Genomic DNA, 559,161 nt, shown 5'->3' on the forward strand with positions numbered 1-559,161 from the left:
CCCGGGTCAAGGCTGGCTGGGTGGGACGGGGTGTGCTGGGGCGGCCTCCTTCTCCCCAGGGTTGATCTGGAGCCCTGTCGATACATGTCACTGCACCCCGGGCGCAGGGCTGTGCCCGCACGGGGCTGTGTCTGATCTGGGGGCAGCAGTGGGGCTGGGCAGGAGGACGGTGAGGACGGCTGGGCAGGGCTGTGATGCCTCCGGGCCGGGCGCCGCTCACTGTCTTCGCAGAGCCCCATGGAAGAAATTGGGGACAAGCTGGTCAACAGGAGCCTCACTCGACGGCTCCCCGGCGTGGGGCACGTGCACCAGGCAGTCGGTAAGGGCTGGTGCGGGCTCAGGGGGAGTGTGGGGACGAGGGCGCTCCAGGACCGGGCTCGGGGAGGGCCGGGAGGGTCTCCTGCCCCGACGCCATCCGGGACACTGACGACCCGGGGTGCCACGACGGCTGTGCCCCTTACGTGGCCATGATCTCAACCCAAGGGGTCTGGGCTGCTCCCTTCACAGACCCACACACACAGACACACACGCCAAACACACACACACACCCAGTCCTTCAAACACACACACACACACACACCTGGTCCTTCACACACAGACACACACACCCGGTCCAGCCCCAGCCTTGGCCAGGTACAAAATCACCCTTCACATACGTGGAAGATGATCTCAACCAATTTGGATATTCTGTTGCACTTCAGGACACGGACAGGAATAGTTTTGCAGTTTGTGTGTTGTGAATTGTCCCTCCTTTATCCAAAGATCAGCCCCACCGTGAACCTGAGTGGGCCCTGCCGCTGGGGGCGAGCCAGAGGCTGTGGGCGGTCCGTGCTGACAGCCTGAGGAAGCTGGTGGAGCCGGGCCAGGCCCTCTCCTGTGGCCCCTCTCCCGGAACACCTCCCAGAGGAACGCCTCCCCAGCCCTTCCCACACCTGCTGCTCACAAAGGTGAGCAGGGCCCCCCGTCCCGCCCGGAGGCTCCCCCTCACCTGCGGGCTGTGTGTCTCGGGCCTGGCACGTCCCCTCTCTGAATCTCAGGTGTCTCCTGGGGACCCTGCGTGCCACGAGGCCAGGCCCCACACACGGGGTTGCCGTCGGGCCTGTTGGGACCGCTCCCCGACCCTGTGGCCGGCCCACGGGGAGGGTGGCCTGGGGCTGAGGCGGTTCCTCTCCACCGTGAAGGAGCTCTCTGCCCCAAGCCTCGGTGTCCTGTGTCCAGGGCAAAGCCGCATTCCTGGCTGTGAGGAGGTTTCAGATTCCATCTGGGGCTCCCATCCTGGGTGGAGCCAGAGCAGGGATCCCTGGGGGCTGGCAGAGGGGCCCCAGAGCCACTCAGACATCTGAAAGGTGCTGGCTGGGCTTCATCGACTCCACACATGGACAGGAAGCCCCTTCTAGACATTTTCCATAATTCAGGGAACAAGGCAGACAAATGTCCCTGCCCCGTGGGCCTCTTTCTAGGTGGGGGTCCGCCGCTAAGCCTAGACGACAAAGCAGAGATGGGCACATGACACTCCGTGGGACGCCCTGCCGGCCTCCTCTAGATACGGATCCCTCTGCTCTCATTGTCCAAAGGATGACGGGCCCTAGGACGAAGAAGAGCCCTTGTCTCCGAGGTGGTGAGGGAATGCGGGGGACCGGTCAGGTGCGGAGCCATGGGTCTCGTGCACATCTGCCGCAGGGCTGGGTCATGGTACAGGAGCTGTGGGCAGGTCGTCTGTGCACACCTGGCCATGACACACCTGGCTGGCCCTCTCGGTGGGGAGGCCTGCGTGCCTGGTGCACCTGTTCCCCACCTAACCCTGGAGGAGCAGCCACGTTCAAGCCTTTCCATGTCCGACCCTCAGGGACAGTTGGGAACCTGGGTCAAGAGAGGCAGGGACTGGCCCAGGACAACTGAGGGGTGCAGAGTCCAAGGAGCTGCTCTCCAGTCCTAGGCCAGTCCCAACCCTCCCATGAGGTTTGCTTTGGGGGTGAGAGCCACTCAGATCCTCGGGAAGAGCTACCCACCCCGTTCCATGTGGGGACATGACCTTGGCATCCCCAGGCACGTAGAGGCACGTGCAGCTGCACACACACCCCCCCACACACACCCACACCCACACACACACCACTCTGACTGCCCAGCTGGGGGTCAGAAGGGGAGGACACCCTGGGAGCGAGGTGGGTGACAGGGGGGAAAGAAGAAACAGGTTGCAGACAGCTGGGCCATGGGGCAGGGCATCAGGACTCCTGGCAAGGACCCAGATCCATAGCATGGGGAGGGGAGACAGGCCAGGCTGAGGGTCAGGGGTCCCCAAGGGACCCCGAAGGGTTGCCAGGGCACTGGGAGAGGACAGGGTCTGGGTTCCGGTGTCCATCACCAGCCTGGGCACTTGGAAGCAGGAAGAGATACCCACCCCCAAGTCCAGAGGGGCTACAGCACAAAGGCCTCAGCTTACTCTTCTGTCACTTGGGCTTAGAGATGCAGTGTCCCTAGGGTCCCACAGGCTTGTGGAAGAGCCTATTGGCCTTGGATCTCCATCCCCGACCCACTGTGCTCCCAGTCCTGGGAAAATGCTTTGTACTCCCTCGAGGTCCTTCTGAGCAGGGGACAGACTGGGGACTTGGGGGGCTGAGGACCTGGGTACGCAGAACGTGGCAGAGCACTGACCACTAGTCTGGGGACCAAGGCCAAGACCCTCCTTGTTGCAGCCTCCGGGTCTCCATTTGGAAGAGGTTCCAGATTCACTGCTCTGGTCCGGGTGACAAGGCCTTAGGAAGGAATGGAGCACCGGGACAGACGAGGGAAACACGGACAAGGGAGGCTTCTGACGTTTCTCACATCACCCCTGGAGTCCACAGATCCTGCTCCTGTGAGAGACACAGAGACAGAGACAGAAAGAGATAAGGAGACAGAGAATGAACACACGACAGAGGGAACCAGAAGAAGTCACAGACTTTCCTCCATCAGCTTGGAAATGACATCCCAGCATTTTGCCCCATTCTCTTCCTGAGAGCGCGGTCACACAGGCCATCCACCCCGGAGGGGAGGGGATTCCACAGGGATGTGTGAGCAAGATGTGGGAATGCCCGGGAACCACTGTGGGGACTGCCCAGCACATGGGCGCAGACGAGGCCCCGGGGCCTGAGCCTAAACCTAATGGGAGCCCCTGGAAGTGTGCGTCACCAGGGGACAAGGTCGGAATCCGTTCATTGCAACCTTCCCACAGGGGCTGGGAACAGGCAAGAAGGGGGTGGCTTTGCCCAGACCCCAGAGCAGACCCAGGCCCCTCTGAGCTGTGCTCCATGTCCCGCCCAGCCCCTGGCTCATCCTTGCATTGCCAAGTGTGCCCCAGCCTCCTGTGATAGCAAGTACGGAATGTATGTAGAGGTCCTACCCCTGATGGCGTCCCTAGGAGTAGAAGCCAGAACACCCCACTGTGCAGATGGGGAGCCTGGGGAGGCCCTGAGAGGCACAGGGTCTGTCCAGGGTCACAGCCCTGGGCACGCACAGGAGCCCAGTCTGAAGCCAGCTCTGTGTCCTCACAGCGGGGACACCGGCTGCACCCAGGCCTTGGGAAGGCTGTGGGTGGGCTGTGAGGGAGTCACTGTATGGATGGGGCATGGGGGGAGGGGGCCCTCGGGGGTGGGGGTCTTGTGTGAGGAGGAAGTTGGGTAAGGGGACCCCAGGCAGTGGTGACCTCACTTCCCTGACAACAGAGTCCAACAGAATTTGGAACCCAGGTAACCAGGCACCCACATTCCAGAGACAGCCCCCTGCCCAGCTCATTTCATTGGAGATCATCCAACCATGAACATGTGGGCTTGTTGCCTCCCTAAGTCTGGATGCTGCAGGCTGAAGAAAGCCCGCCCTGAAAACGCTGGCCCCCGCTGGGGATGTCCGATCAGGGCTCCCCACCGCCTCTGGCCGTTTGGCCAGAAGGCCCGAAAGGTGACACCAGGAGGCCCAGAGCCGGCCACCCAGCCCCACAGGGTCTAATCCACCTGTGCAGCCCCAGGTCCCCTCCCCTCCGTGCGTGTGTGTGTGTGTGTGTGTGTGTGTGTGTATGTGTGAAGAGGGGTCATGTGGGGTGGGCCAACGCCATTCAAGAGCAGGCTGATGAGGGGTCAGATAACCCATGGGCAGGTCATGTTCAAGGTCCAGGCTGGCTGGGTGGGATGGGGTGTGGGGGGCTGTGAGCTTCTGCCCAGGGTTTGTCTCGATCGCCCTGCAGGGATGGGTCATTGTCCCGCGTGCACGGCTGTACACCCACAGGTGTGTGTCTGATCTGGGAGCAGCAGGGCGACTGGGCAGGGGACAGGGAGGTTGGCCGGGCAGGACTGGGATGCCTCCGGGCCGGCTACCCGTCCCTGTCTTTGCAGACCTCCGATGAGATCGGCACGAGGCTGGCGGACACCCACTCCATGTCCGGGATCCGGAGCGTGACCCCACAGGACTCCCCTGGAGCAGGTGCTGGGGATTGCGGGGAGAGGCCTCCGACACCACCCAGACCACTGTCCCTGGTGGTCATTGACTGCATTGTGCTCCAGGAGCCAGAGCCCACGGAGGCCGAGCCTGAGGCTGAGAAGCCCGGGGCTGGGTGCCCGTGGGTGTGTGTGGAAGGGTGGGGGCTGGCCCCACAGGGAGGAGCCCCCAGAGCCTGGTGTGGGGCCTGGAGCACCGACTGGGCTCAGAGCACCCAGCGGGTGGACTGCGGTCGGGGAGACGCCCCGGGGAGGGCTCCTTCCTGGCTGCTGCTTCTCTGGGAGGCCCTGGGCTGGGTTCTGTCTCCACGGAGAGCAGGCTCGGGGTGAGCTTTTCTCCTCTCACAGCTGCTCCACCACCTGAGGAGCTAGAGCCGGCTCCAACTCCACCGGCAGCTCTGGACGGAGGGGTGGTGGCTGCGACTTCAGCAGGAGACCGGGAGCCGGCAGGTGACCCAGCACCCGCCCACGGAGAGCCTGACGGGGGCCAGGAAGGGCCTGCTGGACAACCTGCCTCCGGAGAGCCTGCCCCTGGGCCTGCCCCTGTTCCTGCCAGAGCCGCCGCCCCTGCGCCTGCCCCGAACTGTGGCCCTGCTCCTGCGCCCGACCCAGCTCCTGCCCTGGATCCTGACCCATCCCTACCCCTGCCAGTGCCCCGGTTCTTGCCCCTGACCCAGATACTGCCCCGGGTCCTGTACGTGCCAATGCGGCAGACCCTGTCCCTCCCCTTGCACCTGCCCCCTCCCTTTCCCCGGCTTGTGCTCCTGTTCCGGCCCCTGCCCCAACTCCTGCCCCTTCCCCTGCCCCTTCCCCTGCCCCTGCTAGAGCCAATGTCCCTTCTCCTGACCCACCTCCTGCCCCTGCACCTGCCCCTTCCCCAGCACCTGCCTGTGCACCTGTTCTTGCCCCTGACCCAGCTCCTGACCCTGCACCAGCCCCTTCCCTTACCTGTGCACCTGTTCTTGCCCCTGATCCGGATCCTGACCCTGACCCAGCTCCTGCCCTGGATCCTGCCCCTTCCCTTGCCCCTGCCTGTGCTCCTATTCTTGCCCCTGACCCGGGTTCTGCCCCTGCCCCTGCCTGTGGTCTTGTTCCTGTCCTTGACCCACCTCCTGCCCCTGCACCTGCCCCTTCCCCTACCTGTGTTCCTGTTCTTGCCCCGGACCCAGCTCCTGCCCTGGATCCTGCCCCTTCTCCTGCCCCTGCCTGTATTCCTGTTCTTGCCCTTGACTCAGCTTCTGCCCCTGCAACTGTCCCTTCCCCAGCCCCTCCCTGTGCTCCTATCCTTGCCTCTGACCCAGCTCCTTCCCCTTTCACTACCCGTTTCCCTGCCCCTGCGTGTGCGCCCATTCCTGCCCCTGACCCACCCCCTGCCCCTGCACCTGTCCCTTCCTCTGCCTGTGTCCCTGTTCCGGCCCCTGCCAGAGCTGATGCCCGTTCCCCTGCCTGCGTCCCTGTTCCTGCCCCTGCCCCTGCCAGAGCCGATGCCCCTTGCCCTGCCTGCGTCCCTGTTCCTGCCCCTGCCAGAGCCGATGCCCCTTCCCCTGCCTGCGTCCCTGTTCCTGCCCCTGCCAAAGCCGATGCCCCTTCCCCTGCCTGCGTCCCTGTTCCTGCCCCTGCCCCTGCCAGAGCCGATGCCCGTTCCCCTGCCTGCGTCCCTGTTCCTGCCCCTGCCCCTGCCAGAGCCGATGCCCCTTCCCCTGCCAGTGTCCCTGTTCCTGCCCCTGCCAGAGCCGATGCCCCTTCCCCTGCCTGTGTCCCTGTTCCTGCCCCTGCCAGAGCCAATGCCCCTTCCCCTGCCAGTGTCCCTGTTCCTGCCCCTGCCAGAACCAATGCCCCTTCCCCTGCCTGCGTCCCTGTTCCTGCCCCTGCCCCTGCCAGAGCCGATGCCCCTTCCCCTGCCAGTGTCCCTGTTCCGGCCCCTGCCCCTGCCAGAGCCGATGCCCCTTCCCCTGCCTGTGTCCCTGTTCCTGCCCCTGCCAGAGCCGATGCCCCTTCCCCTGCTTTCCAGGGCCGCTGCCCCTTCCCCTGGCCCTGCCTGTGCTCCTGTACTTGCCCCTGACCCAGCTCTTACCGTGGATCCTGCCCCTGGCCCTGCTCTTGCATCTGGCCCTGCTCTTGCATCTGGCCCTGCCCCTCCTCCTGCTCCTGCAGGGCTCCCAGAACCACATCCAGAGCCCACATCCTCACGGGGAGAGCTCCTTGTACCATTACCCTTAGCTCCATCACCCGACCCCGATGCCCCGCCAGATTGTTTCATCCCCTCCCCCTATGTTCTTTCTCTCTGGTTCGTATTAACTGTTCTATTCTCTTTCCATGTCCTATATGCTGTTTATTATTCATTTTAAATAAAATGAATTGTTTTCAGTTGAACAAGTCCTGAGCATCAGTACATTCCCAACGCTGGGCCACCACACCACAGAACATGGCTGTGGAATATCTGCCTCCCCAAAGGAGTCCCCGAACCAGAAGACCTCCCTGGAAACCCCTAAGCTGCTTCCTCTCTCTGTTCCTTTACCTGTTCTGGATGTTTCCTGTACGTGGAATCACACAGTATGGGCCTTTGTGTCTGCCCCCCTATTTTCAAAGGGGACTCATTCTTTTCTGTGTTGACTTGACATAGAATTTCCCTTATTTGATGTTGAAATCCCCGATGGATTACAGATGAGATGGAACCATAGAGCCCCCTTTGGTAAATATGGACACAATCTCGGGGCGGAGACCCCTGTTCCTGCTGGGACACCTCAGCCTGACCCCAGACAGGAAAGGGCTGGTTCCTCCTGTGACCCACAGAGAAACCAGGGAAATGCAGAAAGCTGGAAGACACACCCCAAAGGGCCAAAGCATTGCTGACAACGCAAGGCCACAGAAAGGTTTCCCATGCCTCTCGTCCAAACCATGCTCCAAGTCACTGGGTTCCACAGGGACAGAGACGAAATGCATGCAAGTCCAAGGGGAGGGGGACAGGCATGGGGGGAGTCAGAGATGCAGGAGCTCCCGGGGAAGGACTCTGGCAAAGGAAACCCTATGGAGGCAGCACTGGTCACCCTCAGACTGGCAGGTGTCTGGTCTGGGGACCAGCAGCCCTGGCGAGAACGTGAGGAAACGGAGGTCCCCGGGAGAGAAGGGTGACGGGCACCCCTGTCTGGGAGAACAGTGAGCAGCACCCATCCCAGGCCACAGGTGCACCCATCACCTAGCGTGGGCAGCTCACTCCCACCCTGTTGAAGGGAACACCGTGTCCATCAACCTCTATTTGCAACAGAATCCATAAAGTGGAGTTTCTGGGTCAACACGTATACCGTGTTGAAGGTACAAGCCTCAACTTCCAACATCCCAGGTCTGCTTGTCCACCTTGAGCCTTGTTTGGGAAGCAGGGGTGGGGATGCCTGGGGCTGTGACCTGTGGGAGGGGTGGGGAGGGGGAGCTCTGAGTGGAGTGACCAAGGTACCCGGGGTGACCTGCCCAGCAGGGACCCTCCCACCCCCAGCCCCTCTCCTGACCTCGTGCACGATGGCGAGGGTGTGACGGTGAAGGTGCTGGCCCTTGGCTGGCGAGTTCCATAGCTGGTGCTGGAGCTGCTCAAGCTCCAAACCGGGCTCTGATCCCAGAGCTGGCGCGAGAGCCGAAGCTGCAGCTGCCCAGTCTCGGGAACTGCGGCATGCATCGGTGTAGGACCTGGCTCGAGCTCTGGGGCAGGTGCTGGAGCTGAATCCCCCTCCAGAGATGATCTAGACCCAGTTCCGCACTTGGATAGGGCTCTTGAACCCACGAACGGCTTTCTTCCCCTGCCCACTTCATGGATGACAAAACTCGGGACGGTGACGGGACCGGCTACATGGGGGTAATGGCTACGGGGGGATTCAGACCAAGGATCCTGCATCCCCTTCACCACGCGCCCCACGCAGATCGGTCCTGAGCTGCCAGATGGGGACAAGGGCCTGACCCGCTGCTCCCGGCAGCTGCCCCCAGCTGAGCAGAGACACTTGCCGGGGACCTAAAGTCCTCGTTTGACCTCTGCTCCGGCCAGCCCCATGTGAGCAGGGACCGTGCTTCCTCACCGCTGGGTCCCCAACCCCCAGAACAGTGCCTGGGAGGTGGTAGCACTTCAAAGTTTAGTGAATCGGTGGGATTCCCCCAGCAGCACCGTGATGCGGCGGATGTTGTTACAGATGACAGGTCTGGGCCACAGACTCTTGTGTTCGCGCTTTCTTCCACGCGTGCATCATCCACACCTGTGTCTGTTCGCTGGAACACAGAGGGGACCCCCAGACACCCTCCCTGCCCTCGGAGCTCCCAGCCTAACCGGTGGGTCAGCATCTCACCCACGGTCAGCAAGTGGGCGATACAGAGCTAGAGCACCTCGAGCACGAGACCTTGCACGAGGCAGACGCTTAATGACTGAGCCACCCAGGCGCCCTGAGACTGACATTTTTACACAGGCACTAAGACTACTTCCCTGTGCCTACCCCATACCTCGCAGGTTAGTAAATCGCTCACACAGGGAAGGTGGATACTACATTTAAATAGGGGACGAGCACATACACCCAGCAGACATGAGTCAGGTCACCAGGGGGCAAGTAGAGGCCCAGCCAATGGAGGAACAAGCCAGACATGATGCAAGGGGAGAGAAGAGTGCTCCTGGCAGAGGGCACAGAGAATGTAAAGGATTGGAGTCAGGCCCAAGGCACATGTGGGACAACCACACAGCTTGGTGGCCCACAGAGGGGGGCTGCAGTGGGAGAGGTGAGGCTGGAGAGTACAGACAGGTGGGGAGCGGATCGCAGAGAGGCTCAAAGGTTATGTTCTGAAATGATCAATCTGGTTACCGGAGGAGAATGGTCTCTATACAGCAGCGGACAGGGAGACCCTAACCCTAACCCTAACCCCTAACCCTAAACCTAACCCGTACCCTAACCCGTACCCTAACCCTAACCCTAACCCATACCCTAACCCGTACCCTAACCCTAACCCATACCCTAACCCGTACCCTCACCCGTAACCTCACCCATACCCTAACCCGTACCCTAACCCGTACCCTAACCCGTACCCTCACCCGTAACCTCACCCATACCCTAACCCATACCCTAACCCGTACCCTAACCCTAACCTGTACCCTCACCCGTACCCTAACCCTAACCCGTACCCTCACCCGTACCCATACCCTCACCCGTAACCTCACCCATACCCTAACCCGTACCCTAAGAAAAGAGATGACACTCCCGCTGACCCACGCCTTCAACCCTCACCCCCGGGAACCTCGACGCAGCGCTGGCAGATCAGGCCTCCCGTGCCCCTATGTCCTAACCCTCACCCTACGTTGGCTTCTGAGGAGTCAGTCCCCAGAACCTCGCTCCAAAGCCCCAAAGATTCGGGACGCCCGAGCAATATCAAGGGACTCAGGCTGCCACCCAGAAGGAAAACGCACCATTTGGAACTCGGGAAAGCATTCAGACCAGGAGAACTCTGAATGCCCATCCGAGGAACGCACAAATTTGGCGCCCTCTGGCGGCAAAACCTGAGCCTGACACTCAACCTGACCCAAGCCCTCAAGACAATCCCCGGTAAGCAGGCCACAGTGCTGGCACGTCGGGCCTGCCATGCCCCTAGGCCCTAACCCTATCCCTCATTGGCATCTGAGGGCTCTGGTCCCAGAGGCCTGGCTCGAAAGCCACAGGGATTGGGGGCACCTGAGCAATACCAGACGATTCAGTCTCCCAGAAGGAAACCGCACCATTTGGAACTCGGGCCAAACGTTTCAGAGTAGAACTCTGCGTGCCCATCCCAGCGAAATGCCACTTTCAACGGTCCCCTGCCCACAAACCCTGAGCCTGACACTCACCCTGACCCACACCCCCAACTCAGACCCCCGAGCCCCCCGAAGCTTGCCCCAGCGTGGGCACATCAGGGCTGAAATGACCCTAGGCCGTAAGTGTATCCCTAGGTTGGCTACTGAGTTTCTGTCCCCAGAAACCTGACTCCAAAGCCCCAGGGATGGCAATAACCGAGCGACACCAGAGGACTCAGCTTGCCAAAAAGAATTCAAACACACTACTTGGAACTCTGGAAAGCATTCAGAACAGAAGTCTGAATGCCCATCCCAAGGAACGCACAAATTTGGCGCCCTCTGGCGGCCAACCCTGAGCCTGACACTCAACTTAACCCACGCCCACAAAACAAACCCCCAACAGCATGCTACAGTGCTTGCAGGGCAGGCCTGCCGTGCCCCTAGGCCCTAACCGTAACCCTACGGAGGCTTCTGGAGGGTATGTCCCCAGGGGCCTGGATCCAAAGCCCCAGGGATCTGGAACACCTGACCAGTACCAGAGGACTCAGCCTGCCACTAAACAGGAAAACGTGCCATTCGGAACTCTGGTAAGCATTCAGAGCAGGAAAACTGTGCCGGTCCATCCCAATGAGCCCCAAGTTCAACGTACCCAGGCCGCAATCCCTGATCCTGACACTGCCCCCGACCCACGACCTCAACTCAGACCCCGGGGAGCTCATCACAGCGCCAGCACATCAGGCCTGTCATGCCCCTAAGCCCTAATCCTAACCCTAGGTTGGCTTCTGAGCGGTCTGTCCCCAGAGCCTGGCGACAAATCCCCAAGGATTCGGGACACCCGAGCAATATCAAGGGACTCAGGCTGCCACCCAGAAGGAAACCGCACCACTGGGAACTCTGGAAAGCTTTCAAAGCAGGAGAATTCTGAATGCCCATCCCAGGGAACTCACAAATTTTGTGCCCTCTGATGACAAACCCTAGGCCTGACACTCAACCTGTCCCCCGCCCTCAAAACAAACCCCCGGTAAGCAGGCCACAGTGCTCGCACGTCGGGCCTGCCATGCCCCTAGGCCCTAAACCAATCGCTCGCTTGGCTTCTGAGTTTCTGTCCCCAGAGGCCTGGCTCCAAAGCCCCGGGGATGGCAATAACCGAGCGACACCAGAGGACTCAGCTTGCCAAAAAGAATTCAAACACACTACTTGGAACTCCAGAAACTGTTCAGAAGAGAACTCTGAATGCCCATCCCAGCACACGCACGAATTTGGCGCCCTCTGGCGGCCAACCCTGAGCCTGACACTCAACCTGACCCGCCCTCAAGATGGACCCCCGGTAAGCAGGCCACAGTGCTGGCAGGTTGGCCCTGTCGTGCCCCCAGGACCTAACCGTCACCCTGTGAGGGCTTCTGAGGTGTCTGTCCCCAGAGCCTGGCTCCAAAGCCCCAGGGATTTCGGACACCTGACCAGCACCAGAGGACTCAGCCTGCCACCAAAAAGGAAAACATGCCATTTGGAACTCCAGAACGCATTCAGAGCAGCAAACTGTGCCGGTCCATCCCAACGAACCCCAAGTTCAACGTGCGCAGGCCGCAATCCCTGAGCCTGACACTCCCCCGTGACCCACGGCCTCAACTCAGACCCCGGGAAGCTCATCACAGGGCTGGCACATCAGGCCTGTCATGCCCCCAAGCCCTAAGCCTAACCCTAGGTTGGCTTCTGAGCAGTCTGTCCCCAGAGCCTGGCGACAAATCCCCAAGGATTCAGGACACCCGAGCAGTATCAAGGGACTCAGGCCGCCACCCAGAAGGAAACCCCGCCATTTGGAACCCCGGAAAGCATTCATAGCAGGAGAAATCTGCATGCCCATCCAAGCAAAACTGCACTTTTAGGGGCCCCCTGGAGGCCAACCCTGAGCCTAACACTCCTCCTGACCCACGCCCTCAACTCAGAGCCCCGGGAAGCTCGCACAGCATGGGCAGATCTGGGCCAAAATGACCGGAGGCCCTAACCCTGACCCTAATTTGAGTTCTCAGGGTCTGTGCGCAGAAGTCTGGCTCCAAAGCCACTGAGATGGGGACCCCTGAGCAAGACCAGAAGACTCAGCCTGTCACCCAGAAGGAAAACACACCTTTGGGAACTCCGGAACGCATTCAGAGCACAAGGATCCTGCATGCCCAGCCCAGCGAACCCCCAGTATCATCGGCCCCTTGCCCGAAATCCATGAGCTTGACGCTCATCCTGATGAACGCCCTTAAGTCAAACCACCCGTATCTCACCACAGCGCTGGCACTTGGGGCCTGCCATGCCCCCAGGCCCTAACCGTCATCCTGTGGAGGCTGCTGAGGGGTCTGTCCCCAGAGGCCTGCCTCCAATCCCCAGTATTTAGGACACCTGACCAGTACCAGAGGACTCAGACTGCCCCTGAAACGGAAAACGCGCCATGTGGAACTCTGGAAAGGCTTCATAGCAGGAGTACACTGCATGCACATTAAAGCATACATGCACTTTCACTGGCCCCCTGGCCGCAAACGATGAGCTTCACACTCACCCTGACCCATGCCCTCAACTCAGACCCCCAGGAAGCTAGCCATAGCGCCCGTAGATTCAACCTGCCAAGGCCCTAGGCCCTAACTGCAACCTAGCTTTGAGTCTCAGGAGTCAATCCTCAGAGGCCTGTTTCCAAAGCCCCAGGAATTGAGACCACCTGAGAAGTACCAGAAGACTCAGCCTGACACCCAGAAGGAAACCTTGCCATTTGGACACCAGAAAGCATTCAGGGCAAGAGAAACTTGCATGCCCACCCCATCAATCTCCCACATTCAGCGGTCGGGCCTAAAATCCTCAGCCTGGCACTCACCCTGACCCACGCCCACAACACAGCCCCCCGGGAAGCTCGCCACAGTCCTGGTAGATCGGGCCTACCATGCACTTAAGCCCTAACCTTAACCCTATTTTGGCTTCTGAAGGGCCTGTCCCCAGAGATCTTCCTCTAAACTCCAAGGACTGGTGACAACTGAGCAATACCGGAGGACTCAGACTGCCACACAGAAGGAAACCTCACCATTGGGAACTCCGTATGCCCATCCTAGCGAACCCCCGCTTTCAGCGGCACTCTGGCCAAAATCCCTAGCATGACATTCATCCTGATCGACGCCCTCAACTCAGTCCCCTGGAAAGCCTGCCACGGTGCTTGCAGATCGGACCTGTTATGCCCCTAGTCCCGAACCCTAACCCTGGCTTGGGTTCTGATGGCTTTGTCCCCAGAGTCCTGGATACAAAGCCCCAGGCACTGGGGACACCTGAGGAATAGGAGAGGACTCAGGCCGCCACCCAGAAGGATCTCGTGCCATGTGGAACTACGGAAAGGTCTATGACCTGGAGACATCTGCATGCCTATCCCAGCGAGCCCCCACATTCAGCTGTACCTCAACAAAAATACTTGACAGGTTCCATATGCATTTGTGATAAAAACTCTAAACCATCTGGGTACAGAGGGAACACCTCAAGACAACAAAGTCCATATATGAAAAGTTCACAATTGACATCATACTCAAGGCTGAAAAGCTGAAAACATTTCCACTAAGATCAAAAACAAGGCAAAGATGCCCACTCTCATCACTTTCATTCAACACAGTATTGAAAGCCCTAGCCAAAGCAATTAGACAAAAAGAAAGAAAGAAAAAGAAAAGATAAAATCCAAATAGGAAAACTGTCAGTATTTGCAAATGACATAATACTATATATAGAAGTCCCTAAAGATTCCACCAAAAAACTGTTAGAATAAACAAATTCAGTAAAGCTGCAGAATACAAATTCAATATACAGAGACCTGTGGCATTTCTTTTTTTTCAAGATTTTATTTATTTATTTGACACAGAGAGAGAGACAGCACAAGCAGGGTACGTGGGAGAGGGAGAGGGAGAAGCACTCTCCCCACTGAGCAGGGAGCCCAGTGTGGGTCTCGATCCCAGGACCCCGGGATCATGACCTGAGCCAAAGGCAGACGCTTAACTGACTGAGCCACCCGGGCGCCCCAACTTGTTGCATTTCTGTGTACCGATGACAAACCTTCACAAACAGAAAATAAGAAGGCGATGCCATTTACAATTGCATCAAGAAAAAAAAAATCTAGGATTAAAAGTAACCAAGAATGAGAAAGAGCTGGTACACTGAACACATGGTGGAAAAGGAAGGAAAAACACGGGTGTGTTGACGGGGAATGGATGAGTCAAACAAACGGAGGACGACACAAATAAATGGAAGCATACGCCATGCTCGTTAACCGAAGAGTAATCATGTTAGCATGTCCATCGCAACCAAAGCGATCTACAGATGTGATGACATCCCTATCTGAATTCCAGTGGCATTATTCAAAGAAATAGAACACAGTCCTAAAATTCGTATGGAATCACAAAAGACACCAAATACCCAGAGCAATCGGGAGAAAGAAGAAGAGAGCAGGAGTCACCACACTCCCTCATTTCAAGCAAGATGACAAAGCTGTAGTCATCGAAACTGTATGGTACTGGCCTAGAAACAAAGCTCAGTGGAACAGAAGAGAAAGCTCAGAAAATGATAATCATAGCACTTTTGGCAAAGTTTATTCATAGAGTCGGTACATTAAAGGTATATTTAAACTTAGTTCTGATACAATTATTATTAACTCTGAATGGGAATTAATATTTATGTCCTCTTTCAACAGCTGATGCCAATAAATGCATTTCTTTAAACTTGGTTTATATAAATATATATTATTAAATAAGGATGATTTAGAATCCATGTTTTTAAGAAATATTAAAATCGCTTTAATAAACCTATCATGGAAAAGGAAACAGAGATATCAATCAACACAACTGATTGCATCACAAAAGACGACCACAGTCCCTTATCTGATGGAAGAATATAACATTTATTGAGTAGTTCTACCCAAATGTTAAACCTATTGAAAGCTATAGATCCAGCAACTCATTGACAAAAACACACGTCAGAGAAATGTCCTAACAAATAGTATGAACATGTAATCAATAAAGTCCACACTGCATATATTCCAACAAGAAAAATACTTTCCCAAAAAATAAACTGTAAAACAAAAAAATAAAGGAGGACGAGAAGGAGGAAAAGGGGAAGAGGAAGGGGAAGGAGGAAGGGGAAGAGAAGAGGAGGAGGAGGAGAAGAACAAAAAGAAATCTGAGAAACTAACCCACACATATATGGTCTTAACTTACGACACAAGAGCGGAAAATATACAATGGAGAAAGGACTGTCTCTTCAGTGAACGGTACTGGAAAACTGGACACTAAATGCAGAAGAATGGAACTAGATCACTTTCTTACAGCACACATAAAAATTTTAAATGGATGAATGACTTGAATATAAAACCTGAACCCATAAACCTCCGAGAAGAAAACACAGGTAGTAAGTGTCTCCACATTGGTTTTGGCAAAGAGTCTTTTAGATCGCACACCAAAAGCAAAGGCAACAAATGCAAAAATAAACAACTGGAACAACATCAAACAAAAATTTCTATGTGGCAAAAGAAACCATCAAAACTTAAAAGGCGACCTACCCAATGAGAAAAAACAATCTGCACATCATATGTGGGAGAAAAAACTAATATCCAAAATACACAAAACACTCCTACAAATCAAAAGACACAAACAAAAAAGACCTGGACAAAGAATGGGGAGAATATGTGAATACATACTTTCCAAAGATGGCACCCACATGGCCAACAGACACAGAAAAAGTTGTTCAACATCACTAATCGTCGTCAAGAAAACCTATGTCAAAACCGCAATCAGCTATCATCTCACAACTGTAGGGACGACAATCATCCCAGAGACAGACACCAGGTATGGTCAAGGGTGTGTAGACAAGGGGACCCTGTGCACTGTTGGTGGGAATGTAAACTGGTGCAGCCACTGTGACAAACAGTATGGAGTTTCCTGAAAAAATAAATACAACTATCACATGGCCCAGGAATGGCTCTACTGAGTGGATTTCTTTGGAGAACACAAAAACACTACCTCGAAAAGACAGATGCATGTTCACTGCAGCATTATTCACAGTAACCAGACATCAAAACAGAGACCTTGGGAGCATTATGCTAAGTAACTCAGACACAGAAAGACAAATACCAGGTGCTGTCATGGACATTCCACACGGAAACAAAAATACTGAACGCATAGATACTGAGAACAGATGGGTGGTTGCCAGGTTCGGGGATGGGGGGGCACGTGGGAAGGTGGTCAAAGGCACATGTTTGAGTGATAAAATGCGTAAGTCATGGAATGTTTTCTGCAGCATGGAGACTAAAGCTAACCCTGCAGGATGGGGTACAGGTCCCCCCGCTATTTGAAAGTACAGTGTTCCTAGGAAACCTTTCACAGCAGAAATGGTGTAAACCAAAGGAGGAATTACCATTCATTTATACAGAAAAAGTAGTGAGCGTGCTCACACTCCAAAAATGACTTCTCTTGGGCTTTTCCTAGGCCTCAGGGCACAACTTCCTAAGGGATGCCCAAAATAAATGGAGATGAAACACAGCAGATGCTCACAGACACGATTCAAAGTGCTGAGGGCTGGACGCAGAGAGCAGTTCCCAGGAAGGAGCTGGTTGGGGTGCAGGCTGCCTCTGCAGTGGCTCCCCGCAAAACAGATGCTGAACGCGAGGCTCACTTTTCGACTTCTTTCATAAGAGGGAAATCCTCTTCAGGTTTCTTCCTGTTACTGAAGCTGAGTAATGACGTAGATCTTTCAAAAAACCCAAATGTCTTACCATGAACTTTTAAAAAGTGGGGGATACTTGTACTTGAAAGTTGCTGAGGGAGGAGATGTTAAATGTTCTCCCGGACACACGCATCAGCAGATCCACCGTGAGAGGCACCTTCCTCAGCATGGGGAACACGGACTACCTCCTACCCCCAGAAACCTCCTCCTTCCCCTTCCTCAGGACAACAAACCACAGCTGGGAGTTACCCCAATTCCTCCTTTCTGCCACTCCCAATATCTAATCCATTGGCAAATCCTGTGAGCTCCATCTTCAAAATGTACTCAGAATAGGACTAACCAGTTCTTCCGAGACCACCTGTCTGGCCCACACTGGAGCCCATCTCTTGCCTGAATTCCTGGAAAAGCTTCATCATGGACCTCCCTTGCCCATCCTCAACCCTCTGTCACCTGTTCTCAGCACTGTAGCCAGGAAGGCCCAGTGAAACAGGGTCCCATGGGGTCACAGCCCTGCAGTGACTTTCTGTCTCCCTCTGTCCCCTCCCTGAGGCCATGTCCTAAGCTGTCTCCTGTGGCCACAGGGCCTTCTTGATGCTCCTGGACATACCTGGTATGCTCCTGCCCTGGGGCCTTTGCACATGCTTTCCCTTCCGTTTAGAATGCGCTTGATGTGATTTCACTCACCTTCTTTAGATCTTGACTCAAGGATCACCTTCCTAGTGAAGTCCCACCTGGCCCCTACGTGAATGGCAAGCACCACCCCCATCTCCCCTTCAGCATGCCAGCCCTGTCTCCTGCTCTATATTTCCACATATAGAACTTATCACAGTCACCAGTCCATCTCGGCAGGGCAGAAACGGAGGCCTACACGGATGCTTTCACCACGGACTACCTCCGATTTCCTGGTCCAAAGCCCCGGGGAAAAGGTGCCCCAGAGCTCTTGCACAGCCAGGATGCCCGGGACAAGGGGGTCCACCTACTGCACCCTGAACACCATCAGGAAAATGAGCCATACGAGGACTCCACCTGCCCATGAGACCTGAAACCAGACACTTTCCTCGATTACAGGTGAGCACACACACGTCCTCTCCTTGCCTGAGGTGCTCATCTGAGAAAGCTGAGCAGAGACCCATCCCAGGACCCAAATCTCCCTTTGCCCAAGGTCCTGGGAAACAAACATCTCTCCTCCCTGCACCAACCACCTGTGATTGAAGTCCGGAATCCTCCTGTGGTCAAGCAGAGTGGTGCACCTGTCCCTCTTTCCTGTGATGTCATCACAAACCAAGCTTTGCTGCACAGGACATCTGCTGTGCCTCCTCTGAGGAAGCAGGGGGCACACTGCACAAGAATCGATAATGCTGCGAGTGAGCTGCTTCCCACCAACCACCCTGCTGAGCCGAGGGCTCGAGAACCAAACAGGAAGCAACTCTCTTATCACATCTGCAGCAGGAGGGCTGGCCAGGGAGGAGAGCCCAGTCCCTATCCCTGGAGCAAGCTGGCCTGCCCATCGTGAGCGATGGTCCACCACCACGGCCTCACAACCTCCCACCTATCTGATCCGACTACCCTGCCAGGCTCAGACCTGCTCACACAGAGAGTCATAAGACCCAGCGACTTCTTTCCACTCCAGCTCAATGCTTCTCACGGAGAAGCAAACTCCAGCCTCACATATGTGCTCATCATTACCTCTGGAATTCCCTGGGTGGTGTCTACACTGGCCCACACAGCTGTCCCATCCAGGCCACTCCACAAATGCCCTAGGGTTTCAAGCCACTTCCAAGCTGCCCTTAGAAAGGCAGGAACTGGCCCGATGAGGCACACCAGCCAAGTGACTCCATGTGCTAGAAACTCGGACAACATCCTCGCTGAACACCAACGCTTCCGAGTCCGAGCTTCAAACATTCGCTCATTGGGCACTGAGCACCATGTCAACATCAACACTGCTCTTTCAATTCACTTGTCTCCCATTCCTTAAAGTCGGAAACCAAGCTCCAGTCACCGCTCTAGTTTCCCTTCAAAGAAATAAGGCAAATGAGAGAATAAAACACTATGTGTGCACAGCACACTTCTATCAAAATATAACTCCTTCGTCTTTCTCATACGGGCAGCCCTACATGACCCATACGAATGAGACATGCCACGAGTTGAGTCATTATATGTATATTTGACCTTGTGTTTTTCCTTTTGATATTTGTATCTCGAAGTCAATGTCTATATTGCTCTCTTAAAATAATAATAATAATAATGACATGGTCACATAAGGGTCTGGATCTCCATAGCCACACACCCTGGCTCTGGTCCAGATAAGGAGGAAGACACAACCTCAGCCCAGGAAGCGAGGCCCACACCCTCAGGGATCCCGACACGCCTCACGGGTGATGGGTTCCTTTGCGACATGCAGTTGTCCGAGCACAAAGGATGCAGGCACCCTCCAGGATTCCTTGTTTTCTTCATAAATTCCCCAGCTCAAGTCGCAAGCGACTCACGGGGTCAAGCTTCCAGAGCCCAAGATGGGCCACCAGATAAGCAGCCCCATTGGGAAGGCTAACAGGGGGCTCGATTTCCTTTGGGAGCACGACGAGACACTCCCCAAGCTCCTAAAGAACCTACACTCCTTCTCCATGTGTCCCTCTCACAAAGGGCACCGTACCCTGTTACAGATCTGCGGCTGTGTTTTACTTTAAAACATAATTTCTAATATCGGAATGTGGTACATGGAACAGGAAAACATGAACACTCACAAAGGATTCTTTTAATATCTTTGAAGATTGTTTTCCCATTGTTTAATTAAAATGGGAAATAAAAACACACAGATAGCCCCTTCCACTAGCAGGAATGATTCTCTTCGGTGATTGAAAAAAAAGCAGGATAAAAAAAAAAAAGTTGCTAAATAAAAAATTTTAAAAAATTTTAAAAAAAGAAAAAAGAGCAGGAAATGAAAGAGTAACAGATGTTCTGACGACCCGTCATTTCCATAATCAAAGTTTTGAAACTTCACACACAAAGAAAGAAGCTCAAACAAACGTCTCGGCCTGGCAACTCTGAGACGTCTGAACTGGACTAACAGGGACAGATGATGAGGTTGTGTGTGTTGGGTGAGCCTAGTGGCAAAGAAGAAGGTGCTCGGCCAGCTCTCCACTTGGGCCTCACCTGTCCTCAGCCAGGAACCTGCTCACGGCCCTCACCTGTCACAACTCTCACACGGGAGACCCACAGCCAGCCCTGGAGCCCGCCCTGCCCACACCCTCCTGCATAATGCACTCAGCTCTCCTCTGAGGCCCCTGTCAGCTTTACCCAGACCTGGAACTCCCCCATCTGCTGCAGAGCTCCAGGATTCCCCCTCTTCTTCCAAAATGACACTGGCCCAAAGGTAGAAGGCTACTTAATGAATGGTTCACACCTACTTTCCCCTTCTGTCGTATTTCTCTCCATTTACCTTCCTACCTGTGCAAACTGTAAGTAACATATCAATGGAATATGAACATGCTCTGAGATCGGATTCTTTCACTGCAACCTTCTGAGGACTCCTTGTATAATAAAATACCATATCCTATGACGGGGGGATTAAAACTATTATTTACAGAATAATTCAGCCCATTCACCTCAATTTTAATGGCTCTTCATTAGGCAAAACAGTTTCTGTGGAAAAAGACTTTCCACAGAGGGGCGCCTGGGTGGCTCAGTCGTTAGGCGTCTGCCTTCGGCTCAGGTGGTGATCTTGGGGTCCTGGGATCGAGCCCCGCATCAGGCTCCCTGTTCAGCGGGGAGCCTGCTTCTCCCTCTCCCACCCCCCACCCCCGCTTGTGTTCCCACTCGCTATCTCTCTCTCTGTCAAATAAATAAATAAAATGTTTAAAAAAAAAGACGTTCCATAGATATTACCTTCCACAAATTTCATAAGGAGTCAACGGAAGCTCTGTGGGATAACCTGACGCACCTAGGCTCAGGCAAGCAGTTCCAGAACTCAACCCAGTGCTCCTGACACCAGCATGCCTCCATCCAGAATTCCCAAACACTCTCCTTCTGACTCCACCACCAAAGAAACTACAGAGAAAATACAGCATGTCAAAATATCTAGATGATACATTTAGAAAAACTAGAAACTCAGGCTCAACTTTTAAACAGTAAAAGCCTGCTTTGAATAATTTTGATTTTTCCCTTGACCCTAACTGTAACTCTTCTGATGAAAACACTAATCAATTATGAAACATCACCTTTGACAAATGACAAGACATCATCCGAATCTGTATCTGACGACAAAAAGCCACCTAACTCTAGATGCTGGCCGCTCAACCATATCCTAGGCCCAATTGAATAAACGCTATTAGATTGAGGAACAAAAGATATCTTAAAAACACACAAAGAGTAAATTTCACCTTCTCTTTCTAATAAAAGTTACTTCTAGGAAACAGATGATCAGAATATATTTTGTAAGCAATAAATGAACAGAGAAAATCGGATCCCCTGCAATGTTCTACCCACAGGGAAAGTAACTCTTGAACCAAATGGAGAATGCTGAGAGCTACTTAAGTTTTACTTCGTAGCTCAACTAGAAAAAAGAGGAAAGCCCAGGAGGTTTGGGGTTAATCAGAAGTTTTACCTCCAGTCCTGACTTGAAGATGACATTGTGCCAAATGGACCTGCTGCTCTCTCTGAATGCTGACGTCCTGTGACAAGCAGCATCACTGACTCACATGCTGATGTTCAAAACTTCGGGTCTCATGGAGCCAGAGGGGAGAAGTGCTGTCAGGTGGGGATAAGTAGGACCTCCGACCTATGGCAAGCACACCTGCTTCGGTTTCTGGGAGAAGGGGAAACACATACTTGTTTTTTAAGTACTAATTATCTTCATTCTAAAGTAGACCAATGACTGACATTTTTGGAAACGCGAAATGACTCTTCCAAATCAACACCTCAACTCATCTGTTCCTCATGCAACTTGAGTAGGGTCTAGTTTACTCCAGCCTCCAGGCCCCCACCTGGAGGACCCTCCTGCACAATCCTGACAGCCCATTACCACCATACCCGGGGAACATGGGGCACAGTGCTAAGTTGGAGGACGGCTCTGGGGCTTGTTACCGCCACACCTGTGCCTGGGGGAACAGGGGACACCCTGCTGAACTCGGGGTGCTACTCAAGGTCCATTACCTGCACTCTGCCAGGGGACAGGGGGCACCCCACTGAACTTGGGGACTGTGTGCGGTCCTTACGTGCACTCTTCCAGGGGAACACGGGAAACCCTGAAATGTCCGCAACCCATCCCAAAAAAGCTCGGGTGAGCGGAGCCCTGGAGTTCACGGGGCTGGGGGATACGCCCGTTGAAGGACTTTCAACGATTAGGAAACTCATCTGAGTTCGCGGGATTAGCTCGCTCCCCGCCTCCTTCGAGGACCCAACTCCCACCCGAGGTGCACCCTACCCCCGGGACCCCACCCCGGCCCACAGCATGGTCTCACCCAGCCGGGAACTCTACAGGTGAACTCTCTGGGAGCTGGCCTTCTGCCCCACCTCTGCATCCGGGGCCGCTCCGGGTCCTCCCTCAGAGAGGTAACTCCACACCCACGCGGTGATTGGTCGGGGAGGGTGGTGCCCCGAGCCCATTGGATGCCGCGCCTGCCTCTACCGGCCAACCCGCCCTCAGGCCCGCGGCTCCCTACGACGGCAGGTGGTCCAGGAGGCCCGTCCTCACGCCAACACCTGCTTGGCGGCGCAGGCGTGGGCGGGGGCTATGGGCGGGGTCCGCCCCCCCACACACACCCGGCCCATTCCGCGGCCGCCTCTGGCTGCAGACCACCCCCAGAGCCCTGCCCCTTCCCTTCCTGCACCAACCCCTGCCTGCAGAGCTGTTCCTGGCTCCCGGCAAGATCAGCTGCGCTCGGACTTTCTGAGGCTTTGGGTTTTAGGAAATGCAATGGTTTCACGCATTTCCAAGGCAGTTTTAAACCCAAAAACTAATGCTCTAAACGTGAAGAGCTTCGCCTTCCGGTCTCACCCATGGACTGGATAGTGCTTCTTGGACCTTCAAAGCATCCTTGTAGGATGAGCCCGTTTATGCTGGAATATATATACATATGCTTGGTTCTGCAGGGAAGCTCCAGGATGAAGAACAGCCGCCCTTCTCTGCTGTTGGAGTTGTGAACGAGGAACATTTATTTTTCACTTAAAAAGAAAACATATTGTTATTCTCGACACTGAATGAACAAACCCTTTTAAACACTTTAGAGAAAAAGGAAGAGAGTTTTATTCAAACCCAAGTCAGGACAGCTGCCTGGGAGACACAATCTTCACAAAAAAGGGAGTGCTCCGGGGAAGGAACATTTGAGGCAGGTTTATATATTTGTTCTGTGTTGATTTACATACAGTTACATATCATCATGAGGAAGAACATTCAAGAAAGTGACAGACTTTCTCTTATGTTTTCAGTTTGTACAAGTTGGTATGACTAATCTTATGGAAGCCAGAGAGGTTTTGTTTTTCTTATCTTTATGTTTGCAATGGCATTTTGGGGTTATCTTTTTCTTCTCAAACCAGATGTACAATATGTGCTTGGGACAGAAATAGGACCCATACTCTGAGGCTTGGCCCAGTCATTTTGACCTTGGTAAAATGTTAAAGGATAGCTTCTCTGGGAGCCCAGGATCCAGGCCCACGGATGGTAAAAGATAAAAATTTCCATTATCATTAGAATTGCTACTAAAGGGAGGAACTTGAGACAAAAGTACCTTTAACAATAGTGCCAAAAAATCAAAATGATGCCTAGAGAAGTTCACCTATCCCACGGTCAACACAGGTAACAGAGGTGTTCACAGATGCTGGGCTCCTCCCCTTCTCCTGCCCAAATCTCTGAAGCACACAGATAATTTAAAGTCAGAATTTTAGAACTCCTAGACATCTCAGAGATGTCTGGCACCATTCCCTTGGACTATAGAATAAAAAAGAGTAGCTCATTTTCACAACACTAATGGAAACATGAAGTGCCCCTAAAGCTTGCATACACTGTCTCAGTTCTTTCCTTGCAGATTTTGACTAATGTTAAGTCATAGTCATACCATATAAACACTACGATGGTTGGGAAGTAAGTAATCATAGCTAAGGGACTATTTTAGCAATGTTTATAAGCACTGTCTCACTTTGTAGAAGAGGCTGAGCTGAGTGTTTTTAAATACTATTTCAGACCTGTCTTACAGCACACTCTGAACATACTAGAGCCTGAATCAATTAAAAAAAAGATAGTTCTTTCAGTAACTTGAAGATCTCAAGCAGATTATAATGTCTCTATTCCTAGAGATCTTGGAGTATCTTACTCAAAGGTCCTCCACTGATCATGATGGGCATAGTTTAAAAGGCCGGCTGAATTCATTCCAGTTGGCCACACAACAAGAAAATCCTGGTACTTGATATGTTTCCAGATGGAGAAGACCAGAGATAACAGGGAAAGAGTTCCGTGTATGGAATAACAAGGGATTTGGAGTCAGTTTGGAGATCCCACTTAGGTCTCTGACACTAAAATCCTCCGTGACTCGTATCGTCTCTGAGCCCCCGTCTAACCATCTAGAAAATGTGACTAAAAATACCTACATCATAGTTTAGAAGTTTAAGAGGGAGAATTCCACAAAGAGCAGTGTGATGGAGCTCAAGGGCAGGTGCTCAGAAACCATAATTACTATTTGGATCTATTTCTTTTCCAGAAAAAAGGACACATGTTGAAACCATATTTCTGATAGATGACTCGCAAGATTATTTTCAAACCTTAAGGAAGGTCAAGAAGCTGCTATTGTGTCATGTTTCACTCAGAGATCATCTTGTTGGACTGGTGAGGACAATACAATAGCACCATCGTCACTAGGAGTGGGGAGCTTCCCATTTCCATATGGCTATGTTGTCCCCCTTAGCTCAGGGCTACCAGAAAGGGCAGCTGGGGGCGACCACATGCCAAGGCTGCCAGGTGTGGCTGAGGCAGGCAGAACTCGGACTTAAGGCTCAACTCCTGTCTACCTTATTTATAGTGCTCTTCACGGATAGAATGCCATTGTCTGTGAGCTCTGATGTAGGAAAGATCGAGACTTTCCATTGTGATTCCCTCTCTGACCCTTAGGATATGTAGCAAATTTACATTTAAGTTTTAAGCATTGAGGGACTTCCTGCTTTTCTTTTCATTATGACTATGGCTCGATTCCCTGTAGTCTAAGAATATAACCTAGTTAATTTCAGGCTTTTAAAATGTGTAGACTTGATTCATGGCCCAACATATCGTCTATTTGGATAAATATTCTAGCACCACTTGAAAATAATGTATTCTGCACTTACTCTGTAATGTTCCATATATGTCAATTAGGTCACATGTCTTACCAATGTTTTGTCTGCTTTTTCTATCAGATATTGAGAAAGGTATATTAAAATCTTCAAGCAATGCTACTCTGGTCAACATTCCATTGGAGAATCTCCCAAGTGTTATAAGCCAAGAGAAACAAAAAGAATAAGAAGCGAGGAGATCATTGTGACTATTTACAGATAATATGATGGTGTACATAGAAAATCCAAAGTATTCTATAAATACACTATTAGAATTAAAAATGGAAAACTTGCAAATCTTAGAACCAAGGAAGCAATCCAGAAAGCAGCCAGGGGGAACAGATTTCTTATGTACGGAGGGAGGAACATCAGAATAACGTCAGACCTGTCCATAGGGACTTTGCAGGTGAAAAAGAGCCGGAAAGACATATTCACAGTACTAAATGAGAACATGCAGCCAAGGATACATAACCAGGGAAATGTTGCAAAAGAAAACCAAACCTGGGGGCATCACAATGCCTGATGTCAATCTATATTGCAAATCTGTGACGGGATGGTATTGGCACAAAAACACATAGATCAATGGAACAGAATAAAGACCCCAGAAATGGACCCTCAACTCTATGGTCCACCAATCTTTGACAGATCAGGAATGAATGTCCAATGGAAAAAAGACAGTCTCTCCAATAAATGGTGCTGGGAAAATTGGACAGCCACATGCAGAAGATTGAAACTCGACCATTCTCTAACATCATGGACAAAGATAAACTCAAAATGGATAAAAGACCTCAATGTGAGACAGGAGTCCATCAAAATCCTAGAGGAGAACAGAGGCAGTCACCTCTTTGACATCGGCCACAGCAACTTCTTTCAAGACATGTCTGTAAAGGCAAGGGAAACAAAGGCAAAAATGAACTTTTGGGACTTCATCAAGATAAAAAGCTTCTGCACAGCAAACGAAACAGTCAACAAAACTAAGAGGCAACCCATGGAATGGGAGAAGATATTTGCAAATGACATTACAGATGAAGGGCTGGTACCTAAGATCTAGAAAGAACTTCTCAAACTCAACACCCAAAAAATAATAATACTAATAATAATAACCCAATCAAGAAATGGGCAGAAGACATTAACAGACATTTCTCCAAAAAAGACATAAAAATGACTAACGTTTAACATCACTAGCCATCAGGGAAATTCAAATCAAAACCACAATGAGATACCACCTCACACCGGTCAGAATGGCTAAAATGAACAAGTCAGGAAATGACAGATGTTCTGAGGATGTGGAGAAAGGGGAACCCTCTTTACACTGTTGGTGGGAATGCAAGCTGGTACAGCCACTCTGGAAAACAGTATGGAGGTTCCTCAAGATGTTAAAAATAGAACTACCCTACTACCTGACAATTGCACTACCGGGTATTTACCCCAAAGACACAGATGTAGTGAAAAGAAGGGGCACCTGAACCCCAATGTTCATAGCAACAATGTCTGCAATAGCCAAACTGGGGAAGGAGCTCAGATGCCCTTCAACAGATGAATGGATAAAGATGTGGTCCATATATACAAGGGATTACTCAGCCATCAGAAAGGATAAATACCTACAATTTGCATTGACGTGGATGGAACTGGAGGGGATTAGGTTAAGTGAAATAAGTCAAGCAGAGAAAGACAGTTACCATATGGTTTCACTCATATGTGGAACATAAGGAATAGCATGGAGGACCGTAGCGGAAGAGAAGGAAAACTGAATGGGAAGAAATCAGAGAGGGAGACAAACCATGAGAGACTCTGGACTCCGGGAACCTAACTGAGGGTTACAGAAGGGAGGGGGTGGGGGAATGGGGTATCTGGGTGATAGGTATTAAGAAGGTCACATATTCTGACGAGCACTGGGTGTTATATGCAAATAATGAGTCATTTAACAATACATCAAAAAATAAAGATGTACTATATGTTGGCTAATTGAGCATAATTAAATAAGTAAATAAATAAATATGCTTTCTACATGAAAAACAAATAATGGGTACAGAATTTCAGATTTGCAAATGAAATGTTCTCAAGATATGTATCACAGCAGTATAAATATACTTAACACTACTGGACTTTATACTAAAAATGTTAAAATGGCAAAATCAATGTTATGATTTTTTACAACTTTTTTCCCTTTTTTTATTATGTTAATCACCATACATTACATCATTTTTCCCTGCCTACTATCTTCTTTTTTCTTAACATATAATGTATTATTTGCTTCAGAGGTACAGGTCTGTGATTCAACAGTCTTACACAATTCACAGTGCTCGCCATAGCACATACCCTCCCCAATGTCTATCACGCAGCCGCCCCATCCCTCCCACCCCCCACCACTCCAGCAACCCTCAGTTGGTTTCCTGAGATTAAGAATTACTCACATCAGTGAGATCATATGACAGATTTTTTACAACTTTTTAAAAGTACATTCTGTAGGATTCCATTTTTATAAAGATTTTATTAATTTATTTTAGAGAGAGAGAGTGTGGCACGGGAGTGGTAGGAGAGGCAGGAGGTGGAAAAGAGAATCGTGAGCCCATGCTGCCCTGAACACAGACCCTACATGGGGCTCCATCCCACACCATGAGATCACATCCTGAGCCAAAATCAAGAGTCAGCGGCTTAACGGACTGAGCCATCATCCATCTTTTTGGGCATTACTGTTGTTCCATCCCCTGCTCTCTCCACCACTGCTGTGCTGAACACTCCTGAAAACACATCTGTGAAAAACCGGGCCAGAGTTTCCGGGGGTGAGTCTGAGGCCAAGCACTGCCAGGTGATGGGTGCACGTGTGGCCTGGGATGGGTGCTGCTCACTGTTCTCCCAGACAGGGGTGCCCGTCACTCTTCACTCCAGGGGACCTGTGGGGGACCCCCATGTCCTCAGGCACCTGAGGGCCACCCGGCCCAGGAATTCACCTTCTCTAGCAGAGGACAGATGGGACTTTTACTCTGGCCAGGAATATGAACCCTGATCCTGGGAAAGGAGAGCTCTCCTGGACTCCTCACCCAGCCAGGCAGCTGTGGCCACGATGTATGTGATGGAGCCAGAGCGGCTGGGCCTTGGAGGGAATGAGTGCCTTAAACCAGCCTTGCGCAGGGCATGTGGGAGCAACAGCCCCTGCTTCCTGGGGAGCAGTGATGTGTGCGGAAGGAAGGAGGCTGGGGTGGAGCCTTCCAAGCCACACCACAGTCTCTCCCTTGGTCCTGAAACCAGCAGGAAGGGAGCTCCGAGAGCAGAGACGAGACTCCAGGAGGATTCCTATCCAGAGAAAGGGTGCCCTGAAGCAGCCAGCCCCACCGGCCCGCAGACCATTTGCACAGGATCACCTCCCGCGCTTCCTTAGCAAGTTGTCCGTCTTCGTGTGTGGACAGTGACTGGCTGGTGCACTTCCAGAGGCGGACTAGAAACTTTTCAGTGCTTGCTCGTGGGTCAGAGGACCACCGCCCAAAGAAGCAGAGGATGTCCCTCTTCCTCCGGAGCTGGGGAAGGCAGCCACCGTCCTGGAGCAGGACCAGGTCCAGGAGTGTGTTCTTTCTGAAGCCCCCACTTTCAGTGGGCGTTGCTGTGCCTGAGAAAGGCCCACTGAGCCCCAGAGTCAGGAGCAGTGAGGGGCTGTCTCCAGCCCTGGCCCAGGATGACGACCCGAAACCATCCTGTCTTTGGGAGGACAGGTCTCCTTCAGGAGCCAGGGAGGGGACTGGCCCCTCTCCCCTCCCCAGGTCCAGGACGCCCGGGACCTGCAAGAGCTCTTCATCTGAGGAGGAGTCATGGAGAGCGTGTGTGTCTCGTCAGCCCAGCAAGTGAAAGAACCAAACCCCAACGCTCAGGTTCTAACAGAAGCAGAATTTCAATGTACCATTTAGGGGCAGCCTCCTCCCTTCTTACGTGGCCTTAGGGGACGCCAGGGAAAGTCTTTGTTCTCCTTCCGTCAGAGACAAGAGCTGGCCCCGTGTCACGGGGTCCCCACCACATCCCCATTCCTGAGGAAGAGCCACACACAGGGGCCTGGTGTCTGGAGTGTGGTCGGCCACTGCTTCTGGGCTCCCAGCCAGGGGCCTGGGGGCTGCATGGAAGGGCTGGATTGCTTTTTGGGGGAGGGGTGCTCACTGCTGACACGGCTCACCATCCCCCACTGCACTCTGCAATCCAGGTTCTGTGCCCAGCACCCCACATGTTCCTGCCATGGGAGCAATCATTCACCATTACCCCATTGCACAGAGGAGGAGAGTGAGGCCCAGAGAGGGGAGGTACATGGCTCCAGTCCCAAGGCTGGTCAGCAGAGAAGCTGGAAGGCCAGCCCTCCTAAGCCCCTGCTAGCCCAGCCAGAGACTCCCTGAGCTGAAAGCAAGCCCTCCCCTGCCTGCCCAGCCACGCACTGGCCCCTGAGCTTCATGATGGCCTGTTCTTGGTCCTGAAGGTGTTGCTGGCCGACTAGGAGGGGGAGTCCAGCTCGGGAGACAGGCTGTAGATACAGGACAGAGTGACACATCTGAGCTAATAGGAACCACACTCTGGTCTCCCTCCCAGAGCCTGCCCGGGAGCTGAAATCTGGGTGCCCTAGGGGCCAGCACACAACAGGGTCTGCGCTGACCAGGGAGCCATGGCCCCCAGGGAGAGTCCACTCTGCCCTCTCCCCGCTCCTGCCTGGCCTCACCTCTCCTCACTGTGGGGTTGCAGGACCCAGAATCAAGCCCCATAGGGCTGGCTCTGCTCCAGCTTGTAATGATTTTGCAGCCCCCGGAACAGCTGGATTTCCTGGGACTGGAGGGAGGACTGGCTGCAGACAGGGACTGGGCTGGGGAGGATGCGGGCCTTGTGGAGGGTGAAGGATGGGGCAGGGGCCGGGTCCTGGGGCTGAAATCCCTGAATGCCCACGGGGTCCCTCATTACAGTAACGACCACCTTCACACTCAGGCATCCTGCTGATGGGCCCCTCCACCCCGGCCTCCTGCCTACCCCTCTGACTAAAGCCAGGGCTGCAGTCAGGGACAGGCTGGACCTCTGTCCCGGGTCCTGCCAGGAAGACAAGGCAGAAGGAGGAGAGGAGAAGGGGAAGGGATGGACTGATCTTCCCCCTGCCCTGAGTTGGCCTCCACGGATGCCTCCAGGTCCTCTAGCCCAGCCCTGCACTTAGCTGGACCCTGAGAGGGTATCTGCATTCCAGGCCAGCTGGGTGGGGGGTATTCAGTGACTTTTGCATCCGCACATGTCCACCCCACCTGGCCTTGCACCCTGAGGCCTGCCGCCCAGGGTGGGCGTGATTGCGGGGATCAGTGGACTTTGGGGCCACAGAGCAGTTGGCGGTGGTGAGAGAACGTGGGGGACCGGTCAGGTGCGGAGCCATGGGTCTCGTGCACATCTACCGCAGGGCTGGGTCATGCTACAGGAGCTGTGGGCAGGTCATCTGTGCACACCTGGCCATGACACACCTGGCTGGCCCTCTCGGTGGGGAGGCCTGCCTGCCTGGTGCACCTGTCCCCCACCTACCCCTGGAGGAGCAGCCACGTTCAAGCCTTTCCATGTCCGACCTTCAGGGACAGTTGGGAACCTGGGTCAAGAGAGGCAGGGACTGGCCCAGGACAAATGAGGGGTGCAGAGTCCAAGGAGCAGGGCTGCTCTCCAGTCCTAGGCCAGCCCCAACCCTCCCATGAGATTCGCTTTGGGGGTGAGAGCCCCTCAGATCCTCAGGAATAGCTACCCACCCCATCCCATGTGGGGACATGACCTCGGGCATTCCCAGACACATAGAGGCATGCGCACCTGCACACACACACACACACACACACACACACACACACACACACCACTCTGGCTGCCCAGCTGGGGGTCAGAAGGGGAGGACACCCTGGGAGCGAGGCGGGTCACAAGGGAGAAAGAATGAAGAGGTTGGAGACAGCTGGGCCATGGGGCAGGGCATCTGGACTCCTGGCAAGGACCCAGATCCATAGCATGGGGAGGGGAGACAGGCCAGGCTGAGGGTCATGGGTCCCCAAGGGGCCCATAGGGTTCCCAGGGCACTGGGAGAGCACAGGGTCTGGGTTCCGGTGTCCATCACCGGCCTGGGCACTTGGAAGCAGGAAGAGATACCCACCCCCAAGTCCAGAGGGGCTATAGCACAAAGGCCTCAGCTTACTCTTCTGTCACTTGGGCTATAGAGATGCAGGGTCCCTAGGGTCCCACAGGCTTGTGGAAGAGCCTGTTGGCCTTGGATCTCCATCCCTGACCCACTGTGCTCCCAGTCCTGGGAAAATGCTTTGTACTCCCTCGAGGTCCTTCGGAGCAGGGGACAGACTAGGGGCTTGGGAGGCTGAGGACCTGGGTATGCAGAACGTGGCAGAGTACTGGACCACTGGTCTGGGGACCAAGGTCAAGACCCTCCTTGTTGCAGCCTCAGGGTCCCCATTTGGAAGAGGTTCCAGAATCACTGCTCTGGTCGGGCTGAGGAGGCCTTAGGAAGGAACGGAGCACCAGGACAGGAGAGGGAAACAAGGACAAGGGAGGCTTCTGAGGTTTCTCACATCACCCCTGGAGTCCGCAGATCCTGCTCCTGTGAGAAACACAGAGACAGAGACAGAGAAGGAGACAGAGAATGCACACAGGACAGAGGGAACCAGAAGAAGTCACAGACTTTCCTCCATCAGCTTGGAAATGACATCCCAGCATTTTGCCCCATTATCTTCCTGAGAGGCCATCCATCCTGGAGGGGAGGGGATTCCATAGGGATCTGTGACCAGGATTCAGGGATGCTGGGAGCCACTGTGGGGACTGCTCAGCACATGGGCAAAGATGAGTCCCTGGGACCTGAGCCTAACCCTAATAGAAGCCCCTGGAAGTCTGTGTTGTGAGAGGACAAGGTCAGAATCAGTTCATTACAACCTTCCCACGGGGGCTGGGACACAGGCAGGAGGGGGGTGGCCTTGCCCGGACCCCAGAGCAGACCCAGGCCCCTCTGAGCTGTGCTCCATGTCCCGCCCAGCCCCTGGCTCATCCTTGCAATCCCAAGTGTGCACCAGCCTCCTGTGAGAGCAGGTATGGAACATGCGTAGAGGTCCTACCCCTGATGGTGTCCCTAGAAGTAGAAGCCAGAATACCCCAATGTGCAGATGCGGAGCCTGGGGAGGCCCTGAGAGGCACGGGGTCTGTCCTGGGTCACAGCCCTGGGCACGCACAGGAGCCCGGTCTGAACCCAGCTCTGCGTCCTCACAGCGCGGACATCGGCTGCACCCAGGCCTCCCGGGGGCTGTGGATGGACTGTGTGGGTGTCACTGTATGGATGGGGCATGGGGGGAGGGTGAACGTTGAGCAGCTGGGGAAGGGGGGCCCTCGGGGGCTCTTGTGTGAGGAGGAAGTTGGATAAGGGGACCCCAGACAGTGGTGACCTCACTTCCCTGACAACAGAACCCAACAGAATTTGGAACCCCGGTAACCAGGCACCCACATTCCAGAGACAGCCCCCTGCCCAGCTCATTTCTTTGGAGACCCTCCAACAAGAAGCATGTTCGGGTGCTGCTTCCCCAAATCTGGATGCTGCAGGCTGAAGAAGGAGCGCCCAGCAAACGCTGTCCCCCTCTGGGGATGTCGAATCAGGGCTCCCCACCGCCTCTGGCCTTTTGGCCGGAAGGACAGAAAGGTGACACCAGGAGGCCCAGAGCCAGCCACCCAGCCCCACACGCTCTGATCTGACCTGTGCAGCCCCAGGCCCCCCTCCGTGTGTGTGTGTCTGTGCGTGTCTGTGTGTGAGTGTGTGTGTGCATGCGTGTGTGTGTGTAAAGAGGGGTCATGCAGGGTGGGGCCACCCTGAGCAGGAGCAGGGTGATGAGGGGTCAGATTCCCAGTGGGCAGGTCATGTTCAAGGTCAAGGCTGGCTGTGTGGGATGGGGTGCGCGGGCGCTGCCCCTTCTACCCAGGGTTTATCCCGATAGCCCTGCAGGGATGGGTCACTGCATCCCGGGTGCAGGGCTGTGCACACACAGGTCTGTGTCTGATCTGGGAGCAGCAGGGGGACTGGGCAGGAGGACAGTGAGGATGGCCGGGCAGGGCTGTGATGCCTCCAGCTGGCTACCCATCCCTGTCTTTGCAGAAGGCCACGGATGACCTCCAGAGGCAGCTGGCGGACATGCCCTCCTCCCTGACAGAGGGGTTGACCCCACAGGCATCCCCAAAAACAAGTGCTCGGGATTGCTGGGCAAGACCTACAACACCACCCAGACCACTGTCCCAGGTGGTTGGTCACCGGACAGTGGTCCAGGAGCCGGAGCCCACGGAGACCGAGCCCGAGGGTGAGAAGGCTGGGGCTGGGTGTTTGTGGTGTGTGGGGATGGGTCGGTGCTGGCCCCACAGGGACGAGCCCCCAGAGGCTGGTGTGGGGCCTGGAGCAAAGACTGGGCGCAGAGCATCCAGTGGGTGGACTGCAGTCGGGGAGACACCCCAGGGAGGGCTCCTTCCTGGCTGCGGCTTCTCTGGGAGGCCCTGGGCTGGGTTCTGTCTCCGCAAAGGCCCACGGAGAGCAGGCACGGGGTGAGCTTTTCTCCTCTCACAGCTGCTCCACCACCTGAGGAGCTAGAGCCGGCTCCAACTCCATCGGCAGCTCTGAAGGGAGGGGTGGTGCCTGCAGCGACTTCAGGAGGAGACCAGGAGCCGGCAGGTGACCCGGCACCCACCCACGGACAGCCTGACGTGGACCAGGAAGAACTGGCACCTGCCCCTGACCCAGCTCCTGCTACTGTTCCTGCCCCTGACCCAGCTCCTGCCCTGGATCCTGCACCTGACCCAGCTCCTGCCCTGGATCCTGCACCTGCCACTGCTCCAACCCAGCTCCTGCCCCTCCTCCTACCCCTTCCCCTGCCCCTGCCAGAGCCACTGCCCCTTCCCCTGCCCCTGCCTGAGCTCCTGTTCCTGCTCCTTCTCCTGCTCCTGTTCCTGCCCCTGCCAGACTCGCTGCCCTTTCCCCTGCCCCTTCCTGGGCTCCTGTTCTTGTCCCTGACCCTGCTCCTGCCCATAACCCTACCCCTGCCAGACCTGCTGCCCCTTCCCCTGCCCCTGCCTGAGCTCCTGTTCCTGCTCCTTTTCCTGCTCCTGCTTCTGCCCCTTCCCCTGCAAGACCTGCTGCCCCTGCCCCTGCCTGAGCTCCTGTTCCTGCTCCTTTTCCTGCTCCTGCTTCTGCCCCTTCCCCTGCAAGACCTGCTGCCCCTGCCCCTGCAAGACCTGCTGCCCCTGCCCCTGCCCCTGCCTGAGCTCCTGTTCCTGCTCCTTTTCCTGTTCCCGCTTCTGCCCCTTCCCCTGCCAGACCCGCTACCCCTTCCCCTGCCCCTGCCTGAGCTCCTGTTCCTGCTCCTGCTTTTGCGCCTTCCCCTGCCCCTGCCTGAGCTCCTGTTCCTGCTCCTTTTCCTGCTCCTGCTTCTGCCCCTTCCCCTGCAAGACCTGCTGCCCCTGCCCCTGCCTGAGCTCCTATTCCTGTTCCTTTTCCTGCTCCTGCTCCTGCCCCTTCCCCTGCCAGACCTGCTGCCGCTGCCCCTGCCTGAGCTCCTGTTCCTGCTCCTTCTGCCGCTGCCCCTGCCCCTGCGCCTGCCGGTGCTCCTGTTCCTGCTCCTTACCCAGGTCCTGCCCTAGATCCTGCACCTGCCACGACTGCTGATCCTATCCCTCCCCTTGCCCCTGCCCCTGCCCCTGGCCCTGCTCTTACAACTGGCCCTGCCCCTGGCCCTGCTCTTACACCTGGCCCTGCCCCTGGCCCTGCCCCTATCCTAATCCCTGCCCCTACTCCTGCTCCTGCAGGGCTCCCAGAGCCACATCCAGAGCCCACAGCCCTGCGGGGAGAGCTCCTTGTACAATTACCCTTAGGTCCATCGCCGGACCCCGACGCCCCACCAGATTGTTTCATCCCCTCCCCCTGTGTTCTTTCTCTCTGGTTCATATTGTTATTTTATCTTTTCATGTTCTGTATAGTGTTTATTATTTGTTTTAAATAAAATTACTTGTTTTCAACTGAACATGTGATGAGCATAAGTACATTCCCAACGCTGTGCCACCACACCACAGAACATTGCTGCGGAATATCTCATGTCCCAAAGGAGTCCCCGAACCAGAAGCCCCCCTGCCCATTTCTCCCCCAGCCCAGACCCTGGAAACCCCTAAGCTGCTTTCTCTCCCTATTCTTTTACTTGTTCTGGATGTTTCTGTATGTGGAATCATGCAATAGGAGCCTTTGTGTCTGCCCACCTATTTTCAAAGGGGACTCGTTTTCTTCTGTTTATTTGTCATAAAATTTCCCTTATTCGTATTGAAATCCCCGATTGATTACAGATCAGATGTAATCATAGAGGCCACTTTAGGAATTATGGGCACAGGGGCGCCTGGGTGGCTCAGTCGTTAAGCATCTGCCTTCGGCTCAGGTCATGATCTCAGGGTCCTGGGATCAAGCCCCGCATCGGGCTCCCTGCTCCGTGGGAAGCCTGCTTCTCCCTCTCCCACTCCCCCTGCTTGTGTTCCCTCTCTCGCTGTGTCTCTCTCTGTCAAATAAATAAATAAAATCTTTTTTAAAAAAAAGGAATTATGGGCACAATCTCGGGGCGGAGACCCCTGTACCTGCTGGGACACCACAGCCTGACCCCAGACAGGAAACGGCTGGTTACTCCTGTGGCCCACACAGAAACCAGGGAAACGCAGAAAGCTGGAAGACACACCACAAAGCAAGGCCAGGGAAAGGTTTCACCTGACTCTGGTCCAAACCACGCTCCAAGTCACTGGGTTCCACAGGGATGGAGACCAAACACATGCCAGTCCAAGGGGGAGGATAGGCATGCAGGGAATATGTGTCAGAGATGTGGAGCTCCCGGGGAAGGATTCCAGCAAAGGAAACCCTATGGAGGCAGCGCTCATCACCCTCAGACTGGCAGGTGTCTGGTCTGGGGAGAACGTGAGGAAGTGGAAGTCCAATGCAGGTCCCCTGGAGGAAAGGGTGACGGTCACCCTTGTCTGGGAGAACAGTGAGCATCATCCATCCCAGGCTGCAGGTGCACCCATCACCTGGCATGCTCGGCCTCGGACTCACCCCCCGGAAACTCTGGCTCAGTTTTTCACAGATCTACTTTCAGGAGTGTTCATCACAGCGGTGGTGGAGAGAGCAGGGAATGGAACAACACTAATGCCCAAGGAGATGGATGGGATCCATGGTCCCAGTCCTCATGATAGAATGCCCTGTAGCGACTGTCACATTGTTGTTCAGCGTCACGGGATCTGGGAAGCCCCTCCTGAGACCCCTCCTGCCACCTTGTTCCTGGGAACATTGAGAATTGTTTGAGGAGGAGGCGGAGAGGATCCAGGATGACACCGGGTCCAAGGAGAAGGAAGGTCCACACTAGGAGGACAGTTGGACGTGCCCTGAGCCACCATCCAGGACCCAGGCTGTGATGCCCTCGGACCTCACCCCAAATAATGGCTCCTGAGGTACAGATCCAGCTTCTATGGTTTCACTCCCTCCCTCCCTACGTCATTTATTCACTCATTCATTCCCCCCTCTCTCTCCTTCCCCTCCACTCCTCCCTTCCCTCCCCCACTCCCTCCCTCCCTGCCTCTCTGCCTCCCTCCCATCCTCCCTGCCTCCCTCCCTCCCCTCTACCCCTCCCATCCTCCCTTTCCTCCTGCCTCTCTCCCCTCCTTCTCCCCATCCTGCCTCCCTCCCATCCTCCCTTCCCTTCTCCCTCTCTCCCCTCCTTCTCTCCCATCGTCCCTCCCTCTCTCTTTCCCTCACTCCCATCCTCCCTCATTCAGCACAGGATCTGGGGTCCCTGCTGGGTACTGAGCACTGGGGCTTCATCAGTGAGCACCCCCCAACCCACATGGTCACGTCCACTGTGGGAGGTGATGGGGGGCAGTCCTCACGGCCAGCTCTGGCGATGAGCACTAGGAATCTGCTCCTGGAAACAGGCCAGTCGCACAAAGAAAAGAATGGAGAGACCCGTGTTTAGCACCTCCTCTAGAAAAATCTCGTCCTGAAAAGTGATGAAAAATAAGTATATCCTAGACTTCAAGCCATGTGAGTTCTAATGGCAGGTACGCACTGATTCCTAGAACCAACAAAGAGTAAATCATCCAGTGTCAACTGGGGAGTTGTGACACAACTTTTCTGACCAAATGACAGCATTTCAGCCAACATCTCCAGGGCCTCCGAGTTTTCCCAAGGGTCTCTGTGATCCTTTGATCCTTCCATCGACCTCCTTGGGAAGCTCTGTCCTGTCCTCTTCCTTGTCTCCTGCCTCTTCTGAGACCCTTCCGTGGCTTCCCCCTCCCCCACTTGCCAGGGCCGCCCTCACCAGGATTCCCCACGCCCCTTGGCTGGGCGCCTGCATCACACACTGAGCCCCATGAGCCCAGGGCCTTCTGCAAGGCCTGTGCGCTCCCTCCGGGGTCACTTGGCATCTCCCCTTACAGCGACCTGCATCGTCCTGTGCTGAGTCTCCTCTGAGCAGTCTGTGAGGCCGGCCTGTGCCCGTGTCACAGGAACAGAAGCGAGAGTCCAGAACGTCCAGACGACCCGCTCCCAGTCCCAGCGTGTGGAGCCTGGGCCAAGGATGGTCCACGAGCAGAGGACTCGGACCCAGGGAGCCTGAGGGAGGATGTGGCACATTGAGCCCATAGGACGAGAGTGGGCAATGTGGGGGCCTGGTGCTCAGACCTGCTGGGAGACCACATCGCACTGACTCTGTCCACAGGGCTGGGGGTTTTCAGGGTATCCACCCTCCCATGCTGCAGGCTGGCAGTGACTGGCAGGGGAGGAGGCACCTGGTGCAGGAGACAGCCCTCAGGCAGAGAGGAGGGGGCAGGTGCTCCCCCAGCAGCTGGAGGAACTCGGGGTAGCCACTCTCCCAGGCTGCAGGCTGGCAGTGACTGGCAGGAGAGGAGGCACCTGGTGTGAGAGAGAGCCCTCAGGCAGAGAGGAAGGGGCAGGTGCTCCCCCAGCAGCTGAAGAAACTCAGGGTAGCCACCCTCCCAGGCTGCAGGCTGGCAGTGGCTGGCAGGAGAGGAGGCAGCTGATGCAGGAGAGAGCCCTCAGGCAGAGAGGAGGGGACAGATGCTCCCCTAGCAGCTGGAGAAACTTAGGGTAGCCACCCTCCCAGGCTGCAGGCTGGCAGTGACTGGCAGGAGAGGAGGCACCTGGTGCGAGAGAGAGCCCTCAGGCAGAGAGGAGGAGGCAGATGCTCCCCCAGCAGCTGGGGGAACTCGGGGTAGCCACCCTCCCAGGTTGCAGGCTGGCAGTGGCTGGCAGGAGAGGAGGTACCTAGTGCAGGAGAGAGCCCTCAGGCAGAGAGGAGGGGGCAGGCGCTCCCCCAGCAGCTGGAGGAACTCGGAGTAGCCACCCTCCCAGGCTGCAGGCTGGCAGTGACTGGCAGGAGAGGAGGCACCTGGTGCGAGAGAGAGCCCTCAGGCAGAGAGGAGGAGGCAGATGCTCCCCCAGCAGCTGGGGGAACTCGGGGTAGCCACCCTCCCAGGTTGCAGGCTGGCAGTGGCTGGCAGGAGAGGAGGTACCTAGTGCAGGAGAGAGCCCTCAGGCAGAGAGGAGGGGGCAGGCGCTCCCCCAGCAGCTGGAGGAACTCGGGGTATCCACCCTCCCAGGCTGCAGGCTGGCAGTGTCTGGCAGGAGAGGAGGCACCTGGTGTGAGAGAGAGCCCTCAGGCAAAGAGGAGGGGGCAGGCGCTCCCCCAACAGCTGGAGGAACTCGGAGTAGCCACCCTCCCAGGCTGCAGGCTGGCAGTGACTGGCAGGAGAGGAGGCACCTGGTGCAGGAGAGAGCCCTCAGGCAGAGAGGAGGGGGCAGGTGCTCCCCCAGCAGCAGGTGCACTGGGTCGGGCTGAGGGGGCATCATTGGACAGCAGTGCCTGCAGCTGGGGTCTCCACACAGACCCCCTCCTTAGGCTCAGCACAAGCTTGTCTGGATGGCCTTTGTCCCCCAAATACAAAGTCTGGTCCAGGGCCCCCCCACCAAGTCCTGACTCCCAATCCTTTGTACTCAGCTAAAGTGACAAGAAATGGCCAATAGTTTAGGTGGTGTTGGGTGCACAGGGAAATTTGCTTTTCTGGCCCATGCTGTAACGTTGCTGGCATTTTAAAGATCTCAGGGCTTTGAATCAAAAACAGTAGGATGCCGGGGACCCCAGATGGCTTTCTGGAAACCTGCCTCTGTGCCTTGCAGCCTTCCCATCCCACCAGCTCTGCTCAGAATCCCTCCAGGCCACAGACCCACAGTCTTGGGTCCCAGACAATGTGTCTTCAAAAAGTGATCCTGGTGGGGCAGTAGGACACACTGCAGATTCCAGCAAATCCCCCTCCCAGAAACTGGGGGTACCGCTGGATGAGCTGTCTGAAAACAGCCAGGTCAGGGTTCCAGGAAGACACCAGAGGCACAGGAGTCACTGAGGGGCATCTGAAGGTCAGGTACGGGCAGTCAGAGCTTCCAGGCCCTTCTTCCCTAAAGCTCCTCATTCCTCAGCCTTTCTTCCAGTGATTCTGTTCGGTTTCTATCTGCCCCAACTGTTATCCATTGCCTAGGCAGCAGAGACTCACATATGCCTTTAATGTTTTGGACAATGAATGTCCACTTCAGTACATAGCCACTTCACTACTGGGAGAGTTGGTAGAAAGCAAAAAGTCACAGAGGACTCCAAGGGTCTGGACTTGGTGTTTCCCTCTCCTGAGATGGGGACACCTGTGGGATGAGCAGGTGGCCAGCTGGTGGGGAGTGGGCAGGGACCTGACGTGGACAGATGGGGTAGGTGAGGCCCGAGGTCCCCGGGGTATGTGCCTGGCATCTGGACTGAATAGGTCTTCAAAGCTGCAGATTGGCTGGGATCATCTTCAGGTGGAGGAGGAAGGTGAGGGGAGCAGAAAGGGACTGAGGAGGCTTGGCTTAGACAGGAGAGGGCTGAGACACTCCTTTGGGGGGAAAGTGGGTCAGGTCCAGACTCACAGGGACAGACCTTGAGGCCATTGGGCTATGTGAAATAAGCCAGTCCCTAAAGGACCAATACGGGAGGACCCCACTTGTAAGGGACAGAGAGCACTCCGATTCATAGAGGTGGAAGGAGCTGCTGGGTGCCGGGGCTGGGGAGGGGAAATGGGGGGTTAGTGTCTCCTGGGTAGAGGTTCAGTTTGGGAGGATGACAAAGTTGTGGCAGTGGATGGAGGTGGCAGGTGCAAAAGAGTGAATATACTTATTGCCACTGAATTGTACCCTGAAACGTGCTTAATGGTATCAGTTGTATGTCTATTACACAATAGGAGAGTAGTGAGTCAGGAGGACGGGTCCATCGAAAGTCCCAGGAAGGCCCAAGAGCAGGGATCCTGTATCTTAGTTCTCACTCTCATGCTCTGCGCCTTGTTGGGTGTCTGAGCTCACAGTGGCATCAGTAAATGCTTGCTAAGACACAGTGCAGGCAGATGGTCCAGAGAGAGTGCACAAACCATCTGTGGGCACTGAGGAATCCCAACGGCACATGCATCCAGACTGAGTGAGTGCCCACATTTCACAAACACCAGCATAAATAGCCATTTAAAACGAAGGCAGACACCACTCTGGAAAACACTAGGGAGGTTCCTCAAAAAGTTGAAAAAAGAGCTACCTTATGACCGAGCAATTGCACCACTGGGTATTTACCCCAAAGATACAAATGTAGTGATCCGAAGGAGCACGTGCACCCCAATGTTTATAGCAGCAATGTCCACAATCGCCAAACTATGGAAAGAGTCTAAATATCCATCAACAGAAGAATGGATAAAGAAGATGTGGTGTGTGTATATATATATATACAGAGAATATCATGCACCTATCAAAAAAATGAAATCTTGCCATTTGCAACGACGTGGATGGAACTACAGTGTATTATGTTAAACAAAATAAGTCACTCAGAGAAAGACAATTATCCTATGATCTCAGTGATATGAAGAATTTGAGGAACAAGACAGAGGATCATAGGCGAAGGGAGGGAAAAATGAAACAAGACGAAACCAGAGAGAGAGACAAACCATAAGAGACTCTTAATCTCAGGAAACAAACTGAGGGTTGCTGGAGTAGAGGGGGTTGGGAGGTGTGGGGTGACTGGGTGATGGACATTGGGGAGGGTATGTGCTATGGTGAGCACTGTGAATTGTATAAGACCGATGAATCAAAGACCTGTACCCCTGAAACAAATAATACATTATACGTTAATTTAAAATTCACTAAAATAATAAAAATAAAACAAAAGCAGGTGACCTCAAGCTGTATTACAAAGCTGTCATCATCAAGACAGTATGGTACTGGCACAAAACAGACACATAGATCAATGGAACAGAATAGAGACCCCAGAAATGGACCCTCAACTCTATGGTCAACTAATCTTCCACAAAGCAGGAAAGGATACCCAATGGAAAAACGACAGTCTCTTTAATAAATGGTGTTGGGAAAATTAGACAGCCACATGCAGAAGAATGAAACTGGACCATTCTCTTACACCATATACAAAGGTAAACTCAAATTGGATGAAAGACCTCAATGTGACACAGGAATCCATCAAAATCCCAGAAGAGAACACAGGCAGTAACCTCTTCGACCTCAGCCACAGCAACTTCTTGCTAGACACGTCTCCAAAGGCAAGGGTAACAAAAGCAAAAATGAACCTTTGGGACTTCATCAAGATAAAAATCTTCTGCACAGCAAAGGAAACAGTCAACAAAACTAAGAGGCAAGCCATGGAATGGGAGAAGATATTTGCAAATGACATTACAGATAAAGGGCTGGCATCCAAGATCTATAAAGAACTTCTCAAACTCAACACCCAAAAAACAAATAATCCAATCAAGAAATGGGCAGAACACATGAACAGACACTTCTCCAAAGACATACAAATGGCTAACAGACACATGAAAAAATGCTCCACATCACTAGCCATCAGGGAAATATAAATTAAAGCCACATTGAGATACCACTTTACACCACTCAGAATGGCAAAAATCAACAAGGCAGGAAACAACAAATGTTGGTGAGGATGTGGAGAAAGGGGAACCCTCTTACACTGTTGGTGGGAATGCAAGCTGGTACAGCCACTCTGAAAAACAGTATGGAGTTTCTTCAAGACGTTACAAATAGAACTACCCTACCACCCAGCAATTGCACTACTGGGTATTTACCCCAAAGATACAGATGTAGTGAAAAGAAGGGGCACCTGCCCCTCAATGTTCATAGCAGCAATGTCCACAATAGCCAAACTGTGGAAGGAGCCGAGATGCCCTTCAACAGACGAATGGATAAAGAAGATGTGGTATATATGTACAATGGAATATTCCTCAGCTGTCAGAAAGGATGAATACCTACCATTTACATTGACATAGATGGAACGGGAGGGGATTATGCTAAGTGAAATAAATAAATCAGAGAAAGACAATTATCATATAGTTTCACTCATATGTGGAATGTCAGGAATAGCACAGAGGACTACAGGGGAAGGGAGGGAAAACTGAACAGGAAGAAATCAGAGAGGGAGACAAACCATGAGAGACTCTGGACTCCGGTAAGCAAACTGAGGGTTACAGAAGGGAGGAGAGTGGGGGGATGGGGTAACTGGGTGACGGGTATTAAGGAGGGTACATTGTGATGAGAACTGGGTGTTATAGGCAACTAATGAATCACTGAACACTACATCAAAATCTACTGATGTACTATATGTTGGCTAATGAATTTAAATTTAAAAAATTAAATAAAATTAATAAATAAAAAATAAATCCATGGCAGGAAATGGAAATAACCCAGAGGGCGCCATGCTCCTGGAGGCTGAGCTAGCGGTCACGGCCAAGGCCTCTGGCGGTGAGGGCACCGGGGTTCTGAGAGGTGGCTCGGTGCACCCCTGACCCTGAAGCCCCATGGCCATGGCAAGGTGCAAGGACTGGGAGGGAAGACCCAGCCAGGACCCGTTCTGGCTCCACGGCTGCTACAGGGCTGCTCCCAGCCCCACCAGGCGGTGTCTGTTTAGAACCAGGGAGAAAACCTTTTCCCTCAATTGTTCTTTTTAAAAATGGTTGCTCAGCATTGACACAGAAAAACATCTGACATAAAACTGGAGCCGTTCACAGCTGCAAATGACCCAGAAGTGAAGAAAATGTAGTGAACGCAAAGAGAGGACGTTGTATCCCCAGGCAGGCCTCCTGTGAGCAGGTGCGGCTGGGGCGCTGGACATGCCAGTGCAGGCTCCACAGTGTCCCTCGAGGGGACAGAAGTAGGAACCTGCTCTGATGGCTCCGCTGAAGTCAGCACCCCCTGCTGGAGACGGGGACAGCCCCTCATGAGTTCCGGGTGTCCTGGTGATTCTTAGGCACGGCCCAAATCTCAGCTTCTTCATGACCCGGGGCCAGCCCAGCAGCTGCACACAGGTCCTCCAGGGCCAGCCCAATAGCTGTGGGTCCTGCAGGTCCTCCAGGGACAGCACCTTGGTGGGCTTGTGGTCCAGCAGGTACCTGTTCAGGTGGCTCTTATCGTACCACATGGCCTCGATCCCATTGGCCCAGTTGACCACCATCACCTGGTGACAGGCTGAGGTTAGTCGGTGAACCTCCACCACAACCCCCCAAAAAAGGCCCCCATGTAGTAGAAGTCACCCTGGTCCTTGGGGATGTGGGCCTGGGACTGGGACCAGCGCTCATAGCTTAAGTCCTCACGGGCCATCCAGTAGAAACCGGGGTGCAGGGTGCCAAAGAGGGGGGACAGGATCACCATGCCCACGTGGTCACAGAACTTCATGTCCACATCCCCACACACCATGGCATCCACCTCATGGAGGAAGGGCTCCTCACAGAAGCGGCTCATCATCGCCATGTGCTGCATGGACACATCCTGCCAGCGTGGGGCGCCACGGACCTCAAGAACCACCACCCTTCAGTGCTCCTGGAGGGGCACACGGGACACAGCAACCAGCTGGTCGGTGAAGACATAGTAGATGACCCTGTGTCCACCATGAAGTGATTCTGCAGGAACAGCTCCAGGAAGACCCCGTATCCACAGGGGCAGGGGACAGGGCAGGAAGAGGGTCACTGCCAGAGGCTGGCAGCAGGACCCCAGAGCTGGGGGTCATGGACGTGTGCACCCTCTTCATGGGCACAGGTCCTGTGCTGCTTTAAGCAACAGCCACCCTGGCCTGTCCTGAGCAAGTCCGCCGGCAGGGCCTCCCTACCTTCTGCTCCCAGAGATAGGGGCCATCAGCACCCCATCTTACACAGGGGAGCCTGAGGCTTAGGAGGCTGGAAACCCATGCAGCCCCACTCTCAGCATGCTGGAGCCAGGAACACCCCCCTGTCCTGAGCTCCCAGGCAAACCCTGCAGGTGCCCTCCCCTGGCTGAACCCCTGCAGGTTCTGTCCCCACCTGCCATGAGTTGAGCACCTTTGGGCACAGCACCTGTTTCTATGCCCTACACACTGGGTAGAATCAGCAGGGCCACTCCACTTTACCTTGAGTGGGCTGTCGCTGGTCCCCAACAGAGCTGTCTCCACCCCCTATAGGGTCCTCCCTTGAAGGCTACTGGGCCTCTGGATGACAAGGTCCATCAGTAAACCACTGGTATTCCTAGGAGGGGTCACCCTCAAACTCCCCAGATCAGGAATCAGGTTCAGCCTGTGGACAGGGAAGGGGAAAGATGACCCCTGGAAGAAAAGGGGGCTTGCTTAGACCCCAGCCTTGAATCCAAGGGTGTAGCTTCTGGTTCCAGGTCTACATCTCCCCGGCCCCAAGAAGTTGGAAGTCTTGTCCAACTTCCTCACATGGCTGGTCCCCCTTTGAGGGGACTACCTGCCCTTCACTATGGGGACAGCAGCTCCCCCATTGTCAGCAAGGGTTGTGAGCCCCTCTGAGACTGATTTTTTTAAAGACTTTATTTGACAGAGAAAGAGACAGCTAGAGAGGGAACACAAGGAGGGAGAGTGGGAGAGGGAGAAGCAGGCTCCCCGTTGAGCAGGGAGCCGGACATGGGACTTGATCCCAGGCCCCTGGGATCACGACCTGAGCCGAAGGCAGACGCTTAATGACTGAGCCACCCAGGCGCCCTGAGACTGATTTTTTTACACAGGCACTAAGACTACTTCCCTGTGCCTGCCCCCATACCTCGCAGGTTAGTAAATCGCTCACACAGGGAAGGCAGATACTACATTTAAATAGGGGACGAGCACACACACCCAGCAGACATGAGTCAGGTCACCAGGGGGCAAGTAGAGGCCCAACCAATGGGAGAACAAGCCAGACATGATGCAAGGGGAGAGAAGAGTGCTCCTGGCAGAGGGCACAGAGAATGTAAAGGATTGGAGTCAGGCCCAAGGCACATGTGGGACAACCACACAGCTGGGTGGCCCACAGAGGGGGGCTGCGGTGGGAGAGGTGAGGCTGGAGAGGACAGACAGGTGGGGAGCAGATCGCAGAGAGGCTCAAAGGTTATGTTCTGAAACGATCAATCTGGTTACCGGAGGAGAATGGTCTCTATACAGCAGAGAACAGGGAGACCCTAATCCTAACCTCTAACCCTTAACCCTAACCCCTAACCCTAACCCTAATCAAACATCATGCTCAATTTTGAGGACTAACAGCTCTACTCTGAACTCACAAACAAGTCCATCATTCTGGCTTTCACTCATTGCCCAGTATTGTACTGAAAGTTCTACCCAAAACAATAGGGCAAGAAATAAGGCATCCATATGTGAAAGGAAACAGTAGAACTAGATCTATTTGGAGACCAGAGATGACATCATCTTATATAGAGAGCTTCTTAAAAGAATCAACAAAAAATCATTACCGCCAGTTACCTAATTCAGCAAAGTTACAGAGCAAAATATCAATACACAAAAATCTCTCTTATTTATATACACTAGCAATGAATCATCCAAAAAGGAATTCAAGAAAACAATTGCATTTTAGGGAACATCAACATTGACCAAATACTTACAGATAGATATAATCAAGGTGCAAGTCCTGTCCACCGGAAGTTACAAAACATTGCTGAAAGAAAGGGAAACTTGAATAACTCTGAGGACACCCCACGGTGATGAAAAGACATACTATTGATAAGATGGCAATAGTACACAATGCGATGTGGAAATTCAATGTGTTCCGAAGGAAATTCACAAAGGCCTTTGGGAAGAATTGCACAAGCTAATCCTAACAGTCATATGGAATTTCAAAGGACCACAAGATAGCCAGAACAATCTTGAAAAAGAAATTCAAAGGTGAAAGGTCATACTTCCAAAGTTCAAATCTTAATACAAAGCCAACAATAAGTCAAATGTTGTGCTATTGTCGTAAAGGTATGCATACACCCTGAAACAAAGAATGCATTGTATGTTAATTAACTGAGTTTAAATTAAAATTCTTTTCAATAAATAAAATAATTTTTTTAAAACAAGGTATGCATACAGATCAGTGGGATTGAACTGAGAGCCGAAATAAACCCCTTCATCTATGGTCCACTGAATTTTGACAAGGGTCGACAACACTACATTGGGAGACAACTGGTTATCCATGTGCAGAGGAATGAAACTGGACCCTTACCTCATACCACATAGAAACATTAGCTCAAAATCAGTAAAGGCTTAAATGGAAGAGGTAAAATTACGAGAAATAAATGGGGTTAAATCTTCATAACCTTGGATTTAGCAATGTTTTTAGATCTGACACCAAAGCATAAGAAAAGAAAGAAAGAATAGATAAAATCATATCCTCAAAATTAAAAATATTTTCAGGGCGTCCAGGTGGCTCAGTAAGTTAAGCATCTGACTCTTAATTTTGGTTCAGATCATGATCTCAGGGTCATGAGATCAAGCCCCATGTCAGGCTCCATGCTGAGTGTAGGGCCTGCTTGAGAGTCTCTCTCCCTCTCCCTCTGCCCACGATCGCTCGCACACTCTCTCCCTCGCTATTAAAACAAATGTTAAAAAAAATTTTAAATCTTGGTACATCAGAAGTTACTAACCTAGGGGCGCCTGGGTGGCTCAGTTGGTTAAGCGACTGCCTTCGGCTCAGGTCATGATCCTGGAGTCTTGGGATCAAGTCCCGCATCGGGCTCCCTGCTCAGCAGGGGGTCTGCTTCTCCCTCTGCCCTCTTCCTTCTCGTGCTCTCTGTCTCTCATTCTCTCTCTCTCAAATAAATAAATAAAATCTTAAAAAAAAAAAAAAGAAGAAGTTACTAACCTGAATGTGAAAAGACAGCCCCCAGAAGGAAGGAAATATCTGTACATTATGTATCTAGTAAGAGTCTGTTGTCCAGAATATATAAAGAGCTTTTACAACTCCTCAACAAAAAGACAACCCAATTTTTAAAATGGACAAAGGACTTGGATAGACCCTTCTCCAGAGAAATCATGGGGACTTGGGTGTTTAATGCATACAGAGTCCCCCTCGGGGAGAATGAAAAAGTTCTGGAGAATGATGTACAACCGTGGGAACTCAGCTAAGGCCAGAGAACTGTGTACCTAAAATGTTTTAGGTGGTAAATGTTATTTATGTTTAGTCACAGTGAAAAAAATGAATGAGGGACTGATGCATGTCACAACATGGATGGACACTGAAAACAGCCCAAGTGACAGAAGCCAGACAGAAAATACCACTCAGATTAGAGCCATCTGTACTCCTTCAATCCATCAGGGTTGTGCAAATAGCAGGTCTCAGGAGCAGCTCCAGAAAAAGAAAACTGAATCCGAATGGAGAAAGACATTTCAGACTGTGGGGCAGGTGGCGACAGCTGAAGTGGGTCTGTGGTCTGGGTTATAATGTGGAAACCGAAATGATTTCCTCATTTAGGGTTACGTGGTGCTTCTGCAGGAGAGTGTCCCTGTTTGGGGTAAAACGCACTGAATCACCCCGTGTGAAGTGGTAAATGTGGTAAGGAGACGACAGCTGGGGGGTCTGAGTGTGGAGCTCAAGTATATTTGTGCTGCTGTGACAGGTTTATCACACTTTGAAATCTCTACAGAGTCAACTACTCTTCCAAACAACCATGTCAGCACCAGGTCACAGAAGCAGAGACATCAAACTCCAGGATGGAGGCCAAGCCCTCCCAGATCCAATCCACCCACCATGGAGCAGCCACTCGCCCTTGTAGGAGGCCACATGGTAGCAAGAGACTCGTGGGAGGATTAGGTCGGTGGCCCCTGTGTCTTGGGTGCAGTAGAAGCAGTAGGGTCTGGAATTCCAATTTTCCACAGTGCTCCACCAAAAACTGGTTAGAACGGTGAAAATGCATGAAGGGAAGCCTCAGGAAAGTGGACTGGGGTCGCCAGAAGGGGAGGCTGGAGGGGGGAGCCTGCCACTCAGGGTCGGTTACAGGAACAACTGTCAGTTACAGACCCAACATTAGAAACCTCCACAGGAGAGACTCATCAGTTACAGGCCGCAGAGGGGAAGATGTAGGTTTCACCTCCTCCAAGAAACCCACCACCCCTGCAGCTCAGCAGGTGACAACCCTCCATCACCTGAACCCCTGCTTTTCTCCAGTGGACTTTCCTTCAAAACAACCCTCCCAACTTCCCCCACCTTCCCCAAGAAATAATGTTTTTCTCCTTTCTTTCTTGCACTTGTGATGTGGCCGTAGCTTGCTTGTCCCGGATTGCAAGTCTCTGCTATTCCCAAATAAACCCATTTTGCTGGTAAAATAACTGGCAGTTTTAGTTTAAGATTAACAGAACTAATAAATTCGATAAATTTGCAAGAAACAAAACCAACATACAAAAATCAATTGCATTTCTATGTGCTCATAACAAACTATCAGAAGTACAGAGAACAATGCATTTACACCTGCATCAGAAAGAACACTATACCCTGGAATCCATTTAACCAAGGAGGTGACGGACCTGTTCTCTGACACCCTGATGACAGGCATCGAGGGAGACACACGGAGACGGAAAGACACCCTGTGCTCACGGAAGAGCGGACACTGTGAAAATATCTACTCCCCCCCACCTTCTCCTGAAATACTGACCAGGTGACAGGCCTGTTCTCCGACACACACACACACACACACACACACACACACGCACACACACGTGAGACACTGATGACAGGCATCGAGGGAGACACGCGGAGACGGGAAGACACCCTGTGCTCACGGAAGAGCGGACACTGTGAAAATATCTACTCCCCCCCACCTTCTCCTGAAATACTGACCAGGTGACAGGCCTGTTCTCCGACACACACACACACACACACACACACACACACGCACACACACGTGAGACACTGATGACAGGCATCGAGGGAGACACGCGGAGACGGGGAGACACTCTGAGCTCACGGAAGAACCGGCTCTGTGAAAATGTCTACTCTGCCCAAAGCCGTCTACGGAGTCCGCGCCGTCGCTGCCCAACTTCCAGCCGGGTCTTCACAGACACCGAACCAACAGCCCTGAAGCGGGTGTGGACGCGCGGAGGACCCCGCAGGGCCGAGGCCGGGGGAGCACGAGCACCGCGGCGGGAGGCCGCCCCCCAACCACAGACTGCCGGAGGAGCCCCCGGAACCGAATCCGGGCGCGCATAAACACAGACGCGTGGGCCGCCGGGGCAGGTCCGAGGCCCAAGAGCGGAGGCCCGACAAGCCCCGCGCGCAGCACCGCACACGAAGCCACGGAAACCCCCCAGTCTGTGCACCCGCCCTTCCTCCGCGGGGTCCTGTCAGCGCGGACCCCCTCAGCAGTCCCCCTCAGACGGCTTCTCCTCACCTTCTCCTCCCACCGCGGGTCCTGAGGAGGCCGGGCTCCTGTCAGCGTGGACACCGACCCGTGTCCTCTACAAGCCTCCACAGCGGGTCCTGTGGGTATGGACGCGGACCCATGTCCTCCCGAAGCTTCCACAGCGAGTCCTGAGGAGGCCGGGCTCCTGTCCTTGTGGACGCCGCCCCACGTCCTCCATTGCGGGTCCTGTCAGCTTGGAAGCAGCCCCACATCCTCCGCAGCGGGTCCTGAGGAGGCCGGGCTCCTGTCAGCGTGGACGCGGCCCCACGGCCCCCAGAAGCCTCCACATCAGATTCAGAGGAGGCCCGGCTCCTGTCCTTGTGGACGCCGCCCCCACGTCCTCTAGAAGCCTCCGCAGCGGGTCCTGAGGAGGCCGGGCTCCTGTCAGCGCGGACGCGGCCCCACGGCCCCCAGAAGCCTCCACATCAGGTTCTGAGGTCCGGCTCCTGTCCCAGCGGCTGCGCAGGCCGGGCTCCGGGCGGGAGCTGGGGTCGGGCGCCCTCTGCAGGCGGGGGACGCAGTGCAGGACAAGGTGAGCTCAGCGTTCAGTGGAAGCACCTGCTCGCTCCCTGGGTCCAGCGAAAGCCATTAAATTCTGAAAATTCAAGCTGAATGGAGCCCAATATCCCCCAAACTTCTCCAAATATAGCTAAGGAACAATTAATTGGAAACAATATGGAAGGACAACAGTCCCTGACCCAAACAGTGCCACTGAACATGACCCTGGCCCTGACTGAACATGATTCTGACCCAAACTTGATCTCAAGCCTGGTCCTGACCCTTACCCAGGACCCTAACCCTAGCCCGCAACCTGAACAATGTTCACAATAATCAAAAGGTAGAAACCATGCAAATGTCCATCAGTGGCGAATGCATAAACAAAGTGTGGTTAAGGGTTTGGGTCTGGGTTCAGGTTTGGCTCAGAGTTCTAGGTCAGGGTTTGGGTTTAGGATCAGGGTGAGGGTGAGGGTTTTGGGTGAGGGTGAGGGTACTGGTTAGATTTAGAGTTTAGGGCTTTAGGCTTATGATTTAGGGTTTAAGACTTAGGGCTTAGGGGATAAAGTTCAAGGTCAAATTTGGGGTTTGGGTTCTTGCTGGGGTTTGGGTTCAGGGCTCATGACTCAGACTTCGGGTTCAGGGTTTGGGTTTGTGGTTCAGGGCTTGGATTCAGGGCTTGGTTCAGAGTTCTGGTGTGGGGTTCAATTTCAGGTTTGGGATTCAGGGTTCCAGTTTGGTGTTTAGGGTCACGTTAGGTTTTAGGGTTAAAGTTAGGGGTTAGCGTTAGGTTTAGGGATTACACATGTTCTTCAGTTGTCATCATGGACACAAAATTTCTATCTGAAGTTTCTAAATCTGAAATCTATTTAGTCTGGGTGTCAGGAGCTTGTTCAGAATTTAGGGTCACAGTAACTGCCTACCAACAGCATTCTGACCCTAGAGTTTCCCAGTCACCCAGATGCTATTTGTTTTTTGTTTTTTTTTTTTTCTTGGTTCAAACATGCCCTCTGCATAGAAGGGTGAGCTGGTGCCAAATTTGGGATGATTTCACAGTGGTAGAGGTGTGAAACCAAATATTGTGGAAATGTCCATAGAAAATGAAAAAGGAGACAAATAATTTGTCGACTCCTGATTCTTCCACAACAACAAAGACCAAGTTCCCGATAGAATCTGATAATGTTCCCTAGGAAGGACTATGGTACTCATTACCAGTACCAAAAGAGAGCCCCCTCCCCTGGTTTAAACTAAGAATCACAGGAGGATACTTCCTATTTTGTTGTCAGAAATAAAATTTTATTATTTGGATGTTCCAGTGTACAGTATGTGGAGGCATTGCCAACGTTTTCCACTCTCAAATCCTCATCAACACACGGATACAATGCAGACAACATGGTAATGCACTGCTCATTGGAATTCCAAGTACAAGGAGGGCTATTAGAAGTAATAAAAATATATCTATTATTAAACTCTGAAAAAGCACTCTTTTTTTTTTTTTTTTTTTTTTTTTTTTGCCTGGGCAAGGAGATGCTTCTTTATTGGTGCTGGAGCTGTTCCTGAGGAGGTTGGGCCTTGAGACCCTCAAGAGGATCCTTGCCCTCAGCTAATTCCTCCTGCGAGGGATACTCTGTCGAAAAAGCACTCTTTATGGGCACTTAATGAGGATCCCTATCCTTAAGATCTAACATCTCATCCTATGGAATCCACCCATAAAAATCATCAACAACAATAGCCTGCCAACCACTGTAACCACCCCACGATTTACCTATAGACTTGTAATACACACTCCAACCGCTAGAGGCACACTTCTCAGCAGCCGAACAGGACTTGCCCACCCCCGGGGGACCAACTGTTACAGTGATATAAAAAAAATCCCACTCCTTGGAAATCCCAGCTGTTAGGACAAAGTCACAGAAACCACACCCATAACTTAATAAAAGACAGACATCTCGTTAGCCAGATGCTGCAGATCACCACCACTCTCACGAAGTCACTCCACAGTGGACTCCAGATCTGTCTTCTTCCCAGGATTACAATGTGCGCCACATTCTTCCAATACGCCACCCTTAGAACAAAACCTTTAACTGTCCTCGTCGGTCCTGTGTGCAGGCTCACAGTGAGCCCTGCGAAAGCCAGACACCTTCTTGAGAGCACTCAACCTCTCGCGCCTATCCTAGCAGATAGAGGGTGCCGCTCTCCCCAACTTCTGTACCAACTGGAAAATACTTTGAACAAGTCTTATCATACTCCATACAAAAGGCATATTCTTCATCTGCAAAATTATTGACGGTGAAACACCACGGATTCCTCTCTCCTTCTTGAATCTAGGTAAATTGGAGATACAGGTTGGCCAGAGCTATTATCCCCAATCCCCATACCCCCCGCACACACACACCCTTACCTTGTGCATTCCAGACCAGTTTCCATCAGCTTTGCTCATTCTCAGCCATTGTGTCTGCAGAATAGTAGAGTAGAACTGAGGTGCTGGGACTGAGGTGCTAGGTACTAAGCCAGCACCTTGGACCCACTCACTACCAGAAATCAACACTCGTTTTATCAACAGATGCATCAGAGAAGATGTTGCCACCACAGCAATCAGAAAAGTCGTTACAACAGAGGACCTAACAACCTCTACCAGTCTCCACGGCCCCACTCCCTGGCTCCAGGGATTGGCTCATCCATGGGCATGTGAGCTGGTCCCAGCCAGTGAGGTGGCAGGAAACTCGGGTCTTGGCCTGCAGAGCAAAGCATGGGGTGGACCACCCAGGCCGGGGGCTTTTCCATCACGACTGCAGAAGTGGCCTAGGTGAGGCCAGTGCCAGCCCCACAGAGGGCCCAGGAAGCCAGGGGCTCGATAACATTGCTGAGGGCTGAATCGAACTTGTCCTGAAGCCCACACGTGCTAGGTCCTCCACTGACTCACAAGAACCGTAAATGTGTTCACGGTCTTGGCCTGAACAAGATGACCGTCTGCGTGGTATATACCCCGCAAGATGTACCCTCCATGCAATGGGGACATATTCAGCAAAACCATACCTACATGTACTTCAACCACAGACAAACATCTCATGGGAAGCTCGCGGCATTCAGATAAATGAGGGGGAGTTCCTAGGCCTTAATTGTTGGTCAGTCTCGCTATCATCTTGCAAGCTTAGGGGCCGGGGTCAGGCAGCATAGATCCCAGTGTACGCCCACGTTGCCATTTCAGAATAAGAGCCCTCTCCCCCACCGTCCATCAGGTTGCAAATCTGGGGTGTGGGAAACTACCACCCATGGGCCAATGTGACCTCCCCCTGTATTCTGTAAATTAAGTGTGGCTGGAACATGAGCTATGGACAGTCTGTGGCTGCTTTCAAGCCACAATGCAAGAGTGGAGTCATCGTCAGAGAGACCACGTGGATCGCAACGCCTAACAGAAAATCTTTACAGAAGACTTTACAGAAGAGTCTGTGCTGATCCCTGTTCTAAAAGGTAATATTATCATGTCACTCCTTTGACTAGAACGTAGCACCTTCTGGGTAGAATCTGATTTCTTCACCCCCACAGGCAAGGACTTCCATCGTTTTAGCCAGAACTCCATATCCATCCTCCTCTATTTATACCTTTAATGGCACATCTACATGTCTGCTGCCCAGTGTGAATTCACTGTAGTTTACATGGTACTGATGCTCAGAAACGGAGGTGTAAGTGTGAACGTGTGAGTGTGAGCGTGTGTTGACTCTGTTAGCCACGGTATGCGAGTAGAACACAATACAGTAGCGTGCTTTCTGTCTTACAGTGACGGCCACGTTATGTGGTTACCTAATGACGTCAGAAGGAATCCACCTTCACAGAACAAACTTCATCTAGGAGGACTCTCAAAACCCTTGTCCTGGGCCCTCTGCTCCACCGAGGCTGGGGGCACACGGAGGGACAGAGACTCACCCTGCCCATCAGGGTTTTGAAGGGTACCTGCTATCCCAGGACAAAAGATCCTGAAACCAATCACTCACCTGTCATCCAGCCAGGCAGCTGTGAGAGAGATCTACTCCTACAGGAAGGACAGACTGAGAGACAACACATGACAACATGGTGTGACAAGTGTCACTACAGAGGATGCTCAGGAGGACTGGGGGTGCGCAGGGTTGGCCAGAGCAGGGGCAGGGGACCGGGAATGCTCCAGGAGGAGGATCACAGCTGTGTCACTACAGGGGACGCTCAGGAGGACTCGGGGTGTGCACGGTTGGCCAGAGCAGGGGCAGGGGACCAGGAACGCTCCAGGAGGATGATCACAGCTTGTCACTACAGGGGACGCTCAGGAGGACTGGGGGTGCACAGGGTTGGCCAGAGCAGGGGCAGGGGACCGGGAATGCTCCAGGAGGATGATCACAGCTTGTCACTACAGGGGACGCTCAGGAGGACTCAGGGTGTGCACGGTTGGCCAGAGCGGGGGGCAGGGGACCGGGAATGCTCCAGGAGGAGGATCACAGCTGTGTCACTACAGAGGATGCTCAGGAGGACTAGGGGTGTGCAGGGTTGGCCGGAGCAGGGGCAGGGGACCGGGAATGCTCCGGGAGGATGATCACAGCTGTGTCCTTGTGGGCTACACGTGTCAGTGTGACCGGGTATTGGCCAGACAGGAAAATGACAGGGCGGGTGGGGGGAGAAGTAGCTGAACTGTGTTCTGCAAAGCAGAAGTTTCAGGCACAAGGAAGGGCTGCCCTGAATGCTGCCCCTCTCTGACCGGCAGGAGAGCTTTGTTACCATGTGTCTATTCACTGTAACTCTGCTCTCAATAATTTATAGACCCCATTTCCCCCATGAAGCTCCACTTAGTTTAATCAACTGAGAATAACCTTCATCTCTTGCTTAGAGGGTGCCCCAGGGAACCCATTTGTATGAGGATTCAGGGAAGAAAAATGGTCCTTACCTGCTTCAAAACTGCTGTACCCACACAAGTAGACCTTGAAAAAATGATCACTTTTTTTTCAGCTGGGAGGGACTTAATTGGAGAATTTCAGTCATGGGTTCTTGGCTGAAACATGTTGCCTTCCCCCCAGATTAGTAATTTTTTTTAACACTTTGCAAAACTACATTCCAAGTTTGACATGCTCTTGCTTTTCTTTACATTCAGGGCTTTGAAACAGAAAAATGAGAATATCCCTTTGTATTAAATTTGGATTTTGCCAACATTCCATAAAAATGGTCATTATTTTTATATATCTTTCTAGCAGCTTCTTTTTTAACTTATTTTATTTAAATTCGATTAATTAACATATAGTGCATCATTAGTTTGAGATGTAGAATTGAGTAATTCATCAGTTGCATATAACACCCAGTGCTCATTGCATCACGTGCCCTTTTTTTTTTAGAATTTTTTTTTTTTAGATTTTATTTATTTATTTGACAGAGAGAGACAGGGAGAGAGGGAACACAAGCAGGGAGTCGGACTGGGAGAGGGAGAAGCAGGCTTCCCGCGGAGCTGGGAGCCCGACGCGGGGCTCGATCCCAGGACCCTGGGATCACGACCCGAGCCGAAGGCAGACGCTTAACGACTGAGCCACCCAGTTACCCCATCACGTGCCCTCCTTAATGTCCATCGCCCAGTTACCCCATCACGTGCCCTCCTTAATGCCCATCGCCCAGGTACCCCATCACGTGCCCTCCTTAATGTCCATCGCCCAGTTGCCCCATCACGTGCCCTCCTTGATGTCCATCGCCCAGTTGCCCCATCACGTGCCCTCCTTGATGTCCATCGCCCAGTTGCCCCATCACGTGCCCTCCTTGATGCCCATCGCCCAGTTGCCCCATCACGTGCCCTCCTTGATGCCCATCGCCCAGTTGCCCCATCACGTGCCCTCCTTGATGTCCATCGCCCAGTTGCCCCATCACGTGCCCTCCTTAAAGCCCATCGCCCAGTTACCCCATCACGTGCCCTCCTTGATGCCCATCGCCCAGTTACCCCATCACGTGCCCTCCTTGATGCCCATCGCCCAGTTACCCCATCACGTGCCCTCCTTGATGCCCATCGCCCAGTTACCCCATCACGTGCCCTCCTTGATGCCCATCGCCCAGTTACCCCATCACGTGCCCTCCTTGATGCCCATCGCCCAGTTACCCCATCACGTGCCCTCCTTGATGCCCATCGCCCAGTTACCCCATCACGTGCCCTCCTTGATGCCCATCGCCCAGTTACCCCATCACGTGCCCTCCTTGATGCCCATCGCCCAGTTACCCCATCACGTGCCCTCCTTGGTGCCCATCGCCCAGTTACCCCATCACGTGCCCTCCTTGATGCCCATCGCCCAGTTACCCCATCACGTGCCCTCCTTGATGCCCATCGCCCAGTTACCCCATCACGTGCCCTCCTTGATGCCCATCGCCCAGTTACCCCATCACGTGCCCTCCTTGATGCCCATCGCCCAGTTACCCCATCACGTGCCCTCCTTGATGCCCATCGCCCAGTTACCCCATCACGTGCCCTCCTTGATGCCCATCGCCCAGTTACCCCATCACGTGCCCTCCTTAATGTCCATCGCCCAGTTACCCCATCCCCCCCCACCTCCCCTCCAGCAGCCCTCGGCTTGTTTCCTATGGTCAAGAGTCTCTTATGGTTTGGAGCAGTTTCTTGCAGACTCCAGGGTATGCCTGGCTCTAAGTAAAGGCTTCTTTCTTCCATTTGCACTTACAGGAGAAACATTTCTAAGCTTCTGCTCATGCACTGGTAACTTGCCCAAAGCAAAGATGCCCCAAATCTTCCTCCTTACGTCTGTGTTCTAGGCCCTGACCTTTCCAGGCTTCTACTGGCCAGAAACAGGGACAGTAATAGTAGGTATGCCAAAGGTGAAAAGAACAAAACATATTATGGGGTTTCTGATATATATCTTTGATACAGTCTAAAACTGAGGAAAATTGTGCTGAACTATTTTCTCCTACCCTAAGTTCCTGGTTGTTTATTGGGCCAGTAATCTTTGCTGACCTCTGACCCACGACTCTGCTCTGTTGTCCTGAGTTTTTTGCTTCCTAACCCCAGCTTGCCTTTCCTTGATTCTACGTCCTCAGATGGCTAAGTTTTCTTCTGCTCTCTGCTCAGGGATGGCATGATTTTAGAGCTCAAGGAAACTCTTCAAGGAAGGGATTCCAGTGACCGAAAGTGGCAAGCACATCTCAGGTCACTAGAGTTTGTCACATCTGCCTCACGGTAGCAGACTGGAGAAGAGAGAGAAAGAAGAGTGCGGGCTGCTGGGGCGCCCGGGATGCACCTCACTGTCCACCCAGCACCTTCAGTGTAGACGCCCCACCTGTGTCTGCCCTCGAGCATGTGGGTACAGTGGCAACTGGGGTGGTGGGATGGTGTATCGAGAGAGACCGAGATCGAGACAGGAAAAGGGGACAGAGGACAGAGAGGGAGGTTTCCTCACTGGAAATCTAAAAAAAGTGCTGCTTTGGGAATTTGGTGTATCTGAAAACGAGCCATAGCTCATTTGTATGATTCTCCACAAGTGGATAGTTTGGTCTTTTTGTGTTTAGCTCTTACACGCAAGCTGCACTAACATTGTGAGAAGCATTGGTGCACACATCCTGAAGTTTCTGCAGGACAGATTCCTGGATGTGAAATTGCTAAGAATACACGCATGCGTTCAGCGTTTGGGTGGACCCTACCTCCAGGAAGGCCGCACCTGTTGGCACACCCACCAACAACGTGAGAGTTTTCTAGTTTCTGCCACTCTCGTGGATAAAACAATTGTTTGATGTAAATTTTAATTACAGATAACATTACACATCTTTTCATGGGCTTTTCGGCCAGTTATAGTTCTTTCTCTGGAATTTATACTGAGGTACAGTATGAGGCAGAAATTAAACTTCATTATGTTGTTTTTCAAATAGCATCTAATGTGCTTGCAAGCTCTCCTCCCCTCTGCCATAGTTCTAACTTGTGTACAAAGTTGTTCGTGTATCTTTGCTGTCATGCTAACAGCCACGGCCTGGTGGGCAGAACTCTTCACGTCTGGCTGCCCGCGGGCCTCACTCCCGTTCTCTCAGAGGCTCCCTTTCCCTGAGGAGCAGCCGGGGGCCAGCTACCTCAGCACAGATGCAGGGCTGGGATGGCTGCTTGTAGGAAGGATGGTGCATCCGTCATCATTGTGACTGATACACCTGGGACCCACTTTTACCCACCTTTTTTTCTCTAACTCATTGTTTTATTTTTAATCTCGATTCCTTTCTGTTATCTTGCCTACGTTTATTTTTTTATTCCTAACTTCTTGACATGAGTGCTTCGTTCTTTTAATTTTGCCTTTTTATATCAACAAAAATGCACATAGAGTTAGGATTTTACTTGAATAAAACTTTGACCACCCCCTCTCCACACACAGTTTTTATATTTTCCACTGTCATTAGCTGCAAAATAGTGTGCAATTGCATTTTGGATTCTCTGTTTTCACCAAAGACCTAGGGTAGATCCCTTCCCTTCTCTTATTCTGATTAGAATTTCTAAACCTTTTCTTAGTTACATTTGGTTTTATGGCATACAATTTCTGCATTAAATGTCTTTATAATTCATATCACATAAAATCCACCATTTAAAAGTGAAACACAATTCAGTAGTTTTATGTTCACCGTTTCTAACAGCCACCCTCACTATCTAAATTCAGATTATTTCCACCATCCAATTTCTGCTTCCTAAAATATCAAGAAAGCCGTTCGCATTAACTCAAGTAAAAAGGGGGCATCTCCCAGAAACAAAGTGCAGGGCCAATAGCTGGACTTCCAAGGAAAACACAAGCACCAGGAGCTGCTCTAGGGCTGTGACTCCCTCGCTCCGCAGAGTGGTTTCCTGCTCAAGCAAGCTCGGCATGACCGGGAGTCCACTTGTACAGAACTCCCTACTTCCAGGGCTCACCCCACTGTGTGTGTAGCTTGGGCCAGATGTTCACTCCTGGTCCGATCACCTGTGTGGCTATAAGGGATGGTGATTTGCTTAACCCTCCAGCAGGGCTAGGAATGGATTTAAGTTCCCTCAAAAAGATTATATGGGAAGAGACGCAACATCCATCAGTCCAATCCAATGGCTTGAAATAGGATCCTTTTTGAGGAACCTCCCACGGGCCCTGGAGAAGGCCCTCTCTGTGGGTACGGAGCGTGCGTACGTGCACACAAGCGGGTGGTCGCTAACTGCTGCGAGCCTGTCTTGTCCGGACAGAGGGCGGGTGGCTGTGCTGTGCTTGGCCGGCCTGTCAGTGGAGGCTGTCCCTCTAGGAACTGGGCATTCCTGCCGGCCATCAGTCCGGGAAGAGCCGCAGACGGCGACGACTTGGGCCTGGGGCCTTTACACAGTGGGAAAGGCCGTGGCTACCCTTTCTCATCCTGAAGGGCACACTTGTCCTGGAAGGCCCTTCCTCCCAGGTGGGAGCCCCTTGACTGACGACCAGAGCTAGCCAGCCACCTGCGGCCGTTGCCGTCTGACAAGCCTGACTGTGACGTGCGGAGGAGGGAAAAGGCCCCGGTCCACACGCAGCCTGAGGGCAGAGGGAGCACAGGGCCACCATCAGCACGGCGTGGCTTTGCCACTGAGAAGGGACCCTCGGGAACAGGGGGCAGGCTGAGGGCCTGAGGAAAGCGAGCACGCCGGAGTGTCTGGAAAGGAGAGGAGCACCTTGGTGACACCTGCGGCCGTCTGTGGCTTAACCCGCCGGACGCGCGCCCCAGGACCGTCTCCCTCCACAGCCAGTCTCAGACGGGAGCTCTGTCCTGGAGGCCTCGTGTTTTTCACACAGCCTGCTGGGAGTCGAGAAAGACGCCGGCCCATTAGCACTGGATCTGCCCACCTCTGCACTCACTTCTAGCCATTTCCGTCTCGTGTAATTGCTTGTGGGATTTGGCGCAAAGATGTGTTTTTAATTACACATTATAGTCTTTACCCACAGACAATATTGACACACAAAACTGCTGGTCCGGGGACGTTTTTTGTGTTGAATTATATTACCTCATGCTACGCGCCCCAAGTTCCTGTCTTATACTCATTCTTTTCTATTTAACCTTTCGGGTTCAAATCCGTTGCTTTTCGATGTTTCTCTCCACTTCGGTACGGTAAATTTCCACACTTGCTGATGGGCACATTGGGGCATCTTGCCCAAAGGGCAGCTGAGGGTCACGCAGCGGGCACGGGGACCCCCCAGGCAGAGCTTCTGCCCAGTCGTCACGGATGCTGCGATGCTCAGCAGATCTGGGAGGACTACCTGCGAACTCACGGGTCTCCCAAGTTTTTGAAACATGAAGCAAAGTCAAGGCTGACAAACATCGGCTAACCACTCGCATGAGCAGACAGCGAGGCTCTCTCCCCTGGGGCTGTGTGGTGGGCGGCGGTCAGGCTGACCCCCTCGGCTGTGAAAGCCCCAGAGGGAAACAGAGCCCGGGAGTGAGGGGCGGGGGAACCAGGTGCAACCCTCGGGCTTTTCAAGTTTGTCGGTGAATTCTCTTTACGTCCGTTTGGAGTGGGTTCAACTTGCAGCTGAAGAGCTCCACCTGCTTGTGTGCACATACGTGCTCCGTACCCACACAGAAGGGCTTTTCCAGGGCCCGTGGAAAGTTACTAGGAACGGATCCTATTTCAAGCCAGGTTAGTGTGGAAAGTCATGAGCACAAGGCAAGCAAGCACGCCAGAGTCCCTGGAAAGGAGAGGCACCTTGGTAACACCTGTGGCCGTCTGCGGCTTGATCCGCCTGCCTCCAGGAATTGTCACGTCTTTCCTGTTCCATGCACTGTTCCTGTGAACGTCACGAGACGGATCTACCCCACATTCTCAACCTCTCAGAGCCAAACTGTTGCTTGCATTTGCGTCAGTAAGGCTTTTAGCTGTAGGAGACTCCCCAACATATTCTCTCTCTCTCACACGCACACACCTGCTCACACACGTGTGCACACACACACACAGTCCGGAGGCTGGTAGCTCTAGGGCTCATTCACTGTCCAGATGATGCGATTATGGATTCGGACTCATCCCTCTGCTCCAACGGCCTCGTGCTTCCCCTGGAGGCCAGGGAGCTGTGGGACTGCCAAGCCTCTTGCTCTCGCCACAGCCAGAGGCAACAAGCAGGGGCTGGACCCCCCCTCCTCTAAACCTCCCCACAGACTTTAGCTCAGTTCTCTGCAGAACTAGGGGGCACATGCACCAACGGGCAGGTCTTGGGACGTGAGCACCCAGCAAATAGAAACGAGGGGACGTATCAAGCGTGACCATCCTCCCGAGTCAGCGGAAGGCCCTACCTTATCTCAGCCTGCAAAAGAGGGGGATCTGTTGGCAGGGGAGAAGGGGAAGGGGCAAGAAGGGGCCATCAGGTGAGTGACCACGTGCACCACAGGTGCACAGGGCCGCGTTTCCATCGGCCTCAGTTTGAGGGCCTGGCTTTGTGACCAGGGGCTCTGTTGTACGAATTCGCATGCTCAGTGAACGGGCAGGTAGGAGCTGTGGCGGCGGCTTCCGGGCACCGGATCTGAGCTGGTCTGGCTCTGCCCCTTCCCGTGTGAGCACAGGCTGACCCGTCACGGCCTCCAGGTCTGGATCACAGGAGGGTGGGGCTGGTTGGTGCCCTTTGCTCTAATAAGGCTCGACTTCGCGTTGCCTCTGTGGCCCTCAGCTGTTTGCTCCGGTGCTGCTGCGAGCAGACGACCTTCAGCACGACCCTCAGCACCTCTGCTCCGGCTCTCCGCGTCCCACCGCACCGCAGGGCAGGGCTCAGGTGGACTCTGGACCGACTTCTGAGAGCGAAGGCCACAGGGTGAGGAAGGAGAGAGCGAAGATGGGGGCACCCCGTTCTGCTGAGCCTCGCTCCGGTCTCAGGGATGGTGAGGGCCGACACTGGGTCCCGGCCACTGCCCGACTCCTCGAAGGCAGCGTGGGGCTCTAGGAAGACGTGTCAGATGCTTCCAGCTGGAGCAAGGGGGCCTGGGAGGCCCGTGAAGTCCGGCCCCCACCGAAATGTCCAATTCACAGAAGCCAGGGCACGGCCCCAGGAACGAGGCCAAGAGGGAGCAGAGCAGTGGGTGCCAAACCAGGGACGCCAGCAGGACTGAAGGAGGAGGAAGCCAAGACCCAAGGACGGGCGGACGGCAGCCCCACACCTGGACAGAGGCAGGCCAGGAGGAGCGGCGGCCCTGTGACCGGAGCCCTGCCTCCCTGTGAGCCGCGCGGGGTAGCTGACCCGGGGGACGCCAGTGTGGGTGCAAACCTCCCAGCAGCTAGCTGTGCGGGAGCGACGCGGGGTGAATATAAACCTCGGCCGCCTGCTTCCTGCGCGGCTACAGTCCAGGCTCGGGCCAGCTGAGACACTTCTGGTTCCTGCCAAGCCCGAGTCCTCAAGATTCCAGTGATTCCATCCCTTTGGGCTTGGAGGAGAGGGGAGAGGAGGGGAGGGGAGGAAGGGGAGAGGGGAGGGGAGGAAAAAACCCCACACACAGTTGGACTTTTTTTTATATAGAATTTGTACAATATATTTCTCTTCATTTGCATATTTTACCCACAACTTAACATCCTTTTTACAGGCTGAACTCACTCAGCTTGATATAATCAAAATTCTTTCTTTCAAACAAATAAGAAAGATTCAAAATCGTAAACCCGTAAGAAAACAAATTAAAAACGATGATGAAAATAAGTCACCCCTCCCATTAGGAGCAGTGTCCATCTGTACAATATATAGGGTTTGGGTCAGAATCTCTTTATGGATCAGGCACGTGTTTTCACGACACCTTTATTCTCGCCGGTTTTAGCTCTTGCCTGGCAACTCTGCCTCGGAGAAGGATCAAAGGGAGGCTGGTCTCGGAGGTGGCGGGTCCTTGGTGGCGACCGTGTGGGATGCAGGGCGACCGGGCCGGTGGGGCGAGCAGGGGAGAGCGGCAGCTGTGTGCGAAGCAGAACCTGGGCTCGCTCTGTGCAAAGTGGGCAGAGAGACCAGAACAGCCAGGGCGAGGACAGACAGCAGCGGGCCGAGGCTGGCGTTTATTTACAATTCGGCCTCCCGAGGATGGAGAGCAAAGCTGGTGGTGACAGCCCCCAGAGGCGTGACCCTGCCCTGCCTATCTGTCCTGCCTGGGTCAGTCAGTCCGGGTCATGAGGGCTGTGGACGGCAGCAAGGTGAAGGCGTGAGTGCGCTGTGTTGTCTGTCTTCCAGGCCGCCCCCCCACCCCGTCAGAGTCGGGGCCCCGACACCTGCTCTGTGACCTCCCTCTGCACTGCGAGACCTACCTGGGTCTGGGTGGTACGCACGTGGGGCCTTCTCTGGGGGTGCAGGCAGAGTGGAAGATCAGAACGGGTTTCTACCAAGCCACAGTAGCAGCCTGCTTGCATCCCGACACCATGGGGGACCGGACCGGGCCCAGGGCCTCAGGCCTTGTTGATGTCAGGGCAACGGGCCTTGGGTCACCAAGTTCCAGGACCTGCCCCCCGTCCCCTTTGAAGGGTCCCTCACAGGACGGCTCCTCGTGCAGCTTGGGGGCTTGACTGAGAACCGAGCTCTAGGGCTGCAGGAGGCTGCCGCCCCTCGGCCTCCTGACCCAGAAGGCAAGAGTGCTTCTGCAGGAAGACCCTCCTGGGACCTGCAGTCTCGGGCCCTTCCAACCCAGACCCCTGCAGCCAGCAGTCACGTGCCGGTGCTGACCTGCTCAGCTTGGCCCTAGCTGCAAGGAACCTTCCATGGGCCCCGCATGGGGGGACGTGCTCAGGCCCAGATGCCGTCCTGAAATGGCAGCTGCCGAGGCGCTCTTCATGCCGACGAGTCCCACGGGCCAACCCAGCCTCACACTCCAAAGCATGGCTTTGGAAAGCGAATCATCATCAGCACTTCAGGGCAAGACTGCGACCATAAAAAATGGAAAACAGCATTCTTGCCAGACCAATGACAGCCGAGCAAGCATGCAGAGTCCCAGAGGTGGATGCGACGGGTAACCGTGACCACAGAGAAGAAATAAAATCATCATATATTCTTTGTTTTTTGGTGTTTTTTTTTTTTTTTTTTTTTTTTTACTTCTAAAATAAGATCTCGTCTAACACTTCAAGTCTTCAAGTACAGAAGCTTTCACGCGAACAGCGTCTCCCCCGAATGACCGTTCCATTGGGCACCCCGTGAAGCCTCGCGGGGGAGTCATGTGGTTCTGTTCTAAAAACGTCAGGTGGAAACTGAAATATGTGAAAACAACTAAATGCAGATGTGCTGGGAGTCAGAGCAGGAGCGGTGCACATGGACGGCCCACCGGCTGTGACCAAGGGCTCTTGTTCTCCCCGAGGACTTCTGTGGGACGGCCATGTGTGTGCCTGGGGGCCGGCAGGTGGCCAGGACGAGCTCTCACCGGCTTTGGTGTGGACTGCCCAGTCTCAAGAAGCAAGAGCAAAGGAAGGGCTCCCAGGCCAGGCCACTGCTGCTGCAGGTCCTGCTGAGAGGGCAGCTCTGGGCCGACTCTAAGCGCAGCCAGCTCCGCTCCACGGAGACAGAACCCTTTCCAGAGACGCTCCTTTCAGCTCTTCCTGGGCTGTGGCTTCCGCAGGGACAGACCCTCTGAACGACCTGCCCTCCTGAATAGCTCTGTAGTGCTCTGCTCTTTCTCACGTGCTGTGGTGCGTGCAGGTGCTAACTTGGGACGCGGCAAGTTCTTGGAGGCATGGCTGTTTGGCATTCCACTTGGGGTGGAAGTGGGACCTCAAGGGAAGCCGGGCACAGACACCACAGGCATTTTCCTGAATGAGTTTAGATGTCTGCTCTCAAGTCCTTGTGGACAGATGGGCCAGTTCCATGCACGCCATAGCAAGGGCTAACACTCGACATTCCAGAGGCGGGTTGCCTTGTTCGGGTAGTTGATGGCCAGGCTGATAGCAGCAATGTTCTGCAGAGCCTGTGGAGGGAGAAAGGGTCACTGCCAACGTCAAACCATTCATTTGCTCATTCATTAAGCGCAAACCGGACAAGACCCTCAGCTGAGCACTGGGGGTCATCGGGGCGAGTAGGGACAGACATGAGCCAGCTGTGGTCCCCTCACCTGGAGTACCAGCCCAGAGTGAAAGACAGATTCTCCCAAGACCCCATGAGAGCTGCAAATGTAGGGCAGAAATATTATCACTCCCCCGAGAGAGAGGCAGGTGCAATGCTGGTGGGCTCAGTGGACCCGGAGGACAGGGTCCACAGGGCGTCCAGGCAAGCTCTTTAGGGAAAGAGAAGAGCAAAGAGGAGCCGAAGGGGAGAGACAAACGGCCAGTGCTGGGCCACAGGGTGGGAGGGTGCTGGGAAGGGGTGCCCTGGAGCCAGGCCGAGGCCGCCGTATGAGCTCAGCGCAGCAAGACACGGAGCCCTGGTCCAGCACAGAGGACGGGCTGTGGGAGGGTCAGCATGAGGGCGAGGAGACGGGCCACGGGGACAGTCAAGAGGGAGCAGCCCACAGGCACACAGGACGTCCAGTTCTTGGTGCCGTATGGTCACATCTCAGATTTTTGCTGTGTCATGAAACCAGGGTGGCGGTGACAGTGCGGGCAGGGACCTGTTCGGAGGGAGGGAGTTTCTACTCTGCCTACAGGTCTCCGGAGGATGCACACAAACACCTCTCAGTTGATGGGGGATTCCCGCGTCTTCCCTGCGAGAGGACCCTGTGTTCACTGAGCAGACTCGCCAGGAATAGATGCCTACTCCCACGTGACCCAGGGCAAAGCTCCCCCGTGTCTGAGCTCAGCGTCCCCATCTGCCCACTGGAGGGTTGGACCACAAGTGCCAGGATATTCAAGGGGTCTGTGAGCCTAAGGCTCTCAATGTGTGGTCTGGGCCTGGGGTTCCTGAGACCCTTTCAGGGGCTCTGCACGGTGAAAAACACTGTTGCAGGATGCTAAGATATTATACTGTCTTCTCCTGCCTTCACGCTCCTGCGCACCCAGCGGAGTCTCCCAGAGGTGCCTGTGAGCCAGGATGACCACGGCTGCTGGGGTGGTGGCCCGAGGCCTCCCGCCAGGGTAGACACGAACGACCACCGTCCTCCTCGAGAACCACTGTATTTGGAAAATACAGCTGTGTTTCACAGAATGTGTGATTCATATTAACATGGAATGCGTTTATTATTTCTTAAAACGAACTGATAAGTGTTAGAATTTTTTGTTTCAATTTCTAAATTTAAAACCTCATTTAATTTCTAATGGCGAATATCCATATGTACAACACATCAACACGAGCTTTTGGGGATCCTCAATAATCTAGAAGTGTAAAGGGATCCTGGGACCAAACTGTCAGCAGCTCTCCTATCAGGGAAGAAAGTTACATCCAAAATTATCTGAAACCTAAGTGTACGGAAACTTCAGCCAAACTGTCGATTTAAGGCATTAGTTGGTTTGGTTTCAAAGACACAAATGCTTGCTGGTGTCTTCCGAGCCCACGGTCTAACGTGAATGACACTGATAAATGGGCTCAACGGCTCTCGGACAGCACAGGGAAGCGACTGGGGCGGGACAGAGCTCCATGTCGACCCGGGGGGCCGCGGCGATGGGGGCGGCCAGCTCTGACAGGGACACGGTACCTGCGCCACGCAGCGGAGAAGGTGGTCGTCAGTGGTTAAGGCCAGCAGGTAATCCTGCAGCAGGCCGAGCTCCTGCGGGGAGAGCAGAGACGCAGCATCACCAGACCAACGCCCACCCGCAACCACAAAAGTCTCGCTCTGCTGGGCACCTCATGGCACCACCTCCCTCAGGAGCTGTGGACGGGGCTGGACCAGGGGCAGCCCGGTGCCTGGTTCCAGGGGGGCTCTGCCCTGACTCACCCACAGGGTCAGTTTCCTCATGTAGAAAATGAGGGGGTAAGCTCAGGAATTTTGAAAGGCCTTTCATCTCTCACATTCAATGGGCCTACTGTGCTCGTGGGAGGAAAGGAGGAACAAGAACCTAACCATTTCATCTTCCAGAATTCACTACGTTAAGGACTAACCGAAGGCAGTTCTTCCCCCTTTGGCTTTAGGCCTGACAAAATAAACAGTCTTCCCGGGGGTCGGGCAGAGGTGAGGACCTGGGACATCAGGCCACGCGCACCCCCATCATCCCCCACCGGGGCAGCAGAGGAAGCCCTGGCAGGACCCTCACCTGGGCGCGGTTCTCGGTGACGAAGAAGAGCTCGGTGAGGGCGCGGTGCAGGGGGAGGAGGATGCCAGGCTGCGTCACGTCCTCAAACAGGCTGTACTCCATGTGGGTGAAGAGCTGCCACAGCGGCTTCAGCAGCGCAAGGTCACAGAGGTCACTGCGGGGGGCAGGGGTCAGACGTGAGACAGACGCCAGCTGATGGACTCCCCCCACATCTAGTAAAGTCATTGCCCTCCCCAAAAATATTCACCAGCAGCAAACAGGGAAAGGGGCAGAACCCAAACTTCAAAACAGGACTCCAAGGAAGCGGGACCCCCTGGAGCAGAGTCGTAAATCAACCGCACGTCTTTAAAACGGGTGCTACGACGAACTGCCAATGGCAGTGGAAGAATCTCGAGATGGACGTTACGTGGAAAAAGGCAACAACAGAACTGCACATACAAAATAAAGCACAACCGCACATACAGTATCGTGTGACCACGTCAAAAACAACAGTGAACAAATACACAAAAAATGTTATCCGTGGTTGTCCCTGTCAGTTCCCTAGATTTCCTTTTTTTTTTTTCCTTAATATTTTATTTATCTATTTGAGAGGCAGAGAGAAAGAGAGAGAGCGTGCATGCATGAGCAGGGGGAGCAGCAGGCAGAGGGAGAAGCAGGCTCCCCGCTGAGCAGGGAGCCCGATGCAGGACTCGATCCCAGGACCCCGGGATCACGACCCGAGCGGAAGGCAGACGCTTAACGACTGAGCCACCCAGGCGCCCCTTCACCTGCTATTATTATTTTTAAAGATTTTTATTTATTTATTTGACAGAGAGACAGCGAGAGAGGGAACACAAGCGGGGGGAATGGGAGAGGGAGAAGCAGGCTCCCCGCGGAGCAGGGAGCCCGATGCGGGACTCGATCCCAGGACCCCGGGATCACGACCTGAGCCGAAGGCAGACGCTTCACCGACGGAGCCACCTAGGCGCCCAAGTTTCCTAGCTTTTCTGCAACGCTCGTTGCTTCAACAATCAGAGAATAAGAAAAGATTTAAAAGACGGTGATGACCAATATTACAATCTTAGGCTCATAAAACATAAGAAATATGTGAATGAGGGCGCTCGGGCCAGAACCCTTTGCAATTCCGTGGGCCTCTGGGGAGAGATTCGTTGACATTTTTGACTCAGAGGGAGGAAGTACTTTTCATTCCACTTCAGCATCCTTCAGAGGAGAAAAGTTATGAAGCAAATAATATTCTGGGCCTCACTACATGACTTTATGATTTATAATCTTAAATTTTGCCTTTTCTCTTTAATGTACGACTTTAAAAAGTATTCTGTACATTTACTCTTGGAGCCAATCACTTTCTCCCAGAGCAGTGAGTCTTCCTAAAGTAAAGCAAGGGGAAAACTTGGTTTGATTTAAAGAGACAGCTCTACAGCGGAGCTTCCAGGAAAGCGCTCAGGGACTGAGGTCAATGCACCTGCGTGGCTCATGCCACGTCTGCCCCCGCTCCCTCCCCCGGGGCTGCCTTTCCCCTCTGCCCACCCAGTCTTGCCCCGGGCCTGAGGAAGGTCAGCACACTGCAGAAGCACATCCACAACGCGGCCAGGAAGGGCCCAGCCTTCTGAAGACGGTTTCAAACCCATCACTCAACCAGACGGTTCTCACCGCAACCTGCTCTCCAAAGAACAGAACTGAGCCCCTACGGGCTAAGGGACCTTTCCTCACACCAGGAGAAAGGGAAAACAGCAATCACAGTCCGCTTACCCCTCCCTCTGCTGCCTGCACGCAGACGGACTGCCTTCCCTGATTCGGAGAGCCCTTCATTGTAAAATTACAGCTCCGTATTACACCAGAAGATGCCCTGCTACTTCGGTATCCCTCCACTCTGACTGGCACCTTGTGTCTGTGTGCCTTAAAAGTGCTGGGGTGGGGGGCACCTGGGTGGCTCAGCCAGGTAAGCATCTGACTTGATTTTGGCTCAGGTCATGATCTTGGGGTTGTGAGAGCGAGCCCCCTGTCAGGCTCTGCACTGGGTGTGGAGCCTGCTTGAGACTCTCTCTCTGCACCGCCCCCCGCCCCCCACTCACATGCTCTCTCTCTCTCTCTCTCTTAAAAAAAGAAATGCTAGAGACGGACACTGAACCCCTGACAGGCAGGGGTCTGAGTGTGTGGACGATGCGTGGGGCAGAGTTGCCAACACCTGCCCTCCAAGATGAGGAACGAGGCAATATATCTTTTTTTTTTTTTAAAGATTTTATTTATTTATTTGAGACAGAGAGAATGAGAGACAGAGAGCATGAGAGGGAGGAGGGTCAGAGGGAGAAGCAGACCCCCCGCCGAGCAGGGAGCCCGATGCGGGGCTCGATCCCGGGACTCCAGGATCGTGACCTGAGCCGAAGGCAGTCGCTTAACCGACTGAGCCACCCAGGCGCCCGAGGCAATATATCTTTAATCCCCACTTCTACTCAATACTCTACGGGAGGTCCTGGCTAGTGCAAAAAGGCAAAAAGACAAAAAAAAAAAAAAAAAAAAAAAAAAGCTTCTAAGGACAGAGAGGAAGAACTAAAACCAGTTATTTGTAGATAACATGACTGTGCTCTGAATAATCTACACACGCTCTCTTAAAGTTAACAAATAGAGCATGGTCATTGCATACAAAGGAAATACACAAAAACTAATTACATATGAGCAGAAACAATAACAATTACAAATAAGAATTCTAAAACACCAATTACAATAGCATCAAACCCATTAACTTCCTAGAGATAAAGCTAATGGAATGTTGTGCAGGCCGTCTACAGAGAAACCTGTAAGGCATGACTCAGACCTGAGCAGTGGAGGACTGTAGAGAGGAGCCGATATTTAACAATTGTGGGTTACGGGGTTCAGTGTTGTCAAGAGTCAAAACCCCATCAAGTGAGAGGAGGCGTGTGCACATGTGCGTGGACAGAAACAAACACGTGGAGTAGGAACACTATGAGGTACCGGAAATTCTGGCCAGAGCAATTAGGCAGGAAACAGAAACAAAAGGCATCTACACTAGAAAAGAAGATGTAGACCCGTCTGTGTGCAGATGACATCCCAAACAGAAAACACCAAAGACGAAACTTCTTCCACAGAAGAAACATTAGAACTAATAAATTCAGTAAAGTCACAGGACACAAAATCAATACAGAAAATCAGCTGCATTTCTACGCACTAACAACGAACTATCAGAATGAGAAATTAAGGAAACAAACCCATTTACAATGGGGTAAAAAAGAATAAAACACTTAGAAATAAATTTTTGCAAAGGAGGTAAACAGTCTGTACACTGAAAACTGTAGAACGTTGAAAGAAACCGGAGAACACACAAGTGTAAAGGATGATCCATGTTCAGGGCCTGAAGAATACAGTTAAAATGTTCATGCTGTCCAAAGCAATGTACACAGTCCATGTAGCACCTATCCAAATCCCAACGGCATTTTCACAGAAATAGGAAAAACAACCCTAAAATTCACGTGCAACTACAGAAGACCCTGAATAACCAAATCAATCTTAAGAACAAACCTGGAGGCCTCACACATCCCGATTTTAAACCATGATACAGAGCTACAGCAATCCAAACGGTATGGTACTGGAACAGAAACAGGCATAAAGACTGATGAACAGGACAGAGAGCCCAGCAGTAAACCCATGCATATACGGCCAATTAATTCTGACAAAGGCGCCAGGAATATGCAATGAGGAAAGGACAGTCTCCCCAACACATGTGTTGGAAAAACTGGCTAACCACATACAACAGCACGAGACTGGCTCCCTCCCTTACATCACGCACAGAATCAAGTCAAAATCGGTTAAAGATTTGAATGAGAGGCCTCCAACTGCAAAACTCCCACAAGAAAACATACGGGCTAAGCTCCTTGACATTGGTCTTGGCAACAATTTTTTGAATTTCACACAAAAGCAAAGAGACATGGGACTACATCAAACTAAAAAGCTTCTGCGCGGCAAAGGAGACCATCAACAAATGGAAAGGCATCTACGGAATGGGAGAAGATATTTTTAAACCACATAGCCAGTAAGGGATTAACATCCAAAATATACGAGGAACTCATTTAACTCGGTTTCAAAAGAACCCAAATAACCCAATTAAAATATAATCCAAGGACCTGAACGGACACTTTCCCGAAGAAGACATGCCGATGGCCAAGAGACACATGAAAAGACAGGGGCTTGTATCACTCATTGTCAGGGAAATGCAAGTCAAACCACAACGAGATACGGCCTCGCACGTGTGGGGATGGCTATCATCGAAAAGACAGGAGACGACAGGTGTTGGTGAGGACATGCTGCTGGTGAGAACGCACACGGTGCGGCCACTGTGGAGACCGAGATGAGCTTCCCCGAGTAACTGAAACCACAACTACTGTGTGATCAGCAAGCGCACTAGTGGGTTTAGAGCAAAAGCACACGAATCGCTACCTCCAAAAGATACCTGCGCTCAGATGTTCGCAACGGCCAAGGTTGGAAACAAACAAGAGTGTCTGCTGATGGAAGAGCGGATACAGCCCATGCGGTGCTGGGCACGCGACGGAGTATTCTTCAGCCACGAGAGCGTGGCTGTTTGCAACACGACGGGCCTGGAGTAGAATAAGCCCGAGAAAGACAAACCCTGGGCCATCTCAATTCTACGTGGAAACCCAAACAAACCGGACAAACTCGCAGACACGGAGAACAGACTGGTAGTTGCCAGGGGCTGGGGGTGAGGGAGACGGGGAGAGGCCGGTCAAAGGAACACACCCTCCAGCTGTGGGGTGCATAAGGTCTGAGGATCTAATATGCACCATGGCGACAACAGGAGACAACGGTGCATCGCGCTGCATCATTTTCAGGAAACAGAAATTTCCTGAAAAGCCAGTTTCCGCAAGAGAGCAGATGGTCACTGTTGTCACGCACAGCAGAGGTGACCACGTAAGGTGCTGGGTGCGTCAACCAACCCGACAGGGAACGCTTTCGCCACACGGACATACGCGAAATCATCACCTTCTACACTTTAAACATTCCACGGTTTTTTCAGTGACCTCTCGCTAAAGCGGGAAAAGCAAGAGAAAGGAAGCAACCAAGTCTAAGACACATGGGATGTGCAGGGTTGGATAATCCAGGACATCCTCGAAGAGGAAGAACGACGGGTTTATACGCCGAGATACGTACATTTGTCATAAAGCTACAACACTGAACGCAGTGACCCGAGAAGACCAAGGGATGGAGGAGAGCAGACTCGGATGTATGCGTACGTGGACACCTTCCTGGCGACAGAGGTGGCGCTGGAGTGAGGGGAGGGAAAAGCTGGTCTATGGGGTCGGGGGGAGACTCAAGTTCGAATAACCAACCCTGACTCAACACTTCGCATCACGCACAGTAGTCATTCCACGTGGAACATAAGCTAGATGGGACAGAAGAAACAAGCTTGGAGAACACAGGAAATATCGTCACAACCCCAAGACGGAGTACGGCAAACATCTCCTGAACAGGACAGTAAAAGTACTACCACTAAAAAAACCCAAAAACAAAAACGCTCGATGAACTGTAAGATCTTAAAATCAGAAGCCTTCTTTCCATCAGACACCCCTGAAAGAGAAATGACAAGCCACAGAGTGGGAGGAGGTCCTCACAGTCCGAACGCCCCGCAAAGGACCCACGGAGGGCAGCTCACCTGTGGGTGCAGCAACGGACGATCCTCAGAAGCAGGTGGATGGCTTTTAATCGCTGGTGGCCAGTCTGGCGACAAGCCACACCCACCAGCCACTCCCAAATTTTGGCCAGCGGGAGGTGTGGCACAACTCTTTCTTCTGACAACATCTGCTTCAAAATCTCGAACCCTGGCCCACACCCACAAAACACAGAGATTTAGAAACATGAACTGCGTGAGTTTCAATAAATAGAATAAAACAACTATGATCATTTAAATTTTGCCTAAAATTATGCCTTTGATAAGAGCAACAGAGGATAACATTTCCAGTTTCTCCTTTTTGCAACAAGCCCTGTGAATTCTAAGAGAAGCGTCTTCTGTGGCCCCGCAGGCGGCCCCTCCTCTGTCCACTCATGCTGACCACTAGCTGCCACAGCACATTCAGAGGGACATGTGGAAGGCTCCGAGAAAAGCAGCTGCTTCGATTTTTTTTTTTAAAGATTTTATTTATTCATGAGAGACAGAGAGAAAGAGAGAGAGAGGCAGAGGGAGAAGCAGGCTCCCAAGGAGCAGGGAGCCCGATGTGGGGCTCGATCCCAGGACCCCGGGATCACGACCTGAGCCGAAGGCAGACGCTCAACCGTCTGAGCCACCCAGGCGCCCAGCTGCTTCGATCTCAACAAACATCAGTGACACAGTGGCCCCTGCATCCACAGAGGGTCCCTGGCCAGAAGAGCCTGCGGACGGAAAGAGTAGCACACATACCTGTCTGGAATCGCCCCAGGTGTCCCGCCGTCACAGTGAATTTGTAACCCCACTCCGTGTTGCTCATGTCAGAGGTGAAGCGGTAGTACAGAGTATCTCCTGGGTCACACAAGAATCAGAGACAGCTCAGGACACCGCAGCAACGGGGAATGGCAAGTGACAGGCTCCTGATGAAAAAGGCTAAACCCGGGGTGACGCGCCCCCCCCCCCCCCGCCACAACATCCCTCTTCTCAGTACTGAACTTCAGTATTCGATGTGAAGGGTCTAGATGACTGAGGATGTATTTACTACCTGGGAGCTCAAAATCCTTCCATTTCTGCTGGGACCCACTGAAAGTGTGTCGGTCCTGCTGGAAGTCACCACTGCTGGACATGGCCAGCTCATCACAGCCCTCCTCTGTACTGCACTGCGAGTCGAATTTGATGGAGAGGTAGACTGCACCTGGGATGTGGACTTTATCCTGGGGAGGGGACACAAGGACACGTCTGTCATTCCCCAGGGCTTGTCTCGGGCCACGCCCTGCAACCCTAAGACAAGGAGGAGGGGGAGCACGCGCCTGGGCACTGAGACAAAGGGCAGGGGCCTCCACAGTGTGGCCACATCATCAGGAGACGGTGCAGCCAGGGCTGAACCCAGGCCCGCACGCGGACTCAGTGTCGAAGATGCCAAGGGTTCCCTGAAAGGACCTTGTTGCAGGAGAAGCGAATGCCTCCCCCCAGGCCCAGTTTCCTATTGAGACAAGGTCAGAAGACTGGGCTGTGGAGACTCCCTGGCTTTGGGGAGACAGAGGGAGGACTGCCCAGAGGGGATGAGATTCTCAGCAGCTCTCGTAGGTCCTGCCAGCCACGTGCCCTGGACGTACCTCAAAGTTCGTGTTATTGTTATATGGGTGTTTCGACTCCCTGACTTGCACCTCCATCCCGGGCTCCTCCATGAACTGGCAGGCAGCCAGGGCCATGGTCCCCAGCATGCTCCCTCGGCAGCCCTGGAGCACCTTCCACAGGATCTGGCAGGATGTGAGGCAGAGAGCGTCAGAGCCACCAGGGGCAGGAAAAAGGACGCGTCCGTTTCAACCCAAGGCCCATCCAAAGGGGCTGGCTTCACTCTGGCCCCCGGCCCCACCCCTGAAGCCAACTCTTCCAGCCGCCTCCCATGGGGGTGGGGTGGGGGGGCTTGCTGTGGACTGGGACGCCTCCCGCGGCGGGGAGGGGGCCCTGCTGTGGACCGGGACGCCTCCGCCTCAGTCCTTCCTGAAAACACCACTTCTGGGAGCTCTGAGAAAGCCAAGAGAACCAATCAGAGGTGGTCCCGGGCCCTGCAGAGTCCTGAGCCAAGCAGAGGAGGGACGCACAGAGAAACAATGACCGTACAAGGGGACACATGCCAAAGAGGTGTGGAACTGGGGGCTCCGTGGGGCAAGGATGGGGGGAGGCCATGCTCCCCTGTGGCACTTCCATGAGAGGAGCGGCTACAGCAAAGCTGCCAACACCTCCGAGACTGTGGGGCTGGGAACAGATCTAGGGGGCTCTGCAACCAGCGGTGTTCTTACACAGGCAAATTAAGGATGAGAAGATAAACTCACTTCCGGAGGAATCCCCCCGCAGGGCATACATGGGGCGGTAAGGGTACACCGTGCGTGTGTGGGTGCCAAGGGGACAGGGATGAAGGCGGCGGCAGTAAATGTGACTCAAGATTTTTGCACTTGGAAGCTGGAAGGTGGTCAGAAAACTTCCCAGCTCAGCTGGAGGAGGCGTCCATGGCTTCCCCCCGGCCCAGACCAGGCCGTGTTCTGCTGTGCGGCTCCTCTGGGTGCGTTCACCCTGGGAATCGCTACCCTGCTCTGCTCTCAAAGACGACGTGGAAGATTTGACTTAAGAACAGAACCAGGGGCCTGGAAACTCAGAATCGGACCATGGGGTTAAGCTGCAGACCTCACACCTGCCTTCCAGAGGCCGGGGCCTCGGGCTGCACTTCCTCAAGACAGAACTCTCCCTGGTTACAGGGGAACAGGTGCAAGTGCCCCCCAAACACCCGGGAGGCTCCTGTGCCACGGGGACAGGCCATCAGCCGTAATTCACCACGTCCCCTGGGCTCGGCATAGACGGGAAGAGACCGGCTGGGACGAGTGCAGAGGCAGGCTCCATGGGATCACGCTGTCAGGTACCCTCTGCGCACCAAGTCTGCCCTAGGCTGGGAGCTCCGCTCCAGGCCAGGACCTGAGAGAGCCCAGCTGTGCCCCCACCCAGCCGCTGCTGCACCCACAGCTGCCGTGGAGCCGCACGCCCACACAGGTGGCCTCCCGCCGGGGAGGCCCGCACCAGAGGAAGCAGGTTCAAACATGGCGGGGGGGGGGGGGGGCCCGAGGAACAAAGGGGGCGAGTGCCCAGCCTGGCCTGCTCAACAATCACCTTCTCCCACTGGTGCTTTTCTTCCAGCTGCATGAACATGTCCAAAATGTAGGTCATGTGGGCCGGGCCACTGAGCTCCAGGGTGTCCTCACTCACTGGCACGTGGCCAGGCCACTCGGCGAGCAAGGAGGCCAGCACGTGGCGGGCGTACAGGACGGCCGTGGCCTCGTTCACGCGGAACAGGTACTCTCGGACAGCCCTCTTGCTCTTGCAGTTCAGCTCCTTGTGCAGGAGGGCGGCGCTCTTGCTACGTCGCTGCTTGGCGTAGCTCTGCTGCAGTTCACTCTCCGTGCTGGCGATGAGCTTCTGGGTCACAGGGTTCGATTCAGCCGTGGCCTGGTCACAGCGTGCAGGCCGGGACTGCAAACCCAAGACCACCGTTACCGCGGCCTGCCCCCTCACCACTGGGTGGGGGCTGGGGGCCAGGGGCAGACATTTCGTGTCCAAGGTGGACGCAACATACCAAACACGGTAAGATAATCATGTCTGTGTCCACGGCTTTGGCACTCTGCTCCTCTAGTCTCAGACTCCTACTGGGCTGCCACCTCTGAGCCAGGGTCCGAATCCTTTCATCCGTGGTGAGCTCGTCCCCATCAAACCTGGGGAGAAGAGGCACAAGGCTGGGTACATACATCACAGAAAGCTAAGCGTTCAGCCCGCAGTGAAACTTGTCAGAAATACTGATCCGAGTTACTGTCCTGTTACTCTGCAATGACATTATCGCCCCCCATATTCTGCCATCTAGACTCACAGCACTCATTTATTTACTCATGCACACAGACGTGCACAGACCCCCTGGTGGCGGAGGATGCAAACTGTCCCTCGGGATCTCAGAAACAAAGTTCCCAGAAGCTTTAGCAAGGTACACAACCACCCAGCTGGCAACAGGGTGCCCAGCCCCTCTTCCGCTAGACGGGGCGATGCAACTAGGTCCTCGCCCACAGGAGGCAGCCGGGTTGAGGATGCCCTCCTTTCTCTACCTTCCCCCTCTCTGGGCTGGAACACAGATGGGTATGGGGGAGCCACGGGACAACACGCAGGCGAACAATACCCTTGGGGATACAGGGTCATTCACAGAGCAGAGCTGCCTACCCACCCTGGACTGCCACGAGAGAAAAAACAAATTCTATCTTCCTTGACCCGATATTTCTGGGTTTCTTAGTTACAGCAGGTTAGACTGTGCCCTGCTTCATTTCACAAAGGATCTGAGGCAACATATAAGAAATACAGGAAAACAGAAATAGAAGATAAAAACATAAAAGAAAAATTAAGTTGGAACTGAATGTAAGTTAGAATAAGAAGTCAAAACTAGGATATGACAGACAGAGGGAGAGATTAGCTACGACAGGTAAAGTTCCACACACATTTGGGAGACAACCAGGCTGAACTTCCTGGCCAAGAGAAAGGGAGTATTATTAACTTTATGGTAACCCTTGGGGAAATCCATGAAGATAATGTGCAAACAACACTCTGACCAGAAGGCCCTGGTTGGCACTGTCTGCCCCAGGACGACGAATGGGAGAAACCTTGGCATCTGCCGCAACGTCTGCACCCAGAGGGACACACGGCACAGCTCAAGAGGACTCAGGCCGTGCGGCACGGTCAGCTTTCACAGCGCTGCATGAAGAACTGAAAACCAGGTCCACGAGTCGGCCTCACAGGAGTTTCTACCCCGAGCTTGCTGGCAGGAGGCAATCATGGCCCTGCCCTCCCTTGCTCTCCCACTCGCTGCACGTCAGCTGCATCTCGGGGTCCTCACCTCTTCTGAACCTCCAGGAAGAAAGAATCGGTCCTTTTCATCTGCAACTCGTATATGGCCCGGAGGATGTGCAGAGGAGCATTGAGCGCATCGTGCGCCATCTGCAGGCCATGGAGGAAGCACAAGAGAGACGAACTCAAGGGATACAACAATTATTTTCTAAAGTCACCGCAGGCTGTAATTTCTGAGTATCGTGTGGTCACTTGGAGCAAATAAAATGATAAACTCTAAAACATGGACTGCAGAATCTGCTCTGGGATTATACATTCACAGAAAACAAAAAGCACGGAAATAGCAGACCACTGCACGCAACGCCAACAGTCAACAGTTGCCGCCCCCCACGGTGCCCTCCGCCTGGAGCTGCCACGCACTCAACTCCGACAACTGGCACATCGGTCCAGAGATGTGCTTGCTTTTCTGATCCCCGCCCCATACCCTCTGGCTATGAAGGTTCCTTCAGAGCCCAGTCTAGGCTTGCGGCCCAAGGTCACTGTGTCACCTGCAGCCACCATTCGAGGAAGAGTGTATCCCCAGGGAACGTAAGAGAATGCATCTCAGAAACCACGAGGGGACACCATGCATCGAAGGGCTGCAAATTATGAGCAAAACTGCATGTGCTTATGTCATGGGAGAGATGATCTAAAGCTTTTAGGCCCAAAAACCTTAAAAATGACTGGTGTAAAGATTTTTCCGTTCTTCCGGATCAATTCTGCACAATTCAGACTGAGTCTTCAGGAAGCGACTTCTCGGCACGTCAGACTGAGGCATTTTTGCATGAAGGCAAAAACACGGTGCAAGCCAAAGACGACCCATCCCTTAGCTTCACCACGGCCCCCGAACTCACCAAGAAACATATTCTGGTGGGCTCATCCAGGCTTTCCAGGGGATCCAGCTTCTTCTGCTCCGGCTCAGCAGGGCTGCTGACAGTGCCTTCCACCTCCTCCTCTTGGTCCCCTCGCTCGTCTTGCTCCAGGGCTGTGTTCTCGGCCAAGGTGTGAATCTCCTTCTTTGAGGAGTACAGCATGATGGACAGGATCTACAGACAGAAGACCATGCAGGGCAGGGGTGTGGGGGCTCAGTGGGTGAGATCTCTAACCCTTAAATGGTAGAAAATATTTGACCTTTTTAAAAGATGTAAGGATTCACAAAGGGAATGTAAAATTAGTAACAAAAGAAAACACATGAAAACATGTTCCATTTAGCTATCATCAAAGACATGCTAACTAAAACTGAGGGACCTCTGCGGCTGACAACGCAAGTTGGGATCACTTTGAGAACGTGTTTTGGTGAGATGTAAAGAGCTGTAACGTCTACTGCCTTTGACCCAGCCAGTAACTCTCCTTTTAGGAATAACGTAAAGCACGTTACAGTCAGTGAAGCTGAGATCCACCTTCGTGTGTCATTTGCAGCCGTTACGACGGGGGTCATGAAAACCACCTAGTGACTCGGGGAAGCGGCCACCGCACTCCTCCACTGCGTCTGAGGGTCACACACTGTACCATCTGCGTCTACACACGCGACAGGGACGCAGGTGGGAACGACTGGAATAAGGCAGTTCAGAAAATACTAACAGTGACCGTGTTTGTGGGGCGGAATGTGAAGTTTTTCTTTTCTATATTTCACATTTTCTGCAAATCTAATTTAAAATTCATTAGTTTTTCCTCAGAACGAGAGCCCAGATGCTCTCCAGGTTTTCCACTGCTATATTTCAGCACCGCTTCCTGAAACCAAACCAACCCCTCCCGCCGTGCTGGACAGCAGGCTCCTCGAGCTCAGGCCTCTGGGTGCCGGAGCAAGGCTGGCTGACCCCCCCCGCACAGCAGCAGCCTTTCCTGGACCAGAGGCTGGCACACTCAGAGACCAGAGCAATTCCACCAAGACCAATCTGAGGCCCAGAGGGAACTGTGATAAGATGGAAACTGTCAACTAAAGTCCCACATAGAATAAACACATTATGTTTATATATAAGCAGATTTCAGCTCGAAGGAACTTCAAGGAAAATAATAATTCAGACACACTTGATGGCCGTGACGTAACGGTCAGCCACGTGTTTCCATAAAATACTTCTCCTCCAGTGTTCTCCGAACAAACGTCAAATTCATTCTCTCCCAGACAGGAAGAAGAGGTGTCATAACCCCTGTTTCCAACAGGGGACACCAATCTGAGACACGGTTCCAACGGAGGCACAGAACGAGCGTGCCCGGGGCAGAGGCGGTACGGCTAACCCACGGGTCTCACTCCTGCACGGGAAGCCTGCAGCAGGTGGCCCATGTCTTACCTCCAGGTCCCGGAGGAGCCACGTTTTACTAAAACCGGTCCCTTTGCTGCACTTTTTCACCAGCAGCTTCAGCAAATCAGTCTGAAGGAAGGTCGCATGAGTCTCTTCAAAACCGTGAGCCTGCCAAATAAAAGGGAAATGACCTGCAGCTGCCTCGAGGGAAAGCCATGGGGAGAGAAGCAAGGTTCTTTCAGAGCCCAGTCTAGGCTTGGGGCCCAAGGTCACTGTGTGGGCAAATTCTAGAGTTGCAAGAAGGATGACATACAAACCTCAGCCCCAACCTGAGTCTGTCCACTCCATGTCTGATTCGGCCCTCGGCAAGCATTTCTGGAGCCCAGGACGCCCCCTGTGTGGCTCGGCCCTCGGCAAGCATTTCTGGAGCCCAGGACGCCCCCTGTGTGACTCGCCCTCCGCAAGCATTTCTGGAGCCCAGGACGCCCCCTGTGTGACTCGCCCTCCGCAAGCATTTCTGGAGCCCAGTACACTCTGTGGGCTTCATCCTATAGGAACGACCCTCTCCAGCACTCTGCCTTCCCAAAGCTTCCAGAGCTCGTCAGAACATAACCTAAGTCCTGAGTCATGGCAGACAGGGCGCTGCAGACTCCCTGCCTGCTCCTCTGGTCTTCCACAGGATCCTGAAAGCCCAGAGGTGTTCTTCCTGTCGCTGACAACCATGCCTGTTCCTGGGCCTGGCGTCTGTGGCTCTCCCTGCATGCATCACTCTGCCAAGACCCCTCACCTACCATCTCACATTTCACCTCCTCAGAAAGGCTTTTTATGACTCATGGTGCCCTCAGAGAGTTTATTTTCTCTTTGCTACTATAATTAAACAACTAAAACATGAGCAGATTGTGATAAATGCCTTGGAGGCAACAAACAGCAGCTGCATGGGCTTGGTCCCCTCACCACGAGCACTCAGGGGGACCCGGGGCTGGAGCGCCATCCGTGCTGACTCCTTGTGCTGCCTGAGTCCTTCTGTGGCCTCCTGGGCAGTTCTGCCAAAGTCCAGGGACTCACAGACTTTTAAAATAAAACCCTTCTTTCATGGCTACTTCTATGGGGAAGATCGCCCTAAAAGTGATCCCTTTCCCCTGTCAGGCCCCTCAGGTAGCAGAAGAACCATCTCCCCCACAAGTGAAGGCTTCTCCCAGCTCCTCCCACCCCAACTGCCAAGCCTATCACTCCAAGTCCCGTAGGACGCCGGTCCCCTTTGTTCTCCCCCTCCTCTGGCCCTACAATGGGCCGGAGAAGCTGTGGTTCGGAGGAAAGTGAGAAACTATTCCATCCAGTTTCTTCCCATCTTCCAAGGTTACATGCCCATCAGGTAAATACCTGGTTCCACGGAACAGTACTAAAAAAATATAAAGAACCAACTACTGGGAAAATTCTGCTTCTTCCTTAGAGCTATCCTTGTGCAAGACCTCCACCATTCCTAAAAATAATCAAAATCCTTTGGTTAACCAACCATCGAAATCAGATGGCATCTCCTCGTAGTAAAGGCCCTGCAGATGTTGCATCACAGTGATTCATGAGCAAATGGAAAAAGGTCACAGTTACCTTTAGCGTCTTATATAGTCCTTTGAGGGCCAGGGACAGGACCCAGGTTGCTTCCACCGCCTCGGAACAGTGGCTCTCCACACTGGCTTGCAGAAGGTGACTGGCGATAAAGGCAAAGTGCTGGGAGTACTGGCTCAGCTGGGCCTGAGAGCTGCTGCACTCCTGTCCTTTCTGGACCAGCTGGTAGTCCTTCACTGGAGGGTGAGGTCAGGCAGGAAGACAAAGGCATGAAAGCAGTTAATGCTTCCTGCAGCTAAGTCTCTTCCCCAGTAATGCGCCTTACCGAAGCAAGAACCACAGACCCCAAAACGCAGATCACCCTGGCTTCAAACTTAGCCGTTACATCTAAGGCTGGCTGGCAGGTGAGCACAGAAATGGCACTGGGCCAGCCATCCAACAAGCAACTGAGAGAGACAATTTACATTCCTACTACTGAGCACCAACAGGTCATCTCCAAGTGCTACAGGAACTTCTTACATATAACATGCAAGTAGAACCTCCACTCCCAAACAAAACTAAGATGGACTAGATTGACTCTCCTATCTTAAACAACCAGAACATTGAAAAAGTGCATGAAACAATGGTTTGCAGACAGGAGGCAACAAGCAGTATAGGACTATGATCCCCAATAGAAGGGACCTAAACCAGAGGAGCCCTCCAACAGCCAGGCCTTCTGGAGACAATTTCTAGGCTGCGGAGCAGGGACTAGAAATCTAAGCAGAGTCCTGAAATCTCAACGAACTGATGAGAAAGAGGTGAATTCAGGGAAGTCAAGGCAGCTAGAATTTACGGGGCAGAATATCACAAAGAAGGAAGAGGCAAAGACAGACAGGGTATGGGGGACCTCTCTAGACAGCCACAAGAGCTTCCTCGCGTCTTTGGCTGAGTGTGAGCTGCACAAATGTGTGGTGGGAAACCACCTAGTTCTAGGAAAGAACTACCAAAAGCAGTTGGACGAACAATTCTTGGAGCTCACACAGACCTGGGAATATTCTGTCTTCCCCCCACCCAGCATCCTTGTGGATACTAGTGGAAGTATCCTGGTGGAGGGGGTGGGGGTGGAGGTGGGGGGGACAACTATTTGAAGACATAATAGTTGAAATTTTTCTGAATTTGATAGACACTGTAAATCCACAGATCCAGGAGCTCAATAAACCCCCAAGAAGAAGAAACAAAGAAAATCATCTCAAGGCACATCCTATTCAAAATGCTAAAAACCAGTGACTAAGAAAAAAATCTTAAAAGCAGCCAGGGGAAAAAAAGGACACATCTGAAGAGTAACAGAGAATGACAGCAAACTTTGCGGCCAAAACTATGTAAGCCAGAAGAAAATGGATCAAAACCTTCAAAGTATTCCAAGAAAAAACTCTTGGCCTAGATTTTTGTATGCGGCAAACTCATCTTTCAAAGATAAAGTCAAAATAAATATTTTTTTGGTTTGGTAGGACACACCAAAACAAAAACTCTGTGGCAGCAGACCTGCAATACAAGAAATGTTAAGGGAAGTTTTTCAGGCCAAAGAGAAATGATACCAGATTGATACTTGAACTTACACAAAGAAATGAAGAGTACCAGAAATGGTAAACATGTGAGTAAATAAAAAGATATTGTTTTCTCATTTTAAAACCTTTCTTAAAATATCCTTTTATTTTTTATTTCTTTTTATTTTATTGAACAAGAAATTTTTTTAAAGATTTATTTATTTATTTGAGAGAGCATGTGTGTGCACGAACAAGCAGGGAGAGTCTTTTTTTTTTTTTTTAAGATTTTATTTATTTATTTGACAGAGAGATAGAGAGAGAGCACAGTAGGCAGAGTGGCAGGCAGAGGGAGAGGGAGAAGCACGCTCTCCGCTGAGCAGGGAGCTGGATGTGGGGCTCAATCCCAGGATCCCAGGATCATGACCTGAGCCGAAGGCAGATGCTTAACCGACTGAGCCACCCAGGTGCCCCAGCAGGGGAGAGTCTTAAGTAGACTCTGTGCTGAGCGCAGAGCCCAGTGCAGGGCTCGATCCCATGATCCTGAGATCATGACCTAAGCCAAAACTAAGAGTCAGATGCTTAACCAACTGCGCCACCAAAGTGCCCCAAAATATCTGACTTTTTAAAGCAAAAATAAATAATGTCTTATTCCGAGGTTTATAACATGTAGAAGTAAAATGTGTAATGATAATAGCACAAGGATGGGGGGATAGAAATATAAAATCTGTGTTTCCTCACTGTATGTTAAGTGGTAGAATATTATTTGAAGGTAAACTACAATGAGTTAAAGGTGAATATTATAAACCCTAAAGCAACACTAAAAAATTACCTGAAGGTAAACTATGGTAAATCCTTGAGCAACCACTGGAAAAATTAAAAGAGATACAGTTAAAAACCAATAGTGGAAATAAATGGAGTCATTAAAAAACAAAAACAAAACAGGGGAAGTAGAAGAAAAGGAAAACCAAACAAGTGAGGCAAATAAAAAACAATCAAGAACTTAGTACATTCAAACTCAATCATCTTGATAACTGCATTAAATGTAAATAGTCTAAACATCTCAGTGAAAACACAGAGATTGTCAGACTGGATTAAAAAAGAAAATTCCACTATGTGCTATCTGCAAGAAATCCACTTTAAATGTAAAGACACAGGCAAGTTAAAGTGAGAGCATACAGGGGCACCTGGGTGGCTCAGTCAGTTAAGTGTCTGCCTTCGGCTCAGGTCACGATCCCAGGGTTCTGGGATCGAGCCCCAAATCGGGCTCCCTGCGCAGCGGGAAACCTGCTTCTCCCAACTCCCTCTGCCCCTCACTCGTGCTCTCTCTCTCTGTCACTCTATCTCAAATAAATTAAAAAAAAAAAAATCTTTAAAAACATACATTGATCAATCTCTGGTGAGACACTCTAGGAAACAAACAAGAGAAGACACAAAGTACCAAATTCAGGAATGAGAGAAAGCAGCTGCTACTCCATGCCAGATGAAGAGAAATTAGAGATCTCAATTTATTTCCTAAATAAAGAGAGACATATACAGTGCTCATGGGTCATGTTAAGATGTCACTTCTCCCCAGATACACAGACTCAATGGTTCCTTGATAGAAACTGACAAGCTGATTCTAAAATTTATACAGAAAGGCAAAGGAACTAGACTAGCCAAAACAATGCTGCCAAAAGAATAACAAAGTTGGAGAACCTGATTTGGAGACTTAGCATAAATCTATAATGGTGAAGAGAATGTGGTCTTCGAGTGAGGACAAATATTTAGATTAATGGACTATAACAGAACTCATAAACAGACACACACACACACGTGGGTAAACTAATCTCCAACGAAGGTGCCAGGATAATTCAATGGAGAACTAGTCTGTTCAACAAATGGTCCTGAAACAACTGGATGTTAATATGCAAAAAAGAAAAAAGACAAAAAAGGAAAAAGAACAAGAACCTTGACCGTTGCCTCACCCCACACACAAAAGTAGCACAGATGGTGCCCAGCACTGAAGCTGAATAAGACAGCAGATTATTTCAGAAGCAGAACTGGGCACATATGGTTACATACTCCAGGCTGTTTTGGGGCTGGAAAATTAAGTCAAAGGTCACTTACGATCTACTTTCACTGTTCTACTGATCAAGCAAAATTGTCACCACAATTACTCAAAGACGTTTTACGCTCCTGTAGCTGTCTGACTCCACTGTATATTTAAATTACCCATTAGAAAACAAGTCACCAGCCAATGACCACATTAAATATTCAGACCCTAAGTGTGTCCCCCCAGAACCCTGGAGCCACATATACAGAAAGACAGCACAGCTAAGGTCTTCCAATTTACCCTTATTCAACCACATCACTTCAGAGATGAGGAAAAAGACGCTCAGGGAGTTATAATTTGCTTTTTAAAATATCACATGCAGGGGCAAGAACCAGGGTATTTTCATTTATTTCAGGGTATTGCAGAGATTTGACAGCTTCCCTCCATTCTCAGAAAAATAATCAGGCTTGGGACCTGTTTTCCTTTTCCGGGTTTTGACATCGACGATCACAGCCCTGTTCTTCTCCGTGAAGTGCTTCAAGATGATTACATTATGTGGCTCATTGGCGTTATCCATATACACACAGCGGGTCCCCACGCAGAGGACCTAGAACGTGACAGAGACCAAGAAGGCAAGTCAGGAGCACAGAGACACAGGAACGGGCCCTTCAGCAGACACAAGTCCAGTCCTCTCCGCTTGTGCCCCGGACTTCAACAGGTACGCAAGGACGGGCACTCCTGAGTCGAGGGCCCGGTGCAGAGGTGGTTTACATGCTTGCTGGATGAAGCCATGTTTCATAGTCCTCTTTGTCCCAACCAATTGTGAGACATGAAGATTAGAAATGACATCAAGGGCGCCTGGGTGGCTCAGCTGGTTAAGCGACTGCCTTCGGCTCAGGTCATGATCCTGGAGTCACAGGATCGAGTCCCGCATCGGGCTCCCTGCTCGGCGGGGAGCCTGCTTCTCCCTCTGACCCTCCCCCCTCTCATGTGCTTTCTCTCATTCTCTCTCTCTCAAATAAATAAAATCTTTAAAAAAAAAAAAGAAATGAGATCAAGATGAATGCCAGCTGAGAAACAACTGTACTCTGAAGTTCTGTGTGATTTAATAACTTAGTGACTTATTAGTCAAACAACTGGCTAATAAAAATGAATCAAATAGCTAAACTGTTAAAAATGCAGTTGAACAAACCATCCCACAATCTTGAAACTATACCAATACCGTAAATGCAAATTATGCAAATGAAGGGAAAAAACCTCCCAAAGCTATACGCCACAGAGCCCCTGCTGTGTGTGATGAGGACGGGAAGGTGGGCCTGACCTTCAGAGCGAGGTACCTGTGGGAAGCCGACCAGCACGAGCAGGGTGAAGATGTTGCTGTGCTTCAGCTGGAAAGGCAGCTGCTTGACACAGTGGTCTGTGAAGGTGGCGATGACATCTCGCCACAGTGGGGCACCGCTGAGTGACCGCAGGATCTCCGCCATGGAGCACGCCCAGTCCAAGCCCACCCGGCTGGAAGGCAAGAGCTCCGTTAGGCGGCAGGGCTCCACACGAACTCGGCAGAGCTTGCTCGCTACGCTCCAAGGCACACGCGGCAGCGCCCAAGGGCCACTCACCCACTAGTTTAAAAACTATCAGAATGAAGCCTCTGTCACCTCTACACTCAGTAGACACTTAGGTTTTTAAAAACATCTCTGTAAAGAGTCACACACGCACACACACGCGTGCGCACTTGTGCATACTCGCATCTACATACAGAAAAAAAAAACTTGGAAGCCAATGTATTAAAACAGCACCACGTGCATTAAGATGGTGCAGCCGGGGTGGGGGGTGGGGGCGCCTGGGTGGCTCGGTCGGTTGAGCATCCAACTCCTGATTTTGCCTCAGGTCATGATCCTGGGGTTGTGGGATAGCCCCACGTCAGGCTGCACGCTCAGCGCGGAGTCTGCTTGTCCCTCTCCCATCTCCCACTTACACACTCTCGCTCTCTCTCAAATAAATAAAATCTTAAAAAAAAAAAAAAGATGATGCAGCTAGGGTGATTTTTTTCTCCATTTTTGTTTTCCAAATTTGGTACCCTGATTATGTTACTTTATAACAAAAATAGACCTATTTTCTTCAATCCTAAAGCCTACGCTTATTGCTGCCAGGAAAAAAAAAAAACCTACACTATGTATCATCAGAAAGTTCAATCAGCAGATAGCACCCAGACTGCACAGCTGTTTTAATGTGGGTTTTCTTTTTTTTGTTGTTTTTTAACTTTTTTTTTTAAATTTACTTATTTGACAGAGAGAGACATAGCGAGAGCGGGAACGCAAGCAGGGGGAGTTGGGAGAGGGAGAAGCAGGCTTCCCGCCGAGGAGGGAGCCCGATGCAGGGCTCGATCCCAGGACCCTGGGATCATGACCTAAGCCGAAGGCAGACGCTCAATGACTGAGCCACCCAGGTGCCCCAAATGTGGGTTTTAAGTACAATTTTAATGTCAGTTGACATCTTTTCTAGTAAAATGAATTCTATTCTCACAAGAGACGCCTACTGCACACTGAAGAGACAACACACTGAACTCAATCACCAGCCAGACCAGGGACTTAAGGAAATGAACACCAAGGTGGGACAGAGTGCGGGGGCTACCTGTCCAGACACACAGCTCCCAGGCTGAAGAGCAGGTGGGTGGTCTTCCAGCCATCGGGCACAATGGAACTGTCCCCTGATGCAAACAAGGTGTGCTTGGCGGAGAGGACCTTCACCACCGCAGCATCCACCTCTGCTGGTAAAAGGCGGGTGATTAACTGGCCGAGAAGACCCAGTGTGAGGTGGTAGGTCTCGTTCAGGTGGCCTGCGTTGGAGATGACAACCTGAAACATGAGTGGGAGGACGTGCTCCAGGTGCATCACGGGCACTGTGGGGTCCTGCCGAGAGAGGGAGAAATGCCTGTTCAACACGGGATCCACGTAGCCACACCAACTCAATGCTGCGTCCGTTCACGTCTTAGTTACAACTGGCCAGTGCCGAAGGGCCCATGCAGTGTCCTTCATCAACAGCTACGCCCAATCAGACATCCTCAGGCATCATCCTCTGACCCTACTTCTAACTGATTATGCTTCTCTCAGGGACACACACGTGACTATGAACAGGTGGTTTCAGTAGACGGATTTCCAAAAAAACACATTTTTCCATATATACCACCACCCCTCTTCCAAAAAAGAAAACGCCATTTGTCTCTTACCAACTTTAAGGGAGGTAACATGGCTGCTAGTAATCCCAAAATCCTCTTCTGGGAACACTCAGCAAACACCTGCTCAGGGCTGGGAGTAACCCGTTTTTCCTCGATGGGCTCCTGAGACAACACGACTATATTTTCAGCATCTGAGATGTAAAACATCACGCTTTCAGATTTCGCCAGCTTCTACGCACGTACAGATAGGCAAGTAAAGTGTCGCATGGTCCCCGTGCTGCCAGAGGACACACCTGGGACGTTGCTGAACCCATCCTGCTCAAGGAGGCCTACCCTGACCACCCGAGGTAAACGCAGAGCACCCCCTCTGCACTCACCCATCCCCTGACCCTGCTCTTTGGTGCTCAGGCCACCTTCGCCCTTTAACATAGCCAATCAGTGATATTTATTATTTCTACCCCCTTCTAGGTGCTCGGTTATCACAAGCGCCTAGAACTAGAGCATAGCAGGTGCCCAGTGAGCACTCGAGGAAGGAACAAACTACATGTGGACCAGGACGCCGGTGCTGATGCAGACCAGAGTGGACAGGGACTGACTAGGGGTACCAGACTATTGTCCGGAAGGTAGGATTACGTGCAGTGCACAGATGGCCATCAGCCTCTTCTGAGAGCTGGCCGCACACACAGGGCAGGACGCCAGGTGCTCAGCCCTGCCTCCATCACGGAGCAGGCAGCTGGGACAGACGCTGCCTCCCCGGGCTGCCCCAACGAGGAGGCTCTTCAGCCCACAGCACCTCCACCTTCAAGCCCGTCAATCTCCTTGACACACGGCTCTGAACGTGCCGCGGCTATCCCCAGACAGGCAGCTCAGGGCCTCCACGGCAGAGCGACACAGCACCCCCCAGGGCTCTGTCCCTGCGTGCCTGCCAACGGGACTCTCCCCTGCGTTCGCCTGAGGGTTTCCCACTCTGGGGTCTTCGCTCATGCTGTTCTTTCTGCCCAGAAAGCCCTTCCCCAGAGTGGATCCTAGCGCAGCTAAGGTCCCTCGCAGCCCAACCTTTACAAGGCTTTCTGTGGATACAGTCTGTTCCGGTTAGAGACACCCGTCACCACCAGCATCCACCCACCCCTCTCTGTGGACAGCGCCGCATTCCCCCTCAGACTGCAGTTACCTGGACCTTGGTCTACACCCCCCCCAGAATGCAAGCTCCGTGAGGGCAGGAGCTCTGTGTCTGTCTGTCTGACCTGGTCCCTGTCGCGCCCCCACCGTCTAGCTCGGTGCTGGGCACACAGCAGGCGCTCAGGAAATTAGGGAAGAACGAGGCAGGAAAGCAGGCAGAGTGAAGGAAAGGTGACTTTCAAAGTGTGATCGCTACCATCTGATACAAAACTGAGAAACCATGAGCCCTCGGCTGCTAGCCAACTTCAAGTTATGTGCAACAGATAGCTCAGGGATTGGTCTGTGTGCGCTTTAAGATGAAAGAGATCAAGGTAATGACCAAAGAGTCTCTACCTGGATGCCCTGTAGGTGTGCTACCATCTGCAGGTGAGTCTGAAATTTGAGTCTGGCACGAAGGACCCTTCAGAGCTGATGCACCTTCTTCATCTGCCTTACTTCTCTGCTTGCTGTCTAAAGGTCCGACTTCCTTAGGACCACCTCTCTTGCCCTGAAAACAAAATGTAAAGGAATTAAGGTTTCTTCTAACAAAAGTTGGCTCATTAATGCTGTGACATAATATTTAAAATCATTAGCCAGTCTTTACAGACTAAAATACTTTTGAATTCCCCAAGAAAATGTCCCTCATTTCTGTGACAAATCTATGCTCTAATTAAGACAGTACTCACTGCATCCCATCTCCCAAACATCTCCCAAATGCCCCTGCATCAGAGCCCGCAGTCTCATAAGCCATGGCCCCACTACAAACCTCTAATATGTTCTATTTAGCCTTTAGAAGCCACGTACAGAAAGTTCTTCTCTTGGGAAGAAGACAAAAAGGTGTGGAATTCTTTCTAGCACAATGAGCTCGCTTACACCTTTGAGAATTTTATTTTGGCAAGGAGCCTTGTTAAGGGGGCTCTCGCTGGAGTGGGGAGGCTTTCCTGGGCTCAAGAGTCGGGCAGTAAGCTGCCCAGATTGGCAGGATGCTTGGCCTGCACTTCCTTAGGCCTTTTTCCTTGGGCCAGGGAAAGCCTCTAAGATGAGCCCAAAACATCCTTCTGCAACAAAAATTAAGGAAGTGCTCAGAGAAAAAGGAGTATCAGAAGGACACCGAAGCCAGGTGGGAGGAGCTTCCACTGGCCAAACACTGGACAATTTCAGCATCAAAATACACACTGAAAAGTAGTAGATTTTAAAGATTTTACTTTTTTTTTTTTTTTAAAGATTTTATTTATTTGACAGAGAGAGACACAGTGAGAGAGGGAACAGAAGCAGGGGGAGTGGGAGAGGGAGAAGCAGGCTTCCTGCGGAGCAGGGAGCCCGATGTGGGGCTCGATCCCAGGACCCTGGGATCATGACCTGAGCCGAAGGCAGACGCTCAACGACTGAGCCACCCAGGCGCCCCTAAAGATTTTACTTTTAAGTAAGCTCTATGCCAACACAGAGCTTGTGAGCTCGAACTCACAACCCCGAGATCAAGAGTCACACGCTCTACAGACTGAGCCAGCCAGGAGCCCCGAAAAGCAATCAATTTTAATCCATGGAATAAAACAAATTCACCCAGGTCACTCTGGTATGAACTGATGGTAAGTGGACACACAGGGAGCAGAGTGCTCACGGGTGCAGAGACACTAGGAGCTCAGAGGAAGACACAACTGTTCCAGGCTCAGGGGTGAAGACTGCCCCTGCTGACAATGTCCTCTCTGCCCAGCACCACCTGTGGGTGGCTCAAGTGCTGCCCGGACGAGGGGTTTTGTGGTCAGAAATGTTGGCGCCCCGGAGACCAGGCTGAAGCTGACGTGGTCTGTCTGGTGCTGCCTCTCTGGCTGAGTGAAGCTGACAGAATCCTCAGGTTTTCACCAGCCATCTTTGCTTTTGCCTTGCTCTAAAGGGCAATGGGGTCTCGGTGAGTACAACCACCAAACGGGGGATCCCTGAACTAGTGAATGTGACAGAGATGGAGGACAGAAACGCCCACCGCTCCCCAGGCCAAGTCAGGGGCGCTCACAGCACCTGAGACCTCAAGCTCCGGAGGCAGCATCGCAGAAGCTACGCTGTGCTCTCCCACAAAACTAACTTTAAGACTGCGGTCACAGGCTACCCCCAGATCCAGGAGGCTTCCCTCCTACTTACACAGGAGCGTGCAAACTACCGTATCTGTTCGGTAAACAGAAAGCACTGAGGATTACCCGTCGGCTCACTAGGAGAATAGCTTCACGGCGCCTGGGTGGCTCAGTCCGTTAAGCGTCTGGCTCTAGGTTTTGGCTCAGGTCATGATCTCAGGGTCGTGAGATGGAGCCTCACGTCGGGCTCTGCGCTGGGCGTGGAGTCTGCCTGAGGTTCCGTCTCCCCCTCCCTCTGATCCCCACCCCTATGGCGCGTGCTCTAAAAAATAAAAGCTTCGCATACACAGCATACACAGTGTTCGCCATGGGCCAGGAACGAACCTCCTTAGGTACACAGTCTTCCTTCCTTGCCATCCCACCAGAAGGCAGGTAACAGGAACAGTTAACACTGATATGGAATGTACAACGGACACTGTCTTAAGCACTTTACACACATTAGCTGCTGCGTAATGTGTGTAAATCCTCAGAACAGCCTACGAACGGGTATTAGTATTCTCGCCCCATTTCACAGATGGGAAAGTGAAGTGAACAGATGGTGGCAATGTGCCCGGGGCCCGACAGAGCAGGGGCTAGAACCCAGGATCTGCCCTGCCCCCACCTGCAAACGGCTCCCCGTGTCGACCTGAGAGTCTGCCTACTAATGCACCGTGACGTACCCTGCAGTGCACAGAAGGGCCCGCGTGGGACGGGTCCTCAGCACCCTGGACGGCTCTCTCCTCCTCTGGCGTGCAGGCGGGCACAGCGACCAAAGGGACCCGACTGTCTGGACCAGATTCACCATCTGGCAGTACACCAAGAAGAGCTAGAGCTTTCAGACCTACATGGGGAGCAAATAAGAGAACGGTTAAAAATTTTAGAATGAGGTCATTTCCTGCACATGCCATAAATCACTACATGGAAGGAGATGGCTGGGTTCTCCACAAACCAAACCGAAGCTCACTCAGTATGAACCTCCTTGGCTATTCACATCTACTTGGCCCCTGATGTCAGGCACCAAAAGTCTGAGTAGTGAGGAATGCGTGTACTTTATTAGCACAGAAGACAGAGACACAAGAGGACGGTCCACTTAGAAAATCATAAACATGACAATTCCACTGTAGCCCCACACAACTAGATGTCTACGTCCCCACTGGCAAGCTCGGGAACACTGGTACTGCCCACGCGCTGCCCAACACAGGCCTGATGTCCCCACCATATCCTAGAACAGGGAGTCCTGTAATCTGAGCGGGATTCAAACACCTCCAAAGTGTAACATGCACGTTACATCCCCCGAGTGCCCCTCAGTCAAGTCAAAGTCGTTGAGGTATTTTGTTAGTCAAACGACTTCAATTACAAACAGCTCTCATCTAGAACGCAGTTATGTGGAATAGATCTGCACTCCAGGTTAAAAACAACATTCCTTGGGGCGCCTGGGTGGCTCAGTCGGTTAAACGACTGCCTTCGGCTCGGGTCATGATCCTGGAGTCCTGGGATCGAGTCCCGCGTCGGGCTCCCTGCGCGGCAGGGAGTCTGCTTCTCCCTCTGACCCTCCCCCCTCTCATGCTCTCTCTATCTCTATCTCATTCTCTCTCAAATGAATAAATAAAATCTTTAAAAAAATAAAAACAACATCCCTTTGGCAAGCTAAGACTGGTAGGCTCAAATACTAAGTACTTCATCCACAGACATTAGGAGTTTGATTATTACTTTCTTCTTTTTTTACAACTTCACGTGAGTATCTTAGAGAAACTGAAAGTATTTTGATGCCACAATTTTTCTCAGATGCACGTGGGAATCTGGAATTAGCTCCAAAGCAGGGTGAGCGCCTGCCGTGGCAAGCGGGTCAGGCCGCCTCTCACCAAGCGCGGTATCTCACTTCCCGCACAAGCAGCTGAGAGCCGGCTTGGTTCCGTGCGCGGGGACGAGTACCTTTTCCCTGGTGAGCCTTCATCAGACAGTCGCCGACGAGCTGCATGCACTCGCCCCGCAGGGTGCTGGCACTGTTGCGGTCCCGGGGACCCAGCTTCTCCCCGTCCACATCCTCCGCGCTGGCCAGGTGGGCACTGTAGAGAGCCAGGGCGGCAAACAGCAGCCAGGCGTAGTTGTGGATGTAAGGCTGGATGAGCCTCTGCCGGTCGCTGATGCGGATGGTCACCATCGGATGGGCCGTGACGCTGTGGGTGGGCAAGTGGCTGCAAAGGCAAGACGTGATTATGGCCGACTTTGTGAGGGCGCAGAAAGACCAGGACCTCAGGGGCGAGTGCGTGGCCTCCACTGGGCGCGGTGACCTCCAAGGCTGTGGCAACTGAAAATCTGAAGACAGGTATGAGCCCTATCCCCAGAGAAATGAACCAACACAAACACCGTGCACACCGTTTCAGGATTTCACACCCCCCACCCCTGCCCAGGCGAAACACTGCCTGTGGAAGGGGGAGGAAGAGCTCCTTATTGTGAAATTTTCCGAGTGTGGTAATATCATTTTGGTAATGTCAGAAAATGCTCATAATTTTTTTTTAAAGATTTTATTGATCAGTCAGAGAGAGAGCGAGAACACAAGCAGGGGGAGCAGGAGAGGGAGAAGCAGGCTCCCCGCCGAGCAGGGAGCCCGATGCGGGACTCGATCCCAGAACCGTGGGATCATGACCTGAGCCGAAGGCAGACGCTTAACGACTGAGCCACCCAGGCACCCCCAATGCTCCTAATTTTTAGAGGTGAATGTGAAGTATGTATGAGGGAAATGATCTGAGGTCTATGATTTGATTTAAATCACTTTAACAAAGAAAAAAAGAAAAGAATAAGCTAAGCACACAGAGCAAACTCTTCCCAGCTTTTGAATCTAGGTAATGGCCATATGGGGATTCTGTGTACTAGTCTCTTTACTTGTGGGTATGTTTGAAATCTGTCATAGTAAAAAGGCTTTTAACACACACACACACACACACAGCAGAGGAATACACGAAGAAAGCGTTCCGTGGCCAGAAGTGATCAGAACATACCCATAGGAGTATTTCTTTGCCGCATAGCACCCATAGCAGAGATCGAAGTCATCACACACATTGCAATTCATCCTCCGGCCGATGATCAGGCCCTGGCAGTGGTCACAGGTGAACTCCATGCTGACCATCTCATGGTCATCTCCATGGCCCTCGGGCTTCACCCCACCTGGGGAAAGAACACTAGCATGAGCGGGATCGGGCAAAGGGCTCTCAGAAGTGCTAGCTTCCCAACACAAACCAATTCAGAAGTAGGGCTCTGCCAAGTTACTGCTCAGGACGTCAGGGGCCACGGGCATCTTCTGGAGTCCAGGCTGTCCTGCCCAGTGGCTCCGAGCACATCAACAGTACTCTCGGCACAGAACTTCTTAGCCGTGGTACCACGCACCGACCCCCTTTCCCAGTGCCACACGGGGTCTGATGGAATGTACTACCAATCCCCATCATGACGACCATCTGGCAGAAACAAAGTCCACGTGCCCATCTGTGAGCTGTCTCCCGTGTGACCCCTCCTCTGACAGACATTAAGCATCTGCTGTGTGACCCTGTTAATAAGCACTGAGGAGTGACCAGGTTTTTGCTCCCACTTTTTCATTCCAGAATCACAGAGGAAAACAGACTCCGCAACCTCAAACCCAATGAGTGAGAAAGCGTTGGTGTCGGGTGTGGTCCCAGCCCGGTGGGGCTCCGCACCCCACCACAGACCCTGCTGACCACTCCTCGCACCTGGCCCACTTCTGCCCCTGCTGCCGAGAGCCTGGTCACTGCTGTGAGCGACTCCCTGAAGGAAACCCCTGTAAGGCCGGAGCCACCTTCCCCCAGCAGAGCTCCAGGGATGTCAAAACCCCACTGTCCACAGATTCCCTCAGTGTCCTGGCTGACTGCCCCAGGGTTCAGGTGTGGGCCCTCCCTGTCTGAGCCCACCACTCAGCCGGAAAGACACCTGAGTGCGCCGACCCAGACACACCGCAGAGGCTCACGCCTCTGTCCCTGACCGGCTCTGTGTCAGACGGTGATGCGCTGCCTTCACAGCATCCAGCTCTGACTTTCTTCAGAGACCAATTCACCTCCTCGCAAGCCTTCCCCGCAACAGCGATCGTTACCACTTCTGAACTTCCCTGGAACACTCTGTATCAGCATGCACACCCCTGTGCTGGGAGTGCTGCCATGACTGGGACATGCGCACGGAGCACCCAGCTGCTCACAGCTGTCAGCCGCACGTCAGCACCCACACATCAAGAATAGTCAGGAATTTGGGATGTCTGCTTGTGTGTGTGTATCTGACTCCCTGTAAACTCTGCACACCACCCTGAGTGGCACCAAGGATTCAGAGGGAACAGCATCTTCTGGACGCTCAGCCGAAGGCACACTGAGCGGTCCCGTGCGTGGATCGAGTACCCACACCCAGCGGGATGGAAGACAGAAGCACGTCAGAGCACAGCCCTGGAGCCTGTCGTGCGGTATCTGCCGACGGGTCAGAGAACAGCACGGGGCAGGGCTTCTGTCCCGCACACAGGACTTCCACGACGAGGTCACAGGAAACGGAACAAGGGTCCCTCGGGGGCGGCACGCACCCAGGAAGCAAGTCTTGCAGAGATCCATGTCGCTACACTGCAGACACCGGTAACGGTGCCAGGGCGCAATCTCGTCACACCCATCGCAAGAGATGTCCACGTTTAACAGGTCACAGTAGCGAGCGATGAACATGTGCATCTGTAAGGTGAAACACACACAATTAGCCAGCAGGCCTTCCGACGTGGCCACCACTCAGCGATCACCTCACCCACGTGGCGCCAGGTGCCGGGTGAGAAGGTGCGGGAGCCTGGCGTCTACTTGGGAACCCCTCGAGTGACCGCACAGCGTGACAGCAGGTCTGACGGACAAAGTCAGGGCCCGAGAAAACCCAGCCAGGCTATCAGCGGCTGTCAAGAAGGTCATGGAGGTAACTCCGTGTTGAGACCTGGGGGCAGACAGGTATCAGCCGGGCGGGGGTAAGGGTGGTGGGCACACCGAACAAGATCAGTAGCAAGTTCTACTGGAAGCACCAAGAGGGCAGGACGGTGGCTCCTAGGACTGGTGGTAATTCAGTGCCTGGGTGCAGAACGTGATACAGAGCGGGAGAGAGGTGGAGTCATGCGACCACTCTGAGCGTTCTAAAACGCTCCTCTGGCTACTGATGGAGAATGGACTGAAGGAGGCAAGACCACGGTCAGGGAGACCGGCCACGAGAGCAGCTGTCAAGGGAGCCCCATGACGGGCTAGGGGCTGCACGGCTGTGAAAGGTGGGAAGGCCCGAGTGGCACTAAGGAGGCAGGGGTGCGGCGCCTCGGGGACAGAGCGGACGCGGAGGCGCAGAAAGGAGAGGTCGAGAACGACACCCAGATTTCTAGCTGGGATACGTGGTCGGACAGGGAAGTGTTCAGAGACACAGGGACACTACCTACGAAGCGCTGTTTTTGCTGGTGCTTAACAGGAAGACCTTCTGGGGGGACAGCAAGGGCGCCGCTCCCCGAGCAAGTTTTCCTGGAAAGGAGCCGCAGGCCTTGGTACAGGTTCTCTTTACAGCCCGGAACCACGGGAAATAAATCCCTAAGTCGCCGCACCGCAGCAGATCAAAGCAGATCTGCCACGTCACCCCCGGGAAGATACTAACAACAAAGGCCGCACCGCCCCGTCCGAGCACCACAGAGGGGCTCCACGAGCAAAGTAAGTGGCGCACAGCAGGCGTGCAAAACTAACAGAATGAATGAATCAGGCAGGAGACGCCTGGCACAACATGGCGGTGGTGGACCGACGCCTCACGTGGAGAAGGACTCGGCAGGCCATCTGAGCCCGGGCCTCCGCGTGTCTGACCACGTAACTCGGGATGTGTGTGCACGTGGCTGCTCCCGTGTGCTCAGCAGGCAGCCTGTAACGGACACGTGGCTCCGCATTATTCGCCCACAGGAAGCGCATGCCGCCCAAGGACACCGGAGCCCAGGGCCTTCGGCAAATTAATAACCTCATGTCGCGCTTCAGCCTCACGAGCCCACACTCTGAGAGTCCAGGTCTACAGGAGGGAGCCGCGGGCTCTGAGTGTGGCCAGTCCAGGCTAGAGAGCAGAGTCGGCGACAGCTGCCTCGCTAGGGTCTGGCCAGGCCAGGGTTCAGGGCCCCCTCCCCACCCCCCCCCACCCCCCGCCCCAGAGGCTAGAGAGCAGTCAGCGACAGCTGCCTTCCCAGGAGGTAGACTAACCCCTGGGAACCCTCCGGAAGATAGCCCACTGGCATTCTCCCAGGCAGACTGTCCTCTCCAAACTCCCAGCCAATCACTTCAGATCACCCCAGCTGAGAGGTCTTACTTTCCTCTGCTTCTCTGGATCTTCCTGGGCTATTTTCTCATACCAGGCCTCAAACATGCCATCCTGACACTCATCCATCCATTCTGAGTTCTGCTTGGCATCAGCAAGCTCGTCTTCTTCACTCCACTGGCTGAAAGAAGCACACAAAGAGAGAAAAGGATACCTCTGCCAATACTCTAGGAAGAGCTGGGTAACAGGCTCTGTGTCCTACCGCCTAACAGACGGAGCATTTTTAAACTTCTGAGGGGAAGATGTGCATGTGGTTTCCAAAGCCCCAGGATTTGCGAGACTGTTGACAGGACACACCGTAGAAGGAGACGCCCTTTCCAGAGCAGACGGGACAGTGAGGAATTAGAGCCTGAGAGGGTGTATCTGCAGGTGCAAGTCCCCGACAACCACGTGTGGTGAGCCTCCTCTGGGACGCTGGCGGCATCAGCTCGAAGGGAGGCAGGAGGCCCCGGGGACTGGCTCTGTCCCCGGCGGCTCTCAGGCCCTGACACTGCACTCAGCCCTGGTCCTCGGTCTCCTCAGTGCAGTGTCACACAGATAACCTCATGGGCTCCTTTTACAGGCAAAGTCACAAGTTTCCACAATTTCAGTTTACAGTTTGTTCTAGCAACCAGACTTTTAAATATAAAAGGATGTGCTCAACCACAAATGCAAACTATTTACCAGCCAACCAACCAACACACACTTGTTGATTCCTGTGTCCCACCAGACTGCCGCCAGGCCTCCTTGCACTCAGGAAGGGGCTGGGCGCTGAGGAACCGGAGGTGGGCGGGGGCGGGGGGCCCTCCGGGACGACCTGGCGCAGGCACGGGCCCACACGCCCACCCCGGCTGTGTGCCAGGTCTGGGACACAGGAGACAGGTGGAGGTCTAGCCCCTCCTCCAGAATGCCCAGGATGTCTGAGAAAGTGAAACCTGCGGCAACACTGACCCACTAATTCCCCTGGTCCTGTCCCATGCCCTCCGTCTCTCGTTTCGTTCTTTCTCCTCCATGCACACGAGTAGCTGATAGGTAAGTGGACTCGAACAGGGTGGAGAGACACTCATTACAAGTGGAAAGGAAAGAAAGTCCGCATACTATTTTTTCTCATATCTTAAGTCCTTATAATGTGCAAGAGGTTACAATGGCTAAAACCCCACATACACGTAACTGAAAAACAAAGAAAAGGATTCTCCGATTCAACAAGCTGGACTAGGGTCTCCAAAAATGCGGAGGATCCTCGTCCTCACAGTCCCATCATCACCACCTTCCACACACTTCCACGCACCAGACACTGTCGTCAACCCTGAGAAACACAATTCATTTACCCTTCACAATGATCCTATGAGGTAGGTAACATTACTATCCTCCAGGCGTAAGAAGGAGGAAACGGAGGCACAGCGGGTACAAATGAGTGTCCTAAGGTCACCCGACCAGGCCGTGGCAGAGCCAGGATGCACTACGGGGAGTCTAATGCCAGCAACCGGGCCCTGAACTCCTCTGCTCCGGGCACTGCGGGGTGCGGGACTGGGTTCTTACCTGATCACACTGTCATGCACGCTTATATTTTCTTGCGACATCTTCATGAGGAGATGTGGTAACTGAATGTCCACAAAGAAGGTGAGATCGGCGGGTTCCCAGCCCATATCCAGAAGATGGAGCAGGGCCGTCTGCACACAGGACACGGCAGGCAGCAAGGACCTAAGGAGCCCATGAGGTGCGAGTTATCGAGGCTGCCATCCCCAGCGGGACGGCACAGACGGCACACGATGCAAGTCAGAACCTGGTGTGCCTGCAGGTGAGAGCAGACTCCCCACGCTCCACACAAGCCCCCCTCCGAGGGCAGCTGGGCAAGAGTCCCGGGAGCACGACCTGAGGTGTCCGCCATGCCCGCCTCGGAGCATTCTGTGGTTAAGGACAGAGCGTAAAAACCACGACCCGATAAGCAGCCCGTCCCAAATTAGCGCAGGTCATTCCTTCAGCGCGGACGGAGAGGAAGATCGTCCGACTTCAGGTTTCTGTCTAAACCACCTATGAGGGATGATACTGGGGAATGGCTTCACACCCAAGTCTTAAAACTGCACATAACCCACGAAAAACTGAAAAGGACAGGTCGTACGTTCTTACATAAACCAAGCACCATCCCCTTGAAAAAGGACACAGCACACAGAAAAAAGGCTGGGACAAAGTATCTGAGCAAGTTCACGCGAGCAATTAGCGCTAGATGGTAACGTCGGGGATTATCATTTTCTTTTTCACTCTGTTTTTCTCCACATTTTCAACACCGAATGTGTATTTCCTCTAAAGTCAGCAAAAATAGAAACGTGTGTTCTCTAGAGATGATGAAGTGATACAGTACCTGTCACTGATGCTGCTAAATCCTTTAACTGCTTTGACCAAAAACAGAACGAACTGGTAGTAAGTGTCTCGAATCTCTTTGTGCAGACGTGCGCCACAGCCCTCCAAGTGCGCGAAATAACTAGACACAGAGAAAAGCACTGATGACTTAAGTGCCGAAACAGCACGGACTTCACGGTCGTGATTCCCTCCACAAAACAGAGCCCAGCAGCTGAGCAAAGTGGCGCGGAGGCCGGAGTCAGCGTGAGCACGTAACTTCAGGGAGTGGCAGCACGGCAGCAAGGATCCACCTGCCGGGCCAGGAGTAAGGGAAGGCAAGGACTTCTCCTTCTTGGTCAATCTAACCCGCCCCCGGACCTTCACCGCAGCCAGGCCCCTCGGCCCTGCCCACCCTCCCCTCCCCAGTGACCTCAGCACCAGGCTCGCTGCCTCTCCCACCTCAACGCTTGTCCCCTGGGAGACTTCAAGATCCACGGGAACGATGCCCGGGCGCCTCTGCCGTGGTCACCTCCAGCCTTCTTCTGACCTCGTCACCACAGTGACGGCAGGACTTCTGAAATCCTGACTGGATTCAGAGCGTCCTGCTCTGCCCCCCCGCCCCACCAACAGTGACTTCCACTTCTGAAATTCCCTGGAACCCCAACCTGTGACGCTGCCTCAGGGCGCTGGCAGCCCGGCTGAGATCCCACGGCCCCTCACCGCCACCTCACCCGAGCAACCGCCAACTCCCTGCTGCTTTCTCCCTCCACAGACTGGCCTGCGAGAGCTTACACCGGTATCCAAACAGCACAGTGCTGCTGGAGGAAACAGCACGCATCGGGCTGACGGGCGCCACTTTCAACTCATGACCACGATTCTCAAAGGAGCACTCAGAGCGCTCAGCCAGACTGGCTTTCTCACCTTGCGTTACTGTTTCAACCCTTCGTGCCCCTCCTTAAACTGCCACGACTTCTCCTAGCCCTTCACTTTTAGCTAGGACTACGCGATTTTCATTTTATAAAAGCAGAAAGATCATACAGAGGCCCCCATCTCTGCACCACCAAACCGACCAACCGGTCTGCCCCTCCATGCGCAGCACCATGCTGCTCGGGCCGCCACAGACGGTCCCCCAGCTCTGTGCAAACCAACCCTGTGCGTCTGCACCTGCCATGCGATGGGCCCCCTCTTCCTGCATCAAGAAATGATGGTCTGTGGTCTCTCCCTCCCTTTGCCCCCCCACTCCATTTTCCTCTCCACCCAGTCCAGCTGGGCCTTCAGCCCCCTGGCCCCCACAGGACTGCAGACAAATCCAGTGTGGCGCCACCTCCCACATCAGCATTTGACACAACGGACAAATTCTTCTCTTGGCTTCTAGGACCCCGTCATCCCCTGGATTTCGCTCTTGATGGCTACTCCTTCGTGATCTCCTCAGTTGACCCCTGTTCCTCTGCCTGAGCTCTGAGTAAGAGGTGCCCCTCAGGCTCAGTCTTGAGCCCATTCTTGTCCATCTCTACGCTCTTTCTTGATCATCCAGTCTCATGGCTGTAAAGATCATCCGCATGCTGACAGCATCCAAACTCTATCCCTAGCCCTGGCTTCTTTCCAGAACCTCAGACCCTTACCTTTACTCCCTGGATACCATTACTTGGATGTGAAAAAAGCAGGTCTAACTTAACATACCAGAGCAAAGTCTGATTTTCGCCCCAATCTGTTTCTTCCATTCTCTTCCCCTCAGTAAAATCCGTCACAATCCACTAACTGCTGTAGCCAACATCCAGCAGCCCCTTCCTTCCTCACGGTTCCTTCCGTCCAATCCATTGTGCATCACGGTGACTCTACCTCCAAAGCAGATCCTGAGTGCCCTCCTTTCTCTCCATCTCCAGGACCATTCCAGGGTCCAGAGCCTGCCACTGCCCGCCTGGCCGACTGCACCGTCTCCCGACTACTTTGCTTCCGTCCACGCTTTCCCACAGAGTAGCCAGAAGTGACTTTCATAAATGTAACCGTGTGTTCCTCCTGGGCTTGGGATTCCCCACGGGTCTCCCACCTAAAACTCAGTATGAAATCCAAACACCTTAAACCCCGTCCTACAAAGATCGGCATCATCTGAGCCCCGACTCATCTCCTGAGCTGGTCTCCTGCCATCCCCTCTCACTCAGGCACGCCGGTTTTTGTGCTGTTCCTGGGGCCAAGCCCTCACCCCAGGGCCTCTGCGCTGTTCCTTCTGCATTCAGTGCTCTTCCTTCTGAGCTCACTGGTCATTCATCTCTTGGTTTACAGGCTGACTTCTCAGCCCCGCTCCCTGAACACGCAAACTACATCACTCTGTTGGAGGTCACCACACGCCTGGGACGGACACATTACATAGATGGAGGAATGGATGGATTTCTCTCATCATCCGTCTCTCAATAGAATACAAGCTCCAGTAGGCATACCTGGGTAGCTCAGGGGGTGAAGCGTCTGCCTTTGGCTCAGGTCATGATCCTGGGGTCCTGGGATTGAGCCCCTTGTTGGGTTCCCCACTTGGTGGGGAGTCAGCTTCTCCTTCTCCCTCTCCCTCTGCCCCTCCCCCCTGCTTGTGTGCATGCACCCTCTCTCTCTCAAATAAATAAAATCTTTCAAAAACAAAAAAAAAGCAATACAAGTCCCATTAGAACGAGACTCTTGTCTGCCTCATCCACTGCTGCACATCCATCACCTAGCACAGTGCCTGACATAGTCAACGCTCAGGAAGGAGTTGTTCAGTGGCTATTAGAACCACGTTGTAAGGTACTCAGATTAATGTCCTCATTGTACATGAAAATTAAATTTAGTTCACAGCTTCCAGAAGCCACCTGTTGGATATGGGTACACAGGGAACACAATCCTCACTGTCTGGTAAAACAAAGCTGACAAACTCATCAGGAGAAATAAACAAGATTTCTGGCATTTACTTACTAGAAAGAACCCGTTTCTCCTTAGGATGAGAGAACTGACCAAAAACAAATTTGCATCCTACACGGAAATAACAGTTACTAATTAAAGACAACTAGGGTTTCTTTACAATTGCCCGGGCCTGTTTTCCTTGCAGATGTGTGATTTGTACTTACTTGGTAAACTCTTTCTGGCAGGTGAGGAGCTCCAACAGGAAGAGTACGTATGGCGGATGGAAGCAGTGAGGCTGTCCGAGGGACTCTGAGCAATACTGAACGATCCTCAGGACTTCGAGGACACTCTGCGCCTGGGCTCTCCTCAAGGCAAGAACCTTTACGACACTGCAGACAGAGGTCAAGTCAGGCGCGGCAAGAGAGCTCGAGCACACTCACCCTGAGATCACGACCTGAACTACGGTAGCAGCAGGAGCGTCACTCTGGAGGGGGACCTGGCCCTGCTGGCTCCTGTCCGTCAGTGCTCAGCGGCAACAGGCACAGCTCACAAACAGCCCAGAAGCCAGACACCCCAAACTCGCAAATTCAGGAACTGGAAAGGGACTCTGATCTTTTTACTGCCCCACGGAGACGAAGCTTTAATTCTTAGGGCAGGAAATTATTAAAACATGTAATACTTCCAGACCTGCAGACCCGCTGACAGATAATTTTGTCAGAAAATCTCAAATCCTAAGTTTCTCCCAGGATTAATGTAAGACACATTTATAAATGACAGCTACCAAAACCAATGTTTCTTTTTTTAATCCTGGCGTACATTACTGAGATCTAATTTACATACCATGTAATGTACGAGTCTTCAGTATTTTCAGTAAGAAAATACTTCTTAAAAGAAAAAAGTAACCACCCAATTTTGTCTTCACCGTTCTAACACAAATCTTGATCTCTCCTTCAAGTACTCCTTGCTCACTTGTACTTCGTGAACGCTGAGTACGGGGAGGGCACTGGCGGCTCACCTCTCGTGGGAGAGGGACTGGTCCTTGATGAAGTCCAGGACGTCCTTCAGCACGGGGTACTTCTCCTTCACCGTGGGCGCTGGCCTCGCCTCCTCCACGGACCGGAAGGAGAGCAGCCGGAGTCGGCCTCGGGTGAAGGGAGGCCGCCGGGCGGGGGTAGAAGGTGACGAGGGCTCTTCGGCGGCGGCAGAGGACACCTCGGCAGCAGGGGGCCCGCTGCTGGGTGGCAGCTTCGGCTGCACGTCCGAGCCAAGACCCCCAACGCCCGCAGCAAGGGCGCCCGCTTCCACGGGAGACACGGAGGCCTGGAAATGCTCCTCCACCACAGAGCTCGTCCTCGGGCGCTTGTCCCGTGGCTGGAGGTGATCCGTTTCATCTGCAGCCACCAACCTGTCACAGCTTCCTTTTGAACTCACTCCCACGGGCAAAAATCTCAGTAACAGGAGGCTCTTCTGAATACACTCTTTTGCTAAATGCAGAAAGCAAGGAAGGTAATGAAAAAAGGTCAAAATTCAATTCACTGCTTACTTTTGGAGAGAAAATAATCTCTTTAAACTCCACAATTTTGAACAAGAAATACCTCCATTAATAAAGTGACATATATCTCCCTCTGCCCCTCACCCTGTTCTCATGCTCTCTCTCACTCTATCTTTAAAAAGAAATTTAAAAAAAATAAAGTGACACACACATCTTCTGAAGAAAATAAACTCTTATGTGATTATACAAATCAAAATCTTCCCAGCACTGTCAGTACACTTAAAAGGAAGTTTTCTTGTGGACATTTTTTTTTTTTTTAAGATTTTATTTATTTATTTATTCGAGAGAAAGAGTGAGAAAGGGAGGGGGGAGAGAAAGAGTGCACTCCAGTGAGGGGAGGGGCAGAGGGAGGGGCAGAGACTCGAGTGGACTCCCCACTAAGCGCAGAGTCCCACACAGGACTCGATCCCAGGGCCCTGAGATCACGACCTGAGCCGAAATCAAGAGTCAGCTGCTCAACTGACTGAACCATCCAGGTGCCCCTATTGTGGATATTTCAAACATACAGAGAGAAAAGACTATGAGGACCCCATCACATACCCCTGACCCTGCCCAAGGCCAGTCTCGTTTCACCAGCCACCCCCTCCCTGGACTATTTCCATGCAGATCGCAGGGATCACACTATTTCATCTAAAAACTTCACATTTCTCTAAAATAGCAAGTTTTTAACATAACCATGATACCACTAATTCCTTAATCTCACTGAACATTCACTGACAGCACACTTTAAAAACAACAAAAGGGGCGCCTGGGTGGCTCAGTCAGCGAAGCACCTGCCTTCGGCTCAGGTCATGATCCCAGGGTCCTGGGATCGAGCCCCACATCGGGCTCCCTGCTCCGCGGGAAGCCTGCTTCTCTCTCTCCCTCTGCCCCTCCCCCAGCTTGTGCACTCTCCCTCTCTCTCTCTCTCTCACTTTCTCTCTCTCAAATAAATAAAATCATCTCGAAGACGGGTCACCAGTTTCCTAGGAAGTGTAAACAGAAGGCTCAGCACACTCACCCAGGCTCTCGGGGTTCACCTCAGCCGCTTCCGACCCATGCTTTTCTTCTGCCTCGTTCCCCAGGTTCATCAGGGACTTCTGCTTCATCTCCAACTGGGGGGAGAGTTTGAGCCACACAATTACAGTGTTCAGGAAGGGCCACGGCACACAGCATGACATCATGGAGAACTGTACCTGTACAATTACTGTCCAACTCTCGAGGACACAGACCTCAGCTGTTTTTGTTTGTCCTACAAGTAATCCAGGCTTTGAAGCTGTCTAACGGTATGTCCGCAACACTGCCTTCTTTCCAACTATGCCTTGTTTGGGAGGGGATTGTACCCCTGATCCCATTACTTAAAAAATCGGGGCACACGGGTGGCTCAGTTGGTTAAGCGTCCAACTCTTGATTTCAGCTCAGGTCGTGATCTCAGGGTCCTGAGATCGAGTCCTGCATCGGGCTCTGTGCTCAGTGCAGAGTCTGCTTCTCCCTCTCCCTCTGCTCCTCCCCCTCCCCCGCACTTGTGTGCACTCTCTCGCTCTCTCTCTCTCTCTCTCTCTCAAATAAAGAAATAAAATCTTTAAACAAAACGTAGAACATTGGAGCTGGAAGGGCCCTTATCCAAAGCCGACCTAGCACGGACAAAGAAGTGGAGGTCCAGAGAAATGAAGGGTCTTGCTAGGGTTACGCACCCAGTTTGCTGCAGAAGTTGGACCAAAATTCCATCTCTACTCTACCCTGTGTGAGGGGATGCTTGCACGTGATGCTGGGCCTGCCAGGCAGAGAACAGCGCTCCTAGTACCAGGGTAGGCAATGGTCACAGCGGGGGCCATGGTGCTGACAGCCCAGGCAGAAGGCCACGTCTGGGAGAGGAGGCTGGTGTCTTGTCCAGCTATCGGCAGTCGTCCCACACTAAACCAGAAGCGCGATCTACGCTGTGCCTCGTCAACTGCCAAGTCCTTTCACTTCGAGTGTCCGTGGCAGTGAGTTTATCAGTCTTTTCCTTAGGCCACTACTACAGCTGTGGTTTCCCTCCACACACTGTTGTGACCCTCCTCACACCCTCCTGATGACAGTACCTTCTAGCTTCTCTCAAGAATCTGTTCACCAATGACTTGGAGCTACTTGGATCTCTGTTCTGACACGTCTGCTACATTCTCACAGGCTCCCTGACTCCTCCGGCTAGGCGTCTCAGGTCACCTGTGTGTCCTCACACTCAGCATGTCCCAGAATGAATTCACAGCCCCCACCCCGCCCACTCCCAGCTCCAAGGCCATTTCCTCCCCCGTCTGGTTAATGCTTCCACCGCCCAGCGAGTCCCCAAGCCGGGCACGTGGGAAGGGTCCTGGACACCACACCACTCACACCACTCACACCAGCCACAGAACCTGACCATTCTACGCCCAGGGCAGCCACCACGCTCGCTGAAGAACCACAGCTGGTCTCCTGCTCTCAATCTCATTGCCCGTCCTCTCCAAGACTTAACGATTCCTCCTAATTACTACACAGTACTTAAGATGATTGTGAATATGTGGACCATAATAATAACACATAGGGATTCAGCTCCATGCCTAAGAAAAATAAATACGGTTCTCCTGAGTCTGACGGTCATCATTTCCAGGACTTTGAGGAATTTTACTACACATGTACGTACCTAACAGGACACAGACGTGGGTGGTGTGTAAACTTTACTCATGGGTTCCCCTAGGACTTGCTTCTGCTCGTCATCACGTGTCAGCTGACCTCCGTCACTCACGGCAGGGCAGCACCACGCACACCTCCCACGCCGCGATGTCGCGTTACGCAGTAACACAACAGTCCCCTCTGCCCGTCCTCCCACTCGAGGGCGCTCCGTCCCTCCGCTCCACGGCTGTCACAGGCGGCCACTCAGAACCACTGTTCTGCAGCACAGCAGCCTCTCCCTGGAGAGCGGCCTGACCCCACCCAAGGCCGCCAGCGTCCGCCCGTCGGAGGCCCCGCAGAGTGGCCCTGGGGCTACGGAAGGGCGTCTGGAGCTCAAGGGCGCGACCTGTTTACTCCGCACGTCCTCAGCACCCACTGCACTAGGACTTCAAGGGTTCTAAGTTATTTCAGAGCTTCTCACGCCACTGAACTTCAGTGAAAAACGAAACAAAACAAAACAAAAAACTCGAGAGCTGCTCACCGTAACTGCACGCAACCGTGGTGCGAAAACTCAAAATACGTAAGAATCGCATGCGAAGAAAATCTTACCATCCATATGCGAATCCCATCTGCCAAGCAATACACCTGTGCAAACTCCTCGCTCAGGGCTGTGTTGCCCCCACTTTTTACTGGGGAAAGGAGAGACGATGAGATTATACTCAGTTAACTCAATCCAGTACTGCAACTTTAAGCACAAAGTAACTTCTAAAACTCCTAACACAGAGACAAAGTCTTTCCCCTGATGCTCACACCGTGCGGGTGGAACGAGGGAGGGATCAGTTAAGCCACAAACACCAGTAATGGGTTCTCTGTGTTACTACAAACTCACTTTTTTCAAGGGAACAGCATCTGAAATGGACATACTATTAAATGGAGTAAAATACTTAAAGTAAAAATATGAAAGTAAAATATCAAAAATATTAAAAGTAAAATGAAAAGTATTAAAAGTAGGTAAAAAATAATTATTAACATGAAAAAAGTTCACGGTATAAATTAAGTAAAAAAGATTGGTTTTGAAACAGTATAAACACAAAATTATCTATTTAAAAAGACCATATATGTTAGAAACGTGACGGATATATATGATCTATACACAGATAGATACGCCATGTAAATATGCCTAGATAAAAAGCCCAGGTATATACACAGAAAAACATCAACAGATGTGTTCTTGAAGTGGTGAGATTACAACTGACCGTTATCTTAAGTTTTCCTGTACTTTGTAGGTTTCCACGTGAATGGGTAATATTTTTGTAATTAAAAAGTAACAAAGAAGTTGTTTGTTTAAAGGAAACATCTCCTTTCTTGGCTCGTAAAAACTGGAGGATCACAGACTAGAACAGCGCGCAGCTCTCCACAGAACATCCGCGGCACCGACGAACAGTGCGAGGGCCACGGCCACACACGGGGGAGGCGCTGGGCGCCCCCGCAGGCACTGGGAACGCAATGCTGAGAGAAACAGAGCTGGCTCTGCCCTCAGGCAGCTTACAGGCTAGTTGAAAAACTCCTCCCGCGTACCTCTAATGCAAAAAGGTGAGCCATTTTTAGACATTTTTAGAGCTAGACAAGGCCCACCCCTCAAGGAGCTCCGCCTGGTAGGACCCAGAAAGAGCCCCTGAGGAACGGAGACCAGCTGTATCTCCGAAGCCCAGCGGTAGGTTATTCTGGAAACAACCTGTATTCAGGGAAGTTTCTAGTTCCCACATCAGACTGTATCTCTCTCCTGAAATTAAGGATGTGCTATCTGAACATGATCTGAAAAGGAGCTGGGGAGCCTGCCACCAGCCAGAAACTTTGTTTCTCAGCTTAAACTCACAAGGCTTTCATCTGCTCAGAGTTCCCGCAGGTAAAAAAGACTGTCCAGCTCTCGTACTATAATTTGATTATGAAAACATAAACTGGAATTTTTTTTTTTCTTTAAACCTGGCAGGTCACCTGGTACCCCACCTCCTAGCAGAGACACAGTCTTCCATAGGACACTGGTTTTCATAAACCACTCATGCCTCAATGTAGGTTTTATTTATTTGAGCAGCTTCTTCAAGGAAATAGTAAGAATTGAGGGAGGAAGGATTCACTGAGATGTTTTAGAAACCAGGAAATAAACTCTGCGCTGTGAGAGCTAAACAACTGGGTGGTACGGGGCAGGAGTGACTGTCACTGGAATACTTACTAACAGCGGCAACCATCTGTGACCTGCTCTAATGGGGAAAGCACTGTTCCTGCTCAGCTCATCTGCACCATGAAAGCAACACACACCCTGCCAAAGTGCTTGGGAAAAGCCCTAGCTCCTCTTTACGTGGGGTTTGAAAGGTTCTTCCCTTGAGAGATTACGGGGAGAGAGAGGCCCTCCCTCCTGTGGGTCCCACCGGCTGCCGGCTACACACACAGGACGCAGACGACATCTCGGGGGGGATGCGAGGAACAGAAATGGTGAGGAGCGGGCTACCAACCAGGAAGCCTACAAAAGCTTTCAGTCTAAAGATAAGAGTGATTACGTTTCCCTCCTTGGTTATCAGCACACTGAATTACCAAAACAACTCAGGGTTTAACCAGCATTTCTTAGAATGTTCAAGCTACCAACTCCCGAGTTTACAGATAAGGGGACGAAGGCACAGAAAGCTTGTGTGAGTAACCTGAAGCTGCGCAACTTCTAGTTCTCGCCCAAGACTATAACCCAAGTGAGGGTCTCCTTCCCTCAAACTTCTTGGCAGTTTTCCACAAGGATTTTGGAGAAAGAAGTGACCTGCTGATCAGGAAACTCAAGGCTCCTTGCATACACGACAATCCACTAACTATAACTGGTCACGGATCTTCTGACTGGCAGAGTAGGACTTAACGAGATGAAGTCTACAGGCGTAGAGATATATTTCAAAATGTTAGAAACGTTCCCACTGGCCTTCGGATCAGAAGTATCCCTGTAATATAAGTTACCATATTTCTGCAGCTTCTCATACAAGCCTGGAGTGCGACACACCAGAGCGGCAAAGGTGGCGTTCACAGCTTGATCAATAGCAGAACCAGCAACTATATCTGTCTTTGGGGCCTGTTTTCTACATGCCTGTATGAATCCTTTGAAAAGTTCTGAAAATGGCCCACAGAAGTTCTGGGCAGGGTCTGACTGTGCAAACTCAAGAAGAAAGTGGTGGCAGGGGTCGTCGGGGATGTTCTTGACCTGGAACAAAACAACAAGAACACATCACGTTGAACCAAGTCATTCAGACAACCAAGTTCACCCGACACTGACTAGAACAAAGCATAAGGACAGAACAGGAAGCTTCAATCTACTGCAGAAACCAGAGACACGGCTTTAAAAACAAGGAAAACATAAATAAAACACTACACGCGTGAACACGAGTGCCACCGCAGAGGGAAAGGTGAGCGAGTGCCAAATGCCGGGAAGGGGAGCCCATACTGAGAGCCCCCGGGAGAGCTCCTGGCAGGCTGGGTGATGAGGAGAAGGCTCCTGGGGGGTGCGGCTTCAGGCCGGACCCTGACAACTGGGCAGCTCTGGCCCCTGAGGATAAAGCCATTAGCAGAAGTGAAGTCCCAGCTGGGGAGCGGAGGGGTAAGGTGAAAGGAGACTGGACAGAGCCTCAACTGTCACACTGAGGGGCTTAGGCTCCACCCTGTGGGCAACAGGAGCTATTAATGGTGCTTGGCCACAGAAAATAACAAGATAATTCAGCAGTTAAAAAACCCTGGTAGGGGCGCCTGGGTGGCTCAGTCGTTAAGCGTCTGCCTTCGGCTCAGGTCATGATCCCAGGGTCCTGGGATCGAGCCCCACATCGGGCTCCCTGCTTGGCGGGAAGCCTGCTTCTCCCTCTCCTACTCCCCCTGCCTGTGTTCCCTCTGTCGCTGTGTCTCTCTCTGTCAAATAAATAAATACAAATATTAAAAAAAAAAAAAAAAACCTGGTAGGTCCCAATGTCCCAGTACAAGCGCAGGATGAGGGCCTGGAGAAAGATGTAGACGGAGGAGCTGGGAGGAGCTGAACACCCCCAGGAGAATCCACAGGGCTGGCGGCGGACTGGGCGGGAGACGTGAGAACAAGCCGGGGCGCCGTGGCTCAGCGCCGAGGAAAACAAGAACGGCAGTGACAGCAGGGAGCAGCCAGAGGAGGGACATGACCACCTCTGAGTGAAGAGGAGTCGGGACACCAACATGGAACTACCCAACGAGAGGACAGGGACACGGGAGTGGAGCCCAGAGAAGCACCAGGGCTACGGGGCTGTTGTTTCGGGAGGTTCTGCACAGATGTGACAGCAGAAGAGCGAAGACAGGATAGAGTCTTGGTGGGCTGCGGGGAAGGGGACAGAGCCGAGTTAAGCCTCCTCTCTAGGGAAGGAAGAACAGGAGAGGCCCACTGAGGAGGCAGGGCTGCAGTGGAGGTCAAGAGAAGACAGCGGGCTGTCACGGAGCCAAAGGAACAGAGGCTCTGAAGGAGCCAAATTTAACAGAGGTCAAGGGGGGAGGCTGAGGAAGAGCCCCAGGATTCTCAGCTACCCGCGGAGTGACGTGGGCGAGGGAGGGAGGAAGAGCGGTAGAGCAGAGACGGAGGCAAAGGGGACGGCAAAGAGACAGCAAACAACTTGTCCAGCTCATGAGACACCGTAAGCCGAGGGAACACGCCGCTGCTCCACGGAGAACAAAGTGCGCACAAATCGTTTACTCTGACAGCTGACTCAGCGGCTGCTAGAAACACACTCAGCTGGCTTATTCAGCAACTGGGCCAGATCTCCTGAGCACCAACATGTCTCGCCGGCCCCTGGGGCGCTCGGTGTGGACACCACGTGAACAAGGGATGGCACCTGCCTTCAGGGCGCTAAGAGCTGAGTGGGGGTGAGGACGCAAACACAAGGGCTCGTGGTGGAAGCAGCAGCCATCAGCAAACGGACTCCATGCCAGGTGGAAAGACGCCGCAAGCGTAAATACCTCCTTACTATCCTGGTGTAGGGGAGTGGGCCAGCTCGCTGCTAATCCCAACTCTGGACTCAGCTGATGCCTGAAGACAGGTTTCCACAGCGGGGAGTTCAGGACCGACGCCATTTTTGCGGGAGGCACTGCCATGTCACTTCCAAACTCTGGAAAGAGAAGAAGGCTTGTGAGAGCCCTGTGTCTTCCCCGCGACACTGAAGCGTCTGTGGGCAATCTGAGGACGTGCAGGGGACCCACCCCCATTTCCCAGCACACCAGCACACACCCTGGATGCACCCCCACCACAAGGGTGCCCTAAGGCGCTGCCCTTCCGTGGGACAGCCTCGGTCACGGGCACTTCTGCAATTCCTGTCAGTGCAGGAGATGAAGCGAGGTGAGGACCACCGCCAGGGAACAACCGGAGACCGGGCACAAGTGTTTAGTGGGGGAAATGTTCGCAATTTGTAAACTTAAGTTTGTAAAAAAAAAAAAAAACAAGAAGAATTAAATACCCACCCACATGTGTTTATGAACGGACATAAAAAAAGACTAGATGGGAATACATTAAAATATTAGTAAGAGTTCATTCTGGGTGTTAGCACTAGGAACGGCTTTTCTCCTCGATCTTTCTCCATTACGCAACTTCCATGATATTTTCCTTTTACATTCAGAAAAACTCAAGAAATGAAATAGAAACAAAACACAGTAGGAAGTTTTATTCTACAATTCTTGTTTCTTGGGTGCATTTAATAACTAAGTTGAAGAAATCACTTTAAGACAAAATCCACTTTCCTGTATTTAACATAAATAGTCACGTGGTTAAAGGATACTGGTAAATGTATTCCATTTCTGCCTTCCAAATTTCACTAACAAAATGAAGATGACCAAGGCCATCCTCCAGACAGGGCATCCTCAACACCCCCTGGGATGTGTTCCAAAGTCCACGCTGAGACACTTTACGGCCACGGCACCGAGCAGTCTATGCTGCGGTCTGGTGTGGTCTGCAGGCCCGCGAGGGCACCCTGTCCATACCTCCGCCCTGCCCTTGTGTGGAGCCGACGTGCGTGAGACTCACGGTGCGCAGACTTGAGCGCCATGCACTGGGCAGCGAGGCGTCCCATCAGCCGGGAAACGAGAAGTTGTAAGTCCAGCGCCCAGGACACGGCCACGTCGGGCAGGCCATAGGCGGTGACGGTGAACCTGTAGCCCCACTCGTTGTTACTGCTGTCAGAGTGAAAGAGGAACTGCAGCCGAGGGCCGGCCTTAAAGGTCACTTTCTAGAGACAAGCACAGAAGCCATGAGGTCCTTCAGGAGCAAGCATGCTCTTCAAGACTCAGGAACTCTAAATCTAACATCGGTCTGCATTCTCACCATCCCACCTCACCACACCCACCCAGGGGACTGAAGGAGAAACAGAAAAGGGAGCGGCTGAAATGCAAAATCCACGACTGCACCGTGTGAAGAAGCAACATTGGCAGTTTTCTAAACCTCGGACGCCCATCTGCCCACTCCTTGCTCATCCAGAAATGGTGCTCGTGCTCCCCACTGAGACCACCAGAGAGCACGCCAATGGCGGGAAGCAGTGCTTCACCCCCCGCCCCACCCCCCACCGTGCCCCCGAGACCAGTGGGCAAGCCTCCAGCGGGCACTCCCGGCTTTCACCACATGCTCTGCGCCTTCCTGGACCCCAACGCCCCACTCACACCAGACAATGTGACAGAAACCAGGGGTGGGCAAACTGTGCTGTAAAGAACCAGACAGTAAGTCATTAGACCTCCTGGGCTGTCCGGTCTCTGCTGAGACCACTCAAGTCGGCCTCTGCAGTGCACCAGCAGCTAGAAACGACCCATCAACCGACGGGCAGGCTAGGTGCTGAAGTAACTTTATCTACAAAACAGGTGGCCGGCTGTCACTGCCAACTCCGACATGAGCCCTTCCTTTTACAGAAGTGCGAGGGAAATGCTTCCCTTCCAGACCCCCAAGGGCTGACAAAGGAGGGAGTTGGTGCAGAAGCGCGCATGTCACTTCTGGGAGCACCACTCACCTTGGGCCACTTCTCGGTGCCAACTTTGGTGTCATAGCGTGTTTTTCCACCTCTAGCGTCGGTAAATTCCAGATAATCATACCTGGGAAGGCATAATCTCCATTACTCTCCTGCTCTCATTTTAACCCACTACTGCTTAGGAAAAGACCACAGGAGTCTTACCTTTTCTCAGTCTCACACCGCTCGTCAAATTCCACCTCAAAGTAGGTTGCCCCCGGGCTCACGAAGACAGACACCTCGTGGCAATTGTTTTCATAGTTGTGGGCAGACTCTTTTGTCCAGGTATGTAAGACCACGGGACATTCCTGCTGCCAAGTCTCCGCATCGAGCTGCACAAACAAACGAGTCAAGAAAGCAAGCTTCGGTCACTCTGTGTCCTGCCACATCTGTGTTAGCGCCCCAGACGGACGGCCAGGACACCAGACGCAGATGACCACACAAGCTAAAGTAATCCCGGTGTTCCACCTGCATACACAGGTCAGTGTGCATCTAGCCCTCAGCAGAGGACCCGTGACTCTAGCTTCTGTTTTCTGGCCCGACAGAGCTATTTCTTGCAATTCACTACTCGCATGAATTTCCAGTGGGAAAAACACTGAATTTGGGACCTTGGCAAATCTAAGCCCGTCCTCCCTTCTCTCTCCATTTTCAGTCTTTGCTTTTTCACCTTTAAAATAGGCTTTATAATATATGCCCTTTCTGTTCCCACAGAGTTGTTTTGAGACTCAAAGAAGGTAGTGAAAATCGCTGTGTCCTGTGAGGTTAAATAGGGAGAAAATTCTGTTAAATACCAAACCTTCTAATCTGCCTTTCAACATGCAGTCTCCCTTCTAGACTTTAATCTCATTCTTCGCTTACGTGGTTTTATACAACTTCACGTGCTGTGAAAGGAGACTGACCTACATACGACTTCCTTTCCAAGGCTGACCACACCAGGTCAAGGTGGGCTGCCATTCATGCTTGCTGGCAAGCCACTGCTAAAACATGGGGGGTGGTCTTCGGGGGCAACCTCAACGGTAGGGGCCACTCAGCACTGTCATCGCTCCCAAGAGGGGATGCGGCGCGGGCTCCGACGTCCACTCTGGTTACCTTACTCGGCGCTCCTTCCGCGTCAGCACAGAGCTGCCTCAACAGTTCTGTTAGCGTACTGAACTCTCTCAGGAGCGTGCAGTGAGAAATGTCTAAAGTGCAGAAGTCCAGCAGAAAGATGACCTGAAGGAAGATTAACGAAGCACTTAGCACCCACCTCAGACTCTGCCTGGGGCTGCGGGTCACCACCCTCCCCCTCTGCAAAGGCCATCACGGTGTCTTACCAGCTGACGAGCTGCCATCGAAAACACTGAATCACACAATTTTTCTACAATGGTTTTTCCACTGTACTGTGACAAGAGGGATTCCAAAATCGTTCTCATGCTTGCCAGAAACTGTCCCACATCTACCAAAACATAAAGGCGGTAATTAGTATTGTGTGCGGTAGACACGTCACTTGCTTGGTCGTCACAAAGGACAAAGCTGGCGAGGGTCACAGGTACGGTGGCAAGAATCCCACATCGGAAAGACCACTAGGGGTCATGTGTATGTTTTCCTCAGGGAGGAAAAGCAGTGCAAATCTCAGGGAAGGATCGCTTTTAAAGGGAGTGATTTTTTCTGTCTTCGCTACTTTGGGATGAGGGGGAATCATCGATCGGCTGAGCAGCCCAGGGGCCAGGCTGAAGTCTCCCTCTGCTCACAACGGGCCCGTCTTCAGTGGGCCACCCCGCGGTCCGAGCCGCAGGCGCCAGCACTCGACCCCGTCAGCAGTCCTGTCACACTGCTGGGACTCAATCTTCCACGTGCGCATCTCTCAGAACCTGTGGAAGGTCACGTCATTTTCTGCGGGTTTATGGGACACGAACAGGAGGATTTGGGGGGTCTGCAGAGACCACAGCAGTGGTCACATATGCCTTAGACTTTAAAAGGTCAAGACTTTCTTGTTTGGGTAACTCAGTTAAAGCCCGGATGACCGGCTCTGCTGAAGACTGTGGCGTCACCTCAGAGTGCTGCACGACGTAGGACTCCACGGTGAAAACTCCGAGGCATACCGCCACATTCAGAACACTCGGGGCAAAAAGACGTGCTACAGAGCCCTATTTTAAGAAAAAACAACAACCCAGAGACAGACCTAACTTGTAACTTAGAAGAGAAAACCCTCTGTGGAACTCCACACACGAGGCACTAAAGAAGACTATCAAAGCCCAAACAGCTCTCTGTTCTGGTGGGTTTGGGACTTCGGGGGCTGAAACTCACACTGGTCAATCAGGTCGGCGGCACCACCTCTGACTGCGGAGTCCGTGCTCTTCAGCTGCAGGTAGCACCAGGAGAGCAGGCTGCCCTGGACGGCCCAGAACAGGGAGAACAGCACAGAGCCAGTCTCTCCGTGGGCCCCCGTGAGCACCAGCAGTCCACACTACAAGAAGCAGACGGAGAAAACGTTCACGACAAGAGCAGAACACAGAACACAGGCATGGGCATTCTCGGACAGCAACCGTCACCGGCTAAGAAAGAGCTTTCCGTGTTTCAAACGTGACCGAGGGAAACGGCAGGTGAAAGCTCCTCTCTCACCCTCCAGCTTTCCAGAGGCTTCCCAGATGGCTTTTACTGCAAGCATCCTCCCCTTCTGCCCCTTAGGGGTCTTATTGCACCAGCAACCCCCTCTCTCTTACGCCTGCAAACCTCCTTCCTCTCGGGCCCCTTCCCCTGAGCCTTCAACCACACCTATCCCCACCTGAAAAGTCATTTTCCGCCCTTCTGTGGCTCCCCAGCCATCAGCTTTGTTCTCACCTGACCCCTAGGGGTAAATTTTTGCACAAAAGAACCACAAGATACGTTCCTACCGTGATTTCCATGTAATTGCCCCCACCTGGAAACAACCCAATTGCCCCTCCAAAGTAAAACGGATACACGGTGGCAGGTTCACAGGGGAATACCGCGCACCACCAACAACAAACCGACTGCGGCACGCACGTCCGCACGGACGAGCCTTGAAAACGCCACGGACTGGAAGACTGTGCACCACGTGACCAGGCCAAACAAGCCTGCTGCGCAGGAAAAGCCAGAGAGAAAAGACCGACGTACACCTCACAAGGGCAGCTGCCTCCGGGGAGGAAGGCACGTGGTGTGGTGGGCAGGGGACTTCAAGAGCTCGCGGACTGCTCTGTACCTGCACTCTCTGGAACGGGAGCTCCGCTGGACAAAGCTGCCTGCAGCCGCTCTGTGCCACTGTCCCGCCTCTCCTGCCTCACCACTCACCCACACCGGGCCCCGAAGGCACCGGCTACCACCTGAGAACAAAGCCTCACCACTTAACCGTAACGTCAGTGGCTCTCCCGAGCACTGAACGTCTTGGAACTCTCTCCTCCCTGGGCTTCCGCCTCCAGGGACTCCTTGCTGCCACTCCTGCCTTTCTGGTGAGACGTCCCCCAGACGCCCACGGGTGAGGAGGGGGCACCGCAGTCGCAGCTTCAACTCTCAGCTGTTCGTCACTGGCTGCAAAATTTCCAGCACTGACTCAGCTCCTGAGTATCCTGGAGCTCCTGCCACCTCAAGTCCTCCCAGAGCCATAAAGTCAGCGTGCCCACAGCCATTCTCCTCGTCAAATACTGCCTCTCCCCATCTTGTCCCTGGCCTTTCGCACATGTGTGAGCGCGACGGTGGCAGAAATAAAGACAGATGGGAGTGAGGCATGGCTAACAGGGCTCAGAGCAAATACTGATGAGCAGGAGACTGGAGCAGGAGTTTCCAGGAAGACAGAGATGGGCCAGACAGTCTGGGAAGGAGACAGAAAGAAGGTAGCCAGAGAGAACATGAATGTCACAGCAGTGAGAGAGGACACAGGCTTCCAGTGGGACAGAGACGACCCTGGACCGAAAGTCATACTAGGTCTGCACAGCGGCCAGCCCACGGGGTGACCCTGGCAAACGAGAACCTGGCACTCTCGAAGCTGTCTCCCTAAGAGCAATGCAGCCAGGAATGCGTGAAATTGTGGCTCTAGCAGCAACCTGAAAACGGCAAAGCACTGACAGGAAAAAAAAAGGAAAAGACTCAGACACTCAAGTTCAGACACAGAAGAAGTTATCGTCAAGTCACCGTCAGTCACTCCACGCCTCAAGCGTGTGGTCTGGCCTGGCCCACTGTCACCCCCCCCCCCAACCCGGTCCATGTTCTGTCCAGAGAGCAGGCCTTGGTGCCCTAGTCACGGGGTTCTGTCCCGTCAGAGTCCCAGGGGTGTGCGGTGGAACACAGACTCAAAATCCTGTCCGAGAGGTTCTAAACCAGGAGCCTGGGGTGGGACCCAGAAACCCAAATTTCTGTCCAAATACACCAGGTGATTCTGATCCACCTGACACATGGACTACATCTTGAGAGACAGAATCCTTCATGTTAAAAAATAAAGTAAAAATTTGAAAATATTAGCACAGACAAAAGACACTATCTTTTCAGACTCGATTAGCCTGTGGGTTTACTAAGTAATCTTAAATTTTAAAAAAGCTAAAACAGTTTTCCACAGAACTCACAGCACAGACACAGGCCTAAGTGCTGGGCTCGCCAACCTGCACCCCAGGGGATGTGGCAAAGACCCCTTCCTCCTTCCCAGAGGAATGAACGTGTCCACACGTTTACGGCTCGCTGACTAGCAGGGGACTGGCCCCAGGAGTGGGTGATCAGGAGCCATGGCAGACCGTTGAGAGTTGCTGCCCACCTGGAAGGGCCACAGGGACAAAGCTACATCACACTGTGGCTAACAAACAGGGGCGGCGCCCGCTATTGCTGGATCAGGAGGTGAAGGGAGCGAGGCTAACGGGGGCAGTGCCCGCGATCGCTGGATTAGGAGGCGAAGGGAGTGAGGCTAACGGGGGCGGTGCCCGCGATCGCTGGCTCACGGGGTGAAGAGCGCAGCGGCCGCCAGTTACCTCTCGAGCAGCGACGGACAGGAGGGTGCTCATGACCGCCAGCACTTCGCTGCTGTTCATGTCGGCCAGGTCACCTTTCTCAGGCAAGAGCAGAAGGCCACCCGGATCCTTATCACTGAAAGGACACAAATCTGTCACGACTCCTTGTTTCAGGCAGGGCATGCTCATGCTTTTGTCTTAAAAGTTTCCAAAAAAGAACCCAGCAAGATTTCAGTGCCAGTTCTATGGGTTGTGGAGGAGACTGGGTCAGGAAAAGGTCCAGGTCCCAGCTGAGTCTGGGCCACTGTCTGTCCCCCATGTCCTTAGTAAGCTCAGGCCTGTAAACCCTCAAGTCCTTAGAAGAGACTCTGAGAAGTCAATCTGATGACTACATCACCTTGACTGCCAAGAAGAAATACACCTAATCTCACGCTGGCTAATTTGACAATCCAGGCTGAACATTCAAACGCTCCCCACATGAGCTCTGAGGCTCTTTCATCGCCCCTGATCCTCGAGTCCAGACCCATTTTAGAGACCTCCAAGTCTGCTCTCGCACTAGGTACAGCCTGACGTGCAGACAGGAGCTTGGGCTATTTGTTCCCTCCCTTCTTCGAGAGCCTACACCTCTGGTAACGCAGCCTACAGGCCCATTAGCTGCTCTGCTAGCCAAAGCATGTAAAAATCTCAAGTCATCCCCTCCCAGCACACTTCCTTTGCTGAACTACCATTCTGTGCTTCTGGGTTTTCAGACTTGAGTACAGGACACCAAGCTCCTCTGGCTTCAGTTTGGGTCTTCAAGTATCACTTAGAAGCCGAAGTGCTCCAAGAGCTCCTCAGCGGGTCCTATTCGAAACGCTCTCATGGGGACTGGGCCTTAGATTAAACTCCTGGCAAGATCAGTACTCCACCACTGCTGTAGTCATTCCTGCGACCGGCGGCATCTCCCTCTAGAAAGCTGGCTGAGCAGAGGGGACGGCTAGCTAAAGAAAACTTTGCAAAGATGTGAAATATTACAGGGCCGAAAAGCACCGTAAACTTACCTAAAATACGTGCACAGTGAACGGAAAGTGAGCTGCAGGGACTGCTTGTGCTCCTGCTCGGTGACATTCTTCTAGAAAACAACGGAGTGCACAATCAGAACACCCCTTCCACGACATTCCGGAGCCTGGGGCAGCATGACAGGCCACTGGCCACTGTTCCCAAGCGTGAGGAAAGCTGGGGTTGGCCCACGCTTCACGGCACCCAACTGGGACTGGCTTGGTGCTCGGCGGGGGCAGGACCACCCGCCTAAACAAAAGACAGCAGGTTTACTTGGGTTCACTGCTAAAGTTCCCACGTCCAAGCTTTCCTGCAGGAAATCTTGATACGAATGTTTAGGAGGATGTGTACTTTTCATCACTGGGCACAACATCGCAAGAGGAAAGGGCAGGAACAGTGCCCTTCTTGTGAGTTTTCTCTTGGTTTTTAAATAGGACCTAAGCTTTCCCAACATAAGCCAGAGCAACCTGTAGTGACAGTTACAGGGATCACATCTCCTGACGAGGCTCCTGGGCTACTTTAGGGGCACTTTCCTAATTCAAGAAACGTACCAAACATTGGCTGTTAGGCAAGGCGCAGAAGAGGATTTCCAGAGTATTTGAGGCCCAGGGCCCCGCCCGGCACAGGAGGAGGGGAGACACAAGATATGCCGTTCAAGTCATCAGCATGAGCAGGGAAAATATAACCCTACCACCGCTGTCAGCAGGGACCGGCAAAGGGAAAGTGACGGGGCTGGTAACAGATAGCAATGCCATTCGAGAGCTCATATGTCCTTTTCCATTCTTCCGTATGGAACACGTGCTAGCAAAACAAATCACTGCTTAGCGGCCTGGTAAACGCTTCTGGTAAACAAGCAAGATGGGAGTCCCGCCCACAGTCCAGTGGATCAGGCCAGCGGATGCTTCCAAGGTCATGACTCTGTGTGAAAACGGATCCTTCAGGCTGACGTGCAAATTTTGCAGAGAGCTGAAAACAACCGAAGATCCTTCCCCCTCTCTGAAACCATCCGCAGTCACTTGGCCCCAGCACGAGTCTCCTCTACACGCATCTGCGGTTTTTTCTTGTGGCAGGTGTCCCCAGCTGGACTGTAGTCCTCTGGCACCAGAGACCACATTTTATGATTTGCTTCCCTCCTTTCTTTCTATGCATCCCACAGAGACTTTATTACATTTGCTAATTAGCTGCCGCATTTAGAAATGCTTTTTTTAAATGCCGGATCTAGTTTTCATCAAACTCCTATCAGTAATTCTACTACTTGCTTGTCTACGGACAATAAAAAACAATCTATAACCATATCACCTATAAAGTATTATTTATTTTATCCTTTCCAATTATCATGTTTAAAATTTCTCTTCCTTGTCCTACCGCACTGGCCAGACCCTCTAACACGACCTCCCGGAGTAGCAGCGGCCAATAAGCATCCTTGTCTTCCTCCTCATTTTGAGAAGGTTGCTTCTAGGATCCACCATCCAGCATATTATTTGTTAAAAGTCTGGGGCACACCCCCTCCTCCAGATTGAGGGAGTTCCTTTCTGCTTTGAGTTTGCTAATGGTTTTATAGTTTTAATCATCAAAATTTAATCCTACTTAAATGTTTTCTGTATTTATTGAAATAACTTTTTCCTCTGACTTCATTTACTAATTTTCTAATGTTAAACCAGCCTTGTATTCCTAGGGTAAATCCAACTCAGTCAGGACTTTGTATTTTACTAGACCGGTTTACTAATATTTTGCTAGGCTTTTCTTACAATGTTTACAAGTAAGACTGGCCTGTAATTTTTGCTTCCTTGTCACCCTTTATTTATGTTTCCCTGTGTTGTACCATCACTGGAACACTGGGAACTCTGAAGCTCCCTGACCTAGATGTTTTCGGTGTGGCTTACAGAGAGAAATTCTTTTTAAGATTTTAATAATTTGAGAAAGAGAAAGCACACGCCTATGCATGTGCGATGGAGGGGGATGGGCCAGGAGAGGGACAAGCAGACTCCGTGCTGAGCACAGAGCCCGACCAGAGAGAGAAACTTTTGTTCTGTCTTACATTATCATTAATATCTTTCTCCATATATCACAGTCATTTTCACACAGAAATACTGCCTTCAGAATTAAAAATCTGGATCTCTGTACAGGATATTCCACTTGGTAACATAATGCTTATAAATACTGAAAGCATTTTTCACCCACCACTCCTAATGTCTGAGTGACAAGAAGGGGTCTGCGAAGGCTGCATTCCGTTACAGATATAATCTGAGATATTTATGAAATAATACCGGGGGAAGGGCAGGGAGACAGTGGATGAGGCAGATCACAGATGAAACAAGATTCGCCCGAGTTTACAACTGCCAAATCTACATGATGGGTACATATGGGGCAGGAGGTATTCTATTTACTCTAGTCTTGTATTTGTTTTATATTTCCCCATAATAAAAAGTGAAAATGTTAAAAAGAATGCTTGGTTGCAGGCAAATCATGAAGATGACGGGGAGACCATACTCCCCCTTTGTAAGACTAGGGGCTACGATCTGCCATCCCCTCCTTAAGGGCGGTGCTGGGTCCTCGGGCGTCTGTGTCTCACACCGAACTCTGCATACAGAGTGTTAAGTACACATCTGGAAAACTGAAACTGAGGAGATAGTCAGAGAAAACAGAGACTAATAAATGAATGTCATCCCACCAGACTTCAGGAATGGAGCCCATCCTTCTGACGTGAATGATTACCATCATGGCGAAGAGATGGCTGCGCCGGGTCTGTCGGTCAGGAAAGAAGACAACAGCCCCATTGAGAAGGGTATTCCTGACTTCTTGTTTTAATGTTTCCATGGGCGCAGAGTCTCCATCCACCCTGTCCACCACTGAGGAAAACGAACAATGGAATCAGCTTTAGCATTTCCCATCCACTCACTCACAACATATGTATCCGCTTTTACTAGCCCATAAACTCACTGCTCCCCGTCGTGCAGTGAAAGCCTCTACGGCCAAGGCGGTATAAGGAAACAACACTGAACCAACATAAGCACTATATGTACCAGTTTTCATTTCATTACTTCCTTCTGAGCCGCAACTGGGCAAAGCCTTAAAAGTAACTTCACGTGTTCGTGTGTTTTATTCCCCGTGTATCATTACCTCTCTCCCCTCCCTCCCGTCCCAGTGTCTTCTCTACAGTAAGGACTGAAGAATGTGACAGTCACCACTCTCCCTGTGACACATCTGTGCTCAGAAACCAGGAGGAAGAGGTGCTGACAAGAGAACAAATCCTGAAGTCAAAATAACAATTCAAAAGGAGATCCAAGGAAACACTCATTTTCCCACGCAGTGATCCCTCTCCTGAGCCTGCATGATCGTAGGATCCCTGTTCTTACAGCAAGAGGCCTGGCAGGCTACCAGCACAGGGTCATATTCAAGAAAAGCCCAGGGGCGCCTGGGTGCCTCAGTCGGTTAAGCGTCTGCCTTTGGCTCAGGTCATGATCCCGGGGTCCTGGGATCGAGTCCCGCGTCGGGCTCCCGGCTCAGCGGGAAGCCTGCTTCTCCCTCTCCCTCTGCCCCTCGCCCCCCTTCTGCTCTCCTGCTCTCTCTCTGCGTAAAATAGACAAATCCTTTTTACAAAAATAAAGAATAAAATACAAAAATAAAGACAAGCCCAATGCCTACCGTCGCATAAGTGTGTGTGGAGCTCCTTGGCGGCCCCTGCCCCTCCCGGGCTCTGCCGGGGAGCCTTTGCCCCCCCTGAAGCGGCCGGCCCGTCTCTCTGCAGCACTGAGAAGCAGCTCTGCAGGAGCCGCAGAAGCAGGGTTTGGGCGCAGAGGCACTCCTCCCTCGGGCTACGGAAAGACAACGAGTATCAGAGAGCACGACGGCAGGCTGCTTTGACCCTCCAAAGCCAACAGCTGTCTAAAAAGGACTCTCGTCTACACAGCAGGCTCAGTGTGTAGGAGGCCAAAGAGAGGAAGAGAGGCAGAATGAAAAGAACATCGTACTGGGCAGAGTCTGAAAACACAGACCCTGCCTGAGTCTGCCCACAGTGGGGCAAGGACACACGTTTCCGATCCTGTTTCTTCATCTATAAAACGAGGGCGCTACCACAGTGCTTGACCTGCTTTCCCCACCAGGTTGTGATGAGAATCAGACGACAAAATGTTTGCAGCAACATTGCCCGGAGTACGTTACGGAAACGTGAGATGTTATCTTCAATAATAACCAGTTCTCTCAAACGAGAACAATATAAACTAGTGAGAAGTCAAAACATCTTACAAGGAAAAAAGGTCTATTTGGAATGTAAAACTTAGTGTTTTCCATTTTGTTTATATGATTATCAACTTATAACAAATTCTGACCTACTTTTGCTTTAATTTACTGTAAAAATTCCAGAAGATCTGCAAATCAAGACCGGCGAAGTCCAGAAAAGATTTATATCTTAAGCCACTTTCCTTCTGCTGCACCTAAAAAATCATAAAAACCAGAAAAAAATAAAGTGGAAAATGCATTTAAAGAAATATTGTGATGGCTCATTTACTCCTCAATGTGAAAGGGTGTAGGATTCCCATATGGCCGATGCTGACTCTCACCAACTCAGAAGTGCATGAACCACTATTCCTGGTGTGAAACTTTCTACAGGATGTGCGTGCGTATGTGGATGTGAGAAAACGTGTGTGTAAACGCACACACACACACACACCCCCCACGAGGACTCCCCAACTCCATACACACCACACCCGGGACACCAGCAAGACGACAGGGCCACGTGCTCTGACCCTCACCTGCCTGAATCCTGCCCCAGCGCCCCCGCGGCTCCGAAGCATCCCACCCGCCCCCGTTTATGTTTTCTGCTGTGACAGGAGAGCTTGAATAACACAGACCAAACAAACCAGAGTTAAATTGAGTCACAGCCTCTAAACTCGCCCTGATGCAGAACTGCTGCCTTCCCTATGTGGGAGGGCGAGACGCCCCACCGATCCCTGGGCTAAGCCATGTTCTCTATGGTGATGTGGCGAGAATCTTCCCCGGAGCCAGCGGTCACCATGTTTTTATTGGTGACTGTACAAGTCAGTGTCAGGAACACAAATGATTTTAAATCCTGACATTTTGGTACCTTTAGGGAGGAAACAGAATTCACCTGTACCTCAGAAATAATTCTCCCCGGACTTAAGGGAGACGGAAATCCCATAAACTTGCTCGGTCTCCCTAGACTACCACCGGCAACCACAGCGAGGGTCTTCATGGTCTGTCTGTAAGTCTATTCCGGGGAGCCTCACTCTGACGGCCACACGCCAAACGGTCCCCCAGTGACTGACACCACGGATGCCCAGCACCTCCCTCCCCTGCTCCGCGCCCCCCATCATCACAGCAGCGTGAAGCCAGCCACACACGTCCCTACCGCACGGCTCGATAGGGCCTGCTTTCACCGGCGGCTGTTCACTTCCCTCAACACCACCATTAATTGTCCCCAAGGGAACGAGGTACCAGGTCATGGGCGAGCTGCTGAATGAACTGAAGTGTCCTGAGGAGCAGGGTGGCCCCACAGACGCTCTCCTCCCCGTCCTTCCTGCAGTGGGCACAGACGACGTGCTGTTCCGCTTCGGCTCGCACAGGCCGGAGGTACCCGCTGATGCTGAGGCCTTGCACGCCCAAGCGCTCCGCTGACTCCTGACGGGTGCAGAGGAACTTCACCATCAAGTACTAGAAAGGACAGAGAGATTTGAGGAGAAGGACTCAGAAGCCGGACTATGAATGGAAGGGAGATGAAGGCCTTTCTGGGAAGGTCCCCCTATGACTTTAATGACTTATTAGGTCTCACTCTGCCTGGCATGGGGCACAAAAAAGAAGTCCAACATCTCAACAAATGGGGAAAAAACACTCGTGCCGATTCAAGTCAGGTTCTGGGAAAGATCCCAATAAGAGAAATGGCATTACCCCACCTTCAGGGCAAACGCAGGGTAAGACAGGATGAAGCAGAGAAGTGTGTCTGCTCTGTGGCCCAGTCATTTTGAATCAGAAATCAGGTCTAGGGTGAAAACAGTCAACAACTGTCGCAAAGCTCCCAACTAGTCTATACCACCCACAGCCCAGGACACTGCGCCGTCTGCTCGAGGCCAAAGCCATTTGAAAGCCCAACTGCTATGCAAACTCTCTGCTTCTTACCGTGGAAGCTCCTCTGCCAAGAGCCACTCAGACCCCACTACTCAGATGCATAAATACTTACTGAACATCTACTACCTCTAAGCCCAGAAGATAGTTCTTACTTCTCTTACTGCAGCTTCTTACTAAGAGGGACACTAAGTATGTGAAAGAAATGAAGTGGCCAGACAATCACGGGTTCCCTCACAGCCATGGACACACATCTCTCGTGCACTCGGGCCAGCGTGTTTCCACTCTCCCCGCTGCATGCACCCTTCCCCACACGTCCTAGCCTGGCTGCGGGTGACGACTCATCGACCTCCAACACCTGGCAGCACACCGCCTTTCCTGGGAAGCCTTCCCCGGTGACCTGCGCGCCGGGTGAGACGTGCTTCCTCTGGGCGGCCGCAGCCCCCGTGTGTGCTGTACCGGGGCGTCTCCCGCTGGACCGCGGCTCCGTGAGGGTCACCGTCACGGCTGACTGGCCTCCAGGGCTGGCTCCGGGGCTGGCATGGGGCTGGCGCATACGATCCGCTCCGTGAACACGGACAGGGCAGAAGGAGGGAGTGGGCAAATGTGGGAAGGCCACCACTCGCTAACGCTTACTTGGGCAACCCTGCAGCGCTGCAACTTCACATCTGCTTCATCCCACTCTTCTTCCAGCTCAAACCAGCCAACGGGGTCATCCTCTCCAAGGTCATCAGAGGAGCAACCAACCCTGCAAACACAATGGTGATCACAAAGCACCGTCCCCTTTCTAAACTTCTCAGGGGTCTCACGAGCAAGGCACCATCTGAGCGGCGTTAACTCGGGTGGATGGATGGCCGGCAGCGAACGGCCAGGGACCGGGTGTGGCACTGCAGTCTCTTAAGCACAGGAAGCAGTTGCTGGTGACTACCTCCCGTTGCTCAGCCCCCGTATCTCTGACGTGGGAACTAGTATCAGTTCCAAATACAATCTGGGAACTAAAGAGAAAGTGTGCTTCTCTAGGTAACTGGCATATTTGAAGAACGAGACATGGAAGCGAGGCATCTTAGATGACTCAGGAATAAGAAACAACGCAACAACCGTTGTGCGCTTCCAGAAAGATCCAAAGGAGAGGCAGGTTCAGTTTCTTTCCCTAGGTCTGGCTACTCTACGTATGCCCAGTCTGAGGTTCGGTGCACTTACAACAGCTGAAGGTTAAGAGCAGGGAACTTTCAGATCCTGGAGCTCCAAAAAAGGAAAACTTCAGCCTCTGCATTTTCTCCTGCTCCTTAAAAGGTCCTTCCAGGAAAGCATCTCAGCCTCAAGGCTAAAGTAGCACAACCCCAGCCACTTCTTTTTAAAAACTAGACACTCCCGCTTCAGCAATTAAATAACCAAAGGAGAAAAAGGCAGTCTTTTCAAGTCACATTCCTAAAACTTTCCACTACTTAATCTGTGATACAGCTAGCAAGCTAGCAACATGTGAGTATTCTGCATGGATAAGCAAACGGGAGCCTCCGTGCAAGAAGATTAAGGATCCAGAGTAGGTTCTGTAACAGGAAAAAAAATGTTCTCTTCTTAAGACTTTATTAGCATCAATCTCTCATGACATAATAAATCCTAAAGTCAACAGGACGGGAGGTATTCGGTCTTAACCCAAAACCATGTCAATGAGTTTCATCAATACCGTGTTTGAGGATTTTTTAATTTGCCCTGCGGCAGCCGTCAAGAACTCTTTGAGAGGGAGAGACCGCTGGCCAGGTGTCAGAGCGCACAGAGAGGCAAGCTCACTCACTACACCACACAGCAGAGGGCAGAAGAGAGCTGAGCGTGCGTCCTCCTGAGTCTGCACAGCAGTCGCTCGGCTGGCTGGGAGTGTGCGGACTGACCATCATCTGGCCAGAAGGACAGGAGAGAGGAAAAAAAAAGGGAAGAAGATAGATGCATGCACAGTAACAATTTGATTTCCAAACTGGAGAGAGACGGTAACATGCAGGCCAACCACACCAAGATTTCAGAGTAGTTCAGGCTGGAAGCAGAAGCTAAAATCAGCAAGTAAGCAGCGAACAGACCTACACCTAGATCAAAAGAAAATCCTACGTAAGATGTGAAAGATCTTATTTAACAGATTTAGGGAAAAAAATTTTACTTTAATACGTCCCAAGAATGGGATAGAGCTGCTTAAAAACAAGGGTAATCTCTAGTTACCATCAAAAAAAAAAAAAAAAAAAAAAGGATCTTTTAGGGGCGCCTGGGTGGCTCAGCTGGTTAAGCATATCTGCCTTCGGCTCAGGTCACGATCCCAGGTTCCTGGGATTGGGTCCTGCATTGGGCTCCCTGCTCCATGGGGAGCCTGCTTCTCCCTCTGCTCCCAGCTCCTGTCCTCTCTCACGATCTCTCTCTCTCTCAAATAAATAAATTCTTAAAAAAAAAGGGGGGGGTGCGTCCTTTAAGAAGGCATATATACGTTGGGGAGGGAGATTTTAGGAATGAAGGAGATTTGTTCCAGTTCATGTAGAGGGTTGGAATTACAGCTGTAGATTTCAACTGAACATGATCTACCCCTGAAGTGCAGTGAGTTCTCCATCGTGAGGAGTGTTCTGGAGACTGAATGACCATCTGTGGTCATTCAGTCTCACGGATGACCATTCTAGCAGCATCCGTGAAGACATGTTTTAATTTGTTCGTAGATTCTTCACTCAGTCCCTTCCGTGACCAGGTGTACACGTCTCCAGAATGGCTGGGTACTGACACACGCCTGGACTGTCTTCAGTCTTACCTCGCCACTGGGAAGTTTATCAGAATGCCACCAGAGGACAACCAGCAGACAGAGGGAGTTATTCTAGATCTGTGCTACTCGAAGTGGGGTCCGCAGGTGGGAACATCAGTCACCTGAGAGCTTCTCACAAGTCACAGTCTACACCCAGAACTACTGAATCAGAATCCACGTTGAACACAGTCCTCGGTGACATGGGTGCCGGTAAAGGGCGGCACGGTACCAGATGACGGCTGAAGGCCTCCCCTGTCACCCGAGACAGTGGCACAATCAGCAAGTCCCGGGCTCCGCTCGGTGAGTTTTAACTTGCTACTACGAATGTGGGAGGCAACACTGCCCGAGGCTCACCAATGACCTCGGGCTGAATCCGACAGGTCCACTCGCAGACTTTATCCAAATGACCCTGGGTAACATCTCATCCCGCTGCCCGCTCCCCACTTCCTTTAACATCACCCCCCCTTGGCTTCATGAGGACACACAGGGGACTTCCTGCTGCCTCACTGGCTGCTTCTCAGCCTCCTTTTTTCTCTGTGGCCCTTTAAATGCTGGTGCCTCTCAGCTGATCTATAGGGTCTCTCTTCTCTTCCCAGCCCACATACTCTTCCAGAAAAATCTCACTTTAATTATCCTTCAAACGTCTCTCCTATTGGTACCTTCAGTACCTCCTCCAGGTTCCAACGCATTCATCCAAGGAGCTGCCAAGTAGCTCAAAGTCTTCCTAGACCTCAAATTCAACAGGACCGAAACTGAGCTCAGCAGCTTCCCACAGACTGTTTTCCCAAGTTAGTTTCTATCAGAGAAGGGCACTCCCAGTGTCCCCACCTGCCCCAGCCAAAATCCCAAGCCTCCGCAATGCCTACACCATCCTTCCTCCTCTGCTCTGCACTCAGTCACTGTCTGGTGGTCTCTCCGTCAGTGACCACCTCTCCATCGCTGCCAGGGCTGCTTAGCCGAGGGGACCCAGGCCTCTGGCCGCCTCCTCTCTTTCCATCCTGCCTCCATGCTGGCTCTCCCCTGGCCACACAGCACGATCCAGAACAGTACTTGTAAAACACACATCTGGTCTCCTCGTTCTTCTCCCCGAAGTTCCTCAACACTATGCTGTCCCCCCACCCTGGCTTAAAGGATGCAATCCAAGCCCTGAGCCACAGACAGAAAGACCTTTAGTGACTGGGCCTCTTCCTGGCCCTCCAGCTCCACGTTCCCCACTCTCCACCTGGCAGTAACTTCTGCACTTGCAGGCCCCCGAGCCTGCCGTACTTCATCTACAAGTGCTTGCTCAAACCTGCTCTGCTCTTTGCTCAGGATCTCTCCTTCAACTGTATATCATCCTTAGCTCTTACCACAAACAACACTCCCTCCGGGGTCTTTCCTCCCAGAGCCCCCACCCCTCCTGCCCAGTGCTGACAAGACTGTGACACTGCTGGTCTGAGAGGACAGTGAGCACCATGGAGCAGGGACCGTGCCGACCTGTTCACTGTGTCTCTTCTGCGCCGAGCATCAGGCCCAGTGCAGAGTGGGTGCTTAAAAATACCTCCAATGAAAGCATGATTAGGAGGAGGAAGGTTGGGGCATCGATAAACTTCCCAGTGGCGAGGTAAGACTGAAGGCAGTCCAGGCGTGTGTCAGTACCCAGCCATTCTGGAGACGTGTACACCTGGTCACGGAAGGGACTGAGTGAAGAATCTACAAACAAATTAAAACATGTCTTCACGGATGCTGCTAGAAAGCAATGAATGCTCATGGCCACTGAGGATGGGCTAGGGGCACCACTTCTACTGCCAATAAGAAAATGCATTCAGCCTTACTAACTACAAAGATTTTTATTCCGTTCCTTACCTGCTTTTTACAAATTGCCTGAATTCCTGAAGCTTCCATTTGTCATATTTTTCAAACCTTTTGAAGTGCTCTTCTGCATGGAATTTATCCGAAGGTGAGTTATAGGCAAACACCAACCCACACTGGGCACCAATGCCACCGCGTCGAACCTAAAAACAGAGATCTAGCTCAAGTACATGGAAGGTACAAAAGTCCTGTGGCTGTTGTGTTCCCAAGTAATACAGTTAAATTCAAAGAGCTTAAAGCAAATCAAACCAAGAGAATGATATTTAGTCCTAGAAAAATAAAAACACTGCTTCCTAAGCAGCGATCCCTTGCATTCACACATCCCCAGACAACCATCTACTCATCTCTGTGTCCCTGCCCTCTGCTACAGGCCTGGCACAGAATGGTCACAACATGGGTGATGGAAACCCGTGACAGGCTCTGAAATGGAATCCCAGTTTTAAAAATCGCAGTAACGTTGCTTAAAGAAGGTAGTAAGAGAATTACCATAATTCTGATCTGTGTAACTTGGAATGCAGATTCAGTTCCTGTAGAAAAAATGGTACTTGCTCTGGTCTTTCCAGTCTCTGTAAGAAACCCTGCAAAAGGTAGACAGTGAAGTGAGGACAACCGACTCATTTGTCATAACCCAAAGAACTCACAGAGACCAACCAAACACACCGGATCCTTTGTGTGTGGCGGGGGGTAACTAGTCTATCTGGTATTTTCATAAGAATCAGAAAAAGATTTCCCCTCCGCACAGGTGTGAGCTCACTGCCAACCCCTAGGTAACAGACCATGGCTAGGTGCAGACAGCACACTGTCTTCTCAACCACACCGGCAGCCCTGCTCTGAGGTAACAAGAAAGACAAATAAAGTTCATAAAGACTGTGACTTAAATTCAAACAGACAAAAGACCTGACAACCAATCGTCTCTCTGTGCCATTCCTAAAACCATGCCTGATGCTTGACTGGGCAGACAGAGGCACGCAGGCCTAGAGGACAGACAACAGAGGGATGACAGAACTTCCGGAAGACTCTGTCAAGAAAGACTGTGCAAGACTCTGAAATGGGCAGAAAAGATGGCTGGGTGTTTGTTCCGCTGAGCACACTCTGTGGACTATCTCCACCTTTCGCTGTGAGCTATTTTACAACTCTGTAAACCGTAGAGTCAAGACGGTAATGCAGACGGTTCCTGCCCGCAGAAAATGCAGCTGATTATTCTTTTTTTTTTTTTTTAAAGATTTTTATTTATTTTGACAGAGAGAGTACAAGCAGGGGGAGAGGCAGGCAGAGGGAGAGGGAGAACCTATGCGGGACTCGATCCAGGACCCTGAGATCACAACCTGAGCCAAAGGCAGACGCTTAACCATCTGAGCCACCCAGGCGGCCCAATGCAGCTGATTATTCTTCATGAATGTTGACCAATTTTTGTATCTATCTGTGGATTCCTGTCGGCACTCTTACCGGTCTATGTGTATTTCATGCATTCTCTTTTGAACTGTTTATAACATCTTACTGGTCCCTCACTAATTAACGAGATAAATAAAAAGTGTAACTGTTCATTTTTCATTTGTATCAAAGTCATGGTTTACCTCTTTTGTTGTTGTAAATTCACAAAAAGGTCTGCTGCTAGACCCAAGGCCGCCTTTCTCTTTCAAACCTCTGTAAATGATAAAATTCACACACATGCCCCCATCAGCACCAAACAACCACTCATCCTGGAACCATGAACGGCCCTCAACCGTTCTGCCTGCTCAAGATTAAACCCGCTTCATGCTGCTGCTTTCATTATACTGAACTCAATAAACAAAACTGATGAAGTTGAATCTCCATAAAACAATATGCAAAATGTGTCACCAAAACCAAGAAAATTAAAACCAAAGGAACACTGACTAGTTAGAGAGAGAAGCTACGGTAGGATCTAGTTCCATCAAACAGTAATTATGTCCTCAGTTTTAAGAAGCCACACGGCCAGGAATTCACACAACTCGGCTAACGGTAAGACTAATCTATCCAGCCCACTCTCCGGTGCGCTGAAGGTCTGCCCAGGTTAACTGACCACCAGCATTTGTCATTTGTCTCAAAGTAGCTAAAGCAATTAACCGAATCAAAAGAATCACTCTCTAAATGACTTTGCTACCAAACACACATCTAAAGGTTTTTTCTAAAGGCCAAAATAAATATATAAACAAAGCCTAAAAGGTAAGTAAAACTTTGTTCTTCCCTTTCTCGGTAAAAAACAAAAAAGAGCTCATGTGATGCCCTAAAGCTCCCTCGGTCGATACTGCACCCCCCCCCCAATTTATTCTCTTCAAATAACAGCAAAGAAAATAACCAATCACAGATTAAAGAACCCCTTCGGTGTATGGGCAGCACCCTGCATCCCTTTCAAACACCAGACAGGAAAGCTGGGCTCCTGAGGGTCAATGTGTGGGTCGCCTGGGCACTCCCTGTGCAGCAAGAGGCACCTCTCCAGAAATGACACTTCCGGGCACCTGGGGAGCGTGAAGCACAACCTTGTGAAGAGCTATCCCCTCCCCCGCCCAAGGGAGGGAAAGCAATCCCTCCTCTAGACCCAACTGTTCTGGCTGTGAGCATTTCCCCTGCCCCACCCATCGCCTCAGGCTCATTTTTCAGGGGCGATGGCTGTGGAGGGAGTGACCAGGAGAAACCGAGTCTCCTCCCCAGGCCTAAACACGTCCCACCTGTGCGCCTGTAGGAAATACAACCAACATAACCCACAAACTACAACTACTTGACAAGATCCATCCACCCGAGGGAAGCGGAAGGCAGGGAGGGGAGATGGGCAGATGAGACACAGGAAGAGTAACAGTATTCAATTCTCATAGCTACAGAAAAATCTGCAGCTATGGACTTCCTTCTGGACTTTGAAGAGTGTTATAAATCCATATACCATTTTTTAAGATGGTGAAAATACTCTGTATGGTATTATAACGATAGATTCATGTCATTACACATTTGTTTAAACCCCCAGAACATATAACATCAAGAGTGGACCCTAAAGGGGGCACCTGGGTGGCGCAGTCGGTTAAGCACCCAACCCTTGGTTTCGGCTCAGGTTGTGGTTGTGGGATCCAGCCCCATGTCAGGCTCTGCACTCAGCACGGAGTCTGCTTAAGACTCTCTTCCCCTCTCGCTCTGCCCCTCCCCCTCACGCATGTGCGCTCTCCTCTCTCTCTCTCTCTCTCCCCTCTCTCTCTCGGACCCTAAGGTAAACTGTGGACTTTGGGCGATTATGAAGTGTTGCCGTACGCTTGTCCATGGTAAGAAAATGTCTCTCTCCCTCTGGAGTGGTGCTCACAATGGGGGAGGCTGCACGTGTGGGGGGAATGTGTTATACGGGAACTCTGTGCCTTCCTCCGATTTTGCTATAAACCTAAAACTGCTCTAAAAAAAAAGTCTTAAAAAAGAAAGAATAGATGGAGACATGATTTGAAATGGTGATATAAGTAAAAAATAAAATAAAAATAAAAAGCTAAAACAAAACAAAAGAGAGGCTTTTCAGTGGATGATGATGATAAGAGTACAAATCCATCAACATGTTTTGGGAAGGGTCTGCCTTACATGCTCTGGAGACAGAAACCCTGACTCTCCAGAGCGTCAAGGGAGAATGCAGGGGCCTCTCGCAGAGTGGTCTTGCCTTTCCTGGGGGGGGGGGGGGTTGGGGTTAGGGCACGTGACGGGGGGAGTGCGCGGCCTGTGTGGCCCCTAGCGGCCCCTAGCGGGACAGGAGAGGGACGCGGTGAAGGAAACATGCCTGCAGAGACGGCGCTGCGCGGGGAGGACTGCAGCAAGAGGGTCCTGCGTAGGAGTCTATAGCACGCGAAGCCCACAGAGAGAGGAGACGCCTCGGGGAGAAGCACGAACACAGGAGACACGACAGAGAAGAGGGGACCACTGAGAACGTATGTGGTCTGCAATGCTGTGAGCAAGGCCAAGGAGAAAGCAAACCCAAAGCAGGAGGGCAATTCCTGCCAGCGTTTGATAACTACCCAAACGGTCCCTTTCCTGAGCCGAATCGGCGATGTTCTAAGCAGCGCAGTGAGCGCCAAGGGGGCACGTGCAGGAGACGAACCGGCTGGCCAACGAGACGGGAGGAAGAGACTCACAGACACCCCGGGCCGAGAGAAAGAGCCCACCACCACATGGGAGAGCTCCTCAGCAGCTACCGGGTTAACAGCAGGCAAGCAGCGAGGTTCTTCCGGACACTCCGGATCCAGAGGGGTCACACTGAGAAATACCCTTCTCCTGAAATTATGTTTTCAGCAGTATCGTGCCTCAGATCTGCTGAGTTTCTTAATGCTTTAGGGTAACACAATGGAAAAATAATCTGAATTTAAAAATGGAAACTTTTTATATTCCAAAAGGAAGAGTCCCTGCTTTTCAAAACCGAGGGCTCTCGAGTACCCATAGCAGAGTACGAGGCTGCGATAAGGATGGCACGCAGATGGTTCAAGAACCACCGCCTCGTGCAGGCCGACCTGGTGTGCAGCCCGCGAGTTCCAAGCAGTCCAAGGCCCAAGCCTCACACCGGCGGAGAGTGCGCCACGGCCTTTCCACTCACCACACACGGACAGACCTACCACTCACCGTCTCTCGTCCACGGCTCCACGAGGAGGTTTTCAGGCCCTGACTTCTCCTCTTTCCCTTTGACATCACAGGCCTGAAGGGTCAACTGAAGAGGTTTACCTGATCAAAGAAAAGAGAGAGGATGAGAGCCTTAAGCTGGCACAAGGTAAAAAATAAAAACTAGCAGGCACGTCCGTGGAAATGGAAAGCAGGTGGCCAGGAGACTACTGACGGAAAACGCACCCGCTGAAAAGCTAAAACAGAAGGTGACGCCATTCTTCTATGCTTTCCTGAAGGAGACCAAGTACGGCTTTATGTCCCTACGTGATTCCAAGAAGAGGTCTCTAGAATAACCACTCCTCAGAAACAAGGCACATTATAAGATACAAGACAAATACCACAGATTCAACATGTTCGGGAGAGGAATTCCTAAAATAGTGTTTTGGAGCCAGTAACTAATTTTATTACAGTTGCATTTACATGTATAAGTAGTATCTTAGGGTCTAGGGTTGTGTTTCTTTAATACACCTAACAGGCAAATTTTGAAAGTTTTAAGACGTTTAAAAAGTACTGTTTGCTGTAATGACCTGAAAGCTTTTCCTTTTTCTTTCACGCTAATAATCTTTTAATGAATACCCATTAACGTATAACCAACCCGGAACTAGAACACTGCCAGTGACAAACATTCCCTCCTGCGTCCCTCCCCTATCCAGTGTTCCCTGCCCAAATAACTGCTCATCTGAATCCATAACTTTCCTGGAGAGTATTTCCCAAACACTACGTATCCCTCCCATCCAGCCGTGCCTGCTATGGGCTCCCTACCCCACCAAAAAAATGACCTTTTCAAATTTAAGAGGAAAACTGGATTTACGAGACATCAATTGTCGGACCTTAAAAATTACACATAAATTACTAAGTTGTATGAAGGCAAAAGAACAAATAGCATGGCAGAAACAGCACAGTTTGCCCGTTTAACTGAAGAGGATGGGATCCAAGACTGTACTTTGTGGACAAAACGTTAGTGCCAGAGGCCGGGATGGCAGATGAGTTGTTCCTCAGGTACCAACTGAGAAGGGTTAGGAGGGCCCATCCCGAGTCAGCAGGAAAGCGCCAAGGGGGACGGTGGCCGGGCCCAGGGGGGCAAGGCGGTGGTGGACACACAGCTCTCACAGGGACGCAGAGCGATGCGGTCTAGGGCTTTGTGCCTTGTCTGGGCCAGTTCCCTCCCTCCTCCAGATGGGAGGTACTCCAACTTCCCAACCCTCTTGGTCTACACAGAGAGACGCATCTGTACCTCATCGAAGACGGCGGTGCTCAAATGACCACCAAGCCTAAGTGGTCTGGCCGGTAAACCCCGGGAGTACAGCCCAGGGGATACTCAGAGCCTCTTCCGATGCTGCCATCAACGGGCCCACATCCCCCTTCTCCCTGCCAGCCCCTGTAGGAGAGGATATGTTCATTCCGGAATCACGGGGTAGCTACCAACTGCCCAAGGAGGTAAGAAGATGCCAGGTTAATTACGGTGTTTTGGCTCGTCCACCGCGCCGTGCTCACTTACCGTATTTAAGGAGCAGGGTTTGCCTGACGGATGCCATGGAGGAGATGAGGGACGAGGCGTCGTACTGTGTGTCCAGGTGGTCAGTGATGGTACACAGAGAGCTCAGCACTTTGGCAACACTTCCTCTTGCCAGTGCAAAGGCCAGAAGAGTCAGCTCCACCTCTGGAGTCGAACAGCAGCTATAAACAAAGAGCAAAAAACTCGTCACTTCCTAAAAACATGAGAAAACCCAGGTATCCCCCAAACCCCACGTAACTGACCACCATCAGTAAAATCCACCTGTCATATGCTTTCTGTATGTTGATCAGAAATACTTTCTCAAAATCCTCAAGATAACCTAAAGAAAACCTAAGTCAACCCAGAGGACCAGGACATTAAATCCTCCCCTCTGGGCCCTTAATCTGTAACTATTAAATACTACTAACAATATCAATTTTAACAAGTCAAACTTTATAAACCAAACAATAAACAAACAAACCACAAATAAAGAAGCCGCTGCAATAAACCTCTGCTAAGATTGATCAGCTGCCAGAGGTTCAAGGGCTCATTCCTCCAAGCACTAACAACCTACTTTAGATGTCCTCCGAACACCTTACACTGAAACTTCTAAAACTCCCGATGTCTCTGGACCCGGTTTGTGCTCCGACCCAGTAGCGCCCTCAGGGCTGGGCGGACACGGAACAGCAAGCACTAAGTCTGTCAAGATACTAAGGGGCCTCACCCAGGCCCCCAGCCCAGGGGCTTATTTGCTGGCGGGTGCCGGGGAGGCCGTGGGCTGGGGCTCCAAGTAAGCTGAGAGCTTCCGCACTGGGGACTCTAAGGCACCTGTTCTGGCTGCGTCAGAGGACCCCCACCCCCTGAGGTCAGGTGGTGTCGCTACAGAATAGAGCTTAGAGGGCTGAACTATGATTTTACTTCAGCCACTGCAAATGAGCGATTTTTAGTGCTGATCTCTAAAAGATTAAAAATTTTTTTTAAAAAAAGACTTAACAAGCATAGAGGCCCTCTACCCCCTACAAGCCCCATCTCATCAACCTTGACTTTACCTAGTTATCCTTATGAGGAAGCTGTCCACTTCTTCTAGAACGTTGGGAGACAGGAAAGTCGAGAAATCCGTAGATCCTGGTGAGAGGGAAAGCGGAGGCATGTGCTGCAGTGCCTTCCTGCAAGTGGGAGATGGAAAATCAGAACAAATCCAGGCAACGCATTAATTTAATAATATTCAATGAACACCAAACTGTTAGACGCCTGTTGGGATTAATCCCTCATAAACAAAGTGTTCCCACAGAGAGCCCAGCACACAACATCGAACCAGCTTTTTTCCCCAGGAGTCACGGTGCCAAGTAACTTCATGGAGTTTCCTTCTTTTTTATTTATTCTTTCTTTTAAGAGTCCCATTTCCTTCCAAGGAGACTTATTCCAGTCTTTGGGATCAAGTTTTCATTTCACAAAGGGTGGGCAGAAGACATACATACTCTACAGAAAAAACCCTGGAGTTCTTAGAAAATGTGACCCCAGAGGCAGAGCAGTCTGTGGCCCAGTAAGCAGTTCATGTTACACATTCCATCTTGAGATCTACGGCATCTAAAGACACGCCACGAATTTTCTTTCCTCCTAGGCATGAGCACCTGTCACAGTTTCTATTCTTGCCCCGTGTTTCTTGGCCTTTCTACCTTAATGCCTGCTTCAATGTTTGTCTTCTCTCGTCTCCTCTTACGTTTATCTTTCTGAATCCCCCAAAAGTTTTACCTCCTCCAGACTCGTAGTCATCAGACAGACTGATGCAAACAAAATGACTGGGTCCTACTCCACGCCAGCAACTGCGCTGGGTGAGCGAGTGTAGCGCGAACAATGTGAAGGTATGCAAAAAGTAACTCAAAATTCTACAACTGACCGTCATTTCAAGGGAACCGGAATGAGAATCCCTCCAACGGTATTATTCCTATTTCAAAACGGAGACAATACAGCAAGGCTAACGTTGTGTCGGCTTCCCTCTGCTCTCATTCTTCTCCCCACTCTACAAGGGGCTGCACAGGATGGCAGCCACAGGAACGGCAGCTGGTCAACGAGGCCAAACGCACACGAGCGTGCAGTGATTTACCAAATTTATTTCTATTGATACAACACTTCTGTTTCATGATATTCTTTTTATTGTCCCTCACTGATTTTTTTCAAAAAAAAAATGACAGTAGTTTTAGATCACTGATATTTAAACATTAGGAGTGAAAACATAATTGCGGATTAACAATTACAAGTATTTAGAAATATAAACTTTAAATATATCCATTCCTCAAAAACTTGGCATATCTTTACAAGAATAAGGTAGAAAGCTCTTCTTCTTCTTCCCCTTCCTGCGAATTCAGTCCATAAAGCAGGGCTGCACAAGGCAGACACTCATGTGTGTCTGGGTGGGAGGGCAGGGCACCCTGGGGGCCCATAACGGGGTGCAGAAGTGGGTACTGAGCAGAGTGCGAAAGGTATGTGCACAAAGGGACGGCCTGGCAGGGAATGTGAGCACCAAGGAGGGCGGCCCAGTGCAGAGCGAGGGAACCCAAGGGGAACAAGCAGGGCCCATGCACAGGGACGGTCACAGCAACAGCCCTGCAGAAGGTGCTAGAGTAGGAGTCGGGGAGGAGGGTGTCCAGGCAAGGGCAGGGGGGACGGGAGACGGGTTATATGGAGTAGGACTAAGTAAATAAGTAAATACAGTGGGGAGGAAGGACAGCGGTTTTCTTGTTAACCCAAGAAGGGAGGTGCAAACACAGAGAGAGGAAACCAGAGTGTACACTGGATCAGAAGTGGGGGTGTCGCTGCAGACTCCAGAGTTCTCAGCACTACAGATGCAGAAATGACTACGGGTGTGAGGGTGTGTAAGGTGGACACACACACACGTGTACTATTTATGCACAAACGTGTATTTCCTATGGGGCCCGCCGACAGGGCCTGAGAGAAGCAATGAGCTCGTCCGTTTAGTCTCCACTAAAAGGGATGATGACCCCTCAGAAACAATGGCTGATTCCAGGGCTGAGGCAGGGAGCAATCAAAACAGGCCTGGAATAGTCTGCTGTTCTAGAAAGTAAGGAAGTGTTTCAAGTTGCTGAGGACACGTCAAAAGGACACATGAACCACACCAAGGGGGTTCCCATTGGCCAAATCTGGGCCAATCTACACCTCCACACTGGGATGTTATAAGCCAGCAACTAACACAGGAATCATGAGTCCATACCAATATAAAGTTTGAGGGAGGATGGGACATTTACAGTCTCAAAGCACCCCTCACAAAATACTTACTAATTACCAACACAAAAAAGCCCTTTACAATGGAAAAACTTGGCAGACACCCCTTCCTTCGAGGGATCAGAGTTAACGTGAGCGGGACTAGTAAGTGGACACTAAAGTTGTGCGACACCTGATAGGACGCAATGAGAACACACCATCACTTCTCTGATACTCCTGCTAAAGACACAAAACCTAAACCGAATCATTATGAAACATCAGGTGAACCAAAACTGAACGACACTCCTGGAAATAACCAACCTATAATTTTCGAAAGTGTCAAAGTCGGAACGTCCAGGAAAGACTGAGGAACTGGTCCACACTAGAGGAGACTGAGGAGACGTGACAAACGCCAAGGGTGGCCTGGGTCCTTTTGCTACACGGGACGTCACTGGGACAGCTAGCAGGACCCGAATGGGACCCGAGGACCAGATGACAGCACCGTGCATCACTGGGAACTCCCTGGTCCTCTTGGTGGCAGGGAACCTTCTTGTTGACAGGAAACACACACTCGTGTACTCAGGGACAATGGGGCACCAGGTCTGCAGACCACTCTCGAAAGGCTCAGAAGGAAATAAAGTTGTTGGTATTGTACTTGAGATACTTCTCTAAGTTTCTAATTGATTTTTTAAAAACATGTTTAAACAGGAAGCAAGACAGGAGTACAGACAAATAGGACTTCACATCTGGCACCGCCCACAGCGCTGCCGGCTGAAAAGCTTTGTTCTCGGAAGACGTCAGAGAACCGCCACTAGTAACTCAAATATGGTACCAGGAGCTCCTAGTTCCTAAGGCTCTAGGTCACCACCCCGCTTTGTCTGTTGTTACCACTGGGTCTTTCTGCCCTACAGGTTTTTGGTTTTGTCTTTTAATTTTTACCTTTTAAAATTTAAATTCACACAGGCGCATCCCTGCCCAGCCCAGTGACTTGCTGTGGGGAGTGTCACAGAGCCCTCGTCTGCGACACGGGGATAAGGTTTACAGGTACGCTTCACAACAGGAGGAGGTAAATAATGCGCGGCATCTGAAGGTGCTGTATCTGATACGAAGTGATCTGTGAATGCGAGCAACTGCTCCCCGTGGGCGAGGAACGGAATGGTGTGCGTGACCCGTCCCCGCCCCCACCCCCCACCCCCCAGACTGGAGCCGAAAGCGCAGACAGGAAACACCAGGGCACCCAGGGCTGAGCCACTGAGTCTCAGGGATGTGCTCTGCAGGGGGGGGGGACAAGAGGGGCACCTGGATGGGCGGGGAAGCAGAGAGGACGACTTACTGTGTGTTGTGCAGCACTGTCTGGACAAAGGCGGGGTTTGTCTCCATGGACGCCGTCACCAGAGAGGTTAGCAGAGACCAGTACCAGATTGCAGAAGCATCTGACACCGAGACCCCAGACTTCTTAACTCTCTGAAAGCCAACAGCCCTCAGACCATGAATTCTAGTGTCACATCCATCGCTAAGACAACGTTTTATGTTAATCTGGACATCTGTCAAGCGCAAACGACAAATTCAGTATTGGATTAACTTCTTCAGTTCAGCAAATGCTAGGCTCCCAACTAAAAGCAAAATAGTAATTCCCATTTTGAAAAGAAAATTCTGAAATATACTTTGATGCCAGAAATAAATAATGTGTACAATGGAGCTGGCATATAATAAACTTGTCAGAAAAGCATCAACCAAACTAAGGAGTCATAAGACTACTGTGGAAATTTAAGGGTGGCTTAACCCTTTCCATCACGAAGTTTCTCAGGAATTTATGCATCTTGAAAATTAACACGAAGACCATTTTTTAAATCCTGATTGAATACGTGGTGAGAAAATTTCTAGAATTTTTGCTGGGGTTCTGAAATTTTGATTTAAAGAGTTGCTGCCTCACAGCAGTTGTGAGAATTTATGTTTAATAATCAAGTCCAAATGGATGACAACACAGGCATGACCCCCTTTTAAGAGCTGTCACAATCCCCTGTTTGGGCTGGAGAGGAGGAGGTGACAAGTTGAAGAGGACACGGCTAAGAGAAAGGAGCGTCTACTCCAGGAGCTTAACTACCGCTTTGCCCAGGCACGAGACACAAAGATGCTACCTCCCTAGGCCTCAGTTCCTCTGAGCAAAGTAAGGACACTTCTTTTGGCCCAGGAAAGCATTAGGAGAAATGAGACAAAACATGAAGCATCCCGGCTCCCTGAATGAAAAAAGCCTGGAAAGAAATCACAGAATTGTGATTATTTCCAAAACGCTAGGTGTGAAGCAAGGTCATACTAGTATAAAAATGGGAACAACGTACATGTCCAGGAATAAAGGGCTGGTTAAAATTAAGGCATGTTCTTACATCGCTAAGTGAAGGTGTGCAAGAACACACAGTCTGCAATACGCTAAAACATTTTACACAACGGCATGGAAAGACTGTCGCCGTTTTGTAAATATGGATACAGATACGTTACGTTTTGTGAGTACACGTGCACAACGCGACGTTTTATTTTAAGCCACGAGCGTGTGCACGCTCACGGATCGCTCACGGATCGCACATGCACACACACACACTTAACGAGCGAAGATCTGGAAGGATCCACACTAACATATTCACAGTGACAATCCCTTGGGTAGTGGGATTTTGAATAATCTCTGTTTATCTGTATTTCTCTAATTTTCTAATAAGGAAACAAGAATAAAATAGTTTTCATTAAAAAGGGCTCCTACAACTTTCTACGAAATACCACAGAGACGAAACAATGGCTACTCCCATGTGCATGAGAAGCAAATCAAACCTCCCAAGAAAATCCGACAGTGTCTCCGCTGTAGAGGTCCTCCCACTAAAAACGGTCCCTTCCTCGCCCCTCCCACTCCCCAAATCAGAAGGCAAGCTGCCTCGTGGCTGACTCACAGAGCTGACTGATGTTGGCATTTTCCAGCAGTGTCACATAGCCAGTGACATTGCTGGGAATGTGCACGTCACGGACATCCTGAAGATCGCTGGCACTTCTCCCCACAGCTACTGTCACCTGCTGCGGCATGTAGCTCTGGTCAGTGGCAGCCACCGCGATGGACAAGTGCCGGAGCACAACGTCTGGCTTCATTTTTAAGCTGGAAAACACGGGGAGCACAAACGACAAGTGTGTATATGGGGCGAAGCTGGCAGCGCCACGAGTCCCATCTCTGCAGGCTTGTACTGGATACCGCCAGACACTCTCTCCGAAAAGCAACCCCCTGGAAAAGTCCTTACGACCTCCCTGTGTCTCTAAATTCCCTTCGGTTCAAGGTTAATCTTAAATTTCCCTTTAAGCCATCAGTACGGGCAGGAAAGGACAACATGACCTGCAAGAAGCAAATTCTAAACCTCATCTGAAGAACTGAATATATTCCCTCTTCTGTAAATTAGATGGCTAAAGGTCACATATACTCCCCGTGAGAGAACAAGACAATCACTTCTATTTCCACCAACTGAATCAGCCCGTTCTCTGAAGAGACAGGTGAAACTTTAAATGGCAGCTTCAGAACTTCTAGAAATACCAGCTTACGGCCGCCAACCCCACCCCAGGGTTCCTGCTCATCCCATCCCCTCCTCCTCTGCCAAACTGGCAAAGAGAGGTGCATACAGATTTTTTTGATGCACAGAAAGGATCTTAAAAAGTAAAATCACATCTGATGTAAGAAAAGTACTTGCCCCTTGTGATGTTAATTTTCCTGAGAAACTAGTGGAAAAGATCTGAAATCAGTATGATAAAATATCAAATACTGGGGCGCCTGGGTGGCTCAGTTGGTTAAGCGACTGCCTTCGGCTCAGGTCATGATCCTGGAGTCCTGGGATCGAGTCCCGCATCGGGCTCCCTGCTAGGCAGGGAGTCTGCTTCTCTCTCTGACCTTCCCCCTCTCATGCTCTCTCTCTCTCATTCTCTCTCTCAAATAAATAAATAAAAAAAATCTTAAAAAAAAAAAAAAAAAAAAAAAAAAAAAAAAATATCAAATACTCTTTCTCCCTTAAGTACCAAGTGCAGGAATTACCCATGTTCACGAATACACGACACAGGGAGCATGACTATCCACGTTCATGAATACACAACGCAGGCAAAATGACTACCTACGTTCATGAATACATGAAGCAGGCAGCATGATTTCATGTAATTCTTTTTACTTGATTCTTCAGACGTCTCCACAGATAGTCACTTCCAATAAGAAAACAACCAGGCAGGGAAGCAGAAAACATTCTAAACTTCAGAAGCTAATTTGTGACCACACTGATGAGGTACGAGAAAGCAAGCAGGTCCTTTTCTGGGCTCTCACCAACCGCTGTTCTAGCACCCACCGAATCCAGTGTGAGCGGGCACTGCCATCTGATTGCCAGTAGGAGGACGTTTCTCCATTTGTCATCTTGTCGATGTCTGCCGGGTTGGAGGATGCTTCTATGTAAGCGTAGCACTTTGCTACTGACTTAAGTTTGTCCATCTCTGGGCTTCTGGTTAGATCTCCAGGACTTTCTGCAGGGAAAACCAGATTCTATCACATGACATCTCTTTCACAAAGAGAAATAAAGGGTCATTTAAAATATCTAACATAAATATGCTTGGTACTTTGGTCCTAGAAAAATAAGTATTCCTTAAAATCTCCTTCCAAAAAACCCTTATAAAGCAGAAATTGGCCAAGGGTTGCTCCATGAGCTCACTATAGTAAAATACTTAATTCACTGATATATTTGCAAAACCACACTAAGAGAAGAAAAGGGTATCTTACAGTCTCAGTGGACATTTCTTTAAGTATGTGTGAGACTTTGGAAGCCACTTGTGTTTGTGAGAGCGGCCCCATCCTACCCTCATCTAACTTCCTGCTGGGTCCCAAGCCTTCTCGCCGGTTTGTATGTCACAGGACGTAGATCCGCACACACGTAACAGGTGCTGTGTACTGTGAGCCGGGCACTTCTCTGGATGTTTTCTACGTACTAATTCAGTTCAGAGACGAGGAAACCAAGGCACAGAGTTAAGTAAGTGCCCAAGGTCAGAGTTAGTAAAAAAAATTCAGTCTGTCCTAACACGTTACAAAATATATTTTTGTTCCCTAGGGTATCATTTGTCTTTTTTTTTTTTTAAAGATTTTATTTATTTATTTGAGAGAGAGAGAGAGAGAGAGTGAGAGAGCATGAGAGGAGGAGGGTCAGAGGAAGAAGCAGACTCCCCTCGGAGCAGGGAGCCAGATGCGGGACTCGATCCCGGGACTCCAGGATCATGACCTGAGCCGAAGGCAGTCGCTTAACCGACTGAGCCACCCAGGCGCCCTCATTCGTCTTTTGACTCTGCTTCTATTTTCTGCTATACAGACCTTTCAGTTTGCATAAAGTCTAACTTATTAATCTCTGATAGTTTCTGAGTCTCACATCTTGCTTAGCCAGGTCCCTGTGGCAGGAGCTGTGCAGAGTGGGACTACTCTCTTCCAGCACTTCAGTTTCTTTACAGTTGAACTTTTCGATCCACCTGAAATTTGTTTCAGTGAATGGAATGGGTTAAGAATCTGGTTTTATTTTCTTCTCCAAATGGCTGGCCAGTTGCCCCGACCTCACTTGTTGACTTAATTCACCTTTCCATCCATTTGTAATGCTGACTCTATCTGGTACCGTATTCCCACACGCACTTGAGTCTCTTTGCGGACTCTGTGTTCCACGGACCTGAGTGAGTCCACACTGTGTGTGGTGGCCTTCCTCCTTGACTCAACTACTACTCACAGAGTACCTACTATGTGGCAGGCAGAGTTCGAGTGCTAAGGATAATGACACGAACAAGGCAGACGAAACGGAGAGAAATAATAATGTTACAATTTCAAATAATAAGTGCCATTTAGAACATTAAACCTACAAAGGTGATGGTGACCAGAAGGGGGAGTGATGGGGAATGGGGGCGTTAATTAGATGAAGTAATGAGACCAGTTGTGGGAAGGAAGGAAGGCAGGAAGGAGGGGACGGAAGGGGGACGGGGAAGGGGAAGGGAAGGGAGGCAGGAGGGAAGGAGGGAAGGAAGGAGGGAAAGCAGGCAGGCTGGCTTTCAGAGATGAAGGCAGGGAGAAGGGCTGGCTGCTACGGCATGTGGAACGTGTTGAGGAGCCCCCACCACGTGGGTACACGTACCCTTTTCTCTCTGGAGCAGCTGATCCAAGGACTCCTTCAGAACGGAAGCCCTCATGGAGCACACGTTCCCGCAGTGGTCCAGCATGGGGCAGGGGACAGCCGTGCCGCAGAGCCGATTGCGGTGTAGGAAGCGAAGGATCAGGGATGCATGCGCACCCAGGCCCTCCCTGGACTCTGAGAAGATGTCTATGAAACCTAGGCAGACAAAACCCATTTTTGGTTTTCAGGAACCCACCACAATAGTGTTCCCACACCCCCTGCCTGGTGGCCTCTCGGAATTGGCTGAATTAAAAGCAGCCATTAAGAATCTTCATTGAGGGTGCCTGGGTGGCTCAGTCGTTGAGTATCTGCCTTCGGCTCAGGTCATGATCCCGGGGTCCTGGGATCAAGCCCCGCATCGGGCTCCCTGCTCCTCACGAAGCCTGCTTCTCCCTCTCCCACTCCCCCTGCCTGTGTTCCCTCTCTCTGTTGAAAAATAAATTACAATCTTAAAAAAAAAAAAAAAAACAACCTTCATTGAGATTTTCAGTTTTTTTAAAAAAGATTTTATTTATTTATTTGGGACAAGTTTTATTTATTTATTTAAAGGGACAAGTTCCAATAGGCCCAGCATGGAGCCTATTTAAAAAAAAAAAAAAGACAAGAAAAGAAATGAGAAATGAACCAGTGGTAACCTCAATTTAAACATTATTTTTGGGGCACCTGGCTGGCTCAGTTGGTGGAGCATGAGCCTCTTGATCTTAGGGTTGTGAGTTTGAGCCCCATGTTGGGTTGTTGAGACTACTTCAAAATAAAATCTTAAAAAATTTTTAATTTCATTTTAGTTTAATAGAATTTTAGAAGACTTATAATAAATGATTATTTGTTTCAATCCAAGCTTTAAAAAATGTATAAGCACTGAAATACTGACCAGAAGTTTTTATACAATTTTGTATATAGAATGTGGACTAGGAATCAAGTTTATCACATTAGAAAGGAAAAGTGTAACTGCTTTTATATACTAAGCTACATGAGATCACGATAATGATGATGCAGCCACCACCCTGACCATAGTCCCCGGCGGCATCTCACAACGCACAAGGCTCTGCCCCAGGTGCTCCTCCCGGGCTCCACATTCTCTCCAGGGCGGCTCCCTGGAGTCTGCCCACTCTGCCCATCCCTCTGGCCGCTGCCCAGGCCCTGGCCTCAACATCTCCTGTTCACACTGACCCACCCAGATTTCCTGAGTGGCTCTCCTGGCTGCCCTTTGTCTGGCATTAACCCAAGTAATCCTACAAACACAACGTCTACCCGTTTAAAACCCTTTCATGACCCATCATAACCGACAACACATATGCCTGGAACCAAGGTACCCATAACCCAGTGTGAAGAAGGGAGAGTGTAAACGCAACAGCTTTTCTTGGAGCTCAAATACACTTGTAGGTTTCGGGGCATTTCTCTTCTGTGTGCTTTCTAATGAGTCGCGACAGACCTAACGAAAAGCACCTACAGTATAAGTGTACTGCTTGATGAGCTTTCACAAACAGAACACCCCATCGAAGCAGCACCTGGAACAAGGCTCCAGAAGTCTTAGGAGAAATTACTTTAAGTGTAAAACACACAGGTTATATTCTAGAATGAGACTTCGCACTGACTTTCAAGATAGAACATGAGGCTGAGGAGAGACTGTGTGTTGGAAGCACCCCATTTTGATGACGCCCCCCCGCCCCGCCCCGGCAAACCCTGGAGACACCAGTTCAATTTCCCCAAGACTCAAAAGTCCGGGCCACCCCTCGCCCTCCTCATACAGTTCTTCTCCCGTTGGCAGACCCCACAGCAGCCCCACCTTCACGTGAGGACATGGCTGATGGAGCACCCGTGTGCTCAGGACGCATGGGAGAACACAGACAGCCTCTTCTAATGGGAAGTCATACAAGTCTGGCAAACACTGAGCACCAGCACGATAGGGTAAGAAAGGGACAAGTTCCAATCTCGGCTGGAAAGAGGGACGAGGAAACAAATCCCAGGAGCCAAGCTAGCCCAGCTTACCAAGGTTCAGGCTAGGACTGCGATAAAGCAATTTCTTTTAAACTGAGCGGTGACAGAAAATTTTGACAAGAACGTCCCAGTCACAGCTCTGGTACATAAACACCTCGGGATCCGAACCCCGCGTTTTTCTCACCTAATCTCCCCAGAGCAACAATGCAGTAAGTATTATCTTGGGTGGGTTCCCTGATCTCCACCCCATCCCTCCCCTCCCAAACATCTGTTTGAGGTGTCCACGTAAAGCTCCTGATGCTTCTCATGTGCAAAAGCGGGAGCAATACGTAAATGCCAAGATATACTTTAGCTAAACATAATCCAAAGCATAATTTTAACTGCCGTGAGAGTAGGAAAAAGTTCATATGTCTGGACTACTTACAACGCTCTATAAAGATGACATAATTAAAGACAACTTGAGGAAGAATGAAAATGTGCATTCTTCACTAATACACAAACGTCATCCTTCCCTAGCTCAGCACAGCCTCCACATTAAGCCAGAGAGGTCAAGGGCCATCAGATTCACATCTACGTATCTACCAAGTCTACCTGCCTCCACCGCTGTTCTTGCCAGGCTCCGTGCTAAGTAGTAGGACCCCGAATGCAGAGCAGGAAAGTTCTGAGATAAGCTGAGGCTAAAAGGGTGATATGCAAAGTTTTTTCCTCTCAAAAACTCAATTGTTTTCTCACTGGAAAAAAAGGAGGGTAATTTAACTTTGAATCTGTCTTCTGAGTCCCCAGAAGAAACCATACAAAAACACAAAGTTTGTTCATAGGTACAATGCAGAAGAAGTATTACTTAATTTGTATGCTACTTATATTATTACTTAAATTTCTGAGCGATAGCTTTCTAGTAAAACAAAACCAACAAACAAAAAAACCCACTGGGTGCCTACCATATACCCAAAATGTGTTAAATGTGAGGACATAGCAGAAAGAGAAGGCCGCTATCCTCATGGAGCTCACAGTGTAGGAGTAAAGACAGACATTTACAGATAAGTGGGTAATGAATTAATTACAGTGGTGACATGAGGCAAAAGACAAATGTGCGATGCTAAGAGGACCAGGAGCCAGGGACAGCTTCTTGAGAGAGTGAAATAAAGAGATCCACTAAGGAAGGTAGGCTCACAACAAAAGTTCACAAAAATGGTAGAACTGCTCAAGCATCACGGTCCTGGGGACCCAAGGAGATGATTGCACAGACTGAGTCAGTTCCTGTGCTTAATAGAGACTCCTGGAGAAGCACATTTATCTCACGGGGCCCTCACCTTACCTAATTACAACCCATAGGACAGCAAAGTTCAACCTGGCCCTACGCTAGCACTCTCTGGCCTTCAGCACTCAGGTGAGAGCCTTACCTGGGACAAGAGAACAGGCCTGCAGTTGTCTGATGATGTGGCTTAATTCCCCCTGGAGATTAGCTCCACTGGAATTCTTGAGGGCCTCCAACATGTTCTCAGCATCGACGGTACCATCGCCCTCTGCATCAAACTGGGCAAAGGCCTACAACATAAGAGATGCAATATAATCACGTCTGTTCCAAATCTGGACACTTTGTTGCTGCCAGTGCCCTGTGGTAGTTGGGCAAAGAGTCCATTTACATCATTCAGAGAACAATCAAATTCAGGACAGTAACTCACTGTGCTTTGCAGAATGTATGTGTACAAGTATTACTTCATATACACACAATTTTATCATCTCATCTCTCTTTCAAGAGATTAATCCCCTTCTCCCAAATAACTTCAGGAAGCAAGCAGTGCAACATTTTTCAGCAAGTTAGAGAGAGCCAGATAGAAAGCTAGAGTGGGAGACTGGGCTCAGAGTAGCACCTCAGGTTTAGCAGGGCTTTTCCTTTCAAACACTCTTTGGACACAAGACCTAACTGGATACTTATCTATGCCACCACTCTGTTTTCACTAACCTTTAGCCATAATCGAGCTTGCTCCCTGCCAGTATTGGGCCATCTGGGGAAGTGGGTACAGTGTGGGATTTGGTTTGAATCCTGCTCTGTCACTAACCGGCTATATGACTACCCACACATTCCTTTACCTCCAGAAGCCTTAGCTCCTTGATCTGAAAGATGGAGCAAATATTACCAAACTCACAGGCTGCTGTCTGGACTAAGCGGCATCTGAACAGAGTCCAATACAATGAAAGCACATTAGACTGCTTTTGAACCCGCGTCGTCACCCTCTCCTGTGTCCCTGACGCCGGCTCCTCCCATGTTCTACAAGACTCTCCTCACCTGGCGACTGCCCTTTCTCCCCAGATCTCAGTCCCTCCCAGATCAGTGGCTTCTCTCTTCCTGCTGATTCACTCACTCACAGACATCCCTCACCATGAAATACTTCAGGAGTCTCCCACCTTCTTTTCTAAGTAATCTTCCCTCTCCCTTAAAACTCCTGCCTTTTCCTTATTTCCCTCTTTGTGGAATATGGAGATGTCCCACTGAGTACTGACACGAGTACCCCGTGTCAGTACTGACACGAGTACCCCGATTTCCACCACAGACCTCTAAACACAGTGTTTAAAAGGAACATAGCAAATTCCTACACTCAGGTCCAAAAACCATGGGCATAAATGCAGTCTGGGGGACAGAGTTTAGAGCAATGTGTGAGGGAAAGACAAAGCATTCTCTGTGCATTTCCTCAACCTGACAATATTACCCAAAAAAATGACAGGATCAATGGCTACACCACTCAAAGGATGATGTTCAAAAGGAGAGAAAATATCACCCTGTTCTTTTCTGATTAGACCCAGTCAGGAAGCTGTGTTGGGTCTGGAAGCTCCCCACCAAAAAGAAATGAAATGGAAGGGATCAGAGGAAAGAGATCGTGGTGGAGAGAAGACACTGCCCGTGAGGATGCATGCAGAAGCATGAGCTTTCAGGGTGAAGAACAGGTGCCTGGGATGGGCTGTCACAAGAAGGGCCAGTAAAAACAAAGGTCGTGAGACAGAAGTCAGAGGGGAAAGATAAAAATTAATTAATTAATTAATTTAAGAAAGACGTTAGGGCGCCGGGGTGGCTCAGTCGGTGAAGCCTCTGCCTTCAGCTCAGGTCATGATCCCAGGGTCCTGGAAGGGAGTCCCGCATCAGGGTCCCTGCTCAGCGGGGAGTCTGCTTCTCCCTCTGCGCCTCACCCTGCTCGTGCTTGTGCACGTGCGTGCGTTCTTTCTCTCTCTCTCAAAAATAAATAAAATCTTAAAAAAAAAAAAAAGACAAAAGTAAATAAATAAAAATAAAATTAAAAAAGACATTAGAGGGAAAAGCTCATTATGAAGATGGACTTGTCTGTTGCCAATGGGGTAGAAAGATGGATTAGGGACTCTGGGAAGGAATGCCCACCACATCCGTTAAGGCTTCCGAGCAAGCTGGACCACCAGCCATCAGGAGTGTGCAAACAAATGCGTTTACCTCTACTTCCTCCTGAAATTCCACTAAGACAGTATCATGAAGGGATCTGTTTTCAAAGCACAAAGACAAAGAGAACATGACGTGATGCAACAGCAACAACATTTTGGAAGCTGGAAAGCAGACGGATGCCCAGTGCTGGCCACTCCTCCACAAGAAAGTGAAGCCCTGAGCTGGAGCTGTGCAAAGCAGAGACACAGGCTGCTCCCCACTGCAGGACCCCAAAAGCCTTCCAAGGACTTGGTGGCCACGGGCGCCACCAAGGGTGGAGGTAATCGATGAGGGGCCTATTTTAAAAAGCAGTTAGAAATGACTGGCTGTAATACTGACCTTAAGGAATCACCCGGGATTGGTTTTTTGTTTTGAAGGGAAAGGGTGATAGTAGGATTGTGTACTTTTTAAAGAGTTCTCATCTCTTAAGATATTTAATGAAACTTTTATATAAGATGAAGTATTTGTGGATGGAAAAGATCTGCTTCAAAATAATTTGGAGGAGGAGCACCTGGGTGGCTCAGTCGTTAAGCGTCTGCCTTCGGCTCAGGTCGTGATCCCGGGGTCCTGGGATCGAGCCCCGCATCGGGCTCCCTGCTCCGCGGGAAGCCTGCTTCTCCCTCTCCCACTCCCCCTGCTTGTGTTCCTGCCCTTGCTATCTCTCTCTCCCTCTGTCAAATAAATAAATAAAATCTTTAAAAAAATAATAATTTGGAGGAGAAAGTAGGTGGGATTTAGATGAAATAAAATTGGCCTTGAGTTGGTTCCTATTAGAACTGGAACGTGAGAGAGATCATTCTACGCTTATCTCGGCTTTCCTCTGTTTAAAATTTTCCATTAAACAAACAAACATAAGACATCCCCAGATCCTCTCTCCAATCAGAAGCCTGGGGAGTTGATTCCATCAGAGACAGTAGCACAGAGTCTCTGGACGAGGAAATATCAGGCACTAGAGTTTACAGGGTAAAGGTTTAGAAGACTCACTCTTCCTCTCGGGCTCCCAGAATGCTAGCAGCCAGTCTCACACCCTCCAGGCAAGAGACTGCGGCACCAGACAAGCCCATGAGGACAGACCTGGACACACCGGTACTGGAGGGCTCCCCATGAAAGGGGCCAACCCGTTCACCTTACGGTGAGGCTCAGCGTCACCAGCCAGATGCATGGAGAACCCACCTCTTTAGTCTCCCACTCTTTAATAGGAGTTTCCAGCCCAGGACAACTGGACATTTGAGGAAAGGCTTCATAGGAAACACACAAATGGCAACTTGGAGAAAAGAAAGGAGGAGAAGAAAATGTCAAAAAGATTATCGTTAATATCTTCAGAGAAATATTTCAAAAAATATTTTTAATACCAGCTTACTGAGGTATAATTCACATATCACAAAACTCACCCTCTTAAAGTGCACAACCTAGTGGCTTTAGTATATTCAGAGTTGGGGAGCCGCCACCACCACCACCACCTAATAAAAAAGGACCCTGCATCGTCATGAAAGGCCAAGAGACTATTACTGAAAACAGTCTATTCAGAACATTTTCATAAGCTCTTGAAAGTTAAAAATACCACAGCAAAATGAAAATCTCAACAGCAGATTTGGGAAGATAAATCTCAAAAGGCTGGAAGATAAATTGACTAAAGTGCCCAGAGACTAGAGCAAAAGACAAAGTGATGGAAACTAGGCAAGGCAAGAGGAAAAGAAACGGGAGACCAGTCCAGGAATCCAATACCCAAATACTATAAGTCCCAGAGAAGGAAACACAGAAACAGGAGGGAGGGAAATGACAATTCTTACGGGCCAAGATAATCTCTTCCAACTGAAGGACATGAGTTTTGAAACTGAAGAGGCTGAATACCCTCCGCAGTGAATAAAAGCACATCGTATTGAGATCTCATAACACGGAGAGGAAAGAGAAGTTCCTACTTCCAGGGAGAAGACACACTGTCCATGTCAGAGGTCAGGAATCAGAGGCTGATTCAGCAGTTACACAGGGAGCTGGAATAGGCGCAGGGCCTTCAACATTCTGGGGGGACTCTCTCTAACCCAGTAGTTAATACACAGTCAAAATACCACCAACTGTGAGAGAGTGGAAAAAGACATTCTCACACATGCAAGGCTCTCAAAAAATAAACTAGTTAATGCTCCCTTATTCAGAAAGCTCCTAGAGGGTGCAGTCACCAGAAAACCGAATAGGCCAAGAAAGGGAAAGAATGGGGTCCAGCCTAGAGAGAAAATGAATCCCCGGCTGCTGGAGATGCCAACAACCTAAAGAACACCAGGTCCAGAATGAAGCGGATCAGAGGGTTCTTGAGAAGGTGAGTCTGATGGAATTCCCGTGTGCCTGAACACAGCCAATGTGTTGCAAGAGATTCAGGCAAGTGGCAGAGAATCTGGGGTTAAATTAATGACAGAAGAACATAAAAGTAAGCACAAGAACAGTACCAATTCTGTTGTTAACCTCAGAGAAAATACAAAGCTGTGTAAGAAAGGGGTCGCAGTCGTGGAGCGCTGCATGGCTCAGCCACGTACAGGATTTACATGCCCGTAATAACCTCCACACCAAGATGAAAGGATCTGCAGGGAGGAAAGGAGATGCGTGGATGCGGGCCCGGACAGGAAGGGGAAAGTCAACTGAGGACTCACCTTCTGCAGCGGGAATAAAACAAAGTCTAAAACTGGAAACTCATGAAGGAATGTACACATGCTGCCTGGCGATACACAGGTAAACCACTCATGAGCCAGCTGCAGGAGCTGAGGAGTGACGGCAACCCCGGGCGGGAGCACGGAGGACCACTGCTTTTAGCAGGAGCCTCGTGGACTACCTGGGTGGCTCAGTCGGTCGGGCGTCTGACTTCAGCTGGGGTCATGATCTCAGGGTCCTGGGATCAAGCCCCGCATTGGGCTCCCTGCTCAGTGGCAAGTCTCCTTGTCCCTCTGCCCCTCCCCACTCATTCTCTCTCTCTGAAATAAATAGGTGAAATCTTTATTAAAAAAAAAAATTACATTAAAATTATAAAAAAAGATTCTGTTGATCTATCAATAGTTAATGAATACAATAAAAAGAATTTTCAAACAAACAAAAACAAACATATTGGGTGAAAAAAAATCTGAACAGCATTGCTAACAGCTTCACCAAATAAATACATAACTTCCCACGCTTGGAAATTGTCTTTAAAGAAACATACAGGTTTTCAAATCCAACACTTAACACCTAGCTTGTTTTACAGGACTTCACAGAATCCAGTTTGCTCACGCGCTCACTCAACACCCTCTGATAAGCAGCCACTATACACCCGAATGCGCTCGGCTCTGCGCATGTTAAAATGAACAGGGCACAGTCCTTGCCCTCCAAAATCCTCACAGCCTTGGAAAAGACGGATGTGCAAACCAACAGCAATGTGATGTGTAATGATTATCACAACAGAACTATAGCATAAACAACTACAGTACCTAACATTTACTGAGTATTTACTAAGCACCAGGCAGAGCTCCAAGCACCTCAGCTGGGTCAACTCCTATTTTCCGCAACAACCCTAAAGGTAGGTACTACCCTTCTACTAGTGAGGGACAGAGAGGTGAAGTATTTTGTTCAAGGTCACAAGGTTAGTACCAGTAAATAATGGTACTTGGATTTGAATCGTGGTATGATTTGGGATCCTACACTATGTGCCACTATGCCAGGAGCTAACAGACACACCAGAGGCCAGAAGCCCAAAAGGGACTGGGACGTTCGGGGGAAATGGCCCTGAGAAAACCACCCCTGCACTGAGCTTTAATGAGTAACTAGGAATTTGTAAGCATGTGGAGATGAGGCAGCCATCCTACGGAGAGGGGCCAGAATGTGAGCATGGACACAGAGTGCATGGATGACCTCGAGGACTCTCCTGCTTGGTGTGGCTCGGAGGCAGGGCAGCAGACGAAGAGACAGAAGTCAGAATAGAGAGAGCCTGGCCCATCAGGCTGAGGAGCTCCATCGCATAGTAAGGGTACCAGGAGGCCACTGGAGAATATTAAGGGAGGAGAAGACTGATCATTCCAGATCTATTTAAACCCTCAAATTGGAATGGACCTACCAATCTCTTAACATACATGCCTTCGCATGGCTTGAACTCCTCTCCAGTGTCTCTGTGACACACACTGGTGATGGGAAGCTCATGTCTTTTGACCACTTCTGACAGCAACAACTCTCTTCTCTGTATAATGAATGGAAATGTGTCTCCCTAATGTCACCACCTATGGGGCGCTTCAGAACACATCTGATCCCTCTGCCCCAAAACAGCCCACGGATCACTAAACATGGTGGTCAACAGGCCCCGAGTCTCCCTCAGCCAGTTCTCTATCTGCTACGGCTTTAGTCTCATTCCCATGCTGGCTGTCCCCTCTGGGACGCTCCAGTTTGACATAACCTCAGAGCAGTGCGTCTCAAGTCTCACTGGCTGATCCACTGTAAGAAATACATCTCGGGGGGCGCCTGGGTGGCTCAGTCGGTGAAGCATCTGTCTTCGGCTCAGGTCATGACCCCAGGGTCCTGGGATAGAGCCCTGTGTCAGGCTCCCTGCTCCGCGGGGAGCCTGCTTCTCCCTCTCCCTCTGCCACTCCCCCTGCCTGTGATCTCTCTCTGTCAAATAAAATAAAATAAAATAAAATAAAAAAATAAAATAAAATAAAATAAATAAAATAAAATAAAATAAAATAGAAATACATTTCTGTGATACTGATATAAAAGTCTCATGAAACAATGTAATACTTTCTTATCAGATACAACGTACCCTGATCTTTTCTATTCCATTCTATTCTCTTTCATATTTCACATGCAAGTTAACACTCACCAGATTCCCAACAGTTTGAAACTCTACAGCCTGGAACATGGGGCCCCAAACCCAACTGAATACAGTGGGTCTGGCCCTAACTGTGCAAAGTGAAGCAAGTCGACCTTCTCTCTAAAAACAAAGCAATGCCCCCTATTTCCAAGGAGCTAACACCCATCTCCATGCAGACAGTAACCTGGCCGCTGTATCTTCCTCCTCCTCTCCTGATTCAGGCCTCTTCCTACCACACCCACTTATGTGCTTTGCCATCTACACCATAACCATTCGGGCAGCACCCAAGTGCAGGCCCTCTGCACGCAGCATGTAAGAGATAAAAAGTGTAACACAGTCAGGCTAAGGGGAAGTGTGGATGCAAGGATGGTGCCAAATTCACCACTTCTCTGTGAGACCCGGGACAAGACTCTGGGCCCCTAAGTCTCAACCCCTCTTCCTGTCCAACCTTTCCTCATAGCTTGTTGTGAAGACTCGAAGGTCTCACAAACAAGACTATGCCAGGTAAACTGCAAAGAACTGTTATTACAATCTCGTTAGAAGGCCATTATTGATCCACCTTGCAGACAAGAGAGAGAAGCAGACTGGTCGACTGCAGATTTCCATCCATTGGCCCCAGCCCAAGGGCAACACAGGACAACGCTCAGACCATTCCTGCTTAACCTCCTTAACCACCTGTGGGATCAAGACCACGGTACACATGAGAATGTGCCAAAATCCTCATAGACCAGAATGGGGACACAGAGCAGCAGAACGCATGCATGGGGCTTCATACAAAGGCTGGACACTGGTTCAACCTGGGAGAAACAAGCTGCATAAGAGATGTGGAGCTGGTCCCAGTCCTGCCACTTGCTGGCTGAGGCTCACCTCTCCACTTACGGCCTCAGTTTACCCATCTGTGAGACCGTGCTACCTCCATGTCTGAAAGGGCTGTCAGAAGACGGAGTAAACCCTCCTAGGGCAGGGCCGGAGCAACAGAGAAGAACACCACTAACAGCAGCAAGGGTGTGCCAGGCACTGTTCTAGGAGCTCTACGCGCACTAACTCGTCGAATCCTCATGCTAACTATACAGGGTAGCTACCATTATCATGCGCATCTTTTAGGAGAGACAGCTGAGATGCAGAGTGGTTGTGTGAGTTAATCACACGGCTTGAGGATGGTGGAACCAGGATTTTCCCACATGCAGTTTGACCCCAGAGCCCAAGTCTGAAACTCAGGCTGAACAACAGTGAAACAGGTAGACATACAAAACAGCAAGTTCACTGACACTGTTAACAGACTCACCACACAGCTGTCCAGGATGTTACAGAAGGGACTCTTTTATTGGGCAAGGGGAGGGGATAGGTTGCATGCAATGCTTACTAAGGTCCCCCCCAACTCATACTCTAGACAAGGTGCCAAAGGAGTGCCATTCTCAAACTCTGCCACACTCTTTCACCCCAATTTATCTGCATATACTATACCTTTTTTTTTTTTTGAGAGCAAACACGCAAGCAAGGTGGGGAGGAGGGGCAGAGGGAGGAGGAGAGAGAGAATCCCAAGCAGACTCCACACTGAGCACAGAGTCCTTCACAGGGCTCGATCTCACAACCTCGCTGCAATCATGACCTGAGCTGAAATCAAGAGGCAGATGTTCAAATGACTGAGCCACCCAGGCATCCCTGTGCTATACCTTCAACTCTATCCCTTCCTTCCTTTGCCTGGCAAATTCTTCCAGCCTCTCAAGCCCTGGTTTGGTGAAGCCTTTCCCAAACTCCATGCTACTGTTAAATGCTCCTCTGTGGTTCCTGAAAGGGAAAAGGGCTTAGGATGGAGCAAAGGGCTAAAGGGGATAAAGGAAGCCAAGGACAAAATCCCCACATGTATGAGAAACTGTGAATAGGCGTGGCCGGCTAAAAAGCACCAGGAGATAAGAGTGGAAAGGTATACAGGCCAAAAGGTTAACCTAACATTTGATTCTAAAAGCAATGGGGAGCCACTGCAGTTTCTACAGTATGACAGGACATGATGAAGTGGTATTTTGGAAATCAGGAGAAGGTAGAACAAAGCTGTGGCCTTTCCTCTCTAGCTCTTCTTCTCCAGAGAAGCCAATACCATCATCCCCAACACAGCAAAGCACACAGGGTCTAAATAACCTCCAGTTCACCCAGCATCTTTCTCTCCTACACTGCCTGTCACCATCACCGGCCATCGCTCACTGAAGGCTTCCTTCCGTATGCCGGAGCAGCGCAGGCAGGTGGGCGGGGGGCCTCACAGCCAAACGGCAGGACGAGACCAGACAGTGCGCTCCCAATGCCAAACAGGCAACAAGAGCCTCAAGGGCGGGGCCAAAACAGAGTTATACAGAAGACACTGGAACCATGCCACGAGAAACACTTGGTCCTGACCGGGTGATGGTGCCGAGTCAGGGAGCCTTGGAGAACTGAGAGAAACAAGGTCCACACACAGGACAAGGCAGGTGTCCCACTGGCTAGGGCACAGGGCTCGAGCAGGGGAACAGAGGCAGATGAGGCCTGCCCGTGGGCTCTCGCCCATTCTGAGCAATGCGTATTTGACTCTTCAGGCAATAGGGAGTCTCTGCAGGCTCTGAGCTGAGGGCAAGTGATGTCTGTAACCTGCTTCATCTTTCCCGCACAGACAGGAGTCTCTCACACTCTGTGTCTTCAAAGGGTAGAGAATTACATCTGCATAATTCTATCAGCATAGTTTTTGGGCTCAGAGACATTCTAAACTAACTGATTAAAACTTTTGACCTGATAATGACAAATGGTATTTTTCTCTAAATTTCCTCTAAACCAAGCTAAGACCCTTTTTAAGGTTTCACTATAACTATATATATATATATTTTAAAGATTTTATTTATTTATTTGCGAGAGAGAATGAGAGACAGAGAGCACGAGAGGGAGGAGGGTCAGAGGGAGAAGCAGACTCCCTGCTGAGTAGGGAGCCCGATATGGGACTCGATCCCGGGTCTCCAGGATCGTGACCTGAGCCGAAGGCAGTCGCTTAACCGACTGAGCCACCCAGGCGCCCCACTATAACTATATTTAACCGTTTCCCCAAACATCAAAAAATACCTTACCACTCCGAGGTTACAGATTGACTAGAAAGTACGAGGCTGGAGAACGAGTCAGTCTGCTAACCCAACCTGAGGGTCGTGGGGGCAGCGCACTTACTACCACAGCTGCGCCGAGGCGGTTAGTGGGTGGACGATAATGGTCCTGCCCGCAGACTTCACAGCCTAATGAATTTCACCAAGGAAGCACCAGAGCTAGTATGGCAAATTAGTAAAATAAGGCCTATTTCTCTCAAATTCCCACCTGAAAGCCATGTGCCATCATCCTCTGTTCAGCACCTCTTCCTGCCCGACACACTACATAATTTTCTGGAAGCAGAGCATACTGAGAGCACAAACACAGACTCTCTAATCTCTGGTGTCAAACAGGTATTTAATTTTAACGCTATTCCTCATCTGTATAAAAGTCAAGTAGCTACTGCTCCCCAGGACCAAACCAGGGTCCTTCCCCATGGGCCACACCTATCACGAGAGAAGGTATGTCACTATAAAATGATAAACCTTCAGACTTTGATCTATAGTACAACTCCGGCAACTTCTTTAGGGTACCACCTCCAACAACGAAGGTCATGGGAACGTGAAGGCAAGACACCTGGGGGGACACAGATGACACTGCCGATCTGGAGCCCAAGAGCAGGCATATAAAACTTGGAAATACTTGGCATTATAATACTAATGTATACCAAAGGTAACCTGCTCTACTGTGCTGGGTCTCATAAAATGAAAGAAGGGAAAAAACTCATCATTTCAGTTGCTATAAAGACATTTTATTATCATTTCCCCTAAACCTTTAATCTTGAAGTATCACAATACATTTTCACAAGCTTACGTGTAAAATTAACTAAGACACAGAATTATCTACTTACTCAAACCAAAGGACAGACTTATTTTAGAGCACGGAATCACACATATGGCTAATACTTATCTTCTTGGACATTTCTCCGTATAATTACTCCATACTTACGGACAGGACAACCACTGTGAGTTATCCCAATCGGCTTTTCAAACCCTGGCTAAGCCTTCACATGCAGACAGACCTGCTCTCTTCAACTAGCAAATGCTAACCAGCAGGAAGGGAAAGTCACCAGATTTCAGTATCAGGCCAACCCCAACTGTCCCCGTACCAAATCTAATAAAGGTGAAGAGGCTTCAGGAAAAATGCACGATGCTTTTTCTCAAATTTGAATTATTCTTGCTAGGTCTCCCTTAGCATGTAGGGAAAAATTAAAGAATCAAGGCTAAAAAAAAGAAAGAAAGAAAGAAAAATGGTGAGACTAAAGAAAAATAATCCCAGAGAAACAGGTCCTTAGAGGAGGAAGGGTACAGGGCTTGGAGTCAGAAGACTCACACTAGAGTGTTAGTCCCAGAATTTATTTTCCCATCTTACTTGAGCGAGTCCCTGAACCCTACCGTGTCTTCAGTCTCATCCTCATTGTGGCGGCTGGGGTCACCCCCCAGCCTTGCACGGCTGGCCTAAATCACTAGACACCAGGCATGTGAACACATTGTAGAGAGTGAGGGGGGATAGCTATACAGATGTGAAAGAAGACTTCCAAACGTGTATTTTGTGAGTTTGGTGGATGGATACTTAATACCCTATGACACAGCTCTAGGTGGCCCCAGGGATTTTTACAAAAGTAAAATAACGAACTTGCAACCTTTTACAAGTCACCAGTTCTGATTGCTGGGCTTCTGACTCCTTAATGTTTATTTCTGCCACAGTGTGACTACTGTGATTTTGAGTTTCATAACAGGAAGGTACAACCACTCAGGTTTTTCTTCCCATATATTTCTCTGGTTACAGTGGCTGAACGACCTCTGGATTTAACTATGCTCAACAGTCCACGGACTACCTCCAAGGGATTTAAGTTCTCACAGAGCACACATACACACACACACACACGTCACACTAGGAGGAAACAATGTGGCTATTTTCTCATGAAAACCCAATGAACAAACAGATGACTGTATTTCAAGCAGTCTTCTCTCCTAGGACTCCCAGTCTGAGAGAGACCTCCACTTAGCTGCCCCATGGACACATTAAGCTCAGCATGGCCAAACCAAACTCATCTTCTGTCTCCAGGTCTTCCCTTCCTGAGAAGTTTCTGTTCTCAATAAACAGCCCTGTCACCTTTCCAGTTGCTTAAGACAGTAATGTTGGTGGAGTCATCCTTAATTCCTTTCCCCTTCTAATCCTCTGCTCACACATAAGTCTCAAGGGGGCTTATTCTACTTCCTAAATAGCTCTCAAAATTGTTCATGCCATTTTAGCTGCCATCACCCCAGCCCCAAGCCACTTAGTTTCTTACCTGAACTGTCGTAATAGCTTCCTAACTGATCTGCTTGGACCCACTCTAGCCCCTCTACAACCGGCTCCCCAGAAGGCAGCCACAGCATCATGTACCTTGCTCCAGTTTCCAAACTCCTATATAACAGAGGCTGCAAAGGACTCCCCATGACCTGATTCCTGCCTACTTCTCTAGCCTTGCTCTTCTCCTTCTGCATTCAAGGATCTAGCCATGTGTGTTATTGCAACCCGGTATCTGTCCTCCTCTTTCTCAGTAATCACATCCTTATTTTTCAGCTAAATACATGGCCATTGAATAGAAATCTTTCCCAGCCTCCCTTGCAGCTCAGTGTGGCCATGTCACTGGGCTTGAGCCAATGGGAGGTGAGCCCTGCCCTTAAGAAAGGAGGTGTGGCCCTCTCCTTCCATTTCCCTTTCCTGCCGTTGTAATGCACAAAGTGACAGCTGAAGGAATCATTTGGGTCACTAGGTAGAAGGTGCCTGTGGAGGATGACAGCACAAGATGGATGGGGCCAGGTCCCTGATGACTGAAACTGCCATGTCAAACCTGGACTACCCACCTGGACTTTTTCATAAGAAGCTTGTTTACTATTTTTTTTAAAAGATTTTATTTATTAATTTATTTGACAGAGAGCACAAGCAGGGGGAGTGGCAGGCAGAGGGAGAGGGAGAAGCAGGCTCCCCGCAGAGCAGGGGGAGCCTGATGTGGGACTCAATCCCAGGACCCAGGGATCACAACCTGAGCCGAAGGCAGACGCTTCACCAACTGAGCCACCCAGGCGCCCAGAAACTTGTCTACTGTTTAAACTACTGATGCACTGACTTTTCTGTCCCTTGCAGCAGTTTTATCTAAGCCTCATACATCACACCATTCTTCCAGATTCTCCATTCTCTGGACTTTGACTTGTGCATGGAATTCCCTCTCCCTGAAACACCGCTAACCCTTCTGCTCCTCGTCTGTTATCTGTCACCCTTTGAATCTGAGCTGAAATGTGACTTTCCAGGTAAGTTTTCCTTGACTTCCAAGGTGAGGTTAAATCCTCCTGCTATATTTTCCCTTACACTTTCCTTTGGCTAATACTCACTATACCTATAATTGCTGGGTTCACGTGAGTCTCCTTCAGTACCACATACTCTTTAAGAGCAAGTATCTGCTTTGTCCACTGTCATCCAGGTGCCTGGTACTCAGTATTTGCCCAACAAATATTTGCCCAATGAAAAATATCATAACCCTTGAGTGATTTCTGGACCACACCTAAGGACTTCTTGGCCTTGGACGCCTGGGGGTTCAGTTGGTTAAGCATCTGCCTTCGGCTCAGGTTATGATCCCAGGGTCCTGGGATCGAGCCCCGCATCGGGCTCCCTGCTCTGCGGGGAGTCTGCTTCTCCCTCTGACCCTCCCCCCTCTCATGTGCTCTCGCTCATTCTCTCTCTCTCAAATAAATAAAATCATGGGGCGCCTGGGTGGCTCAGTTGGTTAAGTGACTGCCTTCTGCTCGGGTCATGATCCTGGAGTCCCGGGATCGAGCCCCGCATCGGGCTCCCTGCTCGGCGGGGAGTCTGCTTCTCCCTCTGCCCCCCCCCCCCCGCCCATGCTCTCTCTCTCTCTCTCTTTCTCTCTAAGTAAATAAATATTTTTTACAAAAGGACTCCTGTGGGGCGCCTGGGTGGCTCAGTTGGTTAAGCGACTGCCTTCAGCTCAGGTCATGATCCTGGAGTCCCAGGATCGAGTCCCGCATCGGGCTCCCTGCTCGGCAGGGAGTCTGCTTTTCCCTCTGCCCCTCCCTCTGCCCATGCTCTCTCTCTCTCTCTCTCTAAGTAAATAAATAAAGTATTTTTTTAAAAAGGACTCCTGTCATCTCTGCTTGAAGCTCTAGTCCTGTCAGACACTCTCAATGTAAATACTGTTTCTCTCCATTCTCTTCCGGACAATTCGGAAATGGGCCAACTCCTTCAACAGATCTACACAGCTCTTTCTGGCGCCCCTTCATTTTCTGTTAATACACCCAGAGCTAGAAAGTGAAGCATTATGCGGACTCTTGGAATTAATATATATAGATGGAGACCCTTCACTAACTAGTATGACCACATCTTCAAGAACTGGGATGTCTTACAGGTATTTTTTAAAAGAAAATATAAGAAACATACAAACCCTATTATCTTAATTCTGACCATATACAGGAAAACATTCTTTTTTTTTTTTTTTAAGATTTTGTTTATTTATTTGAGAGAGAATGAGAGACAGCACAAGAGGGAAGAGGGTCAGAGGCAGACCCCCCGCCGAGCAGGGAGCCCAACGCGGGACTCGATCCCGGGACTCCAGGATCATGACCTGAGCCGAAGGCAGTGGCTTAACCGACTGAGCCACCCAGGCGCCCCTACAGGAAAACATTCTTAAAGTATTTTAAAGGCCTCTGGCTGTAAAGTGCACATCACTTTTTAATGGCATTACAAGCACCTGTCAGTTTACTGCCTTACATGCTCACCCTTCACTGACACTGAAGATTCTACACGGCTTACTCACCTTCACAAATTAAGCATCTTTTTGTTGTAACACCGTGGAGTTAAAGAAATAGGGTCCCAAGAAGAAGGCAGTGGGACGTAAGACAAAGAAGCAAACAAATCAAGAGATCTGAGTGCTAGGTCTTAGGTTGCCAACGAGTCAGTGGGAGACCCTGGATCAGCTCTCTTTTTAACTGTAAAATGAAACGTACAAGTAATTCCTAACACCCCTTCCGAGAAAAAAATATTTTGTTGCCGGATCAATTCGCTGTTGGTGATTTAACAGAGATGATGTTAGTGATTATGCCCCAAACTGTGTCATTACGAGCGCCGCCGGGAAACCTGGCATTTGCCTGTCAGTTTCAGGTTACACGGAGGTTTAAATGAGTCTTACTATCTAAAAACAAATGTGTATTTTGGAAAAGCTAGTTTTTGTGTGATGAGAACGGCTTTTAGAACGTGAGCTTTCCCAGTGCATGTCATTCTCCCCCCACATTTGCTAGGCGCCCACACTGGATTCAGAAGGTGCTCTGTCAACTCCACCGGTCAATAAAACAGAAGGGTTTGCACGGCCACTCCCTTGATCCCCAGGCCTCCGTTCCCTTCGACCGTCCCGGAGCCTGATCAGGAAGCTCCGGAGAGCAGTCGGGGCAGCGCCAGGCAACAGCACAAATGTCTGTGTTACAGGAACACGCAAAGACATTCGGGCCTGCCGAGCTCCTCCGATCAAGGACGGACTAGTCCAGGCTTTCCACGCCTCTAGCAGAGGTCGAAGAGATTCGCAGCCGTGCCCCGCGCTGTACGGGCTGGATGCGAGCTCCCATTCTCAGAACCCGCACCCTGCGGGGTCCCGCCGGGCCACGCGAGAGCCCCTGCCCACCTCCGCACACCCGCCTGCCCCCGCCCCGCCGTCGCCAGCCGGTCCTGACCTCCTCGAACTGCTCGCCCGAGCAGCCGGCGCCACGAGCCTCCAGCAGCTCCCGGAACTGCTCCAGGGTGACCGACTCTTCGCCGCGGCCCAGCCGCTCTTCCAGCCAGCGCAAGAGCGCGCCGTGGTGCCTAGACACCAGCGACTCGCAGGGCGGCGCGGGCCGCAACGCCGCCGCCGCCTCTCGCAGTCGGGCCGGCTCCAGCAGCGCCGCGGCGGGCGGCAGCGCGGGCGCCGGGGGGCCCGAGCCGGAGATCGTGCCCGAGTCCGCGGCCCAGTCCCGGGGCGGACCCCAGCCCTCGGCCCCCGCGGCGGCCGCTTCGTCTTCACTGCTGTGGCTCGGAGCGTTCCCCATGGAGTCTCCGTCTCGGGCGCCCGGCTGTGCCGCCGCCGCCGCCGCCTCCCCGCCTCGACCTGTCAACCTCCGGCGGCACCGGGCGGGCGGGGACGGGGAGGGGACGACGGCGGCAGAGGCTTCCGGCTTCCTCGCCGTCGAGCGAGGCCTGCTGTCGCAAAGGCGCCGTCAAGCGGACTCAGGCAGATGCCGTAAGACAGAGAGCGGAGGACGGCTTGCGCAGGGGGTGGAAACCCGATTTCCCAGAGGGCGAGTCCGCGCTAACGTCACGTCATCCCGCAGCCTCCTTTGCCGCCATCTTTGTTGGGGGCGGCGACGGCGCGGCCGAGCCCTCGGCGCTGACACTCTCGCTCGCCCTCCGCGTTCACTGCGTACGCTGAGGAAAAGCGAAGGCGGGGAGCGGAGCCGGGGAGCGGTCTCTCGCCGAGGCCGTTCCCCCTTCAGTACCCCGCTGTCCCCTGGGGGGCGCGGGCGGGACGACGGGGCGTCGCGCCGGGGACGTCGGCCGGAGGCGTCGCGCCTGCGTCGCCGCCATCTTGGCCGCGGGAGGCGGGGCGGCCGCCTGCGGGCTGCATGCTGGGGCTCGGCGGGCGTGGGCTGCTGTGGGGCCTGGCGGCGGCGGCGGCGGCGGCGGCGGCGGCGGCGGCTCGGTGGACGGGCTGGTGGAGCGGCCGCGCTGGCCTTCGCCTTTTCGTCCCCGAGGAGCTGGCCCGCTACCGCGGCGGCCCCGGGGCCCCGGGCCTCTACTTGGCGTTGCTCGGCCGCGTCTACGATGTGTCCTCCGGCCGGAGGCACTACGAGCCGGGGGCCCCCTATAGCGGCCTCGCAGGTATCAGCCTCGTTCGCCGTGCGCTCGTCCGTGCGCTTGTTCGTGCGTCCGTTCATTCGTTCATACGCCCTTTTGTCCGCACAGTCATCGGGCTGGCGTGGGGGCCGTGCTCGGCTGCACCGTCCCGCGGGCGTCGAACGCCCGGGCGGGACGGTGGCCCGCTGCTGGCAGCCCAGCGCGCGCCCTCCCTGTCTTTCCGGGCGTTCCTTGCGACGAAGGTTCGAGAAACGGGCTTCGGGCCGCTCGTGTGTTACCCACCGGCCGGGCAGAGGCCCTCGGGCAGCTGCTCCGCGCCACACTGCGTGGCTCAGCGCGCGGCGATGCGGGGGCCGGGTCCCTGCGCGCAGAGGCCCCCTACGGACCGCAGTCGTCTCTTGGGGGAGTCCCTGTCCGAGTTTCCCCGAAAAACAGTGCACTTGGCGTGAGTCGTTCTTGTTTCTGGTGCAGACGCACTTCCGTCCGTTGAGGACGATCAGGTTAGAGCACAGACGAGGGTCTGGGCACCTTTACGGTCTGTCAGAACTTGGGAGAAAGCTGCACGTACGTTAGGCCTGGAACGTGTGTCAAACGACGTTCATTCTGCTGTCCTGCCCTATAGTTGAGGGCGTTGGCGAATGGGATTCGTTGACAGGCTTTGGACCGGGACCGCCAGCCTGTCGAGCCAGGCTGGAGGGATAACCATGTCCCAGGTTAGAGAGGAACAAACCAATGCTGAGCTTAGGGCCGGTGACTAGGCTCATGTTAAATAAGCACTTTGCATTTGGGAAGCTGCCTCCGGTACTTAGATGCAAGTCACTTCCTGTCTCTGGGGAGAACTTCAGAAACGGAAGCCTTGACAGAGAAGGAACTCGGGTCAGTTGGTGCTGCCAAGCTCCTCAGACAGCCCAGCAAGGACAGGAACTTACCCGCAGCTACACGGTGATCTGGAAGCAGAGCTGGGCCTGGCGTCAGGGTTCATTCACCTGCCCGTGGAGGGCAGCCTGCAGTGCACAGCCCCATCCCACCCTGGCGTAGTTGCCCCAGCAGGATGCACGAGCGTGAATGTGAAACCTTTCATCCCCGGGGCACCGTTCTTTGCAGTGTGCTCTGGCACCTGCCGAGCTCCTCTGTGCCCGTCCTACACTCACATCTATGCTCTGACCACGGCTGTGCAGCCCGCCGTGTGCCAGGTGCCAAGGAATCAGAAATCCGTGCTTCCCACCACCCGCACAGCCTAGGAGGGAAGCAGAGATGTGCACTCGTGCAGTCGATACTTGTACTATTGTCTATCAAGATATGATTCACACGATGTAAAATCCACCCTTCTAAAGTATGCACTTCAGTACTTTTTAATATAGTTAGAAAGTTGTGCAAACATCAGCATCCTCTAGTTCCAGGCATTTTATCACCCCCAAAGAAACCCCATATCCGTTAGCAGTCACTCCCCAGTCCCTCCTACCCCTCAGCCCCTGGCAGCCTCTGTCCACTTGCATCTGAAGATTTGCCTGTTTGGACTTTACATACAAGTTGGAATCATACATGAGGCCTTTTGTGTCTGGCTTCTTTCACTTAGCGCAGCATTTTCAAAGTTCATCCAGGCTGCATCGTCACGTATCAGTGCTGCATTCCGCTTTGTGGCCAAGTAATATTCTGTTGAAGGTATATACCACATTTTGGGTATTCAATCATCATTTGTTGGGCGTTTTGGTTATTTCCATTTTTGCCTCTTACGAAAACACGGCTATGAATGTACATGTGCACATTTTTGTTTGGACCTATGTTTTCACTTCTCATGTAGTAATGCTTGTGTTTCGCTTTTTGAGAAACTGCCAAGTTATTTTCTAAAGTGGCTGTACTCCTACCATCAATGTAGTAGAGTTCCAGTTTCTCCACATTCTCGCCAAACTGGTCATCTTTTTTTTTTTTTAAAGATTTTATTTATTTATTTGAGAGAGAGAGAATGAGAGACAGAGAGCATGAGAGGGAGGAGGGTCAGAGGGAGAAGCAGACCCCCTGCTGAGCAGGGAGCCCGATGCGGGACTCGATCCCGGGACTCCAGGATCATGACCTGAGCCGAAGGCAGTCGCTTAACCAACTGAGCCACCCAGGCGCCCCATCTTTTTGATTATAGTCATTTAATGGGTTTGATGTGGTAGCCCATTGTGGTTTTGGTTATTTGCGTTTCCCTAATAACTATGATGTTGAGCATCTTTTTATGTGTTTGTTGACCATTTGTGTATCTTCCATGAAGAAAGGCTGTTCAAATCCTTTTCCGTTTTTTAATTGGGTTGTCTTTGTACTTTGAGTTGTGAGAGTTCTTTATATACTCTGGATACTAGGCCCTTATCAGATCCATGATTTGTGAATATTTTCTCCCCTTTTCACTTTCTTGATAGTGTGCTGTAGTGCACAGAATTTAAAAAAAAATTTTTTTTAAGATTTTATTTATTTATTTGACAGAGAGACACAGCGAGAGAGGGAACACAAACAGGGAGCGGGAGAGGGAGAAGCAGGCTCCCCACTGAGCAGGGAGCCCGATGCAGGACTCGATCCCAGGACCCCGGAATCATGACCTGAGCCGAAGGCAGACGCTTAACGATTGAGCCACCCAGACACCCCCAAAATTTAAAAATTTTGATCGAGTTTTTTTTTTCTTTGTTAGCTTGTGCTTTTGGTGTCCTATCTAAGAAACCATCACCTAATCCAAGGGCACAAACATTTACACCTATGTTTTCTTCTAAGAATTGTACAGTTTGAGCTCAGACATTCATGTCATTGATCTATTTTGAGTTAATTTTATATATGTTGTGAGGTAGGGGCCCATTTTCATTCTTCTGCATGTTGCTATCCAGTTGTCCAAGCACCATTTGTTGAAAACACTATTCTTTCCCCCTTTGAATTATTGAAATAATTGTTGAGAATTGACTTACTGAAAATCAACTGTAAATGCATGGGTTTCATTCAGCCAATATTTATTGATAATTACTAAAGACTAGGCACTACCAGACACTGGGGAATCAATACTGAGTTTGGTGTGTTCTCTGCCCTGATAAAACTTGCAGACTAGTAGAAAAGGCAGACATTAGATAGTTATTTCATCAACAATGAGTTATTTTGTGACAAGTGTTAAAAGGAAGACATACTTGTGTTAACATCTGTCCCAGCGAGGGGAGATGAGCTTTTCCTGGAGATGGGGATTAGGGGTTTCCAGATGATTCTCAGAAAATAGGTTCTTGAGTTGGTACAGTGCCAGCGATTTACGAGCTCATCTACTTGGAAACCTGTCTCCTGCAGGCCGGGATGCATCGAGGGCGTTTGTGACTGGGGACTACTCTGAAGCAGGCCTGGTGGACCATGTAGCTGACTTGTCGTTTTCGGAGGTGCTGACCCTTCAAAATTGGCTTTCATTCTACGAGAAGAATTACGAATTCGTTGGTAGGTATTCCACAGGTCGTTTCCATAGATTCTATTCAGTTGTCCTGCAATTTTTTAAAAGAGTTAGAGTTCTTTGGGGATTGGACTCAAGGTTAAAATCCGTACAATACCCATGAAATTTTCCCCTTAAACTCTGGTTGTTAGTGTGGCTGTGAGTCCCCGAAGGAAGTGTTGGGGGCACTTGTTTCTCTCACTCATACTCTTGGGAGAGCATGATCCTGCCGCTTGCTTTGGCCTCTGTGGCCCCAAAGCCAGGGGTTGCCTGCCACACCTTGAACCACCAGCTCCAGGAGCCTCGCTGGGTCCCAGGCATCGGGCTTCAGCACCCAGTCGGGAGGGCTCGAGGCCTACGTTTGTGTGCAGTTTTGACAGATACTCTTACTTAGCCCTGTAGGGAGACCAGCATTAGTCTGTGTCCATCCCAAAGGAACTGTCTCCCAGACACTTGTTAAAGCCAGTGGTGCTGGGCAAGCAAGGAGGGAATCACCTTTGAAATAGAAAGACACCTAACAGTGTCCCAAAGAAATGTTAGACTCTAAACACTAGAGTGCTTTGTAAACACTGAAAATTGGGTTGGTTGGGGCCCTTTTCCCTCTGTGGAGCCCAACTGGACCCGCTGACTGCCAGGGGAACATCAGTGCTCCTCACCACCAGAATGGGTCTCGGTTGGGAGCGTTCCATCTCTGCCCCTAACACCTCTGACTGTCTGCTCTGTCTTGACCACTTGGGTTACCTTTTCTGAGAACCTTGGCCTTTGCCCGAGCTCCTCCGCTCCCTCCACATCCAGCTGACTAGAACACCCACAGTTCTTTCTGCGTCCAGCCCCCCCACCACACACACTTGTTGGCTCCTGCCCTCCCGGCCTGCACACCCCCTTCTGGGTTTTCCTCCGGGCTGTCCCGGGCCATTCGTGACACCACAACCACGTCTGCGCTGAACGGACTGAGAGCTCTCTGCAGACCTTCAGGAGGCTGGGTTCTCCCTTTTTCCCAGGAGGTTGGTTGAAATATTACCAGGTTAATAAGGAAAAGAAATCCTAACACAAAAGAAAAAGAATAGAGCCCTGAGAGTGGACAAAGACTGCCAGACCAAACATGTCATCCTGATATTTGGGGAGCAAACTGCTGTGTTTGAACAGTGTTAGCGTATGTGTGTGAGCGTCAGGGAGGGACTGGAGTCAGTCAGCATGTATTTGAATACCTACTCTGGGTAAGTGATGGTTCTGGTCCTCATGGGGACCGGACCAGGGATGAGTTGAATGCAGGTCCTGCCCTCTTTTGGCTCGTTCTATAGGAGGTGGGCTATGTTAGGCTCTTTCGGGCCCAGTAAAGCCCCATCAGAGGAGGAAGTGAAGACAGGAAGCCATCTCGGCAGCTAGTGGCCAAGCCTCACAGGCAAATGAGATGTCTGTGTTCTGGATACAGTGTTGGCTTGGAGACCCAGCCGGTGGTGACCGCCATTCTCACGACACAGCTTCTCCAACTCTTTCTCTGTTGCCTCTATGACTCCTCCCTCTCTGTGGGTCTCATGTCTAAAACCCAGCATGACAGGCTTGTCGCCGTGCACAGAGAGACCCCCTAGGAGGAAGTTTTCTGCTAGATCAACTCAGAGGCTGCACCCTGATCCCCTCATATATTCTAATAAGCACGGAAAGTGAATGCTCTGTACTGGGCTGTTTTGAGTGCTGGGGCCTCACTGGTGGGCAGGAGAGACATACATAAACAAGTAAACCGACCACACAATTCCAGTTGGGACTGAGTGTAAATAAAGCGGATTGATGTGTGTGGGGGGTGTGGTATGTGGCACTTTTGAGCAGATGGTCAGGGGAGGCCTGTTGGAGGGGATAGTAGGTGAGCAGAGACCGGGATGTGAGGAGCCAGTCAGACTGAGGTCTGGGAAGAGAGTATTCCAGGCTGAGGGAACAGTGCCGAGACGGGGAGCAGCTAAGCACGGTCAGCAGATAGAAAGGAAGCCAACGTGCAGGCTGTAGTTTGCGTGAGAAATGCAGAAGGTGGCCAGAACCGCGGTGTCTTCTAGAGGCCGGCCAGACGAGATTTGCTGTTGGATGGACATGAGCACAGGAAAGTGTATGTTGTATACGAAGGAGCAGCAGCTCCTAATCCAGGTCACAAAAGTGACATAAACAGAATTGGACCAGTCGGGATGGTTGGACGTGAGGGGGGACGAAGCTGCCCCTGGTGGCCCAGTAGTGCAGGGCTCAAGGCCGCTCAGGCACCTGCTCCTCTTGGCCGGCCCTTCCAGAAGCACTTTCTGCTGCTGCTTCCTGTGGCAGGTGCTGCGGGAAGGGGCCTGCACATCGGGACTCAGAGACGAAAGTCCCTGCCCCAAAGGAGAGCTGACCCCTCTGGCTCAGGCCTGCAGGTTCACGGACCCCTTGCTGTTTCCATTCAGTTTGTGCACCGCAGGACTGAGGGAGAGAGGATGGTGGAGGGAGAGTGTGGGCGCCAGCTACTCAGCCTCCCTGTCTCTCTCCTAGGTTGTTCTGAGGGTTTGCGGGATGTTGGTGAAGCACAAGTGTAGCACCTGACCCTGAGTAAATGCTCAATAAATGACTTACTGATAGTTCTACAAGACAAAATCGTTTCACTTTGGGAAGAATTGAGCCACAAAAGTGTGACCCAATAAGCCAGTCATTTGTCGTACGTTTATGGAACACGTCCCGCGTGCCTCCAGCACCGTGGAGCGCCGAGGAAGGAATTACATGCAGTTCTGCCCTCCAGGAAGCGCTGTCTGCATGTGGGGAAGGGTAGGCGGCCTCCGTATGGGGGAGTCCGCAGCTAGAGCAGTCTCGCTTCTATGTGGGGTCTTGTCAGACGTCAAGGGGTTCTTAGTCCTGAGCCAGAAACCCTGGGAGCTTGGGTTTCACCATGGAGGTGACTGAGACCCTGACATCAGCTGTCCCGTCACCACAGGAAGGGTGATAGGACGGTTCTACGGAGAGGACGGCCTCCCTACGCCGGAACTGACCCAGGTGGAAGCCATGATCAGCCGAGGCTCGGAGGCGGGCCGGCGGGCGCTGGAGGAGAAGCAGACGTTCCCACCGTGCAATGCCGAGTGGAGCTCCAGCAGGGGCAGCCGGCTCTGGTGTTCCCCGGAGAGGTACACAGGCTTCCCTCCCACACGTGACTCGGTGGCACCATAACCCAGCTGTCCACCCAGGGGGACTCTTTGAAAGTACAGGCGTTCTGGGTAGCGAGTCTCAACTGGCTACGTGTCCGAGGCTTCTGGGGCCCCTGACAACCAGGTGAGGTGAGGATGGGGACCTGGGCATGTGTTTTGCTTGCTTGCACTTCCCAAAGACCCTGGCCTGGGATGAGCAGGCCCAAGTACAGCTGCTCAGTTTGGCCTGTTGATCCGTCCAAGGGCCTCTGTTCCCTCTTGTCTGCACAAATTCTGGCCGCCTACAGGGACGAGGAGGCGGGGCCGGTCCGCGGCACGAAACATGGCAATTGCTGAGTGTTTCCGAGAAGCCCTTTCCCGTAGAAATAAAGTGAGGGGAGCCCGATTAGGGTAGACGCCCCAGAGATCATTCCCGGGTTGTTTGGGGGCAGCTGGAGGAAAAACGGGTGTTTAATCATCAGGCCCTCAATCCCCTTAACTCTGATGCAGAGGATGGGACCCCCCCCCCCCCCCGGCACACACAGCAAGCTTCAAGGGCCTCAAGTACGAGCTCAGCTCTCCCTGAGAAGCAGGAGATCCCCTTCCTCAAGTGTAAGCTGTGTACGTCCACCCTCTTCTGTGCGGAGAGGCCTTCTTGCTCTCCTTGTGCAGACGAGAGCCAACAGCCAAAGCTGCTAGCTTTCCCCAGGCCCAGCCCCTGTGTCCATCACGTTTCCTCCACCTTAATTCAGGGATCAGGTGTGGAAGGGGCAGGAGGGAAAGCTCCTGTCCAGTTTTGAAGAGACAGGGCCTGGTCTCCAGAAAGAGGGGCTCGGGGAACCTGGCCTGCCCACCTGAGGGCCTGTTTGCCGGTCTCGGTGGCCCCCTCTGGCCTCACTGCCTTCCCTCCCCCGGCGAGTCCACCCTATCCCTGTGCCTCAGCCCGGTCTGTTTTAACTCCCTTTGGAAACGACAAAGGAGTCCTGAGTTCAGACAGGGACTGGGTGTGGAGTAAGGGGCAGGGAAGGAGTACGAGAGGCGCCAGGATGCAGTGGGGGATTGGAGCCAGACACTGTTTCTGAGACCCTCACGGGCCAGTGGGGGAGAGCCTTTCCCAGGTGTTCGCAGTGCGGGGAAGTAGCGCGGCTCCTGGGAAGGCACAGGGCAGGGCCCGGGAGCACTAGGACAGCAGGGGAAGCTGGAGGAAGTCAGGAGAGCCGGCAGGGTTAGGGGACGCATGCTGCAGACCGCCGCCTTGGGAAATCGCCAGGTGGCCTACCCCGCTCCCCTCCCCAGAGACTCATGAGTTCCTGCTGGTAACACGTCCTTGTTCCTTCTGTCCTCAGCGGAGGTGTGAGCAGAGACTGGATCGGTGTCCCCAGGAAGCTGTACAAGCCGGGTGCCAAGGAGCCCCACTGTGTGTGCGTGAGAACAACCGGACCCCCTAGCGACCAGTCACCGGGCCTCCCTGCAGACACGAACCGTGGGGACTTGGACCACCCCAGCTTGGGGGAGTACACGGGCTGCCCACCCCTGGCCACCACCTGCTCCTTCCCGCTGTGACTCCGTGCCCCAGATGGTGATAACCCACAGGGAACCCTGCCTGGAAGCACGCTGCCCACACTCTGCAAACATGGCCCACGCCCCTCACCGAGGGCTCACCCTCCTGTGCCTGAGACCAGAGCGCGCCGGCCTGCCCGGTACCTGTCAGCCTGTTTGTGATCTACTCGCCATCCTTCTTCAGAGCCCTCAGACGGTTATGCATGCAAATCTGACCAACTCAAAACTAACTGGGCTGCCATGCCCGACCTGTAACTCCCCACCCGGCTAGGGCACTGGGGGCACTGGCCAATCGGAGACAGGCAGACGCGTCCAGAGAAGCCACGGATCATTCAGAGCGTCCATGTAACTCTTCTAGGTTCCCCTGATTTTACCTCCGCCCGGAGCCAAGCCACACCCAGTTGATGGGAGCCGAGCCCAACCGGGAGGGGGAACAATGAAACAGGGCAGGCTAATCCTGGAGGGGAAGGGCTTTCGCTTCTACGGAGGCAGCAAATCCAGACGCCTCCGAGCAGCAGTTTGAAGTGAGGATATTCTTTCTCTCTTAAACATTTAGAATTAGGTGTCGGAGAAGTCTGCTTTTTGATCAAAAAGTAGTTTCTCTGCTGTGATGCCTCTGCCGGTGGGGTGTGTGTCCAGGGCAACCCGTCACCCCTACGCCGACCCCACTGACCGGAGGAGCTTCTTACTGGGGACCTCCCCTGCCGCCCCGCCGTCCACCTGCCTCACGGCGCTTCCCCCTCCTGAAGGAAACCCTCCTCTGTGGCACTGATCTACTTGTGGCCACACTGCGTGTACTCAGGGTCCTTGCTCCCCAGCCCCCCTCGGCTGTGCAGCAGGCTAGACTCTGCCCTCCTCACCCCACGGCCATGGCCGTCCGGGACTGGCCACACCTGACGGCCTCCGGGAAACCCTCCCTTGGTCCTTGTCTGACTCCCTTTTCTCCCCCGGGCACCCCTCTTGGCCCATGAGCTCCCCCACCAGGTCTCCTCACTCCCACCTCAGCTGCATCCAGATAGGCGGCTCCTTGGAGCACGTCCTAGGCACCCAGACTCCACGCTTCCAGAATTCAGTCACCTTGTGGTGTCACACCAAGTGAGGACCCCGGCAGCCATCCAGGACGCCTTCCTCTGCTCCTCCCCTCCTCCCACCCCATCTCAGGGCCCCGGCTGTCCCCCCACCCCACCCCCAGCAGCCTCCCCAGCTCCGGGCTGTCCTTTCTCGCGTGGAAGCAGCAAGTCTCACTGTCCTCTCCCACGCCGCCCTCCGCCCTGCTGTGAGCGGTCACCCTGGATGACCAGGGCACCCCCCCCACCTTCAGTGACTTACCACGTCCACGGCCCTCCCACCACCTCCCTGTGCACCGGGGCACCCTTCCCTGCAGCCTCGTCCACCGCACCGTGCCTGCGGAACCTCCGCCAGGCTGCCCCTCCTGCCTGGACTGGCACCTCTCGGGAGGCAGGCACCTGCGCTCGCCTGGCCTGCCTGCAGCCTTGTTCTGTTCTCTTGTAAGACGACAACCCGGGTTTCCCGTCCGCCTCTCTCCCTGCACAAGGACGGAGGGCTCCCCAGCTTGGTGTCCTGCACCCCCAATACCCAGCACGGGGTGTAAGTGCGCGAGTTAGCTCTTAGTCTGCAGATGAGGCCCCACAGAGCAGTGCAGCTGAGCGTCGAACTCCAGGTTCTTGCCCCGACTCCATGCTGTTTGCACCCCTCCATAGCTCGCTGTGTCCCTGTGGGGTGGGAGGGGGCAGGCAAGGCTCACCTTGGGGAGGTTACAGTGGGTGACAGGAGCCCCGCTAGAGCCCTAGAGGCCATCCTCAGGGTGGGAGTGAGGGACAGTGTGGGGGCCAGGTGCAGAGGAGTTCAGACCCTCTCAAAACATACTGAAAAAAGAAATGAACGGAACAAGGCACCCTGTCATCCCAGCCGAGTGTGGCCGGGGAGGGCCCTGGGCACCCACTCTCTGCCGGACTGCAGGCCGCTCACTTCCTCTTTGCCGCCACCATGTACTTTATCGCGAAGAGCTCCTCGTGTTGGGGTGGCGGTCGAATCTTCAAAGGGCTCAGCCGTGATGACGCTTGTGGTTACTGGAGCAGTCGCTCTGCTTCGTCCTTCCAGAGTGGCCCCAGGGCAGAGCTCTGGTGGACGGAGGCAGGTCCCCCAGGACAGCTCTGGCAGGGATGACTCGCTGGAGAGGGAGACGATGCTGGGCAGGGGGCTTCGTCTGTTCTCATGTAACCTCTCTGCCAGCCTTGAGAGGGTCCGGAGAAGGAGCACGACAGAGCTGAGCTGTTCCCCCACATCTGCTTTCCTGCTGCCCCCACGAGCAGGGCTGCGTTGAGCATGCTGGGCAGCTGCCCGCCCCCACCCAGGAGTGGAGCACCTGGGGTCAAAAGGGAGCCATACCAGACCATCGCCCATCCCCGGCTCGTTTAGCTCTGGGACAACTGGGATCTGAAAGACCCCATTCACGGGTTGGGGCCCTGTCCAGAAATCCGTGGTGCCCCTCAGAGGAGGACGAAGCGAACGCCCCACCCCTGTCTTGAGAGCTCCCCCAGCAGCAGAGGCCCCAGACTCCTGCAGGAAAACCGCAGACGTTGCTCCCATCAGTCCCCACTGGAGGGGACTCTGTGTCCTTGCATGAGAGGAGGGGCACGTTACCCATTTCTGATGACCTCCCTCAAGGAAAGAAACCGTATGAGCCAGGAAGGACCGTGGTCACCACCCTGGCTTTATGGGTGCAGACTAAGGCCCAGAAGTTAGGATACTTGCCCAATACTGCCAGCGAATCAGTAACAGAACGAAAACCCAGTGCTCTTCCCTGGCTGGGCAACAGTGTGGGAGTCTATGCAGGCCCGGTTCTTGTTTGTACTCACATGTTAGGACTAGTGGTCCCCTCAAGGGCGGCTGTTAGGTTTACAGGAGACTGTCCTGGGGAAGCACTTAACAGTGCTCGTTAACCATGTGAAAAGCCAGCAGAGAATGAGCTCTGTCTCCACAGCTGGTCTGAACCAGGGGGGAGCAAGCTGGAAGACAGAGAAAGAAAGGGAGTGCGTCCGGCCCAGCATGTGCAACGGCCGGGGCGGCGGGGGTGGGCAGGGGCGGCAGCTAGATTTGTATGATCTACTCAGGGGCGTTGTGGGCCCCTCGACTTCACACCTTCCCTAGTGTTCTCTGAAACCCCCAGTGCCAGTCCTCCCTCTAGACCACGACCAGCAGAACCCTCGCCGGGGCGGAATCCTCCGGAGGAGTCAGAGGGAGCACGGCCACCCCCGCAGCCTGGGCTGACGCCGCTCCAGGCAGCCAGTCGGTTATGCCTAAAACAGCTACTTTTTGACTGCTGTCGCCAATATGCTTTGAAAAGTGTCGGAAATCCAAACTTCCCTAGAGGGTGAGCTATTTAAAGAACGTGTTCATGTGTCAGGAGTTAATGGGTTGGCCGGGTGAAGGGTATTAAGGCGGGCACGTTCTGCATGGAGCACTGGGTGTTACATGCGAACAATGAATCATGGAACACTGCATCAAAAAAAAAAAAATCTGTTTTTAATGCTTATTGGTACTTCGGCATTAAAAACTACAAATGTCTTATTAAAGTTTCCACTTGAAATGCACAATTTTACCTCATTTTATTGTAAGGAATTGTTACAGAAAATGCAAGTATCAGTATTTGAAAATACATTCCATTAGGAGGACTCCAAAGAAACAACGCCGATCACAGCGTCCTGGTCCTACACACGACACCGAGGTCCCGCGCTGCGCACCGCGCCCTGGACGGCCTGGAAGCCCAAGCGGCCCACCCGCACGTGCGCCTTCAGGTCCTGCCCCCGGCCCCACGCATCTGCCCCAAGGGGACAAGCCACGAAGTCGAGCGGTCCAGGTGTGTGTTGTGTGCAACCGGCCAGCGTGTGATTCATACCCCAAAGGGACCGTCCGGGCAGCGAAAGTCGTTAAGGCATCCATGACAACTTCGGGGAATCCGCTGAGTGTTTTTATCTCGTCGAGCCGTCAGCTCTTCAGAGCTACTTTATTAAATCACCATGAGAATGTGGCCTCCTCGCCCCTCCTCTTCCGCGGCTGGCGAGAGGGTCCCGGCGCCGCAAGAGGCCTTGTGCCAGGAGCCACTTCGGTGCCGTCGCGGCAGCGTCTCCCTCACCCGCGCAGGATCACCTGCCACCTGGGGGCTCGGTGCCCCTTTCGGGTCTAAGCATCACCCAGCCCCTCCCAGGCTTTCCCTGCACCTCGCGCCCAAGGGCAAGATCAGCGGGAATCATTCGGCGGCGCGGGCGGGGGCCGCGAGCGGAGCGGGGGCGAACCCGCCGGCGCGCTGGGCTCCGCGCAGGCACGGCCACAAACGAGCCGGGGCTGAGGTGGAGGACTAGCGGGCGCGGGGACCCCACTGCCGGCGAGGGCACGGCGGGCGGGCCTCGACCCCACCGCGGGCTGGGGCGGGCGGCGCGCGGGCAGCAGGCTGCAGCTGCAACCGCCCGTTCTCCTGCATCACGCGGAGACACTCGCCACCGTCTCCGAGAACGAGAAGTCCTACGTGCAGGCACTTGAGCTGGGTGGTGGCCCGCGCCGGAGGAGCGCGGCACGCCGGCCACTGGGCGCAGGCGCAGCGCGGGCAGAGACCGCGGAGGACGGCGTCCCGCGGGCCGGGCGGTGAGCCGGCGGCAGGTAGGGCCGGCGCCGCGTCACAGCGTTCGCGGCTGCACACGCCGAGTTTCGGAGACGTTATTCCTGCCGCCGAGCTCCTCACCCCTGGCAGCTCCGAATAAAACTGAGATTCCGCTGCCGGTGTTTACGCTACGGATTAACGGTGACGAGAGCAGCCCTGCAGTCCCACAGCGCGCCGAGTGCCAGCAAGGGCGTGCCGGGGGCTCCCGCGCGCAGCCCAGCCAGCACCCCCGCGGCCCCGGAGGCGCCCAGGCTGTGGAAAGGGGCCCCGTCGACGCGTACAAGGGCGCAGCCTGAAGCCGGCGCCGAGCTCACGAGACGCTCCCCCGATCCGTGGCCGCCCGGTACCACAGCCGTCCCTGGACTCGTGAAGAAACAAGCTGGACTCGACATATTCTGAACAGGCCTTTTAAGATTTTTCAGTGCAGTAAGAGGCAAGATTGTTACTGAAACTGGTAAAGGCAGGGCGGGAGCTAGACCGTCAGCCTGCCCCCCGATGGCCTTCCCGTCCTCCAAGCTCCACCGGGAACATGGAAAGAGCGAGTGTCAAAGGACCAACTGCCTCGATTCCCATCTGAAGCGTAATTATCTTACCTTCCGACTACAGACCCAGGCCACCTCACGAAGCCCTGCTCCGCGTGGCCCCGACAGGCACCAGAAAACGGAAGCCGACCACAGGCCTCACGGAGGCAAGTGTCTGCCAAGACCAGCTGTTCCTCTGTAAGAAGTCTACAGGAAGTGTGTCACAGACTTAGGGGCCTGGGGAACTCTTCTGATTTTTTCTTTTAAACATTGTGCACAAGCTCGTATTAACATAGAAAGCTTATATATTTCATAAGTCACAGAAATATTAAAAAGTAGCACTCTGGTTTATCAGCTCATTTTACACACACATTTAGGCAACGAAATGTATAAATCTACAGCAACAGAAAGAACATACTACTACCCAAAAAAATATTTAGTCCCTTTACACATATACCCATACTTCATTAATGCAAAAACAATGTAGTGGTTGTTAAATGTCTGAAAAATCAGCATTACGATCGAGACTGTTAATCTCTGAGAATAACTTAGGAACACACATGTTCATCTCAGGGTTTCTTTCTTCAAAGCAGTGCTAGAAGTTTCTCTTTAAATGTACATTTTTAAAAAACTGGCCAAACCTTCCAAGGGAGACGTTCAGCGCCACAGGGTTAGCATACGCACTAGCAGCGACTAGGGCCAGGAGGCTCTGGGGCCTCATTCCGCGGACGAGCCAGCGTGTTCCCCACCGGCTCGCACCTGCGGGGCGGGGCAAGCCGCTGGGAACTCGGGATTCCTGCACCTGCCGGCCTGAGGCTGCACGATCCCCTCCCCACCGCTGGGCCCGGGTGACACTCTTGCTCCCAGGGACACTCCGCAGCTCCCTGTGCACTGAGGTCCCATCAGAGCTGATCATCAGAATCACTAATGCGTGGATGTGTGAGGCTACTTCTGAATGTGGATTTTTAAATCGGAATCAGCCATAATGCAGCTATGTTTTTTAAAAAGTGCAGCACAATCAAAGTGCACCTCCACCACCATGCCCCGGTGGCAGAGCGAGGCCTCCACAGACAGGACACAGCCAGACGAGAGAACGAGACGCTGCACTCCTGAACCCAGGAGCGTGAAGACGGGTAAAGCTTTCAGTTGTTAAGGCCACGATTTTTCAGCTCTCATCTTTGAACCCTGTTTAGAAAGATTTCACCTTTTTTAAAGGGGCAGCTCACTAAAAAATCTCAGCTTAGGTTTAAAAAAAAAGGACTTCGGGCAAGAGTATCCTATGATCTTTATGAAAACGCTGCGCACTGCCACTTACCCAGAGTGAAGACAGCGCTCACCGAGCGGCCAGACGCCCGCCTCCCCCTGCGGGGCTCTGACCACCCGTCCGCCCGCCCGCGCGGGAAGACCACGGCAATGCTCGACACGGACACTAAGCTACTGGGAGGGGACTGGTTTTCCGAGTGTCCTCGTAAGTTGCAAGCAGACTGGGGTCCAACTCCTGTCACAGGTGCCACTGAGGCGACAAGGCCTGCCCCCCCGAGTCATCCAGTGACCTCGATCCCAGTCGGACACACGGACAACCCACCGGATCCTTGAGATGGGGTCAATCACAGCGGGGTCCTTAATCGCTCAGTCTGTTCCGCAGGAAGACGGGCCGGCAACCCCTGCTCTGGGTGGGTCGGGCTGGAGAGCAGAACAGCTGCTGGGGAGGCGACCGGGGTGTGGCCTGGGGGCTCCCTAAGAGACCCCCCCCAGAGTCAGTACATCAAAGCAAATGTTGCAAACTCGCACGGGCTTGTTCAGGTCAAACTTTATAATAGGAATCTCCTTGGTCGAGCATTTATGGCAAAGAAGGCGTCCGCAGTGGCGGCTGTGGAAGCAAAGCAAGGGGGTGTGAGGGGGGCCTCCAGCGGCGCCCATCAGGTGTGCCTGCCGCACACCAACCCGGGTCCCACCGCGTCCGTGCGAACGCGATCCTGGCCTGCGGGCACGTCACAGGGCTGGCGAGGAAGGCTCTTCAGGATCGAGCGCCCCTCAGCGACAGCCAAGGAAGGGCTCCTTCTGCCGGGGCCCGGGGCCCGGCTCCTCGGCTCTCGGAGGGGGAGGCCCCACCCTCCCCGCGCACCGCCTGCCGCGGCATCGCCCCACCTGCTCGGGCTCCGCGCGGGGCCTTACCAGTGATGTTTGCGAGTCGTGACTCCAAACTTGGCGGCACACTCGTAACAGGTGGACCCGTCGCACCACGGAGGCTCCTTGGACAGCATGTCTGCGAGGACAGGCGGAGAGAACCCGTCCCCATCAGCGAGCGTGCCAGGTGGCCCGGGGGCCATCGCAGTGACACGGGGGCGCAAAGGCAACGCGCTCTGAGCCGTCAGGGGAGGCGTACTGCGGAGGCCCTGGAGCCCCAGCACTTGCCAGGAGGGCTGCGGCAGGAGGGGCGGTGCTCGAGGCGTCCGCGGGGGGCGCGGGGGGTCGGGCGGCCAGACCGGGAGGCCCGCCGGGAGAGACCGGCGGCCGGGGAGACCGGGGGGGCCGCACGGCGAGGGGCCCGTGGGGGAGGAGCAGGTCTGCGAGAGCGGGTGGCTGCAAAGGTGGCGGAGGGGCCAGGTCCGTGGCGTGGGCGCCGGCAGAAGGGGCGGGTGAGGGCCCGGTGTGAGCTGCGGAGCCCTCGGGCTGGGAGCGATCAGCACGGGTAGCAGAACCACGCCAGCCCTCCGCCACTCGCAAGTGCTCGGCCGCGGACGCCGCTGAGCTCACGGGGAGGGGGCAGCGCGCGACCGGTCTCCGCCAGCACTTTCCACACCGGCGCCCGGGAGGCGGCGCCGGTTCCGAGCTCTGAGAGGCCGGCCCACGTGCACGGCAAACAGCGCTCCGCTGCGGGGCGCGCGGGGACGCGGGCCACGTCACCCACGCCAACGTCACGGAGCTGCGAGGAGCCTGGGAGCGCGTGCCTCTGCCCAGACTCTGGCCTAGTAACGCCGTGCCGCTGCCACCTCGGCGGGGACGCGACGACACTGGCGAACACGAGACCACCCAGAGTGCACGCTCCTCGCTACAGAAGGAACGGAGGACGGGTCAGTGGGGCAGAGGCAGAGGGCCGTCCCGAAGGACGCAGAGCCTGCATCGGTGGAAGGATGAGGGATTGCAGAGAAGCTGCCGGGGGCCGAGCAAGGGTGACCTGCCCCCACGAACAGACGCATTTGTGAGTTTACGGATCGCGGTGGGACCGGGGGGCGGGGACGGACGGGGCCCCGCGTGCTCTGGAGACTGCTCACGGCCCCTCTCGCAGCACAGCCCTCGCGGCAAGTCCTATACGGGGCCAGGGAGACCGCGGGTGCGTTCTGGGGTTCCGAGGTCACCAGGACATCTGAACGACCCACGCCGTGACGGTGCCTGCCCTGCAGGGGCAGGAAGGAGCCACTCACCTAACAGTCTGAACAGAAGCTGCTTGGTGGCAACCTGGTAGTTGAAGATGTTGACTCCCTGGTTATTGCTGACCCCAAGGCGAGCCCCGGAGCGGACGACGGCACGGCACAGGTTGGCGTTCCCTTTCATGTATGCCAAGAGCAGCACTGGAAAACAAAACCACAGGCAGGGCTCCTTCCCACCCAGGCCCAGCTGAGGACAGGACAGGCCCTGACCGCGTGTGTCGGCAAGGTCCCCACGCACACTCTGGGGCGACGTCCACGGGAGATGCAGCTTTGCCCAGCTGAGGGCCACCGAGCGCTCTGCTCCAAGAGAAGTGAGCGGGGGCCACACGCTGAAGAGAACATTGGCGTGAGCACAGGGGGTCAAAGCTCTCTCGTCACCTAAAGACCGGTGACGTGTGTCCACAGGGGGAGAAGCATCAGCACGCTCGTCCTCCAGAAGTCCTTCCACCGCAGGGAGGCCTCTTGTGTGCAGGCGCTGGCCCCACCGGCCCCGTGGGCGCCCAGGCTCTGGCCGGGCCTGCTGCTGGCCCCGCGCTTCCCTCCCTGGCACCCTGCGTTTAAATCCTTTCACTTCGTTCTCTGAACGGTGCAGTCGGACAGGGGTCACTTCACACGAGGAAAGAGGCACAGAGAGGATACAAAATTACCCAGTGTCACCACCCAGAACAGGACAGAGCCAGGCACCAGGACCCAGGCCTGGGTACTGGAAGCCTGAGGAGAAGCGCCTGCCTGCCCGTCGCCGGCTCCTGGACAGCGGCCTGCGTGGCAGCGGGTGCTGGGCCCGCAGCTCACTCCCGCGGCCGACTGCCTCGGGCTCAGGCTCATCACAACACATTCATGGGGCGAGACCAAGAACGAGGACAGAGTACTTGGTGCCGCCAAGGTTCGGGACGCTCCTGGGAGACTACACCGCTGACAAAGGCCGAGGCGGCTCTGTTTGGCGGGAGGGAGAACGCACGGGAACACGGCAGCAGCACAAGGCTCCGGGGCCCCGGACTGGGAACAGAGAGATGTGGGTTTCACCTGTTTCCCTACTTGAAAAATGGGGACACGCTACCTGCACTGCTGACGAGAATATAAATGCAAGAGTCCATCACAAACGTGGTGACAGCTACACGAATTAACGCCGTGACCGTGGGCAGCCGAGCAGCACCACGGGAGGGGCCTCAGTAAGATGTCCACCCCACTCTGTGTGCAACTGGCCACGTTTTCAAAGCCATCAACACACACGGCAGCATTCCCTCCTCCTGAGGCGCGTGCAGGGACAGACAAAGGGGAGAGGAGGACCGAAAACAGACGGGCAGGCGTGCAGACAGGAGCGTATGGCCTGGGAGGGGAGCTCTAGACGCTTCCGACGTGTGTGTGTCCCAGTGAGACACTGTGGAGCGCCGCGGCGGCACCGACAACAGATGCTCCGAGAACCCCGCCCAACGCGCCAGGCGGAGCGCCCTTCGAGGGTGGCATGTGCGCCCGGGCTCTTGTCCTTCCAGGAAGCGGGAGCCCAGCGAGACGGGACATCCTCACAGGCTGACGTACCTGTGTTTCCTTCCGCGTCCGGTTTATCCAGAGGATACTCAGGCATGCACTCCAGGAACAGCTCGAAGATGGTTGCCGCGTTCTCTCTGCCATACTGCCCCAGGATGTGCAGTGGTGACTGGCCTCTGACGAAGCAAGTGGGAAAAGCTGGGTTACAGGTCAGCCACAGTCCCCATGCACAGAAGATGTAACCTGAACTCTGTGATGCCGGATAAATTTAAGGACACCTAGTAGGTCACAGAAGTTTTTCCACAAACTATTTTTCAGAAAGAAACATTCCGAGGTACCAAAATTGGTCAAGTGCCCTAGTGGCCAGTTACTTTTTTTTTTTTATTATGTTACGTTAGTCACCATACAGTACATTAGTTTTTGATGTACTGATCCACGATCCACTCTTCTTGTGTAACACCCAGTGCTCCATGCAGTACGTGTCCTCCTTAATACCCATCACCGGGCTAACCCATCCTCCCACCCCGCCTCCCGTCTAAAACCCTGTTTGTTTCTCAGAGTCCATAGTCTCTCATGGTTTATCTCTCCCTCCGATGTCCCCCCTGTTCATTTTTCCCTTCCTTCTCCTCCATGCTATTCCTTATGTTCCACAAATAAGTGAAACCATATGATAATTGACTTTCTCTGCTTGACTTATTTCACTTAGCATAATCCCCTCCAGTCCCATCCATGCTGATGTAAAAGTTGGGTATTCATCCTTTCTGATGGCTCAGTAATATTCCATTGTATATATGGACCACATCTTCTTTATCCATTCGTCTGTTGAAGGGCATCTCGGCTCTTTCCACAGTCTGGCTATTGCGGACATTGCTGCTATGAACATTGGGGTGCATATGGCCCTTCTTTTCACTACATCTGTGTCTTTGGGGTAAATACCCAGGAGTGCAGTTGCTGGGTCATAGGGTAGCTCTATTCTTAATTTTCTGAGGCACCTCCACACTGTTTTCCAAAGTGGCTGTACCAACTTGCATTCCCACCAACAGTGTAAGAGGGTTCCCCTTTCTCCACAACCTCTCCAACATCTGTTGTTTCTTGTGGCCAGTTAGTTCTACAGCGTGGACCAGGGACCCCTGCAAGGCACAGTGACCGCAGCTGTGAGGGGCAGGCCAGGAGACGTGGAGCCCAGGCCTCTGCTCCAGACCACACATAACTCACCGTAGATTAAAGGCTTCAGCGTCCACGGTGCACTCGGTCAGGAGGACCCGGATGTTGTTGAGCCGCCCGTGCATGACAGCAAGATGAAGAGCTGGAGAGTAAACCCTCTTACTGTGCAAGCCCAGGAGCCCACACAGGAAATATGGACGGCTCACAAACCTCCCCTGGAACGGGACGAGGCTGGAGCAGCCCCTGTCTACTCACACAGCCATCCCTTCCAGTCTTCACCACCCCCAGGACGGAGCTGTGCATACAGCCTCGTAAGACTGTGCTTTCTGCTTCCACAATCACCCAGAGCTGAGACTTCACGGTTTTACCGCAAACCGCTTTAGGGCTCTAGACGGAAAGCTGCCCAGGAATGGTCCATGGGAGGGCAGACGCCCAGCCCAGAGCCCTCCCTGCTACAGCTCTGCTGCTGTAACTAGCCCACCCCGGGGGAGGGGGGGGGGGGGAGGATCAGGGTGTCACACACCTCCACCTCCAGACTGGGGGCACTACTGAGGGCACTCAGTATGGGGCACAGGGGGATGACTGGCGACTACCATTATTTCCATTCTCATCCAGAGCAGCGAAGTCCACTGCGTTCTCCAGGAGGACGGAGCAGATGGTGGGCAGGTCCTGCTGGGCGGCGAGATGGAGGGCAGTCTGGCGATGCTTCGTTAACTCATTCACTTTGGCTCCTGCAAGAAGCTGTGGAAGCTGATTACATGAGCAGCCTCTCCACCACAACCAGCGAAGGCCCCACTCACGGGGGCCAAGCCTGCCCGTCTCCAGACGCACATCCGCCTGGCTGGCACCACTGGGAGCAGAGGGGCCTCGCACACGCTCCTGGAGAGACATAAGCCAGCCAAACCCGTCCCAAGCGGAAAGCGGCAATTATCAGTATGTGAAGAAGCCATTCCTTAGGACACAGAAACTCTACATCTAAGCCTTCTGGATATAAACTACGCAGGATGACAGTGACATTCACCATACTGCATAAGGGTGTCCACTGCTTACAGTAGCAAAATGAGATCACAAGAAGGGTTCAGTTATGAAAATTACAGGATGTCTGAACAATATAATAGGTAGCCATTAAGATGATAAAGATTTATGGTTAAACACGGAAGGATGTCTGTGATAGAGTAAGTAAAAAAAAGGCCAGTTCGAAGACAGTAGGACAGTATGATCCCGTCAGCAGAGAGAGAGAGAGAGAGAGAGATGCACGCACGCACACTCTGAAGGTGTGTAAAAGCACATATACCAAACTCTAAGGAGTCGGGGATAAAAGGGAGACACGACCTGCTTCATTATCCTTACATGCTTTATGTTTTTCCCCAATAAGCATATACTATGTTTATATTATTTTTTGTTGCTATTAAGATTCTATTTTTAAGTAATCTCCACACCAAACATGGGGCTTGAACTCACGACCTCGAGATCAAGAGTCCCACACACCACTGACTCAGCCAGCCAGGTGCCCCTCCTATATTACTTTTTTTTTTTTTTTAAAGATTTTATTTATTTATTCATGAGAGACAGAGAGAGAGAGAGAGAGAGAAGCAGGCTCCCAAGGAGCAGGGAGCCCGATGCGGGACTGAGCCGAAGGCAGTCACTTGACCGACTGAGCCACCCAGGCGCCCCCTATATTACTTTTTTAAACTAAGAAATTAACCCAAAGAATTACAGAATCAAAAGCAGGAAGGACCTTTTGACAATATCCTGCCACTCATTCCTTTTCTGACAGGGTTCCAGTCTGCAGCCAGAGCCCACGGTGCTCCCCCCACGGCCTGAGGCCACCCTGGCGTCTGCGTGTGCGGACACTGCCTCTGGGAGACCAAGGCCCTGCTGAGCGGCTCTGGTTCGGACCCTGCCTTCCCAGTCCCAGCCTCCCCAGACCTCTGGGCGCCCAGTGAGAGCATGCACAGGTCCAGGAGGACAGAGAGGGGCATCCGTGGACACAAGTGCTGCATGCATGTGCTGGGGTTCACAGCTAACCTCAGGTTGGTTAACCGGGGAGAGGGGGGTAAGTCTGGGCAAAGGCACTCTTCCGAGGCAAACAGGCTCCAACGTGAGGCTGCACGGCCACAGTCTGATCAGCTGTTTCCAGGGACTCCCACCACCTGTGAGGTCAGGGAGGCAGCACCGCGACCTTGAAGTAATATAGGAGGGGCACCTGGCTGGCTCAGTCAGTGGTGCGTGGGACTCTTGATCATGACCCTCTAACCTGTCGAGGCTCTCAGACGGATGGACACATGGCCTGCCTGCTACTCTGAGGCCCACCTCTGCCCCCGTGGCTGGTCCCCACACCCAGTCTGACCCCCCGCCAACCATTCTCCAACCCAGCTCACGGAAACCGCCCTCACACCCCACCACAGAGGTTAATGCTCTCTCAGCTCTAACACGTAACAAGTCATAAAGGTTTTCGAAGAAGTCTTTTTCAAAAACAAAAATGGGATAGGGGTGCCCAGCTGGCTCTAGTCGGTAGAGCACGTGACTCTTGATTTCGGGGCTGTGAGCTCAAGCCCCACACTGGGCACAGAGCTTACTAATTTAAAAAAGGAAAAAAAAAAAAAAAAAAGAAGGTAGGACACCAAGCACCAGTCGAGTGCCCCACCGGCTAGTTGTGCAGCATGTACTGGGGCTGATGGGACAGCAGCCGGCCAGGTGACATGAAGCCTTCGCCCTGGATGTGCTCTCAGCTCAAACACTTGCTTGGCTTCTGCTCACCAAAAGGATAAAGGCTGCTCACAGTTCTTGGTCTGCAGTGTCACACCCTACAATCTGGTCCCTACCTGCCCCTCCAACCACATCTCCTACACTCTCCCCAAATGTCAACCAAACCTTTCTAGTGAAAGCACCCCCATGCACTTTCTAGTCTCCACACCCTTGCTCAGACCGTTCCCTGGCCTCCGTGGCATTATGTCACACTGGAAAAGGCAGGCTTTGCAGTCGAACAGAAATGGCTAAAATCCCAGGCACACTACTGACTACCTCATAATCTTGGGGGAAAAGTTCTTTCTGAGCTTACATTTTCTCCTTTGTAAAATGTAAAAATTTTCCTACACCTCTCTGGGTGGTTTTGAGAATTGAGAGGTGGTAAGCTCCTTGACATCAGTCTTGGCGGTGATTTTTGGATCTGACTCCAAAAGCAAAAATAAACAAGTCAGGCCAGAAACTAAAAAGCTTCTGCACAGCAAAATCATCAACAAAATGAACAGGCATGACCTACTGAATGAAAATATTTGCAAATCATATATATGGTAAGGGGCTAATATCCAAAATACATACAGAACTCATTACAACTCAATAGCAAATAAATAAAACGATTTAAAAACAGGCAGAAGGACCTGACAGACGTTTCTCCAAAGAAGACATCCAGATGGCCAACAGACACACAAAAAGATGCTCAACATCACTCATCATCAGGGAAATGCAAATCAAAACCATGATGAGATACCACCTCACACCTGTCAGAATGGCTAAAATCAACAGCCCAGGGAACAGCAGGTGTTGGGAGGATGCGGAGAAAGGGGAACCTCGTGCACCGCTGGTGGGAACGCAAGCTGGTGCAGCCCCTCTGGAGAACAGTATGGAGGTTCCTCAAAATATTAGAAATAGAACTACCCTATGATCCAGTAATTTCACTACTGGGTATTTATCCACCTTAACAACCACGTTAACTTTGATAATCTAGACCTGCTTCTGGTCTCCTTGAGAGTTCTCCACAGAAAGGAGAGGGAGCCGCCTCCCGAGTCTGGGACCCCACCTTCTCCTCACAGGTGCGCCCACCTCACGCTGCACAGCTAGAGTCCTCACAGATGCATAGGCGGCCCGTCACGGAGGGCTGGGCCTGCAGCCCCGCCCCCTCCCACAGCCCACCCACCCCCAGGCCACCCCCAGAGCTGTGCACGTCCTGTGTTGCTGGAAAAAAACACTATTCTGAAAAGCTATCTGCAACCCCCTGTCCACTGCAGCATTATTTACAAGTAAAGCCAAGACATGGAAGCAGCCCAAGCGTCCATCGACTGATGAGTGGATAACAATGTGGTGTAAATACACAATGGAATATGACTCAGCCATCAAAGAGGATGAAATCCTGCCATTTATAACAAAATGGATGGAACCTGAGGGCATTAGGCTACATGAAGTAAGTCACACAGAGAAAGACAAATACAATATGATCCCACTTATATGCAGTATCTAAAAAAACAGACAAAAAACCCAAACTCATAGATACAGAGAACAGACTGGTGGTTTCCAGAGATGGGGTGGGGGTGTTGAAATGGGTGAAGGGGGTCAAAAGGTACAAACTTTCAGTTATGAAATACTAAGTCCTGGGCGTCTGCGTCTGGGTGGCTCAGTCAGTGAAGCATCTGCCTTCAGCTCAGGTCATGGTGCTGGGGTTCTGGGCTTAAGTCCCGCCTCGGGCTCCCTGCTCAGCGAGGAGCCTACTTCTCCCTCTCCCTCTGCCTCCCGCTCCCCCTGCTTGTGCTCTCTCTCTCTCTCAATAAATGAAATCTTAAAAAGAAAAATAAATAAATAAAATACACAAGCCCTGGGGCTGTAACGTACAGCATGAGAACCACAGTTAATACCATACTGCATATATGAAAGTTGCTAAGAGTAAATCTTAAAAGTCCTCATCACAAGAAAAAAATTTTTGTGACTCTGTGCGACAGATGTTAACCAGACTTACTGTGGTGATCACTTTGCACTATATACAAATACCGAACCCCTGTGACGTACACCGGAAACTAATATAATGTTCTATGTTGATTATAGCTCAATTTAAAAAAAAGAAGACTAATTAAAAAGAGAGCACGCAAATGCACACACGTGGGAGCGGGCTGAGGGCACCTGCCGCATGCCCGGTGCCGGACACAGACGTGGGCCTCCCTTCCCTCACGGCCGGGCCTGCCTCAGCCCCCGAATCCTGCTTTCCCTCAAGGCCTCACCCCGGCACTCGCTGCATTCGCTGCCTGCTGGGCTCTCAGGACACTCTGCCTACAGACATACCTGCTTTCCCAAGGGCACTGGCTTAGCACCCCAAATTCATGCCGGCCTTTCAAAAACGTGGCAAAACACCTGTGATGAGAGCTTCTGCACGCGGCACGACCCGGGGTCCACAGTCACACGCAATGTCTCAGCGACACTTACCAAGTTGCGGACAATAATCTCTGAGCCTGCTTGGACGGCGAGGTGCAAAGGGGTCAGCTTGGAGGCATCCTGGACTCTGGAATTCACATTAGCCTGGACGCTGATCAGGAACAGGACGCTCTCAATATCAGAGTTCTGAACTGCCACGTGCAGAAAATTCCGGCCCTTGTTATCCACCTACGGCAACAAGTGGGAGCCCAAACATTAGTGGGTTCCCCTTGCAAGAGTGCCTCCTTGAGCACGGGCCAGGGGTGATGGTGTCACCAACCCCTCGGGTCCAGGAGGCTCCCTCCCAGGAACCAACACTGCACGTGCCCCCGCAACAGACCCTCTCCGCACGTGTGCACCTGAGCACGCGCGCGTGGCCCTGGCACCCTCCGGCAGCAGAAGCGGATTTGGAAAGCTGAGCAAGAGACACCCTGCAGGGCAGGAAAAGGAAGGGGTGCTCGGGGAAAAAGGTAAAGGCGAAGACGAGTCGCGGAGTCCCCTGCTCTAGCTCGGGACAAGCACCGGCACCCTCCCCCCGCAGCTGCAACACCAGCCTGACCCTGAGCAGCTCCACATTTCTTCCTTTATCGAGCTACAGGACAGCAACACACACGGCGGAGGGAGCGTCCAGCGCGCTGCAGACGCTGCTCTGCTCACACGCAGCAGACGAGCTCACTCGAACCAGACCACAGAAAAACCGCAGTTACCAGAGCCATCGTGTCGGCGTGAGTGCCCGGGAGAAGTGAGGGGGCAGCAACATGCCACGCTCGCGGGGCACACGCGTGCACACGCACAGCACGTGCCACCGTCCGAGGCGGTGTCTCTACAAAGGGCTCTGATCCACGGTGCCTGTCCCACTCGTATGTGAGGACGCCTGAGCAGCTACCCGTTCACCAGCATGCGAAAGCACCCACACAGCTCGGCCACACGCACACGCTGCAGAAAGTGGCGCGGGGTAGCCTGAGCGCCCAAGCGGCGGTCTTCCCCCGTGCCGGCATTTCGTTTTGTTCAGCTGCCGAGTTCCCACACCACTGTCATCAGCGGCCTCTCCTGGGTCCTGGCAGTGCTCTACGGGCTGGATGGGACCCCAGCCCCGCCTCGGGCCAGCCGCGGCTGGCACTGCCCGCCCAGTCCGCACCGCAGGGCAGCACTTCACCAGCCGCACTGAGCAGCTGCGGAAGAACCACAGAGAAGGAAAGCCTGAGCCTGCTACGCTGGACAGTGACAACCCCTCAGAAGCCTTCTCCCCGGAGAGCTGCCCCAACTCCACACCAAAAGCTCCTCCTGTCCAATTCAAATCTCCTGAAGACCTTTGTTACCGAGGCAATGAGGCCAAGCAAGAGCACAGGATGACACACTTGGGCATGCCACAGAACTCCTCTCCTGGGGCCTGGCCACCTCCAACCTCCCTGTGTATGTGGCACCACCGCGTGGCTGACACGGACAGCCAGGCCTCACCTGGCACTGACAGTCCGTTGGAATGGCCAGACTTCAAGAAAGGGGAGAGTAATTTCAACACAAATGTCTTTATGGCTGGGAGACCTGTTTGGCTGAGGCCATCTGTTTAGTGTCCACGTAACGGGTTCCCCCGAGCTCGGGCCCCGTGCAGAATGTTGGGGGCGGGTCCCTCACCTGCTCGGCAGCCCCAGACTCTCGCTTGAGGATGGCCTCAGCTGCCCGGTTATTCTTGTAAGTCATGGCGCAGGCAAAAGGGGTCAGCCCCTGTCTGTCGCGGACACTCAAGTGGATATCGGGGTGGGATATCAGCAACTGAATGATGACGCTGTGCTGGTTGCTGATGGCCACGTGGACAGGTGCTCTTCCTTCTGCATCCTACAGGGACAAAGCACAATTTCAGTGTCCAGATGAAAAGAGAAACTCAGGAAAAATCAAATTTGGTTCTGGGAACCAATATTGCCCCGCTGTGTTTGAAATCAGCTTTTAAAGAGGCCAAGCCCAGAGGAGACCAGAAGCCAATGCCATCACCCCCACGCTCCGGTGACGCAGGGACACAAGCGTAATTGGTTTAGAAGACGTACGGTCACCCTCACCTCTGAGACCACTCCCCACCCCGCAGCCTACGTCAGTCCTCACAGGCCAGGACACCGAAGAGCACCAAGGAACATAACTCAGGGGTGCCCCACGGAGCTACCGGAACATTCTCAACACAGTGCTCAGCTTGAGACCAGGACACAAACTCTCTCAATGGAAAGGTATAACCAATGGAGGTAAGAAGCAAAGAGAAGCTGGAGAAATGTTCCTCCCACTGTAGAAAGGACAGAGGCACAAAGTGGGAGAGTCTTCACCTGAAAGCCTTATACTTACTAGGCAGGCTGTATGACCCAGAAGAAGTCACTCCATCCGCCTGTCCCTCAGCCCCACTCACAGCCAAGCCGAGGTCCAAGACCGAGAGTCTGCAAGGACTCTGGCAGTTAAGGGATTTCCCTAATTCTGTGGCCAGCATCCATCTCCCTGGAAAGAGAAATTCTCCATACCTGTGTGTTTACATTGGCACCGAATTCCAGAAGACACTGGACCGTCTCTTCCAGCCCCCAGGAGGCTGCCAAATGCAAGGGGGTCTGCCCATCTCTGGCCTCCTCCTCCCCTTCTCCATTAGGGCCGGGCTGCCTGGGACTGTTCACGTCGCAGCCACTGAAAGCAACAGGGAGATGAAAGGCAGGCTTCAAGAGCCAGGCTTCCAACCCAGCCAGAGGCCTGCTGATAAATGCACAGTAGCAGCCTCATCCAACGAAAAAGCTGCTGCTGCCAGGACTACTGTCTTGGTCACAAATACTGACGTCTGGGTCCCACTCTCATCAATTCTTCTTTGGTCTTAGGGCAGCCTGGGCACCAGAACTCTTCAAAGTTCCCCCAAGAGATCTGTATGCACTTACAATCTACATACCACTGCTCTAAAAGTTCCTCCCAGGCACACTGCACTCCCAAGTGTGCTGTGGACTCATGCACCTTTGGGGGGGGGGGGGTCCCATAGGGGCCATCTGGTTTCCTCCACCCCAGCCTCCTGGCTGCATGGTGTGAACTGGTCTGACTGGACTCTGGGAGCCTCTATGGCCTCCAGAGCAGGAAGCTGGCTCAGCTTCTAGACTCTGTGATGGGGCACCCAAGCCCTTCTCCTCAGAGGTGGGTCAAGTGCCTTAACCGGGGACATCAGACCAGCCAAGGCACGCCAAGACTACAGCTGAATAAGACACGAGGAGACACCTGGGGTTCTCAGACCTGCGAATGAGGAAGCAGGCGGTCGACTCATTGTTTTCATCAATGGCCCTGTGCAGGAGTGTCTGCAGGCACCCACTGGGCCCCGGGCCCCAGCACGTGGCATCACAACCATGTCTGACCTGCAGAAAACACAGGGTACTCCCAAACACTGCCCAGCAAAGTCTAACATTTTATCACTGAGCTCTGAGTACACCATTAGATTCATTTCTTTCAGGTGAGATACAGTTGAAATTAACTGCTAATTCTTTTAATCTGTACAAACACAGATTAAAATGTGCTTTGTGCCAGGTCCTGTGGGACGGGTTTGGGAAATACAAGAAAGACAGAAAGACAAGTTTATCATCGCCCTCGGGAGCTGTGTCCCAGGAGGGAGAAAAAACACACACAACTCCCCTGGCCTCAGCAACACACCCGGAACTCACAGGTCATCTCAGCACAACCGGGTGAGACCCCCAGCTGGAAAATGCACTGTCACATTTCAGAAACCTGAATGAGGACTTCCTGGGCCTGTCTTCTGAGTAAGGGAAACAAACCAGAGATCTGGGGACTTATCACTACGGTAAGAGTGAGGGCAGCCCACATCCAAGGACTCCCGAGGAGGCACCTCAGCTCTCTGGCTTCTTGGTAGTTTTGGCAAAGACAGTCTACAAGAAAGTGTTGGCCAAGGTTACGCTGAACTGCAAGTTTCTTTAACAGGACTTTCCACCACTCATCCTTGACCCAATTGGCTGCGTGGCAGATCTCCTGCTCCCTGCTAGGCAGGCACTGAATCAGTCTTGGACACGAAACACCCCCACCACATGTAACCAGAGGCGGAAGCTCCGCTCATCTCACCAGGGTAGAGGCGATGTCCTCCAGACTGTTTGCCAAGGCGAGCCACAGTGGGGGGTTCCCCTTCTCATCCGGCACGGACATATCCGCTCCCCGGGTGCATATGGCGTCCACTACGAGTGGAAGCTGGTTTCTGATGGCCAGCTGAAGGGCTGTCTCCCCGTCCTGAGTCCTGTGAGGACACGCACACCAAAACCAACGTTTGTAGCTGGAGCCAAACGATAATGCGCGCCCTCTGGACATCCCAGAGGCCAGAACCCACACGACTCACGAAAGAATCAATATTCTTTCAGAGCAATTTAACCTGTCAAGAGCATCTGTCCCTTCTGCCTTTTTAAAAAATATAGCTGTGGGCGCCTGGGTGGCTCAGTCGGTTAAGCAACTGCCTTCGGCTCAGGTCATGATCCCGGGGTCCTGGGATCGAGCCCCACATCGGGCTCCCTGCTCTGCGGGAAGCCTGCTTCTCCCTCTCCCACTCCCCCTGCTTGTGTTCCCTCTCTCGCTGTGTCTCTCTCTGTCAAATAAATAAATAAAAAATCTTTAAAAAAAAAAATATATAGCTGTGCCATCCTAGTACACCCAGAAGGTAGGGGACCAACACCCCAGCACGGTGACACCTCTCGGGCATCCAGCTGCTTCCAAGAGCATCTCAATAACATGCCATCACGGCTGCCCACTTGACAAAACACGTCTTTCACCTCAGTCAGTCAGGGTCACCTGACACTGGAGATAAATTCCTCTGAAAATACAGAAATAACAGAAACTTCAGTCTGTGTTTCTCCCCCGAGGCTTTCTGACAGCTCATCTGTTGGACTGTTCTTCGTTATGCATGAAATCCCTCCCTCAACAATGGCTTCTGGACTGTTCTTCCAACGAGCTCTGGGCGGTTCCGTGGCCTGCTCCCGAAGGGTTCCCCTCCACCACCCCGCAAGTCTCAGGGAAACGGGAGCGGGTACTGCGGCGGAGAGGCTGCTCTGGCCTACCGGACGTTTATGTCTGCCTGGTGCTCCAGGAGGAAGAGCGTGCTCTTGCTATCCTGCCGCTGCATGGCCATGTGCAGCAAGGTCTGCCCGTCCGACATGGCATCGTTGATGCAGGCCCCGGAGCCCAGCAGCTGGGCTGCGATCGTGTGCATGCCTGGGACACAAACAGGCCCTGACTGCCCCACGTGCTCACATCTTACTGCAACACACACCCCTTCTCGACTGCTCAAAGCCAGCAGTTTCCACAGGGTATTACAGGCTTGACCCAAACCCAATGATGAGCCCAGCCCCTCCATGCCTCCCTCCCTCCCCTCTCCTCCACCCTTCCTAGGCAGGTCTGTCTGCAGACGCCGGTAGCCTCAGGCACCCCCTTACCAGTCCATAATGCCAGGCCCAGCACCGTCTGGTCTCGGGAATCCTTGAGGCTGAAGTCCGGAATGATTTGCAAGTTGTTGGTGGCATGAAGAGCATTAGCTAAGAGTTTTAAAGTTAACAAACACTTGATTTCACCATCCCATGGACCACGTTTAAAGTATCCAAGAGCATAAGAGCTAGTTTCCGACTAACAGACTGGCTAGAATACAATCACCTCTATACAAAGAGAGTTCATAAATCTTGTCGGGGGTGGAAGCCCAGAAACCTGGTATTTTGGAGCAAAGCTTATGGGAAAAACAGAAGAGTTTTTAAAGCTTAAAACAGTGAATCTTCACAAAAGGAAAACAAACCCACTATTGAAACACATAATGATTACCCAACTGCTTACGAGAGTCAAAACCATGGCCTGGTACTGCCTTCCTACCATCTTACCACTCCCGTGAGGACCCAGAGAAAGGTGCACTCTACCTAAAATCTCGCTTCCTTCCACAAGCACAAGGCTGAACATGCTGACCTTCACAAGGATGGGGCAAGAGGAAAACAAGTTCCAGGACAGGAAAGAGGAAAACCCGAGGAGGACTTTCTGAGGGAAGTGGGCCTCCCACGGCAGGGGCTGCCCTTGGTCTTCCTTCCCGCTCCTCCCATGGTTCACCTGCCGGGGAGGCTGAGGCAGGTGACAGAACAGCTGGCTTGAGCAGTACCTAGGGCTGCAGGGTCCTCGGAAACTGCTCACGCTGAGGCAGAACTTTGGGAAAACACCCAACATGAGAAAGTAGTCGTCACCGATTCTAAAACCAAAACCTAACAGGTGGAGTGGGCAGGCCCATCCTAATACAGGGAAACAGTGGTCAGGAGCCAGACTACATGCTTACCTAGTTTGACCTGGAAGGATTTGGGGGCAAGAAAATTCCCCAATGGAAGGAACATCGACTCTGTAACTACTCAGAACTACTATACTGTCAACGACTCAGAACTACTCTTCAAAGGTCAAGGTGAGGAGCAGTTCCCAGCCACCCACCTTTCTGCTCCAGGATGACAGACACCACATCCGGATGATTATAGGCAATGGCCATGTGCAGTGGTGTCTGCAGATAGACACTGTCCACGGAGCTGGTCGCAGACGTGGCCTCCTTCGGCAAAGGCGGAGCTTCGTCTGTCTGCAGGTTCGGGTTGGCACCTTGCTGCAGGAGCTCTGCGGTAAGGTTGGCCAGGCCATACCGACAGGCTGTGTGCAACGGTGTTTCTCCCTGAACAGAAGCAAACGGCCCACCTCAGAGCACGTTCAGGAGGGGACTTCCCGTCACAGGGCGCTAACGACAACCTGTGTGTTGAATCCCGGGTCCCTGGGGGCAGTTGCAGCCCTTGGTTTATCCTGTCACCAGCTGACCATGAGGCGTCCACACCTGCGGGTCTGTCCCTCCCTTCCCTGTACGATCAGCCTCCATTTATTTAATGTCTGCCCAAGTGCCCTCCAAACACCCTGGCCCCTCCCCTCTTCTACGTGTCCAAGAACCTTCCTAACCACCCTTCCAACAGTTATTACTAAACAACCTCGACGTGCCACAGAAGGAAGCCCCAGGGAGACTGGCAGAGCCTCAACTGCGGCCCCGCGGGGACAGGGCTAACGGTGGGGCCACCGCGCCCCTCCCACCCCCACCCCCACTGGTCTCTCTGACCGGCTCACATCAGCCCCATCTTGAACTCGGATCAAGTCCTCCTTCCACCACTTTTTAAAATTAAAAACATTTTAAACTGGTATTCCACATACTCGATTCACTATTCAAGAGGCACAAGAACATATAGTGACAAGTTTCCTCCCTGCCCTGTGCCCACACCCAAATCCCCCCCCAGGAAACCGTGGTACCAGATTCCTGCGTCCTTCCACGGACAGAAGAGTCACAGAAGGACAGGTACACAGACACACACCGCATCTTTCCACCCAAGCGGAAGGAATCCAATCGAACACACTGCCCTGCTCCTTATTCTTATGGAAGCTATACCTCATCCCTCTAGAGTCAAAGACTCAACAAGGCTCCTTGTGAAACACACTTCCTCTTCCCTAAAAAGAAATTTTCACTTTTAACTCTCAGCTGGGTTTCTGCATTCTCCGTGTTTCTAACTAACATGTTTCTGTTGCCACCACCCAGTTTTACGGGCTCAGGTACTGTACGTGGACCTCCCACTGCTGTGTCCTTGTGTCACAGGACTCAGCCCCCCGCCCCCCACCAACACACCCTTCCCCATCGACCTGTGTTGCAGTGTGGAGGGCCTCACTCAGTGTCCTGTGTCCTTGAGTCACAGGACTCAGCCCCCCGCCCCCCACCAACACACCCTTCCCCATCGACCTGTGTTGCAGTGTGGAGGGCCTCACTCAGTGTCCTGTGTCCTTGAGTCACAGGACTCAGCCCCCCGCCCCCCACCAACACACCCTTCCCCATCGACCTGTGTTGCAGTGTGGAGGGCCTCACTCAGTGTCCTGTGTCCTTGAGTCACGGGACTCAGCCCCCCGCCCCCCACCAACACACCCTTCCCCATCGACCTGTGTTGTAGTGTGGAGGGCCTCACTCAGTGTCCTGTGTCCTTGAGTCACGGGACTCAGCCCCCCGCCCCCCAACAACACACCCTTCCCCATCGACCTGTGTCCCGGTGTGGAGGGCCTCACAACAGTGTCCCCCTCTGTGGGACCATCTTCTGCTCCAGCCCCCTCCCCTCCACATTCGCACTGGGAATGCTCACTGGCCCCTATGACCCCACCAGAGTCTGCAAACACAGGACTGTCACACCCAGGCCTCCATCCGACATCTCTGCTCAACAGTCACAAAGTCAAATTCACTATGCAGCAATTCCTCCTCCTGGCAATTCTCGTTCTCTTCATGGCTGCATCTGGCCGTTCCACCCCCTCTTGACCCTGCTTCTCAGAGCCCCAGCTGGTACGAGTATAATTCCACAAACCCTCTGAAACCTATCCCTGTAGGTCCAACTTCAGTATCCAAGGTCAGTACTCCTCGCTACCATTCCAGGTGACTCCCACCAGCCCCGGCCTCAACCTCAACGGTGCACCCACTGGGCCAGCTTCCCACAGGGATCTTCTCCTCCCACAGGATAAAGTCCAAAGAACTCAACCAGCATTCCAGGCCCTGCTCCAGTGTCGCTCTTACTTGCCTTCAAATCGGGTCTCTTGAGGTGCATCTCAGGGTTCTCCCCGTTTTGTTAGGAAGGAACGGCTGGCAGACAGTGTGAGCTCCATACCATGAGAAATGAACAGTGGGCAAAACTGATGATGCCGCAGGAGACAGACACAGACAGACCCACATAACGGCCGAAGCAAAGTCGAGGAAGCTACCAGGGCACTCAGGGACATGCTGCTGCTCAGCTCGAGAGCAGGCCGTGCACGGTTTTAGGTGCAGAAAGGTGAGCACACTGAATGGTGGAAGAGGATGGTGCTGCCATCTCCCCTGAGCTTCCAAGACACTTCGGTGTGTCTCAGGCACAAGCTCACGGTGTGTACTGCCTTGCCCGGCGCTGTTAACCTTCCATCCTAGACCTGAGTCTTAGTGCTGGCTCCGTCACTGGTGAGCCACTTAACCTCTCAGAGCCTCACCGTTCTTTGCCCTGAAACGAGGGATTTGGACATGTCGAGAATGTTCCTTCCAGGTCCACTCTGAGAATTAAAAGAACCAACATCCTCAAAGCTCTGAGCACAAAGGTGCAATGCAAAGTAAACGTGACCTTAGAGACAAGCACAGCCTCCCTACATGAAAATAGCAGTGAAAATAACATCACGTAGCACCCGATGTCCTAGCCCATTATGCTAACAAGCACTTACATGCGCCCTTTCCTTTTCCCTAATCCACACCTGATGAAATCAATGTGAATCCCATTCTGCAAAGAAGGAAACCGAAGCTCACAAAGGGTCAGTAACTTGCTTAAGATCACACAGGGCAGGGTGAGAAATGGGAAGTCTTACCCCAAGGCCATGCTTTGACTGGAACACTGTGCAGTCTACCTTGTGAGCCTGAGACCCAGACTAAATAAGCACCCGCACAGGAAAGATTCTGTAAACCAAAGTATTATTAAAAATGGAGATTCTATGACGGTAGTTTGTGTGTACGAGCCTGGCAGTCTCCAGCAGACCTAGATGTCCACAGCATCCAGGTCAGGACCCAGTATTCCACAAATGCTTAGGGACTGGTTGCTGAATGAATCAACCGACCAGTATCTGGGGACAAAACATCCATTTCACCCTGGTTTTCTAACCAAGTACATGTATGATCAGACAAAAACTGAAAAAGAAGCTATTTTTTCCCCACACAACCAGTGCTGCCTTTCTTGCATAGACCCACCCTGATCCCCTGGCCACCCCAGCACACTCACCCACTTGTTCCTGTGATTGACCTGGGCACCACTGGTTGCCAGGAAAAGAGCCGCTGCCTCATTCCCTGCTTCAGCCGCCCGCTGCAGTAAGCCATTCCCTGGGGGAGAGTGAGCACACTCGTTTCCATCTGCACAACAAGCCCCTCCTCGCCCACCTTCCACAACGGACAAACCCACACCCCACACCCACGTCCACACAGGCCCTCTCTGCATGTGGACGCAGACACCGGATAGGCCTGGGTGGAACAAAGACTTGGTATGGGAGTCGGGAGACATTCATTCTTTCAGAGTCTGCCACTGGACGCCGCCCAGGGCCAGAGGTGAGTTCCGTCTCCTGCCGAGGATGGGTTAGAACGCCGTTTCTCAGTAGTGGTGCTGCTGCCATTTTGGGCCAGGGGCTCTTTGTTGTGAGGGGTCTGTTCTGCATACGGTATGACAACTAGATGCCAACAGCACCCCCAGCCTTGCTGTAACAAGTATGTCTACAGATGTTGCCAAAAGTCCAGGGGAGGGGGACAGCTGTCTGAGAACCTCTGGACCTAGAACGACCATTTCGAAGACAATGTGAGCTGAAGTTCTACCAGAAAACGCCCTTTACATTTTATCCCTAAGGCCTTAAATATGTTTGTTCTTGGCTTAGAAATGTTTTGCTTAGCACTGTTTCCTAAATAAAAATCTTAGGGAAAAAAAACATTTATTTTCTTCTTTCCCTCATGGAATGTTTTTAGCCCCAAAGCATCGTTTCCCTTTCTATTAGCATCCATTTCCTCTTCGGATAAACCCAGATTCTCATGTGCTGCAGCTATGCTATTTGAAAACTCAAATTAAATACCAGGACTAAAAATAGGTAAAGAAATGGGACATGGCTAAAATCAACAACATAGGAAACAACAGGTGTTGGCGAGGATGTGGAGAAAGGGGAACCTCGTGCACTGTTGGTGGGAATGCAGACTGGTGCAGCCATCTGGAAAACAGCATGGAGGTTCCTCAGAAAGTTAAAAATAGAGCTACCCTAATTGCCCTACTAGGTATCTACCCAAAGAATACAAAAATACAGATCCGAAAGGGCATATGCACCCTGATGTTTATAGAAGCATTATCAACAATAGCCAAACTGCGGAAGGAGTCCAGATGTCCATCAACAGATGAACGGCTAAAGAAGATGTGGTATACACACACACACACACACACACACACGCACGCACGCACACACAGTGGAATATTACTCAACCACCAGAAAGAATGAAATCTTGCCATTTGCAATGACATGGATGGACCTGGACTGTATTATGCTAAGCGAAATAAGCCATCAGAGAAAGAGAAATACGATATGATCTCACTCATGGAATTCAAGAAAGAAAACAGATGAACACAGGGGAAGGGGGAAAAGAAAAGAAGGAGAGATGGAAACAAACCATAAGAGACTCTTAATGACAGAGAACAAACAGGGTTGCTGCAGGGAGGCGGATGAGGGATGGGCATTAAAGAGGGCACTGGGTGTTGTATGTAACTGATGAATCACTGAATTCTAATCCAGAAACCAATATTGCGCTGTATGTTAACTACTTTAAAAAAAAAGAAAAAAGAAAAAAAAGAAATGGGACAAACGCTTTGTTTTCATGCCATTTTTCCTTTTCTCTCAGGGACTGTGATTCCACCCCTAGCTGAGAGCCACCCTAACTTAGAGACCCCTAATGAAGGTCCCATCTTCACTTCTGTAGTCATTCTGTGGCACACAAAACATGAACATGGGCCTCCCCATCAAATAAATAAAGATGACCTTCAACTGCTAAAACATTATGCTGAGGAACATGCATTCCATGTATAAGGACAATTGGAACAAGGAAAAAATAATAATCCTGAACTCGCACTAAAACTCAAAGTATATAAAGTAAAACTGACAGAACAAGCAAGAAAACGGATAAATCCATAATCACAATGAAGAATTTTAATATACCTCCCAAAAGTGACAAATCAAGCAGTCTAACAGTAAGTTAATGTGTAAGATTTACACAGCATGATGAACACGCTTGATGCATGGACATAAGCAGAGACTAAGCAGGACATAAACAGTGAAAGAATGCACATTCTTAAGCGTCTGCCTTCGGCTCAGGTCATGATCCCAGGGTCCTGGGATCGGGTCCCACGTCAGGCTCCTTGCTCAGCAGGGAGCCTACTTCTCCCTCTCCTCCCTGCTCATGTTCTCTCTCGCTATCTCTGTCTCTCTCTCAAATAAATAAAATCTTAACAAAAAAAATTCCACATTCTTGTCAAGTACGTATCAAGCTTTCATAAAAACTGGATCTGCAGGGTGCCTGGGTGGCTCAGTTGGTTGGGCGTCTGCTTTTGGCTCAAGTAATGATCTGGGAGTCCAGGGATCGAGTCCCGCACCAGGCTCCCTGCTCTGCAGGGAGTCTGTGTCTCCTTCCTCTCTGTCCCTCCCCCTGCTCCTTCTCTCTCCCTCACTCTCTCTCAAAATAAATAAATGTTAAAAATCTTTAAAATAAAAAGACCGGATCTGCAGGAACCTAACATTCTAAGCCCTAAATATCAAAGAACTAATTTCGTATATAATGCAATGATCATATAATATGATTACATTAGGAAACAGTAAAATTATGGCCAATAACTACTATACCTTTGTAAATTAAGAGCAATTTAGTAACAATCTCATTTCCAGAGGGTTTTCCTGATCCCCCTGGTGTGGAGTGCCCTGCCTTTAGCTCTCATGTCACCAGAGGGGTGATTTAATTTGATCTTTATTTAAATTATTAACTTCTTTCAGGGAAAGGGCTGTTTAATATCCATCCTTTTTTGGCCCATTCCCCTCATCAATGACACCCACCCACGCTTTATACATAGCAATACAGATTACAATGGGATCCTTCTCCTTAAAATATTCCCATATTTTATTTAGTCAGATCAAGGAAATATCCACATTAAAACAGTGGTTCTCAAAGTGTGGTTGTTGGATTCCTGGGGGATCCTGAGTGTCTTTCAGGGGCCCATGAGGTCAAAACTGTTCCCGTAACAGTAACGCTGGATATGTGCTCGTCCCCCAGCAGGTCACGCTAAGGCGTGAGCACAAATAAACAAGGAATCCCAGCATGTACCCGTAGTCAGTGCATTACTCTTTACCACCATGCACCAGCCAAAAAAGGGGCAGTTTCTTGATAAAGCAGTAAAAATTACTAAATTTCTTAAATTTCAACAAGTACCTGTCCTTTTAGAACTCTGTGTGACATTTCATTTGTAACTGGGAAAATCCAATAAAAGGATATTCATTTAGAAAATAGCTATGACTTTAGTAAACATCTGATAAGAAAAGCACAAAAAAAATAAATACATACATAAAATAAGATACATTTCTGTGTGACAAAGTAAGTAGCATGCATAAAACCGCATCCACGGCGTAACGAAGTCCCACAGTGGTCTCCAGGAAAGGCACGGCAGCTGCTGTTTAAGCTGCAAGCTAAGCTAGCAGTTTTCTTCATGGAACACAACTTTCATGAAAGAAGGACTGATTAACAAACTGGTTATTTAAACAGGAGTATCCGACAGACATTTTCCTGAAAATGAACAATGTGAGCCTATCTCTTTAAGAAAAACAACTGGCAATATTGTACCAAATGATAAAATTTGGATCTTGCCAGTGAGTATCAGAATTTTGGAAAACTTTTATCCAAAATTGCAAGTCTGCCAGCTTATCAACACTGGAAGACTTTTCTGATGAGATCACTGATGATATTAGCAAATGTCATTCTAAAATACACAAACATTTGGAAGATTGGTGTACTCAGTGAACCAGTATTTTTCAAATAATCAAGTCATGATGTTACAAAATCATGTATGGAGAAAAGATCCATTCAAGCACAAATGGACCACGGATTTTCATACACCAGAGTATGAAGAATTCACTGACACACTTTCAGATTCCACACTGCAACTGACTTTAAACTATCACTTGGTCAATTCTGCTTGCTATAGAATCTAAGAAACACATCCACAATTATCTGAGAAGGCTCTAAAATATGCCTCCCTCTTCCAGCTACATAACTGTGTGAGGGAATGTTTTCTTCACATACTTTAACCAAAACAACCTTATCTCAAAAGGTTGAATACAGATCTGCATCTTGTATACAAGAAACCAGTCACTCTTCCAACTAATTGTGTTTTGAACATTATTCTTCATAAAAAAATGCTATGTTAAACATATAATGGTTTGTTATTTTTTAAATTAATTAATACATCTTTTAAAAATTTCAGTTTTAATTTCTAAAATGTTACATACTGAAGTTATAACCCACCGAAACTAAAATACTTGGGGATATAATTTTTAAGAGTGTAAAAGGAGTTCTGAAGCTCACTGCACCAAATAAATGGAAGTGTTTCTGCTTAACAGACTCAGAGTCTGGCTGAACTTCTTCAAGCGTTAAGATTAAAAAAATAACTCAGGCTTTTACTACAGTGCAAAGCACAGACTGATTCCCCTAATACTATGCCATTTGTTTTCTACCTTTCTGGTACAAGTGCTGACGTGATGTTTCATGGGCCCCCGGACCTGAGCCCCAGGCTCGGGGGGTCCACGTGTTACCTGTGACAGTGTCCGGCGCATTCGTGTTGCTGCCCCTCTGGATGAGTCTGGCTGCAAAGCTGTTCTCATCAAATGAGGTCCCATTCACCACCGGGAGGTCTTCGAAGGGGTTCACCGAGTGGTCGGGAGACACGGTGACGTACTGCACCGCGAGCCACAGAGCTGTGCTGCCCTCGTGGTCTTTCAGTTCCAGATCCAGCCTGAAGTAAGAAGCAATGCAAACAGCACATACAGTCCTCTGCCAACAGCCTCATCGTCTCTTCATACACATTTTGAATGACAATTTCTCGCTGACTTTCACTCATTACCATTCACAACACTAAAAGACATTTTAAAGGAGCGGTGTCTCACGCATCAGCCCACCCTCCCGGCTGCTTTTCCAGCGCTCCACGTCCTACCGTTTGCACTGCAGCAACTGGCTGAACACACGTTCATTCCTGGCCACGATGCACGTGTGCAAGGGAGTCCTGTGCACGAGAGAGAAGAGGGGTCAACCCAGAACAGGCGTGGGTCAGGATGACCCACAGGAACCCCACGTTTCTGCAACAGTGTCTCTTTGTGCCCCAGCAAACAGCTTTCCAAAATCATGACCAAGTATCAAAGAATGAAAATGGACTTGCTTCTATGTCACCATTTAGTCAGTGGCCAAAAGGACAAGAACCAACAAAAGGAAGAGAGACATAAAATACTCTCCAGTTAAATGCTGACACTCCCTATTACTCATGTTCTTAAACGGTTTCTACACATGTACACCTATTTTCCCCACCTATCCTCCACAATTCTGAAAACAAATGTTTTTCTTCCTGTAACTCTGGGTTATGCTCGAACACAGCGCGGTAACAGGTAGGGACTGATGGGAGTGGCTTCTGACTGCCCTTCAATGCGTTTATGCAGCCCTCACGTGCCCTGAAGGACCCCCCCAACCCCCGGGACCCTTCTGAGGCATACGCCACCAGCGGCTGCTGCAGCCAGACAAAGTAAAATTAAAGATTCAACAGAAGGTAAAAAGGATGCAATTATTTCAGGAAATAAAGTAGTTATCACACGATAATGAGAGTTCAGAGACCCATCTGACTTAACTGTGGAATCCTTCCACACACGTCTATTTTCTTATTCTGACAATTGCACAGAACTCGGTTCTTATTTTGTGAGAGGCTTTTCCAAGGTATAAAATACTGAGCTGTGACTACAGAAAGTGGGTCCCACTTGTTGGAGGTCCCCTTCTGTGCCTCCCATACTGCCGCCCCAAAGATACACAGCCCTTCCGCAGACTCTAAACCACAAGGGGTCCTCAACAAGGTACCTCTGGCAAGAGGCCAAGGAACACAACGGCCGTCAGAGGTGTTGTGGGGAAGACATGCGCTCTGCCGAGAGCCGACCGAAGCCAGAGCAGTCACACCTAGTGAGAACTGGGTTTAACACACAGAATCTCCCAACAATCAGACCGCCTTGGGATGGAGTGTGCCCCACCAGCTCTGACAAAGATGCCGGGGCAAAGTTCCTTTGGAGCAACTGGACCAGTGACCACTGGAACAAGACAGAAACTGCTTACGGATCCATGGACCTCAGCTCCCAGCAGGGAAATGATTTCCCCAACGCCCCTGAGCTTAGTCGTGCCTCTCATCTGTCTAACAAGCCAATGTCTGCGACTTCAATGAAAATCATCCTGAGCAACACGTCCCTGTCTGCTAGTTGTGTGTCCCAATAAAACACCATTGCGGAAACAGCACCAAGAGCAGACGCCTGACCCCACTTACCTGCCCTTGCTGTCCTGCATGTTGGGGTTGGCACCAGCCTGCAGAAGGGCCTCTGCGATCTGGGCCATCTCAGACATCACATCTGCCGAGTGTTTCTTCGCACTGTACAAAGCCACAAGGTGCAACGGTGTCTCCTGGGCACCCAACGTAGCAGCATTGACAAGGGCGCCATTCTTAATGAGGAAGGTGGCAGCAAAGAGATCTCCTTGAAAAGAAACAAAAAGGGTCACCCATGACAACACCAGGGCAAGCTACTGGCCAATGCTGCCTCGGAAAGTCAGTAAGTGCAGACAAAGTAGAGGGACAACCGGGCATGTCTTAGCAGAAGAACCTCTGGGACACCTGTAAGTGGGAACTCGTCATCAAGATCACAAAGTCACATACTTGAATTCCAAAGGCTTCATTCAATTTCTGATTACCTGTTGTCATCTGTCCTGCCCCCTCACCTCAACATCACTATTAAGTACACCAGGCTTCTACACTTAATGGCCTCTCCTACTCATCAGCTCTCAAAGAGGGTTTCAAGATTCCCCCCCAACGTGGTTGATGCCCCTCTCTCATTTCCTGACCACAGTCTGCTCCTGAGCAACGCTTACCGCCAATCTGCTATACTTACATACAGGTTCCTGTTCCAAGTATGACCCTGTCTGATTGATTTATTGTGATTAAATGTTCTCAATCTATTACGTACAAACTAACAGTCTCAACAAGAAATTCTCAACTGAATATTTGAACCAAGAATCTGTACACATTATTCTTTACAAAAACTCCGCATGGTAAATTAAGTGGTTGTCAAAACAAAGCTTCCTCCTAAGTCCCCTCTGCTGCCCTAACTCTTGGAGCATTTACAGGTGCAAGAGTCTGCCTAGGACTACTTAAAAATACCAAATTAGTTCTGAATAACTTACATAAAATCCAGTAAGTTCGACAGCTCAAACTGCTGTCTTTGACTATTCACAGTGCTCTCTATGAGGAAACACAGAAACTACCTTGACACCCTGACAAAAGGCCAAGAATTAAGTTTACATAAAGATACTAAAGGTGGGGGCGCCTGGGTGGCTCAGTCGGTTAAGCAACTGCCTTCGGCTCAGGTCATGATCCTGGAGTCCCGGGATCGAGTCCCGCATCGGACTCCCTGCTCGGCGGGGAGTCTGCTTCTCCCTCTGACCCTCCCCCCTCTCATGTGCTCTCTCTCATTCTCTCTCTCTCAAATAAATAAAATCATGGGGCGCCTGGGTGGCTCAGTTGGTTAAGCGACTGCCTTCGGCTCAGGTCATGATCCTGGAGTCCCTGGATCGAGTCCCACATCAGGCTCCCTGCTCGGCAGGGAATCTGCTTCTCCCTCTGACCCTCCCCCCTCTCATGTGCTTGCTCTCTCTCATTCTCTCTCTCTCAAATAAATAAATAAAATCTTTAAAAAAAAAAAAAGATACTAAAGGTGTACAGTTCTGTAAAAACATGGCTAAATTCACAACCAAGTAATCTGACCATTTCAAAAATACTTGTGGAAAAGCAGTTAAAGTGTGCTTGTCAAGTTAACCTGGAGGATGATAGGGATTGAGCAAATAAATTTGCTGTAAGATTACTTAAAATTCAATCTTCCTTGGATTTAATTCCATGTACAACTGAAAGTATGCAAAAACACTCACTATACATAAAAAAGTATTGGGCTCCCAGCTCAGAGGAGAGTCTGCCTCTCTCTCTACCCCTCCCCACCCTCCCTGCTTATGCTCTCTCTCTAATAAATAAAACCTTAAAAAAAAAGAAAAGAAGGCAAGAATAGCAATGCATCATAAGATAATGAACTATTAACAAAGCAATCACCCAGTTACAAACGCACGATGCTTGCTTTGAGGCATTCTGTCTAGCTGGAGGGGAAGCAATGGTTTCTTCTGGGCACCTCCAAGCAGCACCAATGAGCTCACTGCAGGGAAGTCTTCAGAGCAAACTTCCTTCCCCTTCCGGGCCAGGTGTAACTCTGGCGGGTGTGACACAGCACTTCGCTAAGTCGTCCCAAAGGTACACCTGAGATTCAGAGCTACTTTCTGTAGCTTCTGTCTCCACTTCACCAAGGTCTATAGGATCAATTTCTTGCAAATCACACCCTTCTTCAGCTGGAAGATCCCCCAAAGGCTGCTCAGCGGACTTCCTACGTCTCATGCGTGTGCGCAGTCTTGGGATGGGCCAGGTTGTCGAAGGTGCCGCAGAACTTCTTTGCTACACAGATCATAGACAATGGTATTCTTTCCACAGCTGATCTGTTTTTGTCTTTGCATCCAGACATGTTCATCGATTCCTAATTCTGTTAGTGCTGTGGATAGATGTACGCTCCTTTGAATCCCAACCTCCAGACGATGATTTTCTCCTTTCAAAGTCACTTATGAGAAGTTTTCTTTTATATCTTGAAATATCATTCACCTTCAATTATACTTCTGCAGTCTCAACATCTAGAATAGGGCTTAGGATTTCAGGAGTAGCAAAGTTCTCAAGTCTGTTATCTGTATTCCTATGTTCCTTTTTTTTTTAAAGATTGTATTTATTTGAGAGAGAGAGAGAGAGAGCGCGCGCACAGGCGGGCAGGGGAAGGGGGCAGCAGGAGAGGGAGAGAATCCTCAAGTAGACTCCCCGCTGAGTGCGGAGCCTAACACAGGGCTCTGTACTTTCTTCCAAGGGGTCATCTTGCCAGAGAATGTCAGCTCTGGCATGGAGGTGCTCAGGCTGCCACAGCCCACTTAGATGCTGACTGATCCATTTCTGATTTTTCTTTGTACCTGCCACTATCTTATATAAAACAGGTACCAGGGAGATGTTTGGGAAGAAAACAGATTGGTCAAGGCTATGAGATCCTACTTCAACAGACTGGCTCTGATTCCAATCAATTATGACTTTAGGCAACTTCAGATTTCTCTAACCAGCCCCTTCTTTAGCCCTCGGTTTTTTCCTGGGGCCTGGGGGAAAGTGCAATCTTTACGAACATCACATGCAAAGGACCAAAAATCAGATTTCTTTACAAGGAGATATTGGTAGAGCTCTGAAAGAAACAGGTAATATGCACAGTGGGGGCTAGGCTGGGTCAGGGCATTGCTATTCATATACATATACACAGTGGGGTAGGAACAACAGAGATTCGGCCTAAGAGAGAATAAGCACAAACATTAGCAACAGAATACAACATCCCAGAGAAAGCCACTTACACTCTGGAAGTGAAAAGAAAATTCAGGATTGTTGGGATAAAGGGCCTTAAAATGAAAAGACTGATGTACACAATGCTGGGGGAGAGGTGGGGTATAGTTTCACACCTTTAAGCTCAGCACATATTCCAAACTAAGAGAGAGTAAAGCTAAAAGAAGACGGCTTGATGAAAAACTTAAAATACACCATACCTAGAGAAGATGAACCAGGCAAGACTGTCCACAGAAACAAGTGTGTAGGACAACCGACCAATGGCTGGACTGGGATGGAAGAGGGATAATAAAAAAAGACTTTCTATCTTAAGCCCTCTTAAAAGAATTATAGCTTTTAGATTAGATTTACTTGGATTAATAAGAGCCAAAGATTTTTTTCTTTACTTATACATATATATGCACAAAAATACATGCACCCCACACAAAAAGTTATTTAGGAATTACTGGAAATTGAAAACTGGGGACGTGTTAACATTAAAAGAAAGCCTATGGGTACACAATCTAGAGGGAAAAGACAATGGACATCAAAGAGCAGAACAAAGGGAGAGAATGGAAAACAGCAAACGCACCATTTATAAAGTTTCTGTCAGTAAGAAAACTTCTAACACCTCTCAGATTTCCATCAAAACCAATTACAATAAAAACCATTTGTTGCTTAAAAGTCGGTTATTCCATCAACCTCATTCGGCGGCACTACCAGGTAAACGAGGCATCTCGGTCATGACTTGTCCACATCAACGTATCCCTAACAACAACAACATCAAACCTAAACTCCACATGTAACTTTTCCCTGAGTGCAGCTTCTGGAGCAGGGTTGTGTTCAAGGAACCCAGTGACGTTCACCATGAACACAGCCGGCCTCATGCTGCCCCAGGTGGTGGTACCGTCTGTGAACAGACTGCAAGCAGTGAGCAGAACTGCTGATCACCAGGTATTTATTTGTAAACAGCAAGGAGCCACCTTCTTGCCCAGACCTCTGGCCACTTGTCTGCCTCCTGTGGACTCGTCCACAGACACCAGCTGCCCATGTCATTCTTCACAGAACTGACGGGTACAGATTCTAATGGGAGCCCAGAACCAGGCCCACCTCTCACATAAGAAAGATCTTTGCTCAAGTTACAGTGAACTTCAAGTAAGGTCGACAGTTAAAATTAAGCACATGACTCAATTTAATCACTTGGGAAGATCCACAGACCAACGGCTCAAGCTAAAGAAGGAAGAGGGCAAGAACCCCTATGGGAACTGGAGCTGGTGGTGGCACGGCGGCCGGGAGCTGCCCTACCACCCGGCAGTCACCATGCTGTGTGTGCTGCGAACACGGGGAAGCGGTAAGGACTCCCGCTCTGCGCAAGAGGAAGAGGAGACCCAGCGGTGATTAAGTGACAGGTCCAAGGCCCCCGAGTAGGTGCCCGCGCCAGGACTCCAACCCCGGCGCACTCTAGCTCCACTGACAGTACTCAGTCCCCCACGCTGCGCCCCCCTCTCCAGAGCCGGCAGCCATCAAGACAATGATACCTGCGCTGGCCTGCGCAGGCTCGCAGGCAACGGATCAATTCAGAGTGGAAGATTAAAGTGCCTGGAAATAAGCATCAAAAATGCATCGCCAATTCTTGGCAACTCTCGTAACTAAGCAATCACCAAGATATTTAATAACTCGTCAAAGATGCTTTTTCATCACACATAAGAACTTAACTCCCTAAGAGGAAAGAAACAGAACTCTGAGACTTCTTTTTTTTTTAAGCAACAAGTGCATTTGTTTCCAAAACAAACATCTCAGACACCACACAGTATGGGGAAAATAATTCCCCATGTGGTGGGAACCTTCCCCACTACACACACGCACACCCAGTGCGCTAAGCACCCAACGGCTCTGCACAGTGCAGAGTGCAGCCTGGGAAATGCATCTGCTCTCGACACCGACATACTCCAAGGAGCTCCTTCCCGACGATGAGCAACATTTTCCTCTCTGCCAGCCAGCAAGCTTAACACTCTAACACATGGCTTTGAGGGATGTTTATATTAAAACCTTTGCCCAAAAAGAGCAAAGCCATGGCTGCAACAGGACCATATCTGAAGTAACAACATTCCACCAGCTGAGAGCAACTCGTGAATTTTAATAGGATAGATATACAAATAATGACAGTACAATAACGATAGTAAATATAAGAATGACGGTATCATTGCACAATAACAGCATAAAAATAGAGCATAATAATGATGGTCGCATGATTGGAAGGGTGATCAGATGTGTGGAAATCAGTACATTCTGTCTTTGTTGTCCGCATGTAAACAAACTGGCCTTGGCCAAGCACTTCAGTTGGGTCATCTACAAAATGAAGACTTTGGCAGTTGTGACAGCTGTCACCGCATGCTGGAACTCTGCCTCTAGACAGCTTCTCACCCTGTCAGACAGGACTACTGTGAAGGAGCGGCAAGCAGGATCCATCCGGGACTTAAGAATCAACAAGGCCATGGGAAACATAAAACAAAAAAGGCGAGTATTTTCTTCCCTTGAAAAGTTAATTAAGATTAAAGTGTTTTGATCTTTCTTCTATCACTTCCACATTCTTCCCACTATGAATAACATACTCAAAATGCAGCTACAATCTCAAATAACCTTCCTAGAACAAAATGAAACTTCATCACTCTGCCATGACAGAAGTCTAACCTATAGGGTGCCTGGGTGGCTCAGATGGTTAAGCGTTTGCCTTCGGCTCAGGTCATGATCCTGGGGTCCTGGGATCGAGTCCCACATTGGGCTCCCTGCTCCTTGGGAGCCTGCTTCTCCCTCTGCCTCTCTCTCTCTCTCTGTCTCTCATGAATAAATAAATAAAATCTTTAAAAAAAAAAAGAAGTCTAACCTATACAAGTGAAAATTCTGAAGCCAAGAATTTTTTTAAATGTGCATGGTTTTGATCCTTTCCCTCTTTCATAATCCCTGATACAAGTAAAGTCCTCCTGGCACAAGTCCTCGAGAAAGTGACGCATGTCAACGGCTTACAAGTCCAAGGTCCTTCTGGAGGTGCCCTCTCCTTGGTCCTTCCTCTGGGGGCACTGCTGACCCCACAAGAGCCTAAGAAACATGGTACAGCCACTGGCTCCTCCTCCCACCGATCACAGATCCTACATCATGTGCAGACTGAAGAAGCTTTTCACAACGTGTGCAACAAGGTCAGAGAATCTTCAAAAATTACCCAGATTAAAGTAAAACTGCTCGCAGAGAGAAATACAAAGTAGACTGCTTCTCCCTACCTCTTTGGATTCCTTTGTGTAACAAGCTCCAGCCATTCTTGTCGACCATGTCCACGTCAGCCTTGTGGCTAACCAGCGTGGTGGCAATACTCTCCAGTCGTCGTGACAGGGCTAGATCTAAAGCTAGGTCTCCGTTATGATCCACTTCATTCAGCTTCCCAGGGAGCTGCACAGATAAATTTGTAAATTAGTAACCAGCCAGTAGAGAATACAACTGATTTTAATCTCTCTCCCAGGTGGACTCTTACATATCATCTTTTTATATAAATACCAAATCTTAGTGCTGTAACACTACATACTCTCCAAATCCCAATGAATTCACAAACTTCTCTCGGGCCTCCTCAAGGCACATGCCTCCCAGGGAACAAAGAATTAATGGGATCACAGAGCAGACACAGACACCATGGAAGACAGTACAGGACCAAGAGGGAAATGCAGACAGTGTTATAGGAGCACAAAGGCCAGGGCTGAGGGTCAGAGCCTGATGGGAACAGGCTAACTTCTTCATAAAAGACTGTGGCTTAATATCTAATTCCCCACACAGCACGATGTCTCCCAGATGCTGGACGCCCAGGATAACGCACACTATGCTCCCATCTGCCAAGAGCAACTGCATTTCTTCATAGGGCAGTGAAGTCAGCAGAGCAACAGCCCCTAAAGATGTCTATGTCCTAGTCCCGGGAAACTGTGCCACCATCCCCGACAAAAGGGACTTTGCAGATGTCATTAGGTTAAGGACCTTGAGGGAACGCATCCTGCATTATCCTGGAGGGACCCACCTAATCAAATGTGTCCTTAGGAGGGAAAGAGGGAAGCAGAAGAGCAGGTCAGAAAGATGTGACCCGAGCACTTGATGCACCGTCCCTGGCTCAGAAGGAGGAGGAATGTGGTGGCCTCCAGAGGCCAAGAAGAGCTCCCAGCCGAGAACCAGCAAGGAAACGGGGACGCTGGTCCTCTAACCACAAGGAAGTAAATTCTGCCAATACCCCAAACGATCAGGAAATGGATTCTCTCCTACAGTCTCCCAAGAGGAAGAAAGCCTGCCAACACCTGAACTACCGGTGGGTGAGGCCTGCACTAGACTTCCAACGACAACACTGTAAGATAAAACATTTGTGTTGTTTTTAGCCACTAGGTTTGTGGCGATTTCTTACAACAGCAAAAGAAAACTAAAGCAGGTTTTGGTACCTGGAAGTCAGGTACTGCTCCAACACGACCTACACACGTGCAAGTGGCTTTGGAAATGGGCAGAGGCTGGAAGGGTTTTCAGGAGCGTAAGAGGAAAAGCTCAGACTGCCCTGAACAAACCACGCGCAGACGCATGTACATCAGAGACCGTGCTGGTGATGGCTCAGAGGGAGTGGGGGGCATTTTAGAAAAAAACAAGCAATGTATGCTTTTGGGAAAAAGCAGCAACAGTACCTGTGAGTCCATCTCAATGAGATAGAGGAAGACCACATCCTCTCGCTCTACTTTGATCGCCTTGTGTAACGGGTACTCGGTCTTGGATTTGATCATTTTGTACAACAGCTGGGCACTCATGCTACTGAAGTCTTCCTTCCGCAGGTCGTCCTGAGGACCGAAGGACAGTGAAAAGCAGAGCAGACCCAACACACCAACGGTAACAACAACAGATGCTCACGAAGAAGCCCTCAGAATGTGTCTGGCCCTACTTTAAAGGGCTTGGCATTCCCCACCACTAGTTCACACATGAAGAAGGTCAAGTACGAAGGGGCTCAGTAACTCTTGCTCGGGTTCACACAGGGAGTAAAAGGCCGAGCCAGGAACCAGAGCCGGAACCGTCCACCGCAGCCCCACTGTGGGACAGCGACACTGTCACCCACCCAGGACACCGCAAGGAGCCCCGCAGGGGGGCGGGGAAAATAGGGTCCTCACCCCCTACAAAGATGGTAGCTGCGGAGTTCATCGGAATTTCCAGAGGTGAGTCCCCCCCAGTCACAGGTGGTCTCCACTACTGCAAATCTCTGTATTTCTATCTTAGCAGAAAGAATGCCACTCCTGTTTGAATTCTTTACAATCCAATTATTTTAGGCACCTTTTCTCACAACGTTGTTAAGTACAAAACAATTTGTAGGAACTAGCTTATAAAACATAGCACTAGACATGATTTTTTAAAAAATGCAAAGACAACAAAGCAATGCAAAAACTGTTCTTTATGACGAACACCTGCGAAGAAGAGCAAATCGAAACTTAACGATGCTCTCCGGGTGCTGGACAGCCCAGAGATGCCCTGAAACAGCACTGCTGAGCACCCCAGGCCTGCGGGCAGCTTCTGCAGACAGAGGGAGCAGGCAGGTGTCCCTCTGTTCCAAGCCTGTTTCTTAACCTGAACTAACTTCTGCCTCTCTACTCTCAAATGGGAATGAGACTTTCAGAGCCCAGAAGAATCTCACATGGCATCTAACCAAGTAGGAGCCAGAGAGGTAACTTTCCACAGAAGCAGGCCCGAGCCCAGGTCTCCGGCTTGCTGTGAGGGTGCTCTGCTCACACCCCTCAATCTCTCACTCACCCAATGACTGGCAATAATTTCTGCACAATAGTTCATCAGCGTGCTGGCACTCAGCTCCTCCGCAGTCTGATAGAAGCGAATACAATTCCTGACGTTCACCAGAGACATAACACTCTTCTCACATCTGCAAGAGAATATTAATGATGAACAGCATCATTAGGACAAACAGATTCATAAATGAACAAATCAAAGCTATAATTGGTATACTGGCAGTCTATGTCCAGTAACGCTAACGTACAAGATAAGCAGAGGAGTTAGGAATGATTTACAGCTGAGCTACCACATTTTAAAAGTACAAGAATTGCATTATACCACATTGACCATTCTGGTCAGAATCAAAATAACCTCTAAATAAACATGATAAGCATAACCCCCCCCCAACTGACTTATAAGTAATCCGATGAAACTCACTAATCATACACAGGCACCTGCAAAATGAAACACATGACAGGTCAAATTCACTCCTTTAATATTTAACTGTACAGGACATGGGTGCAGTTCCCACGAGCACAGCTCTGTTATGCCACCAGTGAGGCTTCAGATTAGCTTCAAACAGGAGGCTCTATGTTTGCTCAATAAATTAACATCTCCGAAAAGTTCTCCCGAAGGTGAACTGTACGGTATGTGAATTATCACTCAATAAAGCTGACACTTAAAAGCCCACTAGAAAATGGAGACACAACTGAGTTTCACCCATTATACCCACAGTATACACCCAGTGAACCCACAGCACACCCATAGATACCCAGGTACTGCCTGCCATCCTAACGTCCTACCGCAGGGACTACTGACTCATATTTGCAGAGGTCTTTGCAAAGCACTTTGACAGACAAATCCCCTTCTCCTTTCTGCTGCCAAATGACATTCGTACCAAGATACTCAAATGTGTTTCCCGAAGGCAGACATTTTGTTTCAACCAGCAGAAAACTTCATTTTCACCCTCACCGGGTGAAAATGCCATTCACTACTCAGAAAGCGTGTAACTAGTAACCGACATGGCTTACGTAACATAAATTTACATTTACATAGAAGACCATGTCATCTTTTTTTTTTTTTTTTTTTAAGATTTTATTTATTTGACAGAGAGAGACACAGCGAGAGAGGGAACACAAGCAGGGGGAGCGGGAGAGGGAGAAGCAGGCTTCCCGCCGAGCAGGGAGCCCGATGCGGGGTTCGATCCCAGAACCCCGGGATCATGACCCGAGCCGAAGGCAGACACCCAACCGACCGAGCCACCCAGGCGCCCCAAGACCATGTCACCTTATTTAAAAATTCAGATTCTTTTTTTTTTTTAAAGATTTTATTTATTTATTCATGAGACACAGAGAGACAGAGAGAGAAAGAGAGAGAGAGAGAGGCAGGCTATGCGGGACTCGATCCCAGGACCCCGGGATCATGACCTGAGCTGAAGGCTGACGCTTAACCGACTGAGCCACCCAGGCACCCTAAAAATTCAGATTCTTAGTTCTTATCTTCTCTTTCAACAGTAGCAGGACAGACTAACTTTCCTCTGAAGCAATTTTGTTGTTCATACATGTTTTTAATTTTAGAGCACTAAAAGGATATAGATGTACAAAAACAATTTTCAAAGTACAAAATCAAGCCTGTATTAAGCATCTCACGAACTTCTGTCTGGTTTCAGTATCACTCCCATGTGCATGAATAGGAGGTGTGGAAAAGGTACTGACAGGAGAGACAACAAAACGTTAACAGTGGCTGAATTACAGATAACTTAGGGCTTTTTCTCTGTATTACTCTATATTTTCCAAATGCCATATGCTGAGCTTGTATTTTATAATCAGGAAAACAACTATTATAGCAACTATCAATTTTTAGCATTTACTATTAATTCTCTTAAAAAAAAAAAAGTATCTTTCTGATAATACTTAGCAAAAAAAACCTCCTTTTCATCAAACTGGTGATAGCAATCCCAAACCTCCACGATCCCGACATTACAAACGTGAGTGACACCTACTTCATACTGACCTGCACACATTTGTGACAACCCTTCACTTACTATCTCAGATGTGTGATTCCGCCTGTGCACAGCAGTGGGCACTCTGCGACCTTTTAAAAGCCGACATTTGACCTCCGCCCACCCTGTGTCTTCCAGTGCCACAGCAAGAGATAACAACTTAATGCCCACACCCAACGGTACAAAATTGAGCATCTGGTAATGTTGATGACTAAGAAGCCTAACCAGTCAATAAACAAACATTTTAATTAAAGAATCCATTACACAAATTACAATTACCTAAACTACTCCAACCCCAAGGCATTTTTATCAAAGCAATTTAATTTACAGGCAAGTTTGACAAGGTCAATGGAAAAAAGCTCAGTAAATCTGGAAAAAGAAAAGATACAAATCATATCCAATCTAATTAAAATCATTTTCAATTCACTCAGATGGTTCAAACACCCAAACAAACCAAAGAGTTCACAGCAAGGCCTCCACGGTCAAGTTAGCTTTGCTAACTGAATACTGTATGTGCCTACCTTAGACCTGTTTGGGTTTTGTTGTTGTTGTTGTTATTGGATTTAGATATTAAAATGCACTCAAAGCTGACCTCAATCATAGAGCGTTAGGAGGAACCTGCGTAACTCATTCACGTGGGGCATGGCGGCCCGGTAAACACCAGCCCTGTGGTGGAAAGAGCAAGCTGCTCTAGGCTCTCTGAGGGCAACACAACAGGGGGAGTACCTCTTGATGGTAGAAACCATCCCTTCACTCACCTAGAAGAAAAGCCACTCCTGCAGCACCCAAGGGGATACAAAAGATCACTAAATGATGTAAAAGACATTCCTCCAACCAAACTGACCACCAAGAGCCACATCCCCAACAGAAACCAGAGGGCATTTTGCATGACATCATAGGGGTGACATTGTGTCTTCTGTTGCTCTGGAAGGCCGACTTGGGAGAGCAACAGAGAAAATGCAATATAAAAAAACACAGCAGGCTATCTCCTTGGGAACCTAAAAAGCAGTAACAAATGAAATAAGAGCTCAGAAACACTGTCCCTGAAACTTAATGAGCTGTACTCTTGTGTATTAATTCAGGTATTAATGAGTTTCTAACAAAAAGAATATGACCAAGGACTTCACCAAGTACATATATCACATCACAAAGCAGAATAAATGTCACAAGAAGTGGTACTGGAGGGAAAGCTGAGGGTTTGGACACTATAATCTGAATTAGTTCATATTCAGTTTAGCAGCTCATACAATTATGTAATCCCAGGTTTAAAAAAAAAAATCAGTGAAAGAAAAGAGAATACCTAAAAGCTTTGGCAAAATTTAGCTTACAAAGTAACACAAAGCAAGGGAGGTAAAATTCTCTCCCCACTACTGCCTTTAAAAGAACACCTTGCAAAAGTCATTTACATTAGCAGAAGAAGCTGTTTTCCCAGAGCTTGGCATAATTAAAGCTCAGCCACCACCATGTGAGGTGCTTGAATAGATGTGCTGTGACTTGCCTCTCCCTGAGGAGCTGTAGCTGAAACCGATTCGCCAGCTTCATCAGCTCAGTCAGGAACACGTCATCTTCTCTGAACTCCAGCTCATCCGTGTAGATCCAGCGGAGCATCGTCCTTGTCACCTCAGGGTTAGCATCTGGTTAAGGAAAGACAGACACTGAAAACAAAGCACGAATGACACACTTAAGTCTGCTTGAGGATCCCTAAAATTTCAGGCTAATAGAGTAAATTCTGGTACCCTCAACTCAAAGAAATATCATGCAGCCATCAAAAATGGCAATTAAGCATTCTGGGCAGCATCTAACTTCAGAAAAATGTTCAAGTTTTACAAAGGGTGGTAAGTAAGAGAAGTAAACTAAAGACGTAAGTCAAGCGGTGCCTGCGTAGCTCAGTCGGTTGAGCGTCCGATTCTTGATTTCAGCTCAGGTCAGGATCTCAGGGTTGTGAGATCAAGCCCCACATTGGCGTGGCACCTGCTTAAGATTCTCTCTCTCCCTCGCCCCCATCCCCTTCCCTACACCCCCCTTAAAAAAAATAAAATAAAAAGATGTAAATCAAATAAATTGGGGGAAAATATTTTGAATATAGGACAAAGAGTTTATATTCCAATGAAAAGATCTTATAAATAAACATGAAAACATGGATAACCAATGGGAAAATGGGCAACAGCTATGAATGGTAATTTACAAAGTTAACTAAAAATGTTCGGTAAACCTTTACCAGTAGCTACAAACACAAAACTAGAATATATTTTTTTGTCTCTCAAAGATTCCTAAAAAGTACATAACCTCTTACACATCAATTATACATGTAGATTATTACCCTAATAACTGAGCAAATACAGAGAAATATGTATACTAAGACAGTCAAGATAGTATTATTATTATTATTTTTTTAAAGATTTTATTTATTTACTTGACAGAGACAGAGATAGTGAGAGCAGGAACACAAGCAGCGGGAGGGGGAGAGGGAGAAGCAGGCTTCCCCCCGAGGAGGGAGCCCGATGTGGGACTCGATCCCAGGACCCTGGGATCATGACCTGAGCCGAAGGCAGACGCTTAACGACTGAGCCACCCAGGAGCCCAAGATAGTATTATTTTTAATAACAAAAAACTGGAACAAAAATCTTGAAGATTTTTTCAAAAAATTTTTCAAAATTTTCACACTGGAAAATTTTGCATCAATTAAAATTATTTAGAAAGGCTAAAAATACATGTATTAAATGATCTCATTTTTTTGAGATCTGTGTATATATATATGTGTATGAGTATGTATACATACACAAACACAAAGCTTTGTGTCTGTTTCCCATCCAAATAGTAACCAGATCCAACCCTGTTTAGCTTCTAAGATCAGACAAGATTGAGGACATTCAGGGTGGTATGGCCATAAACAGACGATCAGTCTTTTTTTTTTTTTTTTTTTTAAGTAATCTCTACACTCAACATGGGGCTCAAACTGATTACTCCAAGGCCAAGAATCACACGCTCGACACACTCCACCGAATGAGCCAGCCAGGTGCCCCTGTCTATCTGTTGAGACACTGGAAGGATATACACTAAAATATTAACCCTGGTAGGATCTACTAATTTTTCTTTGGGCTTATTTTTTATTTCTCTGATTTTTTTTAGAGGAGGAGGAGGGACAGAGGGAGAAGGAAAGAGAGAAAGTTAAGCAGGCTTCACACCCAGCGTGGAGCCCGACGTGGGGGCTTAATCCCAGGACTCCGGGATCATGACTTGAGCTGAAATTAAGAGCCAGATGTTTGACTGAATGAGCCACCCAGGCACCCTGATTCTGTTTTAAAATTTAGCTGGTTTCCTTTAATAACCCTCCCCCAATTATCCAAATCAATAAACTTGACAATTAATAAGTCAAAACCTAAATAATTTTTTTTTTTTAAAGATTTATTTATTTGACAGAGAGAGAGACAGCGAGAGCAGGAACACAAGCAGGGGGAGTGGGAGAGGGAGAAGCAGCCTTCCCGCGGAGCAGGGAACCCGATGCAGGGCTCGATCCCAGGACCCTGGGATCATGACCTGAGCCGCGGGCAGACGCTTAACAACTGAGCCACCCAGGCGCCCCCCTAAATAATTTTCTTAAAAACCACAATCAGCAGGGATTTCCTGGAGCCCTCAAAACTTCAAATGACGTAAAGTTCAAGTGACCTCCAAGCATTTCCACTCCTGCCTTGACTCTTCCCTTCATCTCCAAACTACAGTGAAAATAAATTCATTCTGAGACTCTGACTAAGCAGCCATGGGTACAAGGTGGGCAAAGAGCACTGAGCCAGGAGGAGGGCATGTGCTCTTAGGCGAATCATGCAGTCTCCTGCTACCAATCTACTCACACAAATGGCTGTTCAATTCGATGAGCCTATAAACCAGGAGGAGACGCAAAGGAATAGATAGACTCTGAGAAATGAAGCCATTTGGCCTCCATGACCTGTGTGGTATACCTGCTGCGAGAGACAGTCACCCCTCAGCCCTCAGCAGGCCCAGCACACACAGCAGGCCCAGCACACACGCTGGTAAAACTCTGTGACTGCAGGGATCAAAAGAAAAAGAACACCTCAACTTCTGACTTCACAGTAGTCCAGGGTACACAGAGCCACACTTTGTAGAGAACTTGAGATTTTCTATATGGCCAGGTTTTCTGGTTGTAGTTTTGATTTGATTTTTTAAAAATGTTTTATAATACATTTGGGAAAAATGGGAATAAACTTATTGGTAGGCAATTAGCCATTAAATGAAGCATACTGAGGAAATTAATTTCGTTACTTAAATCCTATATTTATTTATTTATTTTTAAGATTTTATTTATTTGACAGAGAGACACAGCGAGAGAGGGAATACAAGCAGGGGGAGCGGGAGAGGGAGAAGCAGGCTTCCCGTGGAGCAGGGAGCCCGATGCAGGGCTCGATCCCAGGACCCCGGGATCATGACCTGAGCTGAAGGCAGGTGCTTAACAACTGAGCCACCCAGGTGCCCTTAAATCCTGTATTTAATCTAAAATACTGAGAAAAGTATCTTGAATATCCTACTATGACTCTGGTTTAACTCAATTGTCTTCAAGTTTCCAACTATTTTTTCTTCATTTACTTTACACAAAAGTTTTTGATTCATAAAATTAAAAAATTGTGATAGACAGCATCTTTTATCAGTAAAAGCATGCTCTTTAGTCATTTTAAGGATGCACCCTTAACTATAACTTCCTGGGAATAAAAATAAACCCCAAACCATACTTCTAAATCATCCCTGTATCAAAAAGGAATAAAAGGACAGACGTTCTAGCTCTGTCTCGACAGGGTAACAACCCATCCCATTTTAACTGATTATAGCTAAAAACAACTACCTGATGATTCTAAAAGTACACAAAAGTAGCTGAATTGTAGAGGGAGGAAGACTTGAAGAAGCAACCCTCCTGAATGGTGACCATGCAGATGCCTAACCCTCTAATAAAAACTCCATCTTTCTGGCCAGGTGCACCAAGAAAAGAGGCCTTGGGGAGCTGAAGAGCAAGGGAAATCTCCTCATTTTGCGTATGAACAAAGGCTCACCTCTGAGATACTCATGTATGGAAGAGTCCCAGCCTAGCTTCAAGAATTGCAGTGAAAGCGGTACCTGGGTGGCTCAGTCGTTAAGCGTCTGCCTTTGGCTCAGGTCATGATCCCAGGGTCCTGGGATCGAGCCCCGCATCAGGCTCCCTGCTCACCGGGAAGCCTGCTTCTCCCTCTCCCACTCCCCCTGCTTGTGTTCCCTCTCTCGCTGTGTCATTCTCTATCAAATAAATAAATAAAATCTTAAAAAAAAAAAAAGAATTGCAGTAATGTTTGAGCCACTACCCACAGAAGGTGAAACAACTTTCAGTCTGAATTTAGAGATTCAATATTTTCCAGAGGATGATACAGGACCCAGAGTCTACAAAACATAATCACAATGTTCAGGATACAATCCAAAATCATTTGATAGAAAAAAAAAAAATCAGGAAAATATGACCATTTCTCAAGGCAAAAGACAACATATTCTAACCCCAAGATGACCAGATATTGAATTTATCAAAGACATGAAAGCATCTGGTGTACTATGCTCCAGAAGGTAAAGGAAAACACACATAAAATTTTAAAAATAGAAATTTTCAGCATATAAACTAAAAAAGGAACAAGTGGAAATTACAGAATGAAGAATACAATATATGTAACTAAAAATTCAATGGGCTCAACAGCAGAATGAAAATGGCAGCAGAAAAAGTCAGCAAACTTGAAGACAGGCAAACAGAAATTATCCTATCTGGAGAACAGAGAGAAAAATAAGATTGGGAGGGAAAAAGGAGCTTCAAAGACTTGTGGGATAGAAACAAAGGTCTAGGATGTGTGTCACAGGAGTCTCAAAAGGAGAGAATAGGGGTATATGTGTGGCTCAGTCGGTTAAGCGTCTGCCTTTGGCTCAGGTCATGATCCCAGTGTCTGGAAACTGAGTCATGCTCCCTGCTCAGCAGGGGGGAGGGTGGTTCTGCTTCTCCCTAACCCTCTGCCCCTCCCCCCTGCTCACGCACACTCTCTCTAATAAATAAAATCTTTAAAAAAAAAAAAAGGAGAGAATAAAGAGATCAAGAAAGAAAAATATTTGAAGAAATGATGGTCAAGAACATTCCAGATTTGGTGACAGACATGAAGTTTTAGATTTAAGATCAAGTAACTCCAAGCAAGAATAAAATCTATACCTAAGCACCTAATAATCAAATTGCCACAAACTAAACATAAAGATAGTCTTGATCACTTCGCACCCACTAGAATGGCTACTATCCAAACCAACAAACAGAAAATCACAAGTGTTGGTGAGGATGTGAAGAAACTGGAACCCTTGTACACCACTGGTGGAAATGTAACATGGTATATAGTCCCTATGGAAAACAGTATGAGAATTCCTCAAAAAATGAAAAATGGAATTATTATATGACCCAGCAATTCCACTTCTGGATATGTATCCAAAAAACTGAAAGTAGGATCTTGAAGAGATATTTGCACATCCATGTTCACAGCAGAATTACTCACAATAGTCAAGAGGTAGAAGCAACCCAAGTATCCATCAGGGGATGAATGGATAAATAGAATGTGGTATACAAACACTGGATTATTATTCAGTCTTAATAAGGAAGGAAATTCTGGGTACCTGGGTGGTGCAGTCAGTTGAATGTCTGATTTTGGCTCCAGTCCTGACCGCTCCCTCTGCCCCTCCCCACCCTCAAATATATAAGTAAATCTTTAAAAAAAAAAAAAAAAAAAAGGGAAGGAAATTCTGACACTTGCTACAACATGGATGAACCCTAGGACATTGTGTGAAGTGAAATAAGCCAAACCCAAAAAGGCAAATTCTGTATGATTCCACTTATATGAGGTAATTAAAGTTGTCAAATTCAGAAACAGAAGTAGAATGGTAGTTGTCAGGAATTAGATACGGGGAGAAATGGGGAGTTGTTTAATGGGTATGGAGTTTCAGTTTTGCAAAATTAAAAAGTTCTGGAGATAAGTTGACAGCAGTGTGAATACACTTAATGCTAGTAAACAATTAAAAATGTTTAAGATAGTAAATTTTATGTTAGATACTTTTTACTATGATTAAAAATTTTTTAAAAAGATAAAAAGTCTTGAAAGCAACTACAGAAAAACAACCATTACATACAGACAAAAGATCCCCATGACTGCAGATTTCTCAAGAGAAACCACAGAGGCCAGAACAAAGTGGAACAACATTTTTAAAGTTCCTTAAAAAAAAGAGAGCTGTCGGGCGCCTGGATGGCTCAGCCGTTAAGCATCTGCCTTTGGCTCAGGTCATGATCCCGGGGTCCTGGGATCGAGCCCCGTGTCGGGCTCCCTGCTCCGCGGGGAGCCTGCTTCTCCCTCTCCCGCTCCCCCTGCTTGTGTTCCTGCTCTCGCTGTGTCTCTCTCTGCCAAATAACTAAATAAATTCTTAAAAAAAAAAAAAAAGAGAGAGCTGTCAACTCAAGTGTCTATATCCAAGGAAAATATCCTTTAGATACAAAGGCAAAATAAAGACATCCTCAGATGAGGGAAAAGAATCTGTCACTAACAGACTTGGTCTGTAAGCAATGTTAAAAGGAAGTTCTTCAGGATGAAGAGAAATGATACCAGAGGGAAACATGGATCTTGACAAATGAAGGAAGAACTGAAGAAATAGAAATATCTGAGTAAATATAAATGACTTTTTAATCCTGTTAAGTTTGCTGCAGCATGAACGACTGTGAAGAGTGGGATTTTCCAGGCATGTACGTGACGGCTAAACCGTTAAGGTCCATGGTCGAAGCGTGAAGGGGACCTATATGGTTGCAAAGTACAAAGAGACCACAGACTACAAACAGACTATAAGTATTCTATAAAAAGTGAGACGTATATGTATTGTAATCCCTACAGTAGTTCTCAACCAGGGCCGATTTTGCCCCCCAAGGGACCTCTCACAACGTCCAGTAATATTTCTGGTTGTCAAAACTGGGGGAGTGCTATTGGCGTCTAGTGGGTAAATATCCTGCAATGCACAGTACAGCTCCCAAAACAAAGAATTAAAGAGTCCAAAATATCAACAATGCTGAAGTTGAGGAACTTTGCCCTAGATCAATCACTAAACAATAATACAAAGAGAGGTAGTCAAGAAGTGAGTAAATCTAAATGGAATACTTGGCTCTCTCTAAAAATAAATAAATCTTAAAAAAAAAAAAAAAACTGGGGGGTGGGGAAGCACAGTCAGTTAAGCTGCCAACTCTTGGTTTTGGCTTGGGCTGTGATCTCAGCGTCATGAGATAGAGCCCCGTGTGGAACTCTGCGCCCAGTATGGAATCCACTTAAGACTCTCTCCTTCTTCCTCTGCCCCTCCCACCTGTGCACGCTCTGTCACTAAAAATAAATAAATCTTAAAAAAAAAAAAATCTAAATAGAATACTAAATATCCAAATTATCCAGAAGAAGGCAATAAAATGAGAAGCCCAGAAAAAAAGAGAAAAAAGCTGGGTCAAACAGAAAAAAAACACGGTAGCCTTCATCATAAAAATAATCACATTAAATATTGGTGGTCTAAGCACTCCACTTAAAAAGAAGCAATAAAACAGCAAGACCTCATCATGTGCTGCCCACAAGGGACACGTTTAAATAGAAAGATACAGACAAGGTGAAAGTAAACAAATACAAAAAACCCTGCACACAGTAAGTGTAAGGAGACCAGAGTGACTATCTCCTACCAGAAATAGACTTTAAGACATAGAGCATTAGCAGAAATAAATTTTATCATTTCAAAATGATAAAAGCCACGCTTCATCAGGAAGTCATATTAAAGGTGTATGTGTATAATGACAAGGCCCAAAATATATGAAGCAAAAATGAACAGAACTGAAGGGAGACACTGACAATCCTGAAAATTATAGCAGATGTTAACACCCACCTTCAAGGCACTGACAGAACTGGACACAAAAGAAAAAGAAAATATACAGAAGGTCTGAACAATACGATCAAATACACTGATCTAACGGACACGTAAAAAGCACTATGTCCAACAACTGCAGAACACACTTTCTTCTCAAGTGCATTGATGTGCACCAAGACAGATCATATGCTGAGCTGTAGAACAAGTGTCAGTAAATTTAAAGCTTTTTTTTTTTATTTATTTGAGAGAGAGAGAGAGAAACAGCATGAGAGGGGATAGGGTCAGAGGGAGAAGCAGGCTCCCTGCTGAGCTGGGAGCCTGATGTGGGACTTGATCCCAGGACTCCGGGATCATGACCTGAGCCGAAGGCAGTCGCCCAACCAACTGAGCCACCCAGGCGCCCAAGTGTCAGTAAATTTAAAAGGATCAAAATCATATAAAGTATGTTATTTGACAATAACAGAATTAAATTAGAAATTAGTCCCAGGTGCCTGGGTGTCTCAGTTGGTTAGGCGTCCAACTGTTGATTTTGGCTCAGGTCACCATCTCAGGGTTGTGAGATCGAGCACCCCGTCAGGCTCTGCGCTGGGTGTGGAGCCTGCTTAAAATTCTCTCTCTCCCTGTCCCTCTGTCCCACCCACCCTCTACCATGTGCATGCACTTGCTCTTGCTTGTTCAAAAAAAGAAAAAAAGAAAAAGAAAATAAATTAGTCATGATAAAGTATCTAGGAAAACTCCAAACATCTGGAAACTAAGCAACATACTTCCAAATAACTCATGGGTCAAAGAAATCACAAAGAAAATTAGAACATACCCTGACCTAAATGACAACATACCAGAATCTGCAAGATGCAGCTAGAGCAGTGCTTAGAGGGAAACGTGGAACTTTAAATCCTTGTATTAAAACAGAAGATCAAAAATAAATAATCTGGGACACCTGGGTGGCTCAGTCAGTTGAGTGTGTGCCTCCGGCTCAGGTCATGATCCCAGGGTCCTGGGATCGGGTCCCTCTGCCTCTCTCTCTCTCACACAAATAAAATCTTTAAAAAAATTTTTTTCGGGGCACCTGAGTGGCTCAGTCGTTAAGCATCTGCCTTCGGCTCAGGTCATGATCCCGGAGTCCTGGGATCGAGCCCCACATCGGGCTCCTTGCTCAGCGGGGAGCCTGCTTCTCCCTCTGCCTGCTCTGCCTGCAGCTCCCCCTGCTTGTGCTCTCTCCCTCTGATAAATAAATAAATAAAATCTTTAAAAAATAAATAAATAATTGGGTAATAAGAGAAAACTGTAAAGTCCACAACTTAGATGACAATACATAGTGACCACATGGCGTTTAGACCAGGAATGCAAAGCTAGTTTAACACTGGAAAAATCAATGTAATTTGCTATAAAAAGCATTAAGGTAAAAAAACTAAAGAGTCATTTCAATAGATTAAAAAAAAAAGTGTTTTCGGGGCTCCTGGGTGGCTCAGTCGGTTAAGCGACTGCCTTCGGCTCAGGTCATGATCCTGGGAGTCCTGGGATCGAATCCCGCATCGGGCTCCCCACTCAGCGGGGAGTCTGCTTCTCCCTCTGACCCTCCCCCCTCTCATGCTCTCTCTCAAATAAATTAAAAATCTTAAAAAAAAAAAAAAGTGTTTGACAAAATTCAAAACCACGTCCTAGAACATCTCAAAACACTAGGAATCCTCAAATTGATAAAGCACATCTACAAAAACCCTACAATCAACAGGTAATATGGAGGATGAAAGATCTCACTGCTTCCCTCCGAGATCAGGAACAAGGTAGGAATGCATGCTTTCAGACAAATAACTTGTATCCAGATTATATACAGAATGCTTACAATTCAAAACTGAGAAGACAACCCAATTTTTAAAAGGGCAAAAGATGCGAACCCACACTTCCCAAAAGAAGACACACAAATGATCGATAACGCAAGACAATGCTCAACATTACTGGTCCTCAGAGCCACACTGCACTCCACATCCCTTCGTATGGTGAACGCTGTAAGAAAGAACCACCTGCGGGCGCCTGGGTGGCTCAGTTGGTTAAGCGACTGCCCTCGGCTCAGGTCATGATCCTGGAGTCCCGGGATCGAGTCCCGCGTCGGGCTCCCTGCTCGGCGAGGGGTCTGCTTCTCCCTCTGCCCCTCCCCCTCTCATGCTCTCTCTCTCTCTCTCTCTGTCAAATAAATAAATAAAATCTTTAAAAAAAAAAAAAAAGAAAGAAAGAAAGAAAGAACCACCTGCCTACGAGGTCAGTAAGGATCTAGAGCATGGGAGCTCTTCCGCACACTGCTCATGGGGTGGGCATGCTATATCCATTTCATCCATTTTCAGGAGATTCCCAACACTAAACTTAGTCACTCCTAAGTATTTACCCAAGAGAAAAACAAACACATACAATCGGGCATACAAACTTCATTTGTACCAACCAAATGTCCACCAGCAGGTCCCTGAAACAACACATTGTGGTCCATGCACACATTGGATACTACTCAGCAGTAACAAAGGATGAGCAGCTGAAAACCACAGCATACAGAGATTTTGGATGAATCTCACAATCTGTATGTTGAGTGGAGTGAAGCTGGGCAAAAGATACTACATACTCCACGGGTCTGTTTTTACACAAGTTTAGAAAATGCAAGCTACTCTACAATGAATGAAAGCCAATCAGTGGTTGCCTGGGGATGCGGATGGAAAGGGATGGATTAAAAAGACATGAGAGGAAATTTTAGGGAGGTGAAAGCGTCTGTCATTCCATGTGATGGTTTTACAATTATGTCAAAAGTGATCACACTGTACACGTTGAATATGGGCAATTTACTTCACTTCCTTTGCATCTCAATGAAGTTAGAAACGAAAGAAACCAAAAGTGAAAGGCCACACAACACTATGGTTAATGGTATGGATTCTGCAGCCAAACGGGCTGGGTTCAAATCCCGGCTCGCATACTTCCTACCGTGTGACAGGGTGAGTTCTTCAATTGGACTGTGCCTCACAGTTTCCTCATTATGAAATGGGAGCCAACAATGGTACTCCCCTCAAAATGCCATTCTGAAGACAAGTCAGTGTATACAGGTGGAGCATGTAGGGCTCGACCACCGAACAGTCATGACTACACTAAACCTGCTGTTATGACTAGTATTAAAAGACTACTTTAAACAAAAACACAAAGTTAACATAGCCAATAATTAGGAAAAAACAAGAGCAACACCAGGATTGAGTAAGGGATATCACCACAGATAAAACAGATTTCCTAAGGCTCCCAGAGAATCTCTGGCAAGGGGTCTGAGCCATCAGCAGGAGCCCATAAGGCTGTGTGATGTCCTCAGGACATGGTAGCTAGCTGCTCCCAAAGAGAAACCAAGGAGGAAGTCACGATGCGTCCACAAACCTGTCTCTGGAGGAACCTGCTGTCACTTTTTTTTTTTTTAAAGATTTTATTTATTTATTTGTCAGAGAGAGCGCAAACATGCACGCACACAAACAGGGGGAGCGGCAGGCAGAGGGAGAAGCAGGCTCCCCGCTGAGCAGGGACCCCGATGTGGGACTCGATCTCAGGACCCCGGGATCATGACCTGAGCGGAAGGCAGACACTTCGCCAACTGAGCCACCCAGGTGCCCCCCTGTCACTTCTACCACCACCTGTCACACAGAGCTCAGTCAGCCTATACTGAGGGACGGGGAATTAGGGCCCCACCTTGGAAGGGAAGAGTATCCAATAATTGATGGACATACTTTAAAACTACCATGGATATCCTCCAGAGGAACACAGCATGATCTAACACTGAAACGGAACCACCCAGAGCTAGCAGTTCACATGATATCCAACAGCTGTCAAGTACTGCTGTGTTTCTCTTAACAAAACCCCACGCGGACGACCGGGCAGTGCGCTCCTCCACCAGAGCCTGGAACCCTCTGCGTGCTCCAGGCACAGGGCGGCCTCCAAGGGGCGCTTCAACCAGACTCAACAGGAGGGAGGAGGAAGCTCTCCGGGCTTTGGGGGGGCTTGACAGGACCCAGGACACATTTCAGGAGAGCCGAAAGACTCACCACCACACACAGTTATGCCAGGGAAGCATGAGACCTCTGCTGGAGAAAGCACACAAGAAACTCTTATCTTCAAACCACCCGCTCTAATGCGGGGAACCTCTCAGAGGGCGAGCCACTCCTGCTCCAGGGCTCCGAGAGGAGATAACAAGTCCTTCTGCCTGAAGCAAACAGTTTGATTTCACAAAGAAGCTCTCCTACAGGTCTGGAGATACTGCGTTGGGCTAGTAGTCATATTCTTTCTCTTCCCAGCTGATCACTCGGTATCTTAACAAACATATCTTTATAGTTCAAATAATAAAGAAATAAGCAAATTTGTATCTTTCATCTTTGTGTTCTGAAATAATTTCAGACTACAGAAAAGTTCTAGAGTTCCCAGATACCCCTTACCCATCTTCCCCTTATGTTAACATCTTACACAACCATAGGACAATAATCAAAACCAGGTAATTAGGACTGATATAATACTGTTACCTAATTACAGACCTTTGCAAATTTTGCCAATTTTCCCATTAACGTCCTTTTTATGGTCCAGAATCCACACTGCATTTCATTGTCCCCTTGACCTCCAATCTGTAACAGATTCTTACCTGTCTTCCATGACCCTAACAGACTTGAGTGACACTGGCCAGTTATGTTGTGGAATGTTCCTCAATTTGGGTTTGTCTGATACTTTCTCACAACTAGATCTGTGCATCGGACCAGACACAACACACGGTACTCTCTGGAACAATGCATGGGTTAAAAAGACGCCATCTATCCAAACACGTTTTAAATACTTGGCATTCTCTAGCTTCACCAACACAGGCTAAAATTTTTACAATGATTAACACAATTAAAGTTGTGCTTATTTTGAGTTTTAAGAAACACCAGTTACAAAAGAACTTCAAAAGAAAACGTGGAACTCAGAAAATCAATCTAAGAATTAAATTCCATGCAAACAGGAATTTAATTTTATTCACTGCTATGTCCCCTAGTGCCTTGAAAAGTGTCTGCCATCTGTGAGGTGGATGGAATAATTCTGAAGAAACAAAACACCAATAAATTCATAAAATGCCTTTATCAACTCTATTAGTGTGGAAAAGTTCAACCACTTAAAACATCACTTCTGAGCTACTTACACACTTGTTTACAAGAGCTTATTTCCAATCTCCCTCAAACTGCTGGCCGCCATGCGGGGTTAGTGCATAGTGCATCACACGCACACGCACACGCACACACGGCTTCGGAGGCACCCCGAGCTGCGTATCGCATCACACACACACACACACACACGGAAATGCTGCAGGACTGCTGGACAAAGCACACAGTGGAGCAGGGAGCAGGGCACCTCCACGAACTCGCCCCATGACAATTTCATGCATAAACTGTATAAAGTAACAACTCCATAGGCTCTACTCTCAGCTACCTTAGGAGGTGCCTGATCTACAGACGCCACAAAACGCCTGCTCTGCTGTGGATCACTCTTGAAAGCTAACTTTCAAGACCAAACCATACTTAGTATTTATAACAGGAAGGAGACCAAAGACATTTAAAGGCATAAACATGACACTTCCCTAAACTAAACATTTTCTAATCTCCTGATTCACAGCGATGCAGTCTTGTGGTCAGTCAGTGAGTTAAAGCTGCTCTTAAATGTTATGATGTACTAAAAAAGTAAAAGCAAAATTTTAATGTTTGAATTAGGCTTTTTATACCTTAATGCAAGTCTCTGTGTTCTTACCTCATTTTGTTTGTTCTCCATTCTCACTCATTTTGATTGCACTCAATATTTCACAATTACACACGAAACTATGATAAATATCCATGCTGTCTGAATTACCTATGGCAGAATCCATCTGACAAAGTAAATGATGAGGTTCAAAGGAAGACTATTGTACAGCTCAGCTGTCTGCTTTTTTTTTTTTTTTAAAGATTTTATTTTATTTTATTATTTGAGACAGAGAGAATGAGAGACAGAGAGCATGAGAGGGAGGAGGGTCAGAGGGAGAAGCAGACTCCCTGCCGAGCAGGGAGCCCGATGCGGGACTCGATCCCGGGACTCCAGGATCATGACCTGAGCCGAAGGCAGTTGCTTAACCAACTGAGCCACCCAGGCGCCCCAGCTGTCTGCTTTCTAAAACTGTCAGAACCATCTGTAATATGACTGGCCATGTGCAAGAGTACCAATTTCATGAGCCTCAAACTACTGGGATCATCAATTTTTGATAATGTTTTAACAGATCTCCAAAGATGACAACTTATTCTGAACTTTTTTCTTGTTAGAATATTTCCTATATCTTATAATCTCTTCTAATCTTTGTAAACTATTTGGTCACGTAATTAAATTGAGATCCTATCATGCCTCTTGTGAATGGACTTTAAGAGTTATCCACAGTTCTGTTATATATGGGGTCGAAGATATACGGCCTCAAAGAAAAGCTCTGCTCAGAGGTTTCCGTCGTACAGCAGTGAAGACTGTTTCCCAAGTAGGTGTGTTGTCACAGGCGTAGATGCACATACACACGTGTATCCATGCTCAGATATTTGTGTGTCTGCAACTCTGAATTATGGGTCACAAGTTAAACCCTAGAAACGGGCGCCTGGGTGGCTCAGTTGGTTAAGCGACTGCCTTCGGCTCAGGTCATGATCCTGGAGTCCCGGGATCAAGTCCCGCACCGGGCTCCCTGCTTGGCGGGGAGTCTGCTTCTCCTTCTGACCCTCCCCTCCTCATGTGCTCTCTCTCTCATTCTCTCTCTCTCTCAAATAAATAAACCTTAAAAAAAGAAAAAAAGAAAACCAACCCTAGAAACGATCCTAAAGAGACAGAGTTCACTCACAGTGAAGAAGCATTAGCCATCTGCTCCCCTAAACCCTTGAGATAAATGCCCACTTAACCTTTGCAACACCGCTCGAGTGACAGCCCACGCTGGTCTTCTGTACCTCAGACATAAAGCAATTGTAATACTGTATGCATAGCCCTCGCCTGAAATGATCCGTTATTACCCCATTTCTATATGGTGAGGACTTTGTTATAATCATCTCAGTTTTCCCAGCACTGCGCATGGAAAACAGTGTTATAATTCTCATGACTATTAATAAAAGAATTAAATTTAAAATTTGCTTTTTTAAAAAAGCAGTTAGGTAAGTACTAAATGAAGATGCAATTCTGAAGTAAACTTTTGAAAATGATTTTTTTTTAAGTCTACTTACCACCACATTTACCCAAATTCTATCCAACATAATGTGGCATAAACAATTAAGTCATACATTAAACAGCTCAATGCACCTGCTCAAATTCTGAAGCCTGAGGGTCATCCTTTAATGCTAAAGAAAGACGACTCCTATTCTCTGGAGTAACTCCTACTTCTAAGTTCAAGTTCCTACAGACCAGGAAGAGCACTTTGGCAACTATGGTTAAATTTTAAGCAATTGAACACCAAGACTTTTTCTAGTAGAAGAAAAACTTTTTTCTACACGTGCTCCCATATTTATAATATTATATGAAAGAGTTTCTGGACAGATATTTCTATTTTATAAATTGTAAGAATATCGTAGCTATCCAAATAGGTATGATTTATTAGTCAGGTATTAAACAGAAGTGTTTGTGTTCCACCCACTTATTCACTAATTATTTAACTAGTTTACGGTCACCATCAATTGATAAGAAAAGTTTTCTACTTTCATTAAACCACTAATATTTCACACATAACCTCCTGCCAAAAGTTCTTACGCTGGCAGTCGTTAAGTGCCCACAGGTCAGAGGCTCACCTGATAGGTCCAGCTCCTCGGTGGACGACAAAGTAGCCAGACTCCAGCTGTCACTGCGGGCCGCCAGCACAAACTTGTGAGCATTGATGTGCTTGCCCCCAACCTTTATCTTCAGATCACTGGTGAAGAAGAATAGCCACAGATACAAAAAGAAAAAGGTCATCATAATTAGGTATAGCTAGGATTCACAAATGATAAATATATGGGTACTGATTGATCAACATATACTTGCAAAAGAAAAATATCACAGCAGAGTTATTTCTCTGTGCTAGCACTGAATTCTCCTGGGCCATGTGTGTAATACATGTTGCTAGACATATCTGTGTTTCCAACTTCGAGTTTTGGTTCACATGGGATATTCTGCTTTTCCCTAATGGGATTCTTTTTTTTTTTTTAAAGATTCCATTTATTCATTTGACAGAGAGAGAGAGAGACAGCGAGAGAGGGAACACAAGCAGGGGGCAGTGGGAGAGGGGGAAGCAGGCTTCCCACTGAGCAGGGAGCCCGACGCGGGGCTCGATCCCAGGACCCTGGGATCACGACCTGCGCCGAAGGCAGACGCTCAACGACTGAGCCACCCAGGCACCCCGATTTTATCTTTTTTTTAATTTAAAGATTTTATTTATTTATTTGACAGAGAGAGACACAGCGAGAGAGGGAACACAAGCAGGGGGAGCGGGAGAGGGAGAAACAGGCTTCCCGTGGAGCAGGGAGCCCAGCGTGGGGCTCAATCCCAGGACCCCGGGATCACGACCTGCGCCGAAGGCAGACGCTTAACGGCTGAGCCACCCAGGCGCCCCTTCCCTAATGGCATTCTTAAGGTGGTGAACCTACTGGTTAAATAGGATGATTAATATTCACATAAAATGTAAAAGAGGTTTCATGCAGAATAAATCAAGACAAATCATCAGGGAGAGAAAGAAAACGTGAAGACTGTGACTCGGGGTCTGGGACCACAGAGCCACACGCTGTACCGCACTGAGTCAAGCAAGGGGACGCAGAAAAGCTACAAACTGGCTTTGACCAAGCAGTCAAGAACGTGAAACCAGCATCTACATTCTTGTTCTCGACAGAAACATGCAGACCTATTATTGGACATTTTTTACTCGATCATTTATAAAGAAATGGGGTAGGAGAAATCTTTTTTTCAAACATGTTTCCATATTTATGACAAACCATTATTGTGAAAACAGCTTTCCAAATATTTATGTTTGACTCTCAAATGTCAAATGCTGAGGGAGGAAAGCATCTGGGCATTTAACAAAAACCTAAAGATGACCCACTGGGCTGACACAAGCATGTACCATATGGCTTTGTTGGCAGCAATAATCCAAAGTCATTAATTATCATCATTCTGTGTTTTTACAAGTTCTTTTATTTTCATACAGCCCTTCAAAACGTGTTAGGTTGGAAAAGCTTTACAAGCTAAATTCACAAAAGTCTCTACAATAAAAAGAAAAAAAAATCTATGATATGAATTAATGCATCCCAAGGAGACCCAAGCAGAATACTGTTTCTATATAATGCTTGACGCAGACGCAGTTTATCCCACGAACGCACCCTCCAGAATGTAAGTATGTCAGCAATTCTAGCTCCACTGAAGACCAAGCTGCAACTAATCACATTAGATCAGAAGAGCAATAGGATACTCAGTATTTCAAATTATTACAAACTACTGTTAACACAGTAGTACGTTATTAATCAGTAAAAAGAAACAATTCAATATTTTATTTAAAATAGAACAAATCAGGGGCGCCTGGGTGGCTCATTCGTTAAGCGTCTGCCTTCGGCTCAGGTCATGAGGCCGGGGTCCTGGGATCGAGCCCTGCATCAGGCCCCCTGCTCAGCGGGGAGCCTGCTTCTCCCACTCCCACTCCCCCTGCTTGTGTTCCTGCTCTCGCTGTCTCTCTCTGTCAAATAAATAAATAAAATCTTTAAGAATAAATAAATAAATAAATAAATAAATAAATAAATAAATAAATAAAATAGAACAAATCATATCGTTTGATAAAATTTCTAAAATTCAGTGAAAACAGGAAGCTGTTTATAAAACACAAATAATTTTTAAACTCTAAATTTATGTATAAAGTATTAAATTCTAATAACTTAAATGAAGACTCATTGTTTCCTGTTCCAGCCATTGACTGACTTCTAGCCCCAAATTATAAAAATGAATGTTTCTACATATTCATGAATGTCAGGCCAAACTGGGGAAAGGGAAATACAGACAAGGACTTCATTAATAATTTCTAATAACAACAATTTCTACAAATACAATTCAAAAGTGGAAGACTGGATAAGTTTCTGAGAACTCTATGCAGAAACAATCAGGAGACTAGTAATTTTTTTAAATTTTCGTTCTAGGGGCACCTGGGTGGCTCAGTCAGTTAAGCATCTGCCTTTGGCTCAGGTCATGATCTCAGGGTCCTGGGATCCAGCCCCATGGAGCACCATGTTGGGCTCCCTGCTCAGTGGGGAGTCTGCTTCTCCCTCTCCCTCTGCCCCCCCCTCCCGCTCGTGCTCTCTCTCTCTCAAATAAATAATAAAAATCTTTAAAATTTTCATTCTAGTCAAAGAGCATTTCCTTGTAAAATATGCATACTAGGATGCTGTTACTGGAGAGGAAGCATAAATAAAGAGCTTCTTACCAGTTTCTCAAACACTAACAGGAAAAACTGTAAGCTTGATTGCTAGGAGAATGATATATTACCATCACTTTTAACTATCTTAAGGGACAAAAGCCTTCTCTTGAACTTAAGTAAAATTAAAGGGACCAATTTCTTCCACATTTCTCAATTTAAAAACCTTTTAATTCCTACTCTTTAATTACTCCAGTTACTGAGATGTACAAACAAACAGTATTTAAATTCTTCAAAAAATGCATATTACGGGACAAAGTTTTGTGAGGTTTTTTTTTTCTTATTTTGGTAAAGGACCATCTGCTTTAGAAACTGATTTCCCAACTTCTCAAAAGCTCAAGTCCTCTCTGAAAGTCCCATTCCGCATCTGATCTCCAACCTGCACGGAGTGAAGGGCAGGCTTCAGAAGCTCAGGAGAGGCCCCCTGGAGCCGTAGGATCTGTACTGAAGGGACCCGGCTCATTCCCACGGCCTCCCAGAGGGGTCGAGGTATAATGGATGCACGCGATGGAATAGTAACAGAGACAGTGAACGATGGGAGTTCTAAGGGAGAAGAGCCTTGAAGTGGGGGAAATGAGCCCACGAAAGAAATAGGTCAGGCTTTCCCCACACCAGGGTAAACAGTTTTCACTTGTCCATGGAAGAAAAGAGGGATAGAAAAGAGACAACGAACTATATTTTACAAGTAGCTACATCTGTTCAATTTAAAAGGCTGTCCCTTACTCAGAGTATATATTTCCTATGTTTTGGGTATTAAATTTTTCTTTCTTTTATAAATAATTAAGTTTGAAAGACAGCAGTTCTAGATTTTGATCTATTTTATTTTTTTTAAGATTTTATTTATTTATGAGAGAGAGAGACTGTGCACGCCAGCAAGAAAATGAGAGACAGCATGGGCAGGCGGGTAGGAGCAGAGGGAGAAGCAGACTCCCCGCTGAGCAGGGAGCCAGATGCGGGACTCCATCCCAAGACCCTGGGATCATGATCTGAGCCAAAGGCAGATGCTTCACTGACTGAGCCACCCAGGCGCCCCTGGATTTTGATCTATTTTAGATGTCATAATTTATTTTGTAATTTTACTTAGTCTTAGCTAGCCTGATCGTCCATCTCCTCAGTAGCCGAACTCTCCCTTGTATGCACGTTCACGCCCATGTCTCTTTTCCATACCCACTGCCACCATCCCGATTCAGCCCTTCTTCATCTCTGGTCTGGACTACACACAACATCTCAGCCGCTCCCCTGCTCTCTTCTCTGCACAGTGCTACCTACACGATGTTACCAGGTTCGTCTTCCTGAAACACCACTTTGACAATAACATTATTGTCCAACAGCGCAAAACACTATCCCACACTGCCTAGAGGATCAAGTCCAAATTTCCCAACTTGGCCTCCCAATTCAAACCACCCTACCTTTCCCACCTCTTCCAGTGCCCCCTACATGGACATGTACCCCCAAGACGGTCCCTCCTATCCTCTGAATCCTCTGCATGTTGCTGCATTTCAGCCTATTCTCAGCCTCCCCCACTACCCTACTAGTAACATCGCTGTCTTTATCTACTGAATCCTGTTCAGCCTCTAACATTTATCTCAAAACTCACTTAACAACAACAGCTACTATGTGCCAGACACTGATCTAAGTGCTTAAAACACGTACTTATTTAATCCTCACAACAACACAACAGTAAGCAGCAGCAGGATCCCCATGCATGTCCTACAACTTCAGGTCGCACAGCCAGTAAGTGCCTGCTGAGCTTCTAACACAGGCTGTGTGGCTCCAGATTCCCTCTTCAGTCATCATGCTAGCCTGCGCACTCATTCCAAGACTCCTTTTTTTTTTAAGATTTTATTTATTTATTTGACAGAGAGAGAGCGAGAGCAGGAACACAAGCAGGGGGAGCCGGAGAGGGAGAAGCAGGCTTCCCGCTGAGCAAGGAGCCCGATGTGGGGCTCGATCCCAGGACCCCGGGATCATGACCTGAGCCGAAGGCAGACGCTTAACGACTGAGCCACCCAGGCGCCCCAGCAAGACTCCTTCTTTGATTATCCCATGAGAAAGGGACCTTTGCCTCTGAATCCCCAGACATGTAAGCTAATTCCTGTCCACCTCATCAATGCTATCACCATGACTCCCACATTCTGTGCCAAAAATAAGCAGGAAATAAAAGAAACAAAATTTTGCCCCAAAGAGCTTACTACATTCCAGGGACTAAAGGTTTGCTAGTATCCTGGTTAGAGAGGAAAAGAACTTGGGAGAAAGTCAGTGAGAGAGGAGAAGGTACAGTGTGGCCTGGGAATCCACCAAAAGCATCCTGTGGGGCGCCTGGGTGGCTCAGTGGTTAAGCGTCTGCCTTCGGCTCAGGTCATGATCCTGGAGTCACAGGATCGAGTCCCCCATCGGGCTCCCTGCTCGGCGGGGAGTCTGCTTCTCCCTCTGACCCTCCCCCCTCTCATGTGCTGTCTCTTATTTTCTCTCTCAAATAAATAAATTAAATCTTTAAAAAAAAAAGAAAAGAAAAAAGCATCCTGAGTCCACGGGCTCACCTATACTGCTCCTGCTCATAGAGGTCAGCCACGATCGTCAGCAGGCGGCTGATGAAGGACTCGTCGCTGCTTTCCTTCTTTGCTTGCGCAGCCAAAAGAGTGCATCTCTTCTCTGTCTCTGCCAACGTCTTCTGCAGCTTCACGTACTCCTGTCGGAGAAGCATCAAGTGCTTCTCCAACTTGGCCACCTCCTCTGCGAGACAGACAAAGAAGCAAGTTTACCACGGCAGGTGTGACGCAGACAGCTTTCACTAACCCCTCACCCCACAGACAGGACCAGGAGCGAAAGGACTGTTCCTTAGCGATACTCCCTTCGGGACCCGTAATGTGTTTATGGGTGCCACTGCATCACTGGGCCAGAAAGACCTTCAGGTCCAGGAGTTTCTCTTCTCAGTTTCTCTAAAGATCAATACTCAATAAATGACAAGGAACAGACACACAGAAGATGCTCACAGGTACCTGCCCTGCAAACCCTTTACCATAAAAGCCAGGAGTCTCAAGGAAAGATTATCAAGACCACCTAGGACTGTTTTTTCAAACCACTAGTAGTGAAAACTGATTCTTCTATGTCCCATGTGAACTCTTTCTCAGGCAAGCTTCAGAACAATCCCAGGAGGTCGGTACAATCACTAGCCACCCTCCGCAGGTGAGGATGCTGGGACGCAGAGAGAGTAAGAACTTGCCTGCGGTCCTGCAGCTGGTGAGAGGGGGGGCTGGGATAAGAGCCCACGCATTCTCACGCCAGGGCCTGTGGTCTATTACCCACTATCCCACAGCACCTGACCTCCCCTCCTTCAGGAAAGAAGCAGGGCAGTCAATAATGGTTCAAATGAAAGCAAGTCACATCCACAGGCACGCTGAGGCGGATTAAAAAGCTTGGTTCTTAAATTCAACATTTACCGAGCATCTACTAGGTAACTAGTAGACACTGTACAATGGTAAGCAAATTCAGATGTGTCTTTCCTCAGAGCTTTTAGCTTGCTGCGGAAAGCAAACTTTTATGATTACAATAACAATGCTAACAATCAAAGGCAGAACTACAACTCTAGGAGCACTAGAAGGAAAGAACGAGGTGTGAGAACCTATAATAAATTTAACTTAGAACGCCAGGGATGACTTCCCTGAGGAAGTACACGGTCAAGAAACGTCCCTTCTCCATTACCTGGGCTCCAGAGCCTTGCTGAGGTTCACAGCACCATGCTAATCAGTACCTCTACAGATCATGGTTAGAGACCTGGATCTCTAACCAGGGTGCTGCTCCCGTCCTCCGAGCCTTGGCCCCTTTCCCCCCTCTACCCCTCACCAGACACTGCAAACCCTGACACTGCCTCAAGCCCACCTCCCACGCAACCTGCCTCATTCTCAGTTTCTTGAGAAAACTGAGCTACTGCCAACAATCTGGCCACACCAGCAATTCCTCCCACCCACTGGGTGCTTCCTCAGGACAAGTACCTCCCTCCTATGCAAGTGTGTAATCCCTCCACCTCAGCTCCAAACCCATCCCTCTGCTCAGGTCCTTTGCTTTATCATCAACCTCCCTTCTCAGCAACTTCTACCTCTTTCAACTGTGTCCTTCTCCTCAGCACATAAACCTGTTCAAGACTCTAGTAACAGGGCGCCTGGGTGGCTCAGTCGGTTAAGCGACTGCCTTCGGCTCAGGTCATGATCCTGGAGTCCCGGGATCGAGTCCCGCATCGGGCTTCCTGCTCGGCGGGGAGTCTGCTTCTCCCTCTGACCCTCCTCCTCCCTCTCATGCTCTCTCTCATTCTCTCTCTCTCAAATAAATAAATAAAATCTTAAAAAAAAAAAAAGACTCTAGTAAAACAAAACCCTCCTTCCACAGCACATCTGACCACCCTTGCCCTTCCATCTCTAGCTACTATACACCACTTCCTCACCCCTACTCCCCTGTCATTCCCTCCTCTGTCCCCACCATTCCCTTGAAACTCCTCTCAACAATGACCTAATTGCCAATTTCAATAGACATGGGCTGTGGTTCTCCTCCTTCTTTCAGCAACCATGATGCCACCCTCTTTCCCATTCTGGTTCTCTGTCTTTCCCATGCTTCTCTGCATCCCTCCCACCGCTGACCACTGATGCTCCCCAGGGTTCTACCCCCGGCCCCCTTCTCAACTGTATGTCCTCCCAAGGCAGCTCCACCAGGTCAGGCTCTGCTGCTGATGCCACAGTCTAAGTGCCAATGATCCACGAACCCATCTCTGTAGTCCAGATTTCTTTTCTTAGCTTCATCTATCCATCTGCCTAAAAGACACTGCGCTCTCGAGGGGCCCACAGGCACCTCAAGTTCACTATGCCCAGGACAAAACTCTAAGCAAATTTGCTCTGCCTTTGTATGGTCCCTATACTAATAAATGATACCACTGTCTAGCACAGTGATGTGAAGGGAAAATGTGGGAGTAATCTTAAATGTCTCCCTCTCACTCACATTGCCCCAACTCTACAAAAATCAGCTTTCCCACTTAAACATCTCTGGAAATCCTTCTGTCTTCTGTCTCCCCATCTCCACTATGACTTAATTCAGGCCCTCACTCATTGCATCTGACCTCCAATGTGAAAGAATTCACATCTACATCTCAGAGCCTACCACAGGGTCTGACACACAAAGGTTCACTAAGTATGTGATCAATTCAGTTGAACAAATACAATCCAGTTAAGAGGATTCCTTTCCTCTCCTCATCTTCATCCCTCCCCCACCACCTGCTATCCAACAGCTAATTCTTTATAAACATGGAAAAAATCAAAAACTAGTTCAAAACACAAGAATGGTTAAATAAACTAAGTGTGGTACTTGATTGTGAAGTTATTATGCAACAAATGTTTTCTAAGAAGTATGTAATACTCTATATGTATTCAAAGATAAATAATATATTAACAAAAAAGCAGGCAGTGAAACTAAATATATTTTATAATTCCAATTTTATTATAAATATCCACGTGTGTAAGAAGTAAAAAGACAAATACCACAAAACATTAGCAGATCTCACTGAGGGGGGAATTACTGCACTTCTCTGCACATTTCAGATATTCTGTAACAAATGTGTTCTGCTTTCATAATTAGAAAAAAATATTTTGAGAGAAATCTGTACAAATACTAATAGACTGTTTTTTTCATACATAGAGTAGGAAACATTTTTCCTCTCTTCCAGAGGATCTATGTTACATAAATGCCTGGAGTCACAAAGCTGGGTGTGAGTCTCAGGGGTAAGTCAGTATTCCTGGGGAAACAAAGCAGAAGGCACCTGCAAGATGAAAATGTACTTATTATAGCTGCTAAACTGATCACTGTGCTCATGAGCTACATATCAGAGGACAATTCCTAGAATACCTTTCCCAAAATACTGCAATTATTTGACCTACATGTATTTAAACAACATACTGCTTTCAAAACCACTGGCTAAAGGAAACAGTACTGACAATGATCCTACTACAATATTTTATTTTATTTTATGTTTTTAAAGATTTTTTATTTATTTATTTGATAGAGAGACAGAGAGGGAACACAAGCAGGGGGAGTGGGAGAGGGAGAAGCAGGCTTCCCGCTGAGCAGGGAGCCCGATGCGGGGCTCGATCCCAGGACCCTGGGATCATGACCCGAGCCGAAGGCAGACGCTCAACGACTGAGCCACCCAGGCGCCCCCCTACTACAGTATTTTAAAAGTATCAGCACATAGCATTTACAGGTAATGCCCTCAGGTAAATAAAGCCTTTTAGGTAGGACGTAGGTAGGACTAAAAGCCCTTAGGTAGGACTCAGTCTTAATGCTTTTACTCTCGTGTGACGATCTACAGAGGTCACTGGTTTTGAAGAGTTCTTCACAGTGGCTTTGACTAACAAGCCAAGAACTGTAATTATTAACCACAAAAGGAGAAGTATTTAGCACAAAGCATTAAGTTAATAAAATTTTTATAAGGTGTGAAATTTATACTTTTTTTTTCTGTACAGAAAGAAATAAAAACTAGCACTGAATTTCCAGATGTGGTAACAGAAAGTATAAAAGGACAGACAATCAAGAGTCATATCAAATTCTGTTCAAAACCTGTTAGCACTGAAGCAACACGAATCTACGTGTCAGAAGTCATGACAGTGAGGGGTGCCTGGGTGGCTCAGTCATTAAGCGTCTGCCTGCGGCTCAGGTCATGTTCCCAGGGTCCTGGATCGAGCCCTGCATCAGGCTGCTCCCTGCTCGGCGGGAAGCCTGCTTCTCCCTCTCCCGCTCCCCCTGCCTGTGTTCCCTCTCTCGTTGTGCCTCTCTCTGTCAAAAAATAAATAAAAAATCTTAAAAAAAAAAAAAAAAGTCATGACAGTGGCTACCTTGGGAGGAACAGCAGGAGGGGACTAACTGGGAGGGAACATAAGGGCCTCTGCGGTGCTAACATCCTTGTCTGTTTAACTGAGTAATTAATGGATATTTCATTTTGATAATTCGCTGAGTTCTACACTTATTATGATTTGCTCTTTTCCACATGTGTCTTAGGCTCCAATTAAAAAGTTAAAAACAACTGATAGACACTTATAGTGAGTTTTGGAGTCAAACTCCAAATCGTTTTAGTAACTAGCCATGGAGCTGGAGGCAAGTTCATCTCTCTGAGCTTCAGTTTATCTGTAAAATGGGGGTGGAGGGGCTGCTTCATGGTGCTCTTGCAGAACTAAATGACAATGGTACTGTGATTCACGTGTGCACTCATGACTGTCAGCATTTCCTCCACCTGCCTGCATGCCACAGTGACATAATTACCGGATAAATAGTTTAAACTATTATAACATTAGGTTTACACAACATTTTTTTTGCGTCATGAAAATCAGAATGGGATTCAAATGTTTCATTGACCTAAGATCTAAAATTGATCAGTGAAAGTCATGGCAAATCAACAGGACATTATGAGAAGTGTGAGGTGATAAAAGTCCAAACAGAGGAGCAAATACTGAGAAATATGGAATGAGCCACTTTAAATATTGCGTCACCTCAGACAGCAAGTCTGCACTGACAATCCCCACACCGAAAGGCAAAGCCTGACATACTTTAAAAGGCATCACTATTATTCATTTGGAGAGGTGCAAGTTAGGCTGTGCTTTAAAAAAAACTCTCAGAGAGGCAACTCCTAATATACTACAGTAAGAAGTCACTACCACTGAGCAATCAAAAATGGCAGCATAAGCAATGTCACATAGAGGTAACCAGAGAGAGAAGAAAGTGGTCTGGGGAGGACTGAGGGATGGCACAATTTATTTTTTGCTATAAGCCTTGTAATATTTGAATTTTAATTCTATTTGCAGTTATGAAGCAAATATATAGTTTTATACACATTTTAAAGATTATGGAAAACAATTTCTTTTTTTTTTTTTAAAGATTTTATTTATTTATTTGACAGAGAGAGAGAGACAGCGAGCGAGGGAACACAAGCAGAGGGAGTGGGAGAGGGAGAAGCAGGCTTCCCGCTGAGCAGGAGCCTGATGCAGGGTTTGAACCCAGGACTCTGGGATCATGACCTGAGGCGAAAACAGACACTTAACGACTGAGCCACCCGGGTGCCCCTGGACCGCTGATTCTTCTTCCACGAGGCAAACTGAACCCTGCCACATTCTAGCCAACCTAAGTATTCTGCTCCTCCAGAGCTCCAAACCATCAAGACTATGGCATCAGTAAACAACTGTGCATTTCCATTTCACTTAAACTATCAATCTTTATTTATGAAGCACCTACTATGCACTAAGCATTACAGTATATTAGGAATTGCCTCTTGGAGAGTTTCTTTAAAAAGACAGTCTAGCTTGCACCCCTTGCAAACAATGTAGCACCAACCTAGTACCTACAGGGAGCTCACTAACAGGAGGGGTGAAACAAAACAGTCACAAAGAATCTGGATACTGAATTATGAGCACATTTGCCTTCCAGAATAAAAAGTCGCTGATTCCTTTATCTAACCCTTAAAATGAGGAGATCATAAAAGTTCTGTTTCAATCATTTTCTCAAGGAATCCGTACAAATTTCTTTGGCTATCAGTTATCCACACACAATTCCAAAATCTACTGCAACAGCCCTAATCTCTCTCCAGAATTGCTGACACAAAATTCTGGCTGCCTGGACACTGACAGAAGACATACAGATTGTCATCAGAGAAGAGGCAAGATAAAAGAAGGGCTTCAGGGTGATTAAGGGCTCTTATTCGCAAAATCACAGATGTTCCGCAGCCTCCCTCTTGGGAAACCCAGATCACAAGTGCGCCTCTCCGTGATACCACCACCATCACACCATTTCTTGTATCACGAGAGAGCACGCTCGGCCAAGATGCTCTCCAGTGGGAATACTGTCTGCTTGCAAACCACGCAAACGTGTCCTTGAAGTGTCATCAGGCTGTTAAGAGTTGTAGAAGAAAAAGCGTAAGGTTACCATTCGGAGCAATAACGAAGACAGAACCCACAGCACGGGGCAGTGGGGACGGCGGTGAAGCCACAGGCTCTGGAGCAAGGCTAACTGGGATCAGACTCTGGCCCCACACTTTCGACTTGGGACACCTAAAACCAAATGCCTCATTCTCATCGGTAAATGTGTTAAATGTGCTAATACATATAATGACCTTAGAAGGGTACCTGCCCTGCAGAGTGTGGTCAGTGAATGTTTGTTACTATTACAATCCTTAGAGAGGCAACGGAATCTAGTCCTCAAGAGCATTACTCTGGAGCCTCACTTGCCTGAGCTGGAACCCAGCCTGCCCACTTACTAGCCATGTGACCTCGGGCAGTTAGTGCTCTCTGTGCTTCGGTTTTCTCGGTGGACATGGAAATAATAATAGTATCTCAGGGTTTTGCCAAGGAGGAATTAAGTCACGTTAAATCATTTCGAGCCGTGTCTGGTCTCTAACTACTACTTCTTCATCAAGTGGCTGGTTTCAGCTGGAGTTCCCTCCTCTTCCTCCAACTTTGCTTTAGAAAAACAAACCTGGAGGGCGCCTGGGTGGCTCAGTTGGTTAAGCGACTGCCTTCGGCTCAGGTCATGATCCTGGAGTCCCTGGATCGAGTCCCACATCGGGCTCCCTGCTCAGCGAGGAGCCTGCTTCTCCCTCTGACCCTCCCCCCTCTCATGTACTCTCTCTCATTCTCGCTCTCTCAAATAAATAAATAAATCTTTAAAAAAAAAAAAAAAAAAAAAAGAAAAAGAAAAACAAACCTGGAAATTTATATAACATACACAACCTATTGTTCCAACATGGCTATGCTAAGTATCAGTGAAGACTGTCAGCAGTTTGCATTATAAGTTTATCATGTTTCTGTCCAGATAATAAAGACCCATGTGCTCTTCACCAATGCAGTCCGAGGTCAGACATCTCAATGAGCTGACAGTTCATCAGTCTTGACTTAATAAAAAATGCGTAAGACACAAAAACTTGCGTTCTCGATGACTAGCCTATATATACATATATCTATACATATATTTATAGATATATTTAATCAGCAAGCCATGGGAAATTCCGAAAAGCAACTAGCAGTGGTCTGCATAAGACTCTTCCTTCTAAGTCAGGCCTTGGCAAACTCTTGGGGGAAGGGCCAGACAGTAATTTGGGCTCCGTGGGCAACTACTCAATTCTGCCACTGTAATGCCAAAGCATAAATGAACAAGCAGGGCTGTTCTCCCCCACAATTTGTTTATGGACACTGAAAACTGAATTTCATCCAATTTTCACATGCCATGAGACAGTCTTCTTTTGATTTTTTTCTTCAACCATTAGAAAAATATTTATTTATTCATTCATTCATTCATTCATTCATTCATTCATTCTTAGTTCAAGGGCTGTACAAAAATAAGTCTCAGGTCAGATCTGGCACACAGGCGATAGTTGACTAACCCCTGTTCTAGATGATTTTTAAAGAATCAGTGTATCAAAATGATGCCCAGAGCCAAATAAAAGAGAAGCGTTAATCTGCCCTAAATGCCTAGAAATCTGTCTTCTCACCTCCCCTAACCAAGCCCTGTGCCATGGAAGACACCCCTGCATCTTCAAGACACCCTTCTCTGCAGGCTCATCTCCTACCCTTATAAACATGCTCTCACAGCCTATCCCAAACACATTTTGCCACACTGTTCCACTCTTGATTGAATGCACCAATTTCTGAAGGGAGTCTGCTTTACTCACTGCTTCCTTCCGCACCTCCCCAGTCTTCCGAAATGTGGCTTTCTGCCCACACCACTCTACTGAAGCAGTCTTAGAATGTAAAATAACCCACTTCAATTACCTTTTCCTTATCCTTCAAGGTCCTCCACCTCTCTGCAGTGTCCAACTCTCCATCAGCCCATTCTTCTTGAAATTCCTTTGTTATTGGCTCCTGAACTCTGCACCCCAGGTCTCCCCTGCCTTTATTACAGACAGCCTTCTTGGCGACTAGTCTGACTACCTGCTCCCTAAGAGGAAGCAGCCCTGCAAGGTTCAGACCTAGAACTAAAGTTACTCTAAACTTTTTTTCCTGAAGGTCTCATGCACACCCATATTTTACTGTCACCTCCCTGTAAGTAGCTCCAAATCTCTCAACAGTCCCTCCTGGAGGATAACCTCCCAGTACTACAAACTCAACAAGCCCCAAATCAAACTTCACATCTTCCTCAAATCAAACTCCTCTTGGCTACTTCCATTTCAACTGTTACCCAGATTTGAAAGCTCTGGGTTATCTATGTATAAACTGTGATAATCCACTTACAATAGTGTAACAAATACATGAACTACTTAGGGATAAATTTTAACAAAAAAATATGCAAGACCTGCACACTGAAAACCATAAAGTATTGCTGACAGAAATTTTAAAAACCTCAATAAATGGAGAGTTATGCTATGCTCGTGGAGCAGAAGTCTCACTGTTGTTAAGACATCAATTCTGAGGTGTCCGGGTGGCTGAGTGTCCAACTCTTGATTTCGGCTCAGGTCATGATCTCAGGGTCCTGGGATCAAGGCTGCGTTGGGCTCTGCATTCAGTGGGGAGTCTGCTTGAGATTCTCCCTCTCCCTCTGCCCCTCCCTCCATGCATGCTCACTCACGCTCTCTCTCAAATAAATAAATCTTACCAAAAAAAAGACTTCAATTCTCCCCAAATTGATCTACGATTCAACATCATCCCAATAAAAATTTCAGCCGATTTTTGTTGGTAGAACTTAACAAGATGATTCCACAACTTATATGGTAACACAAAGAACAGCCAAAACAATTTGGGGTGGGGGGGAGGTAAGAAAGGTGCACACTTCCGTGATTCAATTTGAAAAAACCCATTACAAGCCTGCAGTAACCGGGACAATATCCTATCGGCATCAAGATAGACATCCAGAGCTGTGGGTGGCCTGGAACCCAGACACGGACCTACACATACACAGCCAGGTGGAATGACAACCATGCCAAGGTACTTCAATGAAGAGAGGACAGTGGGGACAACTGAGTATCCATACGGAACAAGTGAGCCCCAACCCTTATGCACCACTCTATGCCAAAGTTCATGCATCTAGATGTAAGGGTTAAAACTATAAAACTTCTAGACTGAAAAACAGAAAAACATATTAGTGGCCTCAGATGAGGCACAGATTTCTTAAACTGGATAAAAAGAATCAGTAAGAGAAAAAAAATTGATAAACTGGACATTATAAATTTCAAAACTTGTTCTTTAAACACATAAGAAAATGAACAGGCAAGCAACAGACAAGGAGAAAATACGTGGAATGTGTATTTCCAACAAAGGACTTCTACTCAGACTATATTAAAAACTCTTATAACTCACCATAATAAGACAACTCAATAAAAAAGGGCCACAAATCTGAACACTTCACCAAAGAAGATAAATGCATGGCAAATAAAGTACACAAATAAAGAGATGCACATCACTAGTTATTAAGGAAATGCAGACTAAAACCACACTGACCTGGCAGTGCATACCTGCTAGACGGCTAAAATGGAAGTGCTGGCTAAGATGCCGAGGTGAGAACTACACAGCAGCACAGCCACTTGAGAAAAGAGTCCGACAGTTCCTCCAAGTTAATCATACACCCGCCTCGTGACCCAGCAGTTCCACTCCCAGGTATTTACCCAAGAGAAATGAAAACATGTCCACACAAACGGAACAACTCAAATTTCCAGCTGGTGAATGGACACAAATGGTAGTCCAGAAATCTAATGGAATACTACTCCTCTGTAAAAAGGAACAGACTACTGACACATTAACATACTATCTGAAAAGCAACATGCTGAGTTCAAGAAGCCAGACACAAAAGACTGCATACCATATAATCCCTCATGAAACTGTAGAAAAGGCAAACCATAGTGACAGAAAGCATATCAGTGGTTGCCAGAGGTCCAGGAATGGAACTGACTGCAAAGGAGGTCAAGGGAACTTTTTAAGAATACAGAAAGGTTCTAGATCATGATTGCAGTGGTGCTTACACTACTGTAAATATTTGTCAACTGACAAGTTAAAAACAGTGAAATCTTACTGTCAGTTATGGCTCAATAAAACTAACAGCACACTCCCTCTGGGATGCACCTTGACATCTTTCTCTTTCTTTCTGAACACCATCACACCAACATTTTCTTGAGGCCTTAAATCATTCACTCACATGCAGCCATCATCCTTCTCATACTCTCCTCATCACTGTACTCCACACACATCATCAATGATCTTCCTAAAACATGGCTTCACCAAGCCAACCACTTTCAGCCAGTTCTCCACTGTCTAGAAAAGTACAAGCTTCCTACTGAGGTGTTCTGGCTCCTCTAAGAAGTTTCCTGAGGGCAGGAAATGTCTTCTTTATCTTTGTATTCCACTGGCCGTACTTTGAACTGCATGGCATGGTCTCTGAGCATTGAGAAACTACACACAAACAGAAGAATTTTAGAAATCTTACGACTTAATAGATCAAATTACATGACACTGCCTACTAGTAGGCTGAAAAATACCATCAATATCCATGTCCTAATACCTGGAACCTGTGAATGTTCATATGGCAAGAAAAGTGATTACACTGAAGAGCTGAGGTGGGCAGGCCCCCCCGTGCAATTACATGTATCCTTACGAGGAGGGACAGAGATAACTTTGACACAGAGAGGAAAGGCCGTATGAAGACAGAGACTTGAAGATGCTAGCCTTGAAGACTGACAAGCTAAGGAATGCCAGCAGCCCCAGAAGCTGGAAGAAAGGAACAGATTCTCTCCCAGGGGGAGTGACACACTCCTTTCAGCCCAGTGACACTGGTTTTAGACTTCTGGCTTCCAGAGCCATGAGGAATACATTTCTGTTGTTTTAAGCAACCCAGTTTGCGGGTATGTGTTACAGCAGCCCTAGAAAACTAATACACTTATCTTTACAAGCAAAAGACCATGCACTGTAAAAGATTTTTAAGTCCTAGAAGCTTCTTGCTGGATTAGTGTCAACAGCTTTACACACAAGCTTCACACACAAATTTTACACAGTAAATAAAATGTACAGTTTCTTGTAACATTTTGCAATAAAAAAGAGGAATTCGTATTTTTTGATGTCTCCTATAGCAGTTAACTCATTACCTCAGATCCTAACCAACATATTCCAAACAGTACAGCACTTAACAAAACAGAATTCACTCAGGTTCAACGGATGGTCTAAAATTATACAATTAGCAGGACCAATCCAAGATTCAAGATATCAAGCCAAAGCCCATGCTCATCCCATTGTACCATGCTGCCAAATTTCAGCTCCAATATCAGGACAGCAAACAAACATTTATTGTTAATTCATTAACCAGGAATTAAATGTGTTCTACCAATTCCCCATCCTAAATGGGATTTCTACGCCCCTCTGCTTACTCCGATTCTAACCCAAACTTGACTCATCAAGTCTTTTTAGATTAACAAAATCTTGATGTTTCCTTTCTTCCCACTTCTCTAGTTCTTGCATTCCAGCCCCAATTTTACCAGTGAATTAGTGTTCTTCATAGAATTCTTTACTGACTAAATGACTTTATCCTCACTCTAACTATGTCCCTGAGATAAAAGAAAAAAATAATTGTAAAAGCTGTGACAACATTCTATTTTGAGAACTACAAGAAAAACTGTTGTTTCAGGAATGTATTAGGGTCTTCCACATAACAATATTTCATTACAATATCAACTTCTCAGAAAATACCATCTTCCTTGTTGGCATTGGAACAGATAAAAAGCTCCTCCCTGGTAATGAATTACCACCACTACAACTTTTTCTTCTTTCTTTCTTTCTTTCCCTTTCTTTTGCCCCGGTTTCAGGTCCCTTCTGATTTGTTTAGTGTATATTTTTCTGGGGTCATTATTACCATGTTACCACTTTGTTCTCTCATTCATCTATTCTCCTCTGGACAAGATGAAGGACGGAAAAACTCACCTCAAAAAAAAAGAACAAGAGGCAGTACTGACTGCCAGGGACCTAATCAATACAGACATTAGTAAGATGTCGGAACTAGAGTTCTGAATGACGATTATAAAGATACTAGCTGGGCTTGAAAAAAGCATGGAAGATACTAGAGAAACCCTTTCTGGAGAAATAAAAGAACTAAAATCTAACCAAGTCGAAATCAAAAAGGCTATTAATGTGGTGCAATAAAAAATGGAGGCTCTAACCGCTAGGATAAATGAGGCAGAAGAGAGAATCAGTGATACAAAAGACCAAATGATGGAAAATAAAGAAGCTGAGAAAAAGAGAGATAAACTACTACTGGATCACGAGGGCAGAATTCGAGAGATAAGTGATACCATAAGACAAAACAATATTAGAATAATTGGGATCCCAGAAGAAGGAGAGAGAGGGGAAGAAGGTATATTGGAGCAAACTGTAGCAGAGAACTTCCCTAATTTGGGGAAGGAAACAGGCATCAAAATCCAGGAGGCACGGAGAACCCCCCTCAAAATCAATAAAAATAGGTCAACACTCCGACACCTAAGAGTAAAACTTACAAGTCTCAAAGACAAAGAGAAAATCCTGAAAGCAGCTTGGGACAAGAAGTCTGTAACCTACAACGGAAGAAACATTAGATTGGCAACAGACCTATCCACAGAGACCTGGCAGGCCAGAAAGGACTGGCGTGATATTCAGAGCACTAAACAAGAAAAATATGCAGCCAAGAATACTATATCCAGCTAGTCTGTCACTGAAAATAGAAGGAGAGATAAAAAGTTTCCAGGACAAACAAAAACTAAAAGAATTTGCAAACACAAAACCAGCCCTACAAGAAATATTAAAAGGGGTCCTCTAAGCAAAGAGAGAGCCTAAAAGTAACATAGACCAGAAAGGAACAGAGACAATATACAGTAACAGTCACCTTACAGGCAATACAATGGCACTAAATTAGTATCTTTCAATAGTTACCCTGAGTGTAAATGGTCTAAATGCCCCAATCAAAAGACAAAGGGTATCAGATTGGATAAAAAAAAAAACAAGACCCATCGATATGCTGTCTGCAAGAGACTCCTTTTAGACCCAAAGCCACCTCCAGATTGAAAGTGAGGGGGTGGAAACCATTTACCATGCTAATGGACATCAAAAGAAAGCTGGGGTGGCAATCCTTATATCAGACACATTAGATTTTAAACCAAAGACTGTAATAAGAGAAGAGGAAGGACACTATATCCTACTTAAAGGGTCTATCCAACAAGATCTAACCATTGTAATATCTATGCCCCTAACACTGCAGCAGCCACTTATACAAACCAATTAATAACAAAATCAAAGAAACACATCAACAACAATACAATAATAGTAGGGGACTTTAACACTCCCCTCACTGAAATGGACAGATCATCTACGCAAAAGATCAACAAGGAAATAAAGACTTCAAATGACACACTGGACCAAATGGACTTCACAGATATATTCAGAACATTTCATCCCAAAGCAACAGATACACATTCTTCTCTAGTGCCCATGGAACATTCTCCAGAATAGATCACATCCTAGGTCACAAATCAGGTCTCAACAGGTACCAAAAGACTGGGATCATTCCCTGCATATTTTTGGACCACAATGCTTTGAAACTAGAACTCAATCACAAGAGGAAAGTCAGAAAGAACTCAAATACATGGAGGCTAAAGAACATCCTACTAAAGAATGAATGGGTCAACCAGGAAATTAAAGAAGAATTTAAAAAATTCATGGAAACCAACGAAAATGAAAACACAACTGTTCAAAATCTTTGGGATGCAGGAAAGGTGGTCCTAAGAGGAAAGTATATAGCAATACAAGCCTTTCTCAAGAAACAAGAAAGGTCTCAAATACACAACCTAACCCTACACCTCAAGGAGATGGGAGAAAGAACAACAAATACAGCCTAAACCCAGCAGAAGAAGAGATTGTGATACAATACATTAATAAAAGAAAGAACAAGAACCATATGATCCTCTCAATAGATACAGAAAAAGCATTTGACAAAGTACAGCATCCTTTCTTGATTAAAACTCTTCAGAGTGTAGGGATAGAGGGTACATACCTCAATATCATAAAAGCCATCTATGAAAAACCCACAGCAAGGGCACCTGGGTGGCTCAGTTGGTTAAGCGACTGCCTTCGGCTCAGGTCATGATCCTGGAGTCCCGGGATCAAGTCCCACATCGGGCTCCCTGCTCGGCGGGGAGTCTGCTTCTCCCTCTGACCCTCTCCCCTCTCATGCTCTCTCTATCTCATTCTCTCTCTCAAATAAATAAATGGAATCTTTAAAAAAAAAAAAAAAGAAAAAAAAAAAAACCCACAGCGAATATCTATCATTCTCAATGGGGAAAAACTGAGAGCTTTCCCCCTAAGGTCAGGAACACGGCAGGGATGTCCACTATCACCACTGCTATTCAACATAGTACTAGAAGTCCTAGCCACAGCAATCAGACAACAAAAAGAAATAAAGGCATCCGAATTGGCAAAGAAGTCCAACTCTCACTCTTTGCAGATGATATGATACTTTCTGTGGAAAACCCAAGATTCCACCCCAAAACTGCTAGAACTCATACAGGAATTCAGTAAAGTGGCAGGATATAAAATCAATGCACAGAAATCATCAGTTGCATTTCTATACACCAACAACAAGACAGAAGAAAAAGAAATTAAGGAGTCGATCCCATTTATAATTGCACCCAAAACCATAGGATATCTAGGAATAAATCTAACCAAAGAGGCAAAGAATCTGTACTCAGAAAACTGTAAAATACTCATGAAAGAAAGTGAGGAAGACACAAAGAAATGGAAAAACATTCCATGCTCATGGATTGGAAGAACAAATATTGTGAAGATGTCAATGCTACCTAGAGCAATCTATATATTTAATGCAATCCCTATCAAAATACCATCAACTTTTTTCAAAGAAATGGAACAAATAATCCTAAAATTTGTATGGAACCAGAAAAGACCCCGAATAGCCGGAGGAATGTTGAAAAAGAAAAGCAAAGCTGTTGGCATCACAATTCCAGACCTCAAGCTCTATTACAAAGGTGTCATCATCAAGACAGTATGGTATTGGCACACAAACAGACACACAGATCAATGGAACAGAATAGAGAGCCCAGAAATGGACCCTCAACTCTATGGTCAAACTAATCTTCGACAAAGCAGGAAAGAATGTCCAATTGAAAAAAGACAGTCTCTTCCACAAATGGTGTTGGGAAAATTGGACAGCCACATGCAGAAGAATGAAACTGGACCATTTCCTTACACCACACACAAAAATAGACTCAAAATGGATGAAAGACCTAAATGTGAGACAGGAGTCCATCAAAATCCGAGAGGAGAACACAGGCAGCAACCTCTTCGACCTCAGCCACAGCAACTTCTTGCTAGGCACGTCTCCAAAGGCAAGGGAAGCAAGGGCAAAAATGAACTATTGGGACTTCATCAAGATAAAAAGCTTTTGCACAGCAAAGGTAACAGTCAACAAAACCAAAAGACAACCGACAGAAGGGGAGAAGATATTTGCAAATGACATATCAGATCAAGGGCTAGTATCCAAAATCTATAAAGAAATTCTCAAACTCAACACCCAAAGATCAAATAATCCAATCAAGAAATGGGCAGAAGACATGAACAGACATTTTTCCAAAGACATCCAAATGGCCACCAGACACATGAAAAAGTGCTCAACATCGCTCGGCATCAGGGAAATCCAAATCAAAACCTCAATGAGATACGACCTCACACCAGTCAGAATGGCTAAAATTAACAAGTCAGGAAACGACAGATGTTGGCGAGGATGCGGAGAAAGGACAACCCTCCTACATTGTTGGTGGGAATGCAAACTGGTACAGCCAGTCTGGAAAACAGTATGGAGGTTCCTCAAAAAGTTGAAAATAGAGGTACCGTATGACTCAGCAACTGCACTACTGGGTATTTACCCCCAAGATACAAACGTAGTGATATGAAGGGGTACATGCACCCCAATGTTTATAGCAGCAATGTCCACAACAGCCAAACTATGGAAAGAGCCAAGATGTCCATCAACAGATGAATGGATAAAGATGTGGTATATATATACATTGGAATATTATGCAGCCATCAAAAAAAAAAACAAAAACAAAAACGTGATCTTGCCATTTGCAACGACGTGGATGGAACTAGAGAGTATTATGCTAAGTGAAATAAGTCAATCTGAGAAAGACATGTATCATATGACCTCACTGATACGAGGAATTCTTAATCTCAGGAAACAAACTGAGGGTTGCTGGAGTGGTGGGGAGTGGGAGGGATGGGGTGGCTGGGTGATAGACAATGTATGTGCTACGGTGAGCGTTGTGAATTCTGTAAGACTGATGAATCACAAACCTGTACCTCTGAAACAAATAATACATTATATGTTAAAAAAAAAAAAAGAAGAAGATAGTAGGAAGGGAAAAATGAAGGGGGGAATCGGAGGGGGGAGATGAACCATGAGAGACTGTGGACTCTGAGAAACAAATTGAAGGTTCTAGAAGGGAGGGGGGGTGGGGGGATGGGTTAGCCTGGTGATGGGTATTAAAGAGGGCACGTATTGAATGGAGCACTGGGTGTCATATGCAAACAATGAATCATGGAACACTACATCAAAAACTAATGATGTAATGTATGGTGATTAACATAATAAAGTTTTTCTTTCACAGCAGTTCATATCCATTCATTAATCAAGAGTGCTAAATGTAGGACAACCGTTTATTTATTTATTTTTTAAGACTTTATTTACCCATCTGAGACAGAGAGAGAGCACATGCACGCAGGAGCAGGGGAGAGGGGCAGAGAGAGAGAGGGGAAAGTCAACTCCCCGCCAAGCAGAGAGCCCAATGCGGGGCTTGATCCCAGGACCCTGAGACCAGGACCTGAGCCGAAGGCAGACACTCAACCGACTGAGCCACCCAGGCACCCCTAGGATGACCGTTTAATGGAGAATATGAAATAGTGGGTATATTTACTATTGAGAACTCTGGTTCACAACATACCCTACTGGAAAGGAAAAGGGAAAGAGGAGGTCGATACCATCTGGAACATGCAAAGGATCAGTTAGGGCCACAGGACCCCTGCCAGTCTGCACCCTCCTGCTTCTCTCTCTCACCATTTGGATATTATTAAAAATATGATGGTGCTAAGAGATATTTCATATTTTGACTTCTTGCCCTTTTAAAAACCTAGCAATTGTAATTGTCATAACTTGAATGCTTTGACAAAGTACAAAAGCCATTGTTTAACCAAAGTTTGCTTTAAAAAATCCTTTTACTCTAGTTACAGATAAAATTTACTACCCAGGGGGCACCTGGGTGGCTCAGTCGGTTAAGCGTCTGCCTTCAGCTCGGGTCATGATCCTGGGATCGAGTCCCACATCAGGCTCCTTGCTCAGTGGGGAACCTGCTTGTCCCTCTCCCTCTGTCCCTCCCCCCTGCTCATGCTCTCTCTCAAATAAATAAAATCTTAAAAAAAAAAAAAAAAAAAAATTTACTACCCAGGACTCCTTCCTTAGGTAGGAAACATTACCTCATTTTATGCATATCTATTTCTACATACACATAGACAGATATATATTTACATATACATAAACCAAACATTTGTTTAAAAAACACGTTTAGTAAAACCACGTTTTATTCAGTAATGGCTCAGTTTGAAAAAAAAAATGTTTTGTGGGATATGTTGCTCTTCACTGAAGCTGAGTGATGCATAAATCTGGGTTTTTAAAAGCTCCCCAAGTGACTCTAATGTGCAGGGCTCTCCGTGTTGACAGCCACCAGTCCGAATCTGGAAAGGCAGCGGACAGAAAAAAACACATGTGAGAGCTAGCTTCACAGGCCCCACAGGTTTGGCGACTGAATGCAGGTCACTGACTTGAGAGTGTGGCTGGACAGTGGTGCCATCGATCACCAATGCAAGACAAAATCTGTGACTATAAAGCACAATACACATGCTTTTCTGAGAAACTGTGCCTCCCCTGTCTGCTCCAAGGCCCCATCAAGGCTGAGACTGTCTTGGTCACTCTGTCACCCCTGGCACAGCAGCTTGCACCTAACAGAAATGAAATACACCTTCCTGAATGTAACCCAACACTGTGAAGCCTTATCTATAAGTCAGTGGCATGACACACATGCTTCAAAACCTCACTCTGTATAGCCCTGAACATAGGGCTGGCTTCATAAGAGATAGTCAATAAATATTAGTTAACTAGCTAATTTTTACCCAAATGCCAGTCTGACTGGAAATGCTTCTAATTGCCTGCTAAGACAGAACCAATGGTCGTGGCAAAGTATATCCAAAAAGGAGGTCAAGATATTTGTTCTCGAATCTGTTTCTCCTCCTCCCAGCCATTATCTGAGTCATCCAGACCCAGAACCCTTGAGTCATCTTTGATATCTCTCTTGTCAACATGTAAACAGGTTTCAAAAGTCCTGTCTTTTATACCTTCTGTAAGTCTTGCTCCTATCAGTCACCAGCCCAATGTTCCTTACCAAAGAACTCATCACCAACCGCCACAGCCTCCTCCTCCCAGATCCACCCTCTCCACTGTAGACATGCCCACATGCCTCCAACGACTCTACTCATGTCACTACCTTGGCTGATATGACTCAGTAGTCTCACTCCACAGCCCACAGGGTAAAATCCAAATGCTTAACCAATCCCTTCATAATCTACCCCTTAACATACTTTTCCAACCTCATTATCCCACTATTCTTTCCATCAAGAAGAGTGATCTCTTTCCACTCCCATCTCCCCATGTCCAAAAGAGGTCTATTTTCCAAATCACAGGTCAAACACAATCTCCTGCAGCAAAGGCCTTCCCTGGCACCCAAAACATACTCCCTACCACTTTCCTAAAAAACCTCTTCCCATCTGAATTTTCAAAGTAACTCCTAGAATTTTTCTCCTTCTCTCTTACAGTAGTTTCTTATACACATGCTTTTCGCCTCCTCTCACAGACTGCAGAGTTCCCTGTGAAGAAGTTCTAGGTCTGGCTACTTTGTTTTAACCACCACTACTTCTCCCTCCTCCCACTCCATACTCATCCCTTCCTCTACCCCACAGTGCCTTACTAGGTAGAGTTCAGTAAATACCCCAGATCCTTGGCCTGCTCCAATTCAAGAAGAGAGACTAACACTTAGGAATTTCTCACTTGCCTTGCCAGTGACAGAACCCTGCATCTCTCTTCCTGCACATCCATAGTCACTGCAATGAATGGATAAACTTTCTGGGCGGGGAAAAAAAATCCTCAAGGAGAAAGTGAACAGGTACCACTGGTGACAGAAGTGAACAAAAGGAATGGCAGAAAAAAAGGTAGCAATGGTAGAGAAAGGGATAGTGGTCAAGAGGTCTCCGGAGAATACATAATTGTCAAAAGCCTAGGACAGGTATTTGTTCAATGAGTGAAATAAAAAGCAAAGGAATAAATCTGAAAATTGAAAAGAGAGCAAAGTTTCTTCTTTCCCTCTTTCTACCAGCTTATATTGATGAAGTATTTTCTGGAACAGTGCTATCCAACAGCACTTTCTGGAATGATACAAGGGTTCTGTTAATCTGTACTGTCTGCTAGTATGGGGACCACTAAGCACACAGCTACAAAGCAACTGAAACTGGGCTAGTGTGACCAAAGAACTGAATTTTTAATTTTATTAAATTTAAAGTGAAGTAGCCAGGGCGCCTGGGTGGCTCAGTTGTTAAGTGTCTGGCTTCGGCTCAGGTCATGATCCCAGGGTCCTGGGATCGAGCCCCACATGGGGCTCCCTACTCTGCAGGAGGCCTGCTTCTCCCTCTCCCACTCCCCCTGCTTGTGTTCCCTCTCTCGCTGTCTCTCTCTGTCAAATAAAGAAATAAAAAGTCTTTAATAAATAAAAAAATAAATAAAGTGAAGCAGCCATATGTGGCTAATGGCTACTGTATTGGCCCGTGATTGTCCAGCATATGGAATGTATTCACCTTGTATTTGAACAGTCAGAAGTATTTTCCCGACCAAATTCCAGTAAGCTAATAAAAGTCCACGGTCAATTTTCTGTTTAGTAAACCATTACATTTTTTCCAATTTTCACCTTCATTTTACTGAGGAAGGGAAGGAGAGCATGGTTGAAGAGGAGACTAAGAAAAGGATACACGCTAGGGTCAAAATGTCAGGCACTGTGCTAGAAGTATTCTTCGTGCACTATTTCTTCTGATCCCCCCCTCAGCTACTCCTGAGATAGAGATGATCCCTCTTTTAAAGCTGAGGAAACGGAGATGGAGAGCAATTAACTGGCTTGCCGATGATAACAGGTTATTAGGACGAGGGTTCAAATCTTCGTCTGAATGCAGACTGAGCTCCCAAGCATTACACTTGAATTGCTAATACTAAAACGGGCAGAATGAAAAGTAGGTTAGGGAGCTCCCAGGAGACTAATGTTATTCAGAGCACATTAAAAGCTGGTCCCGCCAGCTTACTTGACAAGAGACTAAGGATGTATCCAGGCAACTTGGTTGATGTCTGGTAAATGATGCTCAATAAACTCGACCGCTCCTTGAACCATAGGTATGATTCCAAGTTGGGATACACAGCAGTGAACAAAATGGAAGTCTCCACCCTTGTGAGGTTTATATTCCAGTAAAGGAATTAAAAAAAAATAATTAGGAAGACCTCTAAAGGTGGTAAGAACTGAACAGACACCCAAATGAGTCAGTTAGCTCTACGGAGAAAATGAGAGAGACTGTTTCAGGCCAAGGCAGCTGCAAGGACAAAGATGGAGAGGTAGAAGCATTGGGAATGTACAGAGAACAGCAAGGAAGTTAGTGTGGCAAGAGCACGGCAAATGAAAAGAGAAGTAAGAAATACGATTGCAGTTAACCAGTGGCCAGCCCTGTTGGGACTTGCAGGTCACTGGAAGGCTGGAATATATTTTTAAGATCACGGAGAGCCACGAGAGTGGACAGTGCAGGTGCAGGAGGGTAAGTGTATTGAGAAAAGTGAAAGAGACATAATCTGATTTATGTTATAAAGGGAACACTGGAACTGTAAAAATAGGCTATGAGGAAGCAAAATCAAAGAGAAAAAGTAAAAGCAGGAAGTCCAAGTAGGAAGGACTGTTTTGAGTGATGAAGCAAGTTTAAATTAGTAGAATAGCTGCACATGTAGAGTGGAAATGGAAACTAATTTTAGGAAAGATTTTAGCTAAATACATCAGGTCAAACCAATACCCATGGACAGATGGGAGGGAAAAAAAGGTTGATTTCTAAACGAGTCCCGTTAGAAGTGAACTGTCCACTCAGTCTCTTCAGATTCTGTTAATGTGCCTAGACACTACTTCCCACATGCTCACACATTCGCACCACCAGACAACACCATCATCAGCAAGTTCCCACAGGACACGCTCACAGATAATCCAATTGTTCCATGACACAGACCTCTGCGATTTTTCTATATTTGAGTATTTCAGAACCAGTGTAGCCGACAAATTCTGACTGAAGTACAAGCAGCATTGAGTAACACCAACACTTTCTAGCTAATCTTCCCTTCCTTCCCGCAACACCTTCAATGCCCCACTCAATTCTTCCCAAAGTTCTGCAACACTGTTTCCCAAAATCTTAAGACACCAGAAAGGCAGAAGAAAAACCGTCAAGCCAGAACCTCCTGAGTGTGCTTCCCTACCCACGATCCCCTAGCAAAGCAACCCTCGAGGCTGTTTGGTTTCAGGTGCAGGCTCCCCTGGCCAGATGCGTCCCAGGGCTATCCGAACACACACCTCAAGGCGCCGGGCGGCCTAACTCGCTCATCACTGCAGGCAGCCTGCACGCGCTCCTCATGCCTGGACCCCGACTGCAGGGCAAAGCAGGCGCGCAGCAGAAGCGCGGAGCCACCAACCAGCCACCGTCTACAGCGCCCCCCTTGGTAACACGCGAGGGGCCAGACCACGTCCCGCCTCACAGAAGGCCTTCCTGCTTCCGTCCCCTCTGCCATTCCTCAGCGCCCTGAGCAGCAAGCTGTGCTCTACCCCAAAACGAGCTTCAGGGGATGCCTTAGCTGTCCGTCCGTCCCCTCTACTCCTCCTCTGCTCTCACGGATTATTCCTCCGAGGTGTCCCCCCCGGGAGGTCTAAGTCGGCGAAGAGCAGGGGGAACGCTGGGTGCCAGGGCCAGCCACCTCCGTAACTCTGGCGTCACCTCCTGTACCTGCGAAGTGGGAGTAACGGACATGCAGGCTCCTTCAAAGGCTGTTCCCAGGCCCAGCCAAACGCGGAAACCCCGCCAGCTGTCCTGTGCCGCCCAACCTTAAGACCCGGGCAAAGCTCAGCTCAAGACCGACAGGGCAGGTCGCGACCGGCACCCCGCGGCCCCTCGGTGGCCATCAGGTCAAAGGAGGAGCCCCTCCTCCAACGGGGGTGGCCCGGAGAAGCACGCCGGCGGTCCCCGCAGGCAGCGCCCCACCGCGGGCCTTCCAGCCCTCGCCCGCACAGCGCGGCTCCACAGCGCGGCTGCCCGCAGGCAGGCAGGGCGGGAGAGGCCCCATCGCCTCCGCCGGCCGCGTCACCAAGAGCGCACCCGGCGAGGGCGAGGACCGGACGGAGAGGCGACCTCGGCCGCCCCCTCCGCCACGCCGGGGGCCCAGCCCGTCCGGGCGCCGGACGCGCCGGGACAGCAGTTTCGCTTTCCCGAGGAGCGGACGCCCCAGCCCGCGCGGCCGCCGCGGCCCGCGGGGTGAGGGGCGCCCGAGGGGCGTCGCCTCGGGAGCCGCGCTCAGAACGCCGGCCCGCGCGGCACCCACGGGCGGCGCCGGACGGCCCCGGGGACGCGCCGCGCCCCGCGCCACCGCGGCCGGCCGACCCCCGCACGGCCGCGACGCCCGGCCGGCAGCGCCCGCCCCGCCCCGCGCCTTCCCGCGCGGCCCCTCACGCGCCCTACCTTCCGCCATGTCGGGCCGGCCCTGCTGCAACCTCGCGAGAAGAGCGCCGCGCCCAGGGCGGCGCGGACCGGGGCCGCGGGTCTCGCGAGAGCTCGGGAGGCGGGCGGAAGCAGCGCCAGCGGGAGGCGGGCGCAGGCGGCGCGCGGTGGCCTCCGCTCCCCTCGCGCCCTCGAGGCGCTGGCGTGCGGCGCGCCGACGGCCGGGGTCGTGGCCGCGGCCCGTTCAGGACCTTGAACGGGGTGGACGCAGCGGGCAACGCTCTTCCTCGCAGAAACCTGGCCGGGAGGCGGCCGAGAGGGGCTCCGCGGTCTCCGGGCGCTCTTCCGACCGGGGAGCTGAGGCGGCGGCAGAGGCGACAGGAACCGGGCGGGGCTCGCCGCGGACCCCGCTACAGAACCCTCCGCGCACCCATCCGCGGACCCCACTGCGCACCTCAGCGCGGACCCCTCCACGGCCCTCACTGCACACCCCACCGGGGACCCCACTACGCACCCCTCTGCGGACCTCGCTACAGAACCCTCCGCGGACCCCTCCGTGGAGCCCAGTACGCACCTCACCGCGGACCCCTCCACGGACCTCACTGCACACCCCACCAGAGACCCCGCTATGCACCCTCACGGACCTCACCGCGGGCCCCACTGCACATCCTACCGAGGACCTCACCATGCACCCCACCAATGACCCCGCCATGGGCCCCACTGTGGACCCCACCACGCACCCCACCTCTGACCCCACTGCAGACCCCGCTATGCCCCCCACCACACACCCCACCAGTGACCCCTCCGTGGACCTCACGGGACCCCACCGGTGACCCCAATGCAGAGTTCACTGCACACCCCACTGTGGACCTCAGTGCACACCCGAGGACTCCACTGCAAACCCCACCAGGGACCACAGGCCGTCACTTAGTCGTTTAAAGCCCATGCAAGCGGACATGAAGGGGCAGACAGGTGTCAGGAGATCAGTTGATGACATCAGTTCAGGGACCAGAGAGCCGAGAGATCTGGGGAGGGGCGGTGGGCTGGAGGGCCTGCATCACGCGTCTCCTGCGCGTGTGAACCAGGCGCTTTCCCAGCAGAAGCCCCACCTGGCTGAGGGCATGGATGATGGTGTTGGCCAGGCCTTGGGACACAGTGCATGAGTGGACAGCTCAGGTGCTGACTGGGTAGGGGCTGGTGGAGGGTCTCTGTCACATCGAGGGCCGTTGTGGGCCCTGTGCTCAGGGTGGCAACCGGAAGCTCCTAGGTTCGATAGCACTGGGTCACGATAAAGTCCAGGACAGGGAGTGAAACACACCCGCTGCGGTGAACCTAAGAAGCCAGGAAAATTAAGTATTGGGATTGAGAGGTAGGGAAGGAAGGAGACCCTAAGGCAGGAGCCAAAACCTTCAGTGAATCTGGGGATGTCTAATAGCAAAAAACAGGCTTAACGAGTAATATAATCAAATAGCAGGAGCTCTTTCAAAACAAGATTTGTACTCAAAGGAGAAGCAAAAGAACGGTGATGGCACCCATTTCTGGAAGCATGAGGACCGCAGGGGAAGTGGTGGCTGGGAGAAGGTAGAGATTGAAGAAAGGGCCTGAGGACAGGATGAGGGGTCAGAACAGCAGAGGGGGGGATCCCAAGTTGGAGAAGCCGTGGGTGCTGTCAAAGGTAAGCATTCGTGGGTAGTAAGGGGGAGTAGAGAAGGAATTTGGAGTTTGGATCATGGGGTTAAAGTTCTGAGAAGAGGGAGGGACACGCGGGAGATGGAAGAGAAGAGGTTGTCAAAATGTGTCAGGACAATGGTTCGCTCAGGGAAAGGATGTTCCAGCTGCGGCAGGACACTAAAGGTGCACGGGAGGTGGGCAGGGGCAGACTGGCGAAGCCGGGCTGAGCAAGCGGCACTTAGACTAAGGAGGATTAGGGGAGGACTTGCCTGGCCTAACGGAGCTGCCATAGCCCAGAGCTTCCTTGTCTGTCAAGAATGGCTTAGAGGTGTGCCAGGTGGTGAGCCGTTGGCGTCATCAGCGTGGCCTGGCAAGCCCGTCTCCTTCGGCCACGAGCAGCTTTGTCCATTTAAGAGCACCCTGCAAACATTTTCTGGGGCGTAACATAGAAATGAGGTGGAAGCGTATGGGAAATACCATCAAAGCTGATGCCTGTTTTGCATCAGACCACTTATCTTGGTCTCACCAGCACCAGCCTGGTATCTGACATACAGCAGGTGCTTAATGTTTGATGAGTTGTTACCTCTGTGAGCTATACCAAGTCAGGAGAACTGGGTTCAAGTTTGGCTCAGCCGCTGATGTGCTGCGTTGATGGAGGCAAGTCCCTGCAAGCTCATGCTCCCACCTCAGACTCTACAGCAGTTTCAGCAGGGAGCTGGACTGGAATCCACAGTTCTTAATGATTTGGAGGGTCATGACCCCCCTGAGAATGTGATGAAAACCAGGGACAGCAGGACACATGCAGGAAGAAACAAATTTGTTCCCTTCCAGCTTGCTTGGACTAGATGCCCACAGTCAAATGGAAACTCACGCAAGGGCTCGAGTACCTCCTCATCACAACCTCCCTCAGACGCAAGCGCAGTTCTCTTAGAAGGGCCCGGGATAGAACCCGATCCTGGGCCCTTGTCTTCTGAGTGTACTCTTAACTGGTTTGAAAGCCCTAAGCTACGGAGAGGCCTACAAAGCATCGCTAGTACTGGACGAACTAACAACACCCAGCAGGCTTCAGCGGAGATCCCAACATTAGATACGACCGGAAATAGAGACGTTTTGAAAAATCTGAGCACTAGAACAGGGCTCAGTATAGACCTGGTTTGGGTTTTGCTCAGATGAAGAGGAACTTGGTGTGGAGTTACCCGGGACAGGGAGCATGAGGTGCGTGAATGGTAAATGCTGACTGCCTTAAGGGTACAAGGGAACAGGGTCTTCCTGGGGGAGAAGCACCATGTCGCGGTAGAAAGGGGAAGGGAGGGAATCACTAGACCAGTGAATTGGGTTCAGGTACAAGCCTCAACATACGCACGCTCTGACTTTGGGGAAACCGTCCCTGAAGTAAGGGGTGGCAGCACCCGCTATGTAAGTGAGGCCATGGAACTGAATCCCGGCTGTGAAACTTTCTTGCTCGACAGTTTTGACACACTGACCTGAACCTGTTTCCTTACGAGAAACCATTACTTTGGAGGATCCTTGTAAGAATGGGACTACATCCTTTATGAGACACACCTGCCAAAAGTAGAAGCTGGATAAATAGAAATAGGATTTCTAGGGCTCCTAAGAACACACAGCGTGATCATGCTTATTCCTCAGGAGATACTGCTGGGAAGGGAGAAAAACCAAGTATTTTGCCTAGGACTTTTCTGTGCAGCTCCTAGGTCTAAGATGTGTCTGCTTTTGGGGAAAGTCTTTTCCTTCTCCTTTGATTTATTCCGTCTGTGTGAATAGGATTCAAAATTTTTTATCATTTCACTACAGCATGGGGGGCATGCTGGTTCAGTGAATTAAAACCATAAACCCTAACCCTACCTTGGCAGTCCTGTTACACCCACCTGAAACTGAGCAACCAAAAATGCCTTATCCCGGAAATAGTTTGCTCTGCAAACGGAACTCCTGCTGGGGTTTGCAGTCCTCTGAAAAGGCCTGTCTTTATGAGGGTGAGGGAGAAAACCAGCGGGTCCTTCTTTAAAGCCCAGAGCCTTGCACACAGTAGACCTAGTCCAACACCTGTGTCTTCGCATTGGAAGCAGCTTGTTTGCTATAACCTTGGGCAGATGCTTGTGCATAAAACTGGTATCTAATGTTCGGGGACATCATCTGGACCCTTTTATAATCTATTTCAAAGGTATTTATCAGGAAAATTAAATTTTGATGATGACCTCCCATCTGCTCTCAAGGATTTTCTTTTCTCTAACTCGGTTCTGATTAGAGATCTGGCTTCTTGTTCTTTTCTCTGGGAGGAGGAGACCTTCACAGCCACAGGCAGCGTATGTCCCAGCAAACACCCCCTCACAGTTGTAAATCCACATGGTGGAAGGCTAGGCAGTGACATCCTATTAAGAAAAAAAAAAGAAAAGAAAGACAGAAAAAGTACTCAGTCTTGCCTCTTTTTGCCGCTAACTTACTAAGTGATCCTGGTCAGGTATTTGGGCCACATTTGCCCATCTGTGTGGAGGGAGGGAGGGTGATGCTTGAGATGGTGCCTGTGGTCTCTTCCAGTTCACTTTCAAGTCTGGGTTCTTAACCTTCTAGCTTATTATGTCTGTGGTAGAGCCAATTCAGGCCGAAGACAAAATCCCCCAAAATGCCCTAAGTCAGCAGGCACACAACCCTGGTGAGGAAAAGTGCTTGGTCCCATACTGGAAATTTTAAGACTGTTACATCAGATTGGAAGTCAAACTTCCCACCCTCTGGTTCTTTCTTTAAATGAAGTTTTAAGAATTCATTATCCAGATTCCCCTGTGGACCTTTTGGTATCATGTGCTGTTTAGAAATAATCCCACAACTTGCTTTTGAGACCTGCATCCTAAAACCAAAATAGCTCCGTGATACAGCCTCTAAGTCATCATTTATTGATTTACAGAGCACCCACCACATGATGGAGGTGCTTTACAATACAGCAAACATCACAACAGAACTCATAGTTAAATACAATCAACAAGTTACAGAACTAAAAAAAGCTGGAATGAAGCAACATTATGTCAAATTTCAAAGATGCTGAGAAGTGGCAGGTACAAAGAAGGTAATTCCACCAACTGGAGACCAGACAGGCAAAAATAGATACACAGGCACCACAACCCAAAATGTGCAGATTTGTAGAGGGTAAGTGAGCATATAGAATAAAATTTCACAACCGAGAATGAAGGCCATTAAAGATACCAGGACACCCAAGTGATCAGAGAACCAGTGGAATCGCCTCACAAAGAGACCGCCTTGTAATGACAAGGAAACCAATCTCACGTGGATTTTAAACTCACAGAAAAGAGGCCAGAAAGCCACTGAGATCATCCATCCCATTATGAGCACAGACTGAAATCTAAAAGCCTTTACAAGAACTTGGAATCAATTTAGGAAACAGCCAACAATTCTAAAAACCCATAAGACTGTATAGATGTTGTTGATAGTTGGCACAGAGTTAGGGAGAAAAATCCTTTTCCTAAAGCAGAGAGGACTCACCTCACACTAGTGATGAGGCACTGGTGGGACAAAAGCCACCTGGATCAGTGTCACCTGAGAGTGGTTTAGTATCAAACGTGGAGGCGTGCAGTTCACACTGTCAGATGAACACGGGGAAAGGCACAGGTGACGCCCCTGGCAGAGGAGACAGGTCACACCACCTCCCAAGGCCTGTGTGTCCACATGTAGCACGCCAGGGCGCCAGGTGGAAAGGAGCATGAAGGGAGGGGCACTGGTTCCTGGCTCTCCCTTCGACTCCCCTAGATCTAGCCCCAAAACACACATGGTTACACCAAAGTACCTGCATGAAAGTGGCACTTAGAGTTCAGTAAGAGTTGTCCCTGAGTTAGTAGGTCATTTGCTGCTCCCTGAAGAGTCAAATCCCAGGTTTTAACTCAACAGATCACTAGCAGAATCACAGCAAGAGGAGAGCAAAATCCAGTCTCCGTTCTGCCACCAGCAACCATGTGAACAGTTTCTGATTTAAGAGTAAGAGGGATTGCATTCAAATCCCAGGCAGGTGTGCAGTACCAGCACTTTGGGGCAACGAGTTTTACAGTCTTTGAATAAAAAGAAGTCACAAATGAAGTTCTTGAAGAAAACCAGCTGCAATGAATCAAATCAAGCAATTTTCACATTCAGTCATTACACATTTATGGGTTTTTATAATGCTTCAGAGTAAAGAACAGACAAGGATTTAGAAAAATCACTCTCTACTGTGTCTACATCCTCAACCATTTTACTTTTGCTTAAAGAAGGACATGCAGAGTCCACAAGGATGGGTTACTTGTAGGGACCCTTTCACTCTCTGCCAAAGCATCTCTCCAAGCCCCACAGAGCAGAGACACGCCGATTCTCACGGAATCGTGTCCCATCTGGTACTGTCTCCGTTTCTGTCCCTTACAGGCCAACTACTGCACTTCCCAATCCCAACCTCACACCCAACACAGGGGAACTTGGGCCTGCCCATTAACACTGCACACGTTCACTTCGTCATTTCCTGAAGCTGTTTTAGAAAACATGATATGAAATATACTTATGCTCAAACACTAATAAAATCCAAGTGCACTATGTCAGTGACAGAATCTGTATGTCAAATAGCAAAGCATTCACACCCCTATAATGCTTTGAGATCCACGTAAGAACCTAGATAGAGCCCAATACTACACTGCCATGGCCATGGGATTTTCAAGTATTAAGTCTGTTTGCATAAGGAATCAACCTGAGATTTTTCTAAACTGCACTTCTCTGGCATTCAGTATTATAACCTTCATTCAATACAATAAGAGCCAACAACTTGACAATTATTGGAAAAAAATTATATTTTGGAAGAACTCACTACATAAGGTGACAGAATTCCAAAATCAAATTACATGAAAATATACATCGCAATTTCTTTGTACAGTAAGTGAGAAAAATCTGCAATATAGAAGAACAGAGGCAAAGAAATTCGGAGGGCCACGGAGAAAGGGGTGGGAGGTCAACAACGTCTGTAAGAGCAAACCCACAAGTTAAGCAGAAAGCCTGCAGCTGGGCACACTAATCCATCCAACCTGAACGCCCAGGAACGAACGGGAAGGCAAAAGCAAAACCAAACCAGAATTTTGTACTGTCTGGGGCAAGTGTCAGTAAGCTGAATTCCGAACCAACTCTTTTTAGTTCTCAGGGGTGACGGAGTTCAAGAGCTCTCAACAGCCAAAATGTGGTATTGCTACACCCGAGCCAAGAGATGGTGCAACTGGAGTACCAAACGACAAGCACCTAGTGATGACCACTCCTCTGAAGTCGTCGTTAAAAATCAAGTAGTTGCTTATTAAGTATTTCCGTACTGGAACTAAATGATGTGAAAACTTTCTGGCAGAGAGAAGAGAGAAAAGCAAAGGGGAGTGTGTCAAAACAAAGAAGATACAAAAGTTTAGTAAGTGAAAAGAGTTTAATGAAGCCTCAATGGTTTAAAGGAAATTAAATGGAAACTTTTAATCCTAATTGTTTTTCATCTGACATGCTTTAAGGAGTCTTTTAAAACTGATAAGAAACAACGAATAGGGAAAGAAAACCTGCTAAAATCTTTTAGAATTTACACGATTCTTATTCTACTACAAGAAAGCATTATTTGGTACAAGGTGTATTTGTGGATGTACATGAATAGTATATATATTATCCGGATCATGTTGTGCTATGTACAGGTCTTTACAATTCTTCCTGAAGGTTAAAACAGTTCATTAGAATTCAAAATGCGTAATCCTCTGTAAGTTGGCACTTGTTAGGCTCTTGTCAGCTCTGATACTGGCATGTTCTATTGCAGCCCAGCTCCAGCCAGCGTCCGCCAACTTGTTACAACAGAAGTCCAGCAATAGGTGGGTAGAGTGCAGGAAAAACAGTGCCATGTTTCTCAATTGGAGACCTGCGACAAAACAAACAGCATTACATAATGAATTTACAGAAGAATTCACGGATTAGAAATTTTTATTTGTATTCTATTTCTTTGGAAACAAGTTCTTAATTTCATTTTAAGCTCACTTTTGTGCTCATCCAACATGGTAGCCACATAGGCCCATTTTATTTCAAATTTAAATTACAGTAAATAAAATTTACAATTCAGTTCAAGTGCTCAATATGGCTAGTGACCACCATACTGGACAGTACAGATGTAGAATATTTCTACATATCAGCGCAGAAAGTTCTATTGTACTTCCCTACTTTACATTGTTTTCAATATCCCAAATGTCTGTCAACTTATATTGCATCTAGAGTCAAATACAGAAGAACTACTTACAAGTCAAGTGATTTGGAAATTTATTAAGTATTTAAGGATATTCAGAGAAACAACGTAAGACTACCATACTTCCCAACTTGTTGAATTTTATCCAACCCTACAGGTTCGGTCCAAACCCATTTTCTACGTGAAGCTGCCCCCAACGGACCCTCTACTCCAAGTACGGGTACTTCTATTACTTTGCATCTGGCCGGTCTCATGCCCTCAGTCAGCCTAGAAGTCAAGAACCCCATCTAAATAAAAGCAACTACTATCTTATCAAGCACTTATTATGTGCCAAGCAAGTTTACAAACTTATCTCAGGCAGCGTTCATAAGCACCACACGAAGGCATTTCCCCCTATTGTATAGAGAAAAGTGAGACACGGTGGCACAGCTAATAAGGGGCAGGGTTTCTTGCTCAAAAAGTGAGAAAAACACTAGGTTCAAGTTCAAAAAAAGAAAAAGAAGTCTAAGTTAGGGGCGCCTGAGTGGCTCAGTTGTTAAACATCTGCCTTCGGCTCAGGTCGTGATCCCAGGGTCCTGGCATCAGGCCCCGCGTTCGGGCTCCCTGCTCCCCGGGAAGCCTGCTTCTCCCTCTTCCACTTCCCCTGCTTGTGTTCTCTCTCTTGCTGTGTCTCTCTGTCAAAAAAAAAAAAAAAAAAAAAAAATGTCTAAGTTCATGATTGGACTTTCCTTCAGAGCTGTTATTATTGTGTGCTCTGAGTACACAGGGGAGCAGGGAGGGGAGCAGGGAGGAGAATCCTGTTCTTCTATCAGGTCCAGGTGTTCCAGAAACTCACACACCTGTTTTGTCTGCCAGGCACAGTGCTGGGCACAAAGAACCTGAACAGAAGATGACTGGAGAGTCAAAGGACATAACGTTAAGCTCCTAACAAAGAAGCCAGGCATACTCAGAGTTAGGACAAATATTTAAGTCACACCACAGTGTGTCTTCTAAAGGCCCGAACAAATTTATCAACCTCACCATCCCCCAAATTCAACCGTACCAAAAGCTCTGTTGTGGGTAGAAAGCAAGCTGTGGGCCTACCCACATGTGGCCCTGCATGTGCCCATTTCCCTGACGTGGACCACCTCCCCAAAATAGCGCCTGCGAGGCAGAATGACTGCTCCATTCCCTTCCAAAGGGGTTGTGCTGGTCAACGCTCTCGGCCGCTGGCAAAGCCAGGAGCGCACCAGAAATGCGCACATCACCTTCCCCAAAAGCAAGCTCTTCTGCTGGTGCACAAACACACAAAATGTGCACGGATGTTTCGCTGGAAGATCTAAAGACATTACTGAAACAAAGACACATCATTACAGAATAGGCGTTATATAATTTTTAGGTGATGTTACTTGAATATTCTTCCAAAGACTAGACCAACCACACCCAAATTAGTCCCTGGCCATTTAATCTCTCAGGGCTGAAACAGAGCTGGGTACAGAGATTCCATAATCATTCCCCGAGGATACAAACAAGAAATTTCAGGGCCATGAAACAATCATTTTAAAAACTGTGTCTGTGTAAGGTTTTAAAAAGAAAAATACTCCAGAGGGGACTGACTGCTCAGTCATTAAACACCTAAAATCAGGCAACCCAGCTTTAAATAGCATTAACTTTTTCAGCAGGAATAGAAAAATCTGTTTTCTCCCATGAACAAAATGTATTCTAAACAGGGAAAAAGCCTCAGTACAGAAAAAGCAAGTCTGTCAAGTCTTTTCTCTAGCAAGATAAATGTGCAACTGAATCTCCTGGTCACACCCTATTTATTTAAATTGATGGTCCTGACCTCTGACAGTCATTTATGTTTTGTAAGTGTGTCCCATTTCCAACTTAAACTACATCTGCCTGTTATTAAAATCACATAACTTGATATTAATTGAAATTATATCAATTGTATGTCTTTATGAAATAACCTTAAGTATCTTTTTTTTTTTTTACCTCAAAACTTCATATTATTCCCAATTTTTAACCTACAAATCTGGAGATGGTTCACCTCTAAAGGACATCAGTATCTTGGTCTATTTATTTCTAAAACTAGAATCAAATCAATTTCCTATGTGGCTACACAACTCAATTTTTTTTAAAGTCTAAAAAAATACGTATCAGGCAAGCATGCTTCCAAATAAAAACCACTTTTGATGTTAAGGATAATAACAAAAGTAATTCCTCACTCAGGAGTAAGTGTTTCCAGTAATGTCAACCGTTCTTCACCGAGAGCAGTCCCTGCGTGTGGGGGAGCTTCCCGTACCTTCCACACAGACGCCCCCGGCGCCCCTCGAGGCGGCAGCTCCCCACCGGCAGCCCGCTCCTCTTCCGTGCCGGGGGAACCGGGACCGTCCACAGCCACTTCTTTTCTGAGGCCCGAAGCACCTCACAGTCTGGCTCCCCTCCTGTGACCCCCCACCAGCCCACGGGTCTGCTGCTTCCTTCTGCCCTGAAATGTGGCGACCGCGTAAGAGGCTGTCCCTGGCCCTTCTAAGTGAACCTCTGCCTCTACTCTGGGACCCCAGTCTCGGCAGGGCCATTCCGCGTCAGCCGTATGCCACATATGGCCTGCTCTCCTGAGACACCACCACCTGTGCACATGGCAGGAAATGAACCAGAATCATTAACAAGAACTGCCATGTGCTCGGGTCACCTGTTCTTGGTGTCAGCTCCCACTTCAAATACAAACCTTCACTCTTAATGATCTGCAACTGTTAAGAAGCAGACCTGCATCATCACATCAATACACATAAATCCTACTGAACTAGCAAAGTCCATGTTAAAATTTTAAGAAGTACTCTAGGCCTCCGCCCGTGTTACTATCCACACAGACACGTACATCACGTGTGTGTACGTGAGTGCTGGGAGGAGTCCGATTTCTGAAGAGGCAGCTACTGTGGGTCAGTGGTCACCTCGGGAACAGACCTTTTCCTCACACGGAGACGCTTCCGTTTCCAGAGTGTCGTCATGCCTGCTTTGTCCCTGCAGCTGGGGACAGGAGTGAGGACAGAAGAGGGGCAGGGAGCAGTGACGGAGGCAGAGCCCTAGCCCGCATGGGTGAGACCGGAAGACGCTTCCAGAAGGATGACCACCAGTGTCGAATCAAACAGATTAAGCGTCAAAACTCCGTTAAGCTGTGGACGTGGCCAACAGGCGGTCCCCACTATCCCGGTCAGTCTACCCTCCTGCGGGGAGGAAAGAAGGTGAGCCCAATGTGCTCCGAAGCAGGCAGCTAAGGGGAAAGGGCAGGGCCCTCTCCCTCCCGAAGTGAGGGACCACTGCAATTTGTGAATTTTATGTATTTCTTCAAGTCCCTGCTTTTAAAAAAGCTCTTCACCACACAGCGAGTAGGCTGGACTTCTGAACTCAGATGAACAGTACCCTACTCGATGCTGTTCTTTCTTTTCTGCAAACTGCTTTTCCTCCTCAAGACCGTTGTTTGAGATTTAACCACCTGGCTACATATAACTAAGTCTACACTACACACGCATTAGTTGCTGGGCAATATTCCACTATATCAGTCGTAACTGACCAATCCTGCTGCAGGGCCTTTTAGAAACTACACAGGCCCTGCAAGCGCACACGAGCCAGCCTGTCTCCAGCCACAGCCCGACCTCGCGGCGGGTGCGCGGCTCAGACCCCGTATCGCCAACCTGCTCTCCAACGCGGACGCGCCTCCACTCATCCCGTACTTCAAGGACACCGTTTCCCCAAATCCTCACCAACATCTGGGTTTCTCAAACATTTTGATTTTTGACAATCCAGTCAATGTGATGCTATCTTCCTGTACCTTCGTATTTCTGATTACAAATGCAGTCATTTTTCACATTACCTAGGCAGATCATTTTCCTTTGTACTGCTTGTTTTCCCACCGATTTACACAAGCTGGTGGACATTCTAGATACAAATCCTGAACACCAGATAGACAATCTTTTCCCAGTCTGCTGCTGCTTTTTAAGTTTATTGTCTTGTCATAATATTTAAGTTTTCAGTTTTGACACAGTCCAATTTATTGATTTTTCCCTTCTCCAGGTGTCTTCTGTGCCTAACAAGTCCTTCTCTACCTTGATATTCTCCTTTATTTTGTTCTAAAATAGTTGTGTTTTTCATACTTAATCTTCTGTTCTGGGACTTACTGGAGACAGCTAACAAGGTCGGGCAGGTTGCTGGTATCAGGGGGTTGCAGTTCAACAGCCCTGCAGCGGATACGGCGGAGTGTTTCAGGAGGTCAGAGAGGCTTAACATGGCAGGAGCCTTGATGTTCAGAAGCCTGCGTGAAGACGCGGGGGCTAAGCCTTCAGTGACCCGAGCATGAAACCCACCAAGGATGCAGTCTGCTTGGGATCATCACTTACACCACACATGGTCTCGACTAAGCAGTGGAGAGAATATGCAGCCCCCGCCCCACTTGTGCTTTTCGCTTTCTCTCAAATAAATAAATAAAATCTTTTTTTAAAAATGTTGTTTTAAGCCACAGGATTTTAGACAATTTGTAACACAGCAGTGGAGAACTAAAATAATCTCTCTAGCCTTAACGCAGAATAATGAGATAGAGTCTTCCCGTCTGGGGGCCCAGAATGTGGTCCTGCTGCTGATCTGTGGGATGCAAGGATTCGCTTCTCCCCCGTGTCCTCTCTTCCTCCCACCCCACACCTGAATGAGAAGACAGATAAGGCTGTTAAGGTCTTTATGGAGGATGAGGTATAAATACCAAGAAGAGGTGAAATAAGGAGACAAACTCCTAGACTCAGGGCCTGGGGGAGGGCAGAGTGCTCCAGTCAGGCAGGAGGAAGACGTTCGAGGGGTCTCTTGTACACCAGTGTGCATAAAGGCCATACTGCAACGTGCACATAAGAACTGGGAAGAGGGCAAACCCTCATGTTTTTTTACCACAGTTTTTTAAAAAGTGAACTAAATAAAGTCTGGATCAAGTTCTTGAATAGTAATACTTCCATTTTTAGAAAACACAAGTCATGGATTTGGATGGAGATTTTTTTAAACAATTTTAAATCTATTTTTGTTGAACCTCAGGAGTTTTATTTCACATCTACATCCTATGGCATGACTAAAGCTACTGAGGACACACGGAAACAGCACGTCGACGAGCCATCAAGAGAACCAGCCTTTACGAAGAGTCTGAGTGACAGGCCAGCCTGGCTATACCTGCGGCAAGGAACCAGGTTTCTGTGGCCTAGCCTCATGCGTGACAATTATGTAAGGACAAGGGCATGTGAAGATCACAAAGGCACCTCAATCCAACAGCAGCGTACCAAGCTCCATGCATCGGTGGATGAGTAAAACACAGACCTGCTTTTAGAAGACATGAGTTAAGTCATGGATTTTGATGTGAATTTTTTAACGTCCAATTTTCAAATGATTCCACTCTTAGTTAATCCAGAGAGATGACTGGGCTCGGGTGCTTATCATGGCAACGTACTGTAGGTAACAAGAAGAGTAAGAAAGCACTCATCAGTGACTGTGAGTTAAGGGCTCTGAGACTGTCAGGCTGGGGGAGGGAGGGGGGGAGGAGCATCTGTTTGAAGAGCAACTGCTTCAGGAGAGGAGATGGGCCTTGTCCCAGCACGTGGCAGAGGAAGGAGGAGACGCGTTCCAGAGCCCGGGCCGTGGAAACTAGCTCCCTCCCGGCCGGCACTCAAACACTTCCCAAGTGATGGGGAGATGCAGCCCAGAGAGAGAAGAGCTACAGGAACAAAAGGGGAAATGACTAATAATTTTTAGCACACAACAGGTGGGACTGGGCACTTGCATGCTGGTCTAACAAGTCTGCATTAATATGCATTAATCAGTGTTTCCCAGGAAATGTCCATCTCTGCCCACAGGTGAGCGAAAGGATCCTCCTGATGAGCTCCCAACTGACAACAAAATACTAATTCCTTTATTCAGTTCTTATCAACGAAAGACACACACACTTCAAGGACGATCATTTTTTACACAAAAGCCTGAGCTTAAACAGTAACTACAATGAATCATTCACAAAATTGGTGTATTAATTTTATTTAAAATTCCGCTCTATCAAGGACTCCAGGTGCCACGTGCTCTGCAGCAGCGGAAGCCATCACCACGTAGCTGGCAGACAAGCAACACGTGAGAAGGATGTTCTGTTACTGACTTTCCAATTATTGCTTCCTTACTCTTTAACTGGACGTTCTCAGTTCAGTGTCATCATTCACAGATCATATTTTCAACTAACCTATTCCATACAATGAGGTATTTTGAATCAACATTATTTTCTGCCTCTATCTTTTTGATGAGTGCACTTTACTCTTGGGAAGTATACTTTCAACACACGTGTGTGTTATGTTCCAATATAAACTAACTCTAATCCCACTAGCAAAGGAGAGAATATATAATCCCTTACAAAATTTGTTTGTGGTCCCTCAATAGTATGTATTTTATTTATTTAACTAATTTGCAATATACTGTCAAGGTAAATATAATAAAATTCTTGGTTATTTCTTAAATTTATGAAGTACTACTTATGAGATGAAATCACGTGTACCCTTGGCTTCAGTATCTGCAATTCTCTGTCATTGTCCCAACTCTCTGACTTTGAGACCGTGTGGGTAAGAGATCCCTAGGACATGGTCACATCCACGCAAGAACCCATGCGAAGAGCAGAGTGGACGCCGGGCACAGCGGGGGCATCCAGGACAAGCATCCGGATGAACTACAGGCAGGAAAGCACACAGTCCCAGCAGACTGAGACGTGGTCTGTGAACAACAGTAGGAAGCAAGGACCACGGAGTAGATGGGAGGAAGGGTGAGGGAGGGAAATAAGGACAGGATTATTAACAAAACATAAGCAGCTTAGACACAACAGGCTGGTGGAAAACAGAAATAATTTGAAGACCGCAGGTTGTTGCTATCCTTGGTCGTAACAGAGAGAAGTAAGGTTGACAGCCGGCATTTCTGGTTACTATGAGGAGATCAGAAACCAGGGACATCAAACATGGAAACAGGGCAAGTGGTGGGTAGACTCAGTCTTACTTCTGATTTGCACCTTTGCATTTGATACAGTTCATCATAAAAATAATAAATAAAAATGAAAACAATGTGATGCTAGTTTAGGGATAAGACAGGCCAACTAATAAAACACATTAAGGTCAGAAACAGATCGACACATACCTGGAAATGTAACTTCCTAGTATAACCGACCCTGAGCATCGGTGGTGAAAGAACCTGCCAACAATCGAAGCAGCCAATGGTTGTAGCCTGGGGTGCGGGCAGAGCCTCACACTGCACACCAATCAATTTCAGGGGCTTCAACACATATACCAAAGGCAAAACCATAAAACTTTCACAAGACAAGATGTAATAGGAGCTTTCAGGTGGCAGAGAAAAAGCTGGAACACAAAACATAACTCCGTACAGGAGAGGTCTAATCTGACTGCATTAAAGTTAAGAATCTCTGTTCATCGGGGCTCTGGGTGGCACAGTCAATTGAGCGTGTGATTCTTGACGTCCGCTCAGGTCGTGATCTCAGGGTCATGAGGTTGAGCCCTGTATCGGGCTCCGTGCTCAGCACAGAGCATGCTTGAGACTCTCTCTCCCTCTCCCTCTGCCTCTGCCTCTGCCCCTCCCCTGGCTCAAGTGCACATGCCCTCTCTCTCTCAAAAAAAAAAAGAATCTCTGTTCATCCAGAGATTCCACAAAGAAAGGGAACTGACCAGGATACAAATCCAGAAGCTAACAGAAAAACAGCCCAAGAACAGGAATTTCCCAGGGAAAGGGCCAAACACATGAAATGATAGTCAGCTGGGCCGGCCACACACGTCAGAGCAAGGGCTCACTCCACACCCTTCCAGATGGAAACTTCACAGAGGTCTGGTGGTATCAAATGCAGGGGAGGATCCGGAGTAAATGGAATCCGTTTCCTTGTGAAAAGGAGTATAAATAGATGCAGAATTCTGGAGTGATGTGCACAGACCCTTCACTCAACAATTCCAACCCCACGAACACACCCGGAGGGGCTCTCCCTGCGAACATGCAGCAAGAAATGAGACAGCCACACTCACTCTGTCAGCAAACACAAAGCAAAACACACAGATGAGAAACCTCTCCCCACATCAGAGGATAACTGCAGTCAGAATCAAGAGCAGGACAGTGACTCATCTAATGAGGTCCCGCATGACAGTGACAACAGATGGATACAACCAGACACAACACAAACCAGTTTCAAGAATATAACACTGAGCAATACCAAGTCACAAAGGAATGCATACACTGTAGTCCATGCACACACAGTGCAGCGTCCTACAGCACGCTATTTAGGATATTACAAACTGATGAAATGATGAAGGAAGAACCGTGGTAAACACAGAACTGAGCGTATGAGAAGAGGCTGGGGCAGAAGAGGGGAACACAGGGTAAAACAGGTGGCAGGAACAGGATGCACCATGACCTGTGATCCTTTACATGCTCCATGTCCTAAATAATTTTATCAACCCAACATTTAAGAAGAAAGAAAGAAAGAAAAGAAACCAAATAACTAAAATGTCACACATTTGGTCAGTGGCCCACACCATGTCCCCTTCTATCCTTGACTCCCTACTGGACGTAATAAAAACCTTCGGAGAGATGGTATACAATACAAGGGAAATTTTTCCTATTGGCCCTATTAGTTATGAACAGGGAGATAAAGACCAATGAAAACATGGAAGGTAGGGGTTCCTGGGTGGCTCAGTCGGTGAAGCATCTGCCTTTGGCTCAGGTCATGATCTCAGGGTCCTGGGATCGAGCCCCGCAACAGGCTCCTTCCTTGCGCAGCCGGGAACCCACTTCTCCCTCTCCCTCTGTACTCTCTCTCTCTCTGCCTGTCTCTCAAGTAAATAAAATCTTAAAAAAAAAAAGAAATTAAGAAAGAAGACATGGAAGATAGATGTTTAATGGTCTTGCCAGTTTATTACAAAATATGATCTTCCTTTACAAAAACAACTTAGGAAGTGAAACTTCGTGTCACCCTTTACTATAAGCCGCACTGAAGCAAGTACCATCAGTGAGAAGACAGAGATCACGGCCCCACACTGGCCAGTGAGACAGATATCTAGTGCAAGACGCGGAGTCTAGTGGCGCAGAATGCACGTGGGTCACATGGTTTCTGCTGAGAAAACAACAGACCACTGGACACTCCCACTAAAATCAGGCACTTCAAAAATCCAAATCACACAACTTCCAAAAATGTATATGCCATTTATCACAAGGCAAAAGAGGAGGATTTTAAAATGAACTCACCCTGAAATAATGAAGTTACAGCTGTTGAACAAATGTCACTCAAAAGCAGTCTCTTGGCTTTTTCTTACACAGCGGGCAACTTTCCTTTTGAATTCTCCATTTCTGTCTTCCCTCCATTCTTTCTGTAGATACAAAAGTAACATGAAGTGACTTTATCCAAGCTCTTCTTACAGTCTCAAATACTAGTTTTAATTTTGAATGTAACACTTTGGCATCATGCACACTTTTAAAATGCTGAGAAGTTGTTACGTCAGAAAAGTAGTCAAAAAGTACTTTTGCCAGGCACTCTGCTGGGACACAAGAGCAGAAATCCCTTAACCTGTACGGGCACAATTCTCTTAAAGAAAGAAGTCCATAGGGGCGCCTGGGTGGCTCAGCCGTTAAGCATCTGCCTTCGGCTCAGGTCAGGATCCCAGGGTCCTGGGATCGAGCCCCACATCGGGCTCCCTGCTCGGTGGGAAGCCTGCTTCTCCCTCTCCCACTCCCCCTGCTTGTGTTCCCTCTCTCGCTGTGTCTCTATCAAATAAGTAAATAAAATCTTAAAAAAAAAAAAAGGACAGTTTCATATTACTGGAAAAGGCCTTACAGGTAAGCTATTCAGGCCACGGGAAGGACTGCCGGCTCCCTCTGGAGGCTCCAGAAACTACAGCCAACACAATGGCGAAATTTCTTCTGGAAAACCAAAAGCAGATGGCAGAGAAATGAAACATGGAGCAGAGGAGAGAAGTCTCCCTGGAACCAGAGCAAGGGAGGGACAGGGCCGACCGAACAGAAGGCACAGTTTAGACAGAGTCACTAAGATGCAGGAAGGAAAACAGAGATACAGCCCAGCAGTTTGGCATTTTCCTCCCACCTATGTCCAAAAGTCTAACACTTTCCTGGAAGAGTGATGACCGTTTCGGTACACTGAGAGACACTTATATGAAGAGCTCTCTCGATGTAGGGCCACTAGCGTGGGGCCGAGGATGGAACCGCCTCTCCAGTCTGGAGCTCAGGGTCTGGCTCACTGCCCGCACGCTGGAGTGGAGCTGATGCTATGCGTGTGCACGTGCTTTCCTAGACCTGCATGTCCTATCTGGAGTCATGCATGCACAGCTGTGTAGAAAGCCTACAGGGTTCTGGCACAGACTTCAAAATACAAAAGAAACACAAAAGAAAACACTGGCCTCAGAGAATGACCAGAATTTAACTTTGAAAAATTTAATCAGAACTCGCACAAGGTGGAAGAACTATTAACTTCCTCAAACAGTGACAAGATTTTATGAAAAAGGAAATTAATGCAGAAAAGAACAAGCTACCTAAGATTAAGAGTAATACCGCCAAAATGAGAATTCAGTAGGAACTCCGAATCAGCACAAGTTTAGATGAACCAGAGCACAAGGATCAATCTGGGCCGCAGCTACAAATCCAAATAAGGAAGGGATATACACTCAAATAAAAAATTAAAAAAACCAAGAAGGAAAGAATACTATACATGAGGGAAACTTCCCAGAGCTGAAGTCCTGCAAGTACACGCCAACCACAGGAGTCCCCCCACTACCCCCAGCCGCGGCTACGCTCTCTGTGGGCTCGGTTGCCCACGGCCGATCCTGGTCTGTCCAGGAGCAGACGGTCCCCCTTCTGACATGACACCAGAAGGTCAACAGGAGGCTCAGAGTCACTCGCCCCGCTTCATCTTGTCGTGCGGGCACATGATCCCCTCACAAGGACGGCGAGCACAGGACACTGAGGTACTGAGAGCCCCACAGCACACGACTCTTATTGCAGTGTACTGTTACAACTGCCCTCTTCTATTATTAGTTGTCGCTGTAATTCTCTCACTGAGCCCGTAAGCTGGACTTTATCATGTGTATGTACATACAGGAAGAAACCTGATGCACACAGGGTTCGGTACTGATCCCCGGTTCTAGGCATCTGCTGGGGGACTTGGTAACACGCCACTGGTGAAGAAGGGGGAGTACTGTCCAGAAGTGAAAAATCTTAAACTCTACACAGCAACGTGAAATTCCGAAGACCAAGAATCAGAGAAGAACCTGAAGGGAACGGGGAAAACAGAGGAAGAAAGAAAAGGTCACCCACAAACACAGAAGAGTCAGCCATGCACCAACTTCCTCATCGGCAACAATAAATGCGAAAAGATAAATTCTGCAGAAATCTGCATTCCTCCCCCAGAATTCTACAAACTGTCACTTAAGTATGAGGGTAGGATAAAAACCCTCCGAGACAGGTAAGGACCCGGGTCTTAATTCCTACATAGCCTTCCTGAAACATGACTCTCAGATGAGGTACAACAACGGGAAGAAGTCAACCAAGAAAAAAGAAAGAGGATCCAGGAAACAGATAATCCCATTCAGAAGAGCAGGAAGGGGAAGTCCAAGGAAGAGAGACATGCAGCAGTCTGAGCCAACCTAATCCGGAGCCCAAGGATGGAGGGGTCCAGGAGAGGGATGTCCAAGAAAAATGGGGGTCTCCTGGAATAGCTATCACTGACTGAGAGGTCAGAAAAGCAAACAAACAGAACACCTATGAAAACATGGCAAGGTGTACAATGCGAGAGGGAAGAGCAGATGTGAAAGGTAAATGCAACCATGTGCAACCTGTGGCTTAAATAGGAGACAACTGGTTAAATCAGCAAGAGCAGCAGTGGATTTCGAGCAGTAATCAGAATGACGATGCACGGCCCGTGGTGTGCAGATCTGAGTCCCATCTGCATAGTTCAGCTTCAAGCAGCATCAGGCAAGGGCTGCCCTTTCTCAGGAGTCCTTGTGGTGCCAGGACTCAGCTGCTCTGAAGAGTTAATAACTTCTGCATATTCATACTTTAGGTACTTGCTCTTAATTTATCCTTAATTTTAACCTTTATGAAGATTAAGATACAATTTGTCAGTTCTGATCTTATTAGAGAGAGTTATAGTTGAGCATGAATCAAAATAAACAAGAATTAGTTCTCCCTCAAAATGATTCCACAGGATTTCTTCTCCCCTCCCGCCTCTTAAGAGTTCTCGGACTGACACTCGACTAAATAAAAAGCTAGGATGGTTTTCTGTCAATTTTTTACTTCAACTTGATCACTAAATATAAAAATGCAAAGGCATACATTTGAAAAAGGTTTATCAAAGTAGTGTTTTTCTACATAGACTATATACTCTCACCCAAGTTTTTGTATTAGTTACCTATATAAAAGTTACCCAAATAGAAAAGTGAATTTAATCTCCTGGCTTTGATATGCAACTAACAAAAGTTCTAAGAATAAGAATTACAATGAAAGGCTTTTCAAAGGAGAAGAGAAGGCTGAGGAACACTAGACTACTACCCAGAGTAAAGGAGACTAATAAAACATGAATACAAAATAAAATGTGGGTTCCCAGATTCTGGATTTAAAAAAAAAAAAAAAAGCAGGTATGAGGAACAATACTGGAGAAATCTGAGTATGGGCTTAGTATGCATGGACCAGTACTGAATCAATGACAGACTTGTGCTGTGGGTATGAGAAAGGGTGCTCTTGTTCTTAGGAGAGGCCACTGAAGTGTTTACACGTGGAGAGTCAGGGCATCGATAAAGACTTCTCAAATAGTTTAGGGGGGAAATGTAAAATCTCCACAACTGGTGAATCTAGGTGAAGCGTGTTTATAGCTATGGAAGACGGGGTCCTTATTCTTCAAAGAGGCAGGTTCAAGTATTTAGGAGTAAAGCTTAGTTATGTCTGTAACTCATTTTTGTACAGATTCAGGAGAAACATAAATGTATACAAATTGATCTGTAGACACACACACACGCACGCACACACATGCTGTCGTTCTAACCAAGTGTGACTGAAGGGGAGGGGACATCTGCACATGAGGGCCTTACCGCAGCATCAACGTTAGCAGGTGAGTCTCCGTTAGGGTCCGCCAGCATTGAAATGACACTAATCATGATGGTTTCCACAGTGTGAATAGGGAGCCAGCGCTCCTCTGGCTTTTCATAACCATATTTATCTTCCCCAGGCTCATGGAGAATGGAAATGCATACATCACCATTTTTATCAACTGCAAAATTAGAGAGTAAGAGTCCTGTTTAAAGTATTTAAAATAACATGGTTAAACATAAAGTGCCTATTATGGATGTGGCCCTGGCTCCCACGGTCCTTTATCAAAGACTGAATATATACAGAAGATGATTTCCAAAAATGGAACCTGTTCACTTTTTAGGAAGACCACAGATTTTACCAAACAGGACCCATCTGTCAGAGCCAAGAGACTCTCCTCCATTTGTGCAGAACTTCAAGATACCTGGCACTTAGATAGATGGTGTCTAGCATTTTACACGCAGTAAACACAATGAATCTGCTCTTTGTTTGTATATAAAGTATACGATCCAAATACCAGAACTGAGTCTCTATGTAATGATTTCCTAGATTCCTCACTAACTTGCTGATCTAAATTGGTGACAGTCAAACATCCAGAGACTCTCCTAAGAAAAAAATAAGAAGTAACCTCTTAATGCACTTTTTAAATCACATAAAGGCAAAATTACATTTTCAGGAAAAGGAGTGCACCCAAATTTACAAAAGGAGCATGTCATATTGCCCGTGAAAATTCATCAACATTAAATGACAGTCATGAGGCATCTTTTCTATAAAACCAGGATTTAAAATCCAAGTCACAAATTAGTTGTTGATCAAAACAAAGGTGAACTTCGAACCCACCAGCTCATTTATATCACACAAATACTCCTTATTGGTGAAACTACCAAAATCATCACTAATCTTTTATGGTGAAGTTTTTTTCTCCACTGCAAAATACAAAATAATAATAGTAAAATATACTTATTTGGAAAATGTTAGAAAAGACAGAAAAATATAAGAATTTTCAGTGTAGGGGCGCCTGGGTGGCTCAGATGGTTAAGTGTCTGCCTTCAGCTCAGGTCATGATCCCGGGGTCCTGGGATCGAGCCCCGCATTGGGCTCCCTGCTCAGCAGGAAGCCTGCTTCTCCCTCTCCCACTCCCCCTGCTTGTGTTCCCTCTCTCGCTGTGTCTCTCTCTGTCAAATAAATAAATAAATAATCTTAAAAAAAAAAAAAAAAGAATTTTCGGTGTAAAGTCTTTCAACCAAATGTCCAAATCCTATCAAAAAAAAAAAAAAAATCAATGGCAATGTCTACTTCATTCCTAACTTCCTAAGTCTAACAGATTTTTTTAAAGATCTTATTTATTTATTTGAGAGAGAGAGACAGTGAGAGCACAAGCAGGGGGAGCAGCAGAGGGAGAAGCAGGCTCCCCGTGGAGCTCCATCCCAGGACTCTGGGATCATGACCTCAGCTGAAAGCAGACGCTTAAATGACTGAGCCACCCAGGCGCCCCCAGATTTGTGACTGGTGTAATTCTCAAGGTTACTTTTCGTCTCCTGACTTGGGCACCTCCCCTGTTGTTAAAAACTCCGGGGAAGCCGCGCGGGAGTCTACACATACTGCTGCTCTCCAGCAAACCCTTCCCGAATGCGTGCTGTGCACATGGGTGTACAAGCGCGCTCATGTCCCAGGCCCCCACACCTCCTGGTAAAATCTGCTGGGTGCAGTAACTAGATCTAGAGGCAGGAAAAGTAACAACAAACTGTAAGCACACTGCAGAGTTCAACACAAAATGCTTTTACCATCTTCTTTAGATAATTTCCTCACGCATTACATTAAAAGGATTTTTTCCAAGTCGTTTTCTTTGAAAACATGGTATTAAATGTTTCTATAAAACTCTATCAGAGAGAATCAATTTAAGATCCATTTTCCTTTTTTGGAAATTACTGTTATAATCCAGCATCTTTAAATTTTTAACCTCAAGTCCTTTCATTTTAAACATAATTTTCTTAAATGAAAGGTTTTTAGGTTTCTGACCTATTACCAAATTACAGTTTATAATGTGAAATACAGGTTGGACACCTGGGTGGCTCAGTGGGTTAAGCATCCGACTCTTGGTTTCAGCTCAGGTTATGATCTCAGGGTTGTGAGATCGAGCCCTGTGTTGGGCTCCGTGCACAGTGGGGACTCGGCTAGAGATTCTCTCCCTCTCTCACTAAAATAAATAAATAAATCTTTAAATTAAAAAGGTGAAAAATAATCTGGTTTTTCCTAAATGCTTTTGGGGGTGAAATTTCTCCAGGTATAGAAAATACACGTATTTCCTCTGGTGCAATGTCCATTCTTACTCTTTACTCATTTATACACTCAAATGTCTAGTTTTTTCTTGCCAAATTACTTCCTTAGTTTTCCCCACGTAAATTTTTCCTCTCACTTTCACGGCCCAACAGTGATCTTCGCTGCCACCCTCACTGACATGAGGTTCATTTATAAACCTTATTCTGCATTCAGTTGCACCATTTATCTTCACTCTGTTTAGTCTTTCAGGATGGGTTATGTGTGAAACTAGAAAATTCTTGCCCCCAACACCCAGCAAATAACTAATACTATTTTTTAAAGCCACTTGAAACTGTTTACTCCATTTGGAGTTTTAATCCCCTTTTCTAAATCCACTCCCCCATACACAGCTAGCCACCAGCCTCGGCCTTGACTACCCAAACCACATGTACCCTCCCAGTTACCCCCTCCCTGGAAGCTGTGTGTCTCAAGTGACAGAAGCCCGACTGACCCCCCTCCCCACCCTCTCCACATGCCCACAAAGTGGGTTCTCTCTCCCTCTCCTCACTGGAAAGTGGCTTCTGCTCCCTGTCAGGATGCCACGACTGCTCACAAAATGGTCTGAACAACCTTCTCCCGGGTGCTTTTAAAGTCCCCCTTTCTGGGTCACAATGAGGGACACTGTCGAGGACAGCTCCCTCGGCCTCCGTGACACACTTCTTCACTGGCTCTTGAGCCGATCTCTCACCTTCCAGTCTTCCTTCGTCTGACGTGAGACATTACATGATGTCACCCCACTCTCTGGCATTAGCCATCTCTTCTGCGGGGAAATTAACTCACTCTTCCCATCACAATGTTCCCATCCCCTCTGTCCCCCCACTTTTGCTGAGCTGTAACTGACAGAGAACATGGTGTAAGGTGAGGTGCGGCACACGGTGATTTCATACACGCTCCCGCTCACCTTGATGCGGATCAACACCAAGGCCCTACACTCCCCTTTATCTACCTAAGTGGAAATGGCAAGTACACCTCAAGAGAAACAAATCCAAAATGGAATGCATCTAAGCCACACAAAGCGAATTTTTACCTCAGAACAGCATCTCTAACAGCTTTACTGAGACGGAGGTGCCCCATTAACGGCTTCCCGCATGTTTACAGGGTTGTAAGCCGTCACCACAATCGATTTCAGAATACACGCGTCACCCCAGAAAGAAACCACATACGCATTAGCAATCACTCCCCATGCCCCACAACCCTCCCCCGAGCCTGAGGCGAGCACGGACCTGACCTTCTATCCCTAGGTTTGCCGATTCTGACAGTCCAACCCAAACGGAGTCCTACACGGCGTGGGCTTCTGTCACTGGCTTCGCTCCCCAAGTGTCATGTTTTCAAGGCTCATCCTGTCGGTGACGTGCGCCGGGCTGCCCTCCATAATGTGTTTATGTTAAGAGCGGGTGTTCTCCTCATCAAATGATGGACACTGGAGCTGCTTCTACTGTTTGGCCATTTGAACGCTGCTGATAGGAACATTCAAGGACAAGTGTCTGTGGACGTGTTTTCAACGTTCTTGCTTTTCTATCTCGGAACGGAACGGCTAGACTCGTTCCCCACAGTGGCTGCACCGCTTTACAATCTCTCCAGGAGTACAGGAGGGCTCTAATTCGTGTGTCCTCGCCAACACTTGTTATCATCTGCCTTTCTGATGACAGCCACCCTGGCCCGTGTAAAGTGGTGTTTTGCTGTGGTTTTGATTCTGCAATTGTTTTGTGGATGTTCCGTCAATTCTAAATTCTTCTCTCATCACCGCCATCCACATCTGCTAGTCCAAAATTAGAGTAACTCAATCTCCCTTCCTGCTAGGACTCTCCGTTCAAGCTTCCATGGCCTCTTACCCGCAGCACTGACAAAACTGAACAACCTTCTCCTGGCTGTCCCTTCCAATCTTTCCTCCGTGGGTGTAATCTCTCCAGAAGGAGACACAGTCAACGTGAAGCTACCACACAGCTTCAAAGTGCCAGAATTTAATGAGAAACCGCAGCCTAAGGAACAAAGTTTAAGCCAGGCGTTCACACAGTCAAAATTCTGTGTAAGAATCACATTCTCTAGAAAGTACTCCCTGACCCTCTCTTCCACTACCCAACACCATGTGGCAGCGACACTGGTCCTCTCAACGTCACCGTGACGTCTGCGTGTCCGTTCTCCCCCCTCGCAGGCCTGGACACCCTCACAGGAAGGGACCGTGACTGACGAATCATCTTCACCTCCACTGCCTTGCAGACACTCCCGGCTGGGTTTTCCGTTCGTCCCATGTCTTCGCACGCCTCCTGAGTCCCGCTCTCCGTGTGTCTGCCATCCCCACCCCACCACCTCCTCAGGTTCCCCTCCTTCACAAAGCACCTCCTCTCTCCAGTCAAGTCTTCATTATTTCACTGATGCCTCTCCCCTCATGGCCTGAAAAATGATTCAACCTTCAAACAAATCCTCATTTCATCAGCTGTCCTCTTAAACCACCTGGGCCACTTTTCTCCTTCCTCCCCAAAGAAGAGAAGTCCCACGTGTTGCCCACATACGTGCTCTCACAGAGAAACTGAGGCCCAGAGAGGCTCCACCTACAATCACATAGCTAACGTGTGGTGACGCCAACACTCAGAAGCTCTGTTACATCTTCTTTTGAAATAGGTGCAATTCGGGCGCCTGGGTGGTTCAGTTGGTTAAGCGACTGCCTTCGGCTCAGGTCATGATCCTGGAGTCCCGGGATCGAGTCCCGCATCAGGCTCCCTGCTCGGCAGGGAGCCTGCTTCTCCCTCTGACCTTCCTCCCTCTCATGTGCTCTCTGTCTCTCTCATTCTCTCTGTCTCAGATATATAAATAAAATCTTAAAAAAAAAAAAAAAAAGAAATAGGTGCAATTCAAATAACTCAAGTGACGGGTAAGAGAAACTGCCAAAGCCTAGGAAGAGAGGAAACAAAGAGCAAAGCAAGAAGAGGCGGATGTGGTAGATTCAGGCATCCGTGCTCCATGGAGGACTATCGTTCATACATTCTACCACAGACAGACTGTTAAGAGATATTTCTCTCCGGGTGCCTGGGTGGCTCAGTCGGTTGAGCGACTGCCTTCGGCTCGGGTCATGATCCTGGAGTCCGGGGATCGAGTCCCGCATCTGGCTCCCTGCTCAGCGGGGAGCCTGCTTCTCCCTCTGACCCCCCCCCCATGTGCTCTCTCTCATTCTCTCTCTCTCAAATAAACAAAATCATGGGGCGCCTGGGTGGCTCAGTTGGTTAAGCGACTGCCTTCGGCTCAGGTCATGATCCTGGAGTCCCGGGATCGAGTCCCGCATCGGACTCCCTGCTCGGCGGGGAGTCTGCTTCTCCCTCTGACCCTCCCCCCTCTCATGCTCTATCTCATTCTCTCTCTCAAATAAATAAATAAATAAAAGTCTTTTTAAAAAAATTAAAAAAGAGGTATTTCTCTCCCTCGGCACTGATACAAGGGAGCACAAGTACAAGTATGGGGCCAGTTTCAGTCTCTCGAGACCTGTCCATTTCTCAAGCCACTGGGCTCTAATATATTCTCCACACCCTTGTAATAAAGCCTCCATTCATTCATTCACTCACTCACTCACCCACTCCTCTCTCACAGACTTTTGCTCAGACTGATACAAGAGCCTCTCTCCCTGGCAATGCAAAGTTGACTATGAGAAGCAGGATGCAGAACAGTGCAGGAGTCAAAAAACGACAACTCTGATTACAAAATACTGACAGTCAAAATACTTCGGAAAGAAATGCCTGCAAGCTCTATCACAAAGAACAAGGCCAAAAGTTCAGGGAGACTGTGTATAAACACAGTTTATCTGGCCTAACCTTTGACTCAAAGTGGATTTTAAATGGTAGCACATCTTTGGGTAAAAAAAAATTCAGCGTCGCCACATTTCAGGCACAGCAGGACTGGATGCTTTCCAAAGCTTCAAACACAAAGTCCAGCATCTAATGTGTCCCTGTCAGTCACCTTATGAGGCAGGCAGGACACTCCCTTTTAACAGCTAATATAGGTAAAAAGTTAAGAGCTGCCCACGGTCTAAGAGTGAAGATGAGAAATACCTATTTTTAAAACCAGGTTTAATTACTCCTATACTCTCTGTAGTAGACAATGAGTCACCTAATACCTTGGAAATTATCTCAACTGTAAGAGCTGCATTCATGGCAAGTATCACCCAATAGCCTTACCTCTAGTTTGGAACATCAGGAGTCTCAAAAGAGATGAAATCTAAGTAAATAAATATTTTTTATATGATGTCTATTCCTGCTGTTCTAAACAAGCTAATACAAGACCAAGTGCATAATGAACACAGTGAACTTAGTACAAAAATCCCAAAGTAACTTCACTGAGAACTACATCTTTCTTATGGGCCCTGAAAACCTCAGTGACAGGCATCATATTAGCAAATGTAAAAGTAAAACTAGATAAACTTACCATTTGGGTGCCAGATTTCTGTAATGAATTTCATTTTAGGAGGCCGGAGGGGATAATCTTTTGGGAAAGTGAGATGAGCCTTAAAAACACCACCTTCACTGGAAGAAAAACAAAAACATGTTCTTGCCTGTAAATTCCTACATATTGACAATTATTAAAACAAACAAAGCAAGGGTGCTAGCGCTCACACCATAAATGAAGTGAATTAACAGCCTGGGTCTCAAGCAGATCATTGACATACTCACTTTAATAGACTGGCAACACCTACGACCTTACCGAACTCCCGCGAAGTAGGAAATGAAAGAAACGGCCAGCCTTAAACCGGCATCCGTATCAGGCCACGTGACTGTTGTGCTAACAACCTGTATCCCTTCCCATGGCACTAATCCAAGTCCAGAGGCTAACTGCCCGTCAGCTCTCCATGTGGCTCTCCGACTATCACCCTTCCCTCCATTCCAGCCCGTCTTCTTTCTGTTCTGCAAGCACAGTAAGCTCTTTCTCACTCAGAACTTACACATAATTTGTTTGCTCCCTGTGTGGAAAGATGTGCTGACCTTCCAATCGTCCATTCATCTCATCATTTAACAAATACTTCTTCAGCCTTTACATGCCAGACACTGGCAGTGAACAAGGTATAAAGTCTCTCCAGGAGTTTACATTCCAGCAACTTTCCAAAGCAGTGCCGTCCAATACAGCTTTCTGCACACTGGAGATGTTCTACAGGCAGACTGTCCAAGATGGTAGCCACTAGGCCCCTGAAATATGGCTGGTGCAACTGAGGAACTGAGTTTTTTATTTTTTTTTTAAAGATTTATTTATTTATTTGAGAGAGCAAGCACGCAAGGGGAGGGGCAGGGTAGAGGGAGGGAGACATTCTCAAGCAGACTCCCCACTGAGCACAGAGCCCGACGTGGGTCTCGATCTCATGACCCTGAGATCATGACCTGAGCCTAAACCAAGAGCCAGTCACTCAACGGACTGAGCCACCCAGGTGCCCCTGAATTTTTAATTTTATTTAATTTAACAGCATATATGGCCAGTAACTGCTTTATTAGTGCAGTCTTAGATCAGTGCCATTTACTTAGGAACTGTTCTTGAAGAACTGTCAAAACAGTACAATGAATTGTACTATGTTAACAACAAAAACCAATGAGATCAAGTCAGCCTCATGGGGCATATAACTAAGTTCATGCATTAGGTCGTTAGTACTAGTCATTTCCTGTGCTTGAAATACCCTTCTCCTCTTGTCATCTTTTAGAACTCAGCTTTGGGGCGCCTGGGTGGCTCAGTCGGTGAAGCGTCTGCCTTAGGACCAGGTCATGATCTCGGGGTCCTGGGGTTGAGCCCCGCATCGGGCTCCCTGCTCAGCGGGGAGTCTGCTTCTCCCTCTCCCGCTGCCCCTCCCCTGCTCATGCTCACTCGCTCACTTGTATAAATAAATAAGATCTTAAAAAAAAAGGGGGGGGCGCCTGGGTGGCTCAGATGGTTGAGCGTCTGCCTTCGGCTCAGGTCATGATCCCAGAGTCCTGGGATCGAGTCCCGCATCGGGCTCCCTGCTCCGCAGGAAGTCTGCTTCTCCCTCTGCCTCTCTCTCTCTCTCTGTCTCTCATGAATAAATAAATAAAATCTTTTAAAAAAAAACCTAGCTTCAACGTTACCTCTTGAGACTTCCCTTGACTCCCCAATCTTAACTCTCCGCTGTGTCCCTCTGTCACACTGACCTTTCATTTCTTTATTCCAACATCTATTTGCACATCTGATTCTTTTACTGTTCAGTATACACTCCATCAGAGCAGGGTCACGTGCTGATGTTTGTGTCAGGCCAGCGAGAAATGTAATTCTCAGCTCCTTAAATGGTTTTCATTCACTGAACAAATATACATTGATTACCTACTTGTGTGAGGCACTGTTTTACGTAAAATAATCAAACAGAAAACATTAGAGATCACTGGTTTCACAAGCACTTACCATTTTGGTGGCAGAAGAAACTATCAAGCAAAATATCACTAATAGCTACTGAAATGATATGAGCAATCTAATATTAAATTTTTAAAAAACCAAGTATCTATAGAATAAGCCCATCTGTCCTTAAGAAGGAAAAATGGGGGTATGCTTCTATACAGACAGAAAACCTTTTGCAAATGCAGCCCCAGTACATAGCAGTGGTTAACTCTGGAGCCAGGATTACGGGGATCTTTTCCTTTCTGCTTTGTACATTTCAATATAGACTGAATTTTTAACCACAAGCAAGTATTAATTTTTATTGCCTTTTTCTGATCATAAAGGATTTGGGCGGGGGGGGGGGAGGGCGGGGACTTAAAAACAGAGAGGCAGGGCGCCTGGGTGGCTCAGATGGTTAAGCGTCTGCCTTCGGCTCAGGTCATGATCTCAGGGTCCTGGGATCGAGCCCCACATCGGGCTCCCTGCTCCTTGGGAGCCTGCTTCTCCCTCTGCCTCTCTCTCTCTCTGTCTCTCATGAATAAATAAATAAAAAATCTTAATAAAAAAAAAAAAAACAGAGAGGCAGATCATTAACACCAAATACCTCTGAATACCTAGGGAAGACCAATGGGCTCCCAGCACACAGGGTAACTGTGGTAACACAATTGTGGTAAAAGCAGCAGGAGAAGGCCACACAGGGTGAAAGAGAGAATGGAGTGGTCAAGGACAAGCATGATGAGCAGAACAATTTAAAAAGTCTGACAGTTAAAGAACAGGATAATTAGATGGGGAAACAGCACAAATACAAGGCTTTAAAAAGGAAGGGAAAAAAAAAATACCCTAATTTGTTTACAAGGAGATGGGAAGGTGCTGGTAGAAAGACTAGAGACACCAGAAAAAGAACTGAGCCATTGGAAGAAGAAAGAAAGTAAGGGGAGCGAGGGGCCTCGCCAAGAAAAAGAAAGAACATCTTTTCCTTTTGCACTGGAAGAAAAACAGACTGAATGTGGTACAGATATCCAGGGGTAAAAAGGAAGAAAAATGACAAGTTTCATGCCTGCCATATGGCCTCCATTTCGTAACTTACAGAATGATTTACTGAAGAGGAAAACCTGGAGACTTGAGCGAGACCGCTGGGAAGGACACACCACACTGGCGGGCACCTTCTTGCCCCGGCTACCCCAACTGTGCGGGTTAATGCCACAGTGGCCCTGGGACCGTTAATTGTACGGACTCGCTTTTCAAACTGGGGGTGACTCACTAACCAGTTTTCTTGTTTAACAAATAAGAATCGAGTAGAAAACAAGGCACTTCTCACAGGTAGTCTCTTTGACTTATGTAATCTGCATGCATGTTTCTACTCACTAAAATGTATGCACATAGTCTACATCAGGTCAGGATGCAGAACACTTCTGATGATGGGCTGTGGTGGAAAAAAGCCACAAACACAGAAAACAGCTAAGAAGCTATGTAAAAGGACATCAGAAGAGCTGCCACAGGCCCTCGCACGTCACCTGCTGGTAATGCTGCTCCTCGGTTGGAAGCAGCCTCCCTGGGTCCCTTCATCATCTCGACGGATTTGATCCACCTCGTATTAGCTGACTGGAATCCCTGTCCTCAAAAATTGCCTCCATCTCTTAAATTATTTTCAATCTTTAAAGCATCAAATTTTATTAACAGAATTATCTCAAAGGGTTTAAAGCACACAATTTTCACTCTGTCTACAGCGCCCTCCCCACTCTGAACCAATCACTTTATTCCGTACAGTTTTTCTCCTATGGTGGACTCCTTGACATCTCTTTCACCTGGGGAATCCTACCTGTTTTTTTAAACCAAGCTCAGTGGTCCCAACTTGTGGGTGCAAGCTTCCAGTGAACAGCCAAATTAGCAAAGATGAGTGCAAAACCCCCAGGATATGAACTACTGTAAACTAAACATTAATATGTCACATATTCACTATTTTTCAAATATGCAAAGATGTTACTGTGATGAGTAAAATGACAGTTTATAATAAAAATAAAATAAAAATCTGTGAATTAAAAATATCTTCCACTACTTCCACTATTCTCTTCATCACACACAATACTAATAGTCCAATTATCAGCATGATGTTAAAAGGAGGTGTGAAACCAAAAGTTTCACATTTGAAAAGGTTGAGAAACCTAAGCCTAGTTCAACTTTCTTCCATGAGCCTCACTTACTGTTTCTGTATTAAACTGCAAAAATATTACAAGGACCAGAGCCTATCATTCCATTTTGTCAGATCCTACCATTCTGCCGTATTTACTTTATCTAAGTGACACATTGTATGCTGCCGTCTCAAACTGTGCTCAACATTGTTCTTTTAAAAATATTCCTGGTGAGGGGCGCCTGGGTGGCTCAGTCGTTAAGCGTCTGCCTTCGGCTCAGGTCATGATCCTGGGATCCTGGGATCGAGCCCCGCATCGGGCTCCCTGCCCCTCGGGAAGCCTGCTTCTCCCTCTCCACTCTCCCTGCTTGTGTTCCCTCTCTCTCTGTCAAATAAATAAATAAAATCTTTAAAAAAAAATTATAAAAAAAAAAAAAATTCCTGGTGATACCTGTTTCTTGTCCATTCATTTTATCTGACGCATTTCACAATTTATTTATCACACTCGTAAGATATTTGATTGCTTCCCATTTCTTTGCTACTACATGCAACAGAACACTGAACATCCCAAACACTTCCTGGCACAGGGTTTCTACCCTAAAGGCAAAACTGCTAAGACAGAGTTTAAGTAATTGGTCGAAGTCACACAGCTAATACAAGTGGCAGAGTTGGGGAGCTGCGCAAAGGCCCCAGAGCCCATGTTCTGAAGCACTGAACGGGAAGGGATGTGGCCTGGCTGCCAAGGCATCACTTGCCAAGCAATGGCGGTACAAGGTTCCTTCCTTCCAAATTCTCGTTACAGAATATATGGCGTAGAACTGTAAAAGGATTTTGTTACTGTAAAGTAATATTAACCAGAGTTTGGTTAACCGACTCTACATGTTCTGCATCCACCCAAGGAAAAAGGCAAAACAATAAAACGCATGTAATCTTAACATTCTCCGTATTTTCCACACCCTTGTCAGTGGTAAGGAATAAAATAAACCGTACTTCCTGGGCAGACTAGCCATTGATGACGGAAGAAAAATTTACGGGATAAAAGAAGGTGCACATTCACCATTCACTGACACGAATTTATAAAATTTGTAATTACATGGTGATATCCGAGGCTCCAGAGCTTCCTTGAAAAACGTGCTGCCACTCTTGCCTGAAAAGTCTACTTCTGTGGACACTACCTGATAATCGGCGAGCTGAACACAGCAGGTACACACAGCAGTTTCAGCTCTCACAGAAAGACAGCCTAGAGAATCTATTCTTAACGGACGAACGGGCAGAGGAGTAATACACATTTAATGCCATGTAAAGGTGAATAAAATGGCTACATTCGTACTCAGGCACCGCTCAGTCCTCGAGCAAGCTGGAATACGCTGGTTACTGATTACCTAAACTGAAGAGGGTACAGTGCCCTCTAGTGACTACAGGAACGCCAAGGATGTCACAGGAAGGAACACAACAGCTTTTCGGGAACGTTTGTACATTATTAATTCTTGCTATCACTACATAAATGATCGAACTCTTAAGCGGTGAATTAATCAGTTAGGACATCAGAAGAGCTGCCACAGGCCCTCGCACGTCACCTGCTGGTAATGCTGCTCCTCGGTTGGAAGCAGCCTCCCTGGGTCCCTTCATCATCTCGACGGATTTGATCCACCTCGTATTTGCTGACTGGAATCCCTGTCCTCAAAAATTGGGTGCCATCTAAGCCCACATTAACTTCCACTTACTTCTAACCCCAACCCCCCCCCGGGCAGGGATTTACACTTGAGGTCTGCGCACCCACACCCAGCAGACCCCCCCAACAACTGCAACATGGCCTCTACCCTCTTCACACCAGTAATATCCTTACTGTTAAAGCAACACACACCATGAAATACTGGATTCACCATGAAACAGGGAGCTTACTTCTAATCACACTTTCCTCCCTTCCCTCCTCAGGGACCCGCGCTCGGGCACACTCTCGTCCTCTACCCCGAGCAAAGGCTGCGTGTGCGACTCCGTCCTGCAGGTCGCCATGCTCAGCCCCCAGCTCCCAGCCCATCTTTTTCACTATAGACAAGCTTTTAGAATAACACTGTTACGAACAAATTTTTGTTGCAGAGATAAAACGCAAGTAAGCTGAAGGAAAATGAAATCCATAATCCCAAAGTTAGGATACGCAGGTTATAAAATAGAAACCTAACTGGTGACTCCTGTCCTCAATGGTTGTGAAGACAAATCCAAACTCTTCAACAGTGTTTATGAACTTCAAGTAACCCTCCACTCCCTGTTCAGCCTCATTTTCTGACCTCCCGTGTGCTCACCTCACTCCACCACCACATCATGGAGCCGTCCCATTTTCTGGGCCCCACAACCCAGAGTTCCCCTCGGAAATGCTGAAGCTCTGTCATTAACCCCGCCCCCCGGTCTCTGCCAGAACACCTGTCCGGTTAACGCTGACCCTAGCTGCGAACAGCCCCAAATCTCTTCCATTCCAGAAGAACTAATCTAAACCACCTGTGGCCACCTCATTCATCTTACCAGTTGCTGGGTGGGAACGAGCTAGTGACTCAATTCTGACACAGGAGACAAGAGCCAGTCAGCCAGAGAGCTCCCATTGCATACAACACACACACAACTAAGAAGAAACCAGCCTCTCTTCTTCCTTTGGGTGATCTTCTGAAACACTCAAAACTCCTGTAACCATTTTGCTACCAGTGCCAGGACAACATACTTTCTTATTCTCTAAGCCAACTACAATCAGATTTCTGTTGCTTGTAGCCAGAAGTCTACTAACTACTACACTAACTCTTAAGTTCCCATTTTAGATAGGTCTTCCTCTGGGACAAGTTCTGGTACGTCCCAAACCTGCCACACCCCCAGTGAGCGCCTTTCTCCACCATGGCCATCACCAATCAAGCGACCACGTGGTGACTAAAGTGTAACCTCTCTGTAGGCAAGGACAACACTGAGCTAATCCGAGGTCCTGTTCCCCGCATCTAACGTAAGACCGCTTGGAAACAGCTGAGCTAGATGAATGAGCAATGTAAATGCCAGTGTAATGCTTTATTTTTGCAACCATTCTAAGCAGGAAACTGCCCAAGGGATGGCTTAGACTCAGTAAATATTAAAGAATAAATCTTAAACCTCTTTGAGGGCTTAAAAAAAAATCCCATAACTTTCACACGTGAATTTTAGAGAAGATTTTAACAAGAAGGAACCATTTCCAGGTTATTCTGGATGGTGATTACAATGTCTGTCACTGCCACGAGGCCTCATTACTCACAGGATGCGCCCCGTGTGTGGCAGAGTTTAACTACAGCCCAGCTGTCCCATCAGGAAGGACTGCAAGTGGCCACCAGCTGTCTCCTCAGGAAGTCCACACTCCAGAGGAGCTGCCACAAAGGCTTGCTTCTGCTACCCACATCTCACACCAGCAGCTAGCATTTTTTAAACACACACTGAAGGCCAGAAGTAAGTTTTTAATTGGTGGAAAGAATGGACTAATAATCAGTATGGTGAGTATTAAAAAGTGCTTGTCTTTGGTGAAGCTGAAGGTACACATTAAATACAGGTACCAGCTAATAGTCTTTAGAGATACGTGCCACCACCGCACAAGAAAGTGTGAGAGTTCTGTGAGGTCCTTAGAGACAGAGCTCAGGCCTGGAAGCCCAACTCATCCTCTAGACAGACACCAGTTCAGAAGAATTCCTCCTGTTACCTCCTATCAACTGTAGGAGTAACAAGATTGTATCACTGGAATGTCGCCGTGTCTCCCAAATAAAACTTCGTGCAATGCGTTTAGCTTGGAAAACCTGAACTTCATCAGGCTTATAAACCAGGTTATATGTATGGTTTTACGTGCAAAATTTAGTAAGAAATTTGCTTCCAAGTAATTAAGGTTGTGGGGGGATACCTCAAAGATGGTTTTCAACAGTTCCTATTATCTACCCAAACACACACGATGGAACGACCAAATGGAGTTATTTTAGTTTGCAACCATCACCAATACAAACATGGCACTGAGAAATACATCAGCAAAAATTCTGATTGGAAACAATCGTGACAAAACATGAATCACCTTTCCAGACGCTCGAAAACCCGAAGTCCACACCACAACTCACTCTGTATGTCCCGTACCAGCGTGCCCTGGTACCAAGAAGCCTGAATTTTCTTTTCCATCAGGTGTTTTATTGGGGGGGGGAAGGATTCCCATCTCTGAACACCTAACATGAAACTACGGTATCAAAATCCTTGCCTGCTTATTAGGGCCATCGAGGACCACAGCTGAGTGAGCAAGTGTAGTCCCCAAGAAACTCAGATACAGATCTGCCCCTCAGGTGTGTGGGGCACACTGGTGACCTGAAAAGGTCACTGCATTCTGTTCAATGCCTCCACTTCTGTAAACACGATGGAACTTACACTAGTCGCTAACACCAGGTAGTCACAACCCATCTTACAGAACACTGATCATTCCTAAGTTTAAGTTTGTCTGCAAACACTCAGAGCAGAAAATAAGACTGTGGTCTTCGAATCTAAAATGTAGGACAAGACCTGAGGAAACCCCAGCTCTCTCTCTCTCTATTGCTCTTTGACTCGACTGCATCTGTTGTCTGACTCTACATCAGTTAGTAAGGATTAATTAAAAGAGGTTAGCTGTTTCATGCAACACTATATCAAAAACTAATGATGTAATATATGGTGATTAACATAACATAATAAAATTTTAAAAAAGGGATTAGCTATAACAATCACTTTTATAAACTGGAAAAAGGTAAACATCAGTTCATTTTAGGGTCAGAACACCATGGTTCGGATCAGTATTCTGTGGGGACCCGATTAAAGAAGCCCTCAAATTGATGACCTTGAGAGTTCTCAAGCCTGGAGACACTAGTGTGTGAAACTGTGTTCTGTATGAAAATCTCCCAGGTGTAATACTACGCTTTAATTAAACTGATAAAGTGCTAAGAATGGAAAAGACTTCTCTTTGAAATGACAATGTTCCCTTTGGGGGTGAAGGCACAGTAAGCACAAGGGAAGGGAAGGGGAGAAACATTTCAATAAAGGATTTTCTTCTTCCCCCATCCTGCCAAAATTAACCCAATATCCAGAACCACGTAAAAAATACATTATTTATATATAGGCTCACCTTAAAAATGGCTTGTATTTCTGAAACTATCATATATTTAAAAAAGCAACAGGTTTTAGACACTAGAATTTCAAGCAGAACACAAAAACCCTAGACATGATAATTTAGTATAAATGATTTCACCTAAACACAGCCATTTCACCTGCTTTAAAAAATAATTTCACTTCAGTTTGCCAAAGCAGTTTCCATTTGAATTAATTAAGAGAGCTACTTTAGTGTCCGTTCCATGGTACTTACTAAAGTGTGTCAGGGGGACCAATGATAAGGACTTCCCACCGGTAAAGATCATTGTCATCTATTAAACCTGCTGAAAAGCCTTCCACTGGATTTTTGTTGAGTTCTGTGGAAAAAAAAAATTTTTTTGATCAAAACTTTTAGGCATATAATTTTCACCCAACAGATAAATTACAGAACCTGAATGTACATGTTATAAATTCCAAACTATTCAGCAGATATACCTGGGTCCGCTAGCAAAATGCCACCTGATGGCCAAAACACTTCCATTTCTGTACCACAGGGACGTGACGTGGAAGCAAACTGTCCAGGAGATCACGTTCTAAACCCCTCTCACTTCCACCCTGGTTTCCAGCTAGGCTCTTAGCATTCTAGGTAGCCTTACGGTGGTAGATGGAACTCGTTAAGATGCAGATATCCAGGCCCAGCCCTCACAGACTGTGGCCCCCAGGTAAGTCAAACCAGTACTCCCAGTCATTCCTACACTGTGGTCTTTAGGGTACACTTTCAGAAGCACCAGCCGAAGCCTAAATACCTTTCTGTGGGAATTTGCTGAGCTTAGCCAACCTTCATTTATACCAGTGTGTATCTGTGTGACAAGCCCTCTGTCACCTTGGGGACACACGTCTACAGTTGGTGTTCTCAGACTCAGCAAGGAGAGAGCAAACTCCTCGTGCCTTGCCTGTGTGTGTTGACCCCGTTGCCAGCCAAGTTTCCGGCACACAGGAGTGGCTTAACAATAATAGCGAGAGGCGCGCCCCGCTGGCTCAGCCGGAAGAGCGTGCAACTCCTGATCTCAGGGTCCTGGGTTCGAGCCCTACACATGGGGTGTTGAGATCACTTAATAAATTTTTTTTTTTTTTTAAGAAGGACTAGGAAGGGGGGGGAAGATGGGAGGGAGGGAGGAAGGGGGGAAGAGGGAAGAGGAGGAGGAGGAGGAGGAGGAAGAACAGGAAAAGAAGAACAGCTGGAGCCTACAGGAATGGCAGTGGTATCATGAGAATTTTCTCTTCCAGAGAGAGTGCTCTGGCATGGATGGAAAATGATGGAAGCAAAGGACTAGTGGGGGGAGTGGGGGAGACGTAGGCCAACAAGGGAGCTTAGTGGACCAGGTCAGGCGTGCAGTCTGATGGTTCCTAGACACACAGGGCTTAATAATGACCTACTGGCGGTGGGTATTATCTACAGATTTTTTTAAAACAGCTGTTTAATGAGGTATAATTGACATTCAGTGAACTGCACATATTTAAATTAGAAAATTTGATACAGGGCACCTGGGTGGCTCAGTCGGTTAAGCGACTGCCTTTGGCTCAGGTCATGATCCTGGAGTCCCGGGATCGAGTCCCGCATCGGGCTCCCTGCTCGGCAGGGAGCCTGCTTCTCCCTCTGACCCTCCCCCCTCTCATGTGCTCTCTCTCTTTCTCTCTCTCTCTCTCAAATAAATGAATAAAATCTTAAAAATAAATAAATAAGGGGCGCCTGGGTGGCTCAGTCGTTAAGCGTCTGCCTTCGGCTCAGGTCATGATCCCAGGGTCCTGGGATCGAGTCCCACATCGGGCTCCTTGCTCGGCAGGGAGCCTGCTTCTCCCTCTGCCATTTCCCCTGCTTGTGCTCTCTCTCTCTCTGGCAAATAAATAAATAAAATATTAAAAAAAAGAAAAAAAATCTGTGTAGCAGTATTTTCAATAGCCAAAAACTGGAAACAACTCAAATGTCCATAAGCAGATTAACAAATAAACACATAATGGTATATCCACAGAACACCATATTTTTTCAGCAATATAAAAAGCATGGGGGCGCCTGGGTGGCTCAGTCGGTTAAGCGGCTGCCGTCGGCTCAGGTCATGATCCCAGGGTCCTGGGATCGAGCCCCGCATTGGGCTCCCTGCTCCATGGGAAGCCTGCTTCTCCCTCTCCCACTGCCCCTGCTTGCGTTCCCTCTCTCGCTGTGTCTCTCTTTGTCAAATAAATAAATAAAATCTTAAAAAAAAAAAAAAAGAAAATTTGATACATATTAATACACAAACAGGCCTGTGAAGCAATCAACACTATCATGGTAGTAAATACACACACACACTGCATACAGAAATCAGCAACAGGGAGTTCAAACAGGGAGCACCGACTGGCTCCAACTGAGAAGTGGGGGCCAAGCGCTGGAGAGAGCAGTCTGGGAGGGATGTGCTGGGCGCCTGAACAGGTGTGTGAGTCTCACATGCTTCCTGCAATCAGCCTCCAAGAGTTCAGTCTAATGATAAAAGTAAGCGTAATATGACCCAGAGCGTTTTTACAGAGGACTGAATAAAGTGTGTTAGTAACGGAGAAGATCTTAATTTTTTGAGGGATGAGGAGATGCTACTCAACAACTAGGATTTAACACCCCAACATGCCAGTGAAACACAGAGCCTAAAGGCAAATTTTATTTATATTTAAATATGAATGGTTTTTCTCAAAAGTTGAAAGATTTTTTAGAAGTCTAAATGTTTGCCTAAAAGGCAACGTAGACCTATCTAACGTTTTAAATCAGTACTGTATTTCAAAATGCAAGAAATGTATTTTTACTTTTAAATAGCTAGTCTAAGACATTTTTAAAAGGATACTGAAAATGGAAAGACATGAAGATAAGAATTGCATTTTGTTTCTGCATGTAAACACTCCCTGAGCTGCCAGCATGCATGCAGGAGGGCAGGGCGCAGGGAGGGCACCCGGAGCCCTACCCCAAAGTCCACCAGGGCGGGGCGGAGCCCAGACCACCGAAGTTAAGGGCAGTTCTGTTCTTTTTCTAGACGAACATTATCATATTTCTCAGACCATTTTCTTCAACACGGTATTCAAGTCTTGGGAGGATTCTTTTTTTTTTTTTTTTTTAAAGATTTTATTTATTTATTTGACAGAGAGAGGCACAGCAAGAGAGGGAACACAAGCAGGGGGAGTGGGAGAGGGAGAAGCAGGCTTCCTGCCGAGCAGGGAGCCTGACTGGGGCTTGATCCCAGGACCCTGGGACCATGACCTGAGCCGAAGGCAGACGCTCAATGACTGAGCCACCCAGGTGCCCCTCTTGGGAGGATTCTATAATTTATCCAGAAAATCACCCTCTTGCTGCATTTTCCATCAGAAGTCCAGTGGAGTTTTATAAATGGAGGTGGGTTAAGTTCTGCAATTAGCATATACGGTCAAAATTATCCTTGAGAATTCCCTTACATGTCCCAGAAAGTACATCACTGCTTCTCACTTTTGTCAATACACCATAATTTCTAAAACACTTTGCACATTCTCCATGCTTTTCTTCTACAGGAGTGATTATGTCTACTGCTTGTAAGTAACACAAAAGCAACACTGAAGATATCCGATATCTCACTTTTGTCGTGGCTTCTGCCCCTAGCAGGGGTCCCCCAGGGCCTGGACCCATAGGTATAAGGTGCGTGATACCACACCTTCACGAATGTTTCCCTTTCCCATGAGGTCTTCCCTAAATAATTTACCAAATAATCGTCTTTTGACTTCTGCTAAGTTCCCAGTAATTATACTTCTAGTGTGTACTCTATCCCTGACACTCGATTCCTGTGGAATCTCAGCCCCTGATTCCCATGGAAGTAAACAGGCAAGTACCATCTGTGATAAATGCTCCAACAGCAGTACAGTAATTTGGAGGGCCCAAAGAAGGGCACCTTATAATCATGAAGAGACAGAAAAGAGCTTCTAAAAAGAGAGGAGACATCGGAAAAAAGACAAAGTATTTGGATGGCTGCTGCGAGGTTCAGACAGAGGAGCCTATACAAGAACTTGAAACATGGAGATCAGGAGCTGGCTAGAACAAAGCAGGGCATGCAGCCGAGAGCAGACAGAAGGTCAGAAGCTGGGCAGCAAAGGGCCTTTGTAAGCCCTGTATCCAGAGGGCAATGACAAGCCTTTGGAGGGTTTGTGTTTTGTTTTGTTTTTAAAACAATGAGGTGGCCATGGGAGTCACATTTTAAAAAACAAATCTTGCAGAGTGTGAAAGATGACACAGAATAAGGCCACAGTGACAACAAAGAAACCAAAAAGGAAGCCATAAAGGTAATCCTGGAAAGTGTACCTTTAGTAGGATGCCACTGGGAATAATGACAGGAAACAAGGACATTTGGGGAAAGAATCAACCAATCAAACTTGGTGATGTGAGGGTTAAAATGACGCAGATTTCCTCAAAAAGTTAAACACAAAGTTACCATATAACCCAGTAATTCACTCTTCGGTATATACCCAAGAGAAAGGAAGGCATCCACTTGTCCACATAAAAGCTCTACAAAAATGTTTATATATCAGCATTACTTGTAATGGTCCAAAGGTGGAAACAACTCGAACGTCCGTGGGTAAATTATGGAGTATGTGCATAATTGAGTATGACTCAACCACAGAAAGGAACGAAGTACTGGTATAAGGAACAACCTAGATGAACCTCAAAATCACTAGGCTCAGTGAAAGAAACCAGACACCTAAGGTCACATATTGTAGGACTCCATTTATAGGACACATCCAGAAAAGGCAAATCCACAGAGACAAAAAGCAGAACAGAGTTGCCAACAGATGGGGAAACGGGATTTGGCCATGGTGGGTGTCTGTGGGGTGATGAAAAAAGTTTAGAAACTAAGGAGACAGTGGTTTGCCCAACACTGTGAATACACTCCACACACTGAACTGTACACTTTTAAAAAGCTACTTCTGTGTCATTTTAATTTCATATCAAATTTTAAAAATAACACACAGGTTTCTCTGCAGAGCAACTGGGTAGAAGTCTGTTCGTTCTCAGAAATGGGACATATAGGAATGAGACAGGGAAACTGAAGGACTCCATAAAACCCTGCTTTTTGCTTTTTCCCCACTTCTATTCTAGCAAGAATAGACCTGCACTCCCACTTCACACAGTCCTCAGAGTGCAGTGTGTGTCCTCCTTGTAAGGGATAAGTAGTTAGTGATTTCTCTAGGACAGATAACACCTAAGGAACAACCAGGTGAAAATGACTGGACGAAGCCATCATATGCATATTTCAGACCACTGGCACTAGACAACTGGATGCCAGGGCCTACTGGCTCTCAGGAATAACGACCCTCCTGTTCCTGGATGCACAATCAATAAAAACCTCCAGCCCCAAAGAGGGGACTCTCCTTTCTAAGTCTCCCAGACCCTCGCTCTGTCTGCACCTCCACACCTCTATCCCTTCAATAAACTCCGCTTTCCCCTCCTGCTGGCTCACACTGGATTTCTGATACCACAGCCTGCCAGCATCAGGAAGATGTGATTCGAGGGATGAGGGAAAGAACGATGATAGGTTTAATGTGTAAGAGAGAAAGACCATGAGCTGAGAGCGGGGTGGGAGGGGGGACAGGACGACAGAGGGAGAGAGAATCTGAAGTAGGCTCCATGCTCAGCACGGAGCCCGACGCGGGGCTCGATCTCACGACCCTGAGATCATGACCTGAGCTGAAATCAAGAGTCGGACGTTTAACCAACGAAGCCACCCACGTGCCCCTGATGATACAGGTTTAGTTTTAAAAAACCTATGGGCATAAATACACTGTTTTTTGTTTTTAATTCTTAGCTAGAGAGGCTTGGAGGGTTATCAGAATACTATTGATAACTGCAGTCATAAGACTGATGGCGTCACCCAAGGATGAGCATGAAGTGTGAAGCCTATACAGAAGATCTAACTGAATGTATTCTAGAGAATACCAGTATTTTGAGGACTTAAAAAAAAGGGGGGGTCACAAAAGTGACTAAGAACGGGAAGACAGAGAAGGAGGAAGTAACCCAGGAAAAAATTGTATCAAAGAAGCCAACGGAGAAAGTTGCCAACAATAATAAATAGACACTACTCAGGAAAAAGGAAGTCTAAAATCAATCCACCAGGTTCAGCAGAAAGAAGGCCAAGGATGCCCCAGGCATCTAGTTTCAGTGTAATGGCAAGTCAGGGGCCATGCAGGCAACACTGAGTTGACAAAAAGGTGAAGGAAAAAAACACAAGTGGAAACCTTTTCTAGAAGTCTGTGAACTGAGAAGTGTAGTAGCCATATGAAGATAAAATTCCAGCAGGTTTTTTAATGGAAAAGGCCAAAGAAAAATGTTTAAACATGCTACCAACACTTAAATGTTGACAAGGGTACTTCACACTACATTCAAACCTGGATGGACTATAAGACATAATTAACCAATAAAACTTAATGAAAAGAAAATATAGAATTTTTTTTCATAATGTTGGGTTGGAGGTGGCCTTCCTAAGCCCCCTCCAACAGTCAAAACTCAACAGTCAGATTATACTGCACAAAATATTTTAAATCCAGCACAACAATAAAGCTTCAAAAAAAAGGAGAGACCAGGAGAGACCATTTGCAACACAACAGGTAAAAGTCTAATGTCCCGAATACAAAAGAAAGGGGAAACATTCGGGGGTCCAAGTACAAGGGGGAGTAGAAACCGCCAACACACACAAAATTCTGGCCTGCTGAAGACAAATGTGCACAGTCATGCTGGGTTTCTGCCTATATTCCAAAGGTATTACAGAGGGGCTTTCGATGGGACAAACACGGAGATGGAGCTTTCTGGACACAACTTCAGTTGGAAAGAACTCTCTTTCCCACAAATCATGACTGTTCAAGCAAAATTCTAAAGTTCTAAAACAGGCAAAACTAATGATTAGTATTTGAAATCAGGACAAGAGTTGTCTTTTTCTTCTTTTTCTTTTGGAAAGGGAAGGAGAGTAGGATCTGGAAGGAGGCATAAAAGGGATTTCAGGGGTGCTGGTAATGGCTTGCTGCACAATATATTTATGCACTTTTGTCCATGTTATCCTTCAATTTTTAAAACTCAATAAATCTTGCAGTGTCACATCACTGTTAAATGAGCATTATGTATGCCCACAGTGAATCTGGAAATCGCTGTGGGCCGAAGTGGTCTATAAAAAATGAAGAAAAGCAAACCAAGGATAAGTAAATGTCCTTGGGAGTAACAGTTTGGATAGGTGTAAGTAATGGGCAATAATGCATGAGCAGACTTCTACGACAGAGTCCTTAACTCAAGGATAAGACTAAAAGAGAATGGGAATGAGGAGAGCATATGAAAAATAAGAACTCTGTAGTTCTGAATTTGAATCACAAGTTTCAATATGAATTCATGATATAGCTTTAAAAATTCTGAGCTCTGTCCACTGAAAAGGTCTAGGAAAAGTGACCAACCCTGTAGAAATGAGCATCCCTAGTGCCCAGAATAGGACTCCAGACAGCATTTACTACTTACAGGGACCAGGGATCTTCGGAGAAATGGCTGAGTGCAGGTCTGGGGTAGGACATGTTCTAGGCTCATCTCATATATACCAAATAAAATGGAAGCTGTCAAATAATACTATGGTCTTCTTAAAAAGACTCGTCCAACTTAGGTTCCCACTGGCCACATATGGGACAAAAGGTCTGAGTATCAATGAAGCTATTAATGACTAACAGTCTATAAACAGTGGTATCAGAAACAACCAACCTATTAGTTCCACCGTTTCGGGATGCTAATAAACTGTTTTTGTTGTTTGTTGTAAAACCAATTTTTTTTTTTTTAAGATTTTATTTATTTATTTGACAGAGAGTGCAAGCACAAGCAAGGGGAGCAGCAGAGGGAGAGGGAGAAGCAGACTCCCCGCCGAGCAGGGAGCCCGATGCGGGGCTCGATCCCAGGACCCTGGGATCATGACCTGAGCCGAAGGCAGATGCTTAACTGACTGAGCCACCCAGGCACCCCTGTAAAACCGATTTAAAACATTAAAAGATTCAAGATTTATTCTTCCTTTTCTATACAAAATTGTACTACCAAGTAATCAAATAGTAATTACAATTTGATCTAATAAGGTATCTCTCTATAGAAATAGCCCAGTCAAAAAAGGAAAAATGGACACATTGTCATACTGTCATTTTAGTCCAGGCATTTTAAAAAGGAAGACAACCAGCCATTATGTATCTTCTGATAAACAAACCACCATTCAGGAAGTGATCTTGCCTCCTCACAAACCTGAGCCTGTCCACGCCCCCAGACACAATTACCAATTTCAGGAACACACAGAGAAATGTGTTTACGGACACCCCGGGACACACACAATCAGCAAAGACCACACTGCAGGGAAATTCTAAAGGGCAGGGCCTGCAACCCTCAATAAATACACCACGTGGGGAACAAGAGAGGACGAGCTCAGACTTTTAAAAAAAATGTATGACACAAGTAAAAATGTGAAGGCTAACTAGATATTAGTTAATATTAAGATGTTGGGCGCCTGGGTGGCTCAGTCGGTTAAGCGACTGCCTTCGGCTCAGGTCATGATCCTGGAGTCCCGGGATCGAGTCCCGCATCGGGCTCCCTGCTCGGCGGGGAGTCTGCTTCTCCCTCTGACCCTCCTCCCTCTCATGCTCTCTCTCTCTCATTCTCTCTCTCAAATAAATAAAATCTTTAAAAAAAAAAAGATGTTAATATAACATTAGTAATATTAAACAACTGTTGACTTTTTAAAATGTGGTAAAGCAATTTGCTGGTCTTTTAACCCAGTTTTTAGAGATATATAATGAAATGTTCGCAGACAAATGATCAGTGATATATGATGTTTGTGATGCGCTTCAAAATCCTACGGGCTGGATAAAACAGGACTGCTCACGACTCCGAACTGCTGAGGCTAGGTGAGTACACGGAGATTCATTACACCAGTCAATCCACTCTGTTATTGTATGTTTAACATCTGTCTCAGTAAGTTAGAAAAAAGCTAAAAAGGCAGTCTCATTAATGGACTCTAATGTTCTTTATCAATCACATGAAAACAAACCACCACTGAGCCTCAGCAAATATGAGAGGTCTCAGAAGAACAACATTCAAAGACCCAGCTATGTATCATTTTATACCTGACTCTTAATAAGCTACTTTAACTATGAATATACCTTGCCAAGACCAATGGCTGAGGAAGTCTAACTGCCCTAAAGCCAAATACAAACTGATATTTATAGCCTAGCACTGATTTCCCTTTGTGTCTGGGTGGTTGTGGTCTCCTGTTCCAAGGAATGTGCATTCCTGTCAAGTTTATTTATGTAACACATAACTGGCTGTAAGGTGCATTTCTGTAAAGGGGCTATTTTTACACTGGCTTCTTTTTGAACTTTTGAAATTACAAAAAGAACCTTTTATCCAGACACTATCTAATTATTCCTCCCAAGTATCAAGATGGTTTATTAAAATAATTTTGACACTGTAAGAATAAAGTACCACATTCATTTAAAACATTTAAATCACCACAAACCAACTCACCAAAATTAACAGAGAAAACATTTGTTTTCCCCAAGCTGCCATTAGCTCATCAATATTATGCGGTATTATGTCAGTCAGACCTGCGTGTGAATGTCAACTCTCTCACTAGCCCTGTCATCATGAAAAAGTAGTTTCTTGCTCGCTTCTCTCTTTCTCTCTCTCTCATTCATTCACTCCTTCGGAGTCTCATCCTCCTCATCAGTAAAGCATGGTTAAGACCCAGACAGCCCTGCAAGTCAGAGGAGACCCTGTGTATGCAACAGGCCGCCCACCTTTGAGCACAGTGTTAGTTCCCTGCTTTCTTCCTTTAAAACTGCTCACTAGGCTACAGGCTATCAATGTTCTTTAGAACTGGGAGGCCTGGGGAAATACTACAGACCCCACATCTAACACCACACCCCACTGTTTATTTCTAGTAGGAGCTGTCAAACAAGGCCCCCATACCGAGGGCCCTAACAGTGAGTGAACACAGACTCAAGCCAGGATAATGAATCTTCTGGATGATTTTTCGAATTGGAATTAAAGAAAGGGAGTCCCAATCCAGACAGCTGTCAAAACCCACAGTTCAAGTCTCAAGGAGAAAGGTGGTTTGAGAAAATGAAGCCAAAATGGAGATAAGCAAAAGTAAGCAACGGGAAGAGAGGTCCTAACAGAATTCCAGTTCCTGACACCTGGTATCACTCCTGCCCTTCCATAAATTTGGATGGACCAAATTTCCTTTTTTATCTATACTTTATTCTAGTTCAACTCCTGTCCCTTCCAACTAAGGGTACCTGTTTCTCCTTTGAAAGAGTGGTATTTTTTGAGCTTACATCCCGGGTGGACTCTGTCCGTTTCCGCTCCCCTCCCCGAATACGGCACAGCAATGGTCTCCACTTTCTTCCACCCTCAACCACATCACTCGGGGATGCGGGGGCGATACGGGTTGTTCTCGGCAGAGTAGGGCAGCGCATGATACCCCACCGCCAGGGCAGCTGAACAGGTAAAGTCTGTTCCTACCGCCACCAACACACTCTCACAAGGTGAGAGTCAATCACTTTACTACACCCTGATTTTCTTAAGTATTGCTCAAATTAAATTAACGCTTCTGGGTATAAAATTTTCAAAACCAGGTTCTGTTTTACTTAATATCTAATAGGTCTTATCTCCTTATCTACTTGTTTTAGCACAATGAAACTAGGTTAAGTTACTCTATTTTATATATTGATACATTTGCTTTCTTTTGTATTCGCCCCCCCCCCCCGCCCCGCCCCGTGGTCTCAGCAACCTCAGAGTGAGGGTTACCTCTGCTCGCCACTCCTTGTTACCATCAACTGCATGAAGAGGCTCACAATAAAAAAAAAAATCTCCCAGCACAATAATGAGGTGTTTGAATCTCTATTCCAATTCACTTCAAGGTCACTTCAACCACCTAGTAACTTCAGAAAAAGCATCTCCAAGAAATTACTACAATATGATCTCTTTTTAAAAAAAGACCTGAAAGGGGCGCCTGGGTGGCTCAGTCGTTAAGGGTCTGCCTTCAGCTCAGGTCATGATCCCAGGGTCCTGGGATCGAGCCCCGCATCGGGCTCCCTGCTCCGCGGGAAGCCTGCTTCTCCCTCTCCCGCTCCCCCTGCTTGTGTTCCCTCTCTTGCTGTGTCTCTCTCTGTCAAATAAATAAATAAAACATTTTTAAATAAAAAAAATTAAAATAAAAAAAGACCTGAAAGAAGGCATTAATTATAAAGCAACAGAGACCTCCAAGGCAAGCAAGAACAACTTAGAAAAGAAATAAAAGGAGAAAAAAACAAAAGACATGGATTACTGTCATATTAGAAAGGACAAAAATTTCTTAGAAACTACAATAAAACAAGTCATAGTCCTAACTTTAAGAAGGTAAACGATTATACACTTGAATGGAGTGAAGACAATAAAGGGAGATTTGGTATTCCTGAAGGGATGAGAATCCAAAAATGTCACAAATGAATACATAAAACTCTCCTGTAGTAACAAAATGCACAGACTGACAACACACTGCACAGGCCAGGAAGACACTGGTATGGAACGCATGCCACCGGGTGGGGGGAAGACAGCAGGTCAGGCTCAACACGGCAGTGAGTGACCACACAAGTCTGAGCGAAAGCAGGCCACGAAATATAGGAGACCAGGGGTGCCTGGGTGGCGTACGTGTTTATTCCTGAAAAAGTCAAGAGACGGGAAGAGAAGGAAGGAGGAACACACGTACGTGTTTATTCCCGCGCACAGGTTACCAGGAAATCAAGGGGTTCTCTCACAACTACCACGAGGTTTTTTATAATCTTCTCTGCACTTCGGGGCTCTTTCAGGAATCCATCTCCTCTGCCGTAACAAACATCTCTCTGTGGTTCAATCATGTTTCCAATAACACCTTATAGCTTGTTGTGTTTTGTTTCAGTCAAATGCAACCAACTGAAGATTTTTAACTGGCATACATATTGTAACTCCGTATTTCCACCTGCATATATGCATTAAAAGTGTCTGGAATGGTGTTCGTCAAATGTAGATGATGGTTATTATTAAGTGGTAGGGTTCTTTCAACTTTTTTACTTCGATTTTCTTAATTATAAAAAAAAAAGCCATTCATTCTAAAATAACACAGGAAAATAAAATGTAAGCAGTTCGTCACTCTACCTTCTCATCCTTCAAAATGAATACTGTTAACAATTTGCTATACACATTCTTTCCAGTTTTGGAAATATACCCATATGCACAGAAAACAGAACCATTTTATACCTTGTGGGTCACATAGGTATAGCATAAACGTTAGGTACTTGGTTCCTCCCATTTTTTTCAAGAATAAATAATACTGCCATAGAACATCTTTGTACTGTCCTTGTACATCTGAGGGAGTAAACCCAGAATCCAAACTCCTGTTAGTTGAATTGTGGGTCAAAGGAACATGCACATCATCCGTGAAAAGTTTATTTTAATTTATATCTGTAGAAACCCTGTGGGTACCTATTTCCCTGCAGCACTGCAAACACTGACCACTGACAATTTATATTTCTTACATGTATTACCTATTTATATTTTTCGCTCTTTTTTAAAATATTAAGTGATTCAGCTTCTTACTGATTTGGGTGTCTTTTAAACATTATGGCTCTGGATAACTGCCATTTTATTCAAAAATATTCTTGATTTGTTCTAGCTTTGTAAATTTTCTTTTTTTGCTAAGCAGAAGTTCAAGCAATGTACATTTAAAAATAAAGTCAATCTTCATGATTCCTTAGTTTGTCATGCTTATTAGAAAAACCCCCTTTGGGGCGCCTGGGTGGCTCAGTTGGTTGAGCGACTGCCTTCGGCTCAGGTCATGATCCTGGATCCCCGGGATCGAGTCCCGCATCGGGCTCCCTGCTCGGCGGGGAGCCTGCTTCTCCCTCTGACCCTCCCCCCTCTCATGTGTTCTCTCTCATTCTCTCTCTCTCAAATAAATAAATAAAAAATCTTAAAAAAAAAAAAAAAAGAAAAACCCCCTTTGTCCAGCCCAGACTAAAATATTCTTGATTGCTTTCTTCTAATGGTCTTATCTTTTGTTTTATTTCAACTATTGGCTAATGGTCTGGGCACAGTCAGGTTCCAGATCTGTAAAACGAGGATAACAGTGTCTACTTTGCGTTTAAGGAATAAACCCACACACGTACAATGTCTAACCTAATACCGGGCACTTTGTAAACACTCAGTAACCATCATGACCCCTTTATAATTCCTGTAGACACAACAATACAAATCCAGCTCCCGCCTACCTATCCCAAACGGGACTAGTCAGTTTCCTTGGAAACGACAATATGAATCCAGCTCCCCTCTACCTAGCCCAAACAAGACTAGTCAGTTTCCTGGGACATGACGATATGAATCCAGTTCCCGTCTACCTATCCCAAACAGGACTAGTCAGGTGTTCCAGGGCAGTTTATTTTTTATTTATTTATTTATTTATTTATTTAAAGATTTTATTTATTTGAGAGAGAGAGAATGAGAGAGAGCACATGAGAAGGGGGAGGGTCAGAGGGAGAAGCAGACTCTGCTGAGCAGGGAGCCCGATGCAGGACTCGATCCTGGGACTCCAGGATCATGACCTGAGCCGAAGGCAGTTGCTTAACCAACTGAGCCACCCAGGCGCCCCCAGGGCATTTTATTAAATAATCCATCTTCTCCCCAGGATCCGGAAGCCAGGTATTGGTGGACCCTGGACGGGAAGGTGATCAAGCCCTAACTCACCGCTTGGCTTCGGACCCATCCATAACAGCATTTCCTTATCAGGTGTTTCAGTCCCCTTGAGTATCTACCAAGAAACTGAAATAACCCCAACTGAGAGCCCCACTCCATCATCTGTGGTACATACACATAACTTCTAAGTTGGCTACACAGCACCAAAAAGGATTCCAAATAAACTATTAATAATTAAACCCCTAAATTTTCTGTAATACTTGTTTTTATGACTGAGAAAAGCTTTATTTCAGGCAAAGAGGAAAAGGGAGAACTTAATGGTAGGGAGTCTTAAAAAATACTCAGGAGTAAAAGCTGATGGTGTGAGTGCACACACGTGCTTTAAAATCTCTACTAGCTTTTCAGTGCTAAGACAAGTGTTCTACAAAGCCCAGGTAAAATGTGTGACAGTCATACATGTAAACTATTTCCAACTGTGGGGGGAACAGCAGATCTCTAAAGAAAAAAACGGAAATAAACTATCGTATAAAAAATAAAACAGAGGGGCGCCTGGGTGACTCAGTCGTTAAGCGTCTGCCTTCAGCTCAGGTCATGATCTCCAGGTCCTGGGATCAAGCCCCATGTTGGGCTCCCAGCTCAGCGGGGAGTCTGCTTCTCCCTCTCCCTCTGCCTCTCCCCCTGCTTGTGCTCTCTCTGTATCTCTCTCAAATGAATTAAAAAAAAAAAAATCTTAAAAAAAAAAAAGAAGAGGGCAATTGTAGATAAATTCTTGGGAGGGGCGCCTAGGTGCCTCAGTCCTTAAGCGTCTGCCATCCTCAGGGTCCTGGGATCGAGCCCCGCGTCGGGCTCCCTGCTCAGCGGGAAGCCTGCTTCTCCCTCTCCCACTCCCCCTGCTTGTGTTCCCTCTCTCGCTGTGTCTCTCTCTGTCAAATAAATAAATGAAATCTTTAAAAAAAATTTGTAAAAAAAATAAAACAGAAATAAAAATAAATTACAAGAAAGAAAGGAAAAAGGGAAAGGTACTGAGGCTCGAGGCAGATGGCTGCTGACCACCCACCCAGAAAGCAGGTAGTTCTAAAGGCGCTGGAACCAAAGCCAATGGAAACACTCTCTCTTTCCTCTGCTGACCAGTGGTTTGGCTTCACTGCATTCCTCCGCTTTCAAAGGACAAAAGGAAACAACCTGACAAAGAAATGAGATGCGGTAACACATACCATCACATGAAGCTTGGGACAACACACCCACTGAACCGCGTAATGTCCCATCCACCCACCCAATTTCCTTGATAAGCTCTACACTCAAAAGTTACAGAATGGTGGGGGCTTTGGGGCCAAAGGCACCTGATATTTATAGCACCCAAACTCTCATCATTTACTTAAGTTGGAAGCCAACTTTTGCATACAAAGCTGAGACACCAGCATGCAAGAAAAGCCAAACTCTGTGTCCTTAATGCTTTCATGTTGAAAAAAAAAAAGCTAGGACCAGCTTGGTCGAGTTTTCAGCCATTTGCACCAGGTCCAGCCAGTCCTCAGGTGTCCACTAAAGCAGGAAGTCCTCTCATGATCTTCCACGTAAATGAAGAACGTGGAAGCAGGTGTTTGTTTAAACTAATTGTTTATATAGATGTAGAATGCATCCCAGAGTTTAAAATATGTTACTGCAGATACGTGCTAAATTCTATTTAGTAAAGTCCCTACCTAGAGCTGTTTTACGTTCACTACAGCTCCAAACAGTATTTTGTATTCTGATCTGGTAAACAAAAATTAACTATTAAATTATTAGTGAGATGAGTTTTATTTTATACACTAATTACAAATAAATAACATGCTATTCCTGTCATTTACTTTTTAAAAGATTTTCATTTTTCTTAACTCATTTATTAAATAAAATCATCAATTTTTAAATATGATATTCAGATACCCATCTTAGCCCTCGTTTCTTTCAGTTGATTTTCCTGGATTTTTAAAGGAGATGTGCCTTTGACAACACATCATTTGATTTCTTTGTTTCCATTATTTGTGTCTTGCTTTTTGTCTTGTTTTCCTGTACTGGCTAGAATGTTATTAAAAATATGAACAACAGGGCACCTGGGTGGCTCAGTCGGTTAAGCGACTGCCTTCTGCTCAGGTCATGATCCTGGAGTCCTGGAATCAAGTCCCGCATTGGGCTCCCTGCTCGGCGGGGAGCCTGCTTCTCCCTCTGACCCTCCCCCCTCTCATGTGCTCTCTCTCATTCTCTCTCTCTCAAATAAATAAAATCATGGGGCGTCTGGGTGGCTCCGTTGGTTAAGCGACTGCCTTCGGCTCAGGTCATGATCCTGGAGTCCCAGGATCGAGTCCCGCATCGGGCTCCCTGCTCGGCGGGGAGTCTGCTTCTCCCTCTGACCCTCCTCCCTCTCATGGTCTCTGTCTCTCATTCTCTCTTTCGCAAATAAATAAAATCTTAAAAAAAAAAAAAGAACAATGGCGGTATACACCTTTTTACTATTCCTGACTTGACTATACATATAATTGCTGCTGATTTTCAACAACTATTATTTACACATTAAAGCAATCTCATTCTTTTCCTACGGCTCTAAACTGGTTTACTGTTGTTGCTGTTTTGTTTTTAGAACTTTACAAGAATGAAAGTTGGATTTTTTCAAATGCCTCTTGGCATGTATGTGTGTTATTACTGCCCCACAACAACATGGGGCTGTTTCCTCCTTAACATATTAACGTACAGGGCAGGGCTGGCAGTGACAGGAATCCATCACCTCAGCACCCCTAAGCAGAACCCACTGCTCATTTACTCTTCTGCAGGCTTCACCTTGCTAAGGTTTTACTGAGGATTCCGGCATCTGTACTGGGACTGGTCCAAAGTGATTTTCTTTTTTTAATAAATGTCTTGAGTCAAGTTGACCGTGTTCCATTGGTTTCAGGTGTGCGACACAGGGACGTGACCTCTCCATACCTTATACGATGCTCACCACACGTGGAGTTGTGTGTCACCACACAACGTGGTCACAGTATCACTGACTGTACTCCCTACGCTGTGCCTTTTACTCCCGTGACGCATTCCTTCCATGTAACTGGAAGCCTGCACCTCCCACCCCCTTCACCCATTCTGCCCACTCCTCCACCACCCCTCTGGCCCAGGGTGTTCCCATGCTGTCAGATTTTGGTATCAGGGTTATAATGGGCTCAAATGAAACAGGGAAAGTTCCTAATTTTTATGATAGAGTAATTAAAGTGAGATGACTATCAGAATAAACAGGTCAATATAACATGCTAGACAAAAATAGGCTCTTTGGGAATTTATAAAATTGTCCATCGGGGAAGAGAGAAGTCCAAAACTTACATCACATTATACTTACACATAATATAAACTTTACCAAAATAATTTAGTTTTGATTTTTTTTTTTAATTCTCTAGTTGGACTAAGCAAGATTATGAAACTCAGCTTTGTCTACACAGAAATGAATGATAGGAAAAAATTACTAGAGGGACCTGGCTGGCTCAGTTGGTAGAACATGCAACTCTTGATCTCAGGATTGTGAGTTCAAGCCCCACGTTGGGCGTAGAGCTTACTTAAAAAAAAAAAAAATTACTAACATATGACCAACTTTTAATGTGCTTTTGGTGCATGTGTAAGTGGACTCACATAACAAATACCAGGAAAGGTAATGTACAAAGTAAACACTAGGGTGGGTGATACAAACTAAGTCACAAATGCGTATTAAACACAATGTTGATTCCTGGTTCTACCAGGACTTCCTTTAAGTAAACCCAATCCCTGCCCCCACCCTTGCCAGAGGGAGAAAAGCAAGCTCAGCAGCAGGCGGGGCCAAGATTTCTTCCAAAGAGGAGAATAACAGGTGTGACTGAGGCGTAGACGGCAGTGATACATGGCTATACTGACTTATATCATTTAGATTCATATAATCATATATATTAATTCACTTTCTGGCGCACCACCCCCATCACACCTTCAACTCCTCTTCAAACCTTTCCCTAAGGTGGTACCGACAGATGATGTTCTTCTAATTCTAATCACTATTTGTGTGTGCTTTTTTATTATTCTAATCCCACTGGCAAAAGGAGAGAACCCTGCTGCTCGGTCAGAAATGGAGTGAGTGTAATATACCCTTTCCTGACAGGCATCCCATACGTTACCGTGATCTCACATTAAGCAAACATGGCTTCTAAGAAAATGGGATGTCTGTGAAGACACAGGTGAGCATCAGCAAGAGGCCCAGAAGAGCACAGCCCTTCCAACAAAACCAAAGACAAGAGCTTGACTATGATCACACCCCCCTCCACCACACATAAGACTGTTTCTATGCAAGAGAAATAAAGATGAAGGAGATGCAGATGGCCGGGCATGGCAATTCCTATTTTTGTTCTGAAAAGTAGAGAAACCCTCTGCACAACAGATTTATAACCAGAGTCAACATGGACGCCACCGAACACCATGTGGATACAGCAACAGGCATTCAGTGTCTTCAAAGGTGTGAAGAAGGTGAAAAGACAGAAGACCAGGATTCAGTAGAAAAGTTATTCTACAGAGGAGGTCCTGGACAGTCTCAGAGGCTCAGGGACGGCGCAAGACCACGTAATTAGATATCACCGGTAAAACAGCCTCTGCTGATTCCCTACAACCAATTTTCCTAATGAACTGCAGAAAACTATTAATAAAGCTGGTAACAGTGGAAAGCACATTTGTAATCTCTGAAACAGGCCCTTTTTTGGAAATGAAAGACACATTTCTGTTTCACAAAACAAGAAAAAAATGTCAGGCTGACAGTGCTTATATACAGAAAAGCTGACAGAGAGGCTACCCTAAAACCTGTTGGCTTAACTCTGAAAATACAATACTTGCGGGGCACCTGGGTGGCTCAGTCGGTTGAGCACCTGACTCATGATTTTGGCTCAGGCTGTGATCTCAGGGTCCTGGGATCGGCCCCATGAGGGGCTCCACGCTCAGTGCCGAGTCTGCTTGTCCTTCTCCCTGTGCCCCTCCCCCACCTCATGCGCTCGAAAGCACGCGCTCTCTCTCAAATAAATAAAATCTTTTGAAAAAAATACAATACTTGAGAAAATGTTGCAAAATGGTTTTTTCTATATATAGCTTTTCAGTATTTTTTTAAAACACTTTATTTATTTGAGAGAGAGAGTGAGAGAGCTTGGGCGCACAAGCAGGGGGAGGAGCAGAGAGAGAAGCAGACTCCCTGCTGAGCAAGGAGCCCAAGGCAGGACTTGATCCCAGGACCTGAGATCATGACCTGAGCTGATGGCAGATGCTCAACCCACTGAGCCACCCAGGCATCCTGCTTTTTAGTATTTTTGAAAAAAATGGGAGGGGCATTTTTTAAAAAGCATTATGAATATTTTTATAATCTGAAAATAAAGCTATTTTCATGGCAGGAGGGGTACTGAGTCTATTTTCATCCTACACATTCTCTCCCTTCTCAACCTCCGTTTCCTGGACCATGCAGGGTCAGGATTTATTCTCTGATCACCCCTTCCATTTATGACCAGTCCCCTCTATGTAAATAAAGACTCTCTAGAGGTGCCTGGGTGGCTCAGTCAGTGAAGCGTCTGCCTTCGGCTCAAGTCATTGATCCCAGGGTCCTGGGATCGAGCCCCGCGTCGGGCTCCCTGCTCAGTGGGGAGCCTGCTTCTCCCTCGGCCTCTGCCTGCCACTCCCCCTGCTTGTGCTCTCTTGCTTACATGCTCTCTCTCAATAAATAAATAAAACATTAAAAAAAAGACCCTCTAGTCACCTGCGCTTGATGTTCCTTCCTTCCAAAATGTCTCTAGCATCTCTCTTCTTCCAGCATTACTACTGTTAACATCATCAGCCTAGGTTTAATCCCAAAACATGATAAAACTATCCCAACTGTTTTCCACCCATACTGAAGGCTGTCTTCTGTATTTACTGGAAGGATGTTTTTTGAGGATGTTATTTATTATATTCAAATAGTACCTTCCTTATGAGGGAAGGCATTCAAGAGAAATAATTTTCTGACCTCAGCGATGTGTAGGCTTCTTCAGAGCATATGGCTTATTTTCTTTTTATCTTATCTATTCCATGAACTGTGTAACTTATCAAATCTGCCTCTAAATTTTTGCTGTGAGAATATTTAATAGCCAGTTTATACCAGCAGTTAGGTACACAGAATTGTTTGGTATATGTTTTTATTAAAAACTAATTCTAGTGAATACTCTATGCCTGTATACATTTTCCCCCTTTACTCTCCCTTTTAATAATTGATGTCAACTTGCCTAAACTTAATCATTTATTCAAAAATTTACTTGAGGATGTGGTAGGCACTGGAGATTCAGCAATGAGCAGAACAGTCGCTGCTCCCTTCGACCTTGAGAAAACAGTCTTGCAGATCGTTCATTCTGGTTGGGAAAGACATACAAGCAAATATAAAGTATACCAAGTGGTGATGCCTTCTGTGAAGAAAAATAAAGCCACGTAAGAGAGGAGAGTAGGACCGGGATACGGCATGGGGGTGGGTGCACATGTACACGTTCAGGCATTTCAAGAATCCCCGTAAGCCTCCATAACCACTTTTTGAATAAGAGAGGAAAAAAACAATAGTCCAAAACTCATCAAACCAAAACACATTCAAATAGCACTTCATCTCCCAGTCTTCCCCATTCAAACACCTTTCTGGTGACGGCGATGGTTGCACAACACTGTGAATGGATGTACAACCACAAAACCGCACCCTTCCAAATGCTTAAGCCCCTCCTCTCCCGTGGTAGATCGCCAGCTTCCTCAAAGCCTCCATCCTGCTCCCCTCATGGCCTGTGCCCCCAACCACTGAGGCTGGACACACGGCCTGCGTTTAAGGATTACGCTGCCCCCCAACCGCCCTCCCCTCCAGACTTCCCTCCCTCGGGTTTGAGTGACTCTCCTCCTTCATTCCGCCCCTGCTTTCCCTCCATCTGCCCTCCAAGAAGATCCCATCATCTGCGCTTTTCCCCTGGGCATTTGCACACAAGGCTTCAAGTTCCACCTCCTGTAGGGGATTACTTCCAAATTTACCTTTCACGAGCTTTGGACAGTCCTAACAGAGCTCAACCTGAACTCACACTCCCTCCCAAACCATTCTTCCATTTGACTTTACGTCACTCCCTTCCCCAGTCACCCAGCCTTGGAGCCGATGGCTGACCTCTCTCCAACCAGCCTCCACCGCCTCCCAGCAATCCACCCTGCACACTGCCACCAGATTATTCTTTCTCAGACATAATTCTGGTCCTCTGTGATCCGACTTCAAAATGAAGTCTTCCACCATTTTATCTCTTATTATACGCCCTCTGCACCCCTGAACACACCCACAGGGGTGCTCGCTGACAACTGCTAAACTCCTCCAAAACCATATCCAACCCCCTTTCCTCATGCCAAACCAGGAATGTTAAGTTAACTTTCTCATCTGTGCTCCCTGGCACTTTGTATTACTGAGCCTGCCACATTCTGGTTATATAAATTAATTTAGGTTTATTTTTATAACTCAATTACATTGTAAATGCTCAAGGAGAGCCATTAATTTAGGGGAGAGGAAATGCAAAAACTCACCTGATGGCTAGAACACAGTATAAACCCTATACTTAAAATAAGAACCATGCTAAACATGCATTTCAGACAGCACTTGTTGATTTATAGAAAATTTGTATTAAGTACCTACCATTACAGTTTGCCAAAATCAAATTTAAATCCAGGCAATTCAAATGGATGCACAATCACATTTGGCTGTAATCATGCAGAGTGTGGGGTTTGAGAGCAGTAATGAGCAACAACCAGATCAACTTACTCTGGGTTTCCAACCAGCTTTCATTCTTATCCCAACAGGACTCTGCTCTCTAGTTCCTTCACTCTTAACCCGGGGTGAACAGACTACAACTTTAGACTGGTGCCTGGTGTCCGGAGCACTGTTCTCAGACGTACCAACTCCCAGCTCTCTACTCTAGACCCAGGCTCTAGGCAATGCTGTCCTCCTGCGAACCCAGGAGCCAGTCACTCCTAGCTAATGACTTCTACCTAATACAGTGTTCTTCCTAGTGCATCCTGAGGAACAGGCTTCTGTTTTCGGACATCAGCTGATTATCCATACTCTGCTTTCATGGTTTTAACACTTCACGTAACTATTTCTTTACCTGAGTAGTAGTTACACGCTGTCTTGTATATGCTTCTTTAAACCACATGTATCACATCCATATTCTACATATATATACAGCATGAGAGTAAAAAGGACAAACACTTGAAAGAGACTGAAAAAAATACTTTTTAAATGGGATCCTTAAACAACCAAATTTTTTCTTCAAATATGCAAAAAGTCCACCCAAAGAGACATACAGATTCAATAAAATCCTTATCAAAATCTCAAAAACATTTTTTACAAAGAAAAACGCATCCTAATATTCATACAGAATCTCAAGGGACTCCAAAATAGCCAAAACAATCCTGAAAAAGAACAAAGATGAAAGACTCATATTTTCTGATGTCAAAGTTTCCTACAAAGCTATAATAATCAAAACAGGGTAGTAGTTACATAAAAAGACATATAGATCAATGGATTAGAATAAAAGCCCAGAAATAAACCCTCACATATATGGTCACATGATTTTCGTCACAGAGACCAACAGCACTCAGCAGGAAGAGGACCATGTCTTTAACAAACAATCAGGAAAGCTGGTCAGACTCCTACACCGTATTCAGAAATCACTCACAATGAATCAAAGACCCAAACGTCGGCACTAAAGCTATAAAATTCTTCGAAGAAAACACAAGACATCAGATTTGGCAATGACTTTTTTTATTTGGCACCAAAAGCACAAGCAACACAGGGGGAAAAGGTAAATCAGACTTCATCAAAATGAAAACCCTGTGCGTCAAAGGCTCCCACAGGATGGAGAGATCTGCAAAGCACCTGACACCCAGAACAGGAAAAGTTTATCCATGCTCACACACAAACACCCAATCCAAAAATGGACAGAGGACCTGAATAGGCACTTCTCCAAAGAAGACACACAGAGAGCCAGTGAGCACTTGACAAGATGCTCAACATCACTCATCATTAGGGAAAAGCAAATCCCAAATCCAGGAAGATACCCCTTCACACCAATTAGGATGGCTATTATTTAAAAGATAAATGAATAAAAACAAAACAACAAATACTGACGAGGATGTAGGGAAATTAGAAGCCCATGTGTATTGCTGGTGGGAATGTCAAATGGCGCAGCCGCTGTAAAGACAATACAGGAGCTCCTCACAACTTTTTTAAAGTGGAATTACTGTATGGCTCAGCAATTACACTTCTGGTTATCTACCCTAAAGATTAAAAGCAGGGGACCCAACAGACACCAGTAGACCATGTTCATAGCAGCATCATTCACAACAGCCAAACGACCTGCATTCTATACACACGGCGGAATATTATGCTGCGTTTGAATAGGAATGGATACATGCCACGATATGCACAAACCTTGAAAACAGACACCAAAGAAGAGAGATTGTGATTCTGACATGGGGTACCCAGAGCAGTCCAACTGAGACAGAAAACAGAATGGTGGCTACACGGGGCTGGGGGAGGAAGGAATGGGGAGTACTGTACCCTGGGTACAGAATTTCAATTTGAGATGATGAAAATGTTCTCGATATAGACAGCCGCAGAGTGTGCTAAATGCCAATGAATGACGCACTCAGGGTTAACATGATAAATTCTGTTATGTGTATTTCATCACAACAGTAAAAGCCCAATATACAAAACAGATCAATGTGGAGCCTGCCAAATGGAAGCTGAGCATCTTCCCGCCTCCTCATGTGACAGATCCTGAGGCACAGACCGCGGGCGCCGTCGCTCGCTCACTCTCAAGCCCGTGATGTGGGCCACCCTGCAGGAATCAATCCCCAGTCACGGTACTCCAGATTTCTCAACGCCATGCACTCAGCAGCTGCTCCAACCGAACACACACGATGAGACACACACGTGCCTCTGAAACACACCTGCCCTTCTCCTCCTGCGTGGGACAGGGTTCTCCTTTGTTCTCTGTAGGTGACAAGTCCACTGGAGTCCCCGAGGTCCCAGGAAGCCAGCACCCTCACTATCGCTGCTAAAGACCCAGAGGGCAGAAGCAACCCTAGATGGGTCCCCAGACTGCCTGGGTTTAGAAGAGATATCAAATCCCACCAGGTTGAGGGCCATCACTTTTACAGAGTGGGAAGTCACAGCCTAGACTAGAGAGTTAACGGCTAGTCTGGGTCTCCCAGCTGAGAACCAGAATGTGAAGATGAGGCAGTGCTGGTTTAAAAAAAAAAAAAAAAAAACCACTAGAAATACTTTCCACAAACTAACATTTTTAAGTACGTGAAAAGCTGCTAGTATTTTATGCTCTCCAATGAACTGACAGACTGAATTATTTTTGCAGAAGCACTTTAGTACCTCATGCTACCAAAAGCTCTCACTTGTCTTGGGTGGTTTAATGGGCATAACAAATGTGAAATGAACAAACATTCAGTAAAGCCTAAGGTCTTGGCCTGAATTCCTGGTCTTGTGCCCCGACGACCAGAGGGAGGGAAGGTGGTGGGGCACATGGCAAGGGAGAGTGTCACTGCCGGGGCATGCCAAGAACCCATGACACAACTCTGAAATCCTTGCGGTTACTGAAATGCACACAGGAAACCTAAGCACCTACAGGAAAAACTGGAATTAAAACATTTACAAAAAAGTCTAAGTGAGAAATGATGTGACGGGCTCTCGTGCTGCATTCCCACGAACACTGAAGACAACACACACCATCACAACATATGCAAACAAAATCAGCACTAACAGTGAAGACAGCGGCAAGCCACACAGGCACTGTTCGTAAGGAGGGCAACACACGTACGATTATAAAATATGCAAGCAAATGCATATTAAAAAGGTTGGAGAAAAAAATACACCAGAAGCATAAGTAATTGTGTTCAATTACACAGATTTTTCTCTCTTTACCATCAATTTCTCAGACATAGGAACTTACTTCTACAGCTTAAAGATTTTAATGCATTGAAATTTCAGGACATTTACAACCTCAGGAAACAGGGATCCCTTCAAAATAATACTGATCTATCTCCTGCAGCCAATTCGTAAACCAATTTCTCTCTTCCCAGTATTACTTAGTTTACTATGCTACATGGCCCATTACCATGTAGACTTTTTAAAAGGTAATTTTTAAACATTTTTATAACATGTTGCTACTTATAAATACCTTAAAATGTCAGTAAAAGTTCTCTTAGTCTAAAATTAAATAAGTTCATTTTTCTCCAAAAAAGGACTAAACTAACACCAGAAGTTCCTAATGGACTTATGCCAAATATGACAAAGTCCCTGGTGACATTCCATGACTCATTAGAAAAGGTTAAGTATCATTCCCTTTGAGTGGAAGACTAGTTTAGCCAGATTACCCAGAGCTCCAAGCTACTGGTACTAATAACTCCTCATCCATCTAATAAGCTTTCCACGTCATAAAGTACTTTCACGGAAGCATCTAATAATTTAACACCTCTATAGCACAAGGCACAAACCAAATTAAACTACCAGGATGGATTTTCCCAACACAAGCCAAAGGCCCGCTGTGTTTAAAGACTGCTGTCAAGTTTCTCCCCTCATCCCCCGTTTCCAAGCGACCTTGAGATTTTCCATAGTCTTTTCTGATCTTGGAAACAGCAAACATTCTAAGTGTTAAAGAAAAGGAAGAAAACACAGGAAAGCCAGGCGCCTGGGTGGCTCAGTTGGTTAAGCGACTGCCTTCGGCTCAGGTCATGATCCCGGAGTCCTGGGATCGAGCCCCACATTGGGCTCCCCCTTCTCTGTGGGGAGCCTGCTTCTCTCTTTGCCTCTGCCTGCCACTCCCCCTGCTTGTGCTCATTCTCTCTCTGTCAAATAAATAAATAAAATCTTTAAAAAAAAAAAAAAAACCACAGGAAAGCCTAAGTAACTGGACAAGTAAAAAAAAAAAAAAAAAAAAATTCCATGTCATAAAAGACAAACAACTAACTGCTCTCACAAACCTTTAAAACAACCAACACAAACACACACAAAATTCAAAGCTGTCAAGAAGCGTTCCAACTTTTGGGGCGCCTAGGTGGCTCAGTCGTTAAGCGTCTGCCTTCAGCTCAGGTCATGGTCCCAGGGTCCTGGAATCGAGCCCCGCGTCGGGCTCCCTGCTCCACGGGAAGCCTGCTTCTCCCTCTCCCGCTCCCCCTGCTTGTGTTCCTTCTCTTGCTGTGTCTCTGTCAAATAAACAAAATCTTAAAAAAAAAAAAAAAAAAAAAAAAAGTGTTCCAACTTTCTCAGCAATTATTAAAATAATTCCTTTTTACCTGGCAGAATCAAACATTTTCAGAAGTCCCTGATAGTATTAAGAACATAGTAAAAAGTGAATTTTAATACAATGGCAGTGAGAATGTAAATTAGCACAATCTTCCTAGAAGGCAACTGGTGATATTTATGAAGAACCTCAAAAAGGACAAACTTCCAGTTACAAGATAATGTACAACACCACAGCTGTGTGCCATCCCTAAAAGTTACGAGGACAGTTAAATCCTAAAAGTTCTCATTAAAAGGGGGGAGAAAAACAAATTTTTTTTTCTTTGTAACTATGTAAAGTGATGGAGGTTCACAATATATGTAAGTCATGATGTTGGACACTTTAAATTTATTGAGCTGCATCTCAATAAAACTGAAAGAAAAAATGAACCTCAAAAAATGTTCTTCTTTGATGCAATGATGACCACTCTTAGATATTTATCCTAAAAGAAAGTAATCCAAGATAACATGTAAATATTGTTCATAAGGAAAATCCACAGAAGCATTAGCTATAATTTAAATAATTTATCATTATTTATAAATCAAAAAGAACCTCAAAGTCAAAATTTGGGGAATATTATGGTAACAGAATATGGAAAATTGCTATGCATCTAAAGTACTTTGAAAGAGCATTTAATGACATGGGGAAATGTTTAAAATTTGTTTTAAAAAGATCAGGTATCGCAAGTGTATCTCTAACTCCTAACAAACACACACTGCACGTATTAAAAAACAAACAAAAAGCTGTGGCCAACCTCCAATCTCTATTGCCGTTCATGGTGCCAGTGTGAGCCCATGTGTTCACTTCCTCTCCTTCCTACTAATTCAATTTATCTAAACAAATTTTAAAATAACCATCTAACTAAAACTATTCTGTTGAAAGACAAGGTAGACTGCCCATGGTTCCTGAAGATGGAAAATGAAAATGGGTGGGAGAAGGTGAACCGATCAGATGGCATGCAGGGAGCAGCCCAGGATATGCCCAGAGGGGCTGCTGCCTGGGAGGAGGAGGGCGGTAGGAAGGTGGTAGTTAATCTTCTGGGCAGAACCCCCGAGTCACCCGCGCCCACTCCACGAGTGCCAGTGAGGAAGGTCAGTAGTGAGAAGTAGGACTGAAAACATCTGTCACAGCAAGAAGTCAACAATCTCTAAAGTTGGTAAACAAAAAATAAACACTACAAACACATTATTTAGAAACGCGGCGCCCCATAAAATTCGCACCAGAAAGGTTTTTTTAAAGTAGCTGTCTGCCTCTGGGGAGTGGAGCTCTTCATTATTAGGCCTTTTGTATACCTCATATTTGTTTTTTTAAGTGTGTGTATAATGTTGAGTTGAAGTTTTCATTCTTTTTCATCTTATCCTTTCTCCCTTAATACACACAGCCCTACATCTTTCTTCCTTCCCACCAAGGCAGAGGCCACATGGCATTTAGCAGGTGTTTCTCAACCACAGAAGGTCCATTAGGAACTTCTGGTGTTAGTTTAGTTCATGCAGTCCTGAAACAGACCTGGGGGGACACCAGCAGCACCTTTTTCCTAATAAAAAGAAACAATGAAACAGAGATACTGTTGGTGAAGCTTTCATTTCAGTCATGAATGTTCACTGACGTGTGTGGCGGTGACACTGTTACCGTGTGTGTCCTCAACCCGACCCGGCAGCATGGGTGAGTCTGGATCAGGCCGGCAAGGTGGCCTAGGCCACAGGGCCCTTCAGAATCTGCCAGCACGGCTCGTCAACCTTCCACCTCCTTCGCTGGCTTCGGCTAACTGCTCAATTCTTTAGTGTCAGCCTAATTCAGAGTATGACCCCCACACTTGTACACGCTCCCTATTTCACCCCCTTCCCTGTTTTATATCCCCCACAGCCCTCTACACCATTCTCTTACCTCTGTGCACCTCCCCCTCCCCCCCAAGAACACAGCTCTAAAAGGGCACAGGTGTTTGGTTACTGACGGAGCCCCGGCAATCCGATCCGAGCCATGCTACAGTCCCTTGCAGGTAGCGGGCCTTCGGTAACTCTCCGGAGAATTAGGGCAGCAGTTAAAAACCTACAGATCTGAGGAGATGCCACAATATTGGCCACCAAGCATAGCTTTAAGTGAAGTCTGGAACCCTTAAGACACGGATCATTTTAATAACTACAAAGGTAAGTTATGATTTGGACTCTGGAGTAGTAAATTCAGGGTCTTCACAATACTGAATACGTTGCTGGCATACCCCGTGTGCCACACTGAATGCGCGTCTACGAAAATTAACGAAGGTAACCGTTGCTAACATGCACAGTAACAGCAAGAACGCCTGTGTGGTGGCCATCGCTGAAAACAAACGAACAAACAAAACCAGGGGGCACCTATTCCCTAAGCAGCTAAAACACTTCAAGTACACAAGCCTTGTGTCTTTTTTGAAGCCAAAGCATAGTCTCATTCTCAGGAACCACAATTCCCACACACTCACAGTTTCACTGTGTCCTTCAACTCGGAAGGAAGGTCAAGGGGCACAGCGTCGATCACCTTCCTTTCTTCAGAATAGAACCAGAACAAGTCAGCAGAAGGACAAGTCCAATGCCAGGTCTGTTCTGGCCCACATGGAGGACAGCGCCCTTGTCAGTCTTGATTTCAATGAGTTTTTTCCTAGTCTACAACTCACGGGGCGGAGGGGAATCAACAGAATTACTGATTAATAGGAAAAAAGAGAAAAAAAGTCTTTGAACGCTTCCCCCTCACCCACAAAAGCCCACACAACAGAAACAGACTTCTGCCGTGTACAAAAAGAAGCATTTTTAAGCCTCCATGTGAATAATGGCTTTTCCATATTCCACGTCATTAACAAAAGCCATCTAGCAGCATGACTTGACAAAAACAATCTATTATAATGCTTGTGCCCCCTGGAGAATAAATTTTGGTATTAGCTGCTTTGTAATTGGTTTTACCCATCGTCTCAAAAACAATGTGGTTCTACCTGTTTTTACCACAAGAAGTAGTAAAGGCTTTTTTTAAAAAGAGGGAGATAAACGAGACAAACTGAAAGGGCTGCTCACAGACGTAAATAAATACATGTCAATGCTATGCTGAAGCCACTGGCAACGCGAAAACCATCGTATGAGATTAGAAGCAGACCCGACACTGACAAAAACAATGCTGTGAAATGAAAGATGATCTCAAGCAATTACACAGAACACAGCGGAAAAGGACAAAGGAAGCATTTAGAAAAGTAATAAAGTGAAAGGTAGGCCAGGGAGATGAACAAGCACGAAACTGGTGTTTCCCAAGGAAAGAAGAGTCAGAACGAAGGCACAGTAAAAGATGTGTAAGAAAATATTCTGGATCACAGACTGAAGTGGCTTACTGCGTAACAGGAAAACGTAACAGGAAATCACACCCAGACGGAGATATCCTGAAGAAGTTACTGGACTTCCAGGATAGAGAAAGAACCCCACCAATACCCAGGCAGAAGCAGGTCACCTGCAAAGGGGAAAAAAAGTCAGGCTGGCCCTGCATTTCTCTAGAGTAACCCCAGACACCAGAAGACAACAGAATAATGTTTGCTGGGTATTAAGGGAAGGTAATGTAGCTCAAAAATCCTATAATCAGCCAAAATATCATTTCACTTGTGAAAGCCACTGACAGACATTTCTAAACATACAAGCACTCCTCAAACAAAAATGTGTTTGATAAACATAAGATAGTATATTAGCGCTACAACTTTGAAAGAACCACAGAACTATAAACAAACCACCTTATCTCATCTATTCTAAGATGCACTTTTTTTCACTTTTTAGTGTATCTGAAAGCAGCACGTGTATCACAATTGAAAGAACGTCCGTCCAAGTTTCTCCTTTGGCAGCACTTCACCACCACAGTGGTTAGAATAACGAGGCACCTTAGACATAATGAAATATGATCTATAACTTACAAAACGAGATGGGGACAGCAAGTAAGAAAATAAACACTGTACTTTAAAGAGGAAAAAGAGGGACACCTGGGTGGCTCAGTCAGTTAAGTATCTGCCTTCGGCTCAGGTCATGATCTCAGGGTCCGGGGATAGGGTCCTGGGATGGAGCCCGGGCTCTGTGCTCAGCAGGGAGTCTGCTTGAGATTCTCTCTCTCCCTCTGCCCCTACCCTACCCATGCTTGCACACCCTCTCACTCTCTCTCTGAAATAAATAGCTCTTTTAAAAGTAAATAAATAAATAAAATGCTTTCATTTAAAAAGAGAAAAAAAAACAAGCAAAAAGGCAATGAAGAAAACAGTATTTCGAAAAACCAAACATACAACATTAATGTAAATGAATACAAAGCATCTCACACAAGTCCACAGAGACTAACTTTCATCCAGTAGTAGGAGGTCTCCACGAAACAAACATAAGAAACCAGATTCTGGGAGGTTAAAAATGAAGGTTAAGACAAAAGTATACCAGGCAAATATCAACATGCTCCTAAAACCAGTTCAATTCAAAGTAAAGAACATGAAAGGTGTCAGAGAATGGTCATTTTTTACAATGATCAAGATCACAGTCTATAAGGAAGATATGTTTATAAAACAATATACAACAAAACCTTCAAAGTATATGTTTAGAGCCAAAACTTTACATACAAGGAAACTGGATAAACATAAAGGCAATCACCATTTCAGTCCTGAAAGACCAAAAGACGAAGATAATAAAATGGCTGAACACTTGACAGGATGAGAGCAGATCACTGATTTAGGCCATATCACCTCAAAATTTAGCAATCAAACTGCTCCACTTGATGAAGGAGACTTGACCATTTATGAGCTATCTCTCCCTCAATGACTCCATTCAAAGATGGAATCCAGGGGCACCTGGCTGGCTCAGTGGGGAGAGCACGCAACTCTTGATCTCACGGGGTGGTGAGTTCAAGCCCCACACTGGGCACAGAACTTACTTAAAAAAAAAAAAAAAAAGATGGAAAACAAAATTAATACAGATTACCTAGTAAGTAATAATTATAAAAACTACCTAGATAAGAGCCTTTGGTACACAAATAAAGCTATCCCCAGAAGAAGATCCAAGCCTAAATACTATCAACTTAGTTAGGAATTAAAATTAAATGTATTAAGCTTTCAACTCAAGAATAGAAAATAAATATAACTAAATAAAGATCAGGATAAAGGCATTAAAGAAACACAAAGTTACTCAGAAAACAGAAGCTAACAGATTTAATTCTAAAACCTAGAAGCTATGTTTTGAAAAGAAGAGAAAAAAAAAAGATAAACCGTATTAGCAGGACTAAAAAAACAATTATGTAAAATTAGGGCTGATAAAGAAGGAACTAGATGAAACAGAGGAAACCAAAATAAGTATGACGTAAGTTTCCAGGAGGGGCGCCTGGGTGCCTCGGTCGGTTAAGCTCCGTTAAGCGTCTGCCTTGGGCTCAGGTCATGATCTCAGGGTCCTGGGATCGAGCCCCACGTGGGGCTCCCTGCTCCGCGGGGCGTCTGCTTCTCCCTCTCCCTCTGCTGCTCCCCAATTGTGCACACACGCTCTCCCTCCCTCTGTCAAATAAATAAATCTTTAAAAAAAAAAAGTCTCCAATAAATCTGAAGCTACTAAATGTCGTGATGTAGATGAAGTAGGCGGTTTTCAAGGAAAATCCAGAGCGTTCTCTAGTTCCACTTGATTCTACTGGACAAACACCCCGGTGACCTCCACAAGGTTGAGTGCAATGTCAGTTACCTCCCCAACCACTCCAATCACCAGTCCCAGACATTTTCACAGTAAATTCAACTTTATTCAATAAAATTATTAAATTTTATTAAACCATACAAAAAACAAAGTTTCCTATTTCATGAAGCCAATTGTGTACAAATAGCACAGAGAATACTCCTGACAAAAACTCAAAATAACAACAGCAAACACTACCATATAGTATTTACTATATTCTAGACACCCGTCCAGATAAACAATGTAAATGAGCAATCTGACAAGCTGGAGGGTCCCAATACTGCCGAGCAAGTGGAGAAGACCCCCAGGCTGTCCACCGCAAGGGTACCAGAGCTCGGCTCGGCTGGAGCACAGTCTTAAAGGCCCTCTTTTTGGTGCCATGCATGACCCCTTGACAGGCTAGACCACAAGAAAGAAGGGCACAGCCAAGAAAGGGGGCAAGTACATCACATTAGTGCTCGTTCCAACGGACTGGTACCACTCCCGGCCCACGAGCTGCAGACTGTTTCTTCTCCACTTCACGGTGGAGGAGGCCGACCTAAGAGAGCTTCGGTAACAGAGGCTGGTGTTGAACCCACACAATGAGGCCTCGGAGATTACACACTTAACCTCTTTCTAAAATAAATTATTAGTCAATATAACCCAGCAATAAATTTTAAAAGTGTCAATCTTCCACAAATTCAAGAAAGGCTCAATCTTTTTAGCAGACATCACATCAAGGACCAAGGAGAAAAGGCATTCATTTTCACTGTTGTTGAAAATCTTTCATAAAATGTAGTATACATGATCTATTTTATGATAGTAAATGGAATAGAATCCCAATAAAACAGAGACAGAGATAGTACCAATATCTTTAAGAAAGACACACATAATATACATGAAGCTGCAAATATGCATATATTCATTAAGGATTTCTTATACACACATAACACATCCTGCCACTGAGGTAAAAATCACAAGTCTTCCCATTAAAGTCAGATAACAAGACAAAACGAGGTCGCCTGCCATGGCAACCACCACGGAAAATAGGAAATGAAGACAAATAATCAAATGGATGTTCCTTGAGGAAAGAAAAAATAAAAACAAACACAGTTAATATACTATTAACAAAAAATAATATAGATATCTAATACTGTTTTAGAACAACTAGGCAATGGACACAGGTTAAAAAAATAGAGACCTGAGTATAATTACTGTACAGTTAGGAAAACTGATCAAACCAAATACAAACTATTAAAAAGTGACCAACTAAAAATCTCAACTCAAAAAAGGGTTAATTTCAACAAAATTTAAACTTATTAAAATAAATGTTAAACATACAGTCCAATATTAACTGATAACAAGCTATTCAAGAATAAAACACTGCACTAAAAATTTACTTACTTAAAACACACACACAAAAATATTTTAAGTCTGATCAAAAAAAAAAATAGAGCTATTATACCATTTGAATTTTTAAGTATTTGGGGGCAAACTTTTCTAGCTACGGAAAAGTGTGTTCTAACTACTACTCTAAGTACACCTTCAGTAAGGCTGAGAGGTGAGTTTTTGTGTCAGAATGAAACTATTCAAGTAAGAGTCAGATGGCTTCTCCCCTGCTGAATGAAACCCTCCGTGGCTCTCCAGCTGAGTCTCTGCCCAAGTCCTTACCAGGGCCCACAAGGCCCAATAGCACCTGGCACACGCCTTCCTTCTCAGCTGTCTGACCCCATCACCCATTCCTCTCCTGCTTTACCTTCCCACACTGACCAACAAATTTAACCTTATTAACAGAAGTTCCAGAAAGAGGTAACCCAGAAGATAGAAAAGGGGATACACACACACACACACACACACAAAATTTTGTGAGAACTGCAAGACCTAAGTTTATAGCAAGGCCTTCAAAGTGCCCAAGACATTTAATGCAAAAGCTCATACAAAGTAAGACACATCAAAAAAAAATAATAATTTTTTTTTCAGAACACCAAATCCTAAAAGCTTACGAACAGAAAAAGTTGACTTTTCTTTTTAATCAAAATTTCAAAATTGAACCTCCCAAGTGGTAAGGGACAAAGGCACCTGTATGAAAATTTGGTATATAATGAATTACAGCATTTCACATCCGGAGAGGGGAAAAAATGGATTAGTCAAAAATGGTGTGTTAGGACAACTGGTTCATCAGAGAAAAAAGTCAATCTCTACCTAACTCCTTACAACAAAGAAGTCCAAATACAAAAAATTTAAATGTACAAACCAAAATCATAAAAGTACAAACGAATATATGGGAAGATGGGGTGGGAACATTTTCATGATCTTGGTTTAGGAAAAGTCAAATCTTAAAAAGAAAACCTAGAAGCCACAAATGAAAAGAATGAACCTTGATGATACAAAAACTCTGAATTTCTCAAAGGTTTAAAAAGGGGGAGGAGGAACCCAAAGGACACACTGAGGAAGAAACACACGTGACAGAGTTAGTCCCTGAAGAGGTAAAGAGCACTAAAAAATCAGTGAGATTAAACCCAACATCTGCACAAAGGAGTAAATACAAATGTCCAATAAATGCATGTTAACCTTCTCTAAAAATACAAAGACATCACTCATATCTTAAGACTGGGAAGTGATTCTCAATTTTAACCAGAACTGGCAAAGACATGGGCCAACAAGCAGTCGATGGAAATGCCGACTGATACATTTTTATACACAGCAAGTTGGCATTATTGGACTTTCTTTTTTACCCTTTTGTTTACATTCCATTTTTCTTATTTTACAGAAAAACTGACACAACTGAGAAAATTGCCACTTAACTTATCCACACCTTCAAAGTTTATTAAAAATTTCTCATCAATTATATTCACAAATACTTTTATTTACTCTTCCTAAAAAGTGTGTGCTCCTTTTTTACAGTTTCCTATTTGTTGTACTCTCTGGTAGATTTCTTCAGTTTTATCTTCTAAGAGCTCCTTTCCTTTTTCATAGAGTTCTGTTCCTGTTGACAAACCGAATATTCAACAGCGTCTTATTTTTCTTTTTTAAATGTTTTCTTCTCCTTGTCTGAGTTGCACTTCCTCCTAATTGTTTTCCATTTCTGTCGGTTTCTTTTGTGCAAGGACGCTCTTCCTCATGGGATACAACGTGATTGCCCAGAATAGTCGGAGACTAACTGGGGGCGGGGGGGGGGGGTACTGGACACTACCGGGGAGGCCTGAGGAGTGGCAGGGTCCTCGCCACTAAATGGTACGGCTCATAGTAGGGGAAAAAGAGTATCTCAGTGTAGCTTTAACACAGCCTCCAAGAGTGAAGTCCAGCACTTTCAGTATTCCTCAAAGCCATGTGTAATCTTCCATAGACTTCCTGCTCTTCGTCTGTTTTTCTTCTACTGGGTCCTTGTACTCATTTATTTGTAAGAAATTTATTTTAAGAAATTTTATTTTAATTACACTTTGCCTGTGTTGTTGCAATTTTTAATAAAATTCACTTTAGTTTTAAAAACTAAGAACATAGTAAATTGCTTTTCTGTGCTTATAGCTTTTTTCATTTCTATGTTCCTATGCTTTTCAAGCATATTCTCTTTCACGATTACAGAAAGTAATTTCTTTATGTGGTTGATAACTCTACCAGAGCTTACTTGTGCTTCACCTCCTCTCACCTTCTACTCTCCCCCCCCCCCCCCCCACCTACCCACAAACTGCCAAAGGATTCACTGGAGGAAACCAGCACGTAGGGGGAGGGGAGCATGCTCTGATTTCATTTTCACCTGAACTAATTACACCACGTACAGACACTACTCTTTCCTACCAATAATGATGCAGTTACCTGAAACACCCTCACCAACACTTCTACCTTCCACTTCCAACTCACAGCATCACTTCCTCCATGAACCCTTCTCACTGAAGGTAGTCTCCTGTGATGAAAACGCACAGCATCACAACGCTTAACCTTCCTTTTGGAATATTACTTCCCCTGGTTGACAGACTATAGGATCCAGGTCTAAACGTATATTTTGTATCTTAGAATGCTGTTTTCAAATGATGAACACTCAGTTATCAATGAATGGTGCCAGAAAACATAATTATACGAAAATAACTTAGGTCCAAAGGCATTTCAAACAGTAAAGTTTAAATTATTTTCAATTACCAACCTTTGATTCAGATCAAGTCCTCTTTAACCATCCTCTCTGCAGTTTCCAGTGCTCCCAGATCATTTAAAAGCCTCCTAAAGGGTTCTGACCTTCCTAGGTCTTGTCCTACCGAACCCACCTGCTCCAGTCCTATGACTTCTTATCCAACAACCCAGTCAGAACCTGGGATTCAAGATCTTATTCTGCATCAGAGAAACACTGTCTCTCAACAGAAGTTCTGGACATCTCTCATCAGATGTGGATATCTCCCCTTTTCACCCTTACATCCCCCATGTCACCCTAAAATGACACTGATGTACTTACAGATTTTAAGTATTCGGTCTCATTTTCAAAATATGAATATTATTACCTAAAGCCAGTGAGAGTCTAAGCAGGTTTCCCAAGTATCCCCAGGTCCCACTCTCCCAGCTTCACAACTGGCCCTAAAGCTGCAAATACAATTTACACGAATACATGTGGATTTCTCTGCTACTTCTATCCTAACAGAAGTATAAAAAGAACTGTTTTCTACTACACAAGGATACAGTTTTGTTAAAGGAACTTTCACTAGTTTATTAAAAAAACAAACACCCTCAACACCATCAACATAAAACTACAATGTTTCTGGTTTGAGGTATGGAAATCCTGTTTTGCTGGGATGTGCTCTAAGTTAATGTGCTGTGTGAGTAGCACGTCTGGTGGCCAGCATCTTCACAAGAAACCACGGCATAACCAGAAATTACAGCCTGATCCGTATGGCAGTATTTCCAAAGTGTCACCCAAACAGAGATATAAGGAAACTGGTTATGTAAATAACTGTAACTTTATAAACAAATATTACCACCTCAACAGTCTCATACACAAATCATTTACAGTTCTCTCTACAAGTGATAATGACAGTAGTCAACACAGCACTCAGTCTGTTCTATCATGATCCCCTTATAAGTATCAACCTATTCAACCCTCACAAAAACCCTGTGAGTAATTACTGAGATCTACCACACTACACAGACCCACCCGCTTCCCTCAATCTCTGCCCATATACCTTATCACCCCACCTTCTCTGTGTTGTTCCGGATGAACTGCCCATGCTCCTAGCGCAGGCTTCCAAACCGGGCTGTAATTAGATCCTATCTCATCTCCCCCACTCAAAGACACTGCTCCAGAAATTCCTATCTTCCCCTCAGTCATCAATGCTCCCTTCTCTACTGAATTCAATCCCAGCAACAAACACGCTATCATTTCTCCAGCCTTTGCAAAAAGAAATATGAAGCCCAAGCACATTCCAGTTACTGTCCCATTTCTCTGCCCCCGTTTCACAGCCCAACTCTGGAGGTGGGCGATGTTAAGAGGGCTCCTCTGTATCCATGCCCCCAATTCCCCCCCTCCCATTCTCTCAAGCTCCCACTGATCTGGCACTTGCCCCAACCACACCCCTTGAAACTGTCCTTCTCAAAATCACCATTCACCTCTAGTGATCCTCTAGCAGTCCTTATCTTACCTGACCTCTCGTTTGACACAGGTCGTCTCCCTCCCTCCTTGAAACTTTCTTTGGTTGGCCTATAGGCTACCACATTCTGGTTTTTCACTTACCTCCCTGACCACTCTTCCTCATACCCCCCTTCACTAGTTTCTGCTAATTTCTCTTACTCCTTACCTAAACTCTTCTCTCTGACCCCACCCAGCCTCACGGTTTATATACAATCTACATACAACTCCCAGTCACATCTCTGAGCCAAAGCTCTTCACTGAACTCCTGCTCATACATGACGAGCCATCTACATGACTCCTCTGCATCAATGTCTAACAGGCAGTTCAAAACGGAGCCTCTGGTAATGTCTTTCCACCCCTCTGCCACGTCCATCCTTTCAGCTGCTCGGGCCAACAACCCCCAAGGTGTCCTGAAACATTCTCTCTCACACATGCACCACTCCAAAAAACATCTGATCCACCAGTAAATCCTGACAGCTCTGTTCAGAAGTAGAAAAAGAATTCAACCATTTATCATCTCCACTGCCACCATCCTGGTCCAAGCCAATACGGCATCCCGTCTGACCTACTGCTGAAGCCTCATCCCCAGTCTAGGTATTCATTTCTACCCCCGTCTCCCTGCAGTCCATATTTTCACACTGCAAGCCAAGACTGATCCTCTTCAAACAAGAGTCAGATCGTGTCACTTTTTTTTTTTTTTAAGATTTGAGAGAGAGCGTGCGCGCACATGCAAGAGCAGGAGCAGCGGGAGAGGGAGAGAAAATCTCAAGCAGACTCCCCGCTGAGCATGGAGCCCCAACGTGGGGCTCAGATCCCAGGACCCTGAGGTCAGGAACTGAGCAGAAACCAAGAGCTGGACGCTTAACCGACTGCACCACCCAGGTGCCCCAGATCATGTCACTCTCAATGCTGAACAACTTCTAATGGCTTGTCTTACCTCAGAGTAAGAACCAAAGTCCTTACCTACAAAAACTATGCTGCCACTTCCCGCCGTGCTCCTCATCAGACTCTCTTCCCACCTCAGAGCGCAGCCCTTAATCCACAGGCCTGGACAGCACTCCAGACATCAATACGCCACTCCCAACTGTTCATTCTCTCTCAGCCTTATTTTCTCTCCGGGGCACTTATCACAATCTAACACACCACATTTTTAACTGAATTATCTAGTTTATTATCTGTCTTCCCACACTAAATGTAAATGCTGTGCCGGCAAGACTTTCACGTTCTGTGATGTTAAGTATTACTCTTAGAGAAAAAGGTACCCAAGTATTTGTTAAATGGCTACAGAATTAAATGTGATATGTCAGCATTTTAAGTGTTATATAATTTTTACAGGATCCTATGGCTTAAAAGCTATGAAATTTTCAAACAAGGTCAAGCCCTCTTTTCCTGTGTAAGGGTATACTATACTCTTCTTCAAACCATTTTCCAGAAAGGAAAAAACAAAAACAAAAAAAAACGTATTACTCATAAATTTCTCTTCAGTTGCAGCAGATATAAACTCTGGAGCCTAAAGCTCCAGGGACATCTCTGGAAAAAAGTCGCAAAGACTTTTAGCCAAAAGAAAAAAATTGAGGCAAACAAATACGTTGGTACCCGAGCAAGTTTCTAAAACAGCACTAAGTCCTCCATATATTGAAGGCAGAGTAGAGGCTATCCTCAACATTAAAGCAAGTTACTATGAGGAATAAACAATATGACAAGAAAATAAACAATAAAGAGCAGCTAGTTATTGCTATCAACATTGAGCACACCACCTAACAATTTGTACCTCAAAGAATTTAAAACTAGGAAGCCCAGTCAAAAATATGAAAAAAAGGTTCTTAACATAGCTTGCCCTAGTACCTCAAGCAAATGTCTAAATAAAAGGAATGGGTCTCAGTAGTAATTTTAACCCTAACATTAAAAAAAAAAAAAAAAATCCTTAGCCCAACCAGGAGACCCATGAATAAACTAGAAAGTTGACAAAATTAAAAACTCTAACTACAGAGAACATAAATATCCTCAAATATAAATTTCTTTCAAATCTCATTTTTATCTTAAATGTTAGGGCAAGTTTTCATTTTAACGGTGTAATATATCCATGCTTAATTCAATATTCACGGTTTTTCTTGAATCTTCTGGTAAACCTATAGTTAGGAATATTTACACCATATTTTTTTTCCTGTAGTGTTGGGTATACCCTAGTAAAATGTATACCATTAGACAAGCAGGAATTGATGATAAATTAGAGTAACCCTACATTTGAAAAAATAAGGCATGAATTCAAGTTTCACAGATAATTCAAATTAGAAATACCATCACCAAAAAGTTCTACTGGTCTTAGTCCAAGTAAATAGCTTAAGAAAAAAATTTAACAAAAAAGAAAAGAAAAAAGTTTAACAACTGAGAAAACAAATTTTCCTCATACGTAAATGAATTTTATGCAATTCAGATAGGGTCAAGTCATCAACATATATGACATTTAAAACTCAGCAAATTTTCAGCAGAAAAGTAGAATAGTAAAATGATGTACCATGTACCCACCATGCAGGTTCAATCATCAGCATGTGACCCATCTTGTTTACCTATATCCCCAACCCTACCTCAACCTAGATTTCAGAGTAAATTCCAGCTGTTATACTTTGGGGGGGGGGAATAAATGTTTGTTTTATTGAATAACTGATCTGAGTAATCGCTGAGGCCACTACGTACAGACAGAAGAGAGGGAGTTCCATTTCTTGGTCCCCTCCTCTTGGACAAAGTCTTAATGATCTCCTCCCTCTTGGCCTGGAGAGCTCATGTGCATCCTTGGTCTTAAATCTGCGGGCCTCAGCCTGGTCAGCCGAAGGTTCTGGCCAGCCTTGTCCGCCTTCAACTGTGGATGTGTTCCATGAGAGTCTGCTTGTTTTGAACACATGACCCTTCACTTTCAGGTATGGGCTATGACACATGTGGCAGCCTATCTTCTCAGATTCACAGTATCTTTTTTTTTTTTTTTAAAGATTTTATTTATTTATTGGAGAGAGAGAGAGAGAGTGAGAGAGAGCATGAGGGGAAAGGGTCAGAGGGAGAAGCAGACTCCCTGCCAAGCGGGGAGCCCGACATGGGACTCGTCCCAGGATCATGACCTGAGTTGAAGGCAGTCGCTTAACCAACTGAGCCACCCAGGCGCCCGAGATTCACAGTATCTTCTGAGCAGCCGGCGCAGAGGTCTCATCCTCCTCATCCAGGCCACCTTCTCATCAGGCATTCGAGCACTCCAGGACCACTGTGCTTACCAAGGCCCGAAGTGGTTTCCAGCACGGAGCCGGCAATGGTTTCTGGATCTACTGGCTCAAGTGGGCACTGGTGGTTTCATTGGTGTCATGGGGTCCAACCCTACCTTCTTTTTGCCACACCGGAGGGCACTGGAGGCAAGCCTCTTCTGAAGCCTGAGCACACTCACGGCTGCAGCCGCAGCACAAAAGGAATGCCAGATGTCATACTTCCATCTACCAATATTTCAATGCAAGTTCTACAACATTACCACAATATTATCATATCCCAAGGAAGACTTACAGTTTGTTAGCATCACCTATCTAGCGCTCAAATTTTCCCTTCTCTCCTTAAGACTAATCAATTAGTTGGTTAGAACCAGGATCCATCCAAACAAGATCCCCACGTAAATATGTCTCTTTAATTTATAGGTTCCCTAAGCTGTTTTCTTGTCACATTTATTTGTTGAAACCAAGACACCTGTCCTATTGAATTTATTTCTGGATTTTACAAGTGCATCCTCTCACAGGGTCTTTAAACATGTACTTCTGTACCTTATTATTTCCTATAAATTGGCAGATCTAAAAGTTGATCAGATTCAGAATCGGGTTGGTGGCACTGCATCACATCAGGAAACACAGGTCTTGGCCGTCCCTATTCTTATGATCTCTGGGTGTGGGAGCTGCCACTCTTCAACCTACTGGCTTCCGCAGCTGTTAACGATCATTGCCTTTATCTACGTCATTAGGCTGTGAAATGGAGATATTCTAATTCTTGTATTTCTTTATTAGCTGGGTTACTATTATAAACAAAAACTTCTCTTTATCGACTCCTAGGGTACCTGGGAAAGTCCTGAAAGATAAATACTTGATTCTTTACTCTTACCCTAGAGTGCGCTGGTTCCACACCTTCCAAGGTGACCGTCAAGGTGTTTTGCTGTTGTCACTGGCTTTCATATTATGAAGTCATGGATTTTAACACACTATGTTTTAATCCATAATTAATATTCATTTTATCCACCCAAACTGTCCCACCGAGGAATCTGTCCAATGGGAACCCTGCCCCGTGTCGATACCTTTGATAGCTTTCTTGCTTTCTGGTACTTAAGACAGGATGTTCTGAACATTTCCAATCCCAGACAAATCAGCCATTTCTCTGTGGAGCCCTGGTTCCATGTAGTGAGAACCAGTAATAAATATGTTATCACACCCTGTGGGCCTTTCTCCTGAAATCCCCTGTCCTTTTTCTCCACGTTGCTCTAGTGTTGACATAAATACCAACCGCCTATCCGACAAAATTCCATGTGGCTACCTGCCCAAGTCCTGTACGTCTAACTCACCACAGATTAAGGAAAAAAGGGGGAGTGGGGAGCAGGCAAAACTCAGGGGGAAAAAAATGACATAACTTTAAAAAAACAACTAAAGGACTGAGTACACCAATGTCAAAAAGCAAACTGAATATACAGACAAACCAGAATTTAAGAAGTAAAAGTGGTAAGAGTTCAAGTGTGGGAAAATGTATTCTATCTGCCTTTAGAAATTTCCTCCAGTACAAACAAGTTTTGCTTTACTATATGCATTCATGTGCACAAGAAATAAAAGATCAAACTTCACCTTGAAAACAAAATTATCTGGGGCGCCTGGGTGGCTCAGTCGTTGGGCGTCTGCCTTCGGCTCGGGTCATGGTCCCAGGGTCCTGGGATCGAGCCCCGCATCGGGCTCCCTGCTCGGCGGGAAGCCTGCTTCTCCCTCTCCACTCCCCCTGCTTGTGTTCCCTCTCTCACTGTGTCTCTCTCTGTCAAATAAATAAATAAAATCTTTAAAAAAAAAAAAAAAAGGAATCTAACAAATAATCAAATAATTCAACCCCCGCCCCAAGCAGATTCTAATGCCTTGGAAAGAATAAATGTTGCTCAATTTCAATTTTAAACAGTACTGTTTTACTTTCATTTAATAATGAAGATGTGGTTTGATCTGCAAGACTTTTTAATTCAACAGTCCTGGCTTATTTCCAACAATTTGTAAATATTTCATATATATTACTTTCAGTGATCCCTTAAAGAAGAGTTAAAAAATTAAACGTATAAAAAATAGAGCTTCAACAATACTACCAAAAAAAAAAAAAAATCACTTCTAGCAATTACTCACAGCAAAAAACCAACTACTGCATTTATTCTGGAATTATCTTTAGTCATAGTACCAAGAGACATTTGGTAAAGAATTGCTGTTACTGAAAACACCTCACTCAATAAATGTTTACCAACTTACTAGAACTGTTTACTCCCCTAATAGTCACCTATTACCCAATTCTCATCTTAAAAGAGATCTGTTGATCTACAGAGCATGAAATCAGAGACCGCTTCAGTATGCAGGATCCACAAGTAAAAATAGAACAGACTCCAGAGACTCAAATTGAGAAGGGGGAGGAAAACCACAGCAAACCATATTTAAGAAAACAACCTAGGGTACTACTCAAAAATCAAAAAAAGGATGGTATTTCACATAATTTGAGTAAAAGTCTTTAATAATTCAAGACTGCACTTTTCAAACTAGTTTTAGATTAGGACTGTTAACAGGATAGTAACATCTGCTCTTGATGTTTCAACAACATAGTATTCAGAATTGCTATGCAACTTAGAATTTATCCTCTTTATAAAAATGACTATACTTCCCTTAAAATACAAATATCATCTACTGCCATTAATGTGAAGACCAACATTAATTCTCATCTTAAGGTATATTTTCTACCTACTGAAAGAAGGCTTTACATGTAATCACTCTTTATACTAACCCAATGAACATCAAATATCAATGCTAGTCAAGAGTAAGTATAAACAATGTATCCAGACCTAAACTAAAATAATCCTAAATATATGGATTGGATAGTCAAACAGTTTTCATGGTCCCTCAAAGTAAGACACTGCATCTCACCTACACAGCTTATGCTTTCAAAAGGAGTCAAGAAAGGAGGCATCAACAGAGAAAAAGGTACCAATGATGAAGCAAACACAACTGCAGAAATTCAAGAACAGACTGCCTAGGCGTCCCTGGGTGGCTCAGTTGGTTGAGTGTCCAACTCTCGGTTTCGGCTCAGGTCGTGATCTCAGCTCAGGTCATGATCTCGGGGTCGTGAGATGGAGTCCTGGGCCACGCTGAGCCCATGCTGGGTGTGGAGTCTGCTTAAGATTCTCTCTCTCCTGGGACGCCTGGGTGGCTCAGTCGGTAAAGTGTCTGCCTTCAGCTCAGATTATGATCTCAGGGTCCTGGATCAAGTCCCGCATCGGGCTCTTTGCTCAACTCAGGGCCTGCTTCTCCCTCTGCCACTCCCCCTGCCTCTCCCTCTCTTAAAAAAAAAAAAAAGATTGCCTAGTTCTAACATCATCTGCAAGGAAGTCCCCTTCTAACAACGCTTACAGAGATTTAAACTTAGCAGTGACTTGAACGATGGCATCCATCTAACATAGATTGACTGAGTGCTCAATACCTGTCCAGCAACTACTGTACTGGGCACTAGAACAGGATGGAGCAGCCATCCGCCCTGCTGTCGGGCACAGGGGTAAGAGGATTTTTCTTGGCCCCCTTGCGGTCCGGGAGGCACCGTGGGACTACAGTTAGCCAACGACTTGTACGGGGAAGTGCCTCCACTCACTTCTGGCCAAACCTTTTATCGGCTGGCCCTTCCCTGGCAACATCTGAGATGGTGGCTGCACTATTATGGAGGACCTCTGCTGCCCTGAGCCGACGAGATGTAAACCCTTGTATTTTAAGCCACTGGGACTTTCGGGTGTGTGTGTATGTGTGTGTTTAACCACAATATAACCTAGCCCGTTGTAATATAAAAAGTGATGAATATAGTCTCTTTCTCACAAGCTGCCTACTGCTAAGCTAGGTCTCCCTGACCTCATACTAGCAATTTTTTTAAAAAACAAGTAACTACTATCTATTTTAGCAAATTTTCTGCCCAACTATAGAAAACTTCCTAAATCCTGATTTTATCAACTAACCTAATGGTTATTCAATTTCTGTGATTCCTACAAACTTAGGATATACAGTAATGTCTTCAAGTGATTATTTTTTGGAATTTGATCAAAGTTCAGGAACCCTGAGGCAAACCAGCAGAATGTCCATCGAGACTAATCTGAGCCAATCAACCACCCCTACAGTTGTAACTGTCCAACTATACACGCATCCCGTCTTTCACTGGCTACCAGGAACCATTCTGCCAAGTGTTTTAGTAGAATCACTACCAAGATTATACATGACTGAGGAAGGAGAGGACGGGAATGGGCATTGCAAAAGAGGCTACTAATAATGGACTAACCAGTTAATATCACACGAAGGGGCAAGGGCAAACACCTACATAAAAATCATAGTGAAGTACAAAATGATAAATGCCTTAAGGATAAAGAAAATACTGAGTAGAAAGGGTAAAAGTTCACTAAAAATATGTCAGGCCCTAATCTAGACATATTCTCAATGCCAACGGCCTTGAAAAACTGTTTCGCAAGGGTTAGGGTGTTGGAGAAGACGTCCAAGCAGCAAAAACATTTCAACTACTGGTCCTTTACCATAAAGGGTGAGTTTATTTTCCTAAGCAGAGATGGGAAAAAGAAAAGAACAGTCCCAAGTAAACAGTATGTGTTACACAAGGAAAGGAATATGTAACAAAAGAGGAACTCTGAACACAGAGGGGTGTGTTTTTAAATATCCTATCCTGCCCCCCCCAAGTAGAATATGCTTTATAGAGTTACATAAAATATAAAATAAGTTAGAAACAGATGAGAAAAAGAGAAACCATGAAGAACATTTAATGGAATCAGAAATATGGACATTATAAAAATGCATTAAAAGTGCATATGATGGAGCGCCTGGGTGGCTCAGTCGGTTAAGCATCTGCCTCGGGCTCAGGTTATGATCTCAGGGTCCTGGGATTGGAGACTGCTTCTCCCTCTCCATCTGCCCTTCCCCTCCCTCGTGATCTCCCTCTCTCAAATAAATAAATATTTTTCTAAAAAATGCATATGACTCCCCCTGCTCCTTCCATCCCTCTTTCTTTTTTCTTTTTTCTTTCTTTCTTTCCTTTCCCTCTCCCTCTCTCTCAAATAAACAAATAAAATCGTTTTAAAAGGGGGGAGGGCGTGGGTGGCTCAATCTGTTAAGCAGGTCATGATCCCAAGGTCCTGGGATCAAACCCCACATCAGGCTCCCTGCTCTGAGGGGAGCCTCCTTCACCCTCTCCCTCCACTCCCCCTGCTTGTGTGTGCATGCGCTGTCAAATAAATAAATAAAATCTTTATTTAAAAAAAAAAGGAAATATGATCGGACAGCCACAACTAAGTGCCACTAAGATTAAAAAAATTATTTTAATGATTAAAGAGTTACATGCATTGCTAGCAAAAACAGAATGAATTTACTCCTGAAGGTCCCCTTAAAAAGGACACTGTAATGCAACATCTTCCTAACACCCACCTGAGTGTCAATGGACTGCTGCTGACAGCATACCTCCCCAGGTGGGAGATGGCAGTGATGGCATCCAAAGTACAAATCAGTCAAGACCCCCCTATGTAGGGTAGGGGTGCAGCTCTCCCTAGTCTGAAGTAGCACTTAAGGGTACCCCGGCAGGAGGCAGGGGCAGTTAAGGGAGATCAGCAGGTAGGTGCTTTCAAAACCCTCTGAGAATCTAATTAAAGGGACAGATCCTCCCTTCCCTTCACCAAATGCACAATTTTGAATACAATTTCAAGGGATTCCAGACTGCAATGTCCATCCAAGACCTCCAGAAGAAGGGATGGATTGCAGAGCCTTTAGTCAATCCTCAAAAAAACAGTTTAATCGAGGCAGAGTTGAATATGGCAGCCGCAGATCTCTGCACACATGGCTGAATACCTAGAGCGCGTAACCTAGGGTTACGTATACCGTACGTGGACAACAGAGAGTAACCCTTGTGGGGAGATGTCCTCTCAGTGGTCACTTACAACAGCTTAATACTCTTCCCAGACTGCCACCACCGCCCCAACCACTCTGGACCTCTCTTAGTTAAAGCTGAACTAAAATTCTATTCTGGGCAACCGGCTATCATGAGGCTCGTTAGGCTTTTCACCTGTCCCTACCCTTTTCAAAGGTCTGGCCGGTTCCTATTAATCATTCTTTAGTCTTAGCTTGGCTATCACTTCTCCTGCTGTATGATCCTCACCATTTTATGGCAATTACAACGTGCCTACCTTCCGTGCTCAACAGGCACACTTCCTACGAGAAGCAGTTTCTGCAGGGTCTCCCAGGCCCGACAGCACGGTCTTAAACAACACGGTCCTGAACTGCACAGGTCCACTTACACATGGATGTTTTTCGGTAAATGTATTTGGAATGTTTTTTGGAAACGTGGAGAAATACAGTTCTATAAATGTATTTTCTCTTATGATTTTCTTAGTAACATTTTCTTTAGCTCACTTTGTTGTTAGGATACAGTATATAATACATACAACATACAAAATATGTGTTAATTGACTGTTTACATTATTGGTAAGGCTTCCAGTTAACAACAGGCCATTACAGGGGAGTGAAAAGTCACACAGAGATTTTCAACTGTGCAGGGAGTGGGCACCCTAACCCCTACATTGCTCAAGGGTCAACTGTATTTAAAGTCAGCATTCAAATATTTACCCGAAGAACGAGACTACTTCCGGTGAAAAGTGAATTCGCCTGGAAATTTTATAATCTCCCTTCTGATACACAAATGAGCAAACTTCTATCTCACATAATATGGCTCAGGTGCCTAGCTGAGAACACAGTCGAGGCAGTTAAATCCAAATGCCACCTTGAACATTTCAAAATAAATAATAAAGCATTCAGAGAATGTCTGGCTTTGAGCAGCTACTTTCTGCTGTACTCTCCAAATTAACCTATTCGTAAAAAGTGCACCTAGGGACTGAAAGAAACAACTTATAATTACATGGCAGGGACACTTATTTATTTAAACCACTCTTAGATAACCTATCTTCAACATAAGGCTGCCTTCCCATTCTCTACAGAGAAAATGCTTCCACGTAATTCACTCAAAAGTGGTATCAGATCATGCAGGAACCATTAAAAAGGACACTGGCCAGAACACATTCATTTTTTCTACTCTAATGTTAATTATTACTTGACCCATAAAGAAATAGTCTTCCAAGGGCCCTAAGAATGATCCATATGGTAAATTAAAGTGTATTGGTCAAAGTTCAGGGCAGAAAACAGGAAATAGATTAGGTGTTTTAAGGAGAAGAATTCAATGAGGAATTGGGTGCTTACAAAACTATGAGAAGGGCTAAAAGAATGAGTTAAAGAAAGAACCTCCAGGAAGACCACCAGAGAAATACAGAACTGACCCCCCCCCCTCCCACCAGCCCTGGAGCTAAGAGTTCAAGAACAGAGTACAGCAACTACTATCTGGATTCAGAAAGATGAAATCAAGGAGAAATCACCACATTACTTGTACTTGCAACACTATAATGCAGATCACAGGCAATGTAATAAGAAAAATAGGGGTGCCTGGGTGGCCCAGTCAGTTAAGCGTTTGCCTTCGGCTCAGGTCATGATCCCAGGGTCCTGGGATCGAGCCCCACGTCGGGCTCCCTGCTCAGCAGGGGAGTCTGCTTCTGCCTCTTCTTGCTCATTCTCTCTAAAATAAATTTAAAAAAATAAATAAAAATAAATAAAAGGCACACAAATCAAAGAAGTAAAACCGTGCTGATTTGCAGACCATTGCATATGCAGAAACCCCTACAGAAAACGTGAAAAAGCTAACTCAATTTAGCAAGACTGCACAACACAAGGTCAAAATACAAAAACTTTTTTTTTTTTTAAGATTTTATTTATTTATTTGACAGAGAGAGACAGGGAGAGAGGGAACACAAGCAGAGGGAGTGGGAGAGGGAGAAGCAGGCTCCCCACGGAGCAGGGAGCCCGATGCGGGGCTCGATCCCAGGACCCTGGGATCATGACCCGAGCCAAAGGCAGACGCTTAATGGCTGAGCCACCCAGGCGCCCAAAAACCTTTTTTTTTTTTTTTTTTTTGAGAGAGAGAGAGAGAAAGAGAGATAGCCTGCGGGAGGAGAGGGGGGTGCCGGAGAGGGAGAGAATCTTAAGTAGGTGCCACACACAGCACAGAGCCCGACCTGGGGCTCGATCTCAAAACCCCCTGAGATCATGACCTGAGCCTAAATCAAGAATTGGACATTTAACCAACTGAGGCACCCAGGTGCCCCTGTTTTATTTCTATATATGAGCAATGAATAATTGGAAAATAAAATTTTAGATGGATTTAACCTTTTTTAAGATTTTATCTATTTATTTGTCAGAGAGAGCACAAGCAGGGGGAGCAGCAGAGGGAGAGGGAGAAGCAGGCCCCCCGCAGAGCAGGGAGCCCGACGTGGGGCTCCATCCCAGGACCCCGGGATCATGACCTGAGCCGAAGGCAGACGCTTAATCAACTGAGCCACCCAGGCGCCCCTTAGATGATTTAGCTTATGGCAACATTTAAAAAAAACATGAAATATGGATGGATACGCTCAATAAAGCACGTGTAAGATCTACTACACACGGAAAACAACAAACTTAGCTAAAATGTAAAAAGACCTAAATAAATGGGACAGGTATGCCACGTTCGCAGGGTGGAAGACTCAGACTGTTAAGATGTTAAGTCTCCGCAAATTAACCTACATGTTCACTGTAATTCCACTCAAAATCACGGCAAGCTCTTTTGTGGAAGTCATCCAACTGACTGGAAAAGACCTCAACACACCAAAACAATCTTTAAAAAGAAAAACAAAGTTGGAAGGCTTCCACCACACAATTTCAAGACTTACTATATAACGATATCCAAAAAACTATGATAGTGGCTGAAGGACAGGCATACAGACCAATGTAACAGAATTAGAGAATCCCCAAAGAGATCTGCACAATAGGTCGGTCAACAGATTTTCAACAAAAGTTCGAAGATAATTCAGAGCAAAAGGATAGTGTTTTCAACAAATGATGCTCGAACAACAGATGTAATATACTACAGCACAGATCAACCGTAAAAATAATATGGCAAGTGAAAGAAGCCATATACAAAAGAACACATATTATATTATCTCATTTACATGAAATGTCCAGAAAAGGCAAATTCACAGGGGCAAAAAGTAAATCAGCAGTTGACTGGGGCTGGGAAGGTGACCACTCACAGGCACAGGGTTTCTTTCTGTGGTGGTAGAAGCATTCTAAAATTATATTGTGATGATGGTTGCAACTCTAAATGTACTAGAAGTACAGAATTATACACCTACACCGAGGAGATTTTATGGCACGCAAATTAAATCAAAATAAATCTGTTTAAAAAATAAACTTCTCGGGGTGGGGGGGGAAGGAGAGAAGTTGTTCTTGGAAATTAGAAATACAATTGCCAAATGAAAAATTAAGTGGCCAAGCTAAATGACAAAACCAAGTCACTAACATAGGGGGGAAAGTAGAGAAAATCTCCAAAATATATTAACAAAAGATAGAAAATGGACAATATGAAAATAAAGAGGCAAAGAAAAGAGATTAAGGAGCTCCAACACCTGACTAGTAGAAGTTCCAAAGAACGGGTTCTGCTGGAGAATGCAGAAGGTGACAAAAGAGCAAAACAAGGATTTTTCTGAGCTAAAGACAGACCTAAGACCACAACCCAGAAGAGCCCACTGAGAGTCTACAACAATGAATGAAGAAATGTTGTATTTAAGAGACACACATGGGTAAAATTCTGCAAGTCTAAGTATAAAGGAAACTCTTTAGAAGGTGACAACCTCATCTCCACAGGAACAAACACGACACTGACCGTGTGCTCAGGAGGAGTTCTGGTCGCCACAGACAACGGGGCGTGGCGGCCCAGTTCTGTGGAGAAAAGATGCTGAAGCCACAATTCCCAGAAAACCGATCAATCAAATGTTAGGACAAAATAAAGGCATTTTTCAATATGCAAGGACTCACAGTTTGCCACCCACACGCTCTATAAAATTTAGAAATACTAGGGGCGCCTGGGTGGCTCAGTTGGTTGAGTGTCCGACTCTGGATTTCAGCGCAGGCCATGATCTCAGGCTTGTGGGATCGAGCCAGGCGTCAGGCTCCGCACTGGGAATGTAGCCAGCTTAAGATTCGATCTCTCTGCACACACACCTCCCCCCTCCGCCGCCACCTCTCTCCCTCTCTAAAAAATAAAAAATAAATTAAGAAATAGTCTAATGAGGACAGCATAAGCTAGGAGGAAATGGGGGCTGAGTAGGAGCCAAACATCTGAGTGAGAGCAGAAGGAAGACCTGGGTTGAGGACTTACAAATTCTCTAACAAAGTTTCACTGACGAGAGTTTATACCTCCCTCTTTAGATCCAGAGTCATTATTTGGTATTACAGTGAATACATTAACATAATCATATAAATGCTATTTCCTGGTTTTCCTTTTTTGAGACTAGATAAGCCCAGAAGACTATTTCAGTTATAAAAGAGAATATAAATGTTATAAACCCTAACAATATAAAAATATGATAATTAAAATCTGTAGGAGAAAAAAAAAATCACTTGAAGGTAAGTGAGCTAATTTCTTTATCTTTCATAGCAGGGACTCCTATGTAAGACTGATAAATCACTTCAGTAACAGTAATAAAAACAACCAGTAGAAGAGCTACAAATATATAATAAGAATTAGGGAAGCAGTGTTAGTACATTAAAATCTTCATCTTTCATATAAATTATAGTGGTAACCATGCACATGAACTCTAAATTCCCTTCCAGTGAATGGAGAAAGGAGAAGTGGATGAGAGACTTACTTTTCAATATACTCTCTTCGATAGAACTCGTATTTTTTGCCACGAATATGCAATACTTTCATAATTTAAAGAATTGTTTTAATACAAAGAGAATTATGTTTTAGCCGTACTGTGGAATACTGTGTAGATTTCAAAGAACAAAATTAAGTTCTCCATGTGCAAATACATGAGGGGCACCTGGGTGGCTCAGTCGGGTAAGTGTCCGACTCTTGATTTCGGCTCAGGTCACGATCTCAGGGTCATGGGCTTGAGCCCTGGGTCCAGCTCTGCACTGGGCACAGAGTTCGCTTGGGATTCTCTCTCCCTCTGCCCTCCCCCTCCCCCACCGCACTCTCCCACACATGCGCTCTAATCAATCTTTAAAAAAAAAAAAAAAAGATGCTCCCTTCCCCTCTCACCCACCTCTCGCCCTCAAAAAAAAAAAAAAAAAAAAAAGATGACTACACTGAAAAATCAAGATTAAGAACAAAGCATTAAGATGGTACGTGTTTAAAATAAAATGTGGGGTATAGCGGCTTTAGAAGACAATTTGGCAGTTTCTTGTCAAGTTAAACATAGTCTTACACCATACAATCAGCAATCATACTCCTTGGTATTTATCCAAGTGAACTGAAGAAAACTTCTATTCACACAAAAATGTGTACACAAATGTTTGCAGCAGCTTCATTCATAATCTCTAAAAACTGGGAAACACCAAGATATCCTTCAACATGGGAATGGATAGGCAAACTGTGGTCCAAAGGAATGCACACAGCAAAAGGGTATACAAGGGAATGCAACTCAGTGATAAAAAGGAACAGGCTACTGATTCATGCAACAACGTGGATGAATTTTTTTTTTTTAAAGATTTTATTTATTCATAAGAGACAGAGAGAGAGAGGCAGAGGGAGAAGCAGGCTCCCCGCTGAGCAGGGAGCCCGATGGGGGACTCGATCCCAGGACTCTGGGATCGTGACCTGAGCCGAAGGCAGACGCTTAACCATCTGAGCCACCCAGGCGCCCAACGTGGATGAATTTTAAATGCACACTCCTAAGTGAAAGAAGCCAGACCCTAGAAGCTGCATATGATATTCTGGAAAGGGCAAAACTATAGGGACAGAAAACAGATCAGTGTCAGCCAGGACTGGTGGAGTGGGGAGTGACTGACTGCAGTGGGAACATCTGGGGGAATTTTAGGTAATACAACTAGTCTTAGGGTCCTGCAGTGGTGGATATGTGATTTTATGCACTTGTCAAACCCAAGGAAATGTCTACCTCAAAGAATGAACTGTGACATATGCAAAATCAATTTGAAAAATCAACAAGAATGGAATGGAGACTGACGAATGATTAACTATCACTAATGCATGACAAAACCTCATTGAAGGGGTGGCAGGGAAAGGAGTAGACCTAAGTAACGCTGGAACCAAGTTGTGACTCTCAACTGAAAACGTAAGGACAAGAACTGTGCATAAGCGCTGCACCCCTGTTGTCCATCTGTCCCCCATGAGGGGAGAGTCAGCAATTCTCGAACTGCTTTCACCTAAGTGATAGGGGCTGGTTTCTCGATGTCAGAGAGGGGAGCTAGACAGAAACAAGAAGGGACATGCTGGTACTTCCTCGGAGTTGGAAACATCAGGAGGAAGCGAGGTGGGGCCTGGCAGAGACACAGATGGACTACAGAAACTGTAGGTACATACATACACACCCAGGTAAGTGTGCGTGCACAGAGGGCCCACCTCCTCCTATAAAGAAATGACCCTCCAGGAGCAACAAGCACTTCCAACGCCCAGACCTGGGTTTCTAGATACCACATTTCACATTCTTGGAAAAACAGCTGATTCTTGGGCTGGGCTAGAGAAGATACAAGACACATCTGATACATTCTCGAGTCATCAGAAAATAAGTGCTCAAAAATTAAAAAGATGAGTGCATGTCAGAGGAACACCAGACAACCTGAAAGAACTCTCAATGACCAACGCTGGAACAATGTGAGAACAAAATAAATGACCTAAGAAACAAAACATGTGACAGTTCATTTTATGTGTCAACTTGACCAGGCCACAGGTATTTGATCAAACACTATTCCAGGTGTTTCTGTGAAAGTAGTTTTCAGACACGATCACAATTTAAAGCAGTAACCTTTTTTTTTTAAAGATTTTATTTATTTATCTGACAGAGAGAGAGGGAACACAAGCAGGAAGAGCAGCAGAGGGGGAGGGAGAAGCAGACTCCCCGCTGAGGAAGGAGCCCGATGCGGGGCTCGATCCCAGGACCCTGGGATCATGACCTGAGCCGAAGGCAGACGCTTCACCGACTGAACCACCCAAACGTCCCTCAATCAGTCAACTCTGAGTAAAGCTGATTACCCTCCATAATGTAAGTGGGCCTCATCCAGTCAGCTGAAGGCCCTGATTTTTTTTTAGAAGACTGACCTCCCCCATGAGGAAATTCTGCCAGCACATTGCCCCCAGAGTCAAAATGCAACATCAGCTCTTCCCTAGAACTCCAGGCCACCCTGCAGATCTTGGAAGAGCTGGCCTCTACTGTCACATACAGATACACATACACATCCCCTTCCTATCGGTGCCACTTCTCTGGAGAGCCCTACTAATACAGATTTTAACCCAAAGTAGGAAATAAAATATCCAAGTCTGTGGGCGCCTGGCTGGCTCAGTCGGTAGAGCCTATGACTCTTTACCCCAGGGTCAGGAGTTCAAGCCCCACACTGGTTGTGGAGCCTACTTAAAATTTAAACACACACACACACAGGTCTATACACAATAGATGACGGAATTAACAAATAAATGGGGGAGAAGTGACAAGTCTTCCTCATAGAAGAATTCCAAATAACGTTAAGTAAATATTCTCTCTGACATGAGGTGGGGGGCCTAGTCCCTCCTTCCCACATGAGTGTGGGCTGGACTGAACAGCTTACAAAGAAAAGGGCAGGAAAGGGGGAAAACTAACTTTACAGTGAGAAACCTGACCAACATTGCCTTAACCAAGTGACCAAGGTTCACACAATCAGTGCTGTCATGTGGTTACCATGGGCCACCGGTCTGAGGCATTCTTCCTGAAAACCCATAACCCCAGTCAAATCATGAGAAAAACATTAAACAAACCCAATTTGAGGGACATTCTACAATATACCTAACCAGTATGCCTCAAAACTGTAAAAGCCATGAAAAACAAGAAAACTCTGAGAACAGAAAACTCACAGAACAGAGCACACTTCCTAGAAAACCAGGAAGACATGACAACTAGATGCCATGTGCTGTCCTGGATGGCAGGTAAAAACGATGAAAAACTGAAGTATGGACTTGTGTTAATAATAATGTGTAAGTACGGGTTCCCTGGCTGTAACAAATGTACTATACTAACCTAAGATGTCAGCAACAGGGGAGCTGGGTACAGAGTATATAGGAACTCTCCGTACTATCTTTGCAATTTTTCTATAAATCTAAAACTGTTCTAAAATTAAAAGTTTAAAAAAAGAAGAAAAAAACCCTATCACAGTGGTATTGCTTCCCCAACAGCCATGCACCATATGCCTTGGACCCCGAAGAGAGCGGCAGGAAATACAGCACTCTCACCCAGGCCACTGCTGCACCTGCAGGAGTTAAATATAAGCCAAACTGGATGACAGTTTTGTTCTGTTTCCACCAAGCAAATGCTAAGGGTAGAAGCAGCAGCAAGGGTATAATCCTAAGGGAGAGATGTAGAAACAACCAGAGAAGACGCTGAAAATACAGTATTTCCCAGGGGAACCACCACAACATAAATGTTCACAGCAGTTTCAAAAAAGATGTTAGCACATTCTAAAGTCCTAGACTTCTAATGATGACAATATAAACTACGCTATGCACTGCTAAATAAAAAAATATACATATATTATCCTCTACTTACCTAGGGTAAAAGAGTATTATGGAAAGCCTCAGAGTAACATCCCTCTCTACCTAAGTCTTGAAACAGACATTTTAGTTTTAGAATCCTCCAACACAAAAGATGAGAAACAAACCCAAAATATCAGGTGAGGCCATGAGCAACAGTAATCTACCTTCCGAAAGTCACAAAGTTTTCAGAATTTAACACACAACGTGCTACTACATTAAAAAGCAGTAGTCTTAGTAATAAGGTGACCTGGGTTTGAAACCTATTGCTGCCATTTACTTGCTAAATGAATTTGGAAAAACATCTTCTTGATCTTGGGCTAGGTTTCTTGAAGAGAATCAAGCATGTAAAAGGAATTTCAATGAACTCAACTTCAAAGAGTATGATTTTCACTAAAATTCTTAACACTAAAGGTCCTTCCAGAATTTCAGTTTACTAAAAAGGCAAAATACAACAAAAAGAAAAATAATCAAATGTTAACAGAAGCTTTAAAGGGATGGCTGGTATTTCTATCACGTTTTATCTTTTCTAAATCTACAATAATTATGTTCATTTGTAATTAGTAAAGTTCATTTAAAACATACATATGACATTTTCCTCTAATATCTTGATTTAGGTTACCTAAGATTTACTTTAAATGCATCTGACTCACCCTCAAAAAAGTAAAAAAATCAAAGGAATATATGACCCCAGAGACACCCTAAGACTTAAGTAGAAAAGGGATAACTGAATCAACTCATTTTTATATTCTCTATGTAGATCTAATTTAAATACTGTTAAAGACAGGCTCAGAGATTAATGAAATCTAGTTGTCTTGGTTTTGCTATTGTGAATAAGTCAAACCTAGTTTCCTCTTCTGGAAAATGTGGTCAGCCACCTGGGTTAGAAAGCCTAAGATAGCTAAGGTAGAAAGAAGACCAGAGAGAATCTCTGAAGACATTAAAAAAAAAAAAAGGTAGAGAAAAGCCAGAAGCTGGGGGGGGGGGGGGGGGGCGGCACGCACAACCTTTAATTTTTGTGGCAATTTATAAATTATTAAGAATTGGGAAAACTATAGCCATAGTAGATAGAACTGTCCATTAAAGAAATTGCTTTGAGAGAAAAAATTAGAACCCTGTTGAGACACAGAAGGCGTTCCAACAAGAGTCATCTGGTCAAAGCTATACTTGTAAAAAGGGCAGCAATGCCTATACTGATGTGAATCTACTTCTAATTATTAACCAATATTTGTCTGTAAAACTTTGCCTTCCCCACTAGAAAGGGAAGCCAGGGATTGTATCATTTATCCCTAGGGCCACGCATACAGAAGGAATTAAATGTTTACTAAATGGAAGTATCTTTTTACTTTCTGCCTTAAAAGACTTAGTTCACATGTCCTTAAGTCCTCAGGGGGAAAAAAAAATCTAGTATAATAGTTCTAATCCATTCAATACCTATTTATTGGTTGCCTGCTAAGTTTCAGTCACCCTTGTAGGCATCTGTGATGTCAGTTAATAGGCAAAAACAAGAGTCTCTGTGCTCAGTGGGGGATGAGGGAAATAGATACTGGGGATAAGAGCACACTTCTCCTGATGAGCACTGAGGAATGTTATAGGAGTGTTGAATCACTATATTGTACACCTGGAACTAACACAACACTGTATTTTAATTACACTTGAATAAATATCTCCGCCCTCATGGAGAGAATGTAGTCTCAACATCATCCTGCACCCTTTCCAGAGCAGTGATACTCAAAATACGCTCCATTAACAGGTGCCGATCCACCAAACCATTACTGGTCTGTGACATGTGAAGCCAGAGCAAGGATTCAGAAGCTCATACGGCAATGTGACAGTCACTTCGTACGAACCTTATAAAGGATGGGCTCAAATTTATGTCTTTTTAATTTAATTTCTCTAATAACTCATTTTCATTATTTTTCTAAATATCATTACATAATGAATTAGAATTTTCCTTAGAGCTGGGCTTTCATCACAGATAATTTGAGAAGCACGTGTCCAACGCACTTTGACCACATCACTTCTCCCCCCCTCAAATAGAATAAACCTTCCAACATTTTTTAAATTTTCCACAAATACCAGGCTTTCCAGATATTGTTTTCCCACTAGATCAGTTTATCATATGCTCCAACCACAATGAATTGTTTTCAGTACACACCTTCTGTCTTGCTTGCTCTTTTCCCTGAACGTTAAATACTTTATTTCTGTGTCATCAAATTTTACATATGCTTTTAAAGTCAAATGCTGCCAACTCCTCAAAGCCTTCCATGAACCAGACAGGCAGAAGTAATCATTCCCTGACCTTCTCCAATACTTTAAAGCAGCTCTCTTACGGGATTTTCTACAAAATACAAGTTCCTGGAACATAAGGACAATACTGTATTCATCTGGCATCCCTACAGCACAAAAAACAGGTTATCAAATTTGCTGAATGATGTTAAGACACAGCATTACATATATACAAATGAACTTCACTCAAGCAATCAGAATACTCTGAAATTATACCCAAATTTGTGTAGGTACACTTCTCTCAGGAGATGGTCTTTAACTCATTAAATTGTCAAAGGAGTCTTAAGCCACTGCTCAGGGAAGGGCTCAGGTTTCATCAGCAGACAGACCTATTTCTGCCACCCAGCTCCATCAGGGTTAGTTGAGGAAATTACCAGATATAATAAAAACCTCAATTTCCTTATCTCAAAAAGGTGGTAACATTTACTTCAAAGATCTGCTGTGAAAACTGAATGTGACCACAAATGGAAAGTCCTGGGATCAGGAAGAGTACGTGACAAGCACTCAATGATTTGCTTCCTTCCCGTCCTCCTCTCTTAAATAAGTTTCTAGAGCTGTGAAGTGAGCAGTCTTAGGTCCCTTAAAGCTTTTTTAAATTACAAATTGCTGCCATCCCTTGAAAGTTGTGTTCAGACTCTTGGAAATCGTCAACAGAGTTAGTTGTCCCTCAGAAACACCTATTTGTTTTAAATCTTTCAACTTTAAATTTCAGCCCATCATGCCAATTTATTCTAATTACTATTTTCTTTACATGATAAAAAGGATTTCTTAAAAGTGTATAACCTAATGCTCTTAAGAGAATGTAAGGGAACGGACACCTTGATTCTGATGTATCCAAATTTAGCCCTTTTCCTAGGAAGCCTTCCTTGACACCTCACTGTGCCCCCTCCCCCGTAATTAATCACTCTCCCTTCCACAAACTTTTGTTTACATGTCCGTCAACCTCTACAACATACAACACCTCAAGGTAGGAATCCCACGTTGTCTTTGCATCCCCCAACATTTCTCAGCGCAACTGCACACAAGAGCTCAATAAATCAACTTGTATATTTTTCTTTCATCTTCAAATGGCAGCACAAGACGTTTAAGTAAGGATTACTTAAAATTAAGATGGAATTTCTATGTCAAACTATAGATTTCTCTTTCAACTTCCTGTTCCTTGAAAGTGTTAATGTGGCAATTAGTTGTTGCTTGCAACTATGAATAGTAAGTTTAAAATGGGAGTTCTCTACATGAAAAAACATTGATAAAATGCTTTGGCTACAAGTGACATTTTAAAAACTTTTTATTTTGAAGTACAAATCTATAGGACAACAGAAAACAAAGTACAGAAAGGCTTCCTATACCCTTTACCCAGTTTCTCCCCAGTGCTGACATCCTGCATCACTACACAGATTTCATCACTCAGTGTTTCTACCAGCTCTTTACAATTCTATCACATTTGCAGATTTGTGTAACCACTACAAGATACAAAACTGTCCCGTTACCACAAAGACCCCTCTTGCTCCCACAACCCCATAGCCACACACCACCATTGTCCCTAATCCCTGAAAACCACTAGCAATCCATTTTCTATCTCCATAATTGCATCATTTCAATAATTCTATACAGGTATCAAGATGATTCAGTGTGGGAAAGGGCAGTCTCTTCAACAAACGGTGATGAGAGGGGCGCCTTCGGCTCCGGTCATGATCCCAGGGTCCTGGGATGGAGCCCCACATCAGGCTCTCTGCTCGGCGGGAAGCCTGCTTCTCCCTCTCCCTCTGCTGCTCCCCCTGCTTGTGCGCTCTCTCTCGCTGTGTCTCTCTCTGTCAAATAAATGAATAAAATCTTTAAAAAAAAAAAAAGGTGATGAGAAAACCGGATATCTGTGTGCCAAAGATTTAAGTTGAACCCTTATCTTACACTGTGTACAAAATGGATAAAAGATCTAAACATAAGACCTGAAACTACAGAACTACTAGGAGAGCACACAGGAGAAACGCCTGATGACACCAGGCTTGGCAATGGACTCCTGGGTACGACACCGAAAAGCACAGACAACAAAAGCAAAAACAGACAAATGGAGCAACAAACTTGAAAACTTTTGTACGCCAAAGGACACAATCCAGAGTGAAAAGGCAACCTATGGAATGGGAGAATACTCGTAAATCATATTTATTACCTAATAAAGGGTTAATATCCAAGAGTACATGAAGAACTCACACAATTTAACAAAAAATCAAATAACCCGGTTAAAAATGGGTAAACACTTGAAAGGACATTTCTCCAAAGATGATTATTCAAAGGACCAATGAGCACATGAAAAGTTGCTCAACATCACGAATCATCAGAGAAACGCAAATCAAAACTGTAAGAGATCATCTAATGCCCATCAGGACGGCTACAGTTCAAAACAAACAAAAAGGTAGTAACAAGTGTTGGCGAGGATGCAGAGAATTTGGAACCCTTGTGCACTGTTGGTGGGAATGTAAAATAGTGTTACCACTACAGAAAATATGGAGGTTCCTCAAAAACATTAAAAACAGAACTACTCAACGTCAGCTCATCAACTGTGACTCAGGCACCACTCGTGGAGGGTGCTGATCTTCAGGGGAGGGGGACTATGCATATGTGTGGGCAGAGAGTGTATGAGAAATCTCTGTAGCGCTTGCTCAAATTTGCTGTGAACCTAAACTGCTCTAAAAATAAAGTCTATTAAAAAAAAAAAAGAAAACAGAACTACCATATGATCCAGCAATCCCACTTCAGGATTTATAGCCAAAAAAACTAAAAGCAGGATCTTGAAGAGATATTTGCACAGCCATGTTCCCAGCAGCAAGTGACCCAACTGTACACCTATGGACTAATGGATAAACAACATAAGGCAGACACGACGGAACATGATGTAGCTTTAAAAAGGAAGGACCCCGTATCACAGGCTACAGAATGGATAAACCTTTAGGACATCACACTAAGTGAGTAAGTCAGTCAGAAAAAGACAAATACTTTGAACAACAACAACAACAACAAAAAAGACAAATACTGTATGATTCCACTGAAAGGAGGTATAAAGTTATTAAATTAACAAAAACAGAAAGTAAAATGATGGTTACGAGCGAGGGGCAAGAGAAAGGGGAAAGGGACAGCTGTTGTTCAATGGGTAAACAGTTACAGTTTCTCAAGATAAAAAAGTTCTGGAGATCTATTCCACAACAATGTGCATGCACTTAACACTACCGAACTGTACACTTAAAAATAGTTAAGATGGCCAATTTTGTGTTTTTTACCACAATAAAAAGAATTTTACATAAATGGAATCATACAGTATGTAACCTTTTGAGATCAGTTTTCTTTCATTCAGTGCAACTCCCCTGAGAGCATCCAAGTTGTTTTGTGCATCAGTAGTGTTTATTTGCATTGCTGAGAAGTATGCTCCACGGTATGGATGTACCACAGTTTATTCACCCACGGAAGGCTATCTGGGTCGTCTTCCAGTTTTTAGTTATTACTAATAAGCTGCTATGCGTCTTCCAGTTTTTAGTTATTACTAATAAGCTGCTATGACTGTTCACATACAGGTTTTTACAAGGACGTAAGTTTCATTTCTCTAAATGCCCAAATGTGCACTTGATGGGCGGTAAGGTAAGTGCATGCTCAGTTTTACAAGAAACTACAAACTTTCTCCACAGTGGCTGCACCATTTCACATTCCCACCAGCAACGTATGACAGATCAAGTTCCTCTGCATCCACTGGACAGCATGTAGTGGTTTGTCTGGGTTTTTAGCTGTTGTAGTAGGTATGGAGTGACAACTTTGTGTGGTTTAAACGTGCATTTCCCTAATGTCTAATAATCTTTTCATTCGCTCATGCACCACCTGAAATGTCTGTTCACATCTCCTGTTCATTGTCTAAAAGGACAGTTTTCCTTTGCTGAGTTTTGAGAGTTCTTTATATATTCTACACCAATCGATTCTCTGCCAGATATGCAGTGTGCAAATACATTCTTCCAGTTTGTAGCTTGCCTTTCCATTTGTCTCTCGCAAACTTACGTTTTTAAAGTTGGTAATGCCCATTTTACCAATATTCCTCTTACAGACCGTGCTTTCTATGCTGTGCATAAAAACTCTTCACCTAGCATCCCACTGTCTTGAAACCGAAACTCTAATACGTACACCAGACGTAAGAATAAGAAAATGACGGGGCGCCTGGGTGGCTCAGTCGTTAAGCGTCTGCCTTCGGCTCGGGTCATGATCCCGGGGTCCCGGGACTGAGTCCCACATCGGGCTCCCTGCTCGGCGGGAAGCCTGCTTCTCCCTCTCCCACTCCCCCTGCTTGTGTTCCTGCTCTCGCTATCTTTTTGTCAAATAAATAAAATCTTTAAAAAAAAAAAAAATGACAACACACAGTTAAGATGTGAGCACATTCAAAAGCAAATCCACACAGTGCCTCCTAACATAAAGGACATTTAGGAAAAAATCCTAAATGTGATTAGTTGTTCTTTATTTTTTTTTTATTTTTATTTTTTTTGATTAGTTGTTCTTTAAAAGCAATGCTTACTTGGGGCACCTGGGTGGCTCAGTCATTAAGCGTCTGCCTTCGGCTCAGGTCATGATCCCAGGGTCCTGGGATTGAGCCCCATGTTGGGTTCCCTGCTCCGCAGGAAGCCTGCTTCTCCCTCTCCCACCCCCCCCCTTCTTGTATTCCTTCTCTCGCTGTGTCTCTCTCTGTCAAATAAATAAATAAAATCTTAAAAAAAAAAAAAAAAAGCAATGCTTACTTTACAAGATTAAAGCAAAAACAGCTTTAAAAAACTTTCACTGCCAGGTAAAAATTTAAATAGGTTCTTTGTTGTTTACACTTTTAACAGACCCCTTACCAACAGGGACATGGACAAGAAAGCTGGAGAAGAGTCGAGAAGGAGCAGGAGCAGTTTTTCTAAGTTATTAGGCACCGACAGAAAGCATAAATAAAAGGAAAATTTCCTCCTAACAAATTAACTTTTCACATATTTTCTAGAACTGCACATCTTAAAAAGAGGTATACATCTCTACAGCAACAACAAAAAATTACGGTATTTTCCCCCAGCTGTTTCTCGGGAGTGCCAAAATCTGACGGGGGAACAGCACTGATAAAAATGTCTGACTTACCTGAATAAGGCTAATACTACTGTGCACTAGGGGGAAAAATTTATAATGCTGTATTTTAACGTGCATGTATCTTATTTCCTAAATAAGCATTTCATTCTTATCCTCTCATCTGTTCATTACCATAATTTGCAAAATGTTTTTCTTATCTGTACTTTACTGTATCTGAACAACGCCATCAACCTGATATAACGACACTATGTTTACCTTGCCAGACTGTTTCCATACGCATATTCTATGCCTTTTTCTCTGAGAAGTTATTTCCTACAAACCAATCAAAGATGGCATTAAATAGAACCTTGGAGGTCATTTCACGTTTCAAATTCTAACAAAAATATTTCTCAATAATTAAGAAAGGCAAAACTTTTCATCCTGAATGGAACTGAGTCCATTAAAACAAAAGAACACTTGGCATTCACTTGCTTGAAGCAAGAACACATTCACACTAATTAACCATAAAAGTAGTATATCCCCCTCAAAAAAACAAACAAAAACTTGCACTGAAGGACCCAAAAACAAATAATCCAAGGACTGAAACTCATCTTGATAATGTAAACGAATACTCCACCTGAGAAAAGGAAATCAGAAAGCAGCAATATAGTGATAGTCGACCAATTTCCAGGTTTCCTACACCAGATACCACTCTATTAATAATCAAGGCATCTGCATTTCATGATCAACTACAGAAGTATCCCGAAATACAACGTGTATTAACACAGAAACTACATAATAAAACTATACACTCTGGTAGTACTACAGCAAATGCAGACTATACTAGATACTAATATCTACAGATTATAGAATTTACTTCAACCTTTTAATATGCTCAGCAGCATTTTAGAAAGTGAGATCATCCATTACAAAAGACTAATGTAGGGGCGCCTGGGTGGCTCAGATGGTTGGGCGTCTGCCTTCGGCTCAGGTCACAATCCTGGGGTCCTGGGATCGAGCCCCTAATCGGGTTCCTGGCTCAGCGGGAAGCCTGCTTCTGCCTCTCCCACTGCTCATACTCTCTCTCTCTGTGTCTCAAATGAATAAATAAAATCTTGAAAAAAAAAAAAAAGACTAATGTAGTAAGTATGTTTCATTCTGAAGTAGTTTATAGAAAATTAAACTACTGTTGTTTATAAAAAAAACTAAATTTAATTGCATTATCAAAAATATTCACTGAATGACAAATTATTACTTAAAAGTCATTTACTCCCTAATGTTAAGAAAATTCACTTATTCACTGAAATATTAAGACTTTCCCCCATCGGGGCGTCTGCGTGTCTCAGTCAGTTTAAGTGCCTGCCTCTGGCTCAGGTCATGATCCTGGAGTCCTGGGACCCAGGGAGGAGTCAGCTTCGCCCTCTCCCTCTCCCCCCACAAATTGCACTCGCTCTCTCTCTAATAAATAAAATCTGTAAAAAAAAAAAAAATTAACAGACTTTCCCCCAGTTTCATTGAGATACAATTGACACATAACACTGTGTACTTTTAAGGCATACAACATAATGATTTGCCATATATATACACTGTAGATTCTGTGATGCCACATGTCAGATATGCAATTTCCCCACTACAGGGAATGTAATTATCCAACACCCCTCCCTCAATCACAGTATTTGTTTCACTTATGCTTTTTTTAAGATTTTATTTCTTTGACAGAGAGAGAGAGACAGCAAGAGAGGGAACACAAGCAGGGGGAGTGGGAGAGGGAGAAGCGGGCTCCCTGCTGCAGGACTGGATCCCAGGACCCTGAGATCATGACCCTAGCCGAAGGCAGACTATTACAGACTGAGCCACCCAGGCGCCCCTCACTTCGCTTTTCTTCTGACAGCACATTCAGTAAAACATGTAGTAGGCTCCACTATTTCTATAATAGAGGAATTTATTTCTGGATATAAAAATTCCCAGACTGTTAAATGATTATTAGTATGATGCAATATAAATTTACTTTTAGACTTCTCCTTCATTTCCATATTTTTAAACATTTTCTTCCATATGAGTTAACAACTATTAAGAATATTAATAGTTAAAGAGGCATCTGTTACCAGGGCACCTGGGTGGCTCAGCCGTTAAGCGTCTGCCTTCGGCTCAGGTCGTGATTCCAGGGTCCTGGGATCGAGCCCCGCATCGGGCTCCCTGCTCAGTGGGAAGCCTGCTTCTCCCTCTCCCACTCCCCCTGCTTGTGTTCCCTCTCTCGCTGGGTCTCTCTCTGTGAAATAAATAAAATCTTTAGAAAAAAAAAAAAAAAAAAGAGGCACCTGTTACCTACTGAGCTGGTAGAGCCCATGACTCCTGATCTAGTGACTGTCCGTCTGAACCCCATGTTGGGTGTAGAGATTCCTTAAAAACATTTTTTTAATCTTAAAAAAAAAAGAATATTAACAGCATCTATTAAGGGGGGGCTCAGTTGGTTAAGCGACCGACTCTTCCTTTTGACTCAGGTCATGATCTCATGGGTCCTGAGATCTACCATGTCAAGCTCCACCCCTAGGGGGGAGTCTGCTTTCTCCTCCTCCTCCCTTTCCCTCTGTTCCGCAGCAGGCTCCTGGGCACGCTCTCAAGCACACACACGCTCTCGCGTGCTCTCTCTCTAAAATAAATAAATAAAATCTTTTTAAAAAATCTATTAAGGGACACCTGGGTGGCTCAGTTGGTGGAGCGTCGAACTCTTGATTTTAGCTCGCATCTTGATCTTGGGGTTGTGAGTTCAAGCCCCGTGCTGGGTTCCACACTGGGCATGGAGCCTACTTAAAAATATATATATATATATATGTGTGTATATATATAAACACTATGTTCATCACCCAGAATCTTTTATCACTAGGGTATTCCCGTCAAAAATCAATTATTCTATTTTTGCTTGTTTAAAATTGTTAATGGGGGACGCCTGGGTGGCTCAGTCGGCTAAGCGTCTGCCTTCAGCTCTGATCATGATCCCAGGGTCCTGGGATCGAGTCCCACATTGGGCTCCCCGCTCAGCGGGAAGCCTGCTTCTCCCTCTGCCTCTGTCGCTCTCCCTGCTTGTGCTCTCTGTCTCTTTCTGACAAATAAATAAAATCTTTAAAAAAAAAAAATTGTTAATGGAATTGTATGTCAGAGTGTCAATATATTCTAGAAAGGCCAAGAAATATTAAATCTTTCAAACTCCTCCTTTTAAGTGTATTCTTTGAATATCCTACCAACACCAGGGCTGCTAATGAAACAGCCCGGCACAAAACCAGGAACTGCAGGGAGCCCTCCAGGGGAAAGAGCTCAGGGCACCCACTGCAGTATGGCTCTGAACCCCTGGCTTCACAGCCACCCACAGAACTCCTTTAAAAAGTGGATTGTCCTGGGCATCAAGATACGTAGACTCTTTGGGGATGATACCAGGAATCTGTATTTCCCCAAGTGATTCCACTGCACATTAAGTCTAAGAACCACACTTAACTAACTCATCACAACAACCTACTTATATGTGTAGTCAAGGAGATGAAGATTTGGGAATTTCCAGATTACTTTAAAATACACAATCAAAATTTCTACAGTAAAAGCAGCTCAATTATTTTATTGCTACTGTATAAAAAAATTCTTCTTCCTAGTTCTGGAATGACAGGTGCCTACGAGACCCTAACTCTTGAAAAATCTATTCTACCAATGTTAAAAAAAAAAAAAAAAAAAAACCACCCTCAAGCGATCTTAAAAAAAAAAAAGTGCAAAAACTTCCTTGTATTCCTTATAAATGCTTGTCATATCATAAAACTTAGTACGGTAAGAGTAGAGTAAGTCCAACTAGTCCAAGGGGCGCCTTGATGGCTCAGCTGGTTAAGCATCTGACTCTCGAGCTCAGGGTCATGAGTTCAAGACCCCCAATGGGCTCCTTGCTGAGTGTGGAGACTACTTTAAAAAAATAAGTAATATTTCCAAGCCCAACTAGTCCAAAATTTTTCTCATCGCTAACCACCAACACCAAAAGCTCAGCAATACTTTCAGCTTATGACTTTAATTCCAATTCTGCAGAATGTTGGCCTTAAGCTCACAACGGCTAAAATATCTTTTTACGATTACCTTAAGAAGACCACTTAGATTTTAATATGCGGTATTTTGACGATATATTTTATTAAGATAGGAACATTTCCACAATCATTTTGGTAGTTACTGGATAAATTAACTCTGAATATTAAAATTTATAAAATACTATTTCATGTTTGTGGTAATTACTGCTCCCTGGGAGGCAATATAGCCAATTAAAAACAAAGTCAAAAATAAAGTAAATAAGTAAATAAATAAAAACAACAAAGTCTCCAAAATAAGAAGGCCCTCAATTTGAATGCAGCAGGACCACTCACTCACTACAGCTTGACTTTGAGCAAGTAACCCAACATCTCGAAGGCACGATTTCCTTATCAGGAGGATTAAATGAGATAATACACGTAAAGCAGTCCACACAGGGCCCAGTACATGCTAGTCCTCAGGAAATACACATACACATAAACAGAGATACAGCAATCTCTCGGAAAAGGCACACAGGAAATTATCAATGATGGCTGTTTCCAAGAAAAGAACTTGGGGTTCTTTGGGGGAGTGGAAAGACTATACCATTTTGTGCTCTGTCTTTTTAACCAGTGCTTATAATACCTTCTCAAAAAAATAAAACAATTTTGTTTTTTGTTTTTTAAAGATTTTATTTATTTATTTGAGAGAGAGAGAATGAGATAGAGAGCATGAGAGGGGGGAGGGTCAGAGAGAGAGGCAGACTCCCTGCTGAGCAGGGAGCCCAACGTGGGACTCGATCCCGGGACTCCAGGATCATGACCTGAGCCGAAGGCAGTCGCTTAACCAACTGAGCCACCCAGGCGCCCAAAATAAAACAATTTTGAAGTGAAATTTGGTGTATCGGATTTCTCAGTGTTTAGTATTATGCACTGCTGCTGAACCCGCAAAGGAGTCAGAGTCTAATAATACCCACAAAGAAATACACAGCCTATCTGATTTTGTGAGTCTGTTAGGTGTTCTTACTTGCTTCACCATGGCCATCATGGTCTTAACCAACCAACCACCTTAAACCAGTGATTTTTCAATCTAGGTTGGTTTTACTCCCTCAGGGGACACTGGCAACACAGACAGGTCTGGCTGTCACAACTGAAGGGGTATTCTACGACTGGCATCTGGTGGGTAGAGGCCAAGAATGCTGCTAAATATTCTATACGGCACAGCATAGGCCCCCACAACAGTGTCTGCCATTTTCAAAATGTCCGTAGTCCTGAGTCTGAGAAACTCTGCAACCAAAGGAACCATTCTGCCCCACTCTGAAAGGAACCAGGAGGTTCTTCATTCCAGTTACCAACAAAACAGACACACACACACACAATAAATTCTCCCCTGGAGGATCCGAAAGGGTATGTGCACCCCGATGTTTATAGCAGCAATGTCCACAATAGCCAAACTGTGGAAAGAGCCAAGAGGTCCATCGACAGATGAACGGATAAAGAAGATGTGGTATATATATATATATATATATATATATATATATATATATATATATACACAATGGAATATTATGCAGCCATCAAAAGGAATGAGATCTTGCCATTTGCAACGACGTGGATGGAACTGGAGGGTATTATGTTGAGTGAAATAAGTCAAACAGAGAAAAACATGTATATGATCTCACTGATATGAGGAATTCTTAATCGCAGGAAACAAACTGAGTGTTGTTGGAGTGGGGGGTGGGGTGGGAGGGATGGGGTGACTGGGTGATGGACACTGGGGAGGGTATGTGCTCTGGTAAGCGCTGTGAATTGTGCAAGACTGTTGAATCTCAGATCTGTACCTCTGAAACAAATAATGCAATATATGTTAAGAAAAAAAAAAGAAGAAGAAGGTAGCAGGAGGGGAAGAATGAAGCGGGGGAAATCGGAGGGGTAGACGAACCATGAGAGACGATGGACTCTGAAAAACAAACTGAGGGTTCCAGAGGGGAGGGGGGTGGGAGGATGGGTTAGCCTGGTGGTGGGTATTGAGGAGGGCACATTCTGCATGGAGCACTGGGTGTTGTGCACAAACAATGAATCATGGAACACTTCATCTAAAACTAATGATGTAATGTATGGGGATTAACATAAGAATAAAATAAATAAATAAAAATTTAAAAAAAATTCTCCCCTGGAGTAATGAGTAATGAAGTAAAACCCTTAAAAGTCAGCCTCAATAAACCTAACCACTATGGACCACTGCTGTTGTAAGTTTCTGAAATTCTAGCAGCTAGAATGGCTTACAGCTTTGTCTGCTCAATTCAATTTATTTCAAGACTTTTAATGCATTTATCATTAAGCCTTTCAAAGCTCAGTCTAAATGATTTCAAGAGATTACAGTTTACCATTCTTTCCTGTTTTCAAATGATATCTGAAGAACCACAAAGCTCAAACAATGTACTACTAACATCCAACAGGGCCTTTATTTTAGTGAGTAGTTATCAAGTCTTTCCAATGAACGTTGATATTTTTACACTTCACTTAATACACTGCCTTGGCGTACTATTTTGTCCATGTTAATTAAAATCCTCCAAATCTTTAAGAAATTAAGACCAGTCCATTGTTTCTGATCAAGAAGGCAAGAAAAATTAATCAGCAGTTAAGTAACTTTATAATGAGACCTGAAAAATTACACACCCATCCATTCTCTCCGCTAAGCTTAAGGCATGTCCGAATGGGCCTTATCGAAAAGCCCGTCGCTGGGGGCCCGGCTGGCTTAGTCCGTGGAGCATGCGGGAATCCTGATCTCCGGGTTGTGGGTTTGAGTCCCATGTGGGGTGTAGAGATTACTTAAAAATAAAATCTTAAAAGAGTCAACCATGAACGAAGAACTTTGGAAAATCAACACCTGAGATAAACCTGGTCAAGAAGTGCAGAACTGAACCGAGGGGCCATCAAAATCTGGAGCTGAGTAGGAAACTACGTTTGAAATGCTAACGCTGCTATTAGTCAGACTTTCCTGGTAACTGCCTGTAACTTCTTCTACACCTTTTAAGGTGTGTGCTTCCCACTGTGTAAAGCTGAATGCTGTTTTCGCACTCAGTATGCCAACACTGTTCACCGCATGATAAACACTTGCTGAAGAATTCTTGGCGAGACGAAAGCGCATCTTAATTCCAAAACAAAACCAGCGAAAAGACGACCCAAAAGGTAAGGTGCGTGTGCACACGCAAGATGCAGCAAGGGCACCGGCTCACAGCTCTCCCGATACGTTACTCGAGATGGATCACCAGTGTCGCCCGGCCTCCTCCATGCACCTGAAGCCATTCCCCAAGAGCACCCAGAACTTCACACTTGTCCCAACCTGCCTGCTCACGGTCTAATAATAACCCTCATTACACAATCTGAACAGCCGCCGCCAGCCTTCTCCCAGGGAGCCATGAAGGTGATTCAAGCCGCAGCGCAAGTCCCCCTGCGCCGAGTTCCGCGGGGCGGGCGCGGGGCGGCGGGGACCCGGCGGGGACCCGGCGGGGCGCGCCGCCGGCCCGTCTCGCTTTAAGCCGGCGGCACGTGGGGCCGCATTGTGAGGCCACCAGCCCGCCCCCAGCGCGCACTCCGCGCACGTCCGCCGCAGCGCGCATGCCCCGCTCGCCCAGTCCTGCGGAGTCGGAGCCAACCCCCAAAAGTCGCCCTGGAAGCCGCAACGGCCGGAGGCCGGGACAGTGGGGGAGGGGGCGCAGGCCCTCCCGGAGGCCGCCCGGGCCGCCGCCCCAGCCAGGCCGGGCCAGCGGCCGCCGCCCCCGGCTCGGCGGGCCGGCGCGGGGCCGCGGCGCCCCGAGCACAAAGCCCGGGCCGGCCGCGGGCGGCCCCCCGGCCCGCTCCCACCCCCCGCGGCGGGCGGCGGGACCCGCGCCAGGCGGGGGCAGGCCCGGCGGCGCCCCGCACCCGCCCGCCCCGCCGCCAGCCGCGCGGCGCGGCCGCCCGGGCCGGCGCTTTTGTTGTCCGCCCCAACTCCGCGGCGCCGCGCGGCCGGCCAGAAGTTTCGCGCGCCTCCCCCCGCGCCCGCCCGGGCCCCGCCCGCCCGGCCCCCCGCGGCCCCCCGCGCCCCGGACGCCCCGCCCGGCCCCCCGGGCGCCCGCGGCCCCCGCCCCGGCCGCACCTGAGCCCCGGGCCCGCCCCTCCGGGGCCCCGCGGCGCCTCCCCCGCAACGTCCCAATGGGCGGTGGGGGAGGGGGCGGGCGCCGGGCCCGGCCCGGGCCCCGCGGCGGGGCGCGTCCCCGCCCCCGACGCCCGCCCGACGCCGGCCGAGCGCCCGCCCGCAGGAGGGAGCACTTGGCGGCCGCCGCTGCCCGCGGCCCGGCCCGGCCGGCGCCCCGCGCTCACCTGCCAGCTGTCTTCGCAGCAGCAGCGCCGACTGCAGCTCCGTCATCCTCCCGCCGAGGGCCCGGGCCGGCGCCGGGGCTTTCGGAGGCCGAGCGCAGGCTCGGGGGCGCCTGGAGCCGGCTGTGCCGAGGAACGCGGGCCCCCGCGACGGGAGCGCCGGAGCCGGGGGAGGCCGGGCCGGGGCGGCGGGAGCTGCGCCTCGCTGCCGGCGCGGGTCCGCTCGGCTCGGCCCCGCACAGCGCCTCGCACCCGGAAGGGGAGGGCGCCGGGCGGCCGCGGCGCGCACCGGGACTCCGCTCGCCCGCTTCCCTGCTTCAAGCCGCCCGTCGGCCCGCCGGTGCCGTCCCCCCGCCACTGCCTCGCTGCACGCAGGGCCGCTCCGCGCAGGCGCGCTGGGGCTGCCCACCTCGGCTCGGCCCGCCCGCAGGCCCGACCCCCGGCCCGCCCCCGGCGGCGGAGCCCCGCCCCCGGCCGCCGCCATCTTGGGAGGGTCTCGCGTGACAGACGCCGGGGCGGGGCCGCCGGCCCGCGGACGCCACGACGAAGAGGTCGGGAGCGTCGGGGCCGAAGCGGGGGTCGGGGGCGCGCAGCCGAGGGAGCCGCGTGCGGGTGCCTGGTTGTTGGCGGCTGCGAGCCGGTCGCGGTCGGAGCCGAACTTGGCTGCCGGTGCGCCCCGTTTCAAGCAAGCCCCTCGCGGGCGGAAGGGACGCACGAGAAGGTTCCTGAGGTCCACGGGTGCCGCTCCTCCCCTAGGACGCACCGGCCGACCGCAGATCACGATCTGGGAGTGAGGGCGCTGGAGACGAGCAAGCTCGAACTCGGCCCGCAAAGGCGCCTGCGGGGCGCTCGGAGCGCCTGGTCGGCCCGCGCCGATTTCCGCAGCTGGGCCGTGGGAGGACGCGGGACCGTCCGGCGCTCCTCCTCCCCTCGGGGAAAGGCTTAGGCTCCGGGCGCCGGTGGTCCGCGCCGTCCGGATCGGAGAACCACGGAGAAGACTGGCCTCACGCGCCCCCAGAACCGCGAACGGGAAGCCTGCCTGCAGCCCCTCCGGGGAACAAGCCGGGCGGGGCGCCCGAAGCGGACTCCGTTTCTCTAAGGACAGGCTCGGAGGTGTCTCTCGCCTTGGGGGGGAGTGAACCACCGCGAGCGGCCCCTCCGTCTGGCTCTCGGGGCGGGTTCTCGGAACTGCTACAGAGCGAGAAGAAACTTCAGCCCTCGCGGGGCCCTGAAGCTTCCTTGGCCCCACCCTAAAAAAAAAAATCGGTGTCCGAAACCCCCCCCCCTCTGGACTGGAGACCTTTCTCTTGAAATGAATGTTTGCTTTCGTCGAAGTGCTAAATACACACAGTTCACACTCAGTGCACTGAGACTTCTTTGCAAACACACCTTCCGCGTGCATGCCCTCCGCTCCGCCGAATTCCGCTTGCCCGGCCAATCGCCTCTACCGCTCGAAGCAGTTTCTTCTGGTGCTTACCTCCACTTGTGATACTTCGATGCTTTTTCTTGACCCAGCCATTTCAGACCCTCTATACTCTGGCTGTAACAGATGAGGATGTAACTTTCATGTTACCCTCCAACCTTTATTCTGCCAATATCATTAAATCATCACATTTATGTCAGTACCTTTTATATCAATAGTTGTTACATCAATCAACAGTTTGTGACTTTGTACATGCTGACTGTAATGGATTATAATTATATTTGTTCCTTACGCAGGCTTTTTTTTTGGCCTAGAGTTTCTGATTATACCTTGTTTTCCTTGTGGTGTCTTGATTACAATCAATACCCTTCCTTTCCCTATCCCACCCCCTTGTTACTGTATTCTATCAAGCCCTTTTTCTTAGCAATCTCCCTCCCTGAAGCCTGTATGAACCCCTCCCATCAGGCCTGGTTGCGCTGAGCCATGCCTGCCATCGGGAAGTCTTCTGAAGGGTTCCCCTTGACCGCTCCCCTGGGCTCCATCTACCTCATCCCGGATCTCAAGTGTAATTCTTCTTTGTGTACTCCTTCCTTGTGCTGGAGCATATTCTCAGATAATTCTGAGCAATATATATGGGGCAAATTTTCTAAGTCCTTCTATGTCCAAAAATGTCAAAGTTTTAAACATCTATAACTTAATGCCAGCTTAGTTGGGTATAGAATTTTATGTTTAAAATAAAATTATTTTTCTTCAGAAGTATCAAAGTATTTATCCGTTGTCTTCTAGCATCCAGCAATGCTGTTGATTCTTGTTCCATTGTAGGTGACCTATGTTTTTTTCTTCTTGGATATTTGTGGCGTTCTCTTGTGACATCTGGTATTTTAAGGTATGGTGATAACACACCTTGGTAGGTCTATAGGGTGCTCTCTTTTTGTAACTACTTGTGCTCACAGTGAGTTTTGTGGTGAAACAATGGTTGTTTCATTTACATATAGAGATGAACATAGGATAATGAGATAGTCTGCATTCTCCTGGTATATAAAAAATTATTTTAAAAAGCATTTGAGAGGTGCCTGGGTGGCTCAGTCTGTTAAGCCTCTGCCTTTGGCCCAGGTCATGATCCTGGGGTCCTGGGATTGAGCCCTGCTTCAGGCTCCCTGCTCATCAGAGAGCCTGCTTCTCCGTCTCTCTCTGCCCCTCCTCCCTGCTCATGCTCTCTCTCTCTCTCTCTCACTCTTGCTCTCTCTCAAATAAATAAATAAACTCTTTAAAAAAAAAAGCAATTGATATTTGTATGTTGATCCAGAAACCTCACTAAACTCTAATCACTTATCTATAGATTATTTTGATTTTCTACAAAAATAATGTGTGTCCAAATAATGTCATTTCTATGTCTTTCTTTTGAAACATTGTTTCTCTTTGTTGCCTCACTATGCAGGCTAGGATCTCCAGCAGAACTGCCTGGAAGATAGGGTAGTGAGCATCCTTGTCTTCTTCCATTTTTATAGGGACTGTTTCAGTGTTTCACTACTAAGTCTCATGCTGCAGATTTTTTTTTTTTTTTTTTTTTTTTGCAGATCCTTTTAACAGATTAAGGAAGTTCCCTCCCATACCTTGCTTATTTAGATTTATCTCTTATAATAATCCCCAAATCTTTATCTCCTCTGCAGATCTTTCACCAGAGGCTTATATCGGCACATTCACCTGTCTAACTTTGTATTCATTTACTTAACAAGTGTTTCTTGAGCACCTGCTATAAGCTAAAGGTGGGTTTTAGGGGCAGCTGGTGGCTCAGTTGGTTGAGTGTTTGACTCTTGATTTCCGCTCAGGTCACAATCTCCGGGTCGTGAGATTAAGCCCCGTGTCAGGCTCTGTACTCCGGTGGAGTCTGCTTGAGATCTTTCTCTCCCTCTCCCTCTGCCCCTACCCCCACTCACTCCCTCTCTCTCTGTCTAAAATAAATATATAAATCTTTAAAAAAATAAGGGTGGGGAGCACCTGGGTGTCTCAGTCGGTTAAGCATCCAACTCTTGATTTCCACTCAAGTCATGATCTCAGGGTCATAAGATCGACCTCTGCATTGGGCTCCACTCAGCATGGAGTCTGCTTGGGATTCTCTCCCTCTCCTTCTACCCCTCCTGCTCATGTGCGCTCTCTCTCTAAAATAAATAAATAAATAAAATATTTAATTAAAATAAATAAATAAGGTGATTTTTAAGACAAGGTCTGTGAGTAAACTAGGCAAATCAGGTCAGGTCCCTACTCTCATGGCACTGATATCCAGTAGGAGAGAACAGTGAGTAAAAAACTAAACAAATATTAAACAATTCAGCATTGGATTACAGTAAGTGATATGACGGGAATAAATAGGGTGAGTGAATAACTCAAGCAAAAGGGTCTATACTAGATAAGGTAGTCGGGGAAGTCCTCTCTCAAGAGAAGGTATTTGGACTGAGATCTGCATTGCAAACAGGAGATGCCATTGAGGATTCTGGGGAAGAGCATTCCAGGCAGAGGAAGCAGCTCCTGTTAAGGCCCTGAGGTAGGTAAGAGGTCAGCGTGGGTGGGGTGGGTCCAGTGGAGCCCAGTGAAGAGGGGGCACAGGGGAGGCAGGCAGGGGCTATCTTGCTAGGGGCGTTGCTGACCACAACAAAGAGTCTGGATTAGCTCAGTTGCAGTGGAAGCCTGGGGGGGCGGGGGGGGGGGGCGGAGTGTGATCTAATTTACATGGTCTAAAGCTCCCTTGCTTATAGAAAAGAGAAGAGTTTTCTGGAAGACCAGTCAGAAGCGTACTGCACAAGATGAGGCAAAAGATGGGATGGCTTGAACCAGGACAGGGGCAGGGATGGTAAAACAGACATGGGAAAGGGGATGGGGAAAGGGTTTGAGATACATTTTGGAAGTAAAATAGGAAGGGCTTGCTGACAGATTGAATGTGGGTGAATGGGAAAGATGATTCCTAGGTTTATGACTCCTGGAATAACTGGGTTGGTTTGAAAAAGGTGGAAGAGGAAATAGGTTTTGGTGTAGGGGTATCTACTTGGATGACTTCTTTTTTAGCTGTTACTAGACATCCAAACAGATGTTGAATTAGCAGACACATACCTACACCTGGTGGGTGAAGAAGAGAGAGAAGAGGCCAAAGCTACAGGTACACATGATGTGGGCTGAGAAGCGTGCACTGAACCTTAAACCTGGGCGCCCGTTGCTCACCTTGCTGGGAGAACCTTGGTAGAGCGCGCCGAGCACCGTAGGCTGAAGGCTGAGCGAGACACGAGGCCACTGGTCTCAGTGCCGAGGGCTTACACGCAGTTTGTGGTCATGAACTGAAAGTGGAGCCCATAGGTCCAGCTCAGTAACATTTTTTCTGGTAATGTTCAGCTGCTCGGGTGCACGTGGAGAAGGATGATCGCTGGGTGCGTCCGTCAGTAAATGGAGAGGGAGATGGAGACAGGCAAGTTTGTTGAGGGTGTGTGAGGAGAGTGACTATATCTTGCCTGAGTAGAGAAGGATGTGAAAACCAGAAGGAGCTGATGGGTAGTGAAAAAGTGATACAAATAATGGGGTCTTGATGAGGTTGAAGAATTGTGTGGTGCAGTCACTAAACCAAATGAGCTGGGAGGACAGGAAATGCTGGTCAGCGTGGGCGGCTTGGAATCCAGAATTCCGTTGTGATCTGTGAATGGCGCTGAGGCTGTGTCAGGTGAATGTGGGACAGGCTGGCTGGTGGAAGGAGGGAGGCAGTCAAGGAGGTGACAGGCAAGAGTACTAGATGGGTCATTGCCATGGGTCATGAAGTCCCCAAGGACAAGGGCCGCAGGAGGATGGAGAGGCAGGCTGTGAGGCAGGAGCCAAAGTCATTGGTGAATGGATCCATCAGGGTCTGTCAGAACTGGCAGTGCAGGGAGTAATCCGTGGACCCGCCAGATGGCATTGACTTCAAAAGAGCTAGGGTTCAGGGAAAGGAAAGGAGAAACGTCTGGACAACAGTGATGGGAGTAGCAGAGGCTAGGCCCGCCAACACGGAGACTGGTGGAGTGTCGGCGAAACAGCCTTCCCTCGAGAGGGACACGAGGCCTCCGTACATGAGGCCCAGAGGTATAGGAGCACCCACAAGTACCTCGAACCACCCCAATCGAAGCTCAGTCCCTCCTCCCCAGACCTGCTCTGTCACGAGCAGTGGTGCTCACTCACCTGGGTCAGAAACAGGAAGGCCAGCCTTGGTGCCCCCCTCGCCCCTACAGCTGACTGATCACCAAGGGTTGGGGTTAGGGTTAGGCCTGGTCCTCTCGTGAACACTCTCTGCAGCTGACCACACTTTTCTCCTTCCTCCAAAAGGTTAAGGGTTTGGGTTTTGTTTTTTACATCTCTGGGTCTTTACCTTTACTGCTGCGGTGGCCCAGAACGTTCTTCACTGCTAGGCACCTGGAGAACTCCTGCTAAGTCATCTTTCCGTCACTGAAGGAAGCAATTTCCTCCAGAAAACCTTTCTCAATCTCAAAAGTAATCTTACTTCTCTGTTTCCTATTTCCAGCGTGTATTACATCTCCTATCCCAGCAGTCATCATGCAGTTTTGCGTTGTTTTTTCTTTTCACTTGTCTGTAAGACTTGTGGTGGCAGTTTTCTCCCCTGTTCTCAGAACTGAATGCAGTAATGCTACATAGTAAGCACTCAATAAACATCTGTTGGATGATAAGTCGGCTCCATTAAGTTAACAACAGGATCCCCTTTCTATTAAGTTAATAGCAGGGTCATCCTTCAACATTACTCTAGGCCGATGCTTATTAAGTTCGCATTTGTATGCCTGGCACAGAGTGGTGTGCCAAGGTGTTCTTAAAGGTACAGAATAAGCCTCTCTTGGACTGTTAGTCTGGCTCATTTTTTTAGATAGTAAAAAGTACTTAAAGATAAATCTATAAATTTACAGGCTTATATTAGAAAGGAAGAAAGACTGAACACTTCATAAGCTAAGCATTTATTCTAAAAAGTTAGAAAAGCAAAATAAACCCAAAGAATGGTACTGAGGCAGCTAGACAGCCCGAGTACAAAACACATGGAGTTGGACCCCTACCTCACGCCATATACAAAAATGAACCCCAAATGGATCAGGCATGTAAAGATAAGGGGGGAGGCAGTCAAGGAGGTGAAGAACACTGAAGAAAACACTGAAGGAAATCTCTATCAAACTCTGAACAAACACTGAAGGAAACATTGAAGGAAATCTTTGTGATCTTTTATGAGACAACAGTTCCTAGACACCATGAGCACAAGCATCAAAAAAAATAAATTAAAAACTTTGTGCTTCACAGGACACCAAGAAGAAGGTGAAAAGAATACCCCAAACATGGGAGAAAAATTTTACAAATCACATATCCACTAAAGGACTCATATCTAGGATATGTAAAGAACTCCTACAGCTCAATAAAAAGATAAATAACCCAATTTAAAATGAGCAAAAGTTGGGGCGCCTGGGTGGCTCAGTCGTTAAGCGTCTGCCTTCAGCTCGGGTCATGATCCCAGGGTCCTGGGATTGAGCCCCGCATTGGGCTCCCAGCTCCGCGGGAGGCCTGTTTCTCCCTCTCCCTCTCCCCCTGCTTGTGATCCTGCTCTCACTGTGTCTCTCTCTGTCAAATAAATAAATAAAATCTTTAAAAAAAAAATTAAAAAAAAATAAATAAAATGAGCAAAAGATCTGAATAGGCATCTCTCCAAAGGAGACAGACAAATGGTCAATAAGCCCTTTGAAAGGAGCTCCACATTATTAGCCTTGAGGGAAATGCAAAACAGAGCCACGAGGACATACCGCCTCACATCCCCTCGACAGATAGAAAAGTACTAACAAACATTCCCAAGGATATGGGGAAACCGGAACCCTCATACGTGGTCGGCAGAAGTGTGAAAAGGTGCAGCACTCAGGCCAAGTCTCAAAGTTCAACATAGAATTTCCATACGACTCAGCAGCTCCACTCCTAGGTGTATACCCAACAGAAATGAAAACGTGTTCACACAAAAACTTGAACAGGAATGTTCATAGCATCATTGTTCGTAATAGTGAAAAGGTGGAAACAACTCAAATGTCCATCAACTAATGAGAGGATAAATACATGCATTGGAATATTATACAGCCATAAAAAAGAACAAAGCATGATTATATGCTCCAACATGCATGAACCTGGAAAACATTATTCTAACTAAAAGAAGCCAGACACAAAAGGCCACATAGTATATGATTCCATTTACATGAAATACCCAGAAAGGGCAAATCCATAGAGAGAAAGTAAATGAGTTGCTGCCTAGGGATGGGGTTGGAGGGTGGGTATGGAGAGGAACAGCTAATGGGTACAGAATTCTTTTAAGAAAGATGACAATGTCTTAAAAGTAATTGTGGTGATAGCTATACAACTCTGTGAATGTATTAACAACCCCTTGATTATGTATACTTTACATGGATAAATTGTATAGCATGTAAATTATACCTTAATAAAGCTGTTATAAAAAATATACCCAAAGAAATCAGAAAATAACAGAAACAAGAGTATGAGACAGAGAATGGAAACAATAGGAAAACCAGCAAAGAGAAATAACAAGGCCAAAAAACAGTGCTGACAAAGTTAACAAGACTCTGGCAAACTTGATCAAGAAAAGAGAAAGCAGGGGGGTGCCTGGGTGGTGTAGTCAGTTGAGCGTCTGACTCTTGGTTTTGGCTCAGGTCGTGATGTTCAAGGCCGTGGGATCGAGCCCTGCATTGGGCTCAGCACTCAGCGGGAGGTCTGCTTGGTATTCTCTCTCTCCCTCTCCCCCTGCCCTCCCCATTCTCTCTCTAAAATAAATAAATCTTAAAAAAGAAAGAAAGGAAGAAAGAAAGAAAGAAAAAAAGAAAGAAAGAAAGAAAGAAAGAAAGAAAGAAAGAAAGAAAGAAAGAAAGAAGAAAGCACAGATGAAATTAAGAATGAAAAGAAGCAAAACCACATGGATTAAAATGATAGCAAGAGAGGGATGCCTGGGTGACTCAGTTGGTTGAATGTCTGCCTTCAGCTCAGGTCATGATCCCGGGGTCCTGGGATTGAGTCCCGCATCGGGCTCCCTGCTCAGCGGGAAACCTGCTTCTCCCTCTGCCACTGCCCCTGCTCATGCTCTCTCTCTCTCAAATAAATAAATAAAATTTTTTTAAAAAAATGGTAGCAAGAGAATTATGGACAATTCTGTATCAAAAATTTGAAAACTTAGATGGAATGGACAACTTCGTAGAAAAATATAATTTACCAAAAGTGACTCAAGAAGTAACAGAAGGCTGGGGCACCTGGGTGGCTCAGTTGGTGAGGCGTCTGCCTTCGGCTCAGGTCATGATCCCAGGGTCCTGGGATCGAGCCCCGCGTCAGGCTCCTTGCTCAGCAGAGAGTCGGCTTCTCCCTCTCCCTCTGCTGCTCCCCCTGCTTGTGCTCTCTCTCTCTCTCTCTGTCTGTCAAGTAAATAAATAAAATCCTAAGAAAAAAAAAGGTAACAGAAGGCCTAAATAATCCCATTGCTATTTTAAATAAGTGGAATTGGTAGTTAAATGTCTTCCTACAAAGAAAACCAGAGGCCCAGATGGTTTTATTGATACATTTTACCAAATTTCAAAGATCAACTGATTCTAATCTTACACAAATGAAAGTAAGGGGCCAAGGGTACCTGTTATAAAATCAGCATAATCTTAATATCGAGACCTGATAAGGTCAGTCTGAGAAAGAACAATTGCAAATCAGTGTAAATCGTGAACATAAATGCAAAACCTTAAAAAAATTAGGGAGCTGAATAGGGAAACATGTAAAAAACAATACATTGTGTCTGAGATGGATTCGTCCAGGGCGTAAGGTTGGGTTACCATCAGGAAGTCAGTAGGTATAATCTGGCACATTAACAGATTAAGGGCAGGGTGGGGAGAAGCATGTAGGCACAGAACAAACATCTGATAGAATTGGACATGCACTTTTTATAAAGTCATAATCCACGAGAAATAGACAGGAACTTCCCCAACCTATTAAACAGCCACCACAGAAAACCCTCGCGTAAGAGCAGGAACAGGGGCAGCTGGGTGGCTCAGTCGGTGGAGCGTCCGACTCTTGGTTTTGGCGCCTGTCATGATCTCAGGGTCGTGGGATCGAGCCCCGCGTCGGGCTCTGCGCTGAGCACGGAGCCTGCTTGAGATGCTCTCTCTGCTCCTCCCCCACCCTGCTTGTTTGCACTCTCTCTCGCTCTTGCTCTCTCACGCAAGAATAAATAAAATCTTAAAAATAAAGTCTGCACAGAGTTCACGTTCTAGTGGGGCCTGACAGTCAGTAGACCTGTCAACCAAAACATCTTGCAGATACTAACAAGAGCTGTGAGGAAAATAAGATGGGGTATCGCCAATGGGCCTGGAGATGACCCTAGCTAAGGGGGTCACGGAGGGCTTCTCTGAGGCAGCGACATCTGAACTGGGACCAGAAGAGGAGGCAGCAGCGAGAAGTCCCAAGGCTGGTGGTGTAAGGCCATGAAGAAGGCTTGGGGCTGGGGCACGAGGAAGGAGGACAGGGGACACGGGACAGGGTCAGGAGTGGACTGTACTCTCCTTGCAGTGGAAAGTTTAGAGCAGTCTCTTTTTCCAGAAGTTTGACTATAGAAGAGAAAAGAGGCAGGACAGGAGCTTGGGGAAGGAATCTGTATGCACAACCCCAAAGAAGACGGAGACTTTGTCCTCAGTTACTTGTGCCCCCACCTTAACTGCCCCCCCCCCCCAGCTGCTCTCCCGGGTTTGAGCGGCAAACCCATTTGTTTGTTTGTTTGATCACGACATAGATGCCTGCAGTTCCCGCTAAATGATAATTAGCTTCTTTACCCCTTAGTTCTTCCATGTGTAAAATGGCATGGAACCTATGTGCCTTCAGGAGGTGCTGAGTGTAAGGCCTCTGGACCCCCAGAGAAGCTGTTTGCCAGGACTCCAAGCTTCCCGCAGACTCCAGAGCAGCCCACCCACCCTCAGGGCCCTCCAGGATCCTCACAGTAACCCTGACGGTCCCATGGGACAGGGGAAGGGGCCTCCCAAGCTCCCGAGGAGGCAGAGAGAAATCCAGCGCAGGGAGTCAGGCTCGGCTCAGATTTGCCGCCGTCCTCCCAGAGCACACGCACTGTGGCCAGAAACGTGATCCTGAGTCTCAGAGCCCGCTCAGATCTAGCTTCCGGAAAGCCTGACCGCCCCCCTCACCTGTCTCAGGTGTTTGCCAGCCTTAGCAACAGGGAAGGTGGTGCTTATCCCAGCAGGCACGCAGAGAATGAGGCAGTGTGCAGAGTGACTGAGCACAGCTGACCTTTTCAAGAAAGATGACCATCAGGGAGCTGAGAGACCGCGGCCGGTGGCTAGAAACTGGGGCCAATGGAGAAGCGTTTGTTGTTGGTTTTCGGCTGTGTTATCTCTTAGGATGAGGGAGCTGAAAATGAGCTGGATGCTGACAGCAAGGAGCCAGTGAAGGAGAGAGCAAAAGGGTGGTGGGCGGCGCAGGGTGCCCTGGAGGGGGGACAGGTGAGCTCACAGCACAAGCGGGGGGGCTTTACACGGGAAGGAGACAAGGTCTTCCTTTGGACCCAGGGGAAGAAGGAGCTGAAGCGCAAGCAGGTGGTTGTCCGTGTGAGGCGGGAGGCGGGATCCCGGCTGTGGCCGCGATGGGGATGGGGTGCTGGTGGTTTAAGAACTAGAGACTGGTGGAGACAGCTGACCAGGGAAGCAAGGAAGGCTGGACGGCCAGGCAGCCCGGGAGCACGGCTGACGCTGGATACGTGTGTAGCAGCCCCGGTGTGAGACTTTGCTCCGCGGTGCTTACCTGCCCAGATGCAGACACAGAAAAGATAGGGAATGACCGGGGGCCAGTGTGACAGACGGTCGCCCGCCCACGCGTGGGCGTGACTCACCAGACACCCCAGTTACTGCAGACGTGAGCGGCCTTCACATCAGAACAGCCTGTTTGTCGGCATTGTTCTTCCAGGTTGGTGGGGAAGCTCAGACCAGGCCTGAATGATTGAGTGATTGAGTGAGTGATTGATTTTAAAGTAGGCTCCATGCCTAGTGTGGAGCCCACTGTGGGCCTCAAACTCACGACCCTGAGATCGAGACCTGAGCTGAGATCAAGAGCTGGATGCTCAGCCGACTGAGCCTCCAGGTGTCCCCAGACCAGGTTCTTTTTTTTTTTTTTTTTTTTTAGAGAGAGAGAGGCAGAGGGAGAAGCAGGCTCCCCGCCTAGCAGGGAGCCCGATGTGGGACTCGATCCCAGGATCCCGGGATCATGACCCGAGCCAAAGGCAGACGCTTAACCATCTGAGCCACCCAGGCGCCCCCAGACCAGGTTCTTTTAATGTGTGTGCACCTTCCACGATTGGGAACTTCACGACCCCATGAGGCATAGAACACTGCCTCAGAAAGCTGTTGGTGCCCATGTGGGATGTGCTTTCTGGGTAGCCCCCCAGCACCTTCTGAACCCACTTCTTCTTTTATGTTGGGGATTCCCCACCTCCCAGAGGTAGGTTCTGGGACCTGCCTGCCTGACCTCCTTTGCTGCCAGGCCCGCGAAGGTTGGACCCGGCCACCCTCCAGAACTAAACTCAGGAGACAGCCATGAGGAAGGTGCCATCGGCCTCGCAGACCCCTTTGTTGGCAGGGCTGGCAAGGTTCTCAGCATGAGCCACTGTGCAGATAGACGTCTAGTGGTGGACGGACCCACCTCCCGCCTGGGAGCAGCCCAGCTCTGTGATTGGCATATTCTCCCTAGTTCTGGAGAAGTGCTGTCCAAGACAGGGAGGGCGAGCCACAGAAGTAATTTTCAGTTGTTTAATAGCCACATTTAAAAAAATTTAAAAGGTGAGATCATTTTAATAGCATATTTGATTTAACCCCATATATCCTAAATGTTATTTCAACATGTCCTCAATATTAAAAAGTATCCGTGAGATCATTTGTATTATTTTTACACTAAATCTTTGAAATTCAGTGTGTATTTAATGCATGAAGTACACCGAATTCAGACGGGCCACGGTTCGGGGATTCACGTGGCCAGTGGCCACTCTATGATAGCAGAGAGGGGGCCCATCAGTGGCCTCCCAGCATGACCGTCTGGCCATCCCAGGCATCCAGCAAGCTACCAAAAACTTTCCATAAGGTCCTCTCCTGTTCAAGTGCATTACAAGAAGTACTATGATTTACAGCTGACGACCATCTGGGGATGCTGACCACGAGGAAGAGGGACGTCTCCAGGGGCACAGACACATCCTCCTTCCTGCTCACCGCGGATCCCCGAGGCCCGGAACGATGCCCGGTTCTGGCTGCTTAAATACAAGTTGCATGAATGAATGCGTGAATGTGGAAAACGTTCCTCCCTCGGTGAATCTCCCAGTATGAATTCTTGACCAAAGCTTCCTTTGACCAATTTCCTGGTGGTTACTAGACATCTTCATGCCTTTTCATGACCAGACCTGAGTCCAGCAGCACATGTGGGCTTTGGGCAACGGTGCCTGCTGTGGGGGACGTAGCAGGAAATTGCGGCTTCTCCTCCAAAGACCGGCTCTGGGAGCAGATGATGGAGGCCAGTGGCTCCCAGAGGGCTGGGGGTCTGACTCTGAAGGGGGACAAGGGACTGAAGCCAGGGGCCGTGGCCTGGGGCATCGGCATTTCATGCCACCTCTCAGGTCCACAGACGTGCTGTGGACACTGCAGTGGGCAGGAACGTCCGTCCAATGTGAACTAGAAAAATCACCCAGACTCCTGGAGTCTGCACAGACCGCAGAAGCCCAAGGAGCAGCGGTGCGGCTCATCTCCCTGGCAGAGGGGCGTCCCGTGGGGCTCTGGGCTTCTGTCTGTTCAGGGCACGTGGAACTATGTGCTGAGAAGCCGTACTTGGGCAGGAGCCACCGACCAGGAGTGCTGGGGCCAGAGGCCGGCTATGAAAAGCTGACCCTTTCCTCCCTGCCTGCCAACTGCATCTTCTCATCTCAGGAAAGGGAATGCAAGCTCACAGGATTACCGTGCGGGTTAAGTGTGAAAACACAGGTGAAACTCTGCACGGGGCTGGGCACACCAGAGGTGCTCAGAAATTCCCTGCTGGCTTGGTCCCTGGAAGCCCAGCACAAGTGTTGTCTTCTGCATGAGCTCTCTCGATGCCTCACCCCCCGCCGGACACAAAATCAACCGTTCCCTGGAATCCCAAGGCCCATTCTTGACAGTGGTAAACACACACACACACACACACGAATAAAGGAAACACACAGTTTGATGACCAGGAAGAGCCGTGAGCTGATTTCTTCACCGTTAAACCTGAGGGCTGTGGCAGCTGAACTGAGCATCTCTAAACAAGAGCCCATTTTAAAAAATCATTTACTTGAGGGGATCAGAGGAGGCTGATAGATAACGACCCCACTATATTCCCAACACAGTTAAACATTGTTAGCCTTTCAGACAATCACGCTTATTCATTCATTCACTTACTTCTTCCTCATTCATTCAGAGTGTGCAAATGAGGACAGGACAGAGGTGAGAGGCCATCAGAACTGCCCTAACCCCAGACCTAAATCGTGCACTTGAGAGGTTATCATTCCCGGGGCGCCTGGGTGGCTCAGTTGTTGAGCATCTGCCTTTGGCTTGGGTCATGGTCCCGGGGTCCTGGAATCGAGCCCCGCATCGGGCTCCCTGCTCAGCGGGAAGCCTGCTTCTCCCTCTCCCACTCCCCCTGCTTGTGTTCCTGCTCTCGCTGTCTCTCTCTGTCAGGTTAATAAATAAAATCTTAAAAAAAAAAAAAAAAAAGAGGTTATCGTTCCCAAAGAAAACCAGGCCTAAAAGGTTCTGACTGATCGCAATTTGTCCAGTTCTTCCGCAGGACTGGTCCGGAGTGGGATTCCCCGCACAGTGCGTGGCTCTGGGCAGTGCGGGCTGAATCCCAGAACAGCAAGCTCACGTCCATCATCTCTGACAGGGTTCCCCCAGACACTCCATGAGCGAAGACACCGCCCTCCAAAAAAGGCATCATGGCGCCTGGCTACCTTGAGGAGCTTCACTGTGGCCACTGTATGCTGATGTAATTATATGATCGGAGCACGAACAGTGATTCTTCCAAAAGGAAGTGCGGCAGATGCTCCAAGCCCCCCTGGCTGACGGGGTGAGGCATGGCTTCAGCACCCCACATCCCCCCGTCAGGGAGCTTCCTCCAGCTGCAGGCGGCCTGGCCAGCTTGGCAGAAACACGCCTTCCCAGCCCTGGCCATTCTCAGCGGTGGCTGGCAGGAGATGGGGTTTGCCCCGGCTCCTCACCCCTCAGGCAGGAGAACGCCCGGGGGCCCGTTCTACGCCAGCCCCAGAGGCCCCAGGATCAGCTCTGTTGCCTCCAGAGGTAGCCTGCCTGACATTGTTTTTCCTGGCTCGTGCCCTCTGCCTGTTCCCCACTTTACGCCCCAGTTCCTCTAGAGGTATTCCTGAAAAATAAACCTCTGGCGTTCAAATCTTTGTCTCGGGTCTGCTTTGGGCAAATCCAAACGAAGACGGGCATATCGCCAAATATCAACAAAGGCCCCTGGAAATCCAACTGATTCTCATTATCAGAGACAGTCTCTCTCCTACCCCCATAAAATAATCCAGCCTCACGGTAAACTCTGAAGCCTTTTTTCCTCACTCTTCACGAACCTCGTGGGGGGAAAGGGGACGACAGGTCAAATTCGGTGCACACTTTATTACTTCTTTCCCTTAGTTTTGACTCTTTTAGGCAGAGACAGGATTTCACATCTGAAGTTGGGGGTGAGCGTTGGGTGCACACTGATAGGGGTGCTGTTGTCCACGCCACGAAGTTCGTTGTTGGCTTATAACTTCGTACTGCGGAAAAGCCCGAACATAAACAAAAGTAAACACAATAGGATGATGAGCCCCTACGTGCCCGGCAGCAGGTTTGGCAACGATCAGCTCATAGCCAACATTTATTTCGTCTGTATCCCAGCCACCTCTCCCCTCTCCACCTCAAACCACCTTGGAGCAAAACCCAAATACCTTATTTCACCTGTAGTATTCAGTATCTCTAAAACATAAGGACTCTTTTTTTATAAGAATAAGCATAACATCTTTATCGTATCTAAAAATAATAGTTCCTCAGCATCACCAAATAATCAGTCAGTGTTCAAACATCCCCAACTCTCTCATTATCATTACTACTATTTATAGTTTCTCATTGTTACTATTTAAAACTATAAACTATTGGGGCGCCTGGGTGGCTCAGTCGGTCGAATGTCTGCCTTCCACTCAGGTCATGATCCGGGGGTCCTGGGATCAAGCCCCGCATCGGGCTCCCCGCTCAGTGTCCCCACTGCTTCTCCCTCTCCCTCTGCCCCTCTCCCTGCTTGTGCGCGTGCGCACGCTCTCTTAAGTAAATAAATAAAATCTTAAAAAAATAAAATAAGGCTGTAAACTGCTAGTTTACAGTTTGCTGAATTATAATCTAAATAAGGTCCATCTCTTCTGACTGGCTACATGTCTCTCAAGTCTTCTTCAGTGGATAGGCTGCCCTCCCTCTCTTTTTGTCTTTCCTTGCAAGTTACTTGTTGAGGAAATGTGGTCATTTGTTCCTATGAAACTTCCTGAGGTCTGGGTCTCACTGATCGTGTCATCATGGTATCATTTCACACGTTCTCCTGTTCCTCTGTGTTCCCTAAAGTGGTGATCAGATCTAGAGGTTTGATCAGATTGGGGTTTAAGTTTGTTCTGAGACTTCTTCATGTGTGGTATTGGGGACTTCCATCAGGAGGCACACAGGCTGATTTTCTTTATTTTCTAGTTTCTAATTTGATTAAAAGAAAGCTGTGACAGTCCCATCGTCGTGGGACAGAGAACTGTGACTCACCTTTTGTAACTTCTGTGGCTGACTGGGCAGGTGCTTCTGCGCTGCGGTCTAGCCTGTCCCTGACAGCTACAGGGTTTTCCTGCTGGGTCAGAGAGAGGGCAGTGTCAGAATGGGACAGGGGCCGGCGAGGGGACCGCTTCCGCCATCCCTCTCACCTGCCCTGGCTCACGCTGTGAGGACCGCTCCAAAGCCAGGGTGAGGCTCGTCTGGCTAACCACGGGTGAGTGGTTCAATTTCTTTGAGCCTCAGTTTGCTCAACTGTGAACTGCTATAAATAATAATCTTTCCCAAACAGGGTTTGTAGTGGGCCTCGTTAATGTCGTGGTCACCCAGCATCTCTCGAGAATCCGTGCTCTATGTGCCAAGACAATTTCCCAGCCTCCTACTTGCTCCCTTCGGACCCCTGGCTTCTGGGAGCAGACTCAGCAGGAATGTCCATCAACCACCTGCATCAGAACACCCCGGGGGCACCTGGGAACATGCAGCCCACCCAAGCCCCTGGAGAGGGACTGTGTCAGGGAGCCAGGGCCGACCTAGGACAGAAACACAGGCCCTCCAATTCTAAAACCAGGCAGAAAGGAGAGAGAATGCGGGGCAGGAAACAAGTCTGGCTTTGACTCTCCTAATTTTTATTGTCATCTCCGTCTGGTTCCCATCAGTAAAAGAAAAGCAAAGCCCAGGACTGGCCCCGGTAGGGGCCTGTGGAGGGAGGTGGGGCCTCTGAGAGTAGTCTGAAGCTCAGGTTTCTTCCTCTTGCCTCCCGGGGAGGCTCAGTGCGCAGGGCACTTCAGGCCTCCCAGCTTCCCGCAGAGACATCCTCTGTTAGAGGAAGCAGCTGGGTGGGTCAGGAGAGCTGCCTCCTTTGAATGGCTTAGGGAGGAGCGAGGGAGGGCCCGGGGCGACCGGTAAAGGGGGCAGAGCCTAATCCTGCAGGGAGGGAGCCACAGGGAGGCCAGGACCTCCGTCCAAGGGGAAATAAGCACCTTCCCTCTGCCCCACAGGACCTGTTAGCCTGCTGTCTTTAGCTCCTCCCCAGGGCCAGCCCAGGGCCTCTCGGGCAGAGGCAGGTGGGCAGAGAGGTGCCGGGAGGGAAGACGCTGCTCAGCCCTGGGGAACTGACATCTGCAGGAGATGGCCGGCTTCTCAGGCCAGGGAGGCAGACGGTAGGTCCACCGCTCAGGAGCCAGAGCGCCCTGTCCCTCAGCTGATACGTGCTGCATCCCGGTCTCCTCAAGGCCATTCTGTACCGTCCCCCAGTACTTACTCGGTTGCTTAGCTTCAGATTTAGGAATAGTGCAGGAATCATCATCTAGTCCCAAACTCCCACCGTGGAGACAGGAACCTGAGGTCTGGAAGAGACAGGGCCTACCCTGGGCCGTGCAGTATTATGTGCTCATCACCTTCTGTCACGGCACGCTGTGATAGAAAAGTAACCTACTTTTTAAATTATTTTACACACACATACACGACACACATATGAAATATGAATTTCTTTTTTTTTTTTTAAGATTTTATTTATTTATTTGAGACAGAGAGAATGAGAGAGACAGAGAGCACATGAGAGGGAGGAGGGTCAGAGGGAGAAGCAGACTCCCCGCCGAGCAGGGAGCCCGACGCAGGACTCGATCCCGGGACTCCAGGATCATGACCTGAGCCGAAGGCAGCCGCTTAACCGACTGAGCCACCCAGGCGCCCGAAATATGAATTTCTAATATTTTGCTTAATTTGATAGTATTTCACAAAATACTAAAGGAAATCTCTTTCCCATTGCTATCTCTCAGCACCCGCTAGGACCCAGGCTGTTTCTTATTTATCCCTCCAGGGATATTTGATACTTAGCAAACAGTTACTTTTATTTGTTTGTTTGACCTACTCTGACAATTACTTGTTTTTATTTTTTAAATTTATTTTATTTTCAAAGGGAAAAACAGACAATTTAAATACAAGTCTAAACAGAATTACTCTGTCAAAGGCAGCAATAATGCCAAAACGTGTTGTCACTTCCAGACACCCACCAGCATCTTCTGACTCTTCTCTCAGTGAAAAAAGGGGGTCTGACATTTTATTCATATACATCCTTCTTATCTGCAATGTGATCCATAATTTCTTGTGGACACATTAACTTCTCTGCATCTGTATCAGGAATTTCAGACCCAAATTCATCCTCCACAGCCGACAATCTCCACTTGGTCCAAACTGTCTAAGCCCAGGTCTTTCACAAAGTGGGAATTGACCGGGTCAGTCTTGTCATAGAGTTTCAGGACATAAAGAACGCGGTCATGATTCCCTCTAACATCAAAGGGGGTGCATCACGATCCTGGCGGTACCGCTGTGTGCCTGGAAACTGCGGGAGCGCCGAAGCTGGCTGTAGGGCCCCAGGCCTCGTCCTGCCCCTGCAGGGCACCGGGTGATGCTGAGTGGCTGGCGTGGGGACCCGGGGCAGTGGCGCGAGGGCTGTGGGCAGTGAGTGGACACCAGCGGAAAGGACACGAGCCGCCCTGGCTAAGCCAACCCAGGATGCACTGCCATGGTTCCTTTTTTTTAAAGCACAAACTTTGGGGGTCCCTGGGTGGCTCAGTGGTTAAGCGTCTGCCTTCGGCTCAGGTCATGATCCCAGAGTCCTGGGGTCGAGCCCCGCGTCGGGCTCCCTGCTCCGTGGGAAGCCTGCTTCTCCCCCTCCCGTTCCCCCTGCTTGTGTTCCCTCTCTCACTGTGTCTCTCTGTCAAATAAATAAATAAAAGCTTTAAAAATAAATAAATAAATAAAATCTCGGGAAAAAAAGCACGAACTTTGTGTGCTGGACCCGCTGCTCTGTGCTTTGGTTTTGCACATAACAAATCTTGATTATATCATTTAATTTTGGTACCTCCCAGCCTCATTCTTTTTAATAATACATAATATTTATTTTTTTAAAGATTTTATTTATTTATTTGACAGAGAGAGACAGCGAGAGAGGGAACACAAGCAGGGGGAGTGGGAGAGGGAGAAGCAGGCTTCCTGCTGAGCAGGCAGCCCGATGCAGGACTCGATCCCAGGACCCCGGGATCATGACCCGAGCCGAAGGCAGACACCCAACTGATTGAGCCACCCAGGCGCCCCAAGACCATGTTATCTTATTTAAAAATTCAGATTCTTTTTTTTTTTTTGAAGATTTTATTTATTTATTCATGAGACACAGAGAGACAGAGAGAGGGAGAGAGAGAGAGAGAGGCAGGCTATGCGGGACTCGATCCCAGGACCCCGGGATCATGACCTGAGCCGAAGGCAGACGCTTAACGACTGAGCCACCCAGGCGCCCCCATAATACATAATATTTAATTGTATGACTGGAGCACAATTTATTTGACTAGCCTCCTATTTAGGTTCTGAGCTTGAGAAAAACGGTTCCGTGAAGATCCTCGTGCAGACGGTGTATGTCTTTGGGCACCTGTATACATTCGGGGTGAATTTCTGGAATTTGGAATTGGAATTGGACAGAATTTATGTGGTTTTTTTTTTTAAAGATTTTATTTATTTATTTGAGAGAGAGAGAATGAGAGAGAGCACATGAGAGGGGGGAGGGTCAGGGGGAGAAGGAGACTCCCCGCCGAGCAGGGAGCCCAATGCGGGACTCGATCCCGGACTCCAGGATCATGACCTGAGCCAAAGGCAGTCGCTTAACCAACTGAGCCACCCAGGCGCCCAGAATTTATGTGTTTGATCGAAATCACCATTTGCCCTCCAAAGGGCTGTACCGGTAACTCCCCACTAATAACATGTGGTGGAGCCTGTTTCCCTGTGCATTCACTTCTGTTGTTTTTTGCTTTGCCAACCTGATAGGTGAAAAATGGTACCCTGTCATTTTAATTTACATTTCTCATATTATGGATGAGGCTGAGCATCGAAGATAGAAACCCAGAGGACAGTTTTATGCATGGAGTCGGGTCTGGCCCCCACCCCAGACTGCGCCACTGTGCTCCCCCTCCCACGCCCCAGCGGATGCGAGGTAGCTGAGCAGCCTGGCCCTCTCTCAGCCCTCCCGAGAGCCAGCTTTCCCGCCCCTCACCCAGGATGAGTAACAGTTTCTCCTGGGTGCCTGAAGAGGCTTGCTTTATTCAGGCACCCTGGTTTGTCCCGCTCTTCTGTCCCCGAGGGCTGGGACTTGGCCTCAGATGAAAAGGAGGGATTTGCAGCAGGGGAGTGGTGAGATGAGACCCGCTTTTATGGGAAGTAGAGCTGGGGTAGATAGGGGGTGGGGAGGGGGCTGCAGCAGTTCCGGTGAGCCAAGCAGTGGGGCCTGGGGACACAGAGCCTGAGATACATCAGAGGTGGCCATGCAGGACTGATGGGGGGAGGTGGAGGAGGGAGAGAGGCAGTCAGGGGAGAGGAAGTGAGGGCGGAAGACGAGTGAGCTGGAGTTTGCTTGTGGGATGGACGGAGATGAGGAAATGTTTGTGGGGTGAATGTCTTCCTAGTGGCCACAGGACTGGAGTGGTCACATGGCCAACTGAGGGATGATTAACTCGGCTGGTCTGGGCACAGCAGGTTAAAGCATCTCTGGGGTGTGTCCTGCTCCTGGTTTCCTGGAGAACAGTGAACACAGAGTAGCTTTACTCCTGATCAACCACCCTGGTCTCGCTGCTTCTGTGGCACCTCCTCCCATCCCTCTGGCTCAGGGAAGCGTGGACTGGGGAGTGGGCTGCTGGCCTGGTGGCCAGACCAGCTGGAGCTGGAGAAAGAGCAGTGAATTGGAAGCGGGGGACGGGGGGCGGGGGGGACGGGGAGACGGGGCTCCGCTGACCTCAGGCTCCAATCAGGATTCTAGGATGTGTTTGCTGCTCGCCTGAGAGCAGAAGGTAGCCAACCAGACATGGAGGCCGTTGCCCGTTCCAGGTCTCTGTGTTCTAGATCCTTCTCTGACTTTGGCCCATGTTTCTTTCAGCCGCCGCTCTCTCCCACAGTCCCAATCCCAAATGAAGGAGCACCGACGATAAGCACCTTAGTCTCTCTGGTAGGGCTGACAGATCAATTGCAATTTCAGATCATGAATAATCTGTTAGTATAAGTATATCCCAAATATTGCATGGGACATATTTATACCTTTTAAAAAGTGGCTTATCTGAAATTCAACTTTAATTGGGTGTCCTTTTCTGAAATGTGCCAACTCTGACAACCATGCCAGCCCTCCCACAGCAGGGGGGAGACAGACCCCTGCCTGACCACTCACAGGCCTGGTCCTCTAGAGGAACCGCCACCTCACGGGAGCGCCCAGGGCTTCACGTCCTCGGGTCCCACGACCACACTCCACGGGGGGCCTTCACGCCCCTTTCTGGGGGGAGTCTCGCCCCTCGCCCCTCCTCTCCAGAATCCAAGCTCCTGGCCAGCACCCACTCGGACTGGGGCCTCAGGGCCAGGTTTCCAACTGCCACTGAGGCAGGAGGAGAAGGTGAACCGTCTGAGGCCCCGCGTGAAACAGACAGGAGGTGGTACTGGGGCGTTCAAGGTGATTTGGAAAGCCAGCCGCTCTGGGTAGAGACCTGCCCCCTCCCCAGATCTGAGCTCCTGGGTTAGAGACCCAGACCTGCCCTTTCCCCCCATCTGCACTCCTGGGGTAGAGACCTGCACCCCCTCCCACCGGCCCTGCTGCAGGGGTAGAGACCCACGCCCCTCACCCTCCATCCACACTCCGGGTATAGAGGCCCAGGCCTGTCCTCTCCCTTCTCCACCCCCTTTCACACTCCTGGGGTAGAGGCTCCCAGCCACCCACAAAGGGTGGAGTCACGGCTACACCTGGGACACCCCAGGGGGCAATCCCCCAGTGGGCAACACTTCATGGCATGTTAGGGATGCATGGGAAGGCCTGAGAAATCCGGTCAAAATGAGACTTAAGTAAATTGAAACTTAATTTCAGATCCTTTACCTCAATGTCTCACCTGCAGTTGGCGGAGGCTGCTGAATAGTTGAGTTTTGAGTTTTGCTTCTCCTTTTAATGTGTCACAGGCAGCTGGGGGTGGGGTGGGGGGTACTTCAGGCCACCAGGAACCCAGGAACTTTACTGAAAAGCTATAGACAAGCAAGCGAAGCCATGTGGCTGTGCATCATCTTCCCGCACAATCTCTGTTTGGTAACTTTGCCTTCTTATCCTGCTCTGTCCTCTAAGTGGCCCCGTGGGAAGGTGCATGAGGACACTGGAATGACCACAAGTTTCAGTTTTATTTCAAAGCTGCTGCAAAGGGAGATGCTTTGGAAAGATTCAGTTGAAGGATGTCCTCTGAGTAGAAATTTTTAATATGGAAAAAACAATGAGATAATCATTGTCAGACTGGATGTTAAAAATCTGGGTAAGCATCATTGGCCTGTTTCCAGAAGGAAGGCTAGAGTTGTGCATAGCTCTAACTTCCAGAGGAAGTCTTCATCTCGATAAAGCCTACTTAAAACCACCCAGGTCCTCTGATCAGGAATGCTAATAAGGGAAGGGTCAAGGACTTTCATCAGGTGCAAAGTTCTGCCCCAGGTGAGGCGTGGGACGATTTGCACAGTGAGACCGGGTCCTCTGGGTCTCATCTGTAAGAGGTGCCCTGGGGCCAAGGAGCCACTGGACTACTGTGCAGAGCGGTGGGGAGTGGAGTTGGGACCAGCGTACCACGCTGGGAAGCATCCATGCACAGCCCACTCTGTAACCCGCACCTGCACTCCTCAGCAACACCCAAGGCAACAGAGTGTGTAGGGCCACCAAAGGACATGCACAGCATGCATCCCCAGCCCCCCCGGGCACCCTACCCCACCCATGCCCTCACTGCCCCACGCCGCCCAGCACCCCACCACCAGCCGCTGGCTGCAGGGCTCCCCTCACCTGAGTGGAGGAACAGCAGGCCGGAAAGGCAAGCTTTCCATACCTGCGGACACCACCTGGCCAAGCTCAGAACTGTGCACTTTGTTTCTGCAGCTTTCTAGCTGGTCAGACAGGCTTCTTCTCTTCTGGGGTGAGCCCCTTGAGTCTTCGAGAACCCCATCAGCCTCCCAGACATGCCTGCATCTCTGGTTTGTGGGGTCCAGCCAGCAGCAGTTCCGGCCTCCAGAGCTGGCCTCCTAGGAGTGCTGTGGGGTCAGCACTTGGGGTCCCCCCAGCGAGGAACAGGGACTGGTGAGGCGGGGCTTTCTCTCAGGTGCTTCTGTCTGTAGATGAGGCAGGTGGTTTCAGGAGGTCGCCAGCTACGATCCCTGGGACTTTAAGACAGAGGCAGGACCCTCTCTAGGGACCCTGTGGAGAAAATAGCCACTGAGACCTGGAGACCTACTGCCCCACCTGCAGCAGACGCTGGAGACATGCGAGGCCATTTCTGGTCGCTGCAGTGACGTGGGGTGCCCCAACGTTTTGCGCCTGTTAGAGCTCTGGGACCAGTGGGGTTGGGAGCTGGTCCCATCCAGGAATTGTCCCCACCCAAACACAATAATGACCCTCTGAGAAGCACCTGTAGGATTGAATGAAATGCCTTCCAAGGGACTTTTCAGTTGTAAGTGACTGTCATTTTAACACGCAGTGCACATGATATATGGAATACTGGCAAAATAACACCCGGAAAGGAGGATTCAGGTGTAGGCACACCCAGGTGTGTTCGTACACATCCAGGCACACAGGAGTGCACACAAACACTTACATTTACACGCGGGAACGAGTGGCAAGCAATCCTCTGGGGGAACCTTGGCCAGTAATGGACATAGTGAGCTAAGCAGGGAAAGGGCCAGGGCGGGGCGGGGGGAGAAGGGAAGGAGGAGAGAGGAGGGAGTCGTGGGGACAAGGTGAGTGGAGAGATTGGCCTGCATTTGGAGACACCAAGAGGCACAGTAGCCCCACTTTCCTTTCTGGAAACTCAGTCTCTCCCTGGCCAGCTAGAATCAAGCCTCTGTCTGGGCCTCTGCCCACCAGCAAACGTATTTGGAGCCCAGAAAATGCCATTTGTTTTGAGTGATGGAGTCAGCTGGTAGCTGGTGGGCACTGGTCCCTTGGGTTGATTTAGACCGCTAAGGATGCTTGCAGGCAGAGGGGTGAAGGGTGCTTCTGCTGGTCTTGAGTATCCTCTTCCTGGACCACTGGCTCCGCCCTGATCTTACCTACCTCCTGCTGACAGCCTGCCCCCCCCCCGCCCCGCCCTCTGGCTTCCTCCCACTCGCTACCCTCCTTGACCGTGATTCCCACCCACCTGAGGATTCAGCTGTATCCCATGAACACCTGACCCAGCAACCCGTCCCCCAGGTTTCTAGGTTTGTCTTGGGCCATATGTGTGATCCACGCTGGACAAAGTTCCCATGCTCATGGGCACAGAGGCAGGATGGGGCTCAGAAGACCTGAGGCAGAGAGAAGCTGTTTGTAATTAACAGCCTAGGACACAGTTGTGGGAATAATTAACACATGGGTATTTTTTTTAAAGCATCGCATTTAAAAAATCACCACTTACAGTTCTATGTTCTGCTTCAACCTCAAGAACAGCCCCAAACACATGGATGTGTTCATGCACATCCAGGCCCAGATCAGTGTGCACAGGCACAGACAGACACCAGTGGGGCTGTGCCCGCACCGCAGGTGCACGTGGACGGGGGTCGTGGATGCATCACAGGTGCACGTGGACGGGGGTCGTGGATGCATCGCAGGTGCACGTGGACGGGGGTCGTGGACGCATCACAGGTGCACGTGGTTGGGGTTGTGCACACATCACAGGTGCACGTGGACGGGGGTCGTGGACGCATCACAGGTGCACGTGGACGGGGGTCGTTGACGCATCGCAGGTGCATGTGGACGGGGGCATCACAGGTGCACGTGGACGGGGGTTGTGCACACATCACAGGTGCATGTGGACACTCACAGGTGTGTTGGTTGCACTCACTGGGCACGTTCTCTTTAAGCCTCAATCTCTCTAACCCCGACCACCCCTACCTGCAGGGTCTTCCTGGAGGAGGAGCAGGAGGACGAGGGGCATGAACTCTCTATACCCCACTGAAAAGGCACAGCCTCCAGTAGCAGTGTCCACCCCCCATTTGGCAGACTTCTCCAGGAGGGGTAAGCAGGGTGGTGGGCTGGAGTCGGCTGCTCCCGGCTTGTGTGAGCGGATTGGGTGCATATCTTCCCAACTCTGTGTGTTTGGTGATGTTGATAGTTTGGCATGGTGGGAGTATTCATACCACAGCACTTGGCAAATGCTCCGAGATCCCCCTCCCCACTTAGTGGGGTGCTAAACATCTCCCCCTGCACACCAGTGAAACGGAACAGAATCACTTTATTTCTCAGATTTATTTGGAATTGCTCAGCCACCCTACTGTGCATGTCATGGACAGGAGAAATGCAGGGGCATAGGGTGGGGAACGGTCCCTGCTATACCAGTGGTGGGCTGGGTTAGGTGGAGCGGGGCCCCACTCTTTTGACTTCTTTTTTTAAAAAGATTTTATTTATTTATTTGACAGAGAGAGACACAGCGAGAGAGGGAACACAGGCAGGGGGAGTGGGAGAGGGAGAAGCAGGCTCCCCGCCGAGCAGGGAGCCCGATGCAGTGCTCGATCCCAGGACCCTGGGACCATGACCTGAGCCGAAGGCAGATGCCCAACCACTGAGCCACCCAAGCGCCCCCACCCTTTTGACCTTGATGCACCTTGGCACCCAGTTGTGACTCTTCCCTTTGCCTACAAACCTGTTTCCTTCTCTGTCACAGTCTGACCCCCAGGTCCAGCTGGATTTCTGCCCACTTTGGGAGGGGTCCTGGCTGCCCCTGCAGGTTGTGGGGAGGGGGTCTGGAGCCCAGGGAGAGCCCCAACTCTGCCCCTCACCAGCTGTGTGACTTTGAGTGGGTTACCTGAGCAGAGCCTTGCTCCTTCTCTCCGAGAAAGAGGACTACTCCTATTTATGCCGGCGCGGGGTGCACTCAGCAGCTTGGGCTGGCACGAAACTAACAGTGGATAAAAGGCAGTTTCATTCCCCTCCTCCGGTGCAGCGCGGGCCAGATTGCTGGCACCTCTGACCAGCCTGAGTCACCGTAATTGTAAGTGCACCAACTTGGCCAGACTGACCGTCAGCTTGGACTTGAAGAGTCAAGATTCATGCTGTTTACAAAAGAAACACCTAAAACAAGGATATGGAAGGTTGAGAGTAAATAGAAAATACTAGTCGAAAGAAAGCTGGTGTGTTTCTATAAATAGCAAACAAAATGTTATTTAAGACAGAAAATATTTATGAGGGAAAACAAGAGGGCCCACCTCATGATTATAGGAATGACCTACGAAGATGAAACAACTCTCAAGTTGTATTACCTGATGACATATCCTTAAAACGTAAGGCAGATATCCAGAGCGTGGAAGGACCCCTCATGGGACAATGGGAGAAAATGTTTACAAGTCATGTGCCTGATTAGGGATTTCTATCTACAATGCATAAAGGACTCGTAAAACAACAAAAAGACAACCCCATTTAAAAATGGGTGAAGGGGGGCACCTGGGTGGCTCAGTCGGTGGAACGTCTGACTCTTGATTTCGGCTCAGGTCATGATCTCAGGGTTGGGGGATCGAGGCCCCCGTTGGGTTCTGCGCTCAGTGGGGAGTCTGCTTAAGACTCTCTCCTCTCCCTCTGCCCTCCCCACTGTGTGCGCGCTCTCTCTCTCCCTCTCTCTCTAAAATAAATAAATCTTTTTAAAAAATTAAAAAAAAAACGGCTGAAGGATTTGAACAGACATTTCTCTGAAGAAGATATAACTACTTGAAAAGATGCTCAGCATCATGAGCCGTCAGGGAAATGCCAAGCACAACTGCAGTGAGGTACCACTCCACACCCCCTGGGACGGCTGGAATCCAACGGACAGAAAGCAAGTGTTTGTGACTGGAACTCTCACTCGTGGCTGGTGGGAAGGCGGAAGGTGCAGCCGCCTTGGGAAACAGCCTGGAGGCTCCTCAAGCCGGTAAGCGGGGAGCTCTCCTTCCCAGCACCCAACAAATACATTGAAAACATAGGTTCATCTAAAAACTTAGGCATTACTCATAATAGACAAAAGGTGGCAACAACCCAAATGTCCATCAAGTGGTGGACAGACGCACAAATTCTGGTGCATCCGTACAATGGAATGTGATTTGGCCATCAAAAGGAATGAGGTCCTGACCCATGCATCAGCGGGGACGAACCTCAAAAACATCACGTTGGAGAGAGAAGCCAGACACAAAAGGCCTCGTGCTGCATGATTCCATTTACATGAAGTGTCCAGAACAGGCGAATCCAGAGAGGCAAACGGGCGGCGGGGAGAAGCTGGGGAAATGGGAGGCACTGCTAACGGGTGTAGGGTTTATTTTTGCAGTGATAACATGTTTTCAAGTTGATCGCAGTGCTGTTGTAAAGCTCTATACTAAAAAGCATTGATTTGTAAAATTTCAATGGGTGGGGGCGCCTGGGTGGCTCAGTCATTAAGCGTCTGCCTTCGGCTCAGGTCATGATCTCAGGGTCCTGGGATCAAGTCCCATGTCGTGCTCCCTGCTCAGCAGGGAGCCTGCTTCTCCCTCTGCCCCTCCCCCTGCTTGTGTTCCCTCTCTCTCAAATAAATAAATAAAATCTTTAAAAATTTTTGAATGGGTGAAATAGTGTGGTTTGTGAGTTATATTTCAATAAAGCTGAATTCTGTATAAGGGTATGTATGTGAACACATCTTCCTTTTGTTCTGCCTGTGTGTTCCTCTTCTGTTGGAAGGAAGCTCTCCCCTGCTTGCCCTCGGGGGTTTGACAAGGACCTGGAGGCAGTGTTCCCACGACTTTCATTAAGCCTGGGTCCAAATGTGTCCCTGAAAGGGTTTCCCCTTCTCTTCTGGGGCTGTGTGGGATCAGGACGAGGGTCCTGGCGAGAGGTGTAACCTGCTGGATAGAACATTTTGGCCACTTCAATGTGTGCAGTAAAGTTCATTCTCACTGAAGGTTCAGGGTCTTGGGATGCGTCACCCTGAAGCCCCAGGCTTCCCCAACCCCCATTCCCCGGCTCTGGCTCCATCTCTCAGAACCCACACTGATCTCCCCTGGACTCGCGCACAGCAGTTTGCCGAGTATATTTTGTGCGTGACGGTCTTGGGCAGGTCAGTGCCTCTCCCTGGGGCGCTTCTGTCCCTCTTCTGCGACCCCCGAGTGGCCTGTTGGCAAGTCTGGCTGATGGCCTGTTTGGGTGGAGCCCTGAGCTCATAATGGTTTTAACATTTGCTTTTTTAGAAGAATACATTTCCCCTCCTCACCCAGGACGTCCCTGTGTCTCACCAGAGGAATTCTGGCTGTGAGTGCTCGCACCTCTGACGGGGCCTAATGACAAAGCTGTGCCTTGTCAGAGGTACCTTCCCGTGGAACGTGTGGGCACCAAGAACGCACCCGGGGAAGGACATGGCCCTGCCCCATGGGACAGAAGGAAGAAAGGGGGACCCCCTTCTCCTTTCCAATCCTCCTTCCTCCCGCCCCGATGCTGCCACAGAGGAGGGGTCTGCGCCAGAAGAACCTGTACGGTAAGTCTACACCCAATGGGCAGATGGGAAGACTGAGGCCCAGAGAACCCAGAGTCTAGCCCCGGGTCCTTTGCCTGGCTGGTCGTGTCACTGGAGATCCCCCACTTGAGGGTCGCCCCAGAAGGCATGCACTGACTCAAGTGTCCTTGGAGACCCTCTCAGTGGTGAGCTGACCACCTAGACTCTTGGGCCCGCCCCGGAACTGTCACGTAGCTAAGGCTGGTCTTGTCTTGGTGTTTAGCGACACCTGGTGGTCCCTGCCACCCCAGCGCCGACTTGCCTTAAACCTTTGCCTTTGCAGATTGACCCTAAGAAGCAAAGAGCTTGTGAGGGCACGTGACTTTACCTCATAGAGAGGGTTCAGAGACTAGCACCGACGTGCCTGAAGCCACACAGCAATTCCTTCCTTTCTTTATTGGAACGAGCACAGCCTCAGTGCCATGCACCATGGTGCTGGGGGTACAGCGGCTGCCAAGACAGACAGTGGAGGAAAAAAATGAACAAGAAAACAAGAAAACCGTCAGACTGTGATATGGAGGTGGGACAGAGAGTGACTGGGTGACTTCCTTAAATGGAGTGGTCAGGGAGGGCTTCTTGGAGGAAGTGACATTTAAGCTGATATCTGAATAAGAAGAAACCTGTGGTGCAGAGATCTCACAGAGCAGCATTCCAGGGGGAGGGGATGGTCAAAGCCCCTGAGACGGGGTTGAGCTTTGAGGAACAGAGAAAGCTGCGCAGCTGTAACAGAGTGAGCAAGGGGAAGGATGATAAGATATGAGGCCAAGATAGCAGGGTCAGGGACAAGATAAAGGGCCTGGAGGCAGGGAAAGGGATCTGGTTTTACTCCAGCCACGGTGGAAGGCCTGGGGAAAAGGCGTTCTAAGCCCGGGAGTGATTTTACAAAGATCAGGGGCTGCGGTGCAGCCCGTGGACCCAGCAGGGAGGGCTGTGGTGGGCCAGTCAGCTTCCCACTGCAGCCGTGCAGGGGAGATGTGAGGGGGCCCATCTAGGCCTTTCGTGATGGAGGGGGAGACAGGATGGACTCAAAAGTGTTCTAGAGGCGCGTTGGCCAGATTTGCTGAAGGACTGGATGTGCGGGTGAAGGAAGGAAGAGACTCACTGCGTGTTTCGCCTGTGCTCCGCGTGGATGATCATGCCAATAGGCCCGAGAAGCCTGAGGGAGGGGGGTTTCGGGGAGAGGAACCGGGAAGTCTGTTTGGGCTCCGTGCATTTGCAATGCCTGGCGGACATCCGGGTGGGGGCGTCAGGAGATGGTTGGAGATGTGCTGAGGCCTGGGAGTGGGGAGGATGGAAAGAGGCAGGGGTTGAAGTCTCGGGCAGACGAGGGGTGACCAGGAGGCCCACTGAGGGCGTGGGCAAGAAGTGCCTCTGAATTCTGGGCCCATAGGAGCTGTGAGATCATATTATTGACATTTTAACGACTTTATTGAAATGTCATTCACATGCCATTCAATTCACTCATTTAAAATGTACAGCTCAAGTGCGGTTTCTTTTTCTTTTTTTGATATGTGCAGCCATGACCGTGGTCAATTTTAGAACATTTTCATTACCTCCAAAACAAGCCCTGTGCCCTCTGGCTGTCCCCCTCCTCTCCATCCCCCACCCACAGGGAGCCGCCCTTGTGTGCAGAGCCGAGGGCAGCCACGCACAAGCCAGACTCCCTCTGCGCGGTCCCAAAAGAAGTGTGTGGGGTCACGCTTTCAAACAGCGAGAGTTCTAGCTATTTTTCTGGCAAAGGCTGGAGTAACAGAAACACCTTTGCTAAAAGAGAGAGCCTACTCTTACTCCCAGGCTGGTGTGGCTGGTGCCTGAGAAGCAAGCTTCCTTCACTCATTCAAAACGTCTGTCCGTCTTGCTGCTCTGGCCAAGGACCCCAGGTGAGGCAGAAAGGGCTCACACATCGCCTCTCCCTTAAAGGGCTCACTGACCTGTGCAGGAGACAGAAAATCCCAGTAATGAGCAGCAAGTATCATGATAAAAGTAAGCACCCAGCCAAGCCTGCAGGCTTCCTGGAGGAGGTGACCTCCGAGTGGAGTTTGGAAACATAACCAGTAGGAGGAATATCCAGAACTGCTACCCAGTCCTGAGATCCCAGGTGAAGAGCGGCCTCTGCTGGCACCGAGTCCAGGCTTTGCGGGTGCAGCTTCGCCCCCGGGGGCCCTGCAGCTCTGACAGCGGCACCACAGGTGTCGGGCAGACTCGTGTCCGGCCTGTTTTGTCCCTGCATTATTTTTGGTGTGATGATAAGCCCATGCATGTCCCTACTCTCTCCTTTCTTCTATGCAATTACAGAAATTTGGTGCATGCAAAGAAGACAAGCAGGTGGATTTGCCAGGAGGGCGGAGCACAGCTCAGAGCCAGGCGGGGCACTTGTGCCTAGAACCGGTTTGCCGGCCGTGTGAGAGCCCTCCAGCCCCATGATGCTTCGTGCCCAGCCTGCTCATCTGAACGTACGCATGCCCATCACAGCCCGTCCCCGCACGTGGGAAGTGCTCTGTCATCAGTACCTGCCATTATAATTACTGGCCAGTAAAGAAAGAGAAGAGGAGGTAGGAAAACCATCAGCCGAAATTCTCTGAGCCCTGTGCGTATATCCTTCCGCACTGTCCCTGTGCGCATATGCTATCCACGTGGCCGGCCCCCCATGCGGCGTGCGGTGGCCTGTGTCCCGTAGTCACCCGTGCCCGCTCGTGTCCAGGGAGCCCCCCGGCCCCGTGACCCGGGAGCTCCGAGGGCTCCCCGCGCCGGCGGGCGGCGCGCCTGCGGTCCCGCTTGTGGCCACGGGGTGCCGCTGTGGAAGCCAGGGCCCCGCCGGTCCCCAGCCCCGGAAGGATGCTCCCGGGCCTTTTTGGATCTGAAATCGTGCTACGCTCCGCGAGGGGCGCCCCAGGCCGCAGGCCCCGAGCTCGCGGCTCTCAGCGCTCCGCCGCTCTCTCTCCCGCACCCCTCCCGCTCGCTTCGGGAGCTCCGGGATGGACAGTTTCTGGCCGCGCCGCCGCCCAGACCCCAGAGGTGGTGGGCATCCGCAGGAGGGGCGGGCGAGCCCTCCAGCCACACCCCCTGCCCCCGGGAACGGGGCCGCCGGCTCGCGCGCTCCGCGGACGGCCAGCCGTGGAAGACGCTTGCCCGCCCAGCGGCCACCTCCCTCCGCGCCTCGCTCGCCAACGGCGGCCTCCTGCGGAGCCCACCCTGCCGGCGGGTCGGAGGGAATGCCCCCGGGGCATTTGTGGGGAGGCTTCCTCCCTGATCAACACTCGTGGGGGGGCCGGGAGAAGGCTTCCTCTTGGGCGCGGCCGGCCTGCGCGCGCGTGTCCCGCGAGGTCCCGCGCCTGGTGACGCCCGCGCAGTCCCCTCCCGCGGCGCGCCAGGCTGGCCCGCGAGGCCGAAGGAGCGCCGCAGGGTGCGGGCCCCACGCGAGGCCGACGCAAACCAGCATTAGCGGAAGGGCTGTCCGGAGGCACCGCTAGTTCCGACCGGTGCCCTGAAAGCTGGAGCCCAGAAAGTTGCCCCTTTCTCCGCACTGTCATCACCACATTCGCTCTTTTTAATTGCGGTAAAATGCGCCTCACACAAAACGTACCATCTTCACTGTCTGTACTGTTCAGTTCTGGGGCCCCGAGCGCACTCCCCTTGTGCAGCCGGCGCCGCGGTGCGTCTCCAGGACCTTCCATCTTCCCAGAGGACGCTCTGTCCCGGCTCCACCCTGACTCCCGGCCCCCCAGCCCCCCGGCACCTCCGTCCGCTCTGTCTCTATGCATCCGGCTGCTCCAGGTTCCTCATCTGAGTGGGACCGCACAGCACTTGCCCTCTGGGACCGGCCTGTGTCCCTCAGCGTGTCCCACAGGCTCATCCACGCTGCCGTGGGTGTCAGAACGCCCTTCCTTTTCGGGGCTGAATGCTATTCCACGGGACGGATGGGCCACATTCTTCTTATCCATTCACTCGTTGATGGGCATTTGGGCTGTTTCTGCCTTTCAGCTGTTGTGAATAGTGCTGCTTTGAACATGGGCGTGCGGGCATTTGCCCAAGGCCCTTCTTGCAGGACTTCTGGGTGTATGCCCATTGACTTTTCAGGGAAAGTGATTTTGAGCACGTTAGACTCACTCTGCAGAGCCTGCAGACGCTGCAGGCCGGACACCCTGGCTCTTGGGTTGGCTGGGAGGGGGCTGCCACACCGTGGAGGATCTGCAGCTGGCTCGGGGGCGATCCAGCCCCTTCCTGGGACTGGGGGCTCCAGATCAGAGACAGAGTTGTCTTTCCCACCCATCGAAAGCAGTGTTTCCTGTCCATGTGCGTGTGGAAATGTTTCTGTTCTTGAGAAGCAGGACTTTTGGGTCCTGGCTCCTGCCTGCAAGGCCTGAAGGTAGCAGCATCTGCCTGGTGGTCCCTGGAGAAATGACCGGGTCTGCTCCCTGGACCCCTCAAGGAGTCTGCAGCCCAGCCGAGAGATAGGCATGCACACCAACCTGGAAGCTAAGCGGACCTTCTAGGGCCTTCCAAGCGCTCCATCATCCTGACCCCCAGTGTTCAAATAGGGAGGCTGAGGCCCAGAGAGGGACATGTCCTGCTGACACCTCGCAGTGTTGGTACCCAGGCTCCTTACCCGAGCATCCGAGACTGTGTCGCCCTGCTGGCCCCACCCCCGGTTTTGTTACCACAGCCTCCTCTTCCAGAACCTCCCCACCGGGGACACATCCCGTGTGAGCCTGCACTCTGCCCTCCCGGCTGATGCCCAGCCTCCCTGATTGGACCCATCCCGGGAGCTCTGAAGGCCGGGACGGGGTGGTGTTCTGGCCTGGCGTAGTGAGGGCCGGACCCTGGAGCGGGGTGACTGGGAGCAGCCCGGTCTCATGCTCATAACGCGCAAAGCTCTCGCGTCATCGGCAGGATGCGTGCACCTGCATCACGCTCCGGGGCTGTACTCAAGACTCCACGTGAGGATGTAGCTCTGCTTATCATGCATCCGAGGGCAGGGCCAGGATCAAAGTCCCAGCCGGGGAAACTGCTCCAAAGTCCCGGGCCAGGGAAACCCCGAGCACTTCCTCAAAACCAGGCAAAGTTCTGGGCATTTTTCAAACATGATCTTGTTTACGGCACAACAACCACAACAGAGCCACAGAAGTAGAGGGTATGTTCTATTACTACCCCAGGAGCCCGAGGTGTGGAGATCGGAGGGATGCCTGGCGACCCTGCCCCACACACAGGCCCTCGGCCCTGGAGCTGTGCGTGCTCCTGCTTGAGGGCCTGATTCTGAGCTTCCCTTGGCTTTGCCAAGACCACCCCCACGGGGCAGGTGGTGAGCGCCACCCCCACAGTGGTGATAAAGCCAGCCTCCCCCTCCCCAGATGCTTCCTGTGAGCCCCCACTCGGGCCAGCAGGGAAAGCTACACGCGCTTGACTCAGTTCATCCGCACAACTATCGCTGGTGAGGAGCCCGAGACCCAGAGAGGTTGTGGACTTGCACTAAGCATGTAGCTCAGAAGAAGCAAAATTGGAATTTGAACCCTGGCTGGTCCGCCAGCAAAGCTCATGTTCTCGACATGTCTCCAGACTGGCTTTTTCTTGGTTTGCTTTAGCTCTTCTAAAAAGTCGAGGTGAAATTCACATAACGTAAGGTTTTAAACATTTCAGAGCATATAACCCAGTGGCATTTGGTACTTTCACAGTGTTGTGACATCATCACCTCTATCCAGTTCCAAAACATCCCATCGCCCCAGGGGAGACCCCGAACCCATGGAGCATTTCCTGCTCCTCCCAGCCCCTGGCAACCATGAGTCTGCTTTCTGTTTTGATGGACTTAACTATCTGGGATATTTTGTATAAATGGAATCATACAGTGTGTGGCCCCTTGCGTGTGACTTCTGTCACTTAGCACGATGTTTCGAGCGTGTGGTAGCATGGATCAGGACCCCATCCCTTTTTGTGCCTGGATAGTATTCCGCTGCACGCACAACCCACATTTGCTTTGCCTGTTTTTTGCCTGTTTTTTGGTGGGCAGCAAAGTTTATTGAGCAATAGTAAAGTTTACTGAATGATAGAGTACGAAACTCCCGAAGAGGGAAGGGACCCGAGAAGGCTACCCTGCTTTGCCTGTTTATCAGTTGACGGGCTTTTGGGCTGTTTCCACCTTCGGGCGATGGCAAATAGTGCTTCTATGGACATTTGCGGGCAAGTATTTGCTTGAGTCCCTGTTTTCAACCCTTCTGGGTATACACCCAGGAGTGGAATTGCTGGTCGTGGTTTAATTCTAAGTTTGACCTTTTGGAGAACCACTACACTGTTTTCCACAGATGCCGAACCCTTTTCCGTTCCCACCAGCAAAGTATGAGGGTTTCAATTTCTCCACACATCCTCACCAAACTTGTTATTATTTTTTTTAATGAAAACAATTTTAATTCTAGTCATCTTAGTGCATATGAACTGGTTTCTCATTGTGTTATTTTTTTAAGAGGCAAAGCATCTTCTGTCACACTATTCCAGTAAGAACAGAGGTAAAGCCAACACAGAGCCCACTGGGTAGCTGCTCAAAGAACATCCATCTTCATTGTGGTTTTGATCCGCCTTTCCTTAGTGACTAGTGATAGTGAACATCTCTTCACGTGCATGTCGGCCGTTTGGACATCTTTGCAGAAATATCTATTCAAGTCTGCTGCCTGTTTTTAATTGGGTTGTTTGTCATTTTGTGCTTTTGTGTTTTTTATTTTGAAATAATTTTCAACTTACAAAAAAATTATAATATGGTTCGGAGAGAAACCCACACAATCTTTACCCAAACTCATCTACTCTTCACGTCTTGCCCCATTTGTTCTCGTACTATCCCTACTTTTTCCCACCCACACAATCTTTACCCAAGCTCATCTACTCTTCACGTCTTGCCCCATTTGCTCTCGTGCTAGCTCTACTTTTTTTTTCCATGAACCACTTGAGGGTCAGTTGCACATTCGGTGGTCTGTTACCCTTAAATACTTCAGTATAAGGGCTTCATCTACGCAACCACAGTACCATCATCAACTTCAGTACGATCGATGCTGGTGTATGTCTTCCTGGTCTACAGTCTGCATTCCAATCTTATCAGTTGATCCAATAACACGCATTTCCCTCCAGTCTGGGGTCCATGTTGCACTAAATTATCACAGCTCTTCCATCTCCTTTACTCTGAAATAATCCCTCGGTCTTCCTTAGTCTTTTATGACTTTGACATTTTTGCATAATACAGTTCCTTTAAGGGGCATCTGGGTGGTTTAGTTGGTTAAGTGTCCAACTCTTGACTTCAGCTCAGGTCATGATCTCAGGGTCATGGGATCGAGTCCCTCGTAGGGCTCCATGCTCAGCTGCGAGTCTGCTTGGGATTCTCTCTCCCTTTGCTCCTCCCCACCATGTGCACACTCTCTCTCAAGTAAATAAATAAATCTTAAAAAATAAATACAGTACCTTTTAAAAAGATAGTGTTCCATACTCTTACTGTGCAATCTAGCAATTGCAATCCTTGGTGTTTACTCAAGGGAGTTGAAACTTGAGTGCACAGAGCAACTCACACACAGATGATTCTGACAGCTTCATATATAATCGCTAAAATTTGCAATCAACCAACATGTGCTTCAGTAGATGAATGGATAAATAAAGTGTGGTCCAGACAATGGAGTATTTTTCAGCATGAAAAAGAATGACTTACCAAGCCATGAAAAGACATGGGAGCACCTTAAATGTATATTGCTGAGTGAAGAAGCCAGTCTGAAAAGGCTCCATACTGTGTGGTTCTGACTCTACGGCTTTCTGGAAAAGGCGTAACTATGGAGATGGTAAAAACAGTGATTGCCAGGGGTGGGCAGGGAGGCAGGCAGCTCACAGAGGACTTTCAAGGCCGCGAAACTTCCCTGCGTGATACCATTAAGGTGGACACCCACCACGCACTTGTCTGAACCCCAGAACGTGCAACATCAAGGGTGAACCCTAACGTAAGCGACAGACTGGGTGACAACAATGTGTGGGTGTAGGGTCATCAGTCATCAGAAACGTCCCCCTCTGGTGGGGGTGTTGATAATGGGGGAGGCTGTGGGGGGGGCAGAGGATGTACAGAAAATCAATCTTTTGCTCAATTTTGCTGTAAACCTAAAACTTCTCTAGAACATAGTCTATTAAAAAAAAAAAAACAGTGTCCTTCAATTTGGGTGTGTCTGATGCTTCCTCGTTAGATTCGGGCCGTGCATTCCTGATTGGAACCCTGCCTAGGTGACATGTGGCCGGCTCAGGGCCTCCGGGGGGGGGACACACACACACAATGCCCTCTGCTCTTGGCGGTGGTGTTACTTTAATCCTTGTTCTAGACATTGCCTGATTCTTCTACTGTATGGTTACTCCCCCCCCCGCCCCCGCTAATAATAAACATTCTGTAAAGAGACACTTTGAGACTGTGCCAATATCTTGCCCCTCCCCCTGGATTTCGAGTCCGTTGTCCTTCCGGGGGCAGCCCCTCCGTCACCTCTGCCTCCCCAGGTGGGGCACCGGAGTGGGAAAGGTGCTGACCTCGCTCACAGTTGGGTGCTGCTCTCCCGGCCAGCACCCAGCCTTCCCCATCTGGCCCGGCTCACGTCCTGCACTCACAGCCCATCTCTTGTGCGGGCAGCCAGACCCTCTTTTGCAGAGCAGGGCTCCGGAGACTCATCTCATTTCCCGTCGCGTTAAGCTTCTCTTCCTCGTTGCAGCCGCCGAAGCTGCAGGCGAGGTCAAGGGGACCATCATGTCCTGTCACCCGGGGGAGGCCCCCAGCGGACTTCAGAGCCTGGGGTGGTGAAACCTTGAGGGCCAGCCTGCGGTGGGCTCAGGAGGAACCTGCGATAAGATGTGCAGCAGTTAGGGCAGCTACTTTGAGGTCGGGGGGCCGGGAACCCACAGGAAGTGACTCGGTGCAGAGCTGATGTGCCTCTGTCCCGGCAGCCATCCTGGGACAGGAGCTCGGGCTGGTGAGGCTGGGGCCATGTCGGCGGAGTGCTGGGAGCCCGGGCCGGGGGGGCACCCTTGGGCCTCGGGCGCAGGTTTGTGCCCCCCTGGGACCGCGTCCGCCCCCTGGAACCTGCCCCGCTGGTGGGCTTGGCTGGCCGCCGCGGTGCTCTGCTACATCAACCTCCTGAACTACATGAACTGGTTCATCATTGCAGGTGAGGAGGCGACGGCGGGCGGCGTCCTGGGAAGCACCTGCTTGCCACTCACTCATGGTCGCCCTGCCACCAGCCAGCACGGTGCATCCACGGTGCCCTCCATCCTGCAAACTGTCTCCTTGTGGAGTACATCCCTGCCGTTCTCCCTGCTGGAGGGAGTTTCAGCCAAGCCCGGGGGGCGGGGAGGCATCGCGTTCCCAATCCAGCCCCAACCTAGGCCTGTGCACACAGGTGTCGGTGCGTGGTGGTGGGGGCGGGGGGCGAGGGCTGCAGGGAGGGCCTTCAGGCGAAGGCCTGGAGGTTCTGGGTGGAATGCTGAGTGAGGTTGTGGAGGGCAGGGCAGCCGGGCCCAGAAATCGCTGGCTGGGTGCTTCTGGGACAGTGGGCTGTGTGCAAGCCTTGCACATTTTGACTTCCTTCCTGGAGGCCCCAGGGCTCAACCTGCTCTTCTCGTTACTCACACATTCCCTTAACTCATTCATTCCTTTATTTGTTCCAGATTTAACTCTCTTTTCTCTCTTCATCACTGATACATTCAAGACTGACTGACTGAACGTGAACTATGGGGCTTGGAGACCCAGGGAGGGTCTGTCTGGTGGTTCCGAAGCTCAGGAATGCCCATGTCGTGGGGCAGAGGGAAGCCCAGGCCAGGCTGGGGTGGGGGTCAGGGGGCACGGCAGCAACCCTGAGGCCAGGACCCTGGTGCACCAGAGACGGGCTCAGCCCACCAGGCAGCGGCTGTGCGGTGAACAGGATCCGATCTGCAGACGCGTGCAGACGCGAGTCCATCTCTGGGGAGCTCGGAGGGCACACACAGACCAGAGCGGGCTGGACGTTCGCGGGGCGGCCCCAGGACGGCGACTGAGGGTTCTGGCCGAACTCAGAAGAGGGGACATTTGGGTTGGGTCTTGAAGCTGAGAAAGTTGGCGAGGCAGGACATAGAGTGAGCTGAGGGTGTTGGGTGAGGGGTCGGTGTGGGCACACGGAGTGGGGGTGTGTGCTCTGGGCAGAGGTGACCAGAGGTGGGACAGCAGGGAACTCTTCTAAAAGGGTCTTTGGGGCCAGATCACAGGCTCTGTGTTTGCCAGGCTGGGAGCTTGGGCTTTCTGTTGGGGCAATATGGAGCCACAGACAATTTTTGGGGTGGGGGGACTAGAATGAGAGGGGTGCAGACAGAACAAGACGCGGGGCATCCAGTTCCGGGGCTACTGCTCTGTAGTAGGTGGAGGCCCAAGAGGGTGTGCGGGTGTGTGGGCCGAGGGCCGGAGCTGAGTGGGGAAGAGGTAGAGAAGCAGGGTGTGTGTGGGGTGGGGAATGCCTAGAGCCCTGCAGGCTGGGGAGGCCCCGAGTCCGGCCAGCAGAGGCCCTTCCCTGTTGGGACTTCCTCTGGCTGGGTGGAAACAAGGCCGAGGCTGCTGGCTTGGATGAAGGAGGCTGGAAGAAGTGAAACCACACAGAGTGAGCGGCAGGGACGGCTGGGGGGGCAGGTGGTTTTCACATGCTCTTGTGGGAAGTGGCTCTGTGGGGGCAGATGACGGGGTGGGGGGGGAGGCGGGGTCCACTCAAGGCCCCAGAGGGCTGGGAGGAGCCCAGGAGCAGATAAAACCAGGGGCAAATCCTCACTGCTGAGGATGAAGGATGAGTGTGATCCTACAGAATTTTTAACTCTTTGCTTTGCTTATTAGTGTTTCTGTTTTTTCTCTCCAATGAATACGTCTTATTCGTGTAATTAAAAGTATTAAAAAGGAAGGAAAGACATACAGGCTGGTATGGTTGCATGTTGTGGTATTCGGGCCCAAAGCCAATGTCTGAACAAAATTCTCATACGGGGCTTCTCTGCTTCTTGGGCCTTCCTCTGCCTGCTGGCGGGTCTCAGAGGGGTGGGAGGGGGCTGCTCCCCCAGCTCTGAGGGGGACACCTGCAGGGCCCAGCTCAGGGGCTGGGCCCTCCGCCGGCTCATAACTGAATGACAGCGATGATTGCTCTTCTTCCTAATGATGGGGCCTGAGCCTCCCAGCTCAGATAAGCAGGTGCCTCCACTCCGACTAACCCTTGCTGAAGCACTGCCAAAGGCTGAGGGGATTTCGGGGAATAGGGCCTGTTTCCTCTCTCTGTGTTGGGCTGAGTGCCCACTGCATTGGCCTGTGGCCCAGGGAGACCTTGGAGGGGCTCCCGAGGCCCAGCTGGCGTGGAGAAAGAGCCTGCCCCCCTCAGGGAGTTGGGACCCCAGTGGGTCCTTCTCTGAAGCTCTCACGGGCACCATCTGTCTGCTCATGCCTCTGGAAGAACATGCTTGCGTGTGCGCATGTGCAGCCCAGGGCATGTGTGTCTTTGTATGTCCGTGCTCACACATGTATGTACATCCACGAATGTCTGGAGCTGGTACCTGAGCAGGGCTGCAGCGCTGCATAGTCATTAACACTGTAGTCTAAGCGAGCTGCGCACCGTGTAGCAACTCGGAGCTGCCGGTCGCTCTGATCAGGATGTGTACGGCAACCCTGCACACGTGTGTATGCGAGCAGGCCTGCGGCGTGCAGACTCCGTGGGCGTGTGTGTGGGTCCGCGCCTCTGCGGGCACATTTCTCTGGGCATGTCCGTTTGCACGTATGGATGCGGATCTGCACATCTGTGCATCTGTGTCCCGGGTGGATGCTTGTGCATGAACACGGGCGTACGTTTGGGCCTCTGGGATACGTGTTCCCGTGTGTGTTGATGTGTACCCGTCTCTCTGTGCGCGTGTGGGCTTGCATATGCGTGGCCTGGCAGAGAGGGGACGAGAGCAGTGGGCCCCGAGCCACACTCTGTGCTGCGCTGGTCAGCTGGGGCCCTATCCCGCAGGCGGGGGCAGCTGCCCTTAGAGGCCCAGGAGGCCACTTCCCATGTCCTGAGTGCTGTCCATCTGTCCACAGGGATGCTGCTGGACATACAGAACTTTTTTCAGATCAGTGATAGCAGTGCTGGTTTGCTTCAGACAGGTAAGGAGCGAGTCCCTGCTCTGGAGCTGGGGCCCAGGGCCTGTGCTGGGGCAGGGGGTCAGGCTGAGCCCTGCCGCGTCCCTGCGAGGGCCAGTGTGGGTGGGAGGAGGGGAGAATCTGGGCCGAGCCCTGGTGCCTGAGCAGCCGTTTCGGGTTTGAGCGCAGGTGCTGCGAAGGAGCAGGGGGTGGGGCTAGGGAGGCTCCTGAGCTTCAGATCGTGATGAGTGGTCACCTGTCCCTCCCCGGCTCAGCTGGGTGCCTGATGCTGGCTGGGGCTGGGGAGTCCTGCCGTGGGCTTTCCCTGAAAAATCTGGCCCTCAGAACACAGACAGACAGACGAGATCTGTACTTGCCACATGGGTTCATACGGGGTCTGGGCCCACAGGGCCGGCAGTCAGTCCAGGGGTGGGAGCAGCCACACCTCCAAGGTCACACACACACACACACGCGTGCATGCACTCTCACGGCATGGGGTACACACCCAACATGTAACTAGCACATGCGCGGCTCCTCCCTGTGGGCCCCGTCCCCTAACAGTCTGCTACCCCAACATCTCAGAACAAGTTTCTGCGGGGACCCCTAGGGATACACAAAAACTTTCTAGGGACCACATGAGCAGACTTTTGAGAGAATCCACTTACAGACCCTCAAGGCTGTGTTTTTCTTTCCTAAAATGGACCTGCTTGAGAAAAAGTCTCTGTTCTTCCTCCCTGCCTCCCCTTCAGGAAGGAAAACGTCTGTCTTCCCTATTCTGAGTTTACCTTTGGTGCCCTGCCCTGGGGTGGGAAAGCCTCCCGGGTGCCAGACAGAGGGGACCCCACAGATGCTTGGCTTCTGCGGGGGAGGCCGTGCAAACCAGGCAGAGAGAATGACGCAGAAACTTGGGATGTTTCCTCCAGGCCACAAGCCCATGGCAAAGTGTCAAGCCTTATCTGGCTGTCCTGCTGGTGTGACAGTCTACTATTTATCTACGATTTAGAATTCAGAAGTGAGATGTTGTGTCACGGATGGGTGTCAACACATTCATTTCAATTAGAAAAAATGAAGCCAACATTTTAACATCTTTCTTACAGGCAGTCAGTCCGATTTGTTGGATTGATTTGGCAAATAAGGACTGGTTTTACTTTTTAGAGCAAATGTCCGTAGATGGCAGACATTTCCCATCAATTGGATGAATGTGATCTGCAGCCCCAAGTATTTGGATGAAAATATAGTTAAAAAATATAATAATGATGGAAATCACATCCTTTGCAATTATTTAAACTTACGATGAAAACGTTTTAAATGTCGGCTGAAAACACGTGAAGGGTACATGGGTTGATAAGCGTCTTAGAGCACTGGGGCAAAGAGCCTGCAGACCTCTGCTTTAGACCACGTGTCTTTTCCAACCGCTCTTGTCTCGAGGCGGAGGCCAGCAGCGGCTGCTGACCTTCGAGGAGCCAAAGTGAGACCCTCTGGGCTCAATCCCCACAACCTTCTAGATTAAACAGATAATGGTGGTTGAGTCACGATCTGCCTTCCCTGGTCCTCACCTTGGTGAGCAGGATTATTACTACAAGGCCTCCATAAGTGAGCTGCCATGGAGAGAGAAGCGTGTGCACGTGTGTGCGTGTCCCAGGGCTGTGCACGGTGCGTGAAGCAGCCCAGAGAGGTGTGTGGGGGGTGCCAGGGGTTGGAGGCCTGACGACCAGGCTCTCTCTCTCCAGTGACCTCAGGTGAATCTTCACCTTCCCGGGTGGTGGTGAAATGGCCCCAAACCCCACCCTGCTGTTTGTCCACAGGGCTCAGAGTGGAAGAAGGCCCTGTTTCAAGTGCCCTGTAATATCAACTCATTTACCCTTCACAACAACCCCACAGGGCAGGGATTATTATTATTATTATTGTGCCCATTTCCCCCATGACAAACCTGGGGCACAGAGAGGCTATGGGCTTGCTGAAGGTCACACAGCTGGGATTTGAATCCGGGCAGCCATCTGTAGAGTCCTCCTCTTCACGCCCTGCTCCTTCATTCCTTCCCCTTTGTCTCCGAAGTCATCTGAATCTGGAGCTGCCAGGAGCAGAGGAATGCACTAGCATGAGTGTGCCTCCCCCCTGGGGGCAGGCTTCTCCATCTCAAGGCATCTGCGGGGTGAAATTGTTTATATCCTATAAGGGATCCCTGCCCCAAATCTCATAAAAGGATTAGAAGATGTAGGGAAATATTTTTATAACCTTGGGGTAGAGAAGATATGCCTTAAGAAGACAAGAAACAATCCTGGCAGGAGGAAGATTGATACATTTGAGTACAAGAAAGCTAAACTCTTCTGTATGATGGTGGCTGAAACTATAAACGCAGTTAGTAACAACAATGAATAACATTTATGAGGCATTTACATAAAGGTAGGCACTGCCTTTTATATGCTTTATTTCATTTAAAATCTCCATAACCTTCTGTGGGAGGCACAATTACTGTCTCATATCATTGATTCGAGGGGAACAGAAGAGTTAAGGAATTTGCTCAACGTCACACAGCTAGGCAGTCTTTGGTTCAGGATGTGAGCCCAGGTAGTTTAGCCCCAGAATTTGCATTGTAAATCCTTAAAACAAATATAAAGGACTGGGAGACATGATTTGCAAACCACAGGGAGCCCCATAGAAAAATGGGCAGAGGACGTGAGCACAGGAAGCTGCTCAGACTCACTGGACATAAGGACGATGCAGATTAAAACATCAGCGAGACACCGTCTGCTTTTCAACCGTTAAATGAACAAAAACAATATGATTGATCCTATAAATGTCAGCAAGGGAGCATGAACTTCTGTGCCGGTGTAAATGGATACAGCCTTTTTGGAGGCCTATTTTGGCAGTAGCTATTAAAATTCTAAATACCACTGACACCAAAGACCATTCTCTGTGGAGCATTAGGTCGAACCATATTAAATTGCCGTTTTTTTGTAGGTCAAAACTGGCCTAATTTCTGCAACTGCATACGGCTCAGCCTAATACTAGAGCAGGTCGGGGGGAGTGGGAGGGGCTGGGAGGGGCTGGAACCTGAGCTGGGACGAGTCTGGACGCTCATTAGGCTCGGGCCAGGTCAATCATCTGCGCTCAGCGAATGGAGGCCCAGGTGTGGGGCGGGGCCTCCGCTGGAGGCGGGTCCAGGCCGCCTCGCTCCACCTGCGGAGGGTGGAGGCGGTTTGCAGCGGCGAGGGTACCTATGCGCAGGGCAGAGTCGTGCAAAAGCGTGGCCGTTTCTTTGTCCTCGCAGAGCAGCAAATGTGTTCACTAATCCAGTCGCCAATTCAGAAGGGTTTACTTTAAAAAATGGTACAAATACAACCGACAGTGTCAGGGGAATGGTCTACCTACCTCGGAAAACCAGGGCTTTTCCAGCCTCCGGGAGCGACCGCTCCTTCTAGACCCTGCTGGTCTGCAGAGCAGGCCCGGGCAGACCTCCCTCGCCTCCCGCCACCCCGCCCCCAGCAGGGGTGTGAGAGCAAAGTCAGACCAGCCTCGCCAGGCGCGAGGAGGGGGGGGAGTTGTGCAAAGACAGGGTCCTGGTGGGGAGCACTGGGGGCCCCCTGTGCTGCTCTAGGACAGGCTCCACCTTCACTTGGGGCTCAGCCTCCCAGGCGCTTGGGGGGCTGCTCGGAGGGGTGCACGGTGAGCGAGCCCGGCCCCTCAGCTCCTCCTCCAGTGCCCCTGACTCTGGGCGTTGGGTTATGTTAGGCGGGGATGGCGGCTTCACCGTATCCTTTCCTCCTCCTGGCCCCCACCCACTGCCGCTGCCAGCTTGTGGCATCTGAGCCAGGTCCCTTCTGGGGGCCTGCGGGCCCGTCCGCCTACCCGCCACAGTGGGGGACGCATGTGACCCCTGCCTGTGCCCCCAGTCTTCATCTGCAGCCTGCTGCTGTCTGCACCTGTGTTCGGCTACCTGGGCGACCGGCATGGCCGCAAAGCCACTCTGAGTGTTGGGATCCTGCTCTGGTCGGGGGCAGGCCTCTCCAGCTCCTTCATCTCCCCCCAGGTAGGTCCCCTCACCCCTGCAAGGCCCCCGGGGTCCTGCCCCCACCTGCTTCCTCCCTTGGAAAGCGGATGGGCCTGCCTCCATACATTCCGGGCTTCCGGCTCGCTGCAGGGTGCCTTCCAGGGCCTAGAGAGCGCACCTCCTTGGATGCTCTCAACGGGACCCTTCCTCTCCTGCACCTCCCACTGCTGCCTGTGACCGCTTCTGTCTGGGGAACCCACCTGCCTGGCAAAGGTGGAGCCCAGAAAAAGGCTTCCTCTGGGCCTGGGGCCCCTGGGAGCAGGGGCCACCCGTGTGATGCGGGGGGGGGGGTCCTGGGCTGGGAGGCCAGCCAGGGGTCTTTAGCCCCATCCCCACCTCCTCCCCCGGGGGCACGTGTCATCACTCCGGTCCCTTGCCCTGTGGGTGATCCCGGACTCACTGGCGTCTTGTGTCAGCATTCCTGGCTCTTCTTCCTGTCCCGGGGAGTCGTGGGCATAGGCTCGGCCAGCTACTCCACCATCGCGCCCACCGTCCTGGACGACCTCTTTGTGAGGGACCAACGGACCCGAGTGCTGGCCATCTTCTACATCTTCATCCCTATTGGAAGGTTGGTACCACCCAGGACCCACTTCCCTAAGTGGCGGACTGAGGCCCACAGGAGCCAGAACAGAAGCTGGGCTGGGGATGGGATTTGAATCCCAGCCCGCCTCCTTCCCTGCCGGGTCCATTTACCCCTCTGGGCCTCAGTTTCCTTGTCTGTACAGGGAGGCGAGAACACTGGCCAGTGGGCTGTGTTAGGGTTAATACAGGTGCTCCCTCTACCCTAGGACACTCAGGAAGGCCTGCTTGGGGAGCGTGTGGGGCTGGGCCAGGCATCCCCCGGGGGGGTGTGTGGGTAGGTCAGAGTGGGATTTGCAATCCAACCTCTGAGCTCTGATCCAGCTTTCCTGGAAGTGCCTGAGTCAGGCAGAGCTGAGCCGTGGGTCCTCAGGTAGGGCGGCACTGGGCAGTGGTGCAGGGGACGGGCCTGGAGCCAGAGGTCACCAGTGACCGGACCAAGGGCAGTGGACATCTGGGCCTCACGTGGCTCACTTTTTCCGTGGCAGGGCTGTGAGTAGCAGGAAGCCAGCTCCTTGGGGTGGGGTGCCCAGCACAGGCTGGCTTGGCAGCCTTGGACCTGCCCCCCACCCTCACTGCCCATCCCCCTTGGCCCTCTGTTGCAGCGGTCTGGGCTACGTGCTGGGGTCGGCCGTGTTGCAGCTAACTGGGAACTGGCGTTTGGCCTTGCGAGTGAGTCCAGCCTCCTCTTCTTCCCTCCGATCCCCCTGGGCCGGCAGGGACTTTCCAGCCTCCAGTGGCCTTAGCCACTTGGCACGGTCACTGGCGCCATGGGGGGAGTCAGACATTGGCAGCTGAGAAATTGGATGGAATACGACTGTGGAGGTCACAGCCCTGGGTTCAGATGCTGGCTGCTGGGTTTGCTAGCGGGGTGAGCTCAAGCCAGGGACTTGTAACGTGGGTGGGGTGGTCCGGCTGCATCATGGAATCTCGGGGAGGGACAGACGAGGGTGGGAGCAGCCCAGGGCAGGACGGGCCTGGCGGGTAGAGGTGGTGAGTCCTCCTGGTCGGACTCATGGGCCCCAAGGGAGTAGTCTGCTGCACACATTAAAGGAAGTCCCAAGGGGACCCTACTCCCCAGAGAGGCTGTAGTCCTAGGTGTGAGGCACAGCCAAGAAATGAGCCCCCTGCCCCACCCCCAGGGCACAGAGCCTCCCAGACACTGGGCCACATGGCTCGTCACCGGCAGGATCTCCGGGGTCCAGGGCATGCATGTGTGGTCCTGAGCTTCCTGGGCTCTCCCATGCCCAGGTCATGCCTTGCCTGGAAGCCGTGGCCTTGATCCTGCTTATCGCGCTGGTTCCAGACCCGCCTCGGGGAGCTGCTGAGAAGCAGGAAGAGGTGGCCGTGGGGGACCCGAGGAGCAGCTGGTGTGAGGATGTCAGGTACCTGGGGAGAAAGTGAGTGTCCCTGCTCCTCCCTGCATATCCCTGAGAACCCCCGTCTGCCCCAGCAGCCCTGCCCTGCCTCTCTCCGCCTCCAGGGAGCCCCAATGTTCAGTCTTCTTCCTCCTCTGAGCTCCCACTCACCAACTGAGGTGCCCCTCCCTCACTTGGAGGCCCCCTTCTCGCTTTGCCATGCGACAGGATGGGGCTGGGAGGGAGGGAAGGGGGAGGCAGTGTGATCTTTGACTCTGGCTTGGCCACTGCCTTATCCCCAAGTGACCTGAGACTTGGAACTGTACTCCCCTCATTTATTCAATGGACGTAATTCTCCCAGGGTTGCCGGGAGGATGCTGGGAGTTAATCACTCACCTCTGCAAGCCTGTGGGAGTGCGTCCATCCTCTGTCCCAGGCATGGGTGTGGGGGCAGACAGGAGTCAACTGCACTCCCAGGCCTCATGATTTACTGGAATGTGGGGCGCGGACGGGACCCAGCTCTCTTTGATACAGAGCCATGCCCGGTGGAGGGCACTTGGAGGAAGGTGGGGGCAGCGGGGACAGTGCCCTGGAGAATGTGCTGTTGGCTTTGGGCCTTCTGGGATGGGGAGAGCTGGCCCTGCAGAGAGGAGGGAGGAAGGCCCAGCGAGAAGGAAAGTGTGGAGGGGGTTGTGCAGGGCTCTTAGGCAATGTTGGGGAGGATCCAGAGCCTGGAGCCCTCCAAGCGCCTGGGTGACCAGAGTTTCCAGGCGTGGGGGCAGGGCCTGACAGGAGCCACTGGGCCCTGCAACCCCAGCCCTCTCCCGGGGGTCTCAGCCAGGACACTTTCTCTTGCAGCTGGAGTTTTGTGTGGTCGACCCTTGGGGTGACTGCCATAGCCTTTGTGACTGGAGCGCTGGGCTTCTGGGCCCCCAGGTTTCTGCTCGAGGCCCATGTAGTGCATGGGCTGCAGCTTCCCTGCCTCGAGGATCTGTGCAACAACCAGGACAGGTGAGGGGCCTCCGGGAGGCGTGGGCCCCTGGCCCAGGTCAGGGGGCTCTTGGTAGGCAAGTGCTCAGGCGGTTCTGAGCCCCAGAGCTCAGTGTCTCAGTGAAGAACCCAGGACTTGGGACCTAGGCAGCCCAGCAGGCCAGGATCCAGCTCTGGCTGAGCTCCTGGGGCTCTGGGTGGCCACAGGCCAGCAGCCTCATCTCCTCTGGGCCAGTTTCCCCACTCTTGGGCTGCTGTGGGGGTCCGGAAGGCACTTGGTAGAGGGGTGAGCCTTCTCTGGGGCCTGTGGGGCCTGTGGGGTAATGGGACCTGCAGCGTGAGGCCATTTTACAGATGGCAAACTGAGGCACTGGGATGTCTCGTCACTTATGGGGCTCAGGCAGTTCACACCTGCACTCAAGTGTTCTCTGCCTCGTCTGGGGCACCAAGCGTCCTGGGAAAGCTGCCAGGACGTTGGGGTGGAAGATACAGCCATGCGGAGGGCAATGTCCCTCTCCCACCTCATCTGCACTGTGCCCAGGCCGACACCTCTCCAGCTCAGCCCCAGGCCCCCGTCACTCCCTTTCTCCTCCTCCTTGTCTCTGCCTTGCTCCTCAGTCCCTGCGGCCCTGCTCCCCGAGGCTCAGAGACATGGGCTGTGGTGCGTGACACCTGTGTTCCCCCCTTCTCCCTGGCCTCCCCTCTGTCTCCATCTCCCCCACTGCAGCCCAGAGGGGGCTTCACGAGATGTCCAGAATGTCCCACGCCCTCTCACTTGTCTGTGCCTCGGCCTGAGCTGGGCCTTCTGCCTGAAGCTCCCTTCCCTTTTCCATGGTTACTTCTTAAGCGATCACGTTAGTTCAGGCCCGAATGAGGAGCATTTTACCTGAAAAACCCTCTGAGGGTTTATGATAATAAACCCTATTGTTCCTGTATTATGGAATGAGGAGATGGAAGATCAGAACGGTTAGTGAGTTGTCCAAGCAACAGAGCCAGCCTCAAACCCATCTGACTCCGGAGCTGGTGCTCCCAGTGCCACATCCTGGAGCGTCTGGAGCCGCCCGGGGCTGCTGGCGACATGAACATCCGTGGCCTCCCGGTAGACAGCAGGTGCTCAGGGGAAGCATCAGGGAAGGAGTGAAGGAGGGCATCCAGTGAGATTGTGCTGTTGGTCTTGGCTCTACTCCTAGCTTGTTATCTCCCGGAGACAGAGACCAGGGTCTCAAAGTCCCACAGCAGCCCGGACACACGGGGGAGGGGGCCCCGCAGCAGCCCGGACACACGGCGGGGCACAGGACTCACGTTCTCGTTTGGCGCTCGCTGGCTCTGCATCCATGGGCAAGTCAGTTCCCCTTTCTCAGCTTCAGCCTCGTCCTCCGACCTGGCTCCTCATGGACCCCGTGTGGCCAACGACGTCCTAGGGCCCACATGGCAGGTGGCACAGACGTGGTGTTTAGAACAACAGAATTGTTCGAGGTCCCGAGGCCAGGCGTCCAGAGTGGTTTCACCAGGCCAGAGCCAAGCTCTGCCAGGCCGCACCCCCTTCAAGTCCCCAGGGGACTGTCCTCCTGCCTCGTCCCCTCTGGGTGCTGCAGGCGTGCCCTGGCTTGTGGCCGCGTCCACAGTCTCTGCAGCCATGGTCCTGTTGCCTTGTCCTCTGTGTCTCAAGTCCCCTTTGGCTTCCCTCATAGAGACGCTGGTGGCTGCCTGTAGGGCCCCTCGAATATGGACCCTTAACGTAATCCCAGTGACAAAGTCTGTTTTGCCGTAGAAGGTAACAGTCACAGGTTCCAGAGATTAGGACACAGACATCTTGGGGGGCGTTATTCAGCCTGCCACAGAGTAGATAGAAGTCCCGGTGTCGGGGTTCTGCACCCACCTCAGCTATTACTACACCCTCCGTGGTTGGGGTAAGCCCCAGAGTGAGGGTGTGGCAAGGGCAGGAAGCTCCAGGACACAGGACTCCAGCTCAGGCTCTGGGAGTTCTGGGACGGGTGCATGAGCTCGCGTGCTCACATTTATCTGTGCTGCTAGCGTGGAGTCAAGAAAGTAAGCCAAAGCCGGGGTCTGTCCTCCAGGACGTCACAGTCTGGTGAACGACCTTGGTGGTGGAAACACAGAAGGTGCTCTGGGAGCCGAAGGGAGTGAAGGAATGCGCAGAGGGGCAGGGGAAGGCATCTCCAGAGAGGGGATATTTGTGAGGGGTCTTGAAGGATGGGTAGAAGTTTGGTAGGTGGGAAAACTAGTGAAGAGTGTCCAGATGGAGGAGTGAAAGTCTGAAGTGGGGACAGAAACTCGTCTGGGGGCAGAAGAGGTTGGAGCTGGGGGACAGGGTTGAGGTCAACCAGGGTCAGACCATGAAGGGCCACGTTCATCATAGTGAGTTGGCACAAATCCGGTGGGTGTCTGAGAGCCGGCGGAGGGTTTACGGCAGGGGTCGGGTAGATCTGTATTTTAGAAAGCACCCTCAGGGGACCCGTATGGAGTCTGCTCTGGAGGGACAGCTTTCCCCGGGGGGTGTGCAGGGGGCCAAGTGCAGCTGAAGGAGGGCCTGGGAGTGCAGTTAGGAGGGGGCAGCTTGAGAGGGTGCCAAGACCACGTGGAACAGTGGGGTTCAGGAGGGCGTGGGCAAAGCTCGATAAGGGCCGGGGGATCCTAGGAGCTCAGTAAATAAATGTTCCCGTGCCTCCATTCCCATTCGTGTGGGGGCAAGAAGGCGAGGGGGTTGGGGCCAGAGTGGGACAATTGAGATTTCTGAGGGGGGCAGGTGGGATGCTGAGAGGTTGGAGAAGCTCACTGGAGGTGAGGCATGCTGGGCCGGTCACCCCCATGGCCGGTGACGTCCCCAGGATGAGGCAGGAACGGGGATGGGGGGAGGGGAGTACACGGGTCAGGAGCCTTGGTTCGGAGGGACGGGGAGGGGCTCACAGCCACATTCCCCGTAGGTACTCGGTCCTGCACAGGGGGCTGAACCCCAGGGCAGGCCTGACCCCACCCGGCTGACCTGCTCTGGGTTACCTGCTCTGTTCTTTGTCCTCAGCCTGATTTTTGGGATTCTGACTGTGGTGACTGGCATCATTGGGGTGGTCCTGGGAGCAGAGGCTTCACGGAGGTACAAGAAGGTCAACCCGCGGGCTGAGCCCCTCATCTGTGCCTGTAGCCTGCTTATTGCTGCCCCCTGCCTCTACCTGGCTCTCATCCTGGCCCCGGTCACTCTCCTGGCCTCCTATGTAAGTGAGGGCCCCTGGGGCGGTGGGGGGGGCCTCGTGTGTCGCTCCCGTTCACATGGGCTGATACTGTGCCCGGTCTCTACTTCTGTCTATCACTCCTCCCGGGGAGCATTGGGTATGCCCATTTTACAGATGCGTAAATTGAGGTTTACCAGGAGTAGCACAGCTGGGAAGGAACAGAACTGGGATTTGAGCCTGAGCCTTTCTGACTCTAGAGTGTGTCCTCTGAGCCGCTGGTTAACACTTTGGTTGGAGACAGTGGGACTCAGGCATTCCTCGAGGATGCTGTGAGCTCGAGGAGACTTAGGGTACGACGAGGGGAGTGAGGCCCAGATCGGCCACAGCCGTGCCACTGTAGAGTGCCGGTCTGACACTATCCCATATATCCTGTCACCGGGGTGGACCAGGCCAACCAGGCCACAGCATGGCCACGCCAGCCACAGGCTCACGCCTCCCAGCCTCTGCCAAGGACGCCCTTCCCTCCTGGGCATCTGAATCCTCCTGTTTCTGCAAGGCCCAGTGCAAAGGCTTCTTCTCCAAGAGCCTTTCCAGACCGTTCTGTGCTCATGCTTGGGCTCCGGCACCGTGGCGTATGGGGGGGCTGTGTGCACCCCCCCACCACGTGCCCAGCAGTGTCCCTGGCTCCCCACACCCCGGCCCCGATGGTCCCACCCAAGGGGAAGGGACCCGTGATTCTGCCCCCGCCAGACGGATTCCCCTCCCCCTCCTATGCCACCCCAAGGTCCTGGGGTCCCCCGTCACGTATACAGATGCCCCTGAGCAGGCTGGACTCAGAAGGCAAATCGCTAACGGCTTTACTAGTCTCCTACCCATGACCAGACCCCACAGATCTTCAGTTACACTAGTGAACTAAAGAAGCCTGGTCCCATTTCAACCCAACCTTTGGTTCTGCTTCCCAGTACTCTCCGTCCAGGCCCAGAACATGGCACCGGGGCAAGAGGGAGCTGCGGTTGGTTTGGTCCCGCTCGGCCCACCTCCGCTCTGTTCCCCAGGGTGGCCCTCCCTCCAGGCTGGGCGAGGACAGCCCGAGGTGGGGCAGGATTCTCTGAGTCCAGAGTCGCTTTGCTGTGGCCCAGACTCTGGCTGGCTCTGCGCTCGGGGGCGCTTTGTGGGTTTAGGAGCTCTGGTATTTGCATTGTCCGATTCTTGGTGCAGGTGACCCTGTCGCCTCCATGGCACGGCTTCCTTCTGCTCGGCTCCGCGGTGGCCCTTCCGGCTGTTCCTGCCCGGACCCTGTCACCGGTCCCCTCTAATGACCCTCGGGCCCTCCCCGTCCGTGGCGTCTGTCAGACCCCTGCATGTGCTCGGGATGGGCCTCGGCCCTCTTGTCCTCGCGCTCCCGGGTGACGTGCTGGGGTGCCCCCGCGGTGCCCTCTGGAGCGGGAAGGTCAGCATGTCGCTGGCGTCCTCAGTCTGGGGGTGGGCCGCCCGGAGCCCCTCCCCAGCGTCCGCACTCTTCAAATGAACCCTCCGCAACCTTCCCTCTACATGCCGGGGTGGGGGCGCTTCTCTCCTGAGGCCTGAGGGCGGGGCCGGTGCGTCTCTCGCGTGTCCAGCCATGGGTGGGCTCCTGCCGAAATCCCTGGAGAGCAGACAGGCCCTGCTGGCTTGCGTTCTGCGCGTGCTCCTACGTAGCCCTCACGGCACCCTCGCGGGGAAGGGCTTCTCACCCCCACTTACAGATCGGAAGACTGAGGCCCAGAGACAGCAACACAGGCAGTGGGACAGACGAAACGGAGAGTCAGCCCACAGACGCCGTACTGACCCTGTCGCCCCTGGGGGAGGAGCAGAGCCTGGTGTACATTAGGCGCTAATAAGAGCCGGGGTTCCCGCTGACATCCTGGCGGAGGGAGCGGAAGACGGAGAGGGGGCTGTGTGGGCCCGACCTTGCGGGCAGATGGAGGCCCATCACGGGCCTGTCCCTGCATCGGCTGGGGCCGTGGACCCCTGCCAGCCCTGCTTCTGCCACGGTCTTGGTTGGCTCTGGGAGGCGGCTACTTGGCTGTGTTTAGGGGACACAGCTGTCTCCCCCTCTGCAGCCGGGCGCATCTCCAGAGCTGGATGCCTCGTCTGGAAGTGACATTGCGCCTGGCTGACAAAGCCACCTGCAGAAATTCTTCTCGAGGCCTGGCCAAGGGTGAGGGGCTGCGGGGCAGGACGGTGGGCAGGCCCGGGACGCGTCCCGCCTCTGGTGCCGGGAAGCCGCTCCTTCCCGTGGCTCGTGTTCGGGCCTGGGGGGTACCGGCGGCACTGAGCCCCCAGGCCAGGCTCCAGCCTTCCGGGAGCAGCGCGGAACCTTCCAGACCTCCTGAGCAGGAGCCCACTCCGTGCTTCCGTCTGTGCCTCTGACGTCTAACCGTTGTTCGGGCTTGAGATCCAGGCCCCAGCTGTTTCCCATCTGCCCAGCTCCAGTCACAGAACCCTCCCACATCCAGGCCCACGCTCCTCTCCCAGTCCCCTCTGCCTGGCGTGGCTCAGGCCTTCTGTCTTTCTCCAGGACCCAGGCCAGGAGCCGCCTCCCGGGCTGTTCACCTTGCTGCTTACCTACCGCAGTTTCTCTTCCCCACGTGGCCGGTGACACCGTGGACCTTCCCGGGCTCCTTGGTGCCTCTGGAACCCAGTCCGGCTCCTCCTGTTGGCACTCGAAGCCCTTGGGGAACTACCCGGATGGCCCTCGCGGCCGCGTCCCCCGGGCAGGCCCCTCCTGGTTCCCTCCTCGTCCCGTCCCTCTGAGGAGCTTCCCTGACTGCTGGGCCCCACCCTCGCTCCCCTCCTGGTGCTCTCAGGCCGTCTTCCTCATGCTCTGACCACTCTCCCAGCCCAGGGGTCCAGGGCGGTTCCCATCTTCCTCAGTGCTGGGCCCGAAACTCAGTGCCAGGCATTCACATCATTCAGTCATTCAACAAACATCGAGGGCCTGCAGAGGGCCTGCTGGTTTAACTGCGGCAGGTACGGCAGTGGATGAGGACTAAGCATCTCTGTCCTTGGGGGGTTACATCCTCGCCGAGGGAGGCAGCGGGCAGGCAAGACAGGAGTGCGCTTCAGGATGTTTCGGAGGATGCAGCGCTTGGGAGTGTGTGGGGGCGGATTTGTGCAGCCGTGGGCTCCCCAGGAGGCGGTGTTGGGCGAAGACATGTGGGCGGTCCTGCAGGAGGTGCAGGAGGGCTGGTGTGGGTCGTTAGGGTCCTGGGGCAGATGCACACCTGCTGGGTCTGAGGAACCGCAAGAACCCCGTGCTTAGTGAGGAGGGACGGACGGGAGGACAGGAGGTCGGGGTCGCAGGGGGCCTGCATGCGTCGGCTGGGACCGGCTTGGGCTGAGTGAGGGGGTCTGTCGAGGGGCCCACGTGGCTTGTCCTTAACCAATCGTCCTGTTAGCCAGACTTGCATTCCTGGCGCGGACCCTGTCTTGGCCGCGCCTTCGCCACCAGAGATGCTGACGTGGGCTGTGGCGGCGACCCCACGGAACACCCTGACAAGTCCTTCTTCCTCTTTCATTTTGGGAAGAGTTTGGGAATGATTTGTGTTAATTCATCTTTAGACATTTTTAGAATTCACAGGGGAAGCCATCTGGTTCTGGGCTTTTGTTTGTGGGAAGTTTCGTGGTTACTGACTCGGTGTTTACTTGTTATAGATCAATTAAGGCTTTTTATTTCTTTTCTGTCGCTTTCGATAGTTGGCGGCTTTCTAAGAGTGTGTACCTTTGTGTAAGCGTCTGATTTGTTGCTGTACGGTTGTTCGTAGTAACCCCTTCCAGTCTCCGCGAGGTCGGCAGGCGTGCGCCTCTCCCACCCTGGTTTTAGTGACCTGTCCTTTCTTCCTGGTCGGTGTCGGTTTGCTGCCAATTTTGGCTTTATTGATTTTCTCTATTGTTCTTCGGTGATGGGCCCACGTTTAGTAGGATCAGTCTGGTTGCTGTGGACACAGGCGTGGGTGGCGCTAGGCCATTGCCCTGACCTGGATGGGGCAGCGCGTCTGCGAGGCGTGGGCCAGAGCCGCCCCACGGAGGCGGGAGGCGTGGGTGGATCACGCCTGGTGACTCCGTGTGGGGTGCGAGAGAACGCGGAGGCGCGGGGACCTCTCCGCTCGGGAGACCGGGAGAGGGCCGTGGCAGGTGCAGCGGGTTTGGAGGACGCAGTGGTGGGAGGTGCTGGTGGGGACTTAGACGTGGAGTCTGGAGCTGGGGGTCACAATGTCACCCCTGCAAACCTAACAGGTGGGGCCTGGCTGCGGCCCAGCAGGAAGCACCGTCGGCAGGTCTGGGGGACGTCCGGGGCCGATGTCAGAAAGGGTGTCCGGAGAGGGCTGAGGGATTGACTTGTGTTCCGAAGGGGAAGAGTCACTTGGGTCTCTTCCGTCCGTCCGTCCGTCTGTCTGTCCATGTACCCCTTCACTTCCCCAGATTCCAGGAACCAAACTGGTTCTTCCTGCACTGTCTCTGACCATCCGGGGGAAACGGATCTGGCTTCTCGGGAAGGCGGGCCCGTGCACGCGTGCGTGCACTGTGAGGTGAATCTATTCAGGTCGTAGATACGCGTGTGGACACGTGTGTCTCGTGTCTGTGGGCCCACGTGGTCACGCAGTATGTGGCCTGCACGTGTGTGTGAGGTGTGTAGGAGCGTGTCTGTGTGTTGTTTCACGGGTCTGTGCATGAGCGTGCACACGCGTGTGTGTCCAGGCACCAAGCGTCATGCGCACATCGTGTCGACCCACTGCTCCGTGAGGAGCGACTGGGGGCAGCGTTGTGCGCCTGCTCCCACATTTCTAGAAGTCGGGGCCGCGCTGTGCTGGATGTTTCCTGGCGGAGAGGTTCCCTGAGCTCATGAAGTCTGTTCTGGGGCCTTCCCGGGAGCCCATGCCTGGAGCCCACGTCCACAGAGAGCGTTCCATCTCGTCCCTCCCTCCGGGCCCCTTGGCAGGGGAAGCGGGCTGCTCGGCTGTTAATTAGGATCCAGACACGCACAGCGGGTCTTGGCTCACACCCCCTTCCTTGGCCTCCTTCCCAGAGCTACTGCCCTTCAGAGGAGAAGGGGTTTATACTCGGAGCCCAAGGTAAGGGCTCCACCATTTCCGGCCCGGTGGCCGCAGGACGCGGCTGAACGTCAGCCACCCGCCTCAGGTGGGCTTTGTGGTCCAGATGGAGGGGCAGGAGTCGGGACGGGAGTGCGTGGGCATCGAGGCTTCGGGAAGACCTGGACGTTGTTCCTGCATCTGCACTGCGAGCTGTGTGAGCCGGGGTAAGAGCTTGGCCTTGCTGAGCCCCGGTTCTTGGTAACGTGGGGTGCTAGTCCCGACCTCTCGGTTTCCCTGAGGAGCTCAATGAGCCTCCATGCCTGTTCTAGTCACTATGGGATGTGGTGAAACCCAGCAGTTTTAAAACAACAAAAACACTTGTTTTGCTCATGAGTTTGCCGTTTGGGTGGGTTGGGGGTGGGGATAACTTCTCTCCTTCCCACTTGAGGTTGACTGGGGGGGCTGGGGCGGGGAGGGCTGGACCATCAAAGGTGGTGGACGCTGGAGCTGTCGGCAAGAACAGCGGCCCGTGACCTCCCCATGGGGCCGGGGCTTCCTCAAAACATGGCGGCCGGTCCCCAACGACAGTCCCGAGAGGGCCCGGTGACACCATGTTGCTTGTATGACCTGCCCTTGAAAGTTACACAGCATCATTTTTGAGGGAACAGGTGGATATTCAGTGTCTGTTTGGGGTAAATATAATCTGGGCTCCTCCGGGCACCCAGCCATGAAGCCCCACAGGTGTGGGCCACCCTCAGGGGGCTTCTAGTCCCACCTGCTCTTCTGGCCTCACAAGCGAGAAACCTTGGAGTGGGGTCTTCACCCTCAAACCCCTGTTGGGCCCCGAGGGCCTCAAGGTGCAGAGCCCAGCAGGGTGAGGTGGCTGGGAATGAGCAGAAACGTTCGCTCACTTATCAGATACTTCCCGAGCACCTCCGTGTGCCATGTACCATTAGGGGGGAATGTGTTCTGTGGAGACTAACAGAGCAGGGAAAGGGGACAAGAGGAGGGACCGGGGCCGGGCCAGGTGGTCAGCGAGGCCTTGCCGAGATGGTGACACTTCAGTAGCAGAGTGAGGAGCGGAGCTGGGTGGACATCGGGGTACGGTGGGGAGGGAGCAGCCGATGCAGAGACCCTAGGGGGAGAGCATGGCCTGTGTGCTTAAGGAAACCTGGTGGGAATGGGGCGAGCTGGGGAAGAGCAGAGGACGTAAGGTCAGAGGCAACGGCCATGGGGTGCAGAGCCCTGTCCACAGAACAGGCCTCAAGCGTAAGAGAAGTGGGAAATCATGGCAGGATCTCTAGCACATACATGAACTGATCTGACTTGTGGTTTTGTAACAGTGACCTGTTGCTGCGTAACAAATCACCCCCCAAACAGTGAGTTGCTATTTCTTACGATTCAGTGGGTTGGCGGGTTCCACCTGTGCTCACTCACGTGGCCGCCTGGACTTGGAAGAAGGCGTGGGCTGGACATCCACGTTGGCCTCCCTCCTGTCTGTCTGTGGGCTCCTGGGTTCTCCTCTGAGTGGACGCGTCCTCTGCTGTGGGGCCTGCCTTCCCACAGGGCTGTCTCAGGGCAGCGCTCCCGGAAAGCATGGATGGAGGCTGCCACGGCTCCCGAGGCCCAGGCCAGGAACAGCACCACTGCCTCCGGGTCTTGTCGGTCGGAGCAAGGTGCAGGCCGGCCGGGTTCCCTGTGCCCATGCAGGGTGTGGACTCCAAGATGCGTGATCACTGTGTGGCCACTGTCTTCCCTGTGATTTGACAGGGCCTCTCTAGGGGCCGTGTTGTTGGCAGAGTGAGAAAGGACAAAGTCAGAAACAGGGAAACCCATGAGGAGGCTTTCCAGTAAGACAGGCTTGAGCTGCTTGCGGCGTGGGCCCGGGTGGGGTGGAGGAAGTGTGGAGAAGGGGTCAGGTTCTGGGTATGTTTGGGTTACGCGTTGGGTATCGGGGGAGGGTGGGGAGGAGCCAGGGTGACCCTGGGTTTCAGCCAGCCATCCGAGGCAGCGTTGCCAAATACCAATCCGGGACACTGAGGGAGGGGCAGTGCTTTGTTTCGGAGGGGGTGGGATTAAGAATTCGATTTTCGGGGCGCCTGGGTGGCTCAGTCGTTAAGCATCTGCCTTCGGCTCAGGTCATGATCCCGGGGTCCTGGGATCGAGCCCCGCGTCGGGCTCCCTGCTCGGCGGGAGGCCTGCTTCTCCCTCTCCCACTCCCCCTGCTTGTGTTCCCTCTCTCGCTGTCAAATAAATAAAAAATCTTAAAAAAAAAAAAAAGAATATTAATAGTTAAAGAGGCATCTGTTACCGGGGCACCTGGGTGGCTCAGCCGTTAAGCGTCTGCCTTCGGCTCAGGTTGTGATTCCAGGGTCCTGGGATCGAGCCCCGCATCAGGCTCCCTGCTCGGCGGGAAGCCTGCTTCTCCCTCTCCCGCTCCCCCTGCTTGTGTTCCCTCTCTCGCTGTGTCTCTCTCTGTCAAATACATACAGTCTTTAAAAAAAAAAAAAGATTTCGATTTTCGACGTGTATAATTCGAGATGCCTCTTCGGGCATTGGCTGGAGACGTCAAGGTTTGAGTCTGAAGCTTGGGAGAGCGGTCTTGGCGGTCAGGTGAAGCCGCGAGGCTGAGCGGGGTTGCCAGGAGCGCGTGCGCAGAGGGGAGGACCACGGCTGGACGGAGCGCTCCATGCCAGGGCGTGGGTGCCTCCCGCTCTACCGCGAGGTCCGGAGGGGGCGGACGGTTCAGCTCGCCACACTGTATCCCATGCGTATCTTCCTTTGCGGGAAACTTAAAACATAAACGCCACAGCAGAAAGCGCAAGGAGGAAAATAACAGTTATCCACATTCCTATCCCCAGAATTGACTGCTCTCAGCATCTGGGCCTGTTTGTTTCTGCTTTTGTTTTTTAATTAGGTGATCATCATTCCATATGTGTCTCTGTAGATGTACACCAATTTGTGTTTCCATAAATATTTTTGTTAAAATGAGGTCATATAGTAGTGTAATTTTAAAACCAGATTTATTGAGATGTAATTCACGGCCCATACCATTCGCCCCTTCAAAGCGAACAGTTCATTGGCTCTTAGTATATTCAGAGCTGTGCAATCATCACATCAATTTTGGAACATTTTTATCACCCCTAAAGGAAGTTTCCACATCTGTTAATCAGTCCCTTCCCGTTTCCCCAAGCCACCCCTACCCCAGCCCTGGGTAACCACTAATCCACTTTTTGTCCTTATAGATTTGTTCATTCTGGATATTTCCCATAAATTGAATCATACATTTAGTTAATTTACATGAATTACCTGAAGAAATTGAAGCAAAGTAAAAGGGGTTGTTTAAGTTCAAATTAATTTTTTTTTAAAGATTTTATTTATTTATTTGACAGAGAGAGACACAGCGAGAGAGGGAACACAAGCAGGGGGAGCGGGAGAGGGAGAAGCAGGCTTCCCGCTGAACAGGGAGCCGATGCGGGGCTCGATCCCAGGACCCCGGGATCATGACCTGAGCCGAAGGCAGACGCCCAACGACTTTGCTACCCAGGCGCCCCTTAAGTTCAAATTAATTTTAAGATTTTGGACTTAGTGGTGAATCCTGACCTTGAAAGAGAGCACCTGCCTTCTGTCTCCCATCTTCTCTCCACAGGCTCCCGGTTCATGTTACATGATTATTTTCACTTTTGCTGGATTACAACCCCCACAGTCCAAGCATGACACTCACGGATGTTTGGGGGAGTCCCAGGTTGAATGGGTTCAGCACCCACCAACCTCCGTTCCTGGTCTTCGTTTGGGTTCAGCTCCTACCTGTGTGGATTCTGGGGTGAAGCAGTTTGTATTTAGAGAGACTGTTCCTTTGGTCCGTTCGTCTGTGAGGCTGTCTTCTCTTGGACTCTTCCCTTGAACGACATCTAACTGGGTCTGATACTCTTGGATCACAGTTTCCTTCCCTGTTGCTCTGCATTTCTTCTGTTGTCTTTTAGCATCAAATATTGCTGTGGAGGATAACGTTAGCCTAATGGTTTTTTTTTTTTTAAGATTTTATTTATTTGAGAGAGAGAGAGAGAGCGTGAGCATGACTGGAGGAAGGGGCAGAGGGAGAGAATATCCAAGCAGACTCCCACTGAGCATGGAGCCCCATGCGGGCCTTGATCCCATGACCCTGAGATCATGACGGGAGCTGAAATCGAGAGTCAGACACTTAACCAGCTGAGCCACCCAGGCGCCCCTAGTTAGCCTAATGTTTAAAAAAATCCTTAATGTTGACTCATTTTGCCCAGCTGGATACCTGAAGATTTCATTATTTATTCTTGAAATTCAATGGCTCAGCCAGCATATTAGTTATCTCATGTTGTGTAACAAATCACCCCCAAACTTAGCAGTTTAAGACAGAACACACATGCTGTCTCACAGCCTCTGGGGGTCAGGTGCCGGGCTGGACCCGGCTGGGCCCTCCACTTCACGATCTCTCCCAGGCTGGGGTGGGTGCTAGCCCAGGGTCTGCGGTGTCATCTGAAGGCCTGATGGGGCGGGATCCACGACCATGCTCACGGGTGGTTGTTGGCAGCTCTCAGACCCTTGTGCATTGTTGGTTGAGGGCCTCGGTTCCTGGCCGCAGGTGCTTGCTGCGTGGGCCTCTGTCTCCCGGCAGCTCACGCCTTCCAACGTGCTGGCTGGGAAGGGGCTAGCTGGGTCTATCGATAAGGGAGTCCCGGTCTTCTCTGCCCTTCTCGTTCCTCTCTGTCCTCTGTGCCGAGCCTGGGCGTGAGCGGCTCTGCTCCGATGCTGAACTTGCTTCAACACCGTGGAGAGGCTCTCCCAGCCTTCCCTGGGGCCATTCCCCCCTCACTGGGGCTGCGCGTTGGGGCTCCAGTCAGGCAGTGGGGAGTCTTTGTTAGAGCCCTGGGCCCTGCCATCCTCTGGGGGGTAAGTAAAGACTCTGGTGCACACAGGGTCCTCCTACTTACCTTCCCGGTGAGCCCCTCTGGCCTCGAGTGAAATCCGTAAGGGGTCATTGCTCATCTTCTCCACTTTTCCCCATTTTTCCCCAGCAGCCTCCCCACTGGTTCCCAGTTAGGGGTGGGAACAAAGGACCGCTACTCAGTTCACTTTCTTCCAACTGTGCTGGCTCTAGGGAGACTGAGAAGTTCTGTACTCCAGAATTATGTAATGTTTGTCTCATTAGGTTTTGTTCTTTTCTTTGGTGAAAAACATATTTTTTCTGACTTACTGTTTTTTGCTTTTGGGGGGGAAGGGAAGCCTGCGATGCAGTCCAACCCTCTGTCTTTACAGAGGAGTTGCCCCAGATGATGTGTAAGGCCCCTTCCAGCCCAAACGAGACCCTAACTCTGAGTCTCTGCCCGCCCAGGAGAGCCACCTCTCACCAAGGCCTTTCCCTCAGGGAGGGGACGCTGCCCTCCTCAGCCCCGAGGACTCCTGAGCAAGGACCAGGGATGGGAGTATCTGCCCGGCTGACCACCCCCGGGGGACTCGGAGGAGGCGGGCAGGGTCAGCAAGGATTCTCTGGCCCCTGGGGCGGCCCAGACAGCTGGGCTGGGCAGGTGCCCCAGCTCTGGGGGGCTGTCCTACAACTTGGCCCCTGGGGGACTTCTCTTTCGCTTGCATCTTGAACTGGAGTAGCCAGCCTGGCCAGGGGCTGCCTGGGAGGGACCAAGAGGGACCACCCGCCCTTGCTCTGAGGGCTGTAGCTCCCTGCCAGGATCTAGCAGGTGTCTCTTCTTGGACAGGCAGCAACACCCACCCAGAGAGGCTGCAGTGTGCTGAGTTTTCCAGGAGGACGGCAGAACTCAGCCTCCTCGCTGCCTCGCTCCCCACCTGCCTGCCTCCCAGGTTGCCGGGGCCACTGCCAGACCCCGGGAACTGAGCGGTGCCCTCGCGCCCTGACGCCAGTCCCTGCAATTACCGGTTGGCAGGCCCGGGGGCGAAGTGTGCCAGCCGGCCTGGTAGCTTGCTGGCAGCCAGCGTGTGCCTGGGGCCTGTCCTGAGCGGCTTAGCCACACGGGGCATGGAGTCAATCCGAGGGAGGCCTAGGATCCAATCCTCGCGGTTCTGAGCTCAGTTACTGCCGCCTGAAGACTGGCCCCTCCCCGCCACAGGGGTCCGCCTCCCTCCCAAGCCCCCCTGCGTGTGCGCCCGGAGAGGGTGTGCAAGGTGCGCACACGTCCACGAGGCCGCCAGAACACGTGCGTACCCGTGCACTCACCCCGGCAGGCCCGTACCACCGCCACGCGTGGTGGTGCTTTGGAAGTCATCCCTGTTGGCTCACGTGCACGCACGTGTGGTGTGAGTTGCGTGTGCACACGCATGGGGAGTCTGAGCACACTTGTGTGGCTGCAGTGTGCGAGCACATGTGCGTGAGTCATGGGAGGCACGTAGAGTGTAGGCGCGTGTGTCTCTGGCTGGGGTGACTAAGGCCAGGGACATTCACCCTCACTGCCCCAGCTCGAGGGGGAAATCCTCTTGGGTCTGAAAGGAAAAGGCCAGGGGCTGAGGGGCTCCCCGTTTCTCAGGCTCCAGGCAGCATTCCCAGGCCCTCTCACCCGGGGAACGAAGTCAGGGTGCAGGGAAGCATGCAAGGCGCTAAGGGGACAAGCCGCTAAGGGGACAAGGGCAGAGTCAGACCTCCCACTCGGAAGTCCCCTTGGGGGCTGGTGTTGGGAGGCATGGCGGGGCCTGGGAACCGCTGAGGAGGAGAGGGGAGGCCTGGACCAGGCCAGCAGCGGCGGCGGCCGGAGGAGGGGGCGGAGCTGAGCGACGTTAGGGTGGGAATGGACCACAAGCACGTGGGAGCCCCCACCCCCGTGTCCAGCCCCAGTGGCCAGGTGTAAAGGGCTTTCCCTTACAGCTTGCTGGAGGCAGCCTGTCCTGGGGTCTGTCCTGGCTGCCACGGCTGTCCTGGCCGGCAGGAGGAGAGACAGGGCTCGGGGAGGAGCCCGGGGCGTCCAGGAGGAGCCCGGGGCTGTGAACAGCCAGCTACATCCCTTGAGGGGACTCGGCCCCAAACCAGGGCCCTTTCAGGTGGGTGTTCGCTGGAGTCTGTGTTGGCCACGGGAGCCCCAAGCTCTGAGACCCAGTTGCACAGGCATAGCTGAGGCTGAGGGTGGCCCACCCCTTTGTGGGAGAGCCCTCCTGGCGCCTCGGGAGCCTCTGTAATTACAGGGCCAGGAGGTGGCCACTCCCAGCCCGGCCTTCACCCCGCGAAGCCGCGCGTGGAGGATTGATGACCGGGTGGTTTCCAGGTGTGTCTCAGGAAACCTGGCATCCCCGGCAGCCTGTGGCTGTGGCCTCCGCCTGCGGGCTCCATTCTGGGCTCGGGATCCACCCTGCTCCAGCTGGAGGAAGGAAAAGGTGTATTTCAGTACGTCCTGTGGGTGTGGGGGAGCCGGGGAGAGACCAGCTCCTCGGCCCAGGGTGCGGGGTGTGAGGAGCGACCGAAGGCTGTCCAGGGGCGGGGAGGGCGGGGAGGGCGGGGAGGGCGGCCCGGCTTTCTTGTGGCCCCAGGAGGCCGGGGTGGCAGACCCTGTCGGGCTGGAATGCGGGTCTGCGGCCACCTGAGACCTGCCCTAGCAACTCCCCGATTCCCACCCCATGGGTGCCCAGCCCCGGGCCGCAGAGTTCCCCAGTCTGGGCAGAGGGCGGGGGGCTGGTCGCACGGAGGGAGCTCACGCCCCTGCCCCCCAGCACAGGGGGCCCATATCCCAGCTGCCTTCCTCCTGGGGGCTCTTCGGGCTGGGCCCTGCCCCTCCCTCTGGGCTGGGCTTAACGCCACCTCCACCCGAGGCCTCCCCATCCTGGGCTTCCCTCTGACTCCCCTCTGCCGGCCTCATCTTGCATGGGGCCAGCAGCAGGGATGAGGGTGTGCGGGCCTGGGAGGTGGGTGTCATGACCCTCGCCGGCGGGGTGGCCGAGAGGGTGGACGTGCTGGTGCCTGGGAGGAGCAGGCTCCTTCCCTTCCTCTGCCCTGGGTGTTCACAGGCCTTTGGGAACCAGAGCCCGGGCTGACCCGGGCACAGCCCCGTGACTCCAGGAATGACTAATTCCACTCCAGCAATAAGCTCTTGGAGGCTCTGAGAAATGACTTTTTTCCCCCTTCTTGCTGCTTCATTAAGCTCTTCCTGAGTGAGTGGAATGAGGATTGTCCTAATCCCCTGGCATGAGGCAGGGGGCTCAGGGACTGGGCGAGACAGGTCCACGGTGGCCCCTAGTCTCTGGCAAGCACGGGGCAGGGCAGGGCCGGGCACACAAGGTTATGCCAGCCCCGCAGGTGCCAGGATGGGGGGGAGGCGCTCTGGACAGGCCTGGAAGTCCTGACTGCCCTCCTACTGGGCCCCAGGAGGGACCTCAAGGCCTGGGCCTAGGGGCCTGAGGGCCTGGCCCTCTCCTCCAGGTCATGGCCACCAGCCTGCCCAGACCGGGACGCCCACCCAGGCTGCTGGAACTGAAGAAACAGTTCAGGCCTCGCCTACCCCAGCGAATCAAATCCTGTCGGCTCCTTTCTCCCTGCAGGCAGGAAGAGAATGCAGGGAGGGGTCAGTGACTGGGGTCCTTGTCCACAGGTGTTCCTGGCCCTCGGGGAGCTGCTTCTGTCCTGCAACTGGGCGGTGGTTGCTGACATCCTGCTGGTAGGTGTGGGGGGCTGGTCCTGGGGCCTCTTGAGCGGAGGGAGCTGGAGTCTGTCTGGCTCAGGGCTGGGAGGGGCTTCTGAGACCATGGGGTAAGGGAGCAAGGTCATCCTGATACTCTCAAACATATCCTCGGACCATCACCTCCATTTTGCTGATGAGCAGATGGAGGCTCAGAGAGGGCAGGTGCCCGGACCAAGGTCACACAGCATGCAAAGGCACCGAGCCAGAACAGGAGCCCAGGCCCCATCTCAAGCACCCCCTCTTCCTTGACTACACTTCTCAGCAAGCAGGCTCTTTGGCCTAGGCTCTGGGTGTGTGGATGGGGATGTGGGACTTCAGGGTTATAGCCACTGAGCCAGGTGGGTCCAGGCTGCCCGGCAAGGGGCCAGCTCGGGCTATAACGAGGCCTGGTGCCGGCTCAGCCACGTGACTGTGGTATGTCTAGAGTCTGGCGTGGCCCGTCTGAGCCTCACGCTCTCCGCCCAGCCTCCCTGCCTCCCTCTAGGAGATGTCAGGGGAGGACTTTGGACACTAGTGAGCTGTGCCCTGTGGGTAACACAGGACCTGGGACCCGGAGACCCCCACGGGCCTCCTCCGGCCTCCTGGAAGGCTGGCATAGCCCAGCCCTGTGCACAGGAGAGCCAGGGAGGCTGGCGATAGGCTGACAGCGTTCTGAGGTGACCGGTGCCAGGGCTTGGCCCACACCTGGACTTCAGCCCTGCTTCTGCCACTTCCTAGCTGCGTGTGACCTGGGCAAGTCACTCTGTGGCTCTGGGCCTCAGTTTCCCCGTGGGAACAACGGGGTGAAATACTTGGGGGTTACTGTGGGCATGAAATGACAAGGGTGCCGGCCGGGGCTCCTCACAGGGCTCTCGCCCTTCTCGCCTCCTGGCTCCCAAAGGACGCCTGCGCCCTCAAAGCTGAGTTTGAAAGGGCCATCGAGGCCTACTCGAATACTGCCGTTGACGGGATGCTCACTCCCTGCCTAGACTTCTGCCCCGCACCCCATGGCCCAGGCTCAGCGGGTGTAGACAGTGCTGCCCTTTGACACCCCGGGGGCGTATCAGCTGCAGGGCTCCTCCCTCCAGCCCGAGGACCACTCGGCCACAGATCCGATGAATGGCCCTGGGCCTCAGTTTCCTAGTCTATAAAAAGGAGCGATCATAACCGGCCTGGCAGGGTGAGCCAGGAGGCCTGTAGGAGAGCCCTCAGTAGACGGGAACGTGCCAGCAAACATCTCCCCTGGGGTTGCCCACTGTTGGGCACGGGGAGCTTAACCACCCCCGACCCGGCATCTCGGACGTCCAGCTGGAGCTGAAACCCGCCCCTGCATCTTCCTCCAGCCCCCATGACGCTGCCCCCTTTCCACACGGCAGCCCCACAGATGTGCGAGGACGCGGCCGTGTCCCCCCAGTGTCTGTGTTTGCAAGAATGATTAACCTGGCAGGACCTCTGTAGAGCTGTCGTGGGGGGACAGGGCAGCCAGCGCGGTCTGACCCATGCGGTCCGGCTGGGGAGCTGTCCGGCCGACCAGGCCTTCCCTGGGGTCCTCCCCTGGCTTGGAGGCAGCGAGTCTCTCCATCCCAGGAAGGCTTTCTGCACCCCCTTCCTCCCTCCGGAAGCCCCTCGGTAAAGATTGCCTTTAGAGCCTTTGGTGGTCGGAGCTGGACCAATCCTTGTGCTCCTTGGAGCTCAGTCGTCCCCAGAGAAAGTGGGGAGGCTCCAGGAGGAAGTGGTCTTGGGCCAAATGCAGGCGGGGGGCAGGCTGTGGGGGACGGGGTGTGTGCCGCGGAGGGGCAGGCGTGGGAGGTGACAGCGGCTTGGAGGGCAAGCAGCTGTGTGGACAGAGGGCGGGTGGTAGCAGGAGCCCCGGAGGGTCGCTGGAAGCTGGTGTTGGTTTCCAGCAGTGAGGCACCCCAGGGACAGGCGGGCAGGACCGCAGAGAGGGGTCTACGGGGGTGGGATCCAGCCAGGAAGCGTGTGGGGGCCCAGGAGTGCAGGAGGCCCCAGCTCCTGAGGCCCGGGGGGCCCGGGAGCCAGGAGGCCCTGCACTGGGCATAGTCCCAAGGGGTCGGTGGCGGCTGCACGCCCCACATCAGGCTGCGAGGGACACCGTTCTCTCTGGCCCTCTGATTCACAAGGAGAACCCAGACTCTCTCTGGGGAAGAGACTGCAAAAGCTGTCTGGTCCAGGGGCTCTCGCACCTCAGTGAGCATAGGAACCGGGTTTGGGGAGCTTGTAACAAACTCTGCTTCCTCAGAGTCTGCCTCAGTGGGTCTCTGCGGGCGTCCAACGGTGTGCCTTTCTCGTGAACTTCCCACGTGGTCCTGATATGGACGCTCCTCAGAGCACCCCCGGAGAACACTGGTCTAGCGCAGCCGGCTCCCCAGTCCGCGAACCCCCTGCAGGCTCTGTCCTTGATCCCATACCCCTCTGACGAGAGGCTCACTCCCTGAACCCCAAGAAGCCCCTGCCTCTGAAGGCTCACTGAGGAAAAGGGTCTGGCTCCCTCACAGCCAAGGCCCTCTAGACCCACCCCCAGCAGCCCTCCCAGCCCTCCGGAGGCAGACCCCTTGGAGGGTCCTGCTCCAGGGGAGGCTGGGATCGTGTCCCCCCAGGCTGAGCTCCCTGCGCCCCCTGGCTGATGCCGTCTCCAGCTGTCTCACAAGCCCCCTGTGTGTCTGGGCCCCATGAGGGCGGCCTGGAGCCAACCTTCCCACTGCCAGCGTCAGGGACTAGAGCAGAAGTGGAACTCACCTGCTCTCCCAGGTCAGGTCTGTCCGCTGCGTTCCTCCTGCGCAGAGCTCCCCGGCCCCCCTGAGGGCATCACCCTCCTGTTCTTCCCGGGCCCTAGTAGTCTCAGTGCTTCCCTGCTCTGCCCACCCGTCAGTCCCACCCTCCCCAGTGCAGCGGGGTGTGAGGGCTGAGTGGGGAGTGCAGGAGGCAGGCTGCCAGGGAGTCCATACCTGGTGGTCGCCGCTCTGACGTTCTGCGGGCCCTTGGTTGGCGCGGGTTACGTCCCATACTAAAAAGGGAACAGCTCTTCTGAGAAAGGAGAGTCAGAAACAGAGGTGCTCTGTCTCAGAATAGAGTGGGCCTGCGGTTTTAGGAACCCAAAGCCTCTAACTTCTAAAATTACCAGCTTTGGTCCCCCCGGGCTACATGGAGCCAACGCAACGGAACAGGTTGGGGACCCACAGCTCCAGCCCCTGGCAGCAGAACCTGGTCTGGGCCCAGCACTTCCTGGGGGCGTGGAAGGGACCTGACTCTGAGGGTCTAAGCAGCCGACATGGACTTCTCCTGCGCCCACCCTCCAGAACCAGCGGTGCATAATCACGTAATTATGGGGCAAGAAGGAGGCACGCGGGGCCGGTGCAAAGCCAAGCTCAGCTCCTTCTCTGGCCTGTTGGCAGGTCCCAGTGAGGGGGGCAGGTCCAGCTTCTCTCGCCGCCTGGACAGAGTGGCTCAGTGTCTGACCTGGGACCCCCGCTGCACAGTCTCACCAGCCTGTCTTGTGACCCCCAGGTGCTGGGCTCCTGCCTCCACACCTCTGCTCACTCTGCTCCCCCCCTGGAACGCCTGTCCCTCTCTCTCTGCCAGTCGTCCGCGTGCAGGGCGGGGGTGAGCTTGCCCTTCTGTCTTCCAAGCATTCTATAGCAGACACACAGCATCTCAGGACAGGCTCCTCCTCGCTTGTAACACATCCTGGAGGAGCAGGCTTGGGGTCAAATCCCAGTCCTGCTATTTCCTGCGGGGTGACCCTGGAGAGGGGACCCACCCTCCCTGGGGAGAGTTCCCTCATCTGTGACCCGGGGATAATAATCATGCCTCCCTTTTGGGGTGCTTGAGTGGATAAAGAAAATGTATATGTGAGATCTATAAAATGCATACGGGAAGCATATAATACATGCCAGTTGTTAATCTCTGCTGGGCTCAGGTTATGGACACCTAGGTCTTGGGGATGAGCCCCCACTTTGGGACTGTGAGGCCGCTGCTTGAACCCCTCCCTTGCAGCAAGCCTGGCTTCTGGCTGGTTCTACTGGACTTGTCTGCTGGGCGGACTTCAGCTAGTCCTCTCTGGGCCTGGCGCCCCGTTGTGCCCCAGGGAGCTCGAGAGAAGTCCGACAGGGGCCTTGCTGCCCAGACGGTGTGAGTGTGGGGAGGACAATGGAGGGACCTTCCAGTGTGGGGGGTGCACGTTCAGGTGGGGTGCACACGGGCCGTAGGGCAGGCACCCGAACTCTGGGAGGGTCAGTCCTGAAGGACAAATAGGGATGCTCTGGCTGGACCGGAGCGGGGCAGGCTGGCCAGGCAGAAGGGTCTGCAAGTGTTCTGCCTCCTGGGGTCACAGGGCATTATTTCGGTCTGCTGTCTGCATGAAGAATGATAATGAACATATCCCCCCAGTAGGTCCTGTAATTATCCCCGTTGGGGGACGCAGACACTGAAGTCACACAGCTAGTGAGTGGGGGGTCTGGGATTGGAACCCAGACACTCTGACTCCAGAACTCATACCCTCTTCCAGGGCTCATGGGGGTCTCTCCAGGAAGGCTGCCTTTGGTCTCTGCCCAGTGGGGCTTGAACTTCCTGAGAGGAAGGGCCGAGCCCTCTGTGCCCTGCGTCCGGGCATCCGTGCCCACGCCGGCCTGCACTCCCGCCTCCGTCCCTGCAGTCACAGCCCTGCCTGGTCCCTGCCCGGTCCCAGAGCAAGCCCTCGAGAGGGGGGCCCTCATCTGGGGCTGTGGCTCCCCCACCCCTTGGAGGGGCCTGACGTTCCAGTGGTGGGGCGTCGCTGACCCCCTTCCATCCCACTGGCTTGGCCAGCCTGCCCCAGCTCCGGGCGGTCCCAGCGGGGAGCAGGAGGTGGGAACGAGGGGCGCCCGCGCTCTGCCCTTTCTTGGGGAGCTCCCCTGATACTCCTGTGTTTTGCAGTCTGTGGTGGTGCCCCGGTGCCGAGGGACAGCAGAGGCGCTTCAGATCACGGTGGGCCACATCCTGGGGGACGCCGGCAGCCCTTACCTCACTGGCCTTGTAAGGGTGGCTCCCGGTGGGGGCGGGGGGCAGCCACTGCCGGCTGGCCGGGCGGGCCTGGCAGACGCAGCCTCTCTCTGCAGATCTCCAGCACCCTGAGGGCCGGGCGCCCCGACTCCTACCTGCAGTCCTTCCTCAGCCTTCAGCAGAGCTTCCTGTGCTGCACCTTCGTCATCGCCCTGGGCGGCGGTTGCTTCCTGCTAACCGCGCTGCGGCTGGAGAGGGACCAGGCCAGGGCCCGGCAGCCGGGCACAGGTACGCCCAGCCCTCCCACCTCGGCCAGGCTCGGGGCTGAGCCTCACAGGAGCGGGGAGCACGGGCCACCCCCGGAGCCTGCTGATTTGTTAATCTGTTCATTCATTCAAAAGTGGTCATTACCCACCCCACCCCCCGCTATGTGCCAGATGCAGGGGGGTGAACACCTGGGATGCTCTAGGAGATAGAGACCGACAAGAAACAGGAAGAGCAAAAGATAGAGTACGTGCAAGGTGATCAGCGCTACGGAGAGGTGTAAAGTAGGCCGGGGGGACGGGAAAGCATGGGGGCAGCCTGCAGCTGTTGAAAGGCTTGTCCTAGAGGTCCTCGCTGCACAGGGCACATTGGAGCAGAGGTTTGGAGGAGGTGAGGCAGTGAGCCATGCGGCTATCTGGGGGAAGGGGCTCCAGGCACACAGCCAGCCAGTGCAAAGGCCCTGAGGTCATGTGGCTGGCGTGGCTGGAGCGGGAGCGAGGGGGGCGGTGGTAGGGATGAGGCCGGAGCGGGCACTTGGGGGCCTTGTAGGGACCGTGGCCTCAACTTTGAGACTGTGTCGTTTCCTGCACATGGGCCCCAACGTGTTTATTTACAGTGCGAAAGCTGTATAGTGTGGTTGCTGTGTGCAGAACAGACTGGGGGGGTCAGCGTGGAGGCAGGGGGCCACCAGAGGCTCCGCACCACCAGGGGAAGCGGTGGGGCTGGGACCTTGGGGCGGCCTTGAAGGTAAGGAGAAGGGGTCGCATCTGGAGCTCATTCTGACAGCAGATGTGAGGGGTTTCCCAGCCCGGTCCCAAGGCACCTTCTGCCTCCTTTGGGGCTGGCTGAGCATCTTTCCTCCCGCAGGGACCCCTGGCAGCGAGGACACGGAGAGCCGAGTCCTGCTTTCCAGCATGTGTGCTACCGCCGAGGACCCCTGAGGCCCCCGCGCCCCCGCGAGGAGGTCCCACTCGCCTGCCGCACCCCTCCCGCCAGCCCCGGCAGCCTCAGCGCCTCTGTCCCCGTTTGGCCTTGGCTCCGGGACCCGGCACGGCTGCACCTGCCACTGCTTCACTCCCAGCTGGAGGGCTGGGCGTGCCTGAGGCCGGGCTGGGGACTGAGCTGTCCGCACTCTCTGCTGGGAGTGGGGGCCGGAGAGGAAGAGGAGGGCAGCCCGGGCGAGGGCTGCAGGGCCTCTCCCCACCCTGGACCCCTCGCTCTGCAGGGCAGAGGGCACAGGACACCCCTTTGCCAGGGTCACCCTCTGAACAAAAGGGGGGCATCCGGTAGTCTCGAGGGGGGTTTCACTCTGCTGCCCATGTGACTTCAAGCTCCTGGAGGAGGAAGGGCGTCGGGTCCCCCACAGACTCAGCTGCCCTGGGGCCACGCGGGGGAGGGGGCTCGCAGCCTGGCCCCTGCCCCCTGCTCATGCTCCGACCCCGGCACAGCGCCCGGGGCGGGCTGGCTCTGCGGGCCCCGCGCTTGCCACTGGGTTCAGCGCAGCTGGGCGCGGCAGGAGACCGACAGCTTCCAGGCGGGCAGCAATGGGGAGGCGTGTTCTTTCTGCCCCGTGAGCACCAGCTTCTCTGCCCCTGCCCTGGTGCCTGGCCAGCAGGGGCCTGCCTCCCAGCAGCAGGCTCATGCTCACCTCCTGACCCTGCCTCCCTGCCCCTACTGCCGGACAGACAAGCTCCGGGAGCTGGGCCCCCCGGCTCAGCTCCCCCATCCCCATCCCTTCCCCAGGAGTGGCCACTGCCAAGCTGACCAGCCCCTCCACCCACAATCTGACCCTTGGAGCGCATAAAACACGCTGCCCCTGAACTTATAAGGAAAAACCTGCACCGGTTACGGTGTTTGCAGGGGATCCCACCTCTCCAAGCAGTTTTCTCCTGGCCTCCACTCATTTCTGACCCTGTGTACCGGGAGATAAGGTCAGAGTCCCCGCCCAGGGTAAGGGTTCAGTCCTCCAAGACTGCTCACCCCAGCCCTGCCCAGTGGATGGGCCAAGCACAGGTCCACATTGTCAGCTGTGCTTCTAACTGACCAGCTGTGAATCAGAGGCTCCCGTGCCCCCTCCTCAGGTTCTGTTAATCTGCTAGAGCGGCTCGCAGAGCTCAGGAAACTCATTTACTCATTAGATCACCGGTTTATAATAAAGGGCACAGCTCAGGGACAGCAGGTGGGAGGGAGGCCCAGGGCGAGGTGTGGGGCAGGGGCAGGGCCGCCGTGCCCCCTCCAGGAGCCCCATCCACCAGCACCCCCGCGCGCTCACCCTATTCTTTTTGGCTTTCGTGGACGCTTCATTACTTAGACACCATCGATTAAACCACTGGCTTTTGGTGATCGATTCGACCTCCAGCCCGTCAGTCAGTCGTCCGTCCGCATTGGTCAGTGGGGGGACTGGGAGTTCTCCTGGCCTCCAGCCTCCCCTTAGGTGGGGTCCAAATGCCACCTCATTAACAGACAAAAGGCACCTTTAGGTCTCTCAGCATTTAGGAAATTCCAAAGGTCTTAGGAATTCTGTGCCGGAAACAGGATGAAGACCAAACATAAGTCCCACGATCACACTTGCTTTCTCCTGAGAAGGAGACACCCAGTCTGGGGGGGGCCAGGATGCCATGGACCCGCTCGGCACCACCGGCTGTGTGAGCTGGTTCATTTCCTGTAGCTCAGACTCCCAGCTGTGTTTTAAGAGGGGTGTTGAATGTGGCTTTTCCAGCCCCCATTGTATGACTCTCACAGGCTGGGTCCAGGCCCATGGAAGCCCCGCTCCAGGATCCGAACTTTCCTCCCTGCGCCCCTGGAAAAGACCCCTGAGAGGCTCAGTTCCCAGAAAATGGGCGAGGGCTTCCCAAGAGTCAAAAGAGCCACCCCACCTCCCCAACCCCAGAGTCCAGAGGCTGGGGAGGAAGATCGGAAACCTCATCCATACGACTGCCAGAAACAGGTGGTGGGCAGAGACGCTGACTCTGACCCTGCCCTTGGACCTCACAGTCCAACCCAGGGCAGGGTAATACCAGGCCAGGCGTGGCACACCTGTGGGCAGAGGAAAGCGTTCTGTCCCCCAGGAGCCTCTGCGCAGGTGGGGGGGCAAACAGCAGGAGAAGGTGTGGGGGAAGGGCACTCCCCCTGGAGAGGGTGGGCCCCGCAGAGGTGCAGGGGGAGGGGCAGAAGGCTTCTGTGATCTTGCAGGCTTGTGTGTGCTTTGGGGGCAGGAGAGACTGGCTGGGACGTGGGGCTTGAATCCTGAACCCAGGGTTCTTCTCAGTGTATCCCGGTGTTTGGGTCGCTGGGCTGGGCAGGGTGGGGCTTGCTAGGACTGAGCTGGACAGAATGCCCAGCTTGGAGGTTATAGGGTGTTCTCATCTAAAGCTTGGAGTCAGGGTAGGGGCCTGGGCTGGCGGACTCCGGGAGTGAGACCAGGGCCTACTCTGCTGGTGGTCCTGGCCCAGCTGTGCTCACACTCCCACCACTCCTGTCTCACGGGGCTGTCACTCAGGCCTCGCTGCTCTGGGGCCACAGGTGTGGGTCCCTGAGAGCCCAGCCGCTCAGGCCGGAGCCGAGCGGTCAATCGATCACACCTGTCTGGCCTAAAGGACAATTCTGAGCAATCCCAGAGGCCCCGAGACTCTTGATAGCCTCGTTCGTGGGGAATGCATGGCTCAGCAGGCCCAGGCCCTTAAGCCTGACCCACCCCTCAGCGTGTTCACTGCTCGTCCCAGACAACACGTGCATTCTAGCTCCCAGCTGTCATCGGGACACGCAGCTGTGTCTGTCAGAGTGCTCATCTCTGTGTCCGCGTGCGAGGGTGTGAGGGTGTGGTGGTAGGTCTGCTCTTCCTCCACCCTGACCTCAGGCTTGGAGGGTGGGGTACAGGCCTTGAGGTGGTCACCCCAGCCCTGGCTTATTCCCCTGTCACACCAGACACTGTTCAGTCCGTCTCATTCCCTGCAGTGCACGTCATTCCTCCATGTCTGAGTGGGAATGTGAAGTGTCGGTTGAATGCGGCCTCTCGAGACAGAGCCCGCAGGAGGCCGCTGGCGCCAAGCTTTACCCACACAGGAAGGTACGGACTGCGCGCCCGTGTGATTCTGCTGGTTAGGGTTGGAGGGCTGTGTGCAGAAGACACCGAGTGGCCATCTTGGGCAAGAGAGGGATTTGTTGGAAGCACATTAGGAGCTCACAGAATTGATGGGAACAATGCAGATTTGGGAGCAGGGCTCCTGGGCCGCCTTACTGGGGACCTTCCCCAAAGTGCCAGACGATTTTCCCTATTTTCCTGCCCCCTACTCCAGATTTAAAGCCCAGGGCAAGAGAGTCCAGTTGGACCCTGTGGCCATTCCTTGATGTTTAGCTCTGTCAAGCCCAGGACACCAGGGTGCTGCCGGGAAGGGGGTTGGACTCTGAATATCAAAACAGAACAGCAATGAAAGGAAAACAAACACACACGAAGATGGTGTCCATTATAATGATCTTGGGCAGGCCACGGGCCCTCTCTCAGACGCAGCCTCTCGGCAGGACCGCAAAGAAGCTGGGCTCAGGATCCTTCAAGGGATTCTTTGTTTCTGATAGTCTGAGTCCATGATCAAAGGAGACTGAAGCTTCTATCATTTAGAAAGCATTAAAAATGTTCAAATGACAGAACAGGGACTTCTGTGTTTGTGGGGACTCAGAGCCATCTGTTCCGAGCAGGAGAGAGAGACAGGGACAGAGCATTCTGAGCAGGACTCGCGAGGCAGGCCCAGGCTGCGGGGTGGAGGGCCCCGGACAATTCCCCTGCTTGGCAACAGCAGGAGCAGAGAGGGGCTGCCGCCTCCCCAGGGCTGGGTGCTGACCTGTGGAAAAGGTAATAGGAGGGTGGAGGCAAGGGGCACATGGAAGCTAATGGAGGGTGGAGTCAGTCAGGGAGAAAATGCCTTTTCCAGAGGGGCTAGGAGAGGAATCTGGCTGGTTTCTGAGTCACTCAGAGCAACAGATACATGATGCAAATCAACACACACTTCCTGTGCACCTGCTAAATGTCATTTACTCATTCAATCAACAAACATTCTCTGGGCACCTCCTTTGCACTGGGCTGTGGAGATGAATCAGACAGTATGGGGCCCTGAGGCTCACAGTTGGGGGTGGGGTGGGGGGGTGGACTTATGTACAAACATAACGCAATGAGTTTGGTGAGGGAAGCATACACAGGTTACTCAAGTATCCCAGAGGAGGAAATGACAATTTTCCAGGTGGGTCAAGGAGGGCTTCCTGGAGGAAGTCATGGTCTGTGCTGGGTTTTTGAGGGAAAGTGGGAGCAGTGAGCTGGGTAGACCCCCTAGGCAGAGCATGACTAAGGGCAGGGGGAGGGGGGGTTCCCAGGTGATGCTCTCCGTGGTCCTGAACCGCATTGTGTTGAGGGGAGAGCAGGGACTATGCACACACACCCCCAATTCCTGTCACCCCTCCAGGTTCCGGAAAGTATAATATCAGTGAGTTCAGGGAGCTCTATTTTCAGTGCGGTGGAGTGTAAGTTTGAGAGCTGGGCAGTAGGATCTGAGGCTGGAGATTGGCATGGGTCGTGAAGGGTTCCGATGGGTCTTGGAGATGGTGTTAAGGAACTTAGATGTTTTTATCCCTTGGGCAGTGCGGAGCCGTGGAAAGGTTGTGTGCAAGGTGGTGATGGGGTCATGTGTGTGCTCTAGAAAGTTATTGGCAAGAAATATGGAAAAGACTGGAGGGGGATGTTGGGGCAGGTGGTGTTGAGTTTTAAAAACGTAAGACATAGAGACGTTTGAGCTGAGTCCGTAGGCAATGGCACACTGGGATTTTAAAGAGAAAAAGTGGACAGGCCCCAGATGTGGTTGTTGAGGGAGAAGGAGTCCCCAGTGACCCCAGGTGTCCTGTTCAGTGACAATGAGGATGACGGTGCTATTTGGCAAGAGATAAATGATACCAGGGTGGAACAGGCTTAAGGGAAGGATGATGAGTTCAGTTGTGATTGTGCTGAGTTTAGGGAGCCGGGGGAGATCTGGAGGGGGGTGTGGAGATGAGGCCACATCTAGAGATGAAGGTTGGGGTGTCCAGGGCACATGGATGATGGCTGAGAGCCTGCCGAGGGCGAGTGTGCCCCACGAGAAGGGAAGAGACAGGCCTGAGCCCTGGGGGATGGGCAGAGGGGACTGAGCTCCCCGTTATCAGCCTCAGGGAAGCTGGTGTTTCTGAGAGTGCTCTGCAAAGTTCTAGACACCGTACAGGATGTTCTGTGGGTCATGTCCCCAGGGGGACACAGCAGCCTATATCTCCTCCCGGGAGACTCACAGTGCACGCCCTCAGGTTAAAGGCTCTGAGACGTCCAGTCCCTCAGTCCGGAAACCTGTTGCGGTCTAGGCGTCACAAACAAACATGGAAGACCTTTAGCCATCCCTGAGATCAGCCTCACCTTCTGGGGCTGCTGAGGAGCTGTGTCTTGGCAGAGCTCAGAGCAGCATCGGGGGCAGGCACACCTGGGTTTAGTGTGAGTCCCACAGTTTACCAGGCGTGTGACCTTGGGCACATTCCTTCTCTTCCCTGGGCTCAGTTTCTTCACCGGGGAGATGGGGAGAAGGGCCCTACAAGTCCTATGTCTGATGGTCCCTTGATAGGACACAGCCGTGGCTGTGTCTCCCCGCAGCTGGGCACTGTCCTCTAGCTGGTCCCACCCCACAGTTAGGAGGGGCATTGCCGGGGCCCAGCCCCAGCCCCATGGAGCTTGTAGGTCGTGCTGACCTGTTGAGCACCTGTCGTCCCGGGGCGCCCCACAGAATTTCCCTTACCCGGCTTCAAGCTGGAAAGGGGCAGCCGGGAACTTTCAGAGCAGAGTCTGTTTCGTGGCCCTCCTGTGACAGTCATCCATCCCCAACACACCAAAGCATATTTTTAGTCACTTTGCAGAATTTAAAATACACCTCAAAGGCGCCAAGAAACACCAGCCTGGGGATGAACTCTGCTCTCAGCAGGAAGAGGGTGCCTCGTGCTACGACACCCACTGGCTATGCCGTGACTCACTGTGGCCAGCACTTTGGTGGGATGCACCTGCCTGTGGACTCGGGGTCCAGAACAGCCCGCAGTGGGAGCTGAGCTCCCAAGCCAGGAGGGTGGTATCAGAGCCGCGGGTCAGCACGGACTCTGCCACCAGCTAGCCGCACGTCCATGATGGGGTCTTTTCTGGGCCCTGGGACCCGCCTGTGAAACCTGGGGTGCTTCTGGGTGTCCAAGCTCTGTGCAGTGTTGGCATTCTCTCCTCAGCACCTTGTGTGGGACTTTAATTTCAGTCAAAGCCTCAAACAGATGAAGGGGGCGGGACACAGAACTACAGCTCCTCTGAGACGGGTTGTGGCCCCGAACACAGAAGTCACTCGGCCACTCTCCACGGGAGACAGGACTCGCCGTCCCCCACAGCGGGTGGTGACCACTCAGACTTCCAGACTGAATCCTGTCCTCCTCTCTACCCCCGGAGAGACACAGAGACCTAGAGAGGGCTACGGGCCTGCCCTTTGTCCCTTCCCTGGCGCACAGCTGGAAGTCCGAAGCTTGGGGAGGCCCCATGGGAGCCTGGCTCTCCCTGCCGGGGGCTGCGTCTCGGCGCGCACCCAGGAACGGGACCAGGAGAGGTCAGGAGCCGGAGCGGGGCTTCCCTGGGGCGGAGGGCAGCATAGCCCTCTGCGCCCGGCCGAGGCCTGGGGCCTGGGCCAAGCCCCCCACCGGTCGCTCCTCTAGGCTCTCCCCAGGCCGATTCGATCAGGGCGGGTGGGCAGCTCTGCTGCGGGCGCCCCGCCCACGCGCCCGAGACCCTCCCGCCTCTGCCCGGGACGCCGCACGCGCGCCCGGAGCCCCTCCGCGCGGGGCAGTGCGGGAGCCCCGGCGCCGCGCCCGCGGCCGCGCGGCCCGCTGCGCCCCCGTCGGCGGCCCCGGGCGGCACGTGCGGGGCGGGGCCGCGGCCGAGCCGCGCGCCGATTGGGCGCCGCCCGGTGGGCGGGGCCGGGCCGCAGCTGTCAGAGCTCAGGCGGCGGCGGCGGCGGCGCATCGCTGAGCGTGGGCCGCGCGCAGCCGGGCCGGAGCGCAGGAGCCGACGGGCCGGCCGGGATGGTGCAGCGGCGGCTCCGCGGCGCACGCACGCCCTGAGGGGGCCCGCGCCGGGCGCCGCGCCCCCCGCGCCCCCCGCCGCCCCGGCCCCGGCCGGCATGATGTGCCTGGAATGCGCCTCGGCGGCGGCGGGCGGCGCGGAGGAGGAGGAGGCGGACGCGGAGCGGCGGCGCCGGCGCCGGGGGGCGCAGCGAGGGGCTGGAGGTGGCGGCTGCTGCGGGGCGCGGGGCGTGGGCGCCGCTGGAGTCGCGGCCGCCGACGATGAGGTGCAGACGCTGTCGGGCAGCGTGAGGCGGGCTCCGTCCGGACCCCCCGGCGCCCCCGGCACCCCCGGCTGCGCCGCCGCTGCCAAGGGCCCCGGCGCTCAGCAGCCCAAACCAGCCAGCTTGGGCCGCGGACGGGGGGCAGCTGCCGCCATCCTCAGCTTGGGCAACGTGCTCAACTACCTGGACAGGTACACCGTGGCAGGTGAGCGGGGGCCCACCCAGCCCGAGAACCAGGACCCCCCCCGCCTGGAAGTACCCCGGGAAGCCTTTGGTCCCAGGGCCCCTATATTCGAGCCTTACGGGGGGTTTCTAGGGGCCCTGTGCTCAGGCACAACTGGGCAAGTGAAGCCCGGCGAATCACGGGTCCAACCCGGGGACCGCCCCCCTGCCCCCCGGAACCCCGCCGGGCCAGGGGCTAGAAGGAGTCCCCATCCCTGGAGTAGCCCGCGCGTCCTCGCCAGCCCTTGACGTCCCCTCCGTTGTCCTCTTCTCCGAGAGTCCCCTCTGCCTCTCTCTGTGTTCTCGCTTCCGCGCCCCTCCCGCCCCAGCCTCAGGTTCCCCGGCCTCTCTTCCCCTTCCCCCAGCCCAGGCGGTCTGTCGGGGCCGTAGCGGGTCAGTTCCTTCCTTCCTCCGCCGCCTCCACTCCCCTGCGTGCGTGCGGCGAGTGCGCGCGCCCCTTGCGGGTGTGCACCAGGGGGGACCGGGTGTGTGCGCGCGGGCGGCGCGGGTCTGTGTGTGAGCGCGTGGCTGACAAAGGCTCGGGGCTGCGGGGAGCAGAGGGAGGGGCGGGGCGGGTCCGCGGCGCCTGGGGACCCAGGATGCGGTTTGCAGCTGGCCCTGGCTACAGGCCTGAAGACGCCTCCCCCTGCTCTGTGGCGCTTGGGGTCTGGGGTAGAGGCGCAGCTCCACTGGGGCTGGAGAGGGGGCCGCCTCGTCCCGTGGGAGCATCTCTGGAACCAGCCTTGGGGATGGGGTGGGGGTCGATAGCCCTGCTAGTTTCTAGTCCCAGATTTGCCCGTTGTGCGCTTGGTGTGTGACCTTGGGCCAGTTTCAGCTGGTGTTTGTGAGGTGGTTGATCCCTGGGCCCCTGGGGGATGGACAGGGTTCTGGGGTTCCGGCGGCTCACTCGCCCTCCCCCAGTTCTCAGGGGTCTGCGAGTAGGGCCCTTCTGTGGACTGAGCTGCGTCTAGGTGAGAATGGTGTAACCTTGAGAGAAAAGTACTCTGGCCAGGCTGGTATGGGGGTTCCCTGTGGGAGGCGAGCAGCAAAAATACACATGGCACCCTGGCCCAGAACCTGCCTAAACACAGTTTAGCAAAATCTGGAACAACCAAAAAAAAAAAAAAAAAAAAAAAAAGATAGCAGGAGGAATTTTGGACAGACTGTAAAGAGAACTTGGTAGGTTGGGGGAGAGGAAAGGAGAGGAGAGCCCTGGCGTAAACCATGTGCCCCTGCGTCCCCTTCCCTTCTCCTGGCCTCAGTCTCCTCTGTTGAACGGGGTTTTGTGTCACCTAGGAGGGAAGAACTCTGATGGGAGATCCTCCTCCCCCTCTCCCGCTCTCAAAACCCCTTGGCCCTCTGTTCTCTCCCGTTCCGGGGAGTTGGAAGCGGCAATCAGTGGTGCCAGCTTCTGAGCTGAGCCATGCCCAGGAGGCTCTTTCTTTGGTCTGCTGAGCAGGAATACTCAGGACATGTTGCCCGAGACCTGGGAGCTTAGGTGTCACCGTAAAGTGGGGAGAAGTCTGAGAAGGTGGGGCGCTTCTGAATACAGAGAGGAGACCGAGGCCCCTGTGCAGCCCATGTCCGAGATGGCCTGGGGAGTGCAGATAAGGCAGGCATTAGGCCCACCAGTAAGCCTCGGCCTGGGAAGAGATGCCCCACCTTTCAGGGGACATGGCCTGGTGCTGCTTCTGGCTTTGCCACACTTTACAACTTGTTTTTTTCCGGCCGCAGACCACCCCTCCCTGGTATTCTCAGGGTCACTGACTTTGCCAGGGACTGAGGGGAGGGGGTGGGATCAGGGAGGTGTGGAGCTTATCTGCCCCCAGCCCTCCTTGGGTCCCAGAGTCAGCATGGGAGCACAAGATAGGAAATTCCGAGTGAATGGGTAAGGGGGGATGGAGAGTGGCAGCTAAGAGGGGCGTGGGGCCGTGGGGAGGAAGGCCCGGAAAACCCTGTGCAAACAGCATCCCTCCCTGTCCCCGGCCAGGGCTCAGGCACCGCCCCTCCCCCAACACCCAACGACAACAACGTACACAGATTTCCTCTCCGGATAAGCCTGGCTCCCTCTCTTTATGGCCGTCTCCCCCACGCCCCAGCCCCCAAGTTCAGTTTTTAGGAAGATTTACTGTCTCTATGACAACTACTATGGTTTGATGTGTTTGGAGGGGGAGGGCAGGGGAGTGGTCATCCTAGGCCTGAGTCCACCTGTTGCTGGCTGGCCCAGCTGGGACACAGGAGGGGATGCAGACCCTGAATTGCTCCGTCATCTTTGACATTCGGCCCGCCTGGCCCCTGAGAACCTCACCCATGTGGCCCCGCCTTCCTCATCAAAGAACAGAAGGTGTTCCGTTCTCTTCCTTTTAAATCTGTCCTGTGCTTTCTAGCTCTATGGTATGGACCAGCTCTGTCCAGAAGGGGTATCGTGCAAGCCACATACGTGATCTAAATACTTCTAGGAGCCACGTTAGAAAAGTAAAAAGAAATAAGTGAAGTGAATTAATGTATTTTATTCAACCTGATAGATCTAAATATTTCATCGTGTCATCAATATAACAGCTCTTCATGGGACCTCTTGCTCTTTTTCTCACACTGACTTTTGGGACCTGGTGCATGACCTACGGGGGTACAGCCACGTCAGGCGGGACAGGCCACAGTGCCCGGGGCCACTGCAGCGGGCAGTTTGAACCTCATCTTCAAGGCCAGAGTTCGAGGCAGGCTCTCAGCTTCCCAGCTGGTGACCTTGGGGGTGTCCCCTGAGCCTTCTGGGTTACCACTTCCTCCTCTCCACCTCCTGGGCTGGTGGACCACACAAGGATATTTTTAAGCACCTGGGCCAAGCAGACCCCCAGGAGAGCCGCACCATGTCGGCTGCCTTCCCCTCCGTGTGTCTGCACCTGCCGTGTGTCTCCCCGCAGGCCGGCCCCTGCGCCCTGCCCGTGTTTGTGAGGCTCAGGCCCTTCCAGGTCCCTCTGAGAACCCCTCCCTTGGCCACCAGGCCGGTCTCCATCCTGGGAAACTGCAGGAGCTTCTGCCTCTGCCCTAGCATTCCCAGCTAATTATGGCCTCGCCTCCTCCCCATGAGAACCCCCTGAGGGCAGTGGGCCTCAGAAGCAGGTGAGGGGGGCCAGCCCTGGCTCCGGTCCGGGCTTGGCTCTGGCGCTTCTTCTGGGGTTGCTTCAGTTGGGTAAGATTGAAGTAGCCCAGAAGCCACCTCTAGATGCTTCCGTCCATCTGCTTGTGTGGACAGAGGAGGATAGGCACCTATTCAAGCTCACGCAGCGAGAGGAGCGGGACCAGGACCCCTGCCCCGGGGCAGTGTTCTCTTGGTGGGGGTGGGGATGCATGCCCCCTGCTCCAGCCGGGGCAAGAGCCCTCTGAGCACGTGCCCTTGGGCTCGGTGGGACAGGCAGTTGGCGGTCCCCTTGGGCACATGGCCCTTGCTCTCGTGCTGGCCTGGCAGCCCCTGCTCCCCACTCTGAGCCCGGTCATGGCTGCCAGCTCAGGAGAAAGAGGAGCCCATCAGGCGAGGGTCTCGGGGCCTCTCTCCCCAGCTCTGCTTCCTGGTGCGAGGGCTGCCTCTGGGCTCCCACTCTTCCCTCTGTAAAATGGAAGCAGAGCCAAGGACGTGGGAGGCATCACTCCGCTCCCGGAGCCAGGCCCAGCCCGAGGAGCTGACATGGGCCTTGTTCGTCGTCGGAGGGGGGCTGTCGGGAGCTGAGACCCTGCCCCAACTTCCCTGAGACCCAGGTTTCTCTTCCTCTGATCCAGCCTGTGGCAGACTGGGCACTTGAACTTGGGCAGGGCAGGGGCTGGTGAGGAGAGGCAGAGCCCTGCCCTGGGGGAGCCCCTTCCTGCTAGAGAAGCCGAGACTGGTCTCCATGGCAACCACTCACTAGCACAAACCCAGGAGAGCTGAGCGTGGGGACCCAGCCGGGCACGCAGGCCTGGCAGGACACCTGAGCGGGGTGCAGGAGGGGGCTGCCAGCCTGGGGCTCCTGGCTCTCTGTCTGAAGCTGACAGATGGGGAAACAGAGGCCCAGGGCCTTGTGCAGGGTCACCTGGCTGGGTGGAAGCCAAGTCAGGCTCCTAGCTCCGTGGCTATCTTCGTGGATAGAGATGGTCCACGGCACCGTTGCCCTGCCCCTCAGGTGGCCTTGTCCCCTTGGGTGGCCCTGCCCTGGCCACTGCCACGTCAGTGCTAAGCTGTGCTGGGCGGGGTGTCCCAGGGCCACATTCCAGAGGGCCTGTCTGGCAGGCCAGCGCGCAGGTGAGCGGCCGGGCCAGCCTGGAGTGCCAGCGCCCGGCTCCTTAGGCACCTTCCGGCTGAGCTCTTGGCCCGTCAGAGGACATGCCTTGAAATGCACTACTTGATCGGGGACCCAGGGCGTTACCGGCCCGCTCGTGCCTTGGTTTCCCACTTTGTGACGGGCAGGAGGACCGACCGGTCAGAGAGGAGGTCCCCAGACAGGAAGTGGCTTTTGTTTCTGCCTGGGTGTGGGGGCCTGAAGTCCTGCCACCGCCCAGGGGCTGAGAGGGAGGGAGACCAAGAGAGGGGGGCTTGGTCCACAGGCTCCTGTGGGGCCCCGGCTGCTTCCTGGTCTTGGCTGTGCCGTAACCGCTGTGTCACCTGAGGCAGAGTCTGAGCCTCCCTGAGCCCTGAATGCACGCACGATCGATGATTCTCTTCCTCCCTTTCTGTGGTCGGGATCTTGCTCCCGCGGGTCGTGTGAGGCACGTGGGCCTGCTGCGCGCAACCCCCCCCAGCTCTGCCTGCACCCTGCTTCCCCGGGACAACCAGGCCACTTCCCCAGTGGCTACAAGCAGCCCAGCTCAGTCTCCCCTGGTGGGTCTCAGGGGTGCCTTGCCCTCCTTCCAGAAGGCTTCCCCAGCTCTGTGGGCTGAGCCCAACTCCCAACCACATGCTTCAGCACACCTGCCCCATTGTGAGGGGCTGAGCCTAGTCATCTGCGTGGCCCTGGGGGCGTGGGGGGCTGGCCCAGGCGGGGCCCTTGTTGAGCAGCTGAGTGGCGGGTCGGCTTGACCCGGTCCTGCCTGACCCCCGCCCATCCCTCCCGGCTGCGGGATCCTGGTAGGTTGGGACGACCCTGCTAAGGCCCAGGCCCTGTTGCTGGGGCCAGTTGCCCTTCTGTCCCCATCACAGCACACAGTGGGCTGTGGGCCCTGCACCTCTGGGAGGGACAGGGTGAAAGTGGCCAGGAGGGGCCCCGTCTCCTCGCCCCCACGCGGGGCAGAATGGCTTCTTGGGTCTCCCCGCAGGCTGGTCCCAGGCCTCTCCTGACGGCCGGGACGCTGGTGAAAGCAGTCCCTGGGGGAGTTGGGTGAAGGGCAGAGGCGTGTATGTTGGAGCAAGAAGTGAGCAGGAAGGAGGCACTAGCCAGAGCCTGGAGGCTGGGAGGGCTCCCCAGTAGGCGTCCCTGACGGCCGTGGAGACTGGGCTAGGGTCCATGCCCTGCAGACGGCTAGCTCCATGTGCTCATCATGGTCCCTTCACCGTCAAGCATGGATTTGCCCAACAGGGTCCCGGGAAGCAAGGAGCACAATCGGGCTTAGTAGACTGTCCAGGACTGTGCCTGGGAGGGGTGCTGTTACTCGGTCACTCACTGTTTCTAGTGATCATGTGGGCAGTTGGTGTGGAGGTGGACAGGGGCTGGTTCCAGCCTCTTTTCTGTGGCCTGTTGGGTGAGGTGGGGAACACGGGCCACTCCTGCCCAGCTCTGCGGCCTCTACGCCATGTCACCTTCTGAATCTCCATCTGCCGTCTGAGAGGTGGGAGCGGCCGTGGGTCTGGCTGCCGAGGCAGCGCATGGGGAGAGAGCCGCCCCGAGGCTTTATCTCTCCCCCACGCCCCGGCCTCATCCTAGGTCTGCGGGTCAGGATAAGGTGCCCCGGTGGTCTTGGGGGAGTCCCTGAGCCCGGCCAGGGGTGGGGGGGCGCGTCAGGGAAGGAGTGGCTGTGCAGAGCACCCAAATTACTAAGGCCAAGTCCGGTTCCAGGAAAGCTGGCCCCAAATGATAGACTAGAACCACGGGACAGAGGCCAGGCTGCCTGTCCCCGCCCACTCTGGGCACGGAGACTCGGTGGGAGCGGGGAGGGCTCTGAGCCCTGGGGGTCTGGGCTGGGGGGGGCTCCTTTCTAGGACCTGCAGAGAGGGAGGGGTGCTCCAGCTAGAGTGTTATTTAGGGGCACACACTTGGATTCTGGGTCCTCTAGGAAGGAGGTGGGGCGTCTCTGAGGGGCTGAGGCTCTGGGGCTGGGGGTCTCAGCCTCACGATCCCTGTAGAGATGACCACTGTTCTGACATTAATGACCCAGATTTGTCAGGCGATGTGGGGGTAGGAGGGCCGGTGTATGTAGGTGTATGTATGACAAATGTGAAGGAGATTTAGGGTGGTTGAGGCAGGGGTGTATGGGGGTCCTAGGGAGCTGTCTGATGGGCAGTCTGAGGCTCAGAGCAGGGACCAGATGCTCCTAGAGGTCACTCAGCTTCTCCCCAGGGGATGGGGGCAGGATGTTGTGGCCCCACGGAAGCTCTGGGGCAGGTTAGAAGTGAGTGTGTGTGAAAGCGGGTCCTGGCTCAGGGACTGCCTTGGCCGGTCCCCTCGGGCTGGTGGGGGGTGGTGCCCGCAGGGCCAGCCTGTGGCTTGCAGCCCTAGCCATCCAGAGCCAGGTCAGCAGAGCGAGGCCTTCCGGCTCCTGTAATTACCGGGGCGAGAGCTGTGGCTGAGTGTTGGAGCAGGGGTGATTCCTCCGGAGCAGGCCAGCTCTGAGGCCTCCACAGAGGACCCAGTCCGTCTGAGACGGACCAGCCAATGGCAGGCCTGGCCCATCCCTTCACGTCCCTAGGCCCATCTTTCCAGCCGTCTGCCCCATTTTGGAGAAAAGAACGGTGAGGGGGTGGTTTGCCCTGTTCTCCGGTCATGGCCTAGCTCTGCTCCTGCCCCACGAGTTAGTGATCCCTGATGACATTTTAGAACATTTACTGACGACCTACTATGTGCCAGGCAATGTTCTAAGCACTTTCTATAGATTAACCCATTTAAACTCCACAACCATATGAAGCAGATCTTAAAATTAAGACACGTCGCAGAGGAGGATAGGGACACAGAAGGTTAAGTAACGTGCCTAAGGTCACACAGCAGGTGAGTGGGATGCGGACACAAGGCCAGACGGCTGGCCTCTGGAGGCCATGCTCTTGGGAGTTCAGCTAAGTTGGCTCCGAAAGGCGGGGTGAATGCAGGGTGACGATGCCTGTGTTTGGGGGCGTGCCAGCCCTGTCTGACAAGGCAGGAAGAGACCTCGGGTCACGTCGTCCCAGCCTTGCATCTGAGGCTGGTCTGGGCCAGGGGCTCCCAAGGTCCGGGTGATCTCCTCTTCTACCTTGGCCTTGGTGAGACCTCCCTGATAGCGGGTCAGGATCTGGACCTGGCTTCCCTGCGGTCTACCGGGGGGCCGGCAGGGATGGGGTGGGGTGACACCACGAATATCCGTGACCAGCCAGCTCTCGAGGTTACAGACACCTCCTCAAGAGCTGCGGGGGAGGGAGTCGGGGGGCGCTCTGGGAGACGTGACCTTGGGTCTGGGCCCTGGATACGGGTGGAGGGGGCCCCCCAGGAAGGGGGCCTGGCTGTCGTCAAGGCTCAGAGGCCTGCAGGCTGTGACGCGCACATCCCAGGAGCCTTGGACCGGCCAGGCCAGCGGCTTCGAGTTCGTGAGTCCTGGGGCCTCCCCTCTGGACAGGTGGTTGTGCAGACCTGGGTCATGGGGGCCTCCCACGCTGGAAGTCTGGGCGTCGTTGGGCTGGCAGGAGACAGTCGTCACCCTCAGGGAGCTAATCCAGGTAGCGCTGGGGTTGGTAGTGTTACTGATCCTGGGGTCGGGCCAGTGAGTTTTGAAGAACCCACGGTGAGTCTGAGTTCTTGCCACAGTTGACAGCCGCTGGGCCACGGCATCAGCTCCTTGAGCCCAGAGCCTGGGCCTCAGGGGGACGGGATAATGCACGAGGGCTGTGGGAGGAGGCCGGTGTGGAAGAAGGGGGACTCTCTGGGACCCGCTCATGGGGCTGCAGGAGCGAGGGGGCTGTGGGCTGGGGAGCGCCACAGGGCCGCTCTGGGAATGGGGAGGAGGTGTGGGGCCGAGTCTCCGGGAGGGCTGGTTTCAGGGGAGTGAATGGAGGGGAGAACACTGAGTTGGGGGGGCTCTTTCACGGACTTCAGCTATGAAGGCGGGAGAGAAAATGAGGGGCTGGCAGAGGGGGGAAGTCAGGACTGTTGTCACCACCGGGATGAGAGAGGGGTGCGCACGTGTGTGGGCTGATGTGCAGGGGGCAGAAGTGAGGCCCAGGCCAGGGGTGCCCCAGGGCAGAGTCCCCAGGAGGCAGGAGGGACAGTTGGCCTTGGACAAGAGGCGAGACCCCTGGGGCTTGGGAGGGGTGTAACTGGGGGTCAGCGCTTCTGCTGCTCCAGAACATTTTCTTGGGTCAGGGAGGAGGCCCCTGTGGGGATGACCCTGGCCGTAGATCGGGAGAGGCCGGCCCGGCAACCATGGCCATGGGGTGGCTGGGGGCCCCACCTTGCACGCCCTAGGCTGGTGGAGGGCTTGGCCTGGGCTGTCGGAGGCTGCTCCTGGGCGGGAGGCCCGTCCTGTGACCCACCAAACCTCAGCCTCCAGGAAAGAGGCTAAAAATAAGGCTGTGGTGGGAAGAAGGGAGGGGTGTGTGGGCCCGAGCCAGGCTGGGGCCCAGAGGAAAATCCGAGACGACCGGCAAGCCACTGTGACACATGATTCCCGAGCCAGCGGCCAGTGGATCCCGCCTGCCTGTGGCCGTGGCCCCTTCCTGGCTGCTCGGGGGGGAGAACAGCCCCTTACAGCTTCAGTGAGGCCCTGTTCCCAGGGAGGGTTCTTCCTGGATCCCAGGCTGCGGACACAAGCCTGGACTCTGGGGTACTGGGGTCCTCTGTCTTGGGGTCTGGCCTGCCCAGAGCTCCCAGGACGTGCATCTGGATGTGAAGCGTCCTCCCCCTCCCGGGAGCTGTGTGTATCAGGGGAGGCAAGCCCTGGGCCTTGGGGAGCTGCCGGGGCGGAGCATGGCCGTCGGGGGGGCTAGGCTGTGTCTCGGCGAAGAAGCAAGAGTGCTCTGATTTGCTGGGGACACATGCTGTCTTTACAATGACCATTTTGATGTGGCTGGCTCCCCCGGAGTGAACCCGCTGCCCTCCTCCTGGCTGTGCCCGGGGGCCCAGGGGGAGTCCTGCCCTCCTGAGGCTGCCCAGCTGCACACCTAACGTGTGACCTCTCTGCTCTGGGTTCTGCAGATGACCTGCCGCCACCCAGCTCTGCAGTGGCTCCTACGCGTCCCCGCGCCCACCCGTCTCTGTCCACAGGCGTCCGCCGTGGGCTGGCTGGGCGCCGGGCCCCGGGCTGGGGGGGTGACAAGAGCGAGGGACATGCAGAGGCAGAAGAACATATTTGGTTTCCAGTCTCCTCTCGGGCCCTTACGTGCTGTGTGACACATGGGACACGTAACGTGGGGCCGAAAATCCTAGGCAGCAACAGGATAGAAGGAGCATCTGCAGAGCCTCCCACGGTCCTTGGACCTTAGCAGCGACCACAAGCGGTGGCTCTTAGGTCGTAGCCCCAGTGGACCCAAGGAGCGCGTATCCATGTCCCTACACGTCTTCCCTGTAGAACTCGCTAATCCTCGGGTGACGAGTGCTAAAGAATGGACAGGGGAGCGTGGGGCCACCTGACTTACTGAGGGTGATGGGAGGGGAGAAACCGGGAAGACTTCCCAGAAGAGGAGGCGCCTGCACTAGTCTTGAAGGAGTGGCCACAATAGCCCACAGGGTAGACGGGGACGGGTGGGCAGTCGGGGGGCCGTGAATAGTCTGGGTGGCTGGAGCCTGTGGCCTGGTGAAGGCTGGGGTCCTCATCTGAGGCTGACGGCGTGAGAGAGGGTGGGGAACGCAGGCCCCTGCTCAGCAGTAGGAGCGAGCGGGTTGGGGCTAGGAGGGGAGTGCAGGTGGTTCCCCAAGGTTGGGCCCACTTGGTGGCCCAGGACAGGCCCCTGGCTTCCACCTTCGGGGCATGGCCTCAGCCCGCCTCGGTTATTAAGTCATTACCTGGGCCTCACACAGCCTCTTCATTATGGGTAATTATGGTAAATCCTCGGCATTCACAAGGAGGAGGCCAGTGTCCCCTGCTGTCAGGCCTCATCCCAGGAAAAGGCTCTCAGGAGGACAGCCGCCAACGGGAGCCTCCCGCAGGCCTGGGGGTGCCACTCTGCCCACTTTCCTGCTCTATGACTTGGGGCGTGTGGCTTAACCCCTCGTGCCTCAGTTTCCCTGTCTGTCCAGGGGGGAATAGTCCCGGCCTCATGGGGTCACGTGGGGCTCGAACCAGGAAAGCAGTTACGGCTGAGAGATGTGCACCATCTTCATCCTCGTCACTATCATCATGATGAGCTCTGGGGATCCCCCGAAGACAGGCCCGGTCCCTTCCTCGGTCCCCTGCATGGGGGGCGTCCGGGGCAGCCTGCCCCGTCCCCTCCTCCTTTTTCCCCTCTCCCTTCTCCGTACACATGTGCAGGGGTCCGGGGGTACCTAGCCCCCTGCTGTCCTCAGAGATAAGCCGAGGTGGGAGCCCCTGGGGCCTGCAGGGCTGGGAGCTTGCTCAGGAGCCTGGTTGAGCTCTGGGAGAGGGGAGGGGCGTCCAGGGGGTTGCTGGCCCCCATGCGGCCATGGCTCTGTCTGCGCACGGTTGTTGCTGACTTCTAGTTCTTCTGGTTGCCCTCCTGCTCTGCTGCTCCCCCCCCCAAACCCCCCGACATGCCCAGTCCTAATGGGAGAGCAGAGATGGCCAGGACTTGGGAGAAGGGCAGGCATGGCCTCAGGGGTCCCCTTCCCCCGAAGAAGCCTGGAGCCCTGTCTGCTTCCTTCTGCACCTCTGCTCTGGTATCAGAAAATTGGGGGTCCTGGTGATAACCCCGAGGACAGCTGGGTGGGCGTGTGCACGTGCCCGTGAGCAGGTGTGAGCCCTGCCTGTGACCTCTCTGCCCGCTCCCCAGCTGGAAGGCCTCTTGGCAGTTCTCAGGGGCTTTGTGGCCTCTCCGAGGGCAGGACCCAAGCTGCAGTGAGGCCACAGGTGGGCAAAAGTTCCACGCTGGCCGGTGGGAGGTTTGGCTACCTCACAGAGCCAGGTGACCCCAGAGGAGCCCTGCCCCTGTGTGCCTCAGGCCCCTGCAGTGGCCGAGTGAGAGGGTGGGACCCTATCCTGGGAGTGAGCACGGGAGGCCCCGTGGGGGCAGCATGGCAGCTCAGGCTGCAAAGTCCCCGGTGGCCTGGCAAACTGGGCAGAGTGGCGTCCTGTAGATGGGGCCAGGTTGGGCCCTGCCAGGGGGACCGAGGGCCGGGCTTGGCTTGGGGGTCTCCTAGGTGGGCTGGGGGGATAGGGGAGGCCAGGCGTCACACATAAGCACCCTCTGTCTTCCCCTCCCAGGCGTCCTTCTGGACATCCAGCAGCACTTTGGGGTCAAGGACCGAGGCGCCGGCTTGCTGCAGTCAGGTGAGGCCCCCCACCCCTGCCAGGCCCCTTCCCTGCTGGTCTCCTCCTGACTCGCCGGGAAGGACTGGAAAGAACGTGTGCTTTCTTAGACGGCAGGCTGAGGGGGCAGTGGGAGGTGTACAGGAGTGTGGCCACGGCCCTAGAGGTGACCCTTCTTTTTGGGTCCTGGGGCCTCATCAGGACCCACAGGTCCAGGTCCCACCCTGAGGCTGGTGGAGGGAGCTCCATAGGTTGCTGTGCTAGACGGAGTCAGGGGGCCTTGGTGACCCTGTCTCCGTACCCCCCACCCTGGCCAAAGCTTCCATCGCCACCAGGCTGGGGACCCTCTCCTAGATGTCAAAGCAGGAAATCCCCTTGGTCAGTCCCCGGGCAGGAGCCTGAGAGCCTGGGTCCTCTGCCCTCTGGGCTGGGGCAGTGTGGCGGGCCGTGAGCAGTCATCCCTGCCTATCTCCCCGTGCGGCAGGCCCATGCCTTCTTGGTCCCTGCCCAACCCACTCCGTGGCCCCAAGCTTGCTGTGTGGCCAAGGGCCCGGTTCCTTTGGCTCCGATTCTCTTTGGCCCTGGAGTCCATTTGTTGTGAGGCCTGGTCGGACGTGTGGGAGGAAGTCCATGGTCTGCATTCCAGTGTGTGAACCCCTTCCCTGGCCTGGGTTCCCCGGGGAGGGAGGGTGGAGGGAGCTGGCTCTGTCCAGGGACCTGCCTGACCTGTCTAGGCAGCATTCCAGGGAGGGCTGCACCAGGCCTCTGCGGCCTCCGTGAGCTCCTAGAGCACCGTGGCTCAGCCAGGCCCTGCAGCCTGTGCCCGTCCCCAGGTGGGGTCCTTGGGGCTCAAAGAGAGGGTATGCGAGTTTCAGGGCTCAGCCCCAACAGACAGTTGAGTGAGCTGGGACAGGGGCAGGGCCGTGTGGTCCAGCACCCGCAGGGTGACCAGTCCCTGCCTCTGCCCACATCACTCCACCCAGGACAGGAGCCCAGACCTGTCCCGGGCCCTTCCCCCCTTGCAGGGCCTCCTTGCTGGGCCAGAGCCAGGCAGCCTGCCCCAGGACAGGTGCCTCCAGCCTCCTGGGCTCTGAGCACAAGGTAACTGCCACTCAGCCTGGAAGAGAGCATTTCAGCCAGATGTAGCATGGCAGGGGAGGGGGGGTGGGTGGCAGGAGAGAGCCCAGCTTTCCAGCCCCCTCCCTCCGTGGCCCCTGAGTCCCTGGGGACCCAGCCGAGTCTCATCCCCTCCTGGCCTTGCCGCCTGACAGGGAGCCAGGATCTGCCCCAGCTTCCTCCACTCAACCCCACCAGTGGGGTCAGGGCCGGCGCAGCTCCCGGGGAGGGGTGGGAGGTGGTGAGGCTCCCAGGGCTTATGTCCACAGCCACCTTCTTGGCTGAGAGAGAGACGTCACGGCGGCCTCGGCTGACCCCTGGTGACCTGACTGGAGGTGGACAAAAGAGCCAGCAGCATGCTCCTCTCTGGTTCTTCCTCCCAGGAGCTTCCTTTGCAGCTTTCCTTCTCAGACGAAGGGGCAGAGGTTGAGGGAGGAGTGATGACTTGCGGGCCTGGGATGGGAACTCTGTGTATGCTATCTTCTTGGCTGGGGGGGCGGGTGTGTGTGGCACACAGGCGGCCAGTGGCTTGGAGAGGCCTGTCCCAGGTGTCTGAGCTTCTGGTGTCTCTGTCCTCAGGGTGGCTGCCTCTGGGTCGTGGTATCTCAGAGTCCCTTACCCCACAGCCTTCACCCTACAACCCACCCCCCGTGCAGCCAGGCTGCCACCGGAGCCCAGAAGCCAGGCCAGCTAGACCAGGATGTGACTCAGTGGGCAACCAGGCAGATCAGCTAATTGGCCTGGGCCCCAGGCACCTGTCTCTTCCCCAAGCCCTTGATAAGGTCGGAGCCGGGTGGAGGGCGCCAGCCAGGTGCTGCGGTTTGCGCAGATCAAAGGACGAGGCTGAGGGCCGGGTTTTCTGCTCATCAGTGGGCACCAGGGGCTGCTGTGCCCGGAGACGGGGTGGGGTGGGGGTGCTGAGGGTCAGGCCTGGGCCTGTCCCTGCTGTTTCTCCTGGGACCAGATCTTGAGAGCTGGTTTGGGAAGAGCCTGCCTTCGGCAATCCCCTAGCAGATCGTGGCCAGCTCAGAGCTGGGCCCAGAGTCCCTGCAGAAGCCGAGCTCAGCCTCTGTGATTACGGCTCTTGCTGTCTTGGGAAACCAGGAGCCTCCAGAGCCTACACCCAAAGGGGTAGCTGCTGCTGAGCCCACTGCTGGCCAGGCCCTGGGCTGGGCTCTGCCACAGACTCCATCCCCACATTCCAGTACGTTCCCTCTATCAGTGGAATGGAAAACGTGTCCCGTCACCACCAGGCACGGGGCACCGTGGGGGCCTAGGGGGGTGCTCTGCCTGGCGGCAGGTGGGTAAGACTTCCCCGAGGAGGGGACATTGGAGTGGGGCTTTGAAGGATGAGTTAGAGTTTGTTCGGGGTATAGGACGTCCAGTCACCCTCCTTCTCCCACTCCGAGCTGGAGAAAATATGCCAAGAAAACATTTAAATTACATAGCTGAGCTTGAAAGCTCAAGCTAGCAGGGGAATTCCCAGGTGCCAGAAGCAGAGAATTGAACCGAAAAACAGGAGTGGGCGCCGGTATTCAAGCCAAGTGTTGCAGAGAGCCTGGGGACCAGTATCTGTCATAGGAGCTTGTTACGGTATTTTTAGTATAAACATTTTTACGATGAGAAATTTTAAATACACAGAAAGAGAGAGAGCAGCACGATGAATCTCCACGGAGCTGTCGCCCACTCGGGCCCAGTGTCCAGGCTCCGGGGTTTCTTTGCTCTGAGGATGGGCCTGTGTAGCCTTGGCTTCCAGCGTCACATGGGTGACTTGGTTTCCCCCCCCAGAGCCCAGGGCTGTGCCCCCAGGGCCAGTGGCAGTTTCTCTGTCTCTGAGGGGACATGTCCATCTGGCTCGGGCTCTCTGCAGAGAGCTGGAGGGTTTCCGGGCCCTTCCACACGAGGGACCCCGCAGAGGCCGATCTAGGGCTGCTCCTCGGGGTCGTGATCTGGGGCCTGCATGGGACACAGATAGCGGTGTCTACTGAGGACAAACTCAAACGGAAAATGAGCAGAGCCCACAAGGAGGAGGCCAGCCGGCGCTGGAGAATGGGGAAACCGGTCCCTGATCTGCCTTTAGGGCTTCAGTGCTATGTGAGCTTAGTTTCCAGAGTTCCACAGGAAGCGTGGCACTTACAAGACGGGAAGAGCACCTTAGTGAACAAGAGCAGGGGAGACGCTTCAGAGACCTCAGTTCAAGATTCTGGAACTGAAACGTGTAAGCGCTGAAATTTAACAATGTGACCATTAGACCCAGTCGAAGAGAAAATTAGTAAATCAGAAGATGGGTCTGGGGAAAGCAGCAGGTCCAGGGAAGGGGAGGGAGAGTGAAGGCTCCGGTGAGTGGAGTGTGGGGAGAGCCGAGGCAGGGGGCAGGGTCGCGCTGCAAAAGGCATCTGGCTTTTGTCTTGGGATAGTGGGGAGCCAGAGAAGGCTTTGGGGCAGGCAGGTCCCTGTTGGATGTATGCATCAGGATGTTCTCTCTGGGGCGGAGCGTGGGGGTGGATGGGAGAGGGGAGGCAGCTCGGGGCTGTGGTTGGAGTGGTCACGAGGATGTTCCAGGCTGGGGATGGGGGCAGAGTGGGGACAGAGGAAGAGCCAGCTCAGACTGAAACCAGACGGCAGCTCTTCTTTGGGGCCGTCTCCTTCTGGCCTTGCTCCCTCCCCACTTTGTCCAGCAAGGCCGTAGCTGGGCCACCCCTGGGGCTGTACCCCCAGGACCGTCCTGTCCCACGGAGGCCTAAGAACTCATCGCCCTGGGGCCTGAGGGGCCAGCCCAGGGCTTCCATCCTGAGCGGTGGGTGAGGTGGCTGGGCTGCCCTGGGTCCTCCCCGTCGTTCGGCTGCCTGGGTGTCCATCCTCCACGTCCTGTGGGCAGAGCCTGCCTGAGTAACCCTCCCTGCCCACAGGAGATGGAGGATGGCAAGTCTCCCCAAATAACAGTTTGGCCAGATTTGGACTTTGTAAAAATAGCCCTGGTTCAGCTCAGGCTGAGGTCGGGGCTGGACCCGAGCTCCAAGGCCACTGTGGGGGAGCCCAGGGGTCCCCCAGCTCAGACCTCAGCCACTCCATCTCCAGGACCATCTTCCGGGGTTTGACAGGGCCAAGTGTGCCCCAGGAGGGGCTCGGCAGCCCCACAGGTGGGGTCGGAGGGGCGCAGAGTCCTCAGCGAGGTGGTCCTGGGCTGCTGGATGCGGGCCGCTCTGTAGGTCCACAGAGAAGGCCGTCAGCCAGCATGCTGCCCCTGGGGCTCAGGAGCCTGGGCAGCCCCTTACCGACCTCTCCCCAGCCCTGTGGGGCGGGGGCACCACCCATCCCACAGAGAGGCTCCGAGGCCCTGCCCCCTCTGCCCTGGCTCCCTGCCTGCTGGCCCCATTGTCCCCGTCCTGCGGGCTCAGCACACGTGAGCTGCCGAGGGCTTCCCCACGCCCGGACCACAGGATGTGCTCGTGTGGGAACTGCTGGGAAAGCCGCCCCTACCGAGATCAGGGTGGGGCCGCCCGGCTGCCCAGAAAGCTCTCCTCCGACAAAGACCTCAGGGCTGGGGGTGGGGGGCAGGGGAAGCTTCTAGCCTGGCTGTGTTTATTTCCAGCCGGGTGGCCGCTGACCACGTAAGCCTCTGCACCCCCACCAGGTACCAGGTCCTCTGCCCTTCCTTCTGCCGGGAACGGGTTTCCTTCTCTCCCTGCCCTGATCTTGTTCAGGCCCCCATGCTGGCCTGTGACGTCCTGAGGGCCCGGACAGGTCTCCTCTCTTGTCTGCCCCGAGCAGAGGGGAGGGTTGCACAGACTGATCGATCGCTGTCCCTCCTGACCCTTGACACCCTTGTCCCCGAGGGTCCAGGGTCAGGATGGTCGCTGTGTCCTTTTGGGCGAGTTCCTCCCCCTGTCAGTGGCCCAGCTCTAAAATGGGATGACGTGGTGGAGCTCGGCTGGGGCCAGGCAGTGAGGACAGGGTGCGCCTGCTCCCACAGGAGACTTACCTGCAGTCCTGGGCGGCCGTTCTCTAGATGGGCCGGCGGAGAGCCAGGGGTCAGCTCTGCTGTGGGTGGCGGGTGGGGGTGGCCTGGGGCGGCTCTCCCCTTGGGCCCATCCACACTCTCCTTGAAGGGGGAGAGTAGACATGCCGTGGTTGTCCACGGGCTCCTCCAGCGCCTTCCCCTGCTCTGGCCTGGCCCACCTTCCTACTGTCCCCCTTCCCCTCGCTGCGGTCTGTAGTGTGATTTAGAGCGAGGACCCTGGAGTTAGACAAATGGGGTTTAACCTCTGGCTCGGCCACCCAACGAGCTGTGTGACATCACTCCTTTCGGCCTCTGTACCCTCCTGTGGGATGAAGAGAATAGTGAGGTGCTTAGGTCCAGGGCGTGTGCTTGGACCCGCGGTCGGTAAGTGTTCTGTAACGACAGCTGAGGTTCTTGGTAACAGTAAGCTCCTTGCCACCTAACCTTCACGTGGAATTGCTTATAAGACTTGTGATTTATAGTTTAGTGTATAGTCTTGATCTTAAGTATGATCATCCTGGTAAACTCCTATGCATCCTTCAGTGCCCACCTCCATGAAGCCTCTCTCCACTCTGCTTGGCCCTCCTTGCTGGTTTCCAAACTGGCCAACCCATGGACTGGGGTCACTCTTACTCTGATTTTTTCTGCCTACTCCCCCCACCCCCCCAGCACAGACAGGCACAGAGGGAACAAGTCTTTCCCCTGTGAGTCCTGACAAGGCCCACCTCCTGGTCTGATCTCAGGCAGGCCCAGCAGGAAAATTCTTTTTCTAGATATGAGGAAGTAATTTCTGTGTTGACTAATCTAAACAAGGGCCCAGTGTTGACCGAGGCTGCGGGCTCTGGGCGGGGCCTGGCGTCAAGCACCTTAGGTGCTATCTTATCCCGCACTCCGAGCAACCCCGGAGTTGCTATTTTTATCTTCATTTTACAGACGAGGAGGCGATTGTTAGATTTTCAGGAACGGTGTGAGCTGGCTATTGCCCACAAGCATTACCGAACACTGGATTTTGTGAACTCATAAACGTCTTACATTCAAAACCAAGGTAGTAAATACTGAAAACTCGTCCCCCCAGCACCTCACGGCGTCTGGCGATCAAAGGGTAAAAGGCTGTTCGCGGCCCTTGCACCTGTTCGGCAGAGGGACGCGTGGGCACGGCTCTGTGTGACCACATGCCTCCTCCTGACTCTGGTGGCCTGAGGTCAGCGCGGGGGGCGTCTTCACGCCAGCTGGCAAACCCCACCCATCGGGGCCCCCACCCCCACTTTTTGGGAGAGCCAGTTGTTAAACATCAGCACAGCACTGAACGGAGGGACAGAGAGGTGGTGACCTGCGCAGGGTCACCCAGCTGGGGAAGAGAGCTGACTCTGCGCCCAGGCAGGGCCTCTGGTGCCCAGATCCACGCCCCTCGATGCCGGTTCTGCCCCCAGCAGCCACACGGGCACCGTCCTGCTCACTAGGACGAGCGGGAGACTATCACCCTCCTCCAGCCCGGGCCTCTCCCCTCGTTCACCCCGTCCCTCCTTCCCGCCCCCCTCTTTCTCCTCTTCCCGCCCACGCCTGCCAGAATCAGGTCTGAGGGAGAAGCCAAGCCCGCGTGCGCACTCAGCCTGGCGGTCGCAGCCCAGCCAACTGGCCACCTCGTCTGCCCACCCTCGGCCATTGTCTGGCCATCTGCCCGTCAGCTGTGAGACTGCCTTCCAGGGGGACGCATGGGGGAGCTGCCTTGCCCCCTGACCCCTAGGGCCTACCCTGCCTCGCTGGGCCTCTTCGCCCCACCTGGGGCCCCAAGGCCCCGCCCATCACTGGCATCCCCAGAGTCCTCTGACAAGCCGCCGCTCTCTTGTTCTAGAAGAGCAAAACCAGGTCAGGTTGCCGCCCTGCTCAGCCGCGGAAGCCACGGTCACCACAGTGGGCCAGGAGGCCCTGCCGCATCTGGCCTCCCCACTCCGTCCCTCTGCTCCGGCCACCCTGGCCTCTTTGCTGTCCTTCAGATATGCGAGGCATATACTCCTGCCCCAGGGCCTTTGCACGTGCTGTTCTTGCCCCAATATTTGCATGATTTGTTTCCTTACCTCCTCCAGGTCTTTGCTGAAATGTCACCTCCTCTGACCCTTCTGTTTAAAGTTGTAGCCTCTGCTTTGTTCCTCACACACATTTCCTGTCTCCTGTCTCCGCCCTGTTACCCTCCGTAGCACTTGTCACCGTCTGACACACCACAGTTTTCATTTTATCATCGGTTTCTTCTGCCCAAGAGGGCAGGAATTTCTGTTTTGTTGAACAGACGAATGAGTGAATGAACAAAGACCGTGTTTGCTGAGGTCAGGGAGGCGTCCTGCAGCCTGCTGGGAGTGCGGGTGGGAGACCTGGGGCTTTGCTGTATGACCTTGGGCAGGTCCCTTCCCCTCTCTGACCCTCTTTCCCAAGTGTAATAAGGAGAGCAGTGTGAGAGGTACAAGGAACAGGGGCTCCGGAGTCAGAGGGGAGCAAAGCGCCACAGGACTTTTGCCGCCAGCGGGGCCTTGGGCAAGTCTCCTCTCCCCACTTCTGCAAGGTGGGGTGGGGTTGGGAGCATACACACAATGCCAGGTGGTGAACTCCTGGCATGTAAAATGCTCAACAAATTGATTTTCACTGTTTCACGGGTCTCCCAAGGGCTCGCCCGCTGGACAAGCTGGGCCTTCAGCAAAGTGGGTGAGGCTGTAGGATCGCCCTCCCCTGGGCCCAGGTGCCTCCTCTGCCCCTGGGCGCAGCCGAGGTTGGCCCCTGGCCCCTGGGCTCAGGCTGGACGGTGCGGGCCCCTGGGCGCAGCCGAGGTTGGCCCCTGGCCCCTGGGCTCAGGCAGGGCGGTGCGGGCCCCTGGCCCCAGCCGAGGTTGTCCCCTGGCCCCTGGGCTCAGGCAGGGCGGTGTGGGCCCCTGGCCCCAGCCGAGATTGTCCCCTGGCCCCTGGACTCAGGCTGGGTAGTGCGGGCCCCTGGGCGCAGCTGAGGTTGTCCCCAGGCCCCTGGGCTCAGGCAGGGCGGTGCGGGCCCCTGGCCCCAGCCGAGGTTGTCCCCAGGCCCCTGGGCTCAGGCGGGGCAGTGCGGACCCCTGGGCGCAGCCGAGGTTGTCCCCCGGCCCCTGGGCTCAGGCAGGGCGGTGTGGGCCCCTGGCCCCAGCCGAGGTTGTCCCCAGGCCCCTGGACTCAGGCTGGGCGATGCGGGCCCCTGGCCCCAGCCAAGATTGTCCCCTGGCCCCTGGACTCAGGCGGGGCGGTGTGGGCCACTAGGCGCAGCCACAGGGACCCTGCCGCCCATCACACTCTCCCCTTCCTGCACAGTGTTCATCTGCAGCTTCATGGTGGCTGCCCCCATCTTCGGCTACCTGGGTGACCGCTTCAACAGGAAAGTGATCCTCAGCTGCGGCATCTTCTTCTGGTCTGCAGTCACCTTCTCCAGCTCCTTCATCCCCCAGCAGGTGAGGCCTGTTGGGCTTCCTCCCCGCACAGCCCTCCGCACATCCTGTTCCCTCCAGTGCCGGCTACTCTCACTGACCTGTCTTCGTCCACCCTGGGGTTCCATCCTCTTTGCTCGAGCCCCAGACGGCGTCTTCCAAGTGCAGTGGGATGAGGGGTCTCGGGTACTTTTATAAGCTGGCCCTGCAGACAGGGAGGGCCTTCCCCTGTGCTGACCAGAGCTGGGGGGACTTGCAGCCCTGTGTGGCCTCCTCTTTCCGAGCTGCCTCTGATTTGGGGAGGAACAGCAGAACCAGTCCAGTCTAGGAGTCAGGGCCCTCTGGTTCTAGTCCTAGCTCTGCCATCATCTTGCTGTGTGACCCCAGGTGAGTCACTATGCCTCTCTGCGCCTTGCACAGTTTGCTCTTTTCTGGTGGGTTTTTTTTTTTTTTTTTTTAAGTAAACTCTGTGCCTAACGTGGGGCTTGAACTCATGACCCCGAGGTCAGGAGATGTGTGTTCTATTGACTGAGCCAGCCAGGCACCCCGTACACAGTTTGCTCTTTGTGCAATAACCAGCGAACTGCTCGGGTCAGAGTCCGAGGGTGGCAAGCATCACCTCGACTTAAGGAAGGTGTTTCTCCCTCGGCTCCCACAGTTCTGGGTCTGAATGTCCCGACTCTGTTTTCCGCTCAGTCTTGTGATCTGGAGAGCCTCAGCTTCTGCATCTGTGAAACGGAAAGAATTCTTCTCAGCCTGAAGTTTCCTTGTGCCCAGACCCTGGAACACGGCAGATTGAACAAATCATAGTTTCTGTTCTTTCTTCCGCAAGGGAGACCTGTTGCTTTGAGAGGTAGTGAGTTCCCATCACTAGGAGTGTTCAAGCTGAGGAAGGATGATCTCGTGGTGGTGGCTGTGGAGGGAGACAGAGGAGGAAGAAGACCAGGATCTGTCTTCAAGCACTTTCAGCCTTGGGCATAAAGGAGAAGACCCTGTGCCTGTCCTTGGGGGCACCCAGGCTGGGCATGGGAAGACGGGACGGGAGTCCCCATGCTCACAGCCTTCACGATGTACAAAGTGCTGAGAGTCCTCGCTGAAGAGACAGTAGTCTCTTCAAATCTATGGAGGCAGGGAAGGCTTCCTGGAGGAGGTGACATTTGCGCTGGGAAGGCAGGACAGGGAGGTGAGGCCTTTTGGTGGGTGGGATAGGCAGAGGGAGCAAACCCACGGAAGCAGTAATGGGTCCCCAAATGGGGAGAGTGTTTTGGCCCGAAAGGAAAGCAGGGACCAGGTCACGGAGAGCCTCGAATGCCAGGTTGGAGGGTCTGGTCTTCCTCCTGAGGGCAGGGGTGAGTCAGAGTGACACGGAGCAGGGAGAGGCTGGAGGCAGGGGGAGAGGAACCAGCAGGTTTGGGTACAGCCTCACGGAGGAGGATCAGGCCTGGGTGGGCTTCAGGCCACAGTCAAAAATGGGGCCCGGACCAGACGCCTCTGGGGCCCTCTGGGCCTCGCCCTCCCACTGGCCAGGCCCCTGGCCCTCTGACCCTGGGTGCCACTTCCAGAACGGAGCTGCAAGCCCAGGACCGTGATGCCAGCGGCTCTGGGGGTGCGGGCGGGCCGGTGGAGGCAGAAAGACGATCCCCCGCCCCGCCCCCTCCCGTTAGTCTGTGGACTCCCTGCACTCACAGTCCCAGCTCCGCGCGCGTTCTCCTTGGGCCTCGGCAGTGTGATTCTGAAGCTGATTTGGCAGAGGAAATGCCCAGCAACAGCCAAGAACACAGGGGAAATGCCCGTGGAAGGGGCTCGCCCTGTGGGTCCTCATGGAGCGCCGTTCTAACCCGACGGTGGGCTGACCGTGAAGCCCTTCCGCGGGGGCCCAACACAGGTTCGCCACAGGCGGCTCTAGCAGCTTTGCCTGTCCGTCTGGATGAAAGATAAACCGTAGTCCAAAACCAGTTCCAGACACGTGAAAGTGAAGTAAAAAGCGAAGTATAAGAATCTAGAACTGTAAATCCGCAAGAAAAAAGCCAAATAACCCGGCAGGAAAGTGGGCAAAGGGTGGTGAACCCAGCAAGTGCAGGAGGAGATGGTGCTCGACTCCAGCCGCTGGGGAAAGTCAAACCGAAGCCACGACAGGTGCCATTTCACATCCATCAGATGGGCCACAGTTAGGAGGGCTGCCGATTCAAGTGTTATCAAAGGCAGTGACTTGGCCGCGGGGCCTCTTTGGAGAGCAAAGCGCCAGGATTCCGCAGAAGCCTCGGTGCGTGCGCCCCAGCCGCCCCCCGCGAGGTGCGCTCCCCAGAGAGGATGTGGGGACCTGTGATGTGGACCTGGCCCCTCCGTCCCACGGACAGGGCGCACGCGTGCCACGGCGTTTGTGATGGTCTCGTGGCAGAAGAGGGGGCATGCGCAGAAGAAACAGGTGCGTTCCTGCTGTGAGACTCTCGGCAGCCGGGGCATGAACTGCATCTACATCGAGCAGCATAAATGGGCTTCGGGAACACATGAATGAGGGCAAAGCAAGGTGTGGGGCAGAGGGCACAGAATGGTCCCTTTGGGGTGCATGTTTTGAAAGCATGCGGGGGACACAGTGCTGCTCGTTGTGAGGCCACGGCGTAAGGCACGCACCATGTAGCGGGCTCCTGGGGGAGGCGTGGGACTGTCCACGCGCTCTCATACCAAGGAGAACGAGGAAATTTCTAAGACCTAGCAAACGATGCATTAAGGAATATTGTCATCATTTGGGGAGGGGGCAGGCCTTCCTGAGCAAGATGTGCAATCCAGAGGCCATCAGGGGAAAATCACCAGGCTGGACAGCATCGGATCAGACAGACCCCACGAACAAAGTGGAAGGGAAGGTGACGAACGGCGCTCGTCACATATGTCATAAAGGGTCAATACCCACGATACCTAAAAAGCTCATAGAAATCAAGATAAGACAGCCAGCCAACAGCAAAGTAGGCAAAGGCAGTGGGCAGCTGAGCCCCAGAGAGAGGGGCTGAGGTGAGGAGGTGGGGGTCACAGAGACGGTGCGAGGCGCAGGGCTGGATGGGCAGTCCGGCCATGCAGGGGGCGGGCCTAGATGGAGATGAGCAGATGGAGAGAGGGAAGCGGGAGACCTGGAGGAGGGCAGCATGTGGGCGAAGCTGGCTGGATGGGTGGTCAGGGTGGGGCCGGGGAAAGATGACCAGGCTGGGTTCTCAGGCCCTGGGCAGCTGTGGGGACGGAGGGGCCGGGTCCACATCATAGGGGGAGGACCCTTGGCAGCTAGAACAGCCTCACCCTTCCCGGCTCAGCTGGGCTTCGCTCTTTGATGTGTGTGTGGGGGTGGGGGTCGCAGAGCCCACCAGCTGCCCTGCCCGCTCCTCACGCACACAGGGCCCCCCGTGCTGCCAGGGTCAGCCCGGCTGCCCTGCCTGGGGGCGGGGGCAGGGGGTGGGACGTGCGGCTCCCGAGGTGGGGCCAGAGCCCGGGGAGGAGGTCTTGCCCTTGGGGGGAGGCAGTGGGGACACCGAGGGGTCTGTCTGGGCCACGCCTGCAGCTGTCCACCTGTGGGAATCCCGGCCAGATCCGCCGAGGCCCGGGGTCAGTACCTGCCGGGCCGCGGGGGCTGGGCAGCGGCGTGGGGGCCGAGGATGAGCCCCGCATTGTCTGCCCATCCCGCAGCACTTCTGGCTGTTGGTCCTGTCCCGGGGCCTGGTGGGCATTGGCGAGGCCAGCTACTCCACCATCGCGCCCACCATCATAGGCGACCTCTTCACCAAGAACACGCGCACGCTCATGCTCTCGGTCTTCTACTTCGCCATCCCGCTGGGCAGGTGAGGCTCCCCCCGGCTCCCCGCAGATGTCCCACCACCGCCTCTCCCTGAGGTTGGCGCTCTGCGGCCCAAACGCGCGGTGGCCAGCAGGGGGGTGGCGGGGGTGGCCTGCCTCCCACCCTGGTGAGCAGCCCCTGCGCGCGGCCTGACTCCCTGCGCCGTGTCCTCGGCAGCGGCCTGGGCTACATCACGGGCTCCAGCATCAAGCAGGCGGCCGGAGACTGGCACTGGGCCCTGCGGGTAAGGACACCCCCGACCAGCCCTCGCCCAGGGTCCCCCAGAGACTCAGAGCCTCAGCCTCCAGGCCTCTACCCCCGAGATCGGTGTACTGGGGGCGCTGGGGAGCCAGACCCGGTCGTCCTGCGGCCTCAGGGGCCTGGTCAGACAGGACGAGGGATGCCCTCCCGCTGTCAGGACGGTCCAGGTCTGCAGTGGTGCGTCCTGTTCCAGCCCGGGCCTGTGCTAGGGGGAGGCCGAGACGCGGCCTCTGCGTGGGGACCCCCGGGGTCTGGAGCCCCTTCCTGTCCTGAGGGAGGGTTCAGGCGAGCCTGCCAAGGCCCCAGGACAGTGCAATCAGAGGAAACAGAGGTCCCCAGGCCCGCGGAGGAGCGGAAGCTTAAGACAAAGTGTTTTTTCCTCAAAAGCAGGAAGGAAGCAGCCTCCGTGGAATTTCTTGATGAGGCACATGGAGAGGAACTCCCCCGCCCATGGGCTCGCAGACCTCTTGGGGGCGGGGGGCGGGGGACGGGCCTCCCTGCTCTCCAGCGGGGGTGGGGGTGGGCTGGTGTCTCGGAAGCTCTGTTCCCGACCTCGGGCTGCACTCGGGACACCACGTGGGCCCCTCCCAAGCCATGACCTACCTGATCATCAGCGGGAAGCTCCGTGCCCGCCAGGCCCCCCCCGCAGGCCCCCTCCTCATCATGGTTCCAGAGTCGGTCCCTCTGCGTGTCTGTCTGTCTTTCCAGCCATCTTTCTGGTTTTCCACCTATTAACTCATCCAGCAGTCTGTTGGGCCTTCGTCTGTCTGCCCCCCTCCTCCATCCATCGTTCACTCCCCTCCCATCCCGCCCCCTGCTCTGGACGGCCCGTCAGGAGCTCCTGGCGGCTCAGCCCCGACGGGGCCTGGGGTCCTACCTTGTGCTCCTGCCCCACCAGGTGTCCCCCATCATGGGCATGATCACAGGCACGCTCATCCTCATCCTGGTCCCGGCCACCAAGAGAGGCCACGCCGACCAGCTCGGGGGGCAGCTCAAGGTGCACACGTCATGGCTCCGCGACATGAAGGCCCTGATCCGCAAGTGGGTGCTGCCGGGAGGGGTCTGGCGGGAACGGGAACGGGGCCGGGGCGGGGGGCGGCCCTGGGTGCTGAGAGTGGTGCTTGGGCCCTGGTGGGTATTAACTCCCGCAGCCCGAGCCCGAGGGGGCGGGCAGGGCGGCCCCGGGGGCCCCGCTCAGTGTCGCTGCCCTGGCCTCTCCTCAGCCGCAGCTACGTCTTCTCCTCCCTGGCCACGTCGGCCGTGTCCTTCGCCACAGGGGCCCTGGGCATGTGGATCCCGTTGTACCTGCACCGCGCTCAGGTCGTGCAGAAGGTGGCGGAGACGTGCAGCAACCCGCCGTGTGGGGCCAAGGACAGGTGGGGCCGGGCTGGGGGCTGGGGCGGCGAGGGGTGCCGTGCGGGAGTGCCGCCCTCCGCCCAGCCTGACCCCGCGCCGAGCCGTGCCCCCTGCCTCTGTCCCCACAGCCTCATCTTCGGGGCCATCACCTGCTTCACTGGCTTTCTGGGTGTGGCCACGGGGGCAGGAGCCACACGCTGCTGCCGCCTGCGGACCCAGCGGGCTGACCCGCTGGTGTGTGCTGTGGGCATGCTGGGCTCTGCCATCTTCATCTGCCTCATTTTCGTGGCTGCCAAGAGTAGCATCGTGGGTGCCTATGTGAGTGCAGTGGGGGGTGCACGGGTGGGGTGGGGGTCGGCCTCTGGCGGAGGACGTGCAGTCTGGCTCCTGTGCGCTGCCCACCCGTCCGCGCTCTGTCCAGGGCCTCTCCAGGGCCCTGGGCGTCCTTCCGGGCCACCGGCACACCTTCAAGTCCCCCGTATCCTGCGAATTCCTGTGAGCCTGCGTGCTCGGCGCTGCAGACCCCGGGGCGGGGTGGGAGGCTTGGGGGGCTCCCTGCCAACAGCCAGGCGAGGGCTGCGATGTCTGTTCTGGTCTCTCCCGGACAGATCTGCATCTTTGTTGGGGAGACACTGCTCTTTTCTAACTGGGCCATCACCGCGGACATCCTCATGGTGAGGCGGCCGACCCAGGCTTCTGGGCCCCGGGGGCAGCCTTGGAGAGGGTGGTGAAGGGGCGGGAGGCTGGCAGGGCCTGTGGAGGGTGGACAGCAGGCCGGACAAGCTGGGGCAGCCGGCCTGGAGGCAGAAGCCTGGGCAAGCAGAGGGCCGGGATGGGACTGGGGGGGGAGAGGGCTGTCCGCAGGCTCCGCGTGGCCAGGAGGCTGGCAGTGCCAGGCTGGCCTGAGGGGGTGCTGCTGGCTAGCTCCTCCCCCGGTCTGAGCTCCCGGCGCCCCGTCCTCCCAGCCCAGCCCGGGGCCCAGGCGCGCCTGCCCGAGCGCCCGCGGCCGGGCCGGGCGGACAGAGGCCGTGTTCACGGGGCCAACAATGGGTGCCAGACCAGCCAGCCAGGGACAAAGGGCCGTCTGAGCAGTGGCAGGGGGTGTGGCCCCAATAACTTGCAGCAGGCAGTCTGAGGGGCGGGGTGCCTGCAGCTCCCGTCCTTGGGGGCCCTCCCGGTCAGGGCCAGGAGGGGCTGGGAGAAGGGAGCGTGGGGCCTGCGGTGGGGAGCGTGTCTGGGAGCCGCCAGGGCGGCAGGGCGGCAGGGGGAAGTGTCCCTTGGGGCTTGGGGCCACATATGGGACGGCCCAGGAGATCAGAGTCGGCCTGGCGCTGGGGGTCCTGCCGGCTCTCTTCCAGGAAGCCTGCCCGGCTTCACCTGAGCTCCCCTGCACGTCTGCTTCACTGGGGGCCAGGCTTCCATCCGTGGGAGGAGGTGGGGGGTCTGACTCAGACCCCTCCTCACGGGGAGCCAGGCCGGTGGTGGGGGGTGAGAGTGAAGGAGGGAGTGAGTCTGTGGCGCCGGGCGGGACCCCCGTGCCTGCCTCTGGGGTCCCAGGGAAATCATGTCCCATTTTATTAAGTGTCACAGCCCCATGACTAATCACTGCTGGAAATGGGCCACGCCATCCCATCGGACCAGCCGCCCTTCCCCCAGCCCTGGAATGAGGGGCCCTGTGGCCGGCCACCCACCCCGCTGCTCTGAGGCTTCGGAGGGCCTGCCTGGCCTGGGAGGCTCCCGGCTCTGGGGGCTGGGGGCACCCGGGGGTCGGAGTGGAGGCCATCCAGGCAGGCCAGCCTAGGCCCCGCCGTGTCCTTGTGGACGGGGACCGGCGTGGTCTTCAGCTTGCGGGCTCTGGTCCCAGCGCTGCCACAGTCCACGTGTCATCTGTGTGCCGGGCCTCCGTTTCCTGCGACCCCTGCATGGGGTCCCCGCCACAAGCCCAGGGCAGAGCCTCAAGCAGCCAGGGTGGGGAGGCCCCGGGAAGTCCGGGGTGTGGGATCCTAGGAGTGCGGTGACCCCAGAGATGAGGCCGCTGGTTGTGGCCCCTGGGCTCTGACCCGCTGCCTCTTGCACAGTACGTGGTCATCCCCACGAGACGAGCCACGGCCGTCGCCCTGCAGAGCTTCACCTCCCACCTGCTGGGGGACGCCGGGAGCCCCTACCTCATCGGCTTTGTGAGTAGCAGGCACGGCCGGGTGGGGGCGGCTTTGGGAGGCGCCCCCTGACACGCTCCCACCCCCACAGATCTCGGACCTGATCCGCCAGAGCACCAAGGACTCTCCGCTCTGGGAGTTCCTGAGCCTGGGCTACGCGCTCATGCTCTGCCCCTTCGTGGTGGTCCTGGGCGGCATGTTCTTCCTGGCCACGGCCCTCTTCTTCCTCGGCGACCGCGCCAAGGCTGAGCAGCAGTGAGTGGGCCGGGGCGGGCCTGCTGGCGGGGTGGGACACCTGGTGGCGGGGGGCGCGCAGCGTCCCCTGGCCGCCCAGCCTGCGGGAGGGGCCGCCGCGGTCGCCTGCAGACGCGCGCACACGGGGCATGGGCTTCAGGGCAGGAGCTGCGCGGTGCCCGGCACCCTCCTCTGGTTTTCTGACTTCTTTCTTCTCTCCTCTTCACTCCTGTCTCTCCTCTCCCCACCCCTGGGCTCTCCCACCTTCCCCTGGGGCTGACGAGGTCCCTGCCCGGCACGTCCGGCCAGCCGGCCCCCGAGATGCGATGTGCCAGAGCAGTGCCCGGGCCCGGCCGCCGCTGATCCGCCACCTTGACCCCCGCCCGTCTCTCCCCCAGGGTGAACCAGCTGGCGATGCCGCCCGCATCCATCAAAGTCTGAGGCCGTGAGTGCAGGCGGCGGGCGCAGCAGCTCCTGGCGGGAGGGGAGGGGTCAGGGCTGCACCTTGTGGGGGTCCCGGGGAATGTTCTGGAAGCGGGAGCAGCTTCTGGGGCACCTCCTACCAAACCTAGGCTTGGCCCCCTTCCTCTTGAAGTGGCCCGCGTTGGCTTGCTGGGTCACGGGGGCGGGCAGGCTCCCCCTTCCTTCCTCAGAAGGGCTGGGGGCAGGGGTCAGGGCTGGGACTGGCAGGAACCCCTACCCCATCCGGGACTCTGTCCTGCCGAGCTCTCCAAGAAGCGCGCCAGGCCCTGAAGCTGACCTTCCTCTGGGCCTGGCCTCCAGGGGCCGCACTTCCCAGCAGCGCAGGATCCAAGGTCACCACCCCCTCATCCCCTGGATGCAGAGAAGGCAGGCCTGTTTCTTCACACGGCAGGAGGACGATGGGGGGTGTGGGTCCGGGCTGGCTCCTCTCAAAGCCCCCGTGACCTGGCCCCTCTTTCTAGGTGCCTCTGGGACAGCGAAGAGCCCTCACGGTCACCCTGCTTGGGAGGCGTGCCATGGCACCCCGGCCCCGCTGGGCCGCCTCGGAGCTTTCTGTGGGACCCGAGGCTGGCCACCCACCCTCTCTGGTCTGTGGCTGTGGAGTGGCCATGGCTCCGAGAGACCGGGTCCCCAACGAGCACGGAAGGCTGTGTGTGGGGGAGCCGTGTGGCTGGACAGACTCCCAGCCCCAGGGCCGGGCTGCAGACCCCCCGGGGCCCGGGACGAAGACAGCCCCCACCAGGCATGTGGGGAGAGCCTGGCCTGTCCCCGCCTTACGGGGTCCCGGGCAGGCCTCTGCCCTCCCCAGCCTGCGGGGCCCGGCGGCTGGACCTCCCCACGTGGCAGCTTTGAAGACACAGGGCTCCCGGACCGCGGAGAGAAGGCGGTCCAGCCTCAGGGCGGCACCTCAGGCTCGGGGACGGACTCAACTGGGCAGAGCCTGGCTGGTCCCCCTCAGAGGACACGGGTCTCGGCTGCCCGGCTGGCTCTATGCCCACAGGGTTCCCCCCCCCCCCCGTCGGGCCATCCGCCAGGGGGCTGGCATCTCCGGGGGCGAAGGCCCTGGCGGCATCTCCACCCCACCTATGTCCCCAGGCCCGAGCCCCATGGCCGCCCGCCTCCCCTCCCCCACCCCTGGCACAGACTCCTGCCCCCCCCCAGACTGGGCCCTTCCAGGGGCAGGACCCAGGGGACTATTCCCAGAACCCGCACGGCAGCTGCCAGGGCTCTGGCTGACGAGGACGTGGCCACCCCACGAGGCTTCCTGCCCCAGGCCAGGGCCGGGGGGTCGAGGCCCACCCCGCACGTGGGCCGCCCACCGTCTGCGCTGCTCCTCTGCCCGCTCCCCGCGCTCCCCGCACGGCGGCTGGAACCCAGGTGGCCGCAGGAGCCCCCGCAAGCCGCCCGGCCCGTGCCGAGCAGCTGGTGCGGCTTCAGCGTGTGCGGGCTCCGGGGCACCTACCGGGTGGGACCCCCAGCGACGTTTTCTTGTTGTACAAGAACCAGTCCAAGTGTTGCCTGTTCTTCCTTCCGGAAGCCAAGCCGCTCCTTTATTTTTTAGAGCTGCTGATTGTGAATCTCAGAGTCTTAAGAGAAGCCAAATACATTCCTCTTGTAAATGAAGGAATAAACCTATTTAAACCACGCCGCGCTGGCTCCCAGGGCAGGGCAGCCTGGGGTGGGGACACGAGGGGCCCCGCGGACACGCTCCCGCCAGTGCCGGACGCTGGTACTTCGTGCGGTGCAAACCGGGGGGCTCAGGGCTTCCTGGCCTTCTTGAGCGACGCTTTCTTTCTCTTGGCCCCGCTCTGGAGGAGGCTGGGGCTCCTGCTGACCAAGGACAGCCTGGCCTTCTTCCGCGGCAGCGCGGACTGGGGCGACTTGCCAGACACGCCCTTCTCCGGCAGATCCTTCTGAGGCGGCTTCTTGCCGGCAGGTGCCGCGGGGGACCCGGGCGTGGCTCCGTGCCCCTGGGACAGCCTCCGCTTTTTCTTCTGCAGCTTTGGGGTTGTGGCCGGAGTGGCAGGGCCGGTGCTGGTGGTGTCTGAGACCGGCCTCTTGGTGGCAGGTGTCGCCTGGGCCTGGGCCGGACTCCGGGCCTTCCTCTTGTTCCTCCTCTTCTTGCCTGTGCTGGGGGGCTGGTCCCCCCCGGAGGCTGCGGGCTTGGCCTCCTCCTCGGGCGCCGCACCCTCTGACTTGCGCTTCTTGCGCTTCTTGGTCTCTGGCAAAAACCCCTTTTTCTTCCTCTTCGTGCTAACGGGGCTCTGTGTGACGCTGGGGACTTGCTTGGCGTCCTTCTTCTCCGCCTTGGGGCGCCTAGGAGACCGCGTGCCGAGTAAGGAAGTGTGCGGCGGGGAGGGGAGTGACCCCCCTGCGCTCCACGGGACCCCGAGGCACCCACGTCAGAGCGCGTGCAGCACGAGGGCGTCCCCAGCCCCTCCCAGAACCTACTGGACCCCGAGGGCCTTCATGGCCTGCCAGTAGAGGTCGCAGAGGCGGCTGGAACCGCCCGCGCGCTCCCCCGACGGCAGCTTCTGCTGCTGACTCTGCAGCACGCCCAGCACGGCAGTCAGGTCCACGGTCAGCTTCTGCGGGACAGGGGACATGGTGGCTGCAGCAGTGATCAGAGGCGGGGGACACTCCTGGCTCTGGGTCCCCCGTCCTCCCACCCTCGCCGCCTCTCCTGCCTCACCTCGGAGGGAAGAGCCCCTGAGCCGCAGTTGCTCCCGCCGCCCACAGGCACAGGCCCAACTTCTTGCTCCCCACTCAGGCCTCCCTCCGCTCCAAGCTCGCCTTCCCGCTGCGCCTGCCTGCCGCGCACTGAATGGGTTAATTCCGAAACCCACTGGCCTCCAGAACCCCCTCCTGGCTCTTCTCGGCCTCTCTCTGGGCTGCTCCCTGGGCGTGCCCGTGGCCCACATGGCCTTGGCCCAGACGTCCCCTCCCCGTGGTGCCCTGCATGTGGGCTCCGGCCAGCGTCCTCACGGAGGACCTGCAGGCCTTCCCTCCTGGGCTGGACGGGGTAACCGCCGCCCCAGCTGCCTCACGGCCCACGAGCGCCTCCCTCCACGTGCCCAGCACCCCCGGGCCTAGACACCTGCCTGCCGGGCCCTTCCCAGGGCCCTCCTGTGGGGCGGGCTCACCCTCAACCCTGCCCACGCTCCCCGCTCGCCCACCCGCCTCCTGGCCCGTGCAGGGACGGTCTCCCACCTCCTGATGGATGGTCCTGAAGAGGGTGTTGAGCAGCCCCAAGGAGGACAGCTCTTTCTGCTGCTCCGACTTGGTCTGTGCCTCACCCAGTGTCCGCAGGTTCTAGGGGGAGACACCCGCTCAACACCAAAGCCTTGAGAGAGGGAACACTCCTGGGCGCAGCCCAGACCCAGCCGAGGCCCAGGGCGCCAGAGACCCACTCGGGATGGGAATGTGGGCAGGGACCCCACAGCCCTTACCTCCGTGACCTGCGCCAGGACCTGGCTGACCAGCTCCTCCCACTCAGGGTCCTCGAAGCACAGCCGCAGCTCCCGCGTGGGCAAGGCCTTCTGGAGCAGCATGCAGGCTTGGGCCTGGAGGGCCACGGGGGCCTCAGTGCACAGACCTGGAGCTCGCGGAGCCACAGGCAGCCCCCACGGGCCCCAAGCTCCTGCTCCGGGTCCCACCACCTGTCCTGGCAGCTCTGGGTGCAGCCACCGCCTGGGCCCTCTGCTCAGGCAGGGGCAGTGGGGACAGTGCCCGGCCCACTCACCGGCTCAGTGCCACCCTCCTGCAGCCTCACGAGCCCCCATCCCACCCCCCCAGGCCTGCCCGTCAGCCCGGCCCCAGGGGACAGCCAGGTCCAAGCGTGCATGTTAAGGCGCTCGGGGCTCAGGCCACCCCGGGTGGCAGGTGGTTGGGGGGTGCAAAGCTTCCCCTCCCGACAGTGACTCTGTGCCAACGGCAGGGCCAGGTCAGAAAGGCAGGGGTGGGTCCGCCCTCGCAGAGCACCTCCCGGGCCTCCCAAACACCCGGCCTAAGGCGAGTCATGCGGGTAATTCCCACAGGCCCGGGGCTGGGATCCGGGAAGTCCCTACCTCATGGCGGGGCCGCGCCTGGCCCGTCACGTGCTGGATCACGACGGGGAGCAGGCTCTTACAGAGCACCTACGGAGGGAACGACGGGGCCGTGAGCCGGGCCCCGTGCCGAACGGGGCCCCGGGGAGGACCGGCCCCCACACGCACTGGGTGCCGGGAGAAGAGGCTGAGGAACATCGGGATGGTGAGCGGGCTGTTGCGCCTGGTCAGGAAGGAGATCAGCGCTGAGGAGTAGATCGGGGTCACGAGGCTCAGATCCAAGCAGCCGGAAGCCTGTGCCAGGGTAGAGCGTGCCCGCGTGATGCCGGGCCGAGTGCGGGGCAGGGCCGTCCGCAGGGGGCTGAGAGCCGGGTCCCGGGAGCCGTGGCCTCCACTCCCCCTCCGTGAGCCGGGCAGGTGGTCCCGGCTGCCGAGGCCTCCTGGGCCAGGGCCAGCTCACCTCTGGGCCCTTGGGCCTGGGGCCGGCTTTCTCCTTCTTCTGGGGCTGGCAGGCCGAGGCGGCGGCAACACCGCCCTTCAAAACGCGGAGCAGATAGAGGGCCGCGTTGAAGTGGTACAGGGAGACGGAGGCGTCGGCCTGGCGGCCGGCCTGCTGCACCAGCTGCCCCACCTGCGCGTACAGAGAGCCCACGCCGCGGCCCACGTCGTGGCAGCAATGCCGGGAGCGACACAGGTGTCTGTGGGGCCGTGGGCGGAGCGGTCACCACGTGTCCCCCTCGTGGCCCTCCCCGCCGAGCAGAGCCAGCGCCGGGGGGAGCGGGGGGGGGGGGGGGACACGCGCGTCCGCAGTCCACAGGCAGGGAGACAGGGACTGGCCACGGCGGCAGGGGCAGGCACCCAGGATGAGCCGGAGGAGAAACCGGCTCCGGGGCTAAGCCTACCCACGGGCAAACCTGACACCCTCCCCTGGCTCGGGGCATCGGGCCCTAAGACTCGGGTCTGCGGTGCTCAGGGCACAAGAACTAGGTCACGCAACCACCTCAACCCCGGCAGGCGGCGGGGACAGCTAGCCGAGCAAGCGCGACCTGGGGCCGGCCAGGAGACAGGTCGGGGGGGCGCCGGGGGGTGCGCAGTCTGTCCCGCTCCACCAGCATCTCCGTGACATTCGCTCGGCCCCTCAAGGCCCCGGGCCACATCCGCGCTCGGGAAGGCAGGTCCGCACCCCCACATCCTCTTTCCTGCGGGGCCCCCTCCCCAAGAGCCCACCCACTGCCTGTTCCTAAAGGCAGAGCTGCCCCGGCCAAAGCCCTCGCTGAGAACACCGCTGCGTCTGGTCCCTGAGGCTCTGCTCCGCCCGCGTCTGACCCGTCCCCATGGAGCGACAGCCTTCCGCCCTCGCCCACGACCTCCAGGCCTGGGGAACGTGACGGCTCCCGGTACCTCGAGACTGGGTCGGGCGCCCCCACGCTCTGCGCTCCTGTCTCCCATCCAGCCCCTGCCACGGCCCCGGTCCCCAGAACCACGTGTCTGGCACGGAGCCTGGGCAGCAGCCTATGCTGGCCGCGACACTCACGTGAAGATGCGCGCTGTCTTGTGCAGGAGGTCCTGCTCTTGCTTGGAGCTGCTGGTGCGCATGCTGCGCCGGATGACGTCCAGCAGGGGCTCCAGGAGCTCCAGGACCAGCGGGTTCTCTGGCTGCTTGGTCACCAGCACCTCGACCAGGTCCAGGACCTGGGGCCGGCACGGGCGGGTCAGCGGGTGCGAGGCGGGGGCGGGGGGCGGGGGACGCCCTGCTGGCGGCTCTCGCGCTCACCCGGATCTGGAAGTCTCGCCGGAGCACCTTCTCCTTCCGCAGCTTGTTCTTCTCGTCCTTCCGGGCCTGGATGCGTAGCTTCTGCTCGGCGAAGAGGCTAGCGAGGCTCTGATCCAGGGCCATCATGGCCTCATCCCCCAGCTCCTCATCGTCGTCGTCCTCCCCGTCCACCGCGCCCTGAGGGACACACACCCGCTGAGCGGCCGGCCGCAGGCTGCAGGCGCAGGGTCTCCCGCCCCCCCGCCCCCGCCACTCACCAGCGCCTTCCCCGCCTGCAGCACGGCCATGAGCTGCTCCCGGAAGCCCTGGTCCACATCCCCGTCCCGGTCCTCCTCATCGCTGTCCTCCTCGTCGCTGTCCTCCTCGCCGGCTGAGTGTCTCTCGTCCTCACTGTCTGAGCTCTTGTCCTGCAGGGTCCCTTCGTGATGCCTCCCGTCACCTGCCCTGTGTCCGCCCGTCCCGCCCTCCCGGCACGCACCTCCCCACTCTCCAGCTGCTTCTCGGAGTCGTCTGTGATCACCACGCTGTCTTCGTCTGGACTCTTGTCGGGGTTCAGCACCTGAACAGATTCCCCAACGGCTGACCCATCTGTTGCCAAAGACCCTCTACCCTCCCCTGACCGGGCCCTGTCCGGTTTTGGCCAAAAGGCCCCCATCTTGGGGAGGAAAACGGAGCCCGGGAGAGAAGGGCACACCCTGCGGGACGGGACGGGCGTGCACAGCAGTGCCCAGCGAGGCTCCCATGTGCTTTGCGGCTCACACTGCCCAGGAGGGACCCTGCTGTTGGGCAAGCCCTCTCCTGTTTCCTCACACGCCCCAACTTACGTCCAAGATCAGCTGCAGAGCACGCGGGGTCAGGTGGGCGCAGATGTGGCTGAACACACTCCGGGCCACCTGGCGCATCAGGTGGCTGGGCTGGGCCAGAAGAGCCAGCAGGATCTCCACCAGCACCTCCACCCACGGCGGCTCCTGGGGGGCTGTAGGCGGGAGAGGCTGAGCCCGGGGTCCATGCTGGGCCCGGGGTGTACTCTGCCCACCCGCCCCGGGGGCAGTGACCCACTGGCAGCCTTGGAGCGGGTCCGGCGGGTCTTCTCCCCCAGACTCTTCTTGATGCAGGTCTGGATGTCTCCCAGGAGGTCACAGCTCTCTGCAGGGGACTGTGCGGGGCGAGGACAGGATCAGGGGCTGGCCCCACTCCCAGTCTTGCCGAGCCCCTCCCACCCCAGAGGGAGGACCCCAGGTGCCCACAGCCTTTGTACCCAACAGGCCGCCCGGAGGAGCAGGGAGCCTGGCAAGACTAGATCTCCCCCCACCCTTACCGCAATGTCACTACAAAGGACCGGGATTTGTTAACCGGAGCTAATTGCAAGCTACTTTTGCCCCACTGTGCTGGGTGAGCCCAGACTGCAGCCACCACCCAGGGAGTCGGGGGAGCCTAAGACCGCCTGCGGGATCCCTCACAGTGCAGCACGCAGCTTCCCTGCGTGGCCAGTGTGGCGGAGTGCAGCCGGCCCATCTCTGCCCGGAACCCTTCATCCAGGGGGCCGCACACGCAGCTCACGGCAAGCTGAGAGCCCCGGGGCGGGCAGGTGCTCAGCGCGTCCCACACCCAGCGGCGGCCTGCGGTCATCAGAGGCCAACGCTGGGACTGGAAGGGGCACCGAGGCCCCCGCGTGTGCACCCACATGCACGCCGCACACGCAGACCCACACGCACGCCACGCACACGCAGACCAATGCACACGCACAGATCACGCACACGCCGCACACGCAGACCCACACGCACGCCACGCACACACAGACCGATGCGCACGTGCACAGATCAACACGCACACGCCCACACACAGACCGATGCGCACGCACACAGATCAACACTCACACGCCGCACACGCAGACCCACACGCACGCGCCGCACACGCAGACCCACACGCACGCCACGCACACGCAGACCGATGCACACGCACAGATCACGCACACGCCGCACACGCAGACCCACACGCACGCCACGCACACACACAGACCGATGCGCACGCGCACAGATCAACACGCACACGCCGCACACGCAGACCCACACGCACGCCACGCACACAGATGCGCACGCGCACAGATCAACACAAGCCGCACACGCAGACCCACACGCACGCCACGCACACAGATCAACACGCACGCGCCGCACACACAGACCGATGCGCACGCACACAGATCAACACACGCCGCACACGCAGACCCACACGCACGCCACGCACACAGATGCGCACGCGCACAGATCAACACGCACGCGCTGCACACACAGACTGATGCGCACGCACAGATCAACATACGCCGCACACGCAGACCCACACGCACGCCACGCACACAGATGCGCACGCGCACAGATCAACACGCACGCGCCGCACACGCAGACCCACACGCATGCGCCGCACAGACCGATGCGCATGCACACAGATCAACACGCATGCGCCGCACACGCAGACCCACACGCACGCCGCACACACAGACCCACACGCACGCCATGCACACACAGACCGATGCGCACAGGCAGACCCAAACGCACGCCACACAGACCAATGCGCACGCGCACAGATCCACACGTGCACACACGCAAACACCTACACACACCACACGCACGCCATACACAGACCAACACGCATGCACACGCTGTACACACACCTACACATGCCACGCATACACACGCCACACGCACAAACACGCAGACACACCAACACGCACGCACACACGCAGATACACATGCGTGCACACACACCACATACAAACGGACACACACAGACCCACAGACACACGCGCGCACCGCAGACTGACACACAGACCGACAAGCACACACACAAACGCACACACACGACCTGCCTACAGGCTGGGCTCCGGAGTCTGAGGTCTGGAAGCATAAACCGCAACCACAGCCCAATGGCCAGAAGGCAGCACCAGAGAGCGAGACCCTCCTGCAGCCCGAGGGGGAGGCATGCCTCCCACCCGCAGGGTCGACACTGGCTCTGAGCCCCAGATTCAGTCAGAGCTTCTGGGACGAGAGAACAGCAGGGAGACATCTAGAGACACTGTCATCGGGCATGGGAACGTCAACACACAGGCCATGACCACGGGGTGCAGAGCCCCATGCTGGGGAACCACAGGGACGCGCATTAACCCCCACCTGCCACCGTGGCTACCGGTGGGTGAGGGTCAAGGGGGAGGTCAGGGACTTGCTCCTCACGGACCACAGCAGCTGCAAGTGCCCCAAGGGGCCACGTCTGCCCAGAGCAGGCCCTCCTGCAAGGATGCACTTCCTCCTCCACACCCACCACCCCTGCTCGGGAAGGCAAGTCTGGGGGGTCCTGCGGGACAGTGCAGTCAGCCCCGAGTGCCCGCCCCAGGCTGCGGCTGTGTGGCCACGTTACTCTGCAGGGAGTCCCGATCACCCCAGCCGACAAACAGGAGGAAGCGCCTGCCGCAAAACTGGGGGGGTGAGAGACGCTGTGTGGGAAGCTCGGCACCCAAGTGGGGCCCAGAAAATGGATGCGGTGACTCTTCCTCGAGCTGTAATCCCACCAGGGCCCACTGCCTGGTCCTGACTCGCAGAGCCCCCAGGCCCCCAGGCCCTCAGGCTGCGGACCCCGCCCCTCCAGGCCACTATACCTTGAAGAGATAGATGCCCACGAGGAAGAGCAGGTGCTGAAAGGCACTGGCCTTGGCCTTGGCCTCTGGGGAGCAGGCCTCCAGCTCATTCAGCGTCTGCAGCATCCTGTGGTGACATGGGCATGCTCTCAGGCCACCGCTGCCCCCTGGAGCCCGGGGTGCCCCTGCCCCCCGGAAACCCCACCCCCTCACCGGTCCCAGGCCTGGCGCTGCTGTGTGCTGAAGGGCGTCAGGGGGGTCACGTTGCGGCTGTGGTTCAACAGCAAGTCTGCAAACTGTACCAGGCGGTGGGTCCAGGGCTGCCCGTTCTGGGTCTGCTCCGGCACCTGTCTGAACTGGGTGCTGATGGTCTGCAGCAGGCTGGGGAAGGGCAGGGCCGGGGTCACAGGCCGGGGCGCGGACATGGCCCCCTCCCAGCACGCCCACACCCTGACCCACTGGAGCTCACTGGGCCTCTGCGCCCTCCCAGCTGAGAACCGAGGAAGTGAGCGACCTCATCCCACCCTGCTTGCCCACCCTGCCTGCTCCAAGGCTGGCCCACCTGAAGAAGGCACTGCCGACCACCTCCCGGGTCCGGCTCTCCAGAGCGAAGGAGAACTGCTGCTCCGTCTCCGGAATCTGGGACGTGGGTTTCTTCGTCTCAAAGAACGAGTGGAAGAAACAAAACCTGGGGAGGGCAGGAGAGCCATGGGTCTCAGCAGCCCCCTCCCAGGAGGGCATCACCCAGGGCCCAGTGGCAGGTGGTGGCAGAAGGACCATTTCCTGAGTCTGGAACTCCAGCTGAACATGACTTGGCCCAACTGCGGAGAGAACTGGAATCTGTCCCTTGAAGGCAAGGCAGACGTGAGGCTGTCACATCAAACCATGCTACGGCCTCTGCAAACATGGGCTGCCCCCCCCCCCCCCGGCACCATGGTGAGGGCTGAAGGAGCGCCCGGCCAGTGCCGGGGTCTACGGCCCCCACAGCTCTGTGCTTCCTGGGCCCTTTCCTTTCGTGGGCTCCCAGGGGTTTTCCCTGAACCGCCTTCTGCCCAAGGGGTAAGAATGACCTACTCCCCCTGGCAACCCGACCCCAAGGGTTCTGAATCCAGGGAGACCAAACGAGGACTAGGAAAGAGGCCCAATTCCTTGGCCCCTATGGTGGGCTGGGGGCAGAGCCTGTCCCACCTGGCCACCTCCTCAATCATGTCGTCCTCCTTCTCCGCATGCAAGGCGTCCACGATGCTGACCAGGCGAAGGATGACCCACTTCCGCAGCCGGAACACAGCTCGCTCAGGCCTGGCAGGTGGGAGCCAGGTTACTGATAAAGGGTACTGCTCTGCCCCACCTCGGAGACGGAAACTCCAAGGTCTCCCACCCCGACCACCAACACGGGAACACACGAGGAAACTCAGGCCTTCTGGGAGAGCTGCGGCTCAGCTCTGTCCCTCCCCTCCCCTCCCAGGGGCCGCCGTCCCATGGGAACGAGGGCCCAGCTCCTTGAGCTCTGCACGCCCACTCACCCATGCAGCGAAGCATCCTGGGCTTTCTTCTGGTTGCTGGTGCTGAAGTCCACCAGGGAGTCCAGGTCAGGCCGGAGAAACATGTTCCGTAGCCAGGCCACGTAGCCCTTCAGGGCACCGGGACTCAGGGACCGCACGACCCTCCAGAATGTGGGCAGGACAGGGAGGCCCTGGTTGGTGATGCAGGTGAAGGCCACCACCACAGCCAACTGCCGCTCGGGGTCATCCCGGCAGCCTTCCAGGAAGGTTCCCACGTACTCGTTCATCTCCGGAGCAAACTTGAACTGGTTTGGGAGCTGGGAGAGGCCAACACCGGGGTCACCAGCCAAGAGCGTCCAATGGCCCCTCCGGCCTCTTCCCCAACAGGTGAGACTGAGGCGTGGCAAAGCCCCCTGCCTCGTCCACAGCCAGGCCGAGCCCCTCCCCCACTGCAGCTCCCACCCTTCCACTGGGCATCACGGTGGGCTACCACCCATCCACTCCCACCCCAGGACAGGCTGGGTTCTAGGCTCAGGGAGACTCCGGGCTGGGCCATCAGCCCCCTTGACCAGCTCCTAGCTGTGTTACCGTGGGGCTCAGCGCCCAACACTTCCCAGGGGCGCACTGCGTGCCACGCACACCACGTGGCTTTGTGCGGCAGCAGGTTTCATCTTCACGACAACCCTTCACCCTGGACCCCTTCTGTCATCTTACAGATGAAAAAAAGATGGCAAATAAAAACTGGCCACTGACTTTTCAGGGCCACAGGGTTCCAAGTGGTGCCTCTGGGACACGGAGCTGTCGGCATGGCCACCCCGGCCCCGCTCCACCCAGAACACCCACACCCAGGAGCCCGCTGTGAGCGCTCCAGGGGCTCTGACCCGGTCATCTTCACAGAACCTCTGGCAAAGACGCCGGTCTCACGGAAGAGAGGCAGGCCTGGGGCCGGGGGGCAGCCCGGCTCCCAACCCTGAACTCCTAACCAGCACCTGATTCTCCCGTCCAGTGCATGGGGCCACGGACCAGGACGACTCTGCTCACTGGAACACACTGGCTGGGGGTGGGGGAGGGCTGGGCGGACCGCTGGCCACACACGCCTCTGCTGAGGGGCCTGAGGCCAGAAGGACTGACCCTGCCAAACTCCACTCGGAGGGGAAGGGTGGGGGGGACCCAGAGGGAAGGGACACCCAGTTCCCCAGCAGGACCACCGAGGCAGGAAGACCCGGGGTGCTGCAGCCAAGAGCAAGCCTCTTCTCAAGAAGCTGGCTGACCCGAGAGGTAGCCTGTCCCTCCTGGCAGTGCTGGGGGGGGGGGGGGGGGGAGTACCCACCTTAGCGGTGACCGTGTGCTCCCCAAAGTGCCGGATCAGGTCCCCCTGCATCACCAGGGCCAGCTGCTCCTTGGACAGCAGAGGCAGCGCCGCGCCCAGCAGGCGGAAGCACAGGTAGCTGAGGGGTGCGTGGCAGAGGCTGGTCAGAGGCCTGGCCGTGCTGGGTGCACTCGGGGTCCGAGCCCGCCCCACCACCAAGCGGGGGAGGGGGGGCAGAGGGCCAGGGCCCCGCGCACCTGGCGGGCCAGAACTGCTTCTTCAGCAGCCCCTGCTCCACAACTTCCTTCCAGAACCGGGGGAACCTGCCCTCCTGCAGCGACAGGCGGAGCAGGTCCAGGGCCACGGCGGGCAGCTTGCGCTCCTTCTTCACAGAAGAAGCTGCTGTCTTCAGGACACTCACCAGTCTGGGGAGGGGGCAGAGGGGACTCAGGGGGCGTGGGCCAACCAGACAGCAGGGTCCCTGGGGGAGCCCATCCTCCCACCTCCCTCACACCTGGGGATGTTCTCATCTGAGAACAAGTTGACTGGTCCCATCAGCTCCTTGAGCTTCTCCGGCACCTTCTGCTGGGCCAAGAGGAAGAGCTCCAGGTGCTCAGGGGAGCCCAGCACTGAATTCAAGTCCGCCTTGAGGACTTTCGGCAGGATCGCCTGCAATGTGGCTTCTGGGACCTGGGGTGAGGACACAGGTTGGGGGAGGGTCGCTCCCTCCCAGCATCCTGTGCCACTTCCCCTGTGAAGTGAGCCCTATGGGCCCTATTCCACCTACAAGGCTTCTGTGAGGCCCTGACACAGTGCCAGTCTGAGGCGGGACAGCCACCATCCACCCTGCTAGGCACCAGAATCATCAACAGGTGTTTGTTAAAAAGCTCACCCCACCTCCAGTCCTGGGAACCTGGATTTTTAGTAACTAGCCCACTGACACTAATTAGCTACCCTTTTAATTATTCTTTTGGTTTTTTCAAGACTAATTCATTTTCTTCTAAGATTTATTTATCAGAGAGAGCGACAGAGAGCAAACATGAGCAGAGGAAGGAATAGAAAAAGAGGAAGAAACAGGCTCCCCACTGAGCAGGAAGCCTGACATGCGGCTCCATCCCAGGACCCTGAGCCGAAGGCAGATGCTTAACCACCTTAGCCACCCCGGTGCCCCAAGGGACTAGTTCATTTCTTATACAAGGTGCCCCAGTGGAGAGCTGGGATTTGAATTCAGGTCCTTGCTTCTTCCTCAAGAGCAAAGGGTTCTAGGTACTAGCCCACCTCCATTTCCCAAGCAGGGCAGCGGGGCCCTGGGGGGTCAGCTCTGTCCAAAACAACAATGGCAAATGTGTTTTGTATGCTTGCCACGTGACAGGTGCTATTCTAAAACTGTGCCGTCCAATATGGCAGCCGCTGAGCTCTTGGAATGCGCTAATCTCAGTGGAGGTGGGCCCTAAATACAAAATACACACTGGATTCTAGTGACTCGATGTGAGCACAACATAAAAACACCTCTGCAAACTTTTACACCGATTGTGTGCTCAAACTTTACTTCAAGTATGTCAGGCTAAATACCTTCCTACAGAATGATGCTACTCTGGAGCATTTACGTCTTCCCTGCTCTCTCAGCATTTCTACCTGAAGCCCCACACTGGTAAGCCTGTACCTCAGAGAGGATGTCCACCAGGGCCTTCTGGGGCTGTTCCTGCAAGTGGTTGTAGTGCTGGGCCAGGGTCTGCAGCAGCTTTATTGACTTCATCAGTGCCTCTGAGTCCTGGTGCCCACGGAGGGAAGAAGATTATGAGCAGGGCATGCCACTGTCCCCCCACGGCCAAGCCCAGCCACATACCCCCTGACCTCAAAGCTCTTACCTTCACTAGCCTGCCTGACTGAAAGAGGGCTAGCACCCCAAACAGGTTTGCAAAAAGAGCAGGTCTCATCATTGCCTAGAGAAAAATTTCAGACATCAGTGAAAAGGGCCCAAGGAACCCCACCCTGGGGCTGCCAGTCTCCCCAAGGCCACTAACTCTCACCTTCTTAACTTTCTGCAGGTCGTGCTTCTCTTGTATCTGCTGCAAGACGCTGCACAAGGGGATGTCTTCGAAAGACTGTAACAGCTGCCAGGGGTTTGGAGCAGGAGGGCGAGAGGGGTTTGGAGCAGGAGGGCGAGAGGGGTTTGGAGCAGGAGGGCGAGAGGGGTTCAATGCAGGGAGGTCCAGCCCCCACAGCAGGCCTCCACCTCCTCCCAAGTCTCCCTTCAACTTCTGCCCAGAGGCCCTGGGTGCCTCTGAAACTGCTCAGCCCCTGAACAGTGCTGGTATGTGAACACCGCTGCTCAGGGGGAGCTCAGTCTTGCCTCCCTGCCTCAGGCCCACCCAGGCTTCGGAGTACCTCCTCTGGCTGACACTCCCACTCCACCTGCACGGCCTGCCCTGGGCTGCCCCCAAGGGGGTTCCTAAGGGACTGGGTCCTGAATGCCCTCCCAGCTGCCCACGAGCCTCAGGGGCAGCCTACAACCCGCGGAGTGCCCCTGGAGGGCAGAGAGCCCTGAACCCTGCAAAGGCGAGGTAACCCGCCCCAGAGCTCACTACGCCCAGTAGATGCGCCACGGGCACTGGGCGACCCACGTGCCCAGAGAGAAAACGTGCTCAGCCTCCCAGCCCACCTGCTTCTCCGCAGACGGGCTCAGACACTTCCGCGCCTCCACGCGGGGCGCCGAGCCTCAGCCAGAGGCCGCCCCGACCACCGCCCCGACCACCGCCCTCGCTCGCAGCTGAGCGTCCGCCCTCCCCGCTCCCCCGCTCTGCGCAGCACGGCTGCGCCCCTCCCCGGAGCCGCCCCCTCACCTGCGCCAGGGCCAGACTGTAGCAGGGCCGGGCGGTTTCTCGCCCGACCCCGAGCCCGGAGATCAGGCGCTTCAGGGCGTACTGCATCTCGGAACCCTGCCGAACCAAGCAGTGAGAACGGCCGCCCCGCACGGGCCTCCCGGGCCGCGACCGCGCGCCGCGAGCCCCAGCCCCGGGCCGCCGCCGCGCCCCCGCCGGAGGCACGCGCCCCCCGCCCCGCCGCGCCCCCCGCCCCGCCGGAGGCACGCGCCCCCCGCCCCGCCGCGCCCCCGCCCCGCACCTGAGGCCTCGCGCGCAGGTACTCCAGCAGTTTCTCCGTGGCCCCCAGCCGCGTCTCCTGCTCCGGCTTCGCGATGTCCCAGAAGAAGTCCAAGAACTCGCGGCTCTGCTTCAGCAGGCCCTCACGGTCGGCGGGCTGGGGGCCGCTCTTGGCCGCGCCCCCGGGGGACACAGACTCAGCCAGGCCCCGTCTCTCCATCTCCGCCATGCTCCGCGAACACGTGGGCTCTGAAGACAGCCTCTTCCGGGTCAGGTCGCGGCGCGTGCGCGCTGGGTAGGCCAGGGGCGGGGCCTTGCCGGGCAGGGGCGGGGCATAGCCGCCTGGGGCGGGGTCTGGGGCGGGGTCTGGGGCGGGGCCAGCCCCCGCCCCGGTGCAGTCACGGGGGGGCTATTACTTTTTTAAAATTATTTATTTATTTATTTATTTGAGAGAGAAAAACAGAGATAGCGACAGAGACAGCGAGAAGAGAGCATGAGCAGGGAGGAGACCGAGAAGCAGGCTCCCCGCTGAGCAGGGAGCCCGACGCGGGACCGATCCCAGGAACCTGGGATCAAGACCCCATCCGAAGGCAGACGCCCAGCTGTCGGAGCCACCCAGGTGCCTCTATTTATTTATTTTAAAGATTATCTTTTTTAGACAGGGGAGGGGCAAAGGGAGGGAGGGAGAGAGAGAGTCTCAAGCAGACTCCCGGATGAGCGGAGCCTGCACCTGGGTTCATCCCACGGCCCTGAGATCGCGACCTGAGCGGAAACCGAGAGTTGGACGCTTATCCCACGGAGCCACCCGGGAGCCCCTCACTCTGGGATTTTAGTATGAGCGCGGCTGGGAAGTTGGAGGGTTCTATGCATGGGCAAGTCTTGATCCTATTCACATCTTTAAGAGATTACTTGGCGCTGTGTGGGGCATGGATTGCGGGATCGCAGAGGGAGAAGCTCCAAGAATACTTCGGACCGTGGTGGGTTGGAGCGAGGTGAAATGAGCAGGTCGGAGCCCAGCTAATTTGGAGCTGGCTGGGGGGGTGATGGATGTGGGGGAGAAGGAAAGAGAGGGCTAACGTGACTGGGTCGATGGTGGCGCTGTTCACTGAGCTGGGGACGTGAGTTCTACGAAATCAGAGAGGACTTTTGCAATGGCAGGGAGCAGTGCTGCGGGTCACCCCTGCACCTGGACTGCAGAAGCTGTCTCTGGAGGGTTGTAATCCGGAGAGACCCCAGCCCTGGGGGACACGGGCGGTGGGCAATATCAGGACCGACACCCCCCCTTAAGTCCCATGCCCCCAGCTCCAGCTCCTTTGGGCCCCACTGCTCCTCCTGTCACCCCCTTCCTTGTTCTGCTGCTTTAGGAAGTGAGGTGCAGACGTGTACCTCATGTATATGGTGCCCCAGGAGCAGAGGGTGAGCAGAGCAGGGGAAGCTGGAAGACAGTGGCCCAGGCTCTGCCTCTCCGGGTGTGGGTCTGCTGTGCTGCCCAAGGGGGAGGCCACGACACCAAGCACCTCACAGGCTGGTGGGAAACTGGGAAGCAGGAATGTCACAGGAGATTGGATCTTTATTTTGTTTCCAGCTCAGCTGAGAGAGATCGGCAGAGAGTGGCCTGAAGGCGAAGACAGAGAGGCCAGCAGTACCCCAAGCTCTGCCTGCCCTGCCCGTGGAGCCTGGAGCCAAGGCAGGGGCTTGGCACTCTTCTGCCTGTCCTTCCCAGAGCTGGATCTGAACTTGGGGCTGGCCCCGGGTCCTGGGGCTCTTTCCCCAATACCCTCAGTTTCCTTAGCTGAGAAAAGAGCCAGATCTGGAGTCCAGGATGCTGACCAGGCCGGAGGTTGTGGGCCTGAGCTAGCAGTGACCGCATAACTCACGTGCACTGTCTATGCACTTCATCATTGTGGGGTCTGCTCTGCTCCTGCCTCCGGGCTTGAGGCCCCCACCCTCCCACCCCCTGCTAGACACGTCCCCCCACTTAGAACCCCTGGAAGGTGCAGCAGCTACTGGGGACACTGGAGACGTGGGCGTGCTCTGCCTGAGCAGCCACCTGGAGCAGGATCCCTTGGCCACAAACACTAGTGCTCGGTGTCGGTCCCTGCTGATGCTGGGGCTGGGCCTGGGTTTGGGGCACAGCCAGGTGACTGAGCAAGGCATGAGTCATGACTCTGGCCACTGCCGGGGTTCCCGAAGCCACCAGCCCCAACACATCAGCCTCTGTGTCATCCGCACTGCCATGGAGGATGAGAGGGCAGGCCCAGGCACTGGCTGTTGGCTTGGCCACCAGGTTGCTAAGTAGCACCCCAGTGCTCGGGGACAGGTGTCCGGAGCCAAAGGAGCTGTTGAGTGAGGAGGCGAGGAGGAGCACAGAGCCACTGCTGTCTATGGTGGCCAGGACACTGCCCACAGGGGTCACGGGAGCTTGCAGGGGCGCTGGGCAGGGGTCGGGGCTGGGCCCTCCGGAGCGCAGGGCTGCCTCCAGCACTGTCAGCAGCTCTGGACCAGCCGAGGGGCTGGGGGTGGTGGACAGGATGCCCTGGGGCACGGCTAGCTGCAGTGCAGCCTCCAGGGCGGGCGTGGGCCCCGATGAGGGCCCCTGCAGCCCCAGGTCTCTGACCAGCAGGCTCAGCAGGGCGTCCCCAGCAAGGTCTGGGGTGGGGGCAAGGGCTGCTCTGAGCAGGACAGCTGCCAGTTTGGGGTTGGTGGCTCGGGCCCCGGGGCCCAGGGGCGTCCCATCGGCGTGGCACAGTAGTGGACAGAGGCCCTTTGTGCCCCGGGCTGCCAGAGCCGCGGCCAGGGCTGTGTCCACCAGGAAGCCCTCTCGAGCCAGCGTGGCGGGGCCCACCAGCAGTCGCGGCCAGGGCAGGTGGCCAAAGTGCGTGTGCAGCAAGTGCAGGGTGGACAGAGCGGTCGGCAGCCCCAGGCCGGGGCCCAGGGTCTGGGCCGGGCCGGACGTCAGGGCAGTTGAACTGCGCGAGGTGCTGTTGTAGAAGAGACCCCAGAACATGGCACCTGGAGGAGACACAGGGGTCACACGGGACTCAGTGGCCCTGGGCCAGGGTCACTCAGGGCCACGCAGTGGCCCTGGGTGAAGGGCGCTGACTGCGGTCGGGAGTTACTCTCTGGGCCTAGAGATGGGGTCATTAAGTAGGCCCTGGGGTCAAGATCATGTGCACCGCGGAGCAGGGGCCACAGCCTAGGTCCTGCCACTGCGCGGCCTTGAGGTCAGGGCCCGAGTTCCAGGTCACGGAGCACGCCTGGGGTCGTGGGTCACTGACCTAGACCTGTGGCATGGGGGTGCACCACGGCCAGACACAAAGCTCCTCCCACTCCTGCGTCCACGACGTTGCCGCCCGCGGCAAGCAGCTCTCGGCCCAGGTGGGAGCAGGTGGCTACAGCCAGGAAGACACTGTTTGGGGAGTGGCCAGGGGCCAGGGCCCCGGGCCCTCCCCTCCCTGGAGCAGCCCCCCAGCTCTGACCTGCAGGGCTGACGATGGCACTGTGGTGGTACACGCCGGGGTGGTGGGGGTGCCCGCCGGGCCGGGCGGCTGCTGAGCCCAGGCTTGCCGTAGGGTCACCCCCGGTGTAGAGCTGCCTCGCGGCCAGGGAGAAGGCAACGGCCAGCAGCAGCAGGGCGGCCCCGAGGCGGGCCCAGACCCCGGGCAGCCCGCCAAACTTGTTCCTGCCGAGAGGGGTGTCCTGAGCCAGGGCCGGGGCAGGCGGACAACCAAGAGTCCCGAGAGAACCCAGCGAATACTTCCCCAAAGGTGTGGCCTTACTTGCGAGAGGGGTGCACGGTTGCCAAGGAGAAGGGCCTCCTGGCACAGCGTAGAGGAGACGTGGGGACTGGAAGGGGCTTGGGGAAACAGGACAGCCAGGGAGTGGGTCTCTGGGGAGAGGCAGGGCTGAGCCAGGAGGAGGGAGGCCTGAGGTGGACTTGGCCGGCTTGAGGAGCAGAGCCCAGCCGGGTGTAGCCAGGCTCCAACCTGCCCAGCAGGTGCCTCCTGCGCCAGGGGTGGGGGCTGGGGACCTTTGACAGAGTAGCCGGCACGCCTGGCTTGGGACGAACGTCCCTTCAGACACACAGACCTTGGACTGACTGGTGGAGACCAGGTCTGGGGCCGCAGTGCCGCTTCTCTCCATTCACCCAGAAAGTTCCCGGAGCTGAACCAAGCGTGGGGGTGTCCGCCCTCCGTCCCCACCTTGGGGGCTCTGGAGGGAGGGACCTGTCAGCCTCAGGCCTGAGGTGCCGGGTGCCCAGGCCCCTCCTTGACTCACCCCAAGGAGTCGTGGGGCCTCCGGGTGTCAGGAGCGACCAGCTCTGATGTCTCCTCCTCCTCGTCGTCCTCAGACCCCAAGCTGGGGTCCCAGAGAAGCAGCTTTTGGTAGAGCACCGGCCCTGCGGGCGGTTCCATGGCCCCGTGGTGCACACACCCGCTCTGCAGCCTGCCAGCCTCCCTGTGGAGTCCCAGCCTCACCTGCGCTTGGCTGGGGTGTGTGGAGGCAGCCTTGGGGAAGGGTGGTGTGGAATCTAGAACAGGTCTGGGCAGGGCGCGAGGCCAGGGAGTCTGCGTGCGAGGCTGCCCCATCAGGGCACAGGCCTGGGACTCTCAGGGCTGGGGAGCCTGGGACGGGGGTGCAGCTCCGTGAGGAAGGAGGAGCCCAGCCCCGGGGACCGCAGCCGCGAGCCTGAGACCCAGCCAGGACTCCCGCTGGTCCCCCACCCTCCGGGAAGGCAGCCATTAGATCCCCGACCTGTTCGGGACTCAGTGTGGCTTGGGTCAGGGCTCGGCATGTGACTAGGTGCCCATGTGGGCAAGCCCGGCCTTCTCTGTCTGGGGAGCAACCTGGAGGGTGGGGAAGGTGACTCCGGGGCACGTCCTGCAGCTCTTGCCAGCGGGTGGCACTGCAGACCTCCTGGGCCCACGGCCCCGACCCTGAGTCCCCGGCACCTGCTCGGTGGCGAGGTCTCACTGCCCAGAAGGCTGCTGTGGGACACGCCGTGGACCCCAGCCTCGGCGCGCTCGTCCCCCATGCCGACCCGTCTCCCCCATGACCACTCACACCTCCAGCTCCCCGGCCTCAAATCCTGACCCTCCGATGCGCCCCGGCGGATGACCCCACCTCCCATATCATGCAGCCACATCAAGGCCACCCCCACTGGGTTCTCTCCTCCCCACTGCAAGGGGAAAGCCATTCCCGGCCTCTGGTTCTGGCCCCAGCCCCTCCCGGCTCCTGCCTCTGGCTGGCCCAGGACCCCACAGCCTCACTGACCCCTTCTGTCCTGCAGCTTCATGATTTCCGTGCTGGTTCCTTGTCTACGACGTCCGGAGGGCAAGGGCACAGATACCCTCCTAAGTACGGGTACGCGGCCAGCCCCACGTCACGCTGCAGGACGCGGGCAGAGGCTCCTCAGGTGAGCGCGGAAATGCAGGTGCGTCTCCCCAGCAGTGACACGGGCCGGGGCCAGGTGGGACGACGCATTCTGTCTGCTGCTAGGGCCCAGAGATCGCAGGGCAGGTGGTGACTGGGGGAGGCGCGAGAGGGCCTCTGCGGTGCGGGTGAGGTTCTGTTTCTTAGTCTGATGTGGGTTTCCCGAATGTGCCGATTGTTGAAATGCATCCAGCTGTGCATTTATGACAGGCTCTTTTCTGGAAGTACGTTTTATTTCATTTATTTTTTTTAAAGCTCAAGTATTTTCTTTTCTTTTTTTTTTTTAAAGATTTTATTTATTTATTTGACAGAGAGAGAGAGAGCAAGAGCAGGAACACAAGCAGGGGGAGTGGGAGAGGGAGAAGCAGGCTTCCTGCCGAGCAGGGAGCCCGATGTGGGACTCGATCCCAGGACCCTGGGATCATGACCTGAGCCGAAGGCAGACGCTTAACGACGGAGCCACCCAGGCGCCCTAAAGCTCAAGTATTTTCTACATTGAAACAACAATCACAGAAATCGTCCAATGCTGCGTGGCTCTCCGCCCCTCCCCTTTCTCTTGGCCTCTTCACAAGCAGGTGGGGTGGTCTCCACTTCGGGTGCATTGGAATCACTCTGGGTATTTGTGAGATCCGAGTTCTGACTCTGCTTTCCTAACTCCCGGGTGATCCTGGGACCACAATTTGAGTAGCACTGACCCACAAAAAATCATGGACACCTGCTGCCTCCCACTTCCCCTCAGCTCACTCTAAGCTGGTTTCCGGGGTTTCTGATTTCTCGGCCCAATAAAAACTGAACCAACCATATGGAGATACCAGCAGAGGGTCGCCTCCTTTTTGTTTGCCAAGGGGATGTGTGTGTGGGAGGGGGTCACAAAGACCATCTGCTCTCATTTCATAAACCAGGCAAGGTTACAATCTCAGAATGAGGGTTGGTCCTTCCTTCCTAAAATCTTGTCCAGTTTCTGCCGTGGACTCACCACGTGGCTGTGGGTACGTGGCGTAGCTATGGGGAGTCTTGACGCCCCTTCCATAAAACAGGAGTGACAACATCTGTCCTCCCAGAGCTGAGGTGTGAATCAAACCAGGAGATTCGCTGAAAACCCTTAGGCTGGTGCCTGGTACACACTGGACACTCCAGAGACGTGCGTTCCTTCCTGGGACTGCAATTTATAGGAAGAGATCTAGGTTTCGTCATCCTGTTTCCGGCGCAGAGCTCCTAAGACCCTTGCAACTTCCTAAATGCTGAGAGACCTAAAGGTGCCTTTTGTCTGTTAATGAGGTGGCATTTGGACCCCACCTAAGGGGAGGCTGGAGGCCGGGAGAACTCCCAGTCCTCCCACTGACCAATGCGGACGGACGACTGACGGGCTGGAGGTCGAATCGATCACCAAAAGCCAGTGGTTTAATCGATGGTGTCTAAGTAATGAAGCGTCCACGAAAGCCAAAAAGAATAGGGTGAGCGCACGGGGGTGCTGGTGGATGGGGCTCCTGGAGGGGGCACGGCGGCCCTGCCCCTGCCCCACACCTCACCCTGGGCCTCCCTCCCACCTGCTGTCCCTGAGCTGTGCCCTTTATTATAAACCGGTGATCTAATGAGTAAATGAGTTTCCTGAGCTCTGCGAGCCACTCTAGCAGATTAACAGAACCTGAGGAGGGGGCACGGGAGCCTCTGATTCACAGCCATTTGGTCAGAAGTACTGGGAACAGGGCGCCTGGGTGGCTCAGTTGGTTAAGCGACTGCCTTCGGCTCCGGTCATGATCCTGGAGTCCCTGGATCGAGTCCCACATCAGGCTCCCTGCTCGGCGGGGAGCCTGCTTCTCCCTCTGACCCTCCCCCCTCTCATGCTCTCTCTATCTCATTCTCTCTCTCAAATAAATAAATACAAAATCTTAAAAAAAACCAGAAGTACTGGGAACAACGCACTTGCTACTGGGGTCTGAAGCAAGAGAGGGGACAGTCTTACCCGGGGGACTCTGACCCTATCTCCGGGTACGCAGGGTCAGAAATGAGTGGAGGCCAGGAGAACTCACTGGTGTCAGAAAACCCGCCCCCAGCCCCCACGGGAACTGGGTCCAGGAAGCAATTACTCCCTCTGTGCTTCAGGGCTTCAATCTCACGATGCTAAAGCGGTCTGGATAATTCACACCCAGCAACCCCACACACACATTCACTGGTGGCTCCCCCTCTGAGTGTAGGACTGAAGATGCATTCATTCCTCCTCCTAGTCTTGGGTGCACATTAGAATCCCCCGGTGAGCTAAAACGCTCCTAATATCCAGGCAGACCAATTAAATAATTAAGTCAGAATCCTTAGGTGGGTGATTCATCTGTATGTTTAAAAGGTTTCCCGTGGGGGACAGCTGCCTTATCTAGCCCTTTAGTGATTTTTGCAACAGGAACCACTCCGTCAATTTTCTTTTTGAGAGAGAGAGAGAGAGAGAGAGATCGAGCACAGGTATGTGCACCTGTGGCTGAGGGGGGGCGGGGCAGAGGGAGAGAGAGAGCAAATCTTAAGCAGGCTCTGAGCTGGGCTCGATCTCAGGACCCTGAGATCATGGCCGGAGCCGAAATCAAGCGTCGGACGCTTAACCCACTGAGCCACCCAGGTGCCCCTTTGTCAATTTTTTTTTAAGTTTTTATTTAAATTCCAGTTAGTTAACATACAGTGTAATATTAGTTTCGGGTGTAGCATTTAGTGATTCAACATTTCCATATATCACCCTGTGCTCTTCACACTCCGTCGATTTTTTAAAATACCACGATCCTGGTCTGCCCCTCCCCCACCAGCAAGCACCAGCTGACTCAGTATCTCTGGAGTGAGCCGCAGTCATCATGAGGCTTTGAAAGCTCCCCAGAGAACTGCTGCTGGAATTATGCCCCACAGACCCATTTCTCAGGCGTGCATGGGGACCTCCTCTGGGGCCTGGTTGTTCCCCAGTCCACAAAGCACATCCTGCAGGCTCTGGTTGCTCCATCCAACCAAAGGGGTCCCAGAGGCAAGGAAGGGTGTGGGGCCAGCGGCCAGCAGTCCTCCGGGCTCCTGAAGCTCCAGGGAAGGCTTTCCTGCTCAGCGTCCCTCCAGCTCAGGCCTGCCGGGTTGACTTTATAATTGACCCCCGGGACACGCTCAGATTTGACTCTGGTTACAGACTGGGAGGCAATGAGTAGAAGAACTGGCTTTTCCTCTCAAGGTGATTCTCTGTGAGGTGCCCAGAATATTGGTATTAAGAAAAAAAAAAAATTACTGCAGGTGATTCCAGTTGTAGGAACCACTGAAAATGGTTTTGAACAAGTCAGGAACAACCTGAACAGAGAGAGGAAGCAGTGTTAGAATGAGTGTATGCCATTTGCCATAGTAATTGTGCACATGGGAAATGAAATAGTCATGTCTTTCTGGGATTATTAAATGCTGGCGCGAAGCTAATAATTTCTGAATGCCACTGTGGTCTACAAGTCGGATGGGGACAACGATGGTGTTTGGTGTTGGTCTCAGCCTGTCAACCAGCAATGCTGCGGCTGGACCGGCCTTTGTGGATCTTACCATATTGTGAGACACCCTTCAATAACCATCAGAAAACTGCAGGAACAGGGGCACCTGGTTGGCTCAGTTGGTGAAGCGTCTGCCTTTGTCCCGGGTCATGATCTCCGGTTCCTGGGATGGAGCCCCGTATTGGGCTCCCTGCTCAACAGAGTCTGCTTCTCTCCCTCTCTCTCTCTCCCTCCCTCTGCCCTCCCTACTGCTCGTTCTCTCTCTCAAATAAATAAATAAAATCTTAAAAAAGAAAGAAAACTGTAGAAACAAAGGTCTATTACGTACAGGACCTGGAAATTACATAGCACACCTGGGCCACACAGTGAGGGGGTCTGAGCTTCTGTTTTTTTGGGGTTGAGGATGGGGCGGCTCACTCTTTATTGGTGAATTTAAAACATAACAGTGAGAACTTAAAATGCAGGCGAGAAAAGACTAGTGGCCCAAACGGTCAATTATTGAAATCAACCAAGATCTCTAAAACGAAGGAGCAGTTTGCTCTGCGGGGATAGCCCATAACCACCCCTGAACTGAACACAGGGCGAGCCCGTGTGTTTTCTGGACAGTCTCTGTCAGCAAACATTCCTAGGTCACTTCAAGTTACAAAAGTCTCGTTTCAGTAATTGCAATGAAGAAAGCCATCCAGGTTGGCGAAATGCATGGAGACAAAGGAGGATAGTGGTTGCCAGGGGTGGGGGTGCTGTGGGGAGTTTGTGTTAGTGGGCAAGGGGCTTCGGTCAGGGATGATGAAGTTTCTGGAGAAGGATGCACGGTGGTGTAAGTGAACTTGGTGCCGCTGAATTGTACATTTAACAACGGCTAGGGCGCCTGGGTGGCTCCATTGGTTAAGCGACTGCCTTCGGCTCAGGTCATGATCCTGGAGTCCCGGGATTGAGTCCCACATCGGGCTCCCTGCTCGGCGGGGAGTCTGCATCTCCCTCTGACCCTCCCCCCTCTCCTGCTCTCTGTCTCTCATTCTCTCTTTCTCAAATAAATAAATAAATAAATAAATAAATAAAACAATAGCTAACATGGTAAATTTTATGTTAGGTATATTTTACCATAATGAAAAATGCAAAAAAAGTACAAGGCCTCCCCCCCCCCCCCCGCAAAAAAATAAAACCAAAAACCTCTCCCTTGCACCTTCTCGGTCTGTTTTGGGTTAAGCCTCCGGCAACAGGAAAAAAGGCGTGTGCACGAGGCAGTGTGTGTGTGATCGACCCCTTCCAGACTTGCCTGCCGGCTGCGGCACCCCGACATCCTCCTCCTCACCCACTAGACTGATGCTGGTTCCTTCAGGTCGAGGTGGGGGAGAGGGGCAAGCAAGGTCTTCCAACCAGCACCGCCTGAGCCGGCGCGCAGCCTCTCTGGGCTTGCGGTGTGTACGAAGCTGACTCATCTATAGTGGGGCTCTTTTGCAAGCTCTTCCCAAGCCCCGCAGCCGGAACCAGACCCGGGCCCCTCGCCCACAACCCCTTGGCTTCCGCAGGTAGCTGAGCCTCATGCGCTCCCGGCTGCAGGCGCCCGGTCCCTGGCTGTCAGGATCTCACCTCCCGCCAGGGGGCGCGCGCGGGCAGGCTTCAGGGGCGCCCGGAGTCTGGTCTGCGCACCTGTCCCGGGCGGCCGGCGCCCGGCCCTTCTCCCCATAGATTTAGGGGTACCAGCTTCCGGCGCAGTGAACTGCCTTCACTTTGCTCTCGAAACCGCCGTTGGCCAGCAAGTCTGCCATGCATTCCGTTTTAAAAATCAGATTTTTTGAGATATAATGTATATAAAGTAAAATTCACCCATTTTAATGTATACAGCCATTTACCAACACCGCAATCAAGATAAAGAACGTCTACATCACCCAAAAAGTTTCCTTGTGCCCCTTGGCCTCACCTTTTACCTCTGGCCCTCGGCAACCACCAAGCTGATTTCTATCCCCGTGCGTTTGCCTTTACCAAAGGACTCCTGTTTTGAGGATTTACATGTTATCAGTGGAATCATACAATATATCATTGTTCATATCTGACTCCTTTCCCATAGGGTAAAGCCTTTGAGAAGCCTCCAAGTTGTTGCATGTGTTCCTATTTTTTCTTTTTTACCATGAGCAGTGTTCATTGTATCTATATACAACAATGTATTTACTCATCAGTGGAGATGGGGTTGTTTCCGTTGTTTTATTATTATGAATATAGCTACTATAAACACTTCTGTGCAAGTGTTTGAGCACATGTTTTCATCCCTCTTTTTAAAAAAAATTTTCAAAGATTTTATTTATTTATTAGAGAGACAGAGAGAGAGAGAGCATGAGCAGGGGGAGGGGCAGAGAGAGAAGCAAACTTCCCAATGAGCAGGGAGCGCTACACGGGGCTCGATCCCAGGACATCCATCCCAGGACCTCGGGATCATGACCTGAGCCGAAGGCAGGTGCTTAACCCACTGAGCCACCCAGGCGCCCCAGTTTTAGCTGTAGTTTTATTTAGGTCTATGATTCATTTTGAATTGATTTTGGGGAATGACATGAGGTACAGACCAAAGTTCATTTTAATTTTGCATATAGATATCCAATTATTCCAATGCCCCTTGTGAAAAAGACTGTCGTCTTCCTAGTTTTCAACCCTTGTTGCAAATCAATGGACTACATGTATATAAGCCGATTTCTGGACTCTCTTCTTGCTCATAATTAGCCCTGGTCTGCGGATACCTCATCTTTCCTACACAATGAGAACACTATCTTGATTATATAGCTTTATAATAAGTCTCAAAATCAAGTAGTTTGGGACCTCCAGGGTAGTTTTTCTTTTTTCTTTTTTTTTTTTTAAGATTTTATTTATTTATTCATGAGAGACAGAGGCAGAGGGAGAAGCAGGCTCCCCGCGGAGCAGAGAGCCCGATGCGGGACTCAATCCCAGGACCCTGGGATCATGACCTGAGCCGAAGGCAGACGCTTAACCGACTGAGCCACCCAGGTGTCCCGTAGTTTTTCTTTTTTAAAAGAATTTTTGACTAGCATTTAGAACTGATTTTGTAGTTTTTTGGAAAGAAAGCCTATAGTGGTTTTGATTGGGGTGATGATACTCTATAGACCCACCTGGAGTGAACTGACAACAATATTGATTCTTATGATTCATGAACCAGTGTATTTCGCCATTTGTTCAGGACTTTTAAAATTTATCCCTGCAATATTTTGCAGTTGTTCACGTACAAGTCTGCCGTATGTTTTGTTAAATATATCCTTGAGCATTTTTAAGTTTTCTGCTATCATGAATGGTACTGAGTTTTCTGCTATTGTAATTACTATTGTAAATGGTATTTTTAAAAATCTCAGTGCCCTACTAATAATGTCTTGCTCAAGTAAAGAAATCCAATTGATTTTTGTGTATTCACCTTGATCCTTGTATCCTGAGACCTTGCTAAGCTCATTTATTAGTTACAGTAGTTTCTTTGTAGATTGCTTAAGATTTTCTAAGCGGACACTCATGTTTTGTGCACAAAGAGTTTGACTTCTTAACCAATATGCACGCCTTCTGTTTCTTGTCTGTTGCACTGGCTAAAACTCCTAGCACAATTTTGAACGGAAGAAGTGAGACAAGATATGCCGGTCTTTGTCCCCTAATCTTAGAGGAGACACATTCAGCCTTTTATGGTCAAGAACTGTGTTAGTTATAGGTTTATCCTGGCTGCTTTTTATAAGGTTGAGGAAGTTCCTTTCTGTCCCTATTTACTACGAGGTTTTTAAAAAAATTTTAATCATTAAAGTGGATGTTGTACTTTATCAGATATTTTTTCTGCATCTATTGAGATAATCCTGTTGTTCTTCTGGTTTGCACTGTTAATTTGGGTTATACTGATTAATTTTCAAATGCTTACCTAAGCTTGCATTCCTGGCATAAAGCTCTGATGGTCACGATGCATTATCTTGTTATGTATTACTGGATTTGATTTGCTCGAGTCTTGTGGTAATGTTCTTATCTAGTTTGAGTATCAGGAAAAACCAGGCCAGGAGCAGTTCCTTTCTTTCAAAACTTTCCTTAATTTCCTAAATGTTTCCTTTAACATTTCTTTCATAAATATTTGGTGGACTTCATCAGTGAAGTAATTTGTGCCTGGAGTTTTAAGAAGGGTTAGCTCTTCTTTTTGAGTGAGTTTTGACACTTTGTGTCTTTGGAAGATTTATGCACTTCATTTAGTCAAATTTATAGTTCATGATATCCCCTCATTATCCTCTCAGAGCCTGTAGGGTCTGTGGAAATGTCCTCTGTTTCACTCCTGATAATTTGTGTGTTTTCTTTCCCCTGATCTGTCTGCCTAGAGTTCTCCCCCCACCCCCGCATTTTATAGATCATTTCAAAGAATCAGCTTTTGGATTAATTTCTGGCATAATTGACTTTATTATGTTTTTGTTTCCCACTTAATTAAATTCTGCTCTCATATTTATGATTTTCTTTGCTTATTTCAGACTTGACTTGCGCCCCTTACTTCCTTTTCTGACTTCCCCTGGATGCATGAAATATCACTGGCGGCTCTATTTTTATTTCTTGTTAGTTTACTGGCCGTGGCGTTTTGCTGCACTATCTCACTGGTTGGCTTAGGGTCTATAGTATAGGGCATCTTTCTCTACCGCAGCCCGTCACCCCCTTGCAAGGGTGACGCTCTGCCATTCCATGCATCTCCTGAGACCCTTATGACGGTGAAGCCAAAGCAATGAGCTGGGGCAACGGCAAACCACACCTTCCCAATGTCACTGCTAAAAAACTATTATTTCCTGTATTTTGTCTGCTTTTAGAGCACGTTGGTAAGAGGGAAAATTCAGTCCTTGTCATTCCATCTTGGTGACAAGTGGGATCTTCTTGATCTTTTGAGATTTTCATTTTACATTGTTTTTTTTGTTGTTTTTTTGTTTGTTTTTTTAAGCAATTCGATTACCATGTGGGTTGGGTGGTTTTCTTTGTTCCTTTGCTTGGATTTTGTTGAGATTCTCAGATCTATGGGTTGATGGTCATCATTTCCTTTGGAAAATTTTAAAGTGTGGTGTATTGAAATTTTTTTTTCGGTTCCGCAACGTTCTCTCCTCCCAGGGTACCAGCCACATGTACGTTCCCATCTTTCCCGGTGGCTTTTCTCCTGGGGCTCCTTTTGGGCAGCTTTTGTTGCATTTTCTGCAGGTCCGCTGATCTTTTCTTTGGGGGTGTCTCATCTGGTCGTAACCCCTTTGGGGGGTATTTTCCATTTTGGGTGCAGTGTGCTCACACCCCAGAAGTCCCACTTTGGTCTCTTTTGTAAATCTCCCATTTTTCTCCTTGTCCTGCCCCAATTTTCCTCAGTGATGTTTATAAGAGTCAAAACAGCTCTTTGAAAGTCTTTATCTACTAATTCCTTCATCCCTGTTATTTCTGGGTCTGTTTCTAGTAATTGTTTTTTCTCCTACGTATGGGTCACATTTTTCCATTCTGTTGCAGGTCTGGTGATGTTCTAGTAGGTGCTGAATGTTCTGCATTTTACGTTGTTGAGTGCTGTATTCTGCTGTATTTCTTTAAAGAATAATGGGTTTTGTTCTGGCTCGTGGTTAAGTAACCTGTGAATCAGTTTTATTTTTTCTGCTTCTTTTGAAGCTTTGCTAAGGCAACTTTTATTCTGGGACTAATTAGCCATACTGCTAGTACATGGTTCTTATTTTTCTTTTCTTTTCTTTCCCTTCTCTTCCCTTCCCTTTCCTTTCTTTTCCTTTTTTTTTTTTTTTGCAGCTTTATTGAGCTATGATCTACAAATAAAATTGTAATATATTTAAAGTGCACAACATGAGGGCGTGTGTGGGTGCTCTGGTCTTGATCTCAGGATCATGAGTTCGAGCCCTGCATTGGGGGTAGAGATTACTAAAAAAATATTAAAAAAACAAAGTGCACAACATGATAATTTGATGTACATACACACATTGTGAAAGACGAATTCCCACAATCAAGTTAATTAACACGTCCATCACCTCACATGATTACCTTTGTTGTATGTGTGAGAAAGCTTAAGATTTATTCTCTTAGCAAATTTCAATGGTACAATTCAGTGTTCTCAACTATAGTCACCATGCTGTACATTAGACCCTCAGAACTTACTCATAACTGGAAGTGTGTACCCTTTGACCAACCTCTCCCCATTTCCCGCAACCCCAGCCCCTGGCCACCAGCATTCCACTCTCTGCTTCTATGAGCTTGACTTTCCCCCGCCACGAGTGAGACCATGCAGTATGTGTCTTTCTCTCTCTGGTTTATTACATGTAGCGTAATGCCTGGCCGTGAATCAGCCAATGGCAGGATTTTCTTTCTCGAGGCTGAGTAATACTCGGTCGTAAATGGTGTGCATATTCACACCTGTCCACAGTGGCTACACCAGTTTGCATGCCCACCAACAGTGCACGAGGTTCCCTCTTCCACGTCCTTGCCGACATTTACCTCCCGCCTTCTTGATAGTAGACCTCCTAGGAGGTGTGCGTGATAACTCCCTGTGGTTTTGATTTGTATTTCTCTGATGATCAGTGATGTGGAGCACCTTTTAATGTACCTATTGGCCCTCTAATAGCAAGGCCCTCTTTGCTATTAAGTTGTGAGTTCCTTATATATTTTGGATACTAGCCCTTTATTAGATAGATATGTAGCTTGCAAATATTTCCTCCCATTCTGTAGGTTGCCTTTCATTTTGCTGAAATGCATGACCCTTCTGAAGACTCTACCCAGTGCTCGAGGTACCGCGAGGTCTCTCCATTCTGACCAGTGGAAGCAGGGACTGTCGCCACTCCTGCGTGAGCCCCACAAATAGCTTGGCCTGCTACTTCATGGTGGTTCTTTCTGCTCACGTACAAGCACGTCAGTTCTTAGCAAACCTCCAGGAGACGCTCTGCAGACACCAGGAGCTTTCTCTGGAGTCTCCTTCCTCCTGGGCACTTGGCCCTGTGAATTCCAGTTGCTTCCCCTCAGTGAGACTGGGGGCTCTGTTTGGGCACCCCCCACCCCCAGCTCTGGCTTCAGCTGAGGGCTGGCACGTTGCTCCTTCTCTTCTCCCAGGGACCTGCCTGTTGTTCCTGGTCTGAAAGAATGTTTTCTGTGTTCTCGCCAGACTCCTAATTGCTTACAGTAGGAGGGGGCCTTGCCTGAGGCCATTAACCCTCCCAAGGAAGAAATGGAGGTCCTCCTTTGTGGATGTCTGAGGTATGAGCCCTGTTCTCTACGTTACCCCTCGTTCCTGGAACACAGACAGTTACTGACTTTCTGCGTGATCCTAGTGAAGCTGCTGTCTGGGACCAGCACACCCCCCCTCTTCCCCTTTGCTAGGATCACAGGACAGGTCTCTCCAGAGAAATGGTACCTCCAGTTCCTTCTAACCGCTCTTAGCCTCGTCAGCCTCTTTTGTGAGCTCAAGGCAGGGAGGGGGGTGGGGGGGTGGTCAGCTCAGGGCCTGGTTCCCAACCACTTCCTTTGCGAGTCTGGCTTTGGTGGGCTCCCCTCACTCTGGAACATAGGAGTCATTGGCACCTACTGTCCTGGGGTCTTGGTCAGCACTGGGACAAGGCCAATCCTATTCTCACATCCTGTTACACCTGTTTAAACCATGGCAGGCAGGTTTCTGTTGCGATTCCCAAGTCATATGAGCCCCTAGAGGAAAAACAGCTCCTGGGATGCACAGAAAATTTTGACCGAATCAGAAGGCCTGGAGCAGGGGTGGCAGAGAGATTCTGTTGGGTGGGGTGGACGCGACAGGCAAGGGTGGGATGTGCTTGGAGGGACTGTATGGGCTAGGAGAAATGGATGGGGCCAGGGGGAGCGATTCGGTTGGGTGGGGGGCTTGGAGGGGCTGGAGGTCCTGGAAGGGATGAGAGAAATCAGAGGGATGGGGGAGTTGGGAGCTAGAGTGGGGAAGGAGGGGGCTCAGCCAGTGTGGGGCAGGGAAGACAGCGTATACAGGAAAAACCATTAAATGTTTTTAAATTGTGGTAAAACATACATACCATTGATCATTTGCAGCATTTTTAAAGTGTACAGGTGGGTGGTATTAAGCACGTTCACAACATCGTCCAACCATCCCCACCATCATTTCTGGGACTTGCTCATGTCCCCAAACAGAAACCACTGAACCCTAACCAGCCTGGCTACTGTTTGTTCTGTCTGGTGGTGGAGGGATGGGGGGCTGGGGGCGGTGGGGGCGGGGCAGGGCCGGTGAAGTCCTCTGGAGAATTGGGAGCACTGGGAGGAGGGGGGGCTAGGAGGAGGACTGGGGGGCCAGGGGAGCTGAGAGGAGTTTGGGGCAATTGGTAAGAAGGGGGCGGCCAGGGCTGGCCATCTCGATGAATCGCAGGCGTCCCACAAACAGGGCCACCTGGTCCCCCTCTGGGAGCACCTGCTGTAGCAGACCCGTGCTCAGGGATGGCTGCTGGGACCCTGGCCTGGCTGGACCTGGAGCTCCCTGCTGCAGGATGGGCTCTGCCCCCACCCCGTGGTCAGCCTGCTTGGGGTGGGGAGAGAAAGGGGGCCTGGGGGACCCCCCACTGTTTCTCCTCACTGGGGTGAGGGCTGGCCAGAGGTGGCATTTCATCTTGCTTGGTTTTACGCATACCTGGCCATTTGGGGAAAAGGGAAATACTCTGCTCATGGTCCCACATGAGGCACCAGGGAGTCTCCAGCAGGCTCATAGTGGGAAAGTGGAGGGTGCGGGTGGGATGGGGGGCATTGGGGTACGAAAGACTGAGCTTCCCGAAGGGTTTGAGTTCTAGAGAGAGACTGGGGCTGGAGGGACCTCGGGAGGGGAGGGGCTTGTGTTTCCGGTGAGTGTGGGGCTGTAGGAGGTCCACGCAGGGAGGGGGGGGGGTTGCTGCAGGGGAAGGGCCCCGAGAGGAAGGGGGTGAGGGTCTGGGGGGCCCTGGGAAGGACAAGGAGGTAATGGTAAGTGGGGCAAGGAGGAGAGGGAAAGCTGGGAGCAAGGGGACAACCTGGGAGGGGCAGACGGACACTCCTTCCTCAGAGGTTGAGACTCCGCACTATGATTAATCCATTTCTCAACTCTTGTCGCTCTACCGGGTTCTGGCGGCCCCGCTCTGGGGCTGAGGTAGGAGCAGGCCTGACTGGAGCCCTCTACGCGGGCCCCATGAAAATCCACTTCTAGGGGGTGCTGACGCAAACCCTGTCCTCCCTCGCCTGAGGCGCCCCCCGAGCCCTCATGCCCCACCCTGGCGCTCCAGGCCACGTGCAGAGCGAGGGGGGCGGGAAGGCCACCGTGCAGGTGCTCCTGAGGTCTCTGCTGTGGTTTGGGCTCAGGTCCAGGGGGACCTTCTGAGGCGCTGAAGGGGGCAGGTTGGGAGAAGCACCTGCAGCCACCCCCCACCCCCCACCGTGGGCGCCACCCCTAGAGGTGGTAACTGCCCAGGTCCTGGAGCAGAAAGTGAAACACGCTCTGGTGAGAGCCTGTCATCCTGAGCCCCCGGGGACCCCGCAGGTGAGAGTCTGTCATCCTGAGCCCCTGGGGGCCCCGCAGGTGAGAGCCTGTCATCCTGAGCCCCGGGGACCCCAGCCGCAGCTTTGGTTGCGATCAAAGGGTGAGACCACCAGCCCTGCCTGACGTGCCATCTCTTGACCGCCGTGCATGCTGTTCCCTCCCACGCCCCACGTTTGTTTGCCCTTTAGCTGATGCCTGAAAATGCAGTTAATTTCGCATTACTCTTGGGCATAATACTGCTGTGCCCACAGCTCCAGGTGCAAGCTTACCTTCCTTCAGTCCTTCGGGAAGATCATTCCAGCTTTCAGTATTGCCCGTGAGGACTCTGTACCCCATATTCGGGCTCCTTGTTTTCCGGTACTGGGTTTGTTTTTTCTTGATCCTTGATGTTCTGAAGCTTTACCAAACTGTGAAACAACTATGAATCTGCTTGTTTGTTTATCATGCTTAGTGTGTGACGAAGTTTTTCCCTGTCTAAGGACTTCCTTCTTCGGCAATGTCTCTTCGTCCCTCCTTCTATCTCCCTGTTCTGGACCATCTACTCCCTCACGCCTGATGGTTTCTGGCAGTTTCCATCTCTGCTGTGCTCCTGGGGATTCCTCAACTCGTCTTCATGTTCCTGACGGCTCTCTCCAGCTCTGCTCCATGAAGATAGTCAGCCCACCTTTTGAGTTTTTAGCTGTAATTCTAACTTCCCATGTTCCTAATGGACTTTGTTACCCGACGCACTCTTACCTCACGACCTCCTTTTGTGGTTTCACGGTTGCTATCCCTTTGGTTTCTCGGGGGACCTTAAAGATATCTACTTTAAAGTGCTTTCCAAATTGCTCTAAAACTCTACTTTCTCTGCGAGCAGTCCTTCCATTTGCCAAATTTGTTTGCCTCGCCAGTGCTCTGTGATTCCTAGTTATGTGGTTATCCAGAGATTCCGCAAAACCGAGGGCCACCTGCTAGCAGCCTCAGCTTGGTCTGCATCTGGCCAGGCTCCCAACCAGGGTTTTCTCAGCAGTGTCCACGGTGGGCCTGCACATCACGTGAGGGTCGCGTCTCTGCGACAGTCAGTCCCTTGAGCCTGGTGACTCTGCTGAGCCCCAACCACGGGCATGTGGCTTTGGTATTTGCCATGGCCCTGAAGGGTGGACGTCGCGGGTCTGGTTTCTCTTCATTCACAGACACTGGGGCTCCTGACGCCGGCCCGGCCCGGCTCAGCCCTTCCGCCGTGGCCCACATGCTGCACACCCAGCTCCGCTCTCTTTCCAGCCCCGTGGACTGCCAGCCTCTGACCCCTGCCCCCTCTCTTTGAAGGACTGGTCTCCGTTTCTTGTCTACAAACACGTCCTCTTGTGTTATTCATTTTTGGGACTCTCACGTCTCTGGTTTGGAACTGAAGGTTTCCACCGTCTCTAACCAGCACATGGCGACCTTTCCATGTGCGACGCGGCTGCAGTTACCTGAATGCTGCTCCCCAGCAGGCGTGCAGAAATGCACCCCGGAGCCGTGTGTCGCTCCTTGGCGGGCATTGCAGCTCCTTGCGTCAGGCCGTTCTGACCTGCTGGTGAGGAGTCTGGCCCAGTCTGGGGCCAAGAGATAAAGGTGGACGCACATTTTCGCATTTATCGAGAGTCAAGGTTGAAGCCTGGATGCATTTCTGCTCCTTTCATGTAACTCACACATGTAGTGCTCACTATGTGCCTGTGTGTGTGCACGTGTGCATGTACGAGCGTGTGCGTGTATGTGCGAGCATGTGAGTGCATGTGTGAGCACCCGTGAGAGTACATGTATGTGTGCGTGCATGCGTGTGCAAGTGTGCAAATACGAGCACATGTATGCGTGCGTGCGTGCATGTGCAAGTGTGCAAACATGAGCGTGTGAGCACATGTGTGAGAGTACATGTATGTGTGCGTGCATGTGCAAGTGTGCAAATATGAGCATGTGAGCACGTGTGCGCACACGTGTGAGAGTATATGTGTGCGTGCATGTGCAAGTGTGCAAATATGAGTGTGAGCACATGTGTGAGAGTACATGTATGTGTGCATGCATGTGCAAGTGTGCAAATACGAGCGTGTGAGCACACGTGTGAGTACATGCATGTGTGCATGCATGTGCAACTGTGCAAATACGAGCGTGTGAGCACGTGTGCACACATGTGTGAGTACATGCATGTGTGCGTGCATGTATGCATGTGCAAGTGTGCAAATATGAGCATGTGAGCACGTGTGTGCACATGTGTGAGAGTGCGTTGTGTGCGTGCATGTGCAAGTGTGCAAATACGAGCATGTGAGCACATGTATGTGTGCGTGCATGTATGCACTGCAAGTGTGCAAATATGAGCGTGCAAGCGTGTGTGCACAGTATACACACGTGTGCATGCGTGCACACGTGTGTGTGAGCGTGTGCTTGCACGTGGGGGGGCGTGAAGTCACGCTCTGACTGTGGCAGGACTTCCCGCAGTGAACGAGGAGGGAGGAAGGACGAGCTGCAGACTCAGGGGCCTGGCCCCCACCAACACAGGCTCCTGCCCCAGACCCACTCTGCCCGCCTCCCCCCTGCCCACTCAGATGCAGCAGCCCGAGGGCACCGCGGAGGCCTGGCTGCAGTGGAGGTGGGGGTTCTGCCCTCTCCCCCTCACCCACCCCACCCTGCCATCAGGGAACATCTGGAGAATGGAGGGGAACGTGAATGCCGCTCGTTCTTAGAAGCAAGGGTTAACACGCCACCCATGGTCATCCTCCTTCTGGAGACAGGAGGATGGGAAGACGCAGGGATACCAGGGATGCAGAGAGATCCAGAATGTGGAGAGCAGAGACACAGAGGCGTACCTGGAGGGGTGTCTGTGGTGGGAGCCTCTGGGAGAGGGGAGAGGTCGCACGCAGGGTGGGGGTGGGGGGACAGGCGCTGAGCCCCTGGGGGCCCGGAGTCCTTGGAGGCCTGGGACAGAAGGGTCTGGGCCCTCAGGGGAGAGCGGGGCTGGGGATGGAGCAGGTGCGCGTGCGTGCGTCCGGTCCCCTCCCTGGGCTGCTGGCCTGGCGTCCCTGGAGCTGGGGACAGGTGTCCTGCTTCTCCAGGCCCTCCTCCTGAGCGGGGCCAGCTGGCCCAGCCCCCCAGGGCCAGTGTCGGGTTCCAGGCTGTTCCCTGGGGGAACTCTGATCTGGGAAGAATGAGGGTGACCAATCTGGCTGCTGCCCAGGGCTGTGGCATGTCACTGACCCTGGCCTGGGCTGCCCCTGCTGCCTTCCCGCCCCAGGGACACCAGGCCGCTACTCGGGGCTCAGGGGACACGGGAGGGGTTTCTCTTGCTTCCTTTCTCTCCCTTGTTCTGTCCACCCGGCAAATCACTGGTCCGTGTGCCCCTTCATCCAGCTGCGGCCCCCTCGTTCACTCCTCCAACAGCGGTGGTTGATGGCGCTGGGGGCGGGGCGCTGGGGGCAGGAGGGCAAGCAAGTTCAGGAGCCCCCAGCCCTGCACCCCAGACAGAGATCACTACTCAAGACAGACATAAGCTGCACACCGGAGGACGGAGGACGGAGATAGGGCAGGAGAGGAGGGATGTATTCCCATGGGCACAGTGGGGCAGGGAGTGGAGGTGAGTGGGGACAGGCCTCATCAGGGTAGGCTTCCCAGAGGAGGCGGCGTTTCTGCTGGGCTCTGAAGACATGAAGAAGGAAGAACGAGCGGGAGCGTGTCAGACAGGACCGTGGAAGGGATGCTTCAGGCAGAGGGAGGAGCGCGGGTGCGAGTGTGGGAGCAAGTTTCGTGCCTTTTACTGGAAGGGCCTTCCGTGGCACCAGAAGGCATTCCCTGTTGGTGGAGGCGACCCGTGGGTCAGAGGGGCGGTTTTGTTAGAGCAAGGTGCCTCTGGGGGCTTGCAGGGGAGGTGGTGAGGAGGGGCTGGTGGGCCCTGGGACCTCCCGTGTACAGCGCAGCCCCAGCTCGTCTCCAGCATGCTTCTGAGGAAGGCCCCCCAGCTCGGCCTGGCCTCCCCACCCCCACCGCTCACTCTGGGCTGGCGGCCTTCTGCTGGGCTGAAAGCAGACACTGCCCAGCCTGCAGGGCCCCTGGGGAAGGCCCGAGGAGCCGGTGAGCCGTAGCCCTGGACCTCTGGCTCCTCTTGTCCTGGAGGCCACTGAGCCAGGCTCTATAAATAGTCCGGGCGGGGGAGGGGAGCAGGCCAAGCACGGCTGGAGGGGCCAGGACTTTGGGTGGGAGGTGTGGAGGGGGCAGGGAGAAGGCAGAAGGAGCCCAGAGCCTGAGGCCCAGTTTTGCCCCCACCCCCCCACGCCAAACTAACGACAACTGCTGGCCCCTGGGTGGCGGGGTCCCTGGGGCAGGAGCAACAGGGTGGAGTCCATGGGGGCAGGGAGGAGGGGCCGTCCTCCTTCCTCCCATCCCCAGCCGGCTTCTGGAGGCCTGAGGGTCAGGATGTGAGCTGTGAGGGCTCCAGGCTGTCCTGAGACCCTTCTTCCCCAGAGCCCAGGGGCCCGGCGGCATATGCTCTGGCAGGGTGCTGGCTCTTCCCAGACCTCCATGTCCCCTCTTGGGGCTACAGTTCCCAGGGTGCAGGCAGTGGAGACCTCCCCAGGCCGTGGGGCCAGGGCTTAGGGGCTGGGGCTCCTGGAAATGGAAAATGTGAGCCAATGGCCTTATCTGGGCTGGAAGCAGCTGTCTCCACTCCACACCCTCCCCAGCCCCTGGGTCGGCAGCGAGGACCTCAGCCACTCCAGCCCGGGATGTGTGGTGTTTGTTCTCCGGCTAGCCTGAGCCCCAGCAGAGGCCCATGGCAAGTTCCTCTTCCACTGGGACCCAGAGGCCCAACCAGGGTCCAGGGGGGTGGGACGTCCAGCTCGATACCACTGCGTCCCCAAACCAGGGCCACCCTTAGCATTTTATGTGCAGAGAAGCCTGCAGCACCCAGGATTGGCCCCTTCCAGGGACAGACGGACTTGTGGGTCTGCCGGACACGGGCCCCGGACGTGTGGTGCACACGTCTGATACAGGGCTGCACGCTCAGACACGTGACATGCACGCGTGTCCTGTTAGCGTCATGGACACATCCCAGCGTCTGTGTTGGTACGTGTACCGTAGGCCCACACACGTGTGTGCAGAAACACACGCTCAGCACCTACGAGCAAACGCATGAAGAGCCCCCCTACAAACAGGTACGTGTGCCCTCCACGCAGTGTGTGCGCACGCGTGCAGGTAAGTGAGCAAGCACTACAGACCCCGTAACGCCCGCGTTTCCCCCACAGACGCGCCCACGGGTGTGCGTGCAGGCAGGCCCTCAGGTGCACGGGGAAGAGATGACCGTTACACATTCGTGTGTGGCGGGCGAGTGTCCCTGGGGATGGAGCGACAAAGTTTGAGGTTTGGCTGGGGTGACCCAGGGACAGGACTCCCTGCCCAAACTCCCGGGGGCCTCAGGGTCCCAGGATCAGCGCCAGCGGTGCTGTTTCCCACTGGCAGAACCCCACGTGCCCCTCTCCTGGGTCCCGGCTGGAGACAAGACTCCGAGGCTGCCCGCCCCTCCTTCACAGCCTCCCCGGGCTCCCTCGGCACTTGGCTCCCGAGCCCAGCAGCCTGGCAGGACAGGGTAAATATGCGCCCTGCATCCCACTCCTATGGATCTTGTAACAAGGTGACGGTTTCCAGGACGGAGGCTGGATTCAGGATTTGGGAGGAGGAGTGGTGGGGGATATGTCTGGACCCAGGCCTGGAGTGCACTTCTTGGATCCCTTGTTAGGGCTCCAAGAAGTGGAGCACGAGGTGTGGGGTGTGGCTGCTTTCTGCACCTTCCCGGGTACGAAGCCGGACTGCCGGGCCAGCTCGCTGCCCTACAAGCTGAGGGCTGCATGAAGGGTGTGGCAGGCCCGTCTGGCCTGGCCTGTGACCCTCCAACCTGAGCCCTTCTTGACACAGGGGCTTGGAGGGATCCCTAGTGCAAAGGCTGAGGTGACCTTGGAGACGGGCTGTGTGCAGCCCCTGTGAGTCCCCAGGGCTCACCGTTCCCTCTAATGCACCCTCTGACCCATCTTACCAAATGGCACCCCCACACCTCCCAAGTACCCAAGCATCTCTTCCGTCTCTCTGCTTACCGTCCACCCATCTAGCAGTCCTTCTGGCCCCACGGGCTTGTCGGTGAGCCCCCTCTGCCCAGGCATCCAATCACCCAGGGTTTCCTGAGCACTTTCTAAAGCCAGTGCTGTCCCAGGTGTGGGGATGGATGAATGGCTGAGACAGAGACCCTCTCTCTGAGGAGGGGGTGCTACATGCTCATGCAAGTGCATGTACGCCCGGTGCCCATGCACATGGACCCGGGGTGCAGAGGGGGGAGGGGTGGTACCAGCCAGGCGGGCAGAGGAGTGTGGAGGTCTGAGCATTCCCCTCCTCTGTCCTTTCCCCGTCCCGGTAAGCCTGATGTGACCTGTGATCTCAGGAACTGAGGAGTCTGGGAGCAGGTGGGACCTCCAGGGCAGAAGGTTGAAGGCTGGTGGGTATGGAGGGGGGCCGGAGGTGAAGCGGTGGAGATCTTCAGCATGGGTGTGGGGTGGGTGATTCTACCCAGGCAGGGCATGCAGGTGAGAGGGGGCCCACCATGGTTGAGGGATGAGTGCAAGAACAGTCCCTCAGGAAGGTCCCTGGGGCAGGAGACAGAGAGGAGGAGGAGGGAGTGGTCCTCGGGGACCACTGCCAGAGGGCCATGGGGGTGGTGGCTGGAGCCCTCGGAGGAGCAATGCTGGGGGGGTGTAGCCTCCAGGCGGCCCGGGGAGCACACAGGAGCTGCCCAGACTTGGCCGAGTGTGACAGTTCCCCAGGGAGGTGCCTTGGGACTAGCATGCTGGAAGAAGGATGCCCCATCTGGGGACAGGGGTTCAAGTCCTGCCCCAAGAGGAAGAGGGCCTCAGTTTCCCCATCTCAGGTCCGTGACTGACTTCCCTGACTTCATAGTTGTGGCCTGGCAAGGATTTGATTTTGAGAAGTCACAGGAGGCCAGGGGCCTGGGGAAGGCTTGTCCCACATCCAGCTTCCAACCTAGAACAGGAGCAGGTCAGGGGCCCAGCAGGCAGTGGGGGGGGTGGGCGCCAGGTGAGGGGGGCCTGGAAACACCACACCAGAGCCCCCCTGGACCTGGGGGGAGGCCAGGCTGACAAGCTTGCTGACCTCAGGGCTGGTGAACGTGGAGGGAGTGTGGCCCCATCAGTAGGCAGCCCTGCCCTCCCTCACGGCCTGGTAGAGGGCGGGTGCTGAGCTGGAGCCCAGTGGCCACCTCTCCCAGGCCCCCCCCATCCCAGAATCTCCTGGTTCCCCCTCCCCCACCTCCGTCCGTCCCTGCCCCTCTGCCCCTCTCTTCACGCTCCTGGTACAGCTCTCCTCTCCCAGGCTCTTCTCCAGCTACTGACTCAGTGGCCTGACAGCTGAGGGGGAGGGGCCAGGGGGACGGTTTGCTTCTTGGACTGTCTACCTTCCCAGAACCCACAGCGAGCCCCATCTCTGCCCTTGACAGAGTCCCCACTTCCGCAGCAGAGGGAGCCCTGCCCTGCCCCTAAGCAGCTCCTCCCAAATATTCTCCTGGTGGCTGGGGACAGCAGACAACTCACCCGAGGTGGGAGGCAGGAGAGGGTGGGGAGACCCCTGCCCATGCCCACCCCCATGGATGCTGCAGGCTCATGCCCAGGAGGTCACACCTGCTAGTGCCCCCCAGGACTTCATCACACGGTTCTTCCATGGGTCCTGCAAAGGAAGGAAATGGGCTTTTTTGGCTGAGATGGGCTCTCTCAACCTCTGGTTCCCGTGCTCAGACCTGCAGGGGCCATGAGTGCTGGCTGGGGGGGTGGGGGGTGGGGGTGGGGGGAAGGCTCGCCCAGCTTCTCCCAGCCTCTCCCAAAGGTTCTGCCCGGAGAAAGAAGGCAGGGAGCGGTTTGGCTCACCCTGTGCAGACGGCTACTTGGAACACACACTCACACACACTCACACGCACATGAAACATGCATGCCTTTTGGCACTTGACTTTCTCATGAAATAATTGCTGGAAGGCTCCTTGGATTAGGTAACCCAGCGTTCCTTAGTGTCCCCATGGTGGAGGGGAGCAAGGGGGGGGATCTGCGCTCAGCATCTGTCAGGCTGATCCACAGTCCAGGAAGCCTAACACGACAGGAACAAGCCTGGCAGACCTCTTGTTCCTGAGGCATCTGACCTCCTTCAGGTGGGCCTGGCCTGTTAAGGAGAAGGCTAGTCAGGAAAGGTTTTTGCGAAAAGGATGGGATGTTCCCATTTTTATTTTAAAACAGATTACAGTGACACAGAAACTCAGAGTATCTTTGCTCATCATCCCTCCGGTCCTCCGGAAGCAAAAATTGTTTCCATTCTTTCTTGTGGGGTTGGTCGGTGGGGGAGGCTGGAGGGGAGGAATGTCTGGGTTTAGGCATGAAAGGAGTGTTAAGAGGGAATAGCGGTGGGAGCCCTGGCCTGTGGATAGAGACAGGTGACTGAGACTCTGATGGAGGAACAGGGCCCATTAGTCCAAAACTCACTCATCCCAGGATTTGGAGATTCAGCCCTCAGTGCACCATTCCCTCTCTGCCAGACCTCAGCCTCTCCTGGATCCCCTACTAGGATCTCCCACCAGGGGTCCCTTGGTGAGGCTGGAGCCCTTTCGGACCATTGGTGAGAACGCAAAGATGGAGCCACACAGAGTGGGGCTGGGAGGGGACCTCACACGGGTCTCCTGCTCCCTTGGCCTTCACAACAGGTGCAAGAGATTCCAGGCAAGGCTCCGCCAGGTGAGTCTGTGCTCCTGAGAGCCGTGCCCACACGGCAGAGAGGGCAGGGGCCAGGATGGGGCGAGGTCGGGGCGGCAGTTCTGGGGGCGACTGCTGCCCTCAGCTCTCTCTGAGCGGTGGGGGAGTCCGCACCCCCAGCGGGACCGGGCCGCGCGGGTGAGAGCCCCGAGGGAATGCATAACCCGCGTCTGTGGTCTCCAGGGTAAAGTGCCCTCGGGGGTCCGGGGCTTCTTCCGGCCCTCGCCCAGGCCGCACGCCGCCCCCCCGGGGTCGCAGGGGGGATCTCGGACCCGCGCTCGCCCTGCGGCCCCGCCCGTCCGGACAGCGGCGCCCGGCGCTCCCCGATCGGCGCCTCCGAGGCCCCCACGCCCCGCCCGCGCGCCCGGCCCCGCCCCGCCCGAGGCCCCGCCCCCGCGCGGCGCCCGCCCCTCCCACCGGCCCTCCGGCCCAGCCCGCCCGGGGCGGCCAGTCGCGGCCCGGAGCTGCGGAGGAGCGCGACTTCCCTCCCGCCAGGCCCGCGCTCGGACGCGCGCCCCGCTCGCCATGGAGCCGGGCCCCGACGCCGAGGAAGCGCGCACGGTGCGCGAGGCGCTGGGCCGCTACGAGGCGGCGCTGGAGGGCGCGGTGCGCGCGCTGCACGAGGACATGCAGGGGCTGCAGCGCGGCGTGGAGCGGCGTGTGGCCGAGGCGCTGCGCCTGGCCGGCCCGCTGGCGCGCACCGTGGCCGAGCTGCAGCGCGACAACCGGCGGCTGCAGGCGCAGCTCGAGCGCCTGACGCGGCAGGTGGAGGCGCTGGGCGCGGGGAGCGGGCAGCCCCCCGCGGCCGGCACCCCCGGCACGCCCAGCCCGCCGCCCACGCCCGGCGTCCCCGGCCGCGCGCCCCGCCTGGGCAGCGCGCGCTTCGCCAGCCACGCCGCCTTCTCGCTGTCCGGCCGCAGCCAGGTGAGCCCCGCGGAGCGCGGGCGCCGCTTTGCGGGCGCAGGGGGCGGGGGGCTGCGCGCCTCGGGCGGCCGCCCCTGCTCGGCGAGTGCGTGCGTCGGCCCGCGCGCGTCTGCTGGGCTGGGGTGCCGCCGCCGGCCGCTGGACTCGCTGTGGGGGTCCGGCCAGCGCTCGGGGGCGGGAGGGGGCCGGCGGGGCCTGCGCGCTGCACCTGTCTCGGGCCCCCTCCTCTCTTTGCGCGGAGTTCTGTCTCCCTCTCCCCTTTGTCCCATGACGCTAAGGGCCTGGGCGCTGAGATAGGGCCCCTGACCGTTTCAGCGCCGCCTGGGCCTCGCTGCCGGCGTGTCCGAGGGGCCAGCAGCCCCCGACTCCCCCGCCTCCACTCACGGGCCCCCCGCGTTGCCGCTTCGCTGAGGCCTGACGACTCCCGTTATTAATTAACCCAGATTGAGAACTCAGGCCCCCCCCCGTGTGTGAGAGAGGACACAGTGTGGTCGGGGCAGCCGCGTTTGGGAACGGGCAGAGGGTTAGGAGAGCCGGGAAACCAGCCTTGAGCAGTCTCTAGCTTCCTGGGGTCAGTGACCCCGCTGGGCTGGTGGAGACCGGTGTGGACCGGTCACCCCGCTGAGCATGGGGCCTCCTGGAGAGGCAGGTGAGAATGTTTCCGTGGTGTGTCCGGTGGCCCTTAGGTGGGGTTTTCCACTCTGCGCAGGCATGTGCTCTGGGGTTGGGTTTCCAGGGTCTGGGTCTGAGTCGTTTGCACCTGCTGCCCCTCCTTGGTTCAGTCCCTCATGCGTTCGATCTCCTGTGTGGGCTGGGCTGCCCCTCAGGGGGCGGGAGGAGGGGATCAGATCTGCGCCTGCCCCTGGAGCTCCCAGCCGGGTGGGAGATGGCCCCAGACGGAGCAGTGCCAACCGTGTGGGCCCCCAGAGCGGGTGCGCCTTCCCAGTGGGCGTCCCGGGAGGCCTTTGTGCGGGAGGCCCGGGGCTCCTGCTGGGGTGCAGGTGGAGGTGGGATGGGGGCTGTGCATGCTGGCCCAGCAGAGCTAAAAGGACTGCCTGGCCAGAGGGGAGCCCGGTGGGGATGAGGGGGGAGGGGTGAGTTGTGAGGGCCCCCTGGGTGCTGGGTAAGGGAGCCGGGCTTTGTCCCTGGGGGCAAGGCAGCCTTCAACCTGTGGTGGTGGTAGAGCCCCTGGGTGGCCCGGTGCTCGGTGTGAAGTGTCTGGTTCTGTCCTATGAGCACAACACGCTGCACGTCCATGGTATGAAATCACCACTGTGAGCTCACCCATGCTTAATAAACTGTGTCATCGGCTGTTTCTGCAGTTCTGTTCTAACACACATGTTCACCGAAGCAGGGGCCCAAGGTTTCAGAAAAAGAGCGTCTGCGTCATGTGTATAAGCGTGTGTTTGCACATGCTTGCTCATACATGTGTGAGGGGGCTCTCCAGTCATCTGCCTCAGCAGTACCCCTCAGTGGGCATTCTCACCGGAGGTGAGCTGGTCCTCTTGGTTATGGGAGTGGTGGGTGAGGGGTGCTGGGCAGGGAGGGACAGGGTAGCCATCCGCAAGCTCCCGCAAGGATGGGTGTCAGGGTGGAGGGTGGCTGGAGACAGGGTGGGTGGGTTGAGTGGGATGGCCCGAGGAGAGAAGACGGTCTGACCTGGGGCGGGGGTGGGTGCATGGAGACCGGGGGCTGCCTTGGGGCGAGGTCTGCAAGGGGGAGTCGGCAGGGGGAGGCGGTGTTTGGGCACAGACAGGAGCCTGCCTGGGGAGCTGCCGGGTCACAGATCTGCTGGGGTCATGCCACGCGTGAGGGGCTACGGGACATCCACGGGAAGCTGCCCCAGAGCAGGTGGACCACGGATCTGGGGTGCCAGGAGTGGTCGGGGCTGGACGTCCGGGAGATGCCAGAGCTGAGCTAGCAGTTGAAGCCCTGAAGTGGGCCAGGTCTTCAGGGCAAGTGCATGGAAGGAGAAGGTGAGGCAGGAGTCCTGGGTGGAGATGGAGGAGATGCCAGGGAGCCAGCAGGCCCTGGAAATCAAAAGGTTGGGGTCAGGGGTCAGCGGGGATGCTGTGGCTCTTTGGGGGACGGGGATGGAGACCCAGTTGGAAAGTAGGTTGCGGGCCTCAGAAAGACAAGCATCGCTGAGTACTTGCAGGAGGGTTGTCAGGGTCCCTATCCGGGGGGGTCAGCTTCCCCTTGCCTGACTTCGGAAGCGCTGGTCCCCACTTGCCACGCAGCCCACCTCTCCCAGCGCTGACGCATGCTCCCAGCTGGTTTCTGGCAGCGAAGGGGGCCATGTGGAGCTGTGTGCGCATCCCCGCTTGTGCTGCGAAGAGCGGCTCCGTCACGCACAGGGACTCGGCTGCTGGCTGTCTTTCACACCCCGTGTCTGTGTCGTGGGGCGAGGGTCCAGGTAGAGCTGCGGTTACCCCGCCCCTCTGATATCAGCAAGATTTAGAGAAACTCTTGCTTTCTGCCGTCTCAAACTGGGGGTTGTAGGTGTTGGAGGTGGGTCCTACTTAGCGTAGAAATGCACCCTGAACTTAACGGGGAAGAGTTGATCGAGTAATCCACTTCCGAGCGCACAAACCTTGACCTTGCTAGGGAGTGAGAAGTGAGAAGTGAGAAGACAGAGCTGTAGCCGGGGAAGCTCTGGGAGAAGGGAGAGGGCCGGCCAGTGGGAGCAACCAGGTGGACTCCCTGTAGGAGGCCCAAGTCCCTGGAGCAGATAGGAGCTGCTTTCGTCAACGTTTGCCGTGGGGCCTTGGGAGCCTCTCCTCGCTTTGTCTGTGTCTAAACCAGGGGGATTGGGCCGGGCTGGTTGGGGGGGCCCCTCGCGCTGGGTGGACTGGGTTCTTCTAGCAGGGACGTCCGCTGGATCCGTTAGCGGATCCGTTCACACGGGTGCGTGCACAGCCGGCTGGGGCCTGTGGTGGACGGCGGCCGCCTGAGGCCAGGCCCGGGTTGTTTCCCGCGGCCGCTGCGTTCTCGGGGCGGAGGTGGTGGAGGCCCTCAGGGACGGCTGCCAGGAGCTCGGGTCGAGGCCGGCCTGCGAGAGAAGCCAGACTCCCTTATCTGCTCCCCCCCAGACGCACTGTGATAGAGGTCACCGCTGCAGAGGCCCGTGTTTGGGTCGAGCTTTGAGAACCCCTTGGGGGGGCAGCGGGGAGCAGTCTGGGGGGGCCGGCTTGGTCACTCCGGGGCTGCCCACGGAGTGGGGGGGGTCAGGCAGAACTAAGAACACCTGAAATGTGCCCGCCCTCCCAAAAGTGTTTATAGACTTCCCAGTGAGAGAGAGGACTGTGTCTCTGGGGTCCCTGAAATCACTCACCCGCGCCTCCCCACCAAGGTCCCCAGGCCTGGACTCCCTAGCAGGGGGGCCCCTCCTCTTCACACAAAGCCCAGATGGGGAACTCTGCAGGACCTGGGGCCCAGGCAGGCTGCCCCCCAGTGCTGGGAGAGCGAGCTGGAGGCCCCAGGGCTGTGCCTGCTCCAGCCCAGCTCCTTGGTTTCAGGGCTCTGTCCCACAGAGGTCCTGCTGGGGTGGCTACCCCAGCGTCACCCCATTTCCTCCCCCTCAGAGGGCCAGGGGCTCGTGCTGCCCCAGGCTCCTGGGGGCAAGTTCGTGCCAAGTTGTCCTCTCTTCTGTGGAAGGCCAGAGTGCTTTGTGGGCAGAGTCTTGGGTTGGGGTAGGAGACCCGGGTCCCAAACCTTGACTCCACCACTGCCTTTAGTAGTGTGGGGGTTTAGACTGCCGGTTGTGTGCCGATGGGATGGAGGTGGTCTCCAAAGAGCCTCTTGGCCTGTGACACGGACAGAGCCCTCTCCTCGAGTGAGGGTCAGGGGACCCGGGGGGTCTGGGCTTAGCCCCCACCCTGGCTGCAGTCTAGCTGAGACCCCTAGACGGGAATCTGGCTGGCCCAGAACCTACTTCCTGTCTGGTTGTGGTGTCTGGTCCCCTGGGGCGTCACAGGGGTGGGGGACCTGCAACGTGCAGGGGCAGGCATCTGGGGCCCCCCCAAAGAGACCCACATTCCTGAGAAATGGTTTCACCATCTGCCTGTCCCTCCAGGCTCCTACCTGGACCTGTGGCACTGGTTGGACCAGAGCAGGGAGGGTGGGGGGACACGGGGACCCCAGAGCTGAGTTGGCCCTGGTGACAGGTAGGGGCTGGGGTTCAGGCTGGACTTCTGCTGAGTTGGCTTCAAACCAGCTCTAGGGGTGCTCGCAGATACCCCCCTTCTGCACTGCACTTGCGAGGGGGCCTGGCCGCTCCCCCGCCCTCCTGAGCCAGGAGTTGAGGGGTCACCTGAGTCCTGTCCTGTCTCACTTATGCAGGGACCCCACCCCGCAGAGGGTCCCTTGTCCCACCTCTTCTGCTGGAACAGCCCCTCTAACCGCCCCCCCCCCGGCCGTCTCCCCTCATGCCAGAGTCTCCCCCAGCTACCCCCCCCAATTCAGTTCCTAAACCCACCAGCGGGCTCTCTGATGAGCCCAACAGGCACGGTCTGGATCTCATCACGACCTTTTCTTTGACACCAGGCCACCTTTGGGTGCTGTGGGCACGCCTGCCTTCTAGACACACGCCCCCTCTGCCCCCAGGCTTCTGCTGCTCGTCTCCCTGCCCCTCCCACCGCTCATCCTCTGTAGACGCCTCTTCTCCCCTCCCAGGCCATGCGCCCAGACCCGCTCTTCCCCTGCTGTGCTCGGGACTCAAGACTCCTGCTTCTCCCTCCTTCCCCCATCCTTTCTCTGTCCTTCCCCCGTCCTTCCCCTGTCCTTCCTCCGTCCTTCCTCCATCCTTCCTCTGTCCTTCCTCCATCCTTCCCCTGTCTTTCTTCCGTCCTTCCTCCATCCTTCCTCCATCCTTCCCCCGTCCTTTCCCCATCCTTTCTCTGTCCTTCCCCCATCCTTCCCCTGTCCTTCCTCCGTCCTTCCTCTGTCCTTCCCCCACCCTTCCTCTGTCCTTCCCCCATCCTTCCCCCGTCCTTCCCCTGTCTTTCCTCCGTCCTTCCTCCATCCTTCCCCATCCTTCCTCCATCCTTCCTCCGTCCTTCCCCCGTCCTTCCCCCGTCCTTCCCCCGTCCTTCCCCCGTCCTTCCCCCGTCCTTCCTCTGTCCTTCCTCCGTCCTTCCTCCATCCTTCCCTTGTCCTTCTTCCGTCCTTCCTCCGTCCTTCCTCTGTCCTTCCCCTGTCCTTCCTCTGTCCTTCCCCCGTCCTTCCCCTGTCCTTCCCCTGTCCTTCCCCCATCCTTCCTCTGTCCTTCCTCCGTCCTTCCCCTGTCTTTCTTCCATCCTTCCTCCATCCTTCCCCCGTCCTTCCTCCATCCTTCCTCTGTCCTTCCCCCGCCCTTCCTCTGTCCTTCCCCCATCCTTCCCCCATCCTTCCCCTGTCCTTCCCCTGTCCTTCCTCCGTCCCTCCTCCATCCTTCCCCATCCTTCCTCCATCCTTCCCCCGTCCTTCCCCCGTCCTTCCCCCGTCCTTCCCCCGTCCTTCCCCCGTCCTTCCTCTGTCCTTCCCCCGTCCTTCCTCTGTCCTTCCTCCGTCCTTCCTCCGTCCTTCCTCTGTCCTTCCCCTGTCCTTCCTCTGTCCTTTCCCCGTCCTTCCCCTGTCCTTACCCCGTCCTTCCCCCATCCTTTCTCTGTCCTTCCCCCGTCCTTCCTCTGTCCTTCCTCCGTCCTTCCCCCGTCCTTCCCCTGTCTTTCCTCCGTCCTTCCTCCATCCTTTCCCATCCTTCCTCCATCCTTCCTCTGTCATTCCCCCGTCCTTCCCCTGTCTTTCCTCCGTCCTTCCTCCATCCTTCCCCATCCTTCCTCCATCCTTCTTCCGTCCTTCCCCCGTCCTTCCCCCGTCCTTCCTGTCCTTCCCCTGTCTTTCCTCCATCCTTCCCCATCCTTCCTCCGTCCTTCCCCCATCCTTCCTCTGTCCTTCCCCTGTCTTTCCTCCGTCCTTCCTCCATCCTTCCCCCGTCCTTCCCCTGTCCTTCCCCCGTCCTTCCTCTGTCCTTCCTCCGTCCTTCCCCTGTCTTTCCTCCGTCCTTCCTCCATCCTTCCCCATCCTTCCCCCGTCCTTCCCCCGTCTTTCCTCTGTCCTTCCTCCGTCCTTCCCCTGTCTTTCTTCCGTCCTTCCTCCATCCTTCCCCCATCCTTCCTCCGTCCTTCCTCCGTCCTTCCCCCGTCCTTCCCCCGTCCTTCCCCCATCCTTCCTCTGTCCTTCCCCCGTCCTTCCTCCATCCTTCCTCCGTCCTTCCCCCGTTCTTCCCCGTCCTTCCCCCGTCCTTCCTGTCCTTCCCCATCCTTCCTCCGTCATTCCCCCGTCCCTCCCCCGTCCTTCCCCCGTCCTTCCCCCATCCTTCCTCTGTCCTTCCTCCGTCCTTCCCCCGTCCTTCCCCCGTCTTTCCCCTGTCCTTCCTCCGTCCTTCCCCCGTCTTTCCTCCGTCCTTCCTCCATCCTTCCCCATCCTTCCCCCGTCCTTCCCCCGTCCTTCCCCCGTCCTTCCTCTGTCCTTCCTCCGTCCTTCCCATGTCTTTCCTTCGTCCCTCCCCCATCCTTCCCCCATCCTTCCCCCATCCTTCCTCTGTCCTTCCCCTGTCTTTCCTCCGTCCTTCCTCCATCCTTCCCCCGTCCTTCCCCCGTCCTTCCCCCGTCCTTCCCCCGTCCTTCCCCCGTCCTTCCCCCGTCCTTCCCCCGTCCTTCCCCCGTCCTTCCCCCGTCCTTCCCCCGTCCTTCCCCCGTCCTTCCTCCGTCCTTCCCCCGTCCTCACCCCGTCCTTCCTCTTCAACTGCAGCCTCAGACACCCAGCCGTCTCCTGACCTCAAGTCCCTGCTGCCCCAGGGGCACCTTATACTCAGCGTGTCCCAAACCCCAATCCTCGTTTTCCCACCAACGCTCCTCCCTTCCTCCTTGCCACTCGGATCCGAAGCCCAGGCTTCGAAGAGGCCTCACCCCTCCCCGCCCTCCGCATCCACTCCCTACCCCCAGAGCTGGGAGTCCTCCTGCCTTTACCTGCCCACGGCCCGTGTCCCCTCCCCTCTGGGCTGACCCTGGGGGCTGCACGGTGCGTCTGCTGCCGCTGGATGGGAATGCTGCAGCCTCGAAGCCTGTTTCTGCAGACACAGTCGCTCTGCCGGGAACGGCCGCCCCTCCTCGTCCGCCTGGCTCACTCCAGACTTGGCTTGGGTGCTGCTGCCTCTGGGAAGCCCTCCCTGACCCGCTGGGCTGGAGGAAGTCTGTCGCAGGCATGACTGTCAGGCTGGCTTGGCGGTGTGTGCTCGGGGTCCTGGCTCCCGACCGACACCCGCCCCCCTGGCAGCGTGGCCACGCTGGCCCTGTTTGCGGGAGCGGCTGAGCCGCCTGGGGCCCGGGATGGGCTTTGTTAGTCATCTGGGAACCTTGCAGACCTCGGCGGTGTCTAGTGGAGGGGACGGCCACTCTCTCCAGGTGCCCATCGCGGCCTCTGAGGAGAGGCCTGGTAGTGGTCAGCCTCGATCCCCTTCCTGTCAGGCAGACCCCCAGGCCCCGGCCTTGCAGACCCTCTGGGCCCTCCCCACGTCCTCACCGGGAGAAGGGAGGAGAACGTCCCTCCTGGCCATGGAAGTCAGCTGCTTCTCACAGCCCTTCGCTGAGCCCCCGGGTACTGTGGGCCGAATGAGGGCTGTTAACACGCACCTGGGAGGACAGAGCATGTTGGTTAAGTGGCGCGCCCACAAGAAGGGCCTGACAGCCACGAGACGCTCAGAGGGTCCGTGTGGAGCCGCCCTGCCTCCAGCAGGGAAACCGAGACCCAGAAGGGGCAAGACCTGAGCGGAGCGACACGGCAGTCGGCGGTTCGGCTGGGACACCAGGCCCCTCGGTGGCTCCTGGGTAGGAGGGGCCCCAAGGAGCCTGTCAGGCCCCCATACTCCAGGCACCTGGGCAAATTTTGTAGCTCTGGGTCCAACGAAACGTCCTCGGTCCCCTTGCCCAGTGTTGGCCCAGAGAACCTTATGCTTCTGCTTATGGCTGTCTCCACAGCAGCAGTCCTGCTGGCCCTCCCGGCCTGGGGAGCAGGCCCTCCCGGCCTGGGGAGCAAGCCCGCCCGGCCAGCGTGAGCAGGCCCGCTCGGCCTGGGGAGCAGGCCCGCCCGACCTGGGGAGCAGGCCCTCCCGGCCAGCGTGAGCAGGCCCGCCCGGCCTGGGGAGCAGGCGCTCCCAGCCAGCGTGAGCAGGCCCGCCCGACCTGGGGAGCAGGCCCGCCCGGCCTGGGGAGCAGGCCCTCCTGGCCAGCGTGAGCAGGCCCTCCCGGCCTGGGGAGCAAGCCCGCCCGGCCTGGGGAACAGGCCCTCCCGGCCAGCGTGAGCAGGCCCGCCCGGCCTGGGGAGCAGGCCCGCCCGGCCTGGGGAGCAGGCGCTCCCAGCCAGCGTGAGCAGGCCCTGCCAGCGTGAGCAGGCCCACCCGGCCTAGGGAGCAGGCCCTCCTGGCCAGCGTGAGCAGGCCCTCCCGGCCTGGGGAGCAAGCCCACCCGGCCTGGGGAGCAGGCCCTCCCGGCCAGTGTGAGCAGGTCTGCCCGGCCTGGGGAGCAGGCGCTCCCAGCCAGCGTGAGCAGGCCCTGCCAGCGTGAGCAGGCCCTCCCGGCCAGTGTGAGCAGGCCCGCCTGGCCTGGGGAGCAGGCCTGCCCGGCCTGTGGAGCAGGCGCTCCCATCCAGTGTGAGCAGGCCCTGCCAGCGTGAGCAGGCTCTCCCAGCCTGGGGAGCAGGCCCTCCCGGCCAGCATGAGCAGGCCCGCCCGGCCTGGGGAGCAGTCTGGGAGAAGGCTGGGCCACCTTGTACATGGCTCAGAATGCTTGCTCCTGATCTTTTGTCCCTGGCACTCTGGGCACGTTTGTGTGGCTGGGTCCACCCCAGGGTGCTGTGTGGCCTGGGCCCACTACGGTATGTTCTGGGGGCTGCCTCTCAAACGTGGGTGTTGTTTGCCCCCAGAACAAGGGGGGGCTTTAGACAGCAATTTTGGGGGTGGGCAGTGGGCCCTACCTGACGGGGCCTCCTCGTGGCGTGTGTCTCTGTAGAGTGTGGATCACCAGGACGAGGCCAGTGAGCTGGAGACGAGGAAGGCCTCAGACTCGTGTGTCATCGAGAATGGGCACCAGCTGGGGGCAGGTAGGGGCCGACGGCACAGGAGGGGTGGCTGGGAGGTTTGCATCTGGGCCAGGCCAGCCCTTGGCTGGAAGGGGACCTGACCCTGGACTCTGACAGGTAGAGAGGCTGCCAGGAGGGCAGCTTCGCTCAGGATGAAGTAGAGCTTTTTAAACACAGGGAAACAGGAGCTCTCGAAAGGTGATGAGCTTCCCTGTTTCTGGAGGAAGGCAAGCAGGGGCTGAGGAATCGTCCACGCAGTGAGAAGCATAGCTGGTGTTTACTGAGCTGACTGTGAGGGCAGTTTGCAGTAGACGTAAACTCTGGTTGGAGCGTTGAGGCGTCCCTGGAAGTGGGAGGTCAGGGAGGCCTTCCTGGAGGCGGTGGGAGGAGGGTTCGGGGAGTCTAGAGCCCTCCTGGGGGGGGCTCTGGGTCCCCCGTGGATGGCATGGCTGACTGGCACCCCGCCCCACTGGTCGTGTTCCAGGTCTGGGCGATGGACCCCCGGAGGCTGCCCAGACGTTCCTGGCGCCCGAGCCGCCCAAGCCTCGCCCAGTGAGCCTCTCCTTGCGGCTGCCTCACCAGCCCGTCACGGCCGTCACTCGGGTCTCTGAGAGGTTCTCGGGGGAGACCTCAGCCGTGGCTGTCTCGCCCACGTCCGCCGCCGTCCTGGGGGGCCTGAGCCCAAGCCCCAGTGAGGCCACGACACCCTGGACCCCCGGTCCCAGCGGTAGGAGCAGGAGAGCATGGCTGGGGGCGGACCCCACCTCAAGGTGGGAGGGCAGGCAGGGCTCAGGGCCCGGGGGGTTGGCAAGAGACCCAGAAAAGCTGGGGCCACGCCACAGCCCCACCTGCGCCCACCACTGCGACCCCTTTCCGAGCCTGTCCACGCAGCCCGTCTGCGCGGCCCATCCCCGCGGGCACATCCCTCAGTCAGGACCACAGGCCCATGTGGGGAGAGGGGGGCTCGCACCCCTGCACAGTTTGGCACGGTTCTCCGGGCCTGGCTTGGGCCCGTGGTCAGGCCCCTGGTGGTGGTGCCGGGCTGGGGCTTCCAGAATGAGGGTTTGGGAACAAAGTGCTTGCTGGATACGAGGCTCGGGATGCCCTGTGCCCTCAAACGCAGGGTGGGGACACATACAGAGCTTTTATGTCCTTGCTCTATGTTCCCAGCTTCCTCTCCCTCAACTGTTCGCCGAGGTGGGGCCCGCGGAGCCTGGGGCACCTGACTGTCCAGGGAGTGATGCCGGGGCAGGGGAGGGGGGCCGGCGGCTGGTCCCCCGCGCCCAGGGCTACTTCTCTTCTCTCCTCGTCCCACAGAGAAGAACCCTTCCGTCCCACGGTCGAGCGCTGGCTACGGGGCAGCGTCCACAGGCAGGAGCAGCGACAGGTGGGTCAGGATGGCCTCGGGCTCCCCGGCCACCAGAGGAGGGAGGGACCCTGTGCTGAGCCAGAGCTGAGAGCCAGGGCAGCAGGGCAGTGTGGGGGGGGGGGGGGTTGTGCAGGGGAGGCAAGGCAGGCCTCCCCCTGGACAGTCTTGTTTGGATACGGCTGCAGCTGTGTCTGCGTGGACTCCTCAGATCAGGTCTGGGCCAGGATTGAGGAGGTGGGAGGCTGTCTTCGTCCCGGCTGGCGGGGCTCCCTCCACCGGGTGCTTCCTGCCCGGACGGGACAGACAGGACGGAGGAGGCACCTGGAGAGGCCCCGGGGCTGGGGCAGGTGTGTGGGGGCTCCCCCCAGGCCAGCCGGACTGTGACTGGAGCTGGGAGGGCGGTGGGGGGCGGGCTTGGCTTTCTTGCAATCGTAAAGGAAATTTGTGACTTGAAACAAAGGGGGTCTTATCTAGTGGGGGTCGGGGGTCTGGGGTACGCCGCCCTGCCCGCCACAGGAACTGGCACCTGCTGAGGGCTGGGTGATTATGCCCAGCAGGAGCTTGGGCAGAGTGGATCCCCACACCGCTTGGCGGGCTGGTCCCTCCTCTGTTCCTGCCCCTTCTTCTGCCTCGGTCACTCTGTGGGGCGGGGGGACCCTGGGCCTGGGGGCCTGGCTGTTCCCAACACGCTGGTTCTCTCCTCAGCCCACCCCTGGCGACGCCGCCCCGGTCGCCCCCGTCCCCCCCGCCGCCAGCCACCACCCAGGCCCGGCGCCGGGAGCTGGTGAGGTCTCAGACGCTGCCCCGCACGTCAGGAGCGCAGGCCCGGAAGGCCTTGTTTGAGAAGTGGGAGCAGGATACCGCTGGCAAGTACGGATGCTCACGCCCAGCGTGGGGGCCCAGCCCCAGATGGGGGCCCGGCGGGCGCAGCTCAGCGGAGCTGGCCCTGCCTGTCCCCCTTGACGAGAGCCCCTCTCCTGCCCCGTCCCAGGGGTGCCCCAGGCCGCCCTCCGCCGCCTTCCCTTGGTTCCTGGGTGTGACAGGGGCTCCCAGGGGGAGCTGTGGGGCGACACCCTGGCCCTCGGAGAGACAGGGCTGGTCTTTGCATAGGGATCCAGCTCTCAGCATGACACCTGCGTGTGCGGGGTGGGACCCAGGCCTGGGGGGGACACACCCATCCTGGCGCCCTCCCAGCAGGGAGGGAGACTGAGCCCGACGGCCCTGGAGGAGGACCCCCTCTCTGGCCAGGAAGGAACCCTGTCAGTGAGGGTGGCCTTGGGGCAGCTGGGTGAAGGGAAGGGGGGCCACGCGGGCTCGGGACCCCTGCTTCCCAGTGTGGGAGAGACGGGGCTTGGGGGCTGGAGGGAGGGCGGGCCGCCCGATGTTGTCAGGGGGCTCCCGGGGGCGCAGAGCAGGTGGGGCATCCTCCTGGCCGGCCCTGGGGGGAGGAGGAGCGCCCCGCCGCAGGCTGGCTCTTGGCACAGGGGCAAGGGAGAGGTGCGGGCCGAGCTGAAGCGGTCCCAGAGCTTTGGGGTCGGCGCCGGCAGCATTAAGCAGCTCTTGCTGCAGTGGTGTCGCAAGAAGACTCTCGGCTACCAGGTGAGCCCGGGGCCCCCCAGCCCGGCGCCGCCTGCCCGCAGCCCGTGCCCGGATCCCTGGGGCCTCCTGTGGGCCGGGTGGGCGCCGGGAGGGGCTGCTGGGGCGGACCTGCTCACCTCCCTGCGTTGACCCCCGGCCGGCCGGAAGCACGTGGACCTGCAGAACTTCTCCTCCAGCTGGAGTGACGGGATGGCCTTCTGCGCCCTGGTGCACTCCTTCTTCCCCGACGCCTTCGACTACAGCGCCCTGAGCCCCGCGCAGCCGCAGAGGAACTTCGAGCTGGCCTTCTCCATGGCGGAGTGAGTGTGGCGGGTCCTGAGCCGGCGTCTGCCCCGGGGGTGGGGGAGCATGGGGCAGGCAGGACAGGAGGCCCTCCACTCCGCCCGCCTGCCGGGCAGCTGGGGGGAGCGGTCGCCCAGACTCGCCGAGGAGGGCTCGCCACACCTGCCCTTCCTGCCGGGTGCCTTGGTCCCTGGTGTGTGTGCGGTCTGGGAGACCAGCCACCGACCGACAGGGCACGGGGGGCCGTGCGGTGGGGTCTCCCGGGGCACCCCGCCTGTCCTCTCAGGGCTGGTGGGGAGATACCGTTGCTTTTGGGTGAGGAGGAAATCGAATAGCATCTGCTTGGGAGACATTTTGAAAACGTCTGCAATAAGTCGATTTTGCTTCTCTAAATGCATCTGGTACGCAATCGCCTCCTTCTTCAGACCCCCTCACCGGAGGGAGATTGGGTGGGGGGAGGTTCTGGGATCCCCAGGCTGGGATCTGGTGGTCGGCTCGGGGCAGCCCGTGATGCACCAGGGTTCTGGTGGGGGCGCAGGCAGTCCCCCGGGGCTGGTCTGCCTGGCGTTCTGGGGGTGGTGGAGAGCAGTTGCGGGGAGAGGGCCGTGGATGGGCCAGCTCCCAGTGGCCTGCGGGCAGGGGGCTGGGAGGAAGTGCTCTGTCCTCACGCCAGGGCCTCCTGTTGGCTGAACACTGTCAGGACGCAGAGGGCCGGGGAGCCTGGAGACGGGGCACAGAGGAGGATGTTTAGGGCCGCCTGGTGCTCAGTTTCCAGGAATCAAGGGGAAGAAGGTCAGAGGGAAGGAAGGTCCCCCGAAAGCTGAGTTTCCTGGAGGGAACGCTTATCTCTCCTCCCACAGCCTCTCTGCCTGGTGACATCAGTCCCCTGAGCATCTGCGCATGCCCACCCAGTGCCCTGAGCAGGGGGAGGCCGCGCTCCAAGCCCGGACCCCGGGCCTGGCCAGGGAAGCTGAGGGTGCCGCCCCTCTCCCGAGCCACAGCTCCCGCTCTGGGGACGGGATGGAGACCCTGGCTCCGAGCTTCTTGGCTGAGCCGTAGGAATGTTGGTATTGCCCCTGTGGTGTGGTCTCGGGCGACACGCTTGGACTCTGGGCCCCCTTGGGGTCCCAAGAACTCCTTGTATCCTTTAAAAGCCTTCTCTTTCTTGGCTGCTTGGGATTAGCTGTCATCCTAATCACAGAAACAGCTCTGGATGGAGCGTGTTATGCAACTGGACCCAGACGGTGGTGAAGCAGAGCCAAGGGGGACGGCACGGTGTTGGGGAGGGGCGCCTCGCAGGGGGAGGCCCAGCTGCTGGGAGCCCAGGCAGGGTGGCGGTCAAACCGCGGACCGCGTGTGCGGGGCTGGGGCCCTGACGCGGGCACGTGGAGGCCCACCCCAGCCGGCGAGGCCGCATGTGGCCCCTGGAGCTCTCTTCCGTCAGGACCAGGGGGCCGTGCCCTGGAGCAGGCTGGGCCGAGCAGGGAGAGTGGTGGCCCTGCATCCCTGCATGGCAGATCGCGGGGAACACAGCCCCCCCACCAAACCCGGCGGCCAGAGCCAGAGCCGTCTGCGGCTACGCTCTCCCAGCACGAGGGTTGGGCTCATGGAACCTCCAGACTCGGAACGCACATTTTTTCTATTCCCAGCCTGGGAGGCGATGGTGCAGGCCGCTCCGAGGTTTGCTTTCTTACCCCCAGAGCAAATGGGGTCAGCAGCCTGGCCCTGCCTCCCTGTGGCCTGCTCGTGTCTGGGGAGGGGAGGATGGTCTGCCTGCTCCTGAGATGAGTTCCGGCTTTTCTGCCGCCTTGAGGAGGGCCGGGGGTGTGTGCTGGGCAGGCCTGTATGGGGAGCTTGTTTGGGGTCTGGGAAGGGGCCTCCCCTGGGAGTCCTGCGGGAGATGACCTCACAGGGGCAGCCTGGGTCACCTGGTTCCCTGGACAGCAGGCTGGTCAGGAGCAGACGGTGCGGGATGGAGGACGGACAGGCCCCTCAGACACGGGGTTCACCTCCCATCAGGAAGGAAGTGCTTCCAGACCCTTCTGCGAGCAAGGGCCGTAGAGACACAAAGATGCCTGGGGAACCTTTGCCGTGTAAGGGGTTGGGGCTGCCCCTCCTCCCAGTCACGGACCGTCCCAGAGATTCCCCGCGGCCTAATCTGTGCGAGCAATGCGGTGTTGACAGCGGAGTGAGCTCCCTTGTTGGACAGGTGTCCCGGCTTGTAGAGCGGGAAGACCAGCCCTTTTATGGAAGGGGCTGCGGTGGGTGTGTGGCGGCCTGCCCTCTGCACCCTGCCCCCCGCAGCCCCAGGCCGAGGGCAGGCCCAGAGCCGGATGTGTGGCCCGAGGCTCCCGCTTGCCCTGCGGGAGTGTGTCCTGCTCTCCGGTTACGCCCAAGCCGAAGGGGCTTCAGGCTATTTGTAGTACCCACGTGTGTCTGTCTGAAACCAGACAGGAGGCTGTAGTCCGAGCCTGGCATCTGCATTTAGGGGAGGCTTAAATAAAAATAACCCCTCCGGTCCCTCCTCCACGTCCCTCACAGGCCAACCCCGTGTGGACGGAAGATAGAATAGAGCTGGAGTAGGAGAATCCTCTGAACCCTTCCTAACCCCAGGCAAGGTGCGGCTGCGTGAACTCATCCAAAGGTGGTGGTCCTTTTTCCTTTGGACTGTTCCGTGGCGTCTGAGTTCTTTCAACAAGCTGGTGTGGCCTTCACAAAAGCAGCTTGTTGATTTAAAAGGCAACTGGGTGTGCACTTCATGCAACGTTCTGTCAGTTATGCATCAACTTTTTAGGGCGATTGGGGCCTCTGATATTTTGAGGCTTACGTATTTTTATAAAAGTCTGTCCCGATCATCATCTTCCTCTTCTCATATCCTGATTCTGAAATCTCATTCAGCCTGTGTGTGCATCTTCTAGGAGTCTTGACGTGACCGTGTGGCTGGCAGGGTGGGGACCAGGGCCCTGGTTGTTTGCTGGGAAGCTGGGACCTTGCCCACAGCTTCCCGTCTGGGTCATGGGGGCGGAGGCCGTGGTGAGGCCTTCGTGCCCGTCCCCACCACCACCCTGATTGCGCAAGTCCGGTAAGGGCACCCTCCGGTAATAAGGGGGGAAAGAAGCTAGAACCAGCACAGAGGAGAGAATCCCTGGTGTCCTTTGAGCTATTTATTTTCGGGGAAAGACGCGATAGGGAGATTTTTCGGAAGATTCTCTTCCAGCGTGAGATGTGGGAAAAAATCAGGCTGAGGATGGACTTGTGGGGCCAGTAGGTAGGAAGGACCCGGAGGCAAACTAGCATGAGAAATGTGAGGGCAACTTTCCTGGCCTTGGGGGAAGAGGGCCCCTGGCCTGGGCCTGGAGGACAGCCAGCCGAGCGGGGCCGCCGAGGAGAGAGCACCTCCCTCCTCCCCGGTGCTCGGAGGCCGGCACTCAGTTCTCTTTCCGGGCTGAGGGTCGGGGTTTTAATATGGCTCTCGTTTAACCTGGGGACCGCGGAGCCCAGCGTCGGGGGGATGGCCCGGTGTATGTGCGGGGTCGGCTCACCTGGGATCCTGGGAGGCAGCCCTGGGTGGGCGGGTGGGTGGGCAGGTGCTGACTGATCGCTTGGGAAGGTGCACTCAGGTCAGAAGGCCTTGGATTTGCAGCCCCGCCCCACCAACAAAGCACCCATATAGGCCTGTCCTTTGTCAGAGCGCACGCTTCCCTGACGCGGAGCCCCGCCCTGGCCCGTCGGGGATGCCAGGGTGCCCTGCCTGGGGCCAAGCCCCCCATCACCTCACGAAGCCACTGGGTTCCCTCACAGGGACCCGCTCCAGACCAAGGGGGAGTTGGCAGTGGGCCCATCCGGGACAGATGTCCGTGTTTCACTGACCTTCGGGGTCTGAGAGGAGGCCTGGCATCCGGCCAGCACGCAGGGCGGGGCCCCGAGCTCGTGGTCCAGTCCCGTGTGCGGGGCCCCCAGGACCGGCCCGCGGGCCCCGGGGTGCAAGTCCAGGACGGGGGTGTGAGGAGCAGAGCTAGCCTCTGCACCCAGCTGCTCAGATTCCAAATGCCGACCTTTCCCGTCCACGCGCTTGCTCCTTACATCGAGCACAATGACAGAGATGACCAGCACCGCCGACGTTTACCACCCGGCTCGCGGGGCGGTTACACCAGCCGGGGCAGTCGGAGGCTAGGAGAAGTGATGTGTCTTTCTTACCCCAAGTCAGGGAGGACAGGGCTGGGTCATGAACGCCGACAGTCACCTGCTTGTTCATGGGGGAGGCTGGGACCGTGACGCGCGCTCAGCTGCGGAGGGACGGACGCTGACAGCACTGGGTGTGGGCATTTGAGCCCAGTCGGTGCCGCCTGACCCCACCAGGCCTGCGATTCTGGCGCCCCGGGAGTCACGGGGTAGCGTTTGGAAGGACACCCGCTCTTAGGACACGGCGCTGACCCGTCACTGGGGGTGCTGCCACGGGAGCTGGGATGCCGGGGAACCCGCTTTCCAGCCCAGAGAACGCCCAGCTTCCCGTCTACACTGGGGCCCAAGGCTAGACCAGCGTTTCCCAGAGTGTGGGGCAAGGGGGGCCGGGGGGCCGAGGGGGGTGTAGGCAACGTCCTGACCTTGCCCTTGGGACCCGTCAGCCAGCAGGTCGTGAAATCGGGTGAGCGGTTCCTGCCCACCTTAAGTGGGGGGGGGGGGGGAGAAACAAGCACTGTGGGGAAATCTCGGGGGCAGAAAGCACCTCTGTGCAACCCTGGGCACGTTTGCGTGCCGTGTCTCCAAGCATGGGTCTCGTAAACGTTTTAAGAGACCGTTTAGGGGCGCCTGGGTGGCTCAGTTGGTTGGGCGACTGCCTTCGGCTCGGGTCATGATCCTGGAGTCCCGGGATCGAGTCCCGCATCAGGCTCCCTGCTCGGCGGGGAGCCTGCTTCTCCCTCTGACCCTCTCCCCTCTCATGCTGTTTCTCGCTCGCTCTCTAAAAAAAAAAATAATAAAATAAAGAGACCGTTTAGGAGCTGCCTGGGTGAATTTATTACTTTCTTTGTTTTACGTTTTATAGTTTGTGCTGAATCTCCACATCCTGTCGATATACGTTGAATTTTTTAGTGGAAACTTCATTTTTAAATTAAAGTAAAATTTCGCTAACAGAATTCTAACACTTATAAGTGAATTTAGTGAAAGTGAACTTTAATTTCACTGAAACTTGCAACCAGGAAGTCTGTGAAGTGAGTTGACTTGGTGGTCCCTGGATGCAGCGGTCTCCCCGGGGTCTCCTGGGGTCATCGGAAGGCCCTGGGGTGGGGGGCGCCGCAGTTCCGGCCGCGGGGCCGGCTGGTGACCGGGGCCCTTGTCCTGACGGGGCTTCTGTGTTTCAGGAATCTGGCCAACTGCGAGCGCCTCATCGAGGTGGAGGACATGATGGCGATGGGCCCCAAGCCGGACCCCATGTGTGTCTTCACCTACGTCCAGTCCCTGTACAACCACCTGCGTCGCTTTGAATGAAGCCCGTGGGGCCTGGATGGCCAGGGCCAGCCCGGGGGGGGAGACTGTGGGGCGGCTCGTGCTCCCTGAGCGGGGCGGCCCGCTGTGTTGCTGGATGGGGGCCCTGCACGCCGGGCTCTGCGTGGGCCGCGGCCAGGGCTCCACGGAGGAGGGAGCGCTACCAGAGCGCGACTGGTGCTAAGCGACTACCTCCCTTCAAATAAAAGGCTTGCCTGTGGATTCTGGAATGTGAGATCGTTTTCCCGCGGGTGAATTTGATGCGTTGGCTTCACGGGGGCACGTTGCTCACCAGGTGTGCTTTATCGCAACACCCAGAGTTCTGTACATCCCCGCGCTGTGGCAGGCTCCTCTCCTGCCTCGCTCTGGGCCTCTGCCAGGGAGCGGGGAGGACACCCCAGCGGCAGCCGGACACGGAAGACCACGTCTTGGGAAGGAGCCACCTAATCTCCCCCCGGCCCTGGGCAGCAGATGACCTTCAAGTCACCCTGGTGCTCTGGGGGGATGGGAAGGGCTGTCGCCTGGTCCCAGAGCGCCCCGTCCTTCCCGGGAGCCTGGCTAAGAATAGGCTCTCGGGAGGTTAACGCTTTTAGGGAAGGACGAGGCCCTTTGTGCAGAGAGGTAGTTTTTATTCACATTTTTTAGGGGATTTGCTGCAGGGATCTATGGAAAATACGTGGGTCTATATTGTTGACCGTACGTAAAGATGTGTCAGACTTCACTTGGGATTTGTTCTTTCTGTTTGGTAGACGTGGGGCCTGTGGACAGGAGATTTTGCAAGCATTTCCAGTGAAAATCTGCTTAAATTCCCTCCCCCACCTCTCATCTGCTTCTGTCCCTAAAACTCTGCCCGGGGAGTGGACAGCCACATTTTCGCATTGCTTGGTCCGTCTCCCTCTTCTGTGCTGTTGGGGGAGCGAGAACCGCGAGTCCCCGCTCCCCGTTGATGGGCAGGTGTGGGGTAACCGCGGACAGCAGCGGCCAGCCCCGCTGCGGTCCCGTCGAGGAGCGCTGGTTTATGTTCACAGGTCCTCGTGCGAGGCTTCTAGCAGCACATCTTTAGATTCCACAAACGCACCCGTTAGCTTATTCAGGAGCCCTTTTCAACTAGGGTGGATTTTAGGCACAGACTCCCAGAATTTCCCTTAAGGAGTTAATATGCCTTCAGCTCATGCAACAGGCCCCAAATGCCAGAGCCGGTATGCCTTCTCAGACTCACATGCGTGTTCCTTGGGTTGTAGGGGAAGAGCTCTTTGGGGTGTGAGGAGGGACATGGTGGAGCTCATTGGGGTGTGAGAGACATGGTGGGAGCTCGTTGGGTTGTGAGGAGGGACATGGTAGGAGCTCATTGGGGTGTGAGGAGGGACATGGTGGGAGCTCTTTGGGGTGTGAGGAGGGACATGGTGGAGCTCATTGGGGTGTGAGGAGGGACATGGTGGGAGCTCGTTGGGGTGTGAGGAGGGACATGGTGGAGCTCATTGGGGTGTGAGAGACATGGTGGGAGCTCTTTGGGGTGTGAGGAGGGACATGGTGGAGCTCATTGGGGTGTGAGGAGGGACATGGTGGGAGCTCGTTGGGGTGTGAGGAGGGACAGGGTGGAGCTCATTGGGGTGTGAGAGACATGGTGGGAGCTCGTTGGGTTGTGAGGAGGGACATGGTAGGAGCTCATTGGGGTGTGAGGAGGGACATGGTGGGAGCTCGTTGGGGTGTGAGGAGGGACATGGTGGAGCTCATTGGGGTGTGAGAGACATGGTGGGAGCTCTTTGGGGTGTGAGGAGGGACATGTTGGGAGCTTGGCGTGTGAGGAGGGATGTGGCGGGAGCTCTTTGGCCTGTGAGGAGGGACATGGTGGGAGCTTGTGGGGGTGTGAGGAGAGACATGGTTGAGCTCGTTGGGGTGTGAGGAGGGACATGGTGGGAGCTCGTTGGGGTGTGAGGAGGGACATGTTGGGAGCTTGGGGTGTGAGGAGGGACATGGTTGAGCTCATTGGGGTGTGAGGAGGGACATGGTGGGAGCTTGTGGGGTGTGAGGAGGGACATGGTGGGAGCTTGTGGGGGTGTGAGGACAGACATGGTGGGAGCTCTTTCGGGTGTGAGGAGGGACATGGCAGAACTTGCCAGGAGGGTGAGCAGAAGCTCTGCAGATTTGTTTGCTGGGGCTAAAGTCTTATTCCATCCTTCAGATTTCCCCACAGTGGGAACTCTTCCCTTTCCCTCTTGTTCTTGGAGTCTCTGGAGGGTGAGCCTTCTTATTAGCAAAGACACGGTGCCTGTTACTTATTTTTTTTCCAAGCTGCAGCTTAGGGTTTCAAACCTAAAGCCAATTTGGGAATACCAGGGCTCTATACAAAAGGATTTCTATATGTTACTGAGTATTCACACGTGTTAAGTGGAGCTCTCCTGAAATGCAGACGTGGCCTTGCACCTTTGCACATAAAATAGAGCAGATCCTGCCAGAGTAAGGGACAATTTCTCTTAAACCGGAGGAGTGGTGTTCTTCATGTCTCACATTCAGAATGACACAGATGAGATATCTTTAAAGTAGGTTCTATGATGATCTCGTCTGTGGTCTTTGGCGAGGGCTCTCGCGACTTAGTGGGTTTTAAACTTGATTCCCTCTAGGGCACAAAGCCCGTGGGTTCCAAGGCTGGGGCAGAAAATGCAGAAAGGCAGCATATCTGAGGACATTTACAACCACATCGTTGGATCAGGGTTACATGAAAGTTCCCTTCTGTGGCGTCCAATTTCAGGTGCCTTTTCACCAGGGTACATCTTTTTTTTTTTTTTTTCCCTCCCCAGAGAAAATTACTTCTCAGAGTGCTTGTAAGATTCTCCTGCTTTTCCACATAGAGTCCTTCACCTGGCTTTGGTTAAAACTTATTAAATTTGACCAGATTGGCTTGTGTTTCCCTGACGTGAACGTTTCACCAGAGCCAAGATGGGCTTTAGCTTTTTTGACAGCTGATGGGTTATTTCTCAAGGCAAGGGAGAGCTTATAAGCACTTTCTGAATATGATACAGCACATGCCGGTTAGAGGAGCACGGACAGGCCAGGTGTTTGGGGAACAGTTTGTTAAAGCCAGTGAATTTCGCAAATGGGCGAGATGATGAAAAGTTCTCAGCTTCCCCCGCCGCGGTGGTGGGTGTCCGGTAACCGGAGGAGGCAGGCAGGGGATGTTATTTGCAGGACTCCAGGTAACTGGGTGGCCAGCTAAAAATGCTGGTAAAGTTGGTCAGTTTGGGGTGGGACGTCGTACTGACCCAGCGGAACCAGCTCGGGACTGGGTTTCTTGAACCGGTGACGGGTGACCTGTGTGTTCTGGTGCATCCGTTGTGCCTGTCTGATGGGCAACTCGAGCCCTCTGCGCTCCTTCTCTTGGCCTGCTCTCACCTCTACACCCCTGTGGATCACGGCTCCTGCTAAGTGGTAAATGAGACAGATAAATGACTATCTGTCTCGTCTCCCTCGCTCTCGGAGCCTTTGATCTCTTATCTCTTGGTTCTTGGTCCTGCTTTGGCCCAAAGAGCACATGAAAAATGCCTGGGCTTGCCTCTTCCCTAGAAAGCACCAAACAAGGGAGAACACCCAGGGAGGAGGGAGCGAGAATGCTGGGCTCTCTGGGCATCCGGGCAGCCTCTGTGGGAGGGAGACACGGACCAGGTGGGATAAAGAGCTGGAAGGGGCTCTGAAGCAGTAGGACAGGTGAGGGGGCTCGCGGCAGTGGGGGGGGATGCCAGCAGCGTTTGGGTGCATCTGGGCTCCCCGGGGTCTTCCCTCCGGTGGATCCAGGGCCGTCACGTGGGCAGGGGTACACGCTTGTTTTTTACAGACCCGTGTGTCAATCACTCACAAGTGTCCCTGGCGTGTTTGACGTCTCAGTGCTATCGGCTGGGTTGGACCCTCTTCCTGGTGTCCGTGGCCTCACCCACGCCTCCTGGTCCCCCGCCCCGCTGGCTGTTTCTTCCTGGTCTCCGGCATGGCCTCCTTTCCTGTATCCATCACTCCTCTCTGCTCCCTGCGTCCCACGCTCTGTGCTCTGTCTCCTACATCGGGGGTTCACAGCCCTGGGCTGCCGTGGGCTTTGGGAGTCAGTGGAGGTCCATCTGAATGGGGTGTTGCACCTCCTTTCCCTCTAAAATTAGCTCCTTTTCCAGTGTTGGCTACCTCAGCAGATGGCAGCGTGATCACTATGTGTTCCCCTCCTGGGGATCCGCAAGTCTCCTGCACCTGCGCATTGTGGACGGGCTACCCAAGCCGCTCACTGCCCTCCCTGCGTGCGCCGTGAACTAGGCATTCATGGAAGGCTTGCTGGGAGAGGCCCAAGATTCCTCTCCTGGTCAGTGTCCTGGAGCATCAGAAGTATCAGTGTTCCCCAAGGTTCCGTTGTGAAAAATCTCAAGTTTACAGAAACGTTGGAAGAAGAGTCCGGTGAACGTGTGTTTTCCTTTGCGCTGTTAACACTCTGCCACGTTCCTGTTCTGTCTCCGGTTTGCTGAGCCGTTTGGTCGTAACGTACAGAGATCATGACGCCCACCCCTGAAGACTTAAACACACACCCACTGAGAATATAAATGTTCTCCTAGACACACAACGTGTTAGCATGCTTCAGAAATCAGACATGTATGCGAGCTGTGTTCAGATTTCTCTAATCGTCCCCATATGGCTTTCATGGCTGTTAAAAAATTAAAAAAAAAAAACCCAAGGTCCAATCAGAGTTCACACGTTACATTCGGTTGCTATGTCTCTCCCGTGTCTTAATCCAGAACAGTCCCTGCACGTTTCCTTTATTGTCTATTTTCCATTCAACTCTTTGGAGGAGCCCAGGCAGGTTGCTCCCAGGCTGCGCCCCACGCTGGGCGTTTCTGGCTCCTCCCGACTAGATCCAGGTGAGACCAGCTTGGCATGAGTATGAACATGTGGCGGCACATGAGGGGCTCGTGCTGGAGGCTTGGCTGATTGCACCAAGGATCGTCGATGGATGATATTTATAATCTGTGTACTGGGCGTTGAAAATGGTGATTTTTAAATTCCATTTAAACTCATGGATTCTTGGTGTTTTTCTCGGTTTTGTTCGGTGTGTTGTAGCCCTCGGCATCGTGCTCACATGGTTCAAGCTCTGCCCACTGGCAGACAACCGCTCTGAAGCCCTTTCCGTGTGTCCCCGCCAGTCTCCCGGCACCTCCCTGCTTTCGGGCTGACCTTTGACCTGAACTTGGAATCAGTCATTTCTTCGAGAAATCCCGGCCTCTTTCAGGGGGAGCTCCTATTTATCGATCAGGATTTGGGCGCTGGGTGTCGTGCGTCGAGGCCCCTCCGGTGAACGCGGCTAAGACATTCGTGTAGAGATGCTTCCGGGGACAGCAGTTCCTCCAGTTCAAATCCAACACCCCAGGATTCATCTGTCCTGCCCTCCATTCTGTACTTATATTCCTCTTTATACTCTGACTCCCAGCAGTTTCCACGTATGTACGCATTTCTTCTACAAGACACAGACCACGGGTCATAATTTGAAGCTGATGCCCTCACTCCCTCCGGAGACGGCCTTCCGGGCGGGCGCACAGAATATCGGATTCAAGGATTCAAAGTTACTGCTATTATTTGCTGCACAGAATATCGGATTCAAAGTTACTCACATTATTTGTTTTCTCTCTGAAGTCACCCTATGAATTTGATATGCGGTTATGTTCATTTTTTTCTCTTCGTATGCAATCGAGGGCTCGTTTCCATTAGTTTCTTTCATTTTCTGGATACGTACACTGTTAACCTAACTCAAAAGTCAAAACTGTATTGAAAGGTGTATTTCCTTCATTGTCCTCCATCCACTCCTGCTCTGCTTTAGCTCTGATTGACCCTCCCTGTGTGTCTTTCCTTCTCTTCCCTCTCCCATGACAAGAAGCAAATGCATACCTGTTTTTATATTCTGTCTTTCTTACACTGCAGATAGCGCAGTGCCTACTCCCGTGGCGCCCACTCCCGTGGCGCATACTCCCGTGGCGCCCACTCCCGTGGCAGCCACTCCCGTGGCGCTCACTCCCGTGGCGCATACTCTCCGCGGACCTTGCCTTTCATTTTTGTGCAGCTGTTTCCTCCCTGGGACAGCACGGCCGCGGGGTCCTCCAGCGCGTGCGTGTGCGCTGAGCTTTCTTCGGAGCGTGTGGCCACCAGCACCGCGCTCCCGGGACAGTGCTGCAGAGCACGGCCTGTGGGTGTGCGGTTCACACTCGTGTGGGCATCTCTTCACAGTGGAACCCCAGAGGTGAGATTGCTGGGGGGCAGCTCGACCCCTGTCTGGTCAGCAGTGGTCGAACCGCGTCCACAGGGTGCAGCCCTCCTGCACTCCCAGCAGGAATGGTGAGAAGCGGGATGTCCCCCAGGCGAGTGTTGTCAGCCGTGGGAACGGTCGGGCCCCAGATTAGCAGGGAGTACCAGTGTAGTTTCGATCTATACTTGTCTTACAAGTGAACATGAGTGGGTTTTTGTGTATATGGGCCGTTTGTGCATCTCCTCCCATGACCTCCCTCTTTTCATGTCTCTGTCCATTTTTCATTTATTCCTCTTGATTTTTAAGAGCGCTTTACGTGTGAGGAGGACTTCCATGGCTCTTCATCTCGGTTTCTCTGTCTGCTCTGCCTCAGAAGCATGTCTGGCTCATATCACTTCTCACTCGGATTACAACCATCACCTCCTAAAACTGGCCACCGTTCCCTACACAGCCCCCAGGAAAGGTCATCTCGTCACCTGCACTGGACGGGTTCTCGTGTCCTGAAGGCCACCTAAGCTGGCGTGAGTCCAGCCCCAGCTCTCCCCGTTGCCCCGTCCTCCCCGTCCACCTGACTCTCTCCTACGCGGTGCTCAGAGCTCAGTCTACACATCCCTGGCTCAGGGAGGCCTTCCCAGACACCCTCTGCGCCTCTGTGCCCGGACCGTCAGGAGCTGGTTTTGCCGCGTCCTGCACGCACCACCTTATTCCATCACTGGACCACGGCCTACGTGAAGGCAGAGGGGCCTGCCTCCCTCCGGGGTCCCCATGGCCTGACAAGCGCCTGACTCACACATAGTAGGTGCTCCGTGAGTGTTTTGAATGCATGCTAGCGCGATAGGCTGCTCAGCGCGAGGTCAGGGCAGGAGGAACGGGCCGAATGACGCGGGTGTTCAGGGCCCCACGATCCGGCCCAAGTTTCTGAAGGCCAAGTGCTTACTTTCAGAATGAATCAGGCACCATTGCCTTTCTTTGTAGAGGACATTCTCATTCAAGATTGCTTCAGCTCCAGCCTCCAGAGACTCCCAACACCGGGGGGAGGCGGCTCGGGGTCAAGGTTATGCTCCAGTCAGTGTTTGTTTATTCAGCAGGTGCTAATAAATGAAGCCGAAGTAACAAGCTGTAACTCAGCTTCCCCAGGCTTGAGTGCAGCCTCCGTTGGGGGAAAGGGTCAGATTTCAGCCCCTAGGGCGCCAGTCACCACCTTGGAAGAAGGATAGTTCTTAGCCTCACGGGGAGACCACCGTGTCCTTCCCTTCAGTCATTATCCTGAGACTGGGAAAAAATAAAACGGAACTGGCTAGAGCAGAGAAGTGCTGGGAACCCAGCCAGAGACCCCACAGCCGGCGAGGGGACAGCAGGCCGGGGCCGCTCCACCTGCCCCGGCACCCACAGAATGGTCGACAGAGGAAGTGCCGCCCCGTGGGGTACATAGGACCCCCCAGAGCACGCTGCTGTGTCGGGTGTCCCCTGTGAGCAACGCTCGGCCGAGAGCAGGTGCACGGCGGTCCCTTGACTGGGTCTGCTCCCCTGTGGACGCTGCTCCACATCACGGCCACCGCTGCGTGGCCTGTTGGTAAATTCGGGGACACCATTCTCCAGGCCATGTTACCACGTTAATAAAGGCTTTGACGTAACCAGAGCAGGTTCTTCGCGTAACTAACTACGGATCGGGGGTCGTTGGTCATGGTCTGCAGAGGGTTAACGGATTGGCAGTGACCATGCCCTGCCCTGGTGTTTCCCTCCTGCCCCCAGGCAGGGTTGGGCTATGGGCCCCCCCTCCCCCCATAGGGAGATGGCCCTGCCCCGCCCCGTACCCTGTGCCCCTCTGTGGTTCCTCCAGGCCAAGGAATTTCACTCCAAAGGAGATCTGTTTCTCTGTCACTTTATCCAGAGGCTTCCACTGACCTGAGCAGGGTGACTCAGGGGAAATGGGGGCCATCACAGCGGCTGTATCGAATGTCTTTGGGCCAGTGGATTTCATGACAGGTGTGTTTTTATTCAGGAAAAAATAATGCACTTAATTTAGAGGATGGACTTCCCTTCCAAGAACATGGCCCTTCTCTCCCCACCCGCCCCGCCCGCCCGCGTAACCTGAGGTGAGGGTGGCCACCGTGTTCCCTGTGGACATTCCATTAAGCTGCGAGCCAGCAGACCTGGTTCCTCTCGTCTTTGATGAGTACGTGAGCTCCTGGGGCCCCACTTCCCGTCTCCCAGGTGGGCGCTGGCCCTGCCCTGCGAGCCTGGAGGGCTGGGGGCTCGCTGAGGCCGCCTCGGGCTGGACGCTGGGGTCCCTGCGGGCTGGAGGTGTGAGGACAGACGCATAGCAGACAGGGCCCTTGCCATATGGAAATTGTTTCTATACCCTTTTTAAAATCAATTTTACTGAGGCAAAATTAACATCCTCTTAAAAACTAATTTTGGCGAAGTAATACATGTGCACAGAGTAAAAGGTGAAATGGTGCTAAAAGGTGCATCCAAACCCCCCCCCCCCCCCAGGAGACACCCTCACGGTTCCTTCTTCCGCAGATTTCCCACAGTGGGGTGGGCGCTTGGCTCGCTCACTCTGAGACCCCCTCATGTCCGGTGTGGTCACATCACAGTCTGGGTTAAAGTCACGGTCAGGGTCTGCCTTCCATCAGCTCTGCAGGTAGTGTTCGACTCAAAACCTTCCCCAGCTGAATTCTTCTCTTCTTCCCAAATCTGCTACTTCAAAACACGGTCACAAATCCCGTGACTCCACTTCCGTCAAGAGGGGGAAACTGATCCCCACTCTGCTTGAATACGGCGACTCGATTCTAGGGAACAGACCCTCTGGAGCTGGGTCATACGCGGCTTCCTCTCCGCCGTGGGGCGTGACCGTGCAGTCCTGGGCCACCGTGTGCGGAGTCTGGCCACTGGGGGCCCGCGCTGGGGAGACGGTGTGCAGAAACTGGGGGAGGGGGCATGTGTGCACCCAGCTGCTGGAATCTTCGAGGGACCCCAGCCCCAACCACCAAGTGAGACACATGTAGCCGAGCCCAGTCAACCGCTAGAACCACGAGAGCTAATGATAATAGTAACGTGATTGTTGTTGTTTTGTGCACCAAGTGTGGGTTGGTTCCTCAATAGTTACTGGGAACATTGTCCCCCGTTGATGGCAACTTCATCGTTCCAGTTGCTCAGACCCAAACCTGGGAGCCGTTTCTGACCCCCTCTTTCCATCACGTGTCACAGCCAATACGTCAAGAAACACTTCGGCTCGGCCTTCAGAGTCCACCCAAATCCGACCTCCTGGCAGGGCCTCCAGGGCCGGCCCCCGGTCCAAGCCCCCATCGCGTCCTGCCCTGGAGCACGGCAGTGGCCCCCCACCCTCCCGGTTTATTCTCAACACATGGGGCAGAATTTTCCTGCTGACAGGTAAATCAGGACATGCCGCCCTCAGCACAAAACGCTGCAGCGTCCTGGCCCCTCAGACCCGCTGACATGGCCCTGTGCCCCCCTTCTGCCCAGCCCCGCCTCAGGCCCTTTGCACGAGCCATTCTCTCCATCAATTTGCTGGAACCAAGAATTACTGTGTGTCTGTGACTTGCTTAGCGTTTCCCCCAAGCGCTTCAATGTTTCCTGACACTATCCTCCAAACCACAGGCACGCGGTTTCCTCCTGTCGCTCGGGTGCCCGTCTGCATCAGCGGTCACTCCGCGTGTCCGTCAGCGCCGGCCTGTGCGGAGCCCACGAATCCCGTTGCCCATCCTCGTGCTGGGTGTCCTTCCTCATGGGCGGGCGCCTGGCCAGAGCGCGTCTGAACCATTCTCTCTGCTCTCATGTCTCACTGGTCTCCGGGCCACACGGGCGGAGGCCCCGCTCCGCAGCTCGCCGTGGCCACTCTGGTCGTCTGTGCGAGTTGTCTCCCTGCACGTCTTCTCTTCACTCAGGGTGCTTGGAATTTGCGAGGACGAATCTTGGCGTGAGTCTGTATTTGTTGCATCGGGCGCACAGTGGGGCCTTCCAGCCTGGAGATGTCTGGTCTCTGTTCTGGAAAACCGTACTGTTTCAGCCAGAAGCCCCTGTTCTCTCTGTTCCTACCGGCCGGACACCGGACTTCTGGGACTGGTCCTCCTTCTCATCTTTCCTCAATTACTATTAGTTTTAGGTCTCTTTGTCTTTTGTTTTATCTTACAAACTTTCTTGTTAAGTGTTTTGTTTTATTCTTACTCTCCTTCAAAAATGCGTCCAAAACTGTTTTCTCGGTAAGTCCTTTCAAGTAACATCCACCTCTTGCTCGGGCTCGGGCCAGGACGGGGAGGAGGTGGGGCGCCCCTCTGGTCTTGGCTCTGGCACATGCGGGGCACCCAGCTCAGCCTGGAACGTTCTCTCTCCCTGGCACGAACCCGTCTCTCTGCAAATGGTCATTCTGTGTCCCCGTCGGCCCCCTCCTAAAGTTTTCTTCTGTCCACTCCTGCCTGTGTGCCTCTCTCATTTGTCCCGAAGAGACCTGGGTTCTAGTTCTGACTTTGCCACTGATTGCCCGGAAAGAGCTTGGACTGAGGACCTAGACCCGGGCGGCCCAGGCTCGGACCCCAGCCCTGCACGGGTTGGCCGCGGCCCTCGGGCAGGCGCTGGGCCCCCACGGGCCTGCCTCCCGCCTGCCCCCGCAGACTAACCTAGCTCAGGCCGCCGCGGTGGGGAGCCAGCCTGGCCAGCAGTTCCAAACGGCTGCCTGCAACCTTTCCCATCCTCCCGCTGGAAACCCGCAAGCGGACTGTGCCGAGGGCTAGGGCGCCAGGCGGGTCAGGCTTCTCAAAGGGCTGAGGCAGAGGAAATGCGATCTGGCTGACTTTGTTTGTGGCCGCCGGGCCTCCTAGCAACAGGCAACACAGCAGTGGGGGAGAGCGCTTCCCATTTGCTCAAGGCCCTCAGTTGCATTAAAAAAAAAGTCATTCGGGCTTGAGACCCCCGAACCGTTCTCTGTCCTACGGACGCCCCCGTGGCAAGCGCAGTCTTTGATCCTGTCCGTGCTGGAGGCTGGCGGGTCTCCCACAAATCTGGCCTCCCTTCCCGCCAGCCTGGGAGCGCCCACACCGGTGACAGGGCGTCCCCACGGCGCCCTCTCGCGGAGCAACGGTGTCCTTGCCTTGAGGGCCTGGTTTTGTTTATTATTCAGAGTAAGGGGCTCATCCGAAGTTACAGCTGATCCACATATTTCACTAAACGCTTCTAAAAATTACTCATTATCTCATTTTCAATCCTTGTGACTACGAGGCTTGGTCTTTACCATCTAAGGTGCTACCTGGTGGGCTCCTGGGTTCAGTGAGCCGCTTTCACGGGAGTCCACGGCCACGCTGGTGCTGTGGGGAGGACAGGCCTCCCTGGCGCACAGGTCAACTGTCCTGCATGGGGGCAGGTAGGACTCAGAGAGACTGCCTGAAATCACCGTTCTGTGCAGGCCCCAGCCCACCTTCCCCAGCGGGGTGTGCTGACGATGCTGGGGCGGGGGGGGGGGGGTGTCAGGCAATTCCACCGGGAGATCTGCCAATTTGGCCTAAGGATTATTTTGAGCTGAAAGTAATCGGGAATCAGCAGGTTGGGAAAAGTTCTTGCCTTCCCCTTATCTGCCTGAAAGCCGGGCATCAGTCTTCCTTTGAGAGAGGTGCCCCTTTGTACCAGCGAAAGGAGATTGTTGTCACGAGATTGGGGGTCACACCAAGGTGAATCTGCATCAACAGACCTTCCTAAAATAATCCTTATCTTCCATCAGTCCCCCCATACATTTTAGTCACTTCCCCACAATTTATGGCCCTTTCTTAAAATGACACTAAGCCCCCAAGTCAAGCTGCTTCTTTGAGTTTTTGCTGCTTTTTTGTGAAGCTCCCATGCATGTAAAAGTATTAACATCAATAAAAATGGTATGCCTGTTCTCCTGCTACTCTGTCTTTGCCTGTTTAATTTGCAGGTCCCCAGGCAATGAACATAAGAGGATACATTTTCCCTCTCCTTAAACCCCGGGTGTGGAGTCGATTGTGACAAGGGCAGGAGGTGGGTCAGCAGCTTTTGCTCTGCCCTCCAGGGGCACATCTTGCCGCTGGCTCAACCCTTGAATGTTCCCACTTTAATCCGGTTCGGCAGCCTTAGCCGCGGTGCCCCACAAATGGCCAAAGACAAGAAACCAAGTGTACAAAGAGCCCGGTGCACACTCGGCCCCACGTCGTCTTGACTTTCAAGTGGCTCGATGTGCTCTGTGAAATCCAAGCCGCTTTATCCTCAGAACCCCCGGTACCAGCGGTGGTGGTGAGCGAGGAGCCACGACGTTTCTTCTCCTAGAGCACAAGGGATCTATTCAACAAACTCACCGCTGCAGGACAAAAAACTATTCTTGTATCAGATCAACGGAGGGAACGGGTCCAAGGGCAAAGACAATTTGAGGCTTATGTCCTGTTTCCCGTGCAAAAGTGAGCCCCGAGGGGGGACCCTGGGTGGGACATGACAGGCACCTGCGAAGATGCAGAGTTTCCAACGCTTCTGCAGCTCGGGGGTGGGCCTGGGAACCCACAGGTGGACGAGCACCCCCGGGGGGTTCTGCTGCACAGGGCTGCCCACATTCCAGAAGCACTCGACGGCGTCCGCAAGATTCAGTAGCGCATGCCATTAAAACTACCAGGGGCACAAGGTCAGACTCTGTGGTAAAGGAGAATAAACATACTCACATTTTCCAGGGTGTGGCCCACTCAGACCCCCCCCTGGCCCCCATGCTTACTAGCTCGTAGGTGTGTTCGGACACCGCACATGCGTTTGGCATCCTGAACTGTACTTTGAAATAGAACATTAAGAAAGAGTCATTGGGTGCCTGGGTGGCTCAGATGGTTAAGCGTCTGCCTTCAGCTCAGGTCATGATCCCAGGGTCCTGGGATCGAGTCCCGCATCGGGCTCCCTGCTCCTTGGGAGCCTGCTTCTCCCTCTGCCTCTCTCTCTCTCTCTGTCTCTCATGAATAAAAAAAAAAAAAAAAAAAAAAAAAGTCATTATTTATGCAGTTAACTCCACGGTCAACATGTAACGCAACTCACATCGTTTTTACCATGTCATACTAGTCCTCTTACAGCTCCCAGGATCAGGCCAGGCTGCCCAAGCTTCTACAGAAGGCCTGGCTGGCCCCTGTGCCCACTACCGTCCTTTGTCTCCTGGAAACTGGGTCTTCAGATCTGGATGTTCAATAATCTCCTCATCCAGAACAGACAGGTGCTGTGTCCAGACATACTCTGCGTGCTTAGGGGCCTGTTCTTTATAAACTCTGTGCAATACACGATTTATGTGGGAAAAGAAAGCCCTTCAAGAAAAGAAAGCCCTCACACTTGACTTTCCCTGGAAAATTCTGGTATTTTCATTAGGAAATGCCATCCGGTGTAATCATATATATATTTTTTAATTTTTTTGGAACTCATTTATTTAATTAAGAAGATCCCTGAGTGGTTATTTTATTCCAGAAGCTCTTCTCAGTATTAGCCAAACTTCTTCTCTAAAGCAATTTGCAGTGAATGTAATACATACTGATTATGTGTTATCTACTTTCCTATGACCAATGTAAGATGAGATAATGTCAAAAACAATGATTTTGGGGGGCACCTGGGTGGCTCAGTCGGTGAAGCATCTGCCTTGGGCTCAGGTCATGATCCCAGGGTCCTGGATCAAGCCTGGCATCGGGCTCCTTGCTCAGCGGGGAGTCTGATTCTCCCTCTGCTCCTCCCCCCACTTGCATGCACACTCTCAAATAAATAAAATCTTTTAAAAAAAGCCAAAAAAACAATGATTTTCTTGGGCATCATTTTAGCAGAAGTTCTGCTTCCTTCCTTCCGCCCCCCCCCCCCCACCCGCCATGCAGAGGAAATGTGTTTTCCCTTAATGCAGGGATTGGCAGGAGAGGACTTCTATCTCCTCGCTGCTGGACTCTGGGGCCAGCCTTGTTCCAACGACCCCAGGACCGGCGACATAAATGTGTTCCCGTCCTGTTGCCGCCTCTGACCTCCGATGGTTCCGGGGCTCCTGTGAGGTCCTGTCCTGCAGGTCCCACACCTTCCTTAATGAGGCACCAGGGAGAGATTTTTTAAAACGTCCAATAAAACAGTATGCAACAGTCAGTGTGTTTTGATGTATTTTTACCAAACAACTCAGCAGAATATATGCTGTTTTCATTTACATTAGATGCGTGCTACAGTTTTCAAGTGAAATACTTTTTCGTAAAGACTGAAATTCAAAATTGCTTGCAAGATGAATAAAAGGATTTTAAGAGATTATAATAAGTTTTTTTCCTGTGAAGATCGCTGGGTCTGATTCTTCAGTCTCTAGATAAACAGGGAATTTGAGAATTAAATAGACGTGGAACATATTTTATTTTTTGTGGTTAAGGGGAAATATATCATGGGGCGAGGGCTGAATCATAACGAATGAACAAATAGGAAATTCCACCAGAGAAACGGAAATTGTTTAAAAGAGTAACCAAGTGATTGAATCCTTATTTATTTGAGAGAGAGAGAGTGTGCGAGAGATCACAAGCAGGGGGAGGGGCAGAGGGAGAAGCAGACTCCCCGCCGAGCAGGAGCCCGATGTGGGGCTCGATCCCAGGACCCCGAGATCATGACCTGAGCCGAAGGCAGACGCTTCACTGACAGAGCCACCCAGGCGCCCCGTATCATTTACTGAATACAGTACACTGCCTTGCCTGGTAAATGATGTTCTTCTGACACCAAGCACCTAAAACAAAAGGGCAAAAAGTATTTATTGACCATCTTTGCATACATTTCCTTAAATGCACATGGTGCCCTGTGAGAGAGATGTTGTTGTGTTCGTTGTTCACAGATAAGGAAACTGAGGTGCAGAAAAACAGGTGTCCAAGGTCACCAACTGCTACCCTACTTTCACCAGCTCCTTATGCATCCTTCCGGGGATATTTATGCGTGTACAAGAAAACACGCCTAGGTTTTTGTTTTAGGAAAAGAGTAGTCTTTCCCCCTGTGGGTCTCCTGTGCTCTCATGTGACTCCCACACTCACAACACCTCTGATACCAGGCGTGTGGGTTTCCCCCACAGCAGGTGATTCTGCAACACCAGCTCTGTGTTCTTGGATTTCTGACCCAGCTCTGACCCTGTCTCCCCAGAGATAGCGCCAGATCCCACAGGGTAAGGGCTCAGTCCCGTGAATCTGCCCCACTTCAGATGCCAATGGAGAGTAGTAAGTCCCCTGGCTACCCACAGCTCCCGTTTGACTTGGCTACAGATCAGAGGTTCCCATGACCTCTTTCCCCTTGGATTCGGTGATTTGCTGGAAAAGCTCACAGAACTCAGGGATACGCTTGCTCACATTTACCGGTTTATTAAAGGACATGATAGAGGCCACAGGTGAGCAGCCAGAGGAAGAGGTGAGCAGGGCGAGGTCTGGGAGGGTCCTGAGCATGGGAGCTTCTGTCCCTGTGGAGTTGGGGTGCGTCACCCGCCCCGGATGGATGTGTTCACCAGCCCGGAAACCCCCAATCCCCGACTACTGTGGTTTTATGGAGGTGTCCCTGCAAGGGCATGATTGATTATTAACTGCTTCCGGCTCATCTCCCCTCTCTGGGGAGCGGGGGTCGGGGCTGAAAACTCCAAGCTTCCAGTCTGGGCTCTGTCATTCTGCAGATCAGACCCCAGCCGGGAGCCAACCAGGAGCCCATCCAGAGTCCCCTCGATAGGACCAACGAGGCTCCCGGTGTTCTGGCCACTCCGGAGTTTGCAGGGGTTTCAGGAGCAGTGTGCTGGGAACAGAGATGAAGACCAAATACAACTTTCTTACTGTAAATCCCAGGGTCACAGTTTTCTCCCCGCTCTTTTGTACACGAGCGATAGTGTACGATTCCAACATTCCTGCACATTGATTCTTGTTGTTGTTTGTCTGTTCGTTGAACATTAACCCTTGCAGAGGATTTCATGTGGTTGCATAAGGACCTTCCCTGTTCTTTCATAGCTTTACGGTTTACGGCGTAAGGATGTGCCACAATTTAACAAGCCTGCTCTTGATGGTATCGTAAGTTGGTCCTGGTCTTTTCTATTGTCAGAGTTGTGGAGTGAATACCATTATGCACGCGGGCATCACTGTAAAGCCAGGCCGTAGTTCCTTTTGATGACCTCTGGCCTTATTTTTGGGGCACCTGGTGGAGCCCAGGATATTTAACACATTCGACCTTTGGTTTAGGTGCCTAGACAGCAGTCAGGAGCAGGTGCGCTGAGTCTGATCCAACAGACACACCTACTCGGATTGTCTCAAAAAAAAAACAAAACAAAAAAAACCCCTTAAAGATCAGAAACAGAAGACGTTTCGTAAACTTTAATCCAGCAGTTTTGGAGATGAGGGACCGCCTGTCATCATCAAAGTCAAACTGCCAAAGCACCACCAAGATTCGGCTGTGACCCAGGAGCCCGGGTGTCCGGAGGCAGGACCGGCTGGAAGCAGGGCTCCCACCTGGATGTGGTCGCTGCGGGAAGCAGCTCACAGGACGGCTCCCCAAGACGGATGGGGGCTCTCGCGGGGTCCCTCACATCACCCACTCGTCTTTAAGGAGACCAGGACAGAACATGGTGAAGGCCACTTAGCTCAGATTCCAGAAGGCAAATATGGGCTCGACGCATTGCCAGGTTCAGAGAAGGTCTCAGTCAAGCCTCTGGCACTCCACTCTGAGAAGGCCACCGTGGACCACCATGGAAATGACCGGCAGCGTCCCCCTAAGCATGTGAGTGAGACAGTGGGCTCAGTGGTTGGGAACACAGGCTCTAGCTCCCGGTCCTTAACATCCCAGTTTTGGCTCAGGTTGACTCCGCTAAGAGGTGGAGCTGGGACTCTAGTTACGGAACTGTATCAGCTTCAGGATCCATTACTTCTCCTTATTTAACACATGTAGCTGCATAAAAATGGGACAGTCCTGCAGCTAAGGAGTAGCAAATGATTTTTATTTTCCAGGCTTACAAACTCAACGTGTTGTAAAGCTTACAAGAGGAGATTTTTGGTTTCAAAATAGATGTGCTTACAATATCTCTTATTCCTTGTCATACTTGGGGACGTCAGATAAATAGCCCATGTGTAATCCGCACTAAAGCTGGTGTGGGCCGTGTTGTGACTGAACGGCACGCTGCTGGTCATGACAACAGAATGCCCCCCGGCAGGTGGCCTGAGCCTTGCCTGGCACTGTTGGAGGGTGGCATATACGCCTCACTGGGTCAGTCTGATGTGGATACACACACACCAGGCCTGTGTTTTAAAAAGCTCTGCTCAATAAACCCTTCTTAACGAAAATGTAGCTCTGGGCTTCTGGGGTTACACAGCGCCCTCCTTCTCAGGTTCAAAATGAGCAACATGGTCAGAGCAGGGAAGTGACATGTTCACGGGTCGTTGGCAGAAGGAGTAGAAGCCCCCCTGTCTACACCCCCTGTGACCCCAGGGCTCCTGCCGCACCTGTCGGCAGTTCATTTCAGCTTTTCGAAGGGCCTGGTGAAGTGTGCTATGATCAAAAGCTCTTGTTCTGGGAATTGTGATGCTGAAGAGCCATCCTATGAAATCTGCTCCATTAAAATCACCACCTCCTTCTGGTGTGGATGTATTACATACAATTTTGGACTACAGGTAAACTGGGGCAAGTCAGGAGGAGAGATGGTGGGGTGGAAGCATAGAAATGCCATCACCCAAAGAAGGGTCGAAGGAGCTGGAATAGTCAGCCTGGAGAATTCTTGGCGGAGAAAGGGCAGATGCTTTTAAATATGTAAAGGTAGCTCATGCGGAGGAAAAATCAGACTTATTCTGTATGGCCCAAGGTGTAAACTAGCACCCAGGCGTGGAAACTACCAGAAGGCTTTTCCAGCACAGCAGCCCCAGGAAGGACTGCCTTGGGAGGTGATGAGCTCCCCCTCACTGGGCGTGTTCAAGCACCGGGCAACCTCTGTGGATGCTGCAGAAGATATTCACATCAGACAACCATTCAAGTTCCTTGCAATTGCAAGCATCGGATTCTTTTCAAAGGTATCTCAAAAACTCCAAAGTAAACCCATAGATTTAAAAACCACCCATATTGCTTCCCAAAGTTCTTTCATGCAAAATGAAATAAAGGGGAGAACTCTGGCACCACGTATACTCCGTGGCTAGAAAGTCTGAAGGAATAGAGCTATGAGCTGTACCTAAGCCGTCAGAAATGCACAGCGGTTAAAACTAATGATGTAATGTATGGTGATTAACATAACAATAAAAAAATTTTTAAAAAATTAAAACAACCAAAAAAAAAAAAAAAAAAAAAAGAAATGCACAGCGGCACCACGAGGAACAACAAGATAACTGCATGCCTTCCAGGGTCCTCAAGTGTGTTCATTTTTTGATCACTGGAATTCATAAATGTATAGTAATATTACTTACGGTCACTTTCTATAATACCAGTGATACTGGTTTCCCTTTATGATGGTGATACAAAGCCTCCTTTTAAAATAATTATGCTTTGGGCGCCTGGGTGGCTCAGTTGGTTAAGCGACTGCCTTCGGCTCAGGTCATGATCCTGGAGTCCCGGGATCGAGTCCCACATCGGGCTCCCTGCTCGGCGGGGAGCCTGCTTCTCCCTCTGACCCTCCCCCATCTCGTGCTCTCTCTCTCT

At 51.8% G+C, this 559,161-nt stretch overlaps 9 protein-coding genes, 1 long non-coding RNA gene and 2 pseudogenes across 24 annotated transcripts; 5 read left to right on the top strand and 7 right to left on the bottom strand.

Annotated features, from left to right (window-relative positions):
- Positions 1-43,611: 43,611 nt before the first annotated feature.
- Positions 43,612-44,328, bottom strand: LOC123842609 (histo-blood group ABO system transferase 2-like; annotated as a pseudogene).
- Positions 44,329-64,494: 20,166 nt separating this feature from the next.
- ZZEF1 (zinc finger ZZ-type and EF-hand domain containing 1) lies at positions 64,495-166,400 on the bottom strand. 4 transcript variants are annotated; one of them, XM_045890151.3, is made up of 55 exons: positions 165,892-166,400; positions 150,215-150,359; positions 146,838-147,032; positions 145,032-145,203; positions 143,613-143,812; positions 142,010-142,220; positions 138,507-138,623; positions 137,461-137,639; positions 135,924-136,022; positions 131,817-131,908; positions 131,325-131,473; positions 127,349-127,460; positions 126,089-126,304; positions 124,967-125,067; positions 124,280-124,449; positions 123,350-123,483; positions 120,637-120,704; positions 119,618-119,732; positions 116,955-117,114; positions 115,982-116,103; positions 115,758-115,880; positions 114,834-115,000; positions 114,672-114,753; positions 113,702-113,903; positions 112,645-112,793; positions 110,644-110,884; positions 108,262-108,341; positions 106,049-106,142; positions 104,512-104,980; positions 103,721-103,885; positions 100,654-100,773; positions 99,834-99,995; positions 98,307-98,436; positions 96,541-96,679; positions 94,970-95,135; positions 93,903-94,165; positions 92,651-92,811; positions 90,223-90,376; positions 88,762-88,901; positions 88,167-88,444; positions 86,873-87,047; positions 86,010-86,142; positions 82,023-82,216; positions 80,466-80,585; positions 79,032-79,223; positions 78,188-78,288; positions 76,892-77,027; positions 76,429-76,788; positions 74,883-75,026; positions 74,312-74,480; positions 74,020-74,118; positions 73,279-73,444; positions 67,599-67,752; positions 67,043-67,114; positions 64,495-65,383 (listed from the first exon to the last, which is right to left on the bottom strand). In XM_045890151.3, the coding sequence occupies exons 1-55, from the start codon at positions 166,243-166,245 to the stop codon at positions 65,303-65,305; spliced, it is 8,892 nt and encodes a 2,963-aa protein (XP_045746107.1). In that variant the 5' UTR covers positions 166,246-166,400; the 3' UTR covers positions 64,495-65,302. The 4 variants fall into 4 exon arrangements, with proteins under 4 accessions (XP_045746107.1, XP_045746106.1, XP_064439154.1 ...); XM_045890150.3 differs by having other exon boundaries at positions 120,637-120,707; XM_064583084.1 differs by lacking the exon at positions 146,838-147,032 and having other exon boundaries at positions 120,637-120,707.
- A 250-nt stretch (positions 166,401-166,650) lies between these two features.
- LOC123854661 (neuferricin) lies at positions 166,651-180,713 on the top strand. Its single transcript, XM_045890154.3, has 4 exons — positions 166,651-167,074; positions 170,348-170,488; positions 173,422-173,608; positions 174,955-180,713. The coding sequence occupies exons 1-4, from the start codon at positions 166,819-166,821 to the stop codon at positions 175,169-175,171; spliced, it is 801 nt and encodes a 266-aa protein (XP_045746110.1). The 5' UTR covers positions 166,651-166,818; the 3' UTR covers positions 175,172-180,713.
- On the bottom strand, positions 180,655-264,059 carry ANKFY1 (ankyrin repeat and FYVE domain containing 1). Its single transcript, XM_045890153.2, has 25 exons — positions 263,956-264,059; positions 240,625-240,817; positions 235,446-235,564; positions 220,217-220,352; positions 216,744-216,867; positions 215,636-215,785; positions 214,214-214,379; positions 207,777-207,981; positions 206,418-206,486; positions 206,020-206,219; positions 201,426-201,523; positions 198,070-198,298; positions 197,052-197,150; positions 196,677-196,830; positions 195,697-195,865; positions 194,863-194,981; positions 194,121-194,277; positions 193,258-193,458; positions 191,638-191,814; positions 187,041-187,188; positions 186,499-186,589; positions 185,335-185,459; positions 183,793-183,939; positions 182,543-182,633; positions 180,655-182,237 (listed from the first exon to the last, which is right to left on the bottom strand). Exons 1-25 carry the CDS (start codon positions 263,963-263,965, stop codon positions 182,105-182,107), a joined length of 3,510 nt encoding a protein of 1,169 aa, XP_045746109.1. The 5' UTR covers positions 263,966-264,059; the 3' UTR covers positions 180,655-182,104.
- Positions 264,060-268,488: 4,429 nt separating this feature from the next.
- Positions 268,489-373,099, bottom strand: UBE2G1 (ubiquitin conjugating enzyme E2 G1). 2 transcript variants are annotated; one of them, XR_008507259.2, is made up of 7 exons: positions 371,870-373,099; positions 301,117-301,219; positions 291,686-291,783; positions 284,959-285,137; positions 281,111-281,232; positions 277,166-277,294; positions 268,489-271,519 (listed from the first exon to the last, which is right to left on the bottom strand). XR_008507259.2 is itself a non-coding variant. In XM_045890148.3 (6 exons), the coding sequence occupies exons 1-5, from the start codon at positions 372,348-372,350 to the stop codon at positions 281,146-281,148; spliced, it is 948 nt and encodes a 315-aa protein (XP_045746104.3). In that variant the 5' UTR covers positions 372,351-373,099; the 3' UTR covers positions 268,489-271,519; positions 281,111-281,145. The 2 variants fall into 2 exon arrangements, 1 of the variants encoding a protein (XP_045746104.3); XM_045890148.3 differs by lacking the exon at positions 277,166-277,294.
- A 17,131-nt stretch (positions 373,100-390,230) lies between these two features.
- Positions 390,231-395,041, bottom strand: LOC123853623 (acyl carrier protein, mitochondrial-like; annotated as a pseudogene).
- A 14,073-nt stretch (positions 395,042-409,114) lies between these two features.
- SPNS3 (SPNS lysolipid transporter 3, sphingosine-1-phosphate (putative)) lies at positions 409,115-444,532 on the top strand. 2 transcript variants are annotated; one of them, XM_064582072.1, is made up of 12 exons: positions 409,115-409,826; positions 412,736-412,801; positions 416,671-416,807; positions 417,245-417,396; positions 418,013-418,079; positions 418,659-418,807; positions 422,796-422,985; positions 436,595-436,660; positions 440,189-440,284; positions 441,596-441,694; positions 441,778-441,949; positions 442,793-444,532. In XM_064582072.1, the coding sequence occupies exons 1-12, from the start codon at positions 409,586-409,588 to the stop codon at positions 442,864-442,866; spliced, it is 1,509 nt and encodes a 502-aa protein (XP_064438142.1). In that variant the 5' UTR covers positions 409,115-409,585; the 3' UTR covers positions 442,867-444,532. The 2 variants fall into 2 exon arrangements, with proteins under 2 accessions (XP_064438142.1, XP_045746103.1); XM_045890147.3 differs by lacking the exon at positions 440,189-440,284 and adding an exon at positions 419,624-419,776 and having other exon boundaries at positions 442,793-444,529.
- Positions 444,533-449,996: 5,464 nt separating this feature from the next.
- SPNS2 (SPNS lysolipid transporter 2, sphingosine-1-phosphate) lies at positions 449,997-480,576 on the top strand. 7 transcript variants are annotated; one of them, XM_064582596.1, is made up of 14 exons: positions 449,997-450,496; positions 462,031-462,096; positions 470,512-470,648; positions 474,294-474,445; positions 474,619-474,685; positions 475,601-475,743; positions 475,926-476,078; positions 476,187-476,376; positions 476,667-476,732; positions 478,137-478,235; positions 478,306-478,469; positions 478,702-478,893; positions 479,232-479,297; positions 479,393-480,576. In XM_064582596.1, exons 1-14 carry the CDS (start codon positions 450,127-450,129, stop codon positions 479,781-479,783), a joined length of 2,256 nt encoding a protein of 751 aa, XP_064438666.1. In that variant the 5' UTR covers positions 449,997-450,126; the 3' UTR covers positions 479,784-480,576. The 7 variants fall into 7 exon arrangements, 5 of the variants coding, with proteins under 5 accessions (XP_064438666.1, XP_064438664.1, XP_045746102.1 ...); XR_008507255.2 differs by having other exon boundaries at positions 449,999-450,496; positions 478,847-478,893; positions 479,393-479,408; XR_010408487.1 differs by lacking the exon at positions 479,232-479,297 and having other exon boundaries at positions 449,999-450,496; positions 478,733-478,893; positions 479,393-479,495.
- On the bottom strand, positions 480,443-494,553 carry MYBBP1A (MYB binding protein 1a). 2 transcript variants are annotated; one of them, XM_064582554.1, is made up of 27 exons: positions 494,311-494,553; positions 494,031-494,126; positions 493,218-493,301; positions 493,056-493,130; positions 492,851-492,958; positions 491,702-491,877; positions 491,445-491,612; positions 491,209-491,326; positions 489,900-490,195; positions 489,565-489,675; positions 488,939-489,064; positions 488,590-488,757; positions 488,398-488,503; positions 485,811-485,907; positions 485,576-485,727; positions 485,230-485,310; positions 485,009-485,158; positions 484,752-484,928; positions 484,512-484,669; positions 483,438-483,675; positions 483,146-483,271; positions 482,999-483,067; positions 482,381-482,494; positions 482,142-482,243; positions 481,624-481,741; positions 481,383-481,519; positions 481,040-481,247 (listed from the first exon to the last, which is right to left on the bottom strand). In XM_064582554.1, exons 1-27 carry the CDS (start codon positions 494,515-494,517, stop codon positions 481,185-481,187), a joined length of 3,621 nt encoding a protein of 1,206 aa, XP_064438624.1. In that variant the 5' UTR covers positions 494,518-494,553; the 3' UTR covers positions 481,040-481,184. The 2 variants fall into 2 exon arrangements, with proteins under 2 accessions (XP_045746098.1, XP_064438624.1); XM_045890142.3 differs by lacking the exon at positions 481,624-481,741 and having other exon boundaries at positions 480,443-481,247.
- Positions 494,452-501,414, top strand: LOC129046264 (uncharacterized). Its single transcript, XR_010408528.1, has 4 exons — positions 494,452-494,583; positions 494,740-494,907; positions 499,579-499,704; positions 500,033-501,414. It is a non-coding gene; the product is annotated as an uncharacterized LOC129046264 (long non-coding RNA).
- On the bottom strand, positions 496,267-498,757 carry GGT6 (gamma-glutamyltransferase 6). The gene is made up of 3 exons (XM_064582649.1): positions 498,567-498,757; positions 497,567-497,970; positions 496,267-497,300 (listed from the first exon to the last, which is right to left on the bottom strand). The coding sequence occupies exons 1-3, from the start codon at positions 498,701-498,703 to the stop codon at positions 496,267-496,269; spliced, it is 1,575 nt and encodes a 524-aa protein (XP_064438719.1). The 5' UTR covers positions 498,704-498,757.
- A 19,951-nt stretch (positions 501,415-521,365) lies between the features above and the next one.
- On the top strand, positions 521,366-540,502 carry SMTNL2 (smoothelin like 2). 3 transcript variants are annotated; one of them, XM_054511149.2, is made up of 8 exons: positions 521,366-521,482; positions 531,469-531,559; positions 532,023-532,265; positions 532,856-532,925; positions 533,613-533,777; positions 534,392-534,506; positions 534,654-534,805; positions 540,149-540,502. In XM_054511149.2, the coding sequence occupies exons 1-8, from the start codon at positions 521,381-521,383 to the stop codon at positions 540,273-540,275; spliced, it is 1,065 nt and encodes a 354-aa protein (XP_054367124.1). In that variant the 5' UTR covers positions 521,366-521,380; the 3' UTR covers positions 540,276-540,502. The 3 variants fall into 3 exon arrangements, with proteins under 3 accessions (XP_054367124.1, XP_064438677.1, XP_045746094.1); XM_045890138.3 differs by lacking the exon at positions 521,366-521,482 and adding an exon at positions 521,934-522,424; XM_064582607.1 differs by lacking the exons at positions 521,366-521,482; positions 532,023-532,265 and adding an exon at positions 521,933-522,424.
- The last annotated feature ends 18,659 nt before the right edge of the window (positions 540,503-559,161 follow it).

The sequence above is a fragment of the Mirounga angustirostris genome, unplaced genomic scaffold (assembly GCF_029215605.1).
Source record: "Mirounga angustirostris isolate CCGP_5_RB_7025 unplaced genomic scaffold, mMirAng1.0.hap1 SCAF_17, whole genome shotgun sequence".
Lineage (NCBI taxonomy): Eukaryota > Metazoa > Chordata > Mammalia > Carnivora > Phocidae > Mirounga > Mirounga angustirostris.

Coding starts and splice junctions, on each gene's coding strand:
- ZZEF1 (XM_045890150.3), bottom strand. CDS start 166,245: ATGGGGAACGCTCCGAGCCACAGCAGTGAAGACGAAGCGGCCGCCGCG. Junction 99,996..100,653: donor TTTAGCAGCATCAGTGACAG/GTACTGTATCAC, acceptor TGGGCTCCTTAG/GTCCTTGCTGCCTGCCGTGT. Junction 74,481..74,882: donor ACAATAACACGAACTTTGAG/GTACGTCCAGGG, acceptor TCCCCTCCCCAG/GATAAAGTCCACATCCCAGG.
- LOC123854661 (XM_045890154.3), top strand. CDS start 166,819: ATGCTGGGGCTCGGCGGGCGTGGGCTGCTGTGGGGCCTGGCGGCGGCG. Junction 167,075..170,347: donor CCCCTATAGCGGCCTCGCAG/GTATCAGCCTCG, acceptor TGTCTCCTGCAG/GCCGGGATGCATCGAGGGCG. Junction 173,609..174,954: donor CTCTGGTGTTCCCCGGAGAG/GTACACAGGCTT, acceptor TTCTGTCCTCAG/CGGAGGTGTGAGCAGAGACT.
- ANKFY1 (XM_045890153.2), bottom strand. Junction 196,831..197,051: donor GGGCCTGGCATTATGGACTG/GTAAGGGGGTGC, acceptor TTTGTGTCCCAG/GCATGCACACGATCGCAGCC. Junction 193,459..194,120: donor GTGCCAATGTAAACACACAG/GTATGGAGAATT, acceptor TTGTCCCTGTAG/GATGCAGAAGGAAGAGCACC.
- UBE2G1 (XM_045890148.3), bottom strand. CDS start 372,350: ATGGCGGCGGCCGGGGGCGGGGCTCCGCCGCCGGGGGCGGGCCGGGGG. Junction 291,784..301,116: donor GGTCCCCCTGACACACTTTA/GTAAGTACCATG, acceptor TTTTTCTTCCAG/TGAAGGTGGTGTTTTTAAGG. Junction 281,233..284,958: donor CTGCTAACGTTGATGCTGCG/GTAAGGCCCTCA, acceptor TTGTATCTACAG/AAAGAATGGAGGGAAGACAG.
- SPNS3 (XM_045890147.3), top strand. CDS start 409,586: ATGTGCCTCTGTCCCGGCAGCCATCCTGGGACAGGAGCTCGGGCTGGT. Junction 418,080..418,658: donor ACTGGCGTTTGGCCTTGCGA/GTGAGTCCAGCC, acceptor TCCCATGCCCAG/GTCATGCCTTGCCTGGAAGC. Junction 436,661..441,595: donor TGGTTGCTGACATCCTGCTG/GTAGGTGTGGGG, acceptor TGTGTTTTGCAG/TCTGTGGTGGTGCCCCGGTG.
- SPNS2 (XM_064582596.1), top strand. CDS start 450,127: ATGATGTGCCTGGAATGCGCCTCGGCGGCGGCGGGCGGCGCGGAGGAG. Junction 476,377..476,666: donor GTAGCATCGTGGGTGCCTAT/GTGAGTGCAGTG, acceptor TCTCCCGGACAG/ATCTGCATCTTTGTTGGGGA. Junction 478,470..478,701: donor CGCGCCAAGGCTGAGCAGCA/GTGAGTGGGCCG, acceptor TCCCCACCCCTG/GGCTCTCCCACCTTCCCCTG.
- MYBBP1A (XM_045890142.3), bottom strand. CDS start 494,517: ATGGCGGAGATGGAGAGACGGGGCCTGGCTGAGTCTGTGTCCCCCGGG. Junction 485,728..485,810: donor GACCCGCTCCAAGGCTGCCA/GTGGGTCACTGC, acceptor TCCCGCCTACAG/CCCCCCAGGAGCCGCCGTGG. Junction 484,670..484,751: donor GGCGAGACTTCCAGATCCGG/GTGAGCGCGAGA, acceptor TGCCGGCCCCAG/GTCCTGGACCTGGTCGAGGT.
- GGT6 (XM_064582649.1), bottom strand. CDS start 498,703: ATGGAACCGCCCGCAGGGCCGGTGCTCTACCAAAAGCTGCTTCTCTGG. Junction 497,971..498,566: donor AGGCCCCACGACTCCTTGGG/GTGAGTCAAGGA, acceptor CCCTCTCGGCAG/GAACAAGTTTGGCGGGCTGC. Junction 497,301..497,566: donor CCCCCATGCCACAGGTCTAG/GTCAGTGACCCA, acceptor TGTCTCCTCCAG/GTGCCATGTTCTGGGGTCTC.
- SMTNL2 (XM_045890138.3), top strand. CDS start 522,026: ATGGAGCCGGGCCCCGACGCCGAGGAAGCGCGCACGGTGCGCGAGGCG. Junction 532,266..532,855: donor CTGGACCCCCGGTCCCAGCG/GTAGGAGCAGGA, acceptor CTCGTCCCACAG/AGAAGAACCCTTCCGTCCCA. Junction 533,778..534,391: donor GAGCAGGATACCGCTGGCAA/GTACGGATGCTC, acceptor CTCTTGGCACAG/GGGCAAGGGAGAGGTGCGGG.